The 508,997-nt window shown below is 40.1% G+C and overlaps 1 protein-coding gene and 1 long non-coding RNA gene across 3 annotated transcripts; both read left to right on the forward strand.

The window, feature by feature from the left end:
- The first annotated feature begins 159,502 nt into the window (after positions 1-159,502).
- LOC123648509 (microtubule-associated serine/threonine-protein kinase 4-like) lies at positions 159,503-446,635 on the forward strand. Of its 2 annotated transcripts, XM_045566375.1 has the most exons (5): positions 159,503-160,158; positions 297,221-297,374; positions 319,859-319,983; positions 421,367-421,398; positions 445,764-446,635. In XM_045566375.1, the coding sequence occupies exons 1-5, from the start codon at positions 159,805-159,807 to the stop codon at positions 445,849-445,851; spliced, it is 753 nt and encodes a 250-aa protein (XP_045422331.1). In that variant the 5' UTR covers positions 159,503-159,804; the 3' UTR covers positions 445,852-446,635. The 2 variants fall into 2 exon arrangements, with proteins under 2 accessions (XP_045422331.1, XP_045422333.1); XM_045566377.1 differs by lacking the exons at positions 421,367-421,398; positions 445,764-446,635 and adding an exon at positions 331,422-331,520.
- On the forward strand, positions 437,282-443,445 carry LOC123648510. The gene is made up of 3 exons (XR_006738642.1): positions 437,282-437,385; positions 442,615-442,734; positions 443,127-443,445. It is a non-coding gene; the product is annotated as an uncharacterized LOC123648510 (long non-coding RNA).
- Positions 446,636-508,997: the final 62,362 nt, after the last annotated feature.

A 508,997-nucleotide genomic window follows, 5' to 3' on the forward strand; every position in this document is an offset into this window, starting at 1 on the left:
TCTCATCATGGGAAGAAGAAACAGGAGGGAGGGGAATGCTGAAAGATTTGGTGTTAATCTGAAAGAGATTGAATTAACTAAAGAAACTGCTCTAAGTGTTGAATTGGATTGATTCTCTTTGGATTGGATTAAATTTGTTTTCTAACCCTACTATCTAGTTGGCAGTGGAGGTTGTGAGGAGGATCAGATCAGATATAGGGAAAAAAAGACCCTAGCTACATTTGTTTTGCAGACCTGAGTATAGTGCCTAAATTGGCTTCACCATGACGTGGATACTTTTACCCTGATTTCACAGATGAGGAAACTGAACTTGGAGAAGTTCAGTAACTTTAAAGTCACACAGTTGTTAATCATGTTCATATTTAATATTTCTATTTCTAACAAGTTTTAGGTTTGGGAGCCCAACCTGCTTTGGTCCAAGAGAAGGACTGGGTAGTTGCCATGGACATAGTTTACTTGCTTTGTTCAGTGTTGGGTAGTGGGTTGAACTAGAACTCATTTTCAGAGCCTCTCCAAATTCCAAACTTCTTTCTGCTAGATTATGCAGCATTTAAGAACTGAGTGATCTTGATCTGACCCCAAAATCTATCAGCATATGGGTAGAAACCTATCATTCTTGGCTACTGAAACTTTCAACATATACCTGATTTTTGAAGTGAAAGTCAAAATCCTATAGATAGATCCATACATAAAATGGCAAATCTAATAGATTTAAGCGGTATTGATTTATCAGGGCACAGCTAAAGGGAGATTAGAATGGCAAAACTTAAAACAAGGTCTTGGATCCTTGAGCAGGTGCCCATAGCTATTTTTCATTCATTCATTCATGGAATATTTTGTGAGTGCCTACAATATACCAGGCAAATTGAGTGGGGAAGAAAATAACTAGGAATAGCTGGGTAGAAGCTGATCTCTCAGTGCTCTATTATCTCTTTATCAGTTCTGCAAACTTTCCTACCTCAAATATATCAATTATTCCAGAAAATTCTATTTAACCCCTCAAAATAGAGAACATCTAAAACATAAACATTTTATAAACAAAAATATCTAGGGTAAGAGAAAAGGTGTAAGGAATGTATACATAGTAACTCCCAGAAGACTGATGGTTCTCATTTGTTAAATTATAGAGTTCAGTTCTGTAAGTTATCAATAAGATCTATATTTATGATTTATACCTTATTTACCTATACTTATCTAGAAAAATGTTAAATGAGCATACCCTTTGGCCCAGCAATCCCAATTCTAGTATCTTTATAGACACACTTGAACATGTGCTGGAAGGTATTCACTGTAGCATTGTGTGAAATAACAAAGTCTGGAAACAATCTAAATGTCCCTGAATATGGAAATGATGGAATAAATTAAAGTATATCTCTGTAGTGGAATACTCTGCAGCCATTAACAAGACTGAAGTAGATCTATAGATCTAACATGGAACTATTCTAGCAAACATTGTTCAGTGAGAAATTTCAAGGGGTTGCTTGAGTTTTCTTCCTCTGTCTGTCTCAGTCCCATCAGGGACTCATCCATACTGCAGAGGAGCAAATTCATCATATTTGTATGATAAATATGCTATTTGATAATTGCCCATGAAGTGGGAAAATTTAAACAGGAAACCAAAAAAGAAATGTTTCCTTTGCATTATTGGAAAGCACTTGCTTGGTGAGAAACCCCGAGTTTGTACGGTATGCCCTGAATGTGGGTCTGAAAGATGAATTGCTTCCTTATAATAATACAGATCTCTACTTTCAGGCAAAGATTTTAATGATTATGACATGGCTGAGATAAGCATGGCTGCAAATCAGGAGTCAGACAGCCTGTGGGTTGCCTGCCATACACCATGCCTGCTTTTTCCCTGCGTGAGGGAGAAAGGGGTCTGAGGGAAGGAGAAGGGAGTTCAGAATGTGGTGGAAACCAAAGTGGGAAAGGGTAGTGAAGACTGTGAGACAAATGCCCTGCACACCACAGGGTGGAGAGCTTGTTTCTCTGATCTACTCTCCACAGAGGTACCTCCCAGCTGAGAGATGTTGCCTCCTCAGCCATATTTGGAGCTGATGTGCTGAAGGATAGGGAGGGAAAGCTGTAGTTCCTCACCAGGGCTAGGCAGCTTCTCGGAGTGGGAGGCCCCCAGGCTGGCCCTCAGTCCCAGCCGTCTTTATGTGCCTGGCATTAGAATTCATTAATCATTCAGTGGGACAGATTCATGGTGGGCAAACAGCTCCGTGTCCCCATTTCCCTTGTGGATAGAATATGAACATAATTAAATATTTGCAAAAGGTGGGTGACAGATGGGCTGTTTAGAACAGCCTCATTTGTGGTCATTAAATGGGACCTTTTGAAACAGAGCAACTGGAATGTTGACAGTCTCTTTCCAGGAAGCAATTATGAACCCCACACTATCTGGTGTCTGATTCCATAAGCTTTCCCAGAATCCCAAGCGACTTTCCCATAATCCTCCACCCACGTCCCACGTCTCCCCTCCCTGACACAGATGCCGCTGTGGATCCTACCTTCTTCCTCTGCCTGTCTCAGTACCATCAGGGACTCACCCCATACCGCTAAGATCCTTCACTGCAGAGGAGCAGATTTCAGGGGACATGGCCCCTCACCTCAGAGGAGCGGTGCATAGTCACCTCTGCCTTAGCTTGGCCCATTCCTGAGTCTTCTTCCTTTCCTAATTCTGCTTTGAAAGTGAGGTGCAAAAGTGAAAATATTGGTATGCAATTCATTTATGAAAGTAATTAACAGCCCTTGTGAAGGCTGACATGCATTAGGTACTGTGGCCATGGGGATGTCCCCAGAGTTGTGGAATTTGCATGTTAAAACTGCAAGGATAAAGGCCTGACTCCGCCCTCTGCATGTTTGGGTCCTGAGTCCTAGAGGTGTAAGGTGCCTTCTAAGGTTACACAGCTGGTCCCCAAACACGGATGCCCTAGAAGCCAGCTCTCCCAATTTCACAGGCGTGGTTGCTCCCACGTTGCATAGACTTGGTGATGTGATGTGTGAGTGTGAATGTGGGAGGGGCGGGAGGAGGTTGGTTTTCCAAGGAAAAGGGAGAGGCTTTACTTTGTGTTTTTTTCCATTCTGTGGTGACATTAGTGCCCAGCAGGCGTCAGGCCCAAGGATGTTAAATCCATACAAAAGGAGGGCTCACGTGTTCCTTCACACTCTCCTCCTAGGGTGCCCAGTCCCAAGAGCCTCAGCCAGGAACCTCCCAGTGACACCCTCCCCACTCTGCCTGACACAGCCACCCATCCCTGCTGAAGGCCCGGGTTGGGTTCTCCCTCCAGACAACCCCCTCCAGCTTCCGCTACTTCTGAGGAACTTTGCATACTCTGACTCAAAGTGCTGGTAGATTTTGTGTGTCTGTCCTCTCTTCTCAACCTGCTTCGAGGAACCTGCAAGCCACACTTGAAAAGGGCTATGAGTGAGGTCTGATGCAGCAAGTGCCACGAGCTTCAGAGGGGCCTCGTGGGGCCCAGAAGTGACCATAGACTCGACCTCCTCCTCCATGGCATCTGTTTTTCCTGTAGCTCCAGTGTTCTGGGATTCCCCTGAGGCACAAGGGTAGGGCCCTGCAGCAGGAGGCTCCAGGAAAGGCCAGGGTGGCAACAGGCTGGCTCATGCCTCCTTTCTCCTTTCTATTCATGTTTTTCCTCTCTAAAATGTGGTTCGTGCCCATATCTGAACTTGCAGCCTTTAGTTCTCAGCTGGTTTCTGTCATGCCATCTAGAGAGTGCAGCATTAGAGGAGATGGGCTATTTCTAGAACCATCTGTTGGGAGGTCTAGAATTCCTACTTCTGCTGCTATCAACCACGGATCGCAATATGAAGAAACAGAGTAAGATGAGAGATTTAGGTGTGATGTGTAAAAGAACTTCTCGGTGATACTGGTACCGACAGGCATTGGCACCCTCAGAATTTTTGGAACTCTACCCAGAGAGCTGTGAGAATGGCATACAAGTAATCTATATCATCTAGTTTAGGTGTGATTCTATTCTGAGGTAGAAGGATGGATTAGACTTGTGTTTTCCAAAACATGGTATGCATCCAACAAATAGTATATAAAATTTTAGATGATATATGGACCAACATTGCTCATTTTAATATTAAATATCCTAATTTTAATTAATCAAGTTAATATCGTAATTTTAATATGTATTAGAAAAAAGGATCACTAGCACATTTCAGCTCTAATTTTATGGCTATTATTGCCTGGGATGGGGCTAGATAAAAGTGAATCAAAATACAGTTGATTTAAGAACAAATATTAAGTGAGTAGAATTACAGGTATGGTGCAGAAATGGCAAAAATCATGGAGGTGGCACGCAGAGGACAGAAGCTGGGGAAACGTTCGAGCAACAGAGCTCCCACCTCGATTTCTCGCTCCCATGACCTTTGTAAGAGTTTCAACATCATTTAGATCTTGAAGGTCTCCTTCTTTCACCCACTGACAGTGTTTAAGGCATTGTGACAGGAGAGATTTCGCCTGGCTAATGTGATTTTCAGGTGTTTGGTGAGGAGGCCCCTCAGCCCGACCTGGGTAATGAAGAGTTCTTCTCCCCGGCAGCGGAGGCAGCTCATCATCCGCTGTGCGGTGCGGGATGCACGGCCACTGATGAAGATAGAATGGCCAGGCTGCGGTGTTATTAATGCCGGCGTCGGATCTGTGAGCATCTGCAAGGGAAACAGTGACATGCCCTTCACTTAAGCCCAGGAGGACAATGAAAGCTAGTGTGCAGCTTGGATGGGAGCCAGAATCAGGGTCTGTTGTCAGAGTAAAGAAATTCATTAAAGAAGCTCTCATAGCAAGGGCTGAAGAGGAGAAAAGGAGGAGTGGGTGCTGATCAAGAGACAGCAAATTAAAACTTCGTCCCTTGCTCCAGGGACAAAGTCTCTGCTTCTCGAGGAGATTTATGACACAGAGGCCTGGGAGGGTCTTGCAAAAGCCTGTGATCACCCAGCCACACATCTGCTACCCGCTAACCCTCCCCAAGCCATGGGCCCACTTGCTTCCTAGAGTGAGAAGAAGGGGCTGTCATGACATCTCTGTGCAGATGGTAGAATTCTGAACAGGAGGATGTACTGCCAACAGAGAATGAAAGGGGTCTCAAGTCCATTGATAGTAAAATGATAGTGTGAGATACAGACGTTAGTAAGATACCTGGTACAAGTTTGCAAACTTAAGGGGGCAAGGCAGGTCACATAACCTGAAGTGCGCCAGGAATACAGGCAATAGGAAGTGCTGGAGGTCACTGCCGCCTGGAGGGCCCAGTGCCCCATTCGAAGGGGTAGCCATGGCTCAGCACCAGCTGATCATTTTGGCCAGGGAGTCCAGGCCCTCGTTCCTAGACCGCCTCAGGTTACAGGAGAAACTAGACACGTATATTTTAGAAATATATAAAATATCCCAATTTAAAAACATTTAACTTAAAATTTTAAGAAAATATTTGGAAATATTAAAACAAAAAAGGAAAGAAAAAGGCTGATCAAATAAAACATGCCATGGACTGGATTTGGCCTGTGGGGTAAGTAGAATATTGGTCCCCTAAAGATGTCTATGTCCTAATCTCCAGGACTTGTGAATATGCTACTACATCGTGAAAGAGAATAAAGGTTACAGATGGAATTAAGTTGCTAATCAGCTGACCCCGAGATGGGGAGAGTACCCTGGGTTACACAGGTGGGCCCAATGTAATCACAGGGTCCTTAAAAGTGGAGGAGGGAGGTATAAGAGTCAGAGCTATCTTGAGGAAGGCACAGTGCCGTGTTGCTGACTGTAAGATGGAAGGGGCCCCGAGCCAAGGGACGCAGAAGGCCTCTGGAAGCTAGAAGGGGTAAGGAAACAGATTCTCCTCTCCTGCAGCCTCCAGAAGGGACAGCCATCCTGCTGACACCTTGGTTTTAGCCCGGGAAGACCTATTTTGGGCTTCTCAACTATGAAACTGTGAGATGATATGCTTTTGTTGTTTAAGCTACTAAATTTGTGCTAATGTATTACAGCAGCAATTGGAAACTAATATGGCCTCTATTTTCAAACTCCAATCCAGAGATTGAGAGAGAGGGAAAAGTAAGTGCAGTGAAAGCAGAGGAACACTGTGAAACTCTAGCTGCCCTTTATAATAATGAGGGACAAATGGAGAGAATAAATGCTACGCTTGGCTATTTAAAATTTTTAGTGACCATTTTAATAAAAATACCTGCTTGGTTGAGCAGATGCAGCTGAGCTTTTAATTCTGAGACACCCAGCCCTGTCCTGGGGCAGTTTTGGAGCAATGGTCCAGAGGATCTCTAGGTCAACAGTACAGTGGCAGAGACCCTTACTGCTCTCCACTGTCTGTGGGATCTGCTGTAACTTTCAGCCTCTCTCATGGCTGGGTTGGGGCCACATGGCCAAAGGGACATAAGCTACTTCCAGGCCAGGCCCTTCAACAATCCCATATGATCTCCAGTTCCTCTCTTTCCCTACCATGGTGACCCTGGAGGCCTTGTGTTCTGGATCACTTAGCTACAGGACGGAGGAGGGCTGTCCCCCTTGTGTTATGAGCAAGAATTACACTTTTGTTTTGTTGCACTACTAAGATTTTAGGGTTGTCTGTGGCAACATTACTTACTCATCAGTTACTGAGTCTAAAAAATAGACAAAATAAGATGGGAGGGTGGATGTGGAGACACAAGTGAGTTGGGAGAGATGCGTGCGATGGCTCAGGGTAGGATTGTGTTTTTCCAAATGTGGTCTGTGAACCACTCATAAGAACTGAGCCTCTGTAGACAGCAAGCAGAACAACACTTTAAATTTTTTCATAGGCATGCATTTATTTGACTATGTATTAGAAAAAAATTTATATAGCATGTATGACCACTGTAATTTCACAAATATTTTTTGCTTAGGAGTCAGAAGTAGATGTGAAGAACAAATTAAATAAAAAATATACAAGTGGTATATAGATATGGAAGAAAAATCTGAGGTTGGCATTTAAATAACTGAAATTTGGGGACTATGGCAGTCAGCATAGGGAAATAAGGGTGGCTTGGAGTATATCTCTGAAAAGAACAGATAGCTGCCATTGCTTTTGCTATAGGTAAGTCACATTTTTTAGCTCTAAAATTCTAGGACTTGAGGGAGACCTAAAATTACCAGTTCCTTGTTGCCTTTAATAATGATGTCCAACTTCTTCTGCCTGGCATTCAAGACATTCTGGATGCATGGAATCCAACAATAACTGAACTTGCCGGTTTAATTTCTGTTGACCTCTGTACAGGGTTCCACCCAACTTATAAGGCACAGCTCACATCCCATTTCCATAAAAATGATCTCACCCTCTTTAAAAGTCTTAGAGCATCTATTCCTGGTACCACCCAGACATACAGTCTTGAAGTAGTGTTATTTGTGTAAGCATCTTGCCTTCCCATTTAAATTGTAAGCTCCTGAACAAGACTGCATCTTATTCTTACAATATTTTGTTAAAACATTTACATTTCCTGATAATTTTCAGTAACATACAATCAACATATTTGTTGTTACTTTTTGTTGTTAAACATCTGTTTCTTATGCTTCAGAGCTTTTCAAAGCACAAGCCAAGAATTGCTAGGTGTAGCAGAATTGAGCTCCCCTATGACATGAGGGTAATTTATTGAGCTTTGTTTGAAGAAACTTCTAGGCTTTAATGAAGATGACTATTGGGAATGTCGTGATGTTTGCTATTACCTCGTTTGTTAAAATGGTCATTTGGTGAAATTTTTTCAGGCAGGATGTTAAAATAACATAGGTACTTAAACAAATATACCTCAGAATTAAATAATAGAATTTTATTTCTCACATATAATAGTTAAGACAAGTCAGCTTTCTTCCATGGGGTCACCCAGGTTCCTTCCACCTTATGGCTTAGCCATTCTCTAAGGCCTTATCTGCGTCCAGCTGGCAGAAGGTGAAACAGAATATCAGCTGGGTGTGATATCACACACCTTCGATCCTAGCTATTTGGGAGGCTGAGGCAGGAGGATGGCTTGAGCCCAGGAGTTTAAGGCTGCAGTGAACTATGATTTTTGCCACTACAGCTTGGGTGCCAGAGAGAGACCTTGTGTCTTAAAAAAAAAAAAAAAAGAAAAAAGAACGAACGAAAAAGAAATGACCACGTGATTCCAACTCATAGTCCATGGTGAAAACTAGTCACATGGCCACATCTAGATGTTATGGGAATGGAAAATGCAATCGCTAGGTGCTTTCCATCACAATTCTTAATTATGTACTAGAGAGCCTGAACTTCTGGCACACAGCAAGGGCCCAGCCTACCCTGAAACCAGTCTTTCAAGTTTACCCACCACTTCATTTGATTTACAAAGAAATGCGGAGGAGTTTGGGAAATAATTGGAACAGAGGAAAACACAGTGGAATAAGATGACCTGAGACATAAGTGAAACATAAACAAGGCCCATCTGGGTCTTTCAATTACTTTCTTAATCTTTTTAGGAGATGAAGAAAAGCATAGCATAGGTATTAGAGCCCGGTTATACTGAGTTCTGGAACATAAGAAGCATGGGTGGAGAATGGCTCTTCTAATCTGTGTGTTTCTAAGAAGAGTTGTGTTGGGATTCCAGTCAAGTTGCCAGGCACTTCCATTTGGACTGCTGGCCAGGCTCTGCGATTGTAACCACTGGACATAGGAGAGAAGAACCAATAGCACTGGCTCTCAGGTAGAACACTATATATATTTTCTGTTGCATTTTCACTTGTTCTCTTATTTGAACTGTGTAATAATTTGGTATAATAGGGTATATTACCATTTAACAGATTAAAAAAGTGAGACATGGAAATAACCCGAGCCCTTAGGGTCAGGACTAGACCCTAAATCTCCTGGCTTTATGTTCAAGGCCCGTTCTGTGATAGTACAGTCTCCTCTCTGGGAAACAGTTGGTTTTCCAGGTTCTCTTTTCTATGAGCTTTTGCTCTCTCAAAGATCAGTTCCCTAATTTCAATCAAAACCTGCTCTTATTCCATTGGTTGTGCTAACTTGTCCCTCTCCTACAGGCATTGGTGTTTTTTCCTAGGCTGGCTCTAAAGAGAAGTGGTTCTATTAGCCGACATCGTCTGGGAGGATGTTGGTGAGCGTGAGGGTCTGTTCCAGCACCTACGAAACACAATTAAACAATCACATGCTCCAAAAATCCAGTTCTGCCTTTAGCCAGCATCGTCGTAACTGTTACTTCTTGCCAAAATATAAATCTCACAAGTCAAATTTTACAGCTCTGAAGAATTTCAGAAATCAGCCAATCTAGCTATTTATGTTTGGGCAATAAATATATGAGTATCTGAAAAGATGCTCAATTCCACTAGTGATCAGAGCAACGTTATTAAAACAAGAAGACAAAGTTTGTCCCTATCAGATTGGAAAAAAAAAAAACCAAATTTATGTCGTGTTAGCAGGGGTGTGGGAAAATTGGCACTCTTAAGCTATTATGAGTGTAGATTAGTAACAACCTTTCGAGGGGGATACTTTGGCACATTTCAAAGCAAAAATTTAAATATCCTTTGACATAGCAATTTCACACCTGAGAATCATTCTACCTGTGGAGGTGCATAAAGTTATGTGTTTGTGAATAATCATGATTATAATCATGAAAAAATGGAGAAAATCTAATTGTATTTCAATAGAGTAAGGGTTAAATTAATTATAGGACATCCATCTTGCCAAACTGTGGAATTTGGTGCAGCTATTAAAAAGAATGAGATAGAAATATAAAATGGTACAGCTGCTTTGGAGAATACTTGGCAGTTCTTTAAAGAGTTGCCATATGACTCAGCAGAATATACCCAAGAATATTGAAAACATGTCCACACAAAAGCTTGTACATAAATGTTCACAGCAACATTATTCATGATAGCCAACAAATGGAAAGAACCCAAATGTCTATCAGCTGAAGAATGAATAGGCAAACTGTGGTATAGCCTTATAATGAAATATTATTCAGCCAAAAAAGGAATGAAATATTGATGTGTGCCACAGTGTGGATGAACCTTGAAGACATTATGCTAAGTAAAAGAAACCAGACACCAAAGGCCACATATTGTATGATCCATTTATATGAATGTCAATAAGAGGCAAATCTAGAGAGACAAAAAGTAGATTGGTAGTTTCCAGAGACTGGGGAGAAAAAGTGCAAAAGGAGCGACTGCTGGTCAGTATGGGGTTTCTTTTGGTGGTGACTGAAATATTCTAAAATTAGATAGTGGTGATGGTTGCACAACTTTGTGAACAATATACTAAATCAATGAACTGTGTACTTTAAAAGGGTGAATTTTATGGTATGTGAATCGGGTCAATAGAAAAGAGAAGAATGAGTTAGCTCTGTTTGAAATGGAAGGATGTCCGTGGTACACTGTAGGGTTAAAAAACAAGTTGTAGAACAGAAGAAAGCCTATGTTTATAGCAAAACAAAACAAACTATATGAGTCATGATCCAACCAGGAAAATAGAAAGCCCTCTAAATATTTAAAATAGAGGGAATTTAATACAGGGAATTGATTACAAAGGCGAAAAGCACTCCTACAAACTGAAGAGACAATATTATCAGAGCCGAGATGTTGTGGCCACTTAACTGTGAGCAAGAACTAGGGAAGGCCTTTCCAGTGGGAGCTGAAGCCATGGAAGAATTGTAGCCACTGTCAGAGATGTCACCAGAACCAGGAGACAGGGAGAAACACTTTCGGCTTCTTTCCTCCTCCTACCCTCCTGTCTTCCCCCAACATCTTCATAGGTCATATCTACTTGGAATCCAAGTAGATGGAAAAAGATCCTGAGAAATGCAGTTCCCAGAATAGAGCAAAAGGGGAACAGAAAATGGATATAAAAACAAGCAGTTGACCTACACAATCAACTCCTCTTGCCACCTGGCATCCATCTTCATTTGCCTGACACAAGGCATGTGTTACACAAACCAAAATGTTCCTATCCTCTTCCAAAGAGGGGGGGCTCAAGGTCCCATTAGCTGACATAATCCTGTTTCAAGTGCACAATTTCCAGCTGATATTATCCTTTCCAACTTAATGGTAAAGTTAAATATCACTAACACTTATTATAAAAAATAAGGGAAAAGGAAAGAAAAGAATAGTGTATACTTAATGTATCATATATAATAGCTGGAGTCCTCGTTTCTGTAGCTGGTCATGAGACCACAGTTGGTACTTACCACTTCCTCTGCCCACCACTCATTCCCTGTCACCTGGCCCTAGGCCAGCACTCCACCGGGGTAGGTGACTGAGTCTTGAGTGGTCATGCCTTTATCGGACTGTTGTAGTCTTCTACTGCTCTTTACTTGGAAGTATTAATACTAAGAGGCATCTTGGAATACCCCCCAAGCTCCAGTAATGGCCTCTTTGCCTCCATTGTGTAGTAGCAACCCAGTTTCCCCTTGATAATTTAACCCCATTATCTGTTTTTTGGTGCAGTGATATAAGGAAATCCCAACAGCTACATGGAGTTTCCCTTTCCACTTCCTGTGGAAGTAGTCCTCACTTGGGGACAACTCCAAAATTGCAGGGGAAGCAAATCTCTGAGAATTGGATATAACAGTGAGTGGGGGCCAGTCTTCAGCCTTTAGTTCCCAGACTCATGTGTTCTGGCTACACAAGAAAGAGCACCAACCATTTGTTGAGTTTAAAGCATATATTATACCCTATAGCATAGTACCCAACCTCATGAGGCATTGTCTTTCACCTGACACTGTAACTGAGTCTGCAACAAGCCATTCAGGCCAGCTTCTTCTGGGCAATTGAGGAATACAGTGAAGCTATGAATTCTGTGAGTGTGAGTGTGAAGCCACTGCTGCATGTCCTTCACTATAAAATGTACTGCTTGCTCAGAATGTTGTGTGAGATATCATGGAGATAAAGGAGGAATCCTCTAAATCCATGGACAGTGGTGCTTGACAGAAGAATGCACAGCTCATTATACCAGGGAAGTTTCAGCATCCTGATGTAATTGAATATAGGTGGCTGAATCCCAGTTTCAGTCAACCAATCAAAGAAGCTGTTGGAACTGTTTTCAGCTGCATGAGGTAGAACATGAAGTCTGGAATCTTGAGTAAGTACATCCCTATTGATAAATTCAGCCTCCTCTCATGTTATTTTCTATTATTGGACTGCCACACTTAGAATTCACATGCACAGCTGTTCTCCAGGTTCCTGCTTATACAAATTAGCAAGATCTTACATTTCCTTTGGTGCTTAAGATACCTTTTCCCAGAACAGACCTTGCAATTCTCCCCCCAGAGTACAATGATATCTGATTCTGTTTATCGGTCCAGAAGCAACGAGGACTTGTGGAAATAGGTCTAGAGCAGAATAGTATCCCATTGCTAGCAGCTGCCTAAGATCAGATCATTGTATTACAGAGACTGTGAGCAATGGCAGACGGGGAGATGGACTGGCTCCACAGGAAAGCGGGGCTCAGAGGCACTGTCAGTTCAAGCTTCTAAGCATCTTCAGACTATCCAAATGTCCCCGTCTCAAGGCTCAGGATCCCACATCTTCTCAAATAATTGTCTTAATGTTAACATATGAGACATGGCTGGATTTTGCATCCAGTTTACATTGTAATTCTGCAACATGCACAATTAGATTTTGCACCAAATCTTCACTTGTCTACCCAGTGGCTACTAGAAATAAGAGATTATTTTAAGGACACTAGAGAAGCCCAGGGGTTCTGTACCTGTGCCTGAGCTGGTAGTTTTTTTTCCTGTAAGCTCTCCACACCTTTAGAAGCAGCAGCCACCTAACAGCTTATATCTGTTGAGAGAAGGAATTAGAGTCGTTGCTTAATGACAGCGGTATATTCTGGGAAATGTGTCGTTAGGCAATTTTATTGTGCGAACATCACAGAGTGAGTGTGCTTACACAAACCTAGATGGTAATGCCGCTCCAACCAACGTCATATATGTGGTATGTTGTTGACTGAAACATTGTTACTTGATGCATGACTATATTTCATTTTTCAAAACCTTAACTTAACTGACACATTATCCCAAGCAACCTTTAGGTGATGATTTAAGTAAATGTGTGGCCATTGCATGCCACAACTGACTTCCATTTGTGAGGAGGTCATCACTATATTCAGGCTGTAACAGGTGAGCAACCCAAGCCAGAATTTTATCTTGAGAATCTGTTTCTTAAAACCACCGCAAGAACCAGAGAAATAGAACCTCTCTAGTACTTAAAACAGAATGAATCTACAAGGTGAATATATTTAATACTACTGAACTGTACACTTCGAAATGGCTATGATGATAAATTTTAGGTTATATGTTTTTTACCACAATTTTTCAAAACCAGAGTGAATCTAGTATAGAGAATTGGTTTCATGAAATGAAAGAGCAGAGAAGCAAATAGGAAACCATCCAGCAATTAGCAACAGCAGAAAGCTGCCACTGTCCCTCTGCTAAAGGGTGTTTCTGGACCTTCAAATCAGGATTGTCCTCTGGGAGCTGTTATGTAGGTTCTGAAGCTATGGACAGATGTCACAGGAAGCAGAAAGAGGCTCTTCCTGCCTCCTACCCTTCAATCTCTATTGGTGCCTCCCCTTGGCAGAGCTGACCAGGAGCATAGATACAGGAGCAGAGAAGGAGACAGACTGACAGACACTCGAGCTGCACACCAGCCTCTTTGTAGATGTATATAAATGCAGAGAAAGTCTCCAACAACAAATTATTTAATGCTACTAAAAATAATACAATATTCGCTAACATTACTAGTACATTACTAGGTGCTGGAGAGACAACATAAAATCCCTGCCCTCAAGGAATTTATCTGGGTTAGGGGTTAAGGGAGGGAACAGACTTATGAAAAATATAATACAAATAGGTACTTGAGATATATAACACGTGATGAAAGAGCGCAGTGAGGAGAACTATGCTCTCTTCGGGGTTAGGGGTTAGTAAATGAATACCTCACAGGGTAAGTAAATTCTGACCGGGCTGTAAGGCATGACTAAGAAGTTTCCAGGCAGAAAAGGGAGAAGATATATTCCAGGCAGAGGAATCATCATATGCAACTATGCAGTTGTATAAGGATGAATTATTATTGACTAGTTATTCTAAATGTGAGGTTCTGTGCATGGTTAAATAAATCTATACTAATTCAGTCAGATTTCTTTTTATTTTGGAATTTTTGTTCTCAAGTCTGACATTTTCAGAGGTCCTTAAAAATCCCTTGGACCATAGCACTATACCTGTGGTGCCCCAGAGAGAAGCCATAACCGTGTCAATAGGTTGTCCCCTTCTTCTGAGCCAGGACATATGGCAGCTCAGAGGGCAGGGAAGGGTCCATGCGTCCTGCCTCTGTGGGTCTCCACGCACTCCTCTCTAGCACATCTTTGTCCTTTCCAGGCTGCACACGCAGAATAGAAGCCCTCAGAACTCTGCCCTTTGTTTTGGGGGACAGGAAGGACAGTCAGCACCAGTGATGACTGCTGAGTGGTCAGCCAGTTGACCCCATATGTGCTCTACTTCACTTCTCCACCCGCACGATGGAAAAACCTGCTGCTGATATCAGGGGAAAAGCAGAGAGAAAAGTGTCCCAGCCCTTTCATTCACAAAGTCAACATGTGCACATGCTCCTTAAGAAAGTGTAATTCAGTCTGTGTGTTGTGGACTGAATTGTGTTGTCCCCAAGTTCACATGTTGAAGCTCTAACCCATAATGGGACTGCATTTGAGGACGGGGCCTATAAGGTGGTAATAAAAGTTAAATGAGGTCATAGGGTGGGGCCTTAACGTGACAGGACTGGTGTCCTTATAAGAAGAGGAAGGAACACCAGATCCCCCCCCCCAACCCTGTGCCTGCAATAGAAGAGGCCATTGTGGACACAGTGAGAAGGCAGTTGTTTACAAACTATTAACAGAAAGCGATCCCTCACCAGAAACCAACCCTGACAGCAACACCTTGATCTTGGACTTCCAGCCTCTAACACTGAGAAAATTTCCTGTTGTTTAAGCCACATAGTCAATGGTGTTTCGTTATGGCAGCCTCAGCTGACTAATATACTGTTCTCCAGGCTTAATTGATGTAACCCAGATTGCATACAAAATCCAAAGGGTGTTAGATTGGAAGTCAGGTCCAGAAGCCTTGCAATCTATTACAGTCTGTCTAGTTTCTTGGGGTGTCTCAAGTCACCATTTGCTAAGCCAGGAAAGAACAGTGATTCTGTGCCTTTCCCCTTGTACTCACTTTCTCCCCTTTCCCATGGCCCTTACTCTTTATTTCTTCTTTTCTCCTTCAAACTCTCCCTGCCTCCCCATCCCACATTTCCTGCCACTTCTTGAGTCACAGCCCCTGGCATGGATTGCCTGTCACCCTCTATTCTGCCTTGGACTGCTGCCTGAGATGGGGAGGAAAAAGCTTTGGATCCTGGTGTGCAGTGGTGGTGGGAATAGGGGTGGGAATTGCTGAGAGGCCGTCACAGTGACGGTGGGAGAGCTTTTTAGAGGAAATTTAAAAATCTCATCCACTGATGTATAATCTCCTGCTAGCCTAAAAGCCTGTGCTTTATTTTGCTAGAAGAATGCCAATCTCTTTCCCAACTTAGAGTTCTTGAGTACCATCATGGTATGTTACATTACATTTCAAAGAAGGCTCTTGTGTTTCTAATACTTTGTGGACACAGTAATGTGCCACTCAGATATTTCTCCAAGGAAGGGCCTGCTGCCAGCTGCTGGGAGTGCTGTAGACAGATGCCTTCAGCTGCCAGCCCTTTTGGGCATGGCCTCAGCTGCAGGGAGCTGCTTCACCCAAGGTCAGCACCTTCCCGGATGCTCAGATCCAGTGACTGATTTCAGCGGGCATATAAAGGCTGGCCGTTCCAGCCCAACATGGACAATTTTAGCTCTAGAAATCCCAGGGAGGCTGTCCAAGGCTCAACTTCTCCTTCTGCACACTCCTGCTTCCTTCTCCTTCCTTCCACAGGTGTGATCCCAAGGGAACTCCCTACTAAACTTCCCATATGCTAATCTCTGTCTAGAGTCTGCTTCCTGGAGAACCCAACCTGCGACAATTCCCTTCCTTGGAAGGTACCAGTTTCCACGCATTTAAGGAACAGGATTGAGGACAGTTTCTTCGTATCATAAAGGGGAAGAGATATTCTTTGCAGTGTTTTGTGCTTGAGTGAGTGCCTTTAGCAATTATCTGTGAAACGGAAAACGTTGTGTTTCATCACCTGTTGCCACCAGAAAACTTTCCCTACTTTTCGGTGCTACGATAACTTCTGATTTTCTGGACAGAGCCCTCTTTTCTCCACAAGTCTTGTTTCTTTTAGAGACTTTCCCATGGGGCTTGGTGAGAGCAGACTCTGCCAACTCCCATGACTCTGAGCCACACAAGCTCTGCTTCCCTGAGGCGAGAGGTTGCAGGATGACCAAGGGAACCGATAGCCAGATCTCTGGCTTTAGCTCCCATCTACTCCCAATTTCCATCTTCCAGTTATAATGGCTTTGCAAATGTATGCTTTGATCCGTCTAATCTGTTTCAAACACATGTAATTAGAGATAAACTATAAACAGATAAGATGAAAAAGGCATGGGCAGACTTAAAACCAAGATAAACATTTCCTGAAGCAGAAATGAACCAGCAATGAAAAGTATAAGCCAGGCTGAGACCAGAGTCAGGTCCTGGTGACTGGGTGTTTCATTCCTGTAGAGTAAATGTGCTCAATGCAAGACGGAATGCCAGACCAGTCATTGTTTAAAGGCAGGGATTGGAATAGGGCTGTCCTCTTAAAAAAGGGAGCCAGGAAAACTTATTTGTGCTGACAGCTGTTGAGGGGCTATGGCTTTATCAGAAGCTCTGGGCCTGGTGGCAGTCTCATGACAGCCTACTGATTTGGTGACTGGAGTAGCTACAACACCCTGAGACAGAGGCTATAAACCACATATGAAAACTAGTTTTGGACTTGAGGATCAAGGATCCAAGAGGAGATAATTATGAGATAGAAAGGAGAAAAAAACCCCAAATGTCATGCAAATGCAACTCCCCAATGCTCAAAAAGACAGTCAATACAGTGGACAATTAGAAAAAAAATTCACCCTGAATAAAATTAATTTCATAGAACAATCTTACAAAGTCTTTATAATAGTGATTAGATATTCAAAGAGCTAAATGAAAAAAATATCCTTAATCATGAAATTGTGAAACAGCAACAAACAAGGAGAAATGAAACAATAAGAGGTGCATATGAGAAAAAGATTAAATTAGAATGTTGGAAATGAAGAAATATGCTAATTGAAAATTTAAAAACCCAACAGATGGGATAAACTTTAGACTGGTCACTCTCAAACAACAAATTAATGGATTAGAATATAGCATTGAGGAATTCACCAGGATGCAACATAAAAAGAGATTTTTTTTTTTTTAACCTGAAAGCACACTTATGAGACACAGTGCATACATTGAGAAACTCTAACAGACATATAAACAGGGGTTCCAGAAGAAGAACATGAAGGGAATAATAGAAGCACAATATTTGAAATATTGCTGAGGATGTTCCTGAACTGAAGGAAAGATATGACTCCATTGAAAGTGCACCCTGAGGAACAAGCAAGATAAATAAAAGTAAACCCACACTGAGACATGTTGTGATGAAACTGAAGAATACCAAGTCTAAAGCAAAAAAAATTCTTTACAGACTACAAGAAAGAAAGGACACTTTATCTACAAAGAGAAACCACTAAGACTGACAGCAGACTTCTCGTCAACAACAATACATGCCAAAGAGGGTAATTTCCTCAAGGCACTCGGGGGAAGTAATAGCCTCGTATTTTATAGCTATTTAAATTATCATTCAGGAATGACAGAAGAATAATAAAATTGTTAGAGACTCAGCATCTAAAAGAGTTTACCACTTTCAGAAATAAATCGTTAAAAAATATCTCCTGCAAAATAAACGTAAGCACAGAGGGAGGCTGGTCTACAAGAAACAATTGTGAGCATACAAATAAATAAACTTTGCAAAAAGGTGGTAAATTTAATTAACAATTTATTTTAAAAATCAGATTTTTTTGGGGTGTGTGTTGACAATTTCAGGGTTAAAAAAAGGATAAACAAGATGGGGGAATGAAATAGTCAATATTTAGTGACTATAATAAAGTGTGCAAAGTCCTTTTCATGTTCTACAAGGGGATAGAAATAAAGTACAAATTTAGACTTTGTGAGAAAATTTATGGCTAAATGTTTATATTAAAAATTTAAAGATAACTACCAAGAAAAGATAAACACAATTTGTAGATTGCAAGCCAGCGGAGGCCGGGAAAACAGAAATAAAAATGTTTTCCAACAGAAGGCAGTAAAAGAGATCAGAAGCAAAGATAAAGGTTGGTAAGCAGAAACACAAAAATGTAGTGGTAAAAATAACTCCAACTCCATCAGTGACCAGAATAAATGTAAAAAGATTAAATTCACCTATTAAAAGATAGATTATCTGATTGGATTTTAAAAAGACAAAGACAAGTTATAAGCTGTGCACAAGAGCTGCACTTCAAACAAACAAAGGCTAAAAAGAAAGGACCGGGAAAAGCTATGCCTGGAAGAAACTGCTCAAAAGAAAGCTGGAATTTCAGGCTAAGGTAGAAAGCAGATGATTCTAAAACCTCAGGTGTTATCTTTGGCCTCTCAAGGGTTCCATGCTGACCTACTGCACATCTATTCAGGGCCCCACAGGTAGATCTCCAAGTCAACTTTGCAAAACTGACATCGCCATTTTTCTTTCCAGTCTGTCTCTGAATCAGGTACTGACTGAGCCTACTGTCCACACAGTTGCCCAATTACCTTTGGTCCCAAGGCCTGTCACTTTTTTTCAGCTGGGCTTGCTTTGATTATGAAGGCAACCAAAATATAGACCGAATCTCTCGCAAGGTCCCAGAGCCTTCCTGGAAAAGGCAAGACCACATGCTTTTGAAGGGAGGTCCCCATTGGAGTGCCAAGAGCAAGGCAGGCTCCCTGTGGCAGATGTCGTCAGCAACAGAGAAATGGCGAGTGGGGACTGAACTCTCCAGTTTAAATTGGGTCCTGCCACCCCTGCCTTCTCTGATCCAGCTCTGCCCAAGGAGGAGCAGAGCACGGTAGCAGTGCTGGCAAAGCCAATGGCAGAAAAGAAAGCTTTGCTGAGTGGTGAGAAGTGGCTTTAGGGAGACTGAGTCTGGAAGAACAGTGAGTGCTGTAAAGGGAGTGGGTGGGTGGTTTGGAAGGAGACTGTCAGATACAGACCTCTCCCCCCACCACACTGTCAGAGTGACAAATCTCAGTCCATCTGCATGCCTGCCTGGGGGGCGGGGGGAAGGGAGTGTGGAAGCCTCTGAATACTTTGGCCCTCCTTATATTTGACTGTGTCAGTTCCAAGATGTTCACCTCAATCTGGCAAGCGACAGTGCCTTTTACAGTAGCACAAATCAAATATTCTATTGGGTTGATGCAGAGCAGTCATTAAGCGACCCACCTCAGGGAATTGGATGCATCATTGTCATCAAACTGGAACTTTCCTGTCAAGCAGGCACAAATCCGGCCGCCAAGGCATGGTTATTTCATGACCCAGACTTGACCAAAGGGGCGGTAGCTGCGGTGCCCTTATAAACCCCAGCCTTCGTTCTGTGTAGATCAGCAGTCTGCCTTAATTGAATTACATAAATGTTCATTTTTTAAATGCAATGATGAGGCAATTGCTTAAACAGAATACACATATTTTGGATGGCTTGCTCTCCTCTGTATTTAAGGGGACAAGGGCAAGGCAACCCTCAAACAGTTTCCAATCCTAGGTATGGCCAGAATGGGGACAGTGAAAAGCAGAGAAGAAGCCTCCCGCTTTGACAGGCCTGTGGGTCCCCCCAGGGGCTCAATTACTCTTTGTCTGTGTTGCTCTGTTGCCGGCCAGGGACCGAGGTGTAGACAGACGCTTGCACAGTCTAAATGTGTGCCTTCCCATTTGGGTCCCCGTTTGAAGGGGAAGCCATGGGCCCTGGGACCCAGGAAGACCAGGGGAGACAGGGCCCCCCTTCTGCAAACTCCCAGTGGTGGGCCACTGAGGCCTGCCCATCTGCCACACTGCCTCAGTTTTAATGAAGACTGTCCGTGTGTTGCTACTCACTCCTAATTATCTGTGCTCTGGCCTGGCTGGCTGATGTGTTTGTTTTGTGGCTGCCAGACTGGTGGAGACAGTTCTTTCATAAAGAATCACACCCCTTTCAAGTTGAGTTTTCTTTTTGCCCATCATTTGTTTTTGCAAACATTGCAGGATTAATTGAACACTCTTCCCCTTTCCAACCAAAACACATGCTCGCCTTCCCTGCACAATATGGCGATCTTGGCATTTGATCATCACTGTACTCTTTCATTACTGAGTCCCCAGTGCTGACAAAAGACCAGTCTCAAGTCACCTCAGGCCGCTGTGTTGGAGAAAATTGAGTTTCATTTTAGATTGGCCTCTTCAGTTTCTGCCTCTGAAAAGCTCATTTTCTATAAATCTAGGTTTGGATAACTTCAGGCTCACCTTGAGCATGCGGCTGCATATCTTTTGCTCGTCTTTTTAATTATAACTCTAGGTGTGGAAGCTTCTACAATAAGTCATGTTTTGAGTAAGGGAAGAAGGGAGAAAAGAGTTAGCTCTGGGCAGACTTGAGGAAGTGTCAGATAAAAATTGTTCTTCTCTAACATCATTTTGCTGTTAAGACTCCACCGAAAAAGGTAGCTAGGGATTGAAATGATTGTCTCTTTTATTTCTCCTACTGCATACTCCATCTTGTAAGACAAAACCAAATGAAAAACTCTCTATCAATGCCGTTATCACCCCCCTCTCTCTTTTTGGTGTTGCTTAATCCCAGCTGGTCAAAAGAATCACCGGGGGTGTTTAAAAATGTTTCTGTGTGTGGGAGGCAGAATGATGGCCTTGCGAAGACGTTCACAGCCTGACCTCCAGGACCTGCTCCCGTGGTTAGGTTAAGGATCCAAGGTGGGGATTATCTAGGATTATCAGAGATTATCCAGGTGGGCCCTAACTGTAATCACAATGGCCCTTACAAGTGGAGAAGTGAGGCCAGAGAGTCAGAGGGAGAAGTCACCCTGGGAAAAAGGCACAGAGAGATGCAATGTTGCTGGTTTTGAAGATGGAGAAAGGAGCTCTTTAGAGGTTTGAAAAGGCAAGGAAACAGATTCTAACTTTCTGGAAAGGTCCATTAGCCCTCCTGGCACATGAGATTTAGCCCAGTGAGACCCATGTCAAACTTCTGACCTACAGAACTGCAAGATAATAAATTTGTGTTGTTTTAAGCCACCATGTTTGTGACAATTTGTTGCAGCAGCCAAAGGAAACTGATGCATCATGTGAATTTAGTCCAAAGAAATCTGAATTGTGTGAGGTGGGGCCCAGGCGTCAATAAGAGTTCTGAGCTCTGCAGGCGATTCTCCTGTGCAGCAGGGCTGGGCTGCACTGATGGTCCCCAGGCCCTCACACTGCCCTGCCTCTCAGCCCCCTGCAACCTGCTGCTGGGCCCACCATGCCTCTGACAGCTCTTCTCTCACACCAGTCGCTTCCTCCCTGACAAATCCTGTGGACACATCTCCCTCTTTATTTTACTCAACATTGATACCTGCCATTTCCTCATCATGAACCAGCCCCCTACTTCACCCTCCCTGACACCACTCATCCATTGTCCCTTTTACCTCTCCTGTCATCCTTGTGATTCTCCTTGGCTGCTGCTTTCCTTTGGCCCAACCCTTAGGTGTCAATGCTTCGAGGGCTCCATCTTAGGGTCTCATCTCTCCTCATGCTATATGCTCCTCTCAGCACGTTGTATCTGTCCCTTCAGCTTCCACGTAAAAAGTCGTGCTTAACCTGAATCTTTGGCTCACATCTCTTTCCTGCTTTTCAAAGCCATATATTCAATAGTCTACTTCAAGCTCAATATGTCTAATGCTGAGCTGCTTTCCCCCACCATCATTCCCTTCCTCTCTCTATGGTATTATTATCCATGCAGCAATTGAAGCCAGAAACCTGGAAATCATCCTGTCTCCTCCCACCCCCTCACCTCCTCCTCCGCTAAGTCTACTGAATCACATCTCTCCATCCTCTCACTCTCATCCTGGTTCAGGCTATCTTCATCTCTACCTGAGTTACTACAAGAACCAAAGCCATCACTCAAAAACAAAAACGTCACAACTCTACATAAAACACTTTAAGATCGCCCTCATCCTCAGGAATAAACTCCAAGCTTTTCACTTGTCTTCAAGACACAGTGAAACATTGCTCCTGTTTTCCTATCCTGCATCATCTCCTCCCACTCTGGCCTCCTTATCCTCACCCTACCCTGTCTCCAAACTATGCCAGGGCCATTATGAACTACAGTACATCAGCCATCTAAGTTCACCATGCCTCCTCTTGTCCCCGGACTTTGCACATGCTGGTCTCTCTTCCTGAACATCCTCCTTTCCCACTCCGGTACTATCTAAGTCTTCCCATGCATTGGTCTCAGCTTAGCTGTTGCCATGCACTTTTTGTCATTTTTTGGCAGCTTAGCATCCCTTCGCTCTTCTTTCAGCATCCTGATTTCTTTCTGCAGAATTAACCCTTTTTCCCTTGGTGTCTCCTTGGTTAGATGGTAAATCCAATTTCAGACCCCTATGGCAGGAGCCAAAGAGAGTTAGCTATTTTCTCCTATGGCCCTCGTACAAGCAGGTGGATGATGCTTTCTTCCAGGACTTTGCAATATTGTACAAATAGTGCAAACATGAAAGAATTTGAAAATCCTCCATGTCAATGGTAGGACTCTGACCAGAGTGTTCTGGTTCAGAGACCCTGCCTAGGTTCCTACTTCCCAACCCTTCAAAGCTGCTTTGATTTCTGCCCCTTTGTTAGCCAACTTCTCCAGATATTCTGTTTGTAATCACTACCCTTCCATTAAATTCCTTTAAATTTAAGTTAGAAAGAGTTGGTTTCTGGTGGCCTTCATTTATAATGTCTTCTCTGACTCCTAGCCTGTCCAAGCTTATCCTTCTCATAGTATTAAAATGGCCCTTCTGTGTCTGTGCTACTGGACATAAACTTTTTGAGGGCAAGGAAAATATCTTGTTCATTATTGTACACCTGGAGCCAAGGACAGTGGCTGGAATATAGTAAGCATTCAGTAAGCATTTGAGGAATGTGTAAATGCAATTTCATTCTTTGATGTGAACAGAGTAAATGTAGAAAAGGCTTATAGTCTACTGGTTGCAGTGTTTCCAAGCAGGCTATTTCTCATTTAGAGAAATTAACACCAGAAAGATTCATTAAGGCTTCCTCTGCCTAAAGACAAAGCATGCAGATAATTGTGCAAAGTATAAAACAAACCAAATCAAATAAAAACTGAAAATATCAAAACAGGGACTTTCAGAAAAATCAGTAAACGTATTTTTCCCTATTCCCTCTATTCCCAGCAAAAATCCCTGGGGGAAAAATATAACTAATTGATCACAATCAGTTACAGAGTCCTTTGTTCCTTCTCCACTCCCACTGCTTCACTTGACTACCCTTAAAAAAATAGTAAAAAATAAAAAATAAATTTAAAAAGAGGCAGCATGAGGAGCTCTTGTGGTCATAGGATGTTCTGTATCTTGACTGTATCAGTGTGAGTATCCAGGCTGTGATATTGTGCTGTGTCATGTGTACTACACAGTTATGGACGATGTTAGCATTGGGGAAAACTGTGTAAAGGGCAACAGGATCTCTGCGTATTATTCTTACAGCTGCATGTGAATCTCCAATTATCTCAAAATAAAAAGTTTACATTTAAAAAATAAAAATAACTGATTTATTTAGACATGAGTTCTGTTTCTGGCCAAGGTAGAGTTAAGTCCACTACAGCTTAGCTCTCCCATCGATTACAACTAAAAATTGTGGACAAATACAAAAGGCAACTACCTGAGGATGGAAAGTAAACAGAAGCGGGCAGATTATGAAAAGGGGTCAAAACTTGTAAAAATGGTACATATGGAAATGAGCTTCTCAAATTTTTTTCTATCCTTTACTGGCTTTGCCTTGAGGGGGAGCCTCAGTCAAGGAGCTATGAGGGTGGCAGTCGTGCCACGTGTGGCTAAAACTCAAAGAGAAATGTCGCCTTTCTGGCCAAAGGAACTGGGAAAAGGGGCCCTTGGGTGCCGGAGAATATGGAGGGAATCCCAGAGAAGAGAGAGCTTTGTATGAACCTCATTCAGTGTGTGAACCTGTAGATGTTCTTGGAACAAACCCTAGCAGCAGCCCAGAAGAGGCTTGGAGTGTTGAACTAAGATTTAAACCACTGCCTAAAGACTCAGATTAGTCTTGAATTGTGCACGTGCAGAACAGACCTAAAGTAGCATAGTAAAGACTTGGAAACTCAACTAAGAATTAGTACCTACAGAAAGAAAGTGAGACAATATTTGCAGTCTGAACCTAAGCAGATTGATGGCCTGCTAAAATAACAACAGCAGCAGCAAAATCTACATTCTGTGAAGGATTTGAACTGGATCTAACTAACATCTATGCAGCATAACATCACATTGTCAGGATCCAATCTCAAATTACTCAATATACAAAGAATGAAGAAATGTGACCAATTCTCAAGGGAAAAAACAATCAATAAATGCCAACCCACGTAAACCAGATGTTCGATCTATCAGACAATGACTTTAAAGTATGAGTATGCTCTAATGAGGGGAAGGGAAACATACTTGAAATGAATGGAAAGATAGACATCCTCAGTAGAGAAATAGAAACTACAAAAAGAATAAAAATGAAAAAAACCTGACAAATACAATATCAAATTAAGAATTCACTGGATTGCCTCAATAGCAAAATGGAGATGACAGAAGAATCAGTAAGCATGAAGATAAATCTGTAGAAATTATCCAATCTGAGTAACAGAGAAAAAAATGTTCAGTTCATTAAAAATGTGTATGATAACCAGGTATGGTGGCTCACGCCTGTAATACTAGCACTTTGGGAGGCTGAGGCAGGAGGATTGCTTGAGGCCAGGAGTTTGACACCAGCCTGAGCAAGAGCAAGATCCCATCTCTGCAAAAAGCAGAAAAATTAGCCAGGTGTGGTAGCGTGTGCCTGTAGTCCTAGCTACTTGCAAGGCTGAGGCAGGAGGAATGTTTGGACGCAGGAGTGTGAGGTTGCAGTGAGCTATGGTGATGCCATTGCACTTTAGCCCAAGCAACAGAGTGAGACCATGTCTCAAAAAAAAAAAAAAAAAAGTGTGTGACTGTTGAAAGAAAAACTGTAACATTGTCTGACGGGATATTCAATATTCAATGTATGTAGATAAAATACATATGTATGTAATACATATGACAACAATAACATAAAGGTCAGTGCTGGAGGGTAACAGGATCTGTATGGTTGTAAGGCATCTACATTTTTGAAGTGGTAAAATATTAATTCAAAATAGAGCGTGACAGGTTAGGTAGGTATGTTGTAATTCCTAGAGAAACCACTGAAAAAAAATAATTCAGAGATATATCCAAAATGCCAATACATGAATTAAAGTAAAATTTTAACTAAAATATTTGAATTAAATTTAAAATGTTCAAATAATCCAAAAGAAGGCAGGAATAGAGAAACAGGAACAAAAACAGAATGAAACACACAGAAAACAAACAGTAAAATGATAGACCTAAATCCAGCCATATCAATAATTAGATAAAGTGTAAATTCTTGTTTGCATCAAGAAACTCTCTTTAATTATAAAGACATGGACAGAAGAAGATGCATTGTATAAACAATAATAAAGCTGTAGTGGCTACATTAACAATCAGACAAAGCAGACTTGAGAACAGGAGTGTTGCCAGTGGTAAAGGGGGCATTAAATAATGATAAAGGTATCAATTCACCAACAAGACGTAACAATTCTAAATGTATATTCTGGATTTGTTGTAGTTTGACAAACTAGTTGATTAGTTTTTTTAACTGCTTACTTTCTCATTATAGACAGAGTCTAAAAAGAATGAGTATAGTCTTTATCAGAAATAAAAAGTCATAATTATTATATCCTGCAAAAACTTCCAAAATTGTGTCAGAGTTGTTTCCTAGTCAACAAAACATCCCTTGGAAGTGCGTATTCTCTAATAGATGTGAGTGTTGGAAGCTATAACCGAGACCTGGAGTGTGTAATTGTAAATGATTTCACATGCTAAGAACAATACTCTACTTGTTGCCCTCAGTCCTAGTTTGCAGGTTGCTTTCTGCCTATCAACTTAATGAATAAGACACCTCTGGAAACCAAAGCCGTGGTCTTAGAGATTCTCTGAACTCCCAGCTTCTATGGCGCCCTCCTTATTGACTGCAGGAGGCCTTGATGGGTGTGTCTGAGCCCGACATACCGCTAGGGAGTATTTCTTGAGTGTCTTTCTTTCATGGGATGGAGAGTCATTATCTGACACTGATTTCTTCTATATTTTCTCATAAGGTAAGGGAGCAGTTACAGGCCAGCCTATCCATTGGTGTGGACCAGCTGCCAACTATTCCTTCAAGTCACAGAACAGGATCTATAGTGGGAAGTCAGCAATCAAAAAGATGTTGGTAGATTGCTGCAACAAAATAAAACCATGATAAAATTATCAGGAATATAAACATCAAGATCAGTTTTTCTGTTTCAAAGATCCATTTCATTCTAATCAGCATACAAGAGGCACCGTAGGAAACCCTGAGGAAATTGGTAGCAAGGTCACTATCTGAGAGTGAAGCTAGTAAAAATCAACTTAAAATGGATGAGGACAAAGAGCACATGCATACCCACACGTACACAGAAACCTACAGACTGTTCATGACAATCATTGCTACAATCATTGCAACCATCCTAAATAAAATATGTGCAAACAGATAGCATATTGAAAGATTAATATTACATGACCAAAGAAATTTATTCCATGAATGCAAGGATATCTCAGTATTTGTATATTTATTAAAATATTTCACATTAATGGCCAAATAGAAATATGATCATTTCCATAAATTTTTTGAGAAAATTCTACACCTATTTTTGATTTAAAAAAAATTTCAATAAAATGGGAACCAATAGATATTACCCTATTACACAAAACCCAGCATTTGCCTAACAGGGAAAGAGTAGAAGCATTCCCATTAAAATCAGGAACAAGGAAATGACACACTATGACCAGTGTAAGTTACCATGGTATGGTGGTGTTTTTCAGCACAATTGAAGAGAAAGAAATGAGTGGTTTAAAAGTTGGAATACAGGATGTAGAATTATAATTTTTAACAGATAACATGACTATTTGCCTCAGAAATCCAAGATAAAAAATAGAATACAATTATAGTCAGTTAATAAGGTAACTGAACAAACATCATAACTGGAAATCAAGACTTCATATATGCAAACTAAATAAGAACAAGAGATCTCAAGAGCAAATACAAAATACATGAAAGACTTATGAATAAACTGAAGAACTGTGCAAGATCTACAAGATGAAAACTTTAAATACTAGTGAGAATCACACAAGGACACTTGAACAAATGAACTATATACTAGACTAATAGAAAATTATGTCATAATCAATTCTTGCTAAGGTCAACTCAAACTGTAATGTTAATGTACTGTTAATAAAATGCAAACTGGATTTTTTTCTAACTAGACAAGCTAATACTAAAATTTATATGGCCCCCATCACCTAATGGATAAGACATTGGCCTCCTAAAATTTATATGGAAAAATAAACAATCCAGGAAAGCTCGGAAAATTCAGAAGAGAAAAAATAATGAGAGGGGACTGTTTCTACTAGATATGAAAACAATATTCAAAACAATGTGACACTGGACCTTAAATAGATAGACTCATGGAAAAAATTAGAAAGTCTAGGAATAGACCCCTTAACATGGCTTTGCAAATCAGTGGATGGGCCGAGTATTTTTTGGCACTTAGCCCCATTCCCAACCTTCCCTGCTCTTGCCTGTTACAAAGGTGCTGGCCGGGAACCAGTGTATGCTCCGTTTCTGGATTTCTTTGTCAGCTGCCTGTGGTCTTGTCAGCAACTGAGAGGCACTCACTGGTCGGGACTGAGGGGCAAGAGGTAAGAAGGAGCCATTGTTTTTGGTTCTGGTGGTTCTTCTGGCAGTAGGAGTAGCAGCAACAGCAGGCAACTTGGGCTCCACCAGCATTAGTGAGAATGGTAGTAGCATTAGGGTGCAAGTCCCTGGGTCACAGTGTCCACAGTGATGTTCCAAAAAAATCAATGGCCATGCTACTGGCAGCTCAGCAATGAGCGTAAACTGATGGTTTCCAAACCCTGAGGTACTGGCAGCATCATGACTGCGGAGTAATATCCCTTTCCCCCTTTGCTTCTTTGTCATCAATTCTTTGCATAACATTAATTTTCTGCTTGAAATATCTAGGGTGCTTTTATACTTCCTGACAGGACACTAACTGATATAAGGAGAAAATAGCAATTTTTCAATAAATAATATTGGTGACACTAGGTACAGTAAGTCCTCACTTAATGTCAATAGGTTCTGGGAATTTGCAACTTTAAGCAAAATGAAGTATAATTAAACCAATTTTACCATAGGCTAATTGATATAAACAAAAGTTAAGTTCCTATGGCATATTTCTGGTCACAAAAACATCACCAAACTTCTAAGGACCCAAAACACTTCTAATATTAAACACTGAAATAAATGTGAGCTATACACACATTTAAGAAAGAGTAATAAAAACAAGGTAATTATCCAATTTTTGGTCAATGAGTGATAGAGGTCATAGCGTCAGTGTGTTAAATCAAGGAATAAATAATTGCAAGGAAAAATTGTAAGGCGCACCTACCTCCTCCTACCACCAGGCAGTTCAAAAACAAACAAGAACAAATATGTTTGGCTCACTGAGAGCCTTTGTACCTCATCTGTGAATTTTGTTTATATTGGATGTTTACTATCTAGATTGTGGTGATATGATGGGTGTTTTCATATGTCCTAACTTATCAAATTATATACATTAAATATGTGCAGTTCAGGGCGGACACTAGGGCTCATACTTTAATTCTAGCAGTTTAGAAGGCTGAGGCAAGAGGATTGCTTGAGGCCAGGAGTTTGAGGCCAGCCTGGGCAATATAGCAAAACCCATCTCTACAATAAGTAATTTAAAAAATTAGCTGGGTGTGGTGGCACATGCCTGTAGTTCTAGCTCTCTGGGAGGCTAAGACAATAGGGTTGCTTGAGCCTATGAGTTCAAGGTTATAGTGAGCTATAGTCATGTCACTGCACAACAGCATGGACAACAGAGCAAGACCTCATCTCTTTAAAAAAAGTGCAGTTCTTCATATATCAATTATAACTCAATAAAGCTGTTGAAAATATGGTATCTCACTGACATTAAGGAAATTATTCATTAAAATCACAATAGATAACATTTCTACCTATCAGATTGGCAAAGATAAAAGCAGGTTTGATAACTCACTGTGGTAGTTCTAAAATATATCCACAAATTCTTTGATAGTCTTCTCCTTCAAGAGGTGGAGCTTAATTTTCCTCCCCTTGAATGTGGATTGGAGTTAATGATTCACTTCTAATGAATAAAACACAGCAGACATGATGGTTTGTGATTTCTGTGACTACATTGTGAAAGGCATTGCTATTTCCCACTTGCTCTCTCTCTTGGATTACTCGCTCTGGGAAAGGCCAGTTGCTATGTCATGAGGACACTTGAGAAGCCCTGTGAAGTCCATATTGCAGGGAACTGAGGCTTTCTGCCAACAGTCATGAGAATGAGACATTTTGGAAGCAGATCCTCCCGCCCCAGTTAAGCCTTAGGATAATTGTAGCATTGGTCAACCTCGTGAGAGTCAGTGAGGCAGAGCCACCCAACTCAGTTCCTCTTAAATTCCTGACTCACAGAAACTGTGAGATAATACTTGTTGTTTAAACTATTAAGAGTTGTGGTAATTTGTTACACAGCAATCAATAACTAATGAACTCTCTGTGGTGTGTGGGAATAGGCACCCTCATGAATTGCTGGTAGGAATATAAATCAGGTCAATGCTACGGAGACATATTAGACAAATCTATTAGAGTAAAAAGATAATTTCACATCTAGAAATACATCCAAAGATGTGTTTCCACAGGTGTGAAATGTTAATTAAACAATGCTATTTATTGCAGCAGTGTTTGTAATGACAATCTGCTGGAAATAATCCAACTATGCATTGTTCTTGGGACTAGTTAAATAAATATGGTACATACATACAATGAAATTCTGCATAGCTGTTAAATAGAATAATTCTATTTTTTTTTTTTTTTGGAGACAGAGTCTCACTCTGTTGCCCTGGCTAGAGTGAGTGCTGTGGCATCAGCCTAGCTCACAGCAACCTCAAACTCCTGGGCTTAAGCGATCCTACTGCCTCAGCCTCCCGAGTAGCTGGGACTACAGGCATGCGCCACCATGCCCAGCTAATTTTTTCTATATATATTTTTAGTTGGCCAGATAATTTCTTTCTATTTTTTTAGTAGAGATGGGGTCTCGCTCTTGCTCGGGCTGGTCTCGAACTCCTGACCTCAAGCGATCCACCCGCCTCGGCCTCCCAGAGGGCTAGGATTACAGGCATGAGCCACCGCGCCCGGCCTAAATAGAATAATTCTATAAACGAGAACAAAAACAATGTACATAGTATACTACCATTATGTAATACAAAAGAAAATATATACAGATTATCTTTGGATGGATACACAAGAGACTGACAGCAATGGAAGATATGGGAATCAGAGGTGGGAGAGAACTTTTCACTATATGCCTTTTTGGAATATTTTTTGGAAAAAAAAACTTTTATCATGTACATATATTACTTATTGCAAAAATTAAATAATTAGAAAACTAGATTAGATGAACAGTCACTCATGTTAAGACAGAGTTTATAAATGTGTTGCTGATACAAAACTGGAAAGCCTTCTACTGCAATTTTGATAATTAGGAGAATATCTTCAAGCATGGAATATAACTTAAGAAAGTTATGACCTAAGCCATCGTATTTTCTTCTGCCTAGAGAAAGAATAGATTTATAGGAAGTGGATGGTCTGCTTAGAGTCTAGATAAAGAGAAATCAAATAGTAAGAATTTGTCAGTGTTTACCCAGACCAAGGGAGAAAGGCAGTATTTAGCAGACATGAGTACTTGAGTACTAGGGAGATATGTTTTATATGATTCAAGAACATTCAGTTCCCTTTGTTTAGATTCTGTGCTCAAAAAAGTAAACTTTTAATTACTAATTAACTTTCCCTAGGTTTTTGCAAGAGATCTACTTCATATTAGACACAATTATCATAGTCACTGCAAAAATATAGACCTAATTAGAAATTTTAAAAGGACATTATAGTCTACGGATGAATCTTTTTGTAGTTAGATCTGTGTGAATCAGGCCCAAGAGTCTGAACAGCAGCAATGACTGCTCTAATGTGATGGAATTTCTAGACACATAAAACTGAGGAGCAGAATCCATTTAGATCCCACCTCCTTTTGAGGCCAAGTGGAGTAGCCAGCCAATCTCTTTCAGAGAGTTTAGTACCAACTTTTAAAATGCAATAAGCATAATAAAACAAAACGGAGAGCGTTCTGAATAGCAGTTCATCTGAAAATCCTTGTGTGATCTGATGATGTGATCCAACCAGGGAAGCTGATGGAAGCTCAGGTACCATAATTATATGGGGATCAGATAATGGAAAAACATCACCCCACTAGGTTTTTTGTTAGTCCATTTGGGAAATCTTTCACCTTTATAATTTGAGAGGACTATGCCCTAAGATCTTGCAAATTCCCAGATTTTCTGATACCCCTGTAGAATACTACTTGCATTGTAGAATACATGAACTATAAAAGTCAAATGGAGGCTTGGATGTTAGGAAGTCAGCTAGGCTCACTCACTAGCTAGATGATTTTAAGGGCTTACCTGTCACACTAACTTGGTGGCATCAATCCAGTTTTGTTTTGTTTTTTCCATAACCGTAAGTGACTATATTGTGCAGGCCTTTAGAGTCACTCACAAATAATTGAAACTGCAAATGTTATCTTGGTGGTTGTCAAAAGTCAACCGTACTGAGCCTAGGTCTGGGCACCTCACTTCAATGAATCATTGACTAACTTGAGAGGATGAGCAGGTGAGTATTTGTGTCTACCCATGAATTGTCCCTCCATTCATTTATTCATTTATTTAACTTACATTTATTTGCCAGGAGCTATATTATGTTTCTGGGTACTCTGCTATAAGAAACAGCTGAGGGAACTTCAGATGCACCGCCAAAAGAGAAGATTTAAAGGGGACATGACAGCTGTTTTCAAGTATGTGAAGAGGAGGAGGCTTATCTATGTTTCTCCAGAGGGTACAATTAGGGAAAGTGAGTAGATGATAAGAGAAGTCAGACTTGGGCATAAATCACAGAAGAATCTTTTGACTTTGCAAGCTGACCAACAATGGAATCTGCTGCTTTGCAAAACAGGGATCTTCCGGCAGGTCAAGGGAACTGCCAAAGCACAGATAAGGAAGATGAGGCCCAGAAAGATTAAATGACCTGGGCCAGGGCATGGGGCCAGTGAATGGAGGGCCTGGCTTGGGACCCAGAGTGCAAGGCAGTCCAGGCCAATCAACCCTTGGCAGGTAATGATTTTACCTTTTGCTTTTTCAACCCCAGAGCTTCGTGATGTGTTGTAATTTTGATGAAGCACATGCTACAAGACTAATGTATGTGAGTGAGTCCCTGAGATACCAAGTAAATACCCGAATCTCAAAACAGACTTTGAAATTCTAGGCTTATGGAATACACAGTAATTCTCGGGGTGTATAACAATTACTTTTTTGTTTCATTGTGAAAAGTAATTAATGATTTTTGTAATGAACAGAAAGAAAACTAAGCAAGGGTTCTTATCAGAAATATGAAGGTTTGCATAAATTAGAGAGGCATGTTAAATTCAGCAGTGATGTGGATCTGTGAGGTGAAATTGTTTTGTGGAATGTTTCACAGTTTTGACTGTCTGCCACAGAAGAGTTTGAAATGTTCAAGGAAATAATCAAGAAGAAAAAGAGTGTTCTGTACCCATTCAACTGTATTTTGCTTGATCTTTTGCTCTAAATAATTTGAAGACTGGTTGTGAGAAAGGAGAAAGAATTCCTAATCAGATCTTACCATTCTGGTAAGAAGTGCGGGGAGGCATTACACAAAGGTGTCTCATGATGTGTGGCTTCCCTGCAGGTCTGCGCAGCCCATGGGAGACCTAGGCTCCCTCTAACCTGTCAGATGTTCCAGGCCAGTGTGATTCCAAAGGATGAGAACAGAGTCCAAGATGTTTCTGCCTGTCCCTTTAAGGAATAGGCCTATTCCTGTGGCCCCAGGCCTGAGGGTGTTGTGTCAGAGTCAGCCACTTTTTCAGTTTTCCCCAGGATACCAGAGGCAGTTCAAGCTTAAACACAGAAGGACTTTTACAAAACTTCCTAGGCCCCAACTGCCCCAATATAGTCCTTCTCAAAGTGCAATCCCTGGACCAGCAGCAGCACCTGCATCTGGGAACTTGTTAGAAATGCAAATTTTGAATCCCCACCCCAGAGTCACTGTATCACAAACTCTGGGGGAGGCCTCAGTGATTTGTGTTTTAACAAGCCCTCCTAGCGCTACTGTTACAAGCTGGAATTTGAGCATTGCTGGAAGACCTACAGGAGTAGGAAGGGTGACTTGGGTTTAATAGTTGGTTTGGTGTCCAATCTTGACTACCCAGCCTTTCTCTCCCCCAAGAGGAGTGTGCTCATGGAAGCCAGCAATGACCCTGACCACCTGTATGCATCAGGAATCTACAGGCTTTGTCTGGGATTTCCTGGAACACAGAGCAGTAAGCAGAAAATGCTGTTAGAGGCTTTCTGTTTGGCACCCCGTGGCTCTGCCAAGGTTTAAGTGGCACCCAGGTTTTTCTTAAATGGAAATGGAGATGTCAGCACACCCATGATGAACCATGAACACTGATCCAGTTTGCAGAAACTGTGCTGAGACTCCCTAAACCAGCTGCTTTTTGCATATTTCTACCTAGAAAGCTGTCAACACAGCACTTTTGCCAGCCTCAAACATGAGAAAGCCAAAGCCAAACCATTTATATGATTCATACATTTTATTACTAGAACTTTACCAAATTAAATGTTTAATAACCAAAATAACAAATTCTTTGCCTCTGTGTGTGTTGTCTGCCTAGTAAATATTTCAATCTCAGTCATTCCCCTCCTCCCTTCCTCACTTGGTTCTTGTTTTTCTTCTTTATGGCAGGCTGTGTTTATGTGACAGCTGTTTTACATTGAGATAAACATTCACCCCACTCCAACTGAATAAATGTCAAGAGGACAGCGGGAGGCCTATTTCTTCCTGTTACATCCTATCTCGGCTCTAAATGTGTGGGCCGCTAATGACAAGCAACATTTGCAGTGTCCACACCTGGAAGCTAAGAGGTTGTTCACATTCTAAGAAGAGCCCAGAGATGAGGGAGGTCTGGATTACAAACCCGGAGTGGACCGTCCACAGTGACACTTGCTTGCACCCACTTGCTGTTTACATTCTCAGCGTGTTTACCAAGGGAGGCCGGGGCTAAAAACCAGAGTGCTGAGCGGGAAGGGAAAGACCTGAATTCGCATCAGCAGCTCTGAAGCAAGGCCTCCATGATTCAGCGGCTTGTGATCTGGGGAGAGGTCACAAACACCTCAGGATTTTATAGGATTTAAAAACTGTAATACCGGTTGTCTCTGAAGTATGGTATTTCCAGGTGGTGCTTTGGTAAGCAGACGGTTAACTGCTTAATAAAGTCTTTCTCTTTTTGTTGAAGGCAGCTGATTTTGGAGTTTAACCTTAAAATCTCGGTTCCACACCCCCCTCTGAAGGAAGAGGGGGAAAAATACCATAATTAGATACATTCATAAATTATAGTCATAGAGTCCCAAATACATGTTCTCACTGAAAAATGAACTTTAAAAATTTGAAGTGTGGTTCCCTCCAGCGGGAAAAGGATCAGGGAGGCTGTGTCATGTGCAGCTGCCCTCTTGTCCCCACTGGAGCACTGGGGGCCACGTGAGGAGCTAGTCCTTGTTCCACCGCTTAGGCGACGCCTGTTGACAGCCTGTGTGAGGTAAACGCTGGGTTTGTGGGTGAAAGTGGGCCCCTTCCTATAAACCTCTCTCTGGTGGTTAAAGAAAGGGCAATCTCTTATGAATAGACCAATCTGGGTTGGCCTTTACCTGGCTGGCAGAATGCATTCTGGTAGTGTGCGTGGGTTTTTATGCGAAACTTCTGTGTGCTAAATAAAGGTCAGGGGAACAGTGGGCAGCCTGTTTCATCCCATTATGTCCCTGTCTCGTTACAAACCAGTTGAGCCTCCAAACCTTCCTGACAATACAAGGCTTTGAGGGTGGCAGGGCTGTCCCGCTGTTCTATTCAGTCATGTTCCTGAGCAGTGCCAGGATCCCGTGGGAGCTGGGGTGGGTGAGACTGTAGCTGAACCATGGGGCAGGGACTGACTCAAGCTCTTGGAGGGTCTTGGGCCCCCAGTGGCATCCCTGAAATGAAAAATTCCCCCCTAAACACAATTCTGGGAGTGGAGAGTAGGGGTGGCTGGGGGTTGTTTGGGAGTAAGGATCCACAAGAGGGCGTGGGTTATGGAATGGAAGGCATTCCTGAAGAGATGGGAACCCCAGAGCAAATCAGTTTTATCCCCCAAACATTTTACCATGTGAAAGTACATTAGAGTGAATCACAGGAGGGCACCTGAAGGCAACGTGATAGAGCACGTGCTATGTGCTAGGCATTGTTCGTAATAAATACATGAATTGTTTCTCCTAGTTCTTAATACAGTGGATGCTCTCATTTGATCCTCATGATAATCCTCCAATGTAGACAGTCTTATTGTCCCCAATTTCTCAGATGAGTGAATGATGTTTAATGCACCTAGGGTCACATGGGTGGTTTAAATGGAGAACCAGGGATTCTAATTCAGGTGCTGCGAATCTAGCCTCTGCACCGGACCACTGTCAGGAACGAATAGCGAACTTTAATGGGCATACAAGTCACCTAGAGCTCTTGTGAATGGCAGAAACCGACTCCTTAGGTGCATCTCTCATCTGTGCCACTAGTGTAATGGCAACAGCCCTGGACTGGAAGGCAGGGGCTTGAATCCCAACCCCAGGTTACATTTTCATTTGCTCAGTGACCGGAAGCTAGTAGCTCAACCTTTCTAGGCCTTTGTTTTCTCTGTCTTTACATGGAGCTAATAAAACTAATCTCCAATCTGTGGCCTAGGGATACTCCAAGAATTAAGGAACTTGCATTTATAGGACAATTTGGGCTTCCTTGGAAATAAGTTCTTACCATGGACATGTATAAATAATAATATCACAATTGCCAAAGTCTGTGAATGCTTTCTGTGCCATTCAGCAACTCATTAGGCTTAATGACCAGCTCTCCTTCCCTTTGGTTTTAAAGACCTCTCCTCATTACAGCATTTCCCTGAAGTAGTCAAAGGAAGTGGCCTGCTTGAAATTCACACTCGATTTCACCATCAGTCAAACCCCACTTCAGTGCCAAGTTGCTGCATTTCTGAAGAGAGAATTCCACGTCACCAATCCAGGCTGCAGCAGAGAGTGGCTGGACTTCACTACAGAAACAGGTAAAAAACGAGACAACCCCACCAGCTGTGCTAGGTGCAGACACCCTGCTGTGGAACCCAAACTGCTTCTTGGTTTCGCTAAGAATAGCCATTTGGCCAGTTCCAGGCAGGTCCACATTCCCATTGACAGTGTGCGGGGTGGATTAGTTGGAACAATTAGAAAGAATTCTCCCTGGCGCCCAGAGCCTGGGAATGACTGCAGGCTGGAGAATGCCTGTGACAGGCACGTTCAGTCCTTTATCCAGAGTGCCACTTCTCACTTCCTCTGTAATATGCAGGGAAATTGTTCTCGTCTTAGGGCACAATTGCTTTGTTCAGAAAAGAAGACGTTCACCTGGAGTATTGCCTGCCAGGGAAGCAGGCAATCGTGTTGTTGAGACGATGATTTATCTTGTACCTGAGATGTCTTAATCTTTCTATCATTTCATTATAAAGCTATGTTTTTGCTCTCTGTGCCTCTTGACACACAGCATGGAGTTCTCCTGCCTTTTCCCATTTGATTTTCACTTGTTCCCCTGCCAAATGCATTGCAAAGTCGGGGTTCACATTGCTAGTGACAAGGCTATGGACTTAGAAATCATTTATAAGCAGCCGGGGCAGGGCTGCACAAATCCAAAAGCACTAAGAGACCTAGAAGGTAGGTTGGTTGGTTTGTGTCCTGCCAAACAGATTATCTTTCATTTTCCTGTAAAGAGGTAAAATGGTAGACAGGGGTTTACAATTCTCCAAATGCCTCTCAACCTAATTAGTCACCCCTCACAAAACACATCCCTAAAGGCCGGTGTGTCCGGCTGCTCTGCTCTGCTTCTCTGGTCCTTTAGTCCTGCACCCTTTTCTCTGTTTTCTTGTCCCCTTATTTTCCTCTCTTTTTCTAAGTCCTTGCTTTGTATCTGGCACAGCCTCCCACTTTCTTTCCCACCTCACTTAAGACTGATCCCAAGCTGTTTTCCTCTGGTAAATCTAACCAAATAAATCCACTATGTAATTCCAGCAATTTCCACCTCAATTTCCATCTCCGCTCATTTCCAATTAAATATCTTTAAAAGTCAGAATTGACCATTACCTCTCTTGATTGCTTTGAATCCATCATAGTGTTCCAGATGTGAAAATATGCCTCTGGATGTTGTGGAAACAAAACCAACCAAATTCCTTATAAAGTGCACAATTGCCCCCTGCACCCAGGTTCTGTCTTGGTTCTGCCTAAATTGACCAGTGCTGTCCTCTGCCCTGTTTCCTTCTTTCCCTCTTTAGGGAGCAACATGTTTAGGGGCCCAGGGAGAATTGGTTTACCCCAAAGTTCAAGATGGGCTATTCTTTATGGTAGACCAGAACCTGACTCTTTTCTTGTGTGGTTTCCTCGAGTTGCTGGCTACTGTCTGGAAGCATGGGTTTTCCCACCAGCTGGCTCCACCTTTTAATGGCTATTTGACCTTGAGCTTAAATATCCCTGCCTGTAAAGCAGGAATGATTGTATATACCATGTGGAATAATTGGGAGGCTAAAACAAAATAATTTATGTAAAATATTGAGCATGGAGCCTGCCATATATTTATGGAAATGATAATTTATTGTTTCATTTATCAAATACCTACAAAGCATGGAAAGAAGTTCCATTTATGACATGAAAATGCCTTTTCCCACCCTCCCCTGCCACACACAGTCCTTCATCTTTCTCTCTACAAAAGGATTTGAACAGGTCACTTCACAAATCGGTGCTTGCTTCTGTACCCCCAACTTTTTATTTTTGGTCCTGGATGCTGGTGTTTTCCAGTATCCTGGGTAGAGCTCACTGTGACTCTATCCCACCTAACCCCAATAAAATATCTTTCTTCTCAACAATTTTTTTCTGCCAGTGAAGAAACATAATGATCATTAGTGCTACGATACAAACATAAGCCCCTTGATGACTTTTGGGTAGGACTTTTTCTATATGGCTTTGGAATGCTCTATTTTTACATGTATAACCTCAAAGAGTTGACATAAAGCATATAACATAGTTTGCATTTTCTGCACATTAAGAGGCCTTCTCTCACTTATCTAACTTAGTGCATTTGGTAAAATATATTTTTTGAGAAAGCTTTTCCAACAGTGGAGCCAGCTGCTAGATAGTTTATGTTTCTTCTTAATAAAACCACTCAGGACACACTGCCCGGGTCCCTCATTTATATGTTCTTGCTGGTAATATACTTTGGAGGCACTGTTTTATTTTCCTTTTAAGTGCTTTGGACTTTAGGGAATTGAGTCTTGTTTTGATTTGTTTTGGATGTTGGTGTTGTGTGTGTGTGTGCATGTGTTTTACTGCCTGCCAGCCTGCCTGTCCTCTTCCCTCCTTCTCTCCTTTATTCTTTTCTATCTATCCTTTCTTAAGGTTTCTTTTCCCTAAAGGAATGAATGACATCTATGTACTTCTCAAACACTCAGACTCAGCACCTATTAAACTCTAGAAAGTCGTTCTTAGTCATTTAAAATAAGGATGCAGAGAGCAGTGGTCTTGTATATTGAGCCCTGTCCAAGCTCTAAATCAGTTGATTCAATGGTCAATATCCTGACCACATTCAGGTCAATTGCTCCATAATCACTGAGCCCTTGATGTGATTTGATTTACCTAGATTGACAATCTTGCCTCAACAGCTTAATTGTTCCGCAATTTAATATACTGTTTTTCTATTATTAGTTCTGACTGTGGAAGTAGCCAATTAGAGAAGAAAATTATGAAGTAGGTATACCAGGAGGACACTTCTAAACGTCTTTGTCAAAATTAGGGTTATAGTTGGAACAAGTGAACAGTCATGAACAAAATTTCTGGGTTGATCATTTTTGACTGATTTGACTGCTTAATTTGGTCAAAAAATATCTATCAATTTGATCAGGTGACCAATTTGATAGTGTGTACATGGCACTGAATTTATGCAACAGTTTGTTCACAATGGCCTCTACAGCAACTGCATTCATTTATTCATTTACTCCTTCATTCATTCTGCACATATTTCTTGAGCACCCTATTGTGCTCTGAAAACTGAGGATATGGTAAGGAACAAAATAGTTCTTGCCCTCGTGGAGTTACATTCTAGTGGAGAAATAGACAATAATCAGGAGAGCAAATCATCCATATAGTAGTTTTAACAGGCAGACATGCTCTAAAGAAAAAGAAGCCAAGGGGTTGGAGAACAGTAAGGAGGATCATTTTATATTGTGATGAGGGTGAGCCAGTCTGCGAAGGTGATGTTTGAGCCAGCCAACTTTAAGTATGGTGAACTCACAGTGTTGTCCTTTCTGTCTGTCCACCCATACTTTTCTGGGATGAAGCCTGGAAAATTTTAGTTTTAAATCAATTTCCCTATAATCTACAAAAAAAAATTGCTTCTAAGCTGGCACACCACTGCTGTTTCTAGATCTTTTATTTCTGTGGGGTTTTACAAATTGTAGATGGTGTAGATGAGCAGATTTTTCTGACAGCCGCAGAAAATACTTTATGATCTCTTCTTTGTCCATTCATATGTCTTCTCTAATTTTTTTCTTTCATTTGTGATTTAAGAGCCCTTTTTATCTTCCCACAAAATAAGGGCTATTGTAAACAGAACTTAAGCAAGTGCTCAGGCAAAAGTCCATTTCAGGATGTAGGGATGAAATAATTATACCGCAAACAAAAAAAAGCAAATGCCTTTGAAATTCTTGTAGTTCCAACCATGAAATGCGTCTGTTGTGAGTTTTTGGTTTCCTTTCAAAGGTTTTTTTCTCCCTTACTGAAATCATCTAAATGAAGTATCTGAAGCAGTTGGGATTTTTCCATAGTTTGTTTAGTTGAACTGAGATGCTAATTGAATATAGGAGTTTTTCCAAAGGGAGATCATGGTTGCATGAATGCATCATTGCCTACCCATGTGGATTCAACATGTCTAAAGGAGCGAGACTCAGTTCTGTGTGTGTATATGGAGCCAGATTTTCCCAAGGCCTAAGGCATTTTTCAGAAATAATAACTAGCATTTATTAGTGCTCTCCAAGTACCAGGCATTGTTCTAAAACTTATTTTTCAACATTGTGATTATCTTCATTCTGGAAATAAGGAAACTGAGACACAGAGAAGTTTAGTAACCATCCCAAGATCACACAGCTAGAATGTAGCAGAACTGAGAATAGAAGCTAAGTGGACTGGATCTGGAACCCACCCTCTTAACCTCCCCCTTAGACTGTCCCTCAGTGGGAATCAGTGAGGGCCTTGGGAGTTGCACATTCAGCCAGTATGCACAAGTGTGACCTTGCAGGTTGTTTATGTCCCGTATGCCTCCTGGTTAGTTGGTGGCCCATTCTAATTGCTAGGTGCCCATGGGTACTGATTGCTATAAATTTTTGATTCTATGGCAGATTTAATCCATTTCCTTCATCTCCAAGCTCTGCCTGAATATCTCATTTCTCATTCGCCGCAGAACTCAACAGGATGGGGATTTTGCTGCTTAGTTGTAGCAGAAATACAGTCCATAAGCTGAGGGTGTCCTTTGCATTCTTTGAAGATTAGCTGTTTCAACTTATTCAATTGATAAATGAGGAGGCTGGGCTCATAAAGTGAGAAGAGGTCCCCAGACTCACGCAGCTCAGTCCTTAGTCTAGAACCCAGGTCTCCTGATATTGGGCTGCCTCCTGTACACACCTTCTTCCTCTCTTCCACGCCTTCCGTGGATTGTGGCCCCTGGAAAGCTCAGAAGCATAGACAGAGGTAGGGGGAGGTGGAGAAGGCAAGTAAACATTTTACTGTATGGTATTCTGTCAAAGATTTTGAGATACTGCTATTATAAAATGGTTGATTTCCATGAAACTGCTCTGCCTGGTCCTACGACACCTCTCTCTGGTATCCTGTGCGGCTGCATTGCTGGTCCCCAGGGGTCCAACCTCAACCCACTTGTCTTTCAAAGAACACATTCAAATACATTCTCCTGGCAAACTTTCAGCTGACACCGCTTTATTTACACTGACACATCAATGATTTATGTCTATTTCCAGGCTCCTCTCAAGATGCAGACCCTTATTTCAAGCTATCTATTGCCTCAATGGCTCAAGCTAAACATATCCAAAAATAAAATCCATTATTTCCCCCCCAAATCTACTCTTCCTTCAATATCCCTTTTCTGTGAACGCTGCCTTGGTTAAGGCCAGCACTATGAAACTGGCATCCCAAACACTGTGTCTCCCTTGCTCACATTCTGTTAATTGTCAAATCCTATTGATTTTACTGCTGAAATCTCTCAAATCTGATGACTTCTCCCCACCCATACATTAAGGCAATCCTCCTTATCTCTCTCCTGCATTTAAAAAAATGTTGAATTGAAGTCTACCATACATGTAAAGTACACAAATCAGTGTACAAGCGAACACACCCAGAATCAACACCCAGAATCAAGCAGCACAGCATTACCCCAACTGCGTCAACGCTCTCCTCCCCCTCAATGGCTCCTGCTGAAATTCCTCTGCTGATAGTGAATGACTTTCAGGCCCCAGTCCTTATCAATATGCAAGGTGGAATAGCATTTTAGGATATCATCAGTTATGTATAGCTAGGTATGTGTGAACAACTTAAGAGTGCAGTTTAGTAAATACGGGGAGAAAGAACATGGGCCACTGAGGAATTGGGAGATGAAAGTCCACCCAAGGGTTAGAGGGTTCTGAGAGATGTGGTTGGAGATGCTGACCCTCACTGCCAAAGACAAACTGCCTGTTGGACAGTGTTGCTGTGGAAAGACTCCTGTGGTAACTATGTGGGGTGATGAGAACCTCCCCCTTCCCCCAAACGTTCTGCTACTTATTTGGATTCAGCTTTCTGTTGTAAAACTTTAAGGAGTCAGAAATAATAAGAGCAGAAATGAAAGTCAAGGTGAAACTCACTTTCAAAGTCAGAGTAGGTGAGGCCAAAGAAGTGAGAATCCATTTATGTGAATCTACCTAACTCATGTAACATTAAATTCATTCTCTGCCTCATGATAGATCAAAGTAAAATTCTGGGTATTGAACTTCATCTGAGGAGAGATCCTGAATGGCACGTTACTTACCCATCCTCTGGTCCATGGGAAGCAGCACTTCACAGCATGGCTTCTATAGGTTCCTTCTTCCTCTCCTGGAGGACTTTCTCTAACCTTAGGATTGCAATTTTTCCCTCAACTATATTTATGCTTTTGGCCACTAGTGCCACAATCCTACCCATTTAAATAGTTATTTGTACAAAAAACACTCTCCAGCTTTCTTTATAGCCATTAGAAGAACACTTAGATTTATTTTTAGTGACCAGGAAGTAGATTAATATTGCTGGTCAAAAATTTTCATAAAGGGTTTTCCCTAGGCTGGCTTTCATGCCAAGAAGAATTGTTCCATGCCATGGAGTTATGCCAGAATAATTTTTAAGCCCAGTTGAATAGTGAGAAGAAATTTTCAAATGCAATTCACTTGCTCCCAGCTCTATCAGACACTCTTCAATTGCCTCTGAAGATATCAATGGGCAACTCAATTTCATCTGATCTCTTCAGGAACAGTTGGATTGCTGCTGAGTAACTCAACTGACTCTCACCTTCTCAGGTAGAGCTCAGCTGTATAAAAAATGAAGGACATGTGGTTAAGGGAACACTTAGGGGATATCGGCTAAGAATTCATCAGATTTCTTTTTACACTGCAAAAATTGTTGGGCTGCAGCAAGAAAAGGAAACACTTGGGATGCAGTAATGCTCACATTGCACACATTTACTTTTTCATAGAACAGTCTATGCTATGCCAGAAGTGTGCTAGGTGCAAAGGCTATAGAGACTAGGTAGAAAGACCACAATCAATTCCCTCCCCAGCTCCATTCCACTTTTTCTGGTTATAGTCCCTACTCTCAGGAATGGAGAATCCATCCTTCATGCTGAATCTGTGCAATTTGGGAAACTTCACCGAAGATTTAGGGATAGAACATGTGATCCTGGTTTAAGCCAATGACTGCATCACGTTCCCCTGGCCATGATGATTGATTCAAGAAATGTCAGGTGGCCTCACCTGATCCAGTCAGAGTGAACCTCAGACTTTTTAGAGAGCTGTCCAAAGAGACTCTGGCTCTTTCTGTTATCTGAAAGAACGCTGGGTCTTTTGTCCACCTGAAAGGTGTTAGCAGCTCCGTGCATTTCACCGCCTAAAGAGAGAGCTCAGGGCAGTCAGAGGTTATCATGGAAGTTAAGCATTAAGCCAGTGTAGCAGGAGGCTCAGCAATGGGATGGTGAAAAGCAGTTACAGTGAATAATAGGAGCCCTGAATCTAACTGTAGCTGAAGCCCTATATCCTTATACCTTATGGCATAATATCCAACTTTTCAAATTAACAGGTCAAGGTAAATTTTTCAGTGGATGTAGACAGAAAAAAAAGGCTGAACTGAGCCCATCTTCAATCAGAATAAACTCAGGATCAAGGAAACTGAAGCTGGTAGAAAGAAAGTAATAGAATATAGCAATATTTATGAGGGGAAAGGAGTGATTGGGTTCTTTCCTTCCCTCTGTATGCTTTTCATCTTCAGGATGATACTGACCCAACTGGATGAAAAGTGACAAAAACAGTCAAGATTTCTAAGTGTGCGGCCCCAAGTAACCAGTGCAGCTCCTGGTTTTTTAGTGAATTAATTGATCTGCTGTGTGCTTGACCTGGCTAAAGCAAGTAGAAACAGCCTTAAGATAAGGCTTAAGAATGTAAAATACATAGAAGGTAACCAACAACTCTGAATGATCTTAATGTCAAGCTATGGAATGGAGTAGAGAACCTCCTAGTTCACCAAATTTTTTTCTCTCCTTGACAAAGAAAAAGAGCAAGAACTGTTAAATACAACTTAGAGCAGAAGAACAGAGGGCTTGGTTACTGAGAACAGCCTGGACAGACAGTGGGTGGTGTCTGACTCTGGAATAAGATTTGAGGGCCACAAAGAAAATCAATTTTTTGACCTCATGATTTTGTTAGGAGTTTGGGTCTGTTTGATGTAACAGGAAAAATGTACTACCCGATAATAATCTAAGAGGAGGCGATAAAATTATGAAGCCATGTCATATGGCTTCAAATGCTGCTAGGTCATTTATATGGCAGTGACAGCTGCTATCCTGTGTATATAGATTTTAGCCTTGTCATGATCACTTTCATCATGGTAGCAAATATGGGGAAAATGGGGGATAGGCATTCAACTTCTAGCTTTCCCTCTGGTATGCATTCCTAGTCTTCACAGTCTGGAAAGCTAAAAGAGGCATTTGCTAAACCCCCCTACAGCTAAAATTCTTGACAAGATTTAGGTTTCTTCAACTAGATATATCCAAATGAGATTTGAAAGGCAAGAATGAGGCATTGAACATCTTTTTTCCCTTTTTACAGCATTTTTCTGGCAAGCACACTTGCAGAGCTGCTCCACTGTTTTTTTTCAGCAATATTCCAGGATACAATCGCTGGCTTTGTGGGTACCAAGAGGCAGAGTGTAGAGCTTCCATTTTTTGCCAGTGCACATCTAGCAGGCATGGATATGATCTGATCCCTAAATCACAGAGAGGGGCCATGTGGGAAGTCAGCACCAAGGCTGAGGTAGCAGTTCCCCTGATGGCCAGTTCTGCAGGGTTGTTCCTGGAGGCCCAGTCTGGCCCCCTACTCTATCCCTTCTTGTGAATTTGCAAACACTTGTGGTCCTTTGTTAAATCTGCTTCTACTTAAGGTAGCTAGAGTGGTTTGTTCTCTGCCATTGAACCCTGATGGAAACAATCACCATGATCAAAAAGCATTTATGCAGCAAGGCTCTAGTTTTGAGTACTATACAAACAGAAATACAAAACTCTTTTACTTCCTTTGAGATTATATTCTAAGACAAAGAACAGATACAGCTATATCTCTCTAGGATACAGAGAAAAATCAAAATATTATCTACAGAAAGGAATAGAAAATAGTGAGGAAGGGGAGAGAATACAGCAAGTGATAGAGTTTGGTGCCCAAACTTAGGTGAGAGGTAACTAAAACCAGGAAATACACAGGCCAAAAAAAAAAGTAAGACTCTTACAGTATACACAAAAATTAACTCAAAATCTATCAAAGACCTAAATATAAAACTAAAACAATGAAACTTAGTGGAAAAGATAAAGGAAAAGTTTTCATAACATTGGATTTGGCAATGATTTCTTGGATATGACACGAAAAGCACATGCAACAAAAGAAAAAATAAGTGGGCTTCATCAAAATTAAAAACTTGTGCATCAAAGGACAATATCAACATTATCAATAGAGTGAAAGTCAACCCACAGAATGGGAGGAAATATTTTCAAATCATGTATGTGATAGGGATTAATATCCAGAATATACAACTTCTACAACTCAACAATAAGTAAACAACCTGATTCAAAAATGGGCAAAGAACTTGAATAGATATTTCTCCAAAGGAAATATACAAATGGCTGATAAGCATGTGAAAAGATGCTCAACATCACTAGTTCATTAGGGAAATTAAAATTAAACCATAGTGAGATACCACTTCATGCATATTAGCATGACTATTATAAGAAAAGAAACCAAAAGATCAGAATATAACAAGTGTTGATAAGGATGAGGAGAAATTGGAACACAGGTGCACTGTTGGTGGGAATGTAAAATGGTGCAGCCCCTGTGGAAAATGGTATAGTGATTTCTCAAAAAATTAAAAACAGAAATCATATGATCCAGCAATTCCACTTCTGGGTATTTACTCAAAAGAAACAAAAGCAGAGATTCAAATAGATGTTTATATATCCATGTTCATAGCAGGATCATTCAGAATAGCCAAAAGGTGGAAGCAACTCAAATGTTATCAAGGGATAAACAGATCAACAAACTGAAATATACGTACAATGGAATATTATTCAGCCTTAAAAGGGAAGGAGACTCTGACTCATGCTACAACATGGATGAAACTTCAAGACATTATACTAGGTGAAATAAGCCAGTCACAAAAGGATAAATATTGCATGATTCCACTTTTATACAGTACCTAGAGTAGTCAAACTCAAACATAGAGGCAGAGAGTAGAATGGGTGACAGATTGGAAGCTATTGTTTAATGGATACAGAGTTACAGTTGGGGAAGATGAAAAAGTTCTGGAGATGGACGGTGGTCATGGTTGCACAATAATGTGAATGTACTGAATGTCACGGGAGTGTACACCTAAAAATGGTTAAAACAGTAAATTTTATGTTGTGTTTATTTTACCACAATTTTTTTAAAAAAACAGGAAAAATCTAGGACATGGATTTTTATTAGGAAATATTGAAAGAGGCAGATGTAGTAGTATGATGTGGAGAAAGGAAGAATTAAGAAGGAGAAAACAACATAATAGAGATATTCTTGGGTAGCTTGGAGAATGGGTTTCATTATTTGAGAGTCATAGATCTCTAAGCTTTCAAAAGAGCAACACATGTATGTACTTAGTAGTTTTTAAATGAGAAATAATATGCATTTGCACAACAGTATGTTATACTCAAGGCAGAATTTCATGGGTACCATGTGTCCATGTTTAGATCTCAGGCTTAATTCCACAGCAGGACATTTTTATCTCTTTACAAGGTAAAATAATAATAATAATAACGATAATAATAATATCATTTGAAAACTGGCAGGTAGTGATTGTCCAGGTTAACTTGTAATGATATACCACGTACTGGCTCTAACTCTTCTCTGTGACATTACCGTGAAAATTTGATTCAATAATGGAAGATAATCTATTGGGAAGAAGTGCTAGTGATGTTTTTAAAAGGAGCTGTGAGTCCAGGAATACTTTGATTTCAAAGTAATTAATTCCAAGGGGAACCTTTCTGAGATGAAATAGTGGAGGTTATTTGGTCATGAGAGCTTTCATAGCCGTGAAGAAAAAAGGAAGCACCATTCTTTTATTAAATTGGCATTGCATCAGGAAAAAGAGCTAAAAAATGATTGATTGCAAATATAATGTAGGGGATAGAAGCATCTGTTTCAGGCATAAATAACGAAGGCTCTTCAACATATGGCACTAATTTGCGTTTATGCCTCTGTAATCTTACCTTTTCAAATTGCTATGCTTTTCTCAAGACGGGCTGCTCTGGGTATCAATGTGGAGCAGATAGCACAGGGAAGACCCAGTGTCTCCCTGGCCTCCTCTGGACAGAAGAGGTGTTTGGTGTTAATACAGGGATTTGGGGCGTGTGTGTGTCTCTGGCTCCAATTCATCTGCAATCATAGCTGCAAACCCAAGAATGAAATGGCATTTAGTCTAGTAGCCTTGATTACAAATCTCACTCGAAGTGTCGAGGTAGAAGCCCTTCAAAGGTTTAAATTCTCCCCATTTCTAATGCAAAACTGAAAAACTAGCTTTGGCAAAGCACAAAAAGATGGGATTTTTTTTTTTTTTCAGACCTGCATCTCTGTCCAAAGAGAGTTAGACTTCATTTAACTTTAACAAAACCATAGAGGACTAAACAGTCCTTTCAAAATTGGTGGCATCAGGCCGGGCATGGTGGCTCACGCTTGTAATCCTAGTACTCTGGGAGGCTGAGGTGGGAAGATTGCTCGAGGTCAGGAGTCTGAGACCAGCCTGAGCAAGAGCAAGACCCCGTCTCTACTAAAAATAGAAGGAAATGATCCGGACAGCTAAAATTATATGTATAGAAAAAAAATAGCTGGGCATGGTGGCTCACACCTGTAGCCCCAGCTACTTGGGAGGCTGAGGCAGGAGGATTGCTTAAACCCAGGAGTTTGAGGTTGCTGTGAGCTTGACGCCACGGCACTCTAGGCCAGGCAACAAAGCAAGAATCTGTCTCAAAAAAAAAAAAAAAAAAAATTGGTGGCATCAGATGAATCTTTCTTTCATTCTGCAGCACCATTTCTTCTGACTCTCCCGTACTCTACAGTGGTGGTCCTGCCTTTAGGCATTCTCAACCTCCAGGCAGCCACACAAACCCTGGACATTGGACCTCTGCTCTCTGCTCCCAACAGTTCACAGAATCGGAAACCAGGAAAAACCACATTTGCCGAGGACTATAGATGACCAATATATGTGAGATAATAGAGGATAATATTTCCTTTGGATTTAACTATTGAGAAAAATGTCTCCTCCCTCTTTCAGGAAATGCCACATTGAGACCTGACTTCCCTCCGTTTTCTGAGGACAGGGCTCTAACTCACGGTTAGAGGGCTCTAACGCATGGTCCAGCATGCTCCACTCTCAGCCTGACCTCGACTCAGGCAGCCCAGTTACTCAGGCTGCAGCCATGACCTTTTGCGTAATAATTTCAGGTTACATCCTTGCTGATCTTGGAAAACAAGTCCTTTTCTTATAAACAGCCATACTGTCTTTGCACAGGAGAAACTACTCAACTTTTCATGACCTTTTCTCATAAATCTAATTTTTAAATTAAATTTTTTGTTGTAAAATAAAACAATTTTAAAAAAATAGCTGTTCTCCAAACTGACAGGTTTTCTGCTTCTGTCTGGTCAGCCCCCTACCGCTGTTGAGCAGAAATCTTTCATGAAGTCCCGAGTGTCCAGGGCTCACCAGGAAGCTTTACTAAGTCCGAACTGTTCTGTATACATTATTTATCACATTGAAGATGAATATTCATCTTTTCACTTTTTGGCTTCATTGCTGACACATCTGAAATTTCCTGACAATAAAACTCCACGTCTTACCTTTTTGTTGGGGCAGAAGCCTCTATTTCATGTTCTAATCCAAGGAAACGCAAGCAACTGATTGAGTAGAATTTTCTCCTTCAGAAATGGCTCACGTGAGTGTTTTGAGAATATGCAGACATAGCATATAGTTTCCCTACTTTTTTCATACTTGAAAAATCTCATACTGGTGTCTAGTAAATTCTAAGTTACTGACTTCAGCTCAGATTTTCAAATTATGAAGCTCATCCTGTATCTTAAAGTTATCTTCTGAAGATTTATAATCTTCATGAAAATCTGTCAACTGAATAGTAAATGAAAATATAAGTTTTGGATCCATAATAATTCCCTGCTGCAGGGAATACAATCAACCAACTGAAATACAAACAAACAACACCTTTATGTCCAATTTGTTTTTTCCTGTAAATGTAGTGGCTGCTAAAACACTTTCATTTCTCTGGGAAATTGCTCTTCTCAAAGGACAATACCTCAATAGACTGAGACGGGATCATTTAGATTAGCAGTCCCCAACCTTTTTGGCACTAGGGACTGGTTTCATGGAAGACAATTTTTCCACGGATGGGCATGGGTTGGCGGCTGTGGAGGATGGTGGATGGTTTTGGGATGATTCAAGCACATTACATTTATTGTGTACTTTATTTCTATTATTATTACATTGTAATATATAATGAAATAATTATACTATTCACCATAATGGAGAATCAGTGAGATCCCTGATTTTGTTTTCCTGCAACTAGATGGTCCCATCTGGGGGTGATGGGAGACAGTGACTGATGTGACAGGAGGCAGAGCTCAGGCGGTGATGTGAGCAACGGGAGGGACTGTAAATATGGATGAAGCTTCGGTCATTCACCCACTGCTCACCTCCTGCCATGCGGCCCGGTTCCTAACAGGCCACTGACCCATCCCAGTCTGCGGCCCAGGGGTTGGGGACTGCAGATTTAGAGGACAAAAGATGAGTTAAGGTGTATGTATGTTAAACTCTGTGTGACTACTCCTATTCTGGAAACTGAATTATATTTACCCAAATTACAAAAATTGGTTATCTGCTCACGTTTCTGGCAAAACTTTGGAAATGCCAAATTGTATGAGTTAGGACTTGTAGATTGTAGGCTGAAAATGTGGTCAAATATATTTGTTAAACATAATAGCTGCTTGTCTCTGTGGCAGCAAAGACTGGGAAAATCTTCAGGGAGGAAGAGGATGAAAGGCTTTGGGCACTTAGTACTTTCTAGAATGGAGTCGTGGCTCTTTATACAGTAGTTTAGAAAGCCAGAAGCAGTTGTCAGCTTGGACAGGGTGGAAAAGTACATGAAATCAGCTCAGTATGAGCTTCTCTCATTATTATGCTTCATCTGAGTGCTAAATCTGATTAGATCTAATGGAATTAAAAGAATAAACCTCAATATAAAAATTATCCATAGCAATGATGGTTATCCATGTAAATATTTTGGAGGACTTTGCATGTTTACTAGAAGATTGAGAAAGTGACCCTGCTTTTTAGCAAGCTGTTTAATTCTTCTTTTTCCTATTCACTTTGTCACCTTATCATTACGGAAAAGAGGCACTATGCCAGAAGTTAGATAATGTGAACAAAATCTAGGCGTTGTTTGTGTGTGGGAAATACAGGTAATTAAGTTAAAACATTACTTATGTAAATATTCAGTAACAGATGAATCCTGTGGGAAACTTTTGCTTTGTTTGTTCCTGTCTAAATGCGCCTTTTGGTTTCCTGCCCCTTTCTATTTGTCCCAGCTTGTATTTTCTCCCTGTCTCTACCTGTTAATATTACATGATGTTATTTACCACAGTATAAAACATGAGCCTTTATGAGGCCAGACATGATCCCCTCATTTGACCCCTGTACAACTTAATTTCTGTGCCAGGCGTTTGACACTTATCCTGCAAAATGGCTTGCATTAGAGTTAACATGACATAGGTCCTGGTTTAACTGGGGGCTGTCCACATTTACCTCTATTCCTGCATCACTTCTTATTTAGCATTTGTCCCCAATTTTTTTTTTAACAAAGTCTTATTATTAAGAATGACATTAAAATGAGCCAGGGTGGGTTTCCTTGACCTCCACTTTGCGCTTCCATCTTCTGCCTTGGCCTCGCCCAGTAATGTGGGGGGTACACGTGCAAAGAACAGAATTCTCACCTGAACATGTAGTTAAATATAAAGATGACCTGTCTCTCTTTGTCTGACCTTTTTAAGGGGTAGTGTCAGCTAGCATTTTCCTTTTAAGGACAGTTTGCAGGACACTCATTGATAAAAGCAAGAGCTTGAGAACACAAGTAGTAAAGGACAGCTTGCTCCTGCAAGCCTCAGGTGGTGGTGGAAGGGATTGACTCTGTCATTCCAGCTGGACACTTGGTGTGCCAGCCGGTTGTGCCAGGGCCTCCAGGAACAAGGAGCAAGGCCTCAAGACCACCTGGCATGAGGGTCAGTGGGAAATTAGGTTTGACCATGGACTATGTCCAGAAAACAGAGGCTAAACAGTCCTGCCATAGCGCACAGAGAGAAGATTGTTGGAACGCTTTTGCTGCAGCAGTTCTCTCCTTTGTCACATGGTATATACTAACATTGATTTTTTTATTGTTTGGTAACACTTTCTAAATTTTATAAAAATAACTCTGTCATCAGCATGAACTTTAATATTATTAATATTATTGAAATAAAATCCACACACAAAATTTACCATTTAAATAAGGTGTACAATTCAACGGTTTTTAGTAGATCCACATGTTGTATAACTATTATCACTAATTCCAGGACATTTCCATTATACCAAAAAGAAACCCTGTACCAGTTAGTAGCCACTCCCAACTTCCTTCTCCCCCTGTTCTCTGGCAACTACCAATCTACTTTCTGTCTTCATGGATTTGACTATTCTGGGAATTCTGGGTAAATGGAATCATAGAACATGTAGCCTTTTGTGTCTAGCTTCTTTCACTTAACATAATGTTTTCCAGGTTCATCCATGGGGTAGCCTGTACCAATACTTCATTCTTTCTTATGGTTGCATATATTCCCCTATACAGACATACCACATGTTGTTTATCCATTTATCAGTTAGTGGACATTTATGTTGTTTTCACTTTTTAACTACTATGAATAATGCAGCTGTGAACACTTGTGTATAAGCATCTGTGTGTATGTATGTATGTTTTCCATTGTCTTGAGTATATACCTAGGAATGGAATTAGTGAGTCATAGGATAACTATGTCTAATTTTTGAGGAACTGCCAAACTGTTTTCCAAAGTGGCTACATTCCTACCACGAATGTATGAGGGTTCGAATGTCTCTATGTCCTTGCCAACACTTATTAATGTCTACCTATTTGATCATAGCCATCCAAGTGGGTATGAAGTGGTATCTCATTTTGGCTTTGATTTACATTTATCTAATGACTAATGATGTTAAAAAACCTTTTCTCATATGTGTAATGGCCATTTGTTTATCTTTTTTGGAGAAATGTGTATTCAAATCCCTTGCCAATTTTTTTTAATTATGTGGGTTATTTTTTTATTATTGAGTTGGAAGACTTCATTACATGTCTGGATATTAGACCCTTATCAGATATATGATTTGCAAATACTTTCTCCCATTCTGTGGATTGTCTTTTCACTCCCTTGATAGTGTTCTTTGAAGTACAAGTTGGACTTAAGTCCAATTTACCTATTTTTCTTTTGTTGCTTTTGATTTTGGTGTCATATTTAAGAAACTGTTGCCTAATTCAAGGTCATGAAGATTTATACCCATGTTTCCTTCTGAGAGTGTTAGCTCTTACATTTAGATTTCTTACATTTTACATTTCTTAGATTTTACATTTACATTTCTTTACATTTAGATTTAACAATTTTGAGTTAATTTTTGTGTATGGTGTAATGGTCCAAATTATTCTTTTGGATATAGATATCCCATTGTCCCAGCATGATTTGTTGAAAAGACAATTCTTTCCCTAGATGGTCTTGACATCCATAGTCATGTGAGTTTATTGCTGGACTCTCGATTTTATTCCATTGATCTATATCTCTATCCTTATGCCAATAGTACACTGTTTTGATTACTGTAACTTTGTAATAAGTTTCAAAAATCAGGAATTATGAGTCCTCCAACTTTGTTCTTCATTTTTTTGATTGTTTTGGCTATTCAAGTTCCCTTCATAGCCTTAGCTTGATGTTCAGTTAATGATTAAACAGGAAGCACTTTTAATGCCTACAATCAAAAAAATCTTCCAGTCTTTGTAGAGGGGCTCTGTTTGTTAGGGCATGCCTTTGGTGCTTAGCCAGGAAGTGTACAACTCTGCCTTAGCCTTTACTTCCTATGTCTGCAGAGCCCCAAGGTCAGCCAGAGGTTTTAGGGCCTTCTCAGGTCTTTCCTGAGCATGCACAGAGCTCTGGGGTGATGTGTAACCTATGCTTCCCAAGAGAGTGTCAGAGACTTTCAAAGCCTTCACTCCCTAAAGCATCTCACTCCCAAGACTTTTCTCCTAAACATTTTGGTGCATCTATTATTTTTCCCAACTGTTATTATTGCATTAGGCAACAGGGACTGAAACGTTTGCCTATAAATGTTTTTCACAAGGGTGCCCCACTTCTGTATCAGCTTGACCACAGGGGGATAGTTTCAGTCAGGTGAGATAAAGACAAAGTCTTTTGATGAGGTCTTCCAGGGAGCCACCAGACAGATCAGCTAAAGAGAATTTACAGATGATGTCTGTTCTACACTCTCTTCTACTGATAAGGTATGGGGTATGCCCACTGTTATTTTCAAAGAGGTCATAGAGCTGAGGAATGGAGGATGGGACTAGGTAAGTTAAGATGCCGTGAATCTCATTGTTCTCACTGAGATTCAGCCATTTTTTTTTTTTTTTTTTTTTTTTTGAGACAGAGTCTCACTTTGTTGCCCGGGCTAGAGTGAGTGCCGTGGCATCAGCCTAGCTCACAGCAACCTCAGACTCCTGGGCTTAAGCGATCCTACTGCCTCAGCCTCCCGAGTAGCTGGGACTACAGGCATGAGCCACCATGCCCGGCTAATTTTTTTTGTATATATATTTTTAGTTGGCCAGATAATTTCTTTCTATTTTTAGTAGAGACAGGGTCTCACTCTTGCTCAGGCTGGTCTCGAACTCCTGACCTCGAGCGATCCACCCGCCTCGGCCTCCCAGAGCTAGGATTACAGGCGTGAGCCACCGCGCCCGGCCCAGCCATTTTTCTTGAATAAGCACCTTCTGGGTTGCTACAAGCTTTTGGTTAGTTTTCACCATTTCAAAAAAATTGCTTCTGATTGTTTTTGCCAGTTTTTTCACTACTTTTATGCAGGAATGGGCTTTTGGAGTTCCTTACCCCCAATTTTCTCTCAGCAATGAGCTTTTTAAGATCACGTTTAACAAAAATTTAAGAACTGAATTTTAGTTTCTCAAGAAAATCAGTGGTGGATATGTAGTCTCAGCAAAATACAACTCATTCTTACTATTTGCCACGGAGGCAGTGGTGACATCTCTGACCACCTGAACACAAGGGATACAAATTTATTGAGGAATTATCAACACCTATTTAATACTTTAAATGTAGTTACTCTACGAAGACTATATCTAAGACGATTCAACATATATAGCTACAGAAAGTATGTTTGCATATTAACTCTGAAATATGACCTTTTTAAATAAAAATAACTATTGTTCTATATTAATTTCTCTCATTTTTATTCCAAAGTTGTCTTGTACATACAGAAAAAATGAAATGATAATTGTCAACGTGTTGGCAAAAGAAGAAATTTGCAAACAGATAACTGATGCCTGTTTTACATCCGTGGCATCAGACGCTTCTGACAGAAAAATCAGTCAAGTTAATGTAAATAATGGTTCATTTTTGTCACCAGATCCACAGAGTCAAAGTAAAGCTTTTGGAATTTCATTGTGTTGAATTTGAAATATTTGACATGAATGTGGATTTCATTATAAATATAGTCCAAAAGTTTAACACTGAAGACAAAATGATTTGTTTTTATAGTTCTAATACAAATACAATTGTTGGTAGGCACAGTATCATAGCAATGGCAATGTTCTTACTAAATTAGAAAACAGTGGAGCAGAAATGTATTTGAAATTGATTGTGTGCACACAATTGATAGTTGTGTATTCAAACAAGCTTCAGTATTCCACCAAACAAAATAGAAATTTTAGTTGCTAAGATTTACATATATTTTTATATATGTACAGTGTAACAGAACTACAAAATTTTTTGACAAAGCTAACGCTAAATACAGAATATATTTTAGTCTGGCTGTATATGTTTTCTCTCTTCATTGTCCATCATAAATTGAAATTTAGAAAATGTTGGGCGTTGGGAGAACTACTTTCTAAATCCACCTAAGTGACCTAATATGGTATTATGTTATTTTGTAAACAAGTCTTTCAAATCTTGGTTGCATTTTGTTTAAAAAACAGCCTTTAATAATAAACAGAGACAACATATTTGACAAGTTTTATCCTATACAATTAATTGCCAAAGAAAATTACTCCAAATAGAGGCAAAAAGTGCTAATAAAAATATCAAGCTCAAATGTTTATACATTTCAATTCTAAAAAGTAAAATTGAGAATATCCTTCATTTAGTAGAATTTGCTCTAAGTTTCCCATGTACCGCAGCCCCTGTACAGAGTGTATTTTCTAATCTAAAATATTGTGGTCTACCAAGAAAAGTCAATTGAAGGTGTCAACAATTTCAAATTTGGTAACTATATAAATGCAACTTTGAAAATATTATAGTAAATGTTATGAAAAAATGTAGCATAATTATACTAAATAATTATAATTAAAAAGTATGTTGGCCAGAAAAACAGTACTGGCATGTTCTTAGAAACAAATATGACTAAAAAACAGATTCACATAAATGAATATGTTCCAGGAATCATCATTCTGTTTTTTGATATTCAGAAAACCAGTACAAGGAATTTTTAAAAATTTTACTTTAATGTACATGGACATTATGTAATTATATCTGTGGAAACATTAATTTAAATTTTCTAGAAAGTTTTTATATTTGAAAATTGTTTGAACAGAACTTTTTTATAGATCCACATATCATAATATCAATTTGTTACTTAATTTAAAAAGTCTGTAAAAATTATATAATTGTAGTTATTCTTAGTGTCCTTTCACTCTCAATGATTTTCCCGTTTGGATGATAAATTATATAACCATAGTAATAGTTATATGTCAGGTACTCAGAATACCTGGACTTCTGGGTAATCACAGCAAATTGATACATTAAGTTATCTCTCTTCTATTAATCCCACCAAAATGACTGTAGGGGAATACAATGCTTTCAACTTATTAAAAGAAAAACTTCAGACAAATTATCTTTAACAGAGTTTAATTGAGCAAAGAACAATTTGTGAATCGGGCAGGGCTCCCTTTCCCTCAAACAGAATAGGTTCAGAGCTACTCCGGGACTGCCACGTGGTCAGAAAGGATTTATGGACAGAAAAAGGAAAGTGACCTACAGAAGATGGTAGTGAGGTATAGAGTCAGCTAGATTGGTTACCGCTCAGTGCTTGCCTTATTTGAACCTGGTTTGAACAGTTGGCTGCTTGTGATTGGCTGAAACTCGGTGATCGGTACAAGAGTAGGTTACAGTCTGTTTACACGTTCAGTTAGGTTATGGTGCACTAGGGATGGAGAAACTTTCAGATCAAACTTAAAATATGTAAGAAGGCAGCTTTAGGCTAAACTTCATTTAAGAAACTCATAAAGCCAAAGAGTAGAGGCATGGAGACAACAAAGAAGGCAAGATGGCAACAGATTGCTGTCAGATCCAAGGCAGATGAATGGGGGTAGCTGGTGAAGAGGAATTGGGAGGCTTCAGTCCAACCCTGTGCCTGCAGTGGGGTGAGCCCACCACCCGGCAAAACCCCGGCAGCTTCAGGACTTGTAGAAAGGCAGGGTGAGGTGTGGAGCCGAAAACCAGGGGAGTGACTGAGCGTCTGAGTAATGTAATTACTACCTACCTTTCTCGACTGCGGATTCTGCAAGAGAATTAAACTCTGCAGAAAATCGTTTGAGCTACTATTCTCTCAGTTCTCCCAAGGATGGTACAAAGTTAGTGTTACTCTCCCCGGCAAAGGAGAGAAATTTCTTCCTTCCTTACAGTGGCTGCCTTAGCTCATCAAAGCTGAAGCCCCCAGCAGCACCCAGATAAAGAAGGGAACTTCAGGGCCCTCTGCTGCCCTGAGCAGCTACTCTTGAAAACGTGAATTATGAGACCCTTAGGCCCCTTCCTTCAGCCACTTTCCTGAATGCCAGCAACTGTATTTATACCTTCCGAAGCAGATTAGAAGTTTCTTCCCTGGGGTGATTGAAGAACTACAGAGGAAAGACCTAATAATACTGACAGTGAAACCCTCCAGTTGACAAGCCCTGCCAAGACCCTAAGTTTTCAATCAACATGTCAGTGTGTCTCGATCACATATGAGTGTCAACAGATCCCCAGAGGTTTGAAGAAGCTTTGTGTGTCAAAGACAAAGGCCAATATCAACAAATAGAAGAAAGGAACCCTGAGGAAACAGAGACAATGAGAAACTGCAAACTTAAAGTAACTCTTAATTAAAACCCTCAGAGAAACTGCAAACTTTGAAGTAACTTTTAATTAAAACCCTCAGAGATATATTGCATCTATGAGACAAAAGGAGCCAGAAATATGTTGGAAATTGGAAAATAACAGCAAAAATAACAGTTTCAGAAGAACATCTGAAACATAAATTTGAGGAAATCTAGAAAGAAATAGGGGGAAAAAAAGGAATGGAAAATAGGAGAAAAAAATAAGAAAATTAAAGAGTGAATTGAGGATCTAAGAAGAATTTTAAAAAGATAAAACAGATAAAATGAAGAGGAAATTATTAAGGAAAGTATATAAGAATTCCCAGGACTTTGGGACTCGCATCTCCAGACATAAAGGATCCACCAAGTTCCCTACACAAAGAATAATTTCAAGAAGATCCACATTGACGCATATTAAGGAGGGGAAAAAAAGCAGGTCACACACAAAAGATCAGGAATCAAAGTGAGATCAGGCTTCTTTTTTTTTTATTTCAGCATATTATGGGGGTATAAAAGTTTAGTTTACACATTTTGCCCTTGCTTCCCCCCTAATCAGAGCTTCAAGAGTGTCTATCTCCTAGATGGTGCACATCACACTCATTATGTATGTATACACCCATCCTCTTCCCCCCACCAAACATCTGTCCAACACCCGATTAATGTTATTCCTGAATGTGTTCTTAGGTGATGATCAGTGAAACCAATTTGGTGGTGAGTACACATGGTGCTTATTTTTCCATTCTTGGGATACTTCACTTAGTAGAATGGGTTCCAGCTCTATCTAGGAAAATACAAGAGGTGCTATATCACCATTGTTTCTTATAGCTGAGTAATACTCCATGGTATACATATACCACATTTTATTAATCCACTCATGTATTGGACATCAGGCTTCTTGTTAGCACAGAAAGCTCGAAGGCAATGAATGGAGCAAGTCCTTCAAAATCTGAGACAAAGTGACTTCCAACCTAAAATTCTTAACTAAGCCAAATGATCAATCAAATGTGAGGGTAGGATAAAAACATTTTCAGACACTTACATCCCATGCACCATTTCTTAAACAGCAACTAGAAGATGTTCTTTTAGTAAAAGACAAAAGATTTATACGATCTGAAGAGAAAGCAGAGTGTTGAAGATGTTCTTTTAGCAAGACAAGGGAGTAAATCAAGAAAGGAGAAGACAAGGAAAAGGAAATTGGAGAGCAGGGGAGAGAAGTCCCGGGACAGTGGCATGTAGCAGCCTGGGTGTGACTCAGCTCCTGCTGGAGCAGAAGGACCAGAGATGCCAGGAGGGAGGTCCCCAGGTGTGAAATGCTACCCATAGATGGTATGATAAGTCTGACCTAATGAAAAATAGTGTCAAGAGCAGTTCTACAGAGCTGTTGGAACTGTGGGAGGAATCAGTGAAAGGTACATAGAAAATTAACCAAATGGGAAACAATGACATCAATGAAAGGAAATCATAAACATGACATGGCTCAGCAATACACAACATTTCTTTAACCGTAATTGTATACACCTTAGTATTAAGTAAACCAAAACTCGTGATTTCAGTATGTTGGGAGGATGCCAGTAGAACAGAGGACCCAAGACTTAAATGAGTCTGTTTGTAAAAAATACATTCAACAAAACTTTACCAGGCTCCTATTGTGTGTCCAACTCTGTGCCCGGCTTAAGAGAGTAAGGTGACAAAGATATGCGTGCAAGGACTGCACAGTCTGACAGGAGAGATTGAAAAGTAATTTGTGTTAATAAGATGTTTCCAGCACATTCCCTAAGGCCTGGGTCACAGGTGTGCCTACTCCTTCCTGAAATCCTGGATCTTTTAAATGGATGGCAATTTACACTTGAAAGAGGATTCTTAAGTTAGCAATATTTTTACTGCAGGGTCCTTTTCATTGTGAGCTTTTGGTGCATTTAGTATTTATTTACACACGATTAAGTGTTGTAAAAAGTGTAGGCTACAATCCTAAATTTCCCTTCTTGACTAGGGAGAGAGAGCTATATCTTTGAATCTTAAGTATGGTCCCCAAATTGCTTACCTGTCCCCTCACTATTCTATACTTCTCTCTTGGCAGAAGACTAAGCTCCACTAGGCTTGCCCATTTCCTTGAGTCTCTATGAGTACTATAGTTCCCCTAAGATTCATTATATTTATGGAGCACTTTTATATGACTGGCTTGATTCTGAAACAGGATGACTGTCCCACTTTAACACACCACTGGGAGGAGGTCTGGTGAGGTCTGAAGGTGAAAACCTCTTCAACAAGAGATGAGGGCACTTCCTGAAAGGAAAATGTGATAAAACAAAGGCATTAGGCCTTTCTTTCAGAGAATGGAACGTAGAATAGCTCTCTGTCCAAGAGAACTTTCTGTGCTGGTGGAAATTTCCTGTGCTGTCCAATACCTTATGGCACTGGACATGTATGACTATGAGGCACACTGGACTATGAGGCTATTGAGTATTTGAAACATGGTTATTGAGACCAAGAAACTGAAATTTTAATTTCATTTTATTTTAATTCATTCAACTTTTATATTTAAATAGCCACATGTGGCTAGTGGCTACCATATTGGAAAATGCTGGTCTAGAAAGAAGCTATGTTTCTGATTCAATAAGTCACTATATAACCATTTAGGACTTCCTGAACCTCTCATTCCTTCCCCTTTAGGGACTAATGATAGAACCTGGAACTACAAGGGCCTGACTGATGATTTTAGAGAGAATGTAAAGAGGGAGAAGTAGAGATAGGTTTGGGGAATAAAATAATCCAAGGTGGAGGCTGTGGTAGCAGCTTTTAATAGAAATAAGAAAGGCAAAAGTACTGTCTTTGGAAGATGAGAGTGAGAGAGATGAGGGAGGGAAAAAGAGAGGCAGGAGGCAGGTGCAGCAGAGAGGAGTGAGAGAGATGAAGGAAGAATGGACGGACTGATGATAGCTTAGCAAACATATCATGGATGAATGACTGAGCCTGTGGGCTGCAGGCTGCTAGGGGAACCCAGGCAACTGAGGGATCATGCTACAACTAGCGTGAACTCAATTCTTTTATTCATTTTATCAAAATTAACCACTCATTTATTCGGAGTAACGTCTTCAATTTAAACATTTAAATTACTATGAATAAATGAAAATGTATTTTACCTTGGTTAGCATAATCAATGCTATAATCTTCTTTAAAATTAATAGATGAAGTCTAACATATGCATTTACTAATTAGCTATTTGAACTCCAAAACGTGTACAAGGGCACATATATGCACGTGAGCACACACACACAGATAATATTACCTTACTTTTCAGTAAATTATCTAAATCCTCCCTTAATTTATTGACTGAAAAATATCTGAGCAAAGATCCCAAGGAACTTCCTGTCGTTTCTCTAGAATGCATGATGTCTTTCCCTCAGCATGGCAGTAAGGCCTGCAATGTACAACGGGGACATTTTTCACACACACACAGATGGGCTGCTTAGTTTTTTCCTAAATCTTTGGGTAAATGAATAGATAAATCTGCATCATCTGGGGGCTTACTTTCTATCAGAAGAAATAGCAGTTTTCTTCAGTCTGGATTTGGTCAAATGTCTTTTGTCTTCAGAAAAGTATCAAAATTTATCCTAAACTGTCATAGATCTGTAAGTCCAGGACCTGACAGATATTCTCTTTGGAAAGTAAAAAGTAATAAAAATTTAAATAATTCAAATTTACTCACAGCATTATTACTAGGACTCATTGGCTCAGAGAAACCATTACTACATCATAGGGGACTGTGGGAAGAATTAGTGAGAAGTTGAAAAAAATGATTCAAGGGTGTTTATTGATGAATATAATGAACCCACATAGGTATAGCATTATTCAAAGTAATATATTTAGTTATATTTGGAACTTTAAATTGTATTCTGGCCGGGCGCGGTGGCTCACGCCTGTAATCCTAGCACTCTGGGAGGCCGAGGCGGGTGGATCGCTCAAGGTCAGGAGTTCGAGACCAGCCTGAGCGAGACCCCGTCTCTACTAAAAATAGAAATAAACTATCTGGACAACTAAAAATATATATAGAAAAAATTAGCCGGGCATGGTGGCACATGCCTGTAGTCCCAGCTACTCGGGAGGCTGAGGCAGTAGGATCGCTTAAGCCCAGGAGTTTGAGGTTGCTGTGAGCGAGGCTGACGCCACGGCACTCACTCTAGCCCGGGCAACAAAGTGACACTCTGTCTCAAAAAAAAAAAATTGTATTCTGAAACGCTCTTTCAAAAGTCAAAACTTGCTCACCAGTCTTTATTTAAAGAGCTCAAGAGATTGGCAGGTTAGCAAATTTCAGCAGATTAACTAAGAAGAAAGAGTACCACTCAGGAAAAGAAAAACAGACATTTTTGGATAAAATGTTCTTCAGGGAGGCCACAATTTTAGCACCTTTTCTTCCTTAGCATCTTCAGTTCTTGTACTAGAAGAGTACGAGGGTACCGGTACACTTATAGTCACCTACATTTGTCAGTCAGTGACATTTATTGGGTCTGTCCTGCAGAAATGTGAACTCACATAGTGGGAGGGATTCAAAAGAATTGCAAGACCAGATCTTCCTCTCAAGAAACTGCACATGAAAAGAAACGAAACGCATATTCATAGAATAACATAGTGAGAGCGTATGAATAGAGTAAAATCTCTAGGTACATAATTAATGAAGGCTCATTGAGTAGAGGAATTAAGAGAATTGGGTCAAGTTAATCAGGTAAAGTTCTTACGGAGTGATTTTGAAGCTACATTTGAAAGGTGAGAGAGAGTTTAATGGAACGGTGAGAGGAAGATACATCCTTCATTGCCTGCCCATCCCCACTTAAGGATGAGTGTAATTTTGAGCTTGTGTGGCCAATGTCATTTGTCGTATCCGTTAATGGTGCAATTGAAGCAAGGTGGCATTATGCTGGAAATGCTGTTCAAGTGCCATATTACGGGGCAGGCAAGGGACAGGGTGGTATTCTTTGAATGCCAAGTTCCAAGCCAACCTCAGATCAGATGAGAGTGCAAAGACTTCTTAAGAGAAGAGGCAGTTGAGAGCAGGAAAGCAGGCTGAGACGAGTTGCCAAGCAGAGCTGACTTCGGAGGCGCCATGGAAGGAGGCGGGTCCTTAGGGGAGAGCGCCCCCTGTGGACTGCTGGGTGGTGGTGGAGTGAAAGGAATCCAGGTGTTCCTACAAGGTTGAGGGAAGGGTGTTGCCCTCCTACCAGGTGCTGAATTCCTGTTTCTGCTCAGATGATTGCTGCTCTCCAGGAGTAGGGAGGGGATGGAGGTGGTGGGCAGCAGGAACATTAATGAGTTCAGGCGATTTTGATATGGGGTAGGAAGTCTACCCCAGAGGTGAGCGAGGCCACAGTGGGGACCCAGGGATGTATTCTGCCTGGGGGATGTGTGAAGACTTCACCGTGCTGGTGAGGGACATTTGACTTTTGCATCGGGCCTTGAAGACTCAGTAGTTATTTTCCAGGTAAAGGAGGTTGGGAGGGCATTTCAGGCAGTGGGACAAGCTGGTGAGAAGATATAGAAGCATGGAAGGGGTCATGTGTCTAAAAAGGCCCAATCTGTCTCTGGGGGGGAAAGGCTCCTACCTTCTTCTGGGCAGGAGAGCAAGAAGGAAGAAATTTTTGTCACCAGACACATGAAATTCTCTTGACCCAATTCTCTTGACACAGTCTCATGAATCCGACTGCTCATCTGTAGGAAATCTCAAGGCCAGGAGAGCATGTTGGATGGCACCATTGGTGAGCAGTCAACCAAATCCAGACTGGGCTACTCCACTGGGCACACTTCCTGAGTTCTTCAACAGATACATTATAAGGAGAAAAACAGGATTGAGGTGGTATCTGAGGTCAAAAGAGCCCTAACATGTCAGTAAAAAAAAAATGAGCAAGACTATAGTTTTTGTCACTTGGGTTAAAAAAAAGAATCCTAAAGAAACACAAGAAAAGATTTCTATAAAAGTAAAGAAGCCAGTGGTGTGCACCTGTAACACTAGATTTTGGAAGGCGAGGGGAGGATCACTTGGGCCCAGGAGTTCAAGGCTACAGTGAGTTATGATCACCGCACTGCACTTTAGCCTGGGTGACAGAGCAAGATGCTGTCTGTAAAAAATTTTTTTTCTATATATATATATATATTTTATTTCAGAATATTACAGGGATACAAACATTTTGGTTACATAAATTGCTTTTGTACCATTTAAGTCAAAGTTATAAGCATATCCATCACCCAGATAGTGTGCATTGTACCCGTTGGGTGTGAATTTACCCATCCCCACCTCCTCCCTCCCACCTGCTGGATTTCTGATGAATGTTATTTCCATATGAGCACATAAGTGTTAATCGATTAGTTCCAATTTAATAGTGTGTACATGTGGTGCTTGTTTTTCCATTGTTACAATATTTTGCTTAGAATAATGGTCTCCAGTTCCTTCCAGGTTAATACAAGAGGTATTAGTTCACCATTTTCTTTTATGGCTGAGTAGTACTCTGTGGTATACATATACCACATTTTATTAATCCACTCATGTAATGATGGACACTTGGGTTGTTTCCATATCTTTGCAATTGTGAATTGTGCTGCTATAAACATTCGAGTGCAGGTGTCTTTTTTATAGAATGTCCTTTTTTCCTTTGAGTAAATACCCAGTAGTGAGATTGCTGGATCATCTAAAAAATTTTTTAAAATACTGACAGTACTAAGAATTTTTTTTGAAGGATAGCTTTACTGGATATCAAAAAAAAGTCAAAAGGGTTTGGGACTGGGTGCACGATGGAGCTTTGGGGATCACTGGCAGAGTTCTTTTCTTGGCCTGAATGGTGGTTATAAGGGTGCCTGCTTTAATTGTTCATTAAGCTACAAATTTGTTAGATTTTTGATATAAAATATTTTAAAATAAAATTATGAGGAAAGTGTTTCCAAGAGTGAGCTGAGTTTCATGCAGAGATGAGTCTTTGATATGGACAGAGATCTTGCTAGAACCAAACCCAGTACCGTCTTAACTGAGTCAGAGTGACGCCAAAAGGAAAGACTGAACCTGCTGATGATGGCAAAGATTAGCTGTGCTTTATCCTGGCTGCCCAGAGCACCAGCGCTGAAGGCACAGTGTGACCTGCCTAGGGAGCCATCCGCTTCCACAACCTGCCTCCCCAAAGGCAATAGCTTGTATCAAAAAAGCAGCCAAATAACAAACTATATGTTAATACATTACCCCAGGTCCTCCTTGCTAGAATGCCCCAGATCTTTGCATCCTACATCAGCTGGGTAACTTAATTTTGGTTAACTTGGCTAAAAGTGTATTCATTATTTCTTCAGTTTGTCTTTTAAGATGGAGAGCAATGTAGGTCTAGGGCAGAAAAAAAAAAAGTATGTGCATGAAAATCTCCATGCCTTTTTCTCTCTTACCAATAATCTATGCATTGTGCAGGCCTGGTGTTGACTTTCAGATCACATCTCCCAGTTCCTGAGACAGTCACACATGTTTGTTTTGTAGTAAGGAGTTAAGCATCTCAAACTGTGGGTTCTGGCACTGAGTATACACGAGTGCAGCCAGACATTAAGCAGGATAATAATAAAGCAATAAGTAATATGGTTAAACAAATATGTTCCCAATTGCCCTTGTCTTCTTCAAACATCTAATGCAGATGTCTCTGTTCTTATTAAGCAAGTGCTTTGGTCTCCATCTGCTTTCCCCTGGCATGGTGGAAGCAGCATGTCTTGAAGACAACTTTTGCACAGAAAAGGCTGTCAGCCTCTCTTAAATATAAACAAGTAAAAGTAACTAAGGACTGTTGTGTGTGTATGATGCTTTGATAATGGTCCCTGTAGTAATTCCAGCTTGCTCATTTTAATGAGTAAGACTTGGACCTTGCTGTTCTCATATGTATTATTAACTCCACACGCAGGCAGGGAGGATATTGTGGGAATAACAAATCAAGGATCAGATGCTTCAGGTCAACAGGACATTCAGAAATGAACGCTGTTCAATGTCCTGGCCAAGGTCAAATGAAACTGTAACAACACGGAGCAGAGGAGAAGAGATATAGAAAGAGCCTTCAAAGTTTAGAGAGAATCAACCAGCAAAAGTTAGCCAGCACGTGTTAGCTATTCCTATAAAAGAAAGCTCACTTTAAATAGTTTTCATGCTGATCTCTTGCACAGAATTTATGGGAGACTAAAGCCTCAGCTTTCTAGTATCCTTTTGAAATGATGGATCATTCCAGGTAGCGAAGCATAATGCTTAGCCAGAAATTCATCTGATTAAGCACAAAATATTTTTAAAAGCTTGTTGAGTGGAAAACTTTCAGGAAAATGGTTTCCATACTCTTCCAAATGACTAATAGAAAGAGTGCAGACTTTGGAGGCCAAGAAAGCTGAAATACTCACAGCCCCATTTATTAATTGAATGTCCTTGAGTAAATTAATTATCCTACTGAACCTCAGTTTCTTAACCTGCAAAATGAGCATAATTGTACTGTATTGTAAGCATTCAGTAAGTATTGGTTAATTGTGCCACATAATAAGTACTCCTTATTAACTGGCCTCTCTTCGGCCACCAGCCTGGCTCCAATCTTCCGTGTTTTAGGTAGACATGATCTGAAAAAATGCTAATATTTCACCTGAAGGGTCACACCTGACTAAGTTGGAAGGATGCATGGTTTGAGGGGGTGTAGAGGGAATTGAGATGTTTGGGTAGGGCTTGCTCTGAACACTGAGTATGTGGCATCTGTGTGATACGCTTTGAGAACTGAAAGTTTTCCCTGCCATCTACTGACTACAATCAGGATGTCCCCTGGGGGGCCAGACATTGATTCTGTAATAATTTCCTGTTATAAAGGGTCTTAGAGGGTGTGGCAGACACGGCAAGGCAACACACAGATTCTTCATCAAGGAAGTACACACTGCCCAGGAGTGTGATTAGCTACAGCTTTCGGCTGTTCCTTTGGAGTTGGCCTTAGCTTACTGACCAAGAACACACTCTTCTTGGAGCATCCACCAGCCAATATCTGAGCAAGGGGATGGTAGCTGAGGGCACATTTTTTTCTACGTGGCTTCCAGCCAATGACTGAAGAAGACAGGGGTACTAGGGCCCAATGTTGGAGCCCCCTAAGGGGGAGTGGCTCGCATTGGAATGGCAGAGGGTTTGCCGTGTCTGTATCATGGTCTGAGTTCCTCCTGCCCAATCTTGTTTCCTCCTTTTTCCTTTTATAGTGTTACTTTCCAATAAACTTTTTGCACACTTAACCCTGTCTCAGCATCTGTTTCCTGCCACAGAATGAGTTGCACATCAGCTGGGGTGTGGAGGAAGAATTAGCACAGCATACATTACTGAGTCAGTGGCCAAGAATGGGGCAGAAAGCTCTGCACAATTTAACGAGGACAAGAAAAGTTGTGAGGGCACATTAGGAGTGATTTCCAGGATAGCTTCCAGAGTCGAGGTTTGGAAGAGGGCAGTGCAGAGCAACACTGTCTCCTTCACCACGGGCTGAGCACCGGAGTTAGAGGGATCCACTCGGGGTCCCAGGTATCAGCCAGGATCAGAGACAGACACAAGGGAGGCAGGGGGGTAGACGAATAGTGCTTTACACAGGTGATCTTCAACCTCACGCTAACTCAGCCAAGTTCGATATAAATAAGAAAAAATGAGATCCGAAAGGATTAGATACTTGCTCAAGGTAGTAAATGGTGAGAGTCTGTCTGACTGTAGATCCTTTGCACTGAAATGCCTCTGGAAAGAATGAGATGCATATTCGTTAGTCTTTTGGGTCCGCTCAGCATCTTTTGCCTTTCAGAATGGACTGTCAATCATGTAGTCCCACCTTTTTAATCATGGAGGGTGGGTGGGGAGGAGTGGCAGGACTCAGTCTGGCCAATCAGATTACTCAAAAGCCCTGGACTTCCTGAATGGTCTGAGGAGAGCATGTGACCCAAAGGGGCCAATCAGTATTTTTAGGGGTTGCTATGGATGCTGAAGGAGAAGGGTCAGCTTTCTTCTTGCTGGAATTGGAAACTAAAAGATAATATAAACCTGATTTTCTGGAATATCTTTTTCCTGTCTGAGGATGAAGCCATTGTGATGGCATAATTTGAGGAGATTTTAAATAAATGGGGAAAAAAAAGTATTCTTTTTGTTTCCTTGAGCTATTTTGGCCAAATCTGGCCACTACCTGTTTTTGCAAATAAAATTTTACTGAAACATAGCCACACTCCTTTGTTTATGTAACATCTATGGTTGCTTTTGTACAACAACTGCAGACTTGAGTGATTATGACAGAGATTATATGGCCCATGGAGACTACAATATTTACTGTGGTTTCTTTACAGAAAAAGTTTGTCAATCTCTGCTCTAGATCCTCATTCTGGAACTTCTAATGGACTTAAATGGACTTCTCATTCTATATCTTGTGTCTGTCAATCTCTAGTTCTAATTTTTTATAATTTTATTTCTCTGTACTACATTCTGTGTAATTTTCTCAGGAGTATTTTTTTGGTTAATGAATTCTCTTTATACTTATGTGTAATCTAATATTTAATCCATCAACAAAATTTTTTATTCAGCTATATATTTCATTTCTGGAATATTTTTTCTTAAATTTTTAAATGTTATTTTTTTCATTATGGCTTCTATTCTCTACCTCTGTTAAGCATTTAAAATGTTTTTGAATGGATTAATCACCTCCAGTTTTTATGGGAATTAACTTTTTGTGTGTGTCTCTACTGACTCCTGTTATAGTTCATCACTTCCTTTAGTAGCTCATTATTTTTGTTTGTGAGCTCATCTTTGGTAAAGATTGATTTTTTTTCCTATAGTATTTTAGTGTGACCTGGGTTCTGAAATGTCCCAGTAGAGAAGTTTTAAATTTTCTCTTTTCAGACACCTCAGGGATTCACTGCTCTGGGACCATTTTTTACATTATTTTTTTGGCTTAATAATTCCTGCATGTGTGAGTAATGAAAATTTGCATTACATGTTGGTACATGTATAGGCTTGGGATTTGTTTTTGTTTTCTTTTTTTAAACTGGAGATATTTACTTTCTACTCTGACCCCTCAAGAGAGATAAGCATCCTGTGCCTTATTATTTACTTTCCTAAGCCTGTGGCAAGAGGTTTGAAGTTTTGGGGGGCATCTTTTCACCAAGGAGGCAAACTCTTCCAGAATTCTGGTTTAGAATGGAATCTCATTTCCATCATTTTACCTTGAGGAGACCAGGGACACATTTTATATTCTTTATTCTGACTCCTAGCTTGGGACAGTGGCTTTATCTAGGTTCAGTTACCACCCCATTCTATCTACCACCACATCAGCTCATAAGCATAGCACTCTGATTTCAGTTCTCAGTTATTTTCTTTAATTAAAAAAAACACTAATATGTAGTAAAGTCATTTTGGAAGGTAGAATTCTATGAATTTTAACACATATATAGGTAGATTTGTGTAATCACCACCACAATTAGGATATAGAACAACTTCATCATGGTGAAGTTTCTCATCAGTTTTTGTGGTTAGAGATTTCTTTTTTTTCCTAAGTTCAGCATTGTACTAAAGGTTGTATTTTGTGTATTATATCTACATATGTGTATGAGGAGTGGGGACCAGTTGTCTCAGTCTGCCATGTTTTCAGAACCACAAGTTTGCCCATCTCTTTGATTCATTATCCTAGCCAAAACACCCATGGCAGCCATCAACAAATAATCTGATTATCTGGTGTATTAGTCAGGGTTCTCCAGGGAAATAGACCAATAGAACATGTGTATATGTAGAAAGAGATTTATTTTAAGGAATTGGCTCATGTAGTTATGGAGGCTAGCAAGTCCAAAACCTGCAGGGTGGGCTGTCAGTCTGGAGACCCAGGAAAAAGTTGATGTTGCAGTTCAAATCTGAAGGCCGTCTGTTGCATAGGTCCCTCTTGCTCAGGGAAGGTCAGGCTTTTGTTCTATTTGGGACTTCTACTGATTGGATGAGGCCCATCCACATTATGAAGGGCAATCTGCTTTACTCGTAGTTCACCGATTTAAATGTTAATCTCATTCAAAAGCCACCCTCACCAAAACATTCAGAGTAATGTTTGATCACTATCTGGGCACCATGGCCAGTCAAGTTGACACATAAAATTAACCATTATAAGCCTTCCCCTTGTCAACTTTGCACACATATGCATCTTCCTAAACCATACTTAATCTCTAAATAAAGACAATAACAGGGTCATACTTCCACCTACTGTGATATAATTACCCCGTGTATAACTGAAAATGTACTAACCCTTTCCCTAGAAGAGGATGCAAAGTCCTTGGGTGATACTTAACTTCTCCTTGATACTTCATAACTTAAATACTTTGATATAAAGTTGGTAATAGTTAAATACTATGATGTAAAGTCAGTATATCTCATGTTACATGATAAGGGGCTAAGAGTAGGAAGAAAACTAAGATGTTTGATACACACACACACACACACACACAAACATATTCATAAAAAAATAAGGAAGAAACACCAATGCCAATTACAGTCCTCATTTCTGTAACTGGTCATGCTGTTGTAGTTGGTATTCATAACTACCTTCTTCCACTACCCATTCCATATTCTCTTTGCCCTCATCAAGCATATCAGCTGGTTATAGTTCTATGCCTGGTGGGGTGACATCCAAACCTTTGTTCCTGAAGACTCTGGGCTATTTATAGTCCTCCCTAGATTGGGTTGTTGTAGTTTTCCATTGACTTTTTTTTTTTTTTTTTTTTGAGACAATGTCTTGCTCTGTTGCCACAGCTGGGCTGTGGTGGCGTCATCATAGCTCACTGCAAACTCAGACTCCTGGACTCAAGTGATTCTCCTGCCTCAGCCTCCTGAGAAGCTGGGACTATAGGGCCACCATGCCCAGCTAAGTTTTCTATTTTTTATAGAGATGAGTTCTCTCTATGTTGCTCAGGCTGGTCTTGAACTCCTGGCCTTAAGTGATCTTCCTGCCTTGGCCTCCCAAAGTGCTGAGATTACAGGTGTAAGCCCTTGTGCCTGGCCTCCATTGGCTTTAATTACAGGGCATGGTAATACTAAGAGATGCCCTAAGGGAGTGCCTATATTCCAAACATACTCTTTGTTACCTCCATTGTAGAATGGCAGTGCTATTTCTCCTTGGTAGTCAGAATCAACCACCCCAGCCAGCATGGTAATCTCCCATTTTGCCTATCAATTTAGAGGCATAAGGAGCCCAAAATGTCTGTGTGGCTGTCTTAACTTTCAGTTCAATAGAATCATCGTTGTGTCTCCTGGTGAACTAAGACCTCAAGGCCAGGAGAACATAAGGTCACAGTGACAGAAAACAAAAATTTTGCTAGTGAGTAATGAGGGGTAACAGTGAGTGATGCTACTTCATTTTTACCCCTTGGTTCCTGGACCTACGAGTCCTGGCTGTGAGAGAATTAGTACCATGTATTGGATGCTGATTCAGAGCATATACAGCTTTCTGGAGAACCTTGCCCAAGCCCTGCCAGGCATTGCCACGTGGCTGGCATGAAGCTGCAAGTCGTAGCTGTAACAAGAGTCTTCAGAAGGCCGTTTCACTGTTCTTTCAAGCCAGCTGCTTCAGGACAGTGGGGAACATGGTAAGACCAGTGAATTCCATGAGCGTGGGCCTATTGCCGCACCTCATTTGCTGTGAAGTGATTTTCTTGATCAGAAACAATGCTGTGTGGAATGCTATGGTGGTGGATAAGACATTTTGTAATTCCACAGACGGTAGTTTTGGCAGAAGCGTTGCATGCAGGTACGGCAAATCTGTATCCATGATAGTGTCTATTTTTCCTGGCACCGCAATGTTCTGGGTCAACCATGCTTTCTAAAACAGCATATAAACATAAACACAGCTGATCGACTAGTTGCAGGAACCATAAAAAAACTGGAAAGCTCATGAAAGAAGTAACAGTATTTAAAAACTAGAACGAATGTAATAAACCTTTGTATAGCATTACTGAATCCACAGAAGTATTAAAGCATTCATATTCCAGAAATCAACCTGAGCTACAGACATTATTAAAACCTCTACAAATACATACTCATTTCCCTTGTACTAAACGTAGTCAAATTCTAGAAAGAAACACCAGTGACCCATATTTTAAACTAAAGCACACACTGCTTTTAGTGAAAAAGCAAAGTCATTTAAAGCAGCTAATTAAAACACCATTTAAGCAGTTACAATGGGTAACAGGATCATAATATCGTTAGCAAAGTAGAAGCGTGTTACTGAAGCTTCCGTATCTTAAAGACTAGAAGTAGACCGGTCAGGCTTTGTAGACATCAGATAAGTGAAGGCACCAAACTCCATTAAGTCCTCAAATTTCAGTGTCCTAGTTTTTTTCTAAGCAGGACTAGAGCAAAAAAGAAAAAGCAATGGTAAGAAAAATACACCATGATCTATGGTAAGGATTGTTCTGAAGTTTTAGGCAGACAAGCTCCGTGTTGGTTTTGCATATATAACCCATCTGGGTCAGGTACTTACTGGATACTTATATGTGCTAGTGCTTTGCTGGCCACTCTGGGGAAGAACAAATGAAGTATCAAATGCTATGAGATTGATTCAGCCTAGTTGAAGAGAGAAAACTTAGACAAATGACAATTAAAGCCCAGAACGGTGTGTATCGCAGGGCTATATCATGCAGTCCCAACCATTAAGGAAGAAGGGCTTTCTACATGACAGAGCACCAGTGAGATGTGAGAGGCCTGACTGCAGCAGGTCTCCAGGGACTGTGAGATGCTGACCGATGGCATCCTACCCTTAGCAGCTATTGACACCAGGGATAAACTCATATTCAGAAATAAATTACTATTTGGTTCAAATTTGCATAGAACCTTTTTATAACTTAAAGTCACCCAGTCATTTGAGTTGCCTGGAACAAGAGCTTTTTGGAAGGTCTAGCAACTCTGCCCCGCTTCAATTACAAATTCCATGCCCCAGGGAGCTCTTATTCTTATATCTGTAAGGCCTGGACTAGGGACCCACAAGCAGGTAGCATAAAGTGCCAAAGGACATGATAGCAAACAGCGTCTGCCCTGGGAGCAGCACATATCTTGGTACACCCTTCTTACCAGTGCTATTCTTAACTCTGGACTCCCGAGGCCCCTGTGCCTAGACCTTTTAGCTGTGCCTGATCCTTTCTAAATTTCCTGTTCTCTGGAAGCCACTTGGCTGACTGCTGAGGTTGGCCTCCTGCTTCCAATTCCATCTATTTCCCTCCATGTCTTTCACGACTTCTCAGACCTGTCATGCCAACAGATTGCTCATGTCGGTGGAACTCTGAGTCCTAAACAGCCACCCTGAAACCCAAATCTGCTGTGCCCAGGGTGATACACTCTGATGATCTGGAATAGGAAGATTCACCTTTATGTGATTGTCCTCAGAGGTACAGTGTTCTGCTCTGCTTGCCCTTGACATGTGGCTGTGTCTCAGGGTCCTGTCCTCAGCCCACTTCTTTTTTCACCCCTACACTCTCTCCCTGTACAATCTCATTACCCCAATGGCTTTAATCTTCATCTTTTTTCTGAGGAACCCCAGTACCCCCTCCATGCTTTAGAGTATCTGAGCTGGCAAGGGGCCTAAGCTGCAAGCCACAGAGGCTAACTTGAACCCTAAAGTTCAAGTAAATTATTGAGATATTGTGTAGCTTCTACAGTTGTTAGAAAAATTGAACAAGACATGGAAAATGGGCTGGAAGAAGGGGAGGCCACAGCTAAGCCACAGCATTTGTCCAAGGAGGTCCCTACTGCCCCAAACTCTGTATGCTGCAGTTTGCTCTGCCAGTGTTGCTCCTTGGGAACCAGGTGTTGTTGCCACCTCCAGAATGAATTCTCCACTGATCTTGCTTCTTTGAATCACTTGTTCCTAATTCAAAGTCTCAGATGGGTGCATCTGATTGGCCAAGCCTAGATCACATGCACATATCCTAGCTGCAAGGAGGCTGGGAAAGCAAAAATCTGGCCTTTTAAGATGTTGCGTTGGGGTGTGAGCTATCTCTCATCAGGACTCATTCAGTGGGGAATTTCCCATCTCTCCGGAACAGGTGACATTGGCAATAGAAATAAATGAGGGAGAAAGGGAAAACAAACAAATATCCACCACAGAGACATTTATCCAATTGCCCACTATACAACTTCATTACATCTCCTACAGACACCTCAAACTCTGTATGTCCAAAAGTGAACTCTCCATCATTTACCCCAAACTTACTTCTACTCCTCTTTCCTTCCTTGGTATCTGGTTATATACTCATTCATCAAGTCACTAATGTCCCTAAACTCAGAGTTATTCTACCCCCTCCCCTTCTTAAAGCCATGGGTAATCAAATCCTATGGATTACATACATTTTACAAATGTTTCTAAGATACATCTCTTTTTCTGAAAGCCCACTGCCATTATTTCAGTCCAGAACTCATCAGTTTTTGCCTAGATGGCCCCAGGAGCTCTCTATTTTCTCAGCGTCTAACATCGTTCATTGGTACTTGTCAACAGTTGTCATTCCATTTGTTACAGGATTATTCTCTTGTTCTACTTTCCTCTGCCTCTTCATGCCATTTCTTCAGTTATCTAAAAGTAGAATAGTGAGAGAAACATGTCTAAATAAATTGTTTCATCATAATCTCAGATTACCATCTTCTGCCTTTTCTTGCCCTGAGATCAGGAATGCTATGGAGTCATAGTGTTCCCCTGTACAATTAACTCTTCAAAAAAGGTAAACTGAAAGGAAATAGATGAGAAGTACATAAAGTTTCTTATCAGGTCATCCTAACTTCACTAGACCTTGAACTTGCATGGTGCTTATTCTCATTGTTGAGCTGGGGGTGTGGTAACTATTCTGCCATGGTGCCCAGTGGGCCATACCTCCCAGTATGTATTCTTTTATGTTCTCTCCTACCTCGAACCTGGGATGGACCTGGGACTCTCTTGAACCCATAGCATTTGGCAGAATCCTGTGCCAGTCCTGGGACTAAGGCTTGAGAAGACCTGGCAGTGTTTACTTCTGTGGTTTTGGAACTCCTGAGCTTCCGTATTAGAAGTGTGGTTACTCTACCAGAGACACCTCATGGAGAGGACATATGGAAAGGGGGAGGCCTTGAGGCTACATGGGGAGAGAGAGAAAGAGCCGACGGCCCCAGAGTCCCAGCTGTACCCAATCTTCCAGCTGTCTGCACCAAGGCACCAGACACAGGACAGAGCCAACTTGGATGTTCCAGTCCAATCGAGCCCCCAGATGACCACAGCCCCAGCTGACATCATGTGGGGTAGCAGAACTACCCAGATGAGCCCAGCAAACCTAGTGAATCATGAGAATAATAAAATGGTTTTTGTTTAAATCTGCTGTTTTGAAGTGGTTCCTTACGTCAGCAATAGAAATCTGAAACAGGGGCATTGATTACATGTGTGGTCTTCTTCAATTATTCATTTAACTGAACTCCACTTCTAGACATTTAGTGTGTTTTTCTGTGTGTTGATATTAGCTATTCAATGCAAAATCCCTCTAGTTCACAATCAGCACAGGGCTTTGATTTTTTAAAAAAGATGAATTCTTTGGTGGTCCTTATCAATATTTGAAGCCCAGAAAAGCGCACACATAACAAAACCACAAGCTTCAGGCTATACATTGAATTGGCTAGATTCTTCCTACTCTTTTCTCCCTCAGACTTTGCATAGCACAATTACCTTGGTCTATGAGTTAGTTGTTTAGGGCCCTGAAATAGATTGATCTGAAATTCCCTTGGCAAGGAATAGGGACAATAATAGATAGAAGAAGGATGAAGTTTTAATTTGGAGAAATTTTATGAAATAAGAGGGGAAATAAAAGACAGCTGCCAAATTGAATAATGCCCATTATGTTTAAAGATGCTATTATTAATATTTTACCCATTGGCAGCAGGGAATGAACCTTGAAATATGTTGACTTTGTGTTCCCCCTTACATAGAAGGAAGTTGTCACTGAGAAGCAGCTTCCTGGCCAGGGACTGTGTCTCCCAGCATGCTTTGCATCTAGGCGTGGCCATATGACTAGTTCTTACTGATGGAGCGTTAGTGGAAGTGACATGTGTTACTCTGAGCCACAGCTTTTAAGAAGTCATCTGCCTTTCCCATGGTCCCTTTCCCATTGTGCTGGCTGGATTTAAATGACTACAAAGCCCTAGGGGATGGCAGATCTCCCAGAAGGAAGAAGCCTGGATATCTGACTCACGGTAAGGAGATGCATTTGCCAAGTGGGAACATCCACCTTGAAATGTAAAATAGAAGAAATAAACTTCTGTTGCGTTTGAGTCTTTAAAAACTTGAGGTTTATTTGTTACAGCAGTTAGCATTCCCCTAACATATATAGTGGTTCATTTATTTGAAAATTCACTTAATTTTTTCGTAGATGAGACCATCACTAGCTTTGAAATTGTGAAGAAGTTAATTCATTTTCCTCAGCCTCTATTCTCACATCTATAAAATGGGGCTAACGCTCTGCACCTCCCAGGATTGGTGTCATACTAAATGAGGTATGCCAGTATCTCATTTATTGAACATTATCATGTGCCAGGCCCACTGCAAAGCACTTTACATACCTTTATTTCACTGAATCATCCCAATTACCCTGTGAAGTAAGTTCAGTTAGCCATCACATTTCACAGGTGAGAAAACTGAAGCTTAGAGAGGGGAAGTACTTGTGCAGTGTTACACAGCTAGTCATGCCAAAGCCAGTGTTTGAACCCAGGCAGCCTGACTTCAGAGGCCGCAAGCCCGGCACTAGGCTCCTCTGATTGGGACCATATAGAACACCCAGCACAGAGCCTAATACACAATAAGTGCACAATAAACAAGAATTTTATTTTCTCTCCACTTCGAGGAAAGGAGCAATATAAAACATCAGTACAAATGACACATTTTTGGCTAAGTGCACAAAACACCCACATACCCAAATTTACACAACCTCACCTTTATTCACACTCACATTCTGCTCGATGTGTTTAAACTAGAAGTGAAACTAGAATTTACTGGAGTTCTTTGCCCACCCTGCTCCACAACATACATAGGTCATCTCAACAGAGAACGTTATTACTTTGTGCTCATAGCCCAACTGCAGCTGCATGATCAAAAGGAGCAGCAAGAACACTAAAGAAATGAATCTCAAAATGACTAATGCATTTTAAAGTTGCTTGTGAAACATTCATGTTATCGACCTGCTGGAGGAAAATTGACAGAAAACCTAGCTTAGGATGAACATTACTACAGGAAGTCCAGGAATGCTGGGTCCCTAAAGTCTTTCTCATTGCATTTACTATGCCACATATTTCTTGAAGCAAACTAGTTTAAACATCTAGTCTGAAGTATATCTTAGAAATAGACTGACTTTATAGTTTTGGTCATGTGGCACTTTATATACCTAAAGTACTTTAAAAAAAATTATAGAACCATAATGGGAATGCTGGTGCTTTCTCTAAAGTCATATCAGCTGTTATTAGATGGTCTAGGGAACCAAGTTCAAAGTGCTTTTTCAAAGAAGGTACAGCAATGTTCCCCATTCTAATTGCTATACCAAGAGTTATTTGTCTTCTGGGCTTTGGAGCTGCTGAACCACTTTATTCTTTTGCCTGAAGTTTCATCAAGGCAATATGCTTAATCAATGTTTGCTGATGTTTATGGTCTAATGCTTACTGACAGCAGGTGAAAAAAAAAAAACAAACAGAAAAGTGAATCTCCATCTGCATAAAAATCTTCCTTAAATTCACCAGCATGCTGTTTTGCTGTAATTTTAGCAGACACGTGATTTTTCATGGCACCCTCATGAGCTGCTTTCTCCCCTATAGTTGGCTCTATTTCTCTCCCTGCTATTCCCAGAAGCTGTGGTCTTATTTACACCACATGTGGTAGACCTTTTTAGGCTACTTGGCTTATTGATCAACTCTCCTTAGTGCTTGATGTTGCCATTCTGGTCCAGGAAACAGACTCCAACCCTGAGTAATTTAGAAGCTGTTGCTGACCTATCAGTTAAGCCAAGCCACAGGTGGGCTGTGGGATTGTACAGGCACACCTCAGAGATACTCGGGTTTGGTTCCAGACCACTGCAATAAAGTACTTGTTGCAATGAAGCAAGTCACACAAAATTTTTGGTTTCCTAGTGCATATAAAAGTTATGTTTACATTATATTGTAGTTTATTAAGTGTGCAATAGCATTATGTCTAAAGAAACAATGTACACACCTGAATTTAAAAATAATTTCCTGCTAAAAAAAAATGCTAACTATCATCTGAGCCTTCAGTGAATCATGATCTTTTTGCTGGTAGAGGATCTGACCTCCACGTTGATAGCTGCTGACTGATCAGCGGGGTGGTTGCTGAGGGTTGAGGTGACTGCAGAAATTTCTTAAAATAAGATAGTAATAAAGTTTGCCAAATCAGTTGACTTTTCCTTTCATGAAAGATTTCTCTGTAACACATGATGCTGTTTGATAGAACTTTCAAAATTGGGGTCAGTCCTCTCAAATCCTGCCACTACTCTATCAACTAAGTTTAGATAATATTCTAAATTCTTCGTGGTCATTTCAACAGAGTTCACAGCATCTTCACCAGGAATAGATTCTATCTCAAGAAACCACTTTCTTTGCCCATCCATAAGAAACAAGTCCTCATCCATTCAAATTTGATCGTGAGATTGTAGCAATTCAGTCCCATCTTCAGGCTCCATTTCTGATTCTAGTTCTCTTGCTATTAATATCTCTACCACATCTGCAGTTACTTCCTCCACCAAAGTCTTGAACCCCTCAAAGTCATCCATGAGGGTTAGAATCAACTTCTTCCAAATTCCTATTAATGTTGATATTAAACTTCCTCCTATAAATCACAAATTTTCTTAATGGAATGCAGAATAGTGAATCCTTTCCAGGAGGCTTTCAATTTACTTTTCCCAGATCCAGAAGGGGAATCACTATCTACAGCAGCTAAGACCTTATGAAATGTATTTCTTAAGTAATTAGACTTGAAAGTCTAAATTACTCCTTGCTCCATGGGCTGCAGAATGGATGTTGTGTTAGCAGGCATGAAAACAACATTAATCTCCTTGTACATCTCCATCAGAGCTCTTGAGTGGCCAGGTGCATTGTCAATGAACAGTAGTATTTTGAAAGAAATCCTTTTTTCCCCCCTAAGCACTAGCTCTCAACAGTGGGCTTAAAATATTCAGTAAACCATGCTATAAACAGATGTGCTGTCATCCAGGCTTTATTCCATTTACAGAGTACAGGCAGAGTAGATTTAGCATAATTCTTTTTTTTTTTGAGACAGAGTCTGACTTTGTTGCCCAGGCTAGAGTGAGTGCCGTGGCGTCAGCCTAGCTCACAGCAACCTCAAACTCCTGAGCTTAAGCGATCCTACTGCCTCAGCCTCCCGAGTAGCTGGGACTACAGGCATGCGCCACCATGCCCGGCTAATTTTTTCTATATATATTTTTAGTTGGCCAGATAATTTCTTTCTATTTTTTTTTTAGTAGAGACGGGGTCTCGCTCAGGCTGGTCTCGAACTCCTAACCTCGAGCGATCCACCCGCCTCGGCCTCCCAGAGGGCTAGGATTACAGGCGTGAGCCACCGCGCCCGGCCATTAGCATAATTCTTAAGAGCCCTAATATTTTTGGAATGGTAAATGAGCATTGGCTTCAACTTAAAGTCACCAGCTTCATTAGCCCCTAACAGGAGTGTCAGCCTTCCTTTGGAAGCTTTGAGGACAGGCATTGACTTCTCTCTAGCTATGCAATTCCTAGATGTCATCGTCTCCCAATAAAAGGCTGTTTAATATACATGCAAAATCTATTGTTAGTGTAGCCACCGTCATCAATGAGCTTAGCTAGATTTTCTGGATAACTTGCTGCAGCTTCTATAGCAGCACTTGCTACTTCACCTTACACTTTTTGTTGTGGAGATGGCTTCTTTCCTTAAATTTCACGAAACCACTTCTGCTAGCTTCCACCTTTCCTTCTGTAGCTTCCTTACCTGTCTCAGCTTTCACAGAATTGAAGAAAGTTAGGGCCTTGGTTTGGATTAGGCTTTAGCTTAGGGGAATTTTGTGGCTGGTTTGATCTTCTATCTAGACCATTCAAGCTTTCTCCATATCAGCAACAAGGCTGTTTCACTTTCTTATTATTCATGCATTCACTGGAGTAATACTTTAATTTTCTTCAAGAACTTTTCCTTTGCTTTCACAACTTGGCTAACTTTTTGGTGCAAGAATTCTAGCTTTTGGCCTATCTCTGCTTTTCACATGCCTTCCTCATGAAGCTTAATCATTTCTAGCTTTTGATTTAAAGCGAGAGACGTGTGACTCATGCGACTTTTCCTTTTACTTAATCACTTTAGAGGCCACTGTAGGGTTATTATTTGGCCTGATTTCAGCATTGTGCCTCAGGGAATAACGAGGGAGGCCAGAGGAGAGGGAGAGACACAGGGGAGTGGGTGGTGGGTGGAGCAGTCAGGACACACACAACATTTATCGATTAGGTTTGCCATCTTGCATGGGCACAGTTCATGGTGCCCAAAAACAATTACAATAGTAACAACAAAGATCACTGATCATAGATTGCCATAAGAAATATTTTTATAATAATGAAAAAGCTTGAAATACTGCAAGAATTACCAAAATGTGACACAGAGACCCAAAGTGAGCACAAGCTCTTGGGAAAATGGTGCTGATAGACTTGCTGGATGAAGGGTTGCCACAAACCTTTAATTTGTTAAAAAAAAAAAGAAAAAGAAAAAGAAAAAATGTAATAATTGCAAAGTACAGTAAAATAAAGTATGCCTGTACCTTTTCAGAGAGCTTAAAATAGCTTCACTGACCCAAAGGATCTATTTCTAATGGTAAACAATGGAAAGGAATTTAACCTGGGGAAGTCCATTAACCTTAATGATAGCCACTTGGCTAATTACCCAGCGAGGCCCTGGAAATCTGTATCTAACTACAGCGGCCTCCTCATTATCATTTGTTTACTGAAGCAAGGGAGGCTGGTGGCTCACCTTTCTGCTCCCCATTAGGAAAGGGTAGTTTATAAACTGAAGACAGTGTACAATGCTCCAGGCAGGCATTTTTTCCACTTTGGCTTCTTCATTTCAGTAGACCTTAGATTCTTTTGGGCAAAGGTGACAATTTATCATCCATTTCTGCTGACAGGGAAAAAAGGAGGAAGGCTTGGCCTCATGGAAAGACTCCTATTGACTCTTCTGGGTCATCAGTGTTTCCATGTCTCTTCCTGTCCTGCCAATACGCAGGGTTGCTCTGAAAATCATGTGAACTCCAATGCTGATCTTATACTTTAAAGTATTGTACAAAGTTAAGGCATTATTTTACCATGTAGAGCTCTTAAAATTTTGGTAGTGCCATGCATTGACAGTAGGCTTGCTCCAATCTCAGTGAGCTGCAATGAAGGCAGCAGAACTAAATCACGATGTTGCATGACCGTTTGGTTTGCTTGTTCTTGAAACTGGAAAATACACAACTGCCTTAAACAGGAGCAGTCCACAGACTCCCCGAGGATATTATACACATTTTAAAACATAACTGAGTTGCAAATAGACTGCTGCTTTTTTATCCATGTGGTTTCCCCCTCTATCACACATTGTTTCTAAAACACTATATGAATATCTTGATAAATTAGCTTTAAAAATAATTTAAAAAAGAGAAAAGGGGATGGGGGTGGAAATCAAGTCTCTTACGGGACTCAAAGGCCAGATGTAAAACAACAAGAAAGAGAGAATTAAACAACCCATGTGAGAGAACGCTCAAAACAGCCGCATCAGAACCAATAGAAATGCAAGATCGATTGTGTCAGCAGATCAAAGACAAGACCTGGCATAGGGAAGAGCATTAACTGTCATCGGGGAGATGCATCCTGCTTACCAGAGTGACACAGACACTTTGTTTCTCCAAGGTGGTAAGGCTGGCTTTTGAGTAAAGATCAACCAGATTGAGCAAAGCAGTTACCTTTTCCCATAAGACTGTGGTTAGAAACGGAGGAAGAGGTAAATTAGCTTTATAGAAGGCATTCTAGGACAGCCTAGGTACCAGAAATTTTAGAGGCTAGAGTTCAGCCTCTCTGTTAGAAGGAGCTATTCTACCTAAACAGCATGTATGTTGCCTTGACGGGTATTTTGTAGCAAGATTTCCTCTGACTGTGCTTCACTGAGTGACCCTTGCTGTTTATCTGGCAGGTAAGCAAAAAACCTGTTTCTCAATTTTAATTTAGCAGACTTAAATAAATGTATTGTTGGCTGAGAGTCAGGACCATGGTGCGATGGTAACCGGCATGGTAGAGAGACTTGGCAGGAACTACTGCACAGATTTGTCCAGACTCTATTTAGAGACCTGCAGGAGATGGAGAGCGGTAGACTGCCAGTACTCTGTCTAGCTACCGGGAGTCTATATTCATCTCAGTACCGGAACACTTAAAACAATGCTTGAAATGAACCATGCTGTTTATGCAGTGCCAGTGATACGCATACCTAGAAAAGTAAAAAGGTAACCAAGTATGACTATAAATTGAAGTCTTCTGAATGTTTACCTTTTTGGTTAAGAAAGGGTACTCTCTTACCAAGATATGACAAGGACCCATATTCCTGATAGCCTATAGTCAATAGTAAAGTAATTCTCAGTTCCTAAGGAGCAGATGGTGTAAACAGAGCTAAAGCACCATGAACAACAAATGTGATTAAGTAGATGATTCAAAATGCAATTGAGCTATCACATAGTTGTTATCAATGTTGATAGCCACTAATAGTGATTCAGTTGCATTTTTAAATAGATGAAGATGGAAAAATGGGACAATTTGGCTGTTAATTGAATATTTGTGTGAGCTGGATAATTATTGATATTGGGAAGTTAATTATCATCACCACGGGGTACATGAGAAAACTGAGCCACAGAGGAGTAAGTTCAGCCGATTTGCTCTAAGGAATTGGTGCATGTGTCATGCATGATAATCCAGCTTCGGATGTGTTGATTACCACATTGTAACGTAGTGCCTTACCACTGCTAGATGCATGTCAGGAAATTTTTTACAGACACAGTCACATAAGTCCATAAATAGGTGCTGTGAAAAATTATCTCCATGAGACTCTAGACAGCTAGTCCTCCCCAAACCCTCCAAAAATCTCTCAGTTAGTAGAGTTTAGACAGAATATGGGTGAGAAACCTTAAGATTTCAAATCAAACTTGGGCCTCACCTTAATTTCTTTGGCTTGAGTTATCACTTGGAATGATTTCTTCAGTAGATCTTGTATTCCACCCACAGCAAAGCCTCTAGCACAGTTCTTACTGGTTCAATGAGGATACCAAAGGGATTAAATGAACAAATAAGCTAACTCTCTGGTCCTCTCCCCCACCTCCACCCCTGGCCACAGATTGGTACAAATTAATACTTTTACCTCTTACTGGCCAGGGAAAAGACTTTAGAACACTTCAAATCTCTCCATTCTTACATGTATGCCACTATTTTCATGTATTTTAATTCTATATCTGATTTAAATCACACAAGAAATTATTATAGCGGTTTTATACAGTCAGTATTCATTTTTATTTTTCCACACATTTGCCCTTCAGTTGCTTTTCATTCTTTCCTATATCTTTGAGCTCCTAACTGGTATCATTTTCATTGTATGTCCTTTAGTGTTTCCTATAATGTATTTCTGTCAGTAACAAATTCTGGTTTGTTTGTTTTTGTATAGTTCACTTTTATTCTTGAAATATTTTTTTCTGAATATAGATTACTATTTTGCAGGTATTTTATTTGAAGGTATGATTCTATTGTCTTTTGACTTCCATTGCTTCTGGGTGAGAAGTGTAATGTCCATCTAATTGTTGCTTCTTTGAAGATCTTATGACTCTGGATACTTTTAAGATTTTTCTTTTTGTTTTGTTTTCTATTTGGGTTGTTTTTTTGTTCATTTGTTTGCTTGCTTGTTTGCTTTAGTAGTTTTATCATTACGTGGCTCATTATTGTATTTTCTATTGAATTATTCTGCTTGACATTTTTAGAGCTTCTTGGAAAGGAGGCTTGATGATTTTCATTATTTTTTGGAAACTTATCAGCCATTATCTCTTTAAATATTGTTTGTATTCTTTCTCTTTCTCTTATCCTTCTGGTACTTCAATTACATGTATTTTGGGCCTTTTTCACTGAACTGCCATGTCTCTTACATTCTTGGTAGGAAAAAGATCCCCCAACTCTAATAAAGGTTTTCTTTCATTGACAGTGTTGGGATCCTAACATCTACCTGTCCTAATCAGTTTGTTGATATACTTATTTTAATTTCAGGAGGTTCATTTTTATTTGTAATTTCTGGTCAGTTTTAGATGCAGTTTAATATCTACTTTGGGGCATTATGGCATATCTTAATTTGCATCATAGCTTTGAGATTGGATGAAATTTACTACATCAGGGTTTCTCTCACTGGTAATGTTGTTAAAATGCAAATTTAGATTCAGTAGTTCTGGAGAGGACCTGAGATTCTGTATTTCTAAAAAGTTCTCAGATGTAGCCAATGCTGTAGGTCCTCAGACCACATTTTGCAAGGCTCAACAGGAACATCTTGTGGAAAGAGTTGTTCTTAAGGCATCTGAGATCTCACCCTGGGCCCAGAAAAATCTCTAGATTTATGCACATTTAGCAAAAGATTGCTGAGGAGCATCTGGGATACTGCAATGTATGGCTTGCTCCTCAATGCCATCCTGGAGAAAGATGAACATGTTCCACCAAAGAGCTCCCGTGTAGGATGTACTGGTGCTGGCTCACATCTTAGCCCACTGCATGCATCTCATCCCAACTCCATGTTTAGTGGTGGTAGTATTTCCACCACGGAAATCGTCAAATGCTGTAATTTAGGGCTTTTTCTCCCCAGAGAGCCAGTCTACTAGCACACCACTCTGACCAGTGTTCAGTGGGAAGACTACTGCAGATCACCTTGGCATGACCCTGAGCAACACAACTGGGAACTATAATTTCCCAGCATGGTTTCTGGTTAGGAGAAGAGTCCAGCTTTAGAGGAATCAAGTAATAACTGAGTTCACCTAGAAAGGTATGGAAGAAAAAAATAGAGAGGTACACAGGAACATAGAAAATGGGCTTTAAAGATAAAGTTCATTTTCTCTACACCAATATTCCTCACTCCAAGCAAATATAGGCCAACATTAAAAGAACATTATGCTTGCAGCAAGGGGTCTGTAGCAGGAGATGATGAATTCTTAAAAGCAAATACATCATTTTAAGTATTCATACATATTAAAGTCAGGGAGGGAAAAACAGAGAAAATATATTATTTAGAACAAGAACACTTTCATTAAAGAGTTAGTAAGTCTTTAGTGTTAGCTAAGAGCACAGAGAAATCAGTGTGGTAACTTGGGAGTTGAGTTCCTATTAAGAGATCACTACTGCAGCTAATGTAATGGCTTTACACAGTTCTGTATATATATGTATTATTTTTGCCATACTTTCCTAACTTGTAAAATAATAGTAAAAATAGCTTTCACCCATCTCACCTCCTCACAAGTTCCATAGCATGTTGGATAATAAATGAGGTTGAAATGGAAGTTGGGAAATATCTGCAAATTACTCTGATTTAGGAAGAAATGCCTATGTGTAGGCTATTATTACCTGCAGTGAGAGACCTGTGTCTTCTTTAGGTAGATTCAATCCCAGTAAAGCCCAATTAGAAAGTATAGTAAGTATATGAAAGAAGTATGTGTTATGGAAAACCTCACTGAACCACCACAGGAATGAGCAGAGATCGACTGACTTCCCTCATCCTAACCACATGCTCTCTTCATTGGTACTGTCCTGTATTACATGAAAAAAAGTTCTATATTATAGCCAACACCTGTGTAATGTTTGTTCTGTGGCCAACTCAGGGCTTTCATTCCTTCTCCTATGCATTTATTAAATCAACAATTAAAAACGTATTTCAGGAAGTTGAATTTTGAGCTGCCTTTTCAAGGAATCAATCTCATCACATATAATTTTTATTTTGATTCAAAATTATAGAACAAAAGCCAGTTACAAGACATACAAAATATGATGTTAAGTCTGTTAAAAACATAATCATATGTGCCTTCCAAAATATAGGAAGCTAAATCTTTACCAAATTATTTCTATGATTATCTCAGGACTCTGGAGTTATGGATGATACTTCTTTTATTTTCTTTTTTTTTTAATTTTAAAGAGATTTATTCTGAGCCAAATTTGAGGACTATGACCTGGAGACAAGCCCAAGAAGCCTTGAGCAAGTGCACTCGCTGTGGTTGGGTTACAGTTTGGTTTTATACATTTCAGGGAGACAGGGGTTACAGGTAAAGTCATAAATCACTATGTGGAAGGTTTGGCCCCAAAAGGAGGGCCATCTCAAAGTGGGGGGCTCACAGGTTATGGGTGGGTTTAAAGACTCTTTGGCTTGTAATTGGTTAAAGACATGAAGCTTTTGTCTAAAGGCTTAGAATGTTAAAATAAGTAAGTCTGCAAATAGAGACAAGCCACCAGACATCTATTTGGTGTGTACATTGAGGACCTGCAGGTTTGTCTTGCATAGCCTTGGGCCTGTTAATGGGTTACAAAGGATGTCTCCAAGCGAGGGGGGCATGATGAGACATGTCTGACCTCCCTTCCTGTGGCAGGCAATTTAGTCTTAGGATATCTCCTTGGCCAGGAAGGGGGTCCATTCAGTCAGCTTGCTGGGGAGAGGGGGAGCCTGAAGATTTTCTTTAATATACTTTGCTCCATTTTCTAAATTTTCAAAAATGAAGATTCATTATCAGAAAAAAAATCCACATATTCTTTTTTTTTGGTCAATTTCCATGTTTAAGCCTAATCCTTTCAACAACACTTTACAAGACCTGTCTGAGATGTATTTTGAAAGCATCTACTAAAGCATGTAGAGCCCAAGAGCTCTACAAGAGGCTTTCACTTAGATGACGAATTGATGTTTTAGAAAAAGTTGATTTGTTGAGTCACTGTTGCAAGTGAAGATTTTCTATCTGTCTCTCCCGTACTTCATCATTTAGTTCATGCTGCTTCTCTCAGTCCTTAAAATCCAACAACGTGCGCAGACACGACTTGCCAGCTGGAACTGGTGTTATGGCAAACTAGGTATTGACATCATCCGGCCAAACAGCCAAGGAAATGAACATGCCTGATATATGTGTGCCCTGGTTTACTTTGGAATGCCACTCCACAGTTCACAGAAAGGCAGTTGTACTTTTTCCGTTTTGCATCCCAAAACCTGCATACCGCTGGCCAAAGTTTAGAGCGTTGCAAATGGTAAGGAAAGACAGGAAAACCTGCCACGTGGTGTGTACTCGGAACTGTCTGATTAGGGAAAGGTTATGTTCGGTGTTATGTTTAGAATATTTTACTCCAGGATTTCCATTCTAGACTGTGACTTCACCTGATTATAATTTGCATTTTACCAGTAGAGTCTGTGCAGCACTAACCCCTCGGGAGACATTACCTCATTGACCCTCCCCATGGTCCTGTGGGAGAGGTGGCATGTTAGGGAAGAGAAAGCAGAAATTGGCTTTCTGTCAGGACCTAAATTTAGAGGCACGGGCCCCAGTTCAGAAGGATCACAGGCTCCTGAGTCCACTGCCCGGGCTTCTGCACCGGGGAACCCCTCAAGGAAGTGGCTCCTGCATCTCAGCGCACCCCTGCCTCTGAGCCATACAGTGGATCCATGGTCCCTTCCAGCTCTATTTTGTCTTTTTCTTCTCCTACAATTTCTTTAACTCCCCAGCACATCCCCAGATCCATTTTGAATTTTGTTCAAACATATCAACTATTTCCTTTGGTCCTCTAAATGTTGACCTGCGGTTTTTAGTCTCTTCATCCAAATCGTAAATTTTTTCTAACACAGCAATGGTATTTTATGATTTCTGCCCACCACTCCCAGCACCCACCTGGCACGGCACAATGTATGCCTGCGTCCACCTATCTCATCCTTCTCTGTCCCTTTACCCGGTGTTATTTTTCCGATTTGTGCTTATTGCTTATTGCTTATTTGGTGTCTTCCCCCTCTAGGTTGTAACTTACCCAAGGCAGAATCTTTCTCTGTTTTGTTCATTGCTGCATCCTCAGTGCTTAGAATAGAGCCTGGCACCTGGGAGGCCCTCCATGAATATTCACTGAAGAAAAGAACTAATACTTAAAGGAGGAGTTTGATAAATGTGTGGATGTATATTTTTGTCATTATTGATTGTTGAAAGCTGGTTCTTCAGTTACTCTGCTCTGATACCTTTTTGAAGAAATCTTGCTCGAAAAGTGACCAAGCAAAAGATTACAATCGATGGCTCTTGGGTTTACAGAGATTATGAGCCTGTTTGCAATGGAGACTAGATGGATGAGGGCAGAGGAAAATCAGTTGAATTTTATATTTAGAGAAGACATGTTTCCGGACATTGAAGGAAACTGTCAGCCCAAATGATTCAGAAAAATGTAGCACCTAATATAGGGGCCAGAGAAAGGTGCCACTGAAATACTAGAAGGGCATAAAGCACTTTGCATTTCCTTAGGCTTAAAGAACCTCAGCACAGGCAGCACCTGAGAGACACCAGGGTGGGGAAACTGGGATACAGAGAGATGAAGTCATTTACTCAAAGTCACACAGCTGCATAATGTCTGAGCTGACTTCCAGTCAATGCAGTATAGTAAACAATCTTTAAGAAGTATTTATTTAAAAATAAATCTATTGGGATTCCACACCTAGTAAGCTTCCATGGTTTCTCAGGATCCAAAAAGTATCTTAGCTAGTTTTATGGAGTCACTGATCATGTAGAATCAAGTGCAGTATTTTGTACAGCGTCTGGTTGTATCAGTTCAAGCCAGGTTATAATTTGGTTTAAGTAAGTGAATCAAACCTTATAGGATGACACCTAAGTAGGAATCACTCTGTTCCAGCAGACACTTAAAGTTGCCTCCAGCCAGTGAGCACACAAATAATCACCACACAGCAGTGCTCTTCAGGGCCCGAGCTGTGGGGCTCTCTTTCCAAAAGCTGAGCAGGACTAGAATCTGGCTTTTGCTACCAGACTGATGGCTTGAGTGTTGCTGATTGAAGAGGAACAGGACAGAAATGCTGTGCAGTCACTGTGTGGACTTTGAACTCAGGGGGATGTTCTCCTTCTCTATTCGCAACTCATGCTAACCCCTGCCCTTAGGGTGGCTCTCTGAGCTGCTCTCCTCTTAGGCCGTGCATGTGATCAGAAAATGACACTGCAGTCAGTCTATGTGCTTTAGAAACCAAACTTCCTTTCCAACAATTTGAATCAAGTCAATATTCTTGGTGGGTACTGTATTATGGAAATATTAACTTTGACATTACCCATTCATTCAGGAGTAGACTACCTAGAAATATGTCTTTCTTAGTGGACAACAGTTACCAGCAAGGTACTGTTCATTGTCACCTAAATGTTCTTCTTTGTCTCCTCCACATTTATTCTTCTATCCATCCTTTTCTCTTGATTCCCCCTCCCTCCCTTCATTTCTTCCTTCCTCCCTCCTTCCTTTCTTCCCTTTCTCTTTCTTCCTTCCTCCCTTCTTCTTTCTCTCTGACCCCCTCTCTTTTTTCATTCTCCTGCCTGGTTCTAAGCCTGCCTGTGACACTCAGAGTCCTTACTTAGCTCCTGACCTCTCCACTAGCAGCTCTCAAGATGCTCTTCACTAGATCCTTTCTCTTTATTCAAACAGAGAGAATATTCAAGGTTGTTGTGTTAGTTTCCTAATGCTGCTCTAACAAATTATCACAAACTTGGTGGCTTAAATCAACATATATTTATTATTTTATTTCTGGAAGTTAGAAGTCCCAGAAGTCAAGTTATCAGCAGGGCTGAGTTCCTTCTGGAAAACACGTTTCCTTGCCTTTTCGAGGTTCCAAAAGCTACTGACATTCCTTGGCTAAGGTCCCTTCATTCATGTTCAAATCCAGTGGCATAATCTTGAAACCTCTTTCTCTCCGACCTCTGTTTCCATTGTCACATCTCCTCTGATCCGACCCTCCCACCTTCTGATACCGACCATTGAGATCACACTGGGCCCACCCTGATAACCCAGAATAATCCCCCATCTCAGATTCCTTAGCTTAATTGCATATGAAAAGTCCCTTTTGCCATGCTACATGGGCATCTTTGGGCACCACTATTCTTTGTACCACAGCTGTGGCCAGTGATCCCAGAAGCAAGTTACTGGCTTGAACATTCTCATTCAAAAAACAGCAGCCTTGAGTCCTCTTATGGGTATGAGCTCAGTTTCCCACAATACAACTAAATAAATACATGGGAATAGTCTTGTGTAGAGATAGGATTATAGTTGCTTCTGGGTAAATTTGGTTTGGAGAAAGTTGGAGCAGTGGCATGGTTGAGCAGAGCTTCAAGATAAACCAGACTCAGGGTTTAAAGCCAGGCCCTGGCACTTGCTATAGAACCTTGGGTATGCTTGCTTAATTATAAAGTGGGATTCATAATTCTTCCCTCATAGGGTTATGGGATTAAATGAAATTATGTATGTAATATGCCTAGTATGGTAACTGGCCCATAGATAATGCTTCTGGAAGTTATTTCTTTTACTTTCTTTCTTAGTGATTTGACAAAAGGTTAAGAATATAATTACAGTGTGGACAAAAGTAATTAAGTTGAGAGTAATCAAATGGATGTTGAGCAATGGAATTTTAAAATAAACTTGAAGGACACACCCACATAATCCATTGGGAACTGACAGAATCTATTTCTTCTCATCTGGCTTTAGTGTAATTACATTTTATGTCTATAAATTGAATGAGGATGTACAAGGGAAGATCTGACTTGTCTCATGCCTATGCCTGAAGAATTATAGAAGCCAACTGGTGTTTCTCTCATTTCCAAATTTGATAGAAACATATGATCTAAGGATCAATGATTCTTTTTTTTCTTTTTTCCAGCACCTTTATCTTGGATCAATGATTCTTTAGGTACAATCCAGAACAACCTTCCAATAAATTTAAGCACTCTTTATTTGCCTTCACTTGAACACTGTCCACAATGAGTTCATACCTTTTGAAATAGTTTATTGCATTGTTGGCCAGTTCTCATTACAAAGTTTCTCTTTGTTTTTAGCCAAAAAAAAGCCCCCCCAAAACAAAAAAAAAACCCTGCTTACCCAAAGTTTCTATCTTTTGATTCTAATTCTGCCCTCTAAACCTAATATAATTTTCATATAACAATCCTACAGGTGTACCCCACTTGAGTCTTTTCTTCTATAAATTAAAATTCCAAAGTTTATTCAACTATTTGTCATTTACTATTTTTTTCAGATCTTTCCAAATCTTCCAGTTGCCCTTTTCTTACTGTTTTCTTGTTTATCAATGTCCCCTGCAAAATGGGTCACCCAGAGCTAAACAGAGTATTCTGGATGTGGTTGGATTCATGCACACTATGTTGGAACTTTCATTTTTGTTGGATCTGAATTATATGCCCATTGATGAACTCTGATTGCATCAGTTTTTTTAAAAGTAGTCGCATAACACTATCATTTGGCTAATTCTGAGCCTGCAGTGCATCAAATCCCCAAGCATTTGTTTCCCCTATCTTTACCGGTTCAATTGATTTATTATAATGATTAGTGTACAAACAATATTATAAAAAGATTAAAAATGAAATAAGTAACCCAGAATCTTAATATCTGGACATCAGCAATTTTCAATTGTCCATGTTCCTTTCTAGTTCTTGCTCATATGCTTATATAAATTTTATACAGTTTTCATCATAACCTAGGTAACTTTTCATATCCTGACTTTAAAGTCTAACATACTAACATTTTCCCAAGCTACATTATCTTTCATAATTAGACTTTAAAATAGTTGCATTAAATTCCATAGTAGGATGTACCATATTTACCCAACCATTCTGTGTCTCAGACAGGAGGTTGTTCTATCATCGTACATAAAATGTTTTCCTTTGGGGGATTTTAATATGGTCCTTGAGATCAAATGACTCTTTGGACCCAAATCAGAATTTTACATTTCTCTATTTTAAATTTGTTCTTTTTTAGTTTTATTCCTTGTCTAGACTTCTGTGGGACCATTTCTCCAATCCCCTTCCTCGTTTGCTCTTAACCTCATCTTTCAATTCAGAACAACTGAAATAGAGAGTCAGACAAGACTGAGGTTTTGGGCTTTAGTAATCCATATTAGTTCCTATGGGGAGTTCATGACTGTCTCACTGTCATACAACAACCTCTATCAGTGCCAGGCGAAGAGCTCCTATTTCAGGGGCAATTAGAAAGCCATGCCCACTTAAAATGCTCCTTTCTTACTGGCTAGCTGGTGCCCGCAATTAATGGGGTCAAATTTTCTAAGTTCCTTAGGGCGCAGGCTGTGTGTCACTTTCACTTACCATATTCCCAACTTAGTTATTGGAGGCTCTCAGTGAATATTTATTAGTAGAAGGAATGAGAGAATACAGTATAATTAAAGATAAGACTTAACAGTTTAAATCCACCTGGGGGAGATACAACTTCATTTGCACTAATGAGTAAATTGCTAGTATTAGTTATTTCCCTGGGAACAGGTTTTTCTATAAGGTAGAAGGGGTAGGAAGCAATCCTGTTCTGTTGGAGAGAAGAAGTCCATGAGCTTGGGACGCCTAAGAGAGGTACCTTATAATTTTGCCTATGGCCAGCCTCATACTTTATAAACCCAACCATTAGTGCTGTAACTAATCACACACAGAGACTGGAACTTGTAGGGCCCGTAGATTCTGCCCTACAAAATGCATGGGATGCTTTTGTAGCCTTCTGTAATTTCTGACTGGCCTGTTTAACTTGGGCTGATGCTACCAAATAACAGAAATTGACTTTGATGTTACTGCTTAATAGAATAGATATTAAGCTCTACTGCTTCTTGCTGATGAGCTAGCAGGGTACAGATTGATATCCTTTCCTGGTATCCCTCACTTGAGTCAGGGCCTGACCCAGGTGGGGAGGAATGTTAGGGTGACCAACTGTCTGAGTTTGCGTAAGATTCTCCTAGTTCTAGTTTTAATACTGAAAGTTCCCAGGAACCTCTCAGTCCTGAGTAAATTGGGACAATTACCCAGTTAGGAGCTGCCAGAAGTCTTGACTGGACTCTCTGAGAATTAAATTGAAAAATGGCAAAATAGCTACTGATTCCTGGACCTCTCTCAGCCTTCTGTCTGTACCCCTTGGCATGGTCTGCGGAGGGTAAAGAGAAGTTTTCCTCCCTGCCTCCCCTGTTCTAGCTGTATCAAAACCTGATGGGATGTGACGTAAGAAGCTGTGCCCAAGGAACTCCCCCATCCAACTTTCTCTGCCCTACTGACCTGTCACATTGGCGGAGGTACCTTTGGAGACTAAATGATCCTTTCTAGAAAATCATCTTTGGATATAAGTGCTACTGCAGATTAACTCATTTGTATTTCCATTCATATTAATATTTGTATGAGTAGGCTTACCAAACAATCACTCAGTTGTTGTTTTGTTTATTTCTTTGTTTTTTAGAGACAGGGTTTAGCTATGTTGCACAGACTTGGCTGGTCTCGAACTCCTGGCCTCAAGGTATCCTCTTGTTTCAGCCTCCAGAGTTCCTGGGATTACAGATGTGAGCCACAGCACCCATCTCCAAACCATCACTTAGAAGAGTGTTCTAAAATTAGAGGCGAGCAGATAGGAATATTCTGATGGGCCCAGAGCAATAAGTATATGTCTGGGAGTTTTGCTCTAGTGAGTAGCTCAGTAGAACTTTCTGTCCAGCCCGGGGAGAAAGAAGCACTGTGTCCCTTGGAAAAGAGTAGAAAGGCACCAGTTATTTATAATCCAATTTATGATTCATGTTGACTCTTTTTTAGGTTCCAGAATAGAAACACTCTCCAAGTTATCAACTTAGACTTTGAACATTCATATCATTAGTTGAACACTGTTTTTCCCTTTGCCACTAAGCAGCTGCACTGCTCCCAGCATTTGGGTCTCATTTAGTAAACCATCACCTGCCCGTGCTGGGTTGGAAACATCTCCTGGTGCTGGATTTATGTCTTTATCCTCTTTTCTTGTCCCCTTTTGTTTTTGATATTCACAGATCAATTCATTACCTCTTCTATACATACGTGTTGTTTTTAACTTCTTTCCCCTTTCTGCCTAATTTTCTAGTTATCTTAGAAAGATCTTTTGTCATATTATCCTCTTTCCCTTCCTGTGTTCCTTTTACAAATAATACATTCATGTGTCTGTGTGCAGATATGTACGCATGTGTGTGTATACACACATGTACATCCTCACAGCCCGCTTCAAGTAAAAAGCAGGGGCAGAGATTTTAAGTTCAACATAGTAAAGGCTCGGGAACTTCAATTTCTAGAGCACTTGGAAGTGCTCAGAGGATTTCCTTCATAATTTTTCCAAAAATTTCCATATGCTCCTTTATCCTCTGCTAATTTAACCAGTTTTTTTCTCAAGCACGAGTATTCAAAATAAATAGAAGAAAATAATTTCCTACTCATTTTTTCTTTTTTTCTTTTCTCCTTGTAAAAAATGATAGCTAGCATTGTAGTAGCACCCTTTCTATTCTTCATTATAAATCGAAGGCACGTGCAGCAATATTATGTGTTAAATAAGGCTTTGTGGAATATGTGAAAATATAAGCACTATTAGGAATGATTAGAAATAGAGGGAAAGCAGGTGGTGAGGGGGTTTATAAAATGAGACTAAAAGACACAATTACACCAGGATTTTGAACTGTAGTCCTTTATTTGTTGTGGTAAGGGGCTGAGAAATCTTTGAGAGAGACCTAAAACCCAGCACGTGCTTGAAAACACAGCAGAGGGTCCCAGTGTGTTCCAGCAAGTTCTATTATGTTCCAGTGGGCTCTGGCCTGAGACCACCACGGACAGTGGTGCTAAGAGGATGCAAGTGCTTTGTGAACAAGAAATCAACAGAACTGCGGGTCTGACCTGCAAATACAACATCTCCCGGGCCACAAAGAAGGAGGGTGCACCTTTTTGCCCTTCCAGCTGGATCTGCCTCCCTGGGGTCCTGAATCCTAGAATGAGGAGGGCAGTTCTAGGCCATCCAAGCTTCCAATAAGGACTTAAATTGCATTTGTATGCCAGAGACTTCGTGTATTTTACAAAGGTTTTTACATTAATTCACACGGCAAACCTGTAAAACATAGCTATTATCACTATTTTATAGACGCTAAGTAATTTGCCCAAGTTAATAGTATATTTGACTTCTCTCTCTCCCTCAGCTCCAAAGAATCAAAGCCCTGTTGATTCTTCTCTTAACATGCTATGCACACTCGTTGCTCCCCTTTCATTGCCATGGCTGCCTCCTGTTCCAGGGCTGTGTCACTTTGTGCCTACACCCTGTGACAGCCTCCTAACCAGGCTCCTGGCTCTAGCCTGCCTTGGCTTTAATACGTCCAAATATCCAGATATCACTGCTAGAGCTCGACATTGGATTCGTTATCATGAGATTGCTTTCTGTATGTCACTTCCCTATGCAAATCATTAGACGACACCCCCATCCCTCTACAGGATAACAAACTAGAAAGCTTGACATTCAAGGTCTTCCATCATATTCCCTTGGCCTACTTTTTCAGCCTTTGTTCCTCTCACCCTGCATGACAGTCAAACTCTTTGCACCTTAAATGACACTGACACTCCACATCCACACTTAGGCTTGTCGAGTTTCCCCACCTGAAATCCCACCTCTCCTCGCATCCATCTAAATCTATGCAGCTCAGACCTCACCTTTCTGCCAAAAGCCACACTTAGGGTCTATACCAGCCCTCACCTATTAATCATGTAGATCCAGGTGACATCTCTTTCATTTCTGCTTAATATTGTTACTTTGCTCTTTATGGTTATTAATTTTTACAAATTTACCTATTTTTTCATGTGTTTTCAGTTATATAGGCAGCTTGGAGGCAAGAACCATGTTTTCTACTATTTTGATATAGCAAAATAATATCTTGCAATATTAATCTTTGTGCTTTTGTTTTCTTGTGCTTGTAAGTGACTTTTCCCCTCTCAGGCAGAGGCGTCCACACTGCCTCAAGCAGAAAGATACAAGCAAGACACTGTCAATATTCCCAGTTTGTTCTTTTAAGTTCCAAAACAGATTTTTTGTATTTTTTGAGAATCAAAAGGGAAAGTCTGGGGTTTTATACCATGCTCTGAGTTTATACCATAACAATGGGATTGGAAAGAGAATGTAGCTTTGGAGAGGCCTGCCTATTACTCGTGGTACACTCACCCAAAGGAGGCCTGCATTGTTCTGGTACCTACCTGAGATGATCCACGTAGACACCTCCTGCTAATACTGTGGTCCAGGACACTCATGACATCACCAACCTTCAAAGAGGACGAAGGCTCTAATATCCTGGGGGAGATGGAAGCAGGAAGAAAAAGCCCAGCACTGAGATACGGGCAGAACCTTGTACTCCAGTGTCCTTGTATCTGTGCTGTCCCATACAGTAGCCACTAGCCTCGTGTGGCCATTGAGCCCTTTGAATGGGGGAGTGTGACTAAGGAATTGAATGCAGTAGCCACACCTGGCTAGTGGCTACCACAGTGGACAGAGCAGCGTTAGAGCACCAGACCCAGTCTACCTGCTTCTAATGACTAGCAGTGTCCAGCACAATTCCCAACACACGGTAGGCACCCAATAAATATTTCTGGAATGAACTGATGACTCACACTGTAAAAGCAATAAATACATGTTGACTACTGGTTCAGGATAGACCTGAAGCTTCTCTCTGAACTTCAATGTTCTCTATTCTCCTGATCTCATAGAAGATACTGCAGCTTTCTCCATTTAAAAAACTATAGGAATTGATTTTTCTAGGGGGTGCATAATTCCCAAACCATCGATGTCAACAGCTAGCTAGCTATTGGGCCTGACAACCGCTACGCTGCTTTGAATCTGAAAGCATGTAGACCAGGCTTGCCAAAGCTTTAAATTCCTCTCTCTGTAACACTCTGAATAGAACTTAGGTAGCAAGCTTTTTCACTTCTCCTGGTTAGTTTAGTGTTATCGTATATTATATTTGTAACCGGAGTGTCTCGGACCTTACCAACCTGTAGATGAAGAGATAAGGTCATATTGATATTCAAATCACAACAGCTACAGTAGTTCAGCCTCTAAGTCTCTCTGGTGTTCTTACCATGATTTCTCCTGTTGCTTTGTAAGAAAACACTCTCCACAGGGCACAGCCAGCCTCCCCTGGGAGCCACCCCAGTGCCCAGAGGGCCCAGACTTCAGTGCGGTCATTAATGGGTATGCGAAAGAACGTGCCACCCGGGCTGGGCTCCACTTGCTTCCCAGGCCCTGAGGCAGCTGCTTATGGTCCAAGTCTCATGTCAGGTGTTTTGTTTCTTTGTTTCATTTCATTTTGTTTTGTTTAAATGAACACAGACATTTCAGTTTCTGGCCCACCTTACTGCTTTGGGGATCAAAACCAATTCATCAAGCCAAAAGACTAGGTTGAATCAAATAATCAACAAATACTTGTGGATTCTATTATGTGTAAAACTTCTTTTTTTTTCAATTGATAGATATTGAATACACATCATAATGCTTAATATTAATATCCACACATCTGGCTACACTCCCATCTTCCATGTCTGTTTCCTGCATCTTGAAACCCTGAAACTTCTGTGCTTCTCAGCTCATGTAGTCAGAGGCCCGTAAGGATCCCCTGTTACAAGAGCAGCCAGATGCTGAAACCCAGATCCGGTCATTGGTTTCATCCAGAGGCTGTCAAACCATAGTGTGGCTCGGAACCACCTACGGGGCTTGTTAAAACACAGATTGCTGAACCCTACCCCGGAGTTTCTGATTTAGTCTTGGGTCTTGGGTGCGACCCAAGATTTTGCATTTCCAGCACATTCCCAGGTGATGCTGCTACTCATCTGGGAAAAACCACTTGAAAAACCATTGCCTTAATCATTTGGTGACTAGCCTTCTGGGAAAATAGCTTTTGAATGCATGACAGCCCTCCAGCCTCACTTAATCTTTAGTTTTCATATGCCCTAAAAAATTAATCGGTAAAGATCTTTCTTGCCTGACTCCAAGAAGGTAACAAGTTTGAAATAGGAGAGTTCTCAATACCTTCATTTTGACTTGTTAAAAAAAAATGATCAGTTTGTTTAGGGTTTCTATAAGCATTTGGGCAACTTGGCTTCTAGATGGTAGAAAGCAGTGATTCACTGGGGTGTCAAGACATTGAGTCATTTAAGTAAATCTCCCTATAACCTCACTGTAGAGATGACTGATTAGGTGGAGCTCTGTCTGCTGTCTGAGCCCAGAGAGATTGTTATTCTAATTATATAATATAAATTACTCCAAAACAATGTAAAACAGAATTCTACTCCTTTGCTTTTCATTATTTAGGTGAAATTTCCCCAAAGCCACAAAACATTTACTTAGTTAAATTAATCCATTAAAAAATCCAGTTATCATACAGATGTTTTATCCACATGACTTTTAACAGCTGGATGAAATTTTCACTATCACGAGATGTTTTGCTGTCAGGGAGACACAGCTTCACTGGAAATGTGTTAGGAACCTGGATTTTTCTCTGTGCTTAATTACTCTTCTGGCCAATAAATTCTACTTTCAATGTATCCAAATTTCATTGTTGGAATTTAAACTCATTTCTTCTTTGTTTCTATCTTTCGTATAGGGAATGAGCAATTCTGTTCATTATCTATCAGTAATTATTCTTAATTTATTTGCAGACAGCTAGTCACTCTTTATCTTTTTCTTTGTCATGCAAAATTACCTCCAATCCCTTTTAAACTTTCCCTCATAGATCCTAATTTCAATCCCTCTAATTTATTCATAACTGTCCTCTCGGCTCTATTTTTTCCAGGCCCTTTAAGAGCTCAGACCGAAAATGTGAATTCCTTGCTCCTCACTGATGTGCCTTCATCACACGGGCCCTGAGCAGTGAGGGCTCCAATCTAGGCTGCTCAAGGAACTCCTGGGACTCTCGGATCCTCAAGCCTTGGTCTCCAAGTCTCTGTCCTGTGCAGTGCCAAAACATGATATCCATGTCTCATCAGGTTTACGGAACATGGTGATGTTGCAGGGTTTTGCCTTTAATAGTTAATTTTTAACAATATAGTAATTCAAAGGCGCCATTCGTTGTATACAAGTTGATGCAGTGCACAGTTAAGTAAAATCAATACTGGTTCCAATTAATGAATGTAACTCTGCTTGATTTACTTTCATTTGGGGTTCACTTTGGTTTATTTTAAGGTGAGTTTTACATATACAGAAGTTAAGACAACTCTCATGGATATGTGATGAAAATTATTATTATTTTTTTAATTGTGAGAAACCTATTGCTCTAGACTAGTGGCCTTTTCCTAGGGGAAAATCAAGATGTAGGTAACAATTGTCCATTCTAATCCTCACCTACCCCCTTCGTTACTGAGGCCTGGGGCCCTCCAGCCTCCTTTCTTCCTATGGGTTCTATTCGGCTCAAATGCCTTGATAGCAGTTATCATTTTTTAAAATCACTCTACTAGTTATGATAGAACAGGATGAAGTTCTCTCCTCACAAATTACACTTAGATCAGCAGTTATCAACCTTGGCTGCTGTGTTGGTTATTGCTGCGTTGGGTGGCTTTAAACACCACTTATTATCTCACAGGTTTTGTGGGTCAAGAATCTAAGCACAGCTTGACTGGATCTTCTAGCTCTGAGTCTCTCACAGGTTACAATCATTTAAGACTCTAGGGGAAGGATCGACTTCCTGGCTCAGGCACGTGCTTGTTGGCAGAATTTGGTTTCTCATGGAGTGTTGGGTGGGAGGTCTCAGTTCCTCCCGACCTCTTGGATGGAGACTCCCTTAGTTCCTTACCACATGGTGTCCCACAGAGGATCTTCCTACACGGGACCTGGCTTCATAAGCCTGCAGAAAAGAGCGCAAGACACAAGACAGCAGTACCAGTCAGATGACAGTTGCAGTCTTTTATGATGTAAGCACAGGAGTGGCATCCCGTTGCTTTTGCTGATTTCTATTTATGAGAAGCAAGTTACTAGGGCCAGCCCACACTCAAAGAGGGGATTACACAAGAGCAAGGCTACCCAGAGGCAGGGAATGTTGGGGGGGGGGTCTGCCTATCACCGCTGCAGCCCAGACTGTTTAAATTAGGTTTTATTCATTAATGTGGAATAATTTACATATGATAACAAAAGCATACAGTGTTTAAATACCACCACAATTGTAATATAGATTATTTTCAACAGCCTAAAAAATTCCTTTTATGCCCTTTTATAGTCGATCCCCCTCCCGACTCTAGCTCTTGGTAACCAATGATCTTACTTTCCATCACTGTAATTTTGCCTTTTCTAGAATTTCATATAAGTAGAATTATATAGTATATAGTCTTTTGTGTTTTTTATTTAAAAGAATGCTTGAGATTCATCCATGTTGTTGCACGTATCAGCAGTTGCTTTCTTTTTCATTGCTGAGTAGTGTTTAATGGTAATTTATTTGTCCATAAACCAGTCAATGGACTTTGGATTGGTGTTTAACTATCATGAATAATGCTGCTATGAATGTATGAGAACAAGTCACTATGCTAACATACATTTTCATTTCTTGTGAACCAATACCTAAGTGTAATTGTGGGATCATATGGTAAGTGTATGTTCAACTTTACACATAATTACCAAGTTGTTTTCCAAAGTGGCTATCCCATTTTGCATTCTGACCAGCAGTGTATGTGAGTTCCAGTTTTTCCACACTTTCACCAACATTTGGCAGCCTTGTAAACGTTAGCCATTCTGATGAAGTTTTATAGTTTTAGCTATTACATTAAGATCTATAATCCATTTTGAGTTTATTTTTGTGGGTGATGTGAAGGAAGTGTCAAGGTTCATTTCTTTGTTTATGAATGTTCAGTTATTCCAGATGATTATTTCACCCCTGAATTACTTTGGCACTATTATTGAAAATCAGTTGGTCATATGTGAGTGAGTTTATTTGTGGACTGTGTTCTGATCTATTGATTTAAATGCCTATTCTTACAGAAATATCTTACTTTCTTGATTATTGTAGCTTTATAGTAAATCTTAAAATTAGCTAGTGTAAGTTGTCCAACTTTGATCTTCTTTTACAAAATGCTTTTTACATTTGTTTTTCTCTATAAATTTTAGAAAAAGCTTGTAAATGTCTACAAAAAGACAGCTGAGATTTTGATTGAGATTGCATTGAATCTGTAGAACAATTTGGGGAGAATTGACAACTTAACAAAATTAAATGTTCCAATGCATGAACATGGTATATCTCTCCATTTTACATCTTGAATTTCTTGCTACTATGTTTTACTGTTTTTAGTGTATAGATTTTATACAGAGTTTGTTAAATTTATTCCTATATCTTTCAGTCTTTTATTTTTAATCCTATTGTAAATGTTATTGGTTTCTAAAGTTTTAATTTCCAATTGTTCCTTAATAGTATATAAAATTACAGTTGACTTTTATTTATTAGCTTTGTATTCTATAACCTTGTAAAGTCACTTATTTGTATCAGTAGCTTTCTTTTTAGATTTTTAAAGGATTTTCCACATAGATTATTTTACTGCCTCCTTCCTGATACATATACCTTTCATTTCTTTCTACTGCCTATTGAAGTTTTACTTCTTCTTTTCCAATCTGTATGCTTTTTATTTCTTTTCTTGCCTTTCTGCATGATTTTAAGCATCATTTTAGCTGCAGGTTTTTCTATACATGCCCTTTATCAGGGTAAGGAAATTCCTTTCTATTTCTAGTATGCTGACAGTTATTATTATTAACAGATGTTAGGGATTTTGTCAAATCTTTTCCTGATGTTTATTGAGATTATCATCTGTTTGGTTTTTGTTTTGTTTTTGATCTGTTAATATTGTGAATTACATTAATTGATTTTCAAATGTTAAACCAACCTTACATTCCTGGAATAATATCCACATGGTCCAGATGTATTATCTATTGTATATACAGCTGAGTTTAATTTGCTAAAATCTTCTTAAGGATTTTGGGACATTTGTTTAGGAGGGATATTGTTCTGTTGTTTTCTTTTCTTTTGATTTTTGTTCTGGTATTAAAATTAGGATAATACTGACCTCTTAAAAAGAAGTAGGAAGTGTTGCCATCTTTTTTGTGTGTTTTGGAAGTGCTTGAATAGAATTGGTATTATTTCTTCCTTAAGTGTTTGGTAGAATTCACCAGTGAAACCATCCGGGTTTGGCATTTTCTTTGTGAGAATGTTTAAATTACAAATTCAATTGACTGTTCAAGGTATCTACTTTTTGAGTGAGCTTTGATTATTTGTATATTTTCAGGAATTTATCCGACTAATCTAAGTTGTCAAATTTATTTTCTTATTATCTTTTTAATATCTATGGGATAATTCTTGATATTGGTAATTTGTGTATATCTTTTTTAAAATAATCAGTCTGCCTAGAGCTTTATCAATTTTATTGATCTTTTCAAGAATATTATTTTAGTTTCATTGATTTTGCTCTGTTGTTTTTTTTAAAATTTTCATTTATTTCTGCTCTTACCTTTATTATTTCCTTTATTCTACTTATTTTGGGTTTTTTTGTTTGCTTTTTTTTTTTTTTTTTTTGAGACAATGTCTTGCTCTGTCCCTGGGTAGAGTGCAGTGACATTATCATAGCTCACTGCAACCTCAAAGTCCTGGGCTCAAGTGTTTCTCTTGCCCCAGCCTACCAAGTAGAGTAACTGGAACTACAGGTGTGCACCACCACGCCCAACTAATTTCTCTACTTTTTTGTAGAGACAGGGTCTTACTCTTTCTTGCTCAGGTTGGTCTTGAACTCCTGACCTCAAGCAATTCTCTCACCTTGGCCTCCCAAAGTGCTAGGATTACAGGCATGAGACACTGTGCCTGGCCTTATTTTGTTTTTGTTTTTGTTTTTTTGAGACACAGTCTCACTTTGTTGCCCGGGCTAGAGTGAGTGCTGTGGTGTCAGCCTAGCTCACAGCAACCTCAAACTCCTGGGCTTACGGGATCCTACTGCCTCAGCCTCCCGAGTAGCTGGGACTACAGGCATGCGCCACCATGCCCGGCTAATTTTTTCTATATATATTTTTAGTTGTCCAGATAATTTCTTTCTAATTTTAGTAGAGACGGGGTCTCACTCAGGCTGGTCTCGAACTCCTGACCTCGAGCGATCCACCTGCCTCGGCCTCCCAGAGGGCTAGGATTACAGGCGTGAGCCACCTCGCCCAGCCTTATTTTGGTTTTAATTCACCCTTATTTTTCTTATTTATTAAGATGGGAAATATAGATAATTAAGATCTTTTATTTTTTCTAATATAAGTACTCAATGCTATAAATTTCCCTCCAAAGATATATTTAGCTGCATCCCATAAATATTGATTTGTTGTGTTTTCATTTTTATTCAGTTTAAAATATCTCTCATTTCTCTTGTAGTTTCTTCTTTGACTCATTTGTTATTTAGAAGTATTGTGTAATTTCAACATATTTGATTATTTCCCAGATATCATTTTGGTATTCATTTCTAGTTTAATTCTTTTGTGGTCAGAAAATACATGTAATATAATAATTTATTGAATACTTGTTTTTTGCTGAGCATATTTTCCATTTGGCAAATTTCAACGTGCGCTTGAAAAAAATAGATATTCTGTTGTTGCATGAAGTATTAAATATGTGTCAATTCTATTACTTTGGTGGATGGTGTTGATCAAGTCTTCTGTATCTTTACTGATTTTCTGTTTACTTGTCATTCACTTAGTAATTGATAAACAATTACTAAGAGAGGAATTTTGAAATCTCCAATATAATTTTGGGTTTATCTATTTTTCTCCTTTTAGTTCTATCAGTTTTGCTTCACATGTTTTGAATCTGTATTATTATTGCATATACTTTTAGGATTTTTATGTTTCTTGATAAAATACTCTCCTTGTGAAATGTATTCTTCCTTCTTCTAAAGTCTGATGCTAACACAACTACCCCTGCTTTCTTTTGATTAGTGATTGCATGGTAAATATTTTCAATCCTTTTATTTGTAATGTATCTGTGACCGTATATTTAAAGTTTTTCTGTTTTGTTTTGTTGGTTTTTTTGAGTTAGCATGTAACTGGCTCTTGGTCTTGTTTTTTCATACAACCTTAAAATCTCTGCCTTTTAATTAAAGTATGTAGACTACTCGCATTTAATGTAATTATTGATATGGCTGGGCTTAAATCTAATATTTGGCTATTTGTTTTATGTTTGTCCTATCTACTCTTTGTTTCTTATTTTCTATTTCCTGCCTTTTTTTGGATTAATATTTTTTAAATGATTCCATTTTAGTTTTACTCTTGTTAGTTATACCTATTTGTTTTATTTATTTTTTAGTGATTACTCTAAGGTTTGCAATTAAACTTTTAATTTATCAAAGACTAACTTCAAATAATATTGTGCCACTTTACATATGGTATATGAACCTTACAACTGGTACAGTGCACTTCTGTACTCTTACTGTTTGTGATGGTTATTACAAATTTTACTTCTTTATATGCTGTAGTTTGCATTTTCAGAATATATTGTTATTTTTATTTTAAGCAGTCAATATCTTTTTTATAAGTTTTACTAAAAGAGAAAACAACAATATATTTACCTATGTATTTACCATTTTGGGCACTCTTTATTCCTTTATGGATTTGCACCTGGTATCATTGAACTTCCTTCAACTTTGCTTTTAATTCATGTTGGCTGATGATAAATTTTGTTTGTCTAATGTATCTTTAATTTGCTTTCAAATTTGAAAGATATTTTTATGGGTAAAGAATTTTAGATTGACATTTTGTTCTATTCATACTTTAAAGATGACTTTCCATTGTTTTCTGATTTGCATAGTTTCTTATAAGAAGCTTGCTATCATTCTTGCCATTATTCCTTTTTACGTACAATATTTTTTACATACAGTTTTTCTCTGGCTGCTTTTATATTTTTTCTCTTTATCATTGGCTTTTAGTAATTTAATTATAATATGGCTTTGTATGTTTAGTTTAGGATTATTCTGCTTGAATTTATTGACCTTCTTGAATCTATAATCTTGTAGATTTCATCAAATTTGGAAAATTTTAATCATTATTTCTTTAAATATTTTTTGTTCCCTCTTTTTTTTCTGAGGCTCTAATTACATGTATGTTGGCCCACTTGATAGTATCCCACAGGTCACTGCTACTTTCTTCATATTTTTTCAGTTGTTTTATGTTTCATTTTGGATATTTCTATATTATGCCTTCAAATTTATTGCTCTTTCCTCTTCATTGTCTATTTTCTATTAATCCAATGCAGTGTACTTTTCATTTAAGGTGTTGTATTTTTTTCTTCAGTAGTTCATTTGGGTCTTTTTTTATATCTTCCATTTTTCTCCACATCATGGTCATATTTTTCTATACTTTCTTAAACATATGGAGCATATTTATAATAGCTATTCTAACATTTTTGTCCAGATTCTTGTCTGCTAGTTCCACCATCTCTGTCATTTCAGGGTCTGTTATGATTGAATTTTCTCCTGTTTTTAGTTCTTGTTTTCCTACTCATTGCATGCCTATTAATATGTTATTGGATGCTAGATGTTGTGAATTTTATATTGTTGATTGTTGGATTTTGTGGTATTCCTTTTATAGTATTGGCTTTTGTTCTGATGCACAATTTATTTACTTGGAATCAGCTGAATTCTTTAGAGATTCCCTTTTAAATTTTGTTAGGACAAGTCCAGAGTAGCATTTAGTATGGAACTAAAGAATATCTGAGGAATTTACCCTATATTTTGTAGATTATGATCACTCTCCATTATTGTCCTGTGTGAACTCTGGGAATTGTTCTGCCTATATATCCTGATGGTTTTTCCCTGGCCTTAGGTAGTTTCTGCTCAGACATGCATGTTTCTGCTTAATTCTCAGTCAAAGCCTCTAGGGGACCCCTCTACAGATCTCCTGAGCTTTTCCTCTGTGTAACTAGTACTTTGATGAAAAAATTCTTACTGCCTCAGTCTATCTGAACTCTTCTTTGTATATTTTTACCTCATAGAGACTATTGGACTCTGTTTGATTTCCCTTTCTCTGGACTGCAGTCTAGACTGCCTCCTAGTACTAAGCTGGTACAATTGTTCAGCCAACCTTTGCCTTCTGTCAGGAAGCACAGTCCCTTGCTACCTTCTGTTCAATGTCTATGTATTATAGTAGGTAACTTCTAAGATGACCCCCACTGATCTCAGCCTTCTAGTATTCACATTTTGTGTAACCCCTTCCTCTAGAGTGTAGGCTGGGTCTAGTGACTAACAAATAGGATATGGCAAGTGTGATAGGATGTCACTTCTATGATTAGGCTAGCGAAGACTATGACTTCTAACTTGCTAGCAGACTCTCTTTCTCTTGCTGGCTTTGACGAACCAAGATGTCATGTTGCAGAAGTTCACATGGCAAAGAACTGAGGGCAGCCTCCAGCAAACAGCCAGCAAGTAACTGAGGCCCTCAGTCCAACTGCCCACAAGGAACTTGAATCCTGCCAGCAACCACATGAGTGAGCTTAGAAGTTGATCTTTTTTTTTTTTTTTTTTTTTTTTTTTTTTTTTTTTTTTTTGAGACAGAGTGTCACTTTGTTGCCCGGGCTAGAGTGAGTGCCGTGGCATCAGCCTAGCTCACAGCAACCTCAGACTCTTGGGCTTAAGCGATCCTACTGCCTCAGCCTCCCTAGTAGCTGGGACTACAGGCATGAGCCACCATGCCCGGCTAATTTTTTTGTATATATATTTTTAGTTGGCCAGATAATTTCTTTCTATTTTTAGTAGAGACGGGGTCTCACTCTTGCTCAGGCTGGTCTCGAACTCCTGACTTCGAGCGATCCACCCGCCTCGGCCTCCCAGAGCTAGAGAAGTTGATCTTTTCCCAGTTGAGTGTTCAGATGAGACCACAGCACTGGCCAATCCTTTGACTGCAGCCTTAGGAGAGACCCTAAGTCATAGGACCCAGTTAAACCATACTGGATTCCTGAACCACAAGAACTGTGAGACAATAAATGTATGTTGTTTTAAGCTGCTAAGTTTTGGATTAACTTTGTACTCAGCAATAGATAACTAATACAGTCTGAAAATCATTGTTTTATATATTCTATCTGTTTTTGTTCTGTTGTTTAAAGGAGGAAGATAAATTAGGTCTTTGTTACTCCATCTTGGTCAGAAAAAAGTCCCAGACTATTCAAATTAGTATCTCTAAAGGTGGGACCCAGACATCAATATTTTGTAAATCTTTCCAGATAATTCCAATATATAGCCAACTGTGAAAGACACTGGCTTAGGTCCATGATTCTCAACTTTTAATGGGCATGTGAATCACCTGGGAATCTTGTTAAAATAAAAAGTCTGATTTAGTAGGTCTGCAGTGGGACTTGGGATTCTGCATTTGCAACAAGCTCCCAGATCATGCTGATGCTGCTGGTTTGTGGACCACACTTTGATTGTGAAGGAGTTAGATTATTGGGTAACTTCTGTTTAATCCATTTGTTGAGAAACTTGAAATACCTTTCTCAGCATCTGTACCAAAGGATATTTGAGTAACTCTACTCTCTATCTTATACAAAAACATCACTCTCCATAACTGGTGTTTCATTCATGAATTTATTAGTTCAGCAAATATTTATTTTATATTTCTTATAAGGTAACCCTTTTGCTGGATGAATGAGAAACTGCTCCCTATCCCTTGCAATCTGCAGTCATTCTCAGTTTAGTGGATAAAGTAGACATGTAAAGAAGTATATTATAATGTAGGCTAAGTGAAAAAATAGAAGCACAAATTGATTATGAATTCTGTTTTATGGTAGGTATAGTGGTCAGGGAGATGTGAATGGTCTTCCCAGTGTGTGAACTGGAGAACAGTGTTCGAACAGAGTAAATACTGGGACTTCCATCCACCTGCTTCCTCTCACTGCTGGAGAGCCTTAATCTTGGTGTCTCAGGCCTGGCCTTTGAGGCCTCAGGCCCAGACAACTGTTTGCTTTCATGCAAATTGGATTCCTGGTAGACTTACCTGACATCTCAGAACCCTGAGATAGGTATACAGATTAGGTCCCTACTGCAGCCCTTACTGTCTTCACTCTCTGTGTTTAAGCAAACAAATTTAAGAAATATATTATTTTTAGCCTCAAGTTAGTTCTATTGTAGAAACGTTCCAACTGTCAAAAATTATCATCTTTCATTTTTATCTCTACCCATTTCTCAGAGTAGGGGAGGTAGGGAGTGCAGCAGATAGACAATATCATGTTTCACATTTATTTTATACATAGCAGCATTCCTGACTGTTCCCATCAGGAGAATTATATGTTATGAAACCCCCTTTCAACACCCTCCCCAAATATTTCAGATTAACTAATGAAAGTTACAAATGAACCTATGTAGAAAACAAAGCAGAAAAGTGTAAGCTTTTCTCTATTGGGATCATAGGTAAGAGATCATTAGTGTCCTTTGTAGAATAGCTAGTTCAATGTAGGCTTGTGAACTAATGATCACCAAGAGTTTTTCCCCTTGAAAAACTCTCTCTTCATAATTTCTCAATAAAGATTGGAGAGGAGAACAAGACTGGTCACCCCCACAGTTAGAATATGAGGACTCTTTGCTGCTACTACAAATCTGAGCCTAAACTAACTCAGTGTCCCCAGAAAAGGTGTGGTTAGAGATACAAGAGAGCTGATTGGTAGTCCACAAAGTGTTGTGCCTATTCACAATTATTAGGGCATTGGAATCCTAGAATTAAATAGTAAAAAGTTTGGCATCCAGGTTTGGAAGATTATTTTCTGCTAACCATGAAGACACACTGGTTTACTCTCCCAAAATCTAAGAAGAGAATCCATATTAATAGTTGCTATCTGATGTTCATGATTCTGATTGTGATAATGATGAAAAGGGTAAATAGAGCCAGTGTATCAGTTAGCTTTTGCTATGTAACAAACCACCCCAAAATTTAGTAGCTTAAGGCAATAAAAATGTATTGTTTCTCACTATTCTGTGGGTTTTGTGGGCATTTCTTATCTAGGCCAGCTTAGCTGACGCCAGATGATTTGTGTTGGCATCACTCATATATGTCTGGATGATTTAGAAATGGCTGGGATGGAGACTCTACCTGACAGGTCCCTCATCCTTTGGAAAGCTAGCCAAGGCTTATTCACACAGTGGTGGAAAGTTCCCAGAGAGCAGCAAGAGATGGCAAACCCCAATGTGCCAGCAGTTTTCAAGCTTCTGTTTGCATAACATTTGCTAATGACCCATTTGCTGAAGCTAGTTATGTGGCCAAACCCAGAGTCAAGTGGTAAAGAAATTGACTGCACCTCTTAATGGGAACACATTGAAAAGGGCACACGTATCAGGAATTGCAATCTACCAGGGGCAGGCACATCTTGATTCTATTCTCAACACTCAGGTTCAATCATCCCACACGTCATTCTCAGCCAGCCAGGTAAGTACAAATTGGTCACTAATGGTAACTTTCAGAATTGTTATTCATCTCCAACCACACCCCATCTTGTGTTGTTCTTGTCTTGTTCACTCTCCCTCTTGTCTTTTACCAAAAACACCTTACATCTCTGGCCTGTTCACATGTGGTTTCTTTAGGCTGGAAGGCCCTTTTGCAATTTATTCTTCTAGTGAACTCCTATGTATGCGCTAATCCCTAGCTCAGGTACCACTGCTGTTAAATCCTTTTGTGACCCCCCTCAGTTGGATCTAGATGAGCTCTTACACATGGGTTAGGAGAAAAAGTGTCCTAGGGTTTCACTGAGATATCACATCAAAATCCTTTATCACTCCCACTGGGCCATAAATCTCTAAGGTGAGGAAAAGTATTTGGTCTTCGGCTTTCCATTCCTGGTGCCTAGCCCAGGGCCTGGCAGGCAGTAGGTGCCCAGGAATTGCTGACTGAGTATATGATACATAGACAAGTAAGACATAAGGAATCCTGTACTCAGGTAGTTTATGTTCTGGCTGGAAAGACAAATGTATTCACCTGCAAAACATCCAGAGAACAATATAAATTTTTTGCTATAAGAATTAAAGAGGGGAAAAATATTTCATGATTCAGTTTATGGCATCTTGTCCTCCTTAAATTCTTCCCTTTCCATCATGTCTTTTTATCTCCCTCCACCCCCAAATCTACTCTGTCATCATTTTTCTGTGGCTCTGGAAATAGACCATTTAGGTTCCAATTCCGGTCACTTTCTGACCTCATACAAGTTACTTAACCTCTGAAAGTCTCCTTTTCCTCGTCTGTTTTCCGAGGATTAAATAAGTCAAGACACCTAAAAGCACTTGGCACAGTGCTTGACTCATAGGAGTGCTCAGTAAATATTAGTTTTTATTAATGTGCATGACATCGTTATCACTATTATTAATACATTTCCAGCTCTACTCCTACTGCTTTTATTCTGGCCCTTGTCACTCCTTTCCTGAACCATTACAATCACATTCTTGAGACTTTTTCTCCTAACCCATTCTGCAACGTTCACCTGATTGCCTTTACTAAAAGAAATCTGACCACCTTGTTTACATGCTTGAGAACCTTCCTTGCTCTTCATTGCCTGCAGAATTCAATTCGAGCTTCTCAGCATTCTTCCAGCAACACTAGACAATTTGCCCTTCTCTCAATATGCCCTGCTATTTCAAATACATCTGCTTTGCACAGTGGCTGATTTGCAATGATGCGTGAGGCTTGTGGTTCAGGGACCCTCACTGGCTGGTGTACCTTCCAAGGCTTGGCATATTCTCCAGGACTCAGGGAGGAAGCAGCAGCCCCATAAGAGTCCGGAGCCAAAGGAGCACTGTAGTACCCCGGGGTGGTAGTCCTGAAGCTGCAGGCAAGGTCAGTGGTCTGCCAGCACCCCCTCCCCATCTTCCCAGATCTCAGTGCCAACCTGCCTTGGAGACCTCAGTGGGCATCCAGACTCTATCTTTGACCCCCAGAAGAAGATCTGAAATAGAGAGGCTGCTCTCTCACTGCTTGGGGGCCACTATGACCCCGGTGCCAGTGATATCTCATGCTCCCACTCCCAATCCAGGGTCTCTTAGGGCTTTACTCTGGGTGGGAAGTACTTACTGCCTAAGCAAGAAACGGCGCAGGAGGAAGTTACCAGTGAGGCATGACCGACAATAAAATTGTGAAGCCAAAAGAAACTTCTAAAGCCATCAACAACAAAAAACAGATTTTTTTCTCACCCATGGGAGATAAAAGACTGAATTGTCTTCCCAATCTCTCTACAGAAAATGATGTTACAGAATCAGTCAAAGAGTAGGATGCCAAAATGTAGGGGTGGGCTGGGGAATTATCACAGAGGTCTTTCAGGCAGCTCACACACTAAGAAGAACAACAATAATATATTGCTCTTCTGGAATCGGTGATGCTCATGATATTTATCAGCTTTTGAAAATTTGTAATTTTTCCTGACTATTTATTTATAATGTTGCATTCTTTTTAATAAAGGACCCCAAATTGCATTAGCTTCGGGCCTGTAAACCTGAATCTGCTCCTGTAGCCCACGTGCTGCTCATTCTTTGTAGGACACCTGTTGTCTCTGAATGTCGTTTAAATGTGGTCCCCTCTGAAGGCTTTTTGGATTCCCCGTCTGCCCTGACAGAACTGACCGTTCCCTCTCTGGGGCTGTCACACACCCTGTGCACCTGCCATTCCTGCTGCATGTGGCACGTTGACCGACACTCACTCGTCACCACCCTCTGTAGCCTTCTGCAGGGAAGGAGGCTGTTTTATCTCATCTTTGTATTCTCAACACCTAATATTGTGTCTCTGTTACATTAAAATACTTAATAAATGTCCTCGAATACATGAATGTCCTTGAAATAAACATGAATAGCTGGATAGATGGACAGTAAATGGGCACAATCAGAGACGTGGATTCTGCACGATACTTTGAAAGATGATACTGTGTAATTTGGAGGGGAGGAGATGTGTGCACCTCCTAGGTAGGAAGATAAACATAAACAAAAATGAGGCCAGGATGTCAGGGGTTATGGAGGAAGGAAGGGGTGGCAATGAAGGGACAGCACTGTAAAAGGAGTCTGGGGCCGACAAGGTGTTCAGCATCATCTTTACGACGCTGGCAATCTCATGAATCTCTACACGCATGAGCAGTTATTGAACTGCAAACTAAAGAAAAATGCGAATTTTACTGTCTAATTCAAAAAATAGAATTTAAATAAAAACGAGGACCACAGAACGCCTGGTGTTCGTGACAGACAATAAGGAAATTAGTTTGACGAAAAGTAAGGGATTAAGCTTTATGACTTGTGTAATACAGTTTTAAAAAATGAAGCAAGTGATTTATATTGAAAATGGTGGAAGAGGAAATTGAATAGACAAAATGATTCTGCCCTAAGTCAGGATTGATGTTTGACTTTGACCCGATATGTAACAGGGTATTTTACCTGAGAGACACCTGTGTTAGGAGGTTCATGAGAGACCACAATGGGCTTAGGTTGTGGGGATGGCAACAGTAACACCATGACAGTCACAGAGCAAAGACAATTTGAAAGGAAGAGTTGGCGAGAATTAGAGATTTAAAGATACCTTCAAGATTTCAAATATGAAACAATGACTATAGAGGGATAATGAAGCTGCCAGAGAGAGAAATGGTGGGATTGGAAGGAGAAGGTGATTTGTGGAAAGAACAGAAGGAGGCTCCTGGAGAGTATGATGCATTGTCCCCCTAGCCCAGGAGAAGGAGGACAGACCTGATGGAGACTGGGACTTCTGGAGCAAGAGCCAGTGGGAGGGGGCCCCTCACCCGGCCACCACATCCCTGCTGGAGTGAAAGAGAACTGCCCCTCCCGAGGGCTCTCGTCTGGAGTGCTTCCTGTGTGCCAGGATCGGGTGCAACACTTCACCTGCCTGGACCTCCTTTAATTCTCTTGGTAGCCCTATGATGCCAGTGCTATTGTTATGCCCATGTTATAAATGAAGAAACTGAGGCTTAGTAAGTTGCCCAGAGTTATAGGTAGGAAAAAGAAGTGCCAGGGTTTTTTAAACACTAGACTTCAGCCAGTGTATCGTGTTACCTTTCTCTAATCATCTCAAACCATTTTAGGGTCTATTTAAGATGTGATTGACCCAAAAAAAAATGCCTAAACTAGTATTTAATGCTTAAAGACATCACAGTTTCTATCAAAGTGGCAGAGAGGCTTCATTTACTCTTGTTACTTCATTTTGTACCAAGATTTTCTTGTGTAATAAGCTAAATTTTATTGTCTTTTGTGTACATACCAGACCACAGTTAAATCTTGGTATTTGGGAGAGGCTTTTCCCTAGCACCAAGTTGCTTACGATTTAAATCTTTCTAGAACTGTTTGTGTTCCTGTAGGGAGGATCCCTTCCCCTGGAGTTCTCTGTAGCTGGCTCTGGGAATGCTGAGAGTGCACACTCTGTCCAAAGTATGAGTGTGCACGCCTTCTCTCCAGCCAAATTGCGCTTACCCATAACTCTGTTGTACCTGGCTTCATTTCCCCAAGTACGTGGCTCTCTGCCCTTGCCAAAGCCGAGGATGAGTGCAGCAATGAGTCACACGGTGATAGTCACTGTTTTCTCCATATTTTACAAGAGAACCCACAGACACTTACCGGTTTCCATTCTTTCAATTGATCCTTCTTCAATAAAATAAGAGATCAGAGCAAAGGGGTGTGAATCACTTGGAAATGATGAACAATGGCCTCCAGCAGAGAAAAGTGTATGTGAGGGGTGTGGTTTTTCAAACCTAAAATATTTGCTTTCAACACACTTAGCAGGGTTATAATTATAGGGTGTTAAACTCCCGAAGTGTCATGCCTACTCAGCACTCCACTTGGTGATCTTTTTTTCTAAAAAAGTTAACAGCTTTATTGGGATGTAATTTACATATTCACAAAGTTGTGCTACCATCACCGCTATCTAATTTCAGAGCATTTTCATACCCCAGTAAGAAGCTCTGTACCCATCAGCTGTCACTTTCCATTCCCCTTGCCCCCCAGCTCCTGGCAACCACTACTTTTTGTCTCTATGGATTTGCCTATTCTGGACATTTCATATAAATGAAATCATACAATGTGTGGTCTTTTATCACTGGATTCTGTCACTTAGCGTAATGTTTTCAAGGTCCACCCATGTTGTATCATGTACCAGTACCGGATGCCTTTTTATTACCAAATAATATTCCATTGTATGGATATACCACATTTTATTTATCCACTTACCAGTTAATGGATATGTGGGTTGTTTTCACTTTTTGGATATTATGAATAATGCTGCAATGAACCCTTGTGCAGTTTTTTATGTGGATGTATGTTTTCAGCTCTCTTAGGTATATACCTAGGAGTAGCCTTGCTGAGTCATATGGTAACTCTGTTTGGATGTTTGAGAAACTGTTAGACTATTTTCCTGAGGGGCTACACCATTTCATATTCCCACCAACGGTGTATAAGTTTTTGAATTTCTCTATATCCTTGCTGACACTTCATTATTTGTTATTTTGATTATAGCTATCTAGTGGGTATGGAGTTAGCATATCACTGTGGTTTTTAATTTTTATCTTGTACAATGGATGGAATGTTTGTGCCTCCCCCTCCCCACCTTCACCTGCTGTATGAGGAAATCAGGAAGAGATTCTCACCAGAATCTGACCATGGGAGACCTTCCAGCCTCCAGAACTGTGGGAAATGAATGTTCATTGTTTATACCACTCAGTCTATGGTATTCTTGTTATAGCAGACCAAACTGGCTAAGACATCATGGTAAAATATACATAACATAAAGTTTATCATTAACCATTTTTTAAGTATACAAGTCAGTAGCATTAAATATATTTACAATGTTGTGCAACCATCCAATATCCACTTTGAGAACTGTTCATCATCCCAAACAGAAACTGTACCCATTAATAATAACTCCCCACTCCTTTCTTCCCCCTCATTGAAGTTTTGACTTGTGTTTTGCTAATGGCTAATGATATTGAGCATCTTTTCATATACTTATTGGCCATTTGTATATCTTCTTTGGAGATAGCTCTGTTTAAATCCTTTGACCATTTTTAAATTGGGTTATTTGTCCTTTTATTGTTGAGTTATAACAGCTCTTTATATATCCTGGATACAAGCCCATTATCAGGTATATTATTTGCAAATATTTTATCTGATTTCATGAGTTCACTTTCTTGGTGAATAAAGCACAAGTTTTAAATATTGATGAACTTTGATTTACCTACTTTTTCTCCTGTTGCTTGTGTTTTTGGTGTCATATCTGAGAAGCTATTGCCTAATTCAAAGTCAAAGATTTGCTCCTATAATTTCTCTAAGAGTTTGGTAATTTTTGCTCTTATATTTAGCTCTATGATCCATTTTGAGTTCATTTTTGCATATGGTGTGATGTAGGGATCCAATTTCATTCTTGCATGTGAATGTTCAGTTTTGTCTCAACATCATTTGTTGAAAAGACTATTCTTTCCCCCATTGAATTGTCTGGCACCATTATTAAAAATTAATTGACCATAAGTGGACTTTCACATCTATTCTACTGATCTATGTATCTATCCTCATGCCAGTAGCACACTGTTTTGATTATTGCAGCTTGTATTAAGTTTTAAAATTGGGCAGTGTGAGTCCTCTAACTTTGTTCTTATTTTTCAAGATTGATTTGACTTTCTTGGTTCCCTTGCATTTCCATATGAATTTTATTATAAGCATGTCAATTTCTGAAAAAAATTCCAATTGGGATTTTGATAGGGGTTGTATTGAATTTATAGATCAATTTGGGTAGTATTGGCATCTTAATAATACTGTGTCTTTAGATCCATGAAGATGGGAGAACTTTCCACTTATTTAGGTCTTCTTTTGTTTCTTTCAACATTGTTTTATACTTTTCAGTATATAAGTCTTGCGCTCCTTTTGTTAAATTCATTCCTACGTATTTTATTCTTTTGATGCTATTATAACTGTAATTATTTTCATAATTTCATTTTTGGATTGCTAGTATACAGAAATACAATTGATTTTTGAAGATTGATCTTGCATCCTGAAACCTCGTTGAACTTGTTTATTAGTTCTAATAGTGTTTCTTGGTGTATTCTTCAGGATTTTCATGTCAAGATCATGTCATCAAAAAAAAAAAAAATCATGTCCTCTGCCAATACAGATAGTTTTACTTCTTCCTTTCCAGTCTGGGTGCTTTTTATTTCTTTTTCTTGCCTAATTGCCCTGGCTCAATGAACATTTTAAACCCAATTTAAGGAGAGCCAGGAGAATTTAGAACTTTTTTTTTTTTTTGGTCAGAAAGGAAAATGTCAAGAAGGGCAAGGCCAAGAATGTTTAGGACCCAGTATCTTGCAAATAAATCTATTTGTTGATGTTCTTATTTTCTCATTTCTGATTAAGCCATCTCTCTTCTCTGATTCCTCCAGTTAGGAAGGAATGTGTACTTGAGGCAGGGTACTTTTTTAAAAGTGTGTTCTTGGATATTCATCAATTTGTGTTTCACCTTCAATCTCCTGTCTTATTCTAAACCACTACACCTGACACAAAGGGCAGAGAAATGTATTAATAAAATTTAAACAATAGAAACCAATAAACTTAGGTTACTTTTCATTTATATACCCCAACCACCAGATTATGGCTATCAGTTTTTTCCTTTTCGACCTCCTCACCCTGGCTTGAGATATCTGATCATTTTTTTTTCTATATCCCCATCTATGTCAACATTGGGAAATAAATGTCCCAACCTTGGAGGCTATGTTTATCATCTGGCCTTTGCTGCACATGTATTATTTAGCCTCTTTATTACCTGGCGATGACATGTATTATTTAGCCTCTTTATTACCTGGTCGATGTAGAGAATTTAAAGTTCCAACATAACTCTAATTTTAATTTTCTCCCAATAAGAACTGAAAAATATGTCTAATTATAATGATGCTATAGATTACAATGGGAGAATATTCAATTCCTACTAATAACCCTGACAAGTCTGAAATCATGTGTTATTTTTGGAATTGCTATATTACCCTTTTAGCTGGCAGGGCTATTTTTCAGGGAAGCCGCTGTAAAATAACGGAAAGAGCAGCACGCTATGAGCACAGTCCTGGATTCTGGTTCTTCTGCAGTTAGCTCAGTGTGTGGCCTTGGCTAAGTTGTCCCTTGAGCTCTCTGGGCCTGAAATAAAGGGATTGGACTAATATTTTATGATCCTGTGAACGAGAAGTGTGGTATACAAGCCAAGTAAAACAGTGCTTTATGCAGGCCAATGCAAGAAGCCTGTGGCTTTCAGGGAGCACACTGCAGAAGTGATGTAATCAAAGCTACCAGGGCAGCAGAGTCTCTTGTAGGAGGACGGGTACGAGAGGTTCAATTTTAAATTCCTACCTACCAGCTTGTGTAGTCTTTCCCTTCAAAGACCATGGAGGGATGAAGGAAATATATGACATGTGGTATTAGAGCATGTATTCTAGATGAGGATTGGTTTTTCCAGATAATTATTAAGAATAGAATTGATCTAAGCAGAAGGCAATATCAACTATCAATCTCCTGAAGATTGTAAATGTACAGACTAGAGAATTTCCTCGTTGATGCTCCTCCCACCCTAGCCTAACGGCCAACCTGAAGTAGGGGCTGATGGGTCAGGCAAAGGCCCAGAAAAGGTTCTGTAGCCATGGGCTCAGAACCTTTGTTTACAAGTATGTGGCATGCCCTGGCTTGCCCATGAGTCTGTTTATACCTGTTATCCCAGAATAATTATTAATAGGACCCTTTTCCTCTCTAAAGTCTCCTGGTTTAGATAATAAATTATATAATCACTGTAAAAACTTATTTATTCCTAGGTCCATTTCCTTAGGTCTTTTTTAGGTAGTAAAATAATATAAAATATTGATTAATTAAATACCTTCACTTGCTTCATTTTCTTGCCTTAATAACAATATTAGCTCCTGTTTATTGCACACCCACTTGCAGCATGCTCTGGGCCACGTGTTCATATTTTACATACGAAATCTTATTCATAGCACCTTGACAGGTGAGTGTCACTAGCCCCCTTTACGGGCCAGGAAACCGAGGAGAAAAGTAGCAGATCCAGAGTTTGAATAGGTTTGTCAGCATCAGAAGCCTTTTGTCATTATGTTAAAAAACAAAACAAAGTATTTTTAACCTTCAGGAAAGGTAACGTCTCATTTTTTAGATTTGGAATACCGATAATAAAATTAATGAAGCACTTCAAATCCTGGCATGGACACCCATTATGTATTCTTTCTGTTCCTCAGTCTCCTCTTCAGGAAAATGGGGCCAATAATAGCTCCTACCTCATGATGAGAGTGTCGTGAGGATTAGGAGCTAATAGTGTAAAGTGCTTACAACAATGTCTGGCTCACTGCAGTCTCTCAATAAGAGTCAGTGTTAGTGTCATCGTCACCACCATCATCATCACAATGTCATCATCTATGCTTGAATGTCATGTCCCCAGTATGCGTGCCTCACTAATAAAGCTACTGCTCTCTGCCACCTGAGCTCAGCTTTGCCTAACTGCCACGCCTTATCCTGCCTGCCAGTTTGCATTTACCTTGCCATCTGTCTCTGGTTATATTCATTTCTCATTAACACCTTTTTGCTGTTATAATTTCAATGAATACAAAATATGTAAAAAAATTATGTTTTTACTGTGGAAACATGTTTGTTTTTTCTTCTACCTACCAACTGATTTATCCAGCTTTGAAAAGCTGAAAAGTTCTGTGGTAATACTTGAAACGTTATAACTTGAAAAGGTGAGAAAATTACCTGAGGGATCTGTAACCATTTCTCAATTTTGCATTAATTCACCATATTACTTCACCCCTCAGTCTCTCTACCTCTAAAATGGAGAGGACAACAATTAGCTCCAAGATTCTATGTAAGATTCTATGTAAGAATATGGAAGTTACAGTCTTAAGGTAAAGAATGGGTAGTTAACTATTGATTTAGGCATCATAATGTTTGAAACACTTGAAATGCTGAGAATCATATAGAAAACATAATTTTAAAGTTCAAAATAACCTTTGTCCTATTATCCAAAAGAATAACATGTTCTTTGTTATATATATTCTTCATGCATGTTTATTTTTTTATTGTGTGTATATAAGCATATATAAACAAAATGAGATCAAACTGAAGTAGTATTTTTCAGTCTGCTTTTTCCACATTAAAAAGTACTGTAAACATCTTTCTATTCTAATAATATTCAGTTCTTTCCCAACTATTTTTGGCATCAGAGCTAATTGTCTGAAAGGAACCATCCCACATAAGACATAAAAGTGAAGCTTTTGAGGTTGGAACATGAACGTGAGGTCCAGGGGCCCATTCACTCAGGCTCCCGCCATCTTCCTTTCCCAGTCTTCACTCATGGCCCCTGATATGATTTGTGTATAGTTTGTTTGTCCCCACCAAAGCTAATGTTGAAATTTGATCCCCTTTGGGGTGGTGTTAGGGGGTGGGGCCTCATGGGAGGTGTTTGGGTCATGGGAGTGGATCCCACATGAATGGCTTGGTGCTGTTCTTCTGGTGGAGAGTGAGTTCTTATTATTGAGGCTTACTTCTTGGGAATTGATTAGTTCCCATGAAAGTGCCAGGATGCCCCTTGGGTTTTTCTCTCTTTGCATGTGTCCGCTTCTCCTTTGACTTTCTCCACCATGTTGTGATGCAGTGGCATGAAAGCCCTCACCAGAAGCCAGGACTATGCTTTTGAATAGTTCAACCTTCAGAACCATGAGCTAAATAAACCTCTGGTCTTCATAAATTACCCAGTGTCAGGTATTCTTTTATTGCAACACAAAACAGACTAAGATAACCCCTGAGGTACCACCAAAGGACCCCATGTATCTGAGGATCATTATAGTATGCCATGATATATTTAACCAATCTCTCATTGTTTAGATTATTTTCACAGTTTTCCTGTTATAAGCAATACTGCTAAGCTTGGCACATATGTCATTTATATGTGTGTGTGTGTGTGTGTGTGTGTGTGTGTGTGTGTGTGTGTGTATTTATTTATTTATTTCCTTAGGATACTTTTTTAGAAGTGGAATTTCTGGGTCAAAATGTGTGCACATTCTAAGTGTATTTAAGTCAATATTGCAGAAAATGTCTTTTAGAAGATCCGCACAACCCTGCTAACCTTGAGTATTTTCTTTACAAAAAAATCTTGGCCAAGTAGCTTTTTAAAAAAATATTGTAATCTCTAATTTTTATTATGCAAGCTAGAGGAAAATTTATGAGGAAAACCAGTAATAGAAGAGACATCTCTGGATCATTTCTTCAAAAAGCGAAAATCTAGCCCCAAGTCTCTCCAAAGTCTTTAAAAAGATGCCTGTTAAATTTCTTCAGAAGACTATATGGATCTGTATTCTTTGAATTTGGGCATTTTGTTGTGCATTTGAACATTAAGTAAACATTTCATTTTCAACAATCACATCAGTAAATCCTATTTAAATCCTCTGATTTCTTGAAGGTGTTTCTTTTTTTATGTCAGAATATTACAGGGCCACAAATGTCTTATTACATGATTTGCTTTTGTGCAGTTTGAGTCAAAGTTGTATGTGTGTCCATTACCAAGGTAGCATGCATTGTACCTGTTAGGTGTAAATTTACCTATCCCCTTGTACCCCTTCCAACCTACTTGGTTTCTGTTGCATTTTACTACCATATGTGCACATAGGTGTTGATCAATTTGTCCCAATTTAATAGTGAGTACATGTGGTGTTTGTTTGTCCATCCTTGTGATACTTCACTTAGAAGAATAGTATATAGTTCTATACAGGCTGTTACAAAAGGTGTTAGTTGACCATTTTTATGTCTGCATAGTACTCCATAGTATACATATACCACGTTATTAACCCATTCATGTACTGACGGGCACTTGGGTTGATTACACATCTTTGTGATTGTGAATTTGCTGCAATAAACAGTCGAGTACATGTGTCTTTTTAATAAAATGACTTTTTTTCCTTTGGATAAATACCCAACAGTGGGATTGCTGGGTCAAACGGTAGGTCTACTTTTAGTTCTTTGAGGTATCTCCATACTACTTTCCAGAGAGGTTGGTTGTACTAGCTTGCAGTCCTGTCAACAATGTATCAGTGTTCCCTTCTCTCCACATCCATGCCAGCATCTGTTGTTTTGGGACTTTTTTATAAAAGCTATTCTCACTGGGGTTAGATGATATCTCATTGTGGTTTTGATATGCATTTCCCTGATGATTAGACACTTTGAACAGTTTTTCATATTTATTGGGCATTAGTCTATCTGCTTTTGAAAAGATTCTCTTCATATCTTTTTTCCACTTTTTTATAGAGTTGTTTGATTTTTTTCTTGCTGATTTGTTTAAGTTCTTTATAGATTTTGGTTATCAGCCCTTTATTGGATGTATAGCATGCAAATATTTTATCCCATTCTGTAGGTTGTCTATTCACTCTATTGATTGTTTCCTTGGCTGTACAGAAGCCTTTTAATTTGATCAGGTCCCATTTATTTATTTTTGTTGTTGCTATGATTGCCTTTGGGGTCTTCTTCATAAATTCTTTGTCTAGGCCAACGTCTGTAAGAGTTTTTCCAACATTTTCTTCTAGAATTCTTATAGTTTCATCTTTTAGGTTTAAGTCTGTTATCCACCGTGAGTTGATTTAGAGGTGAAAGGTGCAGATCCTGTTTCAGTCTTCTACATGTGGCTATCCAATTTTCCTAGCACCATTTATTGAATAAGGATTCTTTTCCCCAGTGTATGTTTTGTCTGCTTTGTCAAAGATCAGATGGAAATATGAGGATGGATTTATATCTGGGTTCTCTGTTCTGATTCATAGGTCTATGTTTCTGTTTTTGTGCCAGTTACCATACTGTTCTGGTTACTATAGCCTTGTAGTATAGCTTGGAGTCTGGTAAAGTGATGCCTCCTGATTTGTCCTTACTGCTTAAGGTTGCTTTGGCTATTTGATATCTTTTCTGGTACCATACAAAGTGTAGAACTATTTTTTCTAGATCTGCGAAAAATGACATTGGTATTTTAATGGGATTGCACTGAATCTGTAGATCACTTTGGATAGTATAGACATTTTAACAATGTTGATTCTGCCGACCTATGAGCATGATATGTTTTTCCATTTGTTTACATCCTCTGAGATTTCCTTTCTCAGTGTTTCATAGTTCTCCCTGTACAGGTCTTTCACCTCCTTAGTTAAATATATTCCTAAGTATTTTATTTTATTTGTTGCTATTGTGAAAGGTATTGGGTCTTTGATTTGATTCTCAGCTTGACTGTTTTTGGCATATATGAATGCTACTGATTTGTGTACATTGATTTTGTAATCTGATACTTTGCTGAATTGGTTTATCAATTCCAGGAGTATCTTGGCAGTGTCTTTGGAGTTTTCTAGATGTAAGATTATATCATCAGCAAAGAGGGATAGTTTGACCTCTTCTTTCCCCATTTAAATAGCTTTGATTTCCTTCTCTTGTCTGATTGTTCTGGCTAGAACTTCCAGCACTATGAAAGTTATTCTATGACATTGAGTTATGGAATAATTTCTGCAGGATAGGAACTAGTTCTTCTTTGAAGGTCTGGTAAAATTTGGGTATGAAACCATCTGGCCCAGGCCTTTTTTTTGTTGAAAGATTTTTTATTGCTTTAATTTTGACACTTGATATTGGTCTGTTTGGGAACTCTATTTCTTCCTGATTGAGTCTATGGAGGCTGTGTGTTTCCAAGAATTTGTCCATTTCATCCACATTTTCAAGTTCATGTGCATAGAGATTTTTACAGTGTTCAGAGATGGTATTTTGTATTTCTGTGGTATCAGTTCTGATTTCTCCTTTTTTTTGTTTCTGATTGAGCTTATTAGAGTCCTTTCTTTTCTGGTTCTGGTTAATCTAGTGAGAGTCCTGTCAATTTATCTTTTTAAAGAACTGACTTTTTGTTTCATTAATCTTCTGTATAATTTTTTTTGTTATCAATTTCATTTAGTTCTGCTCTGATCTTGGTTATTTGTTTTCTTCTGCTGGGTTTGGGATTAGTTTGCTCTTCCTTTCCCAGTTCGTTGAGATGATTCATTACATTGCTGATTAGTGATCTTTCTATCTTTTGGAGGTAGGCATTTAGGGCTATGAATTTTCTTCTCAGAACTGCTTTAGCTGTATCTGACAGATTTTGATGACTTGTGTCCCCTTTATCATTTAGTTTGAAGAATCTTTTTGTTTCAATCTTAATTTCCTCATTGATCCAGCTATCATTTAGTAGTAGGTTGTTTAGTTTCCATGACTTTGTGTGTAGATGAGTCAGGTATTTCTGTTAGACTTGATTTCTAATTTTATTCCACTGTGGTCTGAGAAAATACCTGGTGTAATTTCTATTTTTTTAAATTTGTTGAGGCATGTTCTGTGACCTAGGATATGATCAATCTTAGAAAATGTCCCATGAGCTGAGGAGAAGAACACATACTTGGTGATTTTGGGGTAGAATGTTCTATAAATGTCTGTTGGGCCCATTTGTTTTAGAATTCTGTTTAAGTCCATTGTTTCTTTGTTTATTTTCTGTTTGGAGGCTCTGCCCCATTCTGTCAGTGGGGTATTGAAGTCCTAGCTGTTACAATGTTGCTGTTTATCATTTTGTTTAGATAAAGTAGGATTTGCTTCAGGCATCTGGGCGCTCCTGTGTTAGGTGTGAAAATATTTAGAATTTTTATAGCTTCTTGTTGAATTGTTCCCTTTACCATTATATAATGACCATCTTTGTCTTTCTTTTGTTGATTTGAAATCTAGGTTATTTGATATGAGAATGGCTACACCAGCTTTCTTTTGGTTTCCATTTGCATGGAATATTGTTTTCTATCCCTTCACCTTGAGTCTGAATGAGTCCTCATGGGTTAGATGTGTTTCCTGGAGACAGAAGATACTTGGCTTGTATTTTTTATCCATTCAGCCAGCCTATGTCTCTTGAGTGGGAAGTTTAAGCCATTCACATTTATTGCGAGAATTGATAAGTGGGGTGGATTTCTGTTCTTCCTGTTGAATAGAACTTTATTGTTCTGTTTTACCTCTTGAGCCATTGTGGTATCTGAGCTCTGAACTTTAGCTTTTGGATTATTTTACACTGGTGGATGTCTATTGTGCTGATCAGTATATAGTGAAGTTCTGAGTACTTCTTGCAGGGTGGGTCTGGTCTTGACAAATTCCCTGAGCATTTGCTTGTCTGAGAAGGTCTTCCTTTCTCCCTCATATAAGAAACTTAGTTTTGCATGATACAAAATTCTAGGCTGGCCATTATTCTGTTTGAGAAGACTGAGAATGGGGCCCAGTCTCTTCTGGCTTGTAAGGTCTCAGTTGAAAAGTCTGCAATTAGTTTGATAGGTTTTCCTTTGTAAGTTACCTGAGTTTTTCACCTTACTGCTCATAGGAGTGCCTTTTTTGTGTTTACTTTGGCCATTCTGATGACTGTGTCTTGGTGATTGCCTCTTTGCAATGAATCTCCTGGGAGTCCTTCAGGCTTCTTGTATCTGGATATCTAGATTTCTAGCAATGCCAGAGAAATTTTCCTTGATTATTCCTTTGAATAGATTTTCCAACCTGGGTGTATTTTCTTCTTTACCCTCAAGAAGGCCTATGATTCTTATGTTTGGTCTCTTTACATAATCCCACATTTCTTGTAGCTTTTTTTCATTCCTCTTGTTTCCCTGTTCTTTCTTTTCAACTGAATTGTTTAACTCAAAGGTATTATCTGTAAGCTCTGAGATTCTTTCTTCTGCCCGATCTAGCCTATTCTTTTTTTTTTTTTTTTCAGCTCATCATGGGGATACATAGGAGGCTCTGACTCGGGGGGATGGGCGGGAGATGGACAATGTATATAGCCTATTCTTAAGGCTTCCTGCTGTGTTTTGTAATTCCTTGAATGAATTTTTCACTTCCAAACATTCTTTTTGGTTTTCTTTAATAATTTGATTTCTTTAGAAAATTTTTCATTCACTTCCTGCATGGTTTTTGTGACTTCTTAGTGTTGGTTTTCTATTTTCCCTTGTATTTCATTGAGCTTCCTCACAATCCATATTCAAAATTCTTTATCTCTCATTTTAATCTTTTCATTTAGGTTGGTAACCATTGGTAAGTAGTTATTGTTTTCTATTGTTCCTTTTTCGTTGATTTTTCATATTTCTGGAGTTCTTTCACTGGTTTCTTCTCATCTGTCCTCTCAACTTAAAGTGGAGGGTGCTAGGGCTGGCTTATGGACCTGTCTTTGAGTCCCTGAAGATCAGTCCCTGACTGTGCCAGGGGAGGAGTGCTGGTCCTGAGTTGCCTTTGGGGTGCTGTAGCAGGTTTGATGAATCTCTCAGGTTATGCTGCTGCGGCGGCTCCGCTCTCAGTGGTGGCTCTACTGGGAATGTGCCCCTTCTACGGTGAAACAGGCCTCTCAGCACCAAGTACTCTTGTAGTTACTATGGGGGAGGGTGGGTTGTGGTCTCCCTGCACTGGGTCCTGCCCACCTGTCCAAGCCACCAGCAAGCGATCTTGTGAAATGTCACTGCAGCAGCTCCATTCTCAGTGTCAGGCTCAGCCAATAATGTGCCCCTGCCACAGAGAAACAGGCTTCTCAGCACTGAGCACTCTTGTGGTTGCTATGGGGGTGGAGGGGCACAATCTCCCTGTACTGCTCTCATGTCCTGGGGGCACTGGGTCCTGCCTTCCTGTCCAAGCCTCCTGTGGGCGATCCCATGAAATGCCACTGCTGCAGCTCTGCTCTAAGTGCGGGGCTCGGCCGGGAATATGCTTCCTCTGCTGAGAAACAGGCTTCTCAGCACAGAGCACTCTCATGGTTGCTATGGGGAGAAGGGCCCGCAGCTACAAGCCAGCTTGAGCCAAAATTACTTTCTGTAGTGCCAGGAATGGAGGAGGTGCAGAAGAGGCGGTGTCTAGGCATAAGAATGCTGGCTTTCTGCTCTCTTGTGACACTCTCCTGGGGGGTAAGAGTTTTGTGTCCCACTGCTCAGCAGAGTCACCCAAGTGGGGGAGAGCCCCCCCTTATGCTTTCACTGGGTTCTAGGCCTCTCTTGATTTGGTTCATGGCGCTGTCCTCTCTTCTCTCTCTTCCTCTTTCTCAGCTTTGCAGCCCTTCTTGGTGGGGTCACCGGACACTTCTGCTGTCTTTCCCTGTGATCCACATCTGAGCTGCAACTGTTCTCTGCTCTCCTCAGTCCAACCTTCTATGCTTCAGCTGGGACAGTCCAACAAGCCGTCTCTAGTCTGCCATCTTGGCTTCTTCCTCATATAGGTGGTTGGCCAAATGTTTTGGTTAATGGCAAAACCAGAAAATTTAGAAGAAACACCACATACCATTAAATAGAGGAAGAGAGACAAGCCTCTGTCACCTCTACCCCTATGTCCCTCCTACTATTTCCTTCCCCAGACCTTTCTTCCCTCCCAAAGGCATTTTGTTCTTTAATGCTTACAGAGAACTTGAGAGCAAAGGCCCTACCTTCAAAGAGTTTGTGTTTTAAGGTAAAAAAAAGATAATAAAATGTGGATAGAAGCTTGCTCCTTCCTAAGAACTGATCTTAGTACAAGGTCTAACACAGCAAACACTCTTGAAGTAGGAATTCAAGAATCAAATGGCCCTAATAATGTTGGTATCTTTGCAGAGCATGGCTAGTAAAGGCAGCTATGACCTGACCGTACAATGTAGCCTTATTCACCACGGTAATCATACATTTGGCCCACTGAGCACTGGGCCTATCACTTTAATGGTCCCATTTCGGGTCAATGGGGAGTCCTTGACAAAGCCATTGAGGAGACCCTCCATGAAATCACTTCTGGCTATGGAGGGTGCTGTCCTGATCTTGGTCATCTGCCTCACCACCTGTCACCCTGAGATATTATGGCGTCAATTATCCCCCATAATTACACTGGGTTGGGGAGCAGCTGTAAGTGATGTAGCAGTGAAATATCATCTCCTTCAAGTTGGGTAGAATTTTTCTTCCCTTTTTTCTTCTTAAAGAAGAAATTGGCTTACTTTTATCAGGAGTTTCTTGTGTACTTTGCATTGCATATGTTTTGGAGTCAGTAAGATCTCTACAAATTTCTCTGCAGAGAGAAACAAACCTGACGAAAGAGTTGGTAGGGGAAACCTTGGGTACATAGCAATGCTTTACTTTTATATTTAATTCCTCCTGTTTTAGTAGGTCTCTGAAGGTTCTTAAGCTAGTATTGTGCATAAATTTGAAAGGTATTCTAAATTAAACTAAAAGTGTTTCCATAGATAATTTCCTCAGCTATAAGTCATCTTTCATGCTATACGTTACCAGCCTCAATACTGCACCAGGGCAGTGGTGCTGAACCAACTGCCCATTCGGAAACCTAAAGTGCACCTCATCTACTTGACTCTACTTTCCTAAAGAGTCTCAATGCACACTGGCATCATTCAGAGGACTTTCAGAACAGGTGCCCAGATCCAGCCCCAGATATTCTGACATATTGGCCTGGGGTGGAGGCTGGACACAGACTGCTTTAAGAGCTCCCCAGGGGTGATTCCAGGATGCAGCCAGGATTGAGAATCATGAACCTAACCCACTATTCCTCTACTGTCATATTTTTGCCTAAAAATTGGGTTGAATGTAAAGAAGTCATCTTAAGGAAGTTAGGAAAAATAAAGAGAAAGATTGGAAGAGAAACAATTTCTGTATTTTAAGAATGTGTTTTACTCTCTTAAAATAAAGCATAAATATTAGGGCAAGATCAGGGCTCTCTGTCATTAATTTACCTGGAGGGAGGTTGAGCACTGGGGCAAAAACATGAGCAGCATGGGAGGAGACAATATGAAATTAAGATCAGTTTAAATTAGTAACGTCTTCTATAGTGTCATTGCTAAATAGCCAGAATGGTTAAGAGCAATCATTCCAAGCCACGTTCTTGGCACTTCAGAAGGCTGCCACACTTTTTCCTCCGGATCAAGTGCTTAATTACTTCATTTGTCTGGGATCTCATTGTGGAACTCATTACTAAATCCATCAGGACCCAGAGGGTGTCAGAATGATTTAGCAGTCTTATAAATTTCTCTATATTGTCTAGTAATTCTCATTGTACATTAAATGCTTCAGAATGACAGGAAGATGTAACTTATCAAAATGACTGGGAATGACTTTGAAAACATCTTTTTCTCTTTTTAAGAGGAGAAAAGAGCTATGGAAAGAGCCTTTTAAATCTCCAAATTAGTATTTAACTAAGTTAGCACTAAACCTGCTCTCGTTCAAGCCCTTGATTTCTTTATTAGAAGTAATTGCTTATCTCGGTTTAAGAAAATTGGCTAAGACAGGTTACTCGCTTTCTTGTCTCACTCATATAAACTTTACAGTTAAGTATTTTGAATGCATTTTAACTCTTAAGGTTGTGCAGGAACCTAAGAAAGAAGAGGTATATCTTTTTAGCATTAATATATTACTCCTATTAAAAATATCATTCCCACTAATGTCAAATGGTCTTTTGGTGCCTAATGATCTTGGCAAGAACAAATACAACCATGTGGATTTGGAATCAGGAGAGAATAGGGTCATTTATCTGCGGTGCTGTGGGAGAGACATTTTCTTTTTCAATTTTCTTCCTCTGTTTTCTTATTACAATTACTGTTTGTGTTCATTATGACAACTCCCATCATTATGACTTTTCCAGCTCACAAGCCAGCGAAAGATTAATGGTAGAAGAAAATACAGTCTTTGGCATTGGAGCTACATCTAGTTGTTAATATAACAGAGTAGAAATACATGAAATCCATTTATAAGATTTATGCTTGTGATGGAGAAAGTGATACAAGGTATAAAATGTTAAGATGTAGAACCTGGAATGTTGGCAGGTAGAATGTGAATTTCAATCATTCACTCATTCGCTCATTCATTCAACACATTTCAAGCATAAGTTATATGTAGATGTTGTACACTTAGCTTAACATAAACCCTAATCAGATCAAATCTAATAGGGATGTGGGGTAGGAAGGAAGCATAGGGCTGCAGTTGGGGGTGGGGGGATTGCCTACCTGGTTTTGACCATTCTGAAGACTAGAATTCTGATTCTAGTTACCTAGTGGGAGCCCCTGGGTCTAGGTGTCTATTATAATGACAACTAGAAGTTCCTTAACACAAAGCTTTGTTGAGAATAACTGAATCTATAAATAAGGACTGTATATTTATTAATTCATTTTGTAGTACACAAACAATAAAAGCTCCACAGTTAGTCTAATATAAGCTTCTAATTTCTCCTCACCAAAGAAATTGATAATTCTTCTTTAACCATTGTAACAGAAAGAAAAGTTCTGGTCCAGGGTGGGTTACTTTCTTTCAACATGGTAGTGTATCCATATTGTCCCCCTTTGATATGTTTGGAGATGGCTTTCTTGCAGCAAGTCCCTTATTATTAACCCCAGAGAGTTAGATTTTGCTTTTTAACCTTGGGAAGGACTGCTCTAGGTCTTGCTTATGAGAGATCTCTGAATGTTCTCTCTGTGGGATTTTCCTTCTCAGCCCCATGGGTGGGGTGTTTTTAAAACCTTTGAAATGGAAGAGTCATTTCCTGTTTGGAGGTCTATGTGTAAAGGCCTTTGTCATTGCTCAGAAATGGGGAGTCTATGACAATTGTTGTGTAACACCATTCAACACGCTCCCAGGTAGAAATAGGTTAGTAGCAGCTCAAGGGTGTTGCCCTTTAGTCACTTCTTGTTCAATCTCATGCAGGTTGCCGTCAGCGCTACTGGGTACTGGAGATGCAACAATTAAAGAGAAGTGTTCCCATCCCCAGGGAGCTTACAGTCTGGTGAGGGAGTTAGGCAATTACAGAACTGTGTGATTAGTGCTGTGACAGAGGTACGGGGGGATGTGGGGGGAGGATTATAGAGAAGAGTTACTTAATCCAGAAAGGTTAAAAGCACTTAACGTTTTGTTAAATAGCACAATTTTTAGAATGTTCATTACTCTGAAATAAGATGGGAAATGTCTCCAAGATATCTTGTAGTTCTACATTGAAATATAAACTGGTAAATTTTGTACTGTGTCTATCATGGTAGCATCCTGTTATTCAATTCCATTAGCCCTTGAAATGTGAGAAGGGGGTGGTTGGGGAAGATTTCCCCAAAACATCCTGCCAGAGCTGAGGCCCAGAGAACCAGTGGCAGGCAGTAAGCCAGAGAAAGCCAAGAAGGGGAGAGGGCGAGCTCTGTGCAGAGGAAACAGCACGTGCAAAGGCTGGGAGGCGAGAGGCGGCGGGTTGGTGCCTCCCGGGCTGCACTGAGAGGGGAAGCCTAGGGTTGGGAAGGGATGAGGCTGGCAGAGTAAGCAGGGGTGTGTCCACGGGGAACCCCACATGTACTGAATAAGGGGTTCAGGCTTTATCCTGAAGGCAATGGAAGAAGGGAGATAATAAAGGCCTGTGTACAGGAACTAATGAAGCAAGATCGGATTTCTAAAGGGTGAATTGGAAGGACAAGACTGAAGGCAGGAAGACCAAGGGGAGGCTGATGCAATGAATCAGGGAAGAGAAGGCGGCGCCTGAACTTAGGCATGGGTAGTGGACGACCGAAAGAAATGATGAGCTGGACAGTTCCCTGGACTGGATTTGGTGACTGGACCTTGAGGGGATGAGGAAGAGGGGAGAATCCTATTCAGCCTTGGCCATGAGCCTGTGGGTCCAAGGTGTTTTAAAGATGAAAACAAGTTTTAGATAAATGTGTCCAGTTATACACATTTTAGATAAATTTGCTGTAGAGACAAGATAGCTTTTCCTTTCAAATCACTGCTGTGTGAAATCAACCTCTAGCTTACGTGTCTTACAATGCAACTTGCATGAGGCCTGCTCCCCTGCTCTCCCAGGGAAGTACCTCTGTTCTAGCAATTGGCCTGGGTTTTCCACCTTGTTATCTTTGAAACAGTTGCAGTCTCCTCGCCCGCCCGGGGCACACAACATTTCATTACTGGCAACATTGGAGTCAAGGAGCCCTGCCTATCTAACTCCAGATGTGGAGTTAGAGCTGGTGGAGTCTGTGGAAATTTTATTTGCTTTTGCTATTGAGTCCGTAGGAAAACCAAGAGGATATTGAATTTTACTAACTCTTACTTAGAAGCACAGATACTGCTTGGATTGTGAACACTTTTGAGTCTTCATCAAGAGAAGAAAAATGTTGTGGCAAAAGGGCGGGTGTTGTCTTTGGTTCTCCTTCAGGTGTGGCTCACTTTAAACACAAGCCCCTCTCCCTTGCACACCCGCCTGTCACCTGGTTTCTACTGACCTTCATCACGCCCCAACCTGCAAAGCCCCAGATCCTGAGAATTTCACATATTTTGTCTGTTACATTGAACTGTGTCTATGCCCTTCTACCCTTGCTGCCGCGGCCATGCCTGTGCTGTTGCGTCCATCACAAGATGGGGACTCTGCCCTATTCCCACCTTTAAACCTCAGTGTGCTTCAGAATCCCTGGGAGTGCTTGTGAAATTCCTGGGCCGCTGCCTTTGCACAGCAGGCCCCTCCGCTGTGATTCTGACGTGATGAGGAGACCATATTTTGAGCAGCCCACACTCTGCAGTAGCAGAGCAGCCCTGTTCTCTGGTCGGGAGGCCTTGGTTTAGTTCTGGTGCTGTCTTCCACCAGTTCTGTGGCTTTGGGTAAGTCATTTCAACTCCCTGGGGGAGCAGGGAGAGAAATTGCACTGGACATCTTAAACTCCCGTGCCCCGACGTCTTTCCTCCTCACCTGCCTGGAAAACCCCAACCCGGGACCGCCCTGCTCTCTGCCTGGGCTGCTGAAAGTGCCAGGCCGCAGTCACAGGCCCAGGCCAGTGCCCTGCTCAGCAGAGCTCTCAACACCATGCCAAGTGCCACCACGCTCTCCTGTCAGCACTCTCTCTCCTTCCTCACAAGGACCGCTCCAAATGCTCTTCTCTCTTCTCAAACTTCAGGCCCAGCTACTCCCCTGCATCCTAACATGTGAACTTAACTTCCAATCCACAGAGAAAGTAGAAGCCCAGAGAGGAAATTCCTTAACCTCCTCCCACCACTCCTACAAATGCGCCGATGTCCACCCATGTCCTTTCTTGCTTCCTTCAATTGCATCGTCTCTCCTGGCTGCACCACTGTCTTCTCAGATGCTCTGGATCACGTCCCTTCCTGTCCTTCCTTCCTGTCAAGGCTTCTCCATCTCTCCTATGTCTTCAACCTCTTCCTCCCTACAATTATATTCCTACCACCCAGAGATCAGCATTATTAACATGCTGACATAATCATACATTCTATACATCATTGGGATTTTTATCAGTTAATGTTCAGACAGGGGAGCAGAGTCATTTTGTTATGGGATTTATTATATAAATCGGGCCTTCCACAGTTGTGGGAGGAGAGAAGTAAAGGTCTAAGATGGGAATATTGGAGGAAGAGAGGAGTCCTTTTCCACCGAGAAGCCAAGTGCCTTGTCCTGGGTTATCCAGGTAGGTCCAATGTGGTAAGGAGTGTCCTTATGAGAGGGAGGTGGAAGGATCTGACTATGGTAGTAGGAAATGTGACCATGATGGGAGCCACATGAGGAAGGGGTCCTGTGCCAACAAAAGCAGGTGGCCTGCAGAAGTTAGAGAAGGCACGGAAATGAATTCTCCCTAGAACTTCCAGAAGGTACAAGCCCTGCTGATACCTTGACTTTAGCCCAGAGAAACTGATTTCTGACATCTGGCCTCCAGAACTGTAAGAAAGAACTGTGTTGTTTTAAGCCACTGAGTTTGTGGTCATTTGTTACAGGCGCAAGAGGAAACAAATACATCCATCCAGCCACAAAGGGTGAGCACTCAGGGAGCATCTCTGAACAAGCCTATCGAAAGCAGTTGGGTCTGTAGTTAGGTCCCTGTGGATCTGTAGATGAGCATCCGAGGCAGGGGCTGAGACCACTGCAGGGCCAGGAGCAAGGGGAAGTGCTGGAGCCCACCACGCCCTGTCTGTCTGTCCTTACCACGTCTGACCACAAGCACTTGCAGAAAGCAGTGGCTACTGTGTCACTTTTGCCTTCTAAATTTCACACAAGTTTCTCTTCAGCCAGCTTTAACCTACCCAGAACTCTGGGACCCATAGTTACCAGCTTAACCAAGTTGACACAGCACATTCCAAATGGTTTTATAGGTTTTCACTGTCTCCCCCACCCCACTTAACATTTTAGCAAGAGCATCTTTCCATATCATTGGAGAGTCTTCCAAACTAACTTAGAAAAAATTCTGATGAAGCATTATTTATTTAACCATCCTGTATTATTGGTAACTTAGGATGTTTCCTGTTTTTCTGTATCACAAACAGTGCAGCAGTAACTCTCTGCACATACAAATATTTTCAGTATCTCTAAGATTTCCTAGGAATAGATTCCTAGAAAAGGGATTACTGAGTTAAAGGAAGTGAATTTCCACAGATCTTGATGATTCTTCCCAAATTGCTTTCCAGAAATGATGTATCAGTTTTCCTTCCTATTAACACTGGGCTCTGGCCAGCATTGAATACTATATTTTAAATCATTTCCAAGAGGCACTTCTTGACTACTTCTGATGCTGGTGATCGCTATTGCTTAGGAGGTGAGCTGGCTGCACCATTCATCTCTGGCTGGCTGGCTGGTGACACCTTCTTCCCTTTACCTCTGTGGGTACCTGCACCTTCAGAAACTGCACTCTTAGTGAAAGGGGACAACACGTTTTGACAAGGAATCCAGCACTTCCAGCACTTTTTGTTGATAACTTGAGAAAGTATGTTGCTTAAAAATTAAATATGATGAGGCAAAGGCATTACATGTAACCAAAATGTTTGTACCCATAATATCCTGAAATTTAAAATAAGTAAATAAATCAATCAGTAAATAAAAATTAAATGCATCCTCAATAAGCACTTTGTACACAAGAAAAACTGCTGTTCTGATATCACAGAAAGAGAAACAGAAATAAAAAGAGAGTAGGTGACTTCCCCAGGTATAGCCAGCAAGTCCCTAGCAGGGTCACGATTAGCGTTCACTTTCCAGAAGTTTTCAATCATGATTTAAGACATTTCAAAGCATCTATATTGTACCAAAAACTAGATTCTACGTCACACAGAGAAAAGCACAATCTCTGGTTTATTGCTAAAACACTAAAACACATTAATTGGCTGATTCCCATTGCAAACATTTGAATTAATAAGGATCATTTTATTGCACATAATTTTAAATAATCATTTTGATTCTCAACCTTGCTGCAGCAGAGATGAAAATAAAACACAATTGTGTAATGCTGAAATGACCCAAGGAGAAAACCTCTCACATCAGAGAATTTTGTGCAGGGAGTGATTAAGCAGTCTATGCCACATGTTTTCCTAAATTTATATTTGAGCTGAAATTTAATGGCTAGATGGATAAGCAGTAATTGGTATACTGAGAAGAGAAATGAGGACTGACTTATCTTCTCTCCAAACTGCAAAGTGTATTTTTTATGTACAATCTCAGAATGCTAATAAAATGATCTAGTTTCTATTTATCAAAATTAGAGATGCCTGAATTTCTGATGACTGGCTTGCTTTTTGAAAGTCTACTTTAGAGTTATCAGACTGAGATCTTTGGGGAACTTCTGAATTAAGTGAGCCAACCAGCAAACAAACATGCACTTAACACATACAAAATCCTGGTAGGCTAAGCTATGAGGAATGTGGCAGAGATGACTAGTGGTTCTCAGAGTGGTCCTTAAACCAGCAGCATCAGCATCACCTTGGAACTGATCGGAGATGCCCACTGCAGCCCTAATGGATCAGAAGTTCCAGGAGGCTCTGGGCATCTGTGTTTTAATAACCCCTGTGGGGTATGCTGAAGTTTATTTAAAACTACTGATCTGGAGTGATGCCTTCATTCTACAGATGAGGAAGCTGAAGCCCACAGAGGTTAGGTATCATTCCCTAAAGCAGCCAAGAAGTCAATGGGTTAGCAAGACCAGACTGCTCAGTATCTAGACAATTTCAATAGTCTTTCTACAATAAGCAGCTTCTCTGAGATGTCCAGTACAGATGAAAGTCTATTTAACATATTACGCCATTGCAGCCGGGCAAGCAATGGGGTAATGTATTTTAGAGGGGAAGGCTTAGTGCTACAAGAAGCCACTTACACAAAGCTCAGCCGCCAACGTTTCAATGAGCTGGCTGAATGAATGATTACTCTACCACTGGATTTGATATTTTAATCAGAAGCATTAGGGAAATTTCTATATTGAGATCACAAAAGCTCCCACAGAGGTATATGTAAAATCTGCCCAATTACCTGTCATGTCAAACATGAAAAACTGTGTAACTCTACCCCTTTGAGGGAATTACCTTATTCAAATGACCTTATTCATTGGGGGCAAGAGGAAAAGTAAAGCAGTTTGGCAATTGCACAGTTCATCTCTATGATCTCTAACCAAAGGGAACTTTTCTTATTTCTAAAGGAAAACTCTTGCCATGATAGCAATTGGAAAAGACTTTGATGAAAATGATTTTTATGGTATATAAAGAATCTCAAAGATGTTAAAGGAAAGAAAAAAAAATCAAGTCACTTCTAACTGATATGGTGACCTTATTAAACAATTAAGTTTCTCTTCATTTAATCAAGTTATATTTAACCAGATGGAAGAAGGGATTTATTTGATTGAACTTTTTTCATAGTCAGCAAGGACACCTTAAACCTTACAAATATCAAGGATATGATATCTTCATTCTAAGATGTAGTTTCCTAGCTCAGCAAGGACCAAATGATCCATGTGACATTGTCTTTGCTAAAATATAAGTCTATCTGCACAATGCAAACACCATACCCAAAATACCCAAGATATTGTCACCGTTTTTTTTTAAGTTGTGGACATGGTCTATGCCAATTAGCACCTTAAGAAAGGCTTGTAGCAAATACCTACAGAATTCTCATATAAATTTAAATGCCTGTGCAGGAGGCCCTAATATGCCACACTGCATTTCTGGAAAACCAGGATGAGAATGTGGGAAAAACATTATAGACCAGCACTGCCCAGAAATATAGTGTGAGCCACGTATGTAATTTTAAATTTTCTAGTAGCTACATTAAAAAAGTACAAAGAAATAGGTGAAATTAATTTTAACAAGTTTTACTTAACCCAGTATATCCAAAATATTTTCATTTAAACAATGACTAATGAGAATTTGCATTCTTTTTTTGTACTAAGTCTTCAAACTCCAGTATGTATAATATTTTGTACTTATATCTCAGTTCAACAAGCCACATTTCAAGTGCTCAGTTAGCCACATGTGGCTGTTGACTACATATTAGCACAGCCAACTGAACATATTTCCCCATGCTTCCCTACCCTCATTTTACCCCAATCCTAACTTTCAAATTGTCATCCTTAGTCTCTTATCTCCATAAGCAACTCTTTCAAAATGCTTCTGGGGCTTCATTCTCCACTCCATTCTATCTTTGCTCCATATTCTCTTTTTAGATCCTAAGGCTTTAAATACCAGCTGTATTGCTGATGACTCTCAAATTCCCACCTCCAGCCCAGAGCTTTCCTCTGAGCTCTAGACCCTCATATCTGATTACATATTCAACATTTCCTCTTGGATGTCTAATAGATACAAAAAATATAGTGTGATCAAAATAGGGATTGATTACCAACCCCTAGCATCACCACCATATTTGCTCCCTGTTGGTGATAAATGGCACCACTACCTACCCAGGTGTTTGACTAAAGCCCTCCCTTTCTCACGCCCCACATCCAATCCATCAACCAACTCTGTTGCCTCTACCTCCATAAAGTATCCCTATCCAAACCCCTTCTCTCCAACCCCACTGTTATAACCCAAGTCCAAGACACCATCATCTCCCTCCTGGATTACTGTAACCATTGCTTAACTAATCTCCTGCCTATGGTCCGTTTGCCATTTAGTAACCAGATTGGACTTTAAAGCACGAATCATATCATGTATCTTTCCCCTGCTTACAACTCTTCCATTGGTAATGAGGACATGAAAAGATGCTTGACATCATTAGTCATTAAGGAAATGCAAATGAAGTCCACAATGCGATACCATTTCATACCCACTAGAATGGCTACCATAAATAAGACAGACTACAACAAATGTTGGTATGTATGTCAAGAAATGAGAAGCCTCATATATTGCTGGTGGGAATACGAAATGGTGCAGCCACTTTGGAAAACAGTTTGACAGTTTCTGAAAATGTTAAACCTAAAACAACTATATAACCCAGCAATTCCTTTGCTAGGTATCTATCCAAGAGGAATGGAGGAAAACATGTGCAAATACTTGCATAAACTGTTCATAGCAGCATTATTCACAATAGTGAAAAACCGGAAACAGCCTACCTGTTCATCAACAGATAAGTGGATAAACAAATTGTGGTACACCCATACAGCACTGTTCAGAAATAAAAAGCAACAAACTGCTGACACGTGCTACAGAACCTCAGAAAACATTATTCTAAGTGAAAGAAGCCAGACACCAAAGACTATAGATTGTATGAATCCGTTTATAGAAATGTCCAGAAAAGGCAAATTGTTAGAGGCAGGATGTAGATTAGCAGTTGCATGGGAAAAGGAATAACTTTAAGTGGGCATGAGGGATCTTATTGGGAGGATAAGAATGTTCTAAAAGTGATTTACGGTGATGATTGCACACCATAAAAATCATTGAATTACACACTTGAAATAGGTGATTTTTAGGATATGTAAAATAAACCTCAATAAAGATTTTTTTTAAAAAAACTCTTAACTTCCCATTACTCTTAGAATCAACCCCCAAATTATCAAACTCCTTATCATGGCCCACAAAGCTCTGTATGATTGACTCTCTTTGTTCACTGTGTTCCGACTATGCTGGTCCTTTTTTCTACCACTCTAACAAGCCAAGTTCATCCTGCCTCCAGATGCTTGTTCCTGTGGTAGGGCTGGTTTTCCCCCAGGTCCTCGTGTGCCTGTCCTCTTCTCAACATTCCCATCTCAATCCCAAGAACTTCCCCAATGCCACCTGGGCTAAAGCAGCAAGCCCCCTCCCGCCACACCCCAAGTCATCCTCTGCAACTTTACTTCTGTTATCCTCTTCATGGCCATCACCAGCACCTGAAATTATCTTTGTCGCTAGATGCTTACAAGTTTACCACCCACCTCCTGCTGCTAGCCTGTGAATTCCCCGTGGAGGGACCTGCCTGCCTTTTAAAACAATGTGTTCAGAACAGTAAGTTCTGACACACAGGTAGTATATGCTGAACCAGAATAACTTGCTGAATCTTCTTGGGCGTTTTATTTAATCCTCTGAGCCTCGAATCATTCTTCTGTAAAAAAACAAAAACAAAAAACCCAGATAATAATTATATCTCTTTCTTACTTCATAGAACCGTTTGTGGGGCTTGAATCAGAACTCTGTGAACACTCACTGTACACAACGCTAGTTGTCACTATTTTATGAGAGGATTACCTCATGATTCCTTTGGCTCATTCTTCTGTCTACATATTTCAGGGTCAAGAAACTACTGTGAATGAACGACTGAGTTGTACGCTCTGTCTATACCAGAGTAAGGGAGACAAAGTGGGCACAAACAACCATCCTATGTCACGTGAGGAAGCCAACACTCCACTGATGTGTAGGATGTACAATGCCCTTTCCTGTCCCCTAATGCCATAAGTAAAAGAAGACCTCATATAGTCTCTCTCTGTTTGCTGGCCTTTTGCCCTTACAGTAGAAAGGAGGACAAGGACGGAGCACTTGCCTGACTTGCTGAGAGTGTAAAACCAAAAATTCCAAGTAGAGGAAACTGGACTTCAAAACTGGTTCATTTCAAACAAACCCCTAAACCAGTAGAGTAATAACATTTCACTGCCACTTAACTGAGCTGCTAAATAAGAACTTGTCCCTAACCTTTTCATTCTTTTCTCTCTCTCTTTATTAAATGTGTAACTTTGCTAAATATTCTCTTGGAAATTATTTCAACAGTAATCAAAACCCTTCTTTTTCTCAAACTAAAATACAGTTTCCCAACTGGCTCAGTATTTTTAAATTTTAATCTCCTTGTAAATTCTTTAGTGCAACAAGACTTTCTTGTACTTAAAATTGTCATTTTCTTGTTCCTTCTAACTTGAATTCTAGTTTTTCTAGGAACAAAATACTTTGTTCAAAATACTTTTCCCTTAAAATTTTGAAGAGCTTCCCTAGTGTCTGTGACCATGCAGCATTTCTGATGAGAAGTCTGATGCCAAATTGATTCTCGTTCTTTTATAAGTTATCTTTTTTTCTTCTCTTTGGAAATTTTCTCTTCATCCTTGGGGTATAGAATTTCATCAAAATGTGTCCATTCCAACCTGCTTAGCATTTTTTGTATACTTTCAATCTGAAAATGTGTCATTCAGCTCTGGGAATTTTTCTTATGTTATTTCTTTGATTTTTTTTTTCCTCCACCATTTTTAGTATTCTCCTATTCTGGAGCTCTTCTTAAACCATTCCCATTCCCTCAGTAATATTTTTTTCAACATAATTTGGGCTGTGGTTTCCTCTGCCAATGTGATCATATCAGCTTTGTTCTTTCAGAGTTTTTTCAAAATTTCTGATTTGCTAATGACATGATATTTCTTCTTTTCCAGAGTTGACAGTGTGTGTATTTGTAGGATGCTCGTGTGTGCACACATGCATGTGTGTGTATATTAGGTTGTTTCTTGGATCTGAGAATGGGAATTGGAATATGTAACCAATCTGCCATATCGATCCAGGTTTCCAAGTGGTCATTTCTATAAGGCTGGATTCTGCCTGTCCCATGTGTGGAAGCTCTCTGTTTGGAATTTCACGGGGCCTTCCTCAGTCAAACCTTTGGAAGAAGTATGATTTTTTTCTGGATGTAGAATGCAAAAATTCTTCCTTTGTTGCTCTGGTTCCGATATGTTATCCTTTTCCATTTTAGTTTGCTGCATTCCTTTTGGAGTTCTACTTTCTGTTAATATTTATAACTGTTCTTAACATTGTATTATTTTGTGTGGAATATAAATGCAGTTATCACAAAGAGAACAGTGTTAAAATTTTCATCCCATAATTATTGAAGATCTTGAAAAGAGGTGGTCCTTTTATCTAGCTTAGGACTGGAGGTAGGGACCTTTTTAAAGCATGTGGCTGGGCTCCTAAGAGTTAACCTTGTGTCAGCAATACCTTTATATGTTTTCAACATTTTAAGGGGAAGAAAGATCATTAAAGAAAGAAAGTGGTCATGCTCCTCAACTCCATAGTCCTGGGAACCAGTCAAAGGAATAATAATGTTCTAGCCAGAGTAATCAGACCAGATATGGCTAATAGATTTCAACTTGAGTTGAAATAATAAATGATTGATAGGGGATGCCTGGAACACAGCTGTGTTGGAAAAGATTTTGAGGCCCCATCTGGGTTCACCGGACAAAGTGTGATTTATGATGTCTGCCATGGTTATGAGAGGAGGTAGTGGTGGTAGCCATGCCATGTATTTTTAATCCCTGAATGAGATTCTTCTGATGAATGCAACTATTCATCCATGAAGTTGCCAGATTGCAGTCGGAAGATTATGGGCATGTTCCAACAGCATGGGGATAAGATGCTAATGCTATTTGGGCTGATTTTATTCAACTTGTAGCCAGAATGATTTCCTGACTTGCCAGATCCAGTAAGTTGGAGAATAAAGTATGTCATATCTGTACTCCCACTGCTTGATGTAAACTTAAACACAGGACCATAATGCATCCCAGTGCAGACACAAATAGGATGTTACGTGGAAAACAGGATGTTAGGCCACTTGAATTATCATTCTAATAAAAATCTTCTTGTGTCCTAGAAGGTAGGGATGGATTCTCTTTTACTTGCCTTATTTTATGCTTTGTGTATCAACAGAGAGATTTAAAGAAGAGAGTAATATTTACCCATAATACCTCTGCCGGAGACAAATATTGCTAATATTTTGGGGGTGGAAACTTCTAGAGTCTTTTCTATGTATATGTTGAAATTTAATGGGATCATATCATAGATCCTGTTTTTAGCCTAAATTTTTCATTGAACAAAATGTAGACTTCTAAGTTAATAAATATGGCTGTGGTATGGTATTTAATGGATCAATACTATTCTGTTGTGTGTATGTATCATCATTTATTTAATCAAACTCCATAGGTTTCTCATACTTTCATATTATAAACATTTTGATGAATACCCTTGTGAATAAATATTTGAGCACTTATTATTTCCTTAGAATAATTTTCTAGAAAAGCATTTGCTGGGTCAAATTTATGTTTTCCTTTTTATTCTAAGAGTTTTGATACTATCTTCCAAAAATGTATTAACAATATATTTAATAACTTTTGAAGAGAGTGACACAGAAACCACGATAAAGTTGCTATGATGACTACCCTGAGTAAGAGCCTGAACTACCCCATCCACACACCCACACGGTCTCTTTCTCTACTCCCTGATATTGTGTATCTCAATTGTAGACCATAATTCAAAACTGCAGCAGCCAATTCAGAAGTGGGTATGTGCACTTGGAGCCTGTGGAGTGGAACCAGGTATAATGACAGAGGGTTGCTTGATTCTACAGACCAAGCACAGTTCCAGCTGTCCCAAGACTCTTGAGCTCTCTGGAGGGACCAAGCATTCTGCCCCGTTTGTCCTAGGACTTGCAGGCTCATGTCAACAAATTATGCGGATCCCCTAGTTCCTTCTATTGATTAATCTCTGAGATTACGTGTAGGCCTGCAGAGCTTGGGAAACTGGGGAATAGAGGAGAAGTCTAGAGCAAGACTGAGCTACAATTCCCTGGGCGAGGGAGAAGGCAGAGCGGTGCCCCTCAGGGTGAACATTATGAAGAGAGTTGAGTTAGCAACCTAGTTCAGGGACGATTCAATCATCAGTGGGTCAGGACAGTGTTATTTTATCTAAATGTCTTTTCTTTATTCCTTCTGAGATACATCTCTTTTTATCTCATTCCATTATTTTGTTTTTCCTCAAAGGACTTTCTGACCTTGAAAAGGTCCCCTTTGTCATTTGTGGCATCTGAACAAGTGTTTAGTGTTGTACATAAATACCAGAATAAATGACTCATAAATCATAGTTAATATTATCTACAAACAGTAGGAAATTAAACCTCAAATAAGCTATATCTACACATTTTAGAGGAAAAAGTTGTCTCTGGTTCATTTTCAAATTATAGCCTATTTAGTGAATCCACCCTCAAAAATTGCATTCTTCCTATAAATTGTTGTGTTGGTACCTTTTTAAAACTAGTAACCAGAGCAACTAGGGCAACTACCTCTGCACATTGGAATGAAGGGTGAGCTGGAAGGCGCAGCAGAAGACTGTTAGCTCACATGATTCACAGGGCCAGTTTCCAAACACACCCAGCCTGAGTCCAGAGAATGAACAGTTATTATCAGTGATAACTGAATTTAGATTCAGACCTGGAAAATCTTGTGTGGCAGAACACACATACGCACACACCCCTCCCAAGAGACTAGGAAAAAATGCAATTTTCAAATTCCATTTGTTTTCTAAAAACATGTTAAAAAATTTTAAATTCCTTATTACTGAGCTATAAACAGATCTGATTCTTTTTTCAATACATATGAACCATGCTATATAAAGTTTGGAATTGTGCCATTTAACTTGACATCATTTTGCAAACACTTTTCAGTTTCACTAACTATTCTTCAAAAATATGACTTTTAATGACTGTATAGTTTTCCACAAAATAGATATATCACATTAATTTGATAAATTTTCAAATTATCTTTCTTTATATTATAATAAAATCTACAACAAACATTTGTGTACATAAATCTTTCTATGTATTTCTCATTATTTTCTTAGAATAAAAATTAGAATTGGGCCAGCCTGGGGAATTTTATTCTAAACATTTATATTTTAACTTAGTTTTTAAATTGATATTATTCTGTACATATGGATTGCCACCTACAGTTTTCACTTAGGAAATTGTGGGTACTATGCCATGTCATTAAATATTTATTGAAAACATTATGGTTTGCTTTAGTGGCTACATGATAATTTACCTTTTCAATATACCATCATTTATCCTTTTTAAAGCCATTTTCCTATTATTAAATAATCCAGCTGTTATAAATATTACCAGTGTTATAAATATTACCACTCTACATGTATTTTATTTAATTAAGAAAATAGAATAGAATAACGAACTTCCACATTTCATCACTCAGTTTCAACAATTATTAGCACATGGCTAATTTTGTTTTGCCTATAACCTCCATATCTCCACTCCGCAGTGGATTATTTTGAAGCAAGTAGCCCAGGACATTTTTGTTTCATAAGACACAATAGGAAAATGATCATTTGGAGCACATAACAGCCTTAGAAGATCCTTTTTGTTGGACATATCTGAAGTTTTTTAACTCAGTAACTTATTAGAAACTATTAGAAGATTCACAAGAAGTAGAGTGCAACATTGTTGAAAAAATATGGTTTTCAAATAAACACAAGGTTTTTAATTTTATGTTAGTAAATTGTAGGTTTCCTGATGGTCTGAAAGCAAAGGAGTCATCATTAGGATACTTTGGCCAAAAACTGTTTGAAATAGAGGAAATAGGTGTTGGCCTTCCTAGATAAACAAATATCACCTTTTGCATCTCCATAAATGGTTAAAAAATGTTAAAAAAATACCTAGAAGACTTATTTACTTTATAAGTTGCACAAAATTTTCTGTAATTTCATTTAATGCTTTTAGTGATGCAAGTAGGAAGAAAGAATAAATGTATGGTTCATATGAGGAGAAAAATTGTTCCATGCAGTCCTTTAGAAATGCAGTACCAGGCTTTTTGAAGTTTTGTGTGTCACATATCCACCCACTCTGAGCCATGTGAGGGAGACTAAAACTATAAATGCAGCCTTAAAATATTTAAGTACATCAGAGATCAGGTATCAGTAACAGACACTCCCCTTCCTTATAATCCAGCCGTACTCTCTCTGCACAGAAAACCGTCAGCCCCTTCTGTGTCCACACTCTCTGGCTTCCTCCTAGAAGCTCCTTCCCTAGTTTTTGTTAGTCAACAAATATGTATTAATTACCCACAGGGGATCCAACAAGATGTTAGGCACTTGCTTTTAAATCCTTTCATTCACAGTAATATCAGAACAAATTTAATTTTTCCAAACATGCGACCAATATTTCCTTAGTTCTATTTTGAAAGCATCCATTTGCTTTCTTTTTTCTTCCCTTCCTAACTTGAAGCACTTCGGTCTCTCTTTGAAGCAATCAGAATCAGCCTTCTTTTTCTCTCTTGTTTTCTTTAGCAGTTTTTTGTTTCCTTAATTATTTCTCCCACCATTCTTTTATTTTCAACATTTTTTTCTACAACATTGTTGTATTTTCAGGCTGCCAGCTAAGAATTGGTTGTTCTCACCTCATCAACCTCTCTATCTTCTTTTTCTCGTAAAAGACAAAAACAAAACACAACCAAAACAAACCACTGTCAAGGCCAGACATTCATTCCTAAGATGATTGCCTTGTTTTTCTGCTAGTGGAAAGTTTGCCCAACTAAGGTGACCTTATTTTATATCTTTTTAAAAAAAATTATAAGCTCTAACTAGGAAAGATAACTTAGGATGAGATTTGCTTTGCAGCCCGAGCCCATTTGGAAAGCAATTTTACATGTGGAATCATGATTCAGGATAGAGTCAGGTTTTCTCAAAAGAGAATGAGACAGACGGAGAGATGCCAAGATGGAGAACTTTCTTCTAGTTTGGGGAAGAGTTTGTCCCAGGGCACTCATGCTGTAATTGTAGAGGCACTATATGTCTATATTTTTCTCTCAATTTCCACTAAGATTTCGGGTGGGGGTTGGGGTATAAAAGGATGAGTTCTAAAAAGAAGAGAGCTAGAACTTGTGGAGAATTGCTTTAACAGTGGCCTGGAAAAATAAGTGGTTACAAATATTCCTTAATCAGGAATAGCCAAAAGTGTGTAAATCGGGGAAAGTGGTCCAGAAATTTGAGGTTTGTTTCTTGGGAGGATAAAGGGTAAGTTAATTCTATTGAAACTCAAAATAAACCCAGGATGAAATTAAACAGTGATTAACAACAAAGATTATCAGAAAGGAAGACATAATTGTATCAAGTGTCTGACATTTCTTTAAATCACATCCTAATTATAGGTCCTATTTAAACAGAGCAATTAGTAATATTAATAAATATTTGTGCTTGTCTGCTTTAATAAAGAGTTTTCCTTTCATGTAGAGAGGCATAATTACAGGGGAAAACATACTAATCTTTCTCATTTAATAATGCCTATGGGACATCATTTCGGGGAGCAGCAAAGCCATAAACACCACCAACACTCTGACAGCTAACACTATTTATAGTTTAAATGTTTATAGTCTAAGTTCCAGTAATGGAATAGAGTTTTTAAGGATTGACCTTAGAAACCCAAATTTATAAAATGATAGAAAATGTCAAGCCAACTAAGACATATCTAAGTTGCTTTTCTCCTAACAAAGAATCTTCAGCAAATATCTTAAATGATATTATTCAATCACTTACTACGTGCATAACCCATATAATTGTACATTAATAATACTTTTGAAATATCATCTGATGTATTTTTTGTTCCTGAAAAGTCTTAGTTGTTCTGTTTCCCCCCATTATATCAAGGTATTTATTGGTCAGAAAATGGAGAATACAGTCTAGAATAAAGCTATTCTCACATTCAAGAAAGTTTTTGAAGTTAAGAGCAGAGAAAATAGTCTGAAAGTCACAACATTTTTGATTTTTAAGAGCCAGACTCTTGAGAAAGAATAGGTTTGGGTAGAGTCTCCCAACTTGGCTTCGTGTATCGAGTGCTATGGCCTGAATCAGCATGAATTTAGAAATTTTCTAGTCTTCTGTACCACCATAGGATGACTATAGTTAACAATAATATATTACAGTTTCAAATAGCTAGAAGGTTATCAAATGTTCCCAACACAAAGAAATGATAAATGTTTGAGATGATGAATGTGCTAACTACCCTGATCTGATCACTATAGGTTGTCTGTACTGAAATATCACTATGCACTTCATGAATATGTACAATTATTATTTGTCAATTTAAAACATGAAAAAAAAAAGTAAAGAATTTGTGCCATGAACTGTCAAGAAGGCCCATGTCTAATATGGCTTCCGGGTGGTAGAACAGCAATGACTGGGGGAGATGTCCAGGATCTGCCCACCACAGTAGAAGTGCAGGTAAGCAGCTGAGAGCAAAGGGGGGTGGCTGGCAGACCTGAGCGAGGACAGAGATACTTCAGCTTGTGTGAGTCCACAACTGTAGGCCATGATGGGACCTCAGCTGCTAGCAATGGATGCAGTGAAGATAGAGGTTGACACTCAAGATCTACACATGAGCAGAGTCCAGAGACAACAACGGACACCATGGGAAACATCCCCTGCCAGGACGGCAAGTCAGCACCCCTGGAATCCAGAACATCTCTACAGAAGGCAAAACCAAGTGGAATGAATATAACCCTGGATTTGAGCATGTTAAGAAAAAGTGTGTGTGTGTGTGTGTGTGTGTTTTCAGAGATGGAGTCTCACTCTGTCACCCAGACTTGGAGTGCAATGGCCTGATCATAACTCACTGTAACCTCAAATTCCTGGGTTCAAGCGATCCTCTTGCCTCAGCCACCTGAGTAGCTGGTACTGTAGGGTGCACCAGGAGTGCACCACCATGCCTGGCTAATTTTTCTATTTTTTGTAGAGACAGGGTGTTGCTATGTTACCCATGCTGGTCTCAAACTTCTGGCCTCAAGCGATCCTCCTGCCTCAGCCTCCCAAAGGTGCTGGGATTACAGGCATGAGCCATTGCATCCAACCTCCCTCTCCCCCCAAAAATGTTTTAAAAATAGAAGGAACTGAATGACACCAATAATGGCAAGACCAAATCTGTTCTTAGAAATGAGGAGCAGATAATTAATTTCAGTTAACAAAAAATAGTTTTAACTTTATACATCTGACTTTTGTAACTATGTGAAATTCAAATTTGCAACTTAAATAATCCCTGGCCATAAAGAATTTATAACTTTAGTGAGACCTTAATACCTAAAAGTGTTTTAAAATGATGACCCAAGACCACAATAAAAGGGGTGTCAGAGATGTGTCTGCATGAAAGTTATGCCTTTCAGATCTGACTTTATTTGGCCCCCACTGCATTTGTCTCCTCTCTGCTCCTTAAAACAGGAATTTATATTGATTTTGGTGACTCAGAGACTTTGGTTTCCTTGCTTTTTCTCTGATTCTTCTTTTCCTTTACCTTATATGTTCATATGCCTTTGGGTTCTTGCCTGGGCTCTGTCTTTCTGACTCCAGCCCCGGGGAATCTCATAATCTCATGCACACTCAGGGCTTTCACTATTGTCTGTGAGCCACTGACTTCAAGTCTAAATCTCCACCCACTTCTCTCTCCACAACCCCAGACTCACATGCTCAATCCTCTCTAGAACAAATCTGCATCTGTATCCCACTACCTATAAAAACCAGTGTTTCCAAACTTATCTCACTGTGGCACAGGGCCTGGCACAAAATAGGTGTTCAAATATGTATTGTAGATATAATGTATTGTAGATGTAATGTATTGTAGATATAATACATCATGAGCACCTGCCTTCTCGTCCATCTCCGGCAGCCTGTAAATACCTCGCAAGCTGGGTTCGTGTCTTTCTCGGAGCCTATTGATTCCTCAGCATCCAGCACAGTGTCTGTCACTTAGTAGATGCCTCAGTTAATGTTTCTTGGATGAGTGAGGGTAGAGAATAATTTCTTTGAAATTTAGAGAAGTGAGAGGTGGAGGTAGGCTTGGGAGGTCAGGGAAAGAATTTATGGAGTATTCTAATTACTGTTATTGCATAACAAATTACCCCCAAAACTTAGTAACTTAACCATTTATTTTGCTTGTGATCTGAGAGTTGGGAATTGGGGAAGGAGTTGGTGGTCTGATCCTGGGATGTTGTCTGGGGGTGCAGTCAGCTGAAGGCCTGGCTGGGCTGAATGTCCAAGGTATCTCCCTCCTTGAAAGGCAGTTATGCTAGAGCTCAGTTGAGCTGTCACTGCCGTTGTCTATATGTAGTCTCTCTGGTGTGGTAGTTTCAGAGTCTTTGGACCCCTTATATGGTGCCTCCCTTCCCCCAGAGCAACATTCTGAGAAAAGCAGGTGGAAGCTACAGGGCCACTTCAGACAGAACCTTGGAACTTATGCAGCAACTCTTCTGCTGCTTCCTATTGGTTAAGTGCAAATCCTTAAGGTCTACGCAGATTTGAGAAGAGGGGACCTAAATCCCACCTCTCAGTGGGAGGAGTGTTAAAAAATCAGAGGACATGTTTAAAACTGCCATGCAGGGGACTGGATTATTAGTTCAGTTTTGTCAGATAATAGATTTTGTGTAGTTGTCAGACTTTAATGGGCAGGTAGCTCCTGTTCCTACATTAGGCAACTGATTAAATAAGTACAATAAATCTTTCTCCAAGCAATATAATATGTAAGATCATGGTTTGAAATTAAAAAACTGCAATTGTCGGAAGAAGACACCAAGGGGAAGCTCTTTTCAAAATTTCTCCATTGTCTCTCTTCCCTGCCACCTGCTTAATAAATATCATATTTGGATCCTTCTATTAGATGCCACCGTAATTGTGAATTTTTTTCATTTTTTCTTTCTGAAAGCCACTTAAGAAAACATAACAATAACAATGAGAACAATCACCACCAACAGTTGAACTTCATAAGATAGTATGGATTTTACCCTATTCAAGAAGAGCTCTTGGCTTTCCCTATTGGTAATCCATACTTCCATTGGTGTGAACAGGCAGAGCTGTGGAAATCACTCACTGTTTTTATTTATGGTTCATTCCATATCTTTGAAACTAAGTTTACATCTGGTGTTGGTAGGTATTCATTACCTTCCTAAAATGCCACTTAGACTGATTGCTTGGGGAATAGATGGCAAAGAAGGGGACATTTTACACTCAGATGGTCGATCCTATTCATAAAATGCTATGTTTAGAAGTTCGCCTATATTCATGGTGTATACTATTAATTCCACTCGTGGGCCAGGCTGACTTTCCTGGGCTTCTTTGCATCTTTCTGTTTTAAAATAATCTTTATCTTTTTTTCTAGAGTAAAGCTTTTGTGTTCTATGAAATATTATGCATGTTGGCAGCAAGACATAAATAATGAACCATCTAAAGCAACATTCCAGCTAGCTCACACAATTTGAGAGGCTTATTTATACTGGAATTAAAAAAAAAAAACAGCACAACACATGCTAAGGGGGGAAGAAACAACCCACTAGAAAATGAAAAAATAAAGAAAAAACAAGTCTTTCTTCACAAGGAACATCCCACATATGGATGTCTGTGAGACTCAGAAATTAGTCCTAGAAGTTGCGAGCCAAGTCTTCTCTGAGGTGCTATTCTTTCCCCCAAAGAAGTAATAACAGGTATATATAGAGAGAGCTATAATGCCCTTCTGTTTGGGAAATGAAAGTACTTTCAAAACAATCTCATAACATTGTGGTGGAGGAAATGATGGCAGGTTTTATATTACCCCCATCATACAGGTGATGGAGGCCCTGATAAATGGAGTCAGTGCAAAGTCACAAACAGAAGCTAGGCCTTCAGTAGTTAAATGAAAAATATGTTTCTCGTTTGCTCAACCCTTTCTTGTCTTCCAGAGGGAAACTTCCCCATCGGTTTTAACCCTTACTCGTTCCTGCACAGACATGCGTTCTCCCACTTCCAAGAGATAGGGCTCCTGGCTCAAGTTTTAAATTTGAATCTTATATTGCAAAATGATGTCACAAACAATAAGTGCTAAGATCAAAAATCAAAAAATTTCATTGAATTTTTAGAAGCCAAACTTACAGAAGCCAAAAGTAAAATGTTGGCTGCCAGGGGCTGGAAGGGGAGGGGAAAATGGGGAGTTGCTGCTCAACGTATGTAGTAAAGTTTCAGTTATACAAGATGAAGAAGTTCTGGAAAGCTGCTGCAAAACATTGTGCTTATAGGTAATGATAACATACTGCACACTTAAAAATTTGTTGAGAGGGTAGATCTCATGGCATGTGGTTGTTTTTTTCACCACAATAAAAAACTTTAGTTGGAGTGTACCCCCCTGCCTCAATGACAACAGTTTTATGATCATAAACTGATCTACTACAATTTTGGGGAGTACAGTGGTACATTACCATTGGGGGGGTTGGTTATATTTTCCCTTGACATCTGACACAAGCTGTAAATAATCTCCCCAGAAAGATGCACATCCACCATGACATGGGCTCCTGAAGCCACATCGTCAGTGGTTCCATAAATGCCTTGGTTAAGAACCCAAGACAGTAGGAAGAGCATGGACTGGAAAGAGACTTTGGACCAAATCCTAGCCCCCCCCTTACTGTGTGACTTTGAGAAAAACTAATTAATTTCTCAGCCCTAATTTCTTTATTTATAAAATGGAAATTATACCCTGGAATTGGGGTTATTGAGGAGATTAAATATATAGTGCACATAAAGCATTTAGCACAGTGTCTGGCATATAGAATGTGTTTAGTAGATGATAATTCTCTTCCCTTACAAGATATTTAGTGGGAAAGTGACTCTGACGTTTGGAGCAGCTATCCTGAAATGGATGATCAGGCCCACATCTACCTGATGGCTGAAAACATTATGCCAGGGGGCAGACTGGTACAATTAATTAGGGGCTGGAGCATTTTAAAGTCTAAATCATTTTGGTTTGCCCCGTTAGCCAAATCTTTTGACACTCCTGTATTATGATGGTTCCGTGTGGTGTGAATCCTATCTTCCCAAGATAGAATGTAAAGCTCCCACATTTCTCAGTTTCCTTTGCCTCCAGGGTGCAGTCATGTGACTTAGGTTCTGCTAATCAGATGCACATACAGAGATGCAGATACCGAAGTGATTCATGTGAGGAAGCAGGTGGAGTACAAGACATCAATTTTGCAGGCACAGATGGTGGGAAAGGCAACATGGTTCTGGAACTGTGAGGAGCAGCAGTTCCCTTCCCTGACAGTTCTGCACTCAGGTTCTGGAAGCTCACTCCAGAGCCTGTTTCTTCAGTTCTTCCAAAGACTCAGTAAGCATTCTAATATCATTTCATAAAAAACTTCCGACTTAAACCAGATAGAATAGATTCCACGGTAGGCAACTGAGAACATTGACTTTCACAGTGCTGAAATGTCCCACCATTTCATTTTATCTTCCTCCTTGCCACAATTCCCTTGTTCCCTAGTTCTGCAACAAGACAAAGTGTAATAAAGGGTCCTAATATTCTTACATAACGATAAAGTTTACATAACAATTGGCCTTTCCTTAAATAAGAGGCACAGACTTTTCCCACCTGGACTAGGGAACCAAGTGATGTCTTTGGGATGCCTGCAGGGAAATTCTTACAGCTTTAGTCTCAAGAGTTCCTTCTAACCTATTCACATCACATGCAAGCAGTGCTTATTACTTTGGCTGTTTTAGGAAGGCAAATAGTTGGGAGGAAACTACTGTGAGCATGACAGAGTAATAGTGGTTTAAACTGAAGCTTTTTATGCATTTATTATTTTTATTAAAATGAGAGACTCTTCAGGAACAAGGCTACCTTACTACATAAACAGATTTTTTTCCTCCTAAAATATTTTGGGTTCTTTTGATCAACCTATCTATACACGTCTTAGACTGAGTAAACTTTTTTTTGTAAACGTAGACTTTTAACAAAGATTCTTCAAAGTCACGTGGTAGCAATAGTCTCATCAATTCATTGAGTATTTTTCTGGAACTGCTGTATGCCAGATGCTGTATACTGGGTAAGATACAGTATGCTCTTTTGCCCTTAAGACTCTCATAACCTAGTAAGAAGACAGACAACTCCAACGTAGTGTGGTGCCAGGATGTGTTTCTGCCAGCATTGGAAATAGTCTTCTTTCTGCCAGTGCACTCTTTTTCTTAAGTGTTTTAACCTCCAGTAAGAGGGAGATCCCTTCTTAAACCTGAAATGTTCATGGCTTGCTAAAATTTGCTGAAAGCAGCACCCTTATTGAGGTCAGAAATACATCTTTTAATATCACTAGTAGCTTCTGAAATGCATTCAGATGTCTTCTTCCCACCTGGACTGGGTGACCAGCGGATTTAGGTCAGCCTATCTGTATTTTGTAGGGTTCCTTGGTGGCAAGCAATGGTGGACTTTAGCCAATTCAATCAGAAGGAAGTTTTATTGGTAGCTCAGGAAATGCAAGGAAAAGCTGGAGACTAAGACTTGGAAAAGTACTGGAACCACAGGAGCTCTGGATCTAGTTAATGGGAGCTAATTGACAGTCTTGTCCAGATACTGCTGCCCTTGTGTTTTTCTTTTCAAGATTCAGAGTCCAAGAATAGTCCACTCCTGGATTGATAAAGTCAAGACTGCTCAAAAGGAAATACCTAAATCCTTAAGAATCAATTGGGATGCTCTTACCAAAGGAGAGCAGGCTAGATATAGAGCAGCCAGATTCCGAACATACCTACCATTATGTTTATGCTCCAAGTGTGGTTCCCATGGTACTCACCACCGACAGTTTCCTGGGTGGATGTTGGCTTAGTGTTGTTCTTACCTCAAGCTTGGCAATTTGATGAGGGGAAGATAGGAGAAATTATTTTCCTTGTGTAAGGAGAAAGGAGGTAGGGAGGAGTTGTAGTTCTCAATCTTGGCTACATTAGCATCAGCTAGATACTTTTGCTTTTTAATTATTTATTTTTAGATAATTTTAGGCTTAGAAAAAATTCGTAAAAAAAAAAAAGTAGAAAGAGTTCCCTAATTTCCTTCACCCTGCTTCCCCTAATTACATAATTATAACCATAAAGTAATTATCAAGAACAGGCAATGAACATTGGTACAATATTATTAACTAAACTACAGACTTGATTCTAATTTCACCAATATTTCCACTAATATACTTTTTTTTGTTCCAGGATCCTACCTAGGATCCAGCATTGTATTTAGCTGTTACTTTTTAGTTTCTGTAATGGTTCCTCACTCTTGCCTTATCTTTCATGGCCTTGATACTTTTGAAAAGTACAGATTAGTAATTCTGAACAATGCCCTTTGTTTGGGGTTTGTCATGTTTTCTCATGATTGGAGTGAGGGTATGGATTTTTGTCAGGAATACCAAAAAATGATGCTGTGCACCATATCAAGGGGTTCAGGATGTTGGTAAGTCTTACTAAAAGTGATGTTTACATGGTTAAGTCGAGGGAGGTCTGCCAGGGTTCTCAACTGGAAACTTACTATCTTTCACTTAGTATTGGTAAGTTTCTTGGGGGAAGTACTTTGAGTCTATGCAAATCCTTTTCTCCTCAAACTTTTGCCTGACAATTTTAGCATACATTTCTGGGTCTCATCAACTCAAAGCAATTATTGCTGTGGTGTTCCCCTAATGGTGATTCTCAATTTCCCTTTCTTTATACAATTATTAATTGGATCTCTGTTGTGAGGAAGAGCTGTCTACGCTTCTCTACTTACTTTTTAATTCATTTCCTTATTTATTTATACAACTTTGGGTTCATGAGTATGCATTCTATTCTATGACTTAAAACGCAACACTATCATTATTTATTTGTTGCTCAAATTGCTCCAGCTTTGGCCACTGAGAGCTCCTTTAGGCTGGCACCTGCTTTCTTCCAACGAGCTCCCATCCTTTTAGAGCATTTCCTTAATTTGTGGCACCAAGAGTTATTCCAGGCTCTTATATTTTCCCTGCCTCAGTCCTAAAATAAACCACTTCCCACCTCGAGAACTTGTTAAATCCTTGTGTCCATACCCCAACCCAAACCAATCAGATCAGAAGATCTTGGGGGTGGGACTCAAGTGTCAATAGTGTTTAAAGTTCCACGGGTGATTCCAGTGTGCAGCTGAGTTTGGGAACTAGTGGCCTAGAGCAGTACTTTTCTAACTTTAATGTGCCTCTGAAAGCCCTGAGAATCTTATTAAGATTCTGATTGAGAGATCTGGGGCAGAGACTGAGAATCTGCATTTCTCACAAGCTCCTACATCGGTTTATTGTGTGATCACACTCTTAGAGGAAAGGGTCTATGAGACATTATCTCCTCTTATAAAGTACTCCTAAGGTTGCAAAGTGGCTCAGGACTTTGGAAAAAATCGCTATCTGCTAGGTTACTATTCAGTATCATTTTATTTTCTAATTAGTTGAAGTTAATGGTGGATGGAACTACTTGCCATGTAGTGTAGACAGAGTCAGGGAGATTGCTCAAAGAATTGAAAATGGAAAACAGAATCATTTGACTTTGAAAGAAAAACTTTTTAATGAATAAAAACGAGTAAATGGGTTTCTTTGTCTTCTATTTCCTCAATAGGCAAAAAGTACTGAATAAATCTTTTGGAAAAAATGAAAAGTGATAAAGGAGCATTTCATGCTGAAAGCATAACAGAAAATTCCCAGATGTGAATATCCCTCTTGGAAAGACAAATGCAAAAGACTGGAGTCTTCTGTGGGAAATAGGTCACCATTTTGAATATTGTTTAAACAGAATCCTCGAGGGAACATTATCCTCAGTTCCTTTTGTGTATTAGCTCAGTTTTTCCAACTGCTTTTAGAATAGCTGCATATTCCTGTCCAGCTGCTGGGCTGCCTTTGTTTCCTCAAGGTGGTTGGTCTCCAGCAGAATAAGAACAAAGAGGTCCAAAGAGACCGTCCAGATCATTCTAACTACCTTCTACAGAGCCATGCATGAGCACCCACAAAATGGCTCTTTGATCTCCAAATTAGGATTATCTTCAGTAAACCTCAAGCTTTAGGATACTTTATATTTGCTTGGGGTGATTCTTAAAAAATACAGATTCCCAGTCCCTTGAGTGGGACCAGGGAACCATCATCCCCTGCTTCCCCAGTGGTCTGATCAAGTGTTCCACATACAACACGGTCAGAAACATTGATCTAAGAGATCACATCAGCAGCATACTCCTGTTTGGGCTATCACAGGCTTGTTTTAATTTGCTAACATAGCTTAGTTTCACATCCTTCTCAACAGCTAGGCCAGAGAATCCAACAGCTGCAATTCACATTATTACCCTTTCTCCCTGTCCTTTTTGACCATCATTTAAAAATTCTGAGCTAAGTGTGGTGGCTCATTCCTGTAATCCTAGCACTCTGGGAGGCTGAGGCAGGAGGATCACTTGAGGCCAGGGGTTTGAGACCAGCCCAAGCAAGAGTGAGACCCCGTCTCTACAAAAAACAGAAAAATTAGCCGGGTGTTATGGTGCATGCCCACATTCCCAGCTACTTGAGAGGCTGAGGCAGGAGGATCACTTGAGTCCAGGAATGAGAGGTTGCGGTGAGTTATGATGATGCCATAGCACTCTAGCTGGGTGACAGAGTAAGAGTCTGTCTCAAAGAAAAAAAAATTCTGTTACTTATCTTCTAGAACCTTCTACTAGAACCTTTCCTTTCCTAGAGCCTCAGATACAAACAAAAGCTTGAGAGGCTACAAGGGTTTTTCCTCCTGTCTGGCTGGTCAGAAACTGCCATGGTTTGTATCATGCTACGCCCTCAGGTATAAATCAGGCACCCCAAAGTAGGCTACCTCAACAGCCTCTGTTTGATGGATTTCTGTCTAAAAATTCTGTCTAAAAATTATACTTCATTAGTCAGGGGGAGCATCATTAATAACGATACTAAAAGTAACTTATCAAAGTTGGACAATATCATATTCATAATTCAAAGATAATCTGATATTTAAGATTTTTAAGTGCATTAAATAGTCAGAAACATTTTCCTGTGATTTTGCAAAAATTATTCAGAGATTATGATGCTCTAATTTCATGTATAAGAAAGGACAATTGATTTCAGTTTTATTGTATCCTGAACTTACTGCTTGGGAAGAAAGGTCATGACACTGTGAATAGACTAAGGGTGTGATGTCTTGTGCTGGAACAACCTCCATCTCTCAGAGACAGAGCTTGACATTCATTCAGAACTGGTCTCGCCCACATGGCAGAGACTACAGAGACTCCCAGAGGCGATGTCTCCCATCATTTCTGAGAACAACATAGAAACCTGAGCAAGTGTTCAATCACAAAACACAATGAAGACGTACTGGGTGCCCAGGAGTGCTTGTCCCTGAACCAAACACCTGGGGAGCATGTTCAACAGAACGTATGGAAACTGATTACCTTGGAGTAGGCTGACCTTGTCCCTCCTAGTCTGTAGGCTAGTTTGGTTCTATCATGTGACACTATACTATTGGCTTTTTAGGAGTTATGACTATGTTATTTTTAATTTGTCTGGCTCCTGCCTATAGAGACACTGCAGGAAAAAAAGCTGTGCTTTCACACCCATCTCTGGTCCCACGTTTATGAGAAGTCCTCCTGGAGGGGACACTTTTCTGGACATCAAGGAAAATGTTTATGATTTAATTATTAAGATAGGACAGCTGAACTGAGAGATTTAGATAAATCAAAACTGATTTTGGTTCAGTGGTTTGGTCATACCCCAGGATCTGTCCATGGGTCTAATTGGGACACTTTGGGGGAACTATCCTGAACTGCTGATCTTCTTTTATTTATAGAGTCATCCTTTGAGTTTGCCCAGTTCTGGTCTGAAAACTCAGCCGGAACTACAGTCACATTTCCTTCACAGGCAGATGTGGAGAGGATCAGCTATGCTCTGAAAATGCAGGTTTCAAAGTTGAGTGTGAAATCCATTTAGTGGATCACAAGTACCATCTTTATTTTCAATAAAATATAATAAAGATTTCAGACTGCTTTGCTTACAGGAAGGGTATTGGTGAATGAAATTTTATTTGTATTTGTATGTATGCATATGTGTCACGAGATGCAATGTGAAATAGATTTCTTATTTGGGGTTAAGGTTTTAAAAGTTCAAGAAATACTGATCTAGTATTTGACTTTGATCTACAGGGGTTAAGAGCACAAATGCTGGGGCTCAATGTTCGAGTTTGAATCCTGGCTCCATCATTTGCTAGCTGTGTGATTTGGGGCAAATTCCTGCCCTGTGCCCTAGTTTTCACACATTTCATAATTGTGATATGAGAAGAATAGTAGGAGCTATCTCAATAGGTTGATATGAGGATTAAGTAAATTAACATTGTAAAGTGCTTGAAACTTTACCTAGTACATAGTAAGTGATTTATAAATGATTGTGCAGAAAAAAGTCTGTTCCTCAAGTATATTCTCAAGTATTTTACATATTTAATCAAGACAAGGAACTTCCTGCCCTATGGATATTTATCATCTAATATATACATACATACTTGAAAAAGTTGTCTGTTCTGAGTGGCATTATACTGGAATGCTCCCAGAGTGCCTTGGAACCACATTGCTGGGTTCAAATCACAGCTCCACCACTCACGTGCTGTGTGAACTTGGACAAGTTATTTGACTTTGCAGATCCTCAATCTCTTAATCAATAAAGTGGGACTAATAGAATCTATCTCATAAGGTTGTTGCCAGCATTAAATGGGACCATCCACAGAAGATGCAGAGGGCTCAAGCAATAATTCCTATTGTCATTCTTACGGTTATTCAGATCATGCCTTTTCTTCTTCTTCTTTCCTGATATAATGAAAAGCAACCTCTCCTCTTCTTTTATGTGAATGGCTGAAGTGGTCATTTCAGTTCGTCTGTGGTGAATCAACCACATAGGGGCTCAGATAAAGACCAATACTCATGAATAGGAAAGTAATTGTGAAGCCCAGGGTTGGATTCAGACCGCCCCACTGTGCTCTCTCTTCAGTCTTGCTCTCACAACTTAGCTAAGTCACTAGACTCGTCCTTTTTCCTCAGCAGGTCTTCACATCCCTGTGGATAATTCTGAAGTGTCACAATGCAAGCCTGACAGCCGGAGGCCGTTTTGCAGTACAGCCCTCTATGGCAAGAGGGTCACATCATGTTTCCTTCCCCTTCATCTTGGGGGGAGGAAACCGATCAGGACAATGCTTGCTGTCCAATATGATGAAGCGCTTTGTATGATGTATCACTTGTAAATACCATGATAGAATGAAAGGGCTCATTAGCTGAAGGGGCCTTCAACTTGAGCCCTTCAGTTCTTAAGGACCTTTGGCAAAACTGTAATGACAAAGAGAAATCTAAGATTCCTGAGCACCCCTGAGCTTGAGGACATGCTACTATTTTTCTGTAACTCTTTCCTCCTCTCCCATGGCACACTGTTCTTTGTAACATTTACCATGGCTTTTACAAATGGATAATGGAGCTATATTATGCAGCATCAATCTCTCGCTTGACCATAAGCTCCTCAAGGACAGGGGACCTGCCTTATTCATCTTTGTATCCCCTGCCAGCCCCTGGCACACATCTCAATCTACGTCTGCGGAATTGAAGCTGGTTGAATTTATATCTCAGGTTACAGTGGCGGAGCTCAGAATGGGAATAGAGCTGAAGGCAAGTGAGAAATCATTTATTTCCCATCGCTGAGCTGAGTGCTGGCTTCCAAGGAAATTCAAGTTATCCCAAAGGCTGCATCTTCCAGTCCCAGGGAGGACCTTAAGGAGATTCTATCGATGCCTTTGGTGAAAGTTCTTTCTTCTAGTTCTTAGAGGAACTAAGGAAAATGAAGCACCCCATCCTGCATCTTGCTCATTTACAATCCAGGGTTAGGAGAAAGTAAACTGGAAATGTGCACTCTTTCCACCTTCAGCTTAGCTGATGTACACAGTTAGGGCCACAGAGCCCCTTCTTATTCTGCTTGCTCCTAATTAAATACAGGGCCATAATTTATCTTCCTCCTTTTCAAAAGGTTCAAGTCTTTGACTTAACTTTTTAGTTTAAAACAGAAATAAAGGTAGAAAATGGTCTGTTGAGAACTTTTCAAGTGTCCAAGCCAAGCACTCCGCCTAAGTCGTATATATATTTGCTCTAATCCTGGTCACAGCCAGACAAGACCGGTATTAATGTCTCCATTTATTAATACAATTGAGGAAACTGAGGCCCAAGGAGGATAAACGGAAATCCGGGACTGGCGATCAGCTCCCTTTGGATCCACTCACTATACCACGGAGTTTCTCCCTTTAACCTCCAGCACGCTGGTGGGTGCGTGTGTGCGCGCGTGACTGTGCGTGTTTCCTTTTCTTCCCTATAAAGCCGTCCTTCTGGTTAGTTTTCTTGATTCCACTTTTCGGAGACAAAGTCCAGTTCTTCTCCAAGGTCTCATCACCCCCTTGCCGGTTCCCTCAGGCGTCCCAAGGACGGCCAGCCACTCCCCCGCTAAGTTTGGAGTCCCGGCGCTTGGCTCCGGTTCCCGGCTCCCGTCCCACCCTGCAGGTACCCGCGCCGCGTCCCTGTCCCGCGTGCCCGGCGTTCCTGCGGGACACAAGGGCCCGCGCCTCAGCCCCGCCTCCCCTACCTGACGCCCGCGCGGCCGGGGGCGCCACAGCCTCCGCCCACCGGCGCGCCGGCCCAGCCATTGGCTCCCCGGGCTGCCCGTCTCCTCCGCCCCGTCCCGGAGGCAGGTTTCGCCGGAGAAGCCGCAGTCCCGGCGGCTCCGGCGCAGCGCGGGAGCACCGTGGAGCGCGGAGCGCGGACCCGAGCGGGCATGTCCCCGCGCTCGGGAGTCCCCGTCGACCGCCGGGCCCAGGTGGCTGCTAACTTGGCGGCGGGCTCCTGCGGCCCCGTCGCGGCCATGTAGTCGCCGGCGGGGCTCCCTGCAGCCCGGGAGCGGCAGTGCGAGTGAGCCGGCGCCCAGCAGCCCGCGGCTTCCCCCGGAGGCGCGGAGTGCGCGCCGCGCCCCCGCCGCCCCTCGGGCAGCACTTTGGCCCGAGAGGGAAATGGGGGAGAAAGTTTCGGAGGCGCCGGAGCCGGTGCCCGGTGGCTGCAGCGGCCACGGCGCCCGGACTCCCGCCTCTGCGCCGGTCGCCGCGTCCTCGCCGGGTGCTTCCTTGGCCGAGTCCTCCTCGGGCTCAGAAACTCTGTCGGAGGAAGGGGAGCCCGTCGGCTTCTCCCGCGGGCAGCAGCCGCAGCCGCCGCCGGGCGGCGCCCTGGGCGTCCGTCTGCCCGCCGCGTGGGCTCCGGCGCGCGTGCTGCTCGAGCGTGGAGTCCCTGCGCCGCCGCCGCCCCCCGAAGGAGCTGCGCCGCCCGCGCCTGGGGGCAGCAGCGCGTCCCAGGAAGAGCAGGACGAGGAGGTGGGCCCCGCCTTCCCCTGGCTCGCCCCCTCCAGGTCCCGGGCGACCCTAGCTCCCCACTTAGCGCGCGGGCTGTGGGCCGGGGCGCGCCTTGTCCTGGAGAGCGGGAGGGACCCCATGCGCTCTGCCCCGAGCCCCTGGTAATGACAGGAGCCTCCCTGTGGGTCATTGACTTCCCTGTGGCTGTCGCCCCCGTGTGTGCCTACATGCGCTGCCTAATGGTCTGCTGTTAAAATGTCAAAGTAGCAGACTCCTTAGTGTCTGTATCTTGCTTTGATCGGTCTGTGAATGGATGCGATCTGGACGCCTGGCATATTCTCACAGCTAAGATCTGATTTCCAAAGTGGGAGTTGTTTCCCACCGAATCGCTTGGGACAAGGGGGACTGTATGTTGGGGATGGAGAGGCGAGTGGGATCGCTAGCCGCGGAGTTTCATGGCGGGGTTTCAGTGTTGCCAGCCTCCTGGGGTCTCCGGCGGGTGTTTCTGGGGTGTCATGGTAGCATCTGTCCCGGGAGAGGAGGACTCCCCGTGCTCGGCCGGCGGCGGAGGCATGCGCGCCTGCAGCTCCCGTTCGGACTTGTTTCCAGGGTGTCTAGATGAACGCTTGTCACCAAAGCGAATAGGAAATGTCCCATCTTGTTCAGGGGATGTGTCCTTCTTAGAACTTGTGGGTGGCTTCCTGACACACTGAGCATATGACTTTGGTGTCCTCCCGGCTGTTGTCTTTGGCATTTTTTTTCCTGCTTTTGGAGAACAGTTAAGGAAGCATAAGGTTCTTCGTGTCTTTAAAATTGTTTGCTTTGGACGTTTCTTGTGGGGAACTCGTCTTGATCAGGCAGGGCCATAAATAAAACATCACCCTCACATAGCCTCGTTGTGAAATTAATTCCTCAGTGCCAGAGTGGTATTTCCCTGATCTGATGGGGTTAGCTTTAGTCAATAATTGCCTTTGTCCCTTAGAAGCAAGTGGCGGCCCCCCGGGTCCCCAGCCTAGAAGCAAAGGCTGGATCTGGCACAAGATGAGAGGAGGCCAGTCCTAGCCTGGCAAAGATGGAACAAGCCTTAGCGGTCATTGGCCAAGCCTCTGGCAGTAACCATGACCCATTCCTGAATGCCCCCTCCCCCATTGCAGGATCCTGACTCCTGTTTTGGATCAAGAATTTTGGATGGATCTGAAGTTCCAGATTGATCCTACTGTCAGGATGTCGGGAGTTCTCTGAACGTTTAACCACTCACCGAGTTATGTCCTGGGAGAGATGACCAAACCTTTTCCTACACCAGCATTCCTTGCTGGTTACATCTCTCTTTGAAGATGCCAGGCATGTGCCAGATGTTTGTGCTGTGACTTTTGCTTCAACTTTCAGTGATGAGCACACTGTCACTGGGAAGACTAGGGGTATACCCTAACTTAATGATTTACCATTAGATTCTAATTTATTATTGTTACTGGTAGAGAAGATGGTAGAGTCAGTTGCCTGTTTTAGCTATAGGAGGGTGCTCTGCTGTAAGAGATACGGTCTTCGGGGACAGTCAGGAACTTCTCAGGTCTGATCCCAATTCTGTAGTTGACTTATTGCCTGGCCTCAGGGTGACAGTGTTTTACTTTCTTGGCAGTGGATATAATGATAGCTTATTTCACAGGCAATGCAGTGAGAATTGGTTGATTGAAACAAGCGTTTGGAAACTGGAATGACTAAATAACATTGGTCACTATTTGTGAAATCTCTGAATTGGATGTAAACTGACACAGTATTGCAATTTGTTGTGTAACTTAACTTGGGGCAAAGGATGCTGGAAATTGTCCAGGAGTGAAATCTTGATTTGCTCTGAAAATTTTAAAGCGAAACTGAAACTATGGTAGTTTTTTTTCCTCCCTTAGGAGTAGAGAAATGTGATAGTCTTGGTGAAAGGGATTGAAGTCCAGTGTGCATTTTCTAGTTCTTACCCTGGTGAGGGTGTGGTGCAGTGGGTCTTAGCCTTTTGTTTTGTTGTGGGCCTCTTTGAGGATCTAATGAAAACTCTCTGGCCCCTCTCCCTAGAAAGCACAAACAATTATAAATACCGTTCCAGAGGGTTCAAGAAGGCCAAGTTACAAACACTCAGTTTAATGGAAAGACCTGCTTTGATTTCTCCCTCTGTCACCTTGACCAGGTGTGGGATTGTAGACCATTCAACTTCTGTAAGCCTCAGTTTTCTCACTTTTTCAATGGAAATAACAGCAATAGAGCTGGACATTTTACACATGCCATCTAATTTAATCTTAGCAGAGTAGTAGCTAACATATATAGCATTGAGTGCCAAGTAAGTATTACTAAATATTAATTTTTCAAGTTCTTTTGTGACAAAATTTTGTGAAATGGAAGTACACAGTTGGACTGTCCTGTTCTTTCATTAATGCATAATTTATATGCTACCTACTTTCAGAGAATCTGAGGCTGTGTCTATTCAGTTTATTCCCATTTTATTAGTATAAGGTGGGAAACAGTTTTTATTTGTCCCGGGTTGTATTATGACAAGGCACTGTGAGTGTAGTGTTATAGGAAGGCACTGAGTATAAAGCATTAAAAGGCTCAAGTGCAATTGAAAATGGAAAGAGGTTTATTTTAAAATTGTTATGTCTAGCTTGGGAGATTCATTGTTTTCCAAAGTGTTTTCTTTTTTTTTTACAGTAACTTATTGTATCAATATTTAAAAAGCAAAATTCAAGTTTATAGTATATTATTATGTGCTAATTTTTTGACAGCCTTGTTAAAGTCATTTTGAATGTATTTATTAATGTCAACAGTTTGACCTATTTCATATTTTATCTTACTGTCAATATTTGTATAAACTTACAAAACTTCTACACTTAAGTCAGCCCTTTAAGCTATTGGTGTCTTAAAAACAATAGTTTAACATGACACTAATTGCAGTTTGTATGTACTTAATATCGAACACGTGAAAGTTAGAGATAGAACGTGACTTTTTGTTTAAAAAAACTGCATCTGACTTCTTCACCAAGCTTGTGGATTTGGGGTCTGTGTGGGTTAGGGGCTATCACACTGCATTTCTGATAGTGAAGACGATCTACATTGGAGGACTGTTCCCTTGATAACATTTCTGAGATTTGCCTTTAGGCATTCTGCCTTGTCCCTTCCCAAGGCTCCTTCTGGGGACTCTAATAAAGTACCGGCTGCTGTTTGGTAACTGTGTTGGTAAACTTGTTGAAGGCACTTTTACGCCTAGCACTGTGTCTCTAATATATTAGTAGGGGCTCAGTAAATATATATTGAATGAATGAGAAAAAAATGACATTTTTGAAAGTAGTTGCACATTTGATTGAAGGGTGATTGTGTGATTCATTTATTTTGTCTGTTGTGAATTATGAAGCTCAAACCTCTAGACCTCTCATCAAGAAAAACATTGGGCATCACAGCAAAAAATATTATGAACAGTTTTTCCAGGTAAATTTTGAACAAAGTTAAATCACTGAGCTTTTACTTACAACACCTTTGAAGGGACTTGTGTATTAACTGTTACTAACTCTGCTTCTCATTGTGTATATTAGAACTTGAAACTTTCCGGGATTCTTAAAATGGTAGAAAAGAGCTTAGTAGCTAAAAGGATTTCCAGCTCAATATATACAACCTGTTTGTGCTGTCCTGCACTAAAGGATTTATTTTATTGGCATAAGCTGGGAAACAGTTTTTCCTTATTAACAATAGGCACAGTTATGGGTTCTCTTTAAAGTGTTCTATTAAATGGTATATGAGTATGAGGATTGCTTGTAACATCATTTTGGGTGTGTGTGTGTAGATTTCCCACGTGGTAGTAATGCAGTGGGTGAGTTTCTGGTGTTGTTGGTTAAGAGACTAGATAGCAAGAAGCAACCATGAATTCAGCAAAGCTTTTCATTGAATTTATATTTTATTAATCACAGCAGCTACATAATACAGAAAGAGAAGTAGTGCATAAATCTTGGCATATTTATTATTTAGTCTACTTTTAGACTCACTACTTCAGATCAGAAATCACTCAATCAACTGAACAGTATGTGTTCAGTGTGACTCTGTGTGAGGCATTGTCCTGGGCACAGAGATGGTTTTGATTTCAGGGAGCTTTTCGTCTAGTGGGGGAGATAGTCACTAAATGCATGATTATTAATTGGTTTCAGAGGTGGCCAGTGGGGGAACAGGCTGTAAGGGGGTGTGTGACCGTGTTCATTGAGTTTGGAGTTAAGGACTGCCTCACTGAGGCAGTGATGTGTGAGCCGCACCCAAAGGATGAGTAGGAGTTAGATGGTGGAAGGGAAGGGATAGGTGTGACCCAGGTCACAGAGGCCCCGAAGCTGGAGAGAGCATGGTGGGTCGGTGGCTTTGAGAGGAATCGGGTTGTTTGGTGTGGAGGAGAGGAGAACCTGGCGTCAGGTAACATTTCAGAGAGAAGCAGCAGCTGGGTCATACAGAGCTGTTTGGACTTTCTTCTGGGGGCACAGGGAACCTATGAAGGATGTGAAGCAAGGAAGTGGCTTGATCAGATTTGTGTTTGGGGAAAGCCAAGGCAGCATGAAGCCCACCTGTTGGGAAAGGCTGGGATAGCCTATTTAATTGTTCCAGAATTGAATTGATAAGCTAAGAAGATGGTTTCTTAGTAAAGGCTATGTAGATGGGACAGGGGTCACGCCTGGTAGTTTAGGTACTCCAGGCAGTCACATAAAAAATATAATAGGAAAAGAATTTAATTCAATTCAAGAAAATATCGTAGTGTGAATATTAATGCTAGTTTTCACTGCAGTGTTGTCTCAGGCCTAGTATTTTCCTGAAGGAAAAACTTTATTGCCGTGAGTGGAGAGAGAGAAGAGGGCCTTGCAAATGCTCATTTCCATGGTAAATTCTGGACATGCTTTTACCCGGGGTGAGCAGGAGGGGAGGTGGTCTGAGACGATGCCTCCCTGTCGGCAGGAAGCGTGGGGTTTGGGTGCTGACACACATCACCAGAGTCTGGCTTGTTAGCTTGGATTTTCCTCCGAGGAAAGCATCGAAGAACTAAGGCTTTCACCCTTTCCACCTCTGCTCTGAGGTATTCGAGGAAATACTCAGTGTTTATATGTTGCCAGTGTTTTAGAGCCTGTAACAAAGGCTGTCTGTCCACTCAGACTCAGTGGACAAAGTACGTGAGTCCAGTTTTTTTCCAGTTTGGTCCTGTAGGGAAGGGCATGGAAGTGAGGTGCAAAGAGAGTAAACTGGAGAAGGAATCCTTGCAGAACATGCCTCACAGTGAGCCACATCCACGACCCAGTGGCCTAGCCTTCGAGAAAGCTGAGGGGGAGGTGTGTGTGCATCTTAGAAGAGATGATTGTACTTTTTAGAGGAAAGGCCCCCGTATTGTTTCTGATCATGTTCTTATATTTCATTGTGTTGCCCAAAAAGGGCTCCTGTTCCTTTCCTTCATCCCTTCAGAGCCAGCAGCCAGTGTTCCCCTGCTCTGGGGTCAGGGTCTGTGGTGACGAAGGGTCCAGACTTCTGATCCTGGGTTAGCTGCTAACAGGCTGGATGACCTCTGCTAGGTTATTAATACCGACACAATTTCCTCATCTGGGGAATGGGCATGTAATATTTGTTACTGAGAGTCATTGCAAGGGCTAATGACATGTTTTATGGAGAGTACCCAGCATGATGCTTGGCTGTAGGAAGCACCCTGTGATGGTGTTTGCTGCTATTACCGAGTATGGACCACAGCAAGAAACCTAGGAGTCCTCCCCTGATGGACGATGCTGCCAGCATGCCACCTGGTAGTCCCAGCAGGCCCTTCCATTCATGAGTAGACAGATATGTAACATAGTTATCTCTTTTAATTTCATGGACAGAGCATTTCTCATGAGGTACTAACAGCACAGCTTTATGGTGTATGATCCATTAACCCTTCTATTAAGACCTTATCTCTCTTTTGCTTATGGAACCTGCTCTTAGTGATAAGTTATTAAATAATATCCTAAAAGACTCTATGAACATGTAAATTACTAGCTGCACCCTGGGATTTAGTCAGAAGGCAGCATGTCAACCACGTGCCGAGGCTGGTGAGATGGCCAGGTACTTTGCTTAAGCTCCCTAGATAATGAGAAGGGAGTGAAAGGGAAATCAGGTGATCATCTGGAAGTTAACTTTGGTTTATCTAAGCGTGGGAGGGGGCAAGGCAGTTGGCTAGAAGCCAACACAACTTCTCAGAAGGGAAATGTGTTAGAAATGTGATAGAACTTTCAAAAATGCAAGAACTTACGTATGCAAATTACCCAACAGAAATTCTGTTTTATCCCTTGGGACAGTATAAACATTTCAGTTTTTAAGACAAAAATGCAAATAATCTAGGAACACTTTTGCTATAACTCCAGTGCCGGTACAATGACAGCAGTGCGCTTCTCTTCCAAATACCTGGTGGTCTACCTTGTGTACTCGGTCAGGTTGACATTTACGGAGCTTTGCATCATTTAGTTCAAAGGTTCTTATTCTCTTTTATGTGTCCAATATTTTGTCCGTGGTTTCTTACATGGTAATGTTATTTTAGGTTAAAGCATTACATAAAACACAAGATTAAGCAGAAGTTGATTTCTCCAACAGCTGTTGTGCATTTGTTTTTCTCCCTCTCTTTGCCCTTCTCTCACCTGGTTCAGAATTCCCGGGAAGGATTGGATAGTAGTTACCTGTGCTTTGAGGGTTAGGGCAGAAAAATCATGCCTTAAATATACAATATTGGCTCACGACTGTGGTCACTGGTACGTACACATACTCTGAAGTCACATTAAGTATATAGAGCTTGTATGAAATTCCTAGTGGCTTCTCCAGCTTCTCTTAATGAAAAGCAGCCACTGCTTATTTAATGATTTGAATTCATAACTAGACATGTGTCTGTGAGACAGCTTATAAATTTGTACCCTAGGCCTGTACTCTTGCTAGCCAGCCCATCAATTCCCCTCTCAGACACAGTCGATATAATTTTGATTACGGTACTTACTTCCACTGAACCTTTCAGCCCAAATGCTTTGTAATGATATTGGGGGAGGGGGGATTGAGGGTAGGCGGGAGGGAAGATGGAAATACGGACAAATTGGGCTTCTTTTCTTAACTAATTTCCTAGGCTGTCATGTGGAAAATGAAAATTTAATTTTAATGTTCTTTGTAATTTAGCGATGTTTTCGGTGGACAGCAAGATCACAAGTGCACCCAATTTAGTTTGGGTAGATGAGTGTGTATTAACAAACTCACATCAGATGTGGGGCTTTTGACTTCTGCCTTAGAACTTGGTTAGCTACTTTTTGAATAAGCTGAGAAGTTAGGTACATAGTTCCTTCTTGGCTGATGATTTTGTGCCTTTCTATCTTTGTCTAAAAAGTACACTCATCATATCTTGGGCTTTTGGTCTTAACATTTATCTTTTCAGGCATTTCTTTATACAGAGACAGATGCACCTTCTGCAGTCCAGGAAGGGCCCCGGGGCTGCCTTGTCAGTGGTGGGGAAACACAGTTAAATTGGGTTAGAATAGGAGGTTAAACTATTGTGTCATTGTACACCGTCACTGAGACTGATGTTCACAAAAACCACAAATTTCAAATGACTTCTTAGAGCAGTCATAGCCAGCTAAGCCACATTCAAGTACTGAAATGGGATGCAGTCCTGATGAAATCCATTTTGTGTTTGAAGGTTAAACGATTAATTTCACAAATAGGTTCTATATGAATAAATTAGTTCCATGGAAACATATCTAGCTCCCAGACACACAACACAAACTCACAAAATTTGCTTTTCACTCATAGTTTTAGCTGGAGTGGCTTAATTGAAATAACCTGAGTCCTCATTTGGGCTTTTGTTTTAAAAGCCCAGCTCTGAGGAGGCTCATTTAGACGCAGCCCAGCCGAGAAGAGAAGAGGAGAGGAGGGGAGGATTGCTCCCAGAAAAGCGTGACTTTACAGAAAGAACCACTGAAAGGTTTTTACTTTAGGAGGAGGATTTCAGACATTCCCAAATGATTAGAGTACATTCTGGGAAAACCCAAGAAAATGCTGACCTTCCTGTCCTCTTGGTTCTTAGCAGACTGGTAGGTAGAAGCTCCGTGTTAAGTGAGTGCAATTTTCCTTTGAAAACTGCGTGGGAGTGAGCATGGAAAGGTGAACGAGGGGAAACTTATTTGCCAAGTAAGAAAAGACTCTCTTTGCCCCACATTTTGGTGCTTTATTTATCTACTGTTCAAAATATTACCTTGGTAAACTTTATTTAATGTCTTTTTTATTTCCTTGGAATTTCTTGGTTGGTTGTTCTACAGGCGTTGGCCAAGTTAGCCTAATAAGGTATCCCAGTTCCTCGTTGGTTAGGGAGGGGGCTAGTCCCCAAAGAGCCTGCAGGACCTTTTAGGACCAGCTTTAATCCACGGTAATGGGTAGGTCCTAGCCACGATGCAGATCCTCTATTGGGAGGACAGGAGATAAAATGGAAATTACAGCTTTGAACTCTCTTGATTTTCTTCACAAAAATGCTAATATCATTTTTAAGATTTCCATTTCTAACATTAAAACATTTCTACTTGGAGAAAACTTAGCACACCTGTGTGAGTAGCCTGAGGGGCAACAGTTTTTTTTTTTTTTTTTTTTTTTTGAGACAGAGTCTCAATCTGTCACCCTGGCTAGAGTGCTGTGGCGTCAGCCTAGCTCACAGCAACTTCAAACTCTTGGGCTCAAGCAATCCTCCTGCCTCAGCCTCCCGAGTAGCTGGGACCACAGGCATGCGCCACCATGCCCAGCTAATTTTTCTATATATATATTTTATATATATTTTTTTAACTGTCCATATAATTTCTTTCTATTTTTAGTAGAGACGGGGGTCTCGCTCTTGCTCAGGCTGGTCTCGAACTCCTGAGCTCAAACGATCCACCTGCCTCGGCCTCCCAGAGTGCTAGGATTACAGGCGTGAGCTACTGCGCCCAGCCGGCAACAGTTTTAAAATTATGGAGTAATACTGATTGGGAAGAGTTATGCCCATAGAGTAACACTGCAGTTAGCAAACTGCTAAAATACTGTTTTATGTTCTTTTAAAATTATTTCAGAATCATCACTTTCTGTGTATTAGGTTACCTGTTATTCCTTGTTCTAATTCTTCTTCTTTTATTTTCCCCCTCTCTATCTATAGTGTGGTCATTGGAATTTTAAAAAGAACATGGCAAACCACTTTAGGTAGAAGATTGTAGAAAAACCTTTGTTAAACAGAATGTTTGAAGGGAAGAAGCCTTCTTTGGTTACTGAATTTTATGATTCACTGAAGATTAATTTGAAAGCTCTTTTTGTTATCACCTTGTTGCTTACCTTTTTTTCTATAAAGTCATGGTGTATTTTCCTGCCTTATTATTCAGTGCTGAACAAGCTAATTTTTTTTTTTTTTTTAATGATTGGACATCTTGTAGTGCTTTAGGGCTCTCACTCTGGGCATCAATCATCTCTGAAACCTATTGAAGATGTGAAAGTGTATATGAAGAAGTAGAAAGTGAGTATAAAATTGTGTGTACTGTTAACAAAAGTAGTTATCTTTTTTCCCCCTAACCTTAACAGTTGAAGATAGCAAAATAAGTTGTGTTTTCTGAGGGTTGTATGGCATTATCTTTGTTCCTGAGTTATGCCTGGTCTCGTGTGTGTGTGTGTGTGTGTGTGTGTGTGTGTGTTTTGTGGATTTCTTATGATTTGCACAACCCTTTCTCATATCATTTCAACTGTTCTCTCATTCCCATTTTGTACACCTTTCTTTTCTTAGTATAGTTAATAGTTCATAAATGTCTCCCCTGCTAGACTGTGAGCCCCTCAGGGAGGAAACAATGACATATCAATTCAAATCTTGCAATAGGAAGAGTTCACGGCATATGATGGATAATAATACAATACACAAAATGACAGCTGAGGCGTAGTGTATGTCAAGACACCATTCTGAATGTTTCATGTGCGTTTACTCATTTAATTGTCTTTTTGAGATTAAATTGCTAATTAATTTGGTCCACACTACCAGGCTGTAGCTAAGTGACCTATTCAGCCTCATAAGAGTGAGGAGGGGATAATGGGGAGAGACTGGGAGAGGAGCAGGTTTGAGGAGACAGGGAACCTCTTGGTCATCTCTGTATTCCAGAGCCTGGCACAGAGCCTGCTGTGGTGTGATGCACACAATGGTGGCTGAATAAAGGACTGGTACGCCACTTGGGGGTTGGGTCCCTGTGCATTTGGAATAAGAGTTTATATTAAATGTCTGTAGAACTTCTGTTAAAGTTACTGGTAAGATTTAAAGCGATACTCTTGGGTTTTAATTTAGGTCATTAGTTAAGGGGAGAGTGGGTTTCTACAAATGGAAAAGTTTGACTATACTCCAATTCTTATTTTCCTGTTGGCTTCAGGAAATTGTATTCTGCTAGGATAAATTTTGGTTAGTCATTAAAACCACACGTGTAAGAGTAAGGCATTTTTGGCCACATGTTTAAAGGACTTTTCATTTCTGATGAAATATTGACAGCCGGCTTTAGATTGTTAGCAGCGCTACTGGGCTGGACTCAGTTCTCAGGATAAAGCTGCTGTAAGTGGAAATGGGTTGCAGGAATCCTGGCAGTTTTATTAGTAGTGGAAGTGTTGGCATGCGATTGGGAGATCTGAACTCTTGCCTTGGCTCCTCGTGTGTGATGCTGTAAGAGGTCCTTTTTAGCTCCAGCTCTAGTTTTTTGTTTACTCCTGACTATAAAAATATTTTTTATTCTTTTTTTTTTTTTTTTTTTTAGAGGCAGTCTGGTTTTATTGCCCATGCCTGAGGGCAGTGGCATGATTGTAGCTCACTGCAACCTCAAACTCCTAGGCTCAAGTGATCCTCCTGCTTCAGCCTCTCAAAGTGCTGGGATTACAGGTGTGAGCCACCACTCCAGGCAAAACATTACTTAAAATTTTAAAGCTTTCATCAATTTATAATGTGTTATGAAACTGTTTATTGACATTTTTCTTTTGACAACAAACGTGAGAATCATTTTCTGATTGGTGAATAGGCACATATTCTTCCCCCACAGCTTTATTAAGGCATAATTGACAAAAAATAGCATTAATGTTTACAGTGTACAACATGATGTTATGTATGTACACATAGTGAAATTAAATTAAGCAAATTACCCCATATCATCACTCCGAATACCTTTTTTGGTGTGTGGAGAGAACATTAAGATCTATGCACATATTCTTGACAGAAATTCTCACGTGGACACTTGAGGATTCTTCCTTTCAGATTACGCTGACTTAAACTTACAGGAGAAAAAATTGGTTTTCTTAATGTTCTACTTTTATTCATCTTTTATGATTGTCTGCACATTTGTCAGTATCCCTAGGTATTGAGGGTACTGCCCCTTACCTTCTACAAAGAGGTTTGACTCCAGAGAACAAGATCAGTTCAGTGTCTTGATGCTGGAGCTTTGTGTTGTCATCTCACCCATTCAACTCCTCAGGCTTCTGCGTAGTTTTTGAAATACTTAGATACTTTAATCGCTTTGAGCATGAAGCCTCAGTTTTAGAATAAGCCTTGTAATAGAAGACTGGTTTGGCCAGCAGGGGAATGTGGATGGAGAATGTGAGCCCCTTGTCAGTGCAACGTAACTTTGGGGCTTATGTGTTAGGATCCTAAATGTCTGAGCTAGGACTGTCCTTTAGAAGACGCTGTGGCGTGATGCTCTGTTGAGTTACCTTTGAAACAAAGTAATTAACACCAGAAGTTATTGTTCTGGGTAGAATTAAAAAAGCTGGAGTTTCTTTGATGCTAGTTCCTGGAGACACTGACTGCAGAAATTTTCTCCCTTAGAGTTTCTCTGCAAATCCTTGCATCAGTGGTAGAATCTGCAGGCTCCAAACAGAAAAAACTTGGGTTTGGAATTTGCTTGGTGCTTGGAATTATTTTCTTTGTGCTGCATGTCACAAGTCGGTCACTCTTGTGTCCTAGACCAACAACTTCTGATTTTAAAAATCATTCTTTTATTTAAAAGACTGGTATGATCGCTGCTCCTCTACGCAGCCAGGGCCAGGCCCTTCTGTGTGTTTTGGACCTTAGCTCCCTAGCTCTTGAAGTGGACTAAAGTCTGTTTGGGAAGTTAAATTGGAATCTAGGCTCTATCAAGTTGGTTTTTTTTTTTTTTTTTTTTTTGCCCCAATGTGCTTACTTTATTTTATTTTTTAAACCAGAGAGGCTGGCAGCTGTAGCCTAAGCTTGTTTCACAGGTTTGTTTGAAAGTCAGTTGGAGTGTGTGGTCCCATAGAGACAGTTTTAAATGATGATTTAGTTTCTGAATCCGCCTACAAAAAACCTAATCTGCCAGAATGGGGAGGATAAAGTCCTAAAAATGGGATAATAGCCCTAGAAATGGTGAAGACAGCAGAATTTTGGAACGGAAAGGTCAAAGGACGTTTTACAACCTGTTTTCCCTACTCCCTAGAGGTCAAGTGAATACCTGGGTCCCCTGACTTGTCAGCTGCTGCCCCTGGGTACTCTGCCACCTCTAGCTCTTTGTTTCTAACGTGAGTTCTATTTGGGATGCTGGGGGCAGGTCTGTCTTCTCTATAGCACTGGGGACAGTACAGTGGCTTCTGGGGTTGATGACTATGGCACAGGTAATTCTCATTCTCATCATCTGCACACCTGGAGGAGCAGGCCTTACCCTGCAGGTGTTCTGAGTTAGTAAACAGGTGAGCTGGAAGGGGGAAACCTACACACTTGGCCTCCACTCCCAGCCATGAGGTGGCTCTGGAGAACCTTCTGGAGACATGGCAGTGACCTTTCTTTGTCTTTAGGACACCTTCATGTATACCTAAGACCCCTTCACATATGGGGGCAAGTAATTTCAACCCAAAGCATCTCCTGTCACTTTTCAGTTCGCTACAAATGGGGGAGGCCAGTGAAAGCTCAGAATATAAGGTAGAAGGTGGTGACTTCAGAGAATCCATGCCTTCTTACATAAACCAAGTGCTATTATTAGAAACAATGAAAACTGAAAACTGAGGCTTTTTTTCCCAAAACTTTTCTTTTGTAATAGTTTCCTTATGAAACAAATGTTTTAATTTGCATGGTCAGTCTCCCCCTCACCAGTAGACTTTAAATTCTCCCTGAGCTTAACTCAGGTAATGGATAGCACCTGTAGATGAGGCTTTAAATAATTGCCAGATGTCCTCGTTTCAGTGAGGACCATACCCCATACAGGTGTGTTTTTAGGGGCCTCCTTGTTTTGGAACCCAAATGCACAGTTTGAGGAAGGATGTCCACATTGCTCCAACTAGAGGATGTTTTATTCATATGCTGTTGCTGCTGGTTTTCTCTCTTCCTTCCCCTGTCTCCATCCTCCTCTCGTGAGAGGGTTAAAGCTGACTTGTGGAATTAGTGCAATTTGCTCTTGTAAGAGACGGCAAAGGCCCCATCAAAATTGTTTATAGCCACGTTCTAGCGATGAGGTTGATGCCATGAGAGCCTCTTTCGATGTCCCTTTAGAGATCTTCTGTGGTAATTAAAAGGAAAGTGAAACACAGATTTATTAAAATGATAAATACAGGTTTACCAAGTGACTTCATAATGAGAGGTGTAAACCGTGCTGGGAAATATCAGGAGGTGGTCACGTTGTATTGTGGGAAAAACCTATAACCAGATGGACACTGTCTTGAATTGTTAAGATACCATTTCCTGCAGTTTTTAGACATTTGTTTTGACACTTAAGGACGCCTGAGGATGTGAATTTAATTGCTGCTGCTTTCTTTGTAGGCTTGAATGAAAAGTGGCAGATGATAGAACAATTGCCACTAAGATGTAGTTTTTTGAAACTTACGTTTCATGGGTGTTCAAAATTTTGTTTCTAAGTGTGTAATATGGATTAATGACTGTTAAAGCATTACTCCTGGGTCTTGGGCAATCGGAATAATGTGGATTTTGAGGGGTAGCTCTAACAGCTGCTCACTTAGGATATCCTAGAAAATGAGGGGTTGACTACAGTGAGGTTTAATGTGTGTGGCTCATTTAACCCAAACTTGCTGGCTGGAGTTATAGCTCTGGTGGTACTAGAGTTGTGGGGTGGTGAGTGAGCGGGGCCAAATCACCTTCTGGGGTGTAGGTTTCTTTTCAGCAGGGCTCTGTTTGCTTCCCCTTGCATGCTGGCTTACACTTCTGCAGGGCAGGGAGGAAACACTAATAGAGTGGGCTATTAGGATGGGCTAATACATAGGGCTCTGTGGAGTAAGGGTGTTACCTTTGCACTGTTTCACATAACAGGTGCTGGGGAGGACCTTCTTATTGGAGGGGAGGTGTGGGACTCTCCCATACTCTGGCTGCTACTAACCCTTCTTGCTATGGGAGTGGAGCTGGTGTGAAACTGCCTATTCTTTTTCTTTTTCAAGTTGGCAGTTATTTACTGAATCTTGCTACTTGCAAAGTGCTGTAGGAATTAGTGGGTGGGGAGAGAAGGGAGATGCAAAAGAAACAAAAGATGTGGTCCGTACCCATAGCAGCCTGCAGCTGGGTTAGGAGACAGTGCGGAGAGAGCAACTTGATGGGGATGTGCTCAGTGCACTATCAAGTGAGAAATGTGATTCAGGCTGAAGGTGGATAAGGGGAGGTAACCAACGACAGAACAATCAACCTGCTGGGGTTTATCTGGACGCGGATTTTCTGTGGCACCTTAAAGATTTTAAGCATTGGAAAGGAGAAAAGGAGTTTGTACCAGATTTAAATTATTTGGCCTATCAGATGTGTTTGCTAGAAATAGTCTTAGGGAAGTCTTCTATTTTCCTCTTTAAAAGTAATATTTAGAAGGAATAGTAATTGACAGGTTTATTTTTCCATGTTTATGGGTAATTCTTTGTGCCTATGTAACTTAAAATTGCTGGCACAAAATATACTACCAGAATCGGTGTGTTGTCTAATACCGCCTTATTTATGGCTTCATAACTTTTTAATCAAGAATATTTTTTTAAGGTTTATATTTCCCTAGGTTATTAAGCAACGTTTACAATTAATACTTAGCCATTGTCTTAAGGAACTTCTTTGTTTTTGTTGTGAGGCCAGAGTTTAGGAAGAAGGTATGTTGGCTAAGAATTTACCAGGTAACTCACTTTTTATAATATTTCTTTGTATTTTCTTCTCTTCCATGGGATATATTTTGGTTACTCATTACTTTGAAATTTGCCAAGTTTAGAGCAGTGATGATTTTGGCCCAATTAGAATTTCAAATAACGCTTCTGTCCCCCTCCCCACCCCCTTTTACAAAGCGGAGCCTGTGATCCTATGAGGTGTTTCTCCAGTCCTCAAACCTGTGAGGACAGCCAGTTGCCAGTGTTTGCAGGCAGGGGCGTAGGGGAGTCAGCCCACCAAGGATAAGACCCAGTCTCTGACCTCAGTACTCCACAAGCATGAGGAAAACTTCCTTCCTCAAAGAGTTAGTGAATGCCAGCTGTGGCCTGCTGGTGTGTGACAGGGTCTCTGCTTCCAAAAGCCCCACACGATACAAAGCAAGGCAGCAAAGAGGACTGGTGGAAATGGGTTTATAACAGGAGTAGGGAAAATGAAAAGGAGAAGGTGCTACTTGCAAATATGTAAGCCTAGGTGGAACACTTAGGGCAGTTCGGCTTTTATAATTAACGTTAGGCTCCCAAACGAATTTCACTTTTTGCCCCACTTGCTCTTCCCTGGCCAGCACATCTTATCCTTCACCTTTCCGTCAGGAAAAATCACTACAAAAGCAGTCTGTGAGGCCCCATGTGAGTGTCCAGCCAGCTCCGCTACTTCTTCAAAGATTCTCTGTCCCAGTTGTTTTTATTAAAACCACAGTGTGTACTCTGGACTTTGGAAATTTGCTGCTGCCACTCTGTCGATCTTAACTCTGAAAACTGTTCTCACTGTCCACATAGAGCTTGCAAACAACCTAGTAAATGCATGAAATGGTGGAATAGAAGCTATTCCAGTAAGATGTTAGTCTTCTAGCATGTGAACTCAAGTTTATTAGCCTGTATTAAAATAGCGTGTATTAAAACAATATTTGGGGTCTCTAGAATTCGTTGGCTTCTTGATCAGGGCAGTGAGGTCCCCATCTTCAATTTTGAAAAAAATCTTAGAGGTTTTCCGTGTTGCAGAACAGATTACCATTCAAGGGACCTCCAATTTTCTCATTCTTTGGAGAGCAAGTTCTCTCCTGCTCTTTTAACCGGCAGGTTTCTTTTGTGCCAAAAAGAGAAAAAGGCATGATACTTCCTACACCTCCCAACATGATGGAGGCTGCTAGGACAGGTTTGGGGAGAGCAGGGACCTCCCGGTACACGTGCTGGGAGAGGTCCAGAACTCCCTCATGTGAGAGGTGGTGGGGTGCTTCTACCAGAGATGTTTTTATCTGCAGCAAAAGACAAGGCATCCTTTCTCATGCTTTCTTTGGGGTGGGGATACATGTGGCAAAATAATCTTTTTTTGAGCTATTAAATCTATCTCTTGCTCTTTGCTTTTTCTTTTCTGGTATTTCAAGCAGGAACTGGGACCCTTGTACTTCCTTGCCTTGAGCATACTTGCCTGGCAGGAAACTGAAGCAGTTTGAAGTTGAGACTCTTCAGTCTCTTTGTAAAAAGTCTAAACCTATGGAAGAGAGAATGCTGTGCATCCTGGGGTGGAAGGTGGTTTCCTTTTGATAGCAGTGGGGAGAGAAAGCAGATTCCCCCAGACCAGGAAGGGGTCACGTTTGGGTTGGGATCCATTGGTGACAACATGAGCAAGGGAGGAGGACACTGGCCACTTGGTGGGCCTGGGGAGGCTGCATTTTCGACACCTGGGTGTGCTGCCTTGGCAAGGTTCTGGTGTAACGGGTGGGGCATGGAAGCATAGATGTGCTCGCTTCCAGTGGCCTGTGGTTGACGGAGCATTTCAGCAGTAGGCATGACAGGATGGAGGCCCTTCCCTTCGGGTGGCATCCCAGGAACAGCTCTGAGGATCAGTTCCTACCATGGGCCTTGGAGTCAGAATTAATTTGATCTCGAGAAGAGTGGTTATTTTTGCACACTTGACTTTGTGCGTTGAGATTTTATACCTGCTGTTCTGATCAAAACTTGGGTTCCTGAAAATGCCTAGATGTGATAGTATGGAGCCCCATAAATTGAAAATCTTGGTCTTGCTCTGTGTAATTTTATTAAAAATTGAAGTGTCAAGAGCCAGACAAATCAGAGGAATATACGGGAGCTCAGCTTCTCTTACCTCCAAGGTCATGTGCTACCCCCAGCAAGGTGGTGGCTTCTTGGGCACTCCTCACAGGTCTGCGAAAGCGCTTACCTTGTCTTGCTGTGAAGCCCTCCCCTCTCCAGACTTCGAGCTACGCCAGAGCAGAGCCCTCTGCTTGCCTTATTCATCTTCATAGCCACAGTGGTTGCCTCCCAGCATGCAGTAAATCTTCGAATAAATACACACACAGAGGAAACTTTGCAGCTTAAGGGAAGCTGAAGCTCTGAAATGAATGCCGGCCCTGCAAGGTGGATACAAAAGGACTCCAGGAGAGAGGTCCCCTCACTTCACTTTGTAGACCACAGGCAGGTGCAGTGTGTGAATTTTCCACGATCAGTTCATGTCTTCTCTGTCAGGGTGAGTAATTCAGAATTGGATTCAAAGAAGAGATGACTTAAATTTTAAAAAAAATATTAGATATCGTATGTTTGAGTTATATGTAAAAATCAGTTTCTAGCGGTCTGGCACTCTGGCTGGCCAGTTGTCGCCTATTAGGCAGAACTGCCTGGAATAAGACCAGCTCCGGCTGGCTGGACATCTGTGGCAGACGTCTCAGGGCTCCTGGTTCTCTTCCCGTGATGCGTCCCAGGGGACTCCTGAGAGTGCTGGTCCCAGAGAGGGATGAAGCCCAGCGTGGGCCTCCTTGGAGGTGTGAGGGGCAGCTCTTCTGGATTGGCAGGTTCCGTAAGACCCCCAGGAAGGGCCAGGGTTTTGCTTTCTCTGCTCCAGTTGGGAGGCTGTCAGGGGCCTCTAGGTGAGGGGACAGCTCGGGAGTGGGTGTGGGCGCTGTGTACACCACCCTCTGAACAGGCGCGCATTTAAAGATGTGTGCAAAAGCAAGTTCTGGACAAGAACTAAGACTTCCTCGTATAAAAGTTGGTAAGTGCTGCCCCTTTCTTTCCTTTCGCTAATTAATTTCCTTGACAGCATTGCTTGCTGGCAGCTCTTCTCTACAACTGGCTGCGGAATTGCAATGCTCAATTATCTGTGTAATAACACGCTATAAAAACATAGAAAGCCAGGAAAAAATGGGTTTTGAACCAAAGTGGCTGAGCTTTGAAAATAGACACTCTGCACATTCACATCTGGACCAAAAGGAGAACATTAAATCTGTCATTAATGATTTAATTGACTGGTTTTCTTTCTATAAAAGGTAAAGGAAAACATTAAAATTGAGTATGAGGCATTCAAATTACCTGGAGATACAACCCGGAGCAGTATCTCCTTACAAATTTGGGTTTTCTGATGCCATTCATTAGAAGTGATTCTCTGTGGCTGTTTAGCTTTTGAAAACGTTGATGGCGCATCTTAGCACAGGCCTTATTGAAGGCCTACTGCGTGCCGGGAACTGCTCGTGTGCTTTGTGTACACCACAGCGTTTGTTAATAATCCTACCTTCGGTCTTGCGAGGAAGGTGGGGGATGTCACCATAAATAACTGGCTCATGTGTTTGCATGATTTCAGAACCAGTGCTCTTTCCCAAAATGGGTCAGTAAAATCAGAGGGTGGCTATTTTTTCTCCTTTTTAAAGTTGCTTATGAATGGATGTACTAATTTATTGAAAGCTACTTTTTAAAAATGTAAAAAAAAAAAAATAGTGCATAATTGCCAAGCCCTGCCTGAATTCCTGGCTCATAGAATTGTGGGGTAAAATGAAGCAGTGGTTATTTTAAGCCTCTAAGTTTGGGTTAGTCTGTAGCACCCAGGAGATAAGCAGCTCATGTGCCCTTGGTTCTTTCTGCTTCTCTAGCTCTTCTGCTTGTCCTTCTCAGTCTGCCACCCCCACCCTACTCCTTGTGAGCTCACCATGTGAGGACCACTGTGGAAAGGCCAGTGACCATCAACAAAATAAAACACCAAAGCAAACGAGTAAAGGGAGAACAGCGATGTTCGGGAAAGCCAGAACACAATAAGCAAAACATTTAGCCTATTCCTGGCAGCTGGGGTTAAATCGGGAACCAGGCGCTGCGGCGGTATTTTTGGTCTCTGCTTTGACTACATTTGAATCCCCCATGGAGGTCTGACAACGTCTGGGCTGGGAGATCCTGAATCTGCATGTGTGCATGTTCAAGGCCTGCCAGGATGGTCTGTGAGCGCCCAGGGTTGTAGAAGCATTGGCCTCGCTCCTGCTGGCTTGTGGAGAAAGATAATCTTTACTGCCCAGGGCCTTTTATGAGCAGGAGCTGTGCCGGATGTTGACATGCATTGTCCTTTTCATCCTCACAGCAAGTCTGCGAGGTGGGGGGAGTAGCCCATCTCATAGGTGAGGAAACGGGGGTTTCAGAAAACCCAAGTTACTGGTACTGGGTCTTCCAGTTAGTGACAGGGGATAGGATTTGAACTCATGTTTGCCTTTCAAGTGTATGACTTTGCCCCCCGCCCCCAACCTGAGGGCAAAGGACACTGACCTGCTCGCTCAGTGTAACACAGGATTTTGGACACTGGTTTCTACTTGCATTGTTCATAAATACTTTTGGTGTCTTCTGCAAGCTACAAGTTTTTGTGTGTGTGTTTTTGTTTGAAAGTGTACTTCCTTACAAATTTATGTTGCTTCCCCTATCTAACTTGTTGGGTGAACATTAATGTCTTGTTGCAGAACTAAACATTTTTCTCTGTATTGACAGGAAACTGACATGCCTCAGACTAACTGTTAATAGATGCAACTTTTGCTGTTTACCCTGATGACTTTTGAGTTGATCCTCAAATACCAAGGTGGCCATTAAAAAGTATCTTTCCCATTAGGAGTATTGTGCTTTTCATTTCCTTCAGTAATCTTAGAATTGCTAAGTATACATTTTATAAAAAGAGAAGAATTTTTTCCCCCTGACTTAATTTTGCTGAACTGATGGATATTTGGGGATGTAAGGAGAGAGGAAACAGAAGGAAGCTCTCTCTCTGTCTAGGGCATCAGAATCTTTCTGTTGTTTTTAAGCCTGCAAAAGGATGTTTTCCAAAAAAAGTACCATTTATCAATACAATATTCTTTTCATGACAGTGCACTAAAGGCAGGGCTATAACACTTATGGAGGATAATAGGAATAGTGAAAATAGTGGCAAAAATTGGCAGGTGAAGAGAATTACGCTCGACTATTATGTTTTGCTCATCATTTTGTCAGTGCTTTGATCCTCAAATAGAAGTATGGCCATTATGTGAGAGTAACTTTTCCAGGAGTAACTATGGTAGATGGGTTTGCATTTGGGACTTGATGGGCTTCCTGCCCTGAAACCTTCAAGCCCTCAACACAATAGGGGCTTGCTGGGTGCTGAATGAGCCCTGTGCCACCCTCCGAGTAGGGACTTGGTGAGTGAGAGCCCCAGGCTATGTGTATTTCATTCGCTTGGAGCTGTCAGGTCTTATCAACCTTTCGTTAGGAATATTTTGTTCTCCCTGAAAACTCATAAAAATTCATGTTTGTAATGTTCATGCCTGCAGGATCCTGTAGAATTTTGTTAAGCTGCTTCTACCCTTTTCTCCTAATAGATGTAACATTCTCCTCATATACACAGGTACAGATGTGTGCTTGGGCATCTATACAGGAGGCTCATGGAGATGCCAAAGTAGGTTTGCTGAGGGGAATGAAATAAACTAATTCCCCCCCACACACACACCGGTTCAACGTGACCAAGATATTTCTATGCATAATCTCAGAAGATTCCGTTCTGGGGAATATTATAAATTTTATTAACCTCGTATATATTTTGCCAGATACCTGTTGAGCATATGTCTTTATTTGATTACCATAATGATTGGTTGCTTGCGTATCTGGAAAGAAAATAATGTGGATTTAATTTTTTTACAATATTTTTTAGCAAGGTCACCTTTTGTATTTGAAACAGCAGATTCGTAAATTCTTAACACTATGTATATCCTTGAGACTTTAAAAGAAAAAAGAATGATATTAGCCTAATACATCATACCAGAATTTTATTAATAGTATTTTAAATATGGATCTTAAATTGAATGAAAGATTTAGGCTACTTTTATTCTTTTTGATGGAGTGAGGAGAGGGGCAGGGGCAATATTTAAAAATTGTGACTCAGTAATAATAGTACACTGTTATGAAAACATTCTATAGGACAAATTATATCTCATTACGCTTAACTATGTAAGATGCAACATTGATAAAGTAGAAAGCATATGCTTGTCCTTTACTTCAGTGCTTTTATAACAAAGTGATTGTACTGTATTGTGTGTATATGTTTGAGAATGGAGAAAATATATGGAATTCTACAATACTTTACATTAAACTGATATGGAATTATACCTATAAGTTGATGTATTGTAAAAACTCAGTACGATTTTTAATTCTGAACAAAGTTATGTAGTACTTCTTTTTATTATGAGTAGAGAAGTTATCATTGTGTGAAATTAGTACGGGCAGGTCATCTGTAATACTCGCTGTTACAGCAGTCAACCCTAGCTGATGGCCTTTAGTAAAACAAAGCAATATGTAGCGTTTCTGGTTAGTGGAGAACAATTTAGCACAGTGAGCAATAGTCTCATTTATGGAATGGTAATTATCTGTAGATGGTGACTAACATTTTTATGAATTTTGTAAGAAAATACTTGCTAGTTCTTTTCTTCTTCTTTCCCTGCCTCTTTGCCCGTGCCTCTTCCCTCCCACCTCATATGGGGACAAATCTGTTTTTACAGGTCTCAAAAAAAAAAAGATTTTTTTTTTTTTTTCCCTCCCTCACCAGAAGTGATAACTCATTTTGTTAGAATGGCAGTGAGCTCAGAAGTGGAGGATTATGACTTCAGTTGGGGCTTAATCCGCCTGAGCAGGTGCATTCTAAGTAAGAGAGATACTGTTTTAATGCAAATGTCCCTACTAATTCAGAGAAAGGGAGACATATATAGGAAATGACATAGCAGTTAAGTCAGAATTGTTTCTAAATAGATTGTTTTTTTTCCCCCTCTGAATCCTCTGAGCACCAGCAACAGTGTGTCTTTAATAAATTGGAGAGAGATGGAAAGGAAGAGAAGTTGAGGGTGACTGTCTTAATTTTTTGCTCTGAGGGATCAGAAATGCTTAAGAAAAATGAAGTCAGATTTACATAGTATAGTGTTCATTTTAGACTGGAATTTGATTCTGGGGACCTCAAATAAGAGGGGATGGTTATATTAAAAATGCCTAAGGCCCTACGTTAAGGCAACTTTAACTTAAATGGCATATGCCTTAACAGGGTGGCTTTATAGTGAGGTTCCAGAATTGTTCTTCCTTTGTCTTGGAGGGTGCTGTTGTATGAGAAGAAGTGAGAAAATGTTTAAGTAGTATGTCTAAGAACCAGGGCATGCAGAGAGAACCAGGGCTCTTTGTTAGGTGAATAAAATGTTTATGTTGGGTATAATTCTGTTTTGCATTTTGGTTAATTTGGCTTTTAGAGAAGTATATTTTGACTTGAAAGGCATTAGCCGTATGTACTTATTTACTTAGGTGATTGGTTATTCTGTAATTATGACACTGCACTTTGATGTTTTGGGTATTTTTCTGCATATTTCACAATAAAAATGGTTTAAAGAAAAGTCACTAATGTGTCCTAGACCTTCCACCTGAACCATGCCAATTTATTATTCATTCCTCCATTTACTCTACAAATGTCAGTTAAGCACCTACTGTGCACCAGGCACTGTTACTAGCACTGAGGATGCAGCTGTGAACAAAATGAGTAAAAGTCTCTGATCTCATGGGACTTGTACAGAGGCGAGACAGATAATACGCGAGACAGTGGGCTCTAGCAGGAGTTGACAAGCTTTTTCTATGAAGGGCCAGGTAGTAAATATTCTAGGCTTTGTGGGCTACATGGTTTCTGTTGCAACGACTCATCTGTGCCACTGTAGTGTGACAGCAGAATAGACAATACATACATCAGTGGGAATAGCTATGTTCCAATAAAACTTTACAGAATTGGGTGGAGAAGAGGGAACTCTTGTACACTGTTGGTGGGAACGTAAATTAGTACAGCTGTTATGGAAAACAGTATGGAATTCCTCAGTAAATTGAAAGAACTACCATATGGTTCGGTAATCCCAATTCTGGGTATCCTGTACTCATGTTCTTAGCATTACTCACAATAACCAAGATACAGAAACAACCTAAATGTCTCTCAACAGGTGAATAGAGAAAATGCAGTATATGTGTAAAACGGAATATCCAGCCTTTAAAAAGGAAATCCTGCTGTTTGCTACAATGTGAATGGAGGGTAGAGGACATAATGCTAAGTGAAAAGCAAGATACAGAAGAGAAATGTACTGCATGATCTTACAGGAGTAGTCTGAAATAGTCAAACGCAAAGAAGCAGGGAGTGGGATGTGGTTACCAGGCACTAGGGAGAGGGGAATGGGATGATGGTGGTCAAAGGGTATAAAGTTTCGGTCGTGTGAGATGAATAAGTTCTGGAGATCTGTTGTACAACATGGTGATGATAACAGTATTGTACATTTGAAATTTGCTAAGAGAGTAGGTCTTGAATACTCTCACTACACGCATACAAATGGTAACTCTGTAGAGGTGATAGAGAAGTTAATTAGCTAGATTGTGGTGATCATTTTAAGATTTATATGTATAGCAAAGCATCAAGCTATACACTTTAAATATATACAATTTTTTTGTCAATATCTTAGCTGTTTTTAAAAAAAAAATCATGTGTTCCATGCACTGTTAATGGTTCTCTCTGTGCTACTTACAGAAGGTACAATGCTCTCGTGCTTCACTGTTAGTGCTAAAAAGTAACATGTAAAACTCAGCACCAATAAGCTATTTAGGACAGTCAGGTCTGCTAAAAATGTTCTGTAAATTCTCTGCTAGAACATCTGCAAATTGTTTCCTGAATGCATTGCCAAATTTATGATAAAGCACAATGATTTGAAGATAAGCATTGTTTCTTGTTTCTAGTAAGACAAATGCTTTAGTCTTTAGTCTTACTAGAGTGTTATGTCAATGCTGAAAATGCTATACTATATGGTATAAAAGGTATTAAATTCTCTCAGTGGGTGGGGTTGAGATTTCCATTAGACATTCAAGTGGAGATCTGAAGAAGGAAGTTGGATAAATGAGTCTGGAGGTGAGGAAGGACACCCAAGCTAGAGAAATACATTTGGGGAGTCTTCCCTGGCAGGTGTAAAGCCCTGGGAGCAATGGGATCATTGAAATAGTTAGCATAGATAGTTAGCAGTGCCTGGGGCACTTTGGAGTTGACCAGCCAGGGAGATAAGCAACAAGGGTAGGAAACTAGGTCAAATTGCCAAAGACAGTAGATTGAAGAGGGAAATCACTGTCCTGGAAGCCAAGTAAAGTGGTGTTCTGAGGGAAGAGGATGTTGATAAACCATGTTCAATGCTGCTCAAAGGTCAAGGAAGGCAAGACTAAGAAGTGAGACTTCACCAGGATAGAAGTCATAAATGACTTGGGTTAGAACAGAGTAGACAGGAGTTCCTGAGAGAATTTTTAGATCAATGGCTACAAATAATTAAACTCAGAATATATCGTTTGGGCATCTGGGACCTGTATTTAATGATTGCCATTTTCTTCTATCCTAATCATCTATCATAATCATTATTATTTTAGTATTAAAAAACTTTCTGTAGTAAAAAAATCAGCTTATCCATTTCAAAGAGCTGAAATAGATGTGAAACCTCTTCTATGAAAATTTCATTGGTCTTTCCCAGTTAAGCCATGTGACTTTGGGGTCTCACTGTCACCACAGTTTCAGTGGTGACGCATGCTCTTAGTTGAGACAGATTTGTTAAATGCTATTCAGTTCCTTTGGGCACAGTACCACGTGTGCTTTTTTTCCCGGCCCCCCCCCCCCCCAAGTAGGCTGCAGAACTGTGAAATGAGGGTCCTTGTGAATAGATCAAAGGTGTAGGAGAAAATTGTTGCTTATATATTTAGGCAAAATCACATGTTGATTATTTACAGTTATTTGATCGTCAGGTTGAATTTCTTCCTATAGATTATAGAGGGAATTTCTACTTGTGCTCAGAATAAAATTAAAAGACCAGGAAATTGGAGCATCAGGAAAATTAAATATGTGTGGGGGAAAGTCATGGTGAGGTGAGTGTATAAGAATGTAAGAGAGCAGGTGCTATATTGTTGGCTGAAAGGGCCAAAACTTGACTCTAGATTTCATAGCATTATAGCAGCTTCGGCAAAGAAGGAAACATGACAGTTATGTGATTCAGTGTTGTACAGGCAAAAACAAACCATTAACTCAGAAGAAGCAGAGCTCTGAGGTCTGAGAAATTTTCCTACAACATAGGAAATGTTGGATAATGAATAATCAGTGTCCCTACAATAGATATTTCAGAGTTACCTAGAATTGCATTTTACATTCCGGGATCATGCTAAAAGCGTTGATTATATTAGGGACCCAAACAATGCTACCATTTTGGGAGAAAACCTGCACTACAGATATCGATGTTGTCCACTTAAGGGCATCTCCATGTGCTTTGGAAGTTGAGTGAGTGCAGCTGAGGCCTTTTGGAAATGAAGCCTAGTGGTGTTGTGTGCCTGAATGGCTGATCACCAACACCAGGGAGGGGGGGAGGCAAAGGAGGGTGGGCTTCTTACTGGAATGCCTTTTAGATAAACCATACTTGGAATATAAAAATGTTCTCCTTGGACCCAGATTCCTGAATTCTGGTTGTAAATTCTGGTTTTGATACTGATGGCTCTACTGCAAACTAGAGAAGCTGAACACACTTTCGGCGATATCCTGCATTGGATACCTGCGCAGTTAGCTCTGTGAGGAGCCTGGCAGAGCTCTGACTCACACACTGACCTGCGACTAGGTCTTTCCCTCTGTAAGCTGCCTCCTTTTCAATCCCAGCCGTCCTGCTGTGTTCAAATTTTAGCAGATTACTTAGATCATTTCATATTTAACATCATGAACCATTTCCACCTGGGCCCACACATATCTCCATTTATCTCAGTGCAAGAATTTCAAATAAAGCTTCAGTGTGTTTTGTGGCACATAGAGCAGCTGCTGTCTGTCTCCCCTTCGTTTCCTTTGGTTTTAGTGGAACACTTTGAGATATTGTCAAACCACAAAGAATTGCCTGCCCATGGCTCCTGGATGCCGGGAACTGGTACAGGATTGACTGGGCATGTGTGAACTAATATTGAAACAATCTATTAAAAAGTTAGCGTTTAATAACTTTAATCAGCTGGAAAGATTGCCTATGAGTAGTTAATACTCAAATTTAAATGGGAATGTATTTTTATTTTTGAACTTTGAGATAATGTTTGAACTTTTTCAGAGTAGGGTAGAGGGTTAGGGTAGAGGGTTTAACACCCATTTTTAACTCGTTAGGTCTGATCCCTATAGATAAGAAAGGACCATACTGGGGCAGTGGTTCTGAACATTGGTTGCATATTGGAATCATTTGAGGAGCTTGGGAAAAAATAAAAAATCTCTGGCCCCACTCCAGACCAATTAAATCAGTCTGCCAGGAATGGGGCCTGGGTATTGCTGAAGTTTCCCAGGTGGTTCTAATGTGCAGCCGGGGCTGAGGACCACTGCTCAAGGACTTTACAAACTGTGGCCGTCAGAATGCAATGACATCAAACCATAACTCTTTGATTGTAAAGAGTTGGTAAAAACCTCTAAAACTTGATCACTTTTGTTCTCCATCGTTATCATGCTAAATGTGCATCCTGTTTTCATCATGCATGTGCTTAGGAAAATTATAATGACTCTACAAATACAGTGGGGAATAGTAATTTGGATTTGTTGTCTGGGGATTTGGCTTGGGTAGTATCGAGGCTGAAGATTATTCCTGTTCTACCTTGAAAAAGAGACTTTGTTATAACATAAGTAGCATAAACAGAGTTGTAAGGGGAGTTTAATGTAGCTGATAAAACAAATCTACAAGCACTTTAGAATGTATATTGAAATTTTAAACTATTCGTGTAATAATTATGTCCTTTTTTCTAAGGTTCTACAATGTAACATACTACCTGGCAAATCTCATCAGTTTTTATCATAGTGTGCATAGTTAAACTTGGACTATCTGGAACTCCTTGAGAAAAGATTATTCTATTATCTCAGATTTCCCATATAGCTTAGAGTTTATCCCAGCAGAGAACATCAGAACTTAAATGTGGTTCCACAGAGCAATCTCTCTGAATCTCTGCTGCCTTATAGATTTCTACCTAATTAAACCGTTTTATATTGGCTCAGGGCTAGTGTTACAGACACAGGTGCTACGCCATAAAGGTGTTGCATTCAGGAGCACTTGTAAAGGCTGCTGTTTGTCCTTTCTCTGAATCCCCTCGGACTGCTGTGCTTTGGGTTCTATCTTGCTTTTAGGATTTCTCAATAGTAGCCCCCATTTTTTTTCTTTTGTTGCTTCTAATCTGCTATGAATCTGGAAAGTAGATGATCAAATTCTTCAGAATTGTGGGTCAAATAAGAATAAATAGTTTGTCCTTAAGGGCCTAAGGACTTCTACAAATAAAATCTGAATTGCAATCAGTGGACTTCACTGACTTTTTGTTTTACTTCTGGTCCTTTATGTTCTAGAAAGGTAAGCTTGATGGTAATTTCTAAATAGGGGATAAGGAGCTATGTAGAATAGTGAAATGGGGAATTAAAAAAAAAAGTATTCTAGAATTTGGAGTTTCCATGTTTTGTATGTGCTTCTAGTTGTACATCTGAGTCTCCTATTTCAACATCTAGTCTTGCTGAGGACATAGACACATAGACATGTGAAGGGCAGGAGCCACAATAGTACTAAGTGTCACCATGAGCTGAGGGAAACCAGAATTAGGGGGGTGAATAGGAAGAGTTATTTAATGCCTTTTATATTACAGGTATTCTGCGTGCTTTCCATGTACCATAAACCCCTGAATAATGCAGCTTTGGGTATAAAGCTGTTGGTGATTGTTGGGCATTATGGAGCCAGGCTTATGGCAAAAGCTTGCCCAATATATAACAAGATCTTGTATTTTACGTGATTTAGTATTTTGGACCCTTCATGTTGAGTTGTGATTTCTTTTTTATTATATTCATTTAATATTTGAAAAAATTTTGTAAGTTAGGTATTACTGCTATCTCCATTTTGCAGATGGGAAAACTGAACCAAAGAAAGTTAAAGTAATTTGCCTAAGAGTTGCTCAGTTAATAATTGTTAGTGCTAGGATTTGAATTGAACCTGGGCATTCTGACTTCGAAGCTGTGTTCTGCTGTCTTGGGAGATGCCTAAGAATGTTCTGCTAGTCACTTGATTCTGAGTCTTTATTGCAAACAATTACGTGCTAACCTTTCCATGCATAATATTTTCTTCTTCGGATTATTTTCCTAGAAAAAATCCATAAGCAGAATCTAGCTGTCATGGGTTGGATTGTACTTGCCTGAAATGCATATGCTGAAATCTTTACCTCCACTGGCTTAGAATATGATGCTGTTGATAGTTCCACTGTTGTCCCCTCTGAAGAAAGCTGTTGGAAGTAATGTAGAATTATTTCCTTAGTGTGTTCCATTCTTCTGTAAAGTAGCTCTACTGGAGTGATAGAAATCTGGGGAGTAGAACTACTTTACAAAAGTCCTAATGATGCCATTAATATTATCAGTACCAAAATAATGATAATATTACTGGGGGAACAACATAATGGTTGAGCAGGGCTTTGGAGGAGCCAATCAAATCCCCAACTGTGAAATGGGGGATGGTAGTGCCTGTCTCATGTGATGGTGTTTATTAGCCATTACACTCCCCTGCATTTATCTGGCTCATACCTAACAGCCCTGTGCACATTACCTGCAACCTAGTGATCTCTTTTCCAGTTTATCCAGGTAGTTCATTAAAAAATTCTATCACCCATTTTGGTGAAGTGAGCGTGTGTGTGTGTGTGTGTGTGTGTGTGTGTGTGTGTGTTCTGTATGGCTGATATAGATGCTTGGTAATACTCACTATAAAGTTTTCCAGACTAAAAATTATTCTGGCCTTGATGGTATGCAAGAATTTCTTAAGCAATTTAGATACTCTTGGTAAGTATAAAATGAAATATTTTCTCTGTACTTACACAAATATATATGCACATACATATACACATATAAATTTCTTTTAGTACAAATGTTTGAATTTTTTCTGTTCATTAACCAATAATTTATACTAATTTTCTTTGTAGTGTATTCAGATATTCTGAATTTAAATGACTACTTATTATTGTAAAAGGGATGCTTTAGAGAGCTGTACTGTCTCTATTCTGTGGCTTATGTATTCACATCACCAGCTGTGTACCCCTTGAGGTACAAGGACCTCAGTTTGAGAAGCCTGATTTCTGCGGCCTTGGTTGATTTGTCATTGTGTCAGAAAAGAATTCCAAGTTATTTTTTGAAGAAAATCTGGTCATGCCTGTAGCTTGACCATTCTCTACAAAGGTGAGAATGTCTGCTTTTTAGGAATAAGTTCCTCGATGCTACTGCTTCCAGCTGGGATGAGATGTAAAACACTTGGAATGGTACTTGACTAGAGACTGGAGTATCAGTATCAGGTACATTATGGGGTATACAACGAGAAATTCATAGCCATTCAATTATGTAACACTAGACTGTGGGTAATAGTTACAGAGATGTGCCTGAAGAATATGCAGTCGATTCAGTTTTTTAAATTAAAAATACTTTATGATGACCATGGCTTATTGCACATGATTTGGTCCAGTTTCTTACCTGCACATTTGTGTGGCATTCTCACATGGTTCCAAAGATCTCTCTGACATCCTATTGGATCTTGTTGCTGGGAATGTTAGATTCTTTTAGTAATTAAAAACTTTCAAATACAGTTTCATAGAATTCAAGCACTTTTCTAAAGTGTTTACAGGGGGCCAGGTTGGTTGGTTTTTTCCAACGTAATTGCCTGCCTTTGTTTTTTGATTTTTTTTTTTTTTTTTTTTTTTTTATGCGTGTCGTCTAGTTCTCTTATATTCTAAAATTTGTTGCTGGATTAATTCAGCCCACCAGGCAGCTGAGTTCCTGAAAACCTGGTTTTAGACTTGGTTCTTGTGAATGGTGCTTTGGTACAAGGCTGTCAGCTTACACTGAGGCACACTCCTCAGGAAAATCCCAGTGAAACCCTTATTTGCCATGAGATCAGGTTACACAGTTGCTTCATTATGAGGACACAGGGGAGAAATTTCTCCTTGCTCTCAGTTTAGATAGCAGTTGTGTTGTTCTAGAGTAACCCACCCACTTGTTTTTTCTTAGGAACAAAGTTTTTCATGCAATTGACCCTGTTTCTTTTTCATGCTACCTGTGACCATGTAAAAAGCCTAGTTTGTGGCCTTGCTGTAGTGTCTAGAACCTCAGATCATGTGGTTTTTTTATTTTTGTAAAAAAAAAAAAAAAAAAAAAAATTACACTCAGTCTTAACCTTATGTTTTTAAAATTTAGAATTCTCTTCCTTTTCCCCCTGTAGAAAAATGCCCACATTTTTGTGAACTACTTCAGATGCTTTTTTAGGACACATGAGGGAAAAAATAATGATAGCAGGCACCTGGTGAACGTTGAAGCAAATACAGTGTAGTCTTCTCATTTACCTTTTGTTGTGGTGGCCTGGCCCTCGGGGAGGCCTGAGTGATGGATCAGCTCTATGCCAGTGACCTGTGCAGCCCAGCTGGGCCCACTGTCCTGAAACCCAGTGCGAGACCCTCTGCTTCCTGCTCCCACCATAGTGCTCTTCAGTGCTCCATGGTGATCCTGCCCCGTCAGCACGCCACATAGGACCAGATCAGATGTGCTAAAAATACAGTCCTGCCTGCAGGATGCAGTTCCTGCCACCCTACTATTGTCTTTGAGAAGGCTTAGGGTCTACATTTGTAAGTGACAGAGGTCTATAGCCTTTGATTTTCGTATGTGAGGTACATCATGCTGGTTAGGCTAGCTTATACTGAAGACCCAAACACCACTGAAACTTCCTGGCTTAAAATAGCATCATGCTGCGTGTCCATTGCTGGTCCACAGAGCCCCGGGCTACCTGAGCAGCCGCCCTTTCCAGCCTTGCTGCTAACCCTGCCAGAGGGAAGGAGCTCTGGGAAGTTTCCATCAGCAGTTCAATGTGCTGGTCTGGAAATGACTTGTGCCACTTTTGCTTGGAACTTATTTGCTAGAACTAGAAATACTTGGTCATGCACATTAATGACTAGATTTTGGAATTAGCATTATGTTTTGTTTTACTTATATTCGTCATCCTATCTTTGTTCCTCTCAAAAAATCAGTTTCCCAGGATATGTGAACTTCAGCAAGACAACAAATTAAGTTTGGGGCAGAAATTAGTACAGGGATATAAACCTCAACCAGGTATGCAAATATTACAACATGCATATCAAAATGAACTGTTCATTTGTTGAAGGTGTCAGTAAGTTGAAACCTACACTTCCTAGCAGCCCATATAAAAAGGAAACTTGTGAGAGAGAAACTTGACCCATAAGATGGGGATTCTTAACCTGGGGTCAGGAGAGAGGTCTCTGAACTCCCTAAAATTGTATACATATTCTAGCATGTGCATGTGGAGAAGGGGAGTCATAGCTTTCATCAGATTCTTGGGGGCATGTATGATGTTCTTCCCCAAGGTTAAAAATCACCGTGTAAGATTAAATACGGACGTTTTATTCAGAAGATGCACCATAGACTTCTGATGCTAAGTCCAGACAGGAATTCCTCCCAGGGGTAATTTTAGGAGATGGCAATATAACAAATATTCTCTGCGCTTACCAGTAGACATGATGAATTTCACAGGTGTGTTTATTACTGTACTCCACAATATAGGCTGATAGGATTCTGTGGAAGCTAATTCAATAAAAGCAAGTTTGTAGGGGACTGGGAGTGGGAGGGTTCAGATGATAGCTCATTGTGGTTTTGATTTGCATTTGCTTGATTTAGAGATACTGAGCACCTTATCATAGACCTGCTAGTTATTTGGATTTCTTTTGAGAAGTATCTCTTCAGGTCCTTTGCCCATTTTTTAAATCAGGTTTTTGTTTTTTTGTTTTTTTGTTTTTTTTTTTGGTATTGAGCTGTATGAGTTCCTTATGTATTTCAGATGTTAACCCTTTATCAGATACATGATTCACTCGTAATGTTTTAAAGTGTATTGCTTGTTCCTCTACTAAAAGGGCCTGGAAATGATCAATCCAGTGGCAGTGAGCATCCCTAGTACCTGACTGTGGTTTGTATATTTCCCACCAAGAGGAGGAACTAGGGTTCCTGGGAGAAATGGCTGGTTCCAGGTCTGGGGTGGAAAATAGAAATGATGAATCAGAAACACCTTGTTACACAAGGAAACAAGGAAGCTATCCAAGATGAGATGAGGGTCGTATTTGAAAGGATTCAGGATTTTCTCACTAGCTATAAATGTAACACAGTTTGAGGATCAATAAGAACAACTACAGAAAGTTGAAACACATCAAATATAATTAAATTCATGACTTCATAATGATACAAAAATCCTTACCAGTCACCTTCAAAGGAAGCTAGGAAATCAGTTTGTTATTTTGAAAATGGTAAAGAGAAAATAATCATTTATCCTGCCCTTCCAATTGGAATTGGACCTCAGGGTGATGGAATAATTGAAGTTTGTCTCTATAGAAATATTTTGGTAATTAGATGAATTGATTGAGAATATTACCATTTTTCAAATTCTAATAAGAATGGATTCAGGCAATGATCATTAATAGCTACTAACATCACACAGGGACAACCTGACATTAATTATATTATTTATCTGATGATGGAGTAGTCAAAACCACCTGAGACGCATTCTAGCCAAAACAAATAAAAAATAAAATGAAACCTAATTCTGTTACAGTTTCTGGATCTTGGATCTAACTGCCAGTTTCCAGGAAATATAGTGGAAAGAGGAACATGTTTAATGACACCATGGGAGTGCGATTAGCAAAATCAAAACGGTGGGAACCTGTATACAGGACAAACCATAGGGTTTCTTCAACAAATTGCAAAGAATGAAAACATGGGGAAGAACCCCAAGATTGAAAGACTTAAAAAGTGTATCAATTGCAACGTGTGAACACTATTTTCATCTTGGCTCAAAGAGACCAATATTTTGAGACGGTTGGGGAAACTGAACAATGACTAGATATTTGGTTTTAAGGAATTAACTATTCAGTTTTTAAATGTGATACTATGGTTATGTTTAAAAAGAGCTGTCGGTTTTAGGGATATGTACAGAAACTTACCAATGAAATGATGTTTGGGAAGGTGGAGAGAAGTATGCAGGGGCAGAGGAAACAAAAATGAACACAAACTGACAATAGAAGCTGTATCGCTATCTTCTTTTGTATAGGTTTGAAATTTTCCACTTCTTTTCAAAATGACTCTTGTTCTTACCCCCATCAAGAATCACTAGGTATAATTACCCATGATACCTCCTGAGAATACTTAATTCTGAGAATATTCAAAGAAAACCAGTGGTTGAGTACTTTGTCAAATATTGATTCTGAATTGTATTGCACTGTCTCTTATAACACCTGGTGTTCTTCCTCTGGGAGTTGAGGATAAGCATGGCATTAATAATACCTTGCAGTATTGTTTGCCACAGGTTCTGTTTTTATTATGCACGTAGCTTGAAAACTGTGAAGAAGAGACACCAGGCCTTTAATCTAAATTGAACCCATAGCTTTTGAACATAAACTATCATGTAAATGTGAATTTCAGAACATGTGACATTTAATTTCTCTTTCAATGGACTGAATGTTTAAAAAATACATATGGCTGACATATCCTCAGATCTGTATTCTTAGACAGATGGGTTTTGATTGGGTCAATTATCTGACATTATTGAATTAAATATAAAAAATTACTTGCAGGATAGACTTGGAGAAAATCCACTTGGTACGTTTTTTGCTTCCCATAAAATGTTAGGGGAAGCATATTTTCTCAGAAGGGACTATTGAGACTTACAGGAGTGCTGACTTCAGGAGGTCGGTGTGGAAGCTCTCTTATTGAGTTGAAGCTTAGTAATACTTGTTGAAGCTGTTGCTGTGTTCCTGTGATATGTGAGACTGTATTATAACGGCCACATCTATCTTCTATTTAAAAAATTTTGTTTTTCAGTATTACAGTCACGTGCAAAGTTCAAGGTAGCAAAAAGAATTAAAAGGAGTGAGAATCTAAAACTGAACTAAACAAAAGGGATATTTGAGGGATTTCAGTGAGAGGTGATCTTCAGTAATTTATTCTTGTGCATAGGGCAGGTCCCCCCTATTCCAGTGCCTTCAGACCCAGCCTCAGGGTACATTTTTAAATTTCTGCTTGGCTTCAGCTGCTTTTTCTATGTCAGTATACTCCCTTTTGATGTGCTTTTTGTTTTGCTAGTCAAAATGAGTTTTTTTTCTTTTAAATAACATATTCCTCTGGGTTCAATCTACCTCTGAAAAATTAAGCTATATTCCTTCTGTTTAAGTCATGATTAAGTTTCAATGCAAATGGCAAATCCATTTGCATTCCTAAATTGTTGCTGATGTTTCTGATTCTGAGGGATTTATTAGGAAGGAAAGAAGAGCATGGCTTAATGGGTTTTTTTTTTTTTTTTTTAAATCACATTCAGGTGACTCAAATAGCTTTCAGAAATAGAAAATGAATTTTGACCAAGAGTTGTAATATTCATTATTGGCTTCATGAGTTACTGTGTCCTATATTCTAGAGTCCTTCATGTAAATAAAAGTATTCATTTACAAGCTTTTTTAAACAACTATGTCCTTGGTTGTTAGTGCCTACAGTATTATAGTAGTTAATAGTTGGAGAAAAGTTTAGTTTTGACTTAGTTTTCCTTTTGAGTCTGAAAAGGAGGAAGAAAACTAAGATTCATCAGATGGCTGTATGAACAATATCAATAGCTTGTCAAGTCTTACGGTTTTGAAATAGTGGCAAATAGTTCTGTGTAATAGGGATCTACTGATCAGAGCTTCGTTTTTCTGGGGATTATGTTTGAGGCATATGTAGGAGATTATTGGTTTTATGGTCAGTTTGTATTTAGGCAGAGGAAAGGATGAAAATACTTATTACAAGAAACTTGTGCCAAGCAAAGTCTGTGCTCTAAGTAATTTTTATTTATGCATTCCCATCATTTTACTCTAGTTGCTTTCTTAATTCAAATTGAGATACCTCGTTGGCTCAGCTCAGCTTATGGATTGAATCCCTGAGAGAGGTACCCACCTCATTATTACTGTTCTGTAATGGAACATTCCGTCTGGTACAGTTGGCTTCCAGAGGCTACAGGTAGGAATGGCCAAGCCTGCAGAAGCTGGGATCCAACCAACACTGTACAATCTCTCAAATAGGGATCTGCAAGAGATGACTGTGATGGCACAGGTCTAATGAGTTATGATTCTTTGTTTGGAAAGCTGCATTTGAAGTAGATTTAAAAAAAAATTGAAACTGGATAAGATGTCACATATAGGACATTTCTTACCTCTCTGAAATGCACATTGTCATAGCCAGGCTCTGACAATGGTGGGTATGGCCCAGTCTTTAATTTTGGGAGGTAATTTGTCAAGGGGTTAATGTATCATACCCTAATGACAGTGTCAGAGTATCAGAACTAGGTGGGACCTTTAGAAATTTCCCAGGACAGGGATGAGAGGTGAGACTAATGGATGAGTTTTGGGGGTAGTGGCATGGTGGTCTGCCTCCCCAGAGTCATGTAGAAAGTGTTGGGTGTGTGACTGTTTCTTTTTAGGGGATATCTTGAGCCTTTTACCCAAATGTCAGAAGCCCTGTGACCAGAAAAGATTAGAACCACTATAAACCTAACTCTATCATTTTAGAGATGATAAAATTTAGTCCCAGAGAGATGAAGAGCTGGAATTCAAGTCATTCTGCTGAGTCAGCACAGAAAAATCTGGATTAAGATCTAGGTTTCAGTTAGTTTGTCCATTTTTACAGGCACATTGATTTTTATAGACAACTATCTAAAATGTTGGCATCCTAAATTTAGTTCTTTCAGACTGTGAAGTGGATGGGGAAAAAGTTATTCCAGTTAATTTTTCAGAATGATGTACAAAAACTATGTCTGGGCTGATGTTTTAATAATTTGATTAATATCTCAGCTGGGGCTTTGAGGAGGTGGTAATGGTGTTGGACAGTTAAGAGTTACTGAGTATTTATTTCACTTTTATTTTCAAGTACATACGTTGACCATTCCCAACCAATAAAAGTGGTTAGAGAAGCTGCTTTTAAGCTTTGATTAACTTAGCAAATGTCTACATGTAAAGAGAGACTTCAACACGAATTTTTCTCCCAACCAGTTAAATGTCTTGAAATCATATTATTTACTTAGCTGCTCTTTTGTTATTAAAAAGTAATGGTAAATTAGGTCTAAAATTACATCCTTTTATATTAAACCATTTTATACTGCTGACAATTCTCTTGCAGCGTGTATAATTTTACTTTGAATTTTGACTTTTCAGATGTTAAAAACTTTTATTCTTCAAATTCCAGCCCATTCCACCTTTGTTCCCTTTCCCTCCTCCTCTGCTAGGACATTCTTCCCAGATTTGAAACTTTTTTATTTTTGGTTTTAAAACATTGTAGAGAGAAATATTTTCTTTACTCACATATGACTTAAAATGTATTTTTTCATTCCACTTTGCTAATGTTTTGATTTTACTATAACAGGTTAAAATATTCTGGAATTGAATTGGTAACATAGTAAATTTTAGGGCATTTGCCAACAATGGAAACAATGGTTTTTTTTTGTTTGTTTGGTCTCAATCCTCTACCTCATGTTTCATAATCATTCTCTCCACACCATGTAGTGGGTAAATGTTATAAACCCTTTTTGCCATGCAATGAGATCTGGATGAGAGAACTTTTTGGTCATTAATCATTATTAAAGGATATACTTCTAAAAATGTTTTGTGATAAATCATTTTGATTGCTTATAGAGCCCAACGTTTATAAGGGATGCCACTGGTTATATATAGGGAGACATCAGAAATTGAATTGTGACAGCAACATACATTTTAAAGTCCCAATTATAGACTCTGATTTAATCCTTTACTACTTGCTAAAGCCTTGAGCTTCTCTAAGTGCTAAAAATTCCTTTCAATTGCTAGCTTTAAAAAAGTGACATTCTGTCATTTTAGCTTATGTAGGAATAACAAAAACATGATAAGGTGTTAATCTAGTACGGTTTTTCCAGAAAGCTAGTATTGTAAGGAAGAATATGGCATTCATATCTATATTCGCAGATACCAATTTTTTTATTAATATGTTTTAATACCATATTTCTAGAAAATCATTGTACCCTTTCTCATTTACCTCTAATTCATGTTTCACTTACTCCTCTGCTTCAGTGAGTGACGTCAAATGTGTCAAGAGCACTTTATGAAACCATTTATCATGACTGTACAAGAATAGGCCACATAACTCCAGAACATTATAGCCCCAAGCAGCTACCCTAGGTGACAGAAGCAAATGTCAGACTCAAGATTGACATTGGGTTTCTTTGTAATTCGTAGGCTTGAAGACTATAACTTCTAAAAGCTTATTGCTTATCAATGTGATTGAAAATATTTAAATGACTTTAAAAATAACCTTTAAGGTGTCCTACTTAGCTATTTGTCTAAATCATTCCTGTGGAGTTCACATTTGGGGATTTGCCCTCTGCTTCCAAATGTAATAAAACATTGATTGGTTTCCCAGTAAACTTAACTGCCGTAATAAGACTAAGATTTGGGGTTAGGAATGTTAGTGCTTCGTAAACAAATTTCTGAATGACCCTCAAATACTAAATCCCTGGCCAAGTAAACTGTCTATTCATTACCTGTGTCTCTGTTCTCTTCTGAAACACTGGGATGTTTTTCAAAAGTTTGGCTCGGGGATCACTGATTGGGACATTATTTAAATATTTTGTATTTCCGTAACAGATCTTCAAATGTTTAAAGAAATGGTGAGTTGGAAGCGGCCTCCCCAAAACGAGTTATTCCAACCTCTGATTCACCTCTCCTCCCACTCCCCAGTGGCTGCCCTGTATCCTTGAGTACAACATCTAAACATTTCTGCCTTGTAATTTCAAAATATCTACAAAGTTGTTTTTCCCAAATGACATTGGATATTGAACAAAGAAATCAATAAGAGCAAAAGCTAAGTGTGTATACTGAAGTTTTACGTAGATGAACCAAATCTAAAAGGTTTTATTTTTTACCTAGAATTATCTGCATTATTTCAAGTAAGGAAAAAGATGATAAAATGTTCTAAATAATCTAGCTGTGGTATCAGTGGTTTGTAGTGTGATTGAAGACAATGTTGGTGTAACCAAATGAAATTCCTGTGGCGTGGGAGTGAAGTGGGGTTCCAAGCTCCCTGCAGGTAGCGCGGGAATTAAGGGCCCATTTGGATACTCAGACCTGGCTAACTCCGGCCTCTTTACCACTGGTGGGCCATCAATGCCTCCTGAGAGTTTACTGCACAATTCACTTTTCATGCCTCTACGTTTGTTGCCTTAAACATAAAGGAAAATGTCTGGGTTTCTGAGTTGAACTTTAGAAATGTATGGGACACAGTGGGAATTAGACCTAACACTCATAACCAGTACTTTAATTACATCTGATAAGTCATTTACATTACTGACCTTCTACAACCTGAAGGAAATTCCTAACTTCGTTTGAGCAGCTAACATAGTCCTGTGTGTATGTCTCATTTCATCTTCCCTTGCTATTTTCAGGCTTTGTGACAATGTGGTAATCTGGGTCATATTATAATAAAAAAAAAATCACAATTCTGAAGCTACTTTTTGCTATAGATACCAGTCATTTTAGGGAAACTTTACTTGGTTATTTTTACTGGAGTTTGCTGTGCTATGATTAGAACAAGATGATTTGGGAAAGTTTAACTTGGCCTGGCAGAGAGGCAGCTGAGGAGAAAAATATTTGGTGAAAAGAGTCAAATGAATAGGATGCTCAAGAGTGAAGTTCAGCCGAAGCAGGAAAATAAAACAGGGCACCCTGTTAGATCTCTTCCATGGTTTATATATTGGTTTTTATATGTGTCAGGTGTATATTTAATGGTATCAAAGAAAGAGTAATGGCTTGGTGATTTAGCTTTTTTCTTTCTCCCTTAAATTAAACAATTCTGTCTTGTCTGTGACATTCCTACAGAGTTTTTTACTCAAGTCTCTGAAGAAAATGGCCTTATTAATTTTAACATTTCATTGCAGACTAACAATCTCAGAAGAATAGATTGGTGCTCGATTGAACTGTATCCTGAGATGTTTCTAAATGAAAGCCTTGTCAAATATTTTATTTTCCTTCAGTGTTTCAATATTTGAGTTGTCATCTGGTAGAATGGCTTTAGTATGCTTGGTTTACCAGTGTGGCTAAAATGAAGTTGATTTTTACATTATTTGCAGTAGAGTCAAATAATGTAAAATACTTGCAGAATTAATTCTTGAAGCAAAAATCTTACAGTACGACTTGATATTTTGTGATTATGACCATCCAATATGAACTGGGGCTGTTTAAAAATATTAATTTTTAAAAACCTTCAAATTTCATTTTTCTGTGTAAAATTGCTTGTGTTAACTGAGTGGTTTGGACATACCTTCATAAGCGTAAGTAATAAGTGTGTGGTTTGGATTTTAAGAAGTACATAAAGGGTATGATCTCTACATGTCTGCATTTTCTTCCTTGGTTGGGAGTACAAGATATTCCAGCTTTTGTGACTCAATGTTTCCTGGAAACGATGGCCCAAATGCTGCATTAATTGACGTGTGGATATCTTTCTACTTCTAGACAGTACTTGTTTATAAGTGCTGTTATGAAGTGCTGACGAAATTTGAGCTGTTGAGTTTTATTACGGGGACAGGTTCAAGATTGTCTGGCAGGTAAAGGAACAAAGCATCAAATGAGAGGTGAGAACAATTGTGTTCATCAGTGCCTGAGCACGTGTGTTGGGCCGGGCTCTGTGCACGTCTCTGGGATTACAAAGATGAACAGGGTCTCCCCTAGGAGCAGCCCCCACCTGATGTAGGGGGAGCAGAAACGGGCCATACCCTCACCGTGTTGGTGGTCCAAGGCTATCTGTGATGCGTTTTGATCTAATCATTTGTCAAAGCATGCCCATTTCCTCTGTAGAATTGCTGCTGCTTTTCATTCTAGCAGCTCCTTTTTTTTTTTTTTTTGCCTGTAGTTATCTCTAATGGAACTATTAGAGTATTCTCAGCTCAGATATCACTTCCACTGGGAAGCCTTCCCTGATCCCATGACCTGGGCCAGATCCTCTCCTGTGTGCTTCTATGATACCCTGCCTTTGTCCCTTCCCTTGTCTCTTGGCACCCTGGATCGTATTTGCCTCCGTACTGATCTGTTTCTCCCTTGATGGTAAACTCTCCTTCTCTCTCTCTCTCTCTCTCTCTCTCTCTCTCTCTGTCTCTCTCTCTCTCTGTCTCTCTCTCTCTCTCTCTCTCTCTCTCTCTCTCTCTCTCTCTCTCTCTCTCTCTCCACAGTGCCTGGTATCGGGCCCAGCACTTGGTATGGCTGAACAAATCCTTGAATTCTCTTCAAAGGCAGTCCTCCTTTAACATCCCAATTAGTCCTAAATACTGCTGTCTAAAGCACTATGCTGTTTGGACTCTGGCATTTTATCAGTTTCTCACGTTCAAGGCCTGTACAAGTTCACCGTTTTTTCTTTTTTTTTCTTCCTTAAATGGCAGTCTTACTTCTTCAGATAGACTGACCAAGCTCCAACTTGGACCATGTGTTGCAGTCAACCATTGCCACGATAATGTTGAATAACCGACTCTCTTCTAACTCGGATTATTCAAAAAGCATTTATGCTCAGACCCATGGGCTTGCTGGGTGAGCGTGGATCGGCAGATCTACATTCAGCTTTGGCTGGTGGCTCCGCTTTAACCTGCGGTCTGGTCGTCTTTCTATGTGTTGGACTTGAGTCTGCTCCTTACGTGTTGCTTCTAGGGCCCCAGGATGAAAGGACAGAGACTACCAGGAAGCATTTCTCATGGCGATAGAAGCCTAACTGGCTTCCTGGAAGAAAAGACATCTGATTTGTAGCGTTTGCCTGTTCTGTGGAGCAAATACTTTCCCACTACAGTCGATTTCAAGCTACTGGTATTGATATGACATCACTGAAGAGAGCTGCACAGTAGCACACCATCAGATAGCATTTTTCATCATGCAGATACAATAGACGACCTCAGAAACATAAGTAATAGTAAAATGCAGTAAAAGAATTAGGAAGTTATGAATTTTCAGTACCTTTATTTTTACTGTTAAAGTTTATATAATCTTTATTGGTATGTTTTTAACATCTGGTAAGTTCCTGAAAATGAAATAATCAGCTTTCATGAGCTGGTACCAGCTGGTTCTAATATATCACTGTTAACCCAAATAGATACATGGAATACTCTAGTACATCAGTACTCCAGTACTCACTGGGTTAACCCAAATATGTGCATTAAAGCCTGGGCTCTGAACTGGCACGTTATCACTTCTGTTCGTATCCTGTTGGTCAAAACAAATCTCATGGCAGAGCTCAAAGTAAATGTGGATGGGCAAGCACCACACTGCCTCTGGAGGGCGGACCTGCAGAGTCACATGGCATTAGGGTATGGCTATGTGGAGGGAGAAGAATTGGGGCCAGTGATTCATTGTCACACCTGGTACATACTTGCCATGTCACATGTTGGAGCAGTATCTGTGTTATGTTAACTGCACTTAACCTTTGAAATGCTTAAATCCTATCCATGAGTGCTCCCATAAGAAGTCTAAGTTCTGTTAGCAGATTTAATTAAGATAATGTTTTTAAAAAAGTATGTCTCATAGCATGTAATAGTTGCTATTCAGGAAAGATCTAGGAGTAAAAAAATGAAGTCTAAATTTTTGCTCTGTATGTTGTAAGGCATTGTTAGGCGCTTACAGGATTGTTTATTTCCTAGTGGATTGCTCCTTTATCATTCAGTATATTCTCTTTATGCTTAATTTTTTTTTCTTCAAGAGACCTTTGATATTAATACTCAGTCGTTTTAGTGCTGTGTGTCCTTCGTAGCATTGATATCTTCATAAAATTTGTCAAAACTTTTCTTGATCATTGATGATTACTTACAATTTGGGGTAGCACCAATAGTGACTGTTATCATTGACCAGTTAATCAGATACATTTCAGGTGTACTTAGATGACAGTGGATTAAAAAAATAGATTTAAGACAAGGAAGATCTTAAAAGGACTTTTAAAATATTATTTACTATTGTCCCAGATACAACTTTTTAAAACTTACAGTGTTACATTTTACAGATTGCAATTACAGTATTGTATTATTTATTGCTGTGTAACAAATTGCTCTAAAGCTTAGCAGCTTAAAACAACTATCTGCCGCTTTCTGATGATCAGGAATCTAGGTGTGGCTTAGTTGGCTGCCTTGGCCTCAAGTCTTCCGTGACTCTATACTCTAGAAGTTGAGCCAAATCTGCAGCCTCATCTGGAGGCTCAGCTAGGGGAAGATCCACTTCCTAACTCCCTCATGTACCTGTTGGCAGGATCAGTTTCTCACTGTCGTTGGACTGAGGGCCTCAGTTCCTCACTGGCTGTTGGCCAGAGAGCTCCCTCACTTCCATACTTACATAGACCTCTCCGTAGACTAAGCAAAATGATTCACAGTACTTACACTGAAAGTGAGCTCCGAGGTCAGGTGGTGATGGTAAGAGATGGGGAGTGGCTGTAAATACAGATGAAACTTGGCTTGCAGCCGCTCACCACCTGCTGTGCAGCCAGGTTCCTAAGTTTCATGGAAGACAGTTTTTCTAGGGTGGGATTGGGAGGTGGAGCTCTGTGGCCTGGTCCCTAACAGGCCACTGACTGGTACCAGTCCACAGCCGAGTTTAGGGCGTGGGACTGTAGGCCTAAGAAATAGAATTCAATCTTTAATGCAAGGTGAGAGAATGACGTAGTTTTAAAAAAAAAAAAAAAAAATTGATGGTTCTTTGGTTATCTTAGGTGTGAAGAATCCAGTTGCCTGAGTGTTTTTCTTTTTTTCTTGTAACAATATGCTTTGCTTTGGGAATTGCTTTAAAATGTGGGTATAAACTAATATTACCTGTAACTTTCTTCAGGTTCCTTTTTTTATTCAAGAAAAAACAATTGCTTGCTCTATTTGAGGCAAGTCTTTTCATTGCCTCTCTCTATGAGGCCCCAGCCTTGAGCATTTGAATTAGTGATTTTTGATCTTTCCCTTGTTAATGTGGAACCTGATGTCTTTGTGAGGCCGCTTGATTCTATCTGTAGGGAGTAGGTCGTATTGTAGCCTATGACTTGATGACTTGTTCAAAGGGGCAGAGCTGTGCTAGATCCATAATTTTTAATAGTTCATTCTTATAATTAACCTCACTTAGCTAATCTTAAGTGTTACCAGTTGGTGTAAGGACTAAAGCATTTGTTATTAATAGTAGTATGTTGTTCTCCCAGGGCGTGGTAGTATATGCATTTATTTGAGGAAAAGAATGCATGTTATTTCTTATCTCTGCCAAAATCTTCATTTCTCCCTTTCTGTTTTATTCTGTTCCTCTGGCCAAGGGGTGGCAGTTGTGGGAACTTGCACATCTTCAATATTTGTTGCTTCTCTGTTGCCATGGTCATTACCCTGGCGACCACTCTACCTTTGTTGGTCTCCTTGCCTTTAGTCTTTTGCTACCTGGCTGATCCTCTAACTGCTGGGCCAATTCTGTCCCAGTGGCAGCATGACATTCCCCGCTGAAACTGTTGAGTTTTTCTTTTGACCATGGTGTCAAATGTAAATGCTTCAGTCTGCATTCAAGGCTCTTCCTAATCCGGCTTTTCATAATGTGTTTCCAGGCTGCCCAGCTGGCTCCCTATTTAGCAGCATGAGTCTTGTATGTGTCATTTCCAAGGAGACCGGGGTTATTCGTATCTTCCTTGGCATAAGCTTTGCCGGTTTCCTCTCATTGTGGAAGGCTGTCTGAATTCTTCTCCAGCCCTAATTTAATACATCCATCAAAGCCCAGCATAAGCCCTGCTTCTGCCACGTCTTAGATGGCTTCGGTCATTCATTTATGTCTTCCTTGCTGGGTGCTTGTAAATTTATACCACACCTTTTGATACTTGTGCATTTTTCTCCAGTTGTAGTGTGTCTTGCTTCCCCAATAAAATTGTAAGCTCTATAAGGGAAGACGATGTCTATTACTTTTTTCCCCCCTTAGAGCCTGGCACAGTGTTGAACCATATGAGCATCCCAGATTTCATGGATTTGTTCAACAGTTACATATTGAATACCTTGTGTTTTCAGAGACACTGTACTGGACATCTGGTCTCCATTGTTGAATGAATCAAAGTCCCTGCCCACATGGGGCTTAGAGACTGGTGAAGGAGGAAGATGTGATGGTCAGGGAGACTTCTCTGAGGGGTAATGCTTAAGAAAGTCCTGATGCTAAAGCTTGGTATATGGAAAATAGAAGTGGTAAGTATAATCCCCCATTAGGTATTCTGAAAGAGTGGTATTCATCAAACATCCTACACCTGTGATCTTTTTTTTTGTAAGGCAACCGGAGGTGGTTTGATTTTGAAGGACCCTGGTTGCTATGGAGTAAATAGATCCTTTCCAAGAGCTTCATGAAAGGACTGGGGGACCCAGAGATGGAGATGGGCTGTCAGAGAAGAGAGACGGTAATGGAGCTTAGGTGAGGACAGAGCTGCAGAAGTGGCCACTTTGTGTTCCTCATCTCAGACGAGAGATGAAGGAAAGGTTCAAATGGACAGAGTATGTAAAAGAAAATGGAAGATTTAACTGTTGCTGAATTTTTTTCTTTTTTTTGAGTGCAGATTAAGTAGCAAATGTGGAAATGAGGTTTAGAGGAAAGAATAATTTAGCCACTACATGGATAAAACCATATTAGTAGAACAAATAACTTTTCACTTTTTTGGTAGGTGGCTTTATTCAGAATTATGTATGGATTATTTTTAAGCAGGAAACAAATAAGATTTAGCTCAAAGATGAGAGAATCACACAAAATTAAATATGGAAATTCTGGGTTGCTGGGATGTGCTTTCTGTGAGTATGTTTGGTTTGCGGCCAAGTGAATGCATCATGATTTCTTTTTTGGGGGGAATTTCTGTATAGACTTGGTTCTGTCACCTTGCTTACATTGGAATTGTTGGTTTTGATGAAAATCTGGAGAACTAGTTTCAATATTTGTTTCAATATTAAGAATAAAGCTAATATGTATTGAGTGTTTTACTAAATGCCCAACATTGAGCTAATGCTTTTCATTCATTCCTTGATTTTAACCTTCACCACATTGTGAACAGGCACTGATTTTAGTTCAGGTGTGTTGCATTGTGATTGGAGGCTTAAAACTTTGGTGTTAAATGCTTCATAACTGCCCTTAATGTTAGGGTGTTAATGCTTTTATGTTAGAAGATTGTGATATATTAAAAAAAAATTCTATTTTAGAATTTAAATTCATGGAATTTTAATAGAATGGGCTTAAGTATTTTGTAGCTGAGGGAGCTGAAAGAGAAGTAAAGGTGACTTAAGTTGTGTTAGCTAGGTTGGTAGCAGAGCTGGAACCAGAACCCCCCAGGTATTTGGCTTCTGGTCAGCAGTAAAAGACAAAGAGCTGAATTCTAGAAACTGGGAGTTACTGGAAAGAACATAACTTGGATGTCAAGAGATTTTAGTTCTAGGAGTGAATTTGCCAAAGACCAATAATCTTGATGTCAACTTTTTGTCCCGAGTTTCTTTTGCAGGAAACCAATATCAAGGTGGGTCCAGCCTGCCCTGCAGCAAATACTCAAAGGTAGGGTGCTCTGAGGAGAGAGTACAAAGACAGCACCCCGCTACAAAGCAAATGCTCAGAGTGGTCTCTCTCCAGGAGTTTACACTCCAATTTGGGAAACAAGATGCATCACTTTGTAATTATTCTACACTTATGCATTATGATGCAGTGTGAAGTGCATGTGTGTTAACATTCATACAGTGGAAACTGGCTCATTAGTAAGTAGGCCAACCTAGCTGAAGTGTGGCTGGTTGTACCTATTCTGAGTGCAAAGAATGGCATGATGCAGAACTTTTAATGTGTGTTTTTAAAAAAATCCACCAACCGTTACCAATAAGTTTCCCCTGCTTTTTTCCTTTAATGTGGAAAATATTTATTAAAAATTTAAACCCTTAGAAATTTAATGGCTTTGGAAGTTTCGTGGTGTGTAAAAGTTGGGGATGGCATCAAGGAGATGAACAAAGAACATGGGAGTAAAGACGTGGGGCGTGTGATGTCGCAGAGGAAGGCGGGCTTGGTGGGCCGGAGACACCCAGGTGAGGGCGCTATGGAGGGGCTGTGTGAGAGAGAGACCTTTCTGCAACATAGGGACCACTGCATATCACATTTTGCTTGGGGTTGGAGTTGTTTTTTATGACCCTGAAATAATATGAATGGTGTCTCCACATTATCTTCCATAAGGTTTGTCTTCTCTAGCATATTTTCCTCAGAAATTGCCTGCTTGCTTGATGATGAGGTTGGGAATGTCGTTAAATCCTGTTCCATTAAATTCCACATTTAACCCTTTTCCGTTTACTCAGTAACTGCAATAGCTTCCCGGGGTGTGTAAACTCCATTTAACAGTGGAAAATAAGCTTGTGTGTATCGCCCATCAGTCACAGGGTTATCTGGTCTTTTGCAGTTGGGGAAGAGGAAGCATGGAGGAATATTGATGAGAAGACAATGTGGGCGGGACTCTAGATTTGATTAAAGAAACTCTGATAACCTCACTTGATTAGGTTCACTGGTTTCTCCATGCAGGGGAGAGACAGTTCTAAGGTAGCTGGCTTTATTGGCTAAAAGAATGCTTTTTGCATTACAAGTGCACCTTTTTTCTGCTGTGACTTAACTTTCTAAAGTAAGAGTATCTCCCAGTTTTAAAGTACTCTAAAAGTGTCAGGCCCCACATACATTTTATAAATTACTAAGTGAAAGGTTTTCCTTCCTGAGTGCCTTAGAAAGGAAAAATGCATCTGTTTATGCCTGTGAGAGATAATTCTTAGGTATGTAATGCATGTAAGTTCAAATATTGGGTATATTGGTTTCATTTTTCCCAAGCAAAATTGTATTTTGAGAGCCCATATGTCTTACTTTGCCCAGCGGTATCAAATCTCTCTCTCCTTTATCTATTTATTTTTGCAGGTATCGAATAAATATTATTCATCGTATTTCTGAAAAGATTCAGTAAAGGTAAAACTTACAGGAAAAATACTCCTTCCAGAGGTCTTAGGAATTATTTCTGCTTCATGTACTGATTGCTGATCAGCTGAATAAAGCATGTCTTTGCCTACCTTTAATGACTGAATCTATTCACCATTCATTGTTGTTTGAGTATTTGGATGTCCAGCCTAAATCAATACACTATCTAGTTTACTGGGAGACAAACATAGACAAAAATTATCATTGTTTTAACAGAAGACACTGTCTTACCACTAAGGAGAATATCTTCAGAGTGTTTAGTAGTTTAGCAGTCTGCAAACTGATCACAGTTGGGCAGTACCCAGAGACCCCTTAACATTCTAAGTTGTGTCCTCATAGAATAGATAATGCTAATGTTGCTTGGAGAAGAAATCACATATTCTATATTAATGTGCAGATATTCCATCCCTGCCCCCTTCAGTAGTAATGTTTTTCTTCAGCATTTTACAAATGAAAGTGAAATCAGTATTTGTAGTATAATTCCCCGTATATATTTCCAGTTAATCGAATTTTGCTTTTATAAATGTATGGTCCTGAATGAAAGATTGCATGCATGAGTACTATCAGCAAGGGAAGTTTAATTTCCATTCAGCTTGAGTTCTGCTTATTTCTATGTGCTCTTTCTTCCTACTTTGCTGCCTGTCATTTTCCTTAACCGTGAAGATGACTGGAAAATGTGCCTTGGTTACTGATGGTTGTGTAGGTTCTTTAGTTCTAATCAAATGTGACAAAACATAGAAATGGTTAAAAAAAAAAAAAAAAAAAAAGCCTACCCACACAGGTTGGGAGATGGCAAAGCAGAAAACAAAGGAGGAAAGTAAAAAGTTGAAACAGACTTCTTTAAAATCTTCTCTAGTACTTTTACCTTTGTGTTAAGCTACACAAAGAATGGTTGTCTACAATTTTAGTATCTGCATGTATACATTTATTTTATGGATACTAGTAAGCTTCGAATGGTCAGTTTGCATTTATTTTCCAGTGCGAGGTAACTTGGTGCTGCCATTTCAGAGTGAGCTGATCACCTCTGAAAAGAAGCATTAGTTGGAGAAGCATTAATTGGTGTATAAAAAAAGCTGAGGGATAGGAATGGCTGAATACAGGCTACATTGTTCTGCTTTTTAAAATTTGCATCATGAAAATACATAAGTTACATAGTTGTTTTTTTAGGCGTAATTGTGCACATACCCTTGATTTCTCCAGTTAAATATTTTAGGTTGGTCTGTTTGAATTATTATAAAAGTGAATGTTCCATTCCTGAGAAACGAAGTGTCACAAATACCGACCTATTTCCAATCAAGTTTTATGTAAGCTTAAATGTTAATTGTAGAACTGTTAGGGGTTTTTTTTTTCTCTTTCCCAAAAGAGAAATCAATATCAAATTAAACCTAAGCAAGTGAAATTATTAAGGCAACAACTGGCATATAGTCTTTCAAGGAAAACACTGTACTGAGAAGAGAGTAAGTAAACCAGTATGGTTAAACTGAACTGGTAGAAAAAGCAGCATTTTGTAAAATGAGCATTATGAGCCTGCAGGATGTGGTGGGAAAAGGCCTGGTCTGAGTTCAAACACTGCCTCTTCAATGGTTCATTCATTCAGTGACATTTGCATGCCTCCTAGGTGCCAGACACTGTGCTCTGGTTCAGGGATATAGCAACAAATAAGAAACTTAATCCTCACATATAACCTGCAAGGTAGGTAGGAAAGCAATTGCTATTTGATAGCTGGGAAGTAGCAGGGCTGGGACTCGAACTTGGGTCACCTGATTTCTAATCTATCTCTGATGTACCACACTGCCATACAGTGAGCACCTCATCTGGATGCTGTAGCCCGATGAGACAATGTATATGTAAACAAATGCTAAAGTGCTTTTCATATGTAAGGTGGCCTTGATATCCAGAATTAAAAGATGTCTAGGCCAACAGGTGAGCTAAGCAAATCTTTATTTTCCTTTAAAGATTCTGTTTAAAGTCAACTTAGCTTTATATATACTCAAAGTCATTACTTCTGATGCATTTTTCTATGATATTGGGAATAGGGGTGCCATCAGGCATGAGGGTAGTCACTGAATCCTTCAGTCATTTGGCAAACATTGATATTTTTTCATGTCTCTCGTAGACTCTAGAGCAGTTTTCATGAGCAGTTTATAGTCAAATAGAGAACACGAGATACGTAAATGGAGAATTATAATGCTGGGTAGCACATGGTCCAGGAGAGATACGAATGAAGTGCTGAGGAGATAAGCTTCGCGAAGAGGGGCTAGGCTTTTGTTCTGGGTCTTTGAGGATCGGTGGGAGTTTGCTGGGTGGGAAAGTGGTGGAAGGGCTTCCTTGGCATGTGGAAAAGTGCTTGTGAAGACAGATGTGGTTTGCTGCTGTACGTTACCCACTGTTGGGTGTCGCTGACATACGTGATGTCCATGAGCAGTAGCCTTTCTCTTATCCAAAAGCAGAGGACATGGAGTCGTGACAGTCAAGCCTCACATCATCTCCGCTCTGACCGTGACCGGGGCTTATGTAGAGAACATCTGTGAATATTTCATGAAATTTCACTGTGTTGTCTGCGGTATCTTGAAATTTGTGATAAATACAATAATGGCTGGTATGGCTTGCCTGACCATGAGCTAGGAAACATTATCTTTATTTGCGAGTCAATGGTTTTTGTAGGCTTTGGGAGGAATTTTAATTTTTGAGATTAAACTATTTTTTTTCCCAATGGTAGCAAATATTTTGGAACATTATATATAAATAATTATCTTGCTAATTACCAAAATGAAAGTAATATAATTAAGTACTATAATTCAGACTTTTCATTAATGGTGACTGTATTTCCCAACCCCTGTATGAATTTTTTAAGTTTAATTTCATTTAATAAAAGAATATATCATCTTAAAAGCTTAGTTTCTCTCAGCACCAGATAACTATTATATAATCAGGCTGTCTCAATATTGTTTTGATAAAATGTGAGAAATCATATTACCATGTTAGTGTTTTTATTTTTATAAACATACTGCATTAATAAGTTTAGGAAGAAGAATACTGCCTCTGATCTTCTAGTCATCCCTAGTACATCAGTGAGGATTAGATTCAGTGGTAAGAAATGCAACCTGAACAGTGACTTTAACCTAGTGTAGAGGTTCTGCTTTTTCTCATTGAAGGAAAACTGAGGTAGGGAGTCCACAGCTGGTATGTGGTTCTGATGTTCCCTCAGTAAGTCCAGGCCCTTCTTTCCGAACTCTCAGTCATTTTTGGCATGCACATGTCCCCTCATGGTCTTAAGATGACAGCTCTAATTCTAGTATTGCTCCTGCCTTCCAGATAGGATGAAGGGGAAGGTGATAGAAAAGCTACCACTGTCTGCTTGGCTAGAATCCCCCTGGCCACTTCTTAAACTCATATCACTGGCCAGTACTGTTTCATCCAGTTACAGAAGAGTCCAGAGAATGTAGATTGATTGATCAGTTGCTTGCCTGGGCACACTGCTCTTTTGAACTCAGCTAGTGAGAAGAGGAGGATGTTGGGTCAGTTGTAGTGTCTGTTGCCATAACCCTGTCTAAGGATTTTCAAATCTGCCTGTTCAGAGCCTGGATCTTTCATGCATTTGCCACATCACCTTTGGAGATGGAATTAATATTCCATTCTTCAAGAGAATGCCAAAAAAGAAAGTTCAAATTAAGCCAAAGTAGACACTTGTGTTTGCCCTTAATAAGTTGGGAAATAGGCTACAAAAAGAATTCCTTAATATTTTTAACTGAAGGGTGTTTTCTCAAATGTTTAGCAATGATCGAATTCTGAGAGCTGTGGTCAATTTTAGGTCCACTTAAGTTTTTATTTTGAAAGAAACAGCAGGATACAATAATATTCCGTTAAAACCTTGCTTTTCTCCCCTTTTTGCCTAAAATATATTGGTTGGATGTTAAACCAGAAGGCAGTCGTACATTATAGATGGGTGGTATTTTTTCAGTGGTGATGGTATTCAAAGCAAGTAGGTTTGCCCTCCACTGTGCCCAGTATTCAGTGTACTAGTTAACCCCTCACATTTTTTCTGTGAGCCCTTGATACGTGTCAGACACTATTCTAGGCTCCAGAGATACAGCAGTGAGGAAAACGGACATCTCTGCCCTCATGGAAGTTGCAATCTACACTGTTACGTGAGTTCTTCATAATCTAATAATTGGGGTTATTTAAAAAAAAAAAAACTTTGGATGATATTGCCGTTGCAATTTGCTTTTCTATCTTTGAGAGTTTTGCTGGCTGTATGTGAGACATAATGGTTAATTAATTAAGCTATAGGCTTCCATTTCAGAGGCAAAACACAGGCAATCCAAAGTTATGAGTAGAAAGACTTCGAGTCTGTCAAATCATTTCATTTTAAGCTCTTCATTTCACATTTCCATCATGAAAAGTACCTTAATTACAGAACTCTTCATTTCCTAATTAAATATTGTAATATAGTTCAGGATTTTAGTTCTTTATTAGACACTTCTTAATATGCTCAAGAGCACTTAATATTCTGAACTTTGTGCATGTAAACAGTTTATTTTAAAGTTAAAGGGACAGTGGTGTTTTAAAAGCTATAGTAATTAGAATGCTGAGCATGCTGGGTGCCTTTTACTGCTGCCATCTGTATAAAAACAATGAAAGGAAATTGGAAAAAGTCTTCCAGGAGACTAGATTGTTAGCTACAGAATGTGTTCTTTTTCGAACAAGGGTGATCCCTTGAAGATACTTATTTAGTTATAAAATCTTTGATAACTTTGATCTTTCATTGTTGGACCCTCAGTATATTTGTGTGTATGTGTATGCCATTTACTTTAGAGCATGTGTACGTGCATTTTTTTTATTAATCATAAATTCTTTTTAGGAATGGTCTTTTAAGATACAATTCCTTTTTAAAAGTGGTCTTCATCTATTCATACAAGTCAGATGGGTACAGATTAATCAGTTAACTTAGTTCTTCGTTATTCCTTCTTTCCTTCAGTGACTGTTTGAATACCTGCCACATGCCTGACTCTGATTTCTCAGTGATAAACAAAACAGACAAAATTCTTCCCTCCATAGAGCTTAAAATCTAGAAAGGAGACAGTTAAATAAACTTGATAAAACACATAATCCATGTCAAATGGAAAAAATGGTTAAGGGAGCTAGGAAGTGATGAGTTGCTGTTTTTTTATTGGTCAGTTATGGGAAGTCCCTTTGCGAAGGTGACATTTGAATAAAGACTTGACAGGGGGCAAGTCATGTGGCTGTCAGGGGAAAGGGTGTTCAAGGCAGAGGGGGCAGAAAATGCACAGCCCTGAAATGAGCAAGTCTGACTTCTGACCTGTTGGAGGCACAACAAAGAGGCCACCATGGCTGGAGTAGAGTTTGCAAGGTACAAGGAAGGAGATGAGCTCAGGAAGATAACAGGGTGGATCGTATAGGGCCTCTGGGCCATTTAAAGAACTTTAGAACTTTGCTTTTTTAGACTGGTTGAGAAGAAAGGTCAACAGAAAGTTCTGAGCCAAAGGAGTGAATGATATTAACTAAAGCTGAACTCACTCTGGCTACCATGTTGAGAATAGATTGTGGGAGGCCAAGGTGGAAGCAGGAGGGGAGACCACTGGGGTTATTGCAATGATACAGATGAGCAGGGATGGTGCTTGGCCAGGGTGGTGGTGAGAAGTGGTTGCATTCTAGATGCATTTTGGAGGTTAACCTAAGGATTCACCAATGGACTTACAGGATGTAGGGTGTGAGAAAAAGGATTAATGATGAGTTTCTGATATGAGGAGAATAGAATTGCCATGTACTGAGATGTAGAAGATTGCTAGATAAGGTGGTAAAAATCAGGAGTTTCGGTTTGGACATACTAACTTTGATAATGTGCTTATGAGGCAGCCAAGTATGGATGGCTGGTAAGCAGGGGGTTGTAAGAATCTGAAGTTAAGGGGAAGGGGCTGGAAATATTAATTTGGAAGTCATCAGTATAAAGGAGGTATTTAAAGCCGGAAGACTGGATGAGGTTATGAAGGGAGAGTGAGTATAGATAAAGGAGACAAGAATAAGGAAAAGATGAGACTTGTTCAAAAACTAAGAGGAATAGAAACAGACTCACAGGGATTTCTGAAAATGAGCACAAACTTAAACTCTCATTACATTCAAGGAATTAAAGATGAGATTGAGAATTTTGTAAGATAACTGCAAACTTAAAAACAAATGGAAATGTTACAACCAGAAAGTGAAATAATCAAAATAAAGAACTTATGGAAGATTAAACTCATTTGAAAAGAGAATTAGTTAACTGGAAGGTAAGTCAGATGGAAATCTTTTGACTTAAGCACAGAAAAGTACTGCAGAAATATGTGTGAACTGATAGATCTAACCTTAGGTGTAACTGGAGTCCAAAAGAAGAGAAAGGGGAAACTAGAACAGAGCAATAATGGAGAGATAGTGGCTGAGAATTTTTCAAAACTGATTAAAGAGAAATGGGAGAATTTGGTAGTGTCTATAGAGAATTTCTTTGAGGAGTTCTGTGTAAAAGGAAGCAGAGAAATAAGCCGATAGCTATTTGGACATGGAAACAAGCAAGTTTTTCTATTCCTATTAACAGATGTTACAGCATGCTTATATATGCCAATGGGAGTGACCCAGGAGAAGACTACTGGTACAGGAGACAATGGGGACAATTGCGTGTCATGGGATTTGTCCTTTAATGGGTAACATTGGCTGGGATCCAGTGGCAAGAATAATATGAATATTTCTGCATGACCATCACCAAATCCCTATTTGCCTTTAAATTAAATAATTAATGAGCAAAGTAGATCTGCTCTAAGAATGTTATTTCTTAGACAGCAGAGAAGTATGTTAAATTGTATAATTCTCATTATCTTTGATTTGCTGTAGTATTAATAGCTTATCTAAGCACCATCTCTCTTACGCCCTCACCTCTTATAATTCACCTAACCCCAACCCCACAGACCTATTAGATACGGAGACACCTACTTAGGACTCCTGGAAATGTTTTTAGTGGCCAGTATTTGAACTATAGTCATTGTTAAGAGAGCCAATGTGGGAGACAGATTGCTGAGGTTTGAATCACATTTTATTGCTAGGAATGGGATTTCGGGCAAGTTATTTAACCCCTCTGAGCCTCAGTTTCCTCGTTGGTAAAATGTGGCGTTGATGGTATGTTAGTACCTACTTTGTGGTGTTATTGTGAGTATTGAGTGAGTTAATGTTCCTAGAACTGTGCCTAGCACACAGAAAACAGTCAGTAAACGTTTCTTGCTGCTATCTCTGGTTCTGGGAAAGCATATTGGAAGTGGAAAAGTAGTTCTCCTTTTGGTTGTACGTTAGTGCCCTGTCAGGGCTTTTTGAAAATACCAATGCCTGGGTTCTTTCTCCTGAAATTTCAGTTTAATTGGTTTAGGGTCGGATCTCTAGACCATTAGTACTTCAATAAAAACAAAAACACTTCGGTTATTCTAATTTGTAGGCAAAGTTGCACTGGCCCAAGAAGTTGATTAATTTAGTTGTTCAGCGTATCCCTGCCCTCAAGAATCTTTGTTCTAGTCTTACTTTTGCTAAGACTGTGTTTAAAAATGTCCTTTTGATTGAGCCTTTAAACCTTGGCTTGTGTTTTTATTCTGGATGACTTTGAAATGTCTGTGATGGTAATGATATTTATCTCTACAGACACCAGCCAGCTAGAAGTGTATCATTCTTGCTTCCCATGTCCTATCTGGTAATCTGTATTCTGCTGTATGAGTCTCTCTCATGGAAACTGTAGTCTGGGAGAAATTGCACAAATCATACCAAATGAATTGTATGGTATGCCAAAAATAAAATGGAATATTCATTCCTGCACATTTGCTTTTTATGTGACTTAAAGTATACAGCCTTCGGGACAGTTGTTATCACATTAACTCCACTATGGCAAGGAAAGCTAATTTAGTAGAGAAATTGGCTGGAGTGTCTCATCTAATAGAAATAAACATGAAACCACTTCAGTGTCTCTTCTTTTCAAGGACTGCTATTTTTCCATAAAATTTACAAGCCCACAGATTGATACAGAAGCCCCTATAACTCATGTGGCTGTGGCTTTATAATTTTAAATATTATTTTCCCATAAATTAATAGTCCTGAGAAATGTGAGGCCATTTAAAAATCGCAGCATGTGAATGAAATTTTGGAATAAACTCTGGCATAGCTAGTAAAGGGGCCAGATGAGTAAACAGACACTTAATAATGAAATGTAGCCAGTGCTAGGGAGAGGATAAATGTTGGGTAGCATGCAAGCATGTAGCAGGGCAGTCACCAGGAAAGCAGTTGTTCAGTGAGGGCTGCAGGGTGAGAAGGAGTAGCCAGAGGTAAGGGAGGACAGGGTGGGGTGGGGTGGCACTGTGTTTTGGGACAAGGTGAAAGAGCATATGCTGAGGGTCATGAAACAGTGTGGTCCAAGGGAAGTTTGGCCATACTTACGTATGTCTGTCTTCATATAATTATTAACAATACCCCTTTTTACCTACAAAAATGAACTGATTTGGATAGTAAGCTATGTATCTAGTCCCCATACCCCTGTTTAAGAGTTGTACGAAGGAATGATAAAATACATAGGCTTTTGATTCATTAGTTGCTCTCCTTTCAGATGGAGTATCATTCACACCTAGCTAATTACTCTATTTAGAGATAGTGGTTTTACTAAATCTGCGACTGGAATATAACTGCCAGTGTCTTGTTCCTCTGGAGGATCTTTCCTTTGTTTTTAATCTTTTTTTCATGAGATCCAGTCCTATTTTAGGATATGTGATGATCTTCTTACCATGTTTCTGTTGGCTCCTGTTCCTCCTTTTCTCTCATCTTTTTATGTGGCCTTGGGTAGACTGCCCCCACGTATCATCTAGTGCAGTGACCCTCAGTAACCCCAAAGTCATGGTTAATCTCCAGTTCGCCCCTAGTTATTCTTTGTCCTTGTTGATACTGAGTTCCTATTCTACCACTGACCATTGCCAGTAAATTTTACTCTGTTCATTTCACTGCACAGACACTAAAATCTTGGGAACACTGTGTATTTGCATAATCCTTCAGTCTGTGGAATTGGGGCTGCTGCTTCTAATAGCATCTCCAGTGAACAATAATTGATTTTTTTTGTTGTTGTTCAGCCAATGGTGATTGAATTTGGTATTCACATTGTCAAAATGTAATTCATTTTCATCTATTCATCATAAATTAAAAATGTTAAGGGCCAGCACCACTATTTACCAGTAGTGAGACTAGCTTTTAAAAGAATTGCATTTTGGAGTTTAACAATTGATGACTTAATTTTTTCCCCATGCATTGAACTTCAGATTGCTTTATTTATTGAATTACTTCCTATTTGCTGCATAGTAAGGAAAATCTTCCACTTGAATTTAAACAAGGAGGAAATGAGTCCATGGGATCAGTGAGTTGGTCCATGGCTTTCTAGCAAATGACAGAGCACTCAGTACAATCAAAGTTGGGCTAATTTGGAATGGTTTTTATTTTATAATAACAATTGGAGATGTAAAGAATTAGAGTTATGTTTTCTACTTTTGGCTTAATAGTCTGTAACTGGACATCAGTACCTATGGTCAGGAAGCTTAATGTAGTTAACTCTAATTTTTGACTGGATTTTATATGGAATATTCTATCCTGAGAAAGTCTTGCTTACAGCCTTTCTGAGTGTGTATCTGCTCTGCCTAATTACTTGCTTGTAGCAAGTATGCAAGATGTTTGAAACCTAATCGCCAAGCTTTTTTCTGCCATTTTAGAAAGGATTTGAGAGATGGCTTTTCTGCTTAGCTTTGGTAATTTGTACCCATTTAAGAAGAGATGAGAGTGGGGTGGGGATGATGGGCTGGGGGGGCCTGTGTTAGAGGGAACTATGCAGCTTTGTCCCCTGTCCTAGTTAAACTCCCCCAGGAGGGAGACTCTCCTTCTCTACAAAATGGGGACAACATAGTGTCAACCCCACAAAGTGGTTGTGAGGTCTACATGTTAATTCATGTAAAGTGCTTAAAATAGGGCCTGGCTCTTAGTAAGTGCTGGAATATTAACTGTCATTGATTTGGTATAATTTTCTTTAAGAGAATCTTCAGTACATCAAACTTTCTCAGAAAAACTGTTCATGTTTGTGAAATACGATTTGCTTAATATCCAGAGGTAGAAGAAGGAGGAAGCTGGGGGTGGGCGGAAACCTAGCCTCGACGGAATTTGATGGACAGCCGCTTGTTGCTCAGAGACGGGGACAGGGGAACTTTGCGGAGCCGTTCTGGCAGCGTGGCCAGATCCAGAGTGAGAGAAATCGGGAAGCTGCCGTAGACATGCTGAGGAAGAAAAAGCACTCAGGAAGTATCTGAAGCTCTAAAAATAAGGAGCTTAGTGGATATGGCGAGAGCGTAGTGTCCATAGTTACATGTTCCTTTTTCTAAATCTCAGTATAGTGCCTGCATAAGAATTCAGTTAGAGGAAAACTGTAGAACCAGCATGAGAGCATTTTCTTCTCTCCTAGCATCGCCCACATCCCAAGCTTGCTTTTCAGGGATGCTCCCCTTAAAGAGAGAGAAAGGTAGTCTTCGCCAGTAATCTCTAGCTGTGTGTGCTCTGGGGCCAGGACGCTGCCTGAAGACTTGGCGTCTAGAGAGAGGAGTGCCACAATTTCGACCGAGTAGGTGCCACTGATGGGGAAGGGAGGGGCACCAGTGCTGCTTATTCCTTTGAATTGAGAAGAAATCAATGGGTGTAGTGAATGGTATCCGTTGTCATATTAGCACCTTTTCTTTGCAATGCTGCACGGCTGAAGCATGTCTGGGGCTGTTGGGGTAAGATCAGAGTTTGGGGGGTTGTGCTGTGGGGGAGAGTGGGTGTCGCATATATAAAGGATTGCAGAATGTTGAAGTTGGAGACTTTCCCCTCTGGGCTCAGCAGTGGGGCAGGTGGGGCTGCTGGCCCTGGACTTCCCAGTTTGGCAGGTGAGTAGAGTGTGGACTTGAAGCTACTGGCTGAAGGTTGGGGCAGAGGAAAGAGTTTTGCTTGTGGCCTGGGTCACTGGTGTCTGCATTTGAAAGGGGACATTTGAGTTTGAGCCTTGATGGCTAATAGGTTTGCCAGGAGAAAAGGGGCAAAGGCAGAGTCTGAGGACAAAGCTTACCTTCTGACTGTGAACTTGAATGTGGAGCATGCAGGGAGTGGGGAAAAAGTGACAAGAGGTGAGCCTGAGAAGCCAGGTTACCGCTGGGATGTGCAGGGCTTTCCAATGCCTTGCTCAAGATTTGGTAGCTTACACTGCAGGATTGGGTGAGTCTCAGTGAAGGGGTGGCAATTAACCTTCTGCACTGAAGGGTTATAATTTTTGTGAGGCAATTATGGAAAGTGACAGTCCTGTGTGTCTTCATCTTGCTCAAAAAGGAAATATGAGAACAAAAAATACTCCAAGGTCAAATATGAATGGCTCTTGGAGTTACTGTTACTTCAGATTAGTCATAGCTCTTAGTAGACTTTCCCCAGTGGTACAAATACCCACTCTTTGGTCATGTGTGGGTCTCAGTTTTAGGAAGCATAATAAAAATATTTTAATTTTCCATGTAACCATACTAATTTATAATAATTTACCAACCTCTAATCTTTGATTTACATTTTTCTTGGGTGGATCAGTTCCTTCCAGAGTTGGTTATAAATCAGGATTCTGGAAGCGATTTAATTATGTTACCTGGTGAACATGAACTATATTTTGGATAAAATATGCCAATTTATGAGAAAGTTTTGGCTGGAGGATTTCTCAGAAAAACTATTTTTAATTGACGGTGTATAGAAAAATATTAAGATTTTATTGAGGATTCCTGGCAGTGTACCTCACTAGAACTATTTTGCATTGACTTCCTTATAAGGACTAGCACAGAAGTATGTTCCAAAGAAGATGAAGGTGGTCAGCTAGAGAAAGTAAACGTGAATTGTTTGCTCTTTTGTAACTGAAAAGGTGAGATAAGGACGTTACTGGAAAATTTTTGAACAAGTTAAAAACATTCTATCTTACAGCTTTCCTGGGATAGTCTCTATATTTATCTCAGAATAATTATTGATAGCACCCCTTTTCACTCTAAAGTATCCCAATTTGGAAAGATTTTTGTCACCTTACCCATACATAGGGCTACCTCCCTGACACGGTATTTTTACATTGTATATTGCTATTCAGTCTTCTACCAAATCATGAGTTTTTTTTCTTATATAGTTGCCATGGTGGTTTGCGTGCCATTTCATAGTCATTTTCACTTAATAATCTCTTCTAAGTATTCTGAACATTGCCACATAGCTTTTGTATTTTTAGAATTGCTCCTGTATCAGCTAGGAATGCATTTAGCTAAAACCCAACTAAAGTATCTAACCAATAAGGAGTGTGTCTGTTTCCCTTAACAAGGGCTGGTGTGACTGCTCCAGGTTGTTACCAAGGATTGAGACCTTGTCTTCTCATTTCCACCATCTTTGGGGTCTGTTGTTTATCCTCCTGTGCACTTCCAGCATCCCACCTGTGTTCTGGGTGGAGTCGAGTGGGGGGCAAAGGGCAAAAGGGTCCCTGCCAGATAAGTCTGTCCCTTGCTAGGAATTTTTGCCTAAGACCCATCTAACAACTTCTTTGAATGTTTCACTGATCGGAACCGACTCTGGTGTTTACCCCTGGCTGCAAGAGCATCTGGAGGGTGACATGGAGGAGAAAGGGGCTGTGCATGGCTCTTTTGGAAGCCAGTCCACAAAGTCTGCCACAGCTATAAAGTATTGTTACGCGTTGATGTAGGAATGTTGTTTTTTGAATAATATCTTAAAGAGTTAACCACTGCCACACCACTACAAAACCCTGTAACATCCATGACTGAGCAAGAATTATGAGAGGTTAAATTGAGCCCTTTCAAGTGAGGTGCAATAATCTTACACAACGTCTAAGTTAATTGTTTTGCTAATTTAATTTTGAAAATAAAGCTAATTCATTCACCAACTGTTTCAAGAGTGTTTCATTATCTTAGATTGTGGTAAGCGTGACCAACTCTACAAAATACTTAATGTCATTAAAACTTTGGAAAAGCTGTTTAATTTTAAAAAGCATCTTGTAATGTCAAATATCTTACATTGGCAAACTAACTTTAATTTCTCCCATTTTTAGCTGAGTTAGAAACTCACCAAAGATGTGCATGAATATTCTAATTTTTTAACATCCTTCCAAGTGCCTTAATTTTGTTTGATTTAAACATATAGTGTATTTTATGTAATATCTAGTGCTACTATGAATTGAAACTATGTTCAGTCAATGTTGCGTACCAGTAATGAAGTTAATTGACTTAGGTTTTAGCCTGCCAGGCTTACCCAGATCATGTATGTGTACATGCATAGCCTTCCCTTGCTCCCAAAGAAAAGCCTTCTCTGCCCCGAACTCCTGACACCTGGGACCATCTCATTCTATTTTTGTCAAAGTTTTATTAAATGACACGTCTTTCCTTTTTCCCTCCTATTTCATAGTCAATTTTTATTCTCTGCCATCCTCCATAGGCAGTCACTTCAATATGCATCTTTTTGTTTGAATGAGTTACTGTACAACAGAAAATTGAGGAGATATGACTTGCTACAAACTGTATATTTCAAGTAAGAGGTAGAGTTGGAACCAATGTAAATATCAGTTATAAGAAACTGAGTACATCATCAAAATGGCATTTTCATGCTTGACCTTCCATAAAAAAAAATCAACGTTTTATTTGAATGTATTTCTATATTTTTCTATTTTATATTGCTTCTATTTATATTATTTGCATTTTTAAAAACTATCCCTAAGGATGATGGTGGAAGAAATCAGAAAAGAGAAAAAGGGTATGTAGTATCTTAAATTACATGTCATATAAATCAGTGCTTCTCAGGTCCATTATATGTTGGTCTGTGCATGGGTAGTCCCTGTCTCTACCTGCCCCCTGGGGGGTACATCCCCTGCATGTTATCTACTCTCTCATTCATGGGCATTGATGGATTATCTTTAACTTCTAGCTGCCACAAAGTGTGCTCCAATGAAAATTCCTGTCCATGTTGCCTTCTGGAACTGTGTGAGGATTTCCATGGGATTTATAGCTAGAGGCAGAACTGTTGGGTCATGGGATAATCGTATACTGCCCATCATTTTACTTAAATAGTGCCTGATTGCTTTCTCTCGCAGTTGTATGACAATACAGTTCCTTCACTGTCCCCCCCCCCCCCAAAAAAAGTAGTAAGCGTGATTGGCATAAAGTAGTAACTTTTTGTTTAAATTAGCTTTTTTTTTTTTTGCAGACAGAGTTTCGCTCTGTTGCCCGGGGTAGAGTGAGTGCTGTGGTGTCAGCCTAGCTCACAGCAACCTCAAACTCCTGGGCTCAAGCAATCTTATTGCCTCAGCCTCCCGAGTAGCTGGGACTACAGGCATGTGCCACTATGCCCTGCTAATTTTTTCTATATATATTTTTAGTTGGGTCAGATAATTTCTTTCTATTTTTAGTAGAGACGGGGTCTCGCTCAGGCTGGTCTCGAATTCCTGACCTCAAGCAATCCACCCGCCTTGGCCTCCCAGAGTGCTAGGATTACAGGCGTTAGCCACCGTGCCACGCCTTAAATTAGCTTTTCTGATTACCACTATTTGAGCATGTCATGAAGTACATATTTGTGTTTTTCACTTTAGTACACTGACTTTTCACATCCTTTAGTCATTTTTTTTTTTTACTGGAATTATCTTGCAGCTAATGGTTATATCTTGATTTGTAGAGGTTTCTTGTGTATTGTAGAAATTAATCCTTTGTCAGTTTTGTCAGATTTGGCCTTTTGGTGGACTGTTATCCTGGTTCTTTGGCTCCTTGCTGGGAAAATTCACAGGCAGGGCTGGTGTGATCGAGTGACCACAGACAGGAAGCAATTCCACACAAGCAGCTTTTATTGCAGAAAAGAAGGGAGCTACACAAAGTCGAAAGTACATCCCAGAGAGGAACAGTCAGTCTCCATGAGGGGAGAAGGACGTTGAGGACTCTCAGGTTGTTTCCTTTTACTGACCTGGTGCAGGGGGCGGGCTTGCGGGAAGGTGTGGAATGTTACCAGGTTGATGGATTTATGTTATTGACAGGTGTTGTGATAACACAGTTGCAGCTCCACAGGTATCTGCCTCAAACCCTCAAGTTCCTGCTCCTCGTGGGTGTTAGCTGCATTTTCCCGCAGTCCCTTCCCCACTTCCCCACCCCTAGGAACAGCCCTCCTGACCTGCATCTGCTGCCTGCAGATTTGGTCCCTGCCTAACAAGTTTTATACATTTAAAATATCTGCTTACATTTTAGCTGCTTATTAACTTTGTCCCTGGTGTTTTTCTTTAGACAGAAATTCTAAATTTTGATACCATAATCGTTTTTGTTTTGGCAGATATCGAGGCCATTAAACTGGTTCCTTTCTTTTTTTGGTGTTTGATTTTCTAAAAGTATTTATTGTATCTCAATTTTGAAGAAACATCATTCTTAGCATCTTATGAAATCTCTGCCTTTCTGAAACAAATTGTTACATTTTTATCTATTGGAACTATAATAGGCTAGATTTTTTTTTTTAAAGATCTCTAGCCAGAGTACTTTAAACCTTAATAGAAGTTGAAAGTTTTAGCTTATTTCATGGCTTTATTAGCATAATGAAGTGGTCATGTACATGAAACTGTGCCTTGCATTTTTATGATTAGTTAAAAAATTTAAAACAGTGTTGTATAAGGTTCAGGATTGTATACAAAGTCTGAAGACAGTCATGAGATGGAGAAGTCTACATACTTAGTTTTGTTTCTCCGGAAAAGAACATAGATAAATAACATGAAAGTTAAAACTTGACAAGAATGTGTCTAATTACTGAGGCATACGATCTGATGTTCTCCTAAAAATACGAATGAATATACTGCATGGGATTTTGAGAGTCTAAACTTGGGAAGGATGACGTGAGACTTAAATGTTTCATTGACCTATGCTGGAACAAACTATAATGTACAAGTTTAGGGGGGGAGGAGAGAGGTGTAGTAGGTCTTGAGAGAGTAACTGTCTTCTTTTCAAATATATCCAGAGGCCAACCGTCTGTTTAGTTTGTGAGTTTCTGGACCCTTGTGGGCAAAGACCCTTAAGCTATTCAAAGAAAAAAAGCACAGAGATACAAGACTACTTGTTAAAGTGGATGGGTTACAGAGAAGGAAAAGTACTAAATTTCTGGTTTGCTTTTTTTTGCTCTCTTGTTAAAGAGAATAAGATTAGAAAGGGTGGGGACTAAGCTTGGTAAGAGGAATTAGAAACCTAAGACAAGTGAAAAGATTTGACAAAAAGCACCTTTTGGTCTAAATGAGTTCAGATTTTCTGTTTTGGATGAATTAACATCCCAGTGTCCTGAAAGAACCTGTAGATGGAATTGCTGAACTTACAGTTGACTCATCTTTCAGAATTCCTGGGGTGTGAGAGCAGTGCCAGAAGTGGAGATAGTTGTGTCTGGTTTTCAAAAGGGATAAGAGGTGGATTCTGCCATGTTGATACGACCCTTGGGCAGAATTCTAGACTGACCAGTCAGATAGGGAGGCTGAGTCCTTGGTTGCAAACAATAGACACCAACTCTGCATAACTTAAACACAAGTGGGTACTATTAGAAGGATATTAGTACAGCTATGAGAAGACTAGAGAGCCAGTGTCAGAGAATGGCAGGCACCAGGAGAGAGGCCAGACAGCTGAGAACACAGCCAGCCGGTGCTGGGGCAGTGGAGCTGTTAGAAAGCTGCCTTGGACCCTGCTATTGGACATGCACTGCTGCCCGCTAGACTCTTGACTATGCTTCCAGCGTGCGTTCTGAACTGCCCCCCTGTTTTTCTGTGCTGTGCATGCCGAACTCAGTCCTAGATAGGTGCACCTGTTCCTGAGCCTTGGTAAGTTGTCCACACTTCAGCTGCTTGTGTTCTGGGAGAGTCTGCATGCATTTAGTTTCCTTTTCACCTTCCTTAGTAGAAGGTGAAGTTCCCGCATCCCCAAAAGGTCTCTTTCACTGGCAGAATCCTTACGTACAGGAAGGATATTCAGAAATTGGACAGCCAAAAAAAAAAAAATGTTCATTGCAGTAGTCATAGGAAGGGAAAGAGATTGCCACTGGGAAGCAGCGTGCGTGGGTAACCATGGGCTGTTTGTATTGGATGAAATGCATCCTTTTTGATGGGATTCCTCAGTTAGAAAATGATACAAAAATGGCTATTCTGAATTTTAGAAAGGCCTTTGCTGAACTCCCTCACAAGTCTCATGTACAAGTCATAACTGATTGAGCATCTAAACGCAAAGAGTGTTGGGCAAAGTGAGCGATGCCTGGAGGCAGCCCGAGGGGAGGGAGCCTGCGCTCCTTAATGACTCTGGCCAAGAACATGGGGGAGGTGCATCAAATCTGCTTTTGAAGTTAAGCTGGAAGGGATAAGGAGTGCACTGACGGAGAGAATTAGGATCCAGAAAGATCCTGTGAGCTGGAACAAAGAGCTGCATCTAACAGAGTGACATTTAATAGGCAATAAATATTACATCTTGTTCTGATGTTCAGAAAACTGGCTGCATGTATGTGATGAATAAAGAAGGAACCACTTTTTACAGCATCACCTGTGAAAACCCCTTTAACGTTTTAGTTGAATGGAAGCCCTGTATATGAGTCAGTAGTTTAACATCTTTAAAACTCCTAAGGTGATCTTGGAGTGTGGCAGTGAAAATAAAATGTCCTTCACGAGGCAGAGATTTGCCTTATTCTAGTCTGCGTGGCTCAGGTGGCATACCATACATACATTCACTGATTTTTGGACACACTCAAGAATGCTTTTTTGGGTGGACAATGACCAAAATGCAAGTGGATGTAAAAGCTTGGCGTGTGAAGGGCAGTTAAAAGGATGGGCTGGTACCTTTGAGACAAGGGAGACACAGTAGCTATCTACAAATGCAGGCAGGTGTCTGGAAGCAGGAGTAGGTGGCGTGCCCATGGAGGGAAGAGCTAAAACCAGTGGATGTCAGTTGAGAATAGGGAGTTTTCCTATGCCAAGAGCCAACTGCATCTGGACAGAAAATAGTAAGTTGCACATCACTAGTGGCCAACTAGGCACTTGGAGAAATTCACATGTTTCATGTGTTTGCCGGTATTACTTTCACAGACCTTAAGACTCCCTGAATGTTGAAGTTACCCCAGCCTGTTATCCCCAAAAGACTGCTGAAAAATTTAATACCGACATGAGGTTAGTGAAAGACTCCGAATAGCTTACAGATCTGGGAATATTAATTTGTCATAAAGCTGGAAGAGAAGGTCTTAATAAAGAGCAACATGAGATGATAAATATTTGATTTGAAAAGATGGGATCATAAACCAATCAGCAGAGCACTTGCTGAGATGCAAGTTTTTTTCTTAATTGGCACCAGGCTGCCGTCACACAAGTGGCTGCTTTTTAGGAGGCTTGCAGCTTTCACATTAAAGGCATTTTATTTTAAACTTATTTTCATCCTTACGATGTCAGTATGTTAGAGTTGCCTGGCTGATCAAGTAAATTCTAAAGGTAATTGCTGTGGGAGTCTAACTAACTTGCCAGAGACCTGGAGAAGTCTCTCTCATACTTTAGAAGATATAAACAAGTTGCAAAATAATGTTTCTGGCAAAGAAAATCACATACTGATTCATCATCCAGTATTGGGAGTTGGGTTTAAAGGGTTTGTTCATAAAACATCTCCTTTTTGAAGGTCATTTAGTGGGGGCGGGGGGTGGCTTTTAGGGTTTTGTTTACTTTGTAGCCTGTGTTGATCGCTGCCTTTCCCAGTGGACATTTATTGAATACTTTTTGCAACCATTATTGCAACTGAGGAGAGTTCTGGCACAAATACCCAGAATGGCAATTAAAAGTTTTAAAAGTGGTGTTTTCAAGGTTTTTGGCCTTTACAATGCAAACCTAGTACATGTATCTTCTCTAGCAAAAGTATTTATTGAGAGAGATTAGCATAAAAGTAGTTAGCTTGCAGCACGATTTGAAAATTACAGCCTTGTAAAGGGTCCCCAAGTTACAGCGGCAATCACCAGAAACTGCATTGTAAAAGTCCGTGCTGGTCTCTGTACTAATTTCATTCCTCTGGCATTCCTCCTCCCTGTTCTCTAACCAATCTCTCTTTTAGTTTATTGCTCTGAGATAATGAAAGACTGAGGGTGAACAGTGTCAGTTATCCATTTTGGATTTGCTCAGAGTTTATGCATTTGTTCATTTATTGAAAATTTGATTTGCAACATTTGTTGAATGCCTACTGTGTGTCAGGGTAGTAGTGGTGATTAAAAAAAAATAGTATCTTTCCTGTAGCTCTGAGGCTAATAAAGACAGAAAAGGAAATCTAATGTGTTAAATCTGCTATGCAAAGGGAGCTTGGGATACCCAGAGCAAGGGTGTGTGTCTGGGGAAATGTTCCCAAGGAATTGATGTTTGAGCCAAGTCTGGAAAGGTGGGTAGAAGTGAGCCAGGCACATTTAACGTAGGTGGCATCTGCAGAAGTTTGGAGGAGGAAGAGGCAGGCCTGGAGATGCAACTGGAAAGCCTGCAACTTAAATTTCAGGGTGGAGTTCTTACTATGTAGCTCTATCAGAACCACCTGAAGATCTTGTTGAAAATGCAGATTCCTGGACTCAATCCTACCCTCAGGGGTAAGATTTCTTCTGGTGTGTCTGATTGTGAAGTTCAGCAGAGTTTGAGAGTACTCTTTTGTACAGATTTGGGAGCATCGAAGAATCTAAAGCTGGTGAGTGCCATGATCAGATGAGATTTTTAGAAAGATTATACTAACCTAATTTTTGACAACATGGATGAACCTGGAGTACATTATGCTAAGTGAGATACACTGGGCACAGAAAGGTAAATACTACGTGTGGAATCTCAAAAAGTGGAATTCGGAAGCAGAAAACAGAATGGTGGTTGCCAGGGTCTGGTGGAGTGTGTGTCAAGTGGCGGGGGAACAGGGAAAGATTGGCCAAAGGGTACAAAGTTAGGATGAGTAAGTTCTGAAGATAATGTATACTTGAAAATTGCTAAGTAGATTCTAAATGTTCTTATCACAAAAGACAAGTGTGTGAGATGATGGATATGTTCATTAGTTTGATTTAATCATTTTGCAATATATACATATATCAAAGCATCATGCTTTATGCTGTAAACATACGCAACTTTCATTTGTCAACTTTACCTTAATAAAGCTGGAGGAAGGAAGTGAAAAGAAAAAGATGACTGACAGTGAAGGCAGATGAAATGCTGTGAGAGTAGACACAGGCCAAGGGGATATTGTGATAGTTCGGGGGGAGAGAATGGTAGGCGTTAAAGCTGTAGTGGGGTCGGTGAGGAGGGGGCAGATCTCAATCATACTGAGGAGATAGAACCGACCAGGTATAGTAATCAATCATGTGTGGCCTCGTGGGGACAACTCCTCGGTTTCTGGTAGAAATCAAGAGCCACCTTGTGTTTAGAAAGATATGAAGAGCACTGTGGCAGAAGCTGCCCTGGTGGCAGGTGTAGGCTCAGAGCAGCTTCTGTGTTGGAGCATTTTGCCACCTCTGGTTTTCCGAGAAGACAGTATATGTAGGCTGCTGTGGGCATAGATTCTGCTGAGGAGGAAACATCTTCCTAATTGCCATGACCTCTTACCCTTCTTCCTTCACCACTTAAGTTCGATAAATTTGGCAATTCTAAAGTGAACCTGTTGTACGGAAAGCGTGCATAGTTGCACCGTTCTGATGATCCTAAAGAGGTGGAAGCTGTGGGCTTCTCGGTGGGGTTGCAGGCTCTCCAGTGCTGGGGAGGCGATTAACTCTGCACTTCTGAGCATGTGCACTTCCCACACGTCCTCTGCAGCGGGTGCTTGGGCCTGCTGTGTGCACGACTGTGATTTGACCAGTGCCATTGGGGCTGGTGGTGGAATTCATCATTTTCTGAAGTCCATCTTCTGAATCACTAAGCTCAGTACACTTTTTTCTTTATGGTACAGTTAATATTACATAGTATTCTTCTATTACACAAAGATTTATGAACTCTCTGGGTATAAACTGGCTCCTTACATCCCCTTTGGATAAAGACTAGGGAGAACCTTATATCCTTAACACGGAGAGCCCAGTTTTCATTGTTTGGATCAGGCTCTGGTCTCAATCTGAAATGACACACCTAAATTGGAGGGTGAGCTGGGGAAAGGCTGGGAACACACCTTGCTCTGAACCTGGGTCTTTCTCAGTTTACTAGTTCCAGGCTCCTTTCATACTGGAAGGATACGCTAAATTGAGGCAAGTTCTGTTGACTCTTTTTTTTTTTTTAATAGGATTCACGGGTTTGTAATCTAATTTATTTGGTTGTCTTAGAAGAAAATAAGGGAAGAGCCAAGCACCAGTTGCTAACCCTGTATTTATGCTGTCATTCATTGTCTTTCGTGACTGGCTTTGTCCTCCAGGACATCTCCTAACCTCATTGACAGTCTCCTCTGCGCCTGCTGTCAGCAGCCCACCCCCCCTTAGTAATTAAAGAGGGAATGGGAATGTCAATTCGACTTCTCACTGAGGGCTAGTGCTAACCACAGATCTTATTTTAGGGCAAGGCCTTTCCCCTCTAGCTTCTGTAAATCCCCTATTAATTCAGACACTTTATTTACTGAACAAACAAGCCCTGATTTCAGAGAACAGTGAACAAGTGCTATACTTCGGTGGGGGGGGGGGTGCGGAAAAAAGCTGTTTGTGCTGTTCAGCTCATGCTGAAGCATGAGAGAGAGAGAGAGATTTTCCTCTATTTATTGTGGTGTCACTCCCCTCAAAAAGGCAAACCCAAAGTAGAAAAAAGTCAAGACTGCAGCAATGTCTTGGTGGTTTTGATCAAAGTTCTTTTCACTTGAAAGATCTTTCAGGAGCCCTCTCCAGAGAAGGGGTTGCCTTGACTTGGAGCGGGGTTGCGGGAAGGTGTGCCACTCGGTCTGAGTGCCCAAGGGCACGGGCCTCCCTGCCATCTGGGTCAGTTGTTGGCACTCTTCTGGGCACAGCCTATACCTCTGACCTCCCAGTCATGGTGGCGCATGTGTTTGGGCACAAGGGGGACCAGAGCAGAGTATGTGTCTTATTCCATGAGGTATTAACAATGTTTTCTCACCCGCAAATTCAGCTTTGCCTTACCTCTCATACCCAGGCTGTGCACATACATACGGAAGGCAGTACCTTGTGAGTTCGTGAAACAAAAACATAGGGGGCTGTGAGGTTTACTATCAAAAGCACTTTTCACAGTGCTGGTATTTCAGATCATTTGCATTCTCCTCGTTTAACAGAGAAAGAAAGCTATCCAGATTAAATGACTTGCCTTAGGCCCTGTAACTTCTACGCAACTAAGACTTGAATCCAGGTCTCACAGTGCTGCTTCTAGAATTGCTTCCCCAGCTGCTGGGCAGGAACAACTTAAGTCAGAGTTTGACCCAGTGTGGCAGGGGACACCTGCATCAGGTTACCTGGGGTCCATTGAGAATGCACATTCATGGGCCTCATTCCAGAGTGACTGAATCTGCATCCTGGTGGGGGTGACTCAGCACTTGCATTCCAAACAGACTTCCCACTGCCTGTCGCCTTACTGATGTTTGAAAACTGCTGACGGATGTCTTCAGGATGAACTTGGGCTCTGCCCTTGTTCCAGCTGCAGGCTTCATCCTGAATGTGCTTCTTTGGCCCTAATTGCTTTATATTTGTGCTTCTCACATAAAGGACACAGCTTGGCTGACAAGAGGCAATTGCAGGGAGGATCTGGATGTTTCCTGAGGGGAACGGTGGTGGTGATAGCACAGTTGGTGCCAACCCACCTGCACCTCTGTTGTCTTCTCTGTCCTCCCAAATGCCTCTTCACTAAACAACAACAACAAACTTATTTTCAATTGTCACTGCTTTCCTGCACATTGTCCTCTTGGGCATTCCCATCACAAAGTCAATTTGGGGTCATTTGGGAGGATGGGTGATGATGGATGGCTGGAGCTCCAGGCAATATGACTGGTGACTTAGGAGGAGGCAGGAAGGCTGGACAGTGTGTTGTGTGTATTTTAACTGTGTAAATGTGTAGACAGGTGTCCAGGCTTTAGATCATAATCTCACGTGCTCCCTGACCTACATGAAAGCATCCAGGTTGGAACAGGCCTGCTGCCGCTCCCTGGGGTGACTCTTCACATGAACAGAAGTTATAAAGCTGCCCTGTGGGTCAGCACCAAGAGTATTGGTGGGTGGCCTCACACCCCAGAGATGAATTAGTCCATGCCTGGCCTTGAGTGCTTCGGGCCTAAATTGCAGGGGCGTCAAGGTTAATTTCATTGGCATTTTCGTGACCCCAAGTTTCAGTTTCAGTGCCTTCTGATGCTTGTGAATTCCTGAAGGACAACGTGAAGAATCAGCTAGACCTTCAACTGAGACTTTTTCACCTGGGAAAGGTGCTACATCAATGCTGGTAGTGGTGAATTGCATCAAGGGACAAGCTGAAAATAAAGGTGGGTTCAGTTGAGTTAGGGCTCTGGACTCGAATCTGTCTTGAATTCCAAACCTACTGTTGGACTAGTATTATAACTGGGAAAAGAAGCCAATAGTGAGACCTATCTCTTAGAATTGTTAAATTAGCTAGTGCATCAAAACATTTAATATAGTGCCTGGCAAAGAGTAAGGATGGAATAAGTGTTACATAGTATTATTTTGCAAGAGAGTGCCATTGGTAACAGCCTACTTATCTGAAGATGTGAAAGGGTTCAGTGACAAATAATTGCATAAGTAAGCTGAGAAAGCCATCTGGTTGTGTCTTCTTTTTTTTTTTAAGAGATGGGGTCTTGATGCATTGTCCAGGCTATTCTCAAACTCCTGGGCTCGGGCACTCGATCCTTCTGTCTCAGCCTCCCAAGTAGCTAGGACTACAGGTGCACACCATTGTGCCTGGCTCCATCTGTTTTTTAATTCCTCAAGGGCTGAACTTTGAAGAGGTTGTTCATTGTATTCTAGATTGTTCTTTGGGTGTTCTCTTGGCTGGTGTAAATGGAAAGCCCTGGATGGAATAGAGGGCGGGGGAAGGGATGGTGGGGCCTTTGGAGAAAAGGAGGACTCACTGGAGGAGACCTGCACCCAGGCTTACCTGGATCAGAAACAAGATTCTATTTTATTAATGAATATTCACTTCCTCTGATTTGTGAACAGCTACTTCACTGTCCCCAAACAGAAGTTCTTCTTTCTCTGTGGGTTGATCAGTATCATTTTGGCTGCCATTTAAAATTTAAACTCCTTAATTTACCCCCAACTCTAGATACGGAAGTTAGCCCTCTGGCATCACTTAGGTGGAAGCACGAGTACCATTAAGAACTAACATTTGGAAGCGCCTTTACAGTTTATTTACTGTGACCATTATTCTGGTCCTTGGGACTGTTAGGTGCTTCTGCTGGCTAATGACCACTTGTATTTAAGGGGCACATGTGGTAGTGTTTCCCACACTAACCTGGCCACTAGTGCCTGACCTGACGTAGTAAATGTGTCTCCAAACCACTGTTGTTACATGTACTGTCTTGCATTCTCCTAGTTGGCCAGCCTTCAAGCATTTAAGCTAGGATCAGAGTTGATGGTTCACCAAAAGTAATGACAGACAAGTGTCCTAAAGGTGGCTTTGTTGGCACGCTGGCACCCCTGGAGCAGATCTTCCTGAGCAGCTATGCGTACCTAAAAATCATGTTCCACACATATGCAGATGGCCTGCCTTGGGGTCATTAAAGGCTGTGTGTCCCCAGAGGATGGCTTGAGACTGGGGTTTGGTTTGCCTCCAGCCCTTTTCTAGCTAGGAGACATCCAGTGGACCCAGGTTAAACATCAGTGTTGCCGTTGGCACCGTGAGGGGGGCTGGCGTAGGATGCAGAAACTGGTATTCACTTTGACCTGGCATCCACGCACGCTCTTAATGATGAAAGAAAAACTGGAGTGGAGGGCAGGGGATTGTTCTGGGAAAGTTAGGTATTGTGCCTTACGGGAATGACAACATCAGAGCACACGAGTCACGTGTTTTTCTCCCCAATCTGTTTAGATGTTGGAGAAAAGCCTTTGCTGGCTTAAGTGGTAACACGGTAGCCTGTTTCAAAAGACATAGTAGGGTGAGGTGATGTTTAAGGATGGTCAGTACGTTCTGTTCTACACTTCTGACAAAAGCCACGGCCATACTTGGCCCTGCCGAGCCTGTTTCAATGTCTTTCCATCCAAATAGGGCACAGATCTAAGTGGTCTTGCTGCATGGCCCTCCTGGTCAGCCTGCCCATGTCACGCGGAGGCTGACAGTGACACTGGGGGAAAGGGAAGGAATCTGTTGTACAGGCGTCAGCGGGAAACTGTAGTCACTTCTTTTCTTCCAGCTATACCAGGAGATTTTTTCTCTTTGCTCCTTTATGTTCTATTCTCAAAGAGCACTAGTTAATAATTCACATGTAGTTACCAATTAAGTAGAAATTTCATCTGAAGTGACAGTAAGTTCAATTAAATGTGTTTGGAAATCAGGTGTCTAAATTGCTCTGGAAGGAATTTGAATATTTATGTATATATGCATTGTGAATGTGGGTGTAGGTGCATGTATGTGTTTTATACATTCTCATTTGGCTAAAAGGGTTGAAAAATTGCCTAAAGAGCTACTTGCCAGTCACATGTCTAATTAGTTACGCATATAAAATGTAACAATTTGTTGGTTATAAACAGAGGGACTTTGATTTTCATCCTGGTATTACTGGAAAGAGTAAGGCTAGTAATTTGGCGGGGGGCTTTCCAGTAGGAGAGTCGGGGGAAGAGGTAGGAAAAGAGAGGTCACTGTCTGGGTTTAGAAATACTAGAGAACCAGCAGTTGGTGGTACTGAGTTAGCACCTGCTGCTCAGTGGCTGTCCTGAGCTTGCGGGAGGTAAAAAACCTTGATTCTGGCCTCTAGAATTCTAGTAAGTTCTGGTATATAAGAGCGGGAACAAATGGGTGTGGAGTTGGGCATATGAGGACTTAGCAAAAGAATTAGCTACAAACGTGGTCAAGAATTCTATAAACATAATCTGGCAAATTTTAAAGGATAAGGGAATATAAACAAAGAGCTGGGAGAAAGTCATAGGTATTAAATAAAACACTTGCAGTGTTGTATTAATGGAGCCAAACAGTTGAACCATTTTGCTTTCTTACTTTCTAGAGAATTTTTTCTAAGAGAAATCTCACTGATAAGAGAGTAGATAGGAAGGAAAATTCCTCACAAAATAGTAGTGGTTAAGTAGATGTTTCATAGAAACGGCTAGATTCATCATGATTTGGTCCTTTGATTCGCTTTGGGTAACCATGTTTAGGGGAGAGATCTCATTGCTGTAGAAAGAGGTGTACTTTCTACTGAAGTTTGCTTCAGAGAAAAGATGAACACTTGATCCCATCACTTAGCATAGAGGTTAAAAATGTGCACTCTAGAGTTAGACCACCTAGATTAAAATCTTTGGCCCTGACAATAGCTTTATGACCTTAGGGTGGTAGTAACCTTTCTAAGACTCAGTTTCTTTATTGGTAAAATGGGGATAATAACACTACTTACCTCACAGGATGGTTATAAGATTAACTGAATTAATGATTTAAGTACTTAGAACAGTACCCAGCACAATAATCTGCACTCAACAAATGTTAGCCATTAATAGTTGTTGTTATTGTTATAATTTTATTGTTATAGCTATGTTCACTTTGGAAAGTTATAGAAAATATTTATGGAAAAGCCTTTCTGAATAAACAAAGAGTCATAACAAATTTGCTAATTTGGAAATTTAAAAATTAAATTTAAAAAACTGTGATGGAGCTAAAGGTATTTTAATAAGATTTAAAGGAGAGAGTCCCTTGTTTATATTTCTGAGCTATCCCCCAAGAGGACAGGATTTTCCTTCATTAGCCCTGCTGCTAGGATGGCATTTAGAAGCAGCACATTTCACAATATCAGAATTCCAATTCGATGATTCACATTGGATTGCTTCCTCCTTAGCCTGCAACCAACTCTCTGTGCTTCTTTCCTGCCCTCCAACCTACATTTTATGCTCTTTTGAAAAATTGCTCTGTATAGTGCAGTCTCTCCCTACCCCTATACCACTTCACCCATCCAGCTGCCTTGTGAGAGTCTGTGAGCTCTGCAGGTAGGGATTATAGCTTACACCTTAGATATCATTGAATACCTAATTCAATGCCTTGTGTGTAAAAGGCATTTATTCAAAGTTCAAAATATAAAAGTATAGCCATCATATTTTAGCCTTATTTGGCTCAGTTTTTTCCATTATTTCTAGGGATTTTAAGTTGTTTACCATTTGTAAGACTAAAAGATAGGTATGCAAAGAATATTCCTTTACAAATATTGTTTTAGTGGATTGGTAGAAATTGTAATTTCAATTAATTCAGTTTCATAACTGATTTCTAGCAGCTATTTTTTTAAAGCATGAAGTTGACTTTAAAAAAAGACATTGATCCTAAGTTCAATTGATGTTTTCATTTGAAGATGATGTGGCAGTTTTCCAGGTACATAGGTGGAGCACAGAATGGTAGCTCATAATAAAGTAGTTGCATAAGTAGTTGGACTGTCTTTATGTCCAAATCTTACATCCGTGATAATTGTTGAGCATCTTCTCTGTTGGGCAAACTTTTGGCTTGGTTTGGACGTTAACACAGCATGACCCACTACCTATCTAAGGTCATGATAGCTTTTAGATTCTGCTTTTTAGCGCAGTTCCCACTAGGTTCTTGTGTCTCTGCCTTGGGAACATGTCTATACCAAGTCTACCAAAGGGGATGACCTATTTTCCAAGACTGCTATGCAATATTGGTGACATGAGGTGCACTGATAAGGGTGCCTGCAGTGATTTGACATGCCCACTCAAACTGATACGCAGTAACCTTAGGAATGTCCTGGCAGTCATACCTCCTGAAGTGCTATATCTGGATCTGATTCTACTCATGGTTTCAGAGCAACTTTGAATGAGCTGAGCCTTACTGGCCAGGCTAATTCCTGGGCTAATTGCCATTTTGGAGGACTGAATTCTGGCTGGGACCCTGAGCTATGGTGGGAGGGGTTGCTGTCTCTTTATACCTTTCATTCTGTTTCCTTGGACAAGAAAAGTACCAGTCTTCCTAGAGACTGTCGTAGATGGTTGGTGATTAGAGTGCTATGTTTTTAAGCACTGGAATAAGATAAAGAGGAAAGCATGATTGGTACATTGTGCAGAATTAACTTATGGAAAAATGATTCCCATTCTAGGTTTAGTGATTACAGAGGCTGAGAACTAGGGTGACTTTCTGAACTCTAACCCAGGCTATTGGAGAGTTGGGTAAGGACCTTGCTTGGACCAAGACTGGCCATTAAGGCCACCAGTACAGAGCTTGTGAGGACCTTCCCATGGCAGCCCTTAAAATATGTTAGGGCCAGAGATGTAATTAACTGAAGAGGCATATTTTGTAAAATTTAGCTGAAAAGCCCTACATTTAAATTTGTATTCCTACCTCCCTTTATCAGAATAGAATCACAAAAGGGCTTTTCCCAAGCACTTCAGTGTTTATCCTATCCTTGGAAAAAAGTTTCAAAATGCAGATCAGAAGGTCTTTTAGTAACAATGTCTTCAGTATCAGTAGCTGCTTTGCTTAAACAGTTCCTCTTTTTCTGATTTAAGCTTTAGTGAAAATGAAAACAGTTGGTTACTTTGATCTTTAGAAAAATTCTTCATATTTGTGAAGATCATTAATTGCCATTTAGTGTTCTTTCCTTCAGGCTATCTGATCTCATACTGCTTTATCATTTTATCTTAGATCTCCTCCAAAACATCTTGTGGGCTCTTAGAAGAGAGCCCAGGGTCAGGTTCAATCTGTGCTGTACCCTAAGTAGGGTTTCTTGAATTCCAAGAAGAGGGGAGGATTGGTATCCATGAATAGTCACTTGAACAGGGCCTCCATTGACGATGGATGCCTTTGTCTACCCTTGTCACTCCTGTGTACTAACTCTTCTTACCCTTTTTTAGGTGAGCTTTCCCCTTCCCAGATATTTCTTTCTCTTACTTTGCTTTCCTTCTTAAACCTACCACTGCTCCATCTTCCCTGTTAAACTTCAGTCCAGTGCCTATTGTTTATCTGACCTGCCTTGAACTTAAAAATCCAGTGGCTTTAAAAGTCGTTTGGGGTTTTTAGCTAGCCCTTGTCCAGTGTGTGCTGGTTACTGTTTGTCCCCGAAGTTGATGAATAACCTCTCCAGTGACTAGGGAACGTTAGCTCTGTGTTTCTGATTAAACTGTTTAACAACTGTCAGGATGGAAGAGTAAAACGAACAGTGCTGGTAGTGCAGTGTGTTGTACAGTACTATCCGTATGGAAAGCGTAAGTATTGTGCGAGGGTAATGGGAGCTGAAATCCTATTTTCTACAGCCTATTGAGTATAGTAGTAACGTAGATCTTAGAGGCTTTTGTTCTTTCACATGATTTGGATACACCTGGAATTGGCCGCCTCTATTGGAAAGCTGTAAGTATATTATAGGCGCATGATATGGAAACTTTGGGGCAGCCAGAATCCTTTCAGTTGCATTAATGACCATAAGTAATGATTAATCTGTGTGAGGTGATGGAAAAGCTCTGACTTAGGGAAACTCCACTCCTGTTCTCACTTACGGGCATGTGACCCTGCACTAGTCATTTAGCTTTTTATGTCTGTTTCCTCATTTGTCAAATGAGAACCACGTTACCTGCCTTGTTGACCTCACAGGATTGCTAATTTGAGGGTCAAATAATGACTATCCAAGCATTTGAAGAACTTTGGAAAATTTTGTCAGTGTGAGAAATTCAGTGTTGCTATTTAATAAGTATTAATTTATAGAATTCTGAAATCTGGGAAGGAGATTAATTTTTATGTTTATCATTTCAGAAACTACATGACCCTTATTGAGGAATATATAAGTTTGTTTTCATTATCCAGTGTTAGAAAGTGTTTGCTGTATATTTATTTCTTCTAGTTATTACTGCCTAGCCTTGAACTAAAACTTCATATGCCATTAGCTGTCTTTTTAAGGAGATTTTCAACTCCCTTTTCTTCAACTGTTGGGATGTTCTGAGTGACACTTGTCATGCTCCTTCCTTCCCTTGATTGTGATTGCTTCGTCCAAGCAGTGGACCCTCACAGGGCTGTTTCATGTGCTTGTTTTGAGTTCTGAGAGAAGAAAACAGTTATTTAAAGAACTTCTTATCTAGTTCTGTTAAGTGTGGGGAGGTGAGTTTTCAGAGAGCCGGAGCAGTGTAACTTTTGGTGAAAGTGTCATTTCTGCTTTAATAACCTTGTAACTGTAGTTCTGGAAGTAGGAATGTGTTCCCTGGTAGTTTCGCTGATGATGGGATGGCTACTCTGTCTCCAGCATTATGAGGCCTGTGGGCATCTTAGAATATTCACAGTTGCTTTCAATTTAGACTGGTAAGTAAGAAATGGGAACTTTTATTTCACTATACTTACATGTGCCTGTTTATTGAGTACAGTTTGCTAAGTGACATATAATATTACCTCACTGAACTTCATTTTATCCTCCCAATAACTCACTGAGAGTGACAGTAACTTAGTAATTTAGGTTAGCAACTGGCCTAGGGTTCCAAAAGCAGGTAAATGGTGGAGGTGGAATTGTCATTCATTAGCATTGGATAGGTTTCTTCTTCCCACAAATGTTATTTTCAAAAAATTTTAGAAAAAAATTTCTTGGGGAAAAATAGGGAATTTCAGATCCCTTTGGAAATGGTTTATTAAGGATTCAGTACCTTTTTGTACTATTAGTTATGATGGCTTAATTGTAAATTACTGCTTTTTCAAATGTCTTAACTCTTCTAGGGCTTTTGCTAACTCCAAGAAAATCTCAAGTGATATTAAGGCCATTTTTAATGTGTAAAGACTAAATTGATTAAAAAGTACTTTTCAGAGTACATGGGTTACAATAAATAAAAAGGCTACATAGAAAATGAGCTTGATGTCTTAGTTTGGGTTCCTATAACAGAATATCATAGATTGACTAGGTGGCTTATGAACAACAGAAATCTATTTTTCCCGCAGTCCTGAGGCTGGAAAGTTTTCAAGATCAAGGTGCCAGCAGATTCATTGTCTGGCCAGGGCCTGGTTTCTGGTTCGTAGATGGCTGACTTCTTGCTTTGCCTTCACTTGGCAGAAGGGGCGAGGGAGTGAGTATTCTAATGTTCTAATGTGCTTTGAAGTAGGCTGGTGGTAGCTATCAGCCAACTAAGAAGAAAAGAGAAGGGGGGGGGTGTGTTTTGACAGTCTTGTCTATAAATTGAATCATGAAGTCTGTCGCCCACATGAACGCTGAAATGTATTTCTTTGATTCCAAAGTTCGTATTCTTTTACTTCATTAAGATGCTCCCAGATGAGCTATAACAATGAATAGCCACCGTAGTATAAAGGTTATGAGATTTCACAATATATTTTTCTGGGGACCAGCAAGTCTCTTGCTCCGTTTAACATGTTCTGGGACTTGAGAATTGAAGGTCTCTGTCGTGAATTTAGCAGCTAAACCCTGGGACCCCCTTGCTAATGTTTCTCGTCTTCAGCTTAATAGTTTCACAATTGTAAGGTGGCATCTAAAAAACATAGAAGAATAAAATATTGTAAAATGTGTGAAAGCTTTATAGGTAACAAAAGATACAAAGTAAACACTTCATTATTCATTTCATATTCTTTTAATAAGTTAAGCTCTTTTGGGAAAAACCCTGATTTGGAAATGAAATCGTTGAACTACCAAGTGTGTGTTTTATTTTCATTCCACCACAAGAACATGAAAGAAAAGCAGTTGCCACAGTCACTAACAAGATGAGCAAGATGTGCTTTGGGGGAAGGTTTATTAAATGCCTACTGTTATAAAAAATAGTGCTAGATGCTAGCAAATCTCTTAAGATTGTAAAACACAGTGCTAGATACTAGCAAATCTCTTAAGATTAGAAAACACAATGCTAGATGCTATCAAAATCTTCTAAGATATGGTACCACCTCTTCTGGAACTTTCAATCTCTGTGGGGCCATAGACATTTAAGAGCACAAAAATGTGTAGGTGTGCAGCTGTGAGAAGAGAAACAAGCTAGCAAGTACTAGCTTGGAGGGTAGGAGGTTCTCACCCAAGGTTGTGGTGATCACAAAAAAAGCTTTAAACAAGGTGAGGGATTTGCCTAAACCTTGAAGAATGGATAGGGCTTGGATAAATATAGATAGACAGGAACATTTTAGGTAATATTTAGAGGAATGCTAGAATGCTGCCTGCACATACTTGAGGGGAAAGCTCAAGCTGGCTAGAACAGAGGCTTTACAAAGATGAGATTCAGTTCAAATTGACAGTGGCTGGGGAGTTTGGCCTGTCTACCACCTCAAGGTGGACTAAGCATCAGAATCATCAGGGAGTGCATTGAAGGACTGAGATGGCCAGGACCCACCCTAGACATCTTGAATTTATTTCTTGGAATGGAGACCGGAGCTTGGATGTTTTTCAGGTGCGTCTGAGGTGTGAGTCTGTCTGAGACCATGCCACAGGTACGAGAAGCCAGCCAAGGTGCACTGAAGGCCCACTCTTCTCAGTGGTTTCTGGCAGCCAGCAGTTCCTCTCCCTTACCTCAGATATGCCACCTTGGAAGTAGGAAAGCTATTCTTCCTGCTGCTGTTGCCACTTCCAAGCTATTGTTCCTCCTTTCTCCTTTAAAAATCTGTACTACCTTTATGCACGTGTCCTCTGGCTTTAGCATCCACCTCCTAGGCGTACCCATCATTCACTAATGTCTACCCTCCTCCCTCGCTTTCTCTCCCTTTCTCTTAGTACTCCTGCCGTTCTTGTAACTTGGGCATCCACGTGATGATCAAGTCCATGTTCTGGCCTCTGGGGTATTTGGTTTCCTCAATCCAACTATGTTTTCTCCCCGACTTCAGTGACACGTACGCATTCATGGTGATACCCTTAGGCTGATGGTTGGTTCTCAAAGTGTTGTGGGTCCACTAGATCCTTTCAACAGTCCACAAGGTCAAAAGTGTTTTCGTGGTAACACTAAGATACCATCTTTTTTACTATGCTGAGATTTGCATGATGGGCAAAAGCAACAGTGAGTAAGACTGCCAGAGCCTTAGCGCCGCACGGTACTGGTAGTCATGGTATTCTTGTGTCACTCACTTGGAGTAAATAATGCCACTTTCACTTAAGAATGTCCGTGATGAAGCAGTAAAAACAATTATTAATTTTATTGTATCTCAACCCTTGAGAGCACTTCTTTTTAATATTCTGTGTGATGAAATGGGAAGTCTGCATAAAGCATTTCTATATAGTGAATTACGCTGGTTGTCTCAGGGAAAAGCCCTGGTGCTATTGTTTGGCAGACAAACCATGGTTATCAGACTTAGGCATTTAGCAGACATTTTCTTGAAGTTAGCTTCTCACTTCATGGAAAACAACTGTATTTGTTGCCAATGATAAATTTAAGCCTTTGAGTGAAAATTAGAATGTTAGAAAACTTACATCTACTACCCTGAGCTTGAGAGCTTCTCAATATTTAAAGACTTTCCTGATATGTCAGTTTTTGGAAGATCTGTATAATTTAGGGAGCCAATATTTTTCCAAATGACTGATGTATGATGTTTCAAAATTACGCATGGATTAAACACCCATTCAAAATGCAAGATAGACTAATAGACTTTTAATGTTTCAGAGTACAATAAGTTCATTGATACTGTTTCAAATTCCAATTGCAACTAATCTTTAAGAAACTAGTACTTGTTGAGTTTTCATGTAGTATTGAAGAATAATATACACAATCATCTGAAAGTCTATTATCTAATATTCCTTACTTTTTTTTTCAACTACATGTATCTGTGTGAGAACAAATTGTCTTCATACACTTCAACCAAAACAACATATCTCAGACTGAGTGCAGAGCAGATATGAGAATGCAGATGTCTTTTACGTTGGCCATCAGGAGATTTTCAGAAAGATAAAACAATACCACTCTTTCACTATTTTTTGAATATATAGTTATTCATTAAGGATATTATTTATGTTAACATGTAATAGATTCATTTTTAAATGAATTAGTATTAAGTGTCTGCTTTAATTTCTAATCTGGTAAATATCGACAGATATGACCATAATAATTTATCATACGTATGACACCCAGTAACTTTTATGAGTACAGAGGGGTCCTGAAACCAGAATTCTCAGGAACTGCTGTCCTAAGCCAAGTCAACACCAATAACTACACCACCTCCAAAATCTCAATTCCAAGCATTTCATTACCTAACCAACACTTTCCATCCTTCCACTCGTACGTACCTTGATTTCCCCTTGGTGAACCTTCACTCCACTGGCTCCACCTCTGTTTCACAGTCCACGGCCCTGGCCTGGCTTCCCTCCTGACCCAGCTTAGAGTGTGTAGTCTGGACTCCAGCACATCTCTTGCCTCTCACCCTCTCCTGATAGACTGGGCTTAACACTGCCCAAGCACCTGCCCTCTCAGTTCCTGCGGCTGAGTGTGGTGGACAACTGCAAACCAAGCTCGCTGGTCTAATCACAGTACTATCTCACCCATTCCCATTTCCTGGAATGACTGTCACCTCCCCTGCCCTCCCCTCCAACCTACTCTCCACTGCCTGGCCCACCACTCTCCACCCACCCGCTTTCTTGAGGCTTCTGTGTCCCTACCTGCTCCTGGTTCTTCTCCCTGACCGGTTGCTTCTCTCTCTATCTCTTATACAGGTGCCTCTTTGCCCAGTCTACAAAGGTTGCAGTAGTTCAGGGTTTTGTCCTCTGCTCTCTTCTATTAATATGTCTAGATACTTGCTTTGCTTTAAGTGTCATAGCTATCTAGCCCTTGACTGTAAACAGCACCTGTAAGCGTGGTGTCTCCTGTATCTCTAAGTCCAGCCTGATCTCTCGCATGAGCTCCAGGTGTGTGGTCATCTGTCTGCCTGACATCTCCACTGGGACATCTAATAGGTGTCATAATTAGCAGAACACAGATCTTGGTTTCCAGGCTCATAAGGCCCTTAGGCCTTGTGAATTGTTGATTCCCCTTGTGTTCTTCACGTTCCCCACGCAAATTCTGCGAGTTCTGTGGTCTCTATGTTTAAACTCTACTTCTGCTGCCGTAACTCTGGTGCAGGACACACCACCTTTCTCACTTGAACTCCTGTACTCCTCTGATCTCTCTGCTTCTGCCTTTGCCTCCTTGTAGTCCAATCTCCATCTGTGAGGTCAGCTTGTATCTTGTTTAAAGCATAGGTCGTGAGTTCATGTCCCTCCTGTGCTTAAAATCTACTGGTGGCATCTCAATGCACCTAGGATAAAACCCAATTTCTCTTTGCTGTGTCCAGGCTCTGTGTGGTGCTGCCCGCCTCTTCCACCCTGATGGCCCAGCACTGTCTCCCCCAGCCACCTTGGCCCCCTCCTACTTCCCTCATTGATTCTTTTTTTTATTATTTCAGAGTATTACGGGGGTACAAATGCTTTGGTTACATAAATTGCCTTCCACCACCCAACAAGTGGGCCCATCCTCCAGACAGCGCGCACCACATCCGTTACGTGTGGATTTACTCATCCCCTCCTTCCCCCACACGTGCCCGACACCCTATCAGTGTTACTTCCCATAGGTGCATGTTAGTGTCTATCAATTAGTACCAATTTGATGGTGAGTACATGTGGTGCTTGTTTTTCCATTCTTGTGATACTTTGCTTAGAAGAATGGGCTCCACCTCCATCCAGGAAAAATACAATAGGTAGTTTATCTTTTTTATGGCTGAGTAGTACTCCATGGTATACACATACCACATGTTATTAATCCACTCATGTATTGATGGGCACTTGGGGGTTGTTTCCACCTGTTTGTAGTTGTGACTTGTGCTGCTATGAACATTCAAGTGCAGGTGTCTTTTTTAGTCCAAGATCCTATCTCAGAGTCTTTGAATGTGCTGTTAATTCTTTCTTGGATGCTCTCTACCTTGACCTTGTAGTTGCACCACCTCCTCACTTGATTCCTAGTCAAATGTTAACTTTCCCAGAAAATGCTCCTGACTGCCCGAGGAGCACCCTCACCCTGGGCCCTGGTGTTCTGTAACACATCATGCTGCTTTATTTTCTTAAGAACCCTGTGCCCTCTGAGATGGAACTGTTTTTTGTTGATGTTCATTCATCTCACATGATTTGAGCAGATGTTCCAAAGGGACGTTGTCTTCGTCACCAATCTGCCAATACTGTTTGTCTCATAGTAGGTGTGCAACACGTTTTCTTACGTAAATGAGCCAGTTATCTGCTGTGCATTGTGCAGCTGCGATTGCGAAAGTGGACACGTGGGTAGAGGCTGCACAGCTGCTGTTGCAGACATTTTTTTGTGTTACCTGTAACCTGGTTTCCTTTTTGCCCTGCACTTGCCTCTGCTCACCTCCACCTTCCTTGTCGCATGAGGGTGTTAAGGCCAAAATGGAAGCTGATAATTTTGATTGCTTTGTTGGCAGCACAGAGTTTAACGGTAGCTTGAAAAGCAGAATTATATTACTTTTGCCTTTTGCATTTCTTAGCACCAAGATATTTTGTAGAAATTTGCCTGCTATTTCACAATGGAAAATAGTGATAGTTGCTCTCTCCATTGTAACTGTACCTAAACTTTTGTTCTTTCTGTTAGTAGTCTTAAGCCATAAATTTTGATATGAGATAGTTAAATGTTTTATGTTAATCTTGCTAGAATTTGTTAAGCTTGAGCAGCCTCTCAGAATCTTATAAGCTAGAAATTCACACAGAAGCAAAACAAAATTTGCATATTGGAAGGCTTTATTAATAGTTAAAATATTTACTATTTTTTTTTTTTAAACTTCTCAATGTAATGCTTATGTGGACCGTTTAGCAGTTCAAACCATTTACAAGTATACCTTTCTAATCAGTTCTTCTTGGATTAAAGATTCTGCTGCGGAAAGTGTGCCTTTTCCTGGTGGCTTTTTGACTCTGAACGTTCACCAGTTGTGGTGTGATGTGAAACTGAACAAGTGCTTTCTCTGTATGGAAATGAGACTTAAATAAAAATATAAATATCGCCATACTAAAATTTCTCGATTACATGTTCAATGTCCTTTTATTTGTATAAAATGGATTGCTTAATTTATGGCCCTTCATGTCTTTAAATATTAATATATCGAAACCTTGGAAACGATTTAAGACTATGATTACCAATATGTTTTTAATCTTTTGTGTTGCATTGTAAATGCTGTTTACAGTTATTATTGATGATATAATAAAGCACATTTATCATATCGTTAATGAAATCACTTAAGTAGTACTTACTCAAATAATTATTGATTTTTATGACTAATGACTAATATTACTTTATCAAAGTCATTACTAGTGTATATTTTGAATACATTTCAGTAAATTATGGTTAACTTAAGGTTTGAATTTTAGTATCTGACCAAAACTTGGCTGTTTCTCTGTGTAGGTTGGATTTGCATGCAGTGTTTGTCATGACCTTTGCGGTAAATTATACAACTCGCTTTTTTATAAATTTATCTTAAATACATTCTGAAAGGTTATGGCACTGATGTTTGATGTCTTGTAGCACCTGGCTGTGTTTTATTTGGTGTGTTCTGCCTCTTTCTGTATAATTAGTAAGGTGCATCCCCATATCTCTCCTTACAGCAAGGAATCTGTATCTCTTATATCTAATTTTCTGCCTCACTTTCCTGCTTCTTTGTATTTCATGGTAGACAAGCCTAGGGGTATTTAGCGATCGAGTTTCTGTGGTACGTCAGGGCTTAGTTTTCTGATCTAGCACCATTGAGTTTCTCAAGTATTCATGTCCACCACTATTTGAATTTGGATGCATGTTTAGTTAGGTCTTCATTTCACAGACCACTTTCTCTTTTTTTGAACTTGGTTTTCTATAGACATAACATAAATAATGGAAAAAGTAGTGTACTTGAAATAGAAAGAATGAGGTCAAGTCCCGATACTGGAATTTCATGGCCTTGAGCAAGTCACTTAACCTTTCTTAGCCTCTGTCTGTTCATTTACCAAATGGAAATGATGGGGATCTTATCAACCTCATGAGTCATAGGGGTATTATTTAAAAAAAGTGAAAATGCACTACCTACAAGTATTCATTTTCACATTTTAGAATGTTCTGCTTTTCCTAAAACATGGACTTTTCAAGTTAAAAACTCTTAAAAATTAAATTCACATACACTTCAAAATATACCAGACTTTTATATTCACTTCGGTCTTTATTCATACCTCTGTTAAAGAAAAGGTATTTTTTTTTTTTTCCTGTGGGAGTGTTTTGGAGGGTGACTGCTTTTGCTCGGATAATTGTGGGTCCCAAATGAGTGCCACTGCCAGGAGCAGACTTGGAACTTTCATGATGGAAAAAGTCCCTGGTGTGGATTTGTTCCTTGGCTCTTTGCTCTTTCTCCCCTAAGGAGATGGGAGCATCAGCTGCTGGGAGTGCGTAGCTGCCTTCTGCAAAGTGGAGCATCCTCGTCCCATTGTCTGTCTGCTTTCTGACATGGGTTTGTGCTTGCTTTTATTCACTCACTACCACCAGGTGTTTATTAAGCACCTTTTATGGGCCAGGCTCCATTCCAGGCTCTGGAGATAGTCTTTCCTTTCATGGCTTTGACGTTTGGGTATAGGGAAGGTAGAGACCAGCAACACACACACGATTACATACGGCGGTGTTCCGGAGGTGTGCTAAAGATAAAGCAGAAGCAGGGTAGAAGGGGTGGAAGAAGGCTGTGGGTGTGTATGTGGGGGTAATGCTTCAGATAAGTTGGTCAGGGAGGGCCTTTTGGGTAGGGTGCCGTTTGGGTGGAGGCTAGAATGGGTATCCAGGGCATCCGCAGTAGGAGCCCTCCAGGCAGAGGAGCATCAGGTACAAAGGCCCCTGAGATAGGACTGTGTTTGATGTGTTTAAAGAAAAAGGTTAATGTGGCTGGAGTAGAGTGAGCAAGAAGGGAAGAGCACGTTGATGGAGGAAATCTGGAAGGTACCAGGGATCTAATGATGGTAGGACCTTGAGGCTGTCGTCAGGTCTCGGGCTTTTGTACTGAGTGACTGTGAAACCACTGGCAGGTTTTGGTCAGAGGAGTGATGTAATTTGACTTCTGTTTTGAGAGGGTTGCTCTGGCTGCCGTGTTGAGAATAGACTACAGGGAAGTTAGGTGGAAGCAGACAGATCAGTGCAGAGGCAGTTGGAAAGGTTCAAAAGGGAGATGACCCAGGCTTTGACCAGGAAATGGTGAGATACGACCAGAATCTAGACATATTTGGAGGGTGGACCTATCAGCATTCAGTATGGGTTGGATGCACATCCCTGTGGCTCTCCTCCCTTGACAAGGTGGCTGGCATGGTGCTGGTCAGCGTACTCTCCTGTCCTTCCTGAGTGTGTTCTTCATAGATGGGAGGGAAGTTGGTAAAGGCGGGGTGAGGAGGCTCTCAGCCTTTCAAGAATTCCTTTGGTGCTGTGAGGAAGGCTTTATTCCAAGCAAATAGACTCAGAAAGAAGATGACGCTGACATGACAAGCGTTCTTAAGTTTAAGCTCCCTTTGCACAGCATTTATGGCATAAGCAACCTTTAGAGTGATATCTTCAAAAAGTCATAATATTTAATGTCTTACATAATATCTGAAAGAAGTATGATCACTCTCATAAAAATCACTTTACATTTTGAGTAAGATTATCTAGGTTTATTACTAGTTGGATCAGTGGTGGTAATGGGGGTGTTGGGATAGAGAATGGGAGTACCAAGATCAGAACTTTTGTTTTTCCCAGCCAGTAACCCTACTTTTGCAGGGTGAACTCTACAGGTGTGTATCAATGGGGTGGTATTGTTTTTAATAGCTTTATTGGGACATAATTTATATACCATAACATTTACTCATATTTTTTAATGTCTAAAACTACAACTTTTTTATTAATACATAATATTTTACATATTTATGGGGTACATGTGATATTTCGTTATATGCATAGAATGTATAAAGATCAAGTGAGGGTATTTGAGGTATCCATCACCTTGAATATTTATTATTTCTATGTTCTGGGAACTTGGCAAGTAAAATTTACTCATCTTAAGTGTACAGTTCAATGATTTTTAGTAAAAATACAGAGTTGTTGCTCTCATGAGCATTTGTAATCACTCCCTGTTCCATCCAGTGCAGTGGTTTTGTTACTCTTAGGAATGTCCAAGGTAAGAAATAATCATTAAAGTAGTATATAAAAGATCAAATCAGGAGGAAAAGATTGTGTTTATGCTCTAGTTTGAACTCTTCAGGCAATCAGAAAATGTGAGCTGTCTTGGAAACACAAAGATCATAATATTTTGAGTCATAAACTTTTATAGGAACCTGAAGTATTAACACATGCAAACAGCTTGTCCGTATTTTATATAAAGTACAAGAGTGTCGTAGGCAGATTAGGATGGTCAGTGTGTTTTTAGTGATTGCCAGAGTGGAAGAAGGCAAAATAGACCACTTTTCATCAACATTATAATTTTGTTCCTGGGTTAATGTGTTCCAGAGTTTTATGAGTGAGACATAGTTTTCCTGAGTACCTGGTTTTTTCCCCTATAACCATTTACATCTCATTTTATTATGCCATGTCTGTTTGGAATGCCAAAGTCATCCTTCTAAAAGTACAGTCAGTTGGGTTGACTCATTTGTTCATCAGAACAATAGCTATATTGTATTGAGTACTAAGTGCCAAGTGTTCAGCCTCAGTTTCTCATCTGTGAAATGGGGATACTAATAACTACCTCATGGGTTGTGTGCCAATCACTTTGTCATGGCAGTGGAAAAAATAATTGTTCAGTAATTGGTGGCCACTATTGTAGTTAATAACAGTTACTCCTGTCTGGACTATTGTGCCCCAGTTTTGAGCTACAGGCTAGACTTTGGTGACCAGAGCTGCTGTTCCTCCCTCCATCTCTACTGAAAACTCCTTCCTTCTGCATCCTACTGTGCTCGTTGCTCTGCTCTCTCACTCTTAAAAGCTCGCAGCTGATCATCATCGTTCTTGCACCTCCCCTTTCTTCTTTCTTTTGTGTCCTTCTCTTCTCATGTAAGAATCTCAAGCCCACCATCTTCTGGGGAAATGATCAGAAGTTTCATCTATTTTAGGGTGCCTGGGTATCATATTTAGCTCAGCTTGAGCATTTTGGGGCTTTCTGGCCTGGGATCAAGCTGTGACTGTTTTGTGCCCACCAGGCCACAGGAATTGCTGCTCCACAGTCATCCGCAGTTGCTCTGGTGCCCCAGTTCTTGGATGAGGATTCATTCTAGAAATGTCCCAGAAGCTGTCTCTGGAGAGTAGAAATGGGAGCGTCAGTTTTCCTGGTTTTTATTTACATGCAGTAATTTGGAATTCTGCTTGCACAAATTCACTTGAGATCATCTAAAGATTAAACTTACTGTTTGCTGTCTGCATTTCCCTGTAGCTTCCTTTTTTCTGTTTTTAATGGGCATAGCATGAGCATGTTCAGAATGATAACACTGGAAACCTCGCCGTAATTAAATACATGTGCTGCTTCAGTTCCACAAAAGTCCCGGGTGTGTTTCTAATCTCCGCTCTACATAGAGATTTTTTAAAGATAAAAAAACAAAAGATATAAATGATTTTTTAAAAATCTGATCCAAATACATCATTATACGGATGAATGCTGTGGTGTTGTATTGAACAACAAAGTCAAATCATGTTTCATAGGAACAGTTTCAGGTTCCCCTGAGCCTGCTTTGACACCTCCATTTAAGACATTGTAAGATGAAGGACCTAGTTGACTACAGAACTGCGTTTTCAGAATATTCTTACAGCCATATGCCTGGCATTTACCATTAAATGTTACTTAAAAGCTCAGTGCTCAAAACTTCATGATTTTTAAATCAGAAGATATGTTTCCCTGGTTCCCTTACAATATATTCATTTTCCTGTAATAAACGGTTAATAAGTCACTCAACCCAAATTAATAAATTCAAAGTCTCTTTGCATTACATAATAGCCAGCATTTTTGAACACTTGCTGTAGGTTGGGCAGTGTTTGAAGTATCTGAAGGCTTTATGTAGATTATTTTGTGTCATCCTTCAATACCTCTTGGAAGTAAGTACTATTATTTTCCCTAACACATAGGTAGGGAATCAAGGCTTTACTAAGGTGAAGTAACATCCCCATGGTCACACATGCTGTAAATAATTGTGTCAGGTTCCAAAGCCAATGGCCTCAGCAGATACTCCATACTACTTTGGGTCTTAAACTATATTCAGAATAAGAATCAATTGGGGAGTTTGATTAATATGAAGATTCCTGGGTTCTACTCTAAGGTTGAGTTAGAAAATCTAGGTATAGCTCAGAAATCTGCATTTTTATCAAGCCCCTTTCCCTGATGATGCTAGTTAAGTTGATTCAAGGACATATCTTTGAGAAATACTTCTATACTGTCCCCAGAGTATTTTTCTGCCTCAACACGATTGAGGACTTCAGGGAAACAGAGACCTTTTATGAGCTTAATCCCTGCATGTGGTGATGACTGTAAGCCATCAGGGGCAGAGAGGGCTCAGTACGTCTCACAAGGTGAGTTGGAGGACACGGCCAAGCCCTAAATCCACCCTATTCATAATGCTGTATGAAATGGGAAGGCAGCTTATAATTTGAAATTTAAATTCATGAGGAGTAGTAGTAGTATTTGAGCTTAATAAGACACATCATCCTATGTGTTCTGTTATGGAACGTTTTTTACTTGCTATTATATTTTCTGTTAACTTCCTGTGGCTGAATGATATTCCACAAAAATGTAGAATTTTCCAGGAAAATGTGTATTCTTTCTGAGTAATGATGGAAAACAGAAATAGTAAAAATTTTTTGTCCTTTTAAATGACCAGATAAAACCCCTCAAACTAATGATTCATAAACATTCTTCATCTTCAGTTTAGTCCACTTTGTTCTTCAGACCTGGTAGTTTTGAATAGTTGCCATCATATAAAAAAGAGATTCAGCTTCCTGGTGATGATCCAGAAGGTTTTGGCTTAGATTTATACATAGCTGTAGCTGAATTACTCATTGTTGATTAAATGTTTTAACCATAAGAAGCTTTGTTTGGGGGCATCATTAGAGTGTTTAATAACAACAGTAATAAAATTTCTTCATGCTCTGATGTAAGTCAAGAAATTACAAATGCAGCGCTAGCCTTTCATAGTACTGTAATTTTTACTTTCAGTTATACCCACAGGAACCATGAATGCTTTGTGATGTTCCTGGATGTTCAGACAGTGAGGCTCTGTCTTCTGTGCCCTAACTTGCTTTCCTGCAGGGAGGCCGTCTGCCTGAACAGAGCCCAGACTGACACAGCAAGATTGTAGTAAGACACCAGCGCTTTCCTGCTGCCGAGTCCAGTCCCTCCTCGGGGGTTCCTGTAAACCAGCCACTGCAGTTGAAAGTGCTGGAAGATGTTGGTCCTTCTGTGGTCTGCAAATACGTGAAGGGCTAGTACACAACAGGCTTCGGTTTGCTACTCGTTTGTGTCTGGCTCTCAGCTGGTTTTCTAGCAGCACGTGCAGCGACTGTAGACCCACAGCTGTGTGTTCCTCATGCCTGACTGGGCTGTAAGTGGGGGTAAGATGTCACTTGGTGTTATCAGTTTGCTAGGGGTGCCATGACAAAGTCCCACAGACATAGACTGGGGAGCTTAAACAACAGAAAATGAGTTTTCTCACGGTTTGGGAGTCTGGAAGTCCACGATCAAGGTGCCAGCGGGTTGGTTTTATTCTGAGGCCTCTCTCCTCAGCTTGTAGTTGGCTGTCTTCTCCCTTTGTCTTCACATAGTCTTTCTTTGCCTGTCTTTGTCCTAATCTCCTCTTATATAAGGACACCAGTCATAGGGCCTACTCCAGTGACTTCATTTAACCTTAATTACTTCTCTAAAGGCTCCATCTCCAAATACAGTCAATTCTGAGGCACTACGGGGTAGGATATCAACAGAGGAATTTGGGGGATGGGAGGACATGATGTAGTCCATAACAGTAGGAAAACATTAGCTCCTAGATGGATGGAAACCAAGGGCAGGGCGAGAGCTGTGGTAATGAAGAGTGGCTTTCACACTCAGGAATCCTTTTGTGTTGTTGACTTCATAAGATTGATTTCTTTTGGTAGCATATGCTCAGTAGTGCTTTTTGGAAGACTTACTATGAGGACAGAGCTTATGTTATCGATATTAGTAACAGCTACCACTTGAGTCCTCACAAGGAGGAGGATGGCACTGGTAGATCCATTTTATGGATGAGAAGACTGAAATTCAAAGAAGTTAAATGGCTTTTCAGAGTTTACACAACTACCAACTGAGAGTCAAATCCAGCTCTCCAGAACTTGTTCTAGTTTTACTACACTGTGTGGCCTCTCCATCATGGTTTTATTATTTGTGGAAAGAGTGGAGAACTTGGAGTTGGCTTAACCACCAACGTTAGACTACCTTGGGGAAAATTTAACTCTGTCTGAGCTTTAGTTTCTTGATCGGTCAAGTGGTATTGGTATTAATGTCTCTATCACTGAAGATACAAGAATTAAATGAAAGTGTGAATGGACCCCTCAAAATCTCAGCAAGCTCTTAGTCTTGAATTTTGTTGTTAAAGGTGGCATCCCATAATTACACAGAGAATTGGTGTTGGAGCCCATCATACCTAACTCTATGTGAGCCACCCTGAGCTTTAGTTAGTTTTTCTATAAAAAGGAAAGTAGTATCTGGCATGCAATAGTCAGTGTAAACTGTTCTGACCTCCTTATCAGGATCAAGTTTGCTGTTGGTTTTTTTCTTGGTCTAACTTTGGCCTTCAGTTTTCCGTTGTTATGAGTGTTAAACATTCATTTTCCCCTGGTGATAGTGACCTGCATATTGGGCCATTGTTAAGGTTTTAGGCGGGCAGGCTGTTGCAAACCGATTTAGTAGCCATTAATCATTTAAAACAATAATAATGCCGTCCAGAAAATTGAGTTTCTGTTTTCCATGCATTACCTTTGACCATAAGTGTATTTATTTCCTAGGGTGGTGGCAGTGTTTCCAAAAACATAAATGATCAGGGAAAAAACACAGAATTAAAAAATGCTAAAATTCAAAAATAATGAGAAAATAGGATAGAAATAAGATTTTACATTGAGAGAGAATTTTGGGCTGCGTAGGCCAAAACCAAAATTTTCTTTACTAGGACTTCAATTGGTTTTCAAACTTGGGGTTGCCTTTCTTCCATGTCTGTTATTTCTTTATTCCAAAGGTACCTGAATGAAACATTTTTTACAGATGGGTGCTTTATGGAAATTTTTTGTAACATTCTTTAATTTTTTCTTCCTTTGTTAAAATTATGAAATATTTCACATATCCAGACTATCACAGATACCACCCAGATTTAACTATTGTTGATATTTTGCTTTGTTGGAGATTTTTAAAATTTTCTGAAGCTTAAAATTTACCGCCCTGCTTTATAGGCATCAGTGAATGTATATTCTGGGTTTGACTGTATTATACTCAGGGGCATTGAGGCATCAAAATGAATTTTTAAGGCCAAATTGACATTCTGGCTACTTATATTTATTTCTTTTTATGACTGTTATGAAACATACCAATTATAGAATTCAGTTAAGTTACATATAATATTGTTGAATGTGAAAAAAAATTCAGGTTACTTGAATCCCCACTTTATGATGTACTACTTTTGTGATAGCTAACCTCTCTCAGCCTCTGTTTGGCACCTGTGGGTGTTGCAGTAGGAGATTTTAAGCTTTAGAAAATGAAGTGTTCCGCCAAAATTTGGTGCCTTACAGGCAATTGGACTATGAACTGTTTTAACATTAGGACTGACTCCTTTTAAGCCAGCATTCTCTAGTTGCCCACCACATAGCTTGATGCCCTTGGCTTTCATAATAAAGGGGAAGAAAAATGTTGGTCTCCACTGCCTCTCTCCTTACCTCCCTGAAGTCAGGCCTGGCCAGCCATGGAGTTGGTGTGATCCTGCTGATGGTGCCCCAAGTTTAGCTTCTTCCATCTCTCTCCTGGATTTAGTAATTTTTAGTCATAGAAATGATATAACTGGATTCAGATTCATCCTGATCTGATTTTCCAGAGGAAGCAAAGTTTGATTTTTTTTTTTTAGATGGAGAAACACTGTATATCTTAAATTCTACCCATGACAGGAGGTGTATGTTTTATAATATATACCACATCAATGTCAGAGTATTAAGACTTTTATTCCTCTTTTATTTGATAAGAGGACAAAACAGAAGAGCGCTGTAGTAGCATCTTGACCTTGTTAGGTGGCTGGGGCTTTTCTCACTGATCGTTTGCCTTCACCTTCTTTCTTGCTTAGATGTGCATCAACAAACTCAGGTTACATCTTCCTTAGCCTAGTGAATTCACTGGAACTTCTTTGCTAAATTCTTCACCCTACTTTCGTTACATAAGATATAGGTTGAATTTTTGGAAAAAGAATTCTAGGTTATGTAGTCTTTCTTATTTGCAAAAACTCATCTTCTGTTAGAAGCACTGGTTTATTTTTGTTTTCCAGAGACCTAATTCTTCCTCTTTCCTTACGGATTCACTGTTGGTAGTCAGTGGTCTTATCTTTCCTTCCCTCACTGCATGGGAACGAATGGCCAAGACCTGGGATTGCTCCCAAACATCACTTCTCCAAGAGGGATTTATTTCATGAGTCAGTTGGAGCTAATGATTGCAAAAACAAAACAATATGTAGTTTTTAAAAATAAAGCTCTTATTTATGTATAACATGTAGAGAAAAATATATACATTATGTGTGTACAATTTGATGAATTTTCTCAAAGTAAATACACCCATGTAACCAGCACCCATATTAAGAAAGTGATTATTATTCCAGAAGCCCCTACACCCCTTTGAACTCAGTGCCTCTTCCCAGAGATAACCACTGTCTTGATCTCTAACACTATAGATTAGTTTGGCCTGTCTTTGAACATTATATAAATGTCATCATACAGTGTATTCTGTTGTGTCTTGCTTCATTTACTAGACACTGTTTGTGAGAATCATTCTCGTGTGTAGCAATAGTTTATTCTTTCTCATTTCTGTGTAATTATCCTGTTATATTTTAGTTTCCTGTTGCTGTTGAAACAAATTATCAGATTTATTGGCTTGAACCAACACAAATTAATTCTTTCATAGTTCTGAAGGTCAGAAGTCCAAAATCACTGGGCTAAAACGAAGGTATTGGCAGGGCTCATTCCTTTTGTAGGCTCTCAGGGGAGAATCCATTTCCATGTCTTTTCCAGCTTTGGTGGCTGCCTGTGTTCCTTGGCCACGCGGCCTTTCTCCATCCTCGAAGCACATCACTCCAATATCTGCTTTTTCATATCACCTTCTCTTCTTCTGTCATCAAATGTATCTGCTTCCTCTTCATAAAGACACTTGTGATTACATTTAGGACCTGCTTGGATAATCCAGTATAATCTCCCCATTTTAAGATTCTTAATCATATCTGCAGCGTCCCTTTTGCCATGTAAGGTAATATTCACAGGTTTAGGAGATTAGGATATGGATATGTGGGGGGAGGGCATTTTTTAGCCTTCCATGCCTATTGTATAAGGAGACGATCATTTACTTACCCATTCTACTGTTGATGGATTTGTTGGTGTTTTCAGTTTGGAGCTATGATGAATCATGCTGCCCTGAGTATTCTTGTGCATGTGACCATTATACACATTCTCACATGTGCATATACACAATACTTTTGTGTGTGTCTGTGTAGGAACCATTCAGTTCAGCCTTACAATATAATGCCAAACAGTTTTCCAAAGTGGTTGTACCAACTTGTGCCCCAGCTAGTAGTGCTCATAGTCTGGCAGTTTTGATCCAGACTTAAGCCATTGATAGCCCCTATTTTAGACCCTTTGTATATAATCCAGGATTTTCCAAAGTGTATTTATGTGAACAGAAATCCCAAGATTGACTGTAGGAGAAAAGGTGGCTTTTATTAAATGAATTAGAGAAATACTGGATCCTGCTGGGAGACTCACACTGCAGATAACATGTTAAAGGTCATAAGCCTGTTTAGTTTTACCTTTGTTTGCCTTAGGTTTCTCAAGTGGATTTAACTTAGACTCAGTTGCCCTCTTTTGATGTCTAAAAGAAATAGAATTCCAAGGAATACCCGCTGAAAATTCTGAAATAAACTATAATTCAGGATGTTCTTTGCTGAAAAAAGTAATGAGAAATTGTTATCCCTTTAGAAGAAAACACTGGTATGTCTTTGAGTATTATCTTCATAATGTAAGACCTATTTATAGAGAGTAAAACTATCAAAAAATAGGTGGAATTTGCTTTTATTTAGTTTTCTTTTACTGAGGCCTATATTTGTGGGAAAATCAATTTGCAATACTACAATATTTTGTATCAAAGAGCCCAATATAAAAAATAATTTCTACTGAGAACAATGTTGGTGGGATTTAACAAAAAATGTTTGCCTCGATGTCTTTTTTTCCCTTCATTTAAGTATTTCCACACAGTCCCCCACCCCTACCTACCTTTCTTTTTACTTCTCTAAGCTCACCTGTAACAGAGAATTCTGCTTATTTCTTCTCTCTTTTGGTTTCTGGGTTGTTATTTTATTTTATTTTTTTTAATTCTTATTTGTGTCACCAGTGGCTCTACTTGTACCATCACAAAGGTCAGGGTCCCTCCTCTGGGACACACAGCCCACCCAGTAGATACCCAGTTCTCCTGCCGTAAGCAGGTCCTGCACCTTTCCTGGGTCACACATTCATCTGCTGGTGATGGTCTGGGGAGGAGAGGCTGAGACTGATGGGACCATGGAATATGAGTAGGAGAAGCACTGAAAGTGGCTGAAATTTAGCTTGGAAGTTATAATAACCGGCGTATGTATACTCCTGAACATTCTCTCATAATCACTTCATCCTTCTGCCTTGGGACATACTGAGTATTAAGCTAGATGTGCTGTAGATAAATTACTCAAATACTTTACACCATGAAGTTTGGATTGCTAACCCTCTGCCATTTCCTTTGCATTTCTTCATCAATTGAATCAAGATCTTACTAGAAATTTTTTTTTTAATTTTTTGCATTAGTTATTGCACACTTTTCACAATTGTGGAAGAAATGGCCTTCTTGTGGGTATGCTATGATGCTTTTATTAGTGCACTAGTTGTCAGTATTGGTTTCTTCCCATAGTGGCTGGTGAGACCAGTGGAGAATTAGAACTGAGGTTCTAATTTGAGTTTGGTAATCTCAGTTTTAGATTTGATGACTTAGAAGTGGGGCCTGGATCAGATGGCCTCTTAAGTTACTTTTTCCTTAATGGTCTAGTTCTCGGTCTGTGATCATAGTAATCATAGTAGCTGAAATTTATTTCCATGTGCCTGATAAACTTTTATAACTGCCTTCTAGATATCAACTCATTTGATCATTATGATAATCTTATGAGGAACGAACTTTTGTATTTCCATTTTACAGGTAGGAAAAGTTGAGGCACAGAGCTTTAAGATCACTCAGCTGGTAAGTGAAGGAGCCAGCATTCACACTCAGGCAGTCTGATCCCAAGTCTCTGTTCTGTCTTCCTGCTAGACTGCATCTCTGGCTACTGAGCTGATTCATGCAAGTTGCCCTTTATTTTAGTCTCCAGTCTTTTTCAGTTCATTGTGCGTGAAGATGTGTGAATCAGGTGCATTGCTGGTTGCGGATGGGTGTGTCCCTGGTGGCCTGGGAGACTCCCTGAACTGCCAGTCCCTGCCTGTGCATCACACTGGTGGTATGATTGGAACCGTCTGCCAGGTTTTGGTATTTTCTTCTTACACAACACGAATGGAGTTCTCTGACTTTAAAAATCCAGGAATTGAGAAGAATGGACCTCTCATTTGAGAAGATAGCGTTACGTCTCTCTTGGTGTGCCAGTGCCTGGCTCAAGCCTGAATTAGTCCTATAGCACAGTGATCAGAGTCTTTATCTCCTCTCTTGTTCTGCATCTTGCCTGGATCTTGTGCTTGTCCTTGGCATTCCCCTCTGCTGACAAATCCTATTTTTCCACTGCAAGTGACTATCCAGATACAGTGCCCAGAACTTACTGTCATTGCTCCTTCTGCTCTTGCTGCTCTTTGCTTTTTTTTTTTTTTTTTTAAATCTCACTTTGTAGATGGCTCATTTTTCCCTGACCACACACTGAGTGGGAGCCCCTGCTCACACGTGGTCACCGGAGGTGCTTGCTTGTGTGTCTGCTGTACTTCGTGGTGGGGGACCTACCTGCATCTCTGTTGAGCTTGTTTTGTCTTACACCCCACTGAAAGGCTAGCTTCTGTAGTCTACGTTCGCTCCTTCCACTGGTGTTTGAATCCGTTTCCTCCGTCTGAGGACAGGCCTTCAGCACACTGGTCCTCGAAGTCAACAAACATGAATGTATGTTACCCTGGGGAACATGACTTTCCAAGAGGTATGGGGCTCATGGAGAGTTATAAGGAAACTATTTCAGATCTTTAGCCTCCCTGTGTACTCTTTCCCCAAATGGATCTGCCCAGCAACACACCTGTACTGAATGAGTTGCCTGGTTTTAACTCTCTGAAATCTTACCGTGGCACATAGTGACAGGAAGTAACGCCAACTCCCCAGGGTGCCAGACAAAGGGACAATCACAGTATTGGTGATGTTGAGAAGGGGAATGAGTCTGACGTTTTGGACATTAATCCTTTTGTAAATCTAGTTCTTCCAATTTTTTTTTAAAACAAAATTGAAGATGACCCTAAACAGTTTGTCAAAGAACGGTGATTATCGTATAAGTTTAATTATCTATGATTTTTTTAGGCATAAATCTCAGGAGTTTGAAGAATTAATTGCTATAACAATGCTTCTTTCATTCCCATCAATTTATTTACATGAACAAGGTTTTTAATTTATATTTCTAATACCAAAAAATGGAATAGAATTGCTATTGAAACATTTTATGTTCCAGCAATAAAAAAAAACCTTTATGGATTCTTGAACCAATTGGGAAAGAAGAAAATCCTATCCATCTCATTGAGAAATGCATTTCCAATAAAAATTTGCTTTTATGCTTAGTTTAATTTTTAATTATTATAAAATTGTACATTTGTTCTGTCAAGTCACATTCTACTAATAGTTTTATTGATAATTTAATCCAGATGAAATTTTTAACAATTAGAACCTAGAACCATTTGGTTACACAAAATAAAGTTTAATTTTTATAACTTTGTTGCAGGATAACTATCAGTGTCATCAATAAAAATCTTCAGAGCATTAAAGTATTACATTTGTATAAAATTCTGTGAGAAATGGAATGGAAATACAAATTTAAGGAGAAAAGGAACTTATAAAAAACATGAGAGTGAAAGGAAACATGGGTCATGTATTTTTTATGTGGATAATGGGTATCAAATCACTGTGGTATTTAAATAACAATGGATACATTCAAAAGCTTGAATAAAAGCAGTTACATTTTAAAATGTCAGTATTTACAAAATACCAGAAATCAGATACCACTGCACTATTTAAACATAGGGTGACCTATTTTAGATGTTAAATTTAAATTGTGTTAGGGCATATATAGTATTTCAAAGTTCTTTGCATGAATTTGGAAGCAAAAATGTTGGTAGCCAACTTCTCCAGGGCATTGACCTGGACAAGCAGGGCTCCTGTCATCCCTTATGCTGCTTTTCTTACCATCACCTTGACCACATTAACAGGGTAGTACAGTCTCATGAGCAGAACTGATGTCTCCTTTATCAATTATATCTGTCCCTTCTGTTTTGACTCAATTCCCAAGAAGTCACTGTTCATTCAGCAGACACCTGGCTGCTAGTGTGCTAAGCATGAGTCTCACAGATGAGTGCAGAGTTCTCCTGCAAGCTCGTTCTATGGGGGAAGACTGGCCATTCTGATCTCTGGCCATTCTGATCTCAGGTAATGAACAATAAGCTGGAGAGAAGCAAAGATTTCCATGGTGAAGAGGAGGATTTCCTGGAGGAGTCCTGGTGGATGGGGAAGCGAGGATTGGCCCAGAACTATTTAGCCAGGTGAGGGAAGAGGCTACTCTATTCTCTGGAGGATGGAGAAGGAAGGGTTCATTTCCAGTAAAAATGCTGCTATAACATAGAAAGATAGCCAACATTGTTCCACTGGGGGCAGGGGGAGATGCCTATTTCTGTGATCTTTTAAATATTTCTTCTGTAAATAATTTTCATTAGGCAAAGGCCAAAGTGGATATTTTAAATATGATAAACAGCAGCTATTCCCATATCCATAAACAAAAGACTCCTTTGGCACTTATAGTTTTGACTGTTTTCTAGCAAATTGTGGGTGGGTAGTGCATCCAGTGCATTAATTTTGACATATGGTCACACCCAGTGCAGCCTCAGCCAAGCAGTCTCTTGGGATTACAAAGGGCATGGAGTTAAATTTCCCAAGTTGGAAAAAGGCTTTTAGAAATGAATTTCTCTCTACACTGTGAGTGACTTTGCTACTATTTCCCTGGGGAGGTTGCTAGGCATTTAATAGATCTCCATGTTAGGAAAATAAATTCTTGCTAGAATTTCAGCCTAAGGTGTTTTCCCCTCCTTGGCCTCAGTTTTGTATTGTGGGGGCTGCATCTGATCTCCTTTATGTTCGTATTTATAAAACGTTTTTAGATGACAAGCTCTTCCTGTTATCATTTGGATAGTCCCAGGTATTAGTTGTCTTAGTCATTCCCAGTTAGGCATGGTCCTGCTAACTGCCTGAGGGAAGGAAGGAGGCCGTGGGACTGCTGGGTCCAAGCCCGGTTCCCACCGCCTCCCCACAGCTGCTAGCCTTCCTCCATCCCTGAGCTCTCGCTGGGGACATGAGGGGACTGCATTTCAGCTGTGACAATGTTTTGTTGCTCTTGGCCATTGCACAGCAGCTCACATCCTGTGTGTTTAAAAAAAGTGTCTCTTTCAAAGACCCTTTTCAGATTCTATGGGGTGAGATGCACAGAAACAGACGATGTATATTTAAAACCAGTGTTTTGTTAGCTTTGCTAAGGAAATAAAGCATAAGCAAAATGAAAGGGGCTGTATTTGAAGGAATCATTTTTTGAAAGCACCCTTTAAAGCTTGTCTTTAAGTACAAGTTGCTGAATTATTACGTCTTTCTTGCTCATTAAATCAGACACATAGCCTCTTCTACGTGCTGTCTTTTGTTAGTTTAGTTAGGGGTCTTTTTTTAGTGAAGGCTCTTCTGGTGTCTGAAGCTGAGGGGCCCCATGAGGGCCTGGGAGCCAGTTCAAGCTCTCAGCAGAGGCTGATGAGAGAGTGGGTGTGGTCGGCTCAGTGTGTGGAGGTGTGTACCTCAGCGCCCACCACCACCCGTGGCTGTCACGGTACAAACAAGGCTGCTGGGTCTCCCAGGTGGCCCTCTTCAGAGAAAGGGCCTGAGGGCTTGGTGGACAACCTTGACAATGTTTATTACAGGGTTGTTGTGTGTGTGTTGGAAAATAATAGTTGTTTCAAAAAAGTATCACTGAGTTTTTTTCACTGATTTCCTAATCTACCCGTTTGTCTGGCTGTGCCCTGTCGCTGCTATGCTTTGCTGTCGCCCTTGTATCCTCTTCCTCATTTGTATCCTGCTTTGGCGGTCTCATTCCCTTATGGTTGCTCTCTATGCTGTTGAGGGTCTGTTTCGTGCCTCCTGCTTGAGTTCCAGGCTAGTTCTTTAGCACAGTTTGCATTTTTAGAGTGACCTGGTATCATTCTTAGTAATGCCTTTGCATGTCCAAGTGCTTAACTGTCTGGACTGGTCGTCTTTTGGTCCTCAACACCACGTAGAGTTATATGCTAGCATTAACTAAGAAACATCCAATTTCCTAAATTCCCTAGAGGAGAAGCAGCAGATCTTTCAAATGCAGAATGGTTGGGGGGAGTTGGGGAAGTGAACTGCGTGTGTTTGGGAATGATTTTCCTTTTGGAGGCTAAGAATGCAACTGCAGTAGACAGCAGGAGGCTGCCCTTGCTCTAGGGCCAACCACTCCCAAGAAGGCACCACCTTGGCTACTTCCTTTTTCTGGATTTTTAAAAGCTTTCTCAAACCTAAGGGTTATGAGAAAGTGTGTGTAACTAATTCTTTTTGGAGGAACTATAAATTAATTTGATTCCTAGTGAGTTGTCTTCCCAGTGGGAAATCTCAGTGAAATAAAGCTGGGAAGGAGAAATAAGTTTTCAAAGTTTCTTCCTTAAGCTGAAAAATTTCCCATTTGTAAACTATCAGCTGAGTAAACATGAAGATCAAATGTTTAATGTGTTATACGTTGTCCTACATTGTTTACAAAATGAGATGAAGTATTTTTGTCCCATTGTTCAGAGTTTTACACGTTTACTTTTCTTAATTCATTGAAATTTGGGCAAACACCAAGATCTACATTGTTAAAACAAAATGCAATTAAACCAGACTTTTTTTCCTTAAAGTATTTGTGTTTTGTGTTCTATTTCAGAAAGATTTGTAATTTTACTTGTCTGAATTTACACTGGAATTTTCAAGCAAGTTGTCTGTGTCATTGGTCCATTGCTTCCCTTGAAGACAGGGAGCAGTTACCTTTATAGAGAGTAAATATCAGTGGTAGGAACAGATAGTCCTGTTTAAATGTAATAATAGTAATACTAATATAGCAGCTAACATTTATTGAGCACTTACGTTTCTGAGGTTTGTGGGAAGGCCTTTGGTAGTTCGTTGTGAAATAGGATCCTAGATATTGATTAGTGATGATAGATATTGTTTGATGTGATTTTACTAAAGTTTTTATGAGGAATGATTTAAATCTTGTTTTCCAAATACGGTTTTGGCATCTAACAATATGATCATATTCAAGCTATATATGATTTAATAATTGTCAGAATTTTAACTTATATTTATAAAGTAGATTCATATTTCTTGTACTACATTTTTTTGAAGCTCTGATATCAAGGTTATGCTGACTTTATAAAATGGGAAGCTTTCCTTGATTTTTCTATACCATGTAACATTTTCAATAGCACAAAACGTGTTTTTTAAAGATTGATAGTGTTCCTCTGTAAATCATTGTCAACATTGTCTATTTCCATAGTTATTGAATTGTTCAGAGTCTACCTCTTCAGTCAATTTTGATAATTTATATTTTCCTAGGAATTGTGTCTTTCATCCAGTGTTTCATAACTTTCAGCATAAATTGTGTATCTTCCCTTATATTAAAGCTCCTTTGTCTCTGTGGCTATATCATCTTCTTATTTTCGATGCAGGGTAATTGTATTTTCTCTCCTTGATGAGCTTTGCAAGAGGTTTGTATATTTTATTGATCTTTTCAAAGAACCAGCTGTTCTACTGTTTATATTCTAATCCTTTAATTTCTGCTTTTATCTTTTTAACGATTCTTTGTTTCCCTGAGGTTTATTTGGTAGGGGTTGTTTTTTCAGCTTGTTGAGAGAAATAATTTAATATTTCATTGTCTTGTTCAGTAATTTTTAAGGTGACTTTTTAACCTTTTTTTGCCTTTTGTGAAGGTGACTTTTTCTCATTTTCTCTCTGCTCAAACTTTAAACGTCTCTCCTTCCACCTTCACTCTTACCCGATGAACTGGATTTTCCCGCACTGGTGAGAAAATCAAAGCAGCCAGAAGGGACTCCCCAACCTCATTGCCCTACTAGCAGCTCTACTCCCATCCTCTCTCTTCCTGCTTGTTGTCCTAGGTAACTATTGATGCTCCTACCTGGAGCCAAGTCCCTTCATGTACTCCCCTATCCTGTATCCTCTTGCCTTGTCAAAAGAAACCTTCTGGCAATTCTCCCCGCCTCTCATATCATGCAGATCCTGGATCATGCCCGTCTGCTCACAAGTGTGCTGTTACAGCTCTGTCTCCCATTGACCTTCCCTTGCCCTCCCTTTGCTGCCGGCTGCCTACAATTTCGTTGCCCTGTACAGTCAAATTTCAGAGTAGAAATAACTTTACTCTCTCAAATTCATCTTCCCCCACTCTTGAACCTAGTCCTGGTACTCCATAGAGACTACTCTTGTCAAGGTTTCCAATGACCAGCCGCCACTTGTTATCGGACTACAGTGGTCAGTTCTCAGACCTCATCTTACATGACACAGTTAATGCTTGCTCTTTTGTCACATGTGGCCCTAACTTGGTCTCCAGGATGCCTCAAACTCTTGGTTTTCTTCCTGCCTCACTGGTTGTTCCTTCTCACTCTCATTCGCTGGCTCTTCCTTTTCTCCCTGGCCTCTTAATGTCAGTATCACAATGTAGTCTCAGTCCTCCTCTCAGGTCTGTTTTTACCCTATCCTTTGTGATCTTATCCAGTACGATGGCTACCACCTGTATACTCATGGCCCCCAAATTTATACCTCTAGCCCTAACCTTTCTCCCAAACTCCAGACAAAGCACATCCAGTTGCCTACTAAATACCTCTCCTTGAACGGCTAATAGGTATCTCTATCGTAATGCATCCCCAGTGGAACCTCTCATCTGCTTCCCTGTCTTGTTCCACTGAACTTCCCCATCCCAGGAAATACCTGTTTCATCTTGCCCAGGCTACGCTGAAATCATCCTTCACTATTTATTGTCCTGTACTCCATACCCAAGCCACTGGACAGCTCTCTCGGCTTAACCTCAAATACATCCAAAATCTCGCCCCTTCTCACCTTCTGCGCTGCTACTGCCCTGGTCCACGTCACAGTCATCTCTCATGGCAAGTACTGTGGTCTCCGGAGTGGTCTCCCTGCTTCCATCACTGCTCCCAGCTCCCATGGTCTGTGCTCAGCGGAGCAGCCAGAGTGAACTCCAAGTGTCAGCAGATGACTCCTCTGCTCAGTGCTCCACCATGGCTCTGTGTTGCACTCAGAGTAAAAGCCAAAATCCTTGCACATGACTTGGGTCCCTGCTTCTCCTCAGACCTTCCCAATTGCTACTTTTCCTTCCCTCTTTCCACTCCAGCCACATAGCTTCCTTGTTTGTTGGACATGCCAGACATGCTGTTGCCTCGTGGCTGTTTCAAGCCTCTGTCTAGAAATTCTTCGTCCAGATATCAGGAGGCTAATTCCCTCAGCCCGTTTAAATCTTCACCAGATGGCATCTTCTCCATGGGGCTTACAGTGACCAACCACCCTAGGAAGCTGTAGACCTTCCTCTTAACTCCCAACCCCATTTACCTGGCTTTAGTTTTCCTTTTTAACATAGTATTTTTAATAGTCTATCAAATTATGTATTTATTTATTATCTGCCTCCCTCATTAAAATTGTAAATTCCAAGAGGGCAAGGATCTTTGTCTCTGTTTCTCCCTAAGCTGTCCTAAGTACAGAGAACAGTGCCTGGCACATCGAGGGAACTTAATGAATATTTGTCAAATAAATGAGTAAATTTAAGGCTATGATTTTGCTGCGAGAAATACTGGCTACAGCTCATAAAATTTTATGTCCAGCATCCTCATTGTGCCTAGTTTCTAACTAGTTTTTTGGGATTTGTAATCTGTTTCTGAGTGGAGGGAGATGACTGGGTAGGGAGGTGATCACGGTTGCACGTTGAGGGGGAGGTATCTGGGGAGAGATGCCCTCCTTGCTTCCCATCAGAGTCTGAGGTGGAGAATGGGACAGCTGCCAAATATTTAGTTGAAGGGATGTGTCTGCATCAGGGTAGTGGTAGAATTAGGAAGCAACTTCCCGCCGTTTTCAATAAAACCTATTAAGTGAAGTGAAGTGTGGATATGTTATGAGCAGAAGTGTGGGTGTATTTCTGCCTTTTCATCATGGTGGGGTAATTTGTGTTGCCAGCACCCCTGGTTTTTGGAGGTAATATGAATATTCCTTCTTTTCTAATTCTTTAGTGGCACCTTAGTGAGAGATTGGGAGAAGCAGCACCAGGAACTTAGATGGGGATACCATTTTTAATCAGAAATCTTTTATTTTGAGATGTAAGTTCTTTAGAAGTCCTTATCCAATGTTAGTTGATCTTTATTAAGTCCTAAAAGATTGTTATTTATGTTAGTTATTCAGTTGATTCTTCTTAAACACAATGACATCTATTTTAAATTCTTGACTCTTACTCTCCTGTTAAGCCTGATTTATTAAATGTCACGAGAAGCACCTACAATCGCTAAAAGAAGGTTTAGCTATGGAACTGCTGACTTTGCCCTTTTACAGGACTTCCTTCTAGAATTTTTTAGTAATGGGATTAAATCTTATTGATAAGAATAATGCTAATATTTTATTTTTGATATCACACAGAGATATGAAGAATTTGATAAATTATGAGGAAGCACTTTTTCCTTAATGAAAAATTTGAGCTTTTATTTTGGCTTTGTGAATCCAGGATAATGGGAATCTTTGGAGATGGTTGTAATCTCAAATTGATTCCCTTTTACTTTCTATTCAGAGATTATTACATAGTATTTTTCTAACTTAACCAGATCACTAATAGGGAAAGACCAAGTTACTTAAAACCAAATCACATTTTTATTAAAAGTTACACTTTATGAAGCTGACTTCTAAGTTTGTCTCTTTTTTTGTAACAGAAACACTTTTTTGGTGATGGTGAAATTTACAAATAGGCAAATTCTTCCCTAAGCAGTTGCTGGGACACCTCCCTGTTACCCCCACCCCTCTTTGCCAAATACACTGCCAGGATAGTTCTCCAATGGGTGGCCTGAAGGAAAATAAGGGAAATATTTTAAAAGTTTGATTCAAGGATATAAAATATAAAACTGCCACTTTTAGTGGAATTACTCTGATTTTATTGCCAAGCAAACCTGGCTGATAGCACATTGGCCTACTTCACTAAAAAAAGGTATTAATTTTCTTCTTAGCAGAGGAGAGAACTTTGTTCACTCTGTTCTTTTATTCTCTTTCCTTTTATAACAGTTACAACTAGATTTGATTCATGATACTTTGTAAGTTGTTGATTTAAAAATATACTTGTAAGGTGTGAGGCATAGGGAAACACAGGGCAGGTAGGGTTTTGCCTGTTGACCTGTCAACCCTGGTTAACCAAAATGTCACAGAGCACGTTTTAAATTCAACATGTAAATTATCCAGGTGGGATTCTGGCCATTTATGATGAGTTGTAGTTTTGGGTCTGGGTCCATTCATGCCCTAACTTGGTAAATGGAGAGCGTATTTATGTATTATGAAATGTAGGGCCCTTTTCAGTAGTGTTACAGTCATGTGGTTGCTTAGTGACGTGTATTTTCTGAGAGATACGTTGTTAGGCACTTCCTTCCTTGTGCAAACATCATAGAGGGTACTTTCACAAACCTAGATGGTAGAGCCTAGTACACGTCCAGGCTATATGGTATAGCCTGTTGCTCCCAGGCTACAAACCTGTACAGCATGTGACTGTACTGAATACTGCAGGCAGTGTAACACAATGGTAAATATTTGTGTCTCTAAACATAGAAATGATACAATAAAAATATGATACTTTGTGGGACAGATGTCATATATGAGGTCTATGGTTGATCAAAACATCATTTGGCAGCACTTACTGTATCTTACATGGTCCTAGAATGTGAGGTCATTTACGCTGGTGAGTCTTTGAGAATTTTTGCTACAAGAATCTTAATAATTGACGTCTTCAAATCTTGGGTTCCATCTGTAGGCTATAACCATCCGTTTCTCTCTGGACATTCCATTCTTTTCTTTTTGAGTACACTCAAGAAAACACTCCTAATTTTTCAGCTAAGTTTGCTTTGTTCTTCATGAAATAGTGTGTCATTTTAAAGAAATGCTGCTCTTTTTCTGGTCATGTGGTTTTTCTGTTTTTTTAAATTTCTGCCAGTTTTTTTCAGTTTATGGCTTAAGGACAAAAGTGATACTATATACTTTTTTATTAGAACATCTATATTAATCTTTGATCAGATGGAAACTTAAAAATGGTTTCACTTTTCTTTTAAAGTTATAAGTATTCACAAATCTGTGTTTTAGCAGAAATTACTTACATGTGTGAGATTTGGTTTTAAACTTCAAGAACATAGGCATATTTTATCATTCTCTTTACATTCTTAATTTCATTTTTTAAATGAATATAAATATTGGATGTGCCCATGACTTATCAAATAAAAGCCTCCCTCCCTCAAAGAAAAAGAATTGTTTTCAGAGCTTTAATGGTTCTAGTGTCAACAAATTTGAATGCTAAAAATATGGATATTAAAAGCTATTAATTCTATGCCTTTATACCTTCATGCCAAATAATGAATTTCTTTTTAAAATAATAATCATTTCTAAAAGACAACAGATGCCTACAAATGTCTTCAGTGGCCTGCCCATAATGCAGGTATGGTGATATTCTAAAATTTCTGCTTTTGGCCAGCTACCTGGTCTATCTAGTCATATTTCTTTCTGTCCTGTGTCTGTTGAATGGAGAAGAGTATGAGACAAAAAGTGGAATGTGTCATATGTGAGTTTCTATTTTCACTTGTAAAATGCAAACATTCATTGTGTACTCACTCTGCAGGAGACTCTATGATACATGCTGGAGACTGAAAGTTGAATTGATTACAATCTCTGATCTTGATGGCATTTGCTCATTTATTCCTTAAGCAAGTACTTTTTGAGTGCCTCTTATATAGCAGTAATAAAACAAATAATTGAGCTGACACTCCTGGTTGTGGAGATAGTAAAGCAGATAATAAGTTAAAAACATATGTATGTACACTAACACTTGTGTGTATGTATACACATTAATTAGACAATGATAAGTGATAAAGAAAAAAAAGAACCCAGTAGAGAGAGATAGGAGGGGGTGGGGAGACAGTGATAAGTTGAAAATTTAGGTAAGGCAGTATGGGAAGGCAGGGATGGTCTCACTGAGATGACATTTGAGTTAAAGACTTGGAGGAAATAGATAAAAAATTTACTTGCTTAGTGGAAAAGGCAGGTATACGGGTAATCTAATTTTCCTGGGGTGTAAGGTACCAGACAGATGTAGATACGGGGTATCCTGGAGCCCAGAGTAGACTCACTGAACCACGTTCCAGGGTTCCAGGAAGACTCTTTAAGGGAAAAGACTCCCAAGCAGGTTCTCCAAGGAAGAGCAAGAGCTCAGAGGCAAGGAGATGACTAGACAGATCCGTGTGGGTCTTACTGCTGAGCAGTGATTGAGGAGTTGGAGGAGGTGAATTTGGAAGGGGCTTGGGGTCAGTTTGTATAGCACCTGGTACGCCATGCTAAGGGAGCTTTGGTTTGATTCTGTAAGCACTGCAGGCTTTTAAACTGGGGATTGGCAAGGTCAGACCTGCATTTCCAACAGATCATTCAGTGGTAGGGGGTGGAGGCTAATTTAAGGCAGTATAGGGGAGACTGGTTTGGAGACGGTTCTAATAGTTCTGGTGAGAGAAGTTGATCTTACTTAGCAAGTGGTATGCACAGGGAGGGGAGTTAGGGGCCAGAGTAGGTTTAGGAAGTAAACTCCGCAGAACTTGGTGGCTGCATGTGAGGGGTGAAGGTGAGAACAGTCAAGTTAACTTTTTAACCTATAGTAAAAAATATATTTTACATCACAACCTGGTAACAGGCTACCAACACACATGTAACTGATTATAGAATATGTTGCTGAAACAGTTTCATAAAACAGTGTTTTACCTTCCTATGTGTCGCACACTCTGATGTTTTCTATTTTCAATTTCTTTAAAATGCTGGCATTGACCTGCTAAATTGATTCCACTGATGGGTCATGACCCACCGTGTGGAAAACACCTGCACAGGCTTCTTTAAGTTATTTTCTGATGGATAGGATGCTTCCTCCTTGAGTTTCTTTGTGGTCCTATCTTTCCAGATAGCTTTCACTCAGTGGAGAGGAGAGAGGGGGAGGGCACTCAAAAGGATTGTTTCCACGTTCAGTGCGCTATAGAAACATTCATTTGGGGGTGGCCATACAGTGGGACAGTGAAAGAAGTGCACGTAAGAATATGTCATGGCATCTGTAATCTTTTTCTCTATTCCTTTGCTGCTAGAATACCTGTGCCCGTTAGAATAATACAATGGCAGAGTTTTGGATGCTGGAAGGATCTTAGGGGTCTTGACTCCATGGTTCTCTCATCCAAAACTAGTGACCACTTGGTCTTGCCTAGGGTCATGAGCCACTGCTGGCTTGCTCTCTGTTGTGTTGCAGTGAGAAGCCACCTGCACCTCTGGTGTTTGCTTGGGGGCCTCTGAGTTGCGCTCCCTATTGGAAACCATTGTTGGTTTTCTCTGATGAAATGACTGAGGTTTTTCAGCTCTAAAATGGGGGATAATACCGTGTACCTGATGTGGTTTTTTCATGAGGATAAAAGTAGAGTGTCTGAAGTGTGGGAAGCATTTAAAATAAATGGTTACTGTTATTTTCTTCCTGCAACTAAAATATTGTGGACATTGGCCTACTTTGCTCATTTAAATTCACACTGGGAGAGATGTGGAACCTTTCTCAGCTTCACATATAGAATGAGCTAAAATTAAAATTCTTCTGTTGGTATGTGCTGAAACTTTTTTTTAACAGTATAGAAATTTCCATGAAAAATAAAGATGCATTTGAATTCAAGAAGAAAGATACTAAAATACATCAAGTTGAGATGTTCTGTAGATGACTTCTTAAGGACCCTCAGTTCTTTGGAATAGCACACCCTGAGTTGCTTAGGGTCAACAAAACTGTTAAACAATGCTGGCTTTTTGCCTTCTAAATGACATATAAATAATATGATCTTGAATATTTTAATTTATTTTCTCTCTAGTCCTTTGTATGGTAGGTTTCCAGTGCATTTCAAAAGACTAAGCTTAAATTTTTGAACGTGAGATTTCTGGGTAGGAATGGTGGGAATGCCATGGCTTTAAGAGATGAATTTCTTTTGAATAGTGAAGGTTAGAGTTTAGCTCAAAGAAGTCCATTAGTACAGATGTCTATGGAAATAGCTAACAAACAACAAATCCATCAGCAGAATTTTATTGAGACCAATTTTCACATTCCCTTAAAAGTAAAATGTGGAAAACAGGGTGAAGGAACATTATTTTCTTTTGAAAGGGCATAGCAAAATGCTCCTTAATAAAAGGTCCTGGTGGCTTTCTGTAACACTAGTAGTAAACATAACTTTCTAAGGAAATAACACCCAAAAGTCAGTCCCTTCTATGTGGGCCTAGTGGAAGGGACTGAGGGTTAAACGGGTGGTGGAGTGTGGCGAGGAGGGGAGGGTTATTGAATGCTCTTTGGTTCCTGGGGTACCGTCAGCTTTTTTGATAGTTTCTGCTCTGTTTGTAAGCACAATACTATATTTTCAGGGAAGTTAATTGAAGCAAAACCACATGATATTTAGCTCTTAAATTTGCTATTTGGAAAAGGGAAAGTGGTGGAGCAGCGCTTAATTGGTCCATTTAAAAGAAAAGATAAGGTAAGTGTGTGTTTTATTCCAGTGAGTGCAATGATTATGCAATTTTAGGGATATTTAGATACGGATTTTGTGTTGAATCTGAGTAAGAATAGTAAGTTTTTTTATTAATGCTAGGCTTTGAAGGGGAGGTATCTGTTTGAATGATGGAGTATATTAGAAATCAGGTGCTTTGGGGTATGTGCTGATGTGGACATTTACATTACAAATGAAACATTTGAAGGGCTTTGTTCGAGAAATGATGGTGTTGGTTATCTCTAGTTTTTGTAATTCTATACTTTTAAACAGTTTGGTGCTGCTTCTGCGTCTCTTAAGCTACATGTCCAAGCATTAGTTCTGACTATGGGATTCTTTTCTCCTAATGAAATGTATATTAACTATGCAGGCCCTTCATAGAGCAGTGTTTTAATCATTCTCTATTGATTTATACATCACTTCAGTGCTGCATATTGAGGGCTGCTTATTCTGAATCTGCTTTACGGGGATTCTCATTCTGTCTACCTGACTTGCATGATATTCTGGGACCCTCTTAATTTTTCCCCCTCAGGGGAAGCCATCATGATTAGGAAGCCACAAGAAGTCAGGAGTATTGTTACTTTGTCGCAGCTTTCTGAGGTGCTCAGAAGAAATTATGGGCTTAGAGAAATATTGTCATTGTCCATAACTGATAATGGGTATCAGAACTCATTTAAAATTAATAAATGCTGAGGTTCGCGCTTTGGCATGAGCCTGAATGATTTATTGCAAGCTGTGGATGCCAAGAGAATGCCTTGTGTTAACCAAAGGACTGGGGTAAAGACAAGAAGAGACCCCCTCAGTGGGGGCCTGAATTTCCTGCAAGGGGAGCGTTCTAGGCAGTGCCATGAGCAGGCTCGTGAACAGTGGTTATTCTTTGAACCTAGGATTGTTGCTACAAGCTGGCCAGTACCAATGGGAATATTTTATTTTTTTCTTTTGTCTCAATGTTTAATTTGAGTGAGAGGAAGTGTAGCTCGAGTTGACATAGATGAAGGTTGCCTACATGGACTTGAATACTGAAATCGAATCCCTGACCTCCATCCGCAACTTAGAATCTCATTTGGATTGAAAGGCTAGAGCTAGATTTTACAGATGAAGAAAACTCTGCTCACTTCATTATTATTCATGGTCAAATCCCCAAATCTCCTCCCTGAAGAGATGTATTCTTCCCAGCAAATTAAAACATCCCTTTTTTTTTTAGAGGCCAAATGATGATGGTGTCAACTATTGATGAAGATGAATAGGTAATTCTTTTCTCAATTTATACATTCGTTCCCCCCCTACTACTGTTCAGAATGGGGTTTGCTCATATAAACCGAGATCCAATATTTCATTTACTTGCCTCCGCATAGGTTGTAGGCACTGTGTAAATCTCCTGGTTAGGTAATGGAGGAAAATGTTTGAAAATGTGATAGCTCATTATAAGGGCATTTGACATAAGCATATTTGCTGATGATGGATTGCTGATCAGTGGTAATTTAAGGGATTCTGAGCAGTAGTTAGGTAAAACATTTTCCTCAAATTAATCAGTTATGATCAGGATAGCCTAAATTACAAATATTTTTCAAAGTCTCTGAGTAAAATGTAGATTCTGGAAGCTGATGATGTGAATGTGCACATACCTTATGCTTAACTACTGTGTTTTTTCCTGTATGTAATTCAATGATTCTGAAAGAAGACATGGGTTGCCAACGTGGCATGTTACTTTGTAGGCCCACATATTACCACTGCCCCCCAAAATAAAGGGAAAACAGTACTTTAAAAAAATTTTAGAAAATAAGAAACTGAAACTACAATGGGATAGTGACTTTTAAAGTTTTCTAGATACTGGCAACAGAAGTGGATATCAAATTCTAACCTTAATAGGTATTTTAACTTTAATCAAGTATGTCTTTAATAGCCTGACCTAGTTATACTTGCTACTTAAAATAAGCACTATCCCACCTCTGAAAATTATCAGAGTTTTTGTTTATGGAAAAACATCATGCATGAGCCACGGATGAGTAATTGTTTAGAGGCATTTTGGAGCTCCCAAAGAGGTGCACAATTGCATACTAACGCTTCAGTTTCTCTATGATATGCTTTATGATTAAGTGGCAGTGGGTGCAGCTTAGCAATATCCAAAGATCAGAACAGCTGTTATCCGCAGAGACACTGGGGTATATCTGTCAGACGTTTGCATATAGAACAAGGTGTTTTAGTTAATGTGTCATGATAGTTTAATTACATCACCTTTCTTGGGAGTTTGCTTGATTCCAGGTTCAAGAGCATCCAGTGAGATGACAACCTATCCAGTTTTCTGTCTTTAACAGCCTTCATTTATGTTATTGCTTGGTGAGGTTATATCTGCTCATTTCTAAAACACACATGTAAAAAAGAAAAAAATGTCCATCATTCTACTCAATTTCCCTATGGTGTTTAATCTTGCTCTGTAAAACCACTTTGTCTCGTTTCGCTTCTAACTTTTTGTATAAAGAAAAATCAGTCTTTTCCTCTAGCTGATAGTCATCTAGCTATCTTAAATATTGGTGGCCTCTCCTTTGTCTCCACTGTAATTGTCTTATTGTTTCTCTATTGTGACTGCTACATTGACTGCTCTGCTTGATTTCTGTCCTGCCCCTCGCGGTTGGATTTTCACCTGCTTTCTTGGTAAACCCATTAGGGTGTCCCGAATGCAACCTTAATTCCATGTGTTTAAGAACAATTTTTCCGTCTTTCCTCCCCAGTCCCCAGCCAGCCCTGCTCCCTCCAAGTAAGAACCCCATGGGGGTTTGTGACCTTCTGTTCTTCACCTTCCGTCCAGGTAGGCGCAAAGACTGCTCACCTGTGCTCCGCCCTTCCTGTGGGTACTGCTGTCACACAGGCCCTTGTTTGTCAACAGCTTTCCTCACTGGTCTGCTTTCCTGCCTTCTCTCCTCTGTCTAGCTCACCTCCTAGACGGCTGCTTGTGTGCTCTTTCCGAAGCATGTGCCTAACTTGTGCTATTGCTTGGCTTAAAAATGTCTGGTTGCCTATTGTCCTTAAGATATTGCTTGTCTTTGTCAGCTCTGCTTACAAGACCCTGCACAGAGTGGTCCCAGCCTCTTTACCGGCACTATCACCTTCCCACTGCTCCTTCTTCTACACTGTCTCCCCCAAACCCGCTGTATTCATCATTCCTTCCACGAAGTACACACTTTCAGTCTTCCCCACTATGCCTGTGCTGTTGCCTCTGGTGGAGAAGCTTGTCTTTGCTTTCTTCCCCCCAATAGATTTAGGGGGTCCAAGTGTTTTTTGTTACGTGGATGAATTACAAGTCAGGGCTTTTGTTGTACTGTCACTAGAATAGTGTACGTTGTACTCGATAGGTAGATTTTTATCCTCAATCCCCTCGCCCTCCCCCCTTCTTAGAAATGTTGGCCTCTTCTTCCTGGAAGGCTTTGCTGACCCAGGCAGAACCACTTGCTGCACCTTCTGCCTTCCTCTAGCACTTTGGACACAACTCTGTCCTAGCACAGATCACTTTGTGCTGTAGTTATTTATTTAGGACACTGGCTTTTAACTGTGGTTTCTTAAGGGCAGGGACAATGCTTTATGAACTTTGTACATCTGGTGCCTGGTACGTGGTAGGTATTAACATTTGGTTCACTGAATGAAACACTAACGGATGCATCCTCCATCTGCAGGTGGCTCAGCAGCTGGCCGTGTGGCGGCATGGGGACAGAGGTTGCCCCTTTCCATCTAGGTGGTTAGCCATGGTCCATCCTAGCTCGTTAGGAAAAGAAATAGGTCAGCTGGGACCAGCCCATCTGGTGTCGCGGGTCAATCAGCTTGCCCTGTCCTTGCCCCAGCTCATCTTTCCTTTAGTTTTCTTCCTTTAATATTATGCCATTCGGTTCCTGAAGCTCTGCTTGTGTTTGAGGATGTGAGAATTGTTTTTTCTGTTCCCACTGGAAAGTGCTGCAGTTCCCCACTGTCTCCCCCCTGCCTTTCCTCACCACTGTAATCCAGGGTTTCCCTTCAGTATGCTTGTTGTTATGCGTCAGTTGCCACGGCTGGGCCTTCTAGCTCAAGTCCACTTCCAAGGCCACTTTCTCCAGAGATGCCAGGCAAATCTGCCCCAACTTTAATTTTCCACCAAAAAGTGGATCCTTCTTGCCTGGCAAATGTAGAAATTTACATATAAGACTTTTCATTGAACACCTCCAGCTGTTTCCCTGTGTCTCTGCCTCTGTCGTTCATGCACATATACACAAGTTTACAAATGTGGTTCCCTTTCTTCAGATAGACCATTTACCAATTTGTACTATAGTTGTTCTTACCCTGTAAAGCAATATTTTTCATCCTGTTGATTGGAACCCATGAATTAGTCATAAAATTAGTTGAATAGGTCATGACTTGTATTTTTTTAAATGAAATTATAATAGAGGATATCATAAAACATACGGTAGTAAGGCTAAATTACTGCTTTGTGAAATGTTTGCTTCAGTGGTATATGCCTACTGAACAATAAAATGTCTCAGTGTGGTCTGTGGTTAAGTAGTTTTGAAAGTTACTGATATATAGTAATATAAAACCATTAGTGTTTTTCAGTATTCAACTAAAAGCTTACTTCCTTTATGAGCCTTTTTATGACAAGATAATAGACTGATACATAACCCTGTCATCCAAGCATTGCTGTCACCTTCCTTTTTTTTACCAAATTTAAGAAAAATTATGGCTCAAACATTGCTTTTCTCATTCTGCAATATGTCACCTTTGCATTTTTTATGAGAAGTTGTTACTGTTACCACGTATTTATCTGCATGTTTTGTAATTCTCCCCTATTCCTGTGTGAGTCTTTTAGCACTAAGTCGGATCACAGACCTTAGAGAAGCAAAAGGAGAAATAAACTTAGATGATGTGTCCAGTTCCTTAATTTTTCAAGTGAACAATTGAGGCATTCCAGAAAGTTCCTGTTTTCTAGTAGACCTAATCTCCACTCATGAGTCAAAAGAATTAGGAGGCAAGTAATGAAATGAGTTTGTGGAAAAGATAATATTTGAATGAAAATCAAAATTCTGTCTCACAGAAATAATGTGCCTTGTTTCCCTCAGACACTTGTGATTAAATACAGCATGACTTTGATATGTGGCTGTGGAAATGTGGGCTGGAAATACAAATAAAGTCATCTATATTTCCTTCTCTCCTTTTCTCCTTTCTTCCCTCCTTCCCTAGTGAGTTCCTGATGGCTAAAACGTGTCTTATTATTTTAGAACTTTCTGTGCAGGGTATATGTGGATGTTAGGAACTCAGAATGTGGTTGGCTGGCGGGGAAGAATAACCCACAGGCCTTTCACAGGTGTGGTAGCCCCTGAGCCACTTGAATCTCAGATGGGGTCCAGTGCATCAGGGGCTGGACTGCGTAATGTGGGCCCTTCTCTCCACTGTGCTCAGAATTCTGAATCTTACCCATTTTTTACCTCCTTTGTATCAATTTACGTTCCTTTATATGGAAAAACTTAGCTGCAAATGATCAATCTCTGAATCTATGTACTTTCTGTTCAAGGCTAAGTAGTTTCTCATTGTTTTCTGTGTTTTCTCTTTATAGAATAGTGCTGTCCAGGAGAACTTTCTTAGATGATGGAAATGATCTATATTCTGCAATATCCAATATGGTAGCCATTACCCACATGTGGCTGGCTTTGAACTCTTAAAATGAGGCTAGTGCAAGTGAGGAACTAAATTTTTAATTTAAACTAAATATAAATAGCCACATATGGTTAGTGGCTACTATATTCAACAGCACAGTCTTAGAAGCCTGAAAACACATCAGTTCATATTTCTTTCTCTCCTGTTTTCTAGATGTGTTCTGACTCTCCCCACCCTGTGCAGGATCATTCTTTTACTTTTGGTTCTAGTTACTCCTCCATTCTTTCACTTGACACCTGTTAGTATTCCATGCCTCACCCATAAGAATATCCTCTGCCCTGTATCCGAGAGCCTGTCTCCTGGAAGACACTGCAAAAACTATGAGAGAGGATTTTATTTTTTAAATCCCTAGTGCCTAATTCACTTGTCATTGTTTTCTTTTTGACAGCATAAATACAGTTTATGTAGAGAAACTGAGGTTTTTTTTGAACAGGAAAAATTCAAGTAAATTTTTTTCTACCAGTATTATAGCCAAAAATTAAACTATTGAAACCAATGAGAAAGTACTCGACTTGCTCTCTTGAAATGACAGAAAATGTTTTATATTCAGAATTAATCATACAAAATAACTACACTTAGTAGAAGGATGGGGTTAGAAATGTAGATTTTAGAAATTTAGGTCTCATGCAAAAATTTCATTTTACTTTGATTACTGTTATTCATGAAAAGTGATGCCAGAAATATTATAGTGTTACTTTTATATAGATATTACTTTTACATGAATGTACATGTTTTGCGTTTTATGATATTTGGTATTTGATAAGATTGAAGATGGTGTTTTCAGCTGCTTAGAAGAGAGGATGGGCTAACATCTAATGTTACAAATTATGTAATGAATAAAATTCTGCGTATATTTTGCTCCTAGTAGATGAAGACACATTTATCCTAGGATCCATGGACCTTGACAATTTATGGATACTGTGAAATTGTTGGCAAAATTTTGTTTCTCCCTGCATATATATTAATCTGGGGAAAGGAATGGGATTCACAGATCTGAGATCCTCAAAGGGGGTAAGAGTCACTTGTTTGATTGAGATATATTACTGATTGCAGAGGCTATGTTTATTTATTGCTCTACCCCCACTGCCTACTCCTAGTATAGTGTTATAACACTGAGTAAGTGCTCAATAAATGCTTTTGGAATGGAATTGGAAACCATTTCTTTCATAGGTGACACAATGCTTTTCTTTTTATCTAGGCAAAAGGAACTTATGCTGACCTTTGTTTTTCATGGCTCTGATGTTAGGTTTCTCTTAGTGCTACGAGTTAGGGTGATACGGAACATCTAATCTTAGAGCAAATAGCTATGGGATTCAGGGGATCTCAAGAAGTTATTTTTCCTATTTCCATCGCTGGTTTTCAGATATCCTGTTTTCTGTTGGCAGTGACTCCACTGTGAACCTCAGTTCTGTCTTACTTTAACCTTACCCTACCCTACCCTCATACCATTGTTCCTTCCCGCCTTGCCCTTACCTAGGATGGGTTAGTGACAGCATAAACGTGGTTACAGAACTTAAACCATGGAGTGGTTGATGGTCATCTCCCTGTACCACTTACACTCCCACTAGGGAAGAGGCAAAAGATGCAAAATGCCAGGAGATGGAGAATACTTTGGCAACCACGTAGTATAGGATGTTTTGTACTTTTGTGTGTGTTCCTTGGCTTATATGTGCTTCCCAGCCTGCTGACACACAGACAACTGGTGTTGTATTTGCTCTGGGTCAGTCACTGAATTACTGTTGAATAAAACAGTAAATTACCCAGAGAATCAGATGCAAGTCTGAGGAGGGGGGGTAGAAAGATAACAACAATGGTTGAGCTGCTGAAGATGACAGTGAGTCAGCACTGGGAAAAGTGATTCCTACTAGAGCTATTCTGCTAAGTCCTTTGAGTCTGTTTTGGAAAATGGTAGAGTATGAGTAAATATAAATAAAAGTCCCACATTCAGATAGTGTTAACAGGAGTCTGTTCCTTTCTTGGCTGTTTTGCAGTTCTTCAAGAGTTTTTTGAGTCATGACGAAGTGAAGGGCCTATCATAGATGGTGTGATAGAGGTGAATTAAAGTGGTTTTCACATGTGACAGAGATGCAAGGCTGTTTTCAAAAGATCAAGGTAGCAATGAAGGGACCTACTCTTGTGCACTTAAATATAATGAACAAGAAAACCTAGGGTTAGGCTCCAGGGAATACTGTACTTGGTCAAACATGTTTGCATCCCCTCAGTTATATCTGAGTCATAGGGTCACTTTGTAGTCCATTCCATAAAGTCACTGTGAACACAACACTCATTTAACATGCACGTACCCAGGCTAGAGGACACTGCATGTATTAGTTACCTTTTGCTGTGTAAGAAATTATCCCCAGGGCACAGTGGCATGCCCCTGTGGTCCCAAATTCTTGACAGGCTGAGGTGGGAGGATCGTTTGAGCCCATAGGACAACATAGTAAGACCCCTGTTTCTTACAAAAAAAAAAAATGTCAAGAGCAGCTTAGCTGGGTAGTTCCGGCTCCAAGTAATTCATGAAGGTGCAGCCAGGGCTGCAGTCATCTGATGGCTTGCCTGGGGCTGGAGGGTCCACTTTCGAGGTGACTCCCTCACGTTGCTGGCACGTTGGTGATGCCTGTCACCAGGAATCCTCAGTTCCTCACCATATGGCCCTCCCCATTGGGCTGCTGAGTGTCCTCGTGACATGACAACAGCTTCTCCCAGATGAGGCATCAGAGAGAGAAAATACATGGTACCGTTTCAAGCCTCAGAAATCACACATCATCATTTATGCTGTGTTCTGTTCCTTAGCAGCAAGTCACTAAGTGTAGCCCACATGCAAGGGAAGGGTTATTAAGGTCCACCTCTTGGAAAGTGCAGTACCAAAGAATTTGTCTGCATGTTGTGAAATCCCCAGTCCTGGGGAGTCTCCCCTTGGCTTAGCACCCCTCCTCGCACTGATGCCTTCTGTCTTCTCCTGCCGGGCTCTCCGTGTCTAGGGTCCATACTGATGGGATGATTTCATCCTTGAGACCCTGTGCTTTTCTGGAAGGAGTTACAAACTCTTTAGAGGCTTCCAAGTAAAACCATCTACAAGACAAGCCATATTGATCACTCCTCACAGCATAACTTCTAAGTCGCTTGCCTTTGATCAAAGAATTCTTCGGGACTGCTTGAGGCAGATGTGGAAAGAAGGGAGTGAAGCTGATTTTTAAAAAAGTTCTGCCTATTCCCTGTCCTGCCTTTTGCATTCTTTAAGAACATGGCTTTTGACTTGGTACTAGGAAGGACGTGAGAATTGTTCTGAATTAGAACAGGGCGTATTGTGAGTAAACAGGTCCCCTCAGAACTCCGTATGCTGTGTGAGCTCTGCGCGGAGAGCCGACACAGTCAACCGCAGATTTCTACCGAGACCTTACCCCATCAGGAAGGGGGGTTACAACCTTCATCCTCGGTGGCTTAAAGCACAGAGGTTTATTTCTTAATTGTGCTTTATGTCTGTTGTGGGTTGGCTGGGCCTTTGCTGCTTGGTGTCCTCACTCTGGGACAGGCTGACCAAGCAGCTCCCGTCGGAAGCAGGCAGTCGCTGGAGCAGAGCTAGGTAAGAGCGCCTGAGAGGGTCTGTCCTGCAAGTAAGTGCTTTAGCGTGGATGAGACACACCCCGTGCTTCATCATACTCATTGATCAGACCTTGCCATGGGGCCTTATCCAAACACAAAGGGGAAACACAGCACATTATTATTGTGTTACCTACAAGGTAGAAAATCCAAAATAGTCTATTCTGTGCTAATGGCTACAACATCTACTATGTGCCAGGGACTCTTCTAACCTCTAGGGAATGAAACAGACCCAAATCTCCACCTACACGATACTCTAAGGGTGGTGGGAGACAACAGTAAAATATGCAGAGCGTTAGATGATACGTACTGTGCAGGGGGATATAGCAGGTTGGGGTAAAGATTGGAAGGGGGATCTGTATTCTAAAAGTACTTCCTGACAGGCCAATGTAGGTAGTCACAATGTCCTCCAGGTTGATAATGCTGTGACACTAGTCTCCTTTCTCAGGTTTTGATTGTTCTGAACAAGTAGCTACCCTGAAGCCTTTCCCACCCTGAGCCACATCATACTCTTAGGCTGTTCATGGATCCCTTTCATCTAACTGCTTTGAGCTTTTATTTATAACCGGATTAAGTACCATTGTTGAACGATTAAATTTTGGTTATGAGATATTGTAACTACATAAGACTCTGAATTGTAAGAATCTTTAAAGGTTTTAGGTAGATGACTTTTCTCTTCCGGATCAGTTATTGAAGTCTTAAATTATTGATACCTTCACTGTCCTTTTCCTATAGATCTTTTTTTTTTTTTTTTTTTTTGGCTATACTTAGGTACAGTAACGAAGAGTGCTTTATTTATCAAGTAAAAATTGCTACGACTTAATTGCATTTGTGTGGTTTGTGTAATAGCCATTTCTAAGTTCTCAAAAATAATTCTTTTTCCTATATTCTCATTCACTGGGGGAAGTGGGGAAATGGCACATAGTTCTCATCGTTAGGGAAATATCATTTATGTAATATAAAATGTAAAGTTATTCTATACTTCCAGACAATCCTGCTATTTTCGTCTCCCTCCCCATAGGACACCCACTTGTTTAGCCACATGTTTCTTCAGTCGTGGGGGCAGCAGTGTTTATTTCCCTTGAGCTCTAGACCCCCTGGGGCAGGAATTCTTGGAGGAAAAGGGAAGAAGAGTAACTCAGCCCTGGGACAATCACAAAGGGGTTGTGATAGGCAGTAGACAGTGACTGGGATTTTTCCTGTCCTTGAGGAAAGTTTTAACTAGCCGGTCCTCTTCTCATTTCACATATTATAAGAAGCTTTTGACTTTATTTCAGGCTTTCACTCCTCCTCAACGGTGCATCTCTTAACTCCCTGGGAGAAGCTGTCATCTAATAATACCCTCAAGTCTGAGTAGATGTTTATTCATGTGACACATATACTAAATGTTGACTGTGTGACACCTTCTGTTAAGTGTTGGGGGCCACAGATAAGGGATTAGGATTCAGAGGGGGCAGCAACGTATTAATGAAGAATGAGATCATGTTTTCCCAGGTAAATGCTAACATAGAAGAATCGGCAAAGCATTTTGCTTATTTTTTCCCCGCTGAGCAGGGTGTTATGTTCCATCAGTCTTGCCATTTTTTTCCATCCTGTTTTTTGTAGGTAGCATTTATTGAGGGATGCTCCTCGCTCTCCAGTGCCTATTGCCGCGGAACTTCGTTGCGTGAATGGTTATTAGGTATCTTAGTAGTATTATGTTTAGGGCTACAATGGGAAATTAATCCTCACATCTGTCTTGGGAACCCTGGGAAGTAGTGATACGTCACCAGGAGTCCCACCTGCCTGAGGGCCCCAGGCCTGCGGGAGGGACGACGTGTGTATGTGGGTAGCCGGCTGCCTTAGGATGAAACAGTTGTGCCGTGGACATCATCTTTGTACTTGTGAGGAAAGCATTTAGAGGCTGATGAAAACTCTTAGAGCAGGAGGGTTGAGGCATCAGGGGACACGTTCTGAGGCAACAGAGATGAGAATGTGGCTGTGTGTCTTGGCTCAGAATATTGGATGACAATTGATCTCGAGGAACGCAATGTGTAGTACGTGCTGTCTCTTCAGTTTAAATCGTGCCTGCTGTGGGGACTCTTCCAACAGTTCCTGCATTGTGGAATGCAGAAGTCCAAATAGAAGACACTGTGTATTTCTACTTTGATATTTTCATCAACTGTCATCTCCCAGAAGTGAAGTCCACAGAGTGCTTATTACATCTGTGCTTGGCTTATAGAAGGCCTTCTGCAAATGGCTGTTCCCTTTCTCCTTCTCTTGAGTTAGACAGTCTTCCAAAGCTGGGCTGTTTGTTTTGGAGATAGTCTTACATAACGTTAGCAGTGGAGGAATTAGAGAAGTTCAGTGAGAACATGGTCCAAAAGTGGAGAGTGGAAATGGAAGCAGGCCCAGTGAAGCCTCTTTCCCCGTCCAGCTTGGCCCGGCTGCAGCAGTCGCTTAGAGCGGTTGGTCCTTGGTTGGGTGACGGTGCTGCCTGCGTAAATACGGACTGGGAGCCAGTACTGGAAGAGCCTGGCAGCTAGCCACGGGTCTCAGTCTTTATTAGTCACTAGCACTGATATCTTGCGTAAGTCATTTAAGCTCCCTAGGCCTCAGTTTCTTTATCCATGAAATGGGGGTGAAAATAATAGCACTTTGGAGGGTTGCTTTAAACATTAAATGAGGTAATGCACAGAAGGCTTAGGATGGTGCCTATCCTGATTGGGGAAGGGCTGGTGGGTTGTGACCATGGAGAAAGGGGACATTGCTGAGCTACCTTGTTTGCTTTTTCTCAAACATACTGAATTCACTCTCACTTCAGGGCCTTAATACATGCTATTCTCTGGAAGCCTCTTTTCCCTGCATGGCCTACTCCCTTCCTTCCTTTGGGTCTCTGTTCAAATGACCCCTCCCCCCAAGAGCCATTTTCCTTAATCACTCATGTAATAGAGTGGCCCTTATTCTCTGTGCGTACCTTGTTGTCGTTTTCACAGCCTTTGTAACTACCTGAAGAAAGGAACTTTGTTCTGGTCACTGCTGTCCCCAACCAACAGTCCCCAAACCATACTTGGCACATACTACACGTGCAGTGAATGTATTGAATAAATCAGGCACCCACAAACTTTTTCTATAAAGGGGCAGATAGTAAACATTTTAGGCCTTGTGGGCTATACGATCTCTGTGGCAACTGCACAACTCTATTTTAGGCAGAGTGCAGACAGTACGTAAATGAACGAGCATGGCTGTGGTCCAGTAAAATTTTATTTGTTGCACAGGCTTGGTCAATCCCTGGAATGTCAATGTATGGTGAAGGCCAGGCATGGACCTTTAGCAGCTATAGTGGTTTGCGCTTGGTGGGGATGGGGCCTCTCAGCAGTGGAGGGATGACCTTAACCTTTAGAGTTAGAGGACTATGTAGAATCAGAGGAAGAAGAAATCCAGAGCCCTGGTGAGGAGGCAGCCTGGCTTCCACTAGGACGGGGGGATCCGTGTGCTTCGATGGTCAGACCAGCCAAATGGGTGTGGCCTCATAAATCAGAGCTCTTCTTTTACATGCCATGAACTGATTTTTGTTAATCTTTAAATAAACACATGACAGAGGAATCCATTGTTTCAAATCTTCACATAAGGAGAGGAAATCTAATTGATCTACTGTAAGTTCAGGCTTTTATATGTAATAGTGGAGTCCTAGATTTATTGAAAGGAAGACTGTCTGTACCTGCAGTGGGGAGCGCTCTGTTCTCAGGCAGTTTTTGGGCTCAATGTTGAAGCTTGTGCCTTAGCTTGTCTCCTGGTTCCAGCCTCTCGGTCCACGTGTCTGCAATGCAGAGCCCTTCACCAGCGAGGCGCAGGCAGGAATGGGAAAATAAAGACCTGGAGGAGCGTGGGAGACGGAGCTGGGTCAGACGCTGACTGTATGGTTGCTTTCGGGGTTCGTCTACCCTGCTCTATTTTCAGATGTTCGTCAGATGCCAGTGTTGTTTGCGCCTTCCAAGGTAGGGACTGCTTAGCACTCCGGCCTGTTCCGTTGTTCCTTGGGGTTGTGTATTGGTGTTTTTTTGCCTTTGCTTTTTATAGGGAAGGGAAACAGAATTGCTGCTCTTATTGGCTAAGATTATGTATACTGTTGATAATTTTAGAATAATTGTTTACAGATGTATGATATTCTCCTTTTAAAAAAAAATTACAACTCTCAAAGCCCTTCAGCTCTGCTCTGGTTGCTGCGCTGGGCTTGCTTATGCAGCTCCTGGGGGCTGCCTTGAAGACACAGGGGACTCTCGACAGTGAGTTATTTTCTGTTTTTACTACACTGGGGCTTCTCTATTAGTGAAGTTATGGTCCTGTACCCAAAGGCAAACTCTTCTCCTTTCCTGATTGCATGTGGATGCGAGGAACATCTTGATTCTCCCTGTGCCTTTGAAACCTAGAGAAGAGTTCTCTTCCTGGCAGGCAGAGGGGCCAGGCTGTTTGGAGGCAGATCTTCACATGTGGATAAACACATACTAGTAAACACATGTGAAGAGGTTTGAGTGATGGTTGGTCAGCTAATCAGAATTTCAGGACAGTGTGATCAGGTTGCTTACGTGCTCATAACCCAGGTGAACAGTATTAATGGACTAGGAAGAAAAGTTTAAGTGGATTTATTTTTCTGCAGAATTTACCAAACTAATAATTGTTCTCCTTTTTCTTCTGTTTTCCTCAGTGCATTTGCACATCTTCTCTTTCTCCTCTTATATGTCTTCCTGTCATATTCTCCTTCCCTTGTTTCTCTAGTTCATGTTCACGGGGTGGGGGGGGGTGGCAGGTTAGGTTTGGCCTGACTCTTGGGGACTGGGAGTCCAGGTGGTGGAGGAAGACTTGGGGTTCAGCCCTGGGCTGGTGTGAACCAGAGAAAGGAAAGCTGGGTGCCAGCGCCATTACCCAGTTTTAAAGTAAGCCCCAAATGCAGTGTGTGCCTGCAGCAGAGGCAAGGCAGACGTTTGGCAGTGCTTTGGGCAGGCTGGTGGTACAGGCTGGTGCTGCGTCAAGGTCCGGTTCCCAGCAGTTTGTGTTTCAGAGGCAGGAGCAAGTGCGAGAATCTGGGCACACAGCAGCCCCCGGGCCTTGAGTTCTGGGAGCACAGGACAGGTAGACTGGTAATTGAGAAGCAGAGACTCAGCCCAGGGAAACCCAGGAGGGTGGGGTGGGGGGCAGGGTGCAGTAGGGTGGGACCTGCCAGATGGGTTCAGGGGTAAGATGGATCTGCCACTGAGCCAGGGAGTGGCTGCCCCAAGGTCTTAGCATTTAAAAATCTATTATGGAGTATATTTACCACTATTTAATAATATTTTATTAAAATTACTTATGTATTGTTTTGGCTGAGAGAGAGATTAGTCTTTGGTTCTGCAGTGGGGCACACCCTGGAGTTATGAAGGGCTCCAGGGCCTGGGAAGCCTGGGAGCCAAGCCAGGTGCTTGGTCTTCTGAACGTCTTGCTCAGTTACTTTCTCCTCTTTCTACTTTTCCTTTTCTCTTCTCTGTCAGTCCTTCCCTTCCTGTTCCTCTCCATTCCCTTCATATTCTCTGGTTATTTCCCCCCTTTAAGAAGTAAAGCTGATTAAAACCCACTGGAATGGCCAGCATGCCACCCTTCCAGCCCCCAGGGCCATTTCACCCTCTAACATTTGCCAACTTCTCAGTGGTTGCTTTGTGTATCTTTCTAAATTATTTCCATTTTAACCGGTTGAGGCCCCTGAGCTGCTAAGGATTTGCAACTCTTAAGAATGCTTTTCTTAAGAACATTGATTTTTGCCTCTCGGGTCAGAGCTATCCACTGTGGAATTGCCCAAACAGCTCGTTTTCCCTCTTAATGTGAAGTCATGAAATGAATATTAATTTTTGGTGTCTGTTCAGTTAAAGAGCTGAAACATTATTTCATAATGTCAGGGTTGGGTTTTTGAAAGAGAAATACTGTCCTGGTTCTTTGGCTACTTGCTTGGAAGAATCGCAAGCAGGGCCAGTGCGATGTAATGACCACAGACAGGAAGCAATTCCACACCAACAGCTTTCATTATAGAAAAGAAGGAAGACGGAAGAAAGCTACAAAATTGTAGAAAAGAAGGAAGCTAAGATACACAAAGTGAAAAATACGTTCCAGACAGAGGAATGGGTCAGTCTCCACAAATGGAGAAGGTTATGAAGGACTCCCAGGTGGTTTCCTTTTATTGGTCTGGTGGGGGAAGGGTGGTTAGGATGTTACCAGATGATTGATAGACATGATTGTCAGCGGTTCTGTGTTTTCCTGCAGTCCCTTCCCCTGTTTGGTCCCTGGCTTCTCCACCCCTAGGAACCACCCTCTTGGCCTATATCTGCCACCTGCAGGTTTGATCCCTGCCTAATGATAAGAAGGGTTTATTTTGAAGTTTTTTTCCCCAGGAACTTGTACAAAGTTTATTTTTAGCTTTGATGGATGTTATTGAACAGAAGTTGCAACGATTGATTATTTTCTTTCATGGTTCTGACAAAATGTACTAGGCTAAGAAATGGCAGGGAATGGGGAAAGAGAATAAATGTTCGAGTGCCTTGTAGGTGCCAGGTATGGTGCCAGGAACTTTATATTGATCAGTTAATGGACATGAATCCTGTGAGGAGGATATAATTATCCTTACGTAAAATTTTCTCACCTTTATATGGCTTAGTGGCTGAATGTAGTCCAGCTGTGAGCTTGTCTCAAACCACTGCCTTCCCTGCTGCCATTTTCTGGTATCTTCAGGAAGCCAGCTGCCATGCCCTCTGTGTGTGACTCCTAGAGCACCCGGCCCATGGAGGAGCAGTTGGTGCCTAGAAAAGGACAGATGTTTAGGATCTCATGGGCCCGTCATGATGTGTGGTGACAAGGGGCTGGAGCAGACTCCGTTTTGTCTCTTTTGTCTCTTAGAATATGGTGAAGGGTTTGCAAAGCCCCAAGTCAGAGGGGGGAATGTAGCATGTGTTAAGACACCACTCTGTGCACCTTCCTGACTGGCTTCTGGGTACCCAAGAAGAACGTAATCTGAGTCAATGCAAGTCCAGGCGTTAAGTGATAGGAGCACAGCTCAGCCAACAGTAAGCATGAGAATGAATTAGGTGCTGGACCACAGCTCTGCTGAAAGCCCTGCAGTCCCTTTGTAGCTAACTCTACCCGCACGTTTGCTGTGTTGTTTTTTGGTTGTGGTTTTGTGTCTGTGGGCTGGGATAGAAGTACCCTGAGGAAGACGGGTACTTTCTGTTCTCTAGCTGCAGCCCTTAGCAGAGTGTTGGATCCTTAGTGGGTATTGGTCTAAAACATTTTTGTGAAACAACTGTGGGTTGATAAAGCATGTATGAATTGACAACCAGAGGAAATCATATAAAATGAATATACTAGAGTGAGGAATATGGTGGGGTTGCAGGAAGCACAAAGTGGTTTTGGGAACACAGTGCAGTGGACAGTGGATTGTAGGTCGGGCATTTGGGTTCTGGTCTGGATTTATGCACCAGCTTTTAAATATCTTTGTCAACCTCAGCAGTTGACTTGGGTCATCTGGACCTCAGTCTTCCAATAAAATCAGGACATTAGACTACAGATGATTTTTTTGGTCCTTTCCACTGCTAATAGTTTGTGATTCTGTAATTCTCACTTAAAGATGTTAGCTACGGAAGCCCTAGAAACAGCTTGTGTAACCCACCAATTAGGACTGAACGGGACCAGTTGAGTTGGCTGACACCAGAGTCTGAGAATCAGGGGAAGTTAAGGTTAACTTTGCAGGGCTTTGGGAGCTTCGCCACCACCAGCCCTCTCTGGGAGACACTTGGGAACAGGGAAAGGAATGTGGGCTTTGGAGTTAGGAATCTCAAGCTTGATTCCACGTGGTGCCTTCTAATGAGCTGATAACTTTGAAGGATTAATATTTCTGAATCTGTTTCCTTGTTGGTAAAATGGGAATGATAATACTACCTAACTGGAGTCTACTCTGCCCATGGGAAGAGCGGGCACATGATGTAGGTTCAGTGGTGTCGTGTGGGAATATTCCCTTCTGACTTTAAACAGGGGAAGACGACGGCTGAGAAGTATATTCTCTTCTCGCTCATTAACCACAGTCAGAATCTTTAGTTATGTTGCTCATGGGGACATGATGGTATCAGGGGAATTTAATGACTTCAGATAAGTAAACAACTTCAGGCACAGATCAGATCCCTAAATAAAGGTCAGGGAAACATCTAGAATATTAAAGTGACAGGAAAACAGGTGATACATATGCAAAGTCAAATTAGTATATTCCCTGTGTTTTCTAAGTGTCACTGTTAGCAAACTTTCAGAAGTGACTCATTGTCTGAAAACTTACATACATAATTGCTATGTTTTTAAAAACTGTAAAGTAATATTAGCCTTGACTGTTTTATGTATTTAGACTGGAATTTATCGCCTAATGTACACGTTACATTATATGTGTGCTATGTGGTGCTCTGTCTTTGGGGCTGTAATGATATTGTATTGCTGATTGTGTGTGTGTGTGTGTGTGTAGATGTTTATAAGCAAAGGAATTGACTTTCTTGAAGTTGAGTTGACAGACAAGTGAGACAGTGGTATCAAAGTGCTAATTTACATATTTCTCTTGGAAGGGAACAAAGAAAATCAATTTTCTTAAGAAATGGATATAGTGGTACAGCTCTGTTTAGGTGCATTTCACTGTAGTTTGATCTAATAATGTATTTTAGGATGTTTCTGAAATACTTTTTATATTGCTAATTGAAGTTTGGGATTCAAAGAATTAATTACCAAACCAAAGATGGAAAATGATGTTGGTAGTTAGTACATTTTCCAGTGTAAATACATTCTATTGATGTATTTTTTTACAACATAGACATTCATTGAGAAAGTGAATTCTGATAAACAGGAAAAATAGTTTGGGTAAATTAATGTTGCTTGGGAAATTACTTTCTTACCAACTCCTGTTGACACAATTTTTGCTAAGATTCTATCTATGCTCTTTGCCCCTGTTATTGTTCTCAAAAGGCTTTAAGGATGGCCTGTAGCAATACATAAGTCAGCAAGGTAAATAACTTAGAAATAGGTGAAGATAGACAAAAAGGAAAGTAAGGTAAAGCCAGGGTTCTTTTTTTTTTTTTTTTTTTTTTTTTTTTTTTGAGACAGAATCTCTCTCTGTTGCCTAGGTTAGAGTGCCGTGGTGTCAGCCTAGCTCACAGCAGCCTCGGACTCCTGGTCTCAAGTGATCCTTGAGCCTCAGCCTCCTGAGTAGCTCGGACTGCAGGCATGAGCCACCACTCCCAACTATTTTTTTCTGTTTTTAGTTGTCTGGCTAATTTCTTTCTATTTTTAGTAGAGATGGGGTCTCGCTCTTCCTGAGGCTGCTCGCAAACTCCTGACCTCCAGTGAATCCTCCTGCCTTGGTCTCCCAGAGTGCTGGGATTATAGGCCTGAGCCACCACGCCCAGCCAAAGCCCAGGGTTCTTAACACTGGTGTGATTGAAGTTTTGGGCTGGGTAATTCTTCGCTGTGGGTGGCTGTCCTGTGCATTGTAGGCTATTTAGTAGCATTCCCGATAGCAACCCCCATCCCAAATTTTAACAAACAAAAATGGTTCCAAACATTGCCACATGTCCCTGGTTGGGAGTGGGGGTAATGAGGGGGGCAAAAATTGCCAGCCATTGAGAACCACTGATTTAGAAGGTAAGGTGAAATCTGGACAAAGGTTAGTACAGCATGTGGGTCCATGAGGTCTCGATTAGAGATGGGACTTGGCACGCTTGCTGGCGGTGGGCTGCAAGCTTTGCCTGGGGATTTCTAGTGACTAAAGTAGGTAGAGAAACATGACTGGTTAAGTGGCTGACAGGATTCTCAGGATGAAAACAGACGATAATCCAGCAGAAGCACAACTAATTCCGGAACTAATTCCAGTGCAGAGAACTGAAAGGATTTCCTCCAGGTGTGTGTCTCCCTAACTGCAATGAAGCTCCCAGTGGGCAGGGATTTTTGGCTGTTTTGTTCATTGCCTTGTTGCCCACTGGTGTGCCCAGAGCGATGCCAGGCACACAGCTGCTTAATAAATCTCTATAAAAAGAGATGAGTCTTGACAAGGAGGGCACTGGGTAATATAGGCCCACTTCCTTGCATGTTTAGAGAGCGGAGTGCCAGGGTTTATAGGGCCATTTCTCACATTATCATTAAATGGAAGAATGCATTCTGGGTGGCATAATCCAAAATGAATGCCAGCAAAATCAATTAAATAGGCCCCCCAGTACGTTGTGCTCAGGATTGTAGCTCTCTCGGTGATCTGACTCAATCTATGGTTAGATTTTAGGATGCCAGGGAATCGGCCTTGCATATTCCTCAGGCAGTGCAGAGAATAATAGTGTTCTTGTTTCCTATATTCTCTGGTGTGGAGAAGGAGGTAAGGGGGCCTGAGAGGTGCCACTCGGAGGCGCCAGGTAAGTGGAGAACCACAGGCTGTGCCAGTCAGCGGGCTGAGGGAGGGGACACTTCGGCTAAGCCTAGGATGGTGATGACAGTTATCAATATTACTGGCTATTGAGTGCGTATCTGTGCCAGCTTTTCACACATCTCGGTGCATCCTCTTCACTGCCGAGGTCCATACTTCAAAGAGAAGTAGCTTGCCCAGCGCTTGGCCTTGGGATTCTGTCCCTGACAGCTCACATGGGAACAGGCTCCTTACCACTGTGCCGCTCTGCCGTAGCGTGGGCGATCACGCCCAGGGTTCTATGCTCCAGAGCACAGGCATTACAGCCTGAAATAATTTTAAAGCAGTTTTGATTAAATTCTCACTTTAGCTGTAAAGGCAAAAAACAAGGTAAAACCTCTGTAACATTGCAATCAGTTTAATTTCCTTGCAAAACATTTATGATCACGTACACACAGAGATGTTTACCTGGATAATGGATGAGGTGACTTCGCATTTGGGAACAGTAATGATGACCACAGCGGTCGTTCACTGTTCGCCTTTGTGTGCCAGGAACTGTTTTACAGGCTTCACATACGTGAACTCTTATTCCTCACTACCACCTCAGGAAATAGAAACTGCTGTTACTGACATTTTGGGGATGAGGAAACAGGCACAAAAATAAATATTTCAATTAATATAGTAAGTGTTGGCTCTAGTCTGAGCTCCTAACTGCTCTGGAATTAGTAGGAATCTAATAATGACTCTTAACTATAGAAGTCTGTTCTATCAGTTTTTAAAATACTGATTGTAGGCTTTGGTTTTAAAAGTAACTGAAATCCAATTTTGAAATATAGTGAAGTCATTTCAGGTTGCCAGTTTGATTCTTCATTGGGTGGTGAGGATGAGGAAAACACAGAGCAGTTAATTAAGATTATAAACATAGTTTATAGTTTTATACTTATAGTTTTGTAACTTTGGTTTCTTTTAGAGTATTTAATATCAAGAAACAGAACAACTGAACAATGTCTTCATAATCTATGGTACTAATCAGTCTCTCTCTTTTTTTTTTAAAGCATAAAGAGGACTTTGCAGGGAAGCCCTCATTATGTATGCGGAAGACACTGGTGATCACTTTGAACTAATGAACTTTGGCCTTAGGGCACATGCATTCTGGATGGGTCTTTAAAATGCATGTGCCACGTCTTAGGGAATGAATACGGAATTACAGAAGACAGGAATGGGGTAGGAAAAGGCTGGATTGTTAGGCAGGTGAATATGCTAGCAGGGATACAGTTAAAAAGTAGAATAATTCATTATTTAGGAATCACCTTCAGAGGTAGCCGCATTCAAAAATTAGCATATTAGTTTGGTACATAGAAAAGATTCTTTGAAAAGATATGGTTTGCCTTAACCTAAAGATCTTTTTCATATATGAAGTATGCAGTTTTGTTAAAATACTAGAAACTCACTTTAGTGTTTCACCGTAACATTTAATATAATTTTTTTCTATTTTTTCAACAATAAGAGCCTTTTATGGCATGTGTTCTCTATTTCTTCCTGTTATATTTTTTTTTTTACTAGATGCCAGAGATTTGCAATTCATTTGTTCTTTGCACAAATATTTAAAGGGTGCCTTTTAGAGATGGAACAGTGGACAAAACAGACTAGTACATAATTTCATGTAACATTTTAGCAGAGGAAGAACAGCAAGAGACAAGTGACAAAAGATCTCATATAGAGTCTATGAAGAAAAATTAGAGAAAAGGGAATAAAGTGGTTGGTGTGCTGTTTTGCATAGGCAGTTACAGAGGGCTTCCTGGGAAGAGTGACATTTGAATAGAGACCCAGAGGGGGAAGGGTAACTAATACCTGGAAATTGTGACAAGTAGAAGAAAAGGTAAAGGAGAGGCCCTGGGTGGGAAGATGCCTGGTACATCAAAGTCTGGCAAGAGACGAAGCTGGATTGAGTGGAGTGGCAGCAGCTGGGATCAGTAAGGTGGGAGTAGAGGGTAGTGAGACCTTGTAGGCCACAAGGAACAAGGGTGGTAGCACTAGAAGTGGTGAAGTGATTGGATTCTTGGATATGTTACTATTTGGGAGGTTGAGCTAGAGAATTTGCTGGTTGCGTATGGAGTGAGAGAAGGTTAGATTACCCTGTAAGGTTTGTGACCTCGATAGCTAGAAAAAAAGAGTTGCCATTTACTGAAATCAGAAAAATTCTTCTTTTTCTGTTTGTGGGATCATTGTTAATATTTAGAAATTATGAATTAGAGAACTAATGTGGTTGGACATGAAAGATGAGGTTGGAGAAAATCATCAGTTAAGAAGGCTGAAAGTTCAATGTTGATGATGTAATATGCCTTTTTAGAGATGGACAGATGACATATATACTAGGGACTATAACCATAGAAAAAGAAACCTGTGGTTTGTGTTTGAACATAGTGGTGACAATGATGGCAGAGACACTAAACAACATTAGATTGAGCCTCTCAAGTGATTTGCCTTTACTTTTACTATTCTTTAGACACATTTTTAATTGACATGTCATGTACATGTCATATGTCATGTACAATATGATGTCTTGAAATATGTATACTTAGTGGAGTGGCTAAATCGAGCTAATTAACATGCATTACTTTTTTGTGGTAAGAACACTTAAAGTCTACTTCCTTAGTGATTTTTCAGAATACAATATAAATACATTGTTATTAACTCTGTCCTTTTAATTCATCTTCATTGATGTGGCTGAAGCCATAATGTAATTGTGGTGGATTCTTCTGTTTTTCTCAGCCTGATAATTTGAAAAAGACCATATAATAGGTGGGGATGATAACTGTAGAAAATACGGGTGTAGAATTCTGGTGATCAGCACTTCTACAGGACGGATAATTTTGGAAACCTTCCCCGGAGTCTGCATCAAACTTACTTGGTTACACACCTTTTGTCCCTTAGGATGTTTCCTGTGATAAACTGCTAGCAAGAGCACTGTACAGCATTCACATGTAGGTGGTGTGCTATGCCCCTTCTGTCTGACTTGTAAATTCAGTAATATGCAAATACAACTTTTCAAACTGTTCTGTGGCTTTTCAGGGAACTAAAGGAGGTTGTGAAAACTAACATAGCAAGTACTTAACAAGTCCAGTCACCGTAAGTGAATATTTGCTGTTGGTAAATTGAGGGAAGGATACATTTCGGGGAAGTTATGTTTCAGTCCAGGATACTTTGTGGCAAAGGCAGTAGGATCTGGCCCTCTAGGTGTCCACTGTCTGCTTAGGGTGGGAAATCAGAGTTGTGTAAAGCAAGTATAATAAGCCAAGGCTTAGGTGACCTTGAACGTCAGTGAAAGTTTCAAGACAACCTCTGTCTTTACTTAAACTCCTTGTAGTGTGAAGACTTGGGGAGTTTGGAAAAGTTGGAAAACACTAGATTGAAATCATTTAAAGGACAGTGTCCAAAGTGACATGTTTGATGTCTACCATGAGCTCCAGGGTGTGATGAAATGTTTTTAAAGGGATCATGAGTGTTTGAATCAGGACAAAAAATGAAAAATTGCAGGGCAGCAGTAGACCATTTTGAGAAGCTTTGACTAATTGTAGAAAGAATAGTAGAGCCACTGACAACGGAGCAAATTTGGAAAAATGATCTATTTAGAGAGAGCCCTGTTGGGAGTGTGATTTGATGTGGAGAAGGAAATGGGATCTTGGAACATTGCACTATGCTTATAGGTTTTCTACTCACATTGTGCTTGAAATGTTTGCAGCCCTCACAGTTCACTGCCTCAATTTTCCCAGACTTAAAAATAATACTCCTCTCTTGAGGTTGTGATTCTGATTAAAAACCCTGGCGTATGGACTAATAGCTTGTGGCCATATATATGTGATATGTGGCGAAATAGATTTTTTTTTCTTTTCCCTACGTTTTCTCCTTCATTTCTTTCTCTTTCTTCCACATTTGTTTCATGTCTTTTATGGCTTTGTAGGAAATATGTAAGAAAATCACATTCCTATTTAGGAATTATCTTCATTTTTCTGCTTATGTTTCCACCCTCTGTTAATTTGTGACATAACAATCTTCCCCCAGAGTAATTAATTGTAATTCTACAAGCTGAAAAATTTAACTTCAAGAGAAAAATAAGTAGCAGAAGCTGATGAACCTTAAACAATAAATATTTGTATTTTATGTAGCTGCCACTAGTAATTAAGGGAAAATAAGTAGAACAGACCCTAACTTGCTTGATTGCCTTGAGGGGTGGCCATTCATGCTTGGTGCGTTTGCTAAGGACTAATAGCTATTATGGGACGTTTTGTTGAATGTCTGTGGCATATTGCCACCTTGTGGCTGCAAGTTTTCCCTAAAAAAGAACAAATTTTTAATGCTAAATCAACATGATATAATCTTAGTTTACATTTTTCCTAGTATTTACACTTCACCTTGATCACAAAAGATTTGAGACACCGTATAAGAATATGTAGAATACAGGATAGGAGAATTTCAGAGAATGTCCTTGTTCTTAGAAGAGGTATGTTGAAGTACTTAGGGGCAAAGATGCATGCTGTCTACAACTATTATTCACTGTGTGCATGCTCATGTGTGTACAGAGAGAGCAAAAGCAGTGTGGCAAAAGGTTAACTTGCCATTGGTAAAGGGAATGTGGGTGTTCATTGTACTAGGCATACAACTTTTCCGTGGTTGCAAATTTTTTTCTGAAAATTTTCAAAGTAAAAAAAAAAATTGGTAGGAAAAGAAAAAAAAAATGAGAAAAAAAATTGAGCCAAGCAGGAGGGAAAAATGATCTGACTACAGATGGACCAGTGATTGGATTCTGCATTTTCTAGTAGCTGATGTATGTAACTGTTCATGTTTCTCTGGTTACATTTCATTGTCCATAAGATTTAAGGGCAAAATGTCTGAGGCCAGACAGCAATTTCCCCTTGGAGTCCCTCCTAGGTAGGACACTGATGTAATGTATAGCAGCCTCAACAAATATAATCAGTACAACTCCTTATTCAAAGGATTTTTTAAAAATTTGCACTCAGGAATTCCTTTTCCCTGCTGATGTGGTTTTGATCCTGGAGTGGTTGGGCAGTTAGTTCTTCAAGGGTCTCTCTCTAAGATACTAACTGGCAATGTGTTTGAGATGGTACTCATAGAAAAGTGTTGGAAACCAGCTATTTGGTGTTCCTAATGAATACAGCTGAGCTAGGGGGTAAGTTGACATCTGTTAACAGTTGAGCCAATGAGATCTGTCCTATCAATTAACTTGGGAGGGGCTACTCACAGGCAGGGCCTTTTTTTTTTTTTTTTTTTTTTTGTGCATGTAGTGATTTTGAATATGCTGCCATGTATAGATGGACAAATGGATGACCTAGACTCCAAATTTCTTTTTCTTACAAACACATCTGTGGTAGTCTTAATTTGAAAAAATTCAGACAGGTAGTCCACCTCTTTTCGCCATGAAAACAAAATAAGTCTCAGGAAAATATTCCTTAAAATACCTGGTTTTGAGCAGCAGTGTTACCCAAGTCTTTTCTGTTCTTAAATTTCTAGAAAGTTAGACCTTTTATGTGGCAGTTGGGATTTTCATGAGTATCTGAATATATTTTTGCTTTTCTTTTTTGGTCCTTAATAACTATCTGGACATATGTATATATGCACATGAGTATTTTTGTCCTTAACTGCCTAGACACATATATATTCCTACGTCCACTGAAAGGTGAACATTTCAGGAAGTATGGCACGATGCAAGTGTAAGAGGCTTTCTTATAAAAGCAGAGCACATCTGGAAATAAGTGTTGTGACACAAGGGATTCTTTTATAGAAAGCTGTCTCTTGAAGTGACTTTGGTTTGTCTGGTTCTCGTGACAGGTTTTCTTTTAAAAAGCTATAAAGTGATGTAGGAACGTGTTGATTTCTATTAAGGGCTGTGGTGCTTAGAAATTTCTCTCCTGTACATATATTTGTGAGCAATATGTGAATTTTCTTTTGTAACCAACTCAAGAAAGGATCTATTGGCTTCTCTATACTGCAATATTCTTCAATTTTGGGGGGAACCATAGCCTACAGAAACACATATTTTATATATAGTGACCCAGGACACAAACAAACATGCATAACTGAATCAAAAATTTCATGAAACCATACCTTCTCTTTCTTTGTTAGACTCTGATAATTTCTGTTCTGTTGCATTAAAAAAATACTGTTCAGTGTACTGAACTTGATTTCATGACCTACGCGTGTGTTAAAACCCATAGCTTGAAAAACACTGCTATTGAGATTTGCAGCAAGCCAGACTCTTGCAGATGGAAAACACAATAGTGAAGTCCTGAATTCTGTAATCTAGCCAAACTAAAAACAGTTAGGGAGAAAGAGGTTTGGAGAAGGGAAAGAAAGGAAGAAAGTGTGAGTGGATGGTATTTCCTTCTGGGTTGTGTTTCGTGTCCCCAGCAAATGATGCCATTCTTCTCTCTGCAGCTTGACCACATACTGTCCCCTCCACCCATGCCGTTTCGGAAATGCAGCAACCCAGATGTGGCTTCTGGCCCCGGAAAATCACTGAAGTATAAAAGACAGCTGAGTGAGGATGGCAGACAGCTGCGGCGAGGGAGCCTGGGAGGAGCCCTGACTGGTGAGTCGAGGGTGGCTTGTATATGCGAAGGAATTGCCTTTCTCTTAATAGGGTCCTGAAGGGCCATTGAGTTCCACGTGTGACAGTCAGCCTGCTTGAGAATGCACCTGCCTCTCTGCAGACCATGTGATAAAATTGCATCCAATCCAGAAAACAGTTAAATTGATTATTAGTAAACTTTACCGAAATATAATTTACATGCAAAAATTGTCCCCATTTTAAGGGCACATATGGATGGATTTGGGCAGATTTATACCCCAGTTTAACTATCCCCATGATCAAGATATAAAATGTTCCCTGTGTTCTTCCTAGTCAACTCACCCTCCACCTCCACCCTGATTCCTAATCCTTGGCCCCAGGCAACCATAGTTCTGCTTTCCTCACTATGGATTAGATTTATCTTAAGAGTTTTATATCAATGGAACCATCCAGTCCCTATTCTTTTGTTTCTGGCTGCTTCTGCTCAGTGTGATGTTTTTAAGATTCATCCATGTTGTGCATGTATCAGTAGCTAGTGTTCTATACCACTGTAGGGTGAATATAGTTAACAATAATATATAACCTCAAATAACTACAAGGATATTGAATGTTCCCAACACAAAGAAATGTTAAATGGTGGGTCATGGATATACTGATTACACTGATCTGATCACTGTATGTATAGAAACATCACTATGTAACCCGTGAACACACACAATTATTGTGAATTACTAAAAAATAAAATTAAACCCTGCAAAACTGTTTTCTAAAATTGTACTATTTTACATTCTCATCATAGATGAGCTATCTAATTACTCTGCATCCTTGCTAACCTGCGATATTACCAGTCTTTAATTTTAGCCATTTTAATGGTATGTAGTCCTATGAGATTGTGGTTTTCATTTCTATTTTCACACACTTACTGGATATCTATATATATTCTTTTGTGAAGTATCAGTTCAAATCTTTTACCATTTTTTAAATAGCATTGGTTAAATCAGAAATTTTTCAAATCTAGAAAACCCACAAATCATTTTTGTTGTCTTGTAAAATAGCCAAATTAAGATAAGTTAAAGCATGGCTTTTTAAAAAAATAACTCACCATTTAAAAGTTCATGTTATTTAACTTTAAATCACTAACGGATAGATTTCTGATATTTCATCCAAATGCTTTTTCCTCTAGATATAAATGTTTTTAGAGTACTTCATTGTTTTTTTAAACCCCAACACAAAATTTTCTCTTCCATATGACAGTCTTGTCTGCCAGTTCAAAACTGGCCTGGAAAATAAGTTGAATTACTCACTTTTTTTTTTTTTTTTTTGAGAATTATGGATTTTGACTTTTTAGAGATGAAATTTCTGGGAGTAGAAATGCTTTTGCCACATGATCAGTAGAGTCTGGACCATTTGACCCAGTGTGGTGCGCTGCAGGGAGAGAGGGTGAAACTGACCTCAGGCCAAGGGGAAGAAATTCATCAAAAAATTGCTGCACTTCGCTGAGTTTGAGGCAAATCTTTTCAGTTGAGTTTTACTGGTGTTTTTCTAATGCTTGTTCAGACATTTTTCTTTGTTTTCCTTTTATAGATGCAGACTGTTGGCTTTTTTAAGTGGGAGATCCTAAAGATTATTTATTCTAACTCATATAGGTAGGAAAACTAAATCTTAAAGACACTTACAGACCCTTAAATCTGGGCGTGGATATATTGGGAACATGCCTGACAGTTCAGTGAGGAAGCTGCGGAATGAGGGACAGAACCTCAGGATCTTGAATCCTGGCTTCTTGATATGCAAATGAGTGCCCCAAATCTTTGTCCTACATTGCACAACTGTGATGTGTGTTGCAGCCTTAACAGTCAGAAAATGAAAGCTTCTTTTCGTCAGGAAGAGAGTTGTGTTTTTCAAATGTCTGGGTTGTTTGAAATGCAAAAGAAAGAGGAATCTATGTATGTGTATAACATGCACATAATAAGAAAACAGCTTTGTAGACAACATAAACTAAAATTTCTAAAACTGTTAGCATCATGATGTTCTATCTTGGGAAAAAAGTTAAGAGTTTTCTTTTTCGGACTATGGAAATCAATTTGGAATAACATCTGAAAATTTTAAAAGCATTTTAGAGTGAACTTTCCTTGAAGAGGGAAAGGAAAATCAAACCATAATCCTAGAAAACATTCTTTCATTTAACATTCACCTCGCAATCTAGAGGCTGGAAGATTTCTTGAGGCCAGTTTGAGACCAGCCTGGGCAACATAGTAAGACCCCTGTCTCTACAGGAAAAAAAGAAAAATAGAATTAACTAGATATGTGGCACATCCCTATAGTCCTAGCTACTTGGGAGGCTGAGGCAGGAGTATTGCTCGACCACAGGAGTTTGAAGCTGCAGTGAGCTATGATCATGTCACTACAGCCTGGGTGACAGAGCAAGATGCCATCTCTCAAAAAATAAAATTAACTTGGAAAGCATTATGTTTCAGTACTGTGTAGCACTTTTAATGGGTTTCTTATCCTTAAAAGCCTCCTTAGCTTAGTAGGCAAGTCTGAAGGAATTCAGATTAAAGCCAATTTACATAAAGCATGGCTGTTTTGTGGGTAGCCTTGGTGTTTAGTAAATACTGCACCTAAATATTAACACAACTTAAACTCTCCTATACACTCTAGATTTCATTTTTGTATTAATAATACCATCAGAAGAATGCCTATATAAAAATGGTGTATGTTAAGATAGTGTCACATGCTATGAGAAGCAAACCAAAAAGTATCAGTGGCTTAACACAATAGTGGTTTATTTCTTGCTCATGTAACTGTTCACAGTAAATGTTCTGGGATAGTAGGCAGCTCTCTTCCCATGGTGATTCAGGGACCCACATTCCTTCTGCCTTCTGGTTTTGTTCTTAATGGCCTTGAGATGCTTGGTTTCCAGTTGGCAGAAGTGGAAAGAAGAGAAACACTTTTGACTTCTTAAAAGTCCCAGCCTGGAAGAGACATAGTCATTTCCATTCACATTCTCTTGGAAAGATCTAGTCGCAATCTAGAGGCTGGAAGATTTCTTGAGGCCAGTTTGAGACCAGCCTGGGCAACATAGTGGTCACAGCTGAATGTAGGGTTGGTGTGTGGGCTGCCAGGAGATACAGGGTCCATGCCAGTCTGTGGCCTCAGAGTCCAACTTACACAAGAGGGAGGGGGGGAACGTGGCACTTAGGGAAGACTGGGAGAGAAATAGATCTTAATAAGAACAGAGGATGTGATTAAGTCCGTTTTGAGTATGTTAAGTTTGAAATGCCTATGAAACATGCTAAATAGGTATGTCAAGGGCTGTGGAATTACAGAGGCAGAAGGATGCATATTCAGAGAAGGAAAGGTTGGCAAACTATATATTGCCTGCATCTGACAGAGTAAGAAAGGTGAGGACGGGAAAGTATCGTTGGACGGGACCAATATAGCCACTGGGTAATCTTGGGGAGAGTAGTGAGGTACACATATGAAGCTAGAGTGGCGTTGGGTGAAGAGATAATGGTAATTTAGGAATTAGAGATGGCTTATGTGTTGATAGATGTGAGCGTTCTCCAGAGGCACAGAACCTAATGGGAGATATATATATATATATATATTTCATATATGTATGAAAGGGAGTTTATTAGGGAGAACTGGCTCACACAGTTGTAAAGGTGAAGTCCCATGATAGCTGTCTGCCAGTGGGAGAATGAGAAAAGCTGCTAGCATGGCTCAGGTCGAGTCCAAAAGCCTCAAAACCAGGGAAGCTGACAGTGCAGCCCACAGTCTGAGGCCCAAGGCCTGAGAGCTCTTGCTAAGTGCAAATACCGGAGTCCGAAGTACAAAGAACCTGAAGTCTGATGTCCAAGGGCAGGAGGAGAAAAGGTGTCCTGCTCTGGAAGGGCGGGGAGAGAGGAAGTTTCGCAGGCTGAGTACCCACCTCCTTCAGCCTGCTCTGTTCTGGATGGTGCCTGTCCACACTGAGGGCGGGGCTTCCTCTCCTAGTCCACACCCTCTCAGACACGCCCACAAACAGTGCTCACCAGCCATTTAGACATCCCTCAGTCCAGTCAAGTTGACACTTGAAATTAACCAGCACAAAAGATAAAAGTATAGACCGCTCTTTTGAGAAGTTGTGCTGTGAAAGGGACTAGAAACATGAGGTGTGAGCTGGAAGGATGTGAGAGGTCAGAGCCATCCTAGTACATGAGACACAGCGTGTTTGTAAGGTGTTGAGGATGATTTGGATGAGAGATGATAGCCAGAGAAGGCATTAATATTGGAGGAATGGGGTTGGGTATCCAGAGCACACATAAGAGAGTTGGCCTTTCGTAGGTGGAGGCCACTTCCTCCACTCCATCATGAGGAAAGGAAGAGAAGATAGTTGCAGAAGCAGGTAGCTCAGGTACATTCCATCTCTACCATGGAATACTACTCAGCAACAAAAAGGAACAGACTATTGATACAGCAAGCTGGGTGAATCTCTAGAGAATTAGGCTGAGTGAAGAGTCAATTCCAAGGTTATAGAATTCCATTTATAGATAACATTCTTGATACGGTGGAATTATGGAAATGGAGAACTGATTAGTGGTTGCTTAGGGGTGAGGTGGGAGGGCGAAGTAGGCATGGCTCGAAAAGGGCAACATGAGGGATCCTTGTGATGATCGAAGTGTTCTGTACTTGAAAGTGTCCACGTCAGTGCCTGGGTTGTGATGGTGCACTATAGTTTAAGACAGTGGTCCCCAGGCTTTGTGACACCAGGGACCATTTTCATGGAAGACAATTTTTCCACAGACTGTGGGGGCGGGGATTGTTTCAAGAGGATTCAAGTGCATTACATTTATTGTGCACTTTATTTCTATTATTACATTGCACTATATAATGAAATAAGTACACATCTCACCATAGTTTAAGATGTGTTACCATTAGGGGAAACTGAGTAAAGAGGAGAACCTGAGGTCTTTCCATATCATTTCCCACAATTGCATCTATATTGACAATTATCTCAAAATAAGTGTAACTTTTGAAATGTCCCCTTTCCTCATCACTGATCTTAATAAATTTGCTATTTTAAAAAAGAGGTTGTTTAATAGATTTGGTGTCTTCACTTTTCTCAGTGCATGGGGAGAGACCTGGGTGGGGTTTGGGAGGTTATATAGGAGTCGAAAGAAGAAAGTATAAAATAGTCTTGAATAGGGAGGGAGCTGTAAAGGTAGGATTTCCTGGAAGCATTGATAGCCCATTTAAGGTCTGAGATCATGAATTGAAAGTGAAGCCTGTGTACGTGTTTGTACGAAAGGTTAAGGCACTCTAGGGCACTTTATGTGCTGGGTGTTTTGGTTCCACAGAACATAGCAGAGAGGCCTGGACAAGGGTCACTCCATGAGAGGGGTGGGGAGAGTGGAGCTGAGTTGTACAGAATATGAGAGGAAGTTTCAGTGCCCATGCTGGGACTTCTCAGGGGTTGAGCCAAAGCCAGTGGGAGCTTGGGAAGAAGAATAGAAGCGCTGGGACTTGGGTACAATGGTGGGGCTGGGGATTGAGCACTGGCTGGGCTGGGTTTGCCTTAACCAGCCCCCAAAGGGTGAGTGAAATGTTAATATAGTCATGGGGATATGTTCATCTTTAGGGGATTTTATCGTTGCTTGAACATCACACAGTGTACTTACACAAACCTAGATGTTTATAGCCTACTACACACCTAGGCTACATGGTATGGCTTAATTGTTCCTAGGCTACAAACCTGTGCAGCATGTGAGTTGTACTGAATACGACAGGCAATTGTAATGCAGTGGTCAGTATCTGGGTATCTACACTTGTCTAAACATAGAAAAGATACAGTAAAAATACAGTATTCTTACGGGCCCCACCCTACGATAAGTGGTCTGTTGTTGACTAAAATGTTACTATGTGGTGCATGCCTATATTTTGAAATTTGGCGCACCTTGACACTTGTAAAGGGCAAAGATCTTTACAGACGGTGCTCTCTTATGATATTCTCAATTTGGATTCTTAGCTCGTGATCAACAGGAAAAACAGAACCCAAATCCACAAATCACACTTAGGTTCTACTGACTTAAAAACATCCCGCTTCTATTTGTTTTACTATTTCTTAATAATTATAAAATCTCTATGCTGAAGGCACCTAACCAAGGGCAGGAATTCTTTTAAGTTGGTGTCATGTTCTGCTTTAGAACTTATAAAACTGTGTAGTTCATCAGCAACAGTTTAGGAAGCTGGAGAATGGCTCTACCTATTTTTCTGAGTCACCAGGCAGTAAAGAGGCAGTTCTATTAGCGTCTCTTCCTGGTGTGAGTGTGTGATTTTAAGAAGCCTTTGCATTTATTGTCTTCCTGTTCCTGTGTCAGTTTATATCCTGGATATTTTGTTTGCTATCTAGGTGTTCTAAATAGAAGGTGAGTATTTTGTTGTGTTTTTGCGCATGCAGTTTCTCCTTGTCAGAGTAGGAAGGTCTCATGAGACCTAGACTTAATGGGACACACAGCTGTCAGCTCGTTCCTTTGGCAGATGCTGCCTCCCAGTGGCTCTCTGACAGGGAGCCTTCTGCTGTAGCTCATCTCCCATGCAGATGGTCTACTGATGAGTCATTGCCCCTCTAACAGGCTCACGTGGTGGTTCTCAGGCCCTGGGTCACCTGCTGCTTAGAAACTGCCATGTAGCCACCACCTTGTTCACAGCCAGGTTGTAGCCTCTTATAAACCAAAATCTCTCCCTCGAGCATTTGGCACCAAGATTAAGCCTTCCCAAGAGTTGACAAGTCGGGTGTGATGGGAGAATTAATTGAGGAAAGAGGCTAAATGAGGACTTGACCATCAAATGCGTTTCTCTTGTACCCAGAGGCAGATGAGGGACTGGGTATTGGCTTTGATGTGTACGTGAGCTCCAGAGAGTGCTGGGAGCCATGCTGGATCAGCACATCTGGCTCTTCAGAGATCTGCCTTAAAGTACTGTGCCTGATGGGGTTTGAAGGACTTAAAACTTGGTCCTGAGTGTTAATTAAGAAGATGTTTTCCATAGGAGGCGCTGTTTCTCTTAAGATTTTTGAAACCTTTTGCAGAGCAGAAGGTAACTTGGGCCTTAAATCACTGTTGATGTAAAATTTCAGGATTGCCAGGGCAGTAAAATACTCAGACAAAACTAAACCATTATCACCTGAGCACAACAACTTGGCCTTCTTGGCCTTCAGGTGGGTATGTTGGATGTGGCAAACCGAATCCAGTAACTGAAATTCTTCCATATACGACAAAGAAGAGAGTGCCTGCTGGTCATTTAAAGGTTTTGCTGGTGTGACTTTAAATATATTTCTATAAGGAGGGTCTGTATACCAATTAGGCTAATGAAGAAACTTAAGCCAAAAATGTAGAAAATACTAAGATCCACAAAGATCTCTTCCCCGCCACCTCCCACCCCCTCACTCATTTCTTGTATTCTAGTGTGAGTCTGTAAATAATAGACTTTGGTCCTTCCTGAGGAAAAAATGAATTTATTGAATCTATATAATAAAAACTTATGTTGTTTTGTTCTTAAAATTCCCTTTAGAATAGGAAATTGATTTTAGGGAGGATTTTTTTGCATTTTATTAAGGTGTTGAATTTTTTGAAGAAGCATAATCCTGTTTCTTTTTGTTTTCTTTCCACTGGCTTTTTTTTTTTTTTTTTCCTCCCCTCCAGTACTTCCCTGAAAGTCTGTTTCATTCTGATAGAATGGACTACAGCCTGGGCATGGCTGGGACTGGTTTGGCACGGTTTTCCTATCCTTCATGCATTGTGTGCTTTTAGATTCTGAAAAGCATGCTTATGCCAGGCTTGTCTTCTCAGTTCCTTAAATGTGCAGGCTGTAAGAGATGAAGAGGTCTGGGCTCCCTGTGAGTCTTTAGTATATACAAGGAAGCCACAATGTTGAATTGATTATATTACAATTAACAGCATGAAATATTAATTGAAATAATAGAAAATTAGTATTAACTATTAAATCTCACACTTAGCAGTCCTCAAGTTATTGGGGAGGAAGAGATAAGGTTGAGGGGGATGGTAAGACCACGTCGGGTGGTGCCATTTCATGCCACCCAGGAACCCAAGTACATAGTTGGATGTAGGTAACTGGCTCTTCTGGTGACATTTTCTTATTGCCTACAGTCAGATTGCAGAGCAGCTACACAGTGGTGCATGTGAGGTGCTAACTGCTCATGTACTGAGATTTGTAAATTGCACTGTACATAAATCCTCTGGAGAACAGAGGCACAGTAATAGGGTGTGATGCAGTAGTGATTTAGAGGAGAGGGAGATCGGAAAGAGAATAGGATATTTGAATTAAATGCATGGAGTTTAAAGATAGAAAGCAAGTGCCTTGGCTGGGTGGAGATGGCATCTTGACATCTTACTCTGCTGTTTCAGGGTGTCAGAAGGGTGTGAAGTAGAGTATGTGAGGCCCAGATCTAGTCCCAAGTCAATCTCTAAGTAGCCATGCCCTCACTGCTGGTTCTCAGTTCTTCATCTGCAGGATGGGTAGGTTGCACACTATACTCTCAGGGTCCCTCTGTGTTTGAGTAGTAAATAATTTTAACTACCTAGGTGAGAGGAGAAGTCTTGATAGAGAATGGTTTTCCTTCATTTTCTCTCACTTTGCACACTTTGCATGCTCACTGCAGACTATTCCTGCACTCATACTTTGTCCATTGCCACGCCGGGAAGCCCACCTTCTCCTCTGTTGGAGCTGCCAGTGGGTGTCCTGTCACTGTCTTCTGAAACTGAGCACACCAGGCCATCCATCCATCTCTTGCTGAAAATTCATTTTTAGTGGCCAATCAAAGCTACTGGGAATGTAGAAGTTTTTTTAACTTCCCAGATGGAAACTGAAAATGATGCTGACTTCATCTCAGCTCCACAGGAAAAAAGAGTAGGCAAAGAAATGCAAATGCCACCAACTGGGAAGCTTAAAGATTTATAAAAATTAGTGTTTCTGATAAATTAATGACTTCAGTGTGACTTTCGTGGTGATAGCCCTCATTTGTCATTGTCATGTTCCATTGTCATTCAAGTACTTAATCAACACATATTGTCAGGGCTAAATTTATTTTCTTGTGTCTGCCTAGCCATATAATTTCTCTGTTCTTTGACAGTACTGTCTCAAGCACCTGCATCAGACCTGGGCCTGAAGGGAGAGCAGAGGGCTAGTCCCTTCCTTGCTTTTAACTCATTGCTGACTTGCTCACTGAGGAAAAAATTGTAAAGGGGAGAACAATATCATTTAAAAGTCTGTTTCCATCTTTCTGAGTAAGAACACAGGTGGAATCATGCTATGGTTTGAATCTGTCTCCTCCAAAATTCAGGGGTTGCTAATTTGATAGTATTTAGAAGTGTGGACCTTCATAAGAGGTGATTAGGCTATTCAGGCCCTTTTAAAAGATGCTTCACACCGCAGTGTTTGGTGAGCCTGCCATTCCAGCTTCTGCTATGTGAGGATGCAGCAAGAAGGCCCTCACCAGACCAGACACCAGCACCTTGATCTTGAACTTCCAGGCTCCAGAACTGTGAGAAACAGATTTCTGTTCCTTATAAATTAACGCAGTCTTAGGTATTTTGTGTATGATCGCTATAAATTATTAATGCTGCACCAAATTTGACTTTAAGAAGGATTTTGCATGAAGTAGTGAAGCTTCCAGCTCCCTGGTCCCTGTAAAGGAAAGGCATGTATGTAAAGTAACACATATGGACATGATGTGTTTACATGTGTGCATGCACATGCCACATTGCACCCTTGGTTTTTATTTAGTGTCCCAATAATGTAGGATATGCTTGTATTTCTTCTAAGTTACTCTGAAGAACAGTAATAATTATGTCATTGACCTTCAAAACCTCTGAAAAAAATTTCTCTGAGCTCAGAAACAAGGGTTTAGATTGGTCTGATCAATCTGAATTTTTTTCTTTTGTTAAATAATGGGAGCTGGATAACCTACTGTTTGTGTCTTTGCTTTGGTTGCCAGAAATCTGAGTGCAAAGTATTTTGTTTTGATTTTGCTTATTTTGCTGGCTTTTGGCTGTAGTGGTATATAGAAATAACATAAAAAATACGGGGGAATGATCCATCATGCACACACCCAGGGTGATGAATGTTGTTGCTTCCTCCCCGCCCCCGCCCTTAGCTGGATAAAATGGAAATACAGCACATGGTCTTTAAAGCTCCTTTCTACATTCAAATTCTATTCCAAACACCTTCAATCTACTGTAGATGACTCTTCCACTTTTCCCTCTCTCTCCCTGGATATCGTCTTATATCGTTCTTAAAGAATACATCACTTTTACTTTGTATTATTTGCATACCTATAATCCCTTTTGCTAGTTTATAAATTCCTTTAGGATTTTTTCCTTGTATCCTCAAAGCAAAGCCTCGTGTATTGCAAATACTAACACAGTTACCAGAAAAAACATTGGGCACTCAGTTAAATTTTAATTCACATAAACAACTAATCATAATTTAAGTATACATATGTCCAATGTAGTATTTGGAGTATACATATTCAGACTTACTTGAATTCAAATATATTTGGTCTTCTTGTATTTTTATTTGCTTAAATCTGGTTGTCCTGTCAGTAAATACTGGAATGGTTCTGTACCTAGACATTATCAGGCATGTTGTCTCACAGGTGCTTGCATGGTATGGATGGCAAGGGTTTAGAGGCACTGCACATAGACATTAGTTCAATACCCTTTTCTTGTGGAGCTTTTTCCCTGCTAGCTGCTTAGTCACACTGGAGTCAGGACCATCTTTGAGGATGACGCCATGAAGATCTGATACACGATAGACTGTACTTCTCGGACGAATGAAAGTCTGTGTGCATGTGCCCTCTTACGATGCCTTCAGTAGTCACAGTGCTTTCTGTGGATTCCAATAATGGGAGATTAACTGCATTTAATGGAATGGCTAGAAGAAAATGATCAGGCTTTCAAGCTTGGGAGAGGACCATTTGGAGGGTGATTGGAGCAACCAAATGACTACCTCCCCCCCCTCAGCCCACTGATTTCCCCATGAGCACGGCTGGACTCTCTAAAAAGGCATGCTAAGTAGCCTGGCAAAACTGCTCCTGTAAAGCATGAGGCCCTGACCTGCGAGCTCACGGTTACTTAATGTTGGTTACTTAATGTCATCTGAGCTTTCAGAAGTAGTCAGTGGCTAAATGATAGACCGGAAATGGAAAGGCGGAATTCCAGCCCTACACATGCCATTAATGTTGAAGCAGAGCTGAGGCATTCCTGATGCCGATCTTGGCTTTGATTTCTCTTTTCTTAAAAACAAGGGCATTGTTATGTTTCTTAAAGCACTTAGTGATTTGTTAAGATGTAATTCAGGGTACAGGGTTGGATAACAGTGGTTCCTAGATCTCAATTTGAAACCTGGTAGAGTGGGCATTAACTAAGTAAGGGGGAGAGAGCAGCATACACAGTGCTTGATCGAGATCTCTCATCCCAGAAATAGGGGCCTTGAACAGCTGGCCATTTGGAGGTGCTGGAGGAGGAGATCTAGTATGTGGTATTGTTGAAGGAATATTTTATGGTTATAGTCTAGATTTCTAGCTTATTCATAGGTCAATATTAATGAGCATTTCTTGAGACAAAAATATTGTTTAGGGAACATACCTTAGTTCCTTAGACATTGTTACTGAAGAGGAGGAAGAATTTGAAATCTATTGGAATAGACCCAGCATGGAACTAGAAACTATTCCATGGAAATATTTGTGGAAATGCACGATTATGTGAATTAGTGTGTATATAGACATTTCCTTGTAAAAATAGAGAACGTGTTAGGAGATTTGGACTTGTCTGGCAATTTCTGCTTAGATTGCGACATGGAATGTATTTTATTCCCTCTATGACTGCTTTTGTTCTTTTTGTTTCTCTTGCAAAACTCCTGGTCCCTAATCCCTCCTTGGCCTCTGTCAGAATGGTTTAGATGTAGGGCAGTTGTCAGAAATGTTTAGTGACTGAGGGCTGCCAGTGACATTTGGGTGCATTGATCAAAGCATCTTGGTGTGCAAAAGAGTGTTACTGAGGTAGGATTCATAATTTCTTCAAAAAGTAAGATACTGCGTATAAATCGTCCTCTCTTGTGTTGAGTTTAATCAGCTCATCTTACTTCAAAAATACACACATTATGGAGGTGGTTTTTAGAAGAGAAAATCAAAGCCAGAAGAAGTGACGTGATCTCTTCCATATCAAGGTGAAGGCCCGTGAGTCTTTTTCATCATTGTTACCTTTATAAAACAAACAATTGAACCAAATTTGAATATTCTAGGTAATGTGGAACTAAATAATGGAAAAATATCCCTGGGAGAAATATAAGTGAAAGACAGAATGGGAAGTCCATATGCGCAGACTTAAGTATCTGATTCTGCAAAAGCCCGGTGTTTTCCACATGTGAGTTATTGTGCTAGGTGTGACGAGGGGCTACAGAGATAGATGAGATGCAGTCCCAGTCGACACTGAGTTTATGACGTAGTGGAGCGTATTGTGTGCAGAAGTAAATGGCGTTCTGTACGATGCACCCCCACACGTAGAAGCAGGTGGTGTGCTGGCGGGGGGAAGGTAAGGCTGGTTGCACCCCTGGTTGTGGATTCAATGCCAATGGGGCCAAAATGGGTAAAAAGTCCTGGACAGGGACCTGAATCGCCACAACATGTGTTCAGCACTGTGCCTGGCTCTTCACATGTGTTACCCTCTATCATCATCACTAGAGGTGACGAAATGGAAGCTCAGAGAAGAAAAGTAATTTATTCAGGGCTCCCTAGCTAATAAATGTGAAGCCAGGATGCAAACTCTCAAGTCTGATTGCTTCCCCCACTCTGTGCTCCTGAGTCCACCTGGTGGATGGAACAAGAACCAGGTATCCCGAAGTGCCCAGTGCTGGAGAGAACTTGATCTGGTCTGAGGATGACACCAAGGAGAAGGACCCTTGCCAGAAAGAGCTATTTAGCTGTGGAAAGTAGAGGGGATAATAAGTCATTGTTTATTGCAGGCCTTCTGTTTGCCAGATGGTATGATAGGCTCTTTATTTACATTCTGAATCAGTTCTCACGATCACCGCACAGGGTTGGTATCATCGGCATTTGACAGAATGTTTCTGTGAACTGAGGCTTATAAGGTTAAGAAGCCTGACCAAAGTCGCACAGCTACTACTACACGATAGTAGTCAGGGTTTGAATTCAGGATTTGAACTTCATGCCTGTGTCCCAGTGATGATGATGGACTTGAAATCAACAGTTTGATCTCACAAGTCTGGAAATTTAGGGTCTTTCCAGGATTGGAAGGGGCAGCAAACACATTTAGATGGAGTGGAGTTTTGGAAAGGATTGCACTAACTGGGTTGAGAAGTCAGTATGTGATGGGGAAGAGAAGATGAGACTTACTCATTTGATTATTATTTTAAAGAGGGCAAGGGCCTGGTCCTCAGGGAGGTTTTAGAAAGGTGTAGAGGAGGCAGATGTGGAGAAGGAAGGAGGAGGAAGAAGACAGAAGAGGGAGCTGACAAGTAGTTTAACAGCCGCTCCACATATCCACAAAATGACTCTGAGAAAAAATGGTTCTATTTATTTGCCGTTTCCTTCCATATATCTTGCCAGCAGCATTCATCAATATCTGTCATTTCCCAGGGGGTTTAGACATGTCTAGCAATTCATTCTACTGATTTATATTTCAATACGTGCATTGAGGGAGGCCAGATTGCAGATGTTAACTCTGACCTCTGCCCGGCGTCACGCAGGCCCCGCCACCACCCAGCTCCTTGGGTGCCCTCGTTCAGACAGACGTTCTTCCCGAGCAACACTGCTTGGGGTCGGAGTCTTGTTGCCGTGTTCTCATTAGAGTGGGCTCTGTTTAATACTTCTTTAAAAAAATCAATTTTAAGTTGTCACATTAGCCTTTGGTTTATGCAACAGGAGTTTAGGGCCAAACCATTATTTATTTTTTTATAAGAATTTTAAATCCAGACACCTACCACCTGAAGAGTGACTGCCTTGGCAGTCTAGGTGCAACAGGGAGTTGGTGGCCAGGGCTGGGTCTCATGATAGAACAGGAGAATTTGCTGGTATTAGTACACCAAGAGTCAGTGATGTACTTGTAATGTAGAAACATATTTTTGATTTAAAATTGCATCTATAGTTGGCAGTGGCAGTGGCAGCTTAAGGTTCTGCTCCATAGCCTCATGGTTTGTGCAAGGCTTTGACTTCTGTATTGTAGGCATGTATGTTCTGTTATTTTTCACCTGTCCCTAGCTCTCTCTCACTATGGACTTGGGCTTTAGTGACTCCTTAAAGCAGTGGTCCCCAGCCTTTTTGGCACCAGGGGCCATTTTCATGGAAGACAGTTTTTCCACGGAGTGGGGATGAGGAAGTGGGGTGTCATGGATGGGGGAGGGTAGTGCAGAGCTCAGGCAGTCCCCCGGGAGTTTAGGACTGCAACCTTAAAGCACTTGTCAGGTATCTGGTCTGTCTGGACTTGCCCGGAAGAAACTGTTAACTTGGGATACCTGCTCCCCCTTGCTTCCTCTTATTCCTCTGACTTTGTCTCTAGGCTTTTGTTATTAGTAATGTTGCTGTGCCATTTTCTGTTAAATGTAGAATACCTGTGATGATATTCTAAAGAGTGAAATCGGTGATCTCTGGTAAATTTGAGTTTAGTGGCAAAACAGGAGTTTAGCCAAAAAACAACAAAAAAAATTGGGTCTTGTAGCAAACCAGGTGGTTAATTTGATTAGGTTGTTGATGCTCAATTGGCGTCACCCTGCTCTGAATCCTCCCAGCCTTCCACGAGACACGTGGTCTTTTGATTCAGCCCCCAGTTTCCTCACCCACTGGAGACCCCTGGCCTAGTAGGCAGCGATGTCATTAAGGACTGAGGGTCAAGGTTCTGCTTCAGACTTCTGTGTTAGTAAACACACACCGCTTTTTTTTTTTTTTTTTTTTTTTTTAAAGCTAGAATAGCAGCTCAATAGAGAAGTCAGTGAACTTCTGCACTCTCTGGTCACAGATCTCTTGGTTTCTCAAATTATATTTATGCCATTAAGAATGATTTAGCAGCATTGTTGATGCTGTCTAGGTATAGTCATTCTTTTGCACAGAGGACAAGAAATTGGAAGTCAGTCACCCATGTGAGTGGGAAGATGTTGCAATAGCAGAGCTGAAGATGAATAAAGGGAGGCTGTAATTGCCCGTGAGGATGAGAGCCATGGCGACGAGGGAACAAATGTTTAGGAGTGAGCAATGGGGCGTAGAAGAGGAATGTCTGGGCAATGATGGAATTGGGGTGATGGCTGCTGAGTCATGGATTCTGACCAGATTCAGCAGGTGACTTATCACGGTCTTTACCCTTTCTTCATTTCTAAAGTGCAGTGGGTTCTTTAAAAACTCACCTCCCCTGACTTACAAATGATTGGAATGGCTTAAGTTATTAAATGTAATTTGCAAAAGCACGTGCTGATGTCGTTAATATGTTTACTGCCTTTGGACAACAAAAAGGGATTCCCTTATCTTTTCCTCTGTGAGATGCAGTGATTTTAGCCAAGCCAGGGAGGGTTTTTTAATACTGTCATAAAATATACGTAATTTGTTTTTTACCCCCTATAACCATTTTTAAGTGTACAATTGAGTGACATTAAGTACAACTATCACCACTATCCATCTCCAGAACTTTTCCATCATCCTAAATGAAACTCTGGATCCATTAAATAAGAACTCCCTTTCCTCCCTCCGCCAACACCTGGAAGCCACTGTTACACTTTCGGTCTCAGTGAATTTTACTATTCCAGGTACCTTCTGTAAATGGAATTATATACCATCTGACCTTCTGTGACTGGCTTATTTCATTCAGCATAATGTCTTGAAGGTTCATCCATGTTGGAGCACAAGTCAAAATTTCCTTTTTTAAGGCTGAATAATATTCCATTGCACATATACATATATATATACATATATATATATATACACATATATATATATAGTTTATGCCTTCATTCCTCGATGAACAATTGAGTTGCTTCCTCCTTTTGGCTATTGTGAATAATGCTGCTACAAACATGAGCGTACAAACATCTGTTCAAGCCCCTAATCTCACTTCCTTTGTGTATATACCTAGAAGTGGGATTAAGCAAGGAAGACTTTACTAGAAGGTAAAACGGTGGGAATGTCCCTCCTCTCAGTTTAGCAGTGGGTGTGAACTTTCTGGCAGTCACTGTGACAGCTTCAGTAGATGTTCAGGTGGGCAGCAGGCTGGTAGCCAAAACCCATTAACCAAATACCCATGGAGACACAGGATGTGAGATTAGAGTAAGTTCTTGCAACAGAGCATGTGGCCCCATCTGCCTGCTTGTGGCACTGGCCAAATTGCCAGCTTGCCATTGCTCTTTTTGTTCCCAGCCCTGCAGCCTCTGTAATGCTACCCCTGTTCTCCCTCCATCCCTTATGTGGTGCTCCTACCTCCCCCAAAACCCTCGATAGCAATACACGGGCCCACCTCAGCATCCCTTTATTCCTGGTTGGTACTTGAGAGGGATGAACAGACTTTTTCCGAGTTCTCATGTGTTACTGAGCACCAGAAGTCGGACTGAAAGAGTATTTTTTTTATGGAGTCAGTAGGTCTTATTTTCCCTTTGAAGTTCTGCTTGTGGTCAAAGAGAAATAACCCAAAATGAAAGACTGTGGACTGACTACTAAATCTATGTTGCACTTCAGGTGATGTGGAACTTTTTTAATGGAAGCTTTCAAAGTCAGGTACCACTATTCCCCAATGATAAAGTAGATCTCCACAGGCTATATTTAATTCTTTATATGGCCATTCTGTTAAAATTATTGCTGACTTGGTATTTTCCTACTTCACAGGGATACTTCTAGCTTTGGGGTGCGTTGAAAGCATGTATCCCGTGTTTGAAAACATGAATTTATGAAATTCCTACTACTTGTTTTTTGGAATTCAGGATGGAAACTAAGGAAAACACATTCCAGAACAGTTCATATGTAGCCTGTGTAGAACCAAGGCACAATCTGGGTCTAGGCTCGGTAATCTATCTATTTTAATATACATATAACCATAAAAGGCTACAAAACTCTTTGCTGTAAGTGGCGGTCCCATGGCTAAAACCGTATCGGTAACCAGTACAAAAAGTCCATTCAAATAACCCATCTGTGGTTGAAATCTGACCTGACAGGTTCTTGTTTCATTCTGACCAACTGATTCCAGCTTTAATACCGATTTCCATTGCCTCTAAATTTCCAGTTATGTCAGTAGAAAATATTTCATAAATGTCTTAATAAGCACAGTAGAATTTTAGAAACATGTTTCCAAAGAGCACAGAGCTGATCAAAGTTCCAGTTCTGACAACAAGCTCAGTTCAGTATTAAAATAGAGCAGCCAGATTGCTAGGCAAGCTCACCTCTCTTACAAATTGGAAATGGTATTATTCATTAGTTTCCACCCTGTGCAGCTGAATAATGCCACTGACAGATGCTAATTTTCTTAAATTGTAGGCAGCAAATGATGCATGACTACAAGAGCAACACACTTCTTAGAGGCTCTTGGTAGTCATCAGAAAGCGAATTTATATAAAGTTTGATGTAGTCACTACCAAGTATGGTACTACGTTACTGCCTTTTAATGACTCCCTTAAATCCATCTGTTGTCCTTTTTTCCCTATTAACTCTAATGGGGGTCTAGGCAGGAATAAAACATCCCATGTGTTGTGCTAACAGACCTTCCAATTTGTAACATTTATATGATTCCTTAGGATAAGACCTATGCAGAAATAATGACATCTAAAACATAACCCAGCATAGGATTATAAACATTTCATGGCATATGTGTATAAATGCTTCCTAATTTATTCTTTTGGAGTGGCTTAACAAAATTTTATTTCTTGCTCACTTTATAATTTGGTTTAGATTTTTACAACAACCCTGTAAGTTTACCTCTGATTTACAGCTCAGGAACCTGAGGTTTGGAGAAGTTCATGATGTTAAGTGATGGAATCGGTTTTGGAGTTCACAGTTGGAACTCAGTAGTCTGAGGTTTAAAGTCAACCACAACTGGAGCAAGTAATTTTTACCATTACCCAAGGACCTTTACGTCCTGTTGAGTTTGAAGAGGGTGTAAGATAAGAATATGGGCTAAGGTTGGATCAGTTAGTGAACATCAAAGGGTCGTCTTTTGGGTTAGGCTGTTGAGCTAACTAAGGAATTGAAGGGCCATACCTTTGGTTTTGTGACCAAGACTGGATTTACACATGAGATAGCAACAAATAAAATGTATTCAATAGTGTTAAATTGAGTGATTTCAGAGGACAAGATGGCATGCATCTCTTGTTACCAGTGGTCTTCTGCTTACCTTTAAGTGCCCTGTGAGATTTAACAACTGAAGTGTTCAAAGCATAGTTGGAGTGTATGGAGAAAAGGCGTGTGGTTCTGGTTCCCCTTCTTTGGGCTCCCCAGCATTGGTTCTGTTTTCTGTCCACAGTCTGGCTTGACAGTGAATGGTGCCTGGTTTCATTGAGCCAGGATGCTAGCATGTGGATTTCCTGCACTGAGGATTTATTCAGGAACTATTCCTGCTTTTGTTGCACCCTCCCGCTGGCAGAGAGTGCCTCTCCCAGGCACGGTTGCTGTGACTTTGATGCTGGGATGATGGTTCCTCATGGTTCTTCTTGGCTGCCATTTCCCTGGCTTCCTGCGTCCCTGCCAAGGACCCTTGAAGTGTGCCCGCCATCCCCCTGACCCCGGAGGACCCCTAACCTGGGCCATAGGAGCTCCCATTTTGAGGAGTGGAAGGAATGTGCTCCTGGCTAGTTTGCCATGTTAGAATGCAGAACACATTTTTTTTGCTAGGAATCATTATTAAAAGCACTATTATAAAATACCATTTGTAGAAATAACAGAAGTATTCAATACTACCCCATATACCTACTAGCCAGCTTTATCAAAACTCTACATTTGGTATAGTCTTCAAATACATTTTAAAGATATAATAATGCTAAATTTGTTAAAGCCATGAGTCAAAAGTATAATTCTTCAGTTAAACTTAAGTTGAATTATAATAGCAGACCCTATCATTCCTTGCAGGTAGCCTTTAAAATAATAAAGTATTACAGATCCAGCATCCCCCATTTTCTCTGCCAGAGATTACTACAATTATGAATTTACTATTTGTCACTTCCAAGAAATACTATTTTAATATTTAGTATTTTTCTTTTTCTTTTGTGGCCTGGCCTAAGAAGCTAATTACCATGTTTTATTCTGTTGCTATCGCTGTAGTGGAAGATGCAGATCTGATGATAACATGAATGGTGATAATAGGTTGACTGTTTTCCATGTCCTAGGTGGAGAGATTTAGGTGCCAGATTTAATCTTAGTTGCCATCTTGTAAGGTACGATCCCCATCTCAGAGATGGGAATATTGAGGCTTGGACGAGTAAGAACTGGATTGCAGACCCGTGTTTGTCTGATTCCAAGCCTGTGTGGTTTGAATTACTCTGTTGCCATCTTTCCAGATGATTTTTCTCTTTCTATATATAATATATAGTCTTATAAATACAGAATCATACTTTCTTATAACTTTTGTCTTTACCTAAACATGTGTGTTGAATATTTTCCTGTGGTAGATTGGGCTTTGGAATCAGAATCCTGGTTTTGCCCCCTTACTTAGCTATGTGCCCCTTCCTAGTTATGTAACCTCTGTGGGTTTGAAGTCAAGCTGATAATATCTACCCCAAAGGGTTGTTAAGATGCTGCAGTGCCTGGCATATAATAAGGCCTCAATGTATTTTAGCTATCATGTTATACTTACAAATGGAATTTGAGAAAGTGATCTGTTCAGTGGTATTCTTCCTGTTTAGATTTGATGAAGTATTGTTCAAATAATATAGTTTAATTGCATTTCAGTCAACAAACATTTATTGAACGTTTACCAAGTACCAGGCCCTATGCAAGGTACTAGAGTTACAGAAATAAACTTATTTCCTCACATTATGAGATTATAGGGAGACTGTCTAATAATTATTTTCTACTAAAGGAAAAAAGGACTGACAGAATTTTTCAGTGGACAAAAATACTTGGCCTTTACATTTTTCCATTAAATGCTCCAAGTGTTTTCATATCTACCGTTAGTTTTCTTTAAAATGAAGCAGCTGGGGTAGAACAGCAGTGAGGCCAGAGTAGATTCTCTCCATCATATAAACCTCGACATCATGTAGCTTCTACACCTCCTATCATGCCTCTTTCCAAAACATGAACAAAGCAAATGCAAAACATAAAATACAGGAAAAGACATAGGAGGGAAGAAAAAAAAAATCTATGGATCCAGATTACTGGAGGTAATGTCCTTCAAGTACAGTTATTTGTATGTTAAAGAAACCATTTATTCATGTAATACTAATGCTGCAATCGTAAATGCTGTCTATAGTATTCCTGCCCTTCCTCATTAATCTCCTGCATTTGGGCCTAAAGGGGGTTAATTTCTCAAAACCCCAGTTAGTTCAGCTTTTAGTTTGCATTTCAGAGCTAGGCAAGGAAAAAAATAAAATTCTAGACTTTAAATGGTAACATTCCTTGTACAAAAATATGTCTGAATGTTTTTGAGATGGTGATCAGAACCGCAGAGGGCAATTACATTTGAATTTTCAGTGGTAGTGTTTGTTTCAGTTAATTGACATTTGCTATATTTATTTGCTTGGAAAAGGTCATAATCTATTATGTGGGGTTGGCTGAGAGCAGGTGACAAACCAGCATAATTCTGTTTTTGCAAGAAAATATGTAGAAAGAAACTGGAGGAAAATCAGTATTGATAATGGTTTTCTCTGGTTTGATCCTAGGTGGTTCTTGTTCCTTTGTATATATTTGTGTTTTCTTCTTATATATGAAAAGAAACTCATCCCAAGTAAAAAAGAAACTTTTTAATTTTACTGCAGTTATGGCTACATAGCTAACATTTACTGAGTTCTTTACTTATAAAATCGTCTAATCCCATCAGTAACTTTACATAGTCGATTCTGTCTATTCCTATTTTAGAGATGCAAAAACCAAGGGCAAGAGAGGTTGACTAACTTACTTCCCCAATGGCATTCAGCTGCAGGGCAAGATCTCAAAAGCAGATCTAGCTTTTCTTCAGTCTGTGCTTTCACTACGTAATAAGAGAATGAAAGAGCACTTTTGGCAGAATAAGAAGCCATTTTTCCTCTGGAACTAAAATATCAATTTCTGAAAGTATTTGGATTAAATAAAGCAATGGACCTTTTAGTATGGACAACTGAGGGGAGGTGCCCCCAGCTCCTGTGCTTTGGTAGTGCTGGTAGCTAACATGTACAGTAATGCTAAACTAGTTAATGTCCTGTAGTAGTTACTAACCAGTGTGATGTGCTTGGGAGAGGTGCGTGCCTGAGGGTAGAACAAGGAGCAGATGTTAACTTTGCTGCAGGGCCAGCAGCTACGCATGCTGTAATTCCTTATTATTCTGGAGAGGAATAAGCTGGAGTCCCCACACACACAGGGCCCTCGAATGATTCTGTGAGTTGCCTGCTATCTTTGCATTGTCTCTGTATTTTCTGGGAAGAAAATGCCCACATATTCTTCATCCGTTTAATAAATATTTATTGAGCACCTATTATGGCCCGTCATTGTGCTAGTATTGGGGCAAAGCACATAAAAATCAAACATGTCTCTGCTTTTAGGGACCTTCATTACTGTGTGACTATTCATGTCTATCTGAACTTCCCTGAAGTCAAAAAGCCTCATGTCCTGTGTGTTGATACTAGTCAAGTCCATGTACCAAGGAAGTAATAGTGTGAATTGGTTCAGCTGTTTGACTTTTAAAGGCATAAATGCATATATTAGAGTTCGAGGTTGATGGAAATTGCTCAGTTGAACCTAGATTGACATTGATGTCCTGATTTATGCAAATGGATATGATTATGTATCCCACGGACATGGCTGGATGGTCACCTGCACTTCGGAGAGAGAAGGAGGGGGTGGGGAGGAGAAGAGGCTCCAGCTCCATGTCACCTTGGAAGAACTCCACTTCCTTTTGTTGGTCATAGTCTCCACATTGTAGATTCTTTTCTAATTGGTTCCTAGGTCACTTTCCATGTTAAGATTTTTTTCAAAGAACATTGACAAACATGTTTATTTCTGTGATGCTGAGAATGCTTTGTGTATGTGTATATGTATCCTGGACACAGTCCCATGGAATAGGCAGACGGAAAAACCACTTCATCCTACCCTGATGAAGCTCTACACACTGCAGGGGATAAAGAGGTTCACTTGGATTTATGTGGGAAGTCAGGGTCAGAAGCTGCCACTGAGTTGCCTGACCTAATTAGAACAATTTTTCTCTGGTTGCTATTAATAAATGTTATTACCAAGTACGGCAGTAAAAAATACAGAAGGATAGCAAGGAAGACCCCCCCCCCACCTCCCCTTGCTATGGAACTGCCTGCCACTTACATTGTCTTCTCTTTAACCCCAACAGGGAGGTACCTCCTTCCAAACCCGGCGGCGGGACAGGCCTGGCCGGCCTCGGCGGAGACGTCCAACCTCGTGCGCATGCGCAGCCAGGCCCTGGGCCAGTCGGCGCCCTTGCTCACGGCCAGCCTGGTGAGTGTCACCCGCGCGGGTGGCGGTTGCGCTAGGTCGCCACCTCCCTAGGAACTATTTAAGTTTATGGACTTTAACTAGATTTAAACTTACTCACATGTAATGTTAAGCACAGATTTGGCAGTGTGAAATTCCTTGCTTTCAGTGTGATAATTTCCACTTCCTCACCCCCACTGCAACTTTGGAACAGTGCTCTTAATTTTTAAGGGCCCCGTCTCTACCCTTCGCCCAAAAGAAATGAAACTGTTTCTAGGCTTTTTTTTTTTTTTTCTAACTTTTTATTTGGAAAGAATTTCAAACTTACAGAAAAGTTGCAAGAATAAGAAAAACATAGAGGGCGTGGTGGCTCTCACCTATAATCCCAGCACTGCATCAGGCAGGAGGATCACTTGAGGCCATGAGTTCCAGACCAGCTTGAGCCAGTTAGCGAGATCCCTGTCTCTATTAAAAAAAAAAAAAAGTGGGGCATAATGGGGTGAAGCCCGTAGTCTCAGCTACCTCAGAGGCTGAGGCAGGAGAATCGCTTGAGTCCAGGAGGTTGAGATTACAACGAGCTACAGTTGGGCCACTGCATTCGAGCCTGGGTGACAGAGTGAGACTCTGTTTCTCTTTAAAAAAAAGAAAAAAAAAAAAGAAACAAAACTTAGAACACTAGTTTGTTCTTTATCTAGATTTGACTAACATCTTGCCCAATTTGTTTTCTCTCCGTATGTATGTAAATGTGTGTGTATATATGTACACACACGTATGTATAGTTGAACTATTTGAGAGTAAATTATATATATGCCACGGCCCTTTGTTGTCACAGTTATCAACTTGAGTACATTTATGACTGCTACAATCCTATACTCTGCCATCTGTATTTCAGTTTTATCAATTGACTCATTAATGTTCTTCATAGCATTTTTTTTCTGCTCCATTGTGGGATCCAGTCTAGGGTCATTTGTTGCATTTAATTGTCCATCCCTTTAGTCCCCTTTAATCTGGAATGTTTCCACAGCCTTTCTTTATCTTTTGTGACACTGAGGTTTTGGAAGAATTTTTTTTGATGGATTATTTTTTAAGGGAGTATTTGTCATGTTTGTCTGCTCTTTCCCGTGGTGAGAGTCGGGTTTTACATACCAGGCCAGAGCACAGCACTGGTGATACCCTGTCCTGAGAGGGTAAGACCTGCAGGCTCATGATGTCTGTCTGCTGCTCACTGTGACATTAACTTTAATCATCTAGTCCAGGTGTTGTCCAATTTCTCCACTGTAGTTAGGACTTTCTCTCTTGTAATCCATAAGCAATCTTCAGGCCATGCTCATTTGCTCTCCATCAAAATTTTCCCGTAGATTGAGCATCCATTAGTCATTCCTGCCGGGGCTGACCATTCTTTTCTGTGGTGATTTTTCCAACTCCAGCACTCTGCACATTTACCACTTGGCACACAGCATAAATATTTGTGTATTTGTTAGCAGCATGGACTTGCACATTCCTATTTTTTCACCAGTGTAGACTTTTAGTTTTAACATGACGCTTACTAGAATTTTTTTTTTCTAGTTGGTCCCTTCTTTACTTTAATTTTTGACTCAGCTGAGAAGTCTGTACATGTTACTTTCGATTTGGTGGTAGGGTTGTATGGTCTGGAAATAGATTTTAAACATGTTTTATTGATGAAGATGCAAATAACATGTAAATCAGTGTGTTACAATGTCTTATAATTTTTATGTATTGGTAATGAATTCTGTTGGATATTTGGGAATCATACAATAATGAAGAGAGATTTGATTTAGGTTTAGCCTGTAGCCTTGCTTTTGCCATTAAATAGCTGTATAAACTTGGGCAAGTCACTTACTTTGTCAAATTCTGTCACTTCACCTGCACCTACAAGAGGAAAAGAGGTACTATACAGTCTATGAAGTCCCTTTCAACTCTAGAATTCCCCATTCTCTTTTCAGAATAATTAAGATTCGGAATGTATAGAATCAGTATCTTCCAAGGAAGTTTCTTTTGGGATGTTTTGTTTGTTACTTCAAAATTGTGGAATGTTTGTGACTTGAAAATTGACTATAATTTTTAAGCCAAAATTCGTCTTTTTTCGTCTTACGAAAATTTTGGGACTTATTTTTTAAAGATACAATTAAGGAGATGGTAGGGAGTATTTTCCTCCATCCCATCCCCAAGTCCAAAGGGACTTTTTCGAGGATTTTATTAAAAGCTTGTTTTATTCTGATCATTTGTTTTTTAAGGAAAGAGGAAAATACCTCACAACTTTTGTGTGTGTCTATGTTTTTTCTTTGACAGAAGTGCTTTTTTAGCCACTGCAATATTCTTCACATTTAAATAGTAATCCTGTATGTTTATTGCCAAGTAAATCATTCTGATTAAAACAACACTGTCACAAAGTAATACGTCTTGTTACCTAATACTGGTAGTCACATACCCAGAAAGAGAAACTGATTTATTCACTGATGAAAAACGCATGTCACGTGACCTAAGATATTTGGGAATAGGATATAATGAGAACTATTAAAAGAGTACATGAGAAAAGTACCTCCTAAAATCTGTCAGCTGACATCCTTATTGATGGATTACTCAAATTAATAGCTTATCTACCTGTAAGTTTTTATGTTTATAGTGTTGGTTTAAGATCAAAGCTGGGGAAAATGCTGAAATATCATGTAAGGCAAACTTAAAACAGTACCTGGCATACAATAACAAGTCTCAAATGTTAGCAATGTTAATAGTTCTGTTGTTATCAGAAGGTAAGTTTGAGCACAGAAGCCAGAATGTGATTAACCATTTACTACTAGATAGTGAAGGTTTAAAATTTAATCATCATTCTATCTTTGCCTTCAGTAGAGGTTTCATTAATTCCTAACTATAGTGTATGGGAAACTATTGGTCCCCCACCTTCTGCTGTATTAAGAGCAATAGAGGAGAGCTGCCTGAAGAGTACCATCTTGATTTCCTTATTGTTCTGCTGCAATGTGTCTAGATTTCTCTGCCCTATCACTTATTTCTGTATGCCACTCAAGTAAGTGTTAATGAGTTTTCCTGATTTTGGTACCATTTGTAGAACCACATAGCAAAAGGGACACATTAAAGTTAATCAGTTTCATGTTTCTACTAAATTTGGATTGGGTTCTATCTAAATTATCTCTGCCAATTACAATTAAGAGATTTGACAGAGAATGGTGCTGAGGAGGTGGGAGTGTACACCTTTTAGAACTCTTTTCTTTTTCCTTCTTTCTTTCTCTTTTCCTTTTCTTCTAAACAAGTTGATGTTGGTGGAGGTGCATTGTGCAGTGGAACATTCCTCACTCTTATTGATTCTCTCTTCCTGGCCATTCTCCCCACCCCATTACCCCTGTCTTAGAGCTGTAAGTCATTCTTTCCCTAGCCTCCCCTTAACATTTATCATGGGTACTCCTCTGTTTTTGTTCTTTGTGTTTATGCCTAGGATCTCCCTGCTAGACTACAAGCTCCTTGAGGGTAGAATTCTTGCCCGATTTGACTTTCTTCTACTCCTCACTGCTTTTAGCACAATGCCTTTCATGTAGGAGGCATTCAATAAATAATGTTGAAGGAACGAATAAATATCGTGGGAAAGTGACAGATTGCTTTAGTTGCAAGGTGAGAGTGATGGTGTGATTCTGCATGCTGTAATGGGTGGCATAATAAGACCATCCATCTAAAGTCTCTATGGTTTTGCTGTTCAGTGTGCATCTTACAGTTCTGGTTAGCCTTAAAGTCCATATAGGCCAAATCCTGTTTAGTTCCACATCAGATGCTCATAAAATATGGTAACAAAATTGTGAAAAGATTATCAGGGTCCACAAGGGAATTTCATTTGTGTGCTTTTAAGCAGTCATGTAGTCACATTAGTTTGAATATTTTGTTGATTCATTGAATAATTAAGTTGAAGTGATATGTGTTCAAGTGTGGTAGAATTAGAAAAATAAGGAATCAAAGTGGTTTATGTCCAAATGACAGCATTACACTCGATGTAGCAAGTCCATGTTTAATCGCAGCAACATACATTGCGGGAAAGTATAGACCCTCAACCTGAGAGGTATTAATATGTTAGTAAGATATAAATGAAGGCCCTGAGGTTTGGTAGGGATGAATTTTAGTAAATGCATGACCTATAGTGATTTAAGTGCCATAGGCAAGCTTGAAGGTAATGCTAACTACCTTCTTAAGGAGGAGATTAATTCCTAGCCTGAAGTATCTAGTTTTCCTTGGCAATGCTAAATGTAGTTGTGTTCCCTCTCCCAGACATGTTGGGCATTTCAGATAAATGGCATGTTGCCAATTCATCCTAAGTAGCTTGGTAGCTGGCAGAATACATGCTCAGCCAGTGTCCGCCTGCTGGGACACCAGCCGGGAGTGCTGATGAAGTGTCAGATGTATACTTCATATACATTAATCTGAAGACGGGAAAACTCATTTTCCCATTTGCTTCCTCCATCTTTCTGTCCCTCCCCACACACAGGGGTAGTTTATCAAAGAAGTCGTAGTCGTCAAAGCAGAGGGATTTATACAGATGCTGCTTTCTGGCAAGAAAGATGGAAATTTCAGGAGGCAAAAGCAGGACCAGTGGTAACTTATTTCTTTGTAGGAAAATGAGGCAGTAAGCCTTGATGACTGAAATTTAGAAATGGTATATGTGGCCATCACAAGAAATATTCGCTACTTTTGTACTTTGGAGTAATAAATGGATAGCAGAAGGACCAGGAAAATTAGTTTCCAGTATTTCTTTCCCATTTTCTGTTAGATTTGGATCATGTGCCTCGTCTGTTTTGTTTGTATGAAGGTCCCATTCACATTCTTCCTCACTGAGGTCTTCCTTGCCCATCCTGTTTCAAACTGTTCACTATTTGCTACACATCTCTAAGAGCATGGGCTGCCCGAGATCAACTCCAGGTTTTGCCATTTATTAGCCTCAGTTGGGACTAACTGTGTGAGCCTTAGGTTCTTTATCTGTGAAATGGGACTAATGATTGTAATAACCTCAAAAGGTTATTGTGAGGATTAAATGAGAGAACTCTTGTGCAGCGCTTTGCAGAGTCGCTCAAGAAATGCTGTCATCAGTGTTCTTGGGGTTGGTAGGAAAAATGTTTCTTGGAGGTTGTGAGCTAGGCTTAGCTGACATGGTTTATCAGAAGGGAGGCAAAAAAGCACTTTTCCTTAGATCATTTGATTTGAGGTAGCAGTTTTTGTCTTTACCTTGAATGATGGTATATTAGCTTTTTTCCTTCCTCATCTTTACTCAAAATTTACCAGCCAAACAAACTGGAAGATATCTTTCTGGAAAACCTAACTTTTTTGAAGCGGCAAGGTGCTTTCAAATACTGTTTTTCAACTTTTAAATATTAGGTTAAGTAGTATAATTTTATGTTTCTTCACTGGCTGTCTTTTGACATAATATCCATTTCTCCTAATGGAAAAATTATATTTCATGGTGTACTATAAATATTAAAATCAAACTGTTTAAACTGTAATGTATTCCAAGAGCCTTGATGAATATTCATCTTTTCCATTTGCAAAAATGCATTATAAGGAGTCAGGGAAAATTTACTAAACGTATGCAAAAGTGTATTTTTCCTTTTTAATTCATTCTGAACGTAGAGACATAATGTCAGCATTTATTTAGGGTGCAGACTTTATTTGCAGTCATTTAATATTATATCAATACTTCATTAGCCTTATAACTCAAAAATAAAAACCTGATCCGAAGTCCAATTAGTTAACTCCGAGGGAGTATCTGTTAAATATTGATGAAGGAACAATTTGAATGCCCTTGGATAAATTGCTTAACAAAAGTTGTAGAATACATCTATAAATTAGCATTTCTCCATTGCCATAATAACTCAGTTTAGGGGCTGCATAATATTCCAATGTATGGATTTATCATAATTTATTAAATGATTTCCCCTTTTAGTTTATTTCCAAGTTTCTCCTATTGCAAATAATGGTGATGAGTGGACTTTCAGTAAGTCCTTGTGTACCTCTAATTGTTGAGGTGGATTCTTGGAGTGGGATTATTGGGGCAAAGAATATGAGCATTGTTAAAGTCTCCATAGCTTTTGATGAATTGTTCCTGGGAATTGTGTACAAATTTATACTGCTATATATTGAGAAAATACATCTTTCTTCACTCTGGTCAGCAGTCAGCAGTCAGTATTGTCTTCTTTAAAAAAAACTTTGCTGGTTTGTTTGAAAAACAATTACACTTTTATGCTTTAGTGAAGTTGATGTGGTTATTTGACATGTGGAACTCGCACACTAAAGCCAGCAGATAAAGCAAATATGAAATTAGGGCTTTCTGTGCTTCCTCCCGTAACGTCTCCCTTCTGTTCCCTAAATTAGCTCACCAAACCAACTGTTGGTAACCTGTGTTGCTCTTGGGATACAGGAACTGCTGAGTGTGATTACAGTGTGGGTAGCTGAAGGCATTATTCCACGGTTCAGAGTTTTTTTTTCATCTGGAAAGTAGTAATCTCAATTGTGAAATAGTGCCTTCAGCTGTGGACATTATAATCAGAGTCTCAGGAGTGCTTGTATTCCAGGAGTAATACATCTCGTAGTTATTACCCTCTGAGCTAGGTTCTGTTTATAGTGAAGGGATGAATTTTCATAACTCAGTGCTGAAATAGCAAGAGGGAGCCCTGAGCAGATTATTATAGGTCAGGCCTAATCCGTGAAGATAAATTTCATTATAGGCTCACCTGGGCCCATCCACAGTAGCTGGTTTAACGTGAGTCTGTAAATCAAAGATTAACTTAAAAATGAACTCTAAAATCCTCACAATAATCCAATGACTGCCTCTGTGAAGAGATGTTCTAAATGTGCGTTCTTGCTCTAAACATGCTTGGGTGCCAGAGGATGATTAGCAGACACGCAAAGGGTGTTGAGTGAAGGAAGAACTAGGTATTTTTGTGAGAGATTATTTTCTAAAATGAACTCCACTCAGAGCAGTCACTTAAAACTTTCTGTGTTTCAGTTTTTTCTTTTCATTTTGCAGAGATTAAAAAATATTGATTACCTTATGTATGTGTTGTCCGTCCTGGAAAGGATGGGGCACCTGCTAGAGCAGGTCTCCACGTGGGTCTCTGCGTGGGTGCACCTGGGCAGACAAGTCAAGGGCGGACTTCTCGTTATCAAAGGCATTCTCCAGTCACTGAAGTGACAGATAATAAAAAGCCTGCACGTACTCTGTGGGCTTTAAAGAATGGAAATGTGTGCCCTCTCTTAGTTGCTTACCATCACAGAGGGAAGCAGAACAACTTTATGACAGCAATACCACACATCTGTGTACATACATCTCTGTGGGTTAAAGCACAGATTTCATTTATTACCCGTTTAGCCAATTGGCCTACCTATTTAGGAGGTGGCCACCAAGCATAAAGAGAGATGATCCACAGGGTGGTAAATGCTTAGCTATCAGCTGTCAATCGTCACTGTATCATTAGCACCAAGGACAGTGCTTGGTATGTAGTTAGTACTTAGAAAATGATAGTTTATTAATGAATACTGAGGAAGTTTTAATTCTAAGTTTCTGTTGTTTTCTGAGGCTCCTGGTGTGCTGTTTCCTGGTGCCCAGACTAGTTGAATGGTCTGGCTCTCAGGATTTTACTGGGTTCTGTGTCTGAGGGAGATGACTGAGATAAAGGCAAAAAAAGCGATCCCGGCCACCATTAAGGAAGCACCTGCTGGTGTGGTGGTGGACAGGTCTCCTTCTGGTAGACCACTGGGGTGACACAGCTTGTCCTTTCTGTTGTCCTTTTCTCCCAGTGGTAAAATATCAGGCTCTGCCTTTTTGCTGTCCTATTCTTAAAAGGACTTTGCAGCTCAGAAAAAAAACAAGAAAACCATAGTAATTAGATAGTGGTTGTGAGGGGAAAGGTATTGTGATGTCACATTTCCTGTCTTGGAAAAAATGAAAAATCATCATTGTACTTCATAGCGGCTTAGCAAATTCTTGGTTATCATGGCTCTGGGAAAGCAGTATGCTTCAGTGTCTTTCCTACTTTATTTTCCTAGGTACACTTTCGTAGATAGTGTAATGAGAAGTAGGGGTAATTCCATTTACTGCTGGTTTGTTGGCACCTGAAGCTTCAATCTAATGTTGGATTCTGCATCAATGTTTCCCCATCATGTTCGTTGATCAGTTAGTTGACTATTAATGGAGTCCCTAGTATTCAACTAGCATTAACACTTATACAGAAAAGATAAAACACATGGTCTTGCTTTTAAGGAGCTTATAAACTAGTTGAAAGAGGAATTCTCAGAAATCAGACAGCAATACAGAAGATAACATGCTGGGAGGTTGCCGTCATCAGAATTCATCGAAGCAGCATGAGTTGGCCTGCCAGTTTCTGGAAAAGCTATGCAACTCTCCTCTTTTTGCCTGGCCAGTACTGTCTATATTTTAGCTCATGCACTGCTTCTTCCCTGACCTCTTTACCTGCCCTCACCTAATCCAGATTACATGACCCTTCTTGGCATTGTGGATATCTGAACTAAAGCATTTACTATATGATTATATTATGTAGGACTAAAAGAGTCTCTATGCTTGCCTATTCCCCCTTCCTTCATCATCTGCAAATGGTTTGATTGCCTGAAGAGCCCAGGAAAATGAGCTGTAGCTGTTAAAGACGTGAATCTAGAATATTTCATTGAGTGTGCTCTTTGAAATGACATTAAGTGAAATACGAGGGGCTTATATTTTGTTGTGCCCATAGCACCTCTCTATATTATAATTGACCTTTGAGAGCCTTACTTTTGAAAATGAATGCTGGAATTAGAGAATTTTGTGGATGTAACAGGTAGACCTCAGGTCATCCCTTTCCCTTTGGCCAAAGAGATTGTGCTCTGCAGTGGCCCTTATCTAAATTGTGATCATTTTTACAAGCACTTGATTTGGAATTTAATTATTGTCGGCAGTTTAGAGTAATGTTTAAGAGCATGGGCTCCAGAGCCTGGTTGCCTGGGTGGAAATCTTGACTGTACCACTTACTAGATACATGATCTTGAAGGAACGTAACTTTCTCGTGCCTCTGAAAAATGGGAATGCTGATGAGTACCTGTCTTACGTAGTTGTTGCTGGAATCAAGTGAGATCATACAAGTAAGGATATCCACTTGGGACACATAAGAAAAGCACAGTAAATGCTAGCTATTACTGTCATCTTGGATAAAGAGGATCTGATGTATTAAACTGGGGAATTTAAATTTTATTAACTGCATATGTGAAGTTTATGGTTTACAGAATTGATGAAGCTGGCCTTGGAAAGATAAGCTTCTCTATGACTATTTTGAGATAACTACAGGTCTACTATGTTTTCTACAGGATAATTTGTCAGGCATGGAGCTTGTTTGAAATCAGAAGTCATGGGAAAAGGATAATTTAACATTTTCAACATGAGTAAACTTTAAGGGATGAGGCCATTAAAAAAAATGGTGATCAGAAAAAGGAAACATAACTCTTTTCTTTTCATTCCTCTCATTGTATTACACAAAAGACTTACCAGAATCCTCTTCATGAGTGTATCAAAGTCTTTTGTACAGAAGTCTGCTTTCTTTTGAGTTGACATTTTGTATACCACTTACCACAGTGCCGGAATACTTGGAGCTTTAGAATATTAATGTCTATTTTACTGAACACATTATTAATATTGATATCTTTTTTTGCCCTTGCCAAACATTCCTATCATTTGTCCAGTTATAAGAAAATTGGAGGATGGCTATTGGGCCTCTACCATTTTTCAGGTTCACCCCATCAATGAAACATTTTTTTGAGTGTGCCTCCCTAACATGTGAATGTATTTTAAAGTTATTTTCACGTACTTCAGAGGTGATGGTAAAAATATTTTAACAGGCCTGTGAATCTCCTCTAGGAAACCATTACAGAGGACACTTACTGTAGGATTTAAACAGGACCTGGAGGTAACTGAGTTTGCCAGGTGTTAACCATTTAGTTGCCACATCATGGGGAGAGTTAGGGAGTCCTAGAGCAGTAGATGAGGGAGAAGATAGGACATACTTGGAGCATTTGAGGCAGTGGCTATTTGCCAACCTATAAGGAAGTATTTTAGCCATGAGTACTGGTGCATATCACCTGAGTAGAAGCCTAAATATCAATTTATGAAATGGTCTAAAAAACAACAACAGAAAAAGATGTAAAACATGGACACTGAAGTTCCAGTATTTTTTCCTGAATTCCAGTTGATTGTATTGTGCACCACTGGGGTGCCCATATCCCAATTTTCAGACTCCTGGGTAAGCCACAAGGTCTGCCTTCTAAACCTTCTAGAGGAGAACTTTATTGATTAAAAATAGAGTCTTAAATATTCAGTGAGGCTACATATCTTTTCTTTTTTGGAAAGGTTTATTTTTTTATTTTTAAGTGGAAAAAATAGATCTTCGTTACACATGTCATTAACTGCCACTAAATTGACACAAGTGTTGACAGTTATTGTGAGAACTGTTTCAAAGCTAATTATGTTAATTAGAATGTAACATACCAGTAATTGCATGTATTCAAACATCATACCATCACTTTCTGTGTTTTCTTCTCCAGATGTAAGACATTCATTTGTTGCTTGAAAAGCTGCAGAATTATAGCTAAGATAACAAATAATTGCCAGCAAATAAAATTGGTTCCTTAGAAATATACTCTAATTGGTTAGCTATGTAAAAGAAAGAAACAAATGCTAGCATGTCAAGCATATAAATTAGGAACATTGCTTATGAAATTCTTAGTTTTGAGCTTTTCAGTTAAATAAGCCTTCTTACTGCAATTAATATTATCATTTGTTTTATGGACCTTAAAAATATATTCCCTTTCAGCATTTCTTGGAGTTTTAATTTAGCTTTCTTATACATGTTAGATGATTTGCAATTTAGATTTTAATTTGATTTCCATTCTTTCAAATGCCATTTTTCTTGTATTTCACTTTTATTTAAAGCATGATTTTCTCTGTATTCATGGAAGCTAGGCATAAACAAACTACTAGAAAAATCAAGCTATTAAGTGAGCTGAGAGCATAAAACATTTTAATAGGAATTTCACATAACTAAGTATTTGAGAGCCCAGCCAGAGACTTGTACATCTTTGGAAACAAACTTTGTGGGACACGGTGTTCCTCATTGACCCTCTGAAATGCTAATTTTTTAAAGAACTATAACAATCATTGACTTTAAATCCTCATCGCTTCTTGCATATGTAAAGCGTTAAATATGACTCTTCCTGATACTTGGGGGCCATGTGTGTTCAAAGAGATTTGGGCTTTGTAGTTTTTTTGAGTTTTGAATATATTTTTTTAATTGAGAGTATTAGTGTGAGTGACTCTCTTCTAATTTGAGTGTGTGTGAGGTTCTCTTGTTTTTCCAGTTGTGACACACATAAATCAGCCCAACACTTTCAGTGCCATGATCTTAATTCTCTAGGACTGAGGTCCCCAACCCCAGGTTATCGGTCGTGTTGGGAACTGGAGCTGCAGGAGGTGAGGGGCAATCAAGTGAAGCTTCATCTGTATTTACTGCCACTCCCCATTGCTCACATCACCGCCTGAGGTCTGCCTCCTGTCAGATCACCGGGGCATTAGATTCTGCATTATGGTGAGTTGTATAATTGTTTTGTTATATATTACAATGTAATAATAGAAATAAAGTGCATGATAAATGTAATGCACTTGAATCATCCCGAAACCATCCCCCTGCCCCCTACCTCCATGAAAATTTTCTTCCATGAAACCTTTCCTGGTGCCAAAAATATTGGGGACTGCTGCTCTAGGACATGCAATATACCTTTCCTCGTTAAATGGACTCATGGTCTGGCTTAGGAGTGATATTCTCAGAAGGGAAGAACATTTCTTCTTGATCTCTCTTACAGTGATCACTATGTAATACTGATGTGTTGTGCCTATTTTTATGTTAAGATTTTTATTCAGTGTTTTGGGGACTGTTCTCTTCCTCAGCATACAGGCCCTTTATCTTGCTTTATTTACTAATTGTTCAAAACATAGCAGATGTTGAAAAAGATTGGTGTGTTTGAGGTTTGAAAATTAAGGACTTAATTCTAACATAGATATTTCTTGGCTCTGTAATTTTGGGCAAGTGTCACCAACTCATGGAACCTGTTGTCTCTCTTAGTAAAGGGGGAATGGTTAATCCTGGCAGCATTATTATAACAATTAAAGGACATAATTCATATCAGAACAAACTGCTGATATTAGGCATTTCCATTCTTTGTGTGTTTCTCTATATACATAAGTCTGTTCCTGGGCTCTCTATTCTGTAATTGGTCCATCTGCCTGTTCCTGGGCCAATATCACACAAGTCTAAATAAGTGGTCAAGAAAGTTTCCTTATGTCATTGTTCTTCTAGACTATTGGCTCGTTTTGGCAGGTTTATCTTTTGTTTAAATTTGCTCATGAAATTCTGTAAGCTGATTGAGATTTTGATTAAGATTACATTAAATCTCTAGATCAGTGTGGAGAAATTGACATTTTTATGATGCTGAGTTTTATTATGGAATTTTCTATTGCTCTGTTTACTTAGGCCTTTAATGTTTTTAAAGATTTTATTTTTTACAGAAGGAATTTGTACATCTTTTGTTAGATTTATTCTTAACTTTAAATAACATCCTTTAAAAATATTACTGGCTGTTTTCTAATATATGGGAATTCAGTTAGCTTTTTATATATTAAATTAAGCTTGCTAATTTTTATTGATTCTTATCTGTGTATTTGGAGGAGGGGGAGTTCTGTAGACAACAGTGATCTGCAAATAACACTTTTGCTTTTGTCTTTTCTAATCTTTACAGCTTTTATTTTTTTTCTTATCTTCACTAATTAGTACCTCCAGGATTAAGTTGAATAGAAGTGGTGATACCACACATCCTTGTCTTATTCTTCATCATAAAGATAATACTTTCAGCATTACATACTAAGTATGATAAATGCTATGTTTTTTTTTTCCACCTCTGTATCAGGTGAAGAATATCCCTTTTCTTGTTTGCTTAGTTTTTTTTCTTACTATCAAATGCCTTTTCTGCATTTGTCAGTGACCATTAATCTTAATGTTTTTGGAAAAATATATTATCATGACAAATAACTTTATAAAATACATTTATGCATTGAGTTACTAATACTTTAAGATTTTAAGTGGTATTAGCTTGTAGTTTTCCTTTTGTGTGCTTTGTCTGGTTTTGATATCAAGGTTATGTTAGCTGAACAAAATAAATTAGGGATATATATCAGCCAGCTATTACTGCAATAATGCTGCATAACAAATATCAGTTTTTCAGCAGCATGCATCAATAACATTTATTTCTTGCTGTGGATCTGTGATTGGTGTGGCTCATGCCCAAGACTGCAGGCCACACTCCTGTCTGGTCTACGTGTCTTACTTTGGGACACAGGTTGAAAGATGCACTTGTAACTGTGGTATGTTCTTCACATGCTGGGAGGCTGGAAACCCTGAGAGTGGTGAGCAGACACACTATTTCTTAAGGACTAGGCTTGAAACGGATGTGGTATCACTTCTGTCCATTGGCCAAAGCAAGCCACGTGAATTAAGTCTGGCTGGCTTCGATGGGGTGGGAAAGTATAGCCCTCTGGTGGTGGTAGAGAGTGGGAGAGAGTATTTGCTGAAGAATAATTTTATCTACCCCAGGGAAATGTTCCTCTTTTCCTAATGTCTGGAAGAGTTTGTGTAAGCATACAGTGAGCTTTTTCTTGACTCTTCTGAATGTTGCTTATAAAGGCATCTGGACCTGATATTTTTTTCTTGGGTTGGGGGACTTTTGACCCAAATTTTGAATGGTTATAGGATCATTTAGATTTTTAAAATTTCCTCATGAGTCAAGTGATACCTAGCGATTTTTATGGAAATTTGTTTATTTAATCTGTTTGTTTATTCTGAGTGGCATGTTCAGGTTTGAGTCCTTTTCCATTCTTAATATTTAGTTGTCTTTCACTTTTTTATTAGTTTTTCTATTTTATTAATTTTGAATTGCTTTTGGATTTCAGGTCATGCTTAGAAAAGTATTTTTCTTTCTTAGATTCTAACAATATTATCACATATTTTCTTATGTCTTTATGGGTTTTTAATGTGTAAATCTCTAATCTATCTGGACCTGTTTTTGATAAGGAGTGAAAGAGCAGTTCAGCTTATTCTTTTTCCAAGTGGCTAGCCAGCTATTCCAGCACTAGCATTGAAAAACTTCTCTTCTTCACACTAATCTATAATACTACTTTTAGCATACACCAGGTTCTCAAGTACATTATAGATCTATTTCTTCACTCTGTTCTATTCCTTTGATTTGATTGTCCTGTATTTATATTACATAATCTTATTCCTGTAGTTTCCTGATACTTTTAACATCTAGTAGGGCTGGTGAGGGAGCCTCATAACTCTTACAATTTATTTTCACTTACGTTTAAAAGACATCCCCTTACTTTAACATTTTCTATCTCTAGAAATAACTTCATTTTCCTTGAAAACCAGTGAGAGAAAAAAAAAATCATCACTTGTGGAAATTAACACTAACTATAGCTACTTTTATACAATCATAGTCCTTTTGGGCTGTCAGTGGGGAAAGAAACTGTTTCTTCTTTTGTCAGATTTCCGTGTTTGCCTCCCAGCCTGGACCGCACAGTGTCGAGGTGCCGTCCACCGAAGCGGATGTGACTAGTTCTTATGAAAATTTGCGACCCAGAGTCCTGGACCTGGCTGCTGCCTGGAGCGCAGGACCCGCTGGTTACTGCGGCCATCAGCCTAACAAACAGCAGCTGGGTGGCAGCAGGTCTCCGAAGGCTGGGGAGATTTTCGGAGGCAGGAGTTGGGATGGTGAGGTAACTCTACGTGTGGACATTTACCTCCGTGACTAATCTCAGGGGCTACTGCTTTGATTTTATGAGGAAAGAGACCCAGCTGTGTCGTAGCTTGCAGTTGTGAAACTGTAATTGCCACCCACTGCCTTGCTGGCTCTAGAGATGTTCTCTGCTATAGAAACTTTGTCTTGCCAGCAGTGTCACAAGAGCCAAAGAAAGAAGCGAAAAGTTAATGACTCCACCACTTTGCTGGGCACGAGCTGTTTTCCCAAACTCTCTCTAGCCTGAGTTATTCAGAACATCCTCTGCCTCTTGTGCTGATGAGAAGGATGTACTCAAAGCAGGGTGGGCGCTGACAGCATATCAGGAATGATTCCCCTCATCCATCAAGGCTGACAACCCCTGGATTCCTCGCCTTGTCAGAGCAGGGAGAGGCTTGGGCAGGATTGAATGGTCCCCACTTGTCTGGCATTTTAAACAAATCTGCATCTGATATGAAATTAACTAGATGCAGCTGAAGTTGCTGATGGCAACAGTTCTCACTAAAGTCGGAAGCTTATAACCTGTCCCACAAGGCCTCGGGGTGTCGCAGACTCACATCTGAATTATGAGCATCATCTGCGCCCCATCAGTGCTGAAAGCTCTTCAATAAGAGGGAAGGGCTGTGAGTCCGATATCGGGGCATGGAAAATCACATCTTTAATCAGGTAGAACTTAATTTAGTGCTGTCTCTCAGGATCTTACTTAGATCCACTTGATCAGTTGAGACATTCATGATTAGGCAACTTCTGCATTCTTTATTTTTTATCTTAAAAAATAAAATTTGACTCTTTTATATCATAAGATAAATTCCCATAGAAAATTAAATGTTTCTTAAATAGTAAGGAAAAAAATGGATAATATACAACCATTCTTCTAACACCTTTTCTCTAAACAGATATTTTTTTCTTTTTGTGCATCCTAGTAACTTGTGATAGCAAATGTGTACTTTTTCACATCACTTGTTTTCCCCGAGATACCAGGCGTGGGCTGAGTTTCATATCTCCTTGGTTTTCTTGCCTGTCTGAATTGAATTTCTCCCTTTGGCTTTGTTGCTAACCCTGTTGTCCTTTCCTGTAGTTCATAACTCTGCGGTGGAACTCTGAGGGCTTCCATGTTATAGCAGGTGCTAACCCTTTGTCCTGGATGCTGTGTTTCAACGTTGCTACCCACACTCCTTTCTTCATTTAAAAATTTTATTTGATCTCTTCCTTCTTATTCTTGTAATTCCCTGTGGCCCACTTTCCCCCTCACAGAGGAATGTACATTCTTACGCTCCTGCTGGGAGCAGAAGGTACCCAGCTGCAGGGCTGGGGCTGAACGTACTCTGCTTGGGCATTTCCTCCTTGGCCTCTCCTCAAACCAGGCAGGGACCTGGTTCCTGAAAGAATGTGTCCCCCAGGCAGCTGCTTCCTCCCCTTCCACTCCCATCAGCACTTTTGTTGGCTGCGTTGGTATCAAAGCTGATATCCCCAGGTAGCTCTAGATGGCAGCATCTACCTCCCTCTGCCTTGAGGCTACGCTAGAAAAGAACAGTTGACTGTCACCCCAAGGATGTTGACTGTGTCGCCCTGATCTTTAAGAAGCATGCCTCCCCTTACCCTTCCCTCTGTTTCCAAGTGTGTTTTAAACTTCACAGATCATTGTGAGGAGGAATATCTGATACACAGTACACCTTTTTCCTGGCTTCCCTGTCACGATCTTCAGCTTGCCAAGTCGGAGGCATGAATCTGATTATTCAGTCATGTTCAGTCCGATGGAATTTTGTTAGAAAGAGCATTGCTTTAAAATGCAGCCTGAGGTCTTTTGTTAGTGATTTCTTAGGACTGCTCGGGAGGGCTTGTGGGCAGTGCTGCCGGAATGGCGCAGGAGCCAAGACAGACGAGATGTTAGATTCCTGTTCGTGTAGTCACACCCAGTGCTGGCTGGCAGGCCCTCTGCTTTGTGAAGCTCTGTTTTGATTTTTGAGCAACTCATTTTAACATATAGGCTGCCACACTAGGAAAAAAAAAAAAAAAAAACTGTTTCCCTGGGACCCTGGTGTTTTATTAAAACAAAGCGATACTTTCTAATTTGTTGTTTTTTATTTTCTGTGTGTGAGTTACATGCAGTGCAGTCCATGTATTTCAAATTAAATTGTCAGTATTAATTGTAGCAATAAGAACATCAACAAATAAGATTTTCATGAAACCACTGCAGGATTTTGCTTCACAAGACCCCAGGCTCAAAAGAAGCATGAGTTAAATATAGCTCACATGGCAGTTAATGTGTTAACATTGATATCAAACAGATAGCCCCGAATCAAATAAATTACACTGTTTTTTTGGTTCAGAATGCTTCAAAGATAATGCAGAGTTAAAATCAAGTACAGAAGAATGTTCAGCTGTTTTTTAAAAAAATTATGGGTACATAATAGTTGTATGTATTTATCAGCTTTTTAAACTATATGTATTACTGTGTTGGAATGTTTAGCTAGTTGTAATTTTTTTTAACCCACCTGTTCTGCTGTGAAACTTTGGACTCCCTGAAGCCCGCCAGGGTCACATCTTTGTGCCCTCCATTGTTGCCAGATGAGGTCTGGGTGCGCAGAAGCTGCTCCAGAAACCTCACTGGCATTCACAGCGTCCTCTTTGCCCTACATTTGGTAGTGCCTGATACCCGTAGCACAAACATTTATCTCAGAATATTTAAACACACATTTTCTCTGCCTTAACTTCTGTGTTCCAGTGGAATCGTGTTTAGTTGATTTAAATAAAATCTGGAGCAGCCCAGTGAGCGCCTACATTATGCTGGATCTGGTGCCTGCATCCTGGGTCAGCCTTTTCTCTGCTTCTGTGGAAATTAAACCCATGCAAAAGAGATGAGCCAGACTCTGAATTGTAAGAAGCATTTTTTATACAACACTTTATGGGGAACTGTGCAGGTTGAAGAGGTATTAATTTTCTGAAGGGTATTTTAAAAACAAGACCCAGAATTTCTCCCAGGATTAGAGAGCTCACTCCTAACTACAGACCTCCTGCGCTGTGCTTGCATGTCAGCATCTGTATATGTCCCCTTCATGCTCTGTTTTTCTTTCTTGGTGCCTTTCTCCACATAATTTAAAACTGAAGTGCTTCCCCTCACCCCCAAATGTGGTATTTAGACAGATAGCACTGGACTCAGAGGGAAAGGGGGATGAATTCATCTGGGAGGGAACTTCCGTGGAGCTGGCTCTGAAGGCATTTCTGCTGTGACCGGTAATTAGAAATGTTCTTGCCACATGCTACTTTTCTAATAAACAAATAGGGCCGCCTTAGTGGTCACCCATGACACCAATACAAATTCAGAACTGTATAGTCGTGATGGACCAGCAACAAGCCCGTGGGGGTCCTCGTGTGGGCGATAATCTTTCTTTGAGGAGAGCATGAAGCTCGGTCATTCTAGTGACACGATCCTTCCTTCATTGCTGCTGACTTACATTTTCACAGTAACCTTTCTTAAATACAGGGATGTATGAAAAAGAAAAAAATAGCCCACAGTGTTGATACTGTTGACATTTTTATAAAAAGTGATACATACACAGTATTAGAAAATTCCAAGAATACAGAAAGGTATAAAATATGATTCACTTCTCTCCCATCCCTCTCCCTAAGGGTGATTATTGCTATTTGTTTCTTGTTGTTTATTCCAGAAAGAAACTATGTACAATTAAAATATATACAACTAAGACATCTTATACATGGTTTGAGGCTTCCTTTTTTAACTTAATCTGAAGATCTCTCATAGTCGCATGGTGTGTCATCGCATGGATACACCATCGTATAAATTGCCTGACCAGTCCCCAGAGGCGGCCTCTCAAACGACAGTTTTAAAGCCTTGTAGCTGTGACCTCTATGACATGTGGTGTGAGAATGCTTGCGCACCGTTATTTTTAGTTGTGGGTGATTTGTAGTTGTTGGTGAGGTAAGTCTTCTGCTGGTGTTTAATCAAGATGACTTAGAGTGCATTGTGTTGTGTTAAAGCAATGCTAGCTGGCCTAACAGATGTGCTCAGAGTTCTCACTGGTGTAACATAATAAGAGTTTTTCCTTCACCTATAGGCTGTTGTGGCAGGGCTGTGCTCTGTTCCATGCAGTCACTCAGGGACAAAGGCTGACAGAAGTTCTGCCATTTTTGTCACTTCCAAGGATGTTGACATCCGGAGGATATATGGGAGAAGGATTGCATGGGAAGTGTCAGTGGGCCGGATCTTGAGTGGCACACATCTACCCATGTTCCATTATCTGGAACTTTGTTTTGTGACCACACCCACTGCAAGGGAGTCTGGGAAATGTATACTAGCTGTGTCCCCCAAACAAAAAGGAAATGGATTTAATGAACAAATACGTAGCCAGTTAACATGGCCACAAGCTAGAATGGGAGTGCCACCAAAACATCAGCTGCCACCAGAAGTGGTGCGTCTGGGCTGCCTGCCTTTTTTGGTGTTGCTGGTGTCAGGCCCACTGGCAAGCAATTCAGGAAGGGCCACTCTCCCCTCTGCTCTGCAATTCTTCTGCCTTTTCCTGCAACTTCGTCAATCTTTAATGACTGTGATAGAGTATTGGCCATATGCAGAGATCTTGATCCTATATGTGTGGCTGAACTTGAGAAGAAAATGGAGATAGCAAAGTGGGTTGGTTAGGAAGGTTTTTGCTGAGCTCCCCAGAGGACTTTCCTGTGAAAGCAGAAGTGATGATAATCTTGCTATCGCTTGGCAAGACGACTGCGTGTCCCTCTGTTCTTCTAGGTAGAACTATTTGCAGGGGAAACATCACTGGGGGCTTTCCAGGTGACGGCTTTCTGGAGCAGAGGAGGGCCAAGCATGCACGGGAGCTGGGCAGAGGCCCAGAGAATCTGCCAGGCAGAAGTGGCTGCAGTTGGCCTCACTGTGCGGCCACCTGGGCTCCCTCACAGTTGGTGTCTGAGCACGGGAGAGAGAGATGTCAGTAACGCTCTGCTGCCCCTTGGCTCTGCTGCTGAGGAATCCCAGCCTGGCTATGGCAAGGAATAAACAGTTTATGCCACATGCAGCTTGATCGTTGGAAAATCAGTGAAGATAATATATCACTCTGCAGTAGCACTCTGCCTTTTTTTTAAGGGCACCATTTTTGGGTGGAAGCGAAAAATGAAAAGCAGCTGTATTCTTGGTATATGGATATGTTTTGAACGTGGGGAAGCAAGTACTTAAAAGATAGACTCGTCTAAACACATTACAATTTTAACTGAGAAAATGATCCAGGAAATGTTGGAAAATAGGTTCTTTGTCCCTGTACACAAACCCGTCCTTTGGCCACTTTTCTTTGTGTTTATTCAAATAAATTGGATGCATTTCAGAGCTTGGGAAAGCCTCAGAGTATTTCTGATGTCTTGATAGAACATATAATACATTCTGGTAGGTTAGCATCTGTTATCTTAAGCATTTTAGTAGTCAGTCATGTCAAGAAAGTATAATCTGGTGAACATCTTGATTTAGCCATCTGTTGGGTCCTAGTGTAGTAGTATGTAAAGGGGGCAGGAGGGACAGATAAAAAACTTAAAAGATCTGTTACTCTCAAATGATGAAGGCATTGCACACTCTTTAAATAATGGAACCTGTCAGGTTTTTGGACACTTTGCTCAGAAAGGAGAGATGATATTAAAAAGATAGCTGCAAATGCAACAGGGACTGACAGAAAACCCAGTGACTTTAGGAATCAATAGCGGAATTGCATACCTTTGCTATAACTTCTCAAAACACCTCAAAGTATTTTACAGAGGAGTGCGTGAGTACACTAATTTTACAAATCAAGCAGTTGGTGGCTGACCATAAACTGCTCCTTACCCACGGTCTAGGGCTGTGTTTGGGTCAGGAAGCAGAGAAAACAAAACAACACAACAAAAGGCTGGAGTGGGCCAGTTGGAAAACTGTGATCTTACGCATTAGAAGGCCATCGATAAGTATCATTATGGCACAGCCAGTGGGTACAGAGCTGATTGCTGAGCCACACTGGACCAGGAAGTATGCCAAGGAAACAATCAATAGAAGATGTATTACTGAAAATTAATATTCTGCTGCTGAATTATTGTTATTGATCTAGGGATTTTGAAAATGGCCTGAGGTAGTTTTATGAACAAAAAGCCTTTGTATTTCTTGAGCAGAAGATCAAAATAACAGAGGAAATCCCATCTCTAACACAAAAAACCTTGAAACATGGCTCAGGAAACATGACTGCTTTATCATACATCCTCAGGAGGGCCCTGCCTGTGTTTGGTTAGAGAGGTGGTTATCTCCAAGAGCCACACGGGTAGAGCTTCATTTGCTGTGGTGCAACCTTTGCTCTGATAGAGCCCCTGTTTAGTAGCCAGAAGAAACATTAATAGCATAATCTGCAAAGAAGAAAAATAGAAATGCTTTCAACCTGTGAAGCGGGTCAGACCTTTGAGTTAGGGAGATGTAAGGATGAGGGTGCTGAAGGGAGTTCTGAGAGTTTGGGAGTAGAAGGCTGTGGTTTGCTCAGAAGGATTGCTCTCCTGCGTTGCCCATGGTGTGTGGCAATGCTATGCCACTGTGGGGACGTCAATGGGGTGGGGAGCTGCTGCCCTTGAACACGTGTGGCAACCTCTTCCCACTCCCTTCACTCTCCACCTTCCTGTTCTCAGTTTTCTGTATGAAGCCCCCACCTCGCTTGTAGTAGAAAAGCATATTCTTCATAGTGAACGAAAAGTTAGTGCTGATAAGAAGCAGCACCACTGGGGCTCAGCTCTAAAATGGAGCTTTGGAAATGCACGATCTCCAGCTCTGAAATGGGATGGTTGTAGGGTTCAGCTAAGGCTGGCCATCCTTCTTGAAGCATTTCCTGGAAAACATGAATGAGAACTCTTCTGCATTCTAAGAGTTTTTAAGGAAGTCTAATTCCTGATAAAATGTTCTTAGGAAATCTTGCTCAACATATGTTTATTAACCTTTTGTCATCTTCTTGTGGGGAGCTTTTCATTCCAAGACTTTTCTATTAAGTTGGAAAAACTGTTTTTGTCTGGAATGCATTGTCACAAATGTTTATAGCAAAAAAAAAGAAAAAAAAACCCAAAAACCTGTAGAGAAATGTTTGTAAGTGATGAACCTGAGTGAGGGGGTATAAGCATGTTTATTCTTCTAACTTTTCTGTAGATTGGAGAGTAAAATGAAGCCAAGTGTATTTTCTCCTACCTTAAGGAAACAAAGATAAAGGAAACAACTTACTCAATGACTTTTGCAGGGACATGCAAGAGTTAAGAGGCAGAACCGGGAATAGATTCCAGTTGCTCAGTTGCCCTTCTGCTTTTTAGGCCATATCTCCTCCCTAAGGGAAAGACAGATGTGGGAGGAGTTTCCTCCGTGTACTGCTTCTGAACAAAATGTCTCTGAGCCGCCCAACGTGGCCACGTGTTTCTGCTTATAAATTATCCAAGTGGGAAAAGCAAGAGATTGGTACCTAAGTGTCAGTTTTATAAAACTGCTAATTAAATGGTATTAGGTACATATTTTGCCCACTGAGAATGAATGGGCAGTTCTAGTTCTGAACCTGCAGTTGTATTTTTTTTCTGAGAGCTTGAAACAGAAAAATGACTCCATGGGAAGCAGTTTTTAATAGCAAAAGGAGGAATGTTAGGTACAAATCTGGTAGTCTGATGGGGAGACAAAATAGGAATTGAATGCTACACTCTTAACATTGGCTTTCAGAATTGAGTGTTTTGTTGGAGGGGCATCATGATAGAGTCTGAGAAGGCCTTTAATCATCCTTCTTGTCCGTCACCTCTGGAAAGTTAGGAGACAGAAGCTGAGCACTTTGCTCCAGCTGACCCCAGGCCTCTGTGGGTTAAGAAGAAGATGGGTCTCCAGGGACAACTTCACAGGAACAGACAGTGGTATTGCCGGGCACCTTCACCCATCTCCTCCCTCCTTCCTTGAACCTCAGGGAGGGAGGGTCCCCAGATATTTTCAGAGTTTTGTGATGTGACCTGGCCTAGTAACAAATTATGAAATAAAAATACCTGTTTATGATCAGCGTGCACGTCATTAACCTTCTGGCATTTGGAAAAAGCTAAGGTTTGGTTACTGTGCCTCTCGAGTGCTGGGGAGCTGTGAGTGGCTTGTCAGCATGGGAGGCAGGCCAGGGCTTTGATCCCGGCCTCAAGTAAGCACTGTCCTCTCCTGGGTCTGTCCTGACCCTTGGTTGCCTCCCTCTCGCCTGATAAGCGGGATGCGCAGCCGTAGGTATGCAAGAGGCCAGCACTCCCACCCAGGTCATTCAGAACATCACCTCCCGGAGCACCTTGGATGGGACAGACTCTGCATTTCTCATTAGATTATTCTCTGAGAAATACTTTTACCGATCTTCATTTTCCATGACTCAGAAAACCAGGAGTTTAAAAAGCTGGGGCGGGGGAGGGGAAAAAAAAAAAAAAAAAAGACAGAGTGAAGTGCACTGATGCAAGTGGTGTTTTCTCCACTAGGTGGCGCATCAGCGAATCTCCTATGCAATGGATAGAATTTAAAATGTTGAGAGGATTTTTTAAAAAGATGCATCCATCTCTGACTGCATGTGAGAGAAAAGTATGCCCTGTGTGCAAGGTGATTGACTAAGTCAACTGGGGAAAAGAAGTTCGGAGTAAGTGCTAACAGACTGGTTGAAATTAAAAAGCTTTATGATGTATCCTGGAGATTTTTTTCCCCACGACAGCTGGGCTCCAGATCACTGCTGCAAAGGAGAGTGCTGCTAACCTTAGTAGCATTTCAAGTTTATAGAACAGTGCGTGGAAGATGTTTTGGTACCCTAGGTTTATATATTTGAATTATGTTCAGAAAATGGTGCATACTTGAGCTGGAGAGATTCTTTCCAGTAACTTAAAAAAAGAATTTAGTGGAACATGTTAGCTATAACTTCTTTTTGAAGGAATAGACTTCATGTTGCTAGACTGCATAATCAACAACTCTTACAGCATATGCAATTAAACATGCTTAAATGAATAACTCCATGCCGAGAGTTTTTAGTTATGGTTTCTATTAATATACTCAAAAATGGTTAAAGATGCTTTTTTGGAAGCATGTAAAGGAACATTTTCACTTCTTAATACAGGTACCCCTCTAAAAACTGAGGAGTAAAATTAGTAACATACAATGGTTCCCCCCTTATCTGAGGTTTACTTTCCATGGTTTAAATAGGTGATACAGTACAGTAAGATATTTTGACATAGACACCACATTCACATAACTTATTACAGTATATTGTTATAATTGTTTAATTATTAGTTGTCAATCTCTTACTGTGCCTTATTTATAAATTAAACTTTATTATAGGTATGCATATATAGGAAAAAGCAATATATATATGGTTTAATACTATTCATGGTTTCAGGCATTCACTGGGGGTCTTAGAACATATCCCCCAAGGATAAGGGCAGGCTGCTTTACTTTTAAAAAATGTATTTTAGAAGATAAATCCTGCTATCTCATGAAGTATTAGAATTTTATTGTATTTTTTTCCCCTAAAGAAATCTGTATTATTCGTGATGGATGAGGGCAAGGAACTTCTGCATGTTGCTTTACAAAGTGGCATCAGGTTTAATCTGTTAGTTTTGTCTGTAGGTAAAACAGTCAGGATACACATATCCCGTTGTATCCAGTTTTCTTCAGAGGACAGTTAGAGCATACAATTAATGGGCTCCTGGCAAATGTCCTTACCTGCTATCTCAGAGGAGAGTGGTGACAGGTTCTCAAGGTTGTCAGGTGAGGTTGAAATCATCACCGGAGTTCAGGTGGCATTGAAGCAAAACCTCAAGGAGGAAAAGAGGAGGAACCGTGTTTGCTTTTAATAATTGAGTCATGTAATGTGTTTAGTAAGACCAAGATAGGTAGGACTTATCCAGTTCGCTGAACTTCAATTTTAGAGGAAAATCGTGGAAAAAGTGCCTTGTCTTTCCATGAAAATGCTAGTCTTCGGTGAGAAGAGATTAAAGTCATATTCTTTTATGGCCACAGGAGTCAGAGCTTCCTTTCCCTCCTAACTCTCCCAGTCACTTCTCCCCTCCCCTTTTCTCAAGTTTTACAATCATTTATGGGAAAGATTATAGGAATATTAGTAAGGTTTCTAATTTAAGTCATTTAAGTATTTAAGCTGTTTTATGTACGAATGTAATAAGGAGAAGGAAATGACCCCCTGAATTTGGGAAGAGGGAAAGGGGCAGAACTTTGCAGGGTCTGCTTTTATAAACCAGTACAGATGTCAAAGTCCAGGAAGGCTGTGGTTGTAGAGAGTGGCTGCTTTTAGGAGCCAGACCCACTGTGCCCTGGCAGCAGTCACACCACACCGTTTTCAGCTCAGTGACCCGTGTTTGCCTTTGCACACATGCTGTTCTCTTTGCTTGTCGGGCTTCTCTCAGCTCCTCCCATCCATCCTCTACCCCACTTACAATTCCTGCTTCCTTTAGGCCAGTGGTTCCTAAACTTGTCTGCACATGGGAATCGCCGGGGGAGCTTCAGAAACTGCTGTGCCTGGGGCTCACCCCCAGAGATTGTGATTTAGTTGGTCTGGGTGTGGCCTTAGTTTGGGAAATTTATAAAAGACCCTCCAGTGATTGTAATGTGCAGATAAATCGGAGAACTGCTGTTTTGGACTGTTTACCTCCCTTCCCATGTTCTCCACCCATCCTTCCTGGGTGCTTGTGCAGCACAGCACCGTGAGTGTGTCATCCCTGCCTCTCCGCAGACCTTCCCTGTGTTTTGTTTATTCATGTGTCTTGGGGACCCCATGGCTGCATCCCGGTGGGACTCTTTTTCCTCTTTCTGTCCTCAGCATCCATCATAATGCCTGACTCATAGTAGACACTTAGTGATTGGTTTTTGAATCAAGGGGATAAAAAAAAATCGTAATACAATGATTTAGACAAATTGATTCATGCACTTCTGACTCAGGACATTTTTATTGCCCGGGTAGATATTTCTCCTTTACTTGAAGAGCATAGATTCCCTAATCTCCTGTCGTTTCTTAAAGCAATGATAAGTATATAAAATTAAAGAGGAATATGTTCTGTTGTGTGGTATTAGCTTGAGTCACAAAAGCCAGCTTTAGATAAGGGGACAAAAGAGAGCTAAGCCTGTATTCAATAAAGCTCAAGGAAGTGAGAGTAAAGTGTTGCCGATTTCTAACAGAATAATTCCCTGCTGCCTTACTTAAAGAATATTAATTTATCTAATTGATGATAATCTGGTCAATTTATTGTAGCATTAAAAATGCAAATCAGTTACCATACCAAAATATTCACTGACGTGCCTGAGAATTTTTAGATTTTATTTTATTTTATTAGGTGATAATGGGAGGCATAATTGTTAATGTTTGATTCTGGCAAAATACAATTAGTTTCTGTGAAACACATTGTGCATTAATGATATCATTAAGATTAATGAATATAAATGAGCTGGGGATTTCAAACAGAACATAGGGACTTTATATCAGGGTGTAAAACTTGAGACAGATTTCCTTGATTTTTAAGGATAATGTGCTAGAGCCCTTGTTGAATTCTTACATAGACTAGAGAGAAAATAAATCCAAGAAATTAGCTACCAGGAGGATCAAACTTTTTCTAACATTTACTGTCATCTTTTTTTAAAGACTGTTGTAAATTGATTTCCGTTAAAGTCACCTTTCAGTTTTACTTGAAGAACTAATTTAAAGACAGCTTTTAATGGAAATTACTAGGTCCTTTATGTGTAAAAGTGCATATATATTCGGGTCACAAATCATTGCTCATTTAAATTAGATATGACTTTATAGTGTTCTTGTATATTCCAGATGTTCTGCAATAGATGTCTATTTTATAATTTTAAAATGTTACTAAGAAAACTAGGCACATGTTTATTTCCTTGAGTTAAGAGATGGAGAAAGGCAAAAGAGAAGATGCTCACTGAGGTCTTAGAGAAGAGCCATGGACTCAGTGTGTAACCTGACTCCAAGAATCATATGGTATTTTGAGTATTGATGCATGACTGTTTTTATAGTATAGAGAGAAACTTTGCCACTAAGAATCAAGAAGAGAACAGATTTAAGTATGGTCTGTGCTCTTGTAATTTAAGCCCTGTGTTTTCTACATTCTCTTGCTCAACTAGATGTCCTCAGGTGATGCTTAATGCGACTCCTTCATATGTATATATCCTTGGTCTGATCTTCACTTTGCACGGCTGTTTCTCCCTCTGTATGCATATGTAAGCCTGGGTACGCACATATTTGGTTTTTTATTTGTTCGTGTGTCTATTTCAGAGTTTCGCAGGGCAGCCCTTGCCCTTGACTTGCTGTTGGGGTAGTGGTAGGATGGACCACAAAAGTGCAGGAGGAAAGGGAGGTTTTCTGGAATGCGGCTGCTGTCTGGGCCCACGGTCCTGGCCAGAGAAACCTGACTTCTCTTGTTAGCGCTGCCGTTTTACTGTTTTCGTGACCTTGGGCTCTTGTTATAACCTCATTGTCTCATTTTCTTCATTGGTAAATTGGCTCCGTTTCTTTCCTTTCTACTTCACAAGAAGCTGATGAGGATTAATGAGATAGGATCTGGAGACCATTTTGTGTTTCTTGAAAGAGTACACTTAAGGAATGCTAGAAGCCAGAGTTAATACTGCAGAGAAGAGAAACACACGTCGCATACTGTGCTGTGTGATAGAGTCTCAAGGAGCGCTTACTTGCTTTCAGCCATAAACTAGTTGGCAGGTGGCAGCCTCATTTCTATTCGTGTCTGAAATGGATGACATGCTAGTGCAGGATGATAGAAAGTCAAACTGAATATAGGGAGTAGTAGAATGACAAACAGGATTCAGGGGGAACTTCTAAACTTCTGTAGTTTTGCCTGAAAGAAACCTGCTTATTATTTAAAATCATTTTTACATATACCTCTTGGACCTATTTGGCTGCTTAGTATTCGTAGAAGAGTCACTAAAGGTGCTGGGCTATGTGTGGATAATGCAAACAAGATTAGGATGAGGATTCTGGTCAAAGCCTCAGAATTAATTTAACCTGATGCCTCTAGGTAGACTAAGGCTGAAGACATCTTAAACTCAGGGTTGAAAACAGTAAACTTGCACAATACGATTCAGATCTATATTGTAATGCATGTCAATATAAAAACACAGATGTAAGAAAGAATGCTTGATAAATTCATATGTGGAATCTCATTCTAATTTTATTTAGCATGTTTGTCTTTGGTTAGTGGGGTTTTAAATTCTAAGGTGACACGCTTGGTTTTTCTCCGCAGAACATTTTCCAGATTTTTTCTAATTTGTGTTTCCTTTTTTTGAGATTTTAACTAGGCAACCATACATTTAATCTAGAACTTAGCTTCTTGTCACTGTAGGATTAAAAAAAGTTTAATACATGTGTTGTCTGAAAGTTCTTTTATAATCTCTGATTCAGCAGCTACACGTGGAATATAGAGCATAGAGTTCAAAATTTTAAAAAATAATCTTCCTTGCTCTTTTATTTCTAGATATGTCTTGTCACTTTAGAAATAATTTTAGGAATATGTGTTTCAGAAGCTCATAAAATACTTAGTTGATACCAGTAGTAGTAACGCCAATAAATACACGTAGCAACATATGCATTTCTAAAGCTTGTGGAATTGATATGTATCCTATAGTGGCAATTCTGCCAATGTCACTTCACTCATCTATTCCCATAATAATGTATATATTAATACGAAATATGGAATTTTGCTAAATGTTCATGATCCTAGTGTTAGCTGTGTATCATTTAGACATAAAGGGATGTAATTGAAAAAAAACATTGGAGGTATTTCCAATTGTCAGATCTTCATAAATGCTTTCATATGAAAAAAATGAAGTATTACCAGTTTTATTAGAAATGCTATATTTTGTTGGATTCGTGTGTTTGCAAAGTAGAGAATATTTTCCTGCTGTGATTGATGTTAGGGCATTTATGAGGATAGTCTGCTATATTTCATATGTATGTGAGGGTGTCATTGTTAAAATGTTCAAAAGAAAATTATGTATGTGATTTATATTTTATTATTTCCTCCTAGGATGTAATTTTTTCAATACCATGATTCCTGTCATATTGTCAGTAGTGATTTGATGGCTGATATGCCAGAAATAATTAGATAAAAAAAAAGGTGATGCAAACGTCAAGGCAATATAGCTTTCTCCTGAAAAGCCTTAAGTGAAATCATGCATGTTACATTGTAGAAATCACCAATTGCATGCATTTAAGAAGTCTTCAGGATTGCAGGCAGGAAGAAAATAATGGAGCTAGATGCAGGAAGCGTGGGATGCAGCATGTTTCCTAGGCATATGCCTGCTACTGACCCACCTGCAGTGTTTGCTAAATGAAACATGTGTTTTAGAAAATGCTACTCTTTGGATAAATTCAGACTTTGGTATGTTGTCATGGGGAAGGTGTTAGAATGCTCTCTTTTCTTCTGAGTGGGGAAAAATTTTGTCTTTCCCTGGAAGGCAGCCCTGCCCTTTGTTTTAGTCTTCTTCCTGACAGGTTTAACATCTTTTTTTGTTTGGGGACAAAAAGACACATACTGTATGAACTGCTGTTTCTTTACCTTTGTTAACCTTAGAGGTTAGAACTTTATTTTAAAATTTCAGGTGATTATTTTTAAATATAGGAAAAGAAAATTCACGGTTCCCATGTTTGTTCCTGAGTGTAATACCTCCTGGTACTTTAGGATGGAATCTATTTCCAGGTATTGTTTTACTTTCGAGCATTGGTGACACTGGTAATTAATATCCGGTTCACTTGTTACGTTCATTTAAGGTATAGTAAATATTCTTGCAGATCAGACGGCAATAACATCACTCAGTAATATTGTAATATTATAGTATTACTATTAGACAGTAATGAATATTACTGTCAGTCTCTGCCAAGGATTTAACCTGTTCTCAAGTTAGCATTAACACTGCAGAGTGTTTTATGCACTTGTGCTTCAGCTTATTGCTGGTGTCTGAACTCTTCTTTCTGACTTGGGGCAGAGGGATGATGAGGATGGCTGGTGGGAAACCTCCTCAGTCTGGAGCCAGGCAGGATGGAGGGAGCTGGGAAGCCAGGAAGGTAGCTGAGCGGTTGTGTGATGCAGATGCTTGGGGAGACGACGATGCCCTGGAGGAGGAAGGAGAGTTGGGAGGCTCGGCTGTGGGCTTGGCAGGGAGGAGCCAGGTGTGCACAGTGAAGGGCATGGGCTGCTCTCACCTTGAGGGCGGTGGGACCAATTTCCCGTCAGGTTGCCTCCTCCCCTCTTCCCCAGCTTCCTGATCATAAGCCCATAGATAGTATCTTCATTTTACAGCTGAGAAACCAAAGCTCAAGGAAATTAAGGGACTTGTGCCAGCCTACTGGTTGCTCGTTGGCGGGGGGTGGTTCTGAGCACATGGCACTTCTAAATATGCTGGGGACTCACAGCTTCCGGAAAGTGAAGGGAAATATTTGGGATTCTCCCCTCTTCCCTTTCTTTTTCCCAGCACTGCTGAGAACAGAGTGAGCAGCCTTGCCCTGAGTCATTTCACCTAAAAGGAAAGAATGATTTAAGGAGCAGCCTTCGATGGTAAATTCCAGAAAAAGTATCAGGCTAGTAAATGAAAAGCTGCCAAAACTCCCTCAGGTTTACTGGGGTGTGTATTATGCCTGGCACAACAACTGAAAGGGTGCCTTTGGTTTTGTGGAATTCACTTGATTATAAATAAATATGTGTTATATTTAGAACTGTAATTTCGGAGTCGGAAGGATGAAGAGTTGTTCAAACTCAGTGTAGGCGCAGAGACATTTAGGAAGAAAGTAGAAGGAAACTTGTCCCTGGCCAGCCTTGTTCCTCCATCCCCTCCTACTCAGGGGGCTCCCTAGCTTCCCACCCCCCAGCCCCCCGAGGTAGCTGAGACCCTGCTACTTTGCTCTTTCAGAGACTCCTGGCTCATTGAATTTGGGATTCTGAATGCTCTTTCTGTTTTCTGACCACTGACAGCTTGCTATGTGATACTTTTTCCTTAGGAGTAAACAACCTGACAGCTTTCATGTCATTGTTACACTTCAAAAGAACTTTTTCTTCCTTTATTTAAACCCTAAGAGGCAATAGAGCATGGTCGTTGGGAACCCAAGCTCCGTGGTCAGCCTGGTCAGGGTTGGTATCCCAGTTGTGCCTTTCCTTGGTGTAGAATAGAAGGAAGTTACTTAACGTGAATGTTGATTGCCCCATCTGTTAAATAGGATACTGATGGTACCTAACTTACAGGGATGGGGCCGGCAGCACAGTGGACCTCCCCTGTCACTCCTCCCTGGTCCACTCCTCCTCCACCAGAGATTGATCCTCCCCGCTCCCCTCAGACTTTAGCTCTCTTGGCTTAGGATAGACAGTTCCGGAGCCGAAGGCTGAAAGCTCTAGATGGGGCTGGATTAGACGAGCAGAGTGGAGTGGGAAGGTTAGGTTTGGAAACTGCCCACACCTTTGTGTTGTTTAAAAAAACAAAACAAAACAAAACTTCATATAGTCTTCACAGCAGTTCTTCAGTGAACATTCAGTTGCTGAAGAATGAATAAAATCAGTAGATAAGAGTTTGGAGTAACCAACGTAGAACTTGTGAAGAAAGGTAACTTGTTTTAAATGCAGCCGTGTGTGACTTAACAGCAGGGATATGTTCTGAGAAATGCCTTGTTAGGTAACTTTGTTGCTGTGTAAACATCGTAGAGTATATTTATTCACACAAGCCTAGATGGTGTAGCCTGTACGTGTCTAGGTACAGCCTGTTGCTCCTAGGCTAGAAACCTGTACAGCATGGCACCGCACTGAATACTGTAGGCAGTTGGAGTGCAGTGATAAGTACATGTATCTAAACGTATCCGAACATGAAAAATGTCCAGTAAAAATACAGTATAGACAATAAAAAATGGGACACCTATATAGGGCACTTAACCATGTATGGAGCTTGCAGGACTAGAAGTTGCCTTGGGTGAGTCAGTGAGTGAATGTAGGCCTAGGACACGTTACTGCCCTAGTGTAGACTTTATAAACATTGTACACTTAGGCTACACTAACTATAAAAAAAATTTTAATTTCTTTAAAAATAAGTTAACAGTAGCTTACTGTAACTTTTTTACTTTAAAAACTTTTTAATTTTTTAAAGCTTGTTGACTTTTTGGTAATAGCTTGTCATACACATTGGACAGCCGTGCAGAATATTTTCTTTATATCCCTATTCTTTAAGCTTTTTTCTATTTTTAAAATTAAAAACATTTACCACATCCTTTTTGTGGTATATTACTGTATGTGAAAAATATCTGACCATGTAAATCAGGTGACAAACCTGTATCCTTATACCACATATCATCATGGTGGGTAATAATTACAAAATCTTAATCTACATCTTTGTGAAATGTGTGCAACCAAAAGTTCCCCCCCACCATTTAGTTTTTCTTAGCTGGGATTTGGAATTGTTTTTGTTTCTGTGGATCATTTAACTGTAATAATCATTAAAACTTAAATTTGACCTCCATTAGAGTGACCATAGATTTTGATGGTTCCAGGAAGTAAATTATGCCTGTAATACAGTGGGCATGTGGTGTTTCCATACAAATAATTTTTTTTTTAAATCAAACACCACAAAGCCCCTGGCTTTTGATTATAATTAATGACAAAGTCTACCAGATTTTATTATTTGCACATGTATTAAATTAAAAGAAATACATATTAAGGTAGGTACTTTGTGAATTGACTCAAAATATTGTGAACATATTCCATGAAGGTATAAAATCACAGGAGAAATGAGTTTATTAATGGAAATTAGGCTAGCTCCTAATTATTACCTGTGAAAAGTGTCATCATTTGAAGTTTTTATTGCGTTTTAACACATGGCTTATCTTGATGAGAAAATATATAGCAAAGGGTAAATGTAGCAATTTTCCTTTTACTATTCCCTCTGCTAAGCTATTATTGCTTGATGTTATTTTTCAGCAGCCTTTCATTTTTGTCCCAAATGTTTTTGCCTCTGGCTGGTTTTATTTCTTTAAAATGTATTTGTATCACTTCTCAAAATGATACACTTTGACAGATAATCGATATTTTTTCATACTAGATTTGATGGTGTGATGGTCATAATCCTCATCTTAGACTTAGTTAATGGTGGAACACTAACCTAGATTTTATCTCAAAATATTCCTTTCTGAAGAAACGTACTTTTTATCCTTAACCAAATTCCTTTTTATCACTCCCACCTACCCAACAACTCTAGTGGCACAGTGCCTAAGGTGCACGGAGACCCCTTGTCTGGGATGCACATCAGCTGACTGTTTGACAGCATGTCCTCAAAATGTCTTCTGAGAGCACTTCCAAGTAGCTTATCCCATTGGTCACAGAATAGATACTTGTGGGCTCTCGACGTGTGTGTGTGTGTGTGTGTGTGTGTGTGTGTGTGTGTGTTTTGGTAACGTGCGAGTTTTATTTCAAGGAGAAAAGTGGGTTCCCCCCCTTCTCTCTGTCCAGGGGGAACTTGGTGCCTTCTGCTCGCCAGACCCCCCATTTCAGGGCTAGCACAGTGAGGATCACAGTCTGCAGAGCAGAAGTACACAAGGACACCATGCTTGACTTTCGCTTTTAAAAGTTCAGCTTCTTGGGTCAAGATTTTTTTCTTCCAAATTATTTAGGACCTCCTTATGTCTCTGTGGGCAGATAACAATGGCACTCTGAGTTGGTAAAATATATTCTGACCTGCTGCCAAGGCTTTGTCTAAGATGGCTCTTCAAATTCAGGGAACTTTTTGTGCTCTTCTCTCTCTGGAGGGTGACTTGAGGGAGAAGGGGCAACAATTGTCATTCCCTTTGTTTACACTGGAAGAGCAAGATTTTCCCTTTTCAGGAAAATACTACAAAGCAGGTGAGCCTGTGAAGAATGCGGATCTGTTTTCCACCAGCTTTGCAGATTGCCAAAATATAGCAAACCAATCTCCTTCTCCCTCCTTAGTGTTTTTCTTTTCTTTTTATTTTGTCCTTCAACTTAAAAAAAAAAATTGTAGTTTTTAAAAGTCTTTTTAAAAAAAATTGTGCAAGAATTGTTGGTACACTTTGATTTGAGTGATGACCAGGTTTGGGCTATGCTTTTTGCTCTTAGAGATGGCATTACTCCTCCTTGTATAAGTGAGAGCCAAAACCCTCTGGGGCTGTCTTCCTTAAGTGGCATCAAATGAACATGCCTAAGTGGAAAAACACGCTGACATCCTTCGCTGCTAGGGGTGGCATTTCTTGAAAAGGCTTGTCTTTGTATGTCTGGAGATATGTGCAAAGATCGTTAGGGAACATAAAATGCTATCAGTTTTCCTCAGTGGTTAGATTCATAAATCCCTGAGCTATTTTTAATGACATAATCTAATCAATTGATAGCAAGCCTAATAGTATGTTGACAGCTAGAAAGAGATGGAAAGCTAGCAGAATATCACGTGAATGGATGAGGAGCTACTAGATACTTCCTTCCTCTCTCCCTCCCACATTTAGAAATCTCTAGATATCTGGGTTAGATAAAATCCAAGAATTACTGATTAAAAACATTTTGTATGCCTGCCTTTCTTTCAAGAAAAACAATTTTTCTAGTGGATAGAGTGATGGGGAATTGTTCTTAAACTACAGATAGTCCTTGTCTCTCAGGGCCAAACTATTCCCTCAATTTAAATATCTTTAGATTAGGCAACAAGGAAGAATAATTTATTATAAATTGGTAGTATCGTATATTGTTACTCCTGTGCCACGCCAGTAATGAAAACTTAATATTCATCTCTTGGTTGCTTTGAATTGAAATAAGATGAGGATGAGCGGAGTAAACAAGCTGAAACAGAGTGTGAAATTGCACATGATGGGAATTTTTTTTTTAAGCTGCTTGTGGACTATACACAGGTTAATATTCCAACTAATGATGGCTCTTAGAATTTCTTCCCCCTTTTTACATTTTGGTCAGGTATCAGCAGAACTAAGTTATTATCAGGAGGGAAATTAAAACCTAAACTGTTCCTGTCTTTGAGGTAGGAATTGGCTGGTGAGGTATGTATGTAAATGAACGGGCTTCCTTGCTGGGAGGTGTGAAGTGTTCTGCCCAGGCAGGGCAACAGCCGCCCTGAGCCCTCTGTTTGTAGGTTTTCAGGCAGCGTGTGTGTTCTGCTACGTTTTGTTTTCTTTGATGCCTTCAGAAAAGATGAGCGCCAGGCATAGTGGTGCTGCTTGGCTGACCAGCTGTGCCCTAGTTTTTCACCGTCCCAATCAGCAGCTGCCTTTTACAGAGGTGTCTGTCACTGCTGATTTACTTAGCCACTTTGACCTTATAGTTGCTTCAGAAGGGGCTTGACCTGAAGCCACTGCTGATAAGCCATTTGCAGGTCGCCTGGAATGCCACGGCCAGCGGTTTGTGGAAGAGAGAAAGAAAGCAGGGGTCTCACGATTTCCTGTCTTAATAGCAAGAGCTTCCACCGCCTGGATAAATGCATTAGGTGTCTGAGCCCACTTGCTGCTCTTCTCCCACTGAACTGCAAGCATCCGTGATCTCCGAAGTTGCTGGAGTGAATAACTAAGCGGGACCAGCTGACTCTGGGCTCCAATCAGCTAGAGCGTGATGTAAGTGTTTAGCAGCTGCGGGGCTCTGAATTAGCGTGCCGAAGTAGAGGTAGTACAGCATGGTTAGACTGTTGTGAGAGGCTCAGAGAAAGCAGAGGGTGAGATGGATGAGTCCAGCATTCTAAGACGAAGAGGGCTCCAGGTAGGAGACTGCTCCATTCTTGACATGTAGCATTGTCAGTGGCCAGCCATTGAGGATTTCAAAGTTCCCTTGTCATTCCTTTACTGGGCATGAATATGTGCACAGTTCTTAGTATCTACATGGCAACGTGATACACTGAGTTTCTAGTTACAGGTATGACACATCACAGGGTTCAGTGAGGAAGGTTCTTTTGTCAGAGACAATAGATATCACTTTGAGTTTGATACTTTGGTGGTTTGTTTTTCTGCTGGTTGTTTAAGAATAGTTAAATCGTGGCTGGCAGTGACAGCTGATGAGACGATTTGGCGTTTTGTCAAGTGTCTGGGAAGTCTGTTTAGGGTAGCAACTCCGTTCTGTTCTGGGAACATAGGACTCAGTTTTGTGTTGGGCTCAATCTCTGCCCGGCAGCATCTGTCTTGATCGCCTTGCAGTTGTGTGCAGCTGCTGGGAGTTTTCCCTGACAGTAAAATGAAAGTTTTTGCTGGCAGCTCAATCAAAGTTCTCTGTAATTTGTTTATGTTGAGATGAGAAAAAGATATATATCTTACTGCCTTGCTTTTTTGTGCCCAAGTTTCTTTAATTAAATTACTCTGACTTTAGTGTACAAATGCATTCTGAGTTAAAACTTGGCAAATCAAAAAACTTGAAAAAAACATCTGCTTGGCAGTTTGTAAGTTTAAGGAAGCCAAAACATAAGTATGTTCAAAATTAGTATGTTTAACTCTTTGATAATTCTTTTTCCTGTATATGTGACACTTTTCTTTGTGAAAGAATCTAATCATTAGCCATTGTTAAACTCTTAATTCATTATTTTTGAATTAAAAAATGCATGCTTGAGAATACAGAATATACAGCACATTTAGAAATGCTTCCTTAATGTTCTTTGAAACAGCTGGTCTTGTTATCTGCTTTTTGTTTTAAGTATCAATTACTAATACTAATGTTATTTATATTACCATTATATTATAGGCAAACTAATTATTTGCGGGTAAAAAAGGGATTAAAGAAGTTGGGGTTACATGTCATGTATTGTTCTAAGCCTAAGTAAACAGACTACCTCCTTAATGAATTTCAGTGTGGTCATTGTTTTTGAATGTACAGTGTGGTTAGTCACTGCTGTGGATTTCCTTTTCTTTGTTTTCATCACCTCTATAAAGTTCTGGTAATGCACAGCTGTTTGTGTCCACGTCCTCTTTGGGGTCCCTGGTTAAATACGGAAAGGCTCTTTGTTAAGAAGATGATAAACTCTTAAACTCTTAATAGCTCAGATCATTAGTAAATTGATAGTAATTCTGCTGGGAGTTTTCTCTCTTCTTTAATTCATTTAGATAATTTTTAAGTGTATTTTTGAGAAGAAATTCCTTTTTTGTGTGGTTTTTCATTTCTGTGACATAAATGTATTACAACTTCAGAGGAGATGGTTGATATATATGTAGCTTTTGAGGGTCATGGATTTCATGGACTTTTTAATTTTAGAAATAAAGGAATCATTTTGGTTATTTAAAATAATGGGCTATTTTCTATCTAAAAGATTTGCAACAAAACAAAGGAATACTTGTTAAATATAGTATTAGAATGCTAGATCTTTATTGTACTTAAGATACTTTTACTATACCTGCTATCATCTGTGTAATGGATTAAAAACATCTGCTTTCTATTATGAGTGGGATAAATGTCTTCACGCTGTGAGAAATAACAACACAAAAGTGCTTAAAAGTTCTGCCACTTCATAGTTACAACTCTACTCCGGCTTTTTAAAGCCTATTTTGTTTGCACTCCTGTTATATCTAACATTTTAAAAAAAGACATCACAAATAAAGAGTAGCTGTTTTAAGAAATTCCGATGTAAGGAAGCTATTTACAAAATACAAAATTTAAGTATGTATTTGTATTACGACAGATGTCACTATAGAGTTCCTAAGAGTAACGCCACCTAGTGAATTTAAGAATTAAGTTAATTTACAAATATAGCTATGTGGACTATGTCAACATGCAAATGAAGTACACTCCTAGCAGTAAAGCTAGGCTGAAACCTGCACTTTTGTGTTCCTGGCTCCAGCCCTGCGTTGCTAGGTAATCCTGTACAAGTCACACACCATGTTGGTATCTTTGTGGTCTGTACAATACGCACTGCAATATATGACTTTTGAGTGTATTAAATAAGTAGATATAATTGAGTTTTTAAAAGTTAAAGGCCATATAATAAATACACTAGCATGTAGTAGGTACTCAATAAAAATTATTGAAAAGCAAGGGATGATTTCTATTCTTTTAACATTCTGCATCACTGCTAACAAAAAGACATCATATTTACACTGCATGTTTGTTTGAATTTGTCTTTAAGTTAGAACATTTAAGCTAGTAAACATTATTTGCAGAGGGATCATTATACCAGGCTAATATAGGGGATTTTATATTGTAAGAATAAAAGTCTGTGCACTGCATAGATGCCTAATATGTGGGACTAACCAGCTCTTTAAATAACTTAAAACCTAATGTCAAAAATCTGGAGTATACACTATTCTGATTCTCTAAAATCTAATTTTACAATAATGCAGTATATGTTTAGAGCCTATTTAAAAAATTTCAGTACCTCTAGCTGTTAAAACACAGGCCTACTAGTGGTGTTTTTAAAATTTGGACTTTGAAAAATTATTTTTAGTCAGAACGTATAATTTCTCAAAGCGTGACAACCTCATAAAATGGCAGCACAACTGAGTTGTTCATCTTAAGTGACTGCACTTTTCCATCTTTTCTATGGACTGTATTAATATTTCCAGTACTACTGATAGCACTTCAATCACTGCCTTTGAAATAAGAATGAGAGAAAGAGGCCCCAATGGCTTCCACTGTTAGAAATCTGGGAAACTTTTCAGATTGCATCTAAAACACAGGGAATTCTGACGGATGGATGGGCTTGGGCAGACCTTGGACTTGGGGCAATTTGAATTTCTCGACAGGTCTAATTCGTCAAAGGATAACTGGCTCCTTTCGGGCCTACTATCCCTCATATGTGGATCATATTTTTTAACTGTCAGGGAAATTAATTGTTTCAGTGATTTCTCTTATATGTTTCCCTTATATTTGTTTTAATGAAAGTGTCCCTATCCCTAATGTGATAGATTCCAAGGCTTGAGAACAATGAACAGCAGGCATCGTTAAGGCAGGCCCGAGCCACCAAAAGAGAGAGGGCCATCCCAGAGACTCCTCTTCCTGGTGCTTTTCTCTGCCTAGCATCATCTTCTCTGTTTGATTTTCCTCCCCCAATTAAATATGACAATTTCAGTCTGCTTCCACACTCTGACATGCAGCTAGAATATGAAAATAATTTTTTCCCTAAATTACTATGTGACACAGTTAAACAACAAAAATAACTAAATATTTATAATTTAGACTTCTAGATTTGTGAATGTGTGGGTTTTTTGTTTTGTCTGCTTTTTTTTCACCTATACCTGATGTCACCCCTGCCCCCAACCTTATTTGAAACAACAACAAAAGTCTAACATTGGTACCTTGACCTAGGCTATTTCCCACTGGCCTCGGTCTGGAATTCAATTTTAGAAAGCAAAAAAGCAGATGGACTCTTAGCTCTGACTGGGTATCACATTACCTCTATTATGAGGTACTTGGACGAATTCAAGTCCTAATGTCTCAATGTTGCTTCTGTGTCAACATTATTGTGACTATGGATATGTTTACACTTGACCTGAAATTTAATAGTAGAATCATTATGTGGGAAGATTACTGTGTATTCATTTGAAGACTCTGGGTGTTTACAGGGAAGAAGTCTAGTTGGAGTATTATAATTGAAACACCTATGATAATATTAATTCCTTTTTGGGATAAGGTTCTTGTGTTCTTTAGCAGTCCCAGAAAGACATAAGGACTTCTTCAGGGCAAGTGGGATCGAAATGGTAAATGAACTCTTGGTCATTGTGGGTACTTAATTTATTAGATAAATCAGGGTTCTTTTCTGAGTAGTGTTTCTCATCCATTGGAGGAGTTCAGTTTCTGCCTCTGAGATAGAGATAATGCTGTAGTTTCAGTTTCCTGATCCACAGAGGATAAGGGTGACATGCCCTCAAAAATTTTACGTTCAGAAAAATTTTTATTTTGTACTCTAATTGTTTTCAACAGTGTAAAATGAGCAAATTTGGTTACTAGTTCCTCCTTGGCACCTTCTGACTCTCTTGTATAATTGTTAATAAACCAGAATGTTGTCATCTCTGTATTTCTGCCAATGAAGTAATAATTCTCCAGTTCATCCTGGTTCCCACCTTTGATTTCTCCATCTGTTGCCCATTGCCTATTCTATCATAAAAATATGTGTAGAGCCTAGTCCTAGCCTCTTTCACACCTGGATTGCCAAAACATGTGGTCTTCCTGTGTTTAGGACCTTCTTCAATCCATCATGCTTCTCAGTCCAGATCCTGTTATCACTCACCTGCTTTAAAATTTCCATGGGACTTTCCAGTATCTACCCCAGGATACAGTAAAAGCGCACACTACTCTCTAATTTAGCCACAGTCTTCCTTTCTGGTCTCATCTCTAAACCTTTGCTTTCCCAAACCTCCTCTCTAAATCTTTGCCTTTCAACACCTCCTCTCCCAGCATGGTTTGAGATTTCCAAACCTCATGCATCCCCTTTACCTACAATATCATTTCTTCTTTTTGCCCAAATTCTTCCTGTGTATCAGGGACCAAAGTCAATTCTAATGCTTTCATTAAATTTTCTGTAATTACTGCATTCCACTCTGAGCTCTGTAATAGTCGTTGTCTATTTATTTGCACCCTTAATTCTAAAACATGCATTATTTCAAAAGTATTAAATTATGTAAGATTATTTCATTTATGAGTATCTTAAGCTGAAACTATAAACTTGTTGATGGTTAGTGGTTTTAGAAGCAGATATGTGTTCAGTGACATTGAATAGCTCTGTAACTTGTGTAAAGTTTCTTAACCACTCTGAATCTCCATATCCACATCTGTAAAACGGAGATAATAAATGAGGTGTTTAAAGATTGCAGGGGAGTGTAAATCTTTTAGCATGGCGTCTGACCCTTAGTACTCAGTTAACCTTAGCTCTCTTCCCCATCACCACGAAGCCTTGCATAGTGCAATTTAAAATAATTAAATGTGGGTATCAGGCAGGGTCCAGGCAATAAAAAGATGACATGCATGACTTGGATCATTTGAGTAGAGTTTAGCAAAGGGATTGTTTAAAAGATGTGGGCAGGTTGGGAAAGTTTAAGGGATGGTGCAGTCCCAGGTGCTAGAAGCAACAGGGAGCTATTACTACTAGGCCTGAAAGGGTACAGGAGGGAACAGTTACACAACCTGGAGACAGAAGCCATGAGATGGGAGTAGTGACCTTAAGTAAAGAGACACAGCCAGCCATGTTCATAGGGAGGCACCAGGGGGATATCTCAGTCTTACTATCCTCTGTCCTTCTAATCACTTGCTGTGCCCGTATTAGCAGAACCCAACTAGAAGTCAGAGGACAAGGGAGCCCTGCATGGATACTGTCCATGAAGGTTGGACCCCAGGGCCCAGTGCTGGGTGGAGAGTAGATCTGGATGGGCAAATGAAGTACACCCACCGTGGCTTATCATGGACACGTGTTGAGCTGCTCCTTGCTCTTAGCATTTTGCCAGCTGAAGCTAGTACTGAAGTTTTCATAGCATACATCGCTGGGACCTGAACTGCTAAGTTCCAGCATTTGAACAGATTCAAACCTGCTTTTTGTGAAAAGCTGCCCCCCCCCCCCCACCGCCCCCCAGCCTTTGCCTACTGTTGTGTAAGATGACATAGACTCTCCAATCAGGCTGTTAATCCTCATGGGAAAATGTTAGTTCATCCCCTTCCACTTTAGTGTCTGAAGCACATGGCTCTCCTTTGAATCAATAATGCAGGATACCTGCTGTAGGTCCTGCAAGCAGTCTCAATTTTAAATTGCTCTGCTCTGCAGATCCTGTGAAAGCTTGGCTCAGAGAAGTGATATGTGAGAGGAATAGCCCAAGAGACCTCTTACCATTTATCTCCTGGATTCCCCGAGGTCTGCCCTGTAGCAGGTCCTATCACGCGAATGCAGTGCTGCTACACTGCCAGTCTGTGCACCTCTTGAAACCCCTTTACAGAATTACAACTTCACATTATGTCCTTGGCTTTTATTGAGGGTTGCTAAAAGAAATGACTGTGAGAAAACAACTTCACGCTTTCTGTAAAACTCCCCTTGAAGCCCCATCTATTATGTTGTGCCCTATCTCTTATATGAGGCCCACATGATAAATTAGCTTAGAATTCAGCACTGAAAAAGTTTCTCCCTCCCTAGGTGAAAGTTTCTTTTAATCAGATTAGAAATGTGACCTGTCTTATGTCTTTCCATTTTTGCGTTAGCCACCCAGAACTGAGTTTTATGCTCAGTTTTGATAGCTTTCTAGATAAAATTAGCCACCACTTCATTGTTAATCTCATGGTTCCCTTTTTCAAGAGTTACGTGGTTTTATTTATTATATCTTTTGAAAAATCTTAAATTGTCTCAAAAGATTTCTTAAAGTAGATAAGACCTAAAATTTTTGATACTGCTGCACTTAAAACAGTGAAATTATTTAAAAGAATTACAGAAGACAAAAGGAGACTAACAGGCCAGCTAATCAATAAACCAGGTAAACTATAAAAATTGAGAATTACATGAACTTCAATCAATATGCATGCAGCAACCAATTGTTTTATTGTTGGCACCAGAGTCTAAATCAAATAGGGTGTTTGAATTTTACTTGAAACTTATATTTTAAATAAATTATGAGTAACAATAGAGCTTTTTAAAGTGTTTTAGAAATCACATGTCTTTTTTGGAAGCCACTGAGAACATGGACATTGGTAGATAACTTATGAGATATATATGTTAAAGGACAGCATTGCCCTTAACATCATGCTTTTGACAAATATTTAATGATATGGGGAAAAGCTGACAATAAATAACGTCAAGTGAAAAAAAGAACGGGTTACTATTTATATAATGTATGTACAATTCTTTAAGAATATGTGCCATACGTAGATACATACACATACATAAATATGTGTGAGGCAGGGTGAAAGTATGTGTGTGATACTGTAGCCCAGTTGGGATGGAAGGAAGGAACACGCATGAGCTTTAGAGCCTTGAAGGTCATCTCTATCACTTTTTGCTGTTGGCCAGGCTATTTAATTCCTCACCAATAAAATACTAGCACTTATTTGTGGAGTTGTTGAGAATGAATTCAAATAGGTATAAAAGGCCTAAAAAATAATCATCATAGCTAACATTTATTGATAACCCATATTCTTTTTCTTCATTATTTTCATTTACAAGAAGAAAATGTGCCAAAATGTTAATTCTTGGCAGGATCATAAGCATTTGTTTTTGTTTGAACCATTTAACAGTAAGCTTGTATTACTTTATAATCAGTCCAAAAAGTGTATTGGGGGACCCATTTTTAAATTTTTTTTTTTTCTTCATTGTCTAAGGAAAATATTTATAACTGCAGGCCCCGACCCCTGGGCTGTAGGTCAGTACTGGTCGTGGCCTGTGAGGGACAGGCAGTAGCGCAGGAGAGGGGGCGGAGGAACAAGGAAGCCTCATCTGTATTCACAGCTACTCCCCGTCACTCGCGTCACCGCACAAGCTCCACCTCCTGTCAGGTCAGCGGTGGCATTAGCTTCTCACAGGAGTGTGAACGCGATGGTAAACTGCGCAGGGTGAGGGTCTAGGTTATGCGCTCCTTATGAGAATCTCATGCCACCGCTGACCTGACAGGAGGTGGAGCTTACGTGACGATGCTAGCGCTGGGGAGCGGCTGCAAATACAGATTACGATTAGCAGAGAGGTTTGACTATACAATAAGTGCAATGCACTTGAATCATCCGGAACCCCGTCCCCCGCTGGTCCGTGGAAAAATTGTCCTCCATGAAACTGGTCTCTGGTCCCAAAAAGGTTGGGGACTGCTGCTTTGTAATACTCAGCACCATCGGTGAAAGGTCCTTAAAAACTAGTTTTTATTTTGTGCAATTTTTTGGAATTTAGAAAGGTCAATCAACTTTAATGTGATATGTTTCCAAACCTTAGGACAGTGGTTCAGTTGCAGCTGGCTGCCCTTTTGAACCACCTGGAGAGCTTTCTTAAAGCCTATAGTCTAGATACCATTCACGAAATCAATTCAATTAGTAGCTGTCAGTGGTGTGCAGTCCAAGTTGAAATCCACTGCTCCTAGAGTATTAAGTGTCTAACCCCCAAGTCATGGAACATACAACTTCTGTGTCTCCAAATGTAAGAGTTGACAACCTTTAAAACATATAACAGAGCTTTGGCCTGCTTTCTTCCAGTGAGAGTAGGGAATATGTGTGTGTGTGTGTATATATATATATATATATATATTTTTGTTTATGGAGAGGTAGGTGGAAAGTAGATGTATTCACTGTATGTGTTTCTTGAATTCCCAAAGAACAGCAGTGATGGTAATGAGAGAGCTCAAACCATTAACAAACTACCCTGGGGGTGCAATTATTGCAGTAGGGTAGCTGGAGGCAGCTCTAGACCATTACTCTGACAGGACCCATGCACTGGTGGTGTCCAGGTGCAGTTTTACACTTTGTAAATTGCTGGCACATACTCCACGGTTTACATCAGGCAACTCCTCAAGGGCATAGTAAGACAGTTGCTTTGTCCCTTGAAGCATTCTCCTAATGCTTAGAGATAACAAAGGCTTGGATATGGAATGAAACCCTTATCATGGATATTCTTCAGTAACATTCATGTTTGAGTTCCCAAAACACTGGCTGTTTTTAGTTAGACTGTGAATGCATGTGCTTTTGATCAGGCGGTCAAAGGCAGAAGCTCATTCTTTTCTTTCGACAGATGTTTAATAATAATAGCATATATCGAACAGATTTATGTCTGAATTGTGTGTCATGTCTTAAATCTACACTGTCTTACTTTTATCTCGGGCTCTAGTGGTACAAAAATGAGTAGAATATGATACTGACCCATGAGGGATTTATAGTATGGTGGGGTAGACAGACAGCAATTTCTGAAACAGCAAGTGCTGCAGTCATTGTTAGTCCAGATGCAGGGGCCTTGGGGATGGTACCCAGCTCTGCTGAAGGAGGCCGGGAAGGCTTTATGGAGATGGGGATGTTTCTGCCAGATGGTGAAGGATGAACAGGTACTGATTAGGCAAGAAGGGCATTTCAGGCAGGGGAAACTGTGTGTGCTAGGTGTGGTGGCTAGACAGGGTGCACCCTTCTCAAGGAATTGTAAATTGTATGTGTGAGAAGCAGGAAGTGACGAACAGAGTTCCAAGAATGATGCCATATTGAGCAATTTGGGCTTCATAATCCAGGAAGCCACTGAAAGATTTTAAGCAGGGCATAGAAATATTTCACCAACTGTGAACTATGCCATCAACTACTGATAAAGAGTGGTTGGTAAGAGGCCAGATATATAAGCAGAATAAACAGCTAGGAAGTTAGAAGTGAGGAAGTAAAAGATGATGCCACTGGACCAAGAGACTGGAAATAGAGAAAAGGCAATTGAAGGTAGAATTTAACAGGACAAGGTAGAATCAATAGGACATGGTGACCTGTTGATGGCTGGGAAAGGAGAGATGAGAGAAACTGGAGGTGACTCCCAAGTGTCAGGAATTAGAGACTAGAAACAAATAAGGGCAAGAAATAAATGTGATTTGCATAGTGAGAAAAGGATTGGTTGGTTCCGTGAATCTTGAGTTTGAAGAACCATCTTGGTGCATACATTCAGTAAAGCAGTTGGATATATGGTTTCAGACTTCCAAAGAGAGGTCAATCCTGGATAGGAAGTCTGAAGCCATCAGCTTTAATAATTAATTGAACTAGATTACGAATAAGAAGAGAACACAATTTCTCCCAGACTAATAGATTTCCACTAGAATAGTTTTCACGAATTAGACCATAATGTGTATTTGAACACTTACTTTGCAGGAATAGTTAAAATTACATAGTGTGCAAAGTAGTTTTATGGTTTAGTGTCAGGCCTTGAAAATAATGTATCCAATTTTGAAGATATGTATTTGCTCTTTTTTTTTTTTGCAAATTGCTTCCAACTTTGACAACTTGCCTACAAGTCTCATTCCAATACAATTTTGAAAAGGCAGAATGAAACATCTCAAACTAGAGGCTGTAATGGAAAAAGCAATTCATTCTTAAATGAAGATGATGAGGTGGTTCTGTATTGCTTGAAACAGTGAGTAAATTTAAAACGTGAGTGAGATTACATCAAATTCAGCCAAGATTTTTGTTCCATTTGAATGGAATATCATAATTGAAGGTAAGGGGGTTCAACTAAGACACCTGACATGTACAATTTTATCAGTTTTCTTATACTCTGTTTTCAGTTTCTTTGTGTATATATGAGTATGCAAAAACCATTAAACCATATAATTTTAACAACTGACCCTTTTTTTCAGACAACAAATGAGGATATAAGCTTAATTTTATTAGCAACACTCTTCCTGAGTTCCTGTCTTGCCTAGTGGTTTAGTATGTTGAATATGCAAATCCTTAGGAAAGCTGTAGGGAGTCAGAGGTAGAATCTGTTACAATGAGCTCAAAATGATTGTAGAAAACAGTAAACATTTTCTATTGGATTTTTTTTTTTAGCCTCATGCTCAAATTTAGAAGCTAGATGTGGAAATATTTCATTTTATATGATTTTTATCTTAATATTTTTCATAAGATAGTTTCATATTTTCTAATTACCCATTCTCTCAATTTTAGCATTGTTGTGAAGGTAAAGATTGAATAATACCATTGACTTGACTACTTTATACCTTTTCATTAAAACTTTATCCCCAGTATAGATTGTTAAACTCACAGATACATTTTCCATGATCTGTTCAGCAAACTGAGAGACATTATGGTGAATATCAATCAAATTAGGATAATGTGATAGATTCTGTTCTCTTAATTTTTCACTTCCCTGTATTAGAAGTACACATTCACTCCCTTGCCCCCCAGCCTCATGGTGGGCAGAGATGCTGCCCCCCGCCACTGCCACTTGACTTTGGGCTCAGCCATGGTGACGTTTAATTGTCCAGTGAGCTGTTAATGGATGTGTCATGAACAGAGGCTGCAAATATGCTTGTGCACTTGCACAAAGTCTTGTGCTTTGGTGATCTACCTTGAGAAGAATATGCCCAGGGTAGCCACTGCCCATTTAGCCTGGGTCCCAGAACAACCCTGTGTAGCTGACCTATGTAGACCTGTAGCCTGGAGTAAGACCAACAAACTCACAATCTACCTGCAGACTTGTGGGTGTGAGAGTAAGTGTTTATTGCTATAAGCCACTAAGCTTTGTGGTAGGTTGTTACCCAGCATTATGATGACAGAGATGACTAATACAGGGGGCAAGCTTATGTTGTGGTTAAGAGTAGTGGCATTGAAATCTCCTAGCCTTCTTCTCTTTGAATGTTTGTCTACCACTTACTGGCTTTATTTTCTTAGACATGCTACTGTCTTCTAAACTTTAGTTTTGCCAGCAGTACTCACCTCCCAGGAATGTTGTAAAAATAAATAAGAGGTGTGCATGTAAATTACTTTGAACAATGTCAAGCAGATAGTAAGAATGTCATAAGCTCATAATAAGTTATGGTTATTCTTACTGTTGGGTTTGTAGACCCCTGAGCCCGTCTCCTCCTCTGCTTCCTTTGCGTCATGTAGCTTTGCCATATCCTAGCTGTGTGACTCTGGAGCAGGTTCAACCTTTCCTGAGGCTTAGTTTTCTTTTCTATAATATGAGAATACTAACATCTCGCAGGATTATGATGATGACTATACCAAAGGTAGGCAAATATGTAACTATTTTAGTTAAGATTGCTATAACAAAATGACATAGACGGGGTGGTGTGAACAGCAGACATTTACTTCCTACAGTTCTGGAAGCTGGGAAGTCCAAGATCAAGGTGCCAGTAGATTTCTTTTCTGATAAGGGCTCTCTTCCTGGTTGGCAGACGGCTGCCTTCCGTGTGGTAGAAAGATCTCAGGTCTCTTCCTGTTCTGATGAAGGCATTAGTGCCATCATGAGAGCCCCACTTTTATGACCTAATCCAAGTTAGCTCCCAAAGGCAGCCCCATCTTTAAATACCGTCATACTGAGGCTATATAAACTTTGGGGCTGGGGGGAGGTATACAAACATTCAGACCACAGCACTAACCCTGGCTAGATGAGTGAGTGCTTAGTAGAAACAGCTTTATTATTATGTTCACTATCCAGGTGTTCCTTCATTCCTTCACTTATTCTTTTCTTTAAGCTCAGTTGTCCATTCCTAATTCTTGGGTTTCTGAAATGAGCTAAAGCATAACACCCTGTACTTTTGATTTACCTCTTGGTTTCTAGCAATCCTGTTTTCACTGAAAGGAAACAAAGACTGTGGGTGGCAGATATTGACAGGACAAAAATTCTGCGATTGGGAAGGCACAATATATTGATATAGTCATTCAAATATGTAGTACTTGTGTATTTACTATCCTTTTACTGCTGTGGGCATTAAACAAGTCACTTCTTAGAAGTAAGGGGATTTATAAAGGGCAAGGAGTAGCTAATGTGGAGCCAGGAAAGGCTTTTGATTGCAGGATTGCATGATGCTAATTAAGAGAGATCAGCATTAGAGTGCATGGTGATTGGGGTGGGGTGGAATCATAGGTAGTCTCATATGTATAATGTGTCTATATTAATCAATGTAATGGAGGTGCCATCTAAAATGCTTTGTTTTAAATGGACAAAATTTGCAAAACTCACCTTTTTACTTGTTGGAAAAATGTTTTTATGTGTTGGCTTTCTGTCTTCCAATTCTCCTGTGTTCTTTCTTTTTTTTTTTTTTGTTTTTGTTTTTTACGAGTATTATGCACTCCCTTGTCTATTTCATTTCCACTTGTAGGTACACTGACCACATCAGCTATTAGCACCTGGTATTTTATGCTTCCCCTCCAGAATTTGTTCCACAGAAAACCTGTGTCATCGACATATTTACTTTGAAATTATTTTGATCTTTATCAGCTGGAATAGGTTTAGAGATCCTAGATATTAACTTCTGTATACCACTTTCTCTAGAAGCTAATTGACTGATTGTGGGTGGAGGAAAGGTGAGAGTCTATACATTTGACCAATTTCACAGAGCTTACCTTGCAAGCTATTGAAATGTAAATGTAGACTAGCTTAGAGACTCCAAAATTTCACACATTCAGTTGTTTTCTTCTGAAACATAAGCATTCAAAATTCCTGCACATTCTATTGTTCATGTGCTTTATATTTAGGTTCCACTTGTGTGTCTAGATAAATCTTATCACCATTAATTAAAATTTCATGAATGAGAATTTGCATCTCTAATGCCAACACTAACCTAGGCAACTTGAGCCAATCAAAATAATTTGCAATGCAGCCCTTAAATGAGCTCTTGTGTGTGTCTGTGTATATGCCTTTAGTCATACACCTGTGCCGTTACCTTATCTATAACTCTTCATTTAAATCTACTCTGTGTAGAATGGGTAAGAATTCAAAATCTCTTTATGTTGTTTTGCCTCAGAAAAACCTGAATCTTTCAAATGTGGGGCTTAAAAGGCTTCCGTGAGATAGAGCACTGATGTCAAAGGACTTCTTCTTTGATAGTTGTCACGTTAGTGGTCCTGAAACAGAATACTGTTTCCTGTGCTGTCCATTCACTTGTATTTTCAAGTCATCCCCCACTTTTCATTTGTCAAGTACTTTAAAAAGAATATTATGTGTCAGGAAGACAGTTCCACTGTCATTTGATCTGCCCTACAAGTTAGCCTTCCTGAACAGTTGATGCCTTTAGATTCCCTTTTTTCCTAAGCTGTGGTCACTGCACCCATAACAGAGGGGAGAATGATTTTCTTCACCAGATCCAGAACTCCCCCTGCCCAGTCTCCTGCCTAATGTGATGAGTTGCTAGCACTAATGTTTTCTGATAAAGGCTTTGATATGTGACAAGGCTCACGATCTATCCAGCATTATGTTTAGAAGAAGGAACATAGGCTTAAGTGAAGTTCTTTGTGAAGCCTTGTGTTCCCATAGAAGAATGTTGATGATGGTTTGAATTGAGCTTTCTGTCACTTTCTGGAAGCCATATCATAAGTGATATTGAAGGTTCTGTAGGTTCCAGGTAGGGTCAGTTGTTCTGAGGAAATAAGTGTCCATGGGAATTTTGATACATGGGTCAGGGTATATCAGTGCCTGTGCTTAGAGCACAAACGGATCGCAGAAATTGCTGTGATTGGACCCTCTTTCCTGATTTCATGAGTTATCTCAGTTTTTAGCATGCCCCTCTTCAGGTTTGTTAAAATGGCTATGTGGGAGTGGATGCTTGTGGTGAACAGTGGCTGAGTCATTTCCTGCCTTCTCAGGCTAGGAGGGTGTCTTTCATTATGATAGCCTTCCCGTCTGGGTCAGATGCTTTCCTTAGGTTGTTCTAAACTGAAAGCTGGTGTGAAGTCTGGCATTCATCTTTAACAGCTGGTCCAAGTCAGGGCGGGGTGTGTGTGTGTGTGTGTGGTTATTGTTGCCGGGTGAGAAGGGTGTTGGTGGTTATGGGTTTTAAGTTTCTGCTTTCCACAATTCCCCCTACCCCTGGGTTTTCTAAGTTATGGACTCCTGTGACTTCAGATGCACACTTGTGTAATGTTCTTTCCATCTGTATTAAAAAGAGGAATTACTTTGGATGTAGCATAAGAATGTTGATTTGATTTGAGCACCTTTGGATTTTATATCTCTTTGCTGAAAAGACCTGCATTCTTCCTAGCCACCTGCATTGCTTCCTGGTATTGTGGTCTATGGGAAATGTTTTAGCTGATCATCATTGGACCAGTCTCATGGGAATGTTCATTCACTCACCCAACAGATACATGTTGTGCATACTTTGTACCAGGTTGGGAAACAAGGGCAAATAAGACCTAATTCCTGTAGTCTTCTGGGAGCTTATGGCCAAAAGTGGCAAGGCAGACTAGGAACTAGACAACTAAATGCAGAGTCAGTGTTATGATAGTTAGCCTGCCACATGGCAGGTGCTCAGTAAATGGATGTGTAGATGGGTATATGGATGCTGTGGTACCTAAGCAATGGGGTTATCAGAAGCCTGGCATCAATGGTAGAGGTTGGTGATTGATTTTTGTCCTGCTCATGTTAAGTTTTGGGTCCCTTTGGGAAATTCAAGGGGAGGTATCAATAGACAAGAAGGATATATATGAGCTTGGAGAGATGTGAACGAAAATGGTCCGGAGATAAAGATCTAGGTGGCATTATCATATGGGTGCTAAATGAAGACATAGGAGTGGATGAAATCGCCCCGTGAACGTGTGAGGCACAAGAAGAAAGGAAGACCTAGGAAACAACACTGATCTATTACAGTCACTCATCTTTAGGGATACTTTAAGATTAGTGAACCAAATGAATAAATAAAAAGGGAGACATTTATTTATTGGACAGTATGTATTTGGTCCTCCCTCTCTGCTGGGACTTCAAAGATGCTCTTGAAAATTGCATCCTATGTAATATTTATAAACATAACATTTATTGAATTTCTAAGTGCCAGGCACCATTCTAAGTGCTTTACATGTGTCAGCTCATTTCATTTCTACAACAACCCCTTGGGGAAGCAGCTGTTATCCTCACTTTTTAGAGGAAGAAACTGGAGAGTTACGCAACCTTAAGTTAATTCATGGAATCAGTAAGTGACAGAGCCTGGCTTCAAACCTAGATGCCTGGATTCAAATCAAGGTGGTTTGGCCTCACTTTTAATGGTCTTATGCTTTTTTTTTCTTTTCCCTCCTCTTTGAGGTAGGCCAGACAGCTGGCCCAACTTATAATTATCATCCATTGTGGCAAGTTCAGTAGAAGTTGTATCCAGGAAAACATGGAAGCCCGGAGATGGGTTGTAGGGTGTCTATGTGAAGGTGGTTAGCTGGGCAGAAAAATAGTAATAAGCTCCACTCATCCATACTTCTCCAGTGGCCTTAAGGAGTTAAAACTATGTTGTGTTTTTTTCAACTGTAGGCTTAAAGGGGCATATCAGTTGTGGATATTTTTTCCATGAAAAGCAGGATGAAATAATGTTCATTGTTGTATGAAGTAGGTTGTCTTAGTCTGTGGAGGTGCAGTTAGTTTGTTGCTAGAAATGAATGACTTAAGTCCTAGAGAAAATAGAGCTAATCCAAAATTGTAAATTATAAAGTTATGTACTTAAATCAGAAGAGGTATATTATGGTATAAAATTTCTGGGACATTATCTTGAAGTTTTGGAAAGATTTCAGGAACTAGTTTATATATGGAGAGCCAGGCTGGCAAACAAGGAGAAATGAATTAAAGCAAAAAATAAAGTTTTGGTTGCTACCTAAGTTAATTTTAGTTCTTGGAAGATAGAGTGAAAGATATCCAAGGGTCTCATGAAGATAAAATGGTGTCCAGGAACATTTATTAATTTTAATGTGGAAAATAATATTGAATTAGAGCCTATAACTTTGCATAACTTAACGAAATTGAGATCTTATTGCGTTAGGAGATGTGGTTCCTTGATGCTGAAGCCCTCCCTGGCAGCTTCCTTGCCCAGTGCCTTCCTTACCAACCCCTGTTTCCATTTAGGAAAGATGCTCTTTCTTGCTGGATATTAATTGGGAAATACATAGGCTCAACAGTAATTGGAATCTACTTTGGGTATATGAAGAAAGTTTGTTTTTTAGGAAGATGGCAATACCATGAAAGGTAGGGCCAAGCCATGGAAAGAAACCCAAGTCCTTAAAGACAACATAAGGTTACTGGATCAAACTGTACCTGAAACAAACCTCTCACTGGACATTTCAGGTACTCCAGTGGGTAAGTCCTTTATATTAAGTTACTGTGATTTGGGTATTTAGTTACTTAGGACAAAAGCATCTTACTACTTAGGGTTTTAATTTTGTTACTATTTGCTTAAGATAGAGATTTTTCCTTCTGAATATTCAGAAATTTTTATTTTGGTGTGAAAGTTTATTTAGTGTATTCCTCCCACCCCCAAATATCTTTTTTCTTCTAAAAGTATTTCTAATTTTTGTTATTTTATAATATAAATCTGTTTTATATATGAATAATTTGATTATGAAGGGGTTAGAAGATGTGCAAAAAGGTGATACTTAAGGAATGCAGATTCATGTCAGTGAAATTTGTCATAAAAATAAAATTTTTCCTTCGTTGAAGGATTAGTACTTACATGCTTTTACTCTGCTAATGTTTTTAAAAGCAGGCCGATGATTTTTTGTTTACTAAGAATTACTAGGCCTGACTTCACCAATGATCAGTTATCCTACGTTATTATAATTTTTAACCTAAGTGATTTGACAGTGATAAACGGATGAGGCAGCAAGTCAGAGCAAATCTTTATATCATAATTGCCTTTTATCACTTCTGCTCTAAATAAGTGTTCTCATCTGTCGGCCGTTAGAGGCAATTGTATGAGGATTAGTATCTATGGAATAGGAAATCCCGCCTAGTGATTTTTTTGTTGTTGTTCCCTATTTCTTTTCTTCCCACCTTTCCTCTTCTCTCCAATGCATTTACTTTATGAAAGTTGTGCTCATGGTTTAGGATCCAGTTCCGTGGACGCTGTTGCCAGACGACGTGTGTGTCTGTAGCTGCAGCATTTATACACGTGGTGCAGGCAGCTGGGATGGCAGGTGTGCTTGTATCAGAAAACCGGTCCACGGATATGGAGGTAGCCGCCTTTTATGCTGCCACCTTTTTTGCTCTTTTCGCATCATCAGTTGATACGGTGGAATTTTTTCATGGGTCAGAGCCTCTGCAAAACAGGAAACCTGTTGGACGCAGTGAAATAATTACTCTCAGTATCCTAATTATGGATAATTGAGGGTGTCCTTGATGTAGGTTCTTTTGGGTATCTTTGAATTGCAAGGAGGTATCACAAGCCAAACTGGGCTTCCGTGGTCTGGAGGCTGACCCTGAAGCATTGTTGCAGAATTGATGTAGGTTCTGAGGGTTGTTTTGTTGTCCCCAGTTTGTTCCCTTCTGCTTCATACCTTAGTTTTGAAGCTAAGGAAGCAGCAGAAACCCATGATCTGTGTCAAGTCTTCACTAAGGAAACCCCTCCGCCCGGAACAGCCCACCTCTCTGTTTGCTGGCTAGCTCTCCCCTCATCCGCTTCCCTCTCTTGTCTGTCCTTCCCTTCTCTTTCCTATCCTCCTCCTCTGTCCCCCTCTCCAGCTTTCCTGCCCCACCCCCTCTCCTCTTCCCCTGTGCTTTTTGATTTACTCTACCCTCTCCTCTTTCTGGAGTTCACATGAACATTGTTTTGCCCAGAGAAGCAAACCCCGGGGTAAGGTGTTCCTTCTGCAGGTGCCCGTCAACTAGTTGAGCTATCGTCAGACTCCACATAACGGCCTGTTCTCTCTCCTCCCCAGGACTCTGAACTTCTTGAGATCGAGAAAATTGTCTTGGCCCCTGTAATCTCCCCAAAACATGGGTCAGACATGTGGTAAATGATCCATAAATGTTTATTTTCAAGGGCTAGGGTTACAGATGTTTTTGAGCCATTTTATTAGGAATCTATGCTATATTTACTTTTATAATCAGAAAGGTAAAAAAAAATAATTTAATAAGAGCTGTGTGTGAAATAAAGGAGATTGTCTCCATGTCTGCTCAAATGTCACTTGGCAAAAAGCACATTACCTCACAGGCATGAGACAATTACTTGTAGTGGTTACATCAGCCAGAGTAAAGATGATCAATTCTGGATTCGTGTCCCTGCACAGCCTCTGACTCATTGCAGAATTCCAGGTAAATAATTTACCTGATGTGCCTTTCATTGCTTCTGTAACTTCTCCAGGGTTCATATTTAGAGCTTTTCTTTAAAAAAAAAAAAGAAAAAAGAAAATGTTTCTTTTGTCTCAGTTGCTGAAACTCTGAGATGCTTTAGATGTAGAGAATCATAGAGTTTTAAGTTCAGGAAACCTTTGATTTAATCTAGCTTAACTACTTCATCTTTCAGCTAAAAACACAGAATTTCAGAGAAATAAAATAACTGAAGTTATCAAAATAGTGAATGTCAGAATCAAGGTGTTTTCATTCACAGTTGTCAAACATTCTTTCGTCTGTTCTTGCTTTCCACGTACAGCTGATGGTTGAGTTGTTCTGTGTGGCCACACTGAACTGCTCATTGAGCATCCCTAATCTGAAAATCCAAAATCTGATACTTTTTGAGTGCCAAGTGATACCACCAGTGGAAAATGACATACCAGACTTCATGTGATGGGTCATAGTAAAACTGTCAAAACTTTGTTTCATGCACAAAATTATTAAAAATATTGTATAAAATTGTCTTCAGGCTATGTGTATAAGGTGTATATGAAACACAAATGAATTTCATGTTTGGACGTGGGTCTCATCCCCACTATAACTCATTATGTATATATACAAATATTCCAAAATCCTCCCAAATTCAAAACACTTCTTGTTCCAAGCATTTTGGAGAAGGCATACTGAACCTGTATCACTTTCTAAATAAGAAATTAGTTCTTGCCTAACAGAAATGATCCCATTTCAGAAAATTCATTAATATTTTTCAGTAAGTCTTCTGATTTAACTTGGTAATTTTGCAAAATCCTGCCACAAGTTGTTGCCACCCCTCATTTTCTAGAATTTGAATTCATATCTATTTCTTAACTGTTTAACTGTATATTTTAGGAGAATGAAACAAAACTAAAATGTTTTCAGGACTAGACACATAAGATGCATATGTAAGGCCCACTAGGGGCACAGTAGGGATTGGTGGAGCCTGTGACCAAACTGGAGAGTATATGTCCTGCCTAAAGACATTAAAATTCCATTTTCATTTGGAAACGTTAAGCCCAACAAAACATATTAAGACCAGAACTAACCTTTGAACCTAGACTTTGTGATTCCTTATAAATCTAGGCCCTCAATTTTTTTTTTTTTTTTTTTTTTTTTACGGAGAAGCCGGTTTAAGCCTTTTCTTAAAAGAAAGAAAAATGCATTCAAGTATCTTCTCTTGGAATGGAGAGAGGGTTTCTCCTGCCAGTAGAGGCAACTTAGGCAGTATTTATACTTATTGCATGCCTCACAGGTGCCCCAACAATATTTCCCCACAGATGGTAATCTCCGTCTTTTATAATTTAGAATGATTTCAAATCATTCTAAAAACAAACGAGATTTTAGCACAATATTCCAACTTGGCCATATTTTTTATGTGTAAGAAACCTATTTCGCTATTTATATCTGATCTATGCAAAGATTAAGCAGAAGGGCTTGGAGAAGACAAAAAAGGTTGGGTAGAACATTTCCTTAATTAGGGTTTAATAGGAGGGTGGGCAGGAGTAGCAGTCTAATTGATTAGGCTGCCAGGCAATTTGAGCCAACCGTTAGTTACAAATTTTTGTTACGCAAAATTTAACACCCATGACAAGAGCCCTGAGGATGCTGCAGCTAGCCTCTGATGCATTCTTTTTGTGCTGGCCGTTGCTCTTAAAGGACAGTTTAATTCGTGTGAGATACTGTTTCAACTTACTGTCCCTTTTTTTTCCTTGGGAAATGACTCTTCAGAGTCACCATTTTCTTAATGTTTTAAAAACCTGTGTGACATATCTAAAACCCTTTTTATTTTTATTAGCACTACATATCACTGGATTATTATAGTGTCTGCATTTCTCTTTGTTGAGTCTCTATTTGTATCAGCATTTCGTTGGTGCAGATTTCCTTCTGAAAATGAGCAGTAGCTACTTGTGGGATAATTCTTTTTGGGAACAGTTTCTATCTATACCCTTCCTTTTGACTGTTTTCAGACTTGCTAAGTGTACCTAATTTCATTGTATTATTTATTTTAGAGCTAGACAGTTTGGGAGGTTGACTTAATTTGATCTTATTGCATAACTCAGTGAGGTTGTCTGACACTAGCAAACCCCCAGTATTTTTAATGAATAGTAACTTCCACTAACAGTTCTAGTATTGGGCTCAATGAAGTGAAATATTTTGAAAATACATAATAACCTACCATATTGCAATGGATATCTACTAAATGTTACGCTGTGTGTGTGTTAGCTGTAATCCTCAAAATGACCTGGCGAGGCATTATTAAACTCATTTTATAGAAGAGGAAACTGAAGCTTAAAGATGTTCCACAAATGGCCTGGACATCATAAGGCTTGTCTGTGTGGATAGAAAACCTGTATCTCTCTGGCTTCATAATTTGTACTTACTCTCTGAACCATGATGTGGCCCTTTGTTATGCCAAAGTTATTTTGGAGGAAAGGTTGGACTGAAACACATTTTGCACAGCTAAAATCCATTTAGATTGTAATGTGGGCTACATTTCCCCCCTCAAAAATTAGGAAAACAGATAAACCTTTTGTATAGAAAATATTGCCATGCAAATTCACAAAGCTCCACCGTGTGCGGTGGTGAGTTTATGTAAGTTTCAGAGATAGTTGTCAGTAATCTTGAAAGGACATCCTAATAAAATATAAACTATTGAATATCTTCCCTCCCTAAATATTAATAGAATTCTCATTATAGCCTTTCTGGTGAGGGAAGAAAAGGGTATGCAGAAAACATGATGAAATGAAGAGGAAGAATATAGTATCATCTCATCTGAAGATGGGAAACAAATGTAGATGACATAGTCTTCTTAACAATGTAAATAGTGGGTAGTGCCCCCTTGTTGAAGCCCAAAGGGAGTCTAAGAGGGAGGGTGGTTAATAAATCTCAAGTCCTTCTGTGATTCTTTTCCTTTAGGTTCTGGTGTCTCCATTCCTTGGCTCATGACCTTTTGCCACGATAAAAGTAAACTTTTGCTCGATTAATATTGGTTAAAGTGGATTGTACTGAAGCAGCAATCTCCACCCTTTTGGGCACCAGGAACCAGTTTCATGGAAGACAATTTTTCCACAGACAGGGTAGGGGGGTGGTTTCAGGATGATTTTAGCACCTTACATTTATTGTGCAGTCAAACCTCTCTGCTAATGATAGTCTGTATTTGCTGTCACTCCCCAGTACGAGCATCACTGCCTCAGCTCTGCCTCAGATCATCAGACATTAGATTCTCATAAGGAGCTTGGAACCTAGATCCCTGGCATGCGTTGTTTACAGTAGGGTTCTACCTGCTATGAGAATCTAATGGTGCTGCTGATCTCACAGGAGGTGGAGCTTAATGCAATGACTGGAGCTATGGGGAGCGGCTGTAAGTACAAATGAAGCTTCCTTGCTCACATGCCACTCACTTCTTGCTGTGTGGCTTGCCTCCTGATGGGCCGTGGACTACTAATACTGGTCCCTGGCTCAGGGGTTGGGGACTGCAATACTAAAGGGAAGAAAGTAGAAGCATGTTCGAAAAGCCTGCATAACCAGTGTGATAATTTAGTTAACATTGTAAAAGATCTACCTGGGATAAATTCAACTATTCTAGTCATATGGGTTTTATAGGTCCTGGTGTGTGTGTGTGTTGGTGTTTAAATTTCTCACTGAAAAATCATTTCCCCTTATCTTTCTTTTCCTGTTTATTCCAAATGGTCACATTTCTTTAAGTAGTCCCAGAACTGTTTATGATGATGTGGGAAAGCTGACTGTATTTTTAAAAACAAACAAATAGGACTAAAGGAGTGTTTTATGAATAAGCGAGAAAGAATGCTCCTGGTTTTTAACAGTTTGTCCTGTCTAGTTAGTATACTGTGAAAGGGAGAAGGTCCATCACAAAAGATAGAAGTCTCACATAAGTAATTTTGTTCGGTAATGCTTAAATGTTTATCCTGACTTTATACAGTGGTTACTAAGTCTCATCAGAAAGGAGAGAATGTAGACTTCAAAGCAGTTGACTTGGAAAATATTATGGAATGTTTGAACATGAAGTTTTCCAGTTCACTGCTTTTTGAGTTTTCTGCCTGTGGGAATAGCTTCTTGAATGAATAGAAGGAAAAGGCCTAATTCCTGTAAGGATTTTTGTGGAGAAGAAAATCGGAACTCTTTTCTAAATATATAACTTAAGTTTTGAGCAGATGGAATAAACCTTTAAGTATCTTGCACTGAACATAAAGTACATTAATATACCAAAGATATTTTAATTCTATATTTAATGGATTTATAGGGTCAGTAGAAATTAAACATTTATAACAAATCATAGTTTAAAGTAAGTTAGGGAAGTGGCATAAGTATATTTGCCTAAATTTTGCAAATTTGCCTTTTCCGTAAAGGCAGAGACTTTTTAAAAAGTTGTTTCTACACTGCCTAGCACACAGTAGATGATTATTGAATGAGTATGTGAAAGACCAAGAATGAGACATTGGACATGGTGTGCCTAGACCATATCCATATTGTTGGTAATTTTTAATCATGGTTAGTGTGGGTATTGGTTCTCTATGGCTTTGTAACAAGTTATCTCAAAAATATAGCTGCTTCAGACAGCAAACATTGATCATGTCATAGTTTCTGTGGGCCAGGAATACAGATGCAGCTTAGCTAGATGTTGAGGCTCAAAGTCTCCTGCACGGCCAACATTAAGGTATTGGCCAAGGCTGCAGTCATTTCAAGGCTGCTTCCAAGCTCATTCAGGTGGTGGTCGGCAGGATTCAACTCCTTGCAGGTCGTTGGACTGAGGGCCACAGTTCCTTTCTGGGTGTTTTCTGGAGACCGCCCTCTGTTTCTTATATGTTGACCTTTCCATAGGACAGTTCATAGCATGACTTCCATCAGAGTGAGCGAGTGAGAGACCAAGAGAGAGCAAGCAAATTACCCTCTCTTGGGAGGAGGTTACAATCTTTTGTAACCTAACCTGGGAAGTGACACCTCACTTTTGTTGTATTCTAGTCCGTAGAGGTGAATCACTAAATCCCACACTCAACGGGAGGAGATTACAAAAGGGTGGTATGCACACCAGGAGACGAGGATGACTGCGAACCATGTAAATGCTGCCCACCACAGTTAGAAAGGGGAACAGATGGTGACCTGAGAGCATCTGCACAGGCAGAAGCAGTCACCCCACCTTCACGACAGTGCTGTATCCTTTACACACCTTGACATTAGCTGGTGTGTCATGCTTTGTTACAAATGTGTGTGAATTCTGTCTTACTAAATTGTGAGTTCCTTGGTGATAGAAATTTGTCCTGTTGATTTTTGTGTCTGTGCACACATGCTGTTCGGCACTTAAATATTTGGAAAATAGTAGTATCCTTGAATAAGAAGAGATCTTTTTTTTTCCTTTTCTTTTTTAAGAGATAGGGTCTTGTTCTGTTGCCCAGGCTGGAGTACAGTGGCACAATCATAGCTGACTGCAGGCTCAGTCTTGTGGGCTTGCGCCACCATGCCCAGCTAATTTTAAAACGTTTTTTGTATAGATGGGTGTCTCACCTTGTTGCCTAGGCTGGTCTCAAACTCCTGGCCTCAAGCAGTCCTTCTACCCCAACCTCCCAGAGTCTGTGATTAGAGACATGAGCCACCATGCCCAGTCAAGAAAAGATAAATTGAGACCTGGACTAGGTGGTGGTTTTTCTTTTAATTTAGGTTCTCCTAAAAGCAGAGCTGGAGACAAGGATTTGAGAGCAAATAGATGGGGGTGTTCTCAAGAAACAGGAATGGGGGAGGAGGAAGGAAGAAAGGAAAGCCAGTATAAGGTTGCTGTGATGGGTAATGGGAATGCCATCCCACTGGGACCTGCTGAGACACATTGAAAGAAACTCTCTGGAATCATCCATTTGAAGCACTCCTATGGGAAGCCAGAGCATTTATCCGCTACCAGTTCCTGTCTTCTGTCCAACTGGTTGATGGTTGTCCCAGCGGAATTACCTCCTTTTCGCTTCTGGGCCTGGCAGGCTCCCATGGTTTTGCAGAATGCCTGGGGCAGAAGAAGAAAGCTGCACAATGTGTCTCCTTGGGAGGGGACACTCTTACCACCAGGTTAGTGTGAGCTTGCACTGAGTCCCCACTGCGGCTGGCACTGATGTCAGAATTGGACAGGGGACCATGAGGAATGAGACACACACGAACTTTGCTGTGGCGTCCGCTGCACTTGCAAAGGGGGACTAAGGCCCGATCCCAGGCAGGACCTTAGACCTCGATGGTTAGGATGGGAAAGTGAGGGAGATCAAAGATGTAATGTAGTCAGGCTCACCTAGAACTTAAATGGAGAAATCCTTTTGTACAATAGTTACTTAAAAGTTTAAGCTGTTTTATTTTGCAGTTTCCACTTGAACAAAAAGAAAAGTGAGATATTTATCGCAGTTTTGAAGAGTTATTAATTGCCCTCACATGTGCCAGTCAATGTCAATGCTGTCTGGAGGGAAAGATTAGGGATTCCTGTGTGTTGCCTTTATCAGGACGACACATGCCGACTGATTGCCTTCCTGATTTTAAATCTGATTTTGCTCATATCTGATTTTGAGTCACATATGGTACATTTGCCCAAAGACAGCCCTTATGCCTGCATTATTGTAGGAAGATCTTTTGATTGTGCTTTTTATTAAATTGGAATGTCCTCTTGTTTTAAATGTTGACCTAGACAAGAGTTACAGTTACACATTTACATGACCAGCTAGTAAATGTGGTCCTTAAAAAAATGTGAAGTTTGTGAATTGCTGAATAGTATAGAGAATAAATAATACAACAAATGCCTTTAAATCTGACACCTAAGGTTAAGAAATTATATTTTGTCATTTTTCTCCAGATAGTATTTTTAATGAAAGCAGTTGGACGTTACGAGAAAAAAAACTTAAAACATAAAGGAAATATTTAATATCTCCTGACTGAAAACCCTTGAGTGTTCTCCTTCCACTCTCTCTCCTAGAAGTAAACACCATCAAACGTTTGATATGTATATTTCTACTTTGTTTTTATTCTCTCATATATTTTGCAACATTTTTTCACTCAATTGTTTTTTTAGATATATCTACATTGATTCATGGAGATTTATTTCATTCACTTTAAGCGCTGGTTCGTATTTTATCTTATGAATGTACCATAATTTTTTATCCTTTCCCCTAATAATAAACATGTTAAATGTTTTTAGGTTTTTGTCCTTAGTATTACATGCAATGCTTCAGTGGATATCCCCATGTGGATTTCTTGCTGTCTGTCTGTACGGTTTATTTTAGGATATATGCCAAGAAGCAGAATTGCTGGGTTCTATTATGGTATACGTGTTTTTAACCTTAATAGATGTTGCCAATTGTCAAAGTTCTTGAACCAATGTGCACTTCTTCCAGCAGATCTCTATTTTTTTTATACTGACATTTGAAGCTTATTTTCACTATTCTGATGGGTATGAAGAAATGATTTTGTTGTTTAACTTTGAATTATACTAAAGAGGATGTGTATCTTTTTATATGTCTAGTGGTCATTTTGGGTATCATCTCTAGTTTGGATTGCATCTTCTGCCTATTTTTCTTTTTTTATATTAATTTATATATTTTAGATATTAGAAATACCTTGTTTCAGCCTGTCCTTTTCTTTAAAATTTATGGTGTCATTTGTTACACAGAAGCTTAAATTTTAATGCAGTTCAATTTATCAGTCTTTTTTTTTAATGAGTTACTCTTTATACCTGTTTAAGAAAGATTTTTCTATGCATAGGTCATAAAAATCTCATACTTTTTTTTGTCTTCTAAAAATTTTTATAAGTTGTGTTTTGAGATTGTTTTTAATTCATCTGATTTTTTGTTGTTGTTGTTGGAGTATTGTGGGGGGTATGAATTACATTTATTTTTCCAAGCTGAAAGTGAATTTTTGCCATCTCATTTACTGAATTTAGTGTATGTTTTCCTCACGTTTAGTCTATCTCTGTTTTACACTACCTTCCCATCAGTGTTAGGGTCTATCATTGGGTTTCTCTAGTTGCCCCCATCTATTTTTTCTTGAGTGAACCCCACAATTTAACTGCTGCAGTTTTATAAAAAATTCTTACTTCTGTAGGACAACTCTCTTATTTTTGGTGTTTTTTTAAATTTAGAATTGATTTGGATATTTTTGACTATCTAGGCTTCTAAGGGGATTTTAAATATCATTTATTTAATTCCACCAAAACTCATCTACTTGAAATTTTGGTTGGAATTGCAATGACTCTTAAAATTAATGTGGGGAATTTTTGAGTGTTTTCAGCTGTGTACATGGTATGTGTTTTCACTAATTCTGGTATTCATTTGTGCCCACTAAACTATTTTACAATTTTCACTATATAGATCTTGTTCATCCTTTAATAGATATTACTAGATATGCTATAGTTTTTTGTTGCTATTGTGAAATACATAATTTTTCATTTAATGTTTTCTAATTGTTTATTGCTGGTATATATAAATGCTGTTTGTTTTTATATATTGATTTTGTATGTAAAATCTCTTGAGCTCTTTTAATAATTCAAAAAATAATATCTGTAGAATCTCATGATATTTTAGTAGAAACATTCTATCAGCTGCAAATAGCTTTCCAATTATTTGCTTCTTACTTTTTATTACTGCAATGGTGAGGACTTCTAGTACCTTGTTAAATCATAGCAATATTACAACATTTCTTACTTTGTTGCTGTGCAGTATGAGAATTAAATACTGCCTCTTTATAGTAGTCTGTGATCTTTCCTTCTATAATCTCTGTTAGACATACATTAAAATTTTTTGTCTGTCTTCCATACTGGTAATTACCATTCTACTTTTTTTGTATTTTGGCATTCCTTAATACTGTGCTGTATTTAAGTACTGAAATACTGGGGGTTTTGTTGGTGTGATACCTTTATTTAAGACACAGGTCAGTGGCTTCATTGACCCTTGGTCCTCTGTCCAGCCCCACCACCCTTGCCCTTTCTTGCCTCCCCATTTCCCTAAACCTGGTACCCTTCCACCATTCCCATAAACTCTCCTCACTCCACCAATAGCAGGACTGGATTGGAGAATTTTCTCTTGGCTAACTCTTTAATTCGTTGACATCGTTAGACTATGTGACAGTTTTCCAAGGGACATCTTTATTTTATCATCTATTTTTTTTTCATCAAATTCAAAGATAGTTGAAAAGCGGTGATAGTGAGGGTTGAATTGTAGTCCCTGGTTTTGAGGAAGCAGGTGAAGATTTGTCACTGAGTGCAGTATCACATGAAATGAATGATTTAAATACTGGGGGAAGAATAACCTAATGGGCACAGCACACAATCCGTGACATCTCAGTCTCTCCAGAGTGTTAGTGACAGCAGAGGTGGCAACAGAGAGTCCTGTGCTAAGAACTCCTTATCCTAGAAGTTAAGACATGCCTGAGACTGCAGGTCCTGTTGTTTGTGGCTCTTTTAGAATTGGACTTTTAACAGAGCAATAGATTTTGGTTTAAGTAGGCATTTGTATGACCTCAAAACAGCTTGGTATACGTGAGGTCACTGAACTTAAAAAGTCAAACTGATAAAATCACTGCCACCTTAAACAAATGATTTGGTATATCTTATTATTGTTCATGACTAATGAGACTGAGTTTGAATCCCAGCTCCACTTCTCACCAGCTCTGTGATTTCAGACACATTTTAAAATCTTTTTACACCTTTATGTCATCATCTGTAAAATGGGCATAGTAATAGTGCCTACTTCATTGGGCTGTTACAAGGATTGCAGTAGTTAATACATGTAACGCAAAACAGAGCCTAGCACACACTAACTGCTATATGTAACTGTTGACTATTTAAAAAATCATATATCCACAAGAATATTTGCTCCTTTAAGGAGCAAATTATGGCCTCGCAATTTGATTGAGGCAGTAAAAAAATGCTATCCTGGCTTTTTATTGTTTATACAAAAAGTTCACATTTAGAGAAGTAGTGCTCATAGCTGTAAGTTGTGGAATATCCTTTATTCCTTTGAAAATGCTTCAGAATTAAGTATTCCTTCAGGATTAAGAATTGAGAAAGACAAAAATCTTACAATGTTTCTTTAAATATCTCTTTCAACTGCGTAAGATTGGCACATTTTTCTTGGCAAAGAACGCCTTTTCCGTTTTCACTGGCGTATTTTTCGTCAGCGACCTTTCTTGTTTTTCTTTCCAAACGCTTCCTGTGCTTCTGTCTTTCTGTCATCTGCCCTCATTCTGTTCCCCATGCTTCAGCACTTCCTTCCTGCCACTTCCCAGCCTCTAACCTAAAAAAAAAAAAAAAAAAAACCCAAAACTTTGTTCACTGATGGTTTAGCGTGCTTCCTTCCTATTTTGCACACTGCTGGAAGTGCGCTGACAGCATGGGAAAGGCACTGTGGACGGCGGAGACACTTTTATGGTGGAGTTTCGGGATCTGGGGCTGGCAGGCAACAAAATGCAGCGCCTGAGTCTGGTGCCAGGAAGGCCGGCTCTGAGGCCATCTGCTTCTAGTCTGGGGTCACTGCTCAGTTGCTTTCAGAGAGGCTCACCCAAGATTTGCCTTATAATTGGGTAACTGGAAGCACTTGTTGGATCTTTCTGCTACTTCTGATTTGTGTAGGTTAAGATGGGATCTGAGACACTGGTGGTCCCCACAAAGCCTGGAACTCACAAAGGCCTGAAGCCCCTGTCTAGGCTCTATTGCTGTTTGTTCAAAAGTGTAGAAAATGGTCAAAATCCTCACAAAATCAATTATGCAGAGCTCATAACTAGAAGTGAGTTGGGTCGGTGTTGGAGGTGATGTAAATGAGCAGCTACTGAGAGCCACCTCTACACTTAGAGCCAGTATTTGTGAAGTGTTTACTCCTGCCAGGCATGTGCTGGATATGGTGTATGTGCATGTCACCTCGCAACCCTGTGGAGGTAGCTGTTATTGTCTTCGTTTCACAGATGGGGAAACTATGGCTCTGCAGGGCATGTGGACCTTGTCCACCAAGAGAGACCACCTTCCACACACATTGTGTGTCCCCCCTGGGCAGAGCCTGGCCGTGGGACCACTGTGGGGAGCCAAAATGCCATTTTTTTACATTCTCCAAGTAAAAGTAGGTTTTAGTTAAAGAGTGAAGAATGAAATTATGGCAGTATAACCTGAACATGAGGGTGATTTTATTTGTACTTGTTTGAAGTATGCAAATTTCCCGACTTCTAAGCCTCAGGGCCTTATTAGTAAGAGGGATCGACAAGGTGACCTTTCATCCACGTACTGGCCCCAATAATTGACAGTGATTACACTCCTGGTAGAAGACATGATTGCCATTGTGTTATGGTGTTAGCAGCGTCATATTAGGTGTTTAATGCTTAATCATGATTGGGGTGCGTATGCGGGCCCTTAATCTGTTTCACATATGAATCTGTGTGGTGATCAACTGCCAGATGAGAGGTCAGTTAAAGTGTCCTACCCCAGTCTGCGAAGCCAGGCTGCTTCCCCCTTTGCGGGACTCTGGCCATTTTCCTCATGCTAGCTGGAAGAAATGAAACAAATCAAAACAGCTTTGAGGAGTCTGGTGCATCCCCTGCTTAATTTAAACCCCAATCAAGTCTAATTATCAGAGCCACATTACTTGCTGGCAATAATTTGCTTTGGGTGCAACTTGGAGCTATGTTGAAAATTTTATTTTGCCTTTAGAAAATTGGTTTACTTTAAAATTTTTTTCCCCCAGATTTCCCTGTGGAAAATTGGTTCTCTTAATTTAGGTATCCTGTAAGTTTTCTCATTAAAAAAATGTGTGGCGTGTGATAGCATTAGATTTTTTTCTAAATTGAAGTGACTTAAGTGGGTTGACATATGTGTAGTAATATAATTGTGCTGTGTTTTTGGAGCTCAAGTCAGTAATTACATCCATAAACTTACTGTCTATGGTAAAATATGTTAACTGGTCTTTGACATAAAATTCATTAATTTGAATCAATATATAATGTTCTAAGATGCTCTAACAAAGGGTCATTGACTGATGGATAGAATATAGTCTAAGACCCAAATATTTCTCCATGAACAGCAGCACACATAAACATTTTCTAAATAGCTTGTCAATACTATGATTCCCAAAACACACATGTTATAAAGGCTACAAGAAATTTGAACTATGACATGAGCCCAATAATTGAATTTATTCGTTTATAAAACAGGGTATCCTGGATATTTTCGATCTTTACAGTATTGAGCCAACTTTCAGACAGGGTCTTGGAATTTCAGACTTTCACGTCCTCATGCCTGATTATAGATGTGGATGCTGAAGTCCAGGAAGGTTGCATGACTTGGACTGGCACCTACCACCAGTTGGTGGTCAGGGGGAGGATGGCGTCAGTGAGGTTTTCTCTTCCCTTTATTCCTCCGACTGCCAGGGCTGCTACCTCCATGGAATCTGAGTCGATTGTATGCAGACCAGTGTTTGTACTTTGAATAGCTTTAAAAGGCAAATTGAAGCGTCCCAGGGTTGGGGAGTAAATCTGAATTCAAAGTAAGAATTTCATCAGGAATCCAATCCCAGGGTTTTCTTTTGACCTGAGACTGCAGACCTATAAAAATTACAATAATGCGACACCTTGACAAAAGAAAAATCTTCATGATTAGATATGTGGCCTTCACAGATAATATCTAGTTCATCCCTTCAGCATTTCTGGGAAGTGGGAGCTGGTAGAAAAGCACTGTGCAGCTTCTTCCCTGGGATTGTTTGCCTCTCCCCCCCATCTAACACGTAGGCACATCCACAGTGTTCCTAGAACAGAACGATTTTGAAGTGAAACCACGTGCTATTTAAGAAACTGGGACTGAGCAGAGAAGGGAGAAGGGATGCAGTCCCTTTGGTTGCTGCTGACTTTTGCTCAGTGATGGTGCAGGTACCTTAAAGCTTTTGACCCCCAGATCACTTTGCACCTCTCTGTATATTTCCCTCTTCCTGCTTGGGCTGGCTGAATGCTCTACTGAAAAAGCAAGGGCATCTGCCAGCTGACCCTCCCACCCAGCTCTGTTCAGATTCTGAAAGCAGCTTCCTGCCTTTCCCTCTGGGATGGGCCTAGGGCTGGTGAAGGAGCGCTGTCCTCCATTGTAAGTAATCCCTTCATCAAAGTCTTCTCACCTACCCAGTCTGAGAGTGCTGTCTGTTTCCTGCAGGAACGCTGCCTGAAACTCTAGGTATGTTTGAGCTGCTGGTGGGTAACTATGTGTCATTTATATTTTTATTTTGATTTATGTATATATATTTGTTTAATAAATATTTATACCTAATAAGTGCCTAATAAGTGCCAGGTAGAGAACAAATGAGATTAAGTTCCTGACCTTGTGGAGCTTACAGAAAGACAAACACATACATGCAGTATCATATCGGGTAGTGGTAAATGTGAGAATGGAGGAGGAGGGGTAAAAAAAGTGATGGGGTCCTTCTTTGGAGCAGGGACATCTGAGCGTTCCTGAGTGGAGTGAGTGGCATGCTTTGCAAAATACGTGCAGTGCTTTCCAGTGAAGGACGTCCCAGAGTCCCTGCACTGGAACTGTGCTGGGAGGGTTCCAGGCACGGCAGGAAGCCAATGTGGCCGGAGAAGAGTGAACAGAGCCAGAGTGAGGCCGGCTGGGGCTGGGAGACAGTAGGATCCAGACAGGGGGCCAGGCTGGGCCATCCAGGTCTTTCCAGATGTGCCTTGGGGACACTTGGAGTGAGTAGAAGGGAGGAGGAGAGCACTGAAGGGTTTGGAGGGAAGGGAGGGGTTCTTTGTTTTATCAGGCAGCTTCCTCTGCTCTTGGGAGACAGCAAAAGAGAGGTGAGGCTGTTGCTGGAGGCTGGATGACTTGGGGGGGCATTACTGGTTGCACTGTGTTCACCCCCAAAATATGTGGAAGTTCGGCCCCCTAATGCTTCAGAATGTGACCTTATTTGGAGACGGGGTCTTTACAGAGGTAATCAACCTAAAAGGAAGTCATTAGTGTGGGCCCTGATCCAGTGTAACACATAACTTTATAAAAAAGGAAATTTGGACCCAGAAATAGACAGGAGTAAAGATGATGTGAAGAGACACTGGGAGAAGACGGCCATCTAGAGGCCAGAGGGAGAGGCCTGGAGCGGGTCCTTCCCTCCGAGCCCTCCAGAGAACCAGCCCTGCCTGTGCCTTGCTGCTAGGCCCCCACCTCCAGGAGGAGGCGGCAAACAGCTTCAGTGGTTGAAGCCACCCGGTTTATGGGATGTGCTACAGCAGCCTGAGCAAACTGATGCAGATAGCTTAGATGAGGTAGATAAGAGAACGAAGAAGGGGTTGAATTTGAAATGTATTCTGAAGTTAAACAAACAGGATTTGCTGAGGGGTTAGATACAGGGGTGGGGGCAGCTGTTTGGCCCATGAAGGGGGGGAGAGCAGGAGACGGAACTGCGAACAGGAATGAGAGCACTGTTGACTCCTGGGTCATTAGAGTGACTGGGTGGATGCTGCAGGTGCCCTTTCCCAGAGATAGGAACACGGGGAGGGCAGATTTGGGGGGCAAAGGTCAAGAATTGGGTAATGGACTTCTGAAATTTGCAATCCCTGTTGACATCTCAGAGTCAGGCAGTTGGAGTTGTCAGAGAGACGATGTGGTGGGGTCACAAATGCCAGCTGAGGGTGAGCGCCACTCGCACCCTGAGATGGCAGAGCCTGGGCTGCTCAATTCTGTTGGTAGCCGAGGTGATGTGATGACACTAGTCAGTACACAAATGTTTTTAATTTAGCATTTAATACGTTTTTTAATATGCATTAGGAAAAATGCATATTACAAAGACATGATTTCAAGATGTTATGTAGACCATTGTTAAAATTGAAGTATTTAAATTTTTTTTTAAAAAAAATCCTTTTAAAAGAAAATAATAGTACATGTGGAATATGTAACAGTACACAGATATGGGGAAAAACTAACACATAAATGACTGAAGTGTGGGACACCCCTACAGCATTTTTAATGAGTTCCCTAGGTGATTCCTATCTCATCTCAGTTTAAGAACCACTTTCCTAGTGTGATTTTTAACTGCAGGTCACATCGTCAATTTAGTAGGTAGAAGTCAACATTGGTTTTAAAAGGAACTAAACTAGATCAGAAAATAGTTCATTGCTGATAGTATTGACAAGTACTGTTTCATGACATAGAATGTGAACTTCACGGGGAAAAAAGTTAGAAAGCCACTGTCTTAGGGCCTGAGCTTTAGAGACAGGGGCATCCCATTTTGGTAAGACACCTCTTGAGCTAATTTGAAAAATCCAAGAGGAGATGAGAAAAAAAATGACCTCTGCTCTTTATGAGATTATTAATTATGGAGGTTTCATAAATTATTTTGCGATTAATTCCATGGGCTTTAGAAGCCTGTGATGTCATAATTGAAAATGTGCTTTATCTTCTAAATGGCACATTTCCTGGATGTTCATTTGGGTTTCTGATCCTTACTTTGATACGCTACAGAACTGTTAAATCTCCCTGTCTTACATATTCCATCAATGAATTTGTTTTCATGGAGGTTTTTGGACTTGTCATGATCCTGTATTGCTTGTTCAGGGTCCCCTTGAATAGCTCCCGTTTGTAATAACTTTGTTCCATTTGAGTATAGAGTTCAGCAAGAACTTCAGTGCGGGTGGGGGAGTAAAGTATGAACTCAGAATTGGGTGGAGAAGTTTGTTCTTCTCTGAAAATGGATGGGATTCTTTTCAGAATTAAAACTCTTTAATAAAGTAGTCTATGGGGCCTTGAAATATTTAACATATACTTCACTATGTGATTTTCTGTTTGTTTTTTTTTAATGTTAAAATTTCTGGGCTGGAAATATATGTCTGACATTAGTTTTTTTAAAAAAAATAATGGGACTAATGCCAAAATTATAGATATGCTTAGTTTTAAATTTTCCTTGTGGCTCTCATTTTGATGTAGAGTGACTTATACCTGATTTAAAGAATTAGGCTTTTATAAATAGTCTGATGTCAGCAACTAAATTCATCGGGCACCCATTATTTCATGCCTGATATGTCGTTTTCCATGGAGCATTGTTGTAAATATGTTTACACGATGCAAATTAAGCGAAAATACTAAGCTATCAGATCTGTAATGTTAAGGGAACAATAATTTCTTTAAAAACTATGATCTGTAGTGTTAAGGGATATTTATAATTTCTAAAATGACTTAATAGAAGAAGGCTTGGTGAAGGTATTTAGCATAGAGATGAAATATGTCTCATTAAGTTTCTACATTATGCACATGTCAACTCTTCTTTTGTTATCCTCTCAGTTTATTTACATAACTGAGGGCTGCTACTTTTTATTAACGATGGTTATCAATGCAAAATGATTTTGGTTGAATCCAACTAAGCAATACAATGTGCTTCCACTTTCACAAAACCAATGGTGAAGAATCCAACCCCCACCCCGTAAGCTCCCCTTGCAGTGAAGGGCTCCTATTTGCATATGTAAATAAGCCATTCAGTTTAGAGCCCTGTGGGGCCCGCCCAGGTCCAATTTGTTACTTTGCTGATGTTGATGGCATTAGCCAGAAGGTAAGTGGTACCAGGAGACTTACGTCTCAGTTAGGAATGACAGATACTAAAGCCTGAAGGTTGTCATTGAGGAGGAGAAATGGATTCTTGGGACTTAAAATTTGGGAAAGAAAATGAAGCCGCAGATTTTGCCCTTAATGTTGAGTGATAGAATTTAATGTTTTCTTGAACATGGAAAACTATGTGAACAGATTTGTTATAGAAACATTGGTTTCCTGGGATACCACAGAGCTGGTGTCCTGTTTGCTTCCTAAAAATGTATGAAGTATAATTGAATGGATATGGCAGTACTTAATTGCCTAAATGCAAAGGTTCATCATTTGTACCTTCCCTGGATGTTGTAGGGGCATCTGATAGGTAGCAAGACTGGAAAAAGGGAAAGAAAAATCTTTTCAGTTAGGGTCTCCCTGAACTGAAAAAGCAGACATGGTTAGCTTCTAATGAATTGAATTCTTCTCAGAGGTTTCCATCTAGGATCTAGCTATGTGCACCTTTCCACACAGTCTCAGTATCACCAAACTAACTCTAGGTTATGAGCAACTAACTACCAACAACTTTTTTTTTAAAAAAACAACAGAATACTATGTTGACAATTTTATAGAAAATTAAAAATATGAGTTATGTGGAGCAAAACTAGCTGTGGGCTGTTCACAATTCCTTCCTTTTCACTCCATATGCAATTCATTAAAAGACTTTAATCTTCCTTGGCTTTTATTAAGATATATTACTGGAATCTATGTGCAAATACCTTGATCATTTCATAGATCTATTTGTTCATTGCAAGCAGGCTATTGTTATAGATTCATTGTACTTAGTAATAAATGAGATAAAATAGAGACCAGGTTTCAGAAACCCACCTCTCTTGGAGAATGTGCTTGCTCACTTTAACGCAGCCTTCTACCTACTGGGAGTTTAAGATTCAGCTACCAGGTTTAATATCAACATCTGCCCCCTGCTGAGTTCATGGTACAATTAGCTAATTAAAAAAAAAAAATAACATTTTCACCTTGGAGTCAGAAGAAGAGCAATAAACCACAGGCGCAGGATTTAGTTAATTTGCACATTGACTATAATTGTGTATTTAATGCTAAGATTAATTTTTTTCCTGATGAGGAGGAGCCTGTCGCTGTGCATTGGAACTCTTAAATCAGTTGTAATCATTCCATAGGGAAGGTTAATAAGGGCGGGTATTTCTCCAGATATATTCATGTGGATAATTGTTTATTTACATATGATTTCTTTTTAGGGAGGAAAAAAGCATTGAAACCACCTTCTGATAAACCATTAAGTTTAAAGGAGAATTTTCAGACTACATAATCTATTATTTAATATTTTTTTCCCCAAAAACTGTGTTTCTCGTGTAGAAACTCTTGGATCCATTGAATTGGGAAGACCTACTCTGTTTTTTTGTTTTTGTTTTGCCTAATATTCAGTGAGTCAGTGGATATCCTTTCGGCTATTAAAGCTTTGGTACATTTTCTAGGTCAGTTGAGTTTCAAGACTGTTTCCTTGCATTTTTTCCGAAGAGAGTAGAGAAAGAATGCCTGTTGGCCGGACAGTTACTAGGAAAAACATAATCCTGACTTGACTTGCAATCTGCTACTTATGATATTTCCTTTTTGAAAGGTAAGCATTATACTGTGGACACCAAAGCAGTGATTGTCGGCAATTTAAGTGGGTGTGATTGATACATGTCTTAAAAATAATAGAGCTGTTATTCCTAGAAGGAAAAAAAGAATTTTAAGTATTGTAATACAGACATTGCATTTTTATCTAAGTAGAAGGTCTTTTCACCCTCCTCTGTTAGTAGAGCTGAGCAAATGCTAGTCTCTTACCTGTGAGGGTCATTTCACTGCCTCTGCTCTCTCTGACTTGTGTCAGGGCCTTTATGCCCTGGGGTTTCGTGAGATCATCTCTCTTTTGCTTTCATCTCTCCATCCTTGGAGTTGATGGTCACAGTGGGTAGTACGTGTTTCTTAAATTCTTGTTTCCTATTGTCCAGCTTTGAAAGATGGAGAAGTAAAACTTTCTACCGTCTGTTGAGGCCCATATTCCAAACTTCCCTTTAAAATATGGTACGTTGGGTTGTGTGTTTATGTGTTTGGTGTGGAATGAGTAATGGGGAAGATGGTAAGCCTTTGTATGTGATCTACTGTGAGTCCAGTATGTACACGAGGGCATTAGCAGGCTTGGTCTCAGGAGAGATCCTTCTTTTACATAGGTTTAAATTATAAACGTAATGCTAAGTCTCTATTTAAGCCAATAAAATATATGCATTTAGGGGCAGAGGTGTTTTGGTGGCTGCCCAGACACCATAAATTCTACCAGGATGATGGAAAGAGGAGCTTCTGTGTCAGGGGGTTTTTCGTGGTTTTGAGGAGGATTGTGATTTCCCTGTCATTGGGGCGATACCCGAGTGGGTGGCAATCTAACCCCAAGAATGCTCTGTAATGCCTTCTGCTATTTTAAGGAGACTGATTTCATGTTCAGGGAAATCATGTTCCAGTTTTCCTTAGTATCCTTGAAATATAATTAGAGGCAATTATCAGATCATAGAAAAATGAAGATTTGATGGAAGATGTCTTAATACTAGGCTGTGTTTGTGACTTTATTGCACATGTACATATACAAGACTGTAACAAAATGACTTGCACGTGGCATGTGCTTTTGTGGGGGAGAACTTGTCATGTGTTTTTGTGATTGACTTTTTAGCTAAAACAAAGTACAGTGCCGTTAAACACTGTCCCTCTCCCTTTTCTGACCATTTCCCCATCATCCCACGTCCCGCCTCTACCTTCCCGCCTCCGATCACTCCCCATCTTCCATTCACTGTCAGGAAGGGCAGCCTCCGAAGAGCCATTTCAACTCAGCCCGGCATCGCCAGAGACTAGTGGACCCAGCTGCTTCAAAAGTGAGTGTGTCCCGTCGTCCTGGGCAGCGGGCATGCATGATGGTATGGTTCCTCTGTGATAAATGGGGTGTGGGGTTTTATTTATGCTGTTGTATTTGAAGGCTTTAGAATGTGGATGCTGAGAGGAGGCAAAGTCTTCTCTATTAATTCAAGATCCATGTACACCAGTGGTGTTCTAGTAAATGTTTAACAGCCAGCCTGGAAGCAAACCCCTGACTTGTAGCATTTGCTGGTTTCCCTGGTGTACGTACCCTGGTGGCCAATTTCAAGTACTGGTGTGATGTCATTGAACTCAGAGCTGGGAAGAGATGCCCAGTGGAGCACAACTGTATAGTTATATGATATAGTTTTTCTACCATATAGATACAATTGATGTAAACTCTAGTATTAATAAAATGTAGCAAAATGATTAGGAAGTAAATCCGTTTTGAGTACCTGTTACCCTTGTTTTCAATATAATGTATTATTTGTAGATTTAGTCATTTTTAATTTATAATAATGGCTGAGTTTAACAACTGGCATGTAAAACTGAAAATTTACTAAGCTGGTGTGAGTTGGCTCCAGTGCAGCAACTGTACATGTTAACATATATGTTGAGATTAGTTTCAAGGCAATTTGGTCATGCCCAGCTCTTTTTGACAGATAGCAATAGCCACACAAAAGTGGCTGAAGTTTTGGGTGAGGATTTGCTAATCCCACGCAGCTCAAATAAGTCTCAGGGCAGGTCTGCGGCATATAGACTTTAAATAAGACATTTAGACATTTATTAGCCAACAGTCACGAAGCACTCATGAAGCCTGTCTTAGAAACTCAATGAAGTCCCAGCTCTCTTGGCCTTTTTAAGCACTCCAGTTAAATTTTTTTTGGTGAAGTTCCACTCAGGGTCAACGTGACAACTTCCCAGAGACAGGATTCTCTAACTTTATAGTGGGCATGTAGCAATGGTGAGCCTCTGACCCATTGCTAGATGAAAGGCCAGTAAGCAATTGAACCTCAGGTGTCAGTCCTAAGGGTACAAGTTTCAGGCATCCCTAGCTTCCATGTTCATACAAAGGTGGAGAATTTTGCCAATTCACTTACCTTAAATTTCTGGTGTTTACTAAGATACAGATACTGCTCATGTAATGTCAGTTGGCCATACTGGGGGAGTATATTCTGATCACTAAACTGTGTCTAGGATATAATTTTAATCCATAAATATTGCATTGTTTATGCTGATGTATTTGAAAGTAGGCTGTGGACGTCACAGCCCTTTGTGACGCTCATTAGTTGCCTGGGGTGCCCCATCCCCCCTGCACCCCAGACAGCTCATGTTAGCTGAGGAGCCTTGCGACGAATTCACGGAGATTCTATTGGTATTTTAAGAAAAAGATAAACCAGCTTTGAGTAAGTCTGATGGTTTCATCATGTAAAATGTGAATTTTGCTCAGATAGAGCACAGCTCTGAGTACAGCAGGCCCTTCTTGGACCCCACCTACAAGTTTTAACTAACGAGGCACTAAAATATTGTGTGAATTAAGCACATCCGTTGTTGTACACAGCTTGCACCTGCTGGTTGGCAGTGTTTTAAGGGCTCAACTCAGCCTGGGCTTTTGTTCCCCTCTCTTCCTTTTGTCCTGCATTCATTTCCTTCTGTCTTGGCATTTTCAGAAATGCTGTGCCTCACCATACAATGTGTTCTATAGTACACTGTAACTTAGTTGACTTTCTTCTGTTGCTGGTGAGAATCTTTTTGTTTTGTTTTGAGTGAGACTGGTGGCTTGTTTTTTTAGACAAAATTGAAGAGGAACTCATTAAACTGCTATAGAGAAGATGTCTGGTGCCTTAATGTGCTGTGTGAATTGGTTTGGCCATGTTACCAAATAGGTTTAAAAGGTCACATCCTTTCCTCCCCAGAATACTGCAGTGGTAGAAATTTGAGAAGGGCCTAAAAATGTTTTCTCACATTAAGAAGACATAGGAGAAACCACTGTTGGCTGGGCGGATACATCACTTGGACAATAAATGGCAAATGGAAATGTGCATCTGTGTAGCCAGTGACCTTTCATTGTAAGCACACTTGGCTTAGAATCTGCACTATATCATTTTCAACTCAATAACCTGAGTTGTAGTAAAGAATTCCTACAAATTACAGGTTCCTGTATTCTGGGGGGCAGTTACAATTTATGGTAAACCAACTGCCAAATCTTTTGTGAACATTGATTTTATTGTGAGTCTGCATTGTATAATCTAGGAACAAGTGTGGTGAGGTAGAAATGTTTTGCTTCCCATTAGCAATATGGTGTGGCACGAAGAGTATACTGGCCTGGGTTTGTACATTCAGTTTTGTCACCGACCTCTGTGGCCTTGAGTGGTCATTTAACGCTGAGCCTCCACTGCTCTGGATTTTCTCATCTATAAAATGAGAGTATATTAAATGTTGTCTTAATCAAATCATGGAATTCTTTTTCCATCAAGGCTATTTATTAACATAACCAGATACTTTACTATTTAGTCTGAGATTCTTGAATGGCATTTCTCAACCCTAAATCCCTCTACAAATGGCATCATTCCTCGTTACTTGCAAAGCATTATTATTAGTCTCCTGTCAGTGTCTTCAGTGGAAGTTAATTTTTAAAACAGAAATTACTTTAAAGCTATGGGGAAAATACGGACCCAGAAAAAAGGGCTCATTCTCCGCTCAAGGAGTTGGCTTTTTTTTTTGTAGCCTGAATTTTTTCTTTGTTTTAGAAAGCCTTTTGTGCTTTGAGTGTAGGAAAATAAGCTTTTAAATCTTTTATTTGAATAAGAGTAAAGGGTTAGGGGGAAAGCAAAGATAAGTATGTACGTCTGATTGGCTAAGCTTGTCCACTGAGAATTTCTAAAGTGTCTTTCACTTTGAGAACATGCTCACCTGTCTGTCCCCCACTATGAACGCTGTAATACAGCAAGCGAACAAAGAATGAAGCAAAATGGGCTGTAGGAATAATAGTTCAAAGACCACAGAGCAGTTATTTGTGAAGCTGGTAAAGGCCTCTGTTAAATAAAAATCAATTTGATATGGGAGCATCGGGGACACGATCTGCTGGACAGAAGAGAACATGAAAGTGTGCAAAGGATTAGTTTTCAAATCTCCTGACATTTCGGCGCAAAAGGATGATGAAGATTTATTCTAGATGAGCTGTCATTTTACATTGGAAGCTTTGCTGATCCAGAGTAAATAGGTTCATAAAGATTGCATTGAAATTTTGAGCATGTGGTAAGCATAGCACCTAATACATTTCAAAACCAGGAAGTATTGTAACATTCTATCCTCCATTAAAAAACAAACGATTCATATGCACAGATAATCCAACTACCAAAAACCTACATATAATTCTAAATACATTGTTTCAGTGTACTGTAGGGCATTGAAAATCCTTCCTACTAATTCTGAGCGATTTCTCTACCTTTCTCTAATGATAACAAGGTTTATAAAACCTGGGCTCTCCTGCTGGGAAAATCAGCCCAGAGCTATCTCAGAGCAGATGGTCTTCTTTTCTCACTACTATAAAGCTTTTAGGATTGATCCTTTTTTTCATTTTTACCTATCTGAAGAATAAATGTCTTTGAGACCTTAGAAACCCACTGTTCAGAGGGGACAAGCAGCTGCCTTGACCAGAGTTCATAGTGGCACAGATGATGTAAAAGAAAGCCATGGAAAATCATGAAATTGTGTCTCTGTCTGTAGTATTGAAAAAGGTTGATTTTTAAGCACTCTGAGGATAGACTTTAAAATATCTATATTTTTGAGTCATTATGCATTGAGTTTCTGGATGGTAATTAACACCTTCCTGGTCCCAGGAATTTCAAGTGTTAAAGAATAATTTCTTTTTTGGAGGGTGTAATACTTGTTACTATATTTAAGGACATAGATGGGGAAGAGATTGGAAGGCTGGTTGCCACAATTATTCTGGGAGTCTTTTAGTCACACAAAATATGCCATGTAAACTTCTTATAAGGGCCCTTAGGGATGATAAGTTTCTAATAGAAATGTTTGAGGCAGCTTGTAGTTTTTGTTTTTTATATCAGCCATCTATAAATTATCATTGGTCCCAACTAAAATGGACATGGATCTCTTTTCTGGAACTTATTAGTCAGGACTTTGAGCCAATTACTTAATCACTCTGAAAAAGCTTTAGTTTCCTCATCTAAAAGATGGAGAATAAAATAATACCAATGTCATCAGGTTATTTTGAGAATTAATTGAGATAATGCATGAAAAGTTTTTACCACGTGGTCAGGCAATTAATGAGTACCAAATTGTAACAATCCTTTAACTTATGTAATAGTTAATAAATAATCATTATTTAAATTTTATGGGATTTTTCCCCCTATTTTGTAAATAAATGGTTAGGACCAGATGATCTTTGGGGTAAAATGTCTGTGTCATTAAAAGTCTGTACAGTTCTACTTATTTTAAATGCCTACTATGCACTCATCAGTGTGTTAGGCATGAAAGAATATAAATTGTAGGATTTAATTCTTACCCTCCAGAATGTACTTTAATTGGCAAAGAAATAAAGCAGAGACAATAATGAATTTGTCTGGTAAACAATATCAATGCGGTGTCGATGTTGAGTGGAGGGGGATCTGTGAATGGCAGCCAGAAAAGGCTTCCCGGCAGTGGTGGTTTTTCATCTGGGCCTAGAAGGTGGGGTAGGGCTTTTTACATAGCACCAGTGAGGGCATGCACATTGCAGGAACGCATGCAGCAGTCATCGGCCAGACTGGGCTGCAGGGGATGTGGCACAGGTGGACGTGAGATGGGAGGTGTGCTCCTGTCATGGCCCTTCGTGGTGGGATGCACACCGGCTCTGAGGCCATGCAGACCTGTTTGCAAATTCTGAGTACTCCTCTCTTCATCAGTACACTGGGGGAATAACACCACCTACCTCATTAGAAATGACGTCATACTTAGATGGTCCGGTGCGGCCATTCCGTAGCGTAATCGGGCTGTTTGGGGAGGGAGTAAAGGGGCAGTACTTAGTTAATTAGACATAGTCTGCCCTATGACCCAGCAATCCCAATATTAAAGAGGTTGCTTGTGTATGAGGACATGTACACAGGTATCTCGTGGAGCGTTGTTGTCATGCCAGAAAGTCAGGGGTTTTGTAGGTGTGGACAGTGGAAAGGATGATTGGGAAAACAGGGTGTGACAGGTAACATTCAGCAATTAGAGGTAACAGCCTGAAGGAACAGGCAGCACTGGGGATAGAGCCTCAACATAGCATTGCGTGGCAACAAGTTTTAAAAAATCAGTTCTGTAGTATCATACTTTTAATATCACTTTAAAGTACATACACATCATACAACAAACATTTTACGGGGGCACAGGCAAATACCTGACTATGCGTCCCACATATGAGAAAGGTTGCTTGGGAGCAGGCGGGGAGAGTGTAGGACCAGGAAGTCTGCAGACAAGTCAGTGAACTGATGGGTGATGAGGAGGAGGAGCCACCCCACCCTCTCCTCTGCACGCAGATCTCCCCACAAAAAAGTAGATAGATCGGCAAAGAAATACAACATGAGGGACACTTACATGCTTCACAAGTGGAAGCAGCTACCTGGGACGGAAGTGTTGCTGTGAGTAGTGGAACAGCTAATACTTAAGCAGGGAGCCTGGCACAGTTCCAGGTGCTTTATACATGTGTGAACTCCTTTCTTCCTCACGGCAACCTGGGGACATCACTGTTGTCGCCATCTTACAGGTGAAGAAACTGAAGTGCGATGAAGTTAAATAGCTTGCACAAGGGCATGCAGCTAGTAAAAGGGAAGCCAGGATTCAAACCCACTAAATCTGGCTTTTGGAGTCCCTGTCCTTAGCCATCAAGTCTTTCCCTCCTGACAGGCATAACTAAGGTGGTGATGAGAGGTACAAACACTGTCTGCAGATGATGCTGTTGGCACAGGCCTGGCAGTCACAACTACTGCCTGTTTGTGGAGGCTGACAGTTTTTTTTTCAGTGTGTGTACACGTATATGAAACTTTTCATTGAAATATATGAATTCATTAGTATACAGCTTGATGAATTTCCACGAATGGAACAAGCGTATGCTATTAGCACTCAGATCAACAAACACAGAACAAGGTGGGCAACCCTGAAAAACAAAGGAAATAAAAACTTCAGTCACTTTAATTATGATGCTGGAAAGCAATGTTATGAAAAACATAAGTCTTTAAAAGCAAAAACAATAGAAATTTAAAACATTGTGAAATTGCCACAGGTACCATGCATTTCTAAGGCATGACAAAGCCCTCTACCTTTTCATTGATTTTTACCGGTTAGTTGCTTCTGCTATGGTTGGCGGAGGGGCACAGACAACCTGTGAGGGAAAGCAGGAAAGTCTCTCAGTGAATTTGAAGGCAATGCAATGACCTGTTATCAAAGGATAAAACAGTTTGAGCTGCAAGCATTAGACATAAATAAATAGATAAACAAATACCTACCATGATTTGGATTATAAGGAAAACCTTGCAATGGGCAGAAAAAGGATATTTTCTTCTCTTGTGGTCATCTTTTTCAACTCTATGGAACAGTGTCTTAGATTGTTCAATTTCAACTCCTATGGGGGCCACATCTGCCAGTTTACAGGACAAAGCTATGACAACATGTATCACACTAAAAGAATAATGCTTTCCCACATTTCAGATGATCAATGTCTTCTCTTTATGTCCAGAAAAACTGTCATATTGCATTTTGGGGCTACACTTATCATATCTTCTACCTACCTGGAAAACCTGTACACAATTCACTATCTTTGGGCAGGATAGCACAGTTCAGTTAAATGATGTTCACAAGGGCCCAGAGCTAGCAAAAGGTAAAGCCAGGATTCAGACACTTAGTCTCTGTACTTTGCCATCGTGCCCCGTTCTTTGCTACCACCATCTAGGAGGAGCTAGGGCCTGTCCCCCAGGCCACAGCCTATACCAGATGCAAGCTTTCTCAGCTTCAAAAGGAAGGCAGCCACTATACCTTCTTTTCCCCTCAAGTAATGGTGATGTTCTTCTACCTTGTGTGCCAGAGAACTCCTTTAGCCTGGCTGCCACTCTTCTGCCCTCTGACTCCACACTGCTGGGGACCCAGGTGATGCTGCAAAGCTGGCAGAAGAGTATTTATTCTCGATATAGTTCCTCCATGTGCCTATCCCAGTTTACAAGAATTTTTGTCTCTGTTGGCTTTAAGAAGAACTCTAGATGCCTAACAGTTCAGTTGAAAATGGGCAAAGGACACCACTAGTTTACAGAAAAGCAAATAGGAATAAATGGCTTTTACACATGGGAAGTGAGTCTCAAGTACCCTCACAAAAGAAATATAGATTAAAAGCTGCACTGGGTTTTTTTTTTTTTTTTTAACCTATCAGATTGGCAAAAATCTAAACATTTGATACACTTTCTGGGTAAACAGCTCTTATACTGCTGGTGGGATTGTTAGTTACAGAAGGCAAATTGGCAATATTAATAAAAAATGCATGTATGTACCTTTTGACCCAACAATTCCTCTTTGGGGGAGTATAACCATCAGATACACCAGCATACATGAGTCATGGAAAAAATGATTCATTACAGCAGCAGTTCGCAACTTTTTTTGTCACCAGGGACTGGGTTTCGTGGAAGACAATTTTTCCAAGGGCAGGGGGGATGGTTTCAGATGATTCAAGCTCATTACATTTATTGTACAGTCAACCTCTCTACTGATGATAATCTATATTTGCAGCTGCTCCCCAGCACTAGCATCACTGCCTCAGCTCCATGTTGGATCATCAGGCATTAGATTCTCAAAAGGGATGTGCAACCTGGATCCCTCACATGCGCAGTTTACTGTAGGAGTCTTACTCCTATGAGAATCTAATGCTGCAGCTGATCTGATAGGAGGCAGAGCTCAGGTGATGATAAGAGTCATGGAGAGCAGCTGTAAACTATTCTCCTGCCCCTTACCTTTGCTCTGTGGCCCAGTTTGTAACAGGCCATGGACCTGTACTGGTCCTCGGCTCAGAGGTTGGGAACTGTAGCATTATAGCATCTTTTTTTTTTTTTGAGACAGGGTCTTGCTCTGTCTCCTGGGTTAGAGTGCAGTGGTGTCGTCATAGCTCACTGCAGCATCAAACTCCTGGGCTCAAGCAATCCTCCTGCCTCAGCTTCCCAAGCAGCTGGGACTACAGATGTGTGCCACCACACCAGACTAACTTTTTATTTTTTGTAGAGCTGGGGTCTTGCTCTTGGTCTTGCTCAGGCTGCTCTTAAACTCCCGGCCTCAGGCTATCCTCTTGCCTCGGCCTTCCAGAGTACTAGGATTACGGACATGAACCACCAAGCCCAGCCATAGCATCATTTTTAACAGCCAAATATTGGAAACTACGAAAATAGCTTTTGGTTAAAGATCCAGTTGTCTAGATAAGCAAATTGTGCTTCACCTGTGCTGTGGAATACCACGCAGCTGTACAGAAAAAAAAAAAGGGTACTCTTGATACTGATACGGAAGGATCTCCTGATCAAAGGGAAAAATCAAAAGGCTAAATAATGGACTTTCTATGAAAGGAGAAGAGGACTAAGAATATGTACTCATTTGCTTATGTAATCAAATATCGCATATTTGCTCTTTGCTCAAATTCTTGAGTACCTACAAAACTGAGAACTGTGACTCTTTCTGGAAGACGAGTATGGGAACTGGGTGGTTGGGGACAGGGATGGAAGGGACTTTTTTAAAAAATTAAATGCCTCATTATGCTTCATAGATTTTGAGCCACGCTAAAATATTACCCATTCAAAAAAAATTTTAGGAACATAAAGCAGTCCAGAACTCTTTGAGTCACTTTCTCCCTTTTAATTCTGAGCTACCTCCTAAACCTCCCGGGCCACCTGGCCACTTCTAACTCCTACTGAATACTGCTGAATTGCCTAGCTTCCACTCAACAATGGAATGTTTAAGCACATTCACTCTCTAAAGTTTATTGCAATAAAAGGCAGGATACTCCAGGACAAGGAGGAGAAGTAGAAGGCCATAGAGCTCACCCTGTTTTTTTCAGCTTAACATCTCTCAGACCTGTACAAATAATTCTAAGGAAAGTGGATTCCATTTATTTTCCATTATGTTATCTATAAAGTATGATATATAAACACAATGTTAAAGCACTTGAAAATGCTACGGATAAAAAATAACTTTGGAATCCAGTTCCACTAATACTGAGCATTCACTTCGTGGCCGGGCACTGTGCTAAGTGCCACGGATTTAGTAATTAGACGTGAAGGTGAGTATAGCCAGCTGTCTTTCGAAGAATCACTCCTTAATCTTTTTTTAAAACTTTTTATCGAAGGGTAACATATATACAGAAAAGTGCATATATTTTAAGTTTGATATCATCCCATAAATCTTAGATACCAGTTTTTTTCCTGTAAGAATAACACATATGCAGAAAAGTGAAGATATTAGTGAACTTTCACAAATTGATTATATTCATGTAATCAGCACCAAGATAAAGTATTACCAGCACCCCAGAAGACCCCTTTGTAACAATTTTTAGAATTCTACTTTGTATTTTCTATTCCGTTTTGAATTTCTGTTGTTTTTGTTTTCAAAGTCTTACATTTTTCATGATACTGCTTTCTAGCATCCTAATTGATTGTCCAGTAAAATGACAGTTGTTTTTGTTTTTTCTTATGCTTTTAAGAAAAGGATAGGGTTGGGCTTCAGAATATAGGTAAAATAAAGAACAAGTGTAAAGAGCACAATCACTATCACTTTTAGCATTTCAATGGCTGGAATTTCCATTTTAAGTTCACTTGAATGTTGTGACCAAAAACATTGTGGAAAAAAATTTTACTTAGACCATTTCTAACACAGGAATACAGTTATTTTTCTCCTTTTTTTTCAGTTGGCAGAGGTTCAGTGTGCATAGGTGAATTGTTACAGCCCCACCTCTCTCGTTCTTAGGAGTATTTTTTTTTCCTGAGGACTTAAGAAAACTGGTAATTACAATTTGTTGACTTTTCTCAGAGTCATCAGAATTGTGCTTGCCAAAGTCTTGTGTAACAGGAAATTTGCCAAGATGGGATTAGCAATTCATTTGGAGAAAGGGTGTAGGAAATGTTTTAAATTCAGAGGTGAAAAGATCACAGAATAGGTTAAGTACAGGTTACCCAATTTGGCTTCTTGATTTATAAGGAGCTGCTGAAATCATCCCCTTGCCTTCAGGGACCCCTGTGTGCCGTTTGTCCGTATGTCCCTGTACCCATCAAGCAAAAAGAACAACAAATCAAAAAATAAACAACAACTCTAAAAAAAAAAAGTGATTTAGACATTTATCCAGGCAAGTTTTATCAAGTCTTGTCTTGCTTCTGTGGATTCTGGGAAAGTTTTGGAAGGACTTTGTTTCCTCGCAGAGCTTGAGAAGAGCAGCCTGGACAGCTTGGACACACATGCTGGCCGGTGCTCAAAGACCAGAGATACCTATTTTTTTGGAACTGGTTTCAATGTCTTGATAACACCATTTTCTGTTTTAACATTTTTTCAGATTAATGTGTTTTAAGGATTTTTTTGATAGGTACTCCCTTCCTATTACTTTACACATATTTACCTATTCCAGCCTGAAAAAGAGATTTGAGTATGATGTGCCCATGTATGCTTTTCCCTGTATTTATTCTGCCTGGGATTCGCCAGGCCTCTTGGCTGTGTGGATTAGTGACTTTCCTCAATTTTTGGGAAGTCCTTGCCATTATCTCTTCAAGTATATCTTCCACCCCATTTTCTCTTCTCTCCAGGGACTCCATTTATACCTATGTTAGGAAATCTGATACTGACCCACAGATCTTAGACACTGGTTTTTATTTTATATTTCCTTTCTTTCTCTTGGGTGATTCATTTTGGATAATTTCTATCATTTTGACTTAAATTTTGCTGATTTTTTTTTCCTTCCTCTGTCAGCTAGTATAGTAAGCCTATTTCATTCTGATACCATATTTTTCAGTCTAGATTCTCCCCTTTTTGTTTTTATCGTTTTTTTCTCTGCTGAAATTTCCCACATCTTCATTTATGTTGTCATATGTTTGCCACTGCATCCTTTAGCATAGTTATTTTTCAGTCTTTGCCTGATAACACTAAAATCTGAGCGATCTCTGCATCTGTTTGTATTAAATATTTCTTTTCTTGACCATGGGTCACAACAGTACCCAGACCCAGCTCAGGCAGACAGCGGAATGACTCTGCACTCCTACTCAAGTGGCGTGACACAGAAGAGTTACACCTTTTTCTGGAGCTAAATATTATTTGCCTCAGTTTCTCCCATTCTTTTGTTCAAAAACTTTGGCACCTACTTGAAAAATTATAGACAGAAGAATGAAAAAACTTGTATTTCTGAGATTTCCTTCTCCACTTAGACTAATCACGGGGAAGCATAGCTCTCACCCTAACAGTCAAAACAAACTGGGTAAGTTACAAAATCATAGTTTTAAAAAAGTTATCAAAAGGGCTGAGGGCATAAATAAACCTTAAAAAAGTAAATTCTGGAAAGTGATAAACTCTTCAGAGAAAAGGAGAGGGCCATGGCTTCTCCCAGTCCTGGTGGATTGGCAGGAGGAAGAGGAATCTGCCACGGATGAGGGTAAGGAGGAACCAGCCAAACTTAAGACATATTTTCATTTCTAGCTTTTCTTCGTATCTTCGTTCATGTTGTGGGCAATGGTCTCTTGGGATTGTTCACATACTAAATGGAAGTCTCAGAAATAGGAAATTTGCTAGTTAGGGAAGAGAGAACAAAGATGAGCCTTGACCATTGATGAATAGGACAGAGTTCTGTTCTGTCGTTGCTACAAACACAGGCATGTGGTAACAGTCCTTAACTGGGTTTGTCCTTCATATGAACTGTGGGCCTGGGGTCTGGTGTCATGTACTTTTTAAGCCTTGTGTTTGTTTCTTTAGAGATTTGATCACTAGTACATAAGGGCTTTGTTTCTGTAGCTCTTGTTTGTAGTCATTTGCATTTGCTGTTGTGATCTTGCAAGGTGTACAAAGGGACACTATTATTGAATAATAGCATAGGCCACCTACCTCTTTTATAGTGCAATTCAAGACTGAAATTTTAAGTGACTAAGTACAAGAACTTGCATATGGCCTGGCAGTAATTTGATCTCTGTTTTCCTTATGGTCATCCTACCACTGTACTAAAACTAGGGCTCAGTTAAATCTACGTTTCTCAAAGTATATTCTTTGAGAAACACACCTTGTTTTTCCCCCCAAAATGTTCTGTGGTCCCATTAAATTTGGGGAGCATTACAGATTATGTCCCTTGCTGTTAGGAAATAAAATGCTGATATTGTAAAAGTCTTAGAAATCTTTAAGCAAATCCTCCAAGCTGTATTTAATTAGGTGTTACTTAAACTTATTTGAATACAGAAACTTTTGCCAGGGAACTTAAATTTTTTTTTTTTGTCAAATACTCATTAACAAAGTTCAAGACATTCTTTGGGGAAATGTTGAGTTAAATGGACCCTATTGCATTTCAGGGAATATGAATAATTCATATTGGGCTGACATTCTGCACACCTGGAAAATCTCTCCTCTGTTTTCTGATAAGGACCTAGGGAGTTTGCTTTTGAGGGGAAGGAAGAGCTCTAACCCAGAAGCCTATCTGGTTACATTATTGCTCAGGGTCTCCTTCTTATAACAGTGTTAATGTTGTATTGCTCTGCCATTGAAGGGGTGTTCTAGTCCCGACTACATAACTTGTCCAAGGACTGTCCTCGTTTGTTAGTCTAGGAAAATAAGCTAGGTCGGCTGTCATATCCCCCGAAATGAAAAAAGACAGCTAGCTGCCTAGACTGCAATTGGAAGGAAAGGTCAATCAATATGTTACCTTTCTTTCCATGTGTTCCTTGGCTGCCGGCTGAGTTGTGCCTTCTTGCTAGTGGTGGTAATCTCTTCTCCTAAATTTTATTTTAACCTTGCAAATAGGTTAAAGGAAGGGCACAGTTAATAACATCTTCTCTTATACACCTCTGAGCATATTATTTAGACTGAATCTTGCTTCTTTTTTCCCTAGCTGTAAGCCTTGCATTGTCCTGTTTAGATGGAGTGTTATGCAAGTAGCTGGTTTTATTTATTGTGGGAATTTCTCCTAGAGCTCTGTCATGCTCTTGTACAGACAGAATGCAAACATTCTGTGATTTTTGACAGTAGCTGGGATCTATGTGGAATAGGGGGTTTTCAAAACATTTCTCAGTCAATATGTTTACTCTACTTCACCAGCCATGCAGTGTGATACGGTGCATCACCAATACTTGAAATAGACTGCAACAGGAGGTCAGAATGGAGCATAGATTTTCTAACACAGCATGTTAGATGAAATGATTTTGTGTACTTTGAAGTGGAAAATTCAATCAGAATTTTCCACACTTTTTAGTTAAAGCAATACTGTTATTTATTGATGAAAGGTAGACTGAGAAAAATACAGAATGCAAACAGAGTAGACAAGGAATCTAGCATATTTGTCCTGGTCATAGCAAGAAATATTTTTTCTCTTGTAATTTAATGAAAGCTACTCGAGATAAAAAGAGTCTGCTTAAAATTTATAGCTATAGAATGCTTGGAACATATGCCAATATGTTTAACATGTGTGTGGATAAAAATGGAATCTGTTTTTTTAAGAAGTTTGTTTTTCATTAAGAGATGGACTTCATGCTTGATAAATGGCAGTTAAAATTGCCCAGGTAATCCATTTTGGCTTAGTTTTAAAGTAGCAAAGTTCATTTGGAAAGCACCTGAGAGTATCAATAATAAATTCAAGAATAGATTCTCGAAGCTTTCATCGATGTAGGCTTAGAGAGTATTTAAATTTATTACTGGCTTTTATCTGTCCTTTGGTGTACTGAATATTATGTAGATGAATACTTTATGCTTTCAAATTGCAAAACCTTAGGGTTGCAATGTCAGATTAGTGCATGCATATTTAAGATAGAATAATAACGTAGTATTAGAGTGCTCAGTGTATGCCAGTTACTTTTCTAGGTACTTAATGTGTATTATTTCACTTAATCCTCACAACGTTATGACCTCTTAACTCTATAGCTTCCAGTGAGAGAAGAAAGCCTCAGAGAGGGTAGGTATTTTACCCAAGGCTGTATGACAAAGTGAGGCTGGCACTGTTTTAACATGCAGACTCCTAAGCCAGTGTTCTGAGCCACTCTCCAGGACACAACCCTAAGGCTCTGCCACCTCAACATACTCATCCTGGTGTGGTCCTAAAGATGGGTGGGTTAGTGACTTAATTCAGTCAGCATATAAGGTTTATTAATAGCATATGCAACTTGTATATTTAGATTCTTTCTTTAAAAAAGACACAATTCTTTAACAGTCCATTTTACTCTAGCTACTTTTTGTGTGTGTGTGATTGATATACAGTTCAACTCAGTGTAATTCAGTTTGCTTTTTCTTTTTTAAACTAGCATTTAAAGTGACAGAACCATTTAAAAGCATTAGTGCAAATTCATCAACTTGTCCAAATAGTGTGGCTTTGAATGATAGTTTGAGCTGCCTAAAACTTTGTATTTTTCAGAGTTCTCTTATTTTAAAGTTGATTTTCCCCCACTTTGTTCATACTATTTTATCAGTTTTTATTGTCTGTGTGTGTGTTTAAACTTTTATTCTATAGAAAACGAGTCCAGAATCAACTGTCAACTTTAGGTTTCCAAGGTAATCCAGTATAAAAGCACATAGCAACTGTGTAATTCAGTAAGCATACTAGTCCAATATGATCTAGTATGCTTTTTGTTTTTCAAAGGAAGAATCTAATTAGTATAATAGAAACCAAAGTGAAAACCACCAAAGCTCATTCCTACATTGCAGATGGCTGCATTCACATATGATAAGGGTAGGGCTTTCCTGCTTGGAAATGACTTGATTATTTTCAGTTAACAAAAATAAGAGGCCACCTTATGAAAATTTTCTTAGGTCTCAAGTTTAAATGTTCATCCCAGTTTGTAGTCCTTCTGATCCCAAAAAACCACAAGGGATCGTTTTGACTTTGAGGGAAGGATTCTGTCTTTGCAGTGAGAATAGAATTCAGTCTTCAGAAAGAAGCAATTAAAAACCCCAGAGCCTTTTACTGCATTTGATGCTTGGGGGGCAGGGGGAGCAAAACCTCACTACACTGAAATATTTTCTGCTAATTAACTGTCACAAATGTGATGGCACTGAGCTTGGAATCTCTTTGGTTAACTTCAAAGTCATTAACACACACTGTGTAGCCCTCCCAAATATATTTTGGAAAAGGGAAACAAATGGACAGATCTGTAATCAATGTTTTCAAGGTTTTTGTTTCTCATAGAGCCTAATCCTAATTTAAGGAACATTTGGCCATTTTCTTTTGGTAGCATGCATCAGCTGATGGTGCCAGGGCTGTCTTTGATGTCTGGTGTGCATTTGGACACACTGTTCCAAAGTGGACTTGCAAAGTTCAGTACTAACTACTTTTGGAAAGTATCCATTAGGAATGTATTTAGCTACAAATAACAGAAAACTCAACTAATAATAGCAGCTTAAATAAATAGGGATTTATTTTTCTCATATAAAAATGTTTGTTGGTAGAATATCCAAGGCTGGTCTGAAACAGTGTCATCAAGCACCCTGACTACTTTTGTCTTTGCTCTGCTGTCCTTAATTTGAGGCCTCTGACCTTGGGAAAATCATGATATAACTTTTCCAAGACTCACTTTCACCACCTAAAAAAAAAAAAAAAATGATGGTAATTCTTTCTATAATTGCAGGGTTAGTGGTAAGGCTTACATGAAATCCTGTATGAGAAAATGTATAGCACAATGCCTTTTCAGAACAAAGTTCATTTTTAACACTGTGATGGCAGCCACAGCAACATGCGTGTCCTTATGGTGATGGAGCTGAAGGTGTGAAGTAGGAAATGGGGACTCTTACCTTAACCCATGGTCTTCATTCTTGAAGTTCACAATTCCTGCATACTTCCAGCTGATGCTATTAAAATAGCACATTGGAGAAAATACTTTTTAAAAACGTCAGATATTGTACCCTATAACAAATAGGATCTGTTACTTAGTGAAGTATGTTCCCTGCAAGCCAATTGTTTATTTTATTCTGTGACCTCTTTACAATAAATTTCAGTACTATTAGAGGCTTAAGTTTGCATTATTGATTATTTGAATATGTGTGTTGTTAATCTTCCATCACTCTCTTGCATTTTATATGTACATTTTAAGTGTCGTCTTTTGCATTTAGATGGAGAAGAATGGCCAGAAGAAAGTAGACTTGCGGGTATTAGCTTCATATAGCCCTTCAAGAACTCCCTTGAGCTGATTTGCCAGTAAATTCCTACACTAAAATAGGCTTTCAGAATAGCGACTGCTAGATAAACTACAAGGTGTCTTTAGTAAATAAAAATGATTAATCTCTCGGAGTAAATTCACTATTACTGGTCAAATAGTCTCATCCAATTCTGTTTCCTGGTTCTATAAAAAGCCTTTTGCTTTTTGTATTAAGGTTGTCTGTAATTTTAATGGAAACTTTGAATTATTATCTGAATTTAAAAAATTGGTTCATAAAAGGATATTGATTCTCTAAATTAGGGGCGGTTGAAATGTTGTTTATAGGCAAACTGGTGTTTGATGGGTCTTCTTTGACGTCAAGAAAAACTCATTTTAAATCTGTGTTAAGATACACCTTTTTAAAAATGATCTCAACTTTTAATTGACTTTGGGTTGGACAATGATGTTGATATGGAAATGCAAGAGAACTGTGAAAGGTAAAAGTAGAAATCTGTTAAGCAGGTTCTTTCTAGTTGCTTAGTTTTTATTCTCCATCGTTTTTCCCAGGGCATTTTCCTGGGTAATGAGAAGACTCTAAAATCAAATAAGGCTTTTGAACGTTGAAGATGTTTGCCACTGTTCTGTTGAAGAATCCTATAGATTTATAGAGATTCTAAAAGGTGTCTCATATCCACTATATTAACTAGCTTTTTAGAAGCTTATGAACATTGTAGCTTTTATTGATTCCAGGGAATTGGATCCAACAATAAGCAATAAAAGTCAATGGTAACTTTCTTCCCATATAGGAGTGTGCAGATCAATATTTTGAATTTACTGTAATTTGCTGGTAATGGATGGAAGAACTGAAAAAAATTGCAGAGCCTTGTGGGGCACAGCTGTGCGGTGTTGCCTTTTTATCTAAGCTCACTGTAGGTCACAGTCCTTCCCAAGTAACAAGAAACATAGTTAAGTGGCAGGGCTGATTCGAGTATTTATCAAGAACCTTCATAAGTCTGTTCTAAGGAAAAAAAGAAAATCACAAAACTTGTCCATGATGACCGTAATTTTATAGAGATCCTGAAGGCCCTCCAAATTTGCATTGTCTTAAAGGCAATTAAAATTCTAAATATCTAGCATTGGTGTTTGATCTCCTTCTGCTAAAGGAATTTTCCTCCTGATTGATAACAGGGTGTGTGATTCACTGAAGCCTGATTTGCTTTGACTCTTGAAATTGTTTCCCAGCGGGTGTCCAGGTTCAGTGTTGAGGAGTGGAGAGGGTGTAGGGGTCATGCTGCCTTGCTTTTTCAGCTGATCCATGTTCTCGCTTGCCAGTTGTGCCCAGTTGCGTCACCTAATTGGAGAGGTACACTTAAATAGTAATAGCTAAGATCTCAGGTGCTCTTATGTTTAGGAATGGTGCTAAATGCAGGGCATGTGTTATCATTAATCTTCTCAGCGCCGTATGAGATAAGTTGTATTACCCTCATTTTGTAATTTAGGAGAAGTTAAGGTTTCTGAAGGATGTTTTCTAGCACTGGCTTGGATTAGAATATGGGTATGTCTTAATCCTGATCCTGTTTGTGTAATCACTATGAAATATACAGTTGACTTAAATAAGGAATTTTTTTTTTAGCTTTAAGTTCAATTGAGCTAATACATGTTTTTTATTTTAGCTCCTTTTCCTGTGAAAGAACATGGCTTCTCTAATTTGATCAAAACTAGTTTCCTTAATTTCAAAAGTGATACAGAAACTTTCACTTGAAAGGGATAGTTCTTTTGTTCCTTCAGAACAAAGTGAGCACACAAATACAATATGACTGTAGGCTGGAAGCTATTAACCCTTAACATAATAAATGCATTTCACTTAGTATGCAGTAAACACTCAATAAACTGGAGCTGTTATTCATATAAGTACTAGTTATTACTCAGCAAAACCCAGCAGAGAAGCATGTAAACTTTGACTTAGGAGGCAAATTTCCCATAGTGGAAGACAGTATATAGACAAATGTCTGCTTCCCAAGCTTGATTTTTTTTGACGTCAAGGTTATAACATGTTAGGAAGCATCAAAAAGCATAGTAATTGGCTAGAAAGGAAGCTTGTTTCATTTGCTCATTTAGTTGGGGTTAGCTGATTATTTGACTTGTTACGCTTTTTCAACTTTAAAAGGTCTGTGTTAAAAGTGATGTATTTCCAGGGCTTTGCTTCAAATGAAATCAGTCTATAAAAATAATTTAAGTGTGAAATTTGCTTAGAAAGAGCTGCCAAGATCTGTGTTGTAGCTTTCCTTTCTAAGAGTAATTGGCAGTCAGTGTGTTACCAACTATGAATGCAGCTTGATAGCCTACACAAGGGGGTCCGTGGCACAAAATACACCAAGTCGTTACTTGGTGATGAAAAATAATTAAAATACTCTGGACTCAGGCAGATGTGGGTTCAAAGACAAGCTCTGTGACCTTGTGTGAGTGAGTTAACCTGTTAGTGCCTCAATTCTTTCACCTGTAAGATGGGAATAATAGTGAAGATTAAATAAGAATAATGCACATTGCTATACAGTAAATGTTAGATACTGTTATTAAACTAATGAAGGTAGATGAGTTTAGTAAAGAAAAACAATTTCCACCATCAGTATAAAAATTTCAAGGTGGAAAAGGGGTTTGTCATGATTGCCATTTAACTTTTCATCCAGGTAAGACCTGGGATGCTGACCTTTACTCTTATCTTACTTTGCAACTTTATCGCATGTTTCTGCCCATCAGGGACCCTCTGGTCTAACTTAGATGGTTCTACCATCCCCTCATTCCCTTTCAGATTTCTGTTATGTATTTAACTTCTGAAAGGCCTTCAGTGCATTTGGACGACCCTTTTTCCTAGTCTCTGGATGGCACCCTGCCCTGAGCTGGTCTAAACCAAGGCTGTTCTAAACCCTCCTAGAAGTTAAGCATTTCTTCCCAACTCTAGTGGACCCTATACACACACTTCTTTCTTTCTTATTTTTTTATTTCAGCTTACTATGGGGGTACAAAAGTTCAGGTTATATATATTGCCCATGTCCTGCCTATCCCCCCGAGTCACACTTCTTTCTTGAATCTGCCCCTCCTTCCCCTTCCCAATGCCCCTTCTTTTGTCCTGGTCCTCAGCTATGCTTTCTGTATGATTGAGTGTGCCTCCCAACTCCTTTCCTGTGAGCCATCTGACACCTTGCTGCCAGAGTGATTCTTTTTTAACATGTTGATTTGACCATCTTAGTCTCCTGTTAAAAATGTTCCAGTAGTTCCCCATTGCCTGTAAGATAAAGACAGACTCTTCCAAAAATGCTTTCTGATTAGTCTTGTTTCTACATCTGCTCCTTTTGGTTTTTCCTTTCTGCTTTCCGTTCTGGCCATATCCAGTTTCCTAAGAGTTGTGTACTGTTTCACTGCACCTTACCTTGCTGCATCCGCTCCCCCTTTCTGGAATGCCTCATTCCTCACCCACTCCTGGGGCTGTCTGGCTAATTCCCAGACATTGCAAAAGAAAGACCGGGCTCAAGTATTGTGTCACGTAGGAATTTTTGAATAGCGATGAACAGAAAACACAAGTTAAACTGGTTTAAACAATAAAGGGACTTGACTGGTTCATGTACCTGAGAAGTCCAGACATATGCAAGGCTAGATCCATTGTTCAGACACATCACCCAAGACCCAGTTTCTACCTGTCTTTTTTCCCTGCCACCTTTGATGCCTATCCTGGTGGCAGCCGCCATTAGCTTCCTGGGGTTAATGTTTTATCTTTCCTGTTAGCTCCCTGGAACAAAGGAGGAAGTTCTTCCCGGGAGCCCTGAACAAACATGATTTTGCATATTTGCCCAGATTGGGTCACATGTCATCTTTTGAACCAATTACTTGACCAAGGCAATGAGCTTTGTCATTAGCTTAACTTAATCAGAGCTTAGCCTTGAGGTTGAGAATAGTGTCAGTTCCACCAGATTCTGTTATCATGAATAACAGGAAACATCGTTGGGGAGAAACAGTCCTGACCCTCCCCCCTTAGTAGTGTCGCATACTTTGAAAAGCCCTCTATTCCAGGCCTTTTCACACTGTATTTCACAGTGAGTAAAGTCCTTTATCCCTGGTGCCTGGGACAGCACCAGCCATATCGGCCTTCGCTAAAAAGTGTGGGATTGAATAAAGGAAACCCATTTTGCTTGCTTTAATCCCCACACATGCCCTTGCCTTTACCCTTGGCAGAAGACTTCTGCCTTCAGTGTTCCTGAAGTTGCACAACTCCAAGTGGATTGCTTTACTTTTGTGTTGTTCTTCTTTAAAGGGTACCTGTTTTCACCTGTATCTTTCTTCTTCTTCAGGGGAAAAAGGTACCCTCTTTTTGTCATCACTGCCAGCCCTCCCTGCTTGTGTATTCATTCAGACTCCTTTCCTCAGTCTGTCCCCCTCTGGCATTTTCACAGTGGAGCTGAGGGGAAAACAGATGGAAGTGGATGATATAGGTCTAAATTTTGATTACACCATCTCATTGCTTTGAGATTATGGTCAATTGCTAATCTCCTCTGGGCTTTGCATGGGAAGACTTGAGTATCTTACCTAGGCAGACATGATTTTGTGATGAAGCTCATAGACTCAGTTTATGATAAGATCTTGCAGAACCAAAATAGACCCTCATATCATGACTCGGAGACTTTGTCTATGTAACGGGTGTATGAGACCAAAGTCTTAAGGATGATTTGGGTTTGTGGCAGAAAAAGCCTAAAACTTAGGAAGAAGGTAGCTGTTTTATTTTTGCAAGAAAGTGAGTACATGGTTTTACTCAAGTAAAATTTATATAAAGGTCCAGCAAACATTTTGTGTGAACTTTTTGTGGTTTATTTTAACTTTAATTGCACAAATATATTAAAGTACATTATGACTATAGATATAAAAATAGAAGGAAATAAAGCCTGCACAAAGGGGGAGATTCTTTAGGATTCTCCACCCATCTCATGTTTCCCAGAAGGATTTTCCTGGTGTTTTACAGGTTGAGTGGTTTGAGTGTTCCAGCAACTCTATAGAAATCTACCCTACTGATCTTCAGGCTTTGCTTTTTTCATGCAGAAAACCATGTATTTCATGGGCAGCTTACTGGAGTTTTCAAGGGTTGTTTGAACATAAGCCAGTTTTGCTTCCTGCTCTGACTCAGAACCAGGTTTTCATGTAGGATCTGTTTACATGGTATGAACTTTTCAGTCCTCTCCTTGTGCCTTCACAAGTACTCTGAAAAATGGAGGCCAGAAAACTGCAGCCTCAAGAATTTCTTTAGGAGAACCCATCCCTGGACAAGCCTCTACCTCCAGCTAATTTTGTACTCTATCAGGTGGGGAAAGTTCCATTTTGGGTACCTTTCCTTGATCCACAACACTTCCTACTTGCAAAGGAAATAACTAAAAACCTAAAACTTCAATACTGTAATGACAGCCTAGAAAATTAATATTCCCTAAAGAAAGAAATCCAAAGGCAAATGGTTTATGTAAACTAATAGTCCTTAAGGGGACTTAAAAATACTAACCTCTAATAAACAACTTAGACAAACAACTGTCTCTCTTTAGATCTTTAGGGGTAGGGCTCAGGCATTGGTATTTTTAAACGCTCCCTGGGTAACATTAATGTGTAGCCAGGCTTCAGAGCCACTGTTTGAGCTGAATTATCTCATCTCATTTTATTTTCTGTCCCCTGTTAGCATTTACACATTCAAGGAATACTGCATAATCTTGCATCTGGTGATATCTCATGTTTTGTGTGTGTGTGTGTGTGTGTGTATGTGTATGTCTCCCCAACTAGCTTTTACAAATGTTCTTTATTTTGTTTTTCCTCATGTGTCCCAAACAGCACCTGATAGACTGCCTTGCACATCTTGGCTCTTTGAAATCTTTCGCTAAATTAATAGTTTGTTAGTGCAGAGTACTTGTAGTAATCCTGAGTGATGGTATAAGGCCACCAATGACTAATTAAGGAGAGATGACAATGGGGAAGCACATGTACTTTAAATCTACTGGTTTCTGGAAAGTGGTGAGGAAATGATGTGTGCTGGACATAGCCATTCTATTAATATTTGTTTGTGGGGTTTGGTGAGGGCAACGGGGTTGGAGGGTTGGAGCAGGAGGCAGGTGTCAGTTTGGCAGGTTGCCCAACTTCCCAATCCCCCCCCTCTTTTTCTTTTTCTTTTTCTTTTTTTTTTTTGGAGGAATTCACAGAGTGTGAATCTTGGCAGACTTCGCCCTGCCTCCTGCTATGCTAGTGAAGGGAGTTAATGTTCCCTTTTCCTGTCTGCTTAGCACCTGGGGCAGAGACCCAGGTGTGATCATGCTGACACTCACAGGGAACCTGTCAGGAGGGATGAAGTAGAGGTTCTGGGGACAGAGATCCTTCCTGGAGGCTGTGCTCCTAGGGAGTGTTCAGCTGCAGAAGTGTCCTGGCTGGGCTGTTCCCTGGATGTAGCTGCATTCCCTGGGTTTAATCTTTTGGTTCCTGCCCATTTGCTGACCTTGTCTGCCAAACCATCCTGTTGACTTTAAGAGTGCTGGTAGCTGTCCAGTAGATAGGTTGTTTACTTGCCAGGCTCATTCAGTTTCTATTGTTTTGAAGAACCCCAGCTGCTGCTTAGTGCAGTATGTCAGTTACCTGTCCTCCTCACTTCTCTGTTTGAAATCATGAAGTGCCCATGCCCTGTATCCAGGTGTGTCTCTTCTCCTTTGTTCTGTCCTGTCTCATCCAGTCCCCTGGCTTTACATACCATCTTATGTAATGATGACTCAAGAATCTATCTCCAGCCCTGACCTTTTCCTGAACTCAGATTCATGTATCCACTTGCCTGTTTGGAAACTTCTACTTTGAATTCTTACAGACATCTTGGATGTAACTTGTCCAAACTGAGCTTTTCTTCCCTCAAACTCCATTTCTTCAGACCAAAAACTTTTGACTCCTCCTTGCTTTCTCTTGCACCCTCCACTTCCAGTTCTTTTGTAAATTCCATGAAAACACTGCTCAGATCTGACTACTTCTCACCGTCTTCACTGCTGGTCCTAGCCACAGTCTTCTCCAGACTATTTCTATAGCCTCCTAAAAAATTGGTATTAAATAGTGCTTTAAAATAAGCTTAGAATATTTAGGTATTCATTTGTTCATCTCTTCCATTTTCCTCCCTCCCATATACCGGTCTTCCTTTCTCCTTGTCTCCCCCTTTTGATATGTTTTAAAAAATGTTGGGATAATTTTAGATTTACAGAAAAGTTGTAAGATAGTTCAAAGAATTCCTGTACACTCTTCCCCCAGTTTCCCCTAATGTTAACATCTTATGTAACCTTAATACATTTGTCAAAACTATGAGATTAACATTGGTATATTACTGTCAGTTAAACTACAAACTCCACTAATGTTCTTTTTCTGATCGAGAGAATCCAGTCCAAGATTCTACATTGCGTTTAGTCGTCATGTCTCCTTAGTCTCCTCTGATCTGTAATGGTTTCTCAGTTTTTTCTTGTTTTTCACAGCCTTGACAGTTTTAAAGAGTACTGGTCAAATGTTTTTAGGCTGTCCCTCCATTTGGGTTTGCCATATGTTTTTTCATGATTAGACTGCAGTTATGAGTTTTTAGAGAGAGTCCCACAGGGTGGAGTGTCCTTCTCATTACATTACATCGGAGGGTTACCCGATGTCTGCATAACTTACCACAGGTGGTGTTAACCTTGATCTCTTGATTATCAGGGTGTTTGCAGGTTTCTTTACTACAATCTTGCTATTGTTCCTTTTCCTTACTCTATTCTGTGGAAGGGAGTCACAAAACTCCAGCCACTCTGAAGGGGAGGAGCAGTAAGCTCCATCGCTTGGATGCCCAGGTATCTATATATATTATTTGGACTTCTGTAAATATCCTCTTTTAAATCATAAATTTACCTATCAGTTAAAAAGAATAGTTCAGAGATTCTCCAAACATACATGGCATGTGTAGTCTTATTTTATTTGTATATTTATAGCTGTTAAATACTTATTAAATACTATAAATATTTTTTAAATTACCACTGTGGAAATTGCTTGTACACATAAGATATCACCGTGTTTTTCTCTCCTGCCTTTGTGAATGAACAGTTCATTTCTCTCTCAGAAGCCAAGGGCTGGGGAAAGGGGCAGAATCAGTTGTTTGGTTTCTCCTGTCCTTTTGGTCGCTCCATGAGTTCTCCTCCTGGATTGGAGGAACACTCTGGTATCCTCAGTTTTATCAAGGGATCTCAAGAAAATAAAAGGGTTCTCAGACAAGATTAGTTTAACTTCACCGTTATTTTCTATGCAAATATTTGCGAATTAACCCTTTTAGAAAAGGGTGCAAAAGATATAATGTTAAGCAAATAATGATAAGCAGCAAAAAATATTAAGTCACTGAGTAATCAATATCAATGAAAATAATCTTAAATATTTTAAATCTTAAATAGTCTTAAGAATTTCTTTAATCTGCTGATAATAATTAGCATATTGTTTAGTGCAGATGGATGATTTTTTCTCCTTTTTCCTTTTTCTTGCCTCCTCCAATTCTTACCTGACACTAAATTTTTAACACGTGTTCTCCATATACCAAGCATAGCTTTGGTTTAGGACTCAGCCCAATACCACATGTCTTATCTAATTATCTAAGTATGTGTTAGTGACCTTATCCTGACATTAAGAAAATAAAATGAGGACACATACACAAAGTACCGCAGGGGCTTTGGCAGTAAAATGCCTTGATGCTGTTCATTTACGTCTGACCGGTGCAGATTTATCAGCGTGTGGTCCCCATACATTAGGGCAGCAGCTACTCCCTGCTCCGTCTGCAATTGCTCAGCCCTCCTGGTATTTGCAGACTTTCGCAGCTACTGTTCACAAGGTCTTGGCCACGGCACATTCATTTCCCTCACTTTATTACCATCACATCTGATTCCAATTTGCTACCAAATTGAGTTTCCAGTCCTGAGCCTGACATTCAAGCCGTCAGGTGGATTAGCTCCTTCAGCTTGGTTAGCGTGGTAGCTTCAGGTCAGTTGACAGTGGCCTATTAAATGTCCTCTGCTCCTCATCCTGGAATCTCGGCTGCCGTCCCGCAGAGCAGCAGTGCTGGGTTACCCGCCGTAACCTTTCTCCTTGTTTAGAACTCATAATTCTAGACCTACTGGAAAGACTTCTGATTAAAAACAGAGTTGGTTTTTATCCCTTATCTTGCTGTTTCAGCAGCTTTTGCTCAGAGCAAAGCAGCCAGTTTATGGTCAGGTCATTGGGTGGAATATGATTGATTGAACTATTTGGGTCATTCATTTGCCCCTTTCTCTCTTACATCTTCTGTGTGATCTGTTTGCATATATAGTTGAAATAACATCTGATTTTTTGATTATTAATGACAACGTCTCAGGTGCCTTTTATGCTGCTGTCAGATCTGTTGGACAGAGCAGTATTATTCATTTGAGCTCTAGGCCTTTGCTGTGCAGTGCGTCTCAGTTCCTTTCTAAAAGAAATAGTCTGGTGAGCTATTACTTCTAGGGAGTTCGCTTTTTTTCCTTTTCCTTTTTTAACCTGAATGCAACACTAATTTCTGAGTGTGTGTCATAACCAAAGATACACATATAGAAAATTACTCATTGGTCTTCTATTTATGTTTCGATTCCCAAGGAAAACTGTCTTGGTCAGAGACGTTTCTCTTGTTATTAGGGGTTTTAGTAAATGAAGGTATATTTATGTTTCAGAATCAGGGAGCCAAGTTCAGCAAACACTATAATTTCTTGGGGCTAATCAAGGATTAAAGAAAAAAGTGAAACAAAACAACAACAAAAGTTAAAGCGTTTCACCGCTGAACCCTGCAGCCCTTGAAAAGAAAATGTTAGCTAATGGGAGAAAGAAGACACTTTGTTCCTAAAGCTGTTGGTTGATCTTGCTGTTAAACAGTGATATGATTATTATAACAGTGTATGGAAATGTATTTGCCGGTTAATAAGTAAAGCATCCTCTGTTGAAAGCGGCAGGCCACAGAGCTTCCCTCCTCTCTGGTCTGATGCTCTCAAGGCTGTGGGGTGAAAGGCACTCCTTAGAAGTGAGATCCCAGGCTTCTGTCCATGACAAACATTTAAGGATCTGATAAAAATAGGGGTGAGTTTGAAGCTGATGGGAAATGCCTTTCAAAAGATAATGCTCAAACATCTGAAAAGCAAAAAATAAATGAGAATTATGGGAATGAATGACCAAATTTAGTCAGATCTTCTGAATATATAATGCACTTCATTTTGAGTTTAAATAGCCAGGTAACTCACTGCTTCTTATTCTTTAATTATTGTCATCAAGTAATCACTCTTGAGTAGCCAGTCTTTGAAAACTTCATTAGTGGGTAGAAGTGTTTTTGAATCCATTTTTGTTTATTTGGTTGGTTGGTTTATTTGCTTGGTTGGTTGGTCTTTTGGTTTTCCACAGCTTCTCCTGATTAGGTAGATAATGATCTTAATTTAAGATATGTGTGAGAGCGCCCTGTAAAACTGTGAGACACTCTAATAATTGTTGTGGCTGTCTGTTTACCTTTTAGAGGTTCATTAACACACTTTTAAATATATTAAGTAATAAATAACATTTGTTTTGAGAAATAATACCAAAAGGGTACCTTCTGCATTATCTTTTAAAAAAATAATAAAGTACAGTCTTTGGTATGCACAGTGTTTTGCATGAATTTATTTCTGCTGAGGGCAAATAGTCTGATTTATTTGCCCTTTTCATTTCACCTTTCATTTAATTATAATCCTGCAAAATTTCTCCTACTTCTTATATCTCTTTCTTGTTTGGGTAAGTCCTTCCCTTGCTCAGATTTTCATTGTGCTCAATTATAGGGTCATGTAACTCAACTCAGTATTTTACTGTGGTTGCTTCAGGAAGATTGATGTTTTCTGTGCTCTGAAATTGAGATAAATTGTGTTTGTACCTTAAACACGGTATATAAAAAGAAAAATGTAAGAAAGAATCCAGCATAAAATTATGACATTAAAACCTATTCACTATAGAATGCCAAATCAAGCACGATGAACATTTCATGTTATACATTTGGTATCCTAGTAGTCTAAGGTTAATGTAGCATCTCCTATATGCTTTTTTTTTCTTTTGCAGAAGGAGCTGAGTCTCCCCAGAAGAGGCAGTTTGTAAGTAGTATTATTTTGTTTCTTTGTTTTCTTTTTGTATAGTTCATAATGTGATTATTCTCTGATTTGTTTGGTTTTTAGTGACAATTAATGATAATCAGCTGGATTAAGAAAAAAATTTGAATTTATTTGTAAAAATCAAATAGTAATGATTTTATTACCGTTTTCAGGGTGTTTCTTATGGGCATTATAAACTTGGAAAAGTCCAACCTTTTTGATACATCATGATGAGAAATAAGAAACAAGAAAAATAGAAATAAAACTACATGAAATACTGTCATAGAAAAAAATCTCATTTCTCTTGTACTTTTATTTAAGGCTTAAACACCCTAGATTTTTCTTCTGTACTTTATTTGAAAACTTCAGAGCTTCAGTCAAATCTTACTTTTAGCCTTTATAATATATTGCAGTTGGGCTTGTGGCGTTTTTTGTTTCTATGTTACCACATTAGTATGCCTCCAATAATTATTGTAAAGATCATGTTAATTACCAAATTATTAATAGAGTCCTTATATCTATTTTAAGGGCCATTTCTCCTTTTGCAGGTGAGTGTATCTTAATTTCTGTTAATGGTAGCTGATAACCATGAGTTGATGTGAAAATATGTGAGAAAGAAAGAATATATTTTAATTTCTTTACTTGAGAGAATGGAATCTCAATGAAAAAGAATAAGGACATACGTTTGTTTGGAGCTCATTCTTTGAATACATAGTAAGAGAAAGTTAGAATTATATCTGAGCCATTTAAAATCCCTCCCTAATCAAAATCAATTGATCACTCAGATGGTAGGAATAAAACATTATGTATGTATCAACATAAATCTACCTTTTTAAGTGAATTCTGGGAATATTAATACTTCCAAGTGAAGCAAACCAAAAATAAACATGCTATTTTGTATTTTCTATTAAATACAAATATTCCCCAAAGAATTAATGATGCCTGATGTAGCTGTTCTGGAACCTAATGCTACTCAACATTTTCAGTGAACACGATTCAGATGCTAGTAATTACTCTTCTCATGCAAGGTTTTTTTTATGACTTTGAGAATAAGAAAAACTTTTTAAAATAAATGCTAGAGTGATTTTAATACAAATCTAATGAAGAAAGCCCCAAGTGTATCTTTTTTAAGCACCAGTGTTAGCCAACATAATAGTACCTGATTATTAAACCTGATAACACTTTCTCAGTTTATTTACTGCGTAAGTACCTCCTCCATAAATGCTTGCACATCTTTTTATACCTTCTCTTAAAAAGATTCGGGATTTGGTTCTGCTCTTCTGCTGCGTTTCTGTGTTAACAGTGAGCAACTGCCCACAGTGTGATGCATTTCTCATTGTCTTTGGTTACACAGCAATGTGACTGAACTTGACAAGAGGGTGTGTGCCTTCCTGAAAAGGCACCTTATTTTGATATATCTGCTGCTTCCAATTTGTATGTCTTGAAGGCTAATGTTTTAAAATTGCATTTTCATCATTCTGAAACATACGGGTTTTTCAGACTTTTTAAAAATTTGAGTGTTGTTTTAAATAAGCTTACAGATATTTTTTAATGTCCAGAATCATATGAGAAAAACATATATTCAAATTAAAGCTTTCACAAAAGACCACAGAAAATGTTTTTCTTGTTATTAATTATAAATATGAAAAGCAAACTTTATTGGGTCTAGAAAAAATAATTCGTATCCCCCCTAATTTATAGTTTACAATCATTTTGCCAAGAACTAACTTGAAGACTCTCTCATTTCATATACATTTTAAAAAGTTGCAAAGGCAATGATTGTGACCCTTTTTTATGGTGCAAAGGGTAATAGTCAAAGGAACTGCTTTCCAGGCAGGATGTTACTAGATAATAACCAAGTGACTCCAAAACAATTTTCCAGAGGCTTTCCAGCCCTTCTTTAAGGCCCCAGATCCTGTTTCTACTCCAGCTCCTTGCATAGCTGGATTTTAGCCACTTCTCTTCTTTTTCCATTCAAAGAGTAGCCCTCCGCTAAGGCTTCTGATCCCAGATCCTTCCAACAATTTCCCTCTCAATCTCTTTGGGACTAAACTTGTCATACTCTCCCATCCCCTTCCTCCCAGCTGCCTGTTAAAATCATGCTATGCGGTGAAATACAGCAGGCAAGATGAGCTAGAGTATACATATCAACAGGTATAATTATCAAAAACATGATGATAGGCAAGAGCCAAAAGAAAATTCCAGGTATAAGATAACATTTACATTATAAAATTAAAAAAAAACATATAAAACAATATATTACGTTGTTTCTGAATGCGAATATTTACAGTAAAGATATAAAAACATGCATGGGAAGCAAGTTTATGATAAAGGTTGCTTATCAGTGTGGGAATAAAAGAAATGGGATTTGAGAGGACTCTACTGGTAGTATATCGTTAATGTGGTAGTATGTACATGGATGTTTATATTATACTCATTATATTTTGGTATTTTTGAAACAATTTTATTTAAAATAGTGAGTGTTTGAAAGTAGAAGTCAAGCTGTTTTAACCAAATATTTGTGTCAATTTTTAAACAATTTGAAGAAAAATATATAAATTTATTTTGAATAAGACTATAACGTTACCTTTGTTTTGTGTTTTTGGTTTGTCTCATGAAGATTGGCCTAAATGTGTGTGATTTTACAATAACAGAAATAGGTACAGTGGCAGATACCCATTGATTAATGCCAAAACAACATAGAAAAAATTATGATAAATTTTGATATTCTTGCAATGCTTTAGTATATGCTACCTGTTGGTGGGGGATGAGGGAAATGTGATAACAGCATGTGCAATTTAGCTTCTGTACTAGGTTTGTTGCTTAGGGGTTTTTAGCCCTTTGGAGAGATGTGAGTGCGATTCACTGTTCTTTGTTTTTGACAAGATGGCCAGTACAATAACTTCATAGCGGAGATTTTGTGGAATGTATGCAAGTCTGTGTCCTTCTCCTAGATTGTGAGCCTCTGAGCAGCGGGTGTGCCCTGCTTGTGCTCGCTAGTTCATGAGGACGGCAGTGATTCCATGGCTGATGCCAGATCCTTCATGGTTTAAATTCAGTGTGGAATACGGAGATTCACTTGATGTGATTCTGATTTTTCTAACTAATCTGTACTGTCTATATTTATAAAAATGCCATTAGTGTTGTGGGTCTCTTACCTAGGCTTCTCCCATATTTAGAACTTAAGTCCTGAAATGACATTTCTAAGTAGAAAAACTTTCTGGGAGGTGTTTGTTTTCAGGCAAAGAAAGTGGAAAAAGTGGAAAACCCTAAGGTAGAAGCTAATGGATGGTTAGGGGCAAAACTGAGGTGTCCCTGGCAGCTACCATTTATTTTTAAAGGACCCCTTTGTGTTTTGTTAATTGCCCAAATAAACAGCTCTCCAGGACTGAGAGGCCTAGGATGCCGTGGTAGTGTTTATACCCCAGAGAGAGGAGCAGGAAATTGGCTGGCTGAGACCACCTCCCATTTCTTCATACAGAGAAGGAAACTGCTCTATCTATTCTTAGCACATAAATTCTCCCTGCTATTTAAAACGGCCTTTCCTCCACCTTGTTTAATTATGAGCATCAGTGCATTGTTTCATGGAGCCCTGGAGGTCTGGGATCTATAAAATTATCCGCAGTTATCACTTTATTTTTTTAGAAGCTGTGACTGACACTTGGCGATTTCTTAGCTTTATGTTCTTTGGCCATGCGTGCTTTAGAGATGCTTTTAAAGGGGCAGCCAGCAGCAGGAACCTGTAGCAGAAGCAGCTCTTCATGTGCACAGCAGTCCTGGAAAAGTATTTCTCTGCATGTGAGGACTGGCTGAGTGTATTGAAGTTACCTGAGAGGCAATTTAAGAGTCTTGGCTTATTTTAATTTCTTGATCTAGCAACAGTACTAGCAGCTAGTACTGGTATTCCTCTTTAGAGTTTTTATGCTCCTTCTCCTTTCAGCCTTTTTTTTTTTTTTTTTTTAAATTATCATTCTGAGAGAGGTTGGAGTCTAGTAGGGCTGGCCATGGAATAAGTAGGGTAAGTGTCTATTGGCGTTTGACAGTTTCAGGTCTACTGGGAAGTCAACCTCCCTAATCACAAAGGGTGGGTATATATATTTTATTTTTTTTTTTTGTTTGTTTTTTTTTGTGGAGGCAGAGTGTCACTCGGTGTCCTGGGTAGAGTGCAGTGAGGCTGGGTCACCGCAAGCTCCAGGTCCCGGGCTGGGAGCGATCCTCGTGCCTCAGCCTCCCGGGTAGCTGGGACTACAGGCGCTTGCCAGAGCGCCCGGCTGGGTTTTGTTGGTTTTGAGTATTTTTTTGGTCTTTTTTATGATTTTTTGTTTACGGAGACGGGGTCTCACTGCGCTCGGGCTGGTGTCGAACCGGCGAGCTGCAGCTATCCACCCGCCGCCTCAGCCTCCCAAGAAGCTGGGACTACAGGCGTGAGCCACCGCGCCCGGCCAGGTATATATATTTTAAACACCCCTACCACGGTGCCAAACATCCCAGTACTAGAATTCATTCAGTTGGATCTTGAAGATGTTTTCTCTTTGATGCCTCACTGACATGTATATACTGTGGACAGGGTGTCACTAAGCTACATTTAATATAGCAGAAGGAGATTCATTAATAGGGTGCTTCTAGTAAACTGGTAAGAGACAAGATTACCAGAGAACGGAGCAGGTGTGGAGAACCATTTTGCGTCATGAACAAATTAATAAATGATGAAAAGAATAATAAGCTTATGTTACCTCTTTCTTGTTTTGCCTTTCTTGGGTAGGGGCCAGGACAGATGTGTAGAGGTGGGATGGAAGATGAGAGTGATCAGTGGAGGGAGAGAGAATTGTCAGAGAGAAGTAGGGGAACCCGATGGTTGCTGGAAGCCCCTGGGTGGAGCAGGGCCTGCTGGACTTTGAAGATAGAGCTTGTATTACTGTAGGTATACTGAGCTGCATGCATTGGATTAGGGTAATTCTGAGCTTGGAAATTCTATTTTGAGACAAGACATGAAGCGACCTTCTATGTAATGGAATAGGTCTGGGTTGATGTAATTGGTGTATACATGTCTGTGTATTTTTTAAAAAGAAGACTTGCATTCAGACCTGTTATGTTTCAGAACACATTGCCTTGACTGGCTATTCAGAGAAGTATTTTGAGTAAAATGAGGTTATTTCTAGAATGCAAGGGGAGGGAATCACCTTGGTTTTACAACTGATTTGAATTAGATTTATGAGATTTCCAGCAAAGTGAAAGCAACATTTCCTGAAAGAGAGGCAAAGAGTTTAATTCAAGCAAAATAAAGGACATGTAAACTGTATTTGGATACATTTTAAAATAAATTTAGCTTTCTTCGTAGCGCTTTCTACCCTCCCACCCCCACAAATATTGAAGCAAGAATTCAAAATATGTATTGTGGAAGCCAAATGTAAGTCCAGTGTCATTTTGAATGTTAGAAACCCAAAAACAAAACGAAGAAAAAATTGAGTGTTGCATCTGAATTAGCATTTAAAGTGGCATGTTTATGTAAAAAGAGAATGGTGTAATATATCCTGAGAGTAAAGAGAGGATTTCAGGCTGTGGAAGAATGTCAATTGCATTTATGTATTCATCGAATAGCTGGTTTGGTATTTGGCATGTATTTGCAGCATTCCTTATCATACATGCATTTGTCTTCCGTGAAGTGGGTAGGAAGGAGATTTGGGAGATAGAAACAATGTAGGATTGATCTTCTTACCCTTGAAAATTGCAGGAAGACCTTAGTTTTGCCCCAGGGGAGAGGGTTAGGTTACTTGGGGGGGGTTTAAAAAATATATGTGCATTTTTAAACACCTTTGAGATTGCAAACCACAACCCTGTGTGTGTTGGGGGGTGGGCTGCAGGATAAGATGGAGGCTTGTGTACTTTTAACCAACTCTCAAGGTGAATCTAAAATGCTACCCCAGTTGAGGATGACTGTTCTTCAGTGAGCTCCACGGTGTATGAACAGTGGTGGAGTGGGCTTTTGGATCCCCAAAGGCGTGGAGGGAAGTTCCCTATTTCATATTTACTGAAATGACATTTTAGCAAGTCTAAATCAAACAGTATTTTGGGGAGGGTCTCTTGGTGAGCAGTCCTTTTCAGCAAGGCTCATATAGTGTGGCCCACCGAGAAAGATGGGTATTTGTGTTCCCTCACTGTTAATAAAAGCCACCTTCTCGAGTCTGTTAATCCGTAGGTAATGACCGATTATTATTTCAGAGCATGGACTTAGAAGTCACACTACCTAGGTTCTAATCCTATCTCTGCCATTTAGCCAACTGTGTGACCTTCAGGAAATTACTTAACCTCTATATGCCTTAGTTTTCCCATCTGTAAAATGGGGAGGATACTGTGTCCTGGCAGAGATCCCCAACCTTTTTGGCACTAGGGACCAGTTTCATAGAAGACAGTTTTTCCACAGATGGGAGTTGGGGGGGTGTTGAGTGATGGGGAGTGGCTGTAAATACAGATAAAGCTTCACCCGCCTCGCACCTCCTGCTGTGTGGCCCATTCCTAACAGGCCACAGATAGGTAATGTGGCCCTGGGCTGGGGACTGCAGATGTAGAGGGTTAAATTAACTAACATTTGTAAAGGGTTTATAACAGTACCTGGCATGCAGTAAGTACTGTGTGTCCTGTTAAATAAAACATATTAGGAATTATACTTTCTTCCCTATCCCTGCAAATCACTTAGTTTTGTCTTGTTGGGTTAAGCGAAAGACCACAAAGTAGGCTGGGGAAGTCTCCTTAAAGCCGGGTCGTTTGTGTAGCACTGTCTGAGAAGCTGGAGAGGTGTTAAAGGAGCAGCTGACATCATACCCTTGGGTAGATCTTTCACTTGCACCCTGGGATGGGCTGCGTGGTACCAGGAGCGTCCTGCATGTGCTGTGGAGACTGACCCCGCAGTGTTCCGGCTCCCTGTCAGGCTGTGAGGGAACTAACTCCCTGTTCTCTGTGGCTCCTCTTACAGAATAATTCGTCACTTCTCAGCCAGTGTTACAGGTCACTTCTTGAAATTGTGACTGGGGACAGACAGGTGTTGATGAGAATGATAGGGATTATTATATGTCCATATGGAAAACTTTAGTCATAGGATTTCAGAGCTGGAAGAAACCTTAAGAGGCATCTAATGTGAGATATCTTTATTTGATAAACGAGTGACTAGCAACTCAGAGGATTAGAGATTGCTTGTGCTCAGAGAGTATGTACACTGATTGTGAACCGTAACCAGAATTCCGGGTTCCTAACCACCAGAGACTGGAAAGCAGCCTTTCCTTTTTGCGGTCAGGATGCTTGAGTCAGAAACACAGATACCAACGTGAGAGTGGGTATGTTTTGTTCCATTAGGACATAAATTCTAGCATCAGCATCCATAGTATGGACCAGATAAAGGATAGACCTCAGAGTTTGCTTGACTTCACCATGCTTGGCATAGTTTCTTTGAATATTTTGGAAATCAAGACTCCAGACTTATCGTAAAAGCTTACAACACTGTAGCCAAAGGGAATACCTGGAGTCTCACACCCAGCACTACCAGGATGCTAAGTTTACCTCAGACTATTAAAGAGACCAGTGACAGCTATGCTGGTGACAGACCCAGCTGCAGTAACTGGCAGTCCCCAAATATATTCAGTATCCAATTAGACATGTGAGTAGAGCAGCTGAATTCTGTATTGTTCTGTCCTTACCCCCATTGTGCAAGTTGGGCCCTCTGTGGAACCGCAGAGAGGGAGGTGGGATTGCACTCGTGCCTCAATGCTTCTCCTTAGAGCCTTTGCCGTCTCCTCTGCCGTTTCAGCTCTTGAGAATTAAACTCTTTTCTCTCTTACTCTTTGTGTCTGCAGACTGTCAGACCTAAGGTGCTAGAGGGAAAAAATGTATTTTAGCATTTCTTTCTCTGCTTTTGTGATAGAAACCCTACCTTCTGAGAGTTTTGGTGGGTCATTTCTTTCATCTGAATACACACGCATTGTCTTTTACCATGTTGTTTTATAAAGTCAGCTCTTCCAGGATGAGGTTGAAGACTTTCCCGTGCTTCTGTGTCAGAACATGAGACATGCCTGTGGGACATGCCAGTAACACCTGCCTTCTCTGGCCAGTGGCCCTCTGAGCTCTGCTTCACTGCATGCATCACCCCGAGATCACGGGTGACCGGCACCCTGAGGAGATTCTGTGCAGATAGTTTTGTGAACACATTTATATGGCTTGAAAAGCTTTTATTGACTGTTTAGCCTATATGTTTGATTTGCATGTGGAAATGGGTGGCATGAATTTGACCTAGTATGGACAGATACATTTTAATGTATTTTTAGAATGAAATTTCTAATAATACATTCAAACATGCATATTGTATTGAGGGAAGATTTTTAAGAGGCCCATATTGTAGAAATGTGATCTTTCCAGAAACACTCGTATATTTTGTAGGTGCTTATGCAAAGGTGTCCTTTATTAGAAAATATTAATTTAGCATATACTATGTGTTCTTTATTGTGTGGAAGAAAGTCATTTTAAACTTTTGATACGTCATAGAGATGAATGGGATTAACCTTCTGGTGACATTAGGACTGAGGCCTAACTCTTCCTAAGTCCAATTTTCCAGGCGGGGCTTTTATTGTTACTGGTGGTGGAGGTTGTATATATGTGCTTTTCTTAGAGAGGGCAGCTTTGAGGCAGAGGGTTATCTTCAGGATTTATTTGTAGGAAACTGAGGAGAGCATTTGCTTTAGAAGTTAATGCTGTGTGACTTGCACATGTAGCTGCTGTGGAACAGGTCCTAATGGTTACTCCAGGGGCAGTGGGCCCTTCCTGCTGGGCTAGCAGCAGAACACAGGGCGGGAGAGTTTTGCTCTTCTTCTCGGCTCCCCTTGCCCTCTCTGCCAAGGCAGTAAACATCGGTATTTGCTTTGCATGGGGCACATGAGTGAGTTCACCAGGGGTTTTGTATTTCGTGGTATAAAGCATAGTGTTTAGTATCTTAACAAACCAAGAATCAATTATCTGGGAGAATAAGCAGAAGGTTTTTTTTTTTTTTTTAATGTCTAGGATAAATTAGTTTAAATGCTAAGACCAGTCCTTGTGGATTAAAGAATCACTTAAAAGCAATGGAGTATGTTTTTAAAATGCACTTGACATCATACACTGAAATGAAATTAATCGATCACTACACAGGTTTCATATCTTAGGGAAACAATGGTGGCTTCTTTAGGTGGAATTCTAAGGTATTACCACTTTATATGTAAATGCAACTGATTTTGATAGAATCACAGGGAAAATATTGTCTTCACACATCTAGTTAAAAGCATATTACTTAATTATTATCTTTGAGAATTCAGACCACTTAGCTCTAGTCTATTTTTTTTTTCTTTCTTTCTGAACGATGTTGGTCAGGCATACCTTTAAGACCACAGTAGGGCTGGTAATGGTGGTGGTTGTATGGAGAAATGCTTAAAAGAAGAATTAATACAAAAATAGTTCAAACTGGTACTTCATTGGGGTCTGTCTAGTCTTTTCCTGCCAACACACACTGCATCTACTATTTAATATCCCCCAGGCTGTAGTAGGTTAACATACCAAAGGATTGTGAATTCTGTTTGTATTAACCCAAAGCAGAATTTAAAACAAGACCAAAACTCCAGAACTTCTTCCTCTTATGGAATCCCTTGTAGCATGAACTGATTTCAGCTGTCCCCAGCCTACATGGTCTAGCAGTTAAGGCTTTCCCCAATAGCTAGCAATGCCTGCCTGCCTGCCTCCTCCTCCCTCCTCCTCCCTCCCTCCTTCCTCCTCCCTCCCTCCCTCCCTCCTCCCTCCCCTCTCCTCCCTCCCTCCTCCCTCCTCCTCCCTCCCTCCTCCTCCCTCCTCCTCCCTCCTCCTCCCTCCTCCTCCCTCCTCCTCCCTCCCTCCTCCCTCCCTCCTCCCTCCTCCTCCCTCCTCCTCCCTCCTCCTCCCTCCTCCTCCCTCCCTCCCTCCTCCCTCCTCCCTCCTCCTCCCTCCTCCCCCCTCCCTCCCTCCCTCCCTCCTCCCTCCTTCCTCTTTCCCTCCCTCCTTCCTCCCTCCCACATTTTGGACATGTGTACATGCCTGTGAAAATACCACCACACTCCAGAGAATGAAATGTCTACCCCCCAGAGGTTTCCTTCTGCCCCTTTGTAATTGCTCCCTTCACCCCCACATCCTCAGCCAGGTGGCTGCCAATGCTTTCAGCCCTAAAGATGGTTTGCGTTTTCTAAAATTTTATATAAATGGAATGATATTGTATGTACTCTCTCTCTCTTTTGGGGGGGGATCTGGCATCTTTCACTCAGCATAATTATTTTGAGATTCATCCATGTTGTAGCATGTTAATAATTCATTGCTTTTTATTGCTAAGTAATATACTGTTGGAGGGCTATGTCGTAGTTTGATTATTCATTTGTTCATGGACATTTGGGTTAGTTATAGTTTTGAGTCATTATAAATAAACCTTTTATCCATGATCTGTAAACCTTTTCTCCCAGCCCATGACTTGTGTTTTTATTCTCTTTACAGCGGCTGTTGAAGAGCAAAAGCTTTAAATTTTGATAAAGTCTAATTTATCAATTTGTTCTTTAAGAGCTTTTGGTGTTTTATCTAAGTCATCTGTGCCTAATCCAAGTTCACAAAGGTTTTCTCCTATATTTTCTTCCAGAAGTTTTACAGTTTTAGATTGTACACTTAGGTCTATGATTAATTTTCAGTTAATTTTTGTATTTTGGGATGAGGTATATATCAAAGTTTGTTTTTATATATAAATATCTAATTATTCCAGAACCACTTTTTGAACAGATTCTTTTTTCTCCACTGAAGTACTTTGTATTTTTGTTGAAAATTAGTTGTCTATATATGTGTGTGTCTGTTTACAGGCTTTCTGTTCTGTTTCACTGATCTATTTGTACTTAATATCACACTGTCTTGTATATTGTAGCTTTACAATAAGTCTTCATATCAGTAGTGTTAATCCTCTACCTTTGTTCATCTTTTTTCAAAGTTGTTTTGGTTATTCTAGGTTCTTTAATTTTAGAATCACTTTGTCAAATTCTACCAAAAAAGCCTGCTACGATTTTTATTGCAATTGTATTGAATCCATAGACTAATTTGAGGAGCTGTGAAAAGCTGACCAGTAATTATAATGAAACTGTAGTCTTAGAGGTGGGTTGGAGAGAATACTATGTAAGTTGATAACTGTGTGGAAAGATGGGGATGGAATTGCCCACGAGATGTATTGATGGAGGAAGTTAGTGACCCAGGCTGCGGAGACTGAGTTGAAGAATAAGGATTATAAATGGGCAAATACTTTGTCAGAAAATCACATAAGAGAAGCCCAAGGAGGTAGTTGGATAGGTGGTTCTGGGAGCAGCTCAGGTAATAATTTCAAGCTGAAGTAAGAAGCAACTAGCCACATTTCTTCTGGAAAGAAGAACTGCAATGGAGAGCTCAGGGTAGGTGTAGAGGGGATTGGACAAGGAGGCGTGTGACCCAATGAGGCTCAATGGCCAGAGGAGAGGGCCATAAGGCCCATAAAGATTGTGATGCTGGGGACCCTGACAGAGGGTGACATCATGCTTTAGCAATTGCTGCAATGCCTGAGTCCTATAACAGTGAAGGAGAGTTATAGAGTTGAACTAACTGTTGGTCTAGAACAGTGGGTCTCAACTAGGGGTGATTTTGCCCCTAAAGGGGATGTTTGACAATGTCTAGAGATATTTTTGGTTGTCACAGCTATTGGGGACACAGGGTTTCTCCCACTATCATCTTTGGGAGAGAGATCAGGGATATTGCTAAACATCCTACAAGAGACAGGACAATCTCTACCCTCACCCCCAACAAAGAATTATCTGCCCAAAATGTCAATAGTGCTGACGTTGAGAAACCCTGTTCTAGAGAAAGGAGACCCAGAAGAGGAGGTGGAATGAGAGTGAGAGCTGATTGGTCGCTCTGAGATTTTATGCACGCATCGTCTCAAGGAGAAATAGTCTTTTGCATGGTGACTGTGGAAAGTCACCCTGGACAACAAGGGATTAGGCTGTGGGACTCTTCTTCAGGGATGTTTTCAGAAGGTTTCTAAAAAATACTATCAAATAAAGCTAGTTTAACAAAAGAAAAGCTTGACCACAAACAATTGGTAGAAATTTTAAACATTTAATTCACTTAAGGAGAAAATGATTCTCTTTGGATATGGCTTTATCCATAGATGAGTTTTCTAATTAGTCTACTTCTGATTGCAAGTAATAGAAAACCTAATGCAAAGTGACTGGAAAAAAAAGGAGAAGAAAATTTGCCAGCTCATATGACTAGAAAATTCAGGCTTCATGAGGGGTTGATCCAGAGGTTCAGTGTCGACAGAGGACCCAGGTTCTCCTGCATCCTGCTGCAGGCTTCCTTCCCAGCTTGTCCCTCGGTGTCTGCCAGGGTTCATTTTTTTTCTTGTGCTCTCATTAGGACAGAAATGTTCTTCTTGCACCATTGTGGGTTTCTCTGTGCTTGGACCATTTAAATCATGTGTCTACCATGGACAAGGTAATGCTTACAGCATTACTGTCGCTAGCTTAGACCTGTGCTCTTTAGTGCAGTGGCCACTGGCCACATGCGGCTACTGAGCTTTTGCAGTGTGGCTAGTCCAAAATGAGATGCAGAAAGATTGAACTATTTAATAATTCTTCTGCTAATTACATGTTGAAATGGTAGTATTTTTGCATATGTTGGGTTGGATTAAATATACTATTAAAACTACATTCACCTGTTTCTTTAAATTTTTTTAATGTGACTATCAAAATTTTCAATTATATAAGCAGCTCTGAATTGTATTTCAATCTAAGTCTAGTGGCTTAGACCGTTCAGAAGTCCCTGGAAATGGGGAGTAGTCATTCCCACCCAAACTGCATGGCTGATACACAAACAGGAATGAGAGATGGAGTGGACACTAGGCACATCACCAATGATGAACACCATGGTGAGACTGGCATAAGGGAAGAGGGGATATTTGTTCATTTGCTACTATTTTACTAAAGATGAATGTCTGGAAATACTACTAGTCTACTTTCACTAATAAAAGCTAATAATTTTTTTTAAACGTGGTTTTGAAAATTAATCTTATGCTCATAGTAAATAGTGAAATTGCACAAAGATATATACAGAGAAAGTAAATAATCCCAATCCCTTCCAATCCCTGTCTCCATTCACAGCCTTCCCTTTGGTAGCTGTTGTTAGCCTGGTCCGTATTGTCCCGTTCTTCACAGCCTGTGCATACAGGTGCTTCACTCACATTGATTTGTTGCAGTTGTTGCTACTACTTGTTTTACCAAGAACGTTAAGCACCCACTCTTCAATTTGCTTTTCTCACCTTATCAATCTTCCAAGTCAGGAGATACAGATTTATCCCATTCATTTTAATAATTCTGTAATATTTTACGTTATATGCACCATATTTCATTTAACCATTTCCCTATTAGTGGACATTCATGTTGTTTTCGGTACCTCGCTTTCCCCTGCCCCACAACAAACACTGCTGCAATAAACGTCTTTACCTGTATCCTTACGTACTGGTCCTTTTTTTTCCCCATAGGATAGATTCCCAGAAGTGGAATTGCTTGGTCAAACGGTATGTGTGTTTTTAATTTTATTAGATGTTGCTAGATTGCTTTACCCAAAGGAATAGCAAATCACCTTCATACATTAAGAGTGCCCATCACCTAACATTCTCACCAGCACGGATGTCACTGCCCTCTTTAATTCTTGCAGATCTTATTTTATCTGATCATTAATTTGCATTTCCTTCACTGTCACTGATATTAAGCATATTTTCATATGTTTATTGTCCATTTGAATTCCCTTTTCATTTCATGTTCATTTTCGCTGCCGATTTTTCTATTTGGTAGTGTTGTTTTTTCTCAATTTCTACGAGCTCTTGTGTTTTAGAAGTATTATTCCTTTGTTTTATGTGTGCAAATGTATCATTACAGTTTTTATCCATTTATAATGTCTTTTGCCAAATGAAAATTGTTAATATTGTTTAATCAAATATGTCTGTCTTTTTCTTTATTGCTTCTGAGTTATGTTATGCTATTGTCTGCTCCAAGTTCATACAAGTATTCTCTTAAATTTTCTTACTAATTTTTTTAAAGACATTCGAATCTTACTCCAGTTTTAGATTTTGTACATGACTATGAGGTGTAGGATTCTTTTTTTTTTCCTGGATGGATAACCAGTTACTTAAGTCCTATTATACAAGAACTTTTATTTTTCATGGAATTGTCTTATTCCCCTTGTCACATGTGAAGATGCCATATATATTTGGATCTGTTAATATTTCTGGACTCTCTGTTCTGATCCCTATCTATCTGTTTCTGTGCCAACACCATTCTGTTTTGAATACAGTGGCTTTCTAGTGACTTTTAATTTCTGGTAAGTTCTTCTTCACTTAGCCTTCTTTTCACACTTTTCATAACTGTTTTTGGGCATTTAAATTAAATTCTAAAATTTAAAATTAGAGGGGTTTTATCTTACATGTTTTTAATAAGAAAGGTGATATAACACTACACAGTAAATAAAACCAAAAATTAATGTTTCTCAGTATAGGGATCTCTTTACTTGATGCCACTAATGGGAAAAATATTTACTGATAAAAACTAAGGGTTATTTCTTCTATCAGTTTAAATTATTTAAATGTTATTTTATCTCTGATAATTGTACAATTACTCCAAGATGCAAATGTGGGGATACAAGCATGACATTTTAATCTATCCCAGAATTAGGTTATTGCATTAAAGCTTAAGTGGTTAAAGTGTTCAATGACTGTAACTTTATGAATAATTTGTATTTCTGGTTATGTATGAAATTATGAAGTATATGCATATCTGGATTGGTTGAGAGGTTTGTAAATATGACATGAACAAGGAACTGTAACTCAAATGTATAATAAACCATGTACTTTGGGACCTTTTATGATTTGATTCTTTTTAAGCTTAGTGTTGGATATTATATGGACTTTGGAAATTGCCACACTTGAAGTTTAGGGTAAAGTTGTCTAGTATTTGATATGTTTTTGACAATTCTTAACTTTTAATTTATACTGTATTACTATGAACTGTATTTATTAACATTTGTAATTCCTTTTTGGAAATTTAGCTGATACACTGTTAAAATAATAATCTTTTTTGTTTCTCTAAAGGCATTTGAAATACTGGAGCTAAACACTAAAACTGCCTGGGATTAAAAATAATGATAATATTAGTTTACAGATGAACATATATGCAAATAAATGTGAGGTCTGTATTTTACTTATGGAAGTAGAGGGACATCCATGTAGGTTCTACCTAGGTTTATTTGATTAAGTAAAAAAAAATTGTTCCATAGCCAAAAATGAATTGGTAAAATTATTAAGGTATTAGAATTATTAATGTGATATACTTGGATAAATAAAATTGTTTTAAAAATTGAGGTTTCTGCTAATTTCAGTGGTAGTATAATTCAAATAAATAGATTGGTATGGTACTTTTTTGCATGTGTATAAATGTTAAAGATAATTTAGAAAAGGGGGGTGAAATTAAATTATTCACATCAAGACCAAAAAGGACAGTAAACTTAGAGTTAAATTGAAGTCTTCTGTATGAACTTACCATCTTTACTAAATCAAAACCAAATAGTTTTTTGTGTTTTGTTCTAAAAAAGGTGAACAATTGCCTTGCGGCTTCCCTCTAGTACTTGTATGAAACCATCTCGTAGGTACTTCTTGCACCCTGATTTTGGTCTCTAATATTATTCTCCACTAAAGGGCATCGGGACATTCTATGGAATATAACTGATACCATGATTGAGATCAGCAGAATTTTGTTGGTTTTGGAACAGTTTTTGCTTATGAGCAAGGATACTTTCAGCAATGTGTGGAGGTTGAGCTACAAAGGGTACATGAACCAAACTGAAGGAACTTCTCTGGCCAGTAGGGAAAACGTAAGCAGCAAAGAGGACATGGTAATTGTAAGTTAATCATGATATATGCACAGGTGACAAATGATTCAAACTGGGCTAAATAAAAGGCGTATTGTGTTTCCAGTATTTCCAAATAGGCTGTATTTTGATCAACTCCAGTTGTGTTTCCTGCACTCAAGTTTGAGTCATCATCAAAATTGATAGTTGGTAAACATAAAAAAGATACAATTAAGTGTATTTTGAACATAATTATATGTGTATATCTGTGTAAATTCCCCATTGTTAAACTTGTTTTAAAACATAGATAGGATCCCAGAAATTTAAAACCACAGTGAAAACCAATAAATAACAGGTGTCATAAGATTAACAATAATAAAGGAATATTTCTTTTATAATATTGTCAAGTATTTAAGGCTTTAATTTGTTTCAGGGCTGCCCAATTCCTCAAGACTCTGGAAGATAGAATTGTTTAAATTAGGCTAGAGAACTTCTCTATTTTTGTAAAACAAATAAAACATAAACAAGCATCAGCAACTGGGGTTTGGAATGACTATGGGAGTCCACAGGCAATGCCGTGGCTGTGGAGTTAATATTATTCCTGAAGCTAGAAAAACCCATAGTTGCTGTAGTGGATCAATATGTCTAAAATACCACTTATGATCACAGGGTATGAAGTAATAAATAGGGAAGCACTAGAATAATAAAAATAATGCTCATAGGACTTAAGGAATAAGGAAGAGGGGGGAATACCCTAAAACTACAACTTTGGGTAAAAAAAAAAAAAAATTACGTATGTTGATTTAAATGAATCAGCTAAGTTTATGTCAGAGCCCCCAAGTCTAAAAATACTTAGCAAGTGAGTACTCTTTGCTGATCAGAAAACAATAATGTACCTCCAAAAACATGTCAGAACTTGTCTTCAGAGCAGTATTCAGGGATATCATTCTTGGACCTAATGAGAAGAGGTAAACTGGAGCCCACCTTAGTTTGTGGGCATTTTTAATCTACAGCAAACCCAAATAAAACAACCTATGTGACATTGTACTTTTAAGAAATTAAAAATATCTCAGTTAAAAATTAAAACTGAATCAAGATAAATATTTGGCACATATTAATGATCAATCTAAGTCTTGTAAAGTTTGCCTACAGTGGCCAGGATAAAATGTAACGTCATTTAACATTGTTCTGATTAAATACTATTATCTTGTTCTTGTTAAAATGTTACCCTTATTAAATAGTACCTTTGTAATATTTTCTCAAAGTGAAATGCCACCAGCCACCCATCTTTATTTTGCCTTAGTGTACTCCACTGCTAGAATACATTAAGCCTCATATAAGCATTAGCAAGACATTCATGTGCAACAGTTTCAGTGCCAGTATGAGACTTCCATATTGCTTACATTTTAAATGGCTCTGTCAGTGGTAAAATGTAGCATCCCCAGAGAAGATGTAGTTCTTTTGGAGTAAGGACACACCCTGTCCCTGGGCTTGCTGTAGAAATTGTAAATCAGTTGTAATTGTGACCCGAGTGCTTGTCTTTGCTGCCATCAGATCTCGCCATTAAGAAATGAGTTGAGACCGTTCTATTTATTGGAATGAAGCCATGAGGTCAGTAGTCAGTGACCCTTATTCTCTGTGCCTTAAAAAGAAATGGCAGCCTTTTTCTTTGAGGAAACCTCTTGTGAGCTGGCGACGTGTATTGTCAGCTGCATTTAACTTCCAGGTTAAGTCATGTCAAAGGACTACATTTTAAAACGGCACATTAAATTTGGCCCCTGGTTATTAATCCCCACAATATTTTTATACCTGTAAATGTTTAAACGTCAATTTTCTCTCAGTATTCTGCTGTCATTTCTGCTAAAAATGACAAATTCAGATTCTAATGAATGAAGTAACTGCTCACAAAAGAAAAAAAATACCATCAGTCCCTTCTTGTATGCATTGTTAAAGGCCAGGTTAGTATCTCTTAGAAAGGGATAGGGACTATTGAAATGTATGAATAGAATACTTCAAAAGTGAAACTTGTCAAAGCAATAGAAAGTAAAGATATTTTAAATATAATTGCAGTGGAATTCAGTAGTGGAAAAAGAAAAGTCAAAGCATTTTTATTTAATGCCATCCTGAGGTGTGAAACATTTTGTAAGAATGAGTAGGATATTCACCTCAGCATTCTCCAATTTAAGGCGGCACATTCCCCAACCTCCAATTTATCTGACCAGGTCTCCACCGTATCTGTTAGGGCCCCTTCATTTTCATCTTCTCAAGCGTCCAGCCGTGGAGCATAAGATCACATTTGTAGAGACACTGTGACTGAACAAATATTTTCTTTTACATGGTGCTTTCAGAAGAATACTTTTATGTCCTAGATGGCCAGACTCCTTGGAGGCCGGAACAATGAAAAATCTGAGCGAGCTATTTCAGCACCAGAATCCTGGGAGCTTAACACACTTTGAAGTGGATTGCTCCCCATTGTGGGGCCACAATGAAACGTGAGGTTTTCATAGACCTTGTGTTAACGTCTGCAAAGCCAGATGGCTTTGTAAAATGAGCCCAAAAGCAGTATAACTGATTAAAAGAAATGCCGGGTAGTTAAAGGCTTTCATACCCAATGTGAGTCTAGCAGAAAGAATTGTTCTCTTGGAGTATGATAATATTGGGGCATTTCACTCTCCCATCCATCTTCAGGGGTCAGCCAAAGACAATCAAGAAAGGTGTTGGTCACAGGAGCCTTTAAAGTGAAGGCTGAAGAGATATCTCGAGCCAGACCTTGGGAGAACTGCCTCAAAAAGCAATAATGCCAACTGGCCAGTGGGGCAAGCACTTTAAGAGTTGTAGATAGTCCTTTCTGAGGTCGTGGCCTTACATCAAGTTGTCCTCTCTTTGTTGGCTTTTTATTGTGGTCCTAGGTCTGCAATCTCCTGAAACCCCCAAGGTTCTGTGTCTCCCACCTCAGATTGATGGGACTCACGCTGCTTCTCTGTGTCATGTCAGTGACTCTACTGTGGATGCCAGAGCTTTTGCTTTTTGGTTGCTGCTGTAGAAATCATTCTGCCTGTGTTTGTAACCCTGTACGCTGGCCTTAACCTAAGAACACAGTCATATATTTCAAGTAGTTTAGGGGGGGAACTGATGAAACTTGGCCTTGTAGGTAGAGGAGTTCGGAGGTGTGATAAATTGTTCTTTGGCTTCCTAACCTACCATTCGATTATTGGGGAATGGGGTTCAGAGCAGAAGGAAGAAAAAGCTCATCTTGAGATGACCTTTAAAAACCTATCATAAAATAGGTAGCCAGCTCTGGGTTTATTTGTTTTTTCTACCATCAGGAAATGCTTTAATCTTGCAGTGAATGGCATATGACAGGGTTTTAAACATCAAACCACCTTGCAGTTCCATTTTCTCTCTGTTGCCATCTATTCTCCCTGACTCATCAGATGTGGTGCTGATCTGCTTACAGAGTAGGGATGGCAGTGGGCCTGGCACCTGTGTATTCAGTTGAAATAGCTAATTCTAGAAGAGTTTGTACATTTTGACTTTTCTGAACTTCTATGGATCTTTTCAAAGAGGGAAGTAGTTCTAACCTGGAGGCATTTCCAAGAATTGTTTTGGAAAATAAGCTGAAATGTGTATCCCTATTAATATGGTCTATCTTTTGAGTAATGTAGAATTTATAATATTTTAATAAGTTAGCACTAATTGGTGTTTGTAGAAAATTTTATTAATATTTCTATTGATCATGCTTACCCTGTATCTTGTCGCTTAGGAAAAAGACAGTTTAAAAAGCAGAGAATTATGCTTTTGCTTCTGTCTTTTGATGCATTAAATAATTTTTCCTCTAGATACTTTCAGTGTTAGTCTTAATATTTAAGAAAGGGTGTGGTATTTTACTGTGAAAATTTTTAGATTGTAAAGCATTAATCATTTTTTATGAATATTTCTAGAAATACAAGTAATAAGGTAGCTTTCACCCATAATCTAACTATATGGGATAGTCTCCACAGACTATTTTTTAGAATTTTTTCTAAAATCTTGTTTTTGTTGATTGATTTTTGACATGCATTTTTTTTCCAGATGGGAAGTACTTTCTGAAACTGGCCAGTTGCATATGAATTGAATGTCCTGCTTACTCACAAAATTTACTTCATCTTTGAACATACACAGCCAAGAGAGCAAGGTGCTAGACTGTACCTAATGGTCATGTGTAGTTGTTTAGGGTACTGAGGCATTTCCTTATTTTGAGCAATTAATTTTGTGAAATTCCAAATGGTAACATTTTTTTCTTCAGCTGTTGGTGACATTTGTTTAGATTTAGGAAAGCTTTCACATTTTATGTGCAAGAAATCACTCTGAACAACACGTTTTAATAGGTTCCAATAGTCAACAGAGGTGCTACATTCACTTAGGGAATAGAACAGATTTTCTTTGTTTTGATTTAACACTTGGGGCTTTATCAGATTTCCCCCAGAAACCAGCATGGTTGCCATTCGTAGCCAGGTTGTGATTGGTAGAGTGATTTATTGATCATGCAGGGTTTCGCAGAGTTCCTGAGGATATATCATTAATGTATGTACTGTCCTGCTGGAATGGAGGCTCTCTGGGGGTATGGAATTTTTCTTTCTTATGTCCTCTGTGCCTAGGACTATGCCTGGCATGTAACTGGCGCTCCATAAATATTTGTAGAACACTATGTGTTTTCACATCACACATCTCCCTTACCACTTGGCACTCTTGTGGACTAATTAAGTAATTATTGAATTCCTACAGTAGGTTGTTAGAACTTTTCATAAGAACATAATGTGTTCCAAGTATAATGGTGAGCATGGGGTCCTCCACTTACTGAGCTTCCAGTCTAGTACAATTTTATTTTTTGCATTAAAGTCTTTTATGAGAACAGGTAAGAGTGATGGATTCATTATTGATTAATGTTTTTCCAGTCCTCTATATAAAGGAGTGTGATTTAATATTATCCTACATTCTAATTTATCGTGTGTGTGTGTGTGTGTGTGTGTGTGTGTGTGTGTGTGTGTGAAGGGGGGTTTTCAGCATAGGTGATGTAGGCTTCCATTTACTGATATAAATTACTACCAGAAAGAGATACCCATGCAAAGTGTTTCCCATTGGTCTAGCTCGCATTCCCTGTATCACAGCCTTGGTGGTGGTGGTTGATAACACAGGTGAAAAATAGATATTAGTTGATAGTAATAAAATTAAGCTGTTTTTAGTTTTTACTCCTCAGGCTTGAATACATTGGTCTGATAGTTATTCTTTTGTTATGTGAAGGAAAGAGATACTTTTTAAAAAATGAAACTGATGCAATGGTGGCCAGGAAGCACGATCATTTTGGGCAGGTTGTACTGGAAGAACAAAGACATGCTTGAGAATAACAAACACCTGATTCATGTGAGTGGCTTCATCTGGAGGGGGGAGGGAACTGCGATGAGGGAGGTTGCTGGGGCAGTCAGCTGTGTTTGTGTATGATTTATCAAGGTGTATGGATACGCGTGGAAGTGAGATTCCCTCCAGTTCGCTTTCAGCGTTAAAGGGTTTAGCTTTCTTCAGCTTTCTGGGCCTCTATCATTTCCAGTGTCTTCCTGGCGAGTCCTGTGGCGAGATGGACAGCAGAAGGAAAGGAGGGAGGGAGGGATGTTATGGAAGCAGAGAATTATATGTAAGAGACACTGACGCCGAGAATATACTTAGATATTTGAAATTGTTGAATAATCAGAAGTAAGCGATTACAATACCTCCCGACGCTTAACCATTTACATGCCAGTGCATCTTCTTTCACTCAGGTGGTTTCTATTTCTGCGGAAACCTTTGGCAGCTACACATCCATGTGGTTACACACATGCGCAGACTCCAGCAGTGTCCGACTTGTGGTTGTCCTGGTCGTAGTTATGTGTATGATCCTTGTCAGGATTGAAGGCCCTATTGCTGCCCCTTACTTTCAACCTGACGGTGAATATTCCCTGGAAGCCCCCCTGGAACCTGCATGGCTGGAGTCCCAGGTGTGTACACGATGGTGGCTGAAGGTGTGTGAGAAGGAACTTGAACCAGAGGCAGAGTGAGCAGAGGGGCACGCACGAGGATGTGGAAGGGGGAAGCAATGTGCTGGACGCAGGGAGGTGGGCGGAGAGGCTTCATCCACCCTGTGTGTTAGTCTGCCAGGGCTGCCACAATGAGTATCACCAACTGGGTGGCTTAACAACAGAAATTTATTGTCTCACGCTCTGGAGGCTTGAAGTCTGAGGTCCTGGTGTCAGCAGGTTTGGTTCCTCCTGAAGGCTGTGAAGGAGCATCTGTCCCGGGCCTCACTCTCAGCTCCTGGCGGGTTTGCTGGCAGTCTTTGGCCTATGGCTTGTAGAGGCTTTACTTCCGTCTCTTCCTTTATCTGTACGTGGCATTTCTCCTGTCTGCATTTCTCTCTCTGTGTCCAAGTTCCCCCCATTTATAAGGGCACAGTCATATTGAATTAGGGCCCACCCTAATGATGCCATCTTAACTTGATCATCTACGAAGACACAAGTTCCAAATAGGGTCACATTTAAAAGTGCCAGGGGTTAGGACTTCAACAACTTTGGGGGACACAATCCAATGCATAATACTCCTCCATTCTCATCCCCACTGCTCAGGTCTGGAAAGCAGATTGCCTCTCCAGCAGGCATCGCCCCGCTCCAGCATGTTGTGGTTATGGAATGTCCCTTCTTTGTCCTAATAATTCTTTGGAGTGAGCTCCCTATCCTCGCTGATAGAAAGTGAAGGGACTGTGGAAAAACAAAGGGATAAGACGGGTCACCTCTTGGGGAGCAAGCAGTGGAAAGGTTCCTTTGCTGGAGATCAAAGCCGGGAAGGAGAATGAGTTGCTCCTCACTGCTGTTTCTTCTGCCCTCTGTCCAGGCTCTTCTCTGAGACTGATCTTAGAAATCCAATCAATTCCACTTTAGATGATGGCAAATGAATATTATTTCTACTACGTTACCTGTGAAATAGGACTTTGTGGGTAAACCTGGAAACCTCCCCACTATGATTGTTTATCCCAGAATGTGGTCTGGTTTCTTACACTTACAGACGTGCCTTCTGAGCACACCTTGCGTGTCCTGAAGACAGACTGGGGAAAGGGAGTTGGCCAAGACTAGACGTCATGGCAACAGGAATTCTTCTCCCACGTTGGGTGCTTTGGGAAAGATGCAGAGGGACACTGAGCAAGTGTGCTCTTCCCTGCTGGAAGGCTGTCACCCTGCTTGGCAGTGGTGTCTCTTTGGTGAAGGAGGCTGGACCTTCGGGTGCCTCAGGGATTCCCTCAAGGTGAAAGAGATCGTGCTCAGGCCTGGAACTAAAACCAGCTGAGTGACTGACAGAGAGGTATCAGCAGTATACCTGGTGTCTGTGTGTACTGGCCAGGATGGATGGATGTGGGTGGATGGGAGAGGATTTATTAGGGGAATTGATGCACGTGATTGTGGAGGCTGGGAAGTCCCACAACAGGCCATCTGCAGCCTGGAGAACCTTGGATACCAGTGTTGTGCCTCAGATCATGTCTAAAAAAGCCTCGGCCAGGGAAGCCGATGGTGTAATTCTCAGTCTGAGGCCAAAGGCCTGAGAACCCCGGGGGGCTGTTGGTGTAAGTCCTGCAGTCCAAAGGCTGGAAAGCCTGGAGTTCTGATGTTCAAGGGCAGGAGAAGATTGGTGCTCCAGCTCCAGGAAAGAGGAAATCTCATTTCTTTTGCCTTTTTTGTTCTGTCTGCGCCCCCAGCTGGCCAAATGGTGCCCATCACACTGAGAACAGATCTGCCTGACTCAGTCCACTGACTCACGTGCCAGTTCCCTCTGCAAACATCCTTCCAGTCGCACCCAGAACTTACGCTTTACCTGTTCTCTAGATATTCCTTAATTCAGTTGAACTGGCACCTCACATTAACCATCACACTGTGCTTCCCCTCTGCCTTAATGATAAAACTGCTTTTTATCAGGGTGGTATTCAGCTAGAAGACTCTGACTCACTCTCTCCCTCTCTTTTTCCTTTTTCTCTCTATATGTGGATAAATACACACCAGCTCCCCACCCCCCATAGATACAGTATTACATTCTGGCCACTGAGATGTAAGCAGAAGTTGTTCAAGGGATAGACAGCTGGTGAGAGGATCCCTCTTGTTTCCTTCTGCTTTCTCCTTCCTGTCTGGAATGCACTTGTGTTGGCGAGGGCTGCAGCAGCCATATTTGTCCATGAAGTAACCATGAATGGTGACTCTACCTATTAGGGATGATGGAACTGAAAGGTAGAAGTAGGTTGTGTCTAATGATTTGGTAGCCACCAAACCAGCCCTGCTTCTGAACCTCTTATATAAGAAAGCTATAAGCTATTTTGTTTTAGTCTCTTATTTGGGTTACCAGTTATCTGCAGCTACACCTAATCCTAACCCTTTCCTTAGGAACCTCAGTCACTGGTGTGTGGAGGACAATATGTTGAAAAGGAAAGGCTGGTCCAAGGAGAATGAAGAAAAGAGAATTTCTTCCTAAGACCTAAAGAGTGACCGGTCTGCTGTGCACCATGGTGTCTTTTCCTCAAGGCATTTTTTAATGTGAGCTGGAAGAGAAGACTCTGAACCTGTGTCCCTGGAACTACTCCCTTATTTCATCAAAACTCCACTTCCTAACACCATAGATGGTGCTGGCTCTCACCATTTTCTGCCAGTTAATTTAATTTCAGCAGCAGCATCTTGGCAGTAAAACACTGTTTTGACTACTTCATTGCTTTTTACCGTTGTTCCAGAAAGCAGATAGAAGAATGTGCTGATACCAGTTAGGAAGTATAACTCCCATAAACTTAATGCAGCTGACACCAGAGGCAAATTATTTGGCTTCCCCAAAAGGACTAATCTTTAGCTTCAATCAGACATTCATTGTATTTAGGCCAGTGGTGTATGTATATTATTGTGAACGAAAAGAACAAAATTAAAAGAGGTGGACAGATTGAAGGGTTATCAAAGAGGAGTGTTAAGTGAGGAATAATTAGGAAGCCTGAATTTTTTTTCTCTCTTGAGGAATTAAAATTTCCCTGACAGTATATATTTGACTCTTTGACGTCTTTTTGGGAATGTATGAAGCAGGAAGGTAGAGAACTCTCTTTATACAGTTCTATCTGGGTTCACTGTCTTTCCACAGTTGAATGATTCTCTGACATTACATGGTAGATTGGGAGGAAACAAGGATGGGCGAGCCTGTGTTAGGATTACACAGTGTGGACGTGTGTGGTAGGAGAGGCAGAGACGTATAAATTGCTGAGGCAGTACTGAGGTTTGTTATCTACTTGGGCCTGTGGAGGGTACCCACTCCACACAGCTGTGTAGGGTAAATAAAGGTTACTCTAAAGCTTCTTTGTGCATCTTGAATTATTCATGTTTCTCTGCATGTTTGGATTCACAGCCAACCCCTAGAGATGAACATTTTCTTGGAGGACCAGATTTAGGGGAAATATAGCTGCTTAGAATCTATTTTATCTATAATAAGGCAAAGTCAGTTTCTAAATGTCTCATTTAAAGTCACAATGATGTAAGACCCTAAAAAGTATCTACTGCCGTGAGAACCTGTAAGAGAATTAATGCTATTCGTTTGTACTTACTTAAAGCAGGTAAAATGTCATATTTTCTCACTGACTGTGTTTGTTCTTACTTTATTTTTATGGCGTTTCAAATATTTATAAGGACTTTTAAAGGTTTATTTCTAACTTCAGTTCTTATTACCTTATGCCCCCCCCCAAACTATTAATTTTACCAATTGTGAGTTCACCTTTCTTGGTGCTTATTAAGAACCTAATTCTTTGTGGTGGGGGAGGAATTTCTGCACTGGTTTTGTCTGAACATCTCCTTTATCTTTTCTTTTGAGGGGGCATGAGTGTTACAATGTGGTTGGTAAATAGGCGTCTAGCCAGCTCTTAACACATTGTTAATGAAGTTATTATCATTGTCACTTGTTGATGAAACAAGATTGGGCTTGACATTACATTGAATTTCATTTATCAGTTTCTACTTATTCTGTGCAATCTAGAAAGTTTGGAAATTATTCGGGTTTTATTTATTCATACAATTCCTGACCTCAGATCATATTGAAGACAGTATTGCTGCCTGAAAGGCATGTATATATTAAAGACACTGTGAAAAAGGAACAGCATACAATTTTCCGAATGCAGGACTATGGTAGTTTCACACTGAAATTACAACCAGAGTGGGAATACTGACACCTGGTGATCCTGTGGGATGGTCTCACCAAAGTTTTAAAAGCACATGGAGTGATCCCTGAAGCCATGTTATCTTCAGGGAGTTCTGGAAATAGTGTAAAACAGGGTTGGTATCCGGCATTTTGTTTCAGAGATGGAGAGGGGTGGTTTGGAGGATATCTTCAGTAGCCTAGCTGGTGAGAAATACAACATTGACTTCCTTCAATAAGCTGCCCCTTCTGAATTGTTGTTCATAAAATCTTAACTGATGAGAGTTTTTAATACATGTCTGTTTGTCAAACTGCAATTTGAATTATTTGGGAGATTTCTGGAGATGAGTAGGCAAGAAGTCTTCATCAGGAAAAGCTCTGTTACCTTTATCAGAAAGATGCCAAAACCTCATCAGTTTATGTGCGATTGGTCTCTCCACTGGGAATTCCTGGGTGTGGAGAGAGGGGTTCAATCCTAGAAATGAGTGTCTTATTTTATCCTCTAGTTTGCTTACTCAAATAGTCATTTCATAAGATGCCTTTTCCATAGAAGACTTGAGTTTCATTATTTTATTTTAGCTAGATAGTGTGATTTCAGAACTGGAGGCAACTGAGATCTGGGGGCCACCCCACAGATTGTTTATTTCAAGAAATAATTTGTTTTCTCATGAAAATAAAAGGGAAACAGTAGAGAATAAGGGAGATGAAATAAACTTATGTTGAAATTGTGCTTATGCTTTGAATTCAATTCCCTGCATGGCTGGTTCTTATTTAAGACCTGAGATGATGGGACCTTGATCTGAAAGCTGCAGTATGAACTGCATAAGTGATGAAGGTCTCTCCATGTTGGGCTTGGTAATTAGCTATGCGTGAGTCATGGGTTGAGGATTAGCTCTGTTCCTCAGAGCATGTCTGCAGTCTTTGGTATCTGCTTAGGCTGTGTAAATAATTTGCACAGTTTTTATTATGATTTTTCTAATAATCTTTGAAAGTGAAATTTGATTTTTTTTCTGTGACAAACCATAAAATTTAGCAATTAAATGCTTTCATTCATCCAGAGTCTGCACTTGGTTAAAATAAATCTCAACAAAACATTGTGTTTGGGCTTTCAAGATGTTATTTAGTGGTTTTTCTTTAGCAACCAGTTAACGTAGGTTTTCATAATTATTTCTAATTTCCTCGTAGTTATATCCTTTGATTTTTACCTAGACACCGGGAAGCCAGAGATGTTTTGGCTCTTCAAACCTAATGTGACTGACCTTTTGCATATCTCAAGTTCATCATTTATTACCACACTTAATCCCCCTCCATCTATTCTGTCCATGTCTGTTTAACTGGAGTTAAACTAAGGACTTAAATTTCTAATAACGCTGTATGCTAACTGTGTACTTATATACCCCTGTTATGTAGGAAGAATTCTGATAAATAAAAATATTTCGTGCGTGTATTAAGCTTTCATCAGCCAAACCTATTAATAATTGTTCCTCATTCTTTTACTGGTCCACTAATAAATTCTGTATGAAAATAGCCTGTTTTTATAAGCCAAGTATCTATGAGAAGAAAGGGGTCCTAAAGCGCCCATGTGAGCATGATACATGGCCCCTTCCAAACCTCCTAAGTTCTCATTCAAATTAGGAGAACAAAATATCTCCCACTAGAAGGGTAGGGGCACCTCAGTGTACTTTCATGTGTGCTACTTCATTTATTATACTGAGACTGTCTTCCCATCTTTGAATCTCCAATACCTCACAGTGTGTAGCACCTAGTAGGCACAAAGTTAACGTTTGTGGTCTAATGCAGCAGTCTCCAACCTTTTTGGCACCAGGGACCAGTTTCATGGAAGATAGTTTTTCCATGGACTGCGGGTGGGGGGAGCAGGGAGTTGAGGGGTGTGTGTGTGTGCAGAGTTCAGGCGGTGATATGTGGCCCATTTCCTAACAGGCCATGGACTGGTACCAGGCCATGGCCCAGAGGTTAGGGACCACAGGTCTAATGGATTTGGAATTTATTTTGGTGCATAGTGGGACAAAATTTTCTTCCCATTTTACTAATCAGTTCTTTCCTTCTCCCATTAGTGAGTAATCCTCCTGTCCCCATTGATCTGTTATGTCTCATTATGTTTCGTATGTGTTCTTTCTGATTTTATGATCTGTGTTTTCTTCAGGCAGGACTACACTATTGGTAACAACTGTAGACATGTGTGTTCATATTTGCTCTTTTTCAGGTTTTTATGTGGTAGGTTCATCTATTCATTTTTGTCAACTCTTCATTTTTTTCCTGAGATAAAAGAGTCATATTTGAGCTTCTCCTTCCATGCCATATTTCCAATATAAGTGGCCTTTTTGAAAGTATACATTTCATTTAGGAGAAAGTATCATCTTATGGTATCTAGTTTTTGCTTCTAGGAACATGTTTTATATTCAGTCTAATGATACTGGTATTAGTTTCTCTTTCTAAAGTGTTTTTTTCCTTTGTAGTTCACCTACATTTTTCATTAAGATTATACCTTGGAGGATTTTTATTTAGTTGTTCTTTTTCTGTAAGTAGGCTTTTTTAATACCACATTTTCTTTTTGTCACTAGTAGCAACACTGTTAAATCTGTTGAGTGTAATGTATTTATATGGGATCTGTTCAGGCTACTTTTATATTAATTTCAATAGTTTTTCAGTTGATTCTGTTTGGCTTTCTAGATATAAGATTATATCATGTACAAATAACTTTTACTTTTCTTTTCCAATATTTTACCTTTTTTTGAACCATCATGTTGTGTTGAACCACATTCCCAAATCAGCATTACATAATGATTATGGAAGATAGTTTGTTCCTGAAATGCTTCTGATTCCTTATTACGGTAAATGTAGACTGTTAATGTGAAATATAGTCTCTAGTGTAAGAAATATAATTTAAAGGGCTATATAACTGAACGATTTTTTAAGTTACGTAGTAATTTTGTCACGTAGTGCTTTGTTCTTTTTGAGGCAGAGTCTAGCTCTCTTGCCTTGTGTAGAGTCTGCCTCAGCAAACTCCTGGCGATCCTCCTGCCTCAGCCTCTCGAGTAGCTGGGACTTCACGTGTGCACCACCATGCCTGGCTATTTCTTCTGTTTTTAGTAGAGACTGGGTCTCTGGCTCTTGCTCAGGCTGGTCTAAAACTCCTGAGCTCAAGCCATCCTCCCGCCTTTGCCTCCCAGAGTGCTAGGATTAGAGGCATATGAGCCACTGTGCCTAGCCGTTGTTTTTAATTAGGAGTTGCTTGCTAGCCAGAAAGAGAAAAATCACTTCAAAAAAAAAAAAAAAAATCTGATTTTCATGGACCTATTCCTTTTCATCAGAACACTGTCTTAGTTGCTTTTACAATGAGAATAGTGATGACGGTGTTTTAGTCATGAATTTAAAGAGGAGCTGGGCAAAGACCCATCGGGCTGTCCATTGAAATCCTGGGAAAAGTTTTACCTTGGGAACAGGGGTGAGTCAGAGGTATGCTAAACCACACCTCAGCTGTAACTAACCTTGACTCAGCTCAGGCTGTGATTGCACTAAGGTGATTAATTATCTTCCTAGAAGAGGTAGAGTAACTCTCTCGGATAGAAGATAACATCATTTAGAGCCTACATTCTCAATAAGGGCAGTATTGCTCCCAAGGAGGTAAAGATTGGTTCCTGAGGGGTGAAACCACATATTAAATATTACAAGGAGCCCTTCAAAGGCCTACAGTATATAAACATGTATGTATAATATATCTGGTGGTTTGGGGAAATTAAGGAAAAAAGTCTAATAAAGCTCATTATGGGAATGATAGTGGAAAAAATAAAAGGAAACACTGATGCAGAACCTCCTCAGTTTTTTATACACAATACCCGATAATCAAGTTACAAGTATGCTATAAGGCGGGGCCATATGACCAAAAATACAAGAGAAAAGATAGATAATATATAATAATTTGCAGTTCCAATTTTGCTCTAGAGATTGGAGATACAACATAGGTACATAAAAATAACATGATTAATATTAAATTATGTTAATAATTTAACATAAAGTGTTAAAGAAAAATAGATGAAAATTTGGAGGATTTCACCAGAGAATTGAAATTTATGGGGGGAAAGCAAATGGAAACTTTCATAACTGAAAAATACAATATCTAAAATTAACTCTATGGATAGGTTTAACAGTTGATTAGACACAGTAGAAAACAGGATTAGTAAACTGGAAGACAAGTTAATAGAAAATAACCAAACTGAACCAGAGAGAGGAAATAATATATAAATGTATTCCACTAACAAACTGTTTGAGAAGTACCACCTCTTTCCATATCCTTACCAGCAATAAGTATTTTAACAGTGTTATATGTTTTGCCAGTTACTGTATTAAAGGTATCTTATTGTTAATTTAATTTGCATTTCACTCACTAACAGAACATTTTATCATCTTATTTTGCTAGTTAGACGGTCTTTGAGAAATATCTATTCATGTGTTTTCCATTATGTCTCTTGGGTCATTTGTATTTTTTTTTTTTTTTTTACCAATTTCTAAATATTTTGTATATGAGATAATAACCTTGTGTCGTCTCTATTACAGATAAATTTTCTAGATCTACATATAAACCATTTCTGATTAATTTCTTTTGCAACAGAAATTTGGATCTATTTGTATACAGGTAGGCTTCAGAGATATTGTGAGTTCAGTTCTGGACTACCACTATAAAGCAAATACTACAATAAAGCAATATCACAATAAAACAGGACATGAATTTTTGGGTTTCCCAGTGCATGTAAGATTTATGTTTATACTATAGTGTATTAAGTGTACAATGGTATTATGTCTAAAAAAATGTATATACCTTAATTTTAAAGTACTTTATTGCTGAAAAATGGTAACAATCATCTGAGCCTTCAGTGAGTCGTCTTTTTGCTCCTGGAGGGTCTTACTTCAGTGTTCATGGCTACTGACTGATCAGGGTGGTGGTTGCTGAAGGTTGGGGTGACTGAGGCAATTTCTTAAAATGAGGCAACAATGAGCTGCATCAATTGACTGTGCCTTTCACAAACAATTTCTCTGTAGCATATGATGCTGTTTGATAGCATTTTACCCACAGTAGAACTTCTTTCAAAATTGGAGTCAGTCCCCTCAAACCCTGCCACTACTCTGTCAACTAAGTTTAGGTAATATTCTAAATCCTTTGTTGTCATTTCAACAGTGTTCTCAGCATCTTCACGAGTAGTAGATTCCATCTCAAGAGACCGCTTTCTCTCCTCACCTGTAAAAAGCAACTCCTCACCCATTCAGGTTTGATCATGAGATTGCAGCAAGTCAGGCTTCAGGCTTCATTTCCAATTCTGATTGCCTTGCTATTTCTGCTATGTCTGCAGTTATTCTCTCCACTGAATTCTTGAACCCCTCAAAGTTATCCATGGAGGTTGAAATCAACTTCCTCCAAATGCCTGTTAATGTTCATATTTGACCTTCCCTCATGAATCACAAATGTTCTCAGTGGCATCTAGAATGATGAATCCTTTCCAGAAGGTTTTCATGTGCTTTACCCAGATCTATCAGAGGAATCACCATTGATGGCAGCTATAGCCTTGTGAAATGTATTTTTAAAATATGAAGATTTTAAAGTTGAAATTACTCCTTCATTCACTGGCTGCAGAATGGATGTTGTGTTAGCAGGCATGAAAACAAGAATAATCTCATTGTACATCTCCACAGGAGCTCTTGGGTGAACAGGTACATGTTAATGAGCAGTAATATTTTGAAAGGAATCTTTTTCTGAGCAGTAGGTCTCAACAGTAGGCTTAAAATATTCAATAAACCATACTCTAAAAAGATGGGCTGTCGTCTAGGCTTTGTTGTTCCATTTATAGAACACATGCAGAGTAGGTTAGGCAGAATTCTTAAGGGCCCTGGGATTTATGGAATGGTAAATAAACATTAGCTTCAACTGAAAGTTGCATTATTAACTCCTAACAAAAGAGTCAGCCTGTCCTTTGAAGCTTTGAACCCAGGCATTGACTCTTCCTAATTATGAAAGTCCTAGATGGTATTTTCTTCCAATAGAAGGATGTTTTGTCTCTATTGAAAATCTGTGTTGTTTAGTGTAGCCACCTTCATCACTGATCTTAGCTAGATCTTCTGGGTAACTTACTGCAGCTTCTACGTTAGCACTTGCTGCTTTGTCTTTCACTTTTTCATTATGGAGATGGATTCTTAAACTTCATGAACCCACCTCTGCTAGCTTCAGACTTTTCTTGTGTAGCTTGCTCACCTCTCTCAGCCTTCAGAGAATTGGAGAGAGTTAAGGCCTCGCTTTGGCTTAGTCTTTGGCTTAAGGGAATGTTGTGGCTTAAGGGAATGTGGTTTGATCTTCTGTCTGAATTATTCAAATGTTCTCCAAATCAGCAATAAAGCTGTTTTGTCTTCCTATTTCTGTGTTCACTGGAACAGCACTTTTAATTTCCTTCACAAACTTTTCCTTTGCATTTACAACTTGGCTAACTATCTGGCACAGGAAGCCTAGCTTTTGGCCTATCTCAGCTTTGAACATGCCTTCCTCATTAACCTTAGTCATTTCTAGTTTATGATTTAAAGTGAGAGATGTGGGACTCTTCATTTCACTTGAACACTTAGAGGTCATTGTAGGTTTATTAACTGGCCTAATTTTAATACTGTTGTGTCTCAGGGAATGGGCAAGCCAGAGGAGAGGGAGAGAGAGAGGGAAATAGCTGGTCAGTGGAGCAGTGAGAACAGTTATTAAGTTTGCTGTCTTATACGGACACAAGTCATGGTGCCCCAAAACAGTGACAGTAGTAACATCAAAGATCACTAATGACAGATCACCATAAAAGATATAATAATAATGGAAATGTTTGAAATATTGTGAAAATATTTCAAATTGTGAGAAGAAAATGTGATAGAGACATGAAGTGAGCATTGCTGTTGGAAAAATGGTGCCTATAGACATGCTGGACACAGGGTTGCCACAAAAACCTTCCATTTGTGCTAAAAAAAAATAAATAAATCAAAGTGATTACTTGTGAGGTGTAGCAGAGCAAAGTGCAATAAAGGGAAGTATGGCGGTACTGAAAATTATACTGGAAGACTATAAGATGATAAAAGATGAGCTTTCACAACATACTGTAAACTACATTGGTAAGAGTATCGTTCTTATTTTCTACATTCCAGAGTGTCAACCAATACATGTTTGTATGTGCGCGCATCTTACATTTACCATGGGTGATTAGCTTGTATGACAAACCTATTGGGGAGTCACAGTTAGGTTTTTTTATGACTGCCTTCTTGGTTTTGGATTAATCATCTCATGTACTTTTATGCTTAGACATTAATATAGTCATTGTCTGATCTGCAAATTAAGTTATGGAAGTATAATTAAGTAGCTTACAGCTTTCGTGTATTTTGAGGTAGCACTCTGTTGATACTAGTATGAGAATGTGTATGTGAGAGAGTGTGCTGTGTTCTTGCTGATATAAAGTTGTTTGATTATTGGCATACATGTATACAAAAACTTTTATTGACAGCTTCTTGTTGTGGTAAAGTAGCCATAATAGATGTCATGCCTCTAATATTTTATTAAGGGTAATTATGTCATAAGGATTGCTTAATTTATTTTGGCTTTGGAGGCTGTCTTAGTCTTTTGAGGCTGCTATAACAAAGCATATAAGCTACATGCCTTATAAACAGCAGAAATTTATTTCTCACATTTCTGGAGACTGGAAAGTCCAAAATTAAGGTGCTTGGAAGATTCTGGTGAGGACCTGTTTCCTGGTTCACAGATGGCCATCTTCTTGCTATGTCCTCACATGGTGATAGAAAGGGACAGGGCAGCTCTCTGGGGCTTCTTCCATAAGGGTACTGATGCCATTCATGAGGGTTCTGCCTTGTGACCTAACCACCCCTCACTTCCAAATACCATCACATCAGGGGTTAGGATTTTATCATAGGAATTTTACAGGGACACAAACATTCAAACCATGGCACGAACCATCTCAGTTCTACCACTCACCACTCCCTTAACATTAGACAAGTTAAATAATCTTCCTAGGTCTTAATTTCATTACCAATCAAATGAGGTTCATGATAGTATCTACCTCACCAAATTAAATGTGATAATACACATCATCAAGTGCTAGCCCAGAGCAAGCATTTATAAATGCAAACTATAGTTAATATTTCTGGTAAAATATGCTGCTTGCACTGTGTTTAAACTACAGAGTATTGAACAAAGACTTGAGATTAAGGAAGATTTAAAGATCCTTCCCCATTTTATAAAGTTTCCTGCTTTTTAAAAGTTAGTAGTGACTGCAGGGAAGTTTCAGGGGCCTAAATAACTCCTGTTGTTATTATGCAATCTATAGCACACATTTGGAATATATTTATATAAAATTCAGACAGTAGCAAATTCCAAGAGGCTCATTTGTTTAATGGAATTGCACAGTGAATGCATTTCTTCAAGTTTTGTCCTTAAACAAAAATTATTACTAATAGTCCTTAAAAGTTTTTAGTATTTATTTGAATATTTCCAGTCCATTTCCTGGAACACTGGGCTATCAATTATAGTGCTAAGAAACGTGTGCCTGTAGAAAAAAAAATGCTGCCTTTTCCCTGTGGCAGCATTCTGGAATGTTTTGACACTATGTATGATACACATGCTTTTTTTTTAAAAAAAAAAGAATCAAAGTTAGAGCATGATAAAAATTAGAAATTTCAAAATAATTTTAAAGTAGCAAAGATGTGTTATGTATTCACTGATCTCTGTTAAATCAGTTTCAGTTTTTTAAGGCACCTCAAGGGTTCTTGTAACCTTAATGTTGTATTTTACATAGCAGACTGGACTTTTTAAAGTATAAGTAACCCTCTCTCCACTCTTTGCTCTATTGATTTGTTAGAATTAATGTGCACAATTCCTATTTCAAAAAACATTTTGAGGGTATTTTCTGATTTTGTTATTTAGAAAGTTCACAATTCCTATTTTCTTTTGAATATCTTTGGTGCACCTCATTCTTTTCTGCATTGCCACATGGATTATGTTGCATCTGTTTCTAAAATAATGTGTTTATTTTTCTACCAGTAGAGCAAATTGGACCTGAATGACCTTATATGGTAAACAAATGAGTTTGTAGAGTTGATTCAAAGATCATAATCCCCTATCCTTTGGTGGTTCTGAGTACTTTTAAAATAAAATCTTCAAAGCCATCTTTGGATGATCCTTTTGGTATTAAAAGATTTCAGTCATGATAATGAAGTTAAAACTTTTGTTAACTTGGTAGTAACTTGGCTTTAAATTGGAACTCTGTATTAGAGAGTAATAGGAGACATTAGAACTTCTTTCTAAATAAAACTTTCTTTGCAAGAGGTACCATTTGTAAAACGTCTGCCAGAGTGGCACAATAAATCTCAATTCTCCCCCTCCCTCTTCCTTCTGTCTTTCTAATATGTGCATTTGGTGTTATTTCTGATGTCACTTTTCCCTGTAGTTATGGACACACATAAATTTATACCTATGCTTTATATTAGTTTTATATTGCCATAAAATTAATAGCTTAAAACAACACCCATTCATTATCTCACAGTTCTGTAGATCAGAAATCTGGACAGTGCTTAGCTGGGTCCTATTCCAAGCTCTCCAGGTTGTTGGCTTACAAGTGTAGAAGTGTCTTGCAAGTGTAGAAGTCATGGCAGCTTCCAGGTTATTTGAAGCTTTCAGGAGAAGTAGTTCTCCAAAGCTTCGCCATCTTGTAAAGGACTTACCTGATTAGGTCAGACCCACCCAGCATAATCTTTTTGCTTAAGACAAAGTTAATCAATTGGTGGGAATGATAACTCATCATCATCTCAGGTTCTTCCCACAGTCCCAGGGCTGGGGGAATTATCCAAGGATGTGGGTCATTAGAGTCATCTTAGAATTCTGCCTGCCATATCCTCGGCTTTTCAAACTTTTCTATTGGGGGGAAGGTCAAGGAAGGAAGGAAGGAAATGAACATCTGTTGAGTAGGTTGCTAAGCATAATGTTATGACCCTCATTTTCCAAATGAGTAAAACTTAGATTCTCAGAGACTTAAGTAACTGACCCAAGGTTTCACTGACTTTTAAAGGGTCAAACAAAAAACACTGGAGGTTAAAATCTCCAGTTGAGTGAGAGCCTCGTTTTTGTTGTTGTTGTTGTTGCTTTTGAATAACAGTTACAACTTTCAAATGAGCTCTTTTCCAGCAATTCACATTCAGGTTGGTTGTTTAAAACCTATGAACACGTTTCCCCTGGAAAGCTATGTTCTAAGTAATGGATAAGTTCCCAAGCAGCTCCACAAAATCCAGTCTCATAGGCGCTGTCGGGAAGCTTGCCTTCAGAATAATCCTGAACGTCGTGTGTCCTAATCCCTGAGTCCCCCATAGAGGTAGTTGAAGCTGTGCTGCTGCCTCGTGTGGGACAGCTCCTCAGAGGTGAAAGTCACCACACCTTGGGCCTTCCAGGGCGGTACAGGAGCAGGTGCTACTCCCTTGGCTGTCTCTGCTGGAGGTAGGCGGAGGCACTGGCAGAATTTGCTCCTGTGTGGTCCCAGCAGTGAGCATCAGGATCATATTTAGTTTATTAATTAGGTAATTATGGTATACCCTATATGCAGAATCGTATTAGCTAAATAATCTATTATAGAGAACCAGATAGTCCCGTAGTGATAGGTTTTTAAATGGTGCCTGTTAAACTTGCAAATAGGTTTTGTGTTAAACTATTTGACAAGCAATTTTTAGCCTTCAGCTAGTTTTCTTCAACTGTGTTCTTTTAAATCTATCTAGAGATGGCTTTTAAGGCTGATACGAAACTAGTATCTGCATGCTAGGTAGAATCGTTTCAAAATAACGCAGCCTCCCTTTTTCTCATCTTCCCATCTTGAGTTCTATCACGTTCTTCCTGTCTTTAAAATGTGCTTGAGAAAAGAGGGAGAAACATGAAAAATTCCTAGGGAATCCCCACAGGAAGAAGGAACCACTCTCAACCTGAAATTACTGGAGAGAACTGTAGTTATGCTCATGACCAGAATACAAGAGGGACTGTGTTCATGGAAGGTCAGGTAGAAGGTGAATGAGAAGGAAAAGAGTGAGAGGAAGGAATATCTGGTTTTATACGTCCTTAACTCTTTCTGTTGCTTGGGCCTTGATTTTATACCTCAATGTCCTGCTTTGTGACTTAGATGAAATTATTGAACTTCTTTATGGCTCTTAAGAACAAGGTATTGATGTTTGCCTAAATTTAGACTTTTTTTTTTTAATCCTAAATTTTACTTTCTTTTCATTCACTGCCTCAGGTAAAATAAATAAATAAATGAATTCTATTCCCTTTTGATCTTCATTTCAGGTTATTCAAAATGTATAGCTGACAGCCTTCAAAGGCGTGTTGCAGGCATTGGATGTTTTATTCAGTATATTGCTGCTCTGCCCTTTTGTGCAGCTATTCAAATTGCTGTGGAAGTGCCTGAAAGGTTGTCATGGATTTTGCCATCAGTAAATGACAAGTGGTAATATATATGGTGAATGTTCTAGGTGTATTGGAAATTACTGTTGCAGCCTCTATTTCACGCAAGTTTGTTTTCCATGTTCTGCTAAAAGTTCAGTCCAAATTCTTTTCGTTAAATAGATTCAGGTCTTACCTCATATGTGATACATGGAGTAAAAATAATTTAGAATGCAATTAGGAGTCGAGAATGCATAAAAACGCATAGTAACTTTTAAAACAGATTGTTCTTAATAATTCTGTGCCTTTGGGACAAATGACGTTCCCTTTTTATGCTCTCCCCCTTCAGGACGTCCACTTCCTTTTTCATTGGCTGCAGTGAAATCTTTGGAAGATCATTACGTTAGTGCCCCCTAATGAAATGTAAATAAAATGAATGATCACAGCTTGATTATGGGTCCAGTATTTATGAGGCTCCTGGTAACTTGCTGCATAAATTTAAGTATGTGAGTAAATTCTCTTAGGGACGGTCAATGTGAGAGTATTTTATTTTTCTTTCTTATTTTTTATGATGTACTAATTCTTTTCACCTCTGGATTCTTTATTGTTGTTTCTGCCCTAGAAGAAGTAGGACCCTGGAAAGTGAGTATATTTCTTCTGGGGTGACTTTTATGGTCCCTGTAGGGTTTGGACTAGACCTGAGTTGCTGCTGCCTGATCCTGACCTGTCAAAGGAACATTGAAATAAAGGAATATAGTTTTTTTTTTCTTTTTTCTTCCTGTACCCTATCCATCTCCCCACAAAGAAAAAGGTATGAATGTTTCTCCCTTCTGCCTTTTCTTGTAAAGCACATCAAATTTCAAGTCTGTGCTTTTACAGTGATAGAAATCACAGTGTAATAGGTTAACAGCCTCCTCTGATTACTTAGAGGTTTTGAGTATTTTAGGCTTTCTGCTTTGCCATCGAGATACTGGAAGCTAACCTCCCACTCACTTTACAACTCAACGCTACTTCTCTGTGCAGCCTCTTCTTTCTATAATAGATTTGTTACATAGTGAAATATCCTTAGGACAGTCTCTTGCTGCCACAATCCTCACCCAGCCTGCAAAGCACTTGCTATGGCAGGAGACAGAACAACCCTCACATCTTGTACATGTTAGCAAAGCCCGTCTAGGCAGCATATCCTGGACCCTACAGAAAGAGGTTAAATTTTAATTTAGATTTGAGATCATGGCTGCATTTCAGTTCTTAATCTTGGGTCTCAAGAATCTCCCTGCTTTAGAGCTAGTAGCTTATGATGTGAGGAGGCAGCATGGGACTGAAATTGGTTAAAGATACATTAAAGACTTGTTTAATGATCTCATGTGGCCTGGAGACTTTTTAAAAAAAAATCTAATTTCTCTCTGCAAAATATGAAAGAAAATAGAGTATCTAGATAAGAGTTCCTACATAAACTGGACTGTCCCTCTTATGCACAAGCCACATGTCACAGGTCCGATCATCCCAAATACTGCACATGGATAAAAGGGATGGGTGACAAAGGAGGCTGGTGGCTCATGAGACTTAATTTCAACAGGCTGGAGGACTGAGAAGACAGAAGAGGAGAGTGAGAGATGAGAGTGCATGTCATGTTCTGAGTTTGTGTTACCTGTTAGAGAACCAATGACTGAGTTCTCTTAGAGTGCAAGGATGGTAAGATACATGTACAGTCTGATTCCAGGTTTTAGGTTATCTGGGAAGAGGTAAGGCATTGCTGCTGTTTGTACAGAAACTCTCTGTGTAGTATCACCAGATTTTTCTTGAGTAGTTCCTGCTGTTTCATTACAGAGCTACCAGACCAAGTGGATTTATACTTCTGTCCTTCCTCTGGGTCTGAGAGGGCAGAGCAAAGCCCCTGAGCCGCTCCCCCTTGAGGCATTGCACAGCTTTCCCCCACAGCACTTCGTGAGCCACGTAACTGGCCTTGGTACAAACCATGACACTGGGCTTTAAAATGCTATCTGTGTCCACTGGCTTGGACGGAGCTGAGTAAAACATGGCGAGCTGAACTTCTCGAAATAGCCCAGAGTGATTCTGCTTTCTCTAGTCAAGAGTGGTCACCAAGCCCTCTCAAAATGACCTCCCAGTTGAATTTGACACCTTCACCGCTTGTGACTATACTTTTATTACTCTTTGTTAACAATTAATTGACTTTGTTTTGTCATGTATTCATTGAGTGCCTACTGTGTGTGAGCTGGGTGTTAAGCACTTAGTATAAAATGGCAACTACAAGAGGCATGTAACCTCTCCCCTCGTGGGGCACTTAATTCACACCAAAAATTTATTTCTAATAGCATTGTTGAAAACATTGTTGAAAACATCATATATAAATAAAATGATACATATCCCAAAAGGTAAGCTGGGGGGGGCAGGTACTTGTTGAAGAACTCTGAATGTAAAAAATAGCAAATAGATAAAAAATATTAATACATTACCTGGAAAAATGCTACTGGAATCATTTTGTCAAACAACTCGTCCATACTAAGATCTGGAAAACTGTCGCTTGCTGTAGTAGAAAGAATACAGTAGTTGGAGTCAGAACTGATATAAAGTCCTAGCTCAGTCACTTACTAGCTGATGTTGTGCAGGTAATTATTTTGGTCACAGATAGCTCTGTAAAATTTACCTCTTTACTTCAAGATTCTGTATTTCCTGTACACCTAGATGCTATTTTTTCCGATGGATTTTTCTTTTAATTCTATTTTCCCTGGTTCTGATTTCATTTACTTTTCTACTTGCTTTGTGTGTTGATTTCACAAATAGTTATTGAGTATTGTATGTATGTGTTCTTACAAATTGTCTCAAATCCTGGGTGGAATGATGCTGAATATAAACAACTTTTTAAAGAATGAATATATTTGAGAAGTGTTTGAAAGCTGTAAAACGTCTAAATTAGATTCTTTGCTTTTATGAGTGATGCGGCTTGAGACTTTGAGGAATCCCTGAATTCACAAGCTTGGGGAATTTTCACAGACTGGGCACGTCCATGTAACCAGCACGTAGGTCAATAAACAGACATTATTCCTCCCTCAGAAGCCCCTTTGTATACCCTGTCTCTAACTCTCCCCACCCCATACCCCACCACCTTAACCACTGTGCTGACTTCTGATAGCATAGGTTGCCTGTGTCTCAGATTTGAACTTCATAAAAGTAGGATCATAAGGATAGATACAGCTTTTTTCCTTTTATTTAAGTTGTGGAAAAATGTAATATAAAATTTCCATTTTAACCATTTTTAAGTATACAGTTCTGTAGTATTAAGTACATTCACACTGTTGCACAACCATCACCACCATCCATCTTTAAAACTTTTTCATCTTCCCCAGTTGAAACTCTGTTTCCATTAAACACTGACTTCCCATTCTCCCTTTCCCTAGCCTCCGACAGTGACCATTCTGCTTTCTGTCTCTATGAATCGGACTACCCTAGGTATCTCACATAAGTGAAATCATACAATATTTCTCAATTGGTGTGTGGCTTATTTCATTTAGCATAATGTCTTCATGGTTGTAGAATGTGTCAGAATTTCCTTCCTTTTAAAGGCCGAATAATATTCCCTTGTATAGATAATACTGCATTTTGCTTATCTGTTCATCTGTCAGTGTATACCTGGCTTGCTTCCACTTTGGGCTAGTGTGAATAATGCTGCTATGAAATGGGCTTATAAATATCTATCTGAGTCCCTGTCTTCATTTCTTTGGGTGTACACCAGATCATACGGTAATTCCCTGTTTAAGCTTGTGAGGAATCACCGTGCTATTTTCTGCATTGGCTGCACCATTTTACATTTCCACAGGATAGTTACCCTTTTTTTTTTTTTTTACTCAACATTATGTCTGTAAGAGTCATTTGCATTACTACACATAGCTGTGGGTCACGTGAGTCTCACTGCTGTGTAACATTCCATCATTTGAATGTGTCATGATGTATGTAGCCGTTTTTTTCTTGATGGACATTTGGGTAATTTTCACTTTTTTGGTTATTTTGCTAATAGTGCTGCTGTTGCAGTGCATTTTAAAATTAGGTCTTAAGATTCTGTAGCTTTGTTGAATTATTTTCTTAGGGTAAGGCAAGAGTTAAGTTGAAGACATTATTTGTTCAACTCCCAAAACTTTCTGATTGTATCACTCGGTAATCCTTGTATCACAGTGACAGAATAGCCAACCCACCTTGTCCTGAGAGAAACGACTTGTTGGATAGTATAACTGGAAAGTTGAGGTGTCCAGCTTCTGGCATGGCTTGATCCATGGCTTAAACAAATTTATTAACACCCAACTCTGCCCTCGTATGTGTTGGTTCTGCCCTTTTAGCTGTTACAGATGTCATTCTGGTGGTCACAAGGCAACCAAAAATGTTTAACCTTCCAACTTCAAATGTAGCAGGAAGAGAATCTCTGTGCTCGTATCTTGTCTCCAGCCTGACTTGAGTGGCACGCACATCCCCAAAGTGATCGCTGTGGTCAGGGGATGGATATTATGCCGCTTGGAGTAGCATGAAGTTTGTGCATGGAGTTACGATGACAAAGGGAAATCCCAAGAAAACTGCTGCCATGCAGCAGACTAGACAGCACACGGTCCAGTTTGGAACAGAAAGATGCAGGCCTCAGAGAGGGGCTCTGGTGTGTGATGATGTGGAGAGTACAAACACGGGTGTAATAGAGAGTACAGAAAGGATTCATGATAGCTACATAGATCTAAGAAGAGGAAAAATACCCCAGATATTAACTCTAGCAAAAGCACAGAGTTATAAAGGAGAGGGAACATAATCATTGGCTCATCCATGAAAAACAATGCTCTCTATGCACACACACACGTGCATCCACACACACACATATTATGGGGAACAGAACGGTGGTCCCTCTGAAGACGCTGCAATCCTCAGAACCTGTGAATATATTATTTTACATGGCAAAAGGGGCTTTGCTGATGTGATCAAGGTCTTGAAATGAGGAGAATATACAGTATTATCTGTGTGGACCCAATGTAATTATAAAAGTCTTGTAAAGGAAAAGAGGGATATGAGAGAGTCAGAGTGGAGATAAAAACGGAGGCAGAGGCTGGAGCGATGTGGCCAGGAGCCAAGGAGTAAGGGCAGCCTCTAGGAGCTGCAAAAGGGAGGAACAGATTCTTCCCTAGAGCCTCCAGAGGGAATGTTGCCTTTGATTTTAGCCCCATAAGACCCATTTCAGGCTTTGGACCCACAGAATTGTAAGATAATACATTTTTAGTGTTTTCAGACGTGAAGTTTATGATAATTTATTATAGTAGCAATGAGAAACTAATATAAACATAACTAGAATAATATAAATGCAGAATATTGATTTAATCAAAAATAATACTGTAACAGTGTTATAACTATTTGGGAAAGTTGAGGAATGGAAAAATAAAGTAGTATATCATGAGGTAGTATAAAATTTTTTTTTTTTTTTTTTTAAAGAGTTGGGGTCTTACTCTGTCACCCAGGCTGGAGTGCAGTGGCACAGTCATAGCTCATTGCAGCCTTGAATTCCTGGGCTCCAGTGATTCTCCTGCCTCAGCCTCCTGAGTAACTGAGACTACAGATGCATGCCGCCATGCTGGCTAATTTTTCCTTTTTTTTTTTTTAAGACAGGATCTTGCCTAGGCTGGTCTCGAACTCTTGGCCCCAAGGAAGCCTCTCCTCCCTTGGCTTCCAGAGTTGCTAGGCTTATAGGAATGAGCCACCATGCCCAGCTTAGGAGTTAAATCTCCATGTATCATAATGAGAAGTCAGTATATGCTGTAAAAAATTGCTAATAAACAAGAGCAACCTAAAGGCATTATCGTGAAATGGGGAGCGCATCGTTAAAGGGGAGATCTCAGAGGGAAGCAGGGCTGGGTGGAGGGGGGGGTGAGGCAGGACCATGCAGGTGTTCATAAACCTTGATGCACTGTTTAACTTCTACAGTTCCATATAATTACACATTATTTGGGTAAGAATAAAAAATAATTTTAAAAAGAAAACATAATAGCTGCCAGAGATACCAGTGATTCTTTGCTATATCACTGAATTTTACTATATCTACTTTTACTGAAACATCATCTAATTTACATGCATTTGTTATCTACTGCAGTAGTATTTTAAAAATGGGAAAGGTGAACAGTTTCTATCTTTCTTAAGATTTAGTGATTTTTGTTTCTTAGAATAATATCTCCCCCATGATCAATGTGAAACAAAGCTTTGTGAATAGAAAGAAAATGAGAAACAAATATGAGGCAATGTGCAGAGTAGTACTTGAAAATGAAGGAGTGATTAAAAATGTCAATAATTTCTTTCATTTGATACAGTCTCCAGGACACAATGCATTCCATATTTAGTGGATTGTGACACTTCCCATTGTGAACGCAAGTGGCTGCCTTTCTACCCTAAGTTCCAAATTGGAGTAAGACAGTGCTCCTTGGTTTTAGTCTTTACTCTGGAGTGAAAATTTCTGCTGCTTACCCGACCAACAATTAAATTCTTTTTTTCCTACCAGCTAAAGATCAGGAGCTTTAGCAGCTATGAATTATGTTGACCCAAGCTCCCACGAGGTACTCCCTGAACTCAAAAGCATAGCACCTTCTCTCTGTTCTTACAGCAGCTGTGCTCCACTTTTGCTTTGAGGACACCACTCCACTCCTCCCATTCCATTGGCTTTGAGCAAAACTTACTCTGTGTACAAGCTTCAGACTAATCCAGGTGGTGTAATCCATCCCCTAAGCACAGAGATTACTTTGGGGATGTGACTCAAGTCAAGCTGGAGACAAGATACTGAGGAAATAAGTTCCCTTTGCCTCTCTCCCATGTACTGCCTTTCCCTTGATCTTGTGCATTTCTCTTAAATGGTTTATTTCATTGTTCAAATGGAGCGTATCTGCCAGTACTTCCTTGAGAAGAGGTGCACTCTGACTGGAGAGAAAGGGACTTGGCTTGTGTGGGGAAGGAAGAGGAGCAGGAGAGGAAGGTGAGAGAGAGGGCAGGGAGAAGGCGTGGAGGATGCTTCCACCCTGACCTTTTCTCATCGTCCTCTGTTGGGCAGAGTCAGGTCTCAGACATTTCGTTTCTCTAGTGTCTTGCCCACAGGGAGCACTTAATATACATCCTTCAGTGAATGAACACATAAAAACAGCGTCATATTTCCTGCTCTTTGACGTGCTGAAGAGTCCTTAGAAGTCATTAACCAGCTTCTTATAAAGACCTGTTTGAAAAACAAACTCCAGTTATTAAAAGATACCACCCAAATCCAACCAGTTTCTTGCCGCCTCAGTGCATAGAACATAAATCTGATTCTCCCTTTAACCTTTATTCTGCCTCTCCTCCTGTTCCCAGATGATACAATCCTGAAGACCCAAACTTATGTGTGGTTCATCTTGGCATCCCCCATAATGCCATGCATGGCATAAATGCCCAGTAGGTACTTGTTCAGTTATGACACTTCACACACGTGGCCTTCTGTATGTCCACTTGCCAGCCTTGTTCCAGCTCCCCAGACTGTGCAACAGCTGCTCCCTCTGTCTGCAGCTCTCCTTCCCCGACTCCTCCGTGAGCTGACAATTTTCATCTTCTAAATAAAGCGTGCGCATCATCTAGTCCTCCCTGCCCTGATCTGAAGACACTGTTCCCCAACTGACTGGCCATCATCCCATGATGGTAATCCCTGTTGTTACCAGAAATGATCTTATCTGTGTGCTTATTTATTTTTCCTGAGAAATGGAGACTCCACAGATGTGCTTTTCTGTCTCATCCACTGCTGTATCTCTTGTGACTAGAACAGAGACTGCTGAATAAAAGTTTATTAAATGAATGATATCAGCTATTGAGAGAATGACAATGTTAATAACTTCATCTATCCTTTACTGGATTATGTGAGTGGTGAAAAAAGCACACACGTTCTACCTTTTTTGAAAGTTTTCCTCAACCGTGCATACCTTTTAAGAATATATAGATAATTGAACATTCAGGAAGAGTGCTTATCCCAGGGTTTTGTATATTCCTTCTGGAAGCCTTGAATCTAGAGAGAGAAAAAGTGAGAAAATAGTAGATTGGGGATCTCAGTCCCTTGAACTTCATCTGAAAAGTTAAAACCCTTATGTTTAAATCCCATCTGTCCATGTGCCTGAGATACATGTACTTGGCTTACGCTTGAGCCAGCCTCTTCAACTGTGGCCTCAGCAATGCGGAACTTACTTAGTGTGTAGTTTGGGTCATATTGCTTTGCACAATTCTGTATCTAGGTTGCTGTTCGTGTATGTCATGAAGACCCTGGAAATTAGGTTTCTGTGACTTAGACACACTTCTGAGGCTCTGCCTATAAAAAGCCATTCTCCCTGAAAACAGGACAAAAGGATACGCACATACTCAGGTTGGTAACATTGTTGGAGAAGAATTGTGGATGGGGAAGTGAAACAATTAAGTGCTCCCCTTCCGCATTTGAGTGTAGTGAAGTCAGGATCAAAATGTTTAAAGCTGGTCAGTGATACTGAGGGTCCTGTGGAAATTGATCCTTGTCTCTAGAGCAGAGTTTCTAGAACATCACCACTGATTTGGGGCTGGATAATTTTTTGTTGTGGGGGGATGTCTTGTGTATTGTAGGATGTTTAGCAGCATTCCTGGCCTCTACCCTCTAGAAGCCAGTAGCAGCAACCCAGTCCCCTACTGTAATTTGTAAAACCCAAAATGCCTCCAGATGTTGCAAAACCTAATTTAATTGAGAACCACTACTCTAGAGAATATGTGGAAGGACCTAGCCTTAGGGAGGACTAATCCTAAATCCATATTGTCACCATTAATATAGCAGGGGTGTCCCTGTCCTATAAAAACAGGAGGCGGCTCCTTAATTTCAGCCTTGATATATGTCTCCTTAGTCATACCAAAGTATAAGTGTACCATACCAAAGTTTATTTTTAGTTTTTTTTATTTCAGCATATTACGGGGGTACAAATGTTTAGGTTATGTATATTGCCCATGCCCCACCCAAGTCAGAGCTTCAAGCATGTCCATTCCCCAGATGGTGCGCACTGCACCCATTAGGTGTGAATATACCCATCCCCTCCTCCCCCTCTCACCTGCCTGACACCCAATGAATGTTGTTACTATATGTGCGCTTAAGTGTTGAACAGTTAATACCAATTTCATAGTGAGTACATGTGGTGCTTGTTTTTCCATTCTTGTGATACTTCGCTTAGTAGAATGGGCTCCAGCTCTATCCAGGATAATACAAGAAGTGCTATATCACCCTTGTTTTTTGTGGCTGAGAGAACTTCATGGTATACATATACCACATTTTATTAATGCACTCATGTATTGATGGGCACTTAGGTTGTTTCCACATTTTTGCAATTGTGAATTGTGCTGCTATAAACATTCTAGTGCAGATGTCTTTTTTATAGAATGTTTTTTGTTCTTTTGAGTAGATGCCCAGTAATGGGATTGCTGGATCAAATGGTAGTTCTACTTGTATCTCTTTTAGGCATCTCCATATTGCTTTCCACAGAGGTTGTACTAGTTCGCAGTCCCACCAGCAATGTATGAGTGTTCCTATCTCTCTGCATTTATTATTTTAGTACTTTTTGATAAAGGCCATTCTCGATGGGGATAAGTGATATCTCACATACCAAAGTTTAAACTGTAGTTTAAACCCACCCACACCAAAAATGTATCACACTGCTGTATTGTAACCTTAGGCTCCTCTCCGCACACATGTGTGTACAGCAGGTCCATGGTATGTGCCAGACAGTTGGGTCCTTTATGGGCCTTCATGTGGTATCTGAACATGTCTCAATTCTCCACTTTCTTGGAGGCCACTCTCTGAGGCCATTGCTCTGACACTGTCTAGTTATCTAACATTATGGAGAGGTATAAGAAAAGGGAGGATGAATCTCTTTCATTGGTGGTTTCTGCAATATAGGGAGGGCCATTCATTCATTTTCAGCACGTACTTATTGAATACTTGCGTGGGCTGTTCTTGGCACTGGAGATACACAGGTGTCAGCACCACATAACACACTTGCCTTCATGGAGCCTACACTCTTGGAGGGGAAGACAGACAATAAATAAATATAATGTATGTCAGGGGATAATAAATGCCAAGGAGATAAATACATCAAGATGAAGAGAAGGATACACACTAGGTGTGGGCGTCTTGCATTTCCAGTTAGGGTGGTCGGGCAAGATGTAAAGGAAGTTCAGGAGCAGGACGTTTGGACACCTCAGGGGAAGAGAGTTTCAGGCAGTGGGAACAGTAGGTGCAAAGGCCACGGGGTAGGAGTGTTCTGAGTGTATGTGAAGAATGTTGAGGGGGAGGGGTGGGGGTGTGCACATCATATGGAGCTTTGGAGGCTTGGTGAGCCTCTTCAATTTTTTATTAGAAAAGATTTCCAACATATACCAAAACAGAGAGTATAACATAATGAACCCCTTATCTACCTTCCACCCAGGTTTAATAAATAGTAACCCATAGCCAGCTGTATTTTATCTATAAACCTCTTATTACTCCTCCCCAGATTATTTTGTAGCAAACTCTACACATGTTATTTCATCTGTGAATATTTTTTTACATATTCTAAAAGATAGGGAATTAAAGGTGATCATGATCAATATTTAAAAATAATTAATTTTATCAAATATCCAGACTTTTTTCATATATACACACATATTTATACATGTGTTCAATATATAAGGCTGAAGTCGTGTAGTGTGTATAATTAGCCCACAGTGATTATCTTCTAAATGTGCGATTGTGTTTGCTTACACTTTAGTTGATATCAGGACACAGAAAACGTTCATATGTTACATTTAGTTGCCATGTCTCTTAAGCCTTTTGTAGTCTTTAGATTCCCTTTCTATCTCTTTTCCTGCCCCCTGAAAATTTTTAAGAAACCAGGTCATTTGTTGTGTCTTTCACATCGAGCTTTTGCCAATCACATCTCTGGTATTGTTTAGCATGTTTCTTTGTCCCTGTATTTCCTGTAGATTGATATTTTGATGTAGAGGCTTGGTTGTATCCAGGAGTGATGTGGCCTTTTTGGGAAGACTGCTTCATGTGTGTTGTTTCAACAGGCACGCAGTGCCTGGGGTTTCTCTCTCTCTGTGATGTCTGCCAGTCGTTGATGATCATGGTCTAGATCCATTGATTTATTAGGTTTGAAAAATGGTGATATTCTACACCAGTCATTCTTTATCAATTGTAATACCTCCATAAAGAGAATCATTTCCCCATCTATGAGGTATAATTCATGGGGAAAGCGTAATGTATGCTTGATTCTTTCATTTTGTCAGTTTTCAAGATTACTGGGATGGTTCTCTAGCATCCTCCCAAGATGACATTACCTTCCTTTCTGTCTCCTTCCCTCGCTCTCTCCTTCCCTCGCTCCCTCCTTCTCTCGCTCCCTCCTTCCCTCGCTCCTTGAGCTCATGACCTTAAACGTTTGGTATGCTTTATTACATTACCATTGTCTTTCCTGTTGATGCTTGATTATCCCTTTCTGGACCAAGTGTGCTAGGTTTTTGGCTTTTACTCAGCAAGAGGGAAGTTGTTGGAGGGTTTTGAACAGAAGAGTGACATATTCTGGAAAAGATCACTCTGGAATTTATGTAGCCAACAAAGTTAAGTGGGTACCAGGGAGAAAGTATAGAGAACAGTGAGGAGGAAATTGTAATAATCTAGCCAAGGCACAAGGTATCTTGGATCAGGGTAGTTTAGGTGGAAAGAATGGTGAGAGTCGGATATTTTACATTGAAAGGAGGCTTATTTGGGAAAGTGGAGAGGGCAAGATGGTGGGTTTGCTTTTGGATATGTTAAATTAGGGGTATCTGTCCCGACCAGCGGGGCATACAACGCAGGGGTGCGAGGAGGACTACTTGCTGCTGGTGAAAGAAAAGAGACAAGAGACACACAAAATGGGGGCAAGACAAGATTCTGATCAAGCCCCAAAATTTTATTGCTGGGTGGCTGCTTATATGCACTGTAACGGGGGAGGGCAGGAATAAGGACTCGTGGCAGCTGCTGATAGGAGGAAGGGTGGTGGTGTGATATGAGACGAGGGAGTGGGAGGGGTGTTACAGGCTTTGCGCGCGCTTTCTTTGTGCAAGAGGGAGGAAGAAGAAGTATGTAAGCTTAAGATGGCGCTTTGTATAAGATGGCGTTTTGCATAAGGCTAAGCTGGCTCCCAACATCTCCTCCCTTTCTGTTTTAAAACAAGAAGGAAGGTGAGCGTTAACCGGGTGAGGGAGCAGGGGCCTGGCTCCTCCCGTGGGTCATCTGTGCCCACCAGTGATGGCTCTTGGTATCTTTTGGGGAGGAGAGGCAGAGCCGAACTTATTCTAGAGAATAGTAGATACCAACCTCTATGCAAGCCAGGCATGCTCTCAGGGATACCCAGAGAAAGTCGAAATTTTTGTGACCTTCCCTTGCAATACTTTGTTTTGCACTCATCCCGGTACTCATACCCCTCTCCTGTAAAGGGAGGGGGTAGACATGTCTCTGGTTAGCATGTCGTCCCCGTAGGGAGGGAGCCGTAGCAATCTTCACCAAAACCATCCTCTACTGCCAGTCGTTGGTAATGAATTTGGATAGGTTTAGCAAGGATAGCATCAATTTGTCTTTCTATGAGATCTGTAAAATGGCGAAATGCCCAGGGTCCAAAGGTTATAAGCAGAAGGAGGCAAAGGAGGGGGCCCAAGATAGGGAGAAGGTAGGGGAGAAGTCCGTTAAGTCCGGTCCAGAGTGGGTTTTCAAATAATTCTTTTCTTCGTTTGATGAGATCTTCTTGTAATTTTTTGATCTTGTCCCGGACGATGCCAGACTTGTTGGCATAGAAACAGCACCGTTCCTGCAAGGCTAAGCAAATTCCTCCCTCCACCGCAGTCACAGGGGTTCCCATAGAGGAGTCTTATGAGTTCTTGCGGATTTGGCGGGGGTCCGAAGCCGGCGTATATACAGGAGGAGCATATGAGGAGGATAAAGAGGCAGAGCTTCATTGCCTGCAAGGAAGAAAACAAGTCTTCTCAGGGACTTGTCCCTGGATTGGCTGAATTAATTTTTCTGGGGGGGGGGTTTATAGGCTTGACTAGGCGTTCAGGTAGCCATCGAGGCCCTCCCTCTTGAGTATCATAGATACAAGCGGAACCGCGTCCCCATATGAGGACCGGGTCAGGACCCTGCCATTTAAGGGTCGAGGGATTTTTCCACATAACCTGAGCATATTGATCATTTGTCTTTTGATGCCAATGACGATCGGCGGCTGATTTCCCTTGTATATCGAGGTGTAAAAAATTAAGAGTAAATAGAGCATGGTTAAGGAGGTTACGCGGAGAACCTCTGGTGGGGTAAAGAGTGGTGGTTTTTAGCTTGTTTATGGTATTTTTAAGGGTTTGGTGAGCCCTTTCTACGATACCCTGGCCTTGGGGATTATATGGAATTCCAGTAATGTGTTTAATTTGTAGCTGGGAGCAAAAGGTCTTGAAATTTTGAGAGGTGTATCCAGGGCCATTATCTGTTTTAAGAACGTTAGGCTTGCCTAGGACAGTGAGGCAATGGAGGATATGAGCAATTACATTTTTGGTGGCCTCACCACTTTGGAGAGTGGCAAGGATAAAGCCACTGAAGGTGTCAACCGTGACGTGAACATATTTTAGGTTGCCAAAATCGGGGACGTGTGTGACGTCCATTTGCCATATATCATTTGGAAGTAGACCTTTAGGGTTAACGCCCAGGTGTGGCGAAGGTAGGAAGGTTACACAACCTGGGCAGTTTCTAACAATGTCTCTAGCTTGTTCTCTGGTAATTTTAAAATGAAGACGCAATGTGCGTGCATTCACGTGGTGGAGGTTATGAAATTGCTGGGCAGTTTTAAAGGGGTCCTGTAGTAGGGCAAAACAGGCTCGGGTCAAGGAGTCGGCCTGTGCATTTCCAAGAGAGAGAGACCCAGGAAGGTCAGAATGAGCTCTCAAATGCCCAACAAAAAAGGGCTTAGACCGTGACAGGATCAACAACTGTAGCTGTTGAAACAAAGGCACCGCATTGGTGGAGGGTTTAATGAAGGGAACTGTCTCTAATAGGGGAACAGAGGAGGCAACATATGCACTATCAGTATATAGATTGAAGGGCTCATTGTTCAAGAGCTTAAAAACCTGTATGATGGCAAACAATTCAACAAGCTGAGCCGAGCGAAATGGAGATGAAAGAACATATTTTTTATCATTTATAACATAAGCGGCCGTGCCCGAGGAGGAGCCATCAGAGAAAACTAAGGCTGCTCCATCCAGGGGTTTAGATGAAGTAACCCTTGGGAATGTAAAGGGGTGCAGCCGAGAAAATTGGAGTAGCCGATTGGCAGGGTAGTGATTGTCAATCTGGCCTTGAAATGAGATCAGGGAAATAGCCCAAGAGTCGTCATTTTGTATCAGCCAATGTAATTGTTCCTTAGTATAGGGGAGAACAAGGTGGTTAGGGTCTTTTCCAAAGTGTAGACGACTCTTGTCTCTGCCCAGTCTTATTAATTTTGAAACTAGATTAGTATAGGTGGGTAAGACCTTATTTGGAGAAGAGGGTAGGTGTAACCATAATAAAGGGCCTTGTTGCCATAGGACCCCAGTAGGAGTGTACGGGGTGGCACAAATTATTAGGGAAAAGGGTTGACTATAGGACAAAAATGTAACCTGCTGGCTTTGTATCGCTGTCTCTAAGAGTTGGAGTGAATGCTGTGCCTGAGGGGTAAGAGTGCGTGGAGACAAAGGGTCAGCATCGCCCTGAAGAATATCAAAAAGAGGTTTAAGTTCTCCTGTGGTTAGTTTTAGATAGGGCCGTAACCAATTAACATCTCCCAGGAATTTTTGAAAATCATTAAGAGTACGCAGGTGATGGGTCTTTAACTGCACCTTTTGAGGAGTGATGGCAGTAGTGTTGAGCTCAAAACCTAAGTAATAATAGGGATCTTTTAACTGTATTTTATTGGGAGCAATTTGTAACCCAAGGGCAGTAAGGGCCTTTTGCAAGTGGGCACTACAACTGAGTACCTCAGAGGTAGTTTTGCCTGCTAAAAGAATATCATCCATGTAATGCACAATATAAATGTGAGGCCATCGGTCCCGAAGGGGATCTATGGCTTGTGCAACATATTTTTGGCATAGAGTAGGACTGTTGGCCATGCCCTGCGGGAGCACTTTCCACTGAAACCTTTGCATTGGTCCCTTGAAGTTAATTACAGGCAGGCTAAACGCAAAGCGTTCCCTATCTTGGGGGTGTAATGGAATGGTAAAAAAGCAGTCTTTGAGATCAATGATGATTTTGGAATGGTTAGATGGAATAGCCACAGGGGATGGGAGTCCAGGTTGTAGGGCTCCCATGGAGAACATCGTTTTGTTGATCTCTCTTAGGTCTTGGAGCAATCTCCATGCTCCGCATTTTTTCTTTATGACAAATATAGGTGTGTTCCACGGTGATGTGGTGGGTTCAATGTGGCCAGCCATTAGTTGTTCCTGCATTAACATTCTGGCCGCAGCTAACTTAGTTTCAGTCAGTGGCCATTGGTCTACCCAGACGGGGGTATCTGTTTTCCATTTTATTTTGTCCGCATGGGGTGCAGGAAGATCAACGGCCATTAGGGTAAATTTTGGTTGCCTAGTCCTTGTCGATTGATATTGGGTGTGACTACAATAGGTTTTGTAATACCTTGGTTGTTTTTTCCTAGCCCTTGGCCGGGAAGGAACCCTTGATTTAACATTTGATTAGTCACCACCTCATTTGGGCTACACATGATAACTTTTAGTTGTGATAATATATCTCTCCCCCAAAGATTGACGGGGATCCCTGGAATGATGTAAGGCTGAACTTTTCCTGTGTTTCCCTCAGTATCAGTCCATGTTAGAATTTTAGAACTTTGTTTAGGGTTGGTGGACTGTCCAATACCTTGGAGATGGGTATAGGAGGTCTTAGAAGGCCAGGAGGAAGGCCAGTGTGTGTCTGAGATAACGGTAGCGTCAGCCCCTGTGTCTACCAATCCCTCAAATTTCTTTCCTTCCAAAAAGAGGGTCAATAATGGTCTATCGGGAGTAATTTGTTGGATCCAATAGGCGTCGGAAGAGCCGAAGGCGGAATGAGAGCGAGGATAGGGTGAATTACTACTATTCTGAGTATTTAGAGGTAATATGAGTAGTTGAGCCAGTCGTTGACCCCTCTTAATGGGGACTGGACCCGAGGATGAGGATATCAAAATCTTGATTCGTCCCGCATAGTCATTATCTATGACTCCAGGGACAACAGTCAGGCCAGCGAGGGAGGAGCTCCCTCTCCCAAGGATTAGACCAAAAGTTCCCGGGGGCATGGGGCCAAAAACAGTAGTGGGGAGTATTTGCACACCGTATTCAGGGATTAATATTGTGTCGGTGGCGGCACAGAGGTCCAGGCCTGCACTTCCGGGGGTGGCTCGCTGGAGGACGCTAACTCCTGGGCGGGGGAAGCCTGCCTCGGGGGGACGAACCGTACTGCCCCTAGGTTCTGTCCCGGGGATGGGGCCAGGGGCTGGCCCCTCTTGGAGTTTCCCTGCGTCTTGGGGAGAGGGTTCCCATCTATATCAGTTTTTGAATAACAATCAAATGCCCAATGCTTTCCTCTCCTACAGCGAGGACAGACAGAGGAAGGAGGGGGTCGGGGTTGCCTGACATTATTTTGGGAAGTATTTTGAGGTTTTGTTGGACATTCTCGGGAGAAGTGGCCAGGCTGTTTACACGTGAAACAGGTCTTTGTTTGTTGGGTTTTATGGGTGGCAGCGGTGACAAAGGGTTTTAGGGCCGCCCCGATGGCAACACCGATGGAGTGGGAGGCCCCAACTCCTGAACATAATTTGATATAATCAGCGAGAGAGCCGTTACGGTGTGGGCGAATTGCTTCCTGACAGGCGGGGTTGGCGTTCTCGTAAGCTAGATGTTTAAGAAAAACACTTTCGTTTTCGCCTTCCCCAACCAGTCGTTCTGCTGCATCTGTAAGTTTACTGATAAAGTCACAGTATGGTTCATCTGGGCCCTGGCGGATTTTGGCTAGGGATGTGGTGGCGGACCCCTTAGGCGGGAGACGGCGCCAGGCCTTCAAGCCAGCATTTTGAATTTGGGCTAGTAACCCCGGAGGGAAGGCGGCTTGAATTTCATTAGTCTGGTAAGGGGGTCTTCCTAAAAGTTTGTCTCTGGTCCAGGTCCTAGAAGTTCTATTTTCTGCATTGCGCTGTGCTGTCTCTTGGCAATTTTCTACAAAGTCGGTACGCCAGAGGACAAAATCACCCCTGGAGAGGGTGGCACGAGCTAGCATAAGCCAATCATTTGGTGTTAGCCATCGGTCGCTAAGGCCCTCAAGAAGTGCCATGGTGTAGGGCGCAGTGGGCCCATATAAACTGACCGCACTCTTTAGATCTTTAAGATGTTTAAGATTGAGTCTGCGATATTTTTGTCCTGAATTATGGGAAGAGTCACCCTCAGGCTCCTCTGTGTCGGAGGCCTCCTCCGCAGAGGGCGGGTCCTGGGAGTCAGGGTTTTCTTGTTCCTCTCTCCCTTCCTCATCTATGTTATCTTGATCAGGGGGTCTGGGGGCGCGACTTCGTGTGACTGGAAAGGCCAGTAACGGCCGATCGGGAATTTTTTGTTTCTTGGATGATGTACTAGAGTTGTTGAGAAGAAGTGAGCCGAGCTCACTCTCGAGGGCTCTAAGCTCTTTAACTAAGCTAATGTGTTCCCGTTTTTGTCGGAGTGTTTCCCTAAGGGAGGAAATTTGTTGGGTTAGAGAAGAATTTATTTGTGGCGGGGGGTCATTTGGAGGACGTGCCTCGGGCGCAGGGCGTAAAAGGTTTTCAAACGGTGGAAGTGGTTGAGGGAAGTGATAAGGGGGGGGGGTTGTGGGGAGCGGAGGGTAACGGATGAAGAACTGGCGCAGTAAGCCACCAGGGGTCCTCCTCATCATGGTAATGAGCCGCCTGGTCGTCTAAGACTTCCTGGTCCTCAGGAGGGAGCTGATCATCGTGAGGAGGGGAGGAAGTGAGGGGAGGGTATAATTTTGGGACCTTTTTGAGAGTTTCTTTGAGGGGTTCAATATTGGAGTTGTCAGGCTCTTCCGGCATACTTATGGTAACCGAGTGGCAAGCCGAGGGGGGGCGAGAGCTGGCTTTAAGAGCCGCTTCGCCCGTCTGGATTATATGTTTAATGTCCGAATCTTGAGAATGAATTTGTAAAATATCATTAATTAAGTTCCAGTAGGAAAAGGTAGACACAGGGACCTTGCTAGGGCCAAAGGTGCGATAATAGTCATTGAGGCAGTCACCAACCCGTCTCCAGCACTTTTGATCAATGGTGCCCTCTTCAGGGAACCAGGGACAGACATCAGCCAGGAAACTAAAAAAACTACGTAAATCTTTCTTTTTAGCCTTAATTCTGCGTGCCTTGAGGGAATCCTTAAGACCATTAAGGAAGAGCTCATGCGAGCTCAATTCTTGTCCCATTATGATCACCTACTCACCGTTCCGATGTCTGCTGGGGCGGCCAATCCAGCGACGATCAACGCGGAGTCTTATCCCGTGGGCTGATGGCTCACAGGCTCCAAGCGAGCTCTCGGGCTCAGGGGGTGCAATCGCGGAGTCTTATCCCGTGGGCTGATGGCTCACGGGCTCCAAGCGAGCTCTCGGGCTCAGGGGGTGCAATCGCGGAGTCTTATCCCGTGGGCTGATGGCTCACGGGCTCCAAGCGAGCTCTCGGGCTCAGGGGGTGCAATCGCGGAGTCTTATCCCGTGGGCTGATGGCTCACGGGCTCCAAGCGAGCTCTCGGGCTCAGGGGGTGCAATCGCGGAGTCTTATCCCGTGGGCTGATGGCTCACGGGCTCCAAGCGAGCTCTTGGGCTCAGGGGGTGCCCGGCCGGGGCGTCTTCCGAGTAGGTGCCAACAGCGCTGTTCCGTGCCTCGGGCCCCACGTTGGGCGCCAGTTTATGTCCCGACCAGCGGGGCATACAACGCAGGGGTGCGAGGAGGACTACTTGCTGCTGGTGAAAGAAAAGAGACAAGAGACACACAAAATGGGGGCAAGACAAGATTCTGATCAAGCCCCAAAATTTTATTGCTGGGTGGCTGCTTATATGCACTGTAACGGGGGAGGGCAGGAATAAGGACTCGTGGCAGCTGCTGATAGGAGGAAGGGTGGTGGTGTGATATGAGACGAGGGAGTGGGAGGGGTGTTACAGGCTTTGCGCGCGCTTTCTTTGTGCAAGAGGGAGGAAGAAGAAGTATGTAAGCTTAAGATGGCGCTTTGTATAAGATGGCGTTTTGCATAAGGCTAAGCTGGCTCCCAACAGGTATCAAGAGGAAACTCAGTGAAAATGTTTTGTGGTCCATTGGCAATTGGAACTGAAATTTATAAGAACATGGAGTACTGCTCAGCCACAAAAAACCATGGTGATCCTAGTACCTCTTGTATTATCCTGGATAGAGCTGGAGCCCATTCTACTAAGTGAATATCAAACGAATGGAAAAACAAGCACCACATGTACTCACCATCAAATTGATATTAAACATTGATCGTTTCTTGGGCAGGTGGCGGGGGAGGGGATGGGTATATTCACACCTAATGAGTGCGGTGTGTACCATCTGAGGGATGGACATGGTTGAAGCTCTGACTCGGGTGGGGCAAAGGCAATATATGTAACCTAAACATTTGTACCCCTGTAAGATGCTGAAATAATAATTAAAAAAAAAAACTGTGTGTAGAAGTCTACTAAATAATATTTAATGTGTTTCCTGAGATGAGGGTTTACCTTAAAAGTGTAAAGCATTAGAGAATTTAGCTTTATGTTTTGGTATAAGGTGGTAACTAATTCTTTTATTTTCTTATCATAACCTGGCTTATGACACTCATACTTTCAAAGTTTTCCTAACTTTCCTAAGTAGAGTGGGAACAGTTTCATTGTGTTTTTATTATTTCCTGTTGTGATGCTTTTTTATATCCAGTTATAAGGGTTTTTTTGTTTTTTTTTTTTTTTTACATTTTTGTCTGCCTCCTGTAGAGGTAATGACCATCTGGTGATCATATTTCCTGATTTCCTGTATGGATTTGTTGCCCCTAAAAGGTAGGGGAGCTGGTTAGTTCTGTGAGCCCACACTGAAGGAAAAGCTGGTACCTAGTTAACATTAACAAATGCCACAGGCCAGGCGCGGTGGCTTAGGCCTATAATCCTAGCACTCTGGGAGGCCGAGGTGGGTGGATCATTTGAGCTCAGAAGTTCGAGACCAGTCTGAGCAAGAGCAAGACCCCGTCTCTACTAAAAAATAGAAAGAAATTAGCTGGACAACTAAAAATATATGGAAAAAATTAGCCAGGCATGGTGGCACGTGCCTGTAGTCCCAGCTACTCGGGAGGCTGAGGCAGTAGCATTGCTTGAGCCCATGTGTCTGAGGTTGCTGTGAGCTAGGTTGATGCACAGCACTCTAGCCAGGGCAACACAGTGAGACTCTGTCTCAAAAAAAAAAAAAAAAAGCCACAGAGCAAGTTGGCAGTTAAGGGTTTAGTAGAAAAGGGTTCTGGGAATATCATATGAAACCTCCCCTAGCCTTTAAGTACCTTCATAGAGCTAGAAACAAGTGAAAAGGGGCAGAGATACTGTGAAAATGGGAAAAATAGGGTAGAAGCAGCTCAGAGCCAGGTTCAGGCTGGATGTCAGCCTCTCCTCCTCTCCTTGCCCAGCACCCTTGTGCAGTGCACAACCTGAACAACTGCGTAGAACATCCCTGCCTAGGAAGGCTTCTGAGATAAGAGTGAACACACCAGGATCGAATCCTAGCACTGCCACCATCAGTTTTTTCATCTGTGAAGAGAGAGAGTTTGACTTCATAGCCTTTGAAATGTAACCACTCGAACACACTTGCTGTTAAACCATAATATGTATGTGTGTGTGTGCACGTGTTCCTGACACCTTGTAGTTCTTGAAAATTAGAGTTCTTGATAAAATTCTAATTTGTTCCAGTATTTCTTCTAAACAAACTAGTGGTTGCCAAATTTTAAAACATTTTAAAATGCATTAGAGGAAGTGAGTCAGATACGTTCTTCATACACGACAATGGAAGTACACTTACTTCCAAGTTAGGAATACTGTGAAAAATTGTATTCTTTGAATAAATGCAGGAAGAAACTCTCAGGCTTTCAAAATATATGTTCTCTCTTTCTTTCCTTGTTGATATTAGATTGCTTTTTGTAAAGTATGGAGTACTGAGATGTTCTTAAAAATGAGCTTTTTTAAAGTAAAAATACAAGCTCCTCGTACATTTCCAGTTGGTAGTTTTCCATCATAGGGTTTTGCCTGTTTTCCTAAGTCTGCCTCAAAACAAAGTCTGACTTCCCCCAAATTAATCGGTTAGTTTATTCCTCTTTCTGATGATTGCCATATATAGAAAAAATGTAATTATTTTCATGTGGCACTATTCCTCATCTCTTTCTTGGGGACTGTGAGTGATTTAGTTAACTCCAACCAAGGGAAGAGTGAGCAGAGCCGCTCAGGGTGGCCGGATTCCATTCAAGAGCATCACAGAGAGGTGGGGAATAGTTGACGTGTGCTAAGATAAACTCTTTTCCAAGTATGATACTGTTGCTTTATTTTTTTTTTCCCAGTTTGCATGGTGAAAAGGACTTTTCATTTCACTGAGGTGAAAAGTGGGTCTGTGAGTGGAGCGACTTTCTTTCAAAAAAAAAAAAAAATCAGAAACCAATTACTTGATATGCAGAGCTGCAAGCCTCATTCCCTTAACGAAATCAGTGCAGTGTGCACTGCGTTAACCTGAGGAAAGCAGCTGACATCTCTTGATTACGGCTGGAGGAGAGGTGGAAGGACCCAAACTTGCAGGATCCCCCTCCCCCTCGAGAGACTGTTAGTCCAGTCCTTCAGAGAGGTTCGTGTGGTTCTCTGTCATCACCGGGACGCTGGCAGGGAGTGTGTGTCATGGTTACAATAGAGTGTGGTAACATATAACAACCATGAAAGCCCAGCGGGAACGGCTACAGATTCCGGGGCTGACCTTGGAGTAAGTATTGTCTGCCTTTAATATTTTAATGCTTTCTGCATGGCACTGGCTTTCCGGCAACCAATAGCTATTTAGCATTTGTTTGTACTGACAGCCTCAGAGCACTGCAGTGTGAGGTGGAGGAACATGTCTTAAATGCATGGCATTTGGTTGCAGCCAGGGTGGACACCCAGACCAGCATTTTGCATTGCAGTCAGAGGAAAAGCCTTGCTGCATATTTAAAGTTACTGAACCTCAGTTCTGGAAACATCTTAACAGCTCATTGTGAAACAATGTATCAGTAGGCCATGGTGTATCTGTCTTTTTCTCCTCCTCTCTCACTGTTTGTTTATCCCCATGTTGCCTTTTTCTAAAGAAAGGCCTCTGTCTGAATTGAATAATAGAAGACATCACAATGGATTAGAGTTCAAGAGAAGGGTTATTTGTGGCGTTCATTAGATGTGATCCATGCTTTATCTGTGCAACAGAATATTAATGAACTGTAATACATTTAGAATCCTCTCTGCAGAGTCTCCAGCCACTGCATGCAATGTGTTTACCTAGTTGAGCTCTGTGTTTGCTTAGCTGTTTTTTTTTTTTTTTAACCCATTAACTCATCTGACTGCCTTCTGATGTGAAGTAGCTACATGAAAATGTCCACATCTAATTTGTGGCACAGAAGTTAGACATCTGTGATGCAGGAAGTGTCAGCAAATTTTTATTTTAAATCTGTTAGTCAAAGATGCAGAAGCTGTGAGTTAGTCTGTGCTGGCACACTTAAAATAATAAACAGTAAGATATAAATCTGGTAGAAAAATATAAATATCTCCTTTTCTAACTTATGGCACAAATATAAAATTACATTTTAGTGAAATCTGTACAGTTCCAATAACCTCATACCAGACTACCTTCAGAAAGACACTGCAGGAAGAGAACTGTGTTAGTTCTGCGTGTTAATTATTTCTCTTGAATTCTGTAGATGCATCATACAAAAGAAATTATTTCCTTAATTAACAAATTAATAGAAGCATGACATTCTGGAGTGAATACTTTTCTAATCAGTCCTTGCTCTAAAAACGTACACTGATTTTATATTAACGTGGAGCTCACTTATAAAAAGTTAGAGAGCTCTTAAACCTTCTTGCCAGATGTGGCATTTTTCATATTTGAAGTGCAAATAGTATTTACCCATTGCTCTAATATTTTTTCCCATCTCCACCCCCACCCTAACATTTATCCCTCATCATCTGTGTGGAATATTTTAGTGGAATGCACTCACTCATTTTTCTATGTAACCCTCCTCTCTCTGGCCTTCTGGAAATGCACAGCGAAGCCACAGCTCCATGTTTGAGACCCAGGAGCATTAACCTTCAGCTTTGCTTTTACCTCTGTTTTTGGTTGTGCTGCTTCCTTGTTGTTTTCTTTGTTCTTAGTAGATAGATCATTTCACGTTAAGCCCTTTCTTTCTTTCATTTATTTTTATCATTTTGTCCACATTGAGGAGACTTCAAAATAACTTTTCTAAAAATAGAAATTCAGTTGTATCAAATATTCCATTTTATAATTTGAAAGACTGAGGCATGCCACAAGTTTTATGACCCTGCCAGCGATGACATAGGAAACAGGAGTCAGCTAAAACACAGGGAGTTCTGTGAATTTTGTTTTGACATCAGACCACACCCCCTTGGTCTAGCCTCTACCCTGGTAAATGTTACTGTGCATTTAAAATAACTCTTTTCATCTGAGGAGCTTGAAACTATAGACTAGAGGAGCACTCTTAAATGTCATTGTAGTATTAGCATGTAATTTACTTTGAACATTTTGTTTACTTTGAAATGTAAAATTGCTCTTAAGTAGACATAGCTAACTTTACATTCATTCATGGAGAAAGCTAATTCTGTAGTCTTTGAGGAAATTCAACTCCTAGCCACTACAGTGAAATGGTGTAATAGTAAGTCTTATCGCTGATTTTATTAAAAGAAGATATAATGCATATAATTTTAATTATTTGGGGACCTTAAAACAGGGTGCTAACTCACAGAGCAAATGTGTAGAACAGTTTTTGCATATTCTCCCATGAGACATTACTGTTTTTCTTTCAGGAAAGTTTATAGGCAAGGCAGCTATGTAGTATTACATGAGCATATTTTATACTTTGTAGATGCAATCTAGAATTTTCCATCTGACTTATATCAGTAAGATGGGGCAGTTTCTGACTATTTCAGACATTGAAATCCTAGATGTGAGACACCAAGTATATAAGTTCTTCAGAAAGTAATAGGTCATTAATTTATGTAGAAATTTATGATATCTAGATAGGTTATGCGTGGCTTTCCAATTTGTGAGAAAGAAGGTAGATTTTCTGTTTTTCTCTTTTTTCAATGTAAATACAGAATTAAGTACATAGACATTCATTGTACACATCATATGTGTTTCTGCTTAGAGACAGGGATTGGTGTCAGTGCCTGTGTGTGCCTATTTTAGGACCGGAAGGGATGGAAAGGCTATACTTAGATAAAATGATGGCTATATCAGGGGACTTTCCTGAGAGCTTTCCAATGAGCTGTTAAGTTAGAGTACAGTATGCTTAAGAGCAGCAGGTTTTGAATGTGCTCTGAATGTATAGGGAAACCCATTCCTTACCAATTCCAACTACTGGCACCAAATCAGAGAAGGTTCTTAGAAGATATAAAATTTTGCTCTGTTGAAATGCTATTAAAAAAATTGAAGCATTTTGAGCAATAATTTATATTTCAGTTTAAGACAAGTACAGCCAAGTCTCAGTTATCCATGTAATGGGAGACGACGGTGGCATTTAGAATTTGCAAGCCGTGGTAAGCCCAAATCTGATTTTAACCACTATTGCCAACTCTCCGTACCAGTGAATATCTAACTAATTTTTACTTTGATTTTGCCATGTAAAAACAGTTGGGAATTGACTAGTATCAGCTGAATAGTTGAATAGCTATTGGTAAAATTCTCATAAGTAAGATACCTAATTTAAGTTTTGTCTCTCTTAAAAAGAAGAGACCTCTGAGGCCTAAAGAAAAAAGTATAAATGAACTCAATTCCAACCACCCTGTAATAAGTATTTGAGAATTGACTGGTGAATGTGCTTATTGGTTTGGATGGGTTGGTGGAGGGTGGGGATTACAACTGACAGTTGTATTTGAGAAAACCACTCTGGAAAGTAAAATAATTTATAGATATGTGTAAGAATTTTAAAAATTATTTATTATGAATATAAACCTAAGAACACTTTTTGTCATTGCCCCTGGGGATTAGAGAAAATGTTGCATCATTGTTATAAGGAAAACTTGTTTTTCCCTGCAAAGTGCTTACAAACATACCTTCCTATGTGGAAATGTTAGTTGCTTTGCTTTTTAGAAACTACAATAGTTAACCTTAATTTTTATTTGCATTGTCTGATACCTATTTCCCTTTAGTTCTGCTACAGAATTACCATTGATTCTTAATCTGGAATAAAATAGACAATATAAAATGGCACTGGATTTTCTTTGATGCAAAAATCACATGTCAAAGAATCTGCCAAGTTGCTTTGTGACAAAGAAAAGCCTCAAATAAAAATGGCAGCTGTAGTTTTTAAAATGTAAATTTCAGCAGGAAGCATTTTACTTGTTCTGTATGTTAGAGCTGAAAAGGGCAAGTGATTAGATGATTACCTACTGGTGTTGATAAGCCTGCCATGGTGATTCTGGCCTAAAGGGAACACAGTCCCTTAACTGAGCTATGCTATTTTTACTGCAATCAATTCTCCCACTTGGAATGACATTATTTTAACTTTCAGTCTCACTCCCAGGAGCCTGAGTCCAACCCCATCCAGCCCAGGCAGTCCTTGTAGTCCTCTCTTGGCTTTTCACTTTTGGAGGTAAGCGCGCTCCAGGGCCTGCCCAGGGCTGCTTTGTCTTTCTGTTCCCCCAGTTCCCAGGAGCATTTGCACACTTGGACTCTGTAATACACAAATAATAAACAGTTTCTTCTTAATTGTTGCTCTCACAGTTAAGATATAGAGTGAGGAAATTGGTTGAATTGTTTGCTTGGTGACTGACTTGATCTCATTCCATTTAACATACCTTACTAATGTTTCACTTGGTGTTTTGTGATTAGTTGTTGGACTTCTCTGTATATATTACAGTTTTTCCTATTGCCTTCTTAGGAAATGATCTGCACTAAGTTCCATTAATTTTGATCAGTCTCTTATAAAGATACAATTTGTTATAATTTCTAGAAAACATTTCCTAATTCGTGTAAGAGTACATAATATCTATTGCCATAAAGTATTTTATACACTGTTATTTACATGATAAAATATTTAAATTGTCTAAAGGGCTAGTATTTTTTAAATCTTTTTTAGAACTCTCAGTTATATACTCCCACCCCCTCACACATAGGCTGATTTAAATTCATTCTCTGTTTGTTAGAGAAATATCACCAAGGAACTCTTCTTGTATTTTAGCATAGTTTGTTACAAGACTACATGACAGAATATACTGCTAGTATTATAAGTATAGCACATATGTTCTGATAGATTTTTCATGAATTAAGTATTTATAGATATAGTGGATCTCTCTGTATCTAATCAGAAGATATACATAGAGTACCCAGCATTTCTTCCCTCCTCCCTTAAATTTTTATTTATTTGTTTTGTAGAGAGAGGGTCTCTTTATGTTGCCCAGGCTGGTCTTTACCTCCTGGGTTCAAGAGATCTCCCACCTTGGCCTCCCAAAGTGCTGGAATTACAGGTGTGAGTCCCTGCGCCTAACCCCTTTCTCCTGTTTTAAATCCTAAGGAATGAAGCAGAAGCAAATTCTCAGTTGATGGAAGGGGCAACTTGAATTGTTATTGATAAATACTTTCTCTTTCATATGTGCGAATGAATGGAAAATTTGCTACTCACGGCCACTTCCTTAAAAATACTAACTTAAGTCTTAGATAATATCAATGAGATAATTTAACAGATTTGTCTTTCTCGTATTTCTAAAGTAAGGCTGTACTGAAATTTGTGAAGAATTGAATAGGGAAACAAATTAATGACTATGAACTTTTGTTCTACTCTTCTGCTGATGGGATTATATTTATTATTGTAAAAATGACTTTCAACATGAAAATTCCATGTAATAGCTTTTATAAACCATCTTCTGAATTTAATAGATCCTAAAGCATAGGTGTAGTGAAGCTCTCCTGAGTAGTTTGTCCATTGTTGGCAATGCAACCACAAGAATTTGAACTGTCTTCTGAACTTCTTTTCTTCAGTGTAACATGTCTTCATTAAATACAGTCTTCATATTTCCTTTTCTTTTTCCTTTCTAAAGACAGTGGGCTCTTTAAGATGAAGTTGCTATCACTAGTGGAGGAGAAAAGAGAATTAGACTATAAATGCTAAGGTAGTGCAGAGGAGGATGACATTATGAAGAATGTTTTGAAGAAGAGTTTATGGAACTGATTGTGTTTGAGTTGGACCTTGAAAAATCTTGGGGATTCAGTGGGGAGGGGTGAGGGTAAAGGACAAAGCCAGACAGAGGAAAAAAACAAAATCAAGGAGGTAAGAAATTACTGCATATGGTAGAAATAATGTGTGTCACTAGAACTTAGGGTGAGTGAAATAGAAGAAAATCATGGAATTGTATAGAAATTGATAGGGCTTAAAAATTAATTTAGGATCATGCTATGTAGGGCCTTTAATACTGAGCTAAAAACTATGACTTTCATTTTGTCAGCTTTCAGGAATCATAGAAGATTTTTTGAATAAGGAAATGATAAATCTGAGTTCAAACTGAGGAAATGTACCTTACCAGTAGTAAGACTAGATTGGATTTTAGGCAGAAACTCCAATGAGGATGCTGCTACAATATTTCATGAGTAACAGGTCCTAGATTAGGACAATTGCAATGAATTAAAATTGGCAAAGTACTTTATAGTTGGCCAGGTGGTTTTTATATACATGATTTCATCAATTTAATCCACCTGACACTACCATGAAGAAGGAATATTGTTTTTGTTTACAGATGAAAATGCCAACACACATAGAGATTAAATAGCTTAACTAGCCTAGGACTCAAAATGAAGTCTCAGATCTTTCCACTGTGACTAAGTTAAGACATAAGCACATTGCTGTGAGATCATTTATATTGAGTTTTAATTACCTGGTTTAGGTAGACCTTGTGACCTCCTTTAGTCCTTTTTATTTCCCCAGTGCCTCACTCAGTGCATGGAATGTACTAAGTGTTTGAGAAATGTTTATTAAAGAATGAATAAATGAGTGAATAGGAAATTGAAGATGTATTAGTTAAAGTGCTGCTAACAATCACCAAATAAATGGAGAATGGCTCAAATATTGCATTTTTCACGCAGACCAAGTTTGGTTTGCTGGAGGATCTGCTCATTCAGGGATCCAGGGAGATCTTTGGCATGTGACCTTCAGGGTTGCCCTGGGCTTTGGTATCCAGCTGTTGGAAAGGGAAAGAGCATGAAGGACGGTGTGCTACCAGACATGGAGGAGGCACACGTCACTTCCACTCACATTTCATTGCCTAGAATGTAGTATCCTGACTACACCTAACAACAAGGATGCCTGGGAAAGATGGCTTCCTTGTGTCCAGAAAAAGGAGGAAGTAAGTTTGGTAGTTAGTGATCTTTGTTGCAGAAGTTGGTCAAAGAAAAGTACCCATAGTAGATGGTCAGTAGATAGTTTTCAATGAATGATTGACATTGAGGTTTCTAGCATTAATGACTTAAATGGAACCCAAGATCATAGAGTTGGGGAGGGGGGAAGATGTAGTAATGATGAGTCTGGTCTTGAATACATCAAGATGGTTCTAGGTAGTGATATCTTACTGGCAGCTTGGAACTGGGTATCTCTGATAGTGTACCCCAAAACAATGGTCTAATATTATAAATTATGGGACTCCAAATACATTCATGCTATTACCACACACACAAAAAGCATTTATTACATCCCTACACAGAACTTTTCTTTTCTCTCATTGGCTGTGATGGGTCAGATTTCTTTTTTGTTCCTTGTTCATGAGTGGGGTTTGAAGGTGTAAGGGAGAAGGATGATGGTGAGCAGCCTCACAGTGCCTGTGCCCTTTGAGGTGCTGACACACGGAGTTTCTAAATAGGGCAATGGAAGAGTCTATTCTTTTCCTAGCAAAGCCCTGGAGGCAGGCTGTGCCGAGACATGAGTCAGCTGTCCCTCTCCAGCAGGACTCCAGGGGCTTCTCCAGGCCAGGCTTCCTGAAGGTTGGCCAGAAATAAGAGATCTGCAGCTTCCAGGACAGCTCAGTTGCTAATGGAATTTGTGTCTGGGGAATGAGACTTTGCTCTGCTGTGTGGAGGTTACAGCAAGGCAAATTTTGGCTCAGTGTGAGAGGAAGAATTTTCTAAAGAAGCTTTCTGAACATGGAATGCGCTTCCTCATCAGAAGGCCAGACGCCCACTAGCTGGGAAGATGCAGGGGGCATTCCTGCATCTAGCAGGGGATTAGACCACCTTGTTCCCAAAGGCCCTTCCATCTTGACATTCTGACACTGTTTCTTTTTTTTAATCTTTAGCAAGGCCGGAGAAAGGCAAAATACACACTTTTTCTACAAACTAAAAACATGGCCCAAATATCAGTTTATCAGCTGCCAATGTGACAGCATCTTGAAGACCTTAAGTGGAATTTATAGATGCCTTTTGTTTTCCCCTTCTGAGGCAACTGTAGCCGCTCAGAATTTTCTACCACCCTCCATGCTTAATACACTTGCTGACATTTAGGAGATGTTCATACAGTAGTGACCTCAGTGCCTTCTGAGTAAGGGAGATGTGACCTGTGCCAGCTCCTGATGTGGACTAGGATTAGATAGCAGGATTCCAGAGGAAGCAACCTCATTCTACATTCTCAGGATCTCTCTTGGCACCCAGCATGACTTGCCCTCGGTAGGGACCCAGCAAACAGCTGGAGGCTGCCCCCGTTACTCAGTGAACCCACTTCTGTTATGCTGTCGTGATGTTCTTTCATCCTGCAGCATCTGAATGCCTGGCAGCCTCTTGAGCGCCTGCTACGCTTCCCTGAGCTCCTTCTGCTTTCCTTCTTCCCCCTTTCCATTTGGTTCCTGAAGTCTCAGGATGGTAAACACACAGCTCTGCCAGAGTTGGCATGGAGGAGGTATTCTATTTCCTCTCTTTCTGCCTCCCAGAACCTTCTCTCCCCGTTTCAGCTATGACTGAAAACACACATGCCACATTGCTGGTAGGATGTGGTACTAGTTTCAGAGAAGAATATTGTCACTGTGCTATAAACTCCCTGAGGACAACAATTTTTGTCTATTTTTTCACACATGTATCCAGAAAACTTAAAATAGTGTCTGACACACAATAAGGACAACTCTATAAGTATGTGTTGATGAAATGAATGAATGTGTTCTTCCCTGGGACTCAAGCCTGGTCTCACGTTTCTACCTGTGCTCAGAACATGTCATGCAGTTATATAGTAGGTATGTTTTGAGAGTGGTGCTGACACCTTGAGAGATAAGGCACACATTTTGATTCTTTCATAAATAGTAAATTATAGCCATCAAAAAAAAATGTAAAAGCTGACCAGGTATAAATTATAAATAAAGTAAGGTTCAAGGGCAAAGTAGGAAGGCATTATTAATGAAAAGTAACCCCCAGAGTATATTAAAGACTATCCCTGGCTGTGGTAAGGGATAGAGAAAATGCCCTAGAAGTCATGGCAGCTCACACACTAGAGAAGAGGGTAAGTCCCTCTAAGGAAAGGTAGTTAGAATGTAAGTTCCGTGGGACAAAGGCCTGGCCATTTTGCTTACTGCCCTCTCCCGTCCACCTGTAACAGCACTTGGTGAAGACTAGATGCCAAATAAGTTAATTCATTGTTAAATGTGCTTTGAAACAACAAAAGAATTCCAGACTGGGGAATTTTGGGGCTACTTTTGTAAAACTGAAGCCCTTCAGTGGATCCGTACCCTCGTGGGCACTTTGTCTATGGCTGGGTCACTGTCGTCCTGTTTTGAAGGGCTGCTGTTCTACAGTTCAGCCCAGACTCCTAGCTGGCTGCCTTCATTCGGATTACCTGGCTGGCCCTGGAGACGTTTGAGTTTGTGACCCCGACAGACTTGGAGTCATAGGGCCTGAGTGAGTCTTGGTCACTTCCCTCACCACGTACAGGTTTTGTGACCTCAGGCAAGTCATGAACTTCTAGGACCCTCCTTGTCTTTCCCACTGAACTCCCCACCTCACTGACAGTGTAATTATGGTAGCTTATAGGTGTTTAGTGTGATAACTTTGTCTTAGAAGCAGTGGAACATAGGGTCGTCCTCAGAGTGGTGGGCAGGAAAGGTAGATGATACCTTGACAGTGAGGGCATCAAGGACCATGCCACCCCATCCCATTTTGCCAAGAGCTGGCCCATTTGTCCTATTGCTGCTGGAAAGGTTACCAGGTATCCAGGCTGCCTGAGTCCCCCTCACTTCACTTGTTGCCATGGTGAGGGGTGGACAGAATAGGCATTACCATGAAATACGTTGTGATTTTGTGTCTCCTTTTCACAAGGTACCTGTAAGAGTGGGAAAGTCACCTGACTGCTAAACCCTTTTAGTTTCATTTGCTTTTTAGGATGAGTGGGACCATTTGTGTTTTTTATTCTATTTTCCCCCTTTCACTTTGTGGAGAACGTTGAAAAAATCCGAAGAAGCTGGTACCAGATGGTAATTTCCTCATCCTCTGTAGACACCAGTTCCCGTGCTTTTGTGAATGTGACGGTTTAATGAATTGCCTTCTGCATCCTGGAATCTTATTTCTGAATTGTTATGTAGGACCGTATCTGCGCAGCGCAGGCTCTCCGAGGAATGGCTCTGCTAAGCGTAGATGCACTTGATTACGAATGCCGTGCTGGCCCTGGGGGTGCGGGGCTGGGTGGAAATGAAGGTTGGCAGTCCCAGCCATCACTGGGGTGGTGGCAGGGGAGACGTGGACAGTCCGGTTAGCACTTCTTCCCACCCCACCCTTGCTGGTTTCTGCCAATGCCACCACCTGGAGACTGTTGCTTGTAAGAATCTAAAGAAAGAAGAAAGAGGTGTTGTATCTGTAGTGCTCTAGTGGGGCAGGAAGTCGGCGAGCCATGTGACTAGCAGTCATGGGGAAGGGCAAGCATAATAAATTTACTGCAGAAAGATGCAATAATGTAGTTTCCTTCGATTTTTCTAGAATACGTTATCTTCTTAACGGTTACTATAAGCTCATCTGCTATAAAGTTGCAGAGCGTAGGAGATGAAGTCTCAGGAGGTCAGATGGCAAGCAGTGCTTTCAAGTCCGCAGGGACCCCTGGGACACGAGTCCTTGCAGAGCCTTTGCTCAGCTCACGTACCTACATATGCCAGGGGCTTCCGGGGCCTTGTTGTCATGATTCGTGTTTTTTCTCTTATGTGCTCACCTTTCACGTTGACTTTTCTGTTTTGTCTACTGACTTGGGATAAAGGGCCAAATTACTAACCTAGATGTTTGCATGTGCGGTGGTTTAGTTTGCAGCGTGTGTGGAGAGCTTGCTGTGTGCCTGGTACTGTTCTTAGTGCTTCTCGTAATTTAACTCACGTAATTCTCAGACTGTGCCTGGGAGGCGGGTACTGTCTTCATTTTACAGATGTGAAAACTGAGGCACCGAGAGAAACTCACCTGTGGAGACCACACATCTCGGTTTTCCCACGTTCGGGTTGATTTATGCCTTTGTCCCAGCGTGACGGTTATGACGAAAGTGCCCCTTTCACTTTCAAACCCTCCAAGTTTGACCAACAGGTCATACCCACTTCCCAGGCTTCTGGCCAGAGAGCCTGTGCTCCTGTGGCGTGAAACTACACAGTCTGTGCTTTCCTTCAGGACTTCAATGCGCAGTCATTTCACTTGACATTCAGAATAGAATCCGTTTGCAGGGGAGGTGATTTTGTTACTGTATCTGGAGCTCCTGGGCTTCAGTTGTGGGGTGGGGAGTGTGTTTTGACTTGTGGAGCCTTATATTTCTTTTCTTTTTTTTTTTTAAATTTAGACAGAGCCTAGATGATGCAATGAGGGTTAAATTGGATTCATTTGGAAACGCGGCCATGGGCCCCAGCGGCTCTAACCTGAGCAGTCTGTGCCGTGTTCCTTCAGCAAGGGCCTGTCCTGCTACTGCCCTAGGGGTGGCAGCCACCTTTGCAGTGATGATCAGAGGACTTTTGAGCTCTATTAGGAGACCAGCCTCTTTAATCCTAAAGCAGGAGCCCCACTCCATTTGCAAGGAGCCGGGACACTTCCTCTGTACCACCCACTATTAAACATTCTTTGGCCCTGTAGCTCAAGCGTGTTGATTACTGTGTAGTCTTTTCTGGGCCAAATATTGTGAATAGTTTACTTAACCAACTTTAAAAATTTTTGCTTTCAGAATATATTGAAATCACTCTGTCTATGGAGCCTTAGTTATTAGATCTTCTTGGGGCAAACGAAAAAATTACTTTGCTCTGTGTGTGTGTATGTGTTGTTTGGAAGGTTTTGTTCTGTGCTCCATTTTGTTACTGCATTTCTTTGTGACTACAGAAAAAGACATTTCACATCATTTTCAAAAACCTGCTTCCTCTACATTTACAATGTGGATACAGCCATTAACACCCACCCTGTTGATAAGAGAATTAAGTTGTGATATTCTTTGAAAGCGTAAGATGGTGATGATAATGTGAAGCGAGGAGGTGTCTTAGCAAGAGGAATAATACAAGTGCAGAATTTTAAAAACATTCTCAAGTTTCTCCAGCAGTAGCTTGGATAATAATACCTCTTGGAGGTGTTGTAAGAATTAATTAGGTAACACATGCGAAGTGTTCTAAGATGAGTGTTCTGTTGTATTATTGTTAGCTTCATGTTGTTCTTGGAAACTCAGCATTGAAAATGAACTACAAAGCCTGACCTTTGTATCAAGGCTGTTGCATATTCTAATTGAATGTGACGGTGAGTGATGAGTTACTATGAAACTGGGATAGCTGCTACTAATAGTCCTGGGTGGAAAGAGATGAGCTAAATTTCATGGATTCTTACGCCTTTGTACCTTTTTTCCATGACGATTTGCTCAGCTGAATCATTACTAGCTCCAGTTAATAAAATATCCTGGAGATACCCCAAAGTAAGAGGAACATTTATTTTCTTACAGTGGTATTGTTTTTTCTCTCCTCTTTATATAAAATACAAATCTGGCTCAACCTTAAATTTTCAGTCAAAAGTCATCTTTAATTCTTCCCTTTTTAAAATACTCTTGCTGTGTGCACGTGTGGGCATGGCACACGTGTGCGCGTCATCCATTAGGAGGTCCTGTTGATTCTACCTGCACATGTGTTTTGCTCACCACATGGGATAGTTTTGCTGCAGCATCCCACGTGAGTCTGAGCCACTGTCATTTATCCCTAGATTTCTATAGGAGCTTCCTAGCTTATCCTCCTGCTTCACTCCAACCTTTGCCCTCCTACAGTCAGTCTCCATCCAGCTCTGAGGGTGATCTTTGTGGAGCGTACGTTACTCCTCTGCTCAGCACCAGTGGCTGCCTGCTGTCCTCCTTGACCTGGCTTCCTTCAGCCTCTCACTCAGTCCCTTCTGGCCACATGGGACTCTGCCTTTTCTTGCCCACTCCAAGCATGTGCCTGTGTCAGGGCCTGTGATTCTCCGTTCCTGGAATATTCTCCTCCTACCTCTTCGACTTTGTTTTTTAATTCTAAACCTGTAAGAAGAAAAAAAAAAAGTTTGAAATAACAGTACAGTCAACAGCCATGTTGTTCATCTGGATTCACTAATTAACACTGGGCACATTTGCTCTCTCCCCCCTTCCTTCCTTCTTAGGCCCTGTACGTATTTCAAAATATTTTTTTTTGCAGGACCATTTGAGAGTAATTACAGACATTCAGACCCTTCACCTGTAAATACTTAGGCATGTAGGTCCTAAGAACAAGTACATTCTCCTACATAACCGTATTATCATTATTATATACTTAAAAATGAACATTATTATATGACCCATGTCAGCTTTCTCCCGTTGTCCAATAAAAGTGTCTGTAAAGGTTTTCTTTTTTTATCCATAATCCATTTAAATCCGTATTCCTATGAGTGGTCCTATCTCTTTAGTATCCTTTAATTTAGAAACTTCTGTCTTTATTTATTTATTTTTGTCTATAGTACTGGGGAACTGTCTTGTTGCCCATTCCACAATTTGGATCTGATGGTTTCTTCATCTTTAGATTCAGGTTAAACATACTTGACAAGAACAGGTGATGGTGTCCTGTCTGTAGGATCACATCAGGAAGCCCAAAATCTGATGTCTGTCAGCTTTTTCCATTGCAGTGATACCCTATTAAGTAATTTGTGGGGTGAAATTTTTAGTCTGTGTAAATCCACTTCTCCCAACAAGCTTTTTTACTCAATGGTTTTTGTATCCATCAATGACCTTGCTTGAATCAGTTATTACTTTGCCATTTGTCACAATTTTTCACTTCTATTATTAGTTGATGTTCTTCAGTTAAAGAAAAATTTTCTCTCATGTCTCTCTCCCACCCCTAATTTTTTGGGAGTGTCACTATAGACTCGTGCATTTTTATAAAGAATAAAAGAGAAAACAAATATAAATTTGATATGTAACAATCCACGACCATCATTCCTCTTTTTCTTGGTCAAGTTGTCCTAAAATTCATCAGTGGAAAGCCTTTTTAAGCTGACTCTGGGGTCCTCTTAACGTGACCCTATTAGTCTTTGAGCACTTCTTCACTTTCTGGCACAACAAAATATTCTAGCTGTCCAGAACAGCTAAAGGAACACTCAGATGGTACCTCAGTGGGTTCTGTCCTTCACTTCCGTAATGTCGGTACTAAATGTTACTGCGACAGAGGCCTTCCCTGGCCTCTCTGTGAGAGCACCACATCCTTTACCCTGCTTCGTGACATTTCCTGTAGGCATATTTCCTAATATGTAACATTTTTTGTTGTTGTTTATCTTACCCAACTGCAATGAAACCCTCAGATTAGCAGGGATTTGCCTATTCTGTTTACCATTGGGTCCCTAGTGTCTGGTCCATAGTACATTCTCAACAAATACTTGTTGAAGAAAAGAATGACTAAACTTACCCCCATCTTGAGCCTGTATCACGCTCTTCTAGATCAGCTGCTGCTATTTTTATATTTCTTGACACTGAGATGAATCAGACTGACTGCAAAGGGGGTTCAGAGACGTTTTTCTGGAGTTCATTACAATTTTGTGTCTGGTGGTTTCTCCGCCTTTGCGTTCTGGTAGTATTCGGAACTATGACTAACAGTGCGTTGCAAATGATACTCACTGCAAGGCACTTATCAGTTGACAGTGGAAGCATTTATGATGCAGTTCCTTCTCCAGCTTCTCTGAACAGAAGGTCTGGCTATTTTAGAAATAAAAAAATGAAACACTTGACTATGTTAAAAATTTTTTTACATGAAATCTAATGCTAGGAACTAAAAATTGAGTAGAGTAAGGGTCTTATTTTCTAAACAAACAAACAAAAATCCTATTTTTTTCTGTATGTAATACCATAAAAGTCTTACAAAGTATTTGCAAAGTCTAAGAGTCGGTTCTTCAAAGAATCTCTATTCTAGCTGAGATAAGAATTAAGAACAGAATGTAGGGCAGGAATTATGCATTAACATTTAATACAGTTGATGCATATAGTGGGCTGAATGGTGGCCCCAAAGATACCGGGGCCTAACCCCTGGAACCTATGAACCTTACTTGGAAAAAAAGGGTCTTTGCAGATGTGATTAATTTAAGGATTTTGTAATGGGGGATTATCCTAGATGATCCTGATGGGCCCTAAATCCAGTCATAAGTGTCCTTACAAGAGAAAGGTAGAGGGAGGTGTGACACACACAGGAGCTGGCAGAGGGAGGAGCAGATTCTGCCCTACAGCCCCCAAAGGACACTTTGGTTCGAGCCTGTTGACACTGACTTGGGACTTCTGGCCTCCAGACTGAGAGAGATACATTTCTGTTGTTTTAAGCCACCGTTTGTTATAATTTGTTACAGCAGCCGTGGGAAACAAATGCAATGGTGAACTGTACATTCTCTCATTATTATTGTGACTGTAAAGTGACCCTGTGAGGGTGGCGTGGTTGGGCACTTTTACTTTCGTGTCACAGAAAGAGGAGCAAGGGTTGAGGGCGTGCTGTGACTTGAACCAGCTTTTCCAGTTCTTAGTCAGGTGCCCTCTTCCCTGTACCACGTCTCTTCCTCCTAAGTAGATCCGGCCATCAGCAGAGTGCCCGTGATGGCAGAGATCTCACTGCGGCTGAGAGATCAACAACAAATGCGTGCAGGGGGGGAACCCAAGGGCGTCCTTAAAGGAAAAAGACATTTGAAGAGTCTGAAGGTGACAGTCCTGTTTCCCACAGTCCAGGGATTTATTCCCTGTTTTAAGTGCTATTTTAACCATGCAGGTTTGAGCATTGCGTCCCATGCATCTGTGTGCGTGTAGGGAAGGGAAGCCCTTGCTTTCTCTCTGATGGCACGTTTTAGCCTTGCCTCATGGAATCGTTGCCTCTTCAGTGTCCATGTGCATGGTGGCTTCCTGATGTGTCACATGTGAAAGGATATGGGTGATGTCAACCAGGCTCCAAGCAAAAGCCATGCAGTGAGGTGCGGTTCCACTGCCCCTTCCTGGACAGTGGTCCACTGGCTCCCTCTCCCTGGCGGCCATTCGGGTCCTGCTGCCGCGGGCCTTGCTGCAGACTCTTGCTCTAGGCCTCGGGGTCTGTGCAGCTGCCACCTACGGCTTATCCCAACAGTGGGAGCTTCATGTTCTCTAATTTACTCAACCATCCTTTTGCTTCTGGGAGCCACACACGATACTGAGGAGATGAAAATAAAAAGGATTCCATCCCTCTCCTCCCCGACCCCTCGGGAGCTCTCAGACTTGTATGGAAAACAGACAGGGAAGCAGCTTGACTGAAGTGTGGGAGCCAGACGTGGAGGTGATAACCTCCTGCTGTTCCCCCTGCCCACACGGTAGGAGAAAAGAGTGATGCGTTTAAGACACAGACTTTGCAGGCTCATCCGGGAGCCAGGATGGGGGAGAGAATCCCTGGGCCATGAGCATCCCCGTGGTGTAGATCTGGATGGTTTAGACATGATGACTATAATGCGTTTTGGGTTTAGCCGTCTTTTACCTGTTAAATTTAGGGAACTTTGTCTGGGAGCTTGGATCATGTGGGCTTCCTGTTTAGCTCGGTGCAAGATAAAATTGCGTGTGGATAACTAAGCACCCTTTTTTTTTCAGTTACAGTAGCCACTGACCATCATCCTCAACTCCTTTGTACCTCCCTTTTTCTATTGATGATTGGAGGTATAAAAGGAGCTAAATTTTGTGGACATTGCACAGAGTCCAGCAGGCCAAGAGCTTAAACAAAGCCACAGAACTCTGTGGGGTGAGAGGACAGCACGGGTCAGCATCAGGGTGCTGATGGAGGCGGCCTCACCTTTGTGGGTGCTGGGATCCTTTTTAATGTCAGACGTCTTTTAGAACACCCCACATGACCTCTTGAGTGAGTTAATCTCCTGGTTGAGAAAACTGAGAAAGCAGAAAATGACTGCAACTTCCAACATCCAGAGCATTTAGAAGTTTATATTTTGTTGATCACAACAACAGCTATAGATATTTAAAGGAAAAAACCACCGCCTCTATGCATGACTTTGTTTATTCAGTCTGTGGGCAGTGTCTGGACCCACAGATCCCTCATCATAGCTTCACAGGCATGAGTCACTCTTCCTCACCTTGACGGTCCCTATCAGGTTGTACGCTGAGTTGACATTGGCCATGTCTCTTTCCAAAAAGAGAAAAAGATGGTGTGTTATTGCAGTTAATGAAATAAAAGAAACCCCATTTGATGCTGTATTCTTTTGTGAAAACATAACTGAAAGACTGGCAAAAAACTTATTGTTTTGTCGGTTCTGTGTTTAAATTTGTGCATTCTGGTGGCATCTTGAGAAAATAGTACCAACTACAGAGGTCTCAAACTCAGAACTTGGAGCCCTCTGATGATCCTGTCTCTTGAGGCATTTTTGTTTCTATTCCCTGCTTCTTTAGATCTTCAAAGTAGATTTTATTTTCCAGTGTAGAATCAGTTGCCTTAAAGTAGTGTTGCTGTAAAATCACACGTGTACATTTGATACTGTTTATTTGGAGACACTATTTTGGTATATGCACAAGTTTCTGAGTTCAACTATGAATGAACGTGAGAGAGGATATGCTTTAAAATAATTGTGATCATTTTAACAGAACTAAAATCAGAAATCACCTTTCCCATACAGTAAAATGAATTCCTCTGTTCTGTCCTTCCCTTTAAAAGTGATACAGTTTCTAAAGAGCTCCCAAGGTTGTAGCCCTTGGGTGAGATGTCGTAATAAGAGTGGGGTTTACTAAAGGAAGAAAAAGGCCTAAAATGCCCCCATTCTAGTTATTCTGTGTTTTAAAAATCAGTCCTTAGGAAGTCATCTTAAGCTTTAACATACCGATCAGTCAGCAAATGTACTGACCCTGGTTAGGTTGCTCTACTAATGCTGTGGGAAAGATACCAAGGAAAGAAGGTGTTCTTACTTTATAGCAACTTGTTTTGGTTTTAAGTAACAGTCTGGTTAAGCTAGACACCTGAAACAATGTCAAGGGTTACGTCAGGAATGCCACAAGTGGTACATCCACAGGCTATGGGGATTCAGGAGCAAGATTTAATTTAGACTAGGAAGGTTGATTAAGAACTAAGCACATAGAAAGGAGGAGAGAAGGTCAACAGGGATGAGCAGAGAGGAGTAGGAGTGAAGGGAGTGACGGAGACTTGTTCGGGGGTATGGAATAAGCCAGCTTGCCCTAGAGCTGACATAAAGCGAGCATGCGGGCAGAAGGGGTTTTCATGGAAAAAGAAAGCTGGGAGGGAATAGACTATAGAGTATCTCACATGCCAGTCTCGAGTTTTCTTTTTTGGTGTAGGGCATGTCTGAAGGTTTTTAACTAGGAAAATGAAATGACAAACATGATAGTTGAGTCAGATTTCTCCAATGGAGAGACCCAGTCTGAAAAGAGTGGAGGGGGGGAAAGCACACAAAGTGATAGGGAGCTGAACTGCAGAGGTAGCATTGAGAGGGGAAGGAAGAACAGAAGAACATGAAGGCATTATAAGAGAAGAGTCTACAGGACCTGCTGAAGGATGGGAGGCATTACATGGACCCGGAGAATTATGATAGCTCAGATACTACAAGTAGGGATAAAAATTGGCCGGGCACAGAGGCTCACACCTATAATCCTAGCACTTTGGGAGGCTGAGGCAGGAGGCTTGCTTGAGGTCAGGAGTTTGAGACCATCCTGAGCAAGAGCAAGACCCCCATTTCTACAAAAAATAGAAATATTAGCTGGGACACCATGGTGGACGCCTGTAGTTCCAGCTACTTGGGAAGGCTGAGGCAGAAGGATTGATTGAGCCCAGGAGTTTGAGGTTGCAGTGAGCTATGATGATGCCACTGCACTCTGGCTGGGACAATAGAGCAAGACCCTGTCTCAAAAAAAACAAAAACAAAAAAGATAAAAAGCCATTTTGGAGATAACAATTTCACTTTTAGCTATGTTTAATAATGTTGAATCTGAAAATGGTGCCATAACAACCAAGTAGAAAGGGCCAGCCTGCTACTGGAGATGCATCCAGAGCTGGGAGGATGTTTGGGACTTCATCTGTAATGTAGATGAAGGTGTGGGAGATACCAGCAGAGTCACTGCGGCCTCTTTCAAATTGTGGGTAGGGGGGCAGATGCTCTGCAAAATTTACCTTGTTCCTGTGGTTTGGATCTGGCCTCAGAAAAAACAGTGAATAGTTCCCAGCTCAGAGAACAGGGTCTAGCTTTGGGGAGGCATGTTCAACTGCTGCCTGCAGCTGAGATTTCTTGAGTCCAATTAACTAGGGAGTAAGCCTAGTGTTCCAATTTGAAGAAACACCTGAATGGCTTTAAGTTGCAGTTTAGATCCACCCTTTAAGTCCCCTGTGAATGCCCCAGAAGATAAAGAATGATCTTTAGTTGTGTGGGCAGGGACACATTTGTCTGTTCTTTCTATCACTAGCATTGGGCCTGGACCATGTGGAGTTGAAGGTTGTTAATGCATCAAACTAGCTGTTTTTTTTTTTGTTTTGTTTTGTTTTTGAGACAGAGTGTCACTTTGTTGCCCTGGCTAGAGTGAGTGCCGTGGCGTCAGCCTTGGTCACAGCAACCTCAAACTCCTGGGCTTAAGCGATCCTACTGCCTCAGCCTCCCGAGTAGCTGGGACTACAGGCATGAGCCACCGTGCCCGGCTAATTTTTTCTATATATATTTTAGTTGGCCAGCTAATTTCTTTCTATTTTTAGTAGAGATGGGGGGTCTCACTCTTGCTCAGGCTGGTCTCGAACTCCTGACCTTGAGCAATCCACCCGCCTCGGCCTCCCAGAGTGCTAGGATTACAGGTGTGAGCCACCGCGCCCGGCCAAACTAGCTGTTAAGAGTTTAAATGAGCTTGCTTTTGCGATCCTTTCCACGTCAAGTTCAGTTCCAAGATACTGAACTTTCTGGCAATAATTTGGCTACCTAGCAGGTGCTCTACAGATATTATTAGAGGGTGTCATTGAGCTTTGTGAGAAACAATAGCTATTGAAGCTCTGCTAGCCCTACAGCTCACACAGTCATTGAGTGTGTAAATGCCCATGTATATAGAATACATTCTACTCAGACCTGTCAGCCGATTACAAGTGCAGACAGTTCTTATGCATCTGACCGAATTGTGCACAATAATTCTGAATGTTGTCATCTTTAATTTGTCAAGGGAAAATCATTGTCATGTACCACTATTGTGGTAAGATTTCTGTGTGTTGAAGTCATTTGTGAAGGAATATATGTCTTCCTAATAACTTCAAGCTACTTGCTAGACACAAAATTCTATTTGGATATAAAGAAATATTTCATTGGGTCTCAATGTATGTGGGTAGCCAGCTGCAAACAGCCATCTCTTGCAGCACCTCAGATGTGCCCGTCTGGCAGAGGTGGGTGTCCCAGAGTCGAGGCTGGCAGCCAGGTGAGTGTAGCTACTGCAGCCACAACACGAGGTGCACGGTACCACCTCACCTTGAACGTGTGTTCATAATTTATACCTACCTCCTTTGAAAAAAGATTTGAAGTAGTTTACAATGAAAGCATACATGTCAAATCAGTTTAAAAAGATAAGCAAAAACTCAGACTTTATCCGAGATACTGTTACACTGAGATAACTAATGTAATTGAGGTCTAAATTTAACTTTGTTTCCTAGTAGTCAAGGCTAAAAGGGAATTATTATTGGTCCCACTGTCTAACTAAAGAAAGCATTTATATTTTTGAAGCTTTGTGCCTTTTCCTGATGTGGAGTTTTATAAGAAACCTTTAAGGTAATGGCTGATGACCTTAATTTATTAGAAAGGGCGAAAATATCTTTTAAATGAGTCGTCCTTATTATGGTTCAGTGAAGAGTGTTAAGTTCTGCATTTGTTGTAAGGCGCTTGCTTCCCAGCACTGATGTAATTAATCTAGGGCTGGAACTTAGACAAATACATACATAGCATACCTCTCTTTGTCTTTCAGTTATCACTCTTACCAATGTATTTTTGCTCAGATACAAGTAGCCTTCAGTTATAGAAAGAATGTTCTGGCTGGTTCTAGAAAGTACAGTAATTCTGGGTCAGTCAAGGAGAAAGCCTTCTCCCTTCTGCTTTTGATGCTGATGAAGAGCCTCAGAAATTCTAGCATTAACTAAATTAGGGCACAAGAAATTTCAAAGGCAAAATTTTGTAACCAGTTGCCTTTTCCATGTATCTCATAATACGGTAAAATGTGTGACTGTGAGTGATACTGCATATTTTTAAGCCTCCTAGTGTGAATTTCTCGTAAAATATGACCTAAACTAGCTAAATATATTGATTTGATGAATAATGATTTTATTTATTGGAAATTATCTGCACAAAATAGAAATTTTATTTTGGAAAGAAATTTTACTATAAAGTCAATTGCCCATTTTTCTACTCTAGGGATGGCTAATAATAGGTTCTTTTTTTTTTTTTTGAACACTATTTTATAAGATCTGCTCTGAACTTTGTGATAAGAAAGATTCTGAGGTTCACTCTGGGACTTAGTGGCTAAGAACTGTGTAATCAATCAGCAGTACTTACTGTGGTGATGGCAAGGATGGGGGTGGGGTGGTAGCACCTGTGTCATGGATTTGCCAAAGGAAATTGTATTCCAAAATTGACAGAGTTGCAATGAATTTATTTTGAGAGAAATTGGCTGGAAGCTTCAGATGCTACTAAAAAAAAAAAAAAAAAATCCTAGTTTGTTGTTCTTGGAGAGCATGCATTCCGTAGCCCTATAAACAGACTTGGGTTTTTAAGAGAGAATGCAGGCGAGGGCCAAGCTTATTTTTGCCCCATTTAAATTTGAGATCTTGTTTTTCAAGAGATTCTCTGACCCACTTTGATTCTGAGGGCTGTCCGGTGGCGTTGCTTCTGGAGAAGCACTACAAATGCAGTGTCTTTGCCGAGATCAGTCTGGCTCAGTGACTGTTAAGTGCTCTCCAATTCAGGGACACTTCTCACATATAAACTCTAATTTGATTCTCATAAAAGCTCAGTGAGGTCATTCTTACTGTTGTTTACTTGAACTTTAGCCCATCTTTTTTTTTTTTTAATAGTGTTTGAAGCAGCCTTAAAATGATTTGAGATCTCAACTCTGTTGGAATAGGCAGAATAGGTAGAGTTACTTGGTGGTAGTATCCCTATTTTAAAGGTAAGGAAATCAGGATTTACAGAGATTAAGTAACTTGTCCAGAGTCTCGCAGAATAGCAACTGGCAAGGCCAGGAGCTAGTCTCTTCCTGTAGAATGACCTTGCCCATCTCAGCTTTCCATAGGTGAAATGTTCTTTTCCTTTTAACGCTGACAACCTTATCCCATTCCAAACCATGTGTGTTTGAGAGTATGTGCTTGCTTTTAACTTCTCCATTTTTGTTTACTTAGAAGATTGACTCTAATAAAGATTTGGTAGAGTGTCTCACTTGGCATGGAGAGGCACTTAGACATGTCACTGAGTGAAATGAATGTGTCTGGACACTGTTACTTGCATAAGTGGGAAAATTATGTTATAAAAAAGTATTTAAGGATGACAGGAAGTTTTTATTATTTATCAAGGTGTGTATATCTGAAGCCACCATGACAATCTATCGGAATCTCCTGTTGGTAGTCAGGAAGAACTAGCATATCCTCAAAAAATGGCATCAATAAAAAGCACTTAAAGAGCTGACATTAGAAACAAAACCTCTGTTCCCCCTGAGAATATCATATTGCAGCCTAAGCCTCAACCCTGGGCTGTCTGGGCTTAGTAGCAGCGTCTTGCTTTGACACCTTTTGTTCTCCCTAGCTGATGTTTTGGCTGCATCAGTTAATGTGCTTTCCTTCCTGTAGGAACTGATTTGACTACAGTTATGTTACCTCATATTTTCTCCCTCATTAAAGTGCCTGTGTGCAATTTGTTCAAAGGAGTTTGCCAGCCTGCAACTACTGTTGGAGCGTTGTGCCCTTTTACCGGTGATTAATTTGCACAACTATATAGGGTTTAGTGTCCAGTTAGATTTAGTTTTAGTATCAATCTAAACTACATTAAAATATGTATCGAGGAAGCCTCCCTCATTCGTCAGAGAGTTATAGCTTTCATTTAGCACATAGCATTTATATAGCACTTTTATTAAGGGAGCTTGGTGCTGAGTATTGCTTTGACCATATAGCTGACTTCATTTCTTCAAGGTAGATATGTGTTTTAAAGTCCCAACGCGTTGCTGCCAATGAGCTTTTCTTGCATTCTTGATACCTGTGTCTAGTAGCTTCTTCATTAGGAGGATGTGAAATGTCATGAGTGATCGGTTTCTGCTCCATGGCAGCGTTTGTGGGTGAGATCCCTGGAAAACCAGCGTGTAGATTTAGTAATCAAGACATTAGTCAGTGTTACTTATCTCTGAGGTGCTGCTTCTCCATGATCACAGATGGCCGTGAGCTAGCTTTGTTCCAGAACCTGAATGTGCGACTCTGGATCTCATCATTCTCATGACTTTGACAGAAGCTGAGATTGGGGATTCTGCTTCAGTAGGAAGAGAAGCTGCTTCTATTTTGTATACCTAGACATCCCCTGAGACCTTTTAAACTGCCGTATGCAAGGCAGAAGGGGCGCTGTCACTTGCTCAAAGGAAGTCGGGGCTATTTACATGGTCTCTCTGAGCTCTGGTTTCCTCATCTGTATAATGGGGAAGTAGCATGAATCTTCCAGTGTTTGAGGATGATTAAATACCAGGTATAGGGAAGAAGATTAGTAAATAGTATCTATCAAACTGAAGAAGAAGAGGAAGAGGGCTTAGAGTTATTTCCTTATTTCATGTTGTGATTTGGTTATTTCTTTACGTAATGCTGTGATTGTCATCAGGGGGTTATTCCAGTGGCATGCCTTCTCCAAAGTATTATTGGAGGTGGAAATCCTGGAGAAATGTAAAAATATAGCCTGTGACATAAGATAGTGGAGCTTTCAGAGTAAAATATCATTAAAAACAAATGGAGGTGGACAGAGAAAGAAGTCCTGGACCATGAGTATCAAAATCTTTTGGGTGAAAGTATTTAGGGTTAATGCAGGAGAGATGAAGCATTGGGCCTGATCTTCATTTCAGCAAGTGTTTCTGAGCACTGCTAGTAGCCAGGCTGTCTTCTAGGCTTTGGGGATACAGTAACGAACAGGTTAGATGCAGAAGGTCTCTGCTGTCCTGGAGCTTACATCCTAGTGGGGTACAGGGGTTAAGGGGATGAGGCTGCACCATAAACAAACCAGAAAAACGCTGGAGCATGACCAGCGATCTGCCGAGCAATGAAACAGAGTAGTCTGGTGGCTTCTTTCTCTCGGAGGGAGTGGCACGCAAGCTGGAGCTGAATGACTGGAGGACAGCAGCCATGAGCAAACCAGAGCAAAAGCATACCTAGCAGAGAGACCACTCAGAGCAAGAGCAAGCTAAGAGGAGTGGCGTGGGCATGGGATGGGTGTGTGAATGGACTGGGCAGGTGGGCAGGGCCATGTCCCGAGGACTTCGTAAGTCAGAGTAAGAAGATTGAGTTTCCTTTAAAGCATGATGGGGAAGCACTTGATATTCTTAAATAGAGGAATAACATGACCTCATTGGCCTCTTTCTATTTCCCCTGGTTACTGTGTAGAGGGTAGATTGGGCTCAAAAAGTGGTCTAGATGGGAGAGAATGTTGACTCAGACTAGGGGGTTAAATAGTGAAGTTGGAGCGAAGTGGATGGATTCAGGCTGTATTCTGAAGAGAGGCTGTGGAGGACTGGCCAGGGGTAAGGTGGGGGAGGGGGGTAAGGGAAAGCGTGGACACAAGGATGGGTCCCAGATTGTCCACCGGACTAACAGAGAAGGTGATGGTCTGTTCCCAGAGGTAGGGAGGCTTGGGGAACAGCAGGCTTATGGAAGATAGTCAAGAGTTTGGCTTTGTTCATATTAGATTTGAGATGCTTTTATATGATACCCATGTGGAGTCTGGAATACCAAGGAAAGGTTAAGTCTGAAGAAGTAAATTTGGGATTCTGGCCAGTAGGTATAAAGCCAGGGGACTGGATGAAGTCAGCTAGTGAGAAGTGGCTCCAGGGAAGATTCCTGAGATCCTACAGGTGCCAATGTGAGGCTGAGGCACTGGAGGAGGCATGGCCAGGGATTAGGAGGAAGTCCAGGTGGGTGGTTTCACAGAAGTAAAATGAAGGGATTTCAGTGCACAGAGTGATACTGAAAAGCCCATGCCAACGTACAAATAGGCCATGGAATGAGTGACCTTTTGGAGGTGGGGGGTTGACGGGAGGCCTGTGAGTGGAAGGTAGAATACAGGTGCTAGAAGAAACCTTTGACAAAAAACAAAGGCCTTTTTGATATTAACAGCTTGAGGGATCCTTGACTTTTCCCTCCTGGGCAAATTGGGGTTATTGGTCATTGAAAGATACCCAAGAACTATCCTTTTTGATGCCTTTCCTTGTTACCAAATCAGGTTTATCTTTAGTGCCAGCCTTATTTCAGCAGTTGGCCTAGAATGATTTTACAATATTCCTGTTTCTTTTCCTTCAACCTGTAGCCTATTTGTGCATGCCTGAGGAGTTGAAAAAGGCCTTCGGAGTGGGTAAGACAGGAGTCTCAGCTTGGAGGAAAGATAAGATTTTGGGGTAGATGGGATAGGGGTGTGGGATGGGAAGTGGGGAATAGAAACAAAGGCAGAGAAGGTGAAAATGGTTTCCACATGTGGGGCCACTGCCTATAACACTGAATCAGAATAAAATATTGGCAGTGTATTTAGCATGGTAGTGAAAACTCGAGTAAGTAGTCCAGCAACAATAGAAACCTCAGCTTCATTTATTTCTTGCATCCCACCTACTTCTAAAAAAGATTTGAAATCACCTACATGTAGGCACACATTGTAGAACCACTCGTTCATCCTATAAACATGTATTGATTGTCAATAATGATCCCCAACAGAGGCTGGGCTACCAAGATAGATGACCCATGACCTGCCCTCAGGGAAGACAGACAGAAGAACAGCTGTAACATAATAACAGACCAGAGGAGAGAGGATTCATTCTGTCTAATTCAGTTTCAGCAGGATGTGGAAGGATGAAGAGTTGCCCATCAGGAAGAGAAGAGCTAGCAGGGAAGCCCCGGCAGGGCAGACGTCACGGCAGCAGAGCAGGGAGGTCGGGGGGAGCTCAGTGGTGGGGGGGAGGGCAGGGAAGAAGTGTTAAGTGCCCAGGCTGGAAAGGGAAACTAAGCCCAAGCTGGGATTTATTTTCATAGGCAGTAAGGATCCATAGGTTTTTAAACAGAGAAATCATTGATCTTTAGTATAGAAAGAAAATCATTTCCTCTGTTTACTTCTAGTCCCCCATGTCCAAATGCAGAGAGAACATCACCCCTTAGGTGAATTGCTGCCTTATCAAATGAAATGTCTAAAACTCATAGTATTCCCTTTTCAACACTGCCTGTGTTTTGTTTCACACAAATATGAATGTGCGTGTGTGTATTACATACCTCTCAGAATCTTAAATGAGTAGGAAATTATGTAGACTTAGTCAGATTCTTCATGGTATTGCATGTGCTAGAATAAATACTCGATGCTTGTATGTTAATATGCATTGCATATGGTACATTCTTTGATGCTTACATTTTATTATGAAAGAATAAAATACACTCTTTAATGGACATATTTTAGCTCAGGTTTTTTTTTTTTAATCAGATATGTGTATATGTGTGTGTAAATCTTACATGAAAAAAACGAGAGCTTTGTTTTAGGAACATCTTCCATGCCATGTAGGTGACATTTATAAATGAAAGTGAATTTATAAATGAAAAACGTCACACTTGTATAGTTGACTTGTTGTAACCCAATCAGTATATAGCATATAGAACATGCTGATGAATCATGTGCAATGTGTTTTTAAAATCAAAACCTTTCAGAAGAGCCAAATACCTCAGTGGCTGAAATGGCTTAGTACATAACCTGCTAAAAAATAACAGTACTCAAAGAAAATCTAGTTTGCTTTATAAAATATTCCCTATGTAACAGAAACTGTAGTTGAAAATGTGGTATTTTTTTTGTCTTTTTCTGTTGTGTCCCTGTACCCCTGAGAAAGTTAATGGTCTTAAGGAAAACACTCCAGGCCCAACAGATCATGTCAAATATTTGGTTTGGTAGGATTAATATTTTACTGCAGAGTGACAGTGGGAGCACTGCCCTAGTTTTAGGGATGATTATGTAAACTAATGAGCCCTGTTCATTAAAAAACTTAGGGAAACAAAAAGCTATTTATTATGTGGATTACACTGACGAAGAGACACTGAAGTAAGTATGAAATAGTTACAGTGAGGTTGCATTTAATTAAAGTTGCTCTTTTTTGCGATGCTAATGTTAACAATTATGACACTGTGAAAATGTTTAATATCGCTTTATTTTTTAAAAACTCTAATGTTTGTTATTCTGTGCCTTCCTAGCCACTGGCCTAAAATTGACTTTTCGCTTAAGTTTACCATTGTCTGATAATTTCCATTACAGCCAACCTGAAGCATTGCTCTTGGCTGGGGGAGTTGTACTTGTATACCTCAGCCACTAGAGGGAAGTGACTAGTATTTATTCTGGGGAGAGAAAGATGCTTAATCTCTCTGATCCTGTGTCTAGTCATTGACCCTTAACCCATGGGGATTATCCTTAGCATTGGGATCACCCCTGCTCCTTTCCTAAAGACGAAGCTTTGGGAAGGAAAAGGTAGAATAAGGATGTTGGTCTAGGACTTGGTGTATGGATATATCTGCCTGAAATGTGGGGTCCATCCAGTTCCTTCAAGATAGCTTCCACTAGGTGAGCAGCTTTGCTAGGGGAAGTGAGTGATTCTTCCAGAACCATTTTATTTGTCAGGTATAAAATAACAGTAATGTGACTAACACTTCTAGAATATCAGACACTGTTCTAAATATTTTAAAAGTGTGACAATCCTAGCAGAAGTCTTGTGAAGTAAGGACTATTATTTCCATTTTACTTAAGAGGAAACTAAGGAACTTAAAAGTTAAGTAATTAACCCCAAGATCACGGAACTAGAAAGTACTGATGCTGTAATTAAAAATTTGGGCAGTAGCTCCAGAACCCATATTTTCAACCACTATGTGATACTGCCCCTCCATACATACCCAGGTTCTCAAGCATGAAGAAACATTCATAGAATTTTGACAAATTTGAATCCACAAAGGGGAAAGAGATTTTGGTTGAAAAACACAAAAAAACTGTAGAATCAAAATGTATA

This window comes from Lemur catta, chromosome 12 (assembly GCF_020740605.2).
Source record: "Lemur catta isolate mLemCat1 chromosome 12, mLemCat1.pri, whole genome shotgun sequence".
Classification (NCBI taxonomy): domain Eukaryota; kingdom Metazoa; phylum Chordata; class Mammalia; order Primates; family Lemuridae; genus Lemur; species Lemur catta.

What these genes read in the sequence shown, in the direction of transcription:
- LOC123648509 (XM_045566375.1), top strand. Translation starts at nt 159,805, where the DNA reads ATGGGGGAGAAAGTTTCGGAGGCGCCGGAGCCGGTGCCCGGTGGCTGC. An exon ending in AGGAAGAGCAGGACGAGGAG is followed by an intron (nt 160,159 to 297,220) that starts GTGGGCCCCGCC and finishes TTCTCTCTGCAG; the next exon opens with CTTGACCACATACTGTCCCC. An exon ending in CTCCCCAGAAGAGGCAGTTT is followed by an intron (nt 421,399 to 445,763) that starts GTAAGTAGTATT and finishes CCCTTTCCTTAG; the next exon opens with GAACCTCAGTCACTGGTGTG.